The sequence below is a fragment of the Lissotriton vulgaris genome, unplaced genomic scaffold, assembly GCF_964263255.1.
Source record: "Lissotriton vulgaris unplaced genomic scaffold, aLisVul1.2 SCAFFOLD_1342, whole genome shotgun sequence".
Classification (NCBI taxonomy): domain Eukaryota; kingdom Metazoa; phylum Chordata; class Amphibia; order Caudata; family Salamandridae; genus Lissotriton; species Lissotriton vulgaris.
Genome location: NW_028248619.1, coordinates 14,380 through 591,095, shown reverse-complemented (window position 1 = coordinate 591,095; position 576,716 = coordinate 14,380). Strand labels below are relative to the sequence as shown.

At 45.9% G+C, this 576,716-nt stretch overlaps 2 protein-coding genes across 3 annotated transcripts; one reads left to right on the top strand and one right to left on the bottom strand.

Moving 5' to 3' along the window:
* The first annotated feature begins 40,061 nt into the window (after positions 1-40,061).
* On the top strand, positions 40,062-186,960 carry ENOPH1 (enolase-phosphatase 1). Its single transcript, XM_086950027.1, has 6 exons — positions 40,062-40,281; positions 59,059-59,160; positions 117,793-117,995; positions 135,375-135,507; positions 174,385-174,508; positions 186,777-186,960. Exons 1-6 carry the CDS (start codon positions 40,192-40,194, stop codon positions 186,920-186,922), a joined length of 798 nt encoding a protein of 265 aa, XP_086806153.1. The 5' UTR covers positions 40,062-40,191; the 3' UTR covers positions 186,923-186,960.
* A 100,866-nt stretch (positions 186,961-287,826) lies between these two features.
* Positions 287,827-556,491, bottom strand: TMEM150C (transmembrane protein 150C). Of its 2 annotated transcripts, none has more exons than XM_086950025.1 (9): positions 556,144-556,491; positions 444,987-445,142; positions 352,870-352,951; positions 329,650-329,703; positions 329,500-329,532; positions 329,342-329,409; positions 319,680-319,807; positions 311,434-311,611; positions 287,827-289,715 (listed from the first exon to the last, which is right to left on the bottom strand). In XM_086950025.1, exons 2-9 carry the CDS (start codon positions 445,054-445,056, stop codon positions 289,507-289,509), a joined length of 822 nt encoding a protein of 273 aa, XP_086806151.1. In that variant the 5' UTR covers positions 445,057-445,142; positions 556,144-556,491; the 3' UTR covers positions 287,827-289,506. The 2 variants fall into 2 exon arrangements, with proteins under 2 accessions (XP_086806151.1, XP_086806152.1); XM_086950026.1 differs by having other exon boundaries at positions 444,999-445,142.
* Between the last annotated feature and the right edge of the window lie 20,225 nt (positions 556,492-576,716).

Below are 576,716 nucleotides of genomic sequence, written 5' to 3'. Positions count from 1 at the left end.
CTAACACAGCAATTGCATCGCCCAACAGAACCAATTGTATTTTATATTACCAATTCAAATGTTTTTAGGGACACCGGGTCGCCCCATTATCCGTAATGCATAAGTAACAAGCATTTACAATGCAATGGTCTCGGCATTATTAAAGGTAGAGCTATTGGCATTGCTCATTACTTTTTTTTTTAAATCATAAATAAATGGCATTGTCATTTACATTGCCAATAGCTTAATCATTAAATAAATGGCATTGTCATTTACAATGCCAATAGCTTAATTGCTCGCAAATGCATGACCTATTGCATTTACACCCACACAGAGCCACACACACAAAGCCACCCACACACACATACTGAGCCACCCACACAGTCATTCACATAGAGCCACCTACACAGAGCCACCCTCACACAGACAGAGCCACCCACACATAGAGCCACCTACAAAACAAGATTCAGGCACACAAACACACGTATATGGCACAAGGGAAAGGAAAGGCGTCCCCTGCAGTGGCCTGGTAAGCAATGCCTTGGGCCCGGCACTTTTTTATTTACAAATTAAGCACTGAATTACTAATAAGTTGTGGGTGAAGTGGGATCAGAGAGGAATAAAAACAGTAACTGTAGTGCCTTTTTAAAAAAAGAAAACTTTAGAGAATTTTTCTGCATATTAAAGATCTGATGTTAGTTAAGCTTAGTAGCTATAATGGCGCTCAATGTACTGACCCCTGTAAGCATAGAAGGCTGAACTGATTTGGAGGAGATGTGAACCCGTAACTTTCTTCCTGCCTCTTCTATGACATTGTGACCCTGCCTGCCTGTGTCACAGAGTCACGTTGTTCTTGTGTGGTCAGTGTGACCACGGCTGTCTGATGTTGCCTACCTCTGACTGTTGCTGTGAGTCTGCCCTTCCATCTGCCTGTCTTTTCTCTGACTGTGTGACCCTGTCAGCCTCTCACTGAGTCAGATTGTTGTTTTGTCAGCCTGTGTGTCCCATGAATGCCTGATGTTTCCTGCCTCTGACTGTTGTAGTGTGTCTGATGTTCAAGCTTTCTGTCTCTTTTATGACTGTGCGTGCCTGTCTGGCGCTGAGGCAGATTGTTGTTTTGTGTCTGCCTTTCTGTCTCCCTCCCCTCCTCTTCTATGACACTGTGATCCTGCCTGCCTGTGCCAGAAGTGCAGCGGCAGCGTAAAGCGCTACGTAAACAACAGGTTAGTTATCTTCCCAGATTGCATCTCCATCATTCCACTACACTCCGGGGAAATGCTTTCATACTGAACGGCAGGATGGCTCAGTGAGTTGAACACGTGTCCCCGGCACGTGAAGTGGTCTGTGGATTCCGGCGAGGCTGACTGAGCCTTCTGTCCATCGGGCATTGGGAAATTTAGACATTTTGCATTTACAGCGTTTAAAAACACAGACCCGTTGGTTTAAGCGCTACACAACAAAAGTTGTTATATTAAAAAAGGAAAAATACCCTGGCAGAGCTGAAGAGGGTGATATAAATTTGACTCACTCCTTATGGTTAATTACAGTTGATGGAGTTAGAGTGACTTCCTATTGCGAGCACTGTTGACACACATCAGGCCCTTTTGGCATCTTCTCTGGAGACTGGCTGTGGGAGACCCGGGGGTGTGAAATGAGGACAAAGTGACCCATAGAGCGCCCAGAATGAGCCCGGAGGCGCCGCACTGTGGCTGCTATATTTTAAACACTCCAGCGCACGCGGCGCAAACAATGTAGGGTTAAAGAAAAGGATGAATCCTTTCATTTTCATAGAGATATTCAAAGGCCAAGGCTAGGAAAGCTCTTTTCCAGGCCAATACACACTCTACTCAGAGGAGTGTGTGTCCCCCAGAAGGAACTAAAACACAATCTGTTCAGGGCAATGTGTGTCACAGACTACCCAGTGCTCTGTGTGCCCCACACAAGATACCAGGCCAGGGGCCATCCTGTCCAGAGCAGTGTGTCTCCAGCAGGCACAAAAATACATTCTTGCTCAGAGCTATGTGTGTCCTTCAGTAGGTGCAGATACACAGTCAACTCAGAGGAGTGTGTGTCCCCCAGCAGGCACTGAAACACAGTAGGCAATGAGCTGTCTGTGTCACCAGGAGTCCCTGAGAGACATCTGTGTGTCTCCCACGCCCCAGTAGACACAAACGCCCTCTTTATTGTACTTTATAAAAGTAGACTTTACGTTTTTGGTTAAAACAAGGCCAAATAAAACCGTACATATTCATAAACAACGCACGTTTGTAGCTGTTCACTCAGGTAAAACACACCACTTGCACTTTCAACTTATAATAAGCATTTGTAGGAGAGGGTGTGTGTGAGAAGTTGGCCCGATATGCAGCGTTCGCTATTCTAGCGACCACTATGTATCATTCCAAACGACCCTTATGGTGATTGGTTGTAAGTCAACCTTAGACCAGCTATCCTAGTAGCGTGGATACAAGCAGTCTTCGGGCTAAACTCTAGAGGGCGTGTTAAGCCAGCTGTAATACCATCACATACCCCTTGAACTCCAAATGAAAGGACACCACACAAGTGTTATGAAAATAAACAGTATATTTATTAGAATCACAACAGCCCTGTACTCTTTATGAGGACAGGGTACTAAGCACAGAACCAAAGCTCTTAGAAAATACTTCAAGTGCACAATTTAAAACAAGTGCCCGAGGGCACGGAAAGTTTAGTGGTCTCGGGCGGACCCGATAAGGCAAGTCGGAAGCGAGGGACTCGGGACCCTAGAGTAAGGAGGCTATGCAGGCACCGAAATGCCGAAGTTACCTAGCCACGAGGGCTGCGGCTGCACAAGTCTTACAGGCGTCGGGGGTCTTCGCTGACGAGCCAGGAGCCGGAAGAAAAGGAGTTGCTGGCCGGCGACCAGTGATGAATAGTTCGTAGAGATCCAAGCCTGGATCAGTGATTGTTGATACCTGAAAGCAGAGGGGACCAAGTTCGTACTACTAGCCAGTAGTCAGAGGGTACCAGGAAGGCACCGGTTGGCCGTCACCTTGACTAGGTGAGTGGGCGACGCTAGACTCTGCAGTCTCACGGACCAGGAGGCGTTGTCGGCGACCAGGATGGAGGTGCGAGCTGTCCCACGAAGGTTGATGCTGTCGGCGTCGCTGGGCCCAGGATTGGGGCAACAAGCCTTGGCAGATCACAGGGCCACGTGGTGGGCCTAAGATGGCGTCTTGAGTGGACCAGGAGGGTTCTGGGGTGCTCCTCTCGAAAAAAGGGAGCCCCCCGGCCGATCTGGAGCAACCAGACCAGCAGCGTTGGTTGTCGGATGTCGTCAAAGAAGGGCAGAAGCCAGCGGCTAGTGACCAGACAACGTGCTGAGCAGCGAGCAGAAGGGCCCCACGCAGATCGTGGAGATGCTGGGGGACTGCACTTCGGTGCTGGAGCTACTCAGGGTCAGGGCTTCTCGGACCCCAGAGCACTCACCGGAGAATTGCTTCGATGGTCGTGCTGATTAAGAAAGCGTGCAGGTTTTGATGATGGCCGGTCCCTCGAGGTCTCGTCGCACCCACAGATCTCAGCTGAGCTGACGACGTGGGTAGAGGTCAGAGGTGCCATGGAAGCCGGTTCTCGTCGAGCTGGGCCGTCGGATCCTTGAGGAAGGACTTGCAGCAAACCGCAGAGTTCTTAGATGGTGCCTGCGGATGCAGGGTGACTTCTCCTTAGCCACAAGGGAGAAATCTTGAGAAGAGTCTCGAAGTCCTTTCGTAGAAAGTATTCTTGATTCAAAGATGATCTAATTTGGAAGGGTCCCCGCTCCGGCCTTTATCCTAAAGAAAGGGGTGGGTACATGACTAGGTCCTGCCCTAAGGGTGGGACCAGGAAGGGGGGTAGTTACACCCCTCTCTCACTGCCGGACTTTCCCCAGGTCAGGGGCTGCGCGCCCCTGGAACTGGTTCTAGCCGGCAGATGCGTAGTGAGCCACTCCGCAGTCACCTTCTCGCAAAGCCCTACCTCCCAGAATACACAAACCCTGTCTGGGACGGTGCGAACACCGCCCTTGACAGGAAACCCTTCGTCCAAGCTCTCCTCGCTGGAAGGACTCCCAGCAGCAGGAGGTCAGACTCGTGTCTGTGGTGGCAGCGTCCATTTTGTGGAGCTGAGGCTTCAGTTAAATTTAACCGGGGTTCACAGTTACGTACATGTCGTGTCCCTCTAGAAGGGCGGAATGCTAACCTCGTCGCCAGAATTGGTGAGGGGGCAGCATCCCGATTCGTATGACACCTTACTCGACATGCCTTGATAACGCGATACCGAAGTTACCGATATGATATGCGTTATCATGGAACAGCCATTGGGTCTTGGTTCCGCAAGCTGCTACCGGGCTCGGCTCGTGCCAGAGCCCAATTCACACGGTTCCATGCACTCTGCCTTCAGGATTGTCAAGGCCTGCTATAGGAGTGACTGAGAGGAACTCGGGTGTCCATTTTAAGGTTAGGTATAGGGATACTACACCTACAGCAACGGGCGGGTACGCCACGTGGCCCCAGCTGTCGTGCAGCCAGTTGTGTCAGATTTAGATGGCCATCCAGGGGTGGCATAATACATGCTTCAGCCCCTGGTAGGCCCTGGGTACACCGATGCCCTGAGTTACAGGGTCTGACAGGGTGGCCCAGTTCCAATTGGGTAATGCACCTAAGGTACACATCAATTTAGCGAGAACAGCTAGGCTGTGGGTCTGATTGGCAGGCCCACAGCCCGAGAAAGTTGTAAACCAGTGAAACAAAAGCAAAAAGTCCGGGTGATCATAGGATTGCAGACCCTACTCTCCTACATGACCCCCCCCCCCCCCCCAAACGTTGGGACAATAAGCTAACCTTGACCAGGTGAGTCTTCTTGTTCTAAGTGGAAATACCAGGAGAGCCCATCTGCATTGCCATGATCAGTGCCAGGTCTATGCTCCACTGTGAAGTCCATCCCCTGTAGGGAAATGGACCACCTAAGCAGTTTGGGGTTTTCACCCTTCATCTGATTTAGCCATAGGAGGAGCTTATGGTCGGTCTGAATCTTGAAATGAGTGCCAAACAAGTATGGTCTCAGTTTCTTCAGGGCCCAAACCACAGCAAAGGCCTCCCTCTCTATAGCTGACCAATTTTTCTCTCTGGGGGTCAGCCGTCTGCTTATAAAAGCAATGGGCTGGTCATTACCATCAAAATTCAGTTGAGATAGAACAGCTCCCACACCCAACTCAGAAGCATCTGTTTGGACAATGAATGGTTTGGAGTAGTCTGGACTCTTGAGGATAGGTGCCGTGCACATGGCCTGTTTTAGGTCATCGAATGCTTTTTGACAGCTCGCTGTCCACTGAACCTTTTTTGGCATTTTCTTACTCGTCAGTTCATTGAGCGGAGTCACAATCGATCCGTAATTCCTGACGAACTTCTGGTAGTAACCAGTCAGGCCCAAGAAAGCTCGAACCTGAGTCTGGGTGGTTGGAGGAGCCCAGTCCCTGATTGACTGTATCTTGCTCTCCAGTGGTTGAACTTGGCCTCCACCGACGAGGTGGCCCAAGTATACAACCTGTGTCTGCCCTATCTGGCACTTGGTAGCCTTGATAGTGAGACCTGCTACTTGCAGAGCCTCTAAGACTTTCCGCAGGTGGACCAGGTGATCCTCCCAGGTGGAGCTAAAGACAGCAATATCGTCAAGATACGCCGCACAGAAGTCATCCAGCCCAGTGAGAACGTGATTCACCAACCGTTGGAAGGTGGCAGGTGCATTTTTCAAACCAAAGGGCATCACCACGAACTGATAATGCCCACCAGGGGTAGAAAATGCGGTCTTAGGCTTGGCGTCCTCAGCTAACCTGATTTGCCAATACCCAGCTGTCAGGTCAAACGTACTTAAGTAGTTGGCCGAAGCCAATCTATCGCTAAGCTCGTCTGCCCTTGGTATGGGGTGGGCGTCAGTCTTAGTGACTGCATTGAGACCCCTGTAGTCTACGCAGAACCTCATCTCTTTCTTACCGCCCGGGGTGTGAGGTTTCGGCACTAGAACTACGGGACTAGCCCATGGGCTATCCGAGGGTTCAATGACTCCCAGCTCCAACATTTTCTGCACTTCACTCTTGATGCAGTCTCTAACGTGATCAGGCTGCCTGTAGATTTTACTCTTGACGGGCAAGCTGTCACCAGTGTCAACCTCATGGGTGCACCAATTGGTCTGACTGGGTGTTAGAGAGAACATATGTCGGAAGGATTGAAGAACCTGTTTACAATCCTCCTGTTGATGTTCGGAGAGGCTGCCACAAAGGACAACACCATCTACCGACCCATCGTCAGGGTTCTGAGTGAGCAGGTCGGGGAGAGGGTCACTCTCCTCCTCCTGTCCCTCATCTATGGCCATGAGCAAACTCATGTCCTTCCTGTCGACATATGCCTTGAGCCTGTTGACATGGAGCACCCTGTGGGGGCTCCGGGGAGTTCCCAGGTCTACCAGGTAGGTGACCTCTCCCTTCTTCTCCAGGATGGTGTAGGGCCCGGACCATTTGTCCTTGAGTGCTGCTGGGGCCACTGGCTCCAACACCCACACCTTCTGTCCGGGCTGGTAAACAGTCAAGACAGCCTTTTGGTCATGCCAAGCTTTTTGGAGTTCCTGGCTGGCCTTAAGGTTTTCGGATGCCTTCTCCATGTATTCAGCCATCCGCGAGCGGAGACCAAGCACATAGTCCACTATGTTGGTTGCAGGCTTTTTGAGAGGTCTCTCCCATCCTTCCTTCACCAAACACAGGGGTCCTCTTACAGGATGCCCGTACAAAGGTTCAAAAGGGCTGTAGCCAACCCCCTTCTGTGGGACTTCTCTGTAAGCGAATAAAAGGCAGGGGATCAGGACGTCCCATCTACGCCGAAGCTTTTCAGGTAGTCCATGAATCATCCCTTTTAGGGTCCTGTTGAATCTCTCAAAAAGCCCATTGCATTGTGGATGATAGGGTGTAGTGAACTTGTAGTTGACACCACATTCCTTCCACATAGCAGTTAAGTAGCTAGACATAAAGTTTGCACCTCTTTCGGAGACGACCTCCTTAGGGAAGCCCACTCTGGAGAATACTCCAACTAGGGCTCTTGCCAAACAGGCGCTGTAGTGGTCCTAAGGGGAATAGCTTCAGGATACCTGGTGGCATGATCCACTACCACCAGTATAAACTTGTGCCCTGATGCTGTTGGTGGTTCCATGGGACCGACGATGTCGATCCCCACCCGTTCAAAGGGCACCCCCACCACAGGCATTGGTATAAGGGGGGCCTTTGTCGTGCCACCTGACTTACCACTGGCTTGGCAAGTGACACAGGAGCGGCAAAACTCCTTGGTATCTTCGTTCATGTGAGGCCAGTGAAAGTGCGAGACAAGCCTGTCCCACGTCTTCGTCTGGCCTAAGTGTCCTGCTAAGGGAATCTCGTGGGCCAAGGTAAGGAGGAAACCACGCTGAGACAAGGGGACGACCAGCCTCCTGGTCATGCCAGGCTTGGGGTCTCTTGCCTCAGTGTACAGGAGTCCATCTTCCCAGTATACCTTGTGGGTACCTGTGGCATTCCCAGCAGCCTCAGCAGCAGCCTGCTGCCTGAGGGGTTCAAGAGAAGGGCAGCCTAACTGGTCCTTCCCCAGGTCCTCTCGTGTGGGTCCCCCTGAGCCCAGAAACTCAACTTGATCAAGTTCGAGTTCTTTAGGTTCAGTTTCCCGCAATTCCTGGAGGTCAGCCTCCTCTGAGACCTGATCCTCGACTTGGGGCAAGGGGGAAGGCGAAGCCTTAACCCGACTGCTCTTCTTCTTGGGTGGTGTCTGGTCCGTTGTTTCAGGATCCAGCACCTGTTCAGTGGGGCATCGTCTGACCTGTGACCTGGTCACAGCAAACACGTGTGCTGGCAAGCCTAACATCTCCATGTGAGTCCGTTGCTCCACTTCTGACCATTGTTATGACTCCAAATCATTGCCCAACAAACAATCCACTGGGAGGTCTGAACTAACAACAACCTTTTTCTGGCCATTTACCCCTCCCCAGGAGAAAGCAACAATCGCCATACTATGACTGGTAGTGACGTTGCTGGCATTGGTCACCAGGAAATCTGTACCTGGCATGATCTGTCCAGGGTCCACAAAGTTAGGCGTCACCATGGTGACGCTGGCACAAGTGTCCCTACAGGCCTGAGCCATTCTTCCATTTATTAAAGGCGTCTGTCGGTATTTGCCTAAAGTATTGGGACTGACATCAGGGGATATATCCACATCCCCTGTACAGACAAGGACAGCCTGAGTGAGTGTACCAACTAAGCTGTCATACCCCTCAGAACCCAAGGTTAACCCAACTAGTCCCTTGGGAGGCGCACTACTACTGCTGGCTGTACTAGGGGGCAGAGGTGCCTTAGGGGCTGCAGTAGTAGGAGTCTGCCCTCCTTTCTTGGTGCACTCACTAAACCAGTGAGTTTTACTTTTACAGTATTGGCACCATCTTTTCGATTGGCCTTCTTGATTCTTCTTTTTCTGGGAAGCCTGACCCCCCCCCCCTCTTTGGGTTGTTGGGGACCTGTCGAAGACTTCTGGTCAGTTTGTTCCCCTTTCGAATCTTTACCCTTCTGGTCTGCTTTCTTCATACCACCCTGGTTCTGGCCCTGGTTCTGCTTAACCCTTGTTCTGACCCATCTGTCTGCCTTCTTTCCCAATTCTTGGGGAGAGGTCAGATCCGAGTCGACAAGGTGCTGATGCAACAGCTGGTTCTGACAATTGTTTAAAATCTGTTCTCGCATGATCAAATTATACAATCCTGTGTAATCAGTAACCTTACTGCCCAGCAACCAGCCCTCCAAAGCCTTAGTGGCACAATCAACGAAATCAGACCAGTCCTGAGACTGAGTTTTCTGGGTATCCCTGAACAGCAACCTGTACTGCTCAGTGGTTAGGCCGAACCCATCAATCAGTGTGTTCTTCAGGATCTGGTAATTGTTAGCGTCCTCGACTCTAGTAGTGAGGAGCTTATCTCTACCTTTACCGTCAAAGGAGAGCCACAAGATAGCTGCCCACTGACTCTGGGGGATGCACTGTACAGTGCAGGCCCGCTCCAAAGCAGTAATCCATTTGTGGATGTCGTCCCCTTGCTTAAAGGGGGGCACTATCTTATTCAGGTGCTTAGTGTCTAAACTCCTGGGTTCCCGTGGGGGAATGCTGCCACCAGTGGGAATTGTCCCACTCAACTCTTGCTCTCGAGCAAAGACGAGTCTCTCTTTGGCTAGGGCAAGTTCTTCCCTTTCGATCCGCAGATTGACTTCCCTCTCCTTTGCTTCGTACATTCTCCTCTGAGGTGATGTCATCCCTCTTCGAGCAGAACCTCGAGAACCATTGGTTCGAGCGGATCTGTTAGAGCCTCTCGACAGAGACCTAACTCGTCCGTTCCCAATGTTAAGCTGGCCCGAGAGAGGGCCCAGGGGTCCCCTAGTACCAATCTCGTGCCGGCTTAAGTTGTCCTGAGTTAGCTGACTAACTATGACTGGACCTTCGTCTGCCTCGTCCCCAGATGTCTCTGGTTCCTCGTCCTCCTCTTCGCCCTCGGCGGAGAGATGGATAAGGTCAGGGTCACCTCGGGTTCCCTCGAGGGGAGGCATCTCCATTTCTGGATGAGAAAGGTCGGTGTTACCCGCCCTCCTAGCATCATAAGTCTCCAAGAGACCAATCATAAACGGAATGGTAGGGTTTGCACCCTGTTTTAACTTCCGAGATGTACAGATCTGTCGCATCTCGTGGAAGCTAAGTGCAGCATATCTGGAGGTGACCTGTGGAGGGTCGACTGACACAAGGGGAGACTCAGAGTTTCCTCCTTTGTCCGACATGCTGCTTCTAGTGTGGTGTAAGTGATGCACCTACCTACACTATGGGTTTACCTACTGATCCCTTGCTAAGAGTTGTAGCCAAGGTGTGCTAAGCCTTGAGGAGCTGCAACAGCTGGTTCAGTAGAACTCAGAGTATTCTAAGCTAAGTTATTTGTACCTGGAGTACTTATGTGATCTTTCACAAGATATTCTTAGGATACGCGTGGTAAAACAACAGCAAGCTCAAATCCCAACCGCTGCTCACCAATGTGAGAAGTTGGCCCGATATGCAGCGTTCGCTATTCTAGCGACCACTATGTATCGTTCCAAACGACCCTTATGGTGATTGGTTGTAAGTCAACCTCAGACCAGCTATCCTAGTAGCGTGGATACGAGCAGTCTTCGGGCTAAACTCTAGAGGGCGTGTTAAGCCAGCTGTAATACCATCACATACCCCTTGAACACCAAGTGAAAGGACACCACACAAGTGTTATGAAAATAAACAGTATATTTATTAGAATCACAACAGCCCTGTACTCTTTATGAGGACAGGGTACTAAGCACAGAACCAAAGCTCTTAGAAAATACTTCAAGTGCACAATTTAAAACAAGTGCCCTAGGGCACGGAAAGTTTAGTGGTCTCGGGCGGACCGATAAGGCAAGTCGGAAGCGAGGGACTCGGGACCCTAGAGTAAGGAGGCTATGCAGGCACCGAAATGCCGAAGTTACCTAGCCACGAGGGCTGCGGCTGCACAAGTCTTACAGGCGTCGGGGGTCTTCGCTGACGAGCCAGGAGCCAGAAGAAAAGGAGTTGCTGGCCGGCGACCAGTGATGAATAGTTCGTAGAGATCCAAGCCTGGATCAGTGATTGTTGATACCTGAAAGCAGAGGGGACCAAGTTCGTACTACTAGCCAGTAGTCAGAGGGTACCAGGAAGGCACCGGTTGGCCGTCACCTGGACTAGGTGAGTGGGCGACGCTAGACTCTGCAGTCTCACGGACCAGGAGGCGTTGTCGGCGACCAGGATGGAGGTGCGAGCTGTCCCACGAAGGTTGATGCTGTCGGCGTCGCTGGGCCCAGGATTGGGGCAACAAGCCTTGGCAGATCTCAGGGCCACGTGGTGGGCCTAAGATGGCGTCTTGAGTGGACCAGGAGGGTCCGGGGTGCTCCTCTCGAAAAAAGGGAGCAAGGGCCGATCTGGAGCAACCAGACCAGCAGCGTTGGTTGTCGGATGTCGTCAAAGAAGGGCACAAGCCAGCGGCTAGTGACCAGACAACGTGCTGAGCAGCGAGCAGAAGGGCCCCACGCAGATCGTGGAGATGCTGGGGGCCTGCACTTCGGTGCTGGAGCTACTCAGGGTCGGGGCTTCTCGGACCCCAGAGCACTCACCGGAGAATTGCTTCGATGGTCGTGCTGATTAAGAAAGCGTGCAGGTTTTGATGATGGCCGGTCCCTCGAGGTCTCGTCGCACCCACAGATCTCAGCTGAGCTGACAACGTGGGTAGAGGTCAGAGGTGCCAGGGAAGCCGGTTCTCGTCGAGCTGGGCCGTCGGATCGTTGAGGAAGGACTTGCAGCAAACCGCAGAGTTCTTAGATGGTGCCTGCGGATGCAGGGTGACTACTCCTTAGCCACAAGGGAGAAATCTTGAGAAGAGTCTCGAAGTCCTTTCGTAGAAAGTATTCTTGATTCAAAGATGATCTAATTTGGAAGGGTCCCCGCTCCGGCCTTTATCCTAAAGAAAGGGGTGGGTACATGACTAGGTCCTGCCCTAAGGGTGGGACCAGGAAGGGGGGTAGTTACACCCCTCTCCCCCTGCCGGACTTTCCCCAGGTCAGGGGCTGCGCGCCCCTGGAACTGGTTCTAGCCGGCAGATGCGTAGTGAGCACCGGGGTGCCACTCCGCAGTCACCTTCTCGCAAAGCCCTACCTACCCAGAATACACAAACCCTGTCTGGGACGGTGCGAACACCGCCCTTGACAGGAAACCCTTTGTCCAAGCTCTCCTCGCTGGCAGGACTCCCAGCAGCAGGAGGTCAGACTCGTGTCTGTGGTGACAGCGTCCATTTTGTGGAGCTGAGGCTTCAGTTAACTTTAACCGGGGTTCACAGTTACGTACATGTCGTGTCCCTCTAGAAGGGCGGAATGCTAACCTCGTCACCAGAATTGGTGAGGGGGCAGCATCCCGATTCGTATGACACCTTACTCGACATGCCTTGATAACGCGATACCGAAGTTACCGATATGATATGCGTTATCATGGAACAGCCATTGGGTCTTGGTTCCGCAAGCTGCAACCGGACTCGGCTTGTGCCAGAGCCCAATTCACACGGTTCCATGCACTCTGCCTTCAGGATTGTCAAGGCCTGCCATAGGAGTGACTGAGAGGAACTCGGGTGTCCATTTTAAGGTTAGGTATAGGGATACTACACCTACAGCAACGGGCGGGTACGCCACGTGGCCCCAGCTGTCGTGCAGCCAGTTGTGTCAGATTTAGATGGCCATCCAGGGGTGGCATAATACATGCTTCAGCCCCTGGTAGGCCCTGGGTACACCGATGCCCTGAGTTACAGGGTCTGACAGGGTGGCCCAGTTCCAATTGGGTAATGCACCTAAGGTACACATCAATTTAGCGAGAGAACAGCTAGGCTGTGGGTCTGATTGGCAGGCCCACAGCCCGAGAAAGTCGTAAACCAGTGAAACAAAAGCAAAAAGTCCGGGTGATCATAGGATTGCAGACCCTACTCTCCTACAGTGTGGAGAAGAAGAGCTTGTAGGGTGAGTTTGGGGTGAGACTGCTGAAATGTTTGTGGCTGAGGGGGAGCTCGCTGCAGACCCTCTCCCAGGCCCTTGGCAGTCTTTCCATCTGTGCCTCATTGATGGCGGGTGCTAGTGTTGGGGTGGGGAGGGAGTGTGAGGTGGGAAGGTGTGGGGATAAAGAGCTGGTAGGTTGAGTGACACAGAGTGTGGGGCTGGGGGGTGAGAGACAGAGAAGAACCTCATGACCGAGGGAGAGTTTGGTACAGACTGTCTCACAGGCCGAAGTCTTCCTATCTTTGCCCCATTGAGGGTTATTAGTGCTTGTCTTGGGGCAGGGAAGGGAGGGGAGGATGGAGGGTATAGGGATGAAGAACTTGTAGGGTGAGTTTGGGGGTGAGACTGAGGAGAAGCTCGTGGCTGAGGTGGAGCTCGCTGCAGACCCTCTCCAAGGCCTGAGGAAGTCTTTCCGTCTGTGCCCCATTGAAGGCTGGTGTTTGCTTTGGGGCTGGGGTCGTGACCGTGTGTCTGCAGAGGGGCTCTTCTGGAAATGTTGTTTCAGGTGACGGCGCTTGTGGGGGAAAGGGGTTTAATGAGCTCGATCATGCAGCATACATTGGCATTCATTTTCTTTATTTAAGACGCCGGAGTTGTTTTAAAAAACTGTAATGGGTAAACACATCTCGATCACTCTCATAGCCCCCACCCTGTTACAGCCCCCCTCTCAGGATCTCTTTGGCCGCTTTCATCTTGGGAATTTCCGTGTTTGTATTGAAAGTAGAATGTGCAGAAATAGCACATTTCTCTGAAGCACGAGTGCTGCCGGGCACGGGAGCAGGCACTGCGCTAACACAGGCGGCGCTGCAGCGGTAGGCGGGCACTACACAGGCAGTGCATGCAGTGCGATGTGAGAGTAGGCACGGTACTGTGCTCCTACGGTGGGTGCTGTACTTAGTGGGCCAGTGCTGCGGTCCGCAATCAGTACAGCACCCTTAGGGCAGGTGCTGTGTTACAACGATACTGCACTCAGATGTTCAACTCAGTGAGTACATACTGTTCTGGCTGAGCAGGCACTGTGCTCATTGCACAAGTATAGCCACCCCCACCCCAGTAGGCACTGTGCTCACTGAACAGTTGTTGCTATGAGCAAACACTGCACCCAAATGCGCGGGCACTGCATTTGTTGAACACACTCTGCACTGAACTCATCGAGCAAGTCTTTCACCCGCCATGGTTTTATTCACTGAGAATGTGCAAACGCACGTGCATCATACACAGAGCCACCCCATAAAAATTCAGTAACAAACAACGAAAAGCATACATTTGCAAATGTAAAGAATGCAGTGAGCTTTTTTTTCAAGATGCGTGTTTGTGAGGAGGAGCAGGATGAGCAGTCCGGAACCCTTGCATTGGAACGTTTTCCCCATTAACTTTCCCCGTCTTCTCTCATGTTTTTTCAGAGCTTACCCGGGGACCGCTGGCCCTTTAAGGCGTCAGGCTTTCCAGAGGAATTGTACAGGTCACGTGGGGCGGAGTTCTTCAAATGGGATGCCGCCGAGGGAATCAAGTGTTCAACAGGACCAAAGGACGAAGAACGCCAGGAGAGGACGCTTGCCCGAACCTACTCGGTGTTGCCGTGGGACAGCGCTGGAAACCTACACAAGGAGCAAGATGACCCGACATCAGAGGAGAAGAACCGGAGCAATGTGGAACCCGAGGATGGAACAGACGGGCAGCCAGACCCTACCTGGCAACGCGACAACTCAAGCCACGGCCCTGGAGGGACGTGGCTCCACAAGGTACGGGGGCATATTTCCTCGGTCTGGGGACGCGCACTGGAGGGATCTAAGGGCGGGGAAAAGGTGGGAGCTCCTGAGTAGGGGCCATCTTCAGCGTAAACTGCAGCACAAGCATGAATCACTGGTTCCCCACACTTCCCCCTGGCTCCTGCGTCTAAGGCTATAGACTCCGAGCCACCCACTTACAGGATTCTTTTGTTTCTTCTTTCAATTTGGGTGTCGGTGATCGACGGCCATCAAACCTGACGTTCAAGAACCCCGCATTGTTAGGAGCACAAGAGAGGTGTCGAAGCCGACTACAAGTACCAGAAGGCCTTGCACCGGAAAGAGTGCTTTATCTTTGTTCACAGACTGTTTGTTGGAAAAGACTCTAGTATCTACGAACTTTTCCCCCTAAAACTCCTGTTTGGTAATAAACCCACTGAACCAGATACTATTGACTTCTGGTCTCCTTCTCCACCACCCCACACGTGGTGTCAGAAGTGGGATTTTAGGTCGCCTCCAAGATGGAAAACCTCATTCAGCAGTTAATTCGGGGCCAGGAAAAGCTAGAATGGGCAGTGGAAAAACAGATATCCTCTTCCAATGCAGACCGGAAACTTATAAAAGATGGCCTAGCCAACCACGCCGACCAGATGTTGAAGGTGGCTGATGACCGTAGGGATCTAACCACCCAACTACAAATACGTGCGGGTACTGGTCCTAACGTTTTCCTCCAAAAATACGCCACTGGAGAGGATCCCGATGCCTTTCTTCTCAATTTTGAGAGGGCGGCACAGGCCTCTGGATGGCCCAAAGCTAAGTTGCCTTTCTTCCTTGCTCCTCTCCTAACCGGAGAAGCCCAAGCTGCTTACCAAGTGGCTAACCCCAATGGTAACACCTCCTATAAGGAAATTAAAGAACTTATCTTAGACCATATGGGTATGGACGCTGAGGCCTACAGGGTAAAATTCCGAAAAGAAAGAGGCACGTCATCTGACAATCCAAAAACCTTGTACTTCAAGTTAAAGGCAGCTGCCGATAAGTGGCTACAACCCCAGAACCATTCCAAAGACGAGATCATGGCGATGATATACCTGGAAAAATATCTCGAGGCTCTCCCGTATCCTATTCAGAGGTGGCTTAAGCAACACCATCACCTTAGCCCAGGACAAGCAGTAGAGATGGCCACAACGTTTTACAGAGCGCAACCTAGGGCGTTACCTTGGGACACAGACAAGACCCCAAAACCCATAGGTAGTGTGGGTAAACAAGGAAAGAAACTCGTGAAGCCAGTCCTAGAGCCTGTGAAGCCTAGACCGTTCAAGTTAGACCCTCCTCCATTGCGCAACCCGCAATGCTTTGAATGTGGAGAATGGGGCCATATTGCTAGGAATTGTCCCAGGAAGAAGCCGCAGGAAGAGCCCATGGACATTGGATGTGTACCACGTTCCATTTTATATTCAGCAGAACTGGGTCCTAGTTTTCACGTAAGTGTACAGGTAGAAGGGACAACAATAAAAGCTCTACTTGATTCCGGATGTAAACAGTCACTCATCCTGCAGTCCTTAGTGCCTCCTTCCCATGGGGTAATGAAGGGAAAGGTACCTATTAGATGTGTCCATGGGGATGTAAGGGCCTATCCCTTGATAGGAATTCCAGTGACACTTCCTACGGGGCAGACCTTGGATGTTAGGCTTGGGGTTGTCCCTACTCTACCAGAACAGATGATAATAGGCCAGGATAACCCGTCCTTTCTGTTTCTTTTACAGGAACGGTTACAAAAACACCTGTTATCCCCATCACCCCATTCCAACCTCCTCACTCAAGCCCCCTGGCTCCTGGATACCAGTTTTAGGTATGCCCAACTAAACGACCCAACCCTCCGCCCAGCTTGGGAACAGGCAGAGCAGCCCTCTTCATCCTACCCTTCTTTTCTAGTACAGAATGAATTGTTGTATAGGGTAGGAAAGCAGGGAGACACCCCTCAGCTGTTAGTACCTCAGGCATTTAGGGAGCAGGTCCTTTTTTTCGCGCACTCTCACCTGTTGGCTGGACACAGAGGAGCGCAAAAGACAACACAAATGTTGTTACAACATTTTTACTGGCCGGGGATATTTTCACACGTCACTAAGTTTTGTCAAGAATGTGAGGTCTGCCAGTAAAAGAACCCATATACACCCCCGGAGGTTCCCTTGCAGCCTCTTCCGGTTATAGGTAACCCATTTCAAAGGGTTGGAATGGACCTTATTGGACCCCTTCCACGCACAAAGAAAGGTCACGTGTATGCCTTGGTTGTGGTGGATTACGCTACGAGATATCCGGAAGCCTTCCCATTAAGAACCCCTACCACCCAGAACATTTCAGAAAAGCTGATGGAACTGTTTTCCCGGGTTGGATTCCCTAGGGAAATCCTCACTGATCAAGGAACCCCTTTTGTTTCAAAGTTAATGAATCAAATATGTAAAACACTAGACATCTCCCATATCAAGACCTCAGTCTACCATCCCCAAACGGATGGTTTATGTGAACGCTACAACGCCACTCTTAAACTGACTCTAAAGAAACTCTTATCTGTAGAGGGGAGAGAGTGGGACATGCTGCTTCCACTGGCTCTATACGTGGTACGGAGTCAGGTACAAACAAGCTTAGGATGTTCTCCCTTCCAACTACTGTATGGAAGAGAACCCAGAAGTCTCCTAGAAATTACTAGAGAGGTTTGGGAGCAAGAAAAGGAGGAAGAGACTAAATCTTTTTTTTTTTTGTAAGACTTTATTAGCAGTTGTCAAATGTACATTACAATCTTTTTACGCCCGGAGGCCAGTTGTCATATATATAATAGATAAAATTCATTGTTACACAGCTCTTTAGCCGACAACCTTCCGGTCCGGCAGCAATTTATTGACAATGTACGTAAGGTATTTCGGTGATTGGTAAAAAATTTGAATTGTCTTACTTTTTATTTTTTATCTGAACACAACTTTAGACTCAATAGGATTAAATAAAAATCTGTAACGATATCAATGTATATTCAATATCTCACGCTAGTGTGTTTCCCCGGACGTCTAATCTGTCCCCTCTTTTCCCAAGTTCTATAATCGGCCAAGCACATTTGTATCCCAGACCCCCTCCCATCCCCCCTCGGCGTTTCCAGTTGGATCATTCGTCTGTCTCGTCCTCGTCGCCAGAACTATCAACGTCTTCTTCAGGAAGAGGTTCGCACAGGTCCCCCCGATAACTGTTCCAGGGCTGCCATATCCTATTCCATTTGCGAGGGTTGGCTCTTATTTTGTATACCGCTCGCTCAACTACCATCGAGACGAAATCTTTTCTTGACTATACCAGAGGTCTGCGCTCCAAACTACACAAATTAAAAGAGCTCGCTGATTCCAATCTAGAAAAGGCCCAAACGAAAGAGCAACTACTGTACAATAGAGGGAAGAAGTGGAGACAGTTGTCCATGGGTGACTGGGTTTTAGTCCTTTTGCCTACTGCCATAGGTAAAACCAAGTCGGGGTGGCAAGGCCCCTATAAAGTGACAGAAAAGGTCGGTCTAACATCCTACAAGATACAAGTCACTCCCAGAAAATGCCAACTATACCATATAAATCTTCTTAAGAAGTGGTTAGGGCCCCCTCCTCAAGACGCACAACACGTTGAGGACCTCTCCTCTTCCACATCTACACTAGGACAATTGGTCATTAATTCAGAATTAACCAAGGAGCAGTAGAATACCCTTCAGAACACCCTAGCCCCTTTTGCACAAATCTTCTCTGATTTTCCGGGGAGAACCACCCTAGCAGAACATACTATCAACACTCATCCAGGAAAAATAGTGAAACAAAAGCCGTATAGAATACCGGCTGCAAGAAGGCTGGCAATAGAGAAGGAAGTAGATAATATGCTGGACTTAGGCGTTATCAAACCCTCAAAAAGCAACTGGTCTTCCCCTATAGTATTAGTGCCAAAACCGGACGGCTCTGTCCGCTTTTGCATTGATTTTCGCGCTGTGAATTCCATATCTAAGTGTGATTCCTACTCCATCCATAGGGTGGATGAGCTTATAGAGAAATTAGGAGAAGCCCAGCTTATTACTACTCTTGACCTTACCAAAGGTTATGGGCAGGTACCGCTCAAACAGGAGGACCAAGAAAAGACCGCTTTCGCCACCCCTAGCGGCCTTTACGAGTTCACAGTCCTTCCCTTTGGGTTGCATGGGGCGCCTGCCACTATCCAACGATTATGAACCAGGTATTGCAAAACCACCAGGAATACTCCTCAGCTTACCTGGATGACATAGTCATATTCAGTCCTGACTGGGACACCCATCTCCAACACTGTACCCAGGTATTTGCAGCTCTCCAAGCCGCTGGCCTGCATATTAATGCAAAAAAATCAAAAGCCGGGTTTAGGAAGGTAAAATACCTGGGCTATCTTTTGGGTAATGGAGTCATAGAGCCTCAGTCAGAGAAGGTGAAAGCTATAGTGGAGGCATCTTTTCCATGTACAAAAAAAGAAGTTAGGGCGTTCCTGGGGCTCCTTGGTATTACAGGCGCTTCATTCCCCAGTATTCTGAACTAGCAACGCCCTTGACTGATTTACTCCAAAAGAACGTCAAGAACAAGGACCTTCACGAACCCACACCTGTTGCTAGGAAGGCTTTTCAGGATTTAAAAACAGCCATAACAATTGCTCCTGTTATCCGCTCACCTGATTTCTCAAAACCCTTCTTACTACACACAGACGCGTCCGAACATGGTCTGGGTGCTGTGTTATCCCAAGCTTCACCTGAAGGCATTGAACATCCTATCCTTTTCATCAGTAGGAAACTGTTTCCTAGGGAGCAGAAGTACCCTATAATTGAGAAGGAGTGCCTTACCATTAAGTGGGCAATTGAGAAACTCCGGTATTATCTGGAGGGTGCCCACTTCCTGCTCTTTACGGACCGTGCCCCATTGCTATGGATGTGTCGCAATAAGGGGAACAATCTGCGCATCTCAGGTGGTTCCTCTCGTTACAAACGTACTCTTTTGAAGTTATCTACCGAAAGGGTACATAGAATGCGAATGCTGACTTCCTTTCCCGTTTTCCGTTGTTCCCCGATCGTGAACAACCTGGGGTAGGGGTGTGTGAGGAGGAGCAGGATGAGCAGTCCGGAACACCTGCATTGGAACGTTTTCCCCATTACCTTTCCCCTTCTTCTCTCATGTATTTTCAGAGCTTACCCGGGGACCGCTGGACCTTTAAGGCGTCAGGATTCCCAGAGGAATTGTACAGGTCACGTGGGGCGGAGTTCTTCAAATGGGATGCCGCCGAGGGAAGCAAGCGTTCAACAGGACCAACGGACGAAGAACGCCAGGAGAGGACGCTTGCCCGAACCTACTCGGTGTTGCCGTGGGACAGCGCTGGAAACCTACACAAGGAGCAAGCTGACCCGACATCAGAGGAAAAGAACCGGAGCAGTGTGGAACCCGAGGACGGAACCGACGGGCAGCCAGACCCTACCTGGCAACGCGACAACTCGAGCCACGGCCCCGGAGGGACGTGGCTCCACAAGGTACGGGGGCATATTTCCTCGGTCTTTGGTCACGCACTGGAGAGATCTAAGGGCGGGGAAAAAGTGGGAGCTCCCGAGGAGAGGCCATCTTCAGCGTAAACGGCAGCGCAAGCATGAATCACTGGTGACGGTTGAGGTGACAGTTCACCACACTTCCCCCTGGCTCCTGCGTCAAAGGCTACAGACTTCGAGCCACCCCCTTACAGGATTCTTTTGTTTCTTCTTTCCTTTTGGGTATCGGTGATCGATGGCCATCAAACCTGACGTTCAAGAACCCCGTATTGTTAGGAGCACAAGAGAGGTGTCGAAGCCGACTACAAGTACCAGAAGGCCTTGCACCGGAAAGAGTGCTTTATCTTTGTTCACAGACTGTTTGTTGGAAAATACTCTAGTATCTACGAACTTTTCCCCCTAAAACTCCTGTTAATAAACCCACTGAACCAGATACTATTGACTCCTGGTCTACTTCTTCATCACCCCACACTGTTATAATGTTCAGTTGCTATGTCAGAGACCGCATTACACACAACAAGGACTGCGGGTACCACGGAAAGAGTAGGGAGGGGTGGGGGGCAGACTCTGAGCTCCGAGAGTAACAAACAACGAAAAGCATACGTGGCTATGCCAGAGACCACATTACACACAACAAGGGCTGCGGGTACCGCGGAAAGAGGAGGGAGGGGTGGGGGGCAGACTCTGAGCTCCGAGAGAAACATGGGCCATGAGAGTGCCCTGGGCAAAACTGTGGCGAAATGAGGGAGAACACTGCCTTAAACATGATGGAGCCGGCCAGCACCGCTGGGACCCAAGTGCTGACCTGAGAGCGCGAGGCAGAAGTACACATGCTAATGCGTCCATGAGTGGCCATGTGCGCCGTTTAGTCCCAGAGTTCACCACCGGCAGCTTCTGGACTTCCTCCGGCGGCGGTCGTCCAGAAATGGCATCACAAAAGTGGCGCCATTTTTTAGATTCGGGGCGTGTTTTTAGCAGTTGAGTGACGGATGACGTCCCGGCTTAAAAACTGCAAAAAACACGCCCCCGAATCGCAAAAAGACGGGGCTTGAACAGAGTGACACCCCTCTGCGCCAATGGCTGGCCTCCGTTTAGGAAGCCAGCCAATGGAGAACAGGGGCGGGTTCAAGCCCCACTGTAGCCAAAACATAAAATCTCGGACTCGGTCCACTGCTTACGCAGTGCGACGCAGGCCGAGACCTAATAAAATCTCGGACTCTGCCCACTGCTTACGCAGTGCGACGCAGGCCGAGACCTAAAAAGGGCACAAGAAAAATTGAATACTCCAAGCCCCTAAGTCGCAGACATCCTGGACAATGTTATGGCAAAACAAGTGGAGTTTTGATTCAAATGACTGTGCCCCAGCAAACTCTCTGCCCATTATGGATGCTGTTTTGATAAACGCACATATGCCAGTTTCTAATTAGTCAGCCCAGGCCAAAATTGAGGAGGGACTGGGGACTCAGAGTGTTGTTACTTCTCTAGGGTCAAAACCCTTGGGCAGGTACTGTTAGGCCATCCGCTCTAGAGCTGTCAAACAGAAAAATAACTTCCTATTCACTGAGGAATGCATCTCGAAGTATTGTCCAGCTTGGTAGGTCTACCGGGAAAGTCCTTCTCTACGCTTTTCAAGCAGTGAATTTATCTTTTTTGTTAAGCTGGTTTGCGGAGATTGAGTCTTTGGCGCTAATGAGCAATGCGGTTCAAGTGGTCTATATGTATCCAACACCCTTAGGTCCACGCACAAGAATACAATGTTATTCAGCATTATAGCGAAGCTGGTTATCGAGAACTGTGATTTCTTTGTTTCCAGGGGCATAGATATCCCTCTGCTTCCATCTAAAATAAGCATTCATGTAATATAACTGCATCAAATTCAGGTGGAGGGCTTAACACAAGCTCAAATAATGCTTTTAAGGCAGCGATCTCCATATCAGAAGCGCAGAACGCTGTTGTGACCCCGGCTCCCTCCGTGAGATTTGGGGTCTATTTTTTCTCCAGAGAACTCACCCCCAGTTTCACAATTGGAGATAAAAGTCATTATCTCAAAGATTCGGGTCTCATCCTTAAATCTGATTTAAGTAGAATATGGGCCGGGGGGGGGGGGGGGGGAGGATAAAATGGCTAACCTAAAATTAGTACTTTTATCCATCATGAAGATGGACATTATTTGTATTAAGAAGACATGGAGCTTATCCGATATTCATTTAGAGAAAAAAAATGTCAATAAACTTTCCTGCTTTTCCCTCAAATAGGTCACACCAGTGGGGGAATTTATTGAACACAGGCCATATATGGAATTATTCCAGCTTTTTTGCACGCATCAAATCTTGTTCAAGATATATGGTTTATGGGCTATCAATGACAGTAATATGATGTATATAAAATCTTATTACAAAATATATACATTTCACCAGATGTACAGAACAATCTGTTAGCAATGCAACGTTTCCATTATATGTTGCAAATTATATCACTGGATGAGTGGGCACTGGTACTCCTATTCAGGGATTTGAATGCCATGGTTTCTAAATCCGCTATGGATGAATATGAAGAGATCAAAAAACTGGAACATACCTAACCCGCCTTTCCCAGAGTCAAATTCCTTAGATGCTAGAATGCGTAATCTTTTGCAATGTTTGTGAAAAAACAATTGCTTGATTTCTAATGGATGTATGGAGAACGATATTCCTTTTTTAGATTATGTAATAGTGTTTTCTGCACATTGTTTGGGTTACTCTGTAGCCTAAAAATAATTGATAACTCTTTGGGCGATCACAATAGAATTTCTTTTAAGGCAGACATTACTGTTGAAAAAGCCTTTATATGGAATAACCAGGGTGCAGATCTCACATTGAATACCCCCCCCCACCCCCACCCCTTGGCCTTCCCACATTGGTCGAGGGTAACGTGGTTGCTTTGAAGAGATGACTCCGTGAGGCTACAGAGGCTTTAAGGTCTACATCTAGTAGCCCCCTAGAAAAATTCCCTTTTTGGATGAAATCATTTTTTCTTTTATTTTTAAATCTTTTTTTAAACCTGCTCATACACATCTTAAATGGATCACGATACACACATAACATTAGGTTAAGTTTGGCGGCAGTAATACGGCATGGCGAAATCTTGGAAATACAGTTACATTAGAAACAACCTAGTATTTTCTTTTATTACAGTACTTTGTACTTGAAGCGGGCTGCATCAAATTAACATTTTTGCCTGGCAGGCATGTGCAGTCTTGCATCAGGAGACTCACATTCCCCTGTCCTTTCGCCATGGGGACATATCTTTTCCCACTACTTCAGGCATCTCCTACTTTTGGATATTACTTCTTCCGCTCGTTGGCACCAGTCGAAGTCAGCCTCCCAATCTGTCACTCGTGGGGGGAGGGATGCTCCCCAGCATCTTGCTATATTGTGTTTTGCTACCCCTGCCGACAGGGCCAGCCCGATCCCTATAAGTCTAGGCCAGTCCCCCTCCCCTTTAATCATCAATAGCAACCATCTGGCATCTAACGATATATCCATCCCCAATACCCATCCCCAATACCCTTGACATTACCGATGTTACTCCCCTCCAGAATAAGGCGATCACTTGGCATTCCCATAGTATATGCAAGAAGGAGCCCTCCTGTTGTCAGCCCCTTGCACATAGTGCCATCTGGGCCCTCCCCATCTGTGTAGTGATGTACGGAGGTAGTATGAGCGTTGAAGTATTTTAAATTGCACTAGTCTGAACCGTGCCCGGATCGCTATGTCTCTGGGGCTCTGCAGTGCATCCGACCAGTCCTCATTGTCAATGTTACCCGGGTCATCTATCCAGGCTCTCCTACGGGAGGTCAGTGGGTCCGGGGCATTGTTCATTACTTTCCTGTATATTATGGCTGTTGCTTTATCTGAAATAGGGTCCCCGTCTTCTAGCGGTGAATAATCAGGGATGGTTGTGCCGCGTTGTATGAAGGTTTGTAGAGCATGTACGAATCTTATATATGAAAATCTCTGGGAGGGAGTTAGGGAGAATTCTTGTTGGAGATCTTCAAAGTAGAGAGGCCCCCCATCTCTCCACACATCCACCAGATGCTCAATACCTATAGCCTGACACCCCCTGAATCCATTAAGCATGGCCACCTCGCTCAATCGATCACCCTGTCACAGGGGTGTCATGCCCGTCAGTCGATCTTGCCAACTCAAGTATCATTGCGCCTCATTCCAGCATTTGACTACAATTGCTGTGTGCATAGGACAATCTCGACCTGCTTTTCGCGCATGCAGAAGAGGCTCAAAGTTCGAGCCCGGCATCACTTCTCTATCCACCCTATAAGCCGGTGCCTCCCTATTTGCATACACCCAATCATTGATTACCATGAGCTGCGAGGTCCAGTTATTGAGTTTAATATCTGGGACCGCCGGACCCCCTTTGTAGACCCCCTTTGCAATTTATGTAGGGCTATTCGGGGCGTGCCTCCTTGCCATAACAGAGTGCGTAGTTCTTGGGCTATCTGCTTAAAAAGAGACAGCTAAATCGTGTATGGGGTATACTGCAGGATGTAACAGAGGTGTGGGAGGTTCATTATCTTATACAATGCCACTCTACACATTAAAGTCAGCAGCAGAGTGCGCCAATGTATTATGTCTGTGTGGAGTCTATTCAGTTGGGGGAAATGGTTCTGTTGCAGGAATGTTTGTTAGTTACGAGTTACATAGATGCCTAGATATTTGAAGTCTTCTATAACTATCGGCCGTGACAGCTCGCCGGGAGCCTTGGAGGGGGACCCGACAAGGGGAATACTAATGACTTGGACCAATTTATGGTGTAGCTCGAGTAGCCACCAAAGAGCTCAAATATGTGAAGGACTCTTTCTATGGAGAAGTAGGGTCTCGACAGGTATAGGATTATATCATCAGCATACAGGGAGATACATTACTCTCATCCCCCAGGCGCTGCTATGCCCCAGATCTTTGGGTCAACTTTGACCCAATGCGCCAGCTGCTTCAGTGCCGAGCAAATAGCAGCGGCGACAAGGGGCAACCCTGTCTGGTACCCCTACGCAATTCAAAACTTCTTGATAACTCTCCGTTGACCCTTACTCTGGCTAGCGGACCTTGGTAGAGCAATCCTACCCAGCTACAGAATTTGGGTTCGAAGCGCAATCGAGAAAGCACAGCAAATGAATAGGGCTACTCTATACTATCAAAGGCCATTGAGGCATCTAAAGACATCAGCACCATCTGTTGAAGCGAAAGGGCCTCTCTCAAGTGGAAGACTCTGTATAGTCTCCGCAGGTTATGGCGGGTGCATCTATGTGGGCTGAAGCCAGACTATACGCTATGTAACTCCATTGAATGACAGTTTAGCCCACTCTAGACCACTGTACGACACTCCAATGTACGTCGCTCCACTCCACAATACTCTGCTCTATAAAAGTGCACTCTTATACACTATATGCCACTGAATAACACGGTACTACACTGTATGCCCCTAGACTCTACTGTACAGTACTCCTCTTCACTCTAGTCTATTGCATGACACTCCACTGAACTCTAAGCCAGTCAACAACACTCCAGTCCACTCAATGGCACTGCAGTCAATGATACTCCACTTTACAACACTCACCTGAACTGAACTAAACAACACGCCGCTCCACTCCACTGTGTAAAACTTACATCACTATATGCAACGCCACTCTGCTCCACTCAACAACACTAGACTCTATGGGCCTGATTCACAAAGGTAAGCTTACACTTTTGTGTAAGTTTACGATTGCTTGCTATTCACAAAGGTATTTTACGAGTAGTATCTTTATGAGTGAGGAGTCTTCGCACATTAAAAGATAAGACTGTCCTATCTTTTTAGGAGTGGATACTCTGTAGTCACAATGATACAACTAGTAAAATAAATTTGTGAATAGCAAACAATAGTAAACTTACACAAACATTTAAGTTTACCTTTTTGAAACATGCTCTATGATACTAGACTGTACGACACTGTCCTTCTCTATACTCTACAACACTGTACTTAACAACACTCAGTTAAAAGACACTCAACACTTCGATTTGAAATATATATATATTTTTTTAAATAAAAAACATTTAACTTTCATGAAAAAAAACAAAGTTTAAAGCTAAGCTACAGTTAAGAAAGCTTTTTTTTATACAAACCTAACAAACTAAAAGTGAGAAATTCTAAAGTTATAGTTATAACTTACATTTCTAATTTGCACACCACTAGTTATATCTTTAATTTATAATTTACCAACCACTTTCAATTTACTACAAGTTGTGCACCTCCGTACACAGACTTGTCACCTCACACGCCACACTATATAACTATAACTCGCCTCTCTATTATACACTGTGTTTTCTGAAATTGACATTTCAGATGTCACAAGTGTTGTTATGTACGCTATAATTTCACATGCTATGTCATGGAATATGCAAGGGAATAATAAATGCATGGAGAATGGGCGACTTGTAGTTGATGAAGTCTGGCGAGTGTGGTGACAAAACTGTGTATGGATGTTTTCTGCGTTGCCTTGCGTGATGCAAGGGTGAAAAAAAGGCTTCGCAAATCTATCATTGAGGTTCTAAACATACACTTTACAGTTTGCATGCAGCTTTTTGATGCAGGTTCATAACTCATTAAGCTATAGCACAAAGACAATAGTTTGCGACCAGCTTAGTAACAAGTAATACAAGGATCTCAGCAACAAAGCAAAAAGCATTTGAACTGTTTGCATCAAATAAAAATCAGTAATACAAAAATGAAAAGTTGCATGTTACACAGTGTGCTTGCAGCATGAACATTTACCCTCTATGCTGTTTTGTAATGAGTCAGGCCTATGACTAGACTGCACACAAATTTCTCCAGCAAGTGCATTAACTGCCAGTTATCTTACCATTTTGATACACTGGAACTTGCGGTTTACACAACCAAGTAGTATTTTTAAATAAAGCATATGAGTCTTTATTTAGGTGGTATATGTTTAACATAAAGTGTGTAAACTTGCAATTTCTTTATGGCAAGGTTTAAAAAAATGCATAAGTTGACTGTCAGATTTGACAGACCCCCCAGGATATAGCGGCATGGATTCACAAATTTAGCGGCACAAATATGGAAATTTAGCGCCACAAATATGGAAATTTAGCGGCATTTTAGCGGCACTTTATTTTACTCCTAAGCATTCATTTTCAGCCTTAAATCAATGGAAACTGTTTTAGCAGAGTATTCCACTTTGATTAGGCAATCTGGAATATGGAATAGAGGAAGCAGCCCACAGGTTAAGGCTGTTATCCCTTGGAATTGCAATTCCTCATCTGCCAGTTGGGCTAAACAGAAGTGTGAGGTCTCAAATTTTGTGTCACATTTTGTGATGTCAATTCCTGTGAGGCCATGGGTCTTGATGCCACTTCCTGTGATGCGACGGGCCATGCCGCGCTCAATGATGTCACTAAATGTGATGTCACGCACTATGCTGCCTAACTAGGTTAGACCCCCCCCCCCCCCACTTCTGTTTTTTAGGACCTGTGCCCTCCTAAGAAGTGAAATAAAGACAAAACAAGACAACAGGCCTCCTCCATCCGTGTACCAAGAATCGGGGAGAACATCCCTGTCTACATCAGGGCCGCCCCAGCGTGGATGCAATGCAGGGATTGAGTGACAGGCACTCACCCACACCTGACCCCCCCTGCATGTCTGGTTTCTGCCCCCAAAGCTCTCCTGCCTCTGAAGTCATGGCTCCTGCCTGGGATCCGAGGGGCAGGCGCAGAGTACAAATGATGCGGAAATGAGTCCTGTTCCTAGGGAGGGCCGTGCCAGGGCTTAGAAGCCCCGCTGCGAGTCTAGACTGCGGACGCCCCCCCGTGCAACTTACGACACCCACAACGAGGCGCTTCACAGGTTGTAACCAGGGGGCCCGGCCTGGAAAGGATAAAAAGAATGCGGCCCCCCCTTCCAGCCATAAAAGTAAAATATGCCCCTAATGGGAGGACCCAGGTGGTTGGCTTCTCGTGCAATGACACACACCGACCCCAAAACCACCGCAAACCCCTGACACCTGCCAGTCTCAGTATTACTGGAGGGTCTGTCTAGCATACACTCACTCTTGGCACAGCAGTCCTACGAGGTCTCCAGCTTCCCCCCTGACTTTTTCAGTAGTATTATTGCTACATGCCTGTCCCGGGTCCATCCTGTGTTTCTATTTCACTGCCTACTGGTGACAGATTGACACCAAATTATCCTCCGTTTTTGCCTGCTATCCAAGTAGCTTTGCTGCCCTGCGCAGTCCCCAGCTTTCTGGAAAACTTTTACTAGTTTTGACACATCTCTTCACTTGGGAGCTTGATCAAAGCCTAACGACTTTAGTGGGGTCAAGCAGCGGATTCTTGTGAGCTGATCCTTTCTATGGGTTGGGATTCGAGTGCATGCCCTGGAATTGGTTGAATAGAGGTCTGGAGTGAAGAGGAACCATGGGCACTCCCTGCCTCCTCTCTTTTTGAAAGTCTTCTGAAAGACAGAGTTGGACTACATGGGCCCTCTTCAATAACAGATATTCAAGATGCTGGTCCTCCGTGGATAAAAGGAAGCCCCGTGCCTGAGACAAAATCTACAAACTCCTTTAGAAGGACATCTGTGAATCAGTGGGTTCTAAATGTAATCAAAATCCTATGGCTCCACCTTGAAACCAGACAAAACTGCCTTTTACACAGCCTCAGCAAAGGCTTCAGTAATTACTACCAAATGACGCCCACAATAAAGGCACTCGACTCGTTCTTCTTGCCAGCGCGCAAATTGAAGATGCGCTTCAAAGCTAAAACATAAGGCAGCAAGCCTCCCTTTATATATCCAGAATCTAAAACGACATCCATATATCCATCAGGACCCCTCCCCCAACCCTTTTGCCCATTGGAAAAGAGGTGAAGATATTACTCTTTACAGAACACTATATAATGGCCCTTTCCCTCTTTGTCACCTGCCAGAGCCGAGGATAACAGGCGGGGGCGTGAAAAACTAAGCCTCGTTAGCAACTGAAAGGTCTTTTAATGACCTGCGAAGTACTCTGGTGCGGCTGTCGTCCCGGGAAGCTGCTGACACACATCTGGTGCGGCTGTCGTCCCGGGAAGCTGCTGACACACACGAGTGGGGGGGAGGTGGGGGGCGCACAGCCAATAAAAGGCATTGTTTGTTTTGCTGTCTCCCGGTGGAGACACTTTTTTGTAAATATCGCGGCCAATATGGTTATTATCGCGGCCATCACGGTAATTTGCCGATTTCGTGATTTTTTCATGAATCGCGAAATCGCGATAAACTGGAGGGTCTGATTGACTCCTCATCAGTCTGCCCCACATTTCCCGGCTTCAGGAAAAACCACAGCACCAAAACCGTCCTCCTCGCCGCAACAGATGACATCTACTTCCTCCTCGATGGAGGGGAGACTCTGGCCCTGATCCTCCTGGATCTCTCTGCAGCCTTTACCACAGTCTCCCACTGCACCCTAGCAAGCAGACTCCACGACGCAGTGATCCGGGGCAAGGACCTCGCTGGATCTGCTCATTCCTCTCTGGCAGAACGAAGCGGATCAGATTCCCACCTTTCCTTTCGAATCCCACATCGACCACCTGTGGAGTTCCCCAAAGATCCTTCATCAGCCCCATCCTGTTCAACATCTACATGGCCCCATTTGTCCCCATCGTCAGATCCCACGGACTCAACATTGTATCCTACGCTGACGACACCCAACTCATCCTTTCCCTGTCCAACGAACCCAACGTATCAAAACATAAGTTTCAAGAAGGAATGGAAGCAGTTGCCCAGAGGATGAAGAGCAGCTGCCTACAGCTCAACACTGACAAAACCAAAGTACTCATCATGGGCCCACACCCCAATGCCTGGAACGACACCTGGTGGCCCCCCACCCCCGAGAACCCGTCCACCCCCACAGACCATGCACGCAACTTCTAAATCATCCTGGACGCTGAACTCAAGATGGACCACCAAATCAACACTGTTTCATCCTCCTATTTCCACACCCTCCGACTCCTACGATGGACCTTCAAATAGATCCCCCTCAAACACAGAAAGACTGTCACCCACGCCCTCATCCACAGCAGACTCGACTAGGTCAACGCTCTCTATGCCAGAATCAACAAGAACCTCACCCTGAAACTCCAGAATGTGCAGAACGCCTCCGCCAGACTAGTCCTCAACCTACCGCGCCACTACCACATCACCTGCGTACACTACATTGGTTCCCCATCAAGAAGAGAATCACCTTCAAGCTTCTCACCCACACCCACAAAGCCCTCCACAACACTGGACCTACATACTTGAACCACCGCCTCACATTCTTCGCACCCCAAAGATCGCTCCATTCAGCCCAGCTCTCCCTTGCTACCTTGCATCAAGAAGACCAGAACAAGTGATTGTTTCTTCTCATTCCTTGCATCCAAGGCATAGAACACCCTTCCGCTCCACCTCAGACATCCGCCAACACTCTACAAGTTCAGGAAGGACCTCAAGACCCAGCTTATCGACTGATCTCCTTAAAATTCCTGGACATGCGCCCCTCCCCAGCGCCTTGAGACCCACTCGGTGAGTAGCTATGCCTAACAAACTCATGATTGATCGATTTCTTCTCATTTTTGGATGCTACAACTTGACCATGATCAGTTTATGGCATCCTGAAGTTTATTATTTTCATTTCCAGCACTGTTTAAAAGATAAAACTATATGTTTCACAATGCAACTTTCTTGAGGCCAAAAAGCTGTGCATTACAACTAGGGCTCCCGGTTTTTCGTTTAAACAGATTTTTACATATAAATACAGACGGAAAACAAGTTTTCCTTAATCTGTATTTATATATAAAAACGGGAAAATACTATAATACATCAATAGAATTACACCCCCAACCATCTGGTGTCTCCCCCTCCTTAGAGGGTTAAGAGATGTCGGCCGGGCTGAGACAACCGGGCACACACACAGCCGCACCCGAGTACTTCACAGGTCTTTGACAGACTGTTTACTTGTTAATGAGGCTTTGTTGTGCTTTGACCCCTTAACCCCTGCCTCGTCACTCTGCTGATTGCACCAGCACCTGACTTTTCCTCGCAGACTGGGGTTTACTTCTGGAAACTAAAGATAAACATCAAACTTAAAGAAAAAAAAACCTCCTGAAATCGTGTCAACAAGAGTATAAAAAAAGTGTGTAAACATTTATATTTAGAATCCTTTGAAAACATTGCATGTTATTCGCCAACTTTTTTCCCTTGCCGACAACGTTGTTGGTGCCACACATCACGAGATGCACTCCAGGTGGGATGGGATTTCATCCAGCAGGTCTTGCACACAATCATTGCTGTCCATGAAGCACTACATAAATACCAGTATAATACAGTATCTATGTCCCTTTGAAAGAGCTTTCGGTGAAATGAAAACCAGCAGCTCTGGAGAGTGCTATATACGGATGGGTACTGTAAGGTTTGGACCCCCCCCCCCCCCTCCACTCTACTGGTCAGCCAAATCCAAACACTGGCACTCGGGGAGGCGGGTCTCAGGGGCTGCTTGTGTGCTGGAGGCGAAGCCATGAATAAACAAACGCTCAGTAGTCCAACCAGGAATGTGGGGGATTAAGAGAAGTTTTCAAGATAAGATTTTTTTTAAAAGAGAAACAAATTAAGAGCTTTATTGTGCTGAGAAAGGAGACAAGAGGCAGTCGGTTTAAGCACCACAATGAAATGGATCCAAAAAAAGAAGAAACACTTTTTGCTGCCAATGTCTTTGCAAAATGCAGCCTCAGGAGGAAAGAAAAAAAGTTTTAATATACAAACAATAAATACATAACTAAATAAAGCAAGACAGAGTAGTCACAAGGTGGGCAGATTAGTTGTATTTACACTGAAACACATTAGTGCCACCTTACAGATTTTGTGAGTGAAGCGCTACTTTTCCTTTCATGTTGTTAGCTTTACAAGCAAAAACACTCATTGATTTCTGAATAATGAGTGTAAAAGCTTTAAGTTGTATTCCCTATGAGTGTTTTCTTTTTCCGTTATGCTGTTACTTTTTTCAGGCAGCATATTGTAGTGTCCTACTACAATTATACACGGACACGTGTAGATTCATTCAACTCTTTATTTGTGCGTCTGTCTCGTTCCCCGTCCCTACTCTAACTGGCCCCTTCCTGTCCTGTCCCCACCTCTTCCCCTCTGCCCACCTAGCTCCGCCCACCCCAACTACTGGACTGCTAACTCCGTTACATCTCCCCCTTTCTTAACAAAATAGCAATGGGAATAGAAATTAGTCAATTTCTTCGATTAGTCTCTTTGGAGGCTGCACATGACGTCTAGGTCTCGCCGGTGCGGACACAATGTTCTCAGCTACTGGTTCTCGCACCAGTGAGGGTTCAGAGTTGGGTGCGCCGGACTCCGGGTTGTCTTGACCCTCAGGTGTGGGGGCTGTGGGTAGGCAGTCATGTTTTTCAGGAGGGCATTTCTTGAAGTGAGATGCATTGCGGGTGACTCGCCGACTTTCTGATTCTGCGGTCACCATGGTGCCCTTTTGTTGCACAATTGTGAGGGGCTCATCCCTGAAGCGACAGTCAGTCTTTTGGCGTTGTTCTTGCTTGACGAGGACTTTGTCGCCTTCTTTGAGGGAGTTCGGTATGTGTTGGATGATCAGACGTATCGCCTCTTGGAAAATTTCAGCGGCTGATGAGACACCAAAGCTGAGCCGTTTGTAGCGGAAGAGACCAAGGTGCGTGGCGAAGGTGGTGATGGAACGAGAGCTGTCGTCCAGCTCGAGCTGATGGTAGCCCTTGTTAAGGTCCAGTTTAGAAAACACCGTAGCCCCATTGAGTGCCGTGATCATATCGCTCAAGTGTGGGCCGGGGTGTCTCTCCCTTTCGATAGCCGTGTTCGGCAGGCGCATGTCCACACAGAGACGGACTTTGTCGGGGGTCCCTTTTTTGGGGACAATGACCACCGGGGACACCCAGGGAGTGGGCCCCTCGGTGCGTTCGATGATGTCAGCGTCCAAGAGGTCCTGCAGTTCGTTTTCAACCGCGGATTGCAGGTGAAAAGGCACTCGTCGTGGATGTTGGGCTACAGGCTTGACTCGTTCATTGATGTGCAGACGAACTTGCCGGCCTTTCAGTTTGCCCAGGCCCTGGAACAGTGATGGAAATTTCATGGCATAGTTTGAACTGTCATTCAGATTGAAAAGGATATGCACCAGGCGCAGGCGTTTAGCAGTGGGGAGGCTCAACAGACAGTCGGCATCAGGCCCTTTAATGACGTGGATGACTGCCGGGACAGGGATGTCGCCATGCGTGAGGGTGGTGTCGAACTTGCCTAGGCATGGGAGTGGTTTCCTCGACATCCAGGTGTACACACGGACGGGCGCAAAACGCAAGCGAGGTTTTGGAACCATGCGTTCGTGCTCGGCAACTGAGATGTAGTTGAGCGACGCGCCACTGTCCATCACGAATTTCGCTGCATGATTTCCCACCATGATGTTGAGCCGTGGGTAGCGTTTGAGCTGATCGTTGTCAGCGATGTTGATGTACTCTGTAGTGTATGAAGACCGCCTGGATGAGGAAGATCTGGAGTCTCTTGATGGAGAGCGACGATCCCATTTGGAGCGTCTAGACTCGTGGCTGGAGTGAGAAGACGCTGGGGACCGAGCAGGTTCATCCTGAACAGCTCTGACGTGGTACCGTTTGGTTTCAGGTCTCGAGGGCCTCTGCCGGCTGGCTCGTCTGTCATTGTCACTGCGTTTTTCTCTGTGGTAATCGCTGCACATGGCCTCAAAGTGATTGGTCCGTCCACATGTTCTGCAGCGTTGGCCCATGGCTCTGCCTCGTGCGTTCGGGTCGCCGATCTCTCCTCTCAGGATCTTTCGTTCTGTGGTCCGGGCGACGTCTGGGTGAAAATCTGGATCGGCGTGACCTGTCACGCGGGTTGCCTCGATATTCCTGCCTTCCATGTCGTCGGTCAGAGACACGGTTGGCATGTTCGCGGCTAGTGCTGGGCCTAATCTCGATGTCCGCCGCGTTTTCTTCGGCCTGGTCATACAGCTGGGAATTTTCTTCAATCTCCGCGACTTCTTGCGGTTTTCTCAGCAGTCGTCGTCTCAGCGACTCCGAGTGACACCCAGAGATTATTTGGGACTTGATGGCCGCATCGGGCGAGAAGTTTGTAAAGTCACAGTATTGGGACTGACGTCGCAGTCGATGTATGAAGGAATTCAGTGGCTCTTCTTTGTCCTGGCGCTGTTGGTGGAACTTGTGTCGCTCGTAATCAACATTCCTTTTGTGCAGAAAGCGGTTATTCAACACTTCTCTCACTTTGACATAGGTGTCGCTGTCATCAGTTGGGATCTCTCGTACTATCTTGCTGATCTTGCGCCCTCCTAGGTTGTGAAGGGCTATTATCTTGTCTTTGTCTGGCTCAATTTTGGACCCTTTAATATAGTCCTCAAAGTCCTCTAGCCATTCTTGCCATTTCAGGCCCATGCTACTTCCTGTTGCGACTGTTAAGGGCTCCGGTGCTCGCAGGTGTGTGCCTCCCTTGACTTCCTTTTGCGTGGGAGCGTTTTGCGCGGGAGGGTTGGACATCTTGGCGGTGGGCCTTCAGTGCTTGTACTTGACTCTGGTTCAGTGACTGGTGTGCGTTTCCAAGAATGTTCTGTTTTAGCTACCAATGCTTGTTTGTTTCTTACTGCCGTTAGCTACCAATGTTTGTTTGTTTCTTACTGCCGTTATTTGCTCCCATAGATTCACTGGGTTCTCTGCTACAGCCGGATAATTTCACTGCTGGCGCTTGTGTTAGTTCTTGCCTGACTCAAACATGGCCGCCGTCTATTTAGATAGGGTTTGTTTCTAAGTTGCCTGACCTTAAGATGGCCGCCCCCTCTTCAGCCCACGAGGTTTCCTCTCTCTCCAGGCACACACACGCTCAGGGCTGCCGGACTCACTGTTGCACTGTGGCACGTCTCCACTCTTCCGGCAGGGTCGGGGTGAGTTTCCGCTGCTCTGCGTGATTTGCCGGCTTCGCGCGCCGCGCATCAGGCGGCAAGGTTTCACTTTTACCGGCGGTGTCAGCGCTGGCTGCAGGCACTTCGCCACTCGCTCTTGGGGCACTTCTCTCGCTCTCGCGGCGCTGCAGAGTTGCTGGGGCAGTGTCGGAGTGGGCTTCCGACTTTCGCTCACGGTTTTGGCGGGTCTCGCGCGTCCAGCGCGACCGGCTCCTTTTCCGGCGCTTTCACTCGGCGCTCTTTTTCTTCTCGGCTCTTTTCCGCTTCCAAGCGGCCGCCGGTCACTCCTGGGGGGCCTCACTTTTGGCGCCGCAGGATCACTTGTGCAGCGGAGCTCTGGACGCTCCACGCTGCGGGACGGGGTGCACTCGAGTGGGTTCTGCTTCTCTGATCCCACCCTCGTTCGCCAGTTGTAGTGTCCTACTACAATTATACACGGACACGTGTAGATTCATTCAACTCTTTATTTGTGCGTCTGTCTCGTTCCCCGTCCCTACTCTAACTGGCCCCTTCCTGTCCTGTCCCCACCTCTTCCCCTCTGCCCACCTAGCTCCGCCCACCCCAACTACTGGACTGCTAACTCCGTTACACATATTACTGTAGTCTCATGCATAATTTGAATTGAGTTGCTTCCAGGTAGTTCTAGCGGGGCACAATTGGGTTGCAGCTGAAGGCCGTGTGAGTTTCTCTCAGTGGGGGAGAGGATGTGGCACTCTGCCGATGATAGAAATTGCAAGGCTCTGAGACAAATGGCTTGTGATACCACTTTTAAGCATATTTGGGACATTCTGCAAATTGCAACGTTTTCAGATGAATGTACAGTGTTGACCAATAACAACTGAGCGCATGTTTGCATTGTCGATTTAAATAAATGTGGAAAAATACTAGTTTTAGCGTCGTCTTTTGCTTGTGGCAAAAATAAATGTGGATATAGAAAAAATGCCCAAAAAATAAATATGGATAAATACAGACGGAAATGGCAAAAAAATAAATACTAAAAAACTCGGAGCCCTAATTACAACACAGAGGCCTCAGCTCAAGTGTTCCTATGCAAAGGAAGCATGTGCTGCTCCTGTCTATGTTGCACCCATGATGTGCTTTAAAGAAGCCATGAGAATACTTAGTTAAAGAACAGCCAAACGTTTTAGTTGTCTGCTTCCTCTTGCATACATACCAGCTGAGCAGACATGATTCAGGCAGGAGACTCTAGAGTATAGAAGCCAAAAATGACTTTATTTTAGCAGTCCCCCGCTTCTGCCACAATATAAATCAATTCGAAAAATGCATTCTCCGACTTTTTTTTCAAAATCTTCCACTGACCTATCGTAAAATGTTGGCATGCATGCTCTTGTCCTTTTTTTACCATTCTCTTATCATTCCTACACAGTTTCTTTATGGCCTTCTCTTCATTTTGCTTATTTCCATTCAGTCACTGCCACTCTCCTTGCCACCCCCTAACCTTCGTTTTCTATTTCGTCACAAAAAAAATCATTTGGTATTAAGGTTTTTTCATATTTTCCTCGTTTATTAGGGCTCGCCTTCTGATGCGCTCGTGCATAGCTGGCGAAGCTCTAGTGTGGCTTATCCAGAGTTTAACCTCTGGCGATTCCATGCTGTGCATGTGCTTTTTAGGTCATTGCGCAAGCGCAAGCCCTAAAAAGCGTGTGCACAATACCACCAGCCGCCTGCCTGCCTGCCTCGCATTACCACATCAAAGGCAGCCCTCCCAGCGCATTTCTCGCCCCCTAATTATTCACGGCCAGCCGGCCGTACTTTCAGTTTCCGGCCGTGTCTCCTTTTATGCTCTGATGCCGTGTCTCGCCTTTCTCCTCCCCCCCCCAAGAGTTAAGGAAACATTGCTAGACCAAACTTCCTATACAATAATTTGATCAACTATGCTGACTTCCGAGTGGTTGATGCCCTGTGACAAATTCAGTTTGTTAAGGAATTTCTGAAATTTTCCAAGTCCAAACAGTTTTCCTAAATATTAATATTATTAGCTTCATGTACAAACTGTTCTCTTGACAATCCATCATGAAATGATCAGAAACTGCAGGAGACCATTAAAGACCTCAATGTTGCTATACAGCCTTCAACAAACTCACCGGTAATTGGCCCAAACCCAAAGACGTATGCCATTCAGCAACCTCTTTCTTTTTATTCTCCTATTTGGGACTGAGGGTTTTTATTGCGCCGTCATACTCCTCCGGCTCCTCCTACTCGTTATCCAATAAAGAGGAGGTAAATGTTTCAGAATCTCTTTACCGCTGAGCCAGGGCAGTGTTTATGGATAGTTTCACTTTGACTGTGAAATGGTCTTCACCAGTTGCTTACAGATAGGCTTCAAGACCCTACCTCCATTTATTTCATTTCAGCAATGGTTGACCCGAACACATGAGGAAACGACACCACACCCATCTTGGATATTGTGTAACTGCAGCAACAACAAACAATACATCTTCTATGTAGAAGATGTGCGGTCACCGGCAATAGGCATGCAGATTGCAGCGCTTAGCCTTTACTTTCAGTCTTAGATATTTTCAAATGATGGTCATTTCCTTTCTGTGTTTCTCTCTTTCCATCTACACTGTAGACAGTAAATATCCAGCACGCCTCACTTGACTGGAAAGCTCATTATTTTCTTTTCAAATGCAGCGAAAATCAATTTGCGCCTCTGCACATGCGGGAGCCGCTGTCGCACGTGTGTTTCCTATCAACCGTTTCTCTCCAGGACTTCATGTCTTCTGCTTCACCCACGTCTTTAGTGAATAGCTCTCCTCCCGTCACAACAACAACATGCTTCGCCCAGCACAACTCTAAAAGAGAATCTGCTGCCTGTGCCTGGAATCCAGCTGTGAGACCCAGCAGTCACCTCCGCTACCTCAAGGCCACCTTCACCACAACAAGCACTAGGCATCAGTCTTCAAAGGCTGCAGCTCCCCCGCCCCCCTCCCCCGCCACAGCAATGGCGGGAGTTTTTTTTGGGGGGGGAGTTACGAGCAGAAAAGTCCCAGCAGTGGCTCCGTTTTTCACCGTACTTGCACCACTGCCGAATACACCATGACTTCACAGACTTGCACGCAGAAGACAGCATTATACTGGCCTGGGTTCTCATCAAGTATTTTACCAGAAAAGTCCCAGCAATGGCTCCGTTCTTCACCCTACTCATCTCCTCTGTGCACAACCCTCACTCACCCTCAAACACCCTCACTCACCCTCACCCCCGTCTCACCCTTACACCCCCCTCACCCCCCTCACCCTCACATCCCCTCTCACCCTCACACACACCCTCACCCTCACACACCCTCGCACCCCTGACCCTCTCCCACCCACTCACCCTCACTTACCCACACCCACCCTCTCACCCTCACTTACCCCCACCCACCCTCTCACCCTCACTTACCCCCTCACACCCGCTCACCCTCACACACCCTCACACTCACACACCCTCTCACCCTCACACACCCTCTCACCCTCACACACCCTCTCACCCTCACACACCCTCTCACCCCCTCACCCTCACCACCCCTCACACACCCTCACCCCCCTCAAACACCCTCACTCACCCTCACACACCCTCACCCTCAAACCCCCTCACCCTCAAACCCCCTCAACCTCACCCCCCCTCATCCTCACATACCCTCACCCTCACACCCCCACACCCTCACCCCCCCTCACACACCCTCACCCCCCCTCACACACCTTCACTCACCCTCACACACCCTCACCCTCAACCACCCTCACCCTCAAACCCCCTCAACCTCACCACCCCTCATCCTCACATACCCTCACCCTCACACCCCCTCACACACCCCCTCACCCTCCCTAACCATCCCTCACCCTTACCCCCACGCCCCCCACCCTTACACACCTTCACTCACCCTCACACACACACTCTCACCCCCTCAGCACCACCACATTATCACTCAGCACCACCACATTCTCACTCAGCACCACCACTTCACCACTCAGCACCCTCGCACACCCCCTCACCCACCCTCACACCCCTGACCCTCACCCACCCTCTCACCCTCACTTACCCCCACCCACCCTCTCACCCTGAATTACCCGCTCACCCTCACTTACCCGCTCACCCTCACTTACCCGCTCACCCTCAGACACCCGTTCACCCTCAGACACCCGCTCACCCTCAGACACCCGCTCACCCTCAGACACCCTCACTCACTCTCACACCCCCACCCGCACACACCCTCACTCACCCTCTCACACACTCTCACCCCCTCAGCACCACCACATTATCACTCAGCACCACCACATTATCACTCAGCACCACCACATCACTCAGCACCACCACAGCACCACTCAGCACCACCACAGCACCACTCAGCACCACCACAGCACCACTCAGCACCACCACAGTATCACTCAGCACCACCACTACATCACTCAGCACCACCACAGCATCGCCGCAGCACCGCCACTCAGCAGCACCACTCAGCAGCACCACTCAGCAGCACTGGTTCAAATCTGTTCTCTCAATGTTTCAAGCTTTATTACTAATCACAAAAAGATGTTAATATTTCACTTATGTCCTTGGATTTTCGTCACAATAAAAAACACTGAACATAATCTTCACAAAAGTTATTTACAAAAGTTTAAGCTATTGCCATTACAGATTAAATACATTATTTAAGTATTAATTATTTTAAAAAAATTAAAAGCCATTGTTATTTGTAATATCAATACATCTAATTCACGTAAATACAAAACATGTTGCATTACAAATGCTATAGGTGTCACATTTGCGGAAGTTATAACTTTTGGCATTGTAAATGACAAAGCTATTAATTTAGCTATTTTAAAAAATAACGCATACATAAAAAAATCATTTATAATACCAATAGCTCAAACTTTCCTAATGCGAGCCCTATTGCATTTCCAATGCTTGTTTTACATGTGATTATCTCTGTGTTTCACTCTCCCACAAGGTGGTTGTCATTGCCCGTGGTCACTGCTGACGGCATTGTAAACAAACCAGACCCCCCCCCCCGTTTAGCGCTTTCCAGAGCCGTCAGGCGTATGTTTTTCTTGTGCAGCTCTGCTCGGCACGCAGCTGCTTCTGTCTGCCCCGTGCCGCTGCAGAGCCGAGGGGCCGCTCTCCCTGAGGGGGCGTGGCTACAGAAGAGCCCTGTGAGCTGGTCAATGGGGTAGAGCTCCGCAGATTGCCGAACAGCAGATGCGCTCCCTTGTGTTGCTTTGACTGTAACGAGGCCTCTGCAACTTCTGCCGGGAGATGGCGCCGCGTCCTGTGCAGTTGCCTTCTGGGGCCTCGGTTTTACTTCTGGATATCGAAGGCACCACGACCCCCATCAGCTTCGTAAAGGTAAGGGATGGGAAGGCGATGCTAGCCTGCCAGACGAAACAAGCGTTGCCATTTACCAGAGAGGAAGCACTCGCTGGCACAGCTAGAAGCACTCCCTGCTATGGGGTGCGACTACCATAGAACACATGTTTAATGTTAGAGAAACTACAGCCGTGTACTGCTCAAGTAGACACGCTCTTCCGCCTAGTACTTGCCAACAGGCAACACCCCTCTCACCCCAGGCAGCCAGACACACCCGAAAGAGCCACACTCCAAAAGAGTGGCGGACATGTGATCTGGTGTTCCTTGTGGCTCCTGACAATCCTGTTTATTTAAATCAGCAGCACACTGATTTATGGGGTTTGTAGTTCTTCAAATTCCGCTTTGGCAACTAAAATATTCTGGATAAAATATTCTAGTAGTGTCGAGTTATGTCCAATACGTAAATGAATGTCAGATCACTCTCATTTGCTGGTTGTCTCCCTCCTCCCTGATATTCACCCTCCTGATAAACAAAATACCTAAGTAGACTTCAGTGAATCATGACACTCGCTATACAAACCTTTACCATCAGTTACGACATCACAGTCTTAAACGTCTGAGTTCACCTCGATGGAGAGTCAACGTCTTGACAGATTTATCAATATTTATTTTTTATCTTAGTAGTTTTTGATTGTGCTGCTAAACTGATTGTGTTAGAACGCTGTTCAAAATAAGGTTATTAAGACATAATGACAAATTACAGTAGCTGAAGAGAAGATTGTATAAAATAAGTAGTCGTCAGAAATGCAACCAATCAGCACAGATGCATACAGTACAATAATCACATTATATCCGGGAATCCAGAGGCTAACGGTAGACTAACCTATGCAGATCTTGAAGGGCAAAGACAGTGCCTAAACCTACTCATCATGGCACAAGTCTAAAACAAGCATTGGCATAGCCAATAGGTCTCGCTTTTGGGACCTTATAAGTGTTTAGCCATGCAACAGTTGATGTTGTTGCACCAAGGATATTGTGCTGCTTATGGCAAGCTGTGAACCTGTTAAGTGTTAGGACAGAGCGTGGGGCAGGAGGGTAAGCACGGCCAGCTTTGAACCTGATGATAAGTGTTAGGTCAAAGCGGGGGGCAGGGGGTTAAGCACGGCGAGCTTTGAACATGATGATAAGTGTTAGGACAGAGCGGGAACAGGTGGATAAGCGCAGCGAGCTTTGAACCTGATAAGTGTTACGACAGAGTGGGGGCAGGGGGATAAGCACAGCGAGCTTTGAACCTGATGATACGTGTTAGGACTGCGCGGGGGCAGGGGGGTAAGCACGGCAAGCTTTGAACCTGATGATAAGTGTTAGGACAGGGCAGGGGGGTAATCACAGCGAGCTTTGAACCTGATGATAAGTGTTATGACAGAGTGGGGGCAGGGGGGTAAGCATGGCGAACTTTGAACCTGATAAGTGTTAGGACAGAGGGGGGCGCAGGGGGGTAAGCACAGCATGCTTTGAACCTGATGATAAGTGTTAGGACGGGGCGAGGGTAAGCACGGCAAGCTTTGAACCTGATGATAAGTGTTAGGACAGTGCAGGGGGAGAGAGGGTAAGCACGGCAAGCTTTGAACCTGATAGTCAGTGTTAGGACAGAGCGGGAGGCAGGGGAGTAAGCACGGCAAGCTTTGAACCTGATGGTAAGTGTTAGGACAGAGTGGGGGGCAGGGGGTAAGCATGGCGAGCTTTGAACCAGATGATAAGTGTTAAGACCGAGCGGGGGCAGGGAGGTAAGCATGGCGAGCTTTGAACCTGATGATAAGTGTTAGGCCAGAGCGGGGGCAGGGGGGTAAGCAGGGCGAGCTTTGAACCTGATGATAAGTGTTAGGACAGAGCGGGGGCAGGGGGCGTAAGCACGGCAAGCTTTGAACCTGATGGTCAGTGTTAGGACAGAGCGGGAGGCAGGGGAGTAAGCACGGCAAGCTTTGAACCTCATGATAAGTGTTAGGACAGAGTGGGGGGCAGGGGGTAAGCATGGCGAGCTTTGAACCAGATGGTAAGTGTTAGGCCAGAGCAGGGGGCAGGGGGGTAAGCACGGCGAGCTTTGAACCTGATGATAAGTGTTAGGACAGTGCAGGGGGAGAGAGGGTAAGCACGGCAAGCTTTGAACCTGATGGTCAGTGTTAGGACAGAGCGGGAGGCAGGGGAGTAAGCACGGCAAGCTTTGAACCTGATGGTAAGTGTTAGGACAGAGCGGGAGGCAGGGGAGTAAGCACGGCAAGCTTTGAACCTGATGGTAAGTGTTAGGACAGAGTGGGGGGCAGGGGGTAAGCATGGCGAGCTTTGAACCTGATGATAAGTGTTAGGACAGAGCGGGGGCAGGGAGGTAAGCAGGGCGAGCTTTGAACCTGATGATAAGTGTTAGGACAGAGCAGGGGGCAGGGGGGTAAGCACGGCGAGCTTTGAACCTGATGATAAGTGTTAGGACAGTGCAGGGGGAGAGAGGGTAAGCACGGCAAGCTTTGAACCTGATGGTCAGTGTTAGGACAGAGCGGGAGGCAGGGGAGTAAGCCCGGCAAGCTTTGAACCTGATGGTAAGTGTTAGGACAGAGTGGGGGGCAGGGGGTAAGCATGGCGAGCTTTGAACCAGATGATAAGTGTTAAGACCGAGCGGGGGCAGGGAGGTAAGCACGGCGAGCTTTGAACCTGATGATAAGTGTTAGGCCAGAGCGGGGGCAGGGGGGTAAGCAGGGCGAGCTTTGAACCTGATGATAAGTGTTAGGACAGAGCGGGGGCAGGGGGCGTAAACACGGTGAGCTTTGAACCTGATGATAAGTGTTAGGACAGAGCAGGGGGCAGAGGGGGTAAGCACGGCGAGCTTTGAACCTGATGATAAGTGTTAGGACAGAGTGGGGGGCAGGGGGTAAGCATGGCGAGCTTTGAACCAGATGATAAGTGTTAAGACCGAGCGGGGGCAGGGAGGTAAGCATGGCGAGCTTTGAACCTGATGATAAGTGTTAGGCCAGAGCGGGGGCAGGGGGGTAAGCAGGGCGAGCTTTGAACCTGATGATAAGTGTTAGGACAGAGCGGGGGCAGGGGGCGTAAGCACGGCAAGCTTTGAACCTGATGGTCAGTGTTAGGACAGAGCGGGAGGCAGGGGAGTAAGCACGGCAAGCTTTGAACCTCATGATAAGTGTTAGGACAGAGTGGGGGGCAGGGGGTAAGCATGGCGAGCTTTGAACCAGATGGTAAGTGTTAGGCCAGAGCAGGGGGCAGGGGGGTAAGCACGGCGAGCTTTGAACCTGATGATAAGTGTTAGGACAGTGCAGGGGGAGAGAGGGTAAGCACGGCAAGCTTTGAACCTGATGGTCAGTGTTAGGACAGAGCGGGAGGCAGGGGAGTAAGCACGGCAAGCTTTGAACCTGATGGTAAGTGTTAGGACAGAGCGGGAGGCAGGGGAGTAAGCACGGCAAGCTTTGAACCTGATGGTAAGTGTTAGGACAGAGTGGGGGGCAGGGGGTAAGCATGGCGAGCTTTGAACCTGATGATAAGTGTTAGGACAGAGCGGGGGCAGGGAGGTAAGCAGGGCGAGCTTTGAACCTGATGATAAGTGTTAGGACAGAGCAGGGGGCAGGGGGGTAAGCACGGCGAGCTTTGAACCTGATGATAAGTGTTAGGACAGTGCAGGGGGAGAGAGGGTAAGCACGGCAAGCTTTGAACCTGATGGTCAGTGTTAGGACAGAGCGGGAGGCAGGGGAGTAAGCCCGGCAAGCTTTGAACCTGATGGTAAGTGTTAGGACAGAGTGGGGGGCAGGGGGTAAGCATGGCGAGCTTTGAACCAGATGATAAGTGTTAAGACCGAGCGGGGGCAGGGAGGTAAGCACGGCGAGCTTTGAACCTGATGATAAGTGTTAGGCCAGAGCGGGGGCAGGGGGGTAAGCAGGGCGAGCTTTGAACCTGATGATAAGTGTTAGGACAGAGCGGGGGCAGGGGGCGTAAACACGGTGAGCTTTGAACCTGATGATAAGTGTTAGGACAGAGCAGGGGGCAGAGGGGGTAAGCACGGCGAGCTTTGAACCTGATGATAAGTGTTAGGACAGAGCGGGGGCAAGCACAGTGAGCTTTGGACCTGATGATAAGTGTTACGACAGGGCAGGGGGCAAAGGGAGTAAGCACTACGTATTAAGGGATAAATTGGCCGCTGTTATGACATACCTAAAGCTGCTGGTTGAGAAGCTTGCAATGGACCCAGCCTCCCTTCCCCTCCCCTCTGAAAAAGGGGGGGGGGGAGAAGGAGGAGAGAAGAGTTGCAGAGCGAAGCTGCTGGCAGACTCTGACCTTGAAGCCTAGAGGTGGGGGCCAGAGGAGCGAGCGGCCCAGAGTGGAAAGGGAGAGAGGGACACTTGTTTCCAAGAAATGAAATGCACTGTTCATGCCCTATTGACAAACATCCATGGCATGAACAGTGGTGAGGCCTGCAAACAGGAGCAGTTTCCCTCCTCCCTGTCCAAAGGGAGGGGTTGAGAGGAAGGTCCGCGCTGGGTTGTTTTCACCTTTGTAGATAAGGAGAATGGAATGCAGAAGGAGGAGTGAACAGCCAGGGCCTGTGACCCATGACGACAGAGGAAAGCCATATTGCGCCTCTGTTCGTAAGCGCGTGCCCACGCACATGCACGCAAGCTCTAGGCCACAGTGGTAGAATTTTCTGAAGCCCTTACTAAAAGTTTTGCCAGAGTACAGCGCTTGCGCTGCTCTAGGCTCGACCTAAAGAAGTAGGGGGACTAACCAGGTTAGGGAGTATGCAAGTGAAATCATGACGAGTGTCATCACATCATGTCACCACGCGTGACATTGCACATGATATCATAGGAAGTGACCTCACTGGTAGGGACATCACAAGAGGTGGCAACAGATATTAGGACTTCACACACATGTTTATCAGGTATATCATGAGTACATTATGAGATTTAACAAATGAGATTTGGCATTGGGGGTTGTGCCAGTGGCGGCTGGTAGATTTGAAAAGGGGTGAGGGGGAGCAAATTTAAGATTTGAGTTGTAGCACGCGAGCTAGGGGACTGCTTATTTGAAAACTAGTCTCCCCCTCCAGATTCATAGCTGCAGAAATCCAATTTTGATTATTCTGCTGCTTATAGACAAGGGAACTTGTAAATTATTTATAATGTCTGTCAAGCTTTTGTCATGCTGTATCTTGAGCCTGCCCTAAAGTCACATATGAGCCTCTATATGTTTAAATGCCGGTCGTTGGCTGGTCCATGGATGGTACTGGAGGTTGGCATCCAGTGCCAGCCTATGCACTGTCCATGCCTCCATTGGCAGGATACAGACGACTGATCTGACTCATCCAATATGTCCTGCCTGTGTCTTGCTGCTGCAGGACTCCAATGCACTGAAACATTCAAACACCTGTCACCATCTCAGCCACAACATTGTCTGTGCTCCTGCTTAAGGTAATAAAAAAAATGAAGTATTGATCCAATCAAGTTAGCTCATGCCACTCTACACAAGCACACACTATCTATTGAGTAGCCCCATGTGCCACAATCAGATCTTGTATGACATAGAAAGATATCCCTCCTGGAACCTATTAAGGTCCCTACGCGTTTAAAGGGGAGTGGGGAAGGTTGGAAAAGAAAGAACGACTAATAATAACGAGGGGTGTTCTGAAACTCACAGAGCACCCGAAAGAGTCTACACCTGGCCACACTGGATCGTTCAGTGAAGGGCCTTAGTTGAGAAGAAGGGATGAAGACCCTTTTGTTATTATAGCCCTCACTCACTTTAATAGTGACATGGTTAATCATTGGGCTCAACCTGGCTCCTAAAGGTCAGGTTGGACTCGACCATGTTTCAGGGAGCACTTATGAAGATATTTTGGTATGAGGGCGTAACATTAAGATACATTCCTCCCTCTCTCCTAAAGTATCTTTTATTAGTGGAGTGGGAGGGAAGGGATAAAAAGACTATGGTAGGGGGCAGATGCAATGGTCCTATGACCCTAACTAAACATCAACATGTTTCAGCCTTAATGCTGGCCTATTTATGGTCCTGGGCTTTTGCCAGGGTGGGATACGAAGAGGTCACTTCCCCCAAAGACTTGAGTGCCAAATTTTCATGCAATTAACTTTTGACAATTATAATATTTTATACGTTGAAGGGACAAGTCTAATACATGCCGCTGTTTTCTTTGAGGTATTTCCTGAAAAAAGGAATACAACGTGCAGGCACATAAGTGAAAAATTTGTGACATGTGTAGGGGTGCCACAAAGTTGCCAGTTTTAATGAAGCTATATCGTTGTTGTTCCCCTGGGTGAATACCGTGAGAGGGACTGGCATGTTATATAGAACTTTGCAAAAAACACAGTTGATGGACAGAATGCAGAACAATGTCTTACATTCACCCCAGTACAAAGATCTTAGTCTAAATCCATCGTTTTTTTGCACTCCACACCACCCTAGGTCAGACCATGGCTATATGCAAATCAGCCTTGACCCTGTGCCTCATGGGAATAGTCCAGCCCGAACTACCAAGCCATGTCTTTCCTAGACCGGAATCAAGCATCCAAGGAAACCGGTCCTCATTTATCCACTTGGTTGTTGTTTTTTACAAATGTATAATTTTACTTGTGCAAATTGATTTTACATGTGATATATATGTTGAAATCTTATGTATAAACTTTTTTATTGATTCATTGTGTATATGTTATTTTTAAATAAAAATTACTCTATGTGATACTTGCTAAATAAATCAGATTTATATGAACTTGGTATACTAGTTTATCTATCCTGTACACTGTTTCACTGCACACAAAATTTGTGTTTTTATTATCAATGCGTTCTTGTACCTGATATCTTTGCAGGACCCCTAAGTTGCCTAGGTATTGTTATTTTGATTAATATTGTGCCCTGACCTAGGAACTTGTTACTAGTCGCAGGGGGTCCCTTTCTTATTTGCTTAGTATACATTTCGCGCCCACCCCCCACCGTGCGTGTTTATTCCCCATGTCCCCGCCCTCCCAGTCCAGGCTCTCAAGTGACCTTTCAAATTGGCCCCCTTGCTGTCCAGACGGACAATAAGCTTAATTCTGAGGACCTCCTCCTCTGTACAGACCCAGACGCCTCCTGTTTATCCAGCATAGGTTACTTATCCGATACACCAAGGCCAGGCGCCTTCTATCATGAATGTGAGCAGTAACTGGGGCAGAACTGGCCATAGCAGAGCACGTTACAGCGGATCGAGCCGCAGGCATGTTGTTTGTTTATTTTGGTGACCATAGACCGACAAACTTATTGCGTACTTCGCAACCTTTTGAGTCACGTGGTCTGGTGAACACGAGAGATTTTGGAGGCTTGTCCTGTTGAAATCAATGAATATTAAACATTTGTGGAGGAAGGTTTTCAGGAAATCTATGTAGACATTTAGCTTGGGATGATGGTTTAACTGGAACCTTGCACATTTGCATGTTGTCTGTTTGAACAGATAAGTAGAATTTCTATGGAAACGGCGAGTACAATTATACACAGTGCTTTAAATGCGCAGGTACTATCCGGCACTAAGTTCCTGCACTTCTTTAATGTGAAAGGGAAAGCACCTGCACTTCTCAACATTGCTTAAATACATTTAGTGACAGAGTACCGACACCTCTTAAGAACAAACAGGTCCTCTAAAGAGTAAGTACCTGTACTTCTAGATTTCCCTTTAAAGCATTAATTATAAGTAGGGACACCAAGCTTTCTATCCAGTGATAGACATTTCATCCAGGCAGTGCACGTCAAGCAGTGGCGGCTTTAAAGTGCCGGTTCCCAAGAGCTGAGTCATTGGTACTCATGTCTGTGTTAGATGAAGTGTATTGTAGATGGAAGCTGTGGTCATAATACTGCAGCTAGTTGCAAACAGCCTCGATTCTATTCAAAGGTGAAAAGAGCTACTCGAAGCTCAGTTGGTAATACTGTTCCAATATACGTTTAACTTTTGAGTCACAAGCTCTGGCAAGCTTAGAAGCCATTCGAAACAGACCTGTCAGATAAAATTCTTACCTTAACTTTGCAAATCCGTAGTGATTGAATTTTTTTTTTATTGAAAATCTATGCTATTTTTTAAATGGACTTAAGTGATACCCTCTCAATCGTGCATAGCAATCAAATTAATGTAAAGTGCCTGCTCTCTACACTTTTCTTCTCTTCCCACCAATACATGCATCTGCAATGTGAATGTAAAGAGCACCAATCTGGTCACCGTTGCATAACACAAAAGTGATTTGAATGTGGGCGGCACTTCATTCAGCATGCTTCTAACCAAGCACCCTCCCCCTACATTGTAACGTGCTATCCATCTGCTGATTCACTTCAATGTGTTATCAGGGAAGGAAAGTGTATTTTAATGCAATTACAATACAGACCAACAACAAAGAATCCCAGACAATACCACTTCCACTTTGTGCCCTGTTTGCCCTACACACTGCTGGATTGTCACCTCGGATTGCACTCTCCCCTCCTTTCCCCCCTTTCGGCCGCTTTGATGTTTTGGGCACGCCAAAGGAGCTGGCTCATTAACTACCAAAGAAGTGTCCATGGCGCTGGAAGGTCAGTCTGGCAGCTCGAAGGTACATTACAGTGCGTTTCCCTTTGTAAAGCTTGGTTGGCTATTTGTCCACTCCCTTTCATAACAAATTCAGAGGTTCCCGAGTATAAAGTGTCATTTTAAAGGTTTGACTGATTCGTTTTTAATTAAAAACAAAGGAAAGAAACGGTACCTCTAGATAGGCACTTGTTAAACTTTCTCTCTTGGGAAGTGTTCTATTATCGCATGCACTTGCAAAGCTATCAAGTGTCCCGAAAACGTACAATTAACATGTTCATTTTTAGCTGTGACCCCAACCTCTGTTACATGACTGCCTTGCTGCAGGCCTGCCTTAGCAGTTAAGAGTTTGCAGCACACTGAATGCAGGGCATCCAGTGTGCTGCAGGTATTCTATTCCTCAAGAGTGACCTCTGCGAACTTCACCTGCCAAGGAAACAAGCATTTGCAATGCAATAGGTCTCGTATTATGAAAGTTTCAGCTATTGGTATTGTAAATGACACATTTTTTATTTAGGTTTTGTTTTTGAAAATAGCGAAATTAATAGCTTTGTCATTTACCATGGCAATAGTTATAACTTTTGCAAATGTGACACCTATAGCATTTGTAATGCAATATGTGTTGTATTTACGTGACTTACATGTATTGATATTACAAATAACAATGGTTTTTAATTTTTTAAAATAATTAATACTTAAATAAAAGATATTGTAATTTATAATGGCAATAGCTTAAACTTTTGTAAATAACATTTGTGAAGATTATGTTCAGTGTATTTTATTGTGACGAAAATCCAATAACATATGTCAAATATTAACATCTTTTTGTTACATTTGTAATAAAGCTTGAAACATTGAGATAACATATTTGAACCAGTTGTTGTTGTTGAATGGTTGCACAGATTGATGCAGTGGTGGAGCTCAGTGATGTTGTGGTGCCACAGAGTGATGCTGTGGTGGTGCTGAGTGATGCTGTGGTGGTGCTGAGTGATGCTGTATTCTATGCTATGTTTTGTTTTGCTATCCTATGTTTTGTTTTGTTATGCTATGCTATGCTGTTTTGTTATGCTATGCTATGTTTTGTTATGCTATGCTATGTTTTGCTATACTATGTTATGCTATGCTATGCTATGTTTTGTTATGCTCTGTTATGTTTTGTTATGCTTTGCTATGCTTTGTTATGCTATGCTGTGTTTTATTATGCTATGCTTTGTTTTGCTATGCTATGTTTTGTTATGCTATGTTTTGTTGTGTTGGTATGCTATGCTGTGTTTTGCTATGCTATTATGTTTTGTTATGTTTTGTTCAGCCATGCTATGTTTTGTTTTGTTAAGCTATGCTGTTTTGTTGTGTTTTGTTATGCTATGTTTTGTTATGTTATGCTATGTTTTGTTATGCTATGCTGTTTTGTTTTGCTATCCGAAGCTTTGTTTTGTTATGCTATGTTTAGTTTTGCTATCCTATGCTTTGTTTTGTTGCGCTATGCTATGTTTTGTTGTGTTTTGTTATGCTATGTTTTGTTGTGTTTTGCTAGGCTATGCTTTGTTATGCTATGCTATGTTTTGTTATGCTATGCTAAGTTTTGCTCTGCTATGCTTTGTTCTGCTATGCTTTGTTCTGCTATGTTTTGTTATGCTATGCTATGCTTTGTTGTGTTTTATTATGCTATGCTTTGTTTTGCTATGCTATGTTTTGTTATGCTTGGCTATGCTATGTTTTGCTGCGTTTGGTATGCTATGCTGTGTTTTGCTATTATATGTTTTGTTATGTTTTGTTAAGCCATGCTAGTTTTTTTTGTGTTTTGTTATGCTATGCTATGTTTTGTTGTGTTTTGCTAGGCTATGCTTTGTTATGAGATGTTTTGTTATGCTATGCTTTGTTTTGGTATGCTATGCTTTGTTATGCTATGCTTTGTTATGCTATGTTTTGTTATGCTATGTTTTGTTATTCTATGCTAAGCTTTGTTATGCTATGTTTTGTTATGCTATGTTTTGTTATGCTATGCTAAGCTTTGTTTTGTTATGCTATGCTATGTAGTGTTTTGTTATGCTATGCTATGTAGTGTTTTGTTATGCTATGCTATGTTTTGTTATGTATGCTATGGTTTGTTGTGTTTTGCTATGTTTTGTTTTGCTATGTTTTGTTTTGCTATGTTTTGTTTTGCTATGTTTTGTTATGCTGTGCTTTGTTGTGTTTTGCTGTTTTGTTTTGTTATGCCATGCTTGGTTATGCTATGCTTTGTTGTGTTTTGCTATGTTTTGTTTTGCAATGCTATGCTTTGTTATACTATTCTATGTTTTGTTTTGCTATGCTTTGTTTTGTTATGCTATGGTATGTTTTGTTGTGTTTTGTTATGCTATGCTTTGTTATGCTATGCTATGTTTTCCTATGCTATGTTTTCCTGTCCTATGCTTTGTTTTGTTATGCTATGTTTTGTTATGCTATGCTGGTGAGGGTGAGTGAGGGTGGGTGGGTGAGTGAGGGTGGGTGGGTGAGTGAGTGAGGGTGAGTGTGTTAGAGCGAGGGTGAGGGTGAGAGGGTTGTGAGGTTGTGTATCCTATGCTTTTTTTGTTATGCCATGCTATGTTTTGTTATGCTATGCTGATGAGGGTGAGTGAGGGTGAGTGAGTGAGGGTGTGTGAGGGTGAGGGCGAGGGTGTGATGGTGTGTGAGGGTGAGAGGGTTGGGAGGCTGAGGGGGTGTGAGGGTGAGAGGGTTGGGAGGGTGCGGGTGAGGGTGTGTGCGGGTGAGGGTGTGTGAGGGTGAGGGTGTGTGAGGGTGTGTGCGGGTGAGGGGGTGTGAGGGTGAGGGGGGTGAGGGTGTGAGGGTAAGGGTGTGTGAGGGTGTGAGAGGGGGTGTGAGGGTGAGGGTGTGAGGGTGCGTGAGGGTAAGTTGCCAGATGCTCTTTCCTTGCAGTGAAAATAAAAACCTAGCCGAAAGTATTATGTAATGCGTACCTCTAAGTCCGTGGGTACCTTACAGAGAAACAAACTAATATTATTATAACACAATATTCGGATCCGTTCCGAAATAAAAAAGTCAAGGATACTAGGTTGAAGGTGGTACAAAGGTGTACAGAGGATCGTAAACAAAAAACAGATGACTGCCTTTAAACGTGTATTAGTACGTACAATAAAATTACTGTGGTAGAGTCGCCATCTCCTTGTAATTTATGTACGGAACAATACCACATAACATATGGACAGTCTTATTTAAATAATTATAGAAGCAACATTCATATCCAAATTTACGTGGCTTAAACAAATGTCCAAAACATAAAACAGTACAAGATCTGCACAACTGAGCACATGGAGCTGGAAGACATACTGGGTTTCGGGCAATAATGGGGGAAAAAAAAGCATGCTGCCTCGTAAAACGATATAACTGTGGGACTAGTCCTAGTTTAGAACGCTGCCTTTAAGAGGGCGGTTTTAAAGAAACACGGAAATCAGCATGCCCAGCCCTGGCTTTCGCGACTAGGTACAGTTTGAAACTCCCTGCCTGCTTCCAGGGCAAGGCCACCTTCTGTGCCTTTCATACGAGGCATCTGAAGTACAATTTTCGGGAGGCTTAAGAGATCTCCTCTTAAAAATTGCGACATTTATACAAATCTTTACACAATGTATTCCCGGTTTGGAAGCTCCCATGTGCAATCAATTACTGGTTATGCATAGTACTTAGCTTATGGAGTTTAGCAAGCATGTATACACTTCAATTACGTTTCAAAAACGTTTGACAACTTGAATTGCTTTTTTGTGTTTTATCATAATAATCTTTTGGGGATCTGGAACTATTATTTATTGCGCTTAAGCGTTCAGAGACCCGTGGAAATCGTAATGGCTGTTAAAATATTAATCATTAAAATGACAAGTCGGGTTCCATGGAGAAAAACTTTTTTTATTTTAGATAGCCTACTCGGCAGGCAGTAACTGTTCAAGAAAACACGGTTCTGACTCTACTCGGCAGGCAGGAATTGTTCAAGAAAACACGGTTCTGGCTGGAAACACACCAAGTCAGAGAGATGGATGCGAAAGAGACGGATAACGGCGACAGGAAGGGGAGCAGGAATAAGACTAGAGTGAAAGAAGGGCTCGCAAAAAGAGGGAGGACAAAATGCTTATGTATGCGTCATATGGGCTCTCATTAAATAAGTGATACTAGTATGTAGCTATTCCTTTGTAGCATAAATCTGCAATTCTGGAAGGGACAATGCCGCCAGGAGGAGTTCTCACAAATCAGAGACGCAGAAGCAATTCCAAACACCCCTCGGAAACCCGAGACGGCTGTAATGCAGAGTGCAGCTGGGGCAGGGCAGCGGAACCCTTTGAAGTCACGGCCTGCGGCCGTGAATAACCTACTCGGCAGGCAGGAAGTGTTCAAGAAAACACGGTTCTGGCTCTACTCGGCAGGCAGGAATTGTTCAAGAAAACACGGTTCTGGCTGGAAACACACCAAGTCAGAGAGATGGATGCGAAAGAGACGGATAACGGCGACAGGAAGGGGAGCAGGAATAAGACTAGAGTGAAAGAAGGGCTCGCAAAAAGAGGGAGGACAAAATGCTTATGTATGCGTCATATGGGCTCTCATTAAATAAGTGATACTAGTATGTAGCTATTCCTTTGTAGCATAAATCTGCAATTCTGGAAGAGTTCTCACAAATCAGAGGCTCAGAAGCAATTCCAAATACCCCTCGGAAACCCGAGACGGCTGTAATCCAGAGTGCAGCTGGGGCAGGGCAGCGGAACCCTTTGAAGTCACGGCCTGCGGCCGTGAATAAGTGACGGCGGGGGGCGGGGCAGCGGAAGCCTTTGATGAGGCAAATGCTGCTGGCAGGGAAGCCTGTGGGGAAATGCAAGCTCGTGCACGAAGGAGCTTGTGGTCACGTGATTTCACGTGAACTTTTGAAAATCCGGATCGTAAAAAGTGGATGGACGGCATTAGGTCTCTCTACGAGACCTAAAAAAGATGAAGCTCTCCCGTCGCCTGCAAGGCACCTTTAGAAATACTTCATCAGCCTTCAATCATTTGAAGACTGTCTCAAGGAACAGAATAACGTTTGTTTAAAACCGCTTCAAACTGCAGTTTTTTTACCATTCCTAAGTGCTGTAAACAACAGGGGTTACTGTTAACCAATTTAAGAAGACCCAGTTACCGACCTCAAAATGATGAATGGCTGAGTTAGCCTTGCCTTGATTGCACCTAATTGCCTGCATTTAACACCTGATGCCGACAGTGAGCCCTTACGTTACCAACCCCTCTTGAAAGCAAAATAGCAAACAGAAGTATCTTCTCATGTTTATGACCATTTATTTTTAAATGTTTATATTTATATATTATTTTTTTACAATCGGTTGTTCAAAATGTTTAATGTCATAAAAGGCAATGTATATCCTCAAAAATGTAGTTACAATGGGTATTAATGCCCCACACGAGTATACACACAGCATGTTGTACGGAAAGTAGCATAATGCTGGCCAATTTCTCATTTAGCCAAATCATGAAACTGCCTGGCACTCACTGTACTGCCGAATTAGGATTTCTATGTGTACTGTGGCTTATAGTTTGATCACCTGCATGCTGAAAATAAGGCCTGCAGCAGTGTTCTGGTGCCCTCTGCTGAACAGAGCCACACCACAACCACACACACAACCACAACCACACACAACCACAACCACACACACACAACCACACAACCACACAACACACACACACACACACACACACACACACACACCACCACACACACCACACATACAACACATACAACCACACACACACAACCACACACAACCACACACACACACACAACTACACACACACATACCTACACACACGCACAACTACACACACGCACAACTACACACACCCCCACACACACTACACACAACCACACCGTCAGTGCACGCTTTCACCAGGCACAGACACCACCAGCCGTCAGTGCACGCTTTCACCGGGCACAAACACCACCAGCCGTCAGTGCACGCCTCCACCAGGCACACACCACCAGACGTCAGTGCACGCTGTCACAAGGCACACACACACCACCAGCCGTCAGTGCACACTTTCACCAGGCACACACACACCACCAGCAGTCAGTGCACGCTTCCACCAGGCACACACCACCAGACGTCAGTGCACGCTTTCACCAGGCACACACACACACCACCAGCCGTCAGTGAAAGTTTTCACCAGGCACACACACACACACACACACACCACCAGCCGTCAGTGCACGCTTTCACCAGGCACACACACACACCACCATCCGTCAGTGCACGATTACACCAGGCACACACACACCACCAGCCGTCAGTGCACGCTTTCACCAGGCACACACACACCGCCAGCCGTCAGTGCACGCTTTCACCAGGCACACACACACACACCGCCAGCCGTCAGTGCGCGCTTTCACCAGGCACACACACACCACCATCCGTCAGTGCACAATTTCACCAGGCACACACACACCACCAGCCGTCAGTGCACGCTTTCACCAGGCACACACACCACCAGCCATCAGTGCACGCTTCCACCAGGCACACACACCACCAGCCGGCAGTGCACACTTCCACCAGCCACCAGTGCACACATCAATTGTTAACGCATCCACAATTAACTATTGTAGCAATCGCAGTATGGCACACTTTACTTTTAAACATATTCATCTAAAGCACAGCATGCCACCATTGCTACAAAAATAAATACACATTTTTTTGGCCTACAATTTATAGACTTTTGTTGCAATTGGTGTTGCAGTATTTCGCAATGCCAATAGCTCAAACTTAATTAATGCGAAACCAATTGCATTGCAAATGCTTGTTGATGCTTCCGCCATTTTGAACTGAGTACTGTAATCCTTCACTCACTTCATGCCTACCCAGTGTCTGCTTTGTAGCATCTGCTGATTCAGAATTCAAAAGGTCTGACAGGAAAGGTGTTATTTCCTCTGCACCTGGCACCAGCCTCCTAACAATGTCAAACTTGCTTCGAGACAGTATCTGCAACTACATTCTTGCAGCTTTCCTCACAGCGCTCAATAAAAGAAATGTTCAGCTTTAAGCACTGCAGCGTTAGTGCCCTCAGTGATTGTATGATTTACTGGTCGTTTGTGGAAAGCTTATTAAAGATCTGCACGACGAAACCAACTGTCTGACCATAAGACTATGCTCCTCTTAACTGCTTGGTCCAAATTGTCCCAGCCACTAAAATGGGAAATAACTCTAGAGAGATAAAGTGGTCCATCAGACCTATTTTCTGCCATAATTCTGGCCACTGCCCACACACTGTTTTCTGTTCAATGAGGCGACAAAGTCAGTGCTGCCTGCCATGTCTGTGCAGAGATCTATTGCGTTGCTGGAAACTCTCTTTCCTCTTCACAGGAAAAACCATTACGTTCAGCCAAAAAGAGATTACACTCTCTTAAATCTTCTTTCCTTTCACCCCATTTTGACAGACTGATAAAATGTGATATATGCCTCACTCCCCCTGTAGCCATAGCCAACATCCTCAAGGGCCTCCCCAGTGGTATAATACCAGTTACAAAGTTCAATTGGCCAATCGGTGTCAGAAGCTGCAGCAGTTTTACCTTTTTCGATTACCTACAAAAGCGTACTGACTTCCTGAAGGCTTGTACTTCTCTGCTGGAAGCCTTGACTCCTGTTAATGGTGCCCCTCTCAGTTCCTAAGAAGGACAGCTTTGTCCCTAGTCTTTCCCGCTTTTCAGAGGCAAAGGCAACTCCTTGTATCATTGCCATGTGTTAGAAACCATTAAATAAATTGGTATTACCCTGTGTCCCTCAGAACCTGGGTATACAGCTATGAGTTAATAACAGTTCTGTCGGGTATAAGAAATTTCCTCAAGGGGAATTGTAAAGAATTTTTTTCTTTAAACATTAAATACTAGAAGGGCCTATAAGTGATCCCGTAAACATGTGGAAAACTTCTCCTGACTCAAATGACACACAAATCTTTCAAGAAAATAATATCTTACAACCAATGGCACAACGCAAACCTCAAATTATGTTTTAAATACATTTTTCATATATCAAAACATGTGTATTTGTATCTTTTCATATTTCTCTTTTTAACGGCTGTCCAGACAACATAAAGTACAATACATCACATTAACATATACATAGTGAAAATCAAAAATCTCCCAGTGATCACATACACAAACATGAGACCTTGGAACCGCATATAATCAAAATGTCCCCAAAGATTTTTTGTTCAGTGTATATTTATATCTTCATTCCATATTCCAAGGATAGCTGACATAGGACATAACGTATTGTTGTTGACGTTTTGACCTTGTGTTCCAGTGTAATTGACTATAAATCATGGTGGGTCGTCCTCAGGACTAAAACACACCAAAGGGCAGCCTTAAATATATTCAAAGAAAGACACATATGATGTGTCCAAAACTTTATCTGTTGGTTATGTACCATGACATCTCTGACGCCGGCCGGGGTTCTCTCTTTGTGGGGATGTGCTTCATTTGTCTTGATTAGTTATCCTTCTTCAGTTGTAGTCCTCTTGCCCCAATCGTGGCTTCATTTCTTTTCGATTTTGAAGGTGACAAGCAGCAGCAGCACCTGTCTTGTCTACTGGGGTCTGAGCTGTCATGGTACCTAACTTACGGATGCCGTTCTGAACACATCATATGCATATATCTTTCTTTGAATACATTTAAGGTAGCCCTTTGGTCTGTTTTAGCCCTAGGGAAGACCCGCCATGATGTATAGTCAATAACACTTGAACACAGGGTGTTTGTGTGATTTGATTAATTGTTTTGAACTTTAATTTAGAGAAGGTTGTGTATAGTCTGAGCTCTCTGGGTTATTAAGGGGCCTAGTTACAGAGGCATTTTCAAGTATGTAAGTACTCCAAGACCTATAGTACTCTTATGTACTCCTACATGCTTTTGTGAACTAGCATTAAAGCATCAACACTAGGAATAAAATCGGACAGTTCAGGAAATATTCATATGCAATTAGTAATACTAAAAAAGGATTGCGTTCTGTTTGCACTTTTACTAAAAGGCAGTTGGACGCTTCAGGGCCTTTTCACAGATGCATGTAAGAGTCCGTAAAAGAGTACCTCTGTAGTACTAATTATCATACTTATAATGCTTTGGTGAATCTCCACGAATTATAGAAATTAGAGTGCATCTTAGGGTCCATGCTGATTTTAGTATTACCTCTTGCTTGTTGGGGGTTTATCACCTCCTTTCTAGCTAACAAGAGCATGCAATTGCAATGAGTTTTATCTGGCTACATTTCATCACGTTTTGAGTACTGGTTGCTTCTTCAAAAATTATATCCGAAATAATTTCTGCATTGCTTTCTGTAAAGTTTTCAATGTGGCGGCTGTCAGTCATGTCACAGTAGTTGTTTTTTCCCCATGCTATCTCTTTCATCGCAGCAGTGTGTATTAGAGTGACTTCACGGTTAATGGAGGTGCGCCAATATCCGCGGCTAATATGCCATTAGGGCTGGATTACAAACGCGCCCAAGGGTCACAACAGACTTTTGTACCTTCTTTGTATGCCCACAGAAGCCTGGGGCAGTTTAGTTCATGAATGGGCCACAGATACTTGTATGGTCCCTTCTGTAATACCAATTGTGCGGGCAACATGTTACATTAAAGAATGCAGGAGTCAGGTCCACACATTCATACTGTGCTTATGCAGTCTGTTGGTGCGCTCCCTTACTAAAGAATGCACAAGGTGTTTCCTTGAGGCCCTCTGGTAGCCCTCCTCACAAAAGTTGTCCATTGGTTGGCACACAAGCAATGCTCCCTTCTTTAGTGGCACAGAACTATTGCACCTCCTAGAAGCCTGTTTTCCCTGTGATACAGGCTGTCCGAAAAGGTATCCCCCCTCATTGCATGGGGCTAGACAGCATGCAAATAAGGGACTGCCCCTTGAGGTGGCATGGATGAAAAATATGCACCCCATGCATTGCACCACCTGCTGCCCCTTTCAAAATATTGTGTGGCACAATAAGGGGGCATTCGCAGTTGTGCCCCAAAGCACTTTCAGGATCAGGTTCCAGATGCCAGTGATGCTGCCTTCAAGTGCCTGCTTCATTACCCACTGCTTATTAGCAAGCACTGCTCATCATGGATTCAATCCCCATACTCGGCGGTTACTGTTCTAGTTAAATCATCTTTTTCATTGCAGGTACCAGAGTTAAATGATTTTATGTTTTTATATTTTGCAGGACATCTTGTTTCCGTACATAAAAGACAATGTCGAGTCCCACCTACGTGCACGCTGGGGAGAGGAGGAGTGCAAGGATGATGTTAAACTGCTAAGGAAACAGGTTAGTTTATTTTGAAACCATGCGCTTTCTACAGTTATGTAAGGTGTGGGTAGCAGAAGTGGAGCACAAGCCCATATGTACCACTTTTGTTGTGTCCACGTTAGGAAAGGGAGCAAAGGGCATCTGTCTCTGGTCATATTGCACGGATATTTTAGCAGACGAGGTCAAAAAAATGATAAATTCTGGATTTGCAATCGTTTGCTGTTTTTAACAGGAATAGGACAAATGTAGTTTTAAAATGTGAAAAACAAGTTTGTTTCTTATTATGATCATGGGTTTCGATATTCTTCTGTTAAAAAAAGGTATTCTAGATTTGAAATAAATTATAGGGAGAAGATGGTCATTGTTTGCGACTTTTTTTATCGCCATCTGTTTTTTTTTTGCTACAGAGCAAAATGTATATGTAAAATGGATTGAAACAAAAATAGGCATTACATCGAGGGGCCTAAATCACCTTGAAAAATCATTACCTAAGTTTCACTGTCTTTCCAAATATACCTGGATTCTCACCTGCCTTGTTGTTTTGCACCTACTACATGAAGTCAGAGACCTCCGGGACACCTCTGTTACTATTATCTACCAAATGTCAAACCTTCCCTAAAAAGCATCCCTAACCTGCGTACATCTGATTTCGTTGCTTAAGACATCCTACAGGATTACCTGGGACCAAATATTCCTTGGTCAGACATCCGATTAACCTTACCACACAACACTCCATCATACCTACTATTTGTGGTTTTGGTTCCATCTCTTTTAAAAATGTATTTATTCAGTTTTTCAACTTACAGTAATAAAACAAAAAGGGGAGGGGGGGGGGGGGGAGACTGCCTAAGATGGCGGATCTGCTTTAAGCTCGCTCCGCACCCTTCACCCGTTTATCCTGCAACATTGATGCGGCGGTTCTTTCATATAACTTATTTTAGGCTCACCGCATCGCCCTGCTGCTACTGCACTAGAGGAGATGGCGTCCAGTGCCCTTTACCCTGCTGTGGTCGGGAAAGAGCGATTTAATTTTTTTTACAATCGGCTTAAATCCATATTCTGCTCGATCTAAGATGGTTGAGAGAAAGTGGGGTTATTTGCATATGTGAAATAATGAAATGCCCTAGTGCCCATATTTTATTTGCTTGCTTATTGTTATATAGGGAAAAGCAGAATTGTATTAAAAGCAACCTTCATGAAAAATGGAGTGTACAACTGATGAGAAGTAATTACGTTTTTATTCTCAATGCAGTTTTTAGAAGTTGTCTGTGCTGTAGGACATTCTATAGTTGCGGTTTGTTATTAAGTGCTGATATATTGAATGTTTTATGAGAGATAATGGTATAATTGATTAAGTGATTTATTTTATGTTTAAAGTACTATGGTCCTAATAAATAAATGTTTGACTCTGAATCTGAGGAAGTCTTGTGTAAAAAGAAAAAATATTCCACTTCCTCATCTACCGAACGTTTTCTGAACTTTTGTTACTGGGAATTACAAACACACTTTGGAAGATGTTAGCAAATACAGTCACCACGCAACCATATAAGCCACCATATACGCCAGTTAGGTGGACCTTGCTCAATACTTACCTGTGGTAAATAGATATAGCAATGACTGTGGAATGTAGAATGTTGTGGAAGAGTGTACAATGGGAATATATCAGGAGCAAATCTTTAGGAGTGCGTCTTTCCGATGTCTTATATTGTTAAAGCTGGCCAGCAGTGGCTGAAGCGTAGCAAAAAATATTCAGCTTGCCCCTTTACACCCTGTATTTTAACACTGATGACGAGGATAATTAGAAGGTGAAAGAGAAGGTTGTGAGGGACAGAGCATCTCAATACAGGTTCTACCTTGCCAGGTAGGTTGGCTGTCACTTCAGACTTTTCCAAGGCTGTTCGTCAACTGGGTTCTTTGTAGGACATTTGATACTTGAATTTTATTTTCTTACTTTGCTGGAAGTAAGGAGTGGTTGAAAATGCAGTATTACCAGAGAATTTAGAAAAATAAGGAGGAAGTGGAACAGAAAAAGAAATGTAGGGTATAATACAGAAACATTTGATGGGACTGGGATGAATTGTCAGTAGGTGGAAAAGTATTTGGAGGCACTAGATTAGCTTATCTGAGAGATTATTGAGCCTAGCCCATGATGGACGTATGGGTGTCAGTGGAACCAAAGGCATTTTAAGACAAGGCTGTTGGTGACCAGGCTTGATTTACAAGTTGAAAGAAGATTAGTTAAGGAACTATGTTAAGTGCAGCTGCAGTGATAAGGTTTGCAAAACTCTGGTATAACCTTTGAAAACGCAAAATTACGGGAGAGATTATAAGAAGAGGTTGTCCATGGCATAGTAGGACCAACAGCTAGCATAAAAGGACCGTATTTAGTAATATTGTTCATAGAAAAATGGAAGGTGCACTCGTTGTAATCAAACACAGGGGCGTTGAGTCCATAGAAAAAAAGTTTTCTTTATTTCAGTGATTTTTTACCAAGATCTACACACAGCCAACGCGTTTCGTTCCATGTTGGAACTTATTCAGGGCTTCGAATAAATCAATGCCAATGTAGGCACAAGAAGCTTCGATCCAGTAGATAGGGAATTGTGTGACTACGACCGACGCAGTTACATTACACGCAGCAACTTAAAATTTAGTAAAATCCCAATATAGGCACAGGAGACTTTAATCCAATAGATCCAGAATATATGGCTGCGACAAGCTTAATCCGGTCACACGTAGCAGTACAAGGTAAACTGCTAAGCGCGGGTATGTATTCCAAAGGACCCGTTGGGGCGAAAAAGGCGGATAGCCACAAACTCCTTCAGCAGGGGTCCAAGATAATGGTGATTAGTAGAGGTATAGCCTATCTAAGATCCATCCCGGCATGATAACAGGAACAAACAGTATTTAGTAATATTGATAAGTCTATATTCCAGGTTAGAAGAGTCCGAGTACTTTCTAATTTTGAGTTAACAGATTTCAAGAAGTTTCTAGAATAAAGATTTCCCTAATGTAATTTTAGCAGACAGTGGGGTACAGCTAACATCAAAGTAAAATGGCAACGTTCTTGGAAGAATAGGCACACAAAATGTGTTTCATGTTATCTTGAAACAAATGGAGATTATGGGTGAAGCTTGAAAGGAGAGGTCAAAGCCAAAATAGGATGTATAGGCTCACACTGCATATTGTGACTGGAAAAACACTGTTTGAATTGTTTAAAAACAGAAACCCAAATACCGTGTTGAGTCTTGGTTGTACTAATTATGGCAAGACCATGGATGACACTTCACAGGTAGAGAGGAGAAATAAGGAGGAATGCAAGGTGGAGAACAAATGTTTGGGAGGATAAAAGAAAAAAAGGTATAAATGTTATCTATATGAAAGCTGGGGAAACTGTCAATATAAGGATTCCTGGCATTAGAAATAATGTCTCAATTTGTTCTGTCCTGCCGAAAACATTGAAGGTGTTCACCAATGCTGTTAAAATGGAAGACTGTTGAATCTGAATAGTGGTAAAAGTTGTGCCTCGGAGAGGAGGAAGTTAAACAGGGAGACCGAAATGATGCTGGGATAGGAAAATCGAAAGATGGAGTAGAACTAAAAGAAGACAGACGGGAGGTGAAGAATAGTATATTTTGGGCTACACTACTTAATGTTGGTATTGTAGTTATTTTACAACTTACTCAGTTTAATATGGTTGTCATCATCCATAATATGTGGTTTAATTTGAGTATAACTCCTGCTTCATTTAAGTTTATGCAAGTAATCATTAATATTGTTATTATAAATGTTTTTCCTTTACATTTTTGTTGTTGTGAGAAAGAGAAGTGTGTTGTGAACAGATATAGCAATGACAGTAGAATGTTGTAGAGTATGGAATAAAAACCTAAGAATCTTTAGCAGTGTATCTGTTAGCTATCATACTGTTGAAGCTGTAGGGCAACAGCTAAGGCGCATAAATTAATAAAGCAACCTGCCGCCTTACATCTTGATTTTTTTTTTTTAGCTTTTTAGAATTAAATTGTTTTTTATTGCAGAATACGTTATGAAATAAAACATCGCTTTCTCGCCTACAACCCAGTGGGCCGGCAGGGTTAAAGATCATCAAATGAAAACCAATAAGGTAAAGGATCAGGCATCCCTGTGGCAAATTAAATTGAAAGCAAGTAACCCACAACCTTTCCCGGGCCGGCCCCGTCACAAAAGATAAAACAGTTAGAAGGAAACCGGATCCAATGGGCGCTTCAATACTCGAGTGTGTCTACATTATCTATTGGAAAAAGGCCCCCCTAAAGAGATCTGAAGTGAATGACTCAGGTGTTGAATCAAAGAGTCTGCATTTCCATAAACTACAAACCAAAAATACAATTGAGAAAACACATAAGGGACCTAGAGAGAGGGTATTCCTCCTACCCCCCTACCCTCTCCTCCCTTCTCCAAGTGAGCTGGTATTGGTATCAGAAGCATATCATATATACCCCCAGAGGGGGTCCATGTGGCAACCCTCCCCCAAAATGGCTTAACCCGATGCCCCGGTTCCCAGACCCTCCTGTATGCCTGGTATTAGTTTCAGGATACACAAATAATTAGGACAGGTTAATTCTCGAAACTCTGAAGAGAGAATGGTTATAAAGGGAGACCAGATCTTAGCGTAATCCGGTTTATCTCCCAGAGTGGCCATCGACAGTCTCTCCATCCCTAAGAGAGACCACAATTGATGAAGCCACTGTGTGTGCTCCGGGATTCTATCAGTATCCAACAAGCAAGGAGTGTTCGATGAGCAGCGTTGACTGCGAGGGCCATCTGTCTACTCCTTCAGGAGTGTAAAGGTAAGGTAAGTGCGTTGGGCAGACCTAAAGTGATATAGGTAGGGAACCTAGGAAGGGAAGTGTTGAAAGTCCTATCCACATCATCCAATATTCTCTCCCAATACTTAGATAATTTTGGGCAATTCCACAAGAGGTGAAGAAGAGTTCCGGGGCTACCACAACCCCTCCAGCATAAGCCGTCACACCCAGAATTCCACTTTGTCATCCGGTAAGGGGTATAATACCAGCAGGTAATAATCTTAAGTGCTGTTTCAGTGTATCCCATAGAGTGAGCTGTGTGGTGAGCTCTATAATATGTCTTCCCACTCCTTGTCCGAAAGAGTCCGTTCAATTACCGCTCCCCACTGCCTCTCTCCAGTGGATCTGCTCCTACCAATGCCTTGGGAAAGGAGCGAACACAATTCTGATATGTTTGCTGTCATCATTTTTAAGGAATAGCCATTTTTCAAATGGAAGCATTGATCTGCCAACCAAAGGGCGGGAAGATGCATCCAGAACCCAATGTGTCAGTTGTGTGTGAAGAAAGTGGTCTGACTGGGAAAGCTCCTAGTCTCCTGCAAGTTGCTCAAAAGGGATATTATCCTTATGATCAAAAAGACAGCCTAACCGCTTACAGCTCCCTTTCGCCCAGTTCGCGCCTACCCCCTTGGCCATTCTAGGCGGAAAGTCAGGATTGGAGAGTATTGGGGCCATAGGCGATAGGAAAGTTGTTAGTTTCACCGACCGGGATACTCTGTCCCAGGCCTGCAATGTTGGCCTCGTGATAGGAGATGAGTACAGCCCCCATGCACGGGAGGGCCTGGGCAGCCAAACCTCCCTCCAAATATGCTGGCCCACAAGTTTCTGGTCCATAAAAACCCAGTGTTTCTCCGTCAACAGACCATTCCATTCCACCAGGTATCGCAATATAGAGGCCAGAAAATATTGGTTAAAGTTTGGCAAAGCAAGGCCGCCTTCCTTTTTAGGATGCCGCAACAATCTTCTGTAGCCTTGGGGAAACCGAACCCCATATGAAGCGCTCAATCTCTTTTTGAATGGTAGGAATCACTCCCGAAGGCAGCAGGTGGGGAAGAGTCTGAAATACGTACAAGGCCCTCGGCAAGAACATTCATTTTGACCACTCGAAGCCTACCCAACCACGACAGCGGCAGCCTCTGCCATTGAGCCAGGTCTTTCCGGATAGGTATAAGCAAATAAGTATAGTTAACATCAGACATTTTTGCTAAGTTTATTATTAAGGACCAGACCCAGGTAAGTTACTTTCTCCGACACACAGTCGAAATCAAACCAAGCCTTGAGAGCATCAACCGTAAGCTTTGTAGAGGTTAAGTTAAAAATGTGTGACTTTTGCAGATTAATTTTAAAACCAGAGACCCAACCAAAGGCATGCAAGTCTGCGACTATAGCTGGAAGAGACGTAGGGGGATGGGCGATAGAGAATATGACGGTCTAGAGGCTGATCGTGTGTTGATCGGTGCCAAATGGGATACCCCGTGTGTCGGGATTGTCTTGGAGCCGCTGAGCAAAAGGCCCCATATAAAGGGTAAAAAGAAGAGGTGAGAGTGGGCAGCCCTGCTTCATACCTCTCTGTAGCGGGTTGGGTATTAATGGGCAGGAGTCGAGTTTTGGTTCGTGTAGGTTTTATTTGCTGATACAAAAAGTCACTGCACGTCTTCCGTACAGGGGCCCTCCGCGGAGATCTGCTTCTCTCTTCTTTGGCTCTTCTTCGGGTTCCCTCCTCCTTTCTTTGGATGGGGCTCAGTCGAGTCTGTTCCTTGTCGGTCTCCGTGGTGACTTGCACTCCGCCGTGAGGGAAGACACGAGAGGTCGTATCAGTCTCTAGTCATGTGCCAACACCGGGTAATCAGGAAAGGGGGTGAGGGGACACCAACAGTGACTTCTTCTCACTAAGTGAGGGAACGAGGGAGTGTAGGGAGGGTAAATCGGGAAGCGAAGGGAAGCCGTTTACGTTACTGACCCACCCCTTCTCCCAACCCAGCCCGTGATACGTTTGCGTACCTCTGAGAGCCACACACCTCCTGGCGTGCGGCTGGGCGGCTTGTGTTGCCGTTGGCCTCCAGGCTCCCGCACCGCCGATGGGTCTCTACTCTCGTCTTCTTCTTCCTCCGTAGATGGAATACCGGGTCCTTTCCTCGCCTCTCTCGTTTGGTTCCTCTCGCTCCACGCCTCTCCTCTCTTCTCGCTCCACGCCTCTCCTCTCCACTCGCCTTCCGCTCCTCCGCTGAACAAGCACACCTGAGTGCTTTCACCTGCCGTATTTGAGGCTGGGTCGGGGTGGGGAGCCGTACAAACTGGTGGACCCCTGTCCCTAATTCCCCTCATTCCCTGCAGACTAACGCCCGAGGGCAGAGTGGGACAGCCTTTCGGATCAGGAAGGGGAAAAATACCTCAGCGCCTTTAACTGGACCTTGGACGATCAGGACGCGACTCCGCCCCCCTCTGACGTCGGAGATCACGGACTGGACAAAGGGCAGGAAATCCTGTATGGAGGGTGTGTCATCACCCCGGAGGTCGGAAGCGGAGAAGCGGAGCCGGAGAGGAAGTGTGGAGTTACCTGTGAAGACGAGAGAAACGAGAGCGGAGGAGAGCCAGGAGGCCAACGACCCTGTGTTCCGCCGTGCCACACTCCCGAGGGAGGAGTGTGGCTTTCTCAGGTACGGCGGCGTTGGGCAGCGTGGGTGGGGAAGAAGAACGCCCCTGTGTAGATTCTGTACATAACCCTGTGTGTGCCTTTCCCATGTATAACCCTATACCCGTCCTCCCTCCCTACCCGTCCAGTATTCCTCACAAGCCTACCCCCCCCTGCACGAGCACAGTCAGCTTATAGCATACACGGGTGTCCCCTCACTATCACTCGGTCCCCTGGAGAGTACGCCGTGTCGGAACCTTAAACTAACGGCTCCCTCTGTTGGTCTCCTTTTCCCTCGGTATTCCTGAGATGGAGGACTGAAGCTGACGCCGCATACGCTTGTCAGGAAAACCAACGCCCCGAAGACCCCGCCACCACGAACAACCTGGAGTTCGCAAGGGAAAGACTGACCTTTAGGACCTGGCGCACCATAAAAATAAAGCCCAGTTTGAAGAGACACACTGGTTTACAGCCTCTTTTTGTACCCGAGCCTACTACCACACCCCCTCCCACGCCCACATTGGTGTCAGAAGTGGGATCCGCCCCTTCCCTGCAGGACCCAGCGATGGAACAGGTGATCCAGCAGCTAATTGAGGGGCAACAGAAGCTGGAGTGGGCCATCAGCCAGCAGATGTCAACCGCCGATGCGGACCGGGACATGTTCAAAACGACTATCGCCGCCCAGATGGATGGCCTACAGAAGGTGGTACAGAACCCAGGAGCCCCTATGCCTATGGAGAGAAGACACTTTGGGCCAAATCCCTCTGGAGTACAGTTACAAAAATACGTACCGGGGGAGGACCCCGACGCCTTCCTAATTAACTTTGAGAGAGCGGCCAGAGCCTGTGGGTGGCCGGAGGAGAAGTGGCCTTTCTTTTTAGCCCCCCTACTATCCGGCGAAGCCCAGGCGGCTTATCAAGTAGCCAACCATGCAGGAGTGACCCCCTACCTGACGATCAAAGCAGTGATTTTAGACCACTTGAGGCTGTATACTGAAGCATATCGAATCAGGTTCAGGAAGGAAAAAGGAGTTACTGGGGAGCACCCTAAGACACTCTATCTTAGACTCAAAATGGCCGCAGACAAATGGTTGAGAACTGAGAGCCGTAGCAAAGAAGAAATAATGTCCAGTATATATCTGGAACAATTTATGGAGGCTCTACCCTATGGTACTCAACGTTGGTTGAGACAGCATTCCGGTCTAACCCCCGAACAGGCCATCGAGATGGCTTCCAATTATAACAGGGCGATGCCCCGTACGTTCCCTTGGGACACTGACAAGGGCACCAAAACCAACCCTGGACCCATGAAGCAGGACAAGAAGAGCAGCAAACCAACCTTGGAAATTGTGAAGTCCCGGCCAATGAGATATGAGATTCCCACCAACAAGGGTCCACAGTGCTTTGAGTGTGGGGAGTGGGGCCACATAGCCAGAATGTGTCCCAGAAAACGAACAACAGAAGAACCTATGGAGTTCGGCTATATACCGAGAGCCGTGATGTACACAGCAGAGATGGGGCCGTCCTTTTACGTAAGGATTTATGTGAACAGCAAATGTGTAAAAGCCCTTGTAGACTCTGGATGTAGGCAATCCGTGATTCAGTCAAGACTAGTCCTACCCTCCCAATTAGGGCCCAATGCTCTGGTATATATCCGATGTGTACATGGGGATGTGAAACCCTATCCCGTAGCCCATGTCACCCTCCAACCGATAGGTAGAGAACCCTGTGACGTAAAAGTGGGAGTAGTGGACTCCCTACCAGAGGACCTAATAGTGGGAATAGACAACCCTGACTTTCTCGCACTCTTTAGGAGAGAATTGAAGGGACAGCCCCAGGGAGCGTATCTAACATCAGAGCCATGGGAGTTGGATAAGGGGTTCAAGTTGGCACAGGCCAATGACCCAACCCTTATGAACGCCTGGGAGGCGGCCCACAGAGAACAGACGACACCAACCCAAGGGTATCCCAGGTTCAAGATAATGAATGACCTGTTATATAGGGAAGGAAAGGCAGGTGAACCACTTCAGCTAGTTGTCCCAAAAGACTTCAGGGACCAGATTGTGTTTCATGCCCATACACACTTGACAGCAGGACATAGCGGTGCCAAGAAGACACTACAAAGTATAGTACGTTTGTTCTTCTGGCCTGGTATTTATAAGACAGCAGAGACTTATTGCAGACAGTGTGAGGTCTGCCAAAAAAAGAATATGAGCAGGCCACCAGCGGTGCCTCTCCAGCCTTTACCAATCATAGGCAACCCCTTTGAGAGGGTAGGTATGGACCTTATAGGACCACTTCCCCGTACAACAAGGGGACACACGTATGCCTTGGCTGTAGTGGACTATAACACTAGATTCCCTGAAGCTTTTGCCCTTAGTGCCCCAACTACAAAAAACGTGGCAGAAAAACTGATTGAGTTATTCTCAAGGGTGGGATTCCCCAGGGAGATCCTCACGGACCAGGGGACCCCCTTTGTTTCCAAAATGATGACTGAAGTGTGTAAAATGCTAGATCTGCGACACATACGTACCTCGGCCTACCACCCACAAACAGATGGTCTGGTCGAGAGATACAATCGTACGTTGAAAACCACACTCAAGAAGCTGTTAACTGCAGAAAACAAGGACTGGGATAAGTTGTTGCCCTTGGCCCTTTATGTTCTGCGGGCACAAGTACAAAGTAGTTTAGGGTTCTCGCCTTTTGAACTTCTTTATGGGCGACAGCCCAGATCACTTTTGGAAATCACCAGGGAAGCCTGGGAAAGAGAAGAAGCGGCAGATCAAAGGTCCCTGTTGGAATATACTAAACAATTAAAATCTAGATTAGGCAAACTAAGAGATCTAGCCTATTCCCATTTGGAAAAAACCCAGGTCAAGCAGAAACAATACTACGATAAGGGGAAGAAATGGAGGATACTGAACAAAGGTGACTGGGCCTTGGTTCTTCTACCATCGTCCGCCCAAATGTTTAGAAGTGAATGGAAGGGACCTTATCAGATCACAGAGACCATAGGCAAAACAACATACCGAGTACAGGTCACTCCCCTACGTCAACAGACCTTCCATATCAATCTGTTAAAGAAGTGGATTGGTCCCCCTCCTAAATCAAACCAGCTAGTATTACCGGGACGAGACGACAGCTCGACCTTGGGACAACTACCCATTAACCCAGAGTTGACAAAGACCGAACGAGATGAGCTTGTACAAAGGTTACAACGATTCTCCTCCATGTTCTCAGACACTCCTGGTTGTACACACCTAGCAGAACACTGCATAGAGACCGAAGAAGGAAAAGTGGTCAAGCAAAGAGCATATCGAATTCCAGCAGCCAGGAGAGCCGATGTAAAAAGAGAAGTAAGGGACATGCTGCAGCTCGGCATCGTACGACCATCGAGGAGTAACTGGGCTTCGCCCATAGTGATGGTCCCGAAACCGGACGGGTCCACACGTTTTTGTATGGATTTCCGGGCTTTAAACGCTATCTCCTCCTTCGACGCCTTCCCTATACCCAGAGTGGACGAGCTGATAGAAAGGATAGGAGAAGCCAGGTACATCACAACCCTTGACTTGACCAAGGGATACTGGCAGGTGCCACTACGGGAAAGTGACTGGCATAAAACAGCCTTTGCCACAGACGATGGCTTATTCGAGTTCAACGTATTGCCATTCGGGCTCCACGGAGCCCCGGCAACGTTCCAGCGATTGATGAACACCGTTTTAGCCCCCCACACCGGGTATAGTTCTGTATATCTCGATGACATTGTCATCTTCAGTCTCACATGGGAGGAACACTTAGAGCACATAGACAGAATCCTCACAGCCTTACAAAAGGCCGGACTTCATGTCAACTCAAAAAAATCAAGAGCCGCTTTTCCCAATGTAAGATACCTGGGGTTCATGTTGGGGGAGGGGGTTATCGCGCCCCAAGAGGAGAAAGTAAGCGCCATAACCAACTCACCATTTCCCTCTACCATCAGAGAACTACGGGCCTTCTTGGGTCTTATAGGCTATTATAGGAGGTTCATTAGGGATTTCGCGAACATCGCCTCCCCCTTGACAGACCTCCTCAAAAAGAATACGAAATTCAACCGAGGAAAGCCACCACCTGAAGAAGCCCGACTGGCGTTTGAAACCCTAAAAAGTGCCATCACATCCAGTCCAGTATTAATTCCCCCAAATTATGAGAAACCATTCATTCTGGCAACAGACGCCTCGGACACAGGGGTGGGGGCGGTACTATCACAGGAGGGTGAGGACGGGTTAGAACAACCTATCCTATATATTAGTCGGAAATTCCATCCAAGGGAACGCAAATACCCGACAGTAGAAAAAGAGTGCCTTGCGATACGATGGGCAGTGGACAAGCTAAGGTACTATCTGGAGGGGAGACCCTTCACACTGCATTCAGATCATGCACCCCTGCAATGGATGCAGAAGAATATGTCCCAGAACTCCAGAGTCCTGAGATGGTTTCTGTATCTCCAGCCCTTTACCTTTAGGATAGTGCACAAAAAGGGGATAGACAATAGCTATGCAGACTATCTATCGAGGGTACCCATTCTCCCCGATCGGGAGAAACCAGGGGGGGTGGTGTGTAGCGGGGTCAGGGTGGGGAGCCGTATGAACTGGTGGACCCCTGTCCCTAATTCCCCTCATTCCCTGCAGACTAACGCCCCGAGGGCAGAGTGGGACAGCCTTTCGGATCAGGAAGGGGAAAAAGACCTCGGCGCCTTTAACTGGACCTTGGACGATCAGGACGCGACTCCGCCCCCCTCTGACGTCGGAGATCACGGACTGGACAAAGGGCAGGAAATCCTGTATGGATCACCCCGGAGGTCGGAAGCGGAGAAGCGGAGCCGGAGAGGAAGTGTGGAGTTACCTGTGAAGATAAGAGAGACAAGAGCGGAGGAGAGCCAGGAGGCCAACTACCCCGTGTTCCGCCGTGCCACACTCCCGAGGGAGGAGTGTGGCTTTCTCAGGTACGGCGGCGTTGGGCAGCGTGGGTGGGGAAGAAGAACGCCCCTGTGTAGATTCTGTACATGACCCTGTGTGTGCCTTTCCCGTGTATAACCCTATACCCGTCCTCCCTCCCTACCTGTCCAGTATTCCTCACAAGCCTACCCCCCCCCCCCCCCCCCCTGCACGAGCACAGTCAGTTTGTAGCATACACGGGTGTCCCCTCACTATCACTCGGTCCCCTGGAGAGTACGCCGTGTCGGAACCTTAAACTAACGGCTCCCTCTGTTGGTCTCCTTTTCCCTCGGTATTCCTGAGACGGAGGACTGAAGCTGACGCCGCAGACGCTTGTCAGGAAAACTAACGCCCCGAAGACCCCGCCACCACGAACAACCTGGAGTTCGCAAGGGAAAGACTGACCTTTAGGACCAGGCGCACCATGAAAATAAAGCCCAGTTTGAAGAGACACACTGGTTTACAGCCTCTTTCTGTACCCGAGCCTACTACCACACCCCCTCCCACGCCCACAGAGGCGTATCCGGGCTCCTCCTCCTCACCGGTCCCAGTCCAGTTAAAGGGGCCGCATCCTTCTTCTTCGGCGTCACAGCTGTGCAATTCGTTGGTCCCAGTCCAGACCGGCGTGTGCGATGGCTGAAATGAAAGGAGGGGGGGTCACAAGGTGAATACCCGCTCGGGTTGTCGAGTTTGTAGAGTGAACCTGAGGCATGTCGTCCTAGTTACACTCTCCCAATTGCGAACCCACCCGAACGAACACCATTCACCTTAACGGAAGTGCTAGGGGAGCTATAAATACTGGCAATCCAAGTGCGGAACTGGTTGCCACAACCAAAACGTTCCAAAGTAGCAAACCGATATGGCTAGTGTACGCTGTCGAAAACCTTTTAGGCATCGACGGCCAGTAGCAAGGCCTCCTCCTGCGACCGATGTACCTTGTCGATCAAGTGGCAGACCAGCTTCATATTGTCCCACATTGTCGACCGGGGATAAAGCCTGCCTGGTCTAGGTCTACGAGGCCAGGCATCGGAGGATTTAAACGCTGGGCAACAGGCATCAGGGGATTCAAACGCTGGGCAAGAATACTAGAGAATAACTTTGCATCGACTTTTAGTAGGGAAATCGGGCGATAGGAACTACAATACATGAGATCCTTGCCAGGCTTGGGTATAACAGTGATTGAGGCCTGCAGCATTGATGCAACCAGCAAGCCGGTATTGGCGAATGAATTGAACACATAGGTGATCAGAGGAGCTAACTCAGCGCAAAAGGTCTAATAAAAAATTGCTTCCAGGGGTTTCAAGCGGACAATGGCAGCAATCACCTCCTCGATACTGAGAGGAGCGTCTAGGTTTTCAGCGTCACCTGATGGCAGGGAGGATACCAGTGCCCCCTCCACATAATCCTGTGGGTCAGAAAGGGACAAGGACTCAGCCGAATATAGTTCCGAGTAATAAGTCCTGAAGGCATCAGCGATATCCAAGTCCTCCGAGACCTCCATCCCCTGGGTGTTGCGGACCGATTTCACTGCCTGTGCATGTTGTTTGCTATGTAAACAATGAGCAAGCATACGTCTCCCTTTATTCGTCCCCACTAAGTATTTGTGTTTCAATCTCACCACCGCATGAGCCAACCCTATCTAGATCTAAACGTCAGAGAGACAGTTGCTCCTTTTCCAGCTTGTGCCAAATCCGAGGGCCCCCGGAGCATTTGTGAATTCCCTCCAATTCCCTCACTTTCAATTCTAGGTCTTCCCTTTTTTCTTTTTGGAACTTATTTTCGTAGGCAGCTTTAGCGATTAAAGCCCCACGGGATACGAGTTTAAGTGCCTCCCAGACCTAGGACAATGCAGTAGAACCGTCATCATTAAGTGTTATATAGTCCATCAGTGTGGTTCGAATCCCAGCGACTACTGTGTGAGATGCAACAAGGAGTCATTCAAACGCCATTGGGGCCTAGAAGAGGCCATGGGAGACGTCCGTATGGTCAATGTGATGTGTGCGTGATCTGAGAGCGATTGTGCCTCAATAGTCGAGGCTGGAATACGTTCCCAAACTGAGGGAGTGACAAGAAAATAGTCCAGGCGTGCGTAGGATCTGTGGGATGCAGTGTAATGAGTATAATCCCTGGGAGCAGTCACAAGAACCCCCGGTCGCGCAAATTGCCGAGTCAAAATCAGGGCTCGGCATATCTTGGGCTACAAATCCTAAAACCCACCGCAGCGGCAAGCTAAAAGCAAATATATAAGTACACAATCAAAGGCGGAATGTGAGGACATACCATCAAATGAAATTATACAAAACCAGAACATACGCTATCCATGCGGAAGCCCTTTGCCTCTTGGAAAAACCCGGTCTATCTAACAAAGCAAATCCTTCGCCATAAACATAGTTTCTTGTCTCAAATCATAGACTGTCCAGGATCTGTGCCAATATTTTTTCAGTGACTACCAAAACCGCATCACCGAAGAATTGTCTGACGCCCTCGAATACCCTTTTTAAATAATCTCTGTGTAATACATTATTGTTTATGTTGTCTCTGGCCCTGAGGAAGGTGGCTCTCACCGAAACGTACGTCGGCCTAACATCAGTTGTCATGGATACGAACTAGTTAATTCCATCATAACTAGCAGAACTATACCATCTTGTTTCTCTAGTGTATTCTGCACAGCACACCTCAGAATTGCCAAATGTATTAGTCTATTGTCTTGTATAAATTAGTTTTTTGTATGAGCGAAGATAGATATGTCAATTTTAGAATAGATCACAGTATGACTGGTATGTAAGTATGTCTGTATGTATGTTCAGTTTAGCTGTTATTAGAGGGCATCCTTAACGTAATGTTTTCTATGTCATGAAAAGTATGTTTGTAAATTAGATCAAATTTTGGTTGAGTACACAATGACTGACTTAGTTGATAAAATGTGTCTAAAAATCTTTTTATAAAAATGTGAAGAAAACTAATAAATTTATTTTGAATAATACTTTACAGTTCTCTCTTTGGCATCCTCTAAAAATGATGAGATTGATTCAATGTAAAAAAGAAATATAGGTCCTTACTGAGGTTCAGTATTTTTTGCATAATGAGTATAATCCCGGGCATTAGGATGGAAAAATCTCCAGGCATCCCTAAGCCCACAGTGCTTCAGCCACTCCCTACTTGTCGAAGTCAAAGCCCCCCCGTCCTAGAGGCAGACCGGTCCTGTCCCGAGTCCATGACCAAATTTAAATGTCCACCCAATATAACGGCCAGGTCTGGTGTGGGGAGAACTTTGGCGATGGCTTCAATCAAGAACTCTTCCTGATGGTCATTAGGAGAATAAATGGAAGCATTTGTATTATGAAAGGAGCCCACTTGTACCCTCAGGGCCAACAGTCGTCTCTTAATCTCCGCCACAGAGCCCACAACTTACCTCTGAAATGTTTAGAGAACATAATAGTCACTCCTCCCCTCATACCCCACCCAGGGCCCAACATTGGTAAGGAAAGCCTCTAGATTGCATCATCTGTGTGTCCTTAAAGAGTAAACGCATCTCCTGGAGGAGGCAAATATCCCCCTCAGTTTGTTCAAGCAGGGAGAGTATCGCATTCCGCTTAACAGGGTTGTTGAGGCCCCGGACATTAAGACAAACTATTTTGCTCTCCATAGACCCGTAGGGGACAGTAACTCTATGTACGTACAGATAGGAAGCCATGTAAGCCTAACAGGTTCCAGGGGACCCTGAGCTTGCGAAAAGCAAGCGACAGCCGGTTCAGGAGGGAGCAGTCAGATCAGCTCACCTGGAACACTGTCCCCCATCCACCTACGGCAGACCCAAGACCTGCTGAACTTCAGAAGACTCGTCAAGACTTGGCTTTTCGGGCAGGAGCAGCACTCCCACCCACACCCCCCCTCCCCCCCCCCACCTCCCAGCGCCTTGAGACCCTCACGGGTAAGTAGTGCGCTTTATAAATGATATGATTAATTGAGAGGAAAACCCACCCACTCCATAACTCCCCAACCAAAAAAAAAAAAAGAACAAACAAATAAGAACAGTAAATATGAAATGTCCATCCTAAAAGGGGACCAGGAAACATAGGTGCAGCCAGGAGAGGTGCGGTCTACGCGCATCAGGGGTCATAAGCAGCACCCCCCTGGGTCAGAACAATAGAAACAGCAAGCCCAACCCAACATACCTCAGTTATTAGAGTCCAGAGAAGACTCTTCGGCACCAGTGAGTGATTGAAGCACCTCTGAACGTTCCTTGACCATTGCTGCAGGGTCAGGGCAGAGACGATCCCACCGTAGTCCTGAACGGTGGCCTCGCTGACGTGGTGCCATCTCCCCCGTTCCTGTGGCAGTGGACTGGGATGCCTGATTGTCCGGATCCAGGCCTAACAGCTTGCAGGCCTCGGTCAATGAGCGAAGCTGGTGAAGTTTCCCTTCGAAGCGAAAAATTATGCGGAACGGATGGCCCCATGTATAGGCTATGCCTGCAGATCTCAGATGATTGGATACAGGACGGAAGTCTCTTCTTTTTTGTAAAGTGCTAGCAGCAAGGTCTTGGAAGAGTTGTGGTGTATGATCGCGAAACTGCAGTGGGTGATTTGAGCGGGCTGCATTAAGAATCTCCTCCTTAACCTTGAAGTCGGTCACACAGACCAGAATATCTGCGGTTGGGCTGTCGGGGGAGGGGTAGGCACCCGATGACAGCGGTCTATCTCAGCTGTAGATTCCGATGAGGAGTTAAAAAATGATTGGAATAGCCCTGCGGTTAGCCCTCTAAGTCCTCACCCTCTGCGCCAGTAGGGACCTAGCCGACTTGGACATTGTGCCGTCTGGACCTGTTCGCCAAGTCTTCGGAGTACGCTTGTAAGTCTAGTTGTTGTTCTTGCAATCTTATGACCTCCTGCTGGAGCGCTGCAAGTTCTTCATCCCTGGCCGCCGTAGAGTCCTCCAGGGAAGCCACCCTCCCGCCCACCGCATCAATGTCTCTCCGTACTTCCCTGAAGGCCGCTTGCTGGTCTGTTTTGATAGCCAGTATATCTTCGCGTTGTGAGGCAAATAGAGACTCCAGGAACTCACGAGTGACTGCCCCTTCAGCACCATCCCCAGCAGGTGTCTGGCACCAAGGAGATCCCCAGATGACTTCAGCAAGAGATCCCACACTGAGCGCTCTTTTTTGCCTTTGGCCGTCGTCATGGTCAAGTCGAGGGAGGGATACTGTGCGCAGAAAGGCGCAGTGCATTATTGTAGAGTCCCCCAAGTTCTAGCACTCCCAATGTGGCCAGACGGGAGAGGGAAATATCCCGATCACAATTCCAATCAGTGCTGGGGTGGTCCTTGTCCCGAGCCACCAGAGCCACCCGACATAAGAAGCTTCGATGCTGTGGGGCAGAGGCACCCCATCTCCTCTCCGAGGGTCTGCCAGACGTGCTAGGCGGGATCGCCGCTGCTGTACCCTAGCTAAGGATAAGTAGGTGACAGCCAACTAGAAAGCGATAATCCAACATCAAAGAACCTTCTCATTTAATAGTGGTAGGGGCGAGTTCCTCCGTGTGCATAGGGCAGGGAGTCCCCCAGCTGCGGGGGTTCTCCGGTGATGGCCAAACAGGATAGCAAGCGCGATGTCTATGAATAAGGCCCGGCGTGGACTGAGCGCTGACGAAACAAGTCTGCTCACTCCGCCATCTTGGCCATGCCCCTTTTTCGCTTTTTAACACCACCTTTTGGTTGGGCTTCCCCTCACCTGTGACTTTAGGACACAAGACACCGAGATGTGATTGACGAGAGCAGAAACAGTGCTCTATCATTTCACCCAGAATGGCCCAGCCCTATATCAGTGCCAGAGATTTCTTTTATACTCATTCTATGTAACATTGGTAGCCACTCCTCCTCAGTGTCCAGCTGAAACTGATTCTGGCAATGACCAATCACTTGCCTAATGGGGGGGTAATTATTTTAGCCAGCGCTTGTCCAGTTAAGACAGAGAAGTCTTCATATAGCTCCCAGAATAAGAGAAGCCACAGCCCCTTCAGACCCCGGCAAGGTACCTGGAACTACCTGAATGGGACAGTGAATGATGCTGCAGTCACTTGATTACACAACGCATCAGTTCTTGACGAGCACAATTGGAGCTAACCCTACCACCAGAACAGACTTTTTTAAGATAGCTCCCTGGGCGTGGGCAGAGCGAAATCTGCAGGGAAAGTAGGGAACTTGCTCCTTCAGGACGCTCTAAGTTGGTAGTATAGCAGCCTGTCAAGTGCCGTCGGCTCTGTTAGGGAGCACATCTATTCAAGGGTGAGGAACAAGTAATTCAGGAAGCGATCCCCTCCCACCGCCTGTTTATGGGTTCTGGCGCGTGCCTGAGCTTTCTTGTCAGTCAAGGGGGGAAAAATGGATTGTTGAAAAGCGGGATAGATGGGGCATATAGCATGTCTAGGTGTGCCAGTTTGCGAATCCCATCCCATGCCTAACGTAAAGCCTGTACCGTGTCTATTCCTCCACGTGAGCGCCTATAGGGTTGATATAACTCTGTTGATACTGGCAATGGGCAGCGCGATCTGTTTCTATAGCTACATGTGGCTGATAAGGTGTAGGGTGGGCCAAAAAGTGTAAAAATTGTGCCTGCGCACTGTAAGCATTTAATGTGAAATCTGGGGCAGCCAGTCCTCCCTGGTCCTGTGGTAGAGTCAGAATTTCCCACGCTATCCTTGGCTGATCCCCCGCTCATACCCCAGTTCAATCATAAGTGATCTGAGCTTTCAAAGAAAGTGCTGTGGAAGCGGTAGGTTAATGAGCAAATAAAGTAATTTAGGCAGTATTATCATTTTGGCAATTGCTATCTTGCCTACTAACGAAAGGGTAAAGGATTTCCACCTCTTAACCCTGTCCTCTATCCACACTATCGCCTTCCCGTAATTAGCCGTCCATAGTTCTTGTAAATTACTAGTTATCCAGACTCCCAGCTATCGAACCGGCTCTGATGCCCATGCTGCTGGATATTCATATCAAAATGCTGTGTACCTGACGTGAGTGGCAGAGTAACCGATTTGGACCAATTTATATGCACACCAGTCCGTCCGCCAAATCAGATCACCTCTCTCGTCATAGGGCCAGATTATCTTTGGGGTGCACCATGTACAATGTGATATCGTCTGTGTACATGGAGACTGTAAGCGCTCTCGTTGTGAAGCCAATTCCTCTGGCTGCGTGATGTTGGCACAGTCGTGCGGCTAGGGGCTCCATCGCGATGGCAAATAGCGGCGACAGAGGGCACCCCTGCCGCGTACCATAAATTATGGCAAATGGTTCCGATATTTGGCCATTTATTCTGAGGCGTGCCATCAGTTGTGTGTACAGGAGTTGTATGTGTTGGTAGGGGGAAAGATATCCCCACTCCAGCGAATCAAATGCCTTTGAGGCGTCTAAGAGAGCAGTAGCCACAGGCAAAGTCAGCGCCAAGTAGTGTAATAGCCCAACTAGAGTTCTTATGTTATGTGAGTTTGCCCTGCCTGGTACAAAACCCGATTGGTCTGATAGTACTATTATCTGGAGTAGTGGTTGAAGTCTAGTCGCTATTAGTTACTGTTGACATAACATTAATGTACACAGCTCCATGCGCCTCTCAGAAAACTGGCGCCCTGGGCCCAGTTTGTCCACCCTAAAGGTCGGCCCAAACTACCACAGAAATACAGCCTCCAAAAACAAGTCTGAAAGTAAGTCACCTCTTTGCTATGCTGTCTGCCTGTTGACCGACATTGGCGAAAAAAACATCTGAGCAGGTGGCTTGAAAAATAATTGTTATTTAAGTAGAGAATTCCCAAAATATAGCCTTGTAGATATATAATCCAGAAATATAATGATGCCCAACAACTCACTACAATGAAAAACATTAAACATAAAATAAAGAAAAACAAATCGTCACACGAACAACTGCAGAAGGTAGGACATTCAAAAGAAGCCTCGTATTTCAACTAAGAAACAGTCCTTTTTGCTATGACTTAAGTATACCTGACTAGAGTGATTGACGTTTAATAATTCATTAAGAATAAAGTGGCGAGTACCTCAAAACAAAGATAAATACGTACCGTAATTCAAAGCACCTTGTTCCAATAAAAACTGTTTTAAAAAAGAAGGTGAAATACAACTAATAATTGCAAATCCAAGAAGACTCTTTACATCGATCTCTGGAAGAGTTGGATAATTCACCAAGAGCACAAGCGTAAAGTCCATTGTACATCAAGAAACATTCTTTTTTGTGTCATCTAGCTGTAGTTTGCTAAGACAACTCCAATGTAATAATGATTTTATTGAAAATAAAGTGACCAATGCTTCAGATCTGGTGAGGGACCATGTTTTAGAAATAAGTAGCGCTAATTTTTTCCTCTGCTGTACGTAAAGAAGTCAATCGAGGACAAAATAAGCGATGTCCTATTTTACGCCTAGATCAGCGTTTCCCAAACCGAGGCTCACGACCAACTAGTGGGTCATGTTTTTTGGTGGGGCGAAAATCCAAGCAATAAATAAAGATGCCTTTACATTATGCATTTATCATGTCACCTTTGGTGAGAGATGCAAAAAGAACAATTGATGGACAGAATGCAGAACAATGTCATACATTCACCCCTGTACAGAGATCTGGGCCTAAATCCATTGTTTTTTTGCTCACCTTGCCATTCCAGTTTGGACCCAGCCATATGCATATCAGTCTTGACCCTGCACCCAAATGGGAACCGTCCAGCCCGAGCTTCCAGACCAGGTCCTCCCTGGACTGGAAACAAGCATCCTAGGACCAGTTTCGGGCTTTCAGCCCTCATCAGCCAGGATAGCTTGACTCGAGTGGCATGAAGAGCATGGGACCCACGTCTGGGCATACCCATCCCACTCGGGGTGACAAATGCAAAAAGAATAATTGATGGACAGAATGCAGAACAATACATATACATTCACACCAGTACAGAGATCTGGGCCGAAATCCATAGTTTTTTTCTCACCATGCCATGCCAGTTTGGACCCAACCATATACAAATCAGTCTTGACCCTGCGCCCAATGGAAACTGATTTGCATATGGCTGGGTCTAAACTGGGTTGGCATGGTGAGCAAAAGAACGATGGATTTAACCCAGATCTCTTGACTGGGCATGAATGTGTGATTTAGTCAGCATTCTGTCCATCATTTGTTTGTGTATCACTTTTTTCCCTAAGTGTGATGGGTATGCCCAGACGCGAGTCCCTTGCTCACTTTGCCATTGGATTCAAACTAGCCTGGCTGATGAAGGGTAATACCCTAAAACCGGTCCCAGGATGCTTGTTTCCGGTCCAGGGAGGACCTGGCTTGGCGTTTCGGGCTGGACCCCATGAGGCAAAGGGTCAAGACTGATTTGCATATAGCTGGGTCCAGACTGGGGTGGCGTAGTGATCAGAAGAACAATGGATTTAACCCAGATCTTTTGACTGGGGATGGATGTGTGATTTATTCAGCATTCCGTCTATTATTTGTTTGTGTATCACCTTTGGTGAGGGAGGTCTAATGTAAGACTGTCTTATGACAAATTGCTGCAGATTTTTTTTTCAACATGAGTATTGGTGTTTACAAACTCCTCTCACTTTGCAGTTGAAGAATGAAAAGTAAATAGGATCATGTAACAATAAGTCACATAATTAACTTTTCTTGTGTGAAAAGAAAGGCTGTCTGATTTCAGTTTTTTTTGTAACACACAGCAAAACGTAAATACCTTTAAATGAACTGCAGCACATTCAGCAGTTCGGAAAGCAAAAATAATGTTCATATATTTTTTGTAGTTTGAACTGTGAGGGAAACCGACTTTAATAGGATCAAAACAATTTAAGACACTTGGTGTATATCATTGATGGGTAAGGGAGTGCCCCAGTCGGATGTGACAGAACTGTGCATGCCATTACCACACATGCCTTTACAATATGTCCTTAACACATTTATTACCACGCAAAAATGTACAATGCCTATGCCTTTACAGCGAAAATATAAGGATTTGGTAGGTAAGTTTAAAGCCTTATGTATGCATATATATTTGTAAATACTATATACATGTGTGTGTGTGTGTGTGTGTGTGTGTGTGTGTGTATATATATATATATATGTATGTATGTATGTATGTATGTATATATATATATATATATATATATATATCAGTAGTATAGGTTGTACACTACTCGTCACCATGCATTTTTTGACAGGTGGCCATGCCCCCTTGGCCCCGCCCCTTTTATAAAAAAAAGAACTTGAAAAAAAACTTGAAAAAAAACTTGAAAAAAAACTTGAAAAAAAAAAAACCTTGCGAAAAAACGGGTTAGGTAAAAAAAAAAAACAAGACATGCCCGGGCATGTTCGGACATCGTTTTATATGTAGTTCAGACATGTCCGGGCATGTTCGGACATCGTTTTATATGTAGTTCAGACATGTCCGGGCATGTCATGTTTTAGAGATTTTATGGGGCTCCATAAGCCGGATATAGGTAATGTAACGGCGAATTACGCGGATATTTCATATCATCACATTATTTAAAAAAAAAAGAACGATAACGCATTTTAGATAAAAAATAGCTTTTTATTAAATATAAAATCAAAGCACTGACAAGTTTTATTTCAGGGTAGTATTTGCAATTTAATTGAAATCATGTTTTACATAACAGAAAATCACATTTTATGTCATTACAGTTTTATTATATGGAATTACGTATACTTGACAACATTTAAGTGACAATAGAAAAATTTAAAGAAATTTCAGCTTATGATTAATGAGGTAACGGTTGTTATCAAATACATTATGTCCAGTGTTGTATAAATCACAGTATCAGAAGCAAACATAAACAAAGAGGAAGATACATAAAAAAAGGAATCACATCTTTTTTTTTTGGTACCCACTAATAATCACAATAGCTATAATACAATTATTATGTATAGAAAACACATATTCCGGCTTACGATTAATGAGGTAGCGGAAGTTATCAAATACATTATGCTCAGTGGCATATAAATCACAGTATCAGAAGCAAACATAAAACCAGAGGAAGATACATAAAAAAAGGAATCACATCTTTTTTTTTTGGTACCCACTAATAATCACAATAGCTATAATACAATTATAATGTATAGAAAACACATATTCCGGCTTACGATTAATGAGGTAGCGGAAGTTATCAAATACATTATGCTCAGTGGCATATAAATCACAGTATCAAAAGCAATCATAAAATCAGAGGAAGATACATAAAAAAAGGAATCATCTCTTTTTTGGTACTGAAAATAATCATAATAGCTATAATACAATTATAATTGATAGAAAACACATTTTACAGCTTTTGATTAATGAGGTATCGGTATTCATGAAATACATCAAGCTCTGTGTTATATAAACCGCAGTATCAGCAGCAAACATAAAATGAGGTACATAAAAATCAAGAAACCAAAAAGCATATTATCAACACTCAGTAATATGCGGTATGGCCACCAAGCATAAAATCATTCAAAACTACAAGGATTGATTAAAAAATGAGATAGCTACATAAAGCAATATTTAGTTACCACAGTAATAATCACAGATCTCTATGATAAATCCAGGGTGCTATTCAGACAACCAAGTCGGTCTCTTGAACAGTTTTCTTTTTTTGGGCGGGAGTGCTTGGACGGGTGTGGTTATGGGGTCATGAGCATTATCAGAGGTAACTCGGTAGGCATGCGAGGGTGCTCTACGACGGTCATGTGAAAACGGTGATGCGGGGGGAGAAGGAATAACAAAAGGTGCAACAGTCTTGTTCTTTAAATCTTCTAAGTAGATACAATGACCACCGTTGCCTAGCACAGATGTTGGTATGTTCAGTTCTGCTAGACTCTGCATGAAGACATCCCAACCGACAGGCACTTTATTATTAGCGAAAGAGTGTGTTTGGGTGGCGCCTCTGACCAAATCATGCAGGTTTGAACCGCGAATAACATTACCTTTATAAAGAAGTTCCCCCTTATCATTCCAGAAAGCAATGTCTTTATTTTGATTAATTTTATTAAGAAGTAATTCGGCTTTCTTTTTGTGCCGGGGGTTAACATTGTTAATAACTTCATTAACTAAATTAAAGGCTGGCGATTCAGGTTCTCTGACGGTAGAAACCGGGGGCTCATGACTTTGGGGCTCATGACTTTCAGGCATGAATAAAGTCAGGCCCTCTTTTTCCATTTTACCATGATGGACAAAGTTCAGGTACTTTTGAAGGATGGCGGTATAAAGCTTGGCCTTTTCGTGCACCGGTAAATCGCTACGCTGAAGAATTTCACGCATCTCGACGTCCAACAGATCGGTGGCTGATTTTCTAATATCAGTATCAGCGCTTGGGGGACTTCGCATTTTGTCTAGCTGATGTTTAGGCACGAGATACATTTTTTCAAAGTGAGCCATCACCGGCGGCGCAGCAGTCCTGAGAGAAGCGGAATAGCAATGCCTAGCAGCGACCCTATGAAGCCCCCAGACTGCTTGACAACACTTTTTTTAGTTTTAATAGAGATCCTTTTATTGCTCAGTTTCTTAACCAGATTTCTTTTCCTTTTAAGCACTCGGAGCTGCTGAGGACTCAAGAGGGACATTGCCCTTCAAGTCATTTAGGGCTATCTCAGAAATCGCTGCTACTAAATCGTCAGACGCCGAGCATAGAAGAGCTTTCCTTTGTTGCGGGGATGATGAGACCAACAGTCTTAAAAGAGCTAGATTGCGCGCTATTCGGCTCGACATGGTCGTGAGATTGTCGGCGCTCTAAACTGGGGCGATGCTTTCTATTTATCTTCTTTTTATAGACGGGTTGGACTTTTTTAGAGTATAAGCCACAGGGAGATCCGGTGGGAAAAGCCCGGTTCTTAATCTGTAATCCTCCGGCGTGCCAGCGTTTAAATCTACAAAAAGATACCCATAGGGGTTCTGAGTGGCATCCTCAAAGGCTTTTGGAAAGAAATTAGAGCGACCCGGGTACATCTGTCTGGCTAGAGTAGTTATTTGAAGCTTGTCTCGGGGGTTTTTGAAAAGCACCATGTACTTGGTGTTCAGAGCGATTGTTCGCGAGCTCTTACCTTGGCAGAACACGTTTTGCACAATGTATAAAATGCTAAGATTCCGATGGTGAACATACGGAGTAAAAGCTTTTTCAATTTCATCGCTGGCGCAAGCAGAGGCCATTAGATCATCTACAATTAACATATTAACACTAGAGGGTGGAAATAAAATGTCATCATTTAAGGTGTCGGGGAGCCCCTCGACAAATTTGAGGTGCGGAAGCTTTTGCGAGAGTTCTTGATAGAGCCGCTGCCAACAGGAATAGGCCCACACCACGTTGGTGGGTGGCTGTGTCATCATTTGATGCGCATTTTCCAAAAGTTATTTTACAAAATAACTTTTACCTGAATTGGAAGGACCCGCGAGGATGCATGAGAACGGATGCTGTAATCTAATATCCATACTTTAAGCCTTTTTTCTCGCTAGACCGTTTTACACAGAGGCAGGATGACTCTTAAAAGCCGTAGGGCAGGGTTTTATAGTCCTCTTTAAGAACGCGTTTATCATATACAACCCTCAACGTTTTACGAAGAGGGCGGGCCTCAATATCCCAACGTTTTTTAATTCTTACAATGCTGGGGTGTTGCACTACTAAGCTCTCAGCTTCTGGAACACATTCACCTCTTTGGGTGTGCTTAGCATATTGAGTGACCAGCTCTTTTAAGTTTTGAAAATTTACTTTTTCACGGTTCTGAGCATTGAGGGTGATCCACTTCACCTTCAAGCAGATTTTACCGCTTGATAAGCTGTAACCGTAAGTTTTGGGTCCGGCGCTAACGAACTCCGTGATGTGTTCATCGGAAGGTGTTTCGCTAGTGAGTTCCCCAAGATAGTCACCCAACGGGGGTTAACATCCCCCTCTTTGCTCACGAAAATCACAGAGTCTGTTTCGTGGTAAAGACAACGGTCTTGAAGCAACTCCAGGAGCTTATACAACTCTAATCTAGCATAAGCGGTGGTGAAACTGGCAATAAAAATGTTGGCATTGCACGAAGGCGGGTAATGTTCTTTGGTATACCGCCAACACACACATGCGGTATCATCATCTATGAACTCGCAAGATGACACTTTGCGGTAGGTAGTAAAAAAGTGCTCGTCAAATTCATCCGGCTCAGTCACTAGAGTAGTTTCTGAACGGTCTTCTCTCTGACCCTTTTTTCCCCATAGAGAATTGAGAAACAGTTTAGCAATCTGTCTTTTTGTGGGGTTCACTTGGATTTTATTAGCGCGCAAACGAATACCCTCTTTCTGAAAATATTCCCTGCGGTACTTCTGTTTCTCCTCATTATCAGTACACCACTGGGGGTAACCCGAAGCTTCTTGCTTGTCTCTAAGGTGTAAATTGATGTAGTCGGTGAACAGATCGTGAGAAACATTTTCAAAATGCCATATCTCATAAATTCGATCTATCACATAGCCTTTTTTCAGTGCTACATTCACTTCTACAGTGCACCAGGTGCCTGTCAGAGCGCGTTCAGCATCAGAGTGATCACACCGGGAGGTCTGTCTGGCTTCTGTGCAGGAGCGGCACAGGGTAAATAGTAGTTTGCCCTCAAATCTGTAAGGAAGCACCGGGAAAAAAAGTCCTCTAGGCGGTTGAATTCTACATCTGATTAGACCAAAATACCTTTGGGGTCTCCAAAATCTTTATAAAGGATCTTAGGATGTCCTATTGGGTAGACTTTTGTCTTGTTTACAAATGGGTATAGGCTGGTAAAATCATAGTAAAAAGTCTTTTCATCATCAGAGACCTTTCGGTAAAGAGTAACTGCGTTGGTTCGCCCTCCGTAGAGAGAATAACGCGGTTTCAAGGGCTCGGGTAAGTCACGATCCTTAATAAAAGTCTGCAGCTCTAGATTACATGTTAACTGATCTCGCCACGCGTGTTCCCAAATACTTCTCACGTTGAAGCCGCGTCTTTTTAAAAACTCCTGTTTAATAGTTGTGCGGTTAAGCAACTGACCGTATGTACAACCTGTCATCTTGGTAAAATCGTTTCCTGCATAGCAAATTGGGCAGCCGTGAAAAAAACATCCATTAAATTCAAAGGCTGTAGGGACCCCGTCAATATTGGCATAACCATCTAAAAAATAGGACCCAATTTTAGGCTCCCCGCCTCTCAATGCGTGACGGATGGTGATTTTTTCACTGTATTCCATATACATCAACCACTGAATAGCCGGTGTTGAGAATCTCTTTTGCTGTCTATGATAATTATCACGAGGTAGCAACGCTAATGTGTAAGGTTTTAAAAAACAAAATCTGAACATGGCCAAACAGACTGAAGCCAAAGTGATGTACTGAAAGGGGTCAATGAAGTCCTCATAGGCATACTCGTTGGGCTGACCAGGGTTCACCAAGATTTGTTTCCTAGACATATCTATGACACCTTCTCTAAAGCGGATACAGGCCTCTCTTAAAATGTTCACATCTTGTTGACAGTAATGAGCCAGCTCCTTCTGGAAATCAAATACCGGATCTTTGTTTGATTCATACCAGGTCAGGAATTCTGTTTTCTCAGATGGTGACATATAGTTTACACCATAAAATTCTTCTGAGGACATAGCACCAACGTAGTTCTGGTTCTGCAAAGTGTTAAAGTAATGTGGGAAATGACCTTTGGACTCTTGGAATCCCATAGCCTGAGGAAGTTTCATGGGCAGGAAGTTTATAGAGTCTATAAACCTGATATTGAGTACTTCTGTTGTAACGCACATGAGTTTTCCACCCTGAGTGATCAGCGACATTGCCACCTTTTCAAGCACTAAAGCTTTCACTACAAAATAACAGTCATATCCTTTAGAGAAATGTGCAAGAAAACTATAGTTTTTAAAGCGGGGCGTTATAAATGTGTTGATAAAATCATTGACGCATGTAGGACCTGAAAACTCCCAAGTTGGCTCTCCATTAATATGTCTGGCGAAAATATAATTTGGCTTGTGAATGATATTTTCCTGACGGCACTCCATATCGTAGAATATATAATCATTTGTTTTGGTTGGTGGTTTGAGTCTACGCATAAAGCAGAGATGGGAATCAAATGAAAATACCCGGGCTTTACAGACACCGCATTCAAGGCCTTCACATTCATGACTTTCGGGGCCATAGAGACCGCACGAATCACACAACTTTTTGCTGAGACAGTTCACTTTCCCCGCAGCGGCTAATGCCCGATGACGCTCTAAACACGCCGTAGAACGACAATATAGTCGACACTGCGGACACCTTTGGAGATCATTGGCTAGGTCATGGCAATCGTTCGTAACGCACGCTTTGCAGAAGTCTGCACACAAGTGATTGTATTTGTGGGTATAGGCCGAATGGCAATATTCACAGTAATACCTAGCGCCGAGATTTTTTTTTATATATTTCACACCGTAAAAATGGTTTTCATGTAAAAGAACAAACAGAATTTTAGATTTGGTGGCGGTTCCGCTGGTGAAATAACGCCAGCCACCTTCGTGGTATAATACTTTAATCGTCACACCCAAGTAATTTTCAAATGATTCTATGTCTCGCAAAGAGACATCCGTATCTGGGGAGATATTTAGGTCTTCATGCATTAACTGAGCCTGCTCCGTCAATGTTCTATCCGTAGAGCTCCCATGATCCAATAACCCGGCCAAACACCCAGCCAGGCACAAATTTCCAGATGTGTTGTTTAAATCAAGCAACCAGCGACATTTCTTTTGAATGATCTTACTAAACAATACAGAATTCAGACCCCGCCTGGCACTTCCGCCCTACTTTTTATCACAGTCACAACGAGTGTTAAACTTTGTGACAAACAGCGAATTTGTGAACACCGTAGCAATATTAGGTGTAAAAAAACAACCACAAAGCTCAGCAGACACTTTCTTTCTAGCAATCACACGACAAATGACATGAGATGGACGATCATTGAAACAGTCACCGGCACAAACAATATTACGAACAGGCTGTTTGAAAAAGAACAACGGTGGATTTACCGTCTTGGTACTAATGTTGAAGGACTGAACGATGATATTCCTTGGAACACAGTCCTAAGATACTGAACCTAACCTGTTCTAGACCAAGGCTACCCTCTGTCATATGCTTTCACTCTCGCTCTTGAGATATGAGACATGACACCCGTAGGTTGTATTAAATCTATATACGCTCACCCCCATACTTGGTGCTAATACATCTGCTCCATAGGTTATGATGTACAACCAATAAAATTGGGGCCGACACATCTGCTTCATTGGTTATGATGTATAATCAATCATTACCCGTTTATTCATCTCAAATGCTAAGATCAATATACTATTAGCGAGTCAGATATCTTGGGAACTTGTTCAACCTATTGGGTTCTGTATTAATATAGCACAGATAGGAATGATGCGGTCTACATACACTGAATATGTAGTATGTTCAGTACACCTTGCTAAGACGGTATGCCTGATATCACCAGTTATGTTGGCTCACTATCTATGCTTGGTTTCCGAAATCTGAGCACTGCACCTTATTTTCTACTGTTGCACACCACTCTTTCAAATTCATATGCACTCTTGTCCGTGCACTATTGACAATATATGCGGATTTCTCCAGTATTTGACACCCGTTAAACCCTTATGTTGATTGTGACCTGTATGTTAACAGGTATCCATAGCAACATTCATTTGCCCAACTCGGATTGGATCTTAGATCCAAGCCTCGTTTCTACCAGGGTAACGCATGCGCGATACGCGTCTTACGCACTCCAAGCCTCAATCTCAATCAGGCTATGCCCACTAGGAAGCGGGCTCAATAACACTACCAGCCGCTTCCCAACAGGTATCCATGGCAACATTTACTTGCCAATCACAGATTGGACCTGTGAGCCAAGCCTCGTTTTCACTAGGTTAGCGCATGCGCAGGACGCATCTTACGCGCTCCAAGCCTCGCTCTCAATCAGGCCGTGCCCATCAGGAAGCGGGCTCGATAACACAACCACCATTTAAAAATCATCGATCGACCGGGCTCTGGATCTTCGGGGTCCAGTCGAGAGCTTAAGCTAGGTGCTGACGAGGGTAGCGAACGCTGAGGGCGTAAGTCAGTTACATCTGCCCGTGGAACGCGCTACATTCACTTGTGGAATACGCTACTGCAAGATTTGAGCTAAGTAACAACCTAACTGATGGCTCTCTTGTTTGATTCATTTTCTGTTTACAGGATGTGCCAGGGACGTTTCTACCCCCCTCCCGAGACCCATGGTGCATTTAGCGCCAAATTTTAAAGTGAGAATAACTTCTGACAAGGCTTTATACACATGAGTAGCTCACCGACCTTTGGTCCATTGATTTCTCATAGTGTTAACCATCACCTAGCCATTTTTAACCTCCCCCATTCCTTATGTGTATTTTTACACAGTTTTAGTACTGCTGTACAGCACTGTTTGGCACCTCACTTCCTACTGATAGTGGTATAATCCTCCTCGGGGTTATATGGATGGTGTTAACTTGAGTGTTAATGAACAGACACTGCATCGCCACTTTACGGAGCACCTTAAGACAGATCATTGAATTCATACTCTTTATTGACAACATGTCCATTTTTGTATGTCTGTTTTGTCTGTCTTTTTCTTTCCCGCAGGTGCAGATATATCCTAAACCAGGATTTTGGGATGTGACATTTGTCCACCCGCTCTTTTTTGCACTTTTTCACGTTTTTCTTTTTCACTTTCACGTCCTCAGGTAGGGTGGATGATTAGAGAATCCATACCACCGGGGTTACACTAGTCCTGACGAATGCCGAGGTAAATTCAAACCAATTAAAGGCTGAAACATGTTGACTGACTATTTAAATTTGAATTAAACCAATTCATTACTCTTGGCTCTAAATTCAATCACATAAGTCCTATTTTTAATCGTGCTATAGGGATCTATCAATAAAGTTTTTTGAGATACCCATTAGACACTTTTAATTTATCTTTCACTACACGCCTAAACACACAAACCTGCTCCGCAGTCTCCTGGCGTCGTAGCACACCAAGGAGGTACTCGACCTCCGAGGTGGGGCCCTATGATGAAGCATGACACTGACTAGGTCGGTGTGTGAGGGCTTTCCTATCCTCCCAAATTGGGCTGGTTGGTACATTCTTTACGTGACTCCGTCTCTGTGGCTTCTGAGACATATGTAACCTCTCTTCTGTTGATATATAGCCTTAAAACGGGGAATAAGAGAGAGTTTCTCAATCTCCCTATCTCTCTATTTGTTTCTATGTATAGAGCAGCGCACAGCTGTGAGAGCTCTGTTTTAAATTCTTGACGTGGTGATTTCTCCCATCACCATCTCGTGTTTTAACGAATTACATCTACCACTCACTTTGGCCACCACCATGGCGAATCTGGGCCTGACATATTCTGAATCAGAAATCGAAGCGCTTATGGCTGATTCTTCATTATTTGCTGATCCACATATATCCCAAGCCATAGCGAACACTACTGATTGGGAAACCCTTTCAGAAAAGAAACGGGAACATATCCGGACCATTCTACATGGCACCATCCTTAAACAGTACCTGATTTCTAACACAGCACCTAAAGGTTTGCTTGTCACAAACGCCCCTCGGATTTTTCTAAATGATGCTACATTTAGGAAGGATTGGGCCATGATCGCGTGGCACTGCACGCGTGACTGGCTCGTCCTCATTATTAAAACAGCACTCAGATTATCTGAGGCTCTGATGATAGAAATCAGGGAAACAGAGTCACAATTTAAAGCAACTATAACAGGATACAAAAAGAGGCTAGATGAGCTAAATAAAGAGCTCAATGAATACAAAGACAACCTAATGCAATCTAAGGCTACTACACTACAGAAAGATCAAAAGAAATTTGACTTCGAAAAAGTGTACCCATACTCCGCAGCATCCTACACTGCCCCGACCAAGAATACAAGCAACACCAACTATTCGGACGATGACTCTTCCAATAGTAGTGGATCAAGTACTGACTCTTCCAACTCAAGGAAGAAGAGAGGCAACCGTGGTAACAGGACCAACAGAGGAAGGTCAGGCTACCAAACACAACACCAACAGTGGTAGGTTCCACCTCAAATGGGAATGAATCCCCATTCCTTCCCATACCAACAACCTCCATACCCTTTCATGGGTTGGAACCCTGGCTTCATGCCCCCAATGAACTTTCAAAACCAATATCGACCGCATTTTTTAGAGAGCGGCCGGAGGGGAAGAGGAAAAAGGCGGGGGAACAATCAGGTCTCCTGGGCAGAAGAAGATCCTGTATCGAATCACACACAGAGCAACAACCCACAACCCGGAATGAGCGGACTGTAAGTCTAGTTACCAACCTATCGAACAGGGTACTAACGCCTATTGAAACACAGGTTCTTGAAAAAGGCCTGGGATTTGTCCCTACATCCAGACCTGACAAATTCAGACTGCATAGCGAATTGTCAGAGTTCTTTCGCAAATTGAAGCTCAAAGCCTTCTTTGAAGGTAAAACTGATCCGAATGAGTCAGCCCGAAAAGGAGACACAGGTCTAAGACTAAATTCTAACTTTCTGCCCCCTCCACACACAGTGCCAGCAGCCATAACTGCCTTTGAAGAGGCAGTTTTCAAAGATCTTGAATCCTGTCAAAACCCTAAAACATTTGGTAATTTCACGAAGCTAGAATACCAAGCTCTACAACAACTACAGAACGACACGAGTATTACCATAAAACCAGCTGACAAGGGTGGAGGTATAGTATTACAAAATACCACTGACTATGAGAAGGTTTGTGAAGACTTGCTTCAAGATGTCAGGAACTACACACCCCTGACTACAGATCCTACGACCAATCTTACTATAAAGATTAACACCCTGGTAAGACAGGCAGAAGAAAGGGGCTACATCTCCAAAAATGAAGCAGACTTCTTGGACAGCAGCAGTGATGTAATTCCTTATTTTTACACACTGCCCAAGATGCATAAGAACAAGCTTCCACCTCCTGGCCGTCCCATTGTATCCGGAATTGGTTCACTATTGGAACCTCTTTCCAGATTCTGTGATCAGTTTTTTAAAACCGATTGTGCAATCCACACCTACTTATTTGAAAGACACGAAAAGTCTATTACAACTTCTAACTGGTGTCACCTTTGTTGAGAACTCCATCACACTGGTAACATTGGATGTTGAAAGTCTCTACACCAGTATCCCACAGGACGACACCATCAAGGTCCTAGAGGCCTCACTTGATGCACTAGATTGGAACTACCAAACTCCGAAGGCGTTCATCATCCATTGCGCAACTATAGCGCTAAAGGAGAATTTTTTCTCCTTCAAAAATCAACTATTCCTTCAATGCTCGGGGACATCTATGGGCAGAACTTTTGCCCCTAGTGTAGCCGGACTTTATGTGGCAGACTTTGAATCCAAATATATTTTACCAACCTCCACCAATTTTGCTGCTTCCATACTGTTATGGAAGCGCTACATTGATGACATTTTAGTACTGTGGATTGGTAGTGATGAAGACCTACAACTATTCCTAGTTTGGAAAAATACTCTTGATCACAATCTAAGATTTACTTACACCTCGAGCAAAACTGAAATCATTTTTCTGGATGTGGTAATCTCTGTTTCTGGCACAAGCCTTATTACAAGAAATCATTGCAAACCCACTGCAAAAAACAACTTACTTGAATTCACCAGCTTCCACCCGCGCCCGTTGAAGGAGAATCTTCCATACGGACAGTACCTCAGACTGAGACGGAATTGCAGCACCCTTGACAACTTCAAGGAACAAGCCTCAGAATTAACTGTGAAACTACAAAACCGGGGCTATTCAGACTCAATTCTCAGCAAAGGGGTCAAAAGGGCAAGAAATCAACCGAGGAGTGCTCTGTTGGAAGACAAACCAAGCGCCTCAGACGAAATACCTCTCACATGTGTCACAACCTTTAACAGCTTATCAAACATTATGAAGAAAACAATTAATAAGCACTAGAAGATCATCAAGTCTGCCAAAAGAGATTGGGAAAAGCCTCTATTTTCTTTCAAAAAAGGTCGTAGCCTTAAGGACGCGTTGGTCCATACTCGCCCTAAAGAAAAAATCCCTCCTAAAACCCCGTCAATCACAGAGGCTTGGAGCTTACCCCAAGTCACAGGACATTACCCATGCACAGATTGTGGTGTATGTCATCTGACAGACCTCGAGAACATTAAATCTGGAAGAAGGCAAAGTATGGAGGCAGGTGTCACACACTAACTGTAACTCAATGAACGTGGTGTACCTAATCACGTGTCCATGTGCCCTCAGGTATAAAGGCATGACCACTCGCAAAATCAAACAGCGAATTTGTGAACACCGTAGCAATATTAGGTGTAAAAAAACAACCACAAAGCTCAGCAGACACTTTCTTTCTAGCAATCACACGACTAATGACATGAGATGGACGATCATTGAAACAGTCACCGGCACAAACAATATTACGAACAGGCTGTTTGAAAAAGAACACCGGTGGATTTACCGTCTTGGTACTAATGTTGAAGGACTGAACGATGATATTCCTTGGAACACAGTCCTAAGATACTGAACCTAACCTGTTCTAGACCAAGGCTACCCTCTGTCATATGCTTTCACTCTCGCTCTTGAGATATGAGACATGACACCCGTAGGTTGTAATAAATCTATATACGCTCACCCCCATACTTGGTGCTAACACATCTGCTCCATAGGTTATGATGTACAACCAATAATATTGGGGCTGACACATCTGCTTCATTGGTTATGATGTATAATCAATTATTACCCGTTTATTCATCGCAAATGCTAAGATCAATATACTATTAGCGAGTCAGATATCTTGGGAACTTGTTCAACCTATTGGGTTCTGTATTAATATAGCACAGATAGGAATGATGCGGTCTACCTACACTGAATATGTAGTATGTTCAGTACACCTTGCTAAGACGGTATGCCTGATATCACCAGTTATGTTGGCTCACTATCTATGCTTGGTTTCCGAAATCTGAGCACTGCACCTTATTTTCTACTGTTGCACACCACTCTTTCAAATTCATATGCACTCTTGTCCGTGCACTATTGACAATATATGCGGATTTCTCCAGTATTTGACACCCGTTAAACCCTTATGTTGATTGTGACCTGTATGTTAACAGGTATCCATAGCAACATTCATTTGCCCAACTCGGATTGGATCTTAGATCCAAGCCTCGTTTCTACTAGGGTAACGCATGCACGATAAGCGTCTTACGCACTCCAAGCCTCAATCTCAATCAGGCTATGCCCACTAGGAAGCGGGCTCAATAACACTACCAGCCGCTTCCCAACAGGTATCCATGGCAACATTTACTTGCCAATCACGGATTGGACCTGTGATCCAAGCCTCGTTTTCACTAGGTTACCGCATGCGCAGGACGCATCTTACGCGCTCCAAGCCTCGCTCTCAATCTGGCCGCGCCCATCAGGAAGCGGGCTCGATAACACAACCACCATTTAAAAATCATAGATCGACCGGGCTCTGGATCTTCGGGGTCCGGTCGAGAGCTTAAGCTAGGTGCTGACGAGGGTAGCGAACGCTGAGGGCGTAAGTCAGTTACATCTGCCCGTGGAACGCGCTACATTCACTTGTGGAATACGCTACTGCAAGATTTGAGCTAATTAACAACCTAACTGATGGCTCTCTTGTTTGATTCATTTTCTGTTTACAGGATGTGCCAGGGACGTTTCTACCCCCCTCCCGAGACCCATGGTGCATTTAGCGCCAAATTTTAAAGTGAGAATAACTTCTGACAAGGCTTTATACACATGAGTAGGTCACCGACCTTTGGTCCATTGATTTCTCATAGTGTTAACCATCACCTAGCCATTTTTAACCTCCCCCATTCCTTATGTGTATTTTTACACAGTTTTAGTACTGCTGTACAGCACTGTTTGGCACCTCACTTCCTACTGATAGTGGTATAATCCTCCTCGGAGTTATATGGATGGTGTTAACTTGAGTGTTAATGAACAGACACTGCATCACCAATTTACAGAGCACCTTAAGACAGATCATTGAATTCATACTCTTTATTGACAACATGTCCATTTTTGTATGTCTGTTTTTGTCTGTCTTTTTCTTTCCCGCAGGTGCAGATATATCCTAAACCAGGATTTTGGGATGTGACATTTGTCCACCCGCTCTTTTTTGCACTTTTTCACGTTTTTCTTTTTTGTCACTTTCACATCCTCAGGTAGGGTGGATGATTAGAGAATCCATACCACCGGGGTTACACTAGTCCTGACGAATGCCGAGGTAAATTCAAACCAATTAAAGGCTGAAACATGTTGACTGACTATTTAAATTTGAATTAAACCAATTCATTACTCTTGGCTCTAAATTCAATCACATAAGTCCTATTTTTAATCGTGCTATAGGGATCTATCAATAAAGTTTTTTGAGATACCCATTATACACTTTTAATTTATCTTTCACTACACGCCTAAACACACAAACCTGCTCCGCAGTCTCCTGGCGTCGTAGCACACCAAGGAGGTACTCGATCTCCGAGGTGGGGCCCTATGATGAAGCATGACACTGACTAGGTCAATGTGTGAGGGCTTTCCTATCCTCCCAAATTGGGCTGGTTGGTACATTCTTTACGTGACTCCGTCTCTGTGGCTTCTGAGACAAATGTAACCTCTCTTCTGTTGATATATAGCCTTAAACCGGGGAATAAGAGAGAGTTTCTCAATTTCCCTATCTCTCTATTTGTTTCTATGATTAAAGTATTATACCACGAAGGTGGCTGGCGTTATTTCACCAGCGGAACCGCCATTAAATCTAAAATTCTGTTTGTTCTTTTACATGAAAACCATTTTTACGGTGTGAAAGATATGAAAAAAATTCTCGGCGCTAGGTATTACTGTGAATATTGCCATTCGGCCTATACCCACAAATACAATCACTTGTGCGCAGACTTCTGCAAAGCGTGCGTTACGAACGATTGCCATGACCTAGCCAATGATCTCCAAAGGTGTCCGCAGTGTCGACTATATTGTCGTTCTACGGCGTGTTTAGAGCGTCATCGGGCATTAGCCGCTGTGGGGAAAGTGAACTGTCTCAGCAAAAAGTTGTGTGATTCGTGCGGTCTCTATGGCCCCGAAAGTCATGAATGTGAAGGCCTTGAATGCGGTGTCTGTAAAGCCCGGGTGTTTTCATTTGATTCCCATCTCTGCTTTATGCGTAGACTCAAACCACCAACCAAAACAAATGATTATATATTCTACGATATGGAGTGCCGTCAGGAAAATATCATTCACGAGCCAAATTATATTTTCGCCAGACATATTAATGGAGAGCCAACTTGGGAGTTTTCAGGTCCTACATGCGTCAATGATTTTATCAACACATTTATAACGCCTCGCTTTAAAAACTATAGTTTTCTTGCACATTTCTCTAAAGGATATGACTGTTATTTTGTAGTGAAAGCTTTAGTGCTTGAAAAGGTGGCAATGTCGCTGATCACTCAGGGTGGAAAACTCATGTGCGTTACAACAAAAGTACTCAATATCAGGTTTATAGACTCTATAAACTTCCTGCCCATGAAACTCAGTAAACTTCCTCAGGCTATGGGATTCCAAGAGTCCAAAGGTCATTTCCCACATTACTTTAACACTTTGCAGAACCAGAACTACGTTGGTGCTATGCCCTCAGAAGAATGTTATGGTGTAAACTATATGTCACCATCTGAGAAAACAGAATTCCTGACCTGGTATGAATCAAACAAAAGATCAGGTATTTGATTTCCAGAAGGAGCTGTCTCATTACTGTCAACAAGATGTGAACATTTTAAGAGAGGCCTGTATCCGCTTTAGAGAAGGTGTCATAGATATGTCTAGGAAACAAATCTTGGTGAACCCTGGTCAGCCCAACGAGTATGCCTATGAGGACTTCATTGACCCCATTCAGTACATCACTTTGGCTTCAGTCTGTTTGGCCATGTTCAGGTTTTGTTTTTTAAAACCTTACACATTAGCGTTGCTACCTCGTGATAATTATCACAGACAGCAAAAGAGATTCTCAACACCGGCTATTCAGTGGTTGATGTATATGGAATACAGTGAAAAAATCACCATCCGTCACGCATTGAGAGGCGGGGAGCTTAAAATTGGGTCCTATTTTTTAGATGGTAATGCCAATATTGACGGGGTCCCTACAGCCTTTGAATTTAACGGATGTTTTTTTCACGGCTGCCCAATTTGCTATGCAGGAAACGATTTTAACAAGATGACAGGTTGTACATACGGTCAGTTGCTTAACCGCACAACTATTAAACAGGAGTTTTTAAAAAGACGCGGCTTCAACGTGAGAAGTATTTGGGAACACGCGTGGCGAGATCAGTTAACATGTAATCTAGAGCTGCAGACTTTTATTAAGGATCGTGACTTACCCGAGCCCTCAAACGCGTGATTCTCTCTACGGAGAGCGAACCAACGCAGTTACTCTTTACCGAAAGGTCTCTGATGATGAAAAGATTTTTTACTATGATTTTACCAGCTTATACCCATTTGTAAACAAGACAAAAGTCTACCCAATAGGACATCCTAAGATCCTTTATAAAGATTTTGGAGACCCCCAAAGGTTTTTTGGTCTAATCAGATGTAGAATTTAACCGCCTAGAGGACTTTTTTTCCCGGTGCTTCCTTACAGATTTGAGGGCAAACTACTTTTTACCCTGTGCCGCTCCTGCACAGAAGCCAGACAGACCTCCTGGTGTGATCACTCTGATGCTGAACGCGCTCTGACAGGCACCTTGTGCACTGTAGAAGTGAATGTAGCACTGAAAAAAGGCTATGTGATAGATCGAATTTATGAGCTATGGCATTTTGAAAATGTTTCTCACAATCTGTTCACCGACTACATCAATTTACACCTTAGAGACAAGCAAGAAGCTTCGGGTTACCCCCAGTGGTGTACTGATAATGAGGAGAAGCAGAAGTACCGCGGGGAATATTTTCAGAAAGAGGGTATTCGTTTGAGCGTTAATAAAATCCAAGTGAACCCCACAAAAAGACAGATTGCTAAACTGTTTCTCAATTCTCTATGGGGAATACTGGGTCAGAGAGAAGACCGTTCAGAAACTACTCTAGTGACTGAATTTGACGAGTACTTTTTTACTACCTACCGCGAAGTGTCATCTTGCGAGTTCATAGATGATGATACCGCATGTGTGTGTTGGCGGTATACCAAAGAACATTACCCGCCTTCGTGCAATGCCAACATTTTTATTGCCAGTTTCACCACCGCTTATGCTAGATTAGAGTTGTATAAGCTCCTCGAGTTGCTTCAAGACCGTTGTCTTTACCACGACACAGACTCTGTGATTTTCGTGAGCAAAGAGGGGGATGTTAACCCCCCGTTGGGTGACTATCTTGGGGAACTCACTAGCGAAACACCTTCCGATGAACACATCACGGAGTTCGTTAGCGCCGGACCCAAAACTTACGGTTACAGCTTATCAAGCGGTAAAATCTGCTTGAAGGTGAAGTGGATCACCCTCAATGTTCAGAACCGTGAAAAAGTAAAATTTCAAAACTTAAGAGCTGGTCACTCAATATGCTAAGCACACCGAAAGAGGTTAATGTGTTCCAGAAGCTGAGAGCTTAGTAGTGCAACACCCCAGCATTGTAAGAATTAAAAAACGTTGGGATATTGAGGCCCGCCCTCTTCGTAAAACGTTGAGGGTTGTATATGATAAACGCGTTCTTAAAGAGGACTATAAAACCCTGCCCTACGGCTTTTAAGAGTCATCCTGCCTCTGTGTAAAACGGTCTAGCGAGAAAAAAGGCTTAAAGTATGGATATTAGATTACAGCATCTGTTCTCATTCATCCTCGTGGGTCCTTCCAATTCTGGTAAAAGTTATTTTGTAAAAAAACGTTTGGAAAATGCGCATCAAATGATGACACAGCCACCCACCAACGTGGTGTGGGCCTATTCCTGTTGGCAGCGGCTCTATCAAGAACTCTCGCAAAAGCTTCCGCACCTCAAATTTGTCGAGGGGCTCCCCGACACCTTAAATGATGACATTTTATTTCCACCCTCTAGTGTTAATATGTTAATTGTAGATGATCTAATGGCCTCTGCTTGCGCCAGCGATGAAATTGAAAAAGCTTTTACTCAGTATGTTCACCATCGGAATCTCAGCATTTTATACATTGTGCAAAACGTGTTCTGCCAAGGTAAGAGCTCGCGAACAATCGCTCTGAACACCAAGTACATGGTGCTTCTCAAAAACCCCTGAAACAAGCTTCAAATAACTACTCTAGCCAGACAGATGTACCCGGGTCGCTCTAATTTCTTTCTAGAAGCCTTTGAGGATGCCACTCAGAACCCCTATGGGTATCTTTTTGTAGATTTAAACGCTGGCACGCCGGAGGATTACAGATTAAGAACCGGGCTTTTCCCACCGGATCTCCCTGTGGCTTATACTCTAAAAAAGTCCAACCCGTCTATAAAAAGAAGATAAATAGAAAGCATCGCCCCAGTTTAGAGCGCCGACAATCTCACGACCATGTCGAGCCGAATAGCGCGCAATCTAGCTCTTGTAAGACTGTTGGTCTCATCATCCCCGCAACAAAGGAAAGCTCTTCTGTGCTCAGCGTCTGACGATTTAGTAGCAGCGATTTCTGAGATAGCCCTAAATACCTTGAAGGGCAATGTCCCTCTGAGTCCTCAGCAGCTCCGAGTGCTTAAAAAGAAAAGAAATCTGGTTAAGAAACTGAGCAATAAAAGGATCTCTATTAAAACTAAAAAAAAGTCTTGTCAAGCAGTCTGGGGGCTTCATAGGGTCGCTGCTAGGCATTGCTATTCCGCTTCTCTCAGGACTGCTGCGCCGCCGGTGATGGCTCACTTTGAAAAAATGTATCTCGTGCCTAAACATCAGCTAGACCAAATGCGCAGTCCCCCAAGCGCTGATACTGATATTAGAAAATCAGCCACCGATCTGTTGGACGCCGAGATGCGTGAAATTCTTCAGCGTAGCGATTTACCGGTGCACGAAAAGGCCAAGCTTTATACCGCCATCCTTCAAAAGTACCTGAACTTTGTCCATCATGGTAAAATGGAAAAAGAGGGCCTGACTTTATTCATGCCTGAAAGTCATGAGCCCCAAAGTCATGAGCCCCCGGTTTCTACCGTCAGAGAACCTGAATCGCCAGCCTTTAATTTAGTTAATGAAGTTATTAACAATGTTAACCCCCGGCACAAAAAGAAAGCCGAATTACTTTGACATTGCTTTCTGGAATGATAAGGGGGAACTTCTTTATAAAGGTAATGTTATTCGCAGTTCAAACCTGCATGATTTGGTCAGAGGCGCCACCCAAACACACTCTTTCGCTAATAATAAAGTGCCTGTCGGTTGGGATGTCTTCATGCAGAGTCTAGCAATACTGAACATACCGACATCTGTGCTAGGCAACGGTGGTCATCGTATCTACTTAGAAGATTTAAAGAACAACGCTGTTGCACCTTTTGTTATTCCTTCTTCCCCGCATCACCGTTTTCACATGACCGTCGTAGAGCACCCTCGCATGCCTACTGAGTTACCTCTGATAATGCTCATGACCCCATAACCACACCCGTCCAAGCACTCCCGCCCAAAAAAAGAAAACTGTTCAAGAGACCGACTTGGTTGTCTGAATAGCACCCTGTATTTATCATAGTGATCTGTGATTATTACTGTGGAAACTAAATATTGCTTTATGTAGCTATCTCATTTTTTAATCAATCCTTGTAGTTCTGAATGATTTTATGCTTGGTGGCCATACCGCATATTACTGAGTGTTGATATATGCTTTTTGGTTTCTTGATTTTTATGTACCTCATTTTATGTTTGCTGCTGATACTGCGGTTTATATAACACAGAGCTTGATGTATTTCATAAATACCGATACCTCATTAATCAAAAGCTGTAAAATGTGTTTTCTATAAATTATAATTGTATTATAGCTATTATGATTGTTTTCAGTACCAAAAAAGAGATGATTCCTTTTTTTATGTATCTTCCTCTGATTTTATGATTGCTTTTGATACTGTGATTTATATGCCACTGAGCATAATGTATTTGATAACTTCCGCTACCTCATTAATCGTAAGCCGGAATATGTGTTTTCTATACATTATAATTGTATTATAGCTATTGTGATTATTAGTGGGTACCAAAAAAAAAGATGTGATTCCTTTTTTTTATGTATCTTCCTCTTTTTTTTATGTTTGCTTCTGATACTGTGATTTATACAACACTGGACATAATGTATTTGATAACAACCGTTACCTCATTAATCATAAGCTGGAATTTCTTTCAATTTTTCTATTGTCACTAAAATGTTGTCAAGTATACGTAATTCCATATAATAAAACTGTAATGACATAAAATGTGATTTTCTGTTATGTAAAACATGATTTCAATTAAATTGCAAATACTACCCTGAAATAAAACTTGTCAGTGCTTTGATTTTATATTTTATAAAAAGCAATGTTTTATCTAAAATGCGTTATCATTCTTTTTTTTTTTTTTTAATAATGTGATGATATGAAATATCCGCGTAATTCGCCGTTACATTACCTATATCCGGCTTATGGAGCCCCATAAAAACTCTAAAACATGACATGCCCGGACATGTCTGAACTACATATAAAACGATGTTGGAACATGCCCGGACATGTCTGAACTACATATAAAACGATGTCCGAACATGCCCGGGCATGTCTTGTTTTTTTTTTACCTAACTCGTTTTTTCGCAAGGTTTTTTTTTTCCAAGGTTTTTTTTCAAGTTTTTTTTAATAAAAGGGGCGGGGCCAAGGGGGCGTGGTCACCTGTCAAAAAATGCATGGTGACGAGTAGTGTACAACCTATACTACTTATATCATAACCTTATCGGCACCCCAACCCCTAAACCCTTACCCACCTTAAATACACACTTGCCACCCAAATATCTTTACATACCCTAAACCTAAACATACCCTTGGCAACAAATACCCTCCCCTTCCCTAAAAATACCCCAGCCACCCAATACCCTCACCCACCCCTAAACCCTAGAATCATTCCTGCCACCCAAATACCCCTAACAACTCTAAAGTACTCATCACCTAAGTACCCTCACCCGCCCTAAACCCTTACCATTCAAATATCTCTACCCACCCAAAACCCTAAAAATACCCTTGCCACCCATAATTTCCCCTACCCACCCTAAGCCTTAAAAATACCTTGTAGAATACTCACCGAGGGGAAATTTGTGAGCCACCTGCGACGAGATTAGACCTAGAAGCACAGTCCCCTTGACCCCAGTATTTATTGTTGCTAATTGATCCTGTGTTGTGTTGCTTCGCTTCATGCTTTGAAACTGCATGCACTCACCTGAGAGTTGATTTCTTCTTTCCTTTTTGTAATTTCCTTTTGTTTAATAAAAAGAAATAAAAAAAATACCTTGTCACCTAAATACCCTTACTACCCTAAAAATCCCCCTGCTGCCCAAATACCCTACCCACCCTAAAAATACCAATGACATCCAAAGACCCTAACTCACCCTAAACCCTAAAAATACCCTAGACACCCAAAGACTCCCATTTAAACCTTACAACCTTGCCAACTAAATACCCTTACCTACTTTAAACCCTAAATATTCCCTTCCCCACCCTAAACCCTAAAAACACTGTACACTTCCAAAAACCCTTCCCCACCCTAAACTCTAAAAAAAATACCCTTGCCACCCAAATAACATTACGTACCCTGAAACCTAAAACTGCCCTTGCCACCCAAATAGCCTTTCCCGCTCTAAACTCCCAAAAATACCCCTGCCATCCACATACCCCTACCCACCCCAAACTCTAAAAATACAATGCCACGCAAATACCCATACCCACCACAAGCTCTAAAAATACAATGCCACCCAAATACCTTTACCTACCATAAACCCTAAAAATACCCTTGCCACCCAAATCCCTGATCTACCCTAAAAATACCCTCCCTTAAACCCGAAAAACGCCCTTGTCCTTTTATATATTATAGAGGCTTTTTTCGTGGTAAAGTTATATATGTTGTAATGGATGCATGGAAACGGTATTGCATGTTAACTGCTGTGTTGTAAATGCCGTGTCCCGCCCCAGTCAATATCCCTCTGGCTTCATTTGGATACTGGTTTCAAAGTACACTTGTCTAGAACTCTTCTCCCAGAGAACTGTGAGACAGGCCCATATCCTACTTATCCATCTCAGATGAGTCTGCCTTGGGTAGTGGGTGTTTCCATTCAGCTGACCTACAATTTTTAGGAGCTTTTATCCAGAATAAATTTGATGTTAATTTAGAATGTGATTAGCAACACTTGTGTGCCTGTTAAAATCAACCATAAGGGCAGAGGCAAGGCTTCGGGGCTCTTATTAATACTGATTTATAATGGAAGCAAAACAACCATCATGGAGTGCAGTTGGGATCCATAAACAGGCGAGCTGAAATGCCCATTGCTGATTTCTGAGATGTTCTGGCCATAAATAGTGGAGGAGATGTGGCCAAAGGACCACTTTGGAACTCGGCAACCAGATTCGAGCCCCAGCTTCAGCTCAACATCCAGTGATTCTGAGCAAATAGTTTATTCTTCACATGCCTAAAGAATGTGTAACGTTACCTGATTCTTGTGTATGATGCAGTAATGTCCTGGTCCAAGTTCACCCTGTATCAAGCTGCAAAAAAAAGCACATACGTTTGGCCTAATTTCTCTCAGTAGTTATTTTCTGCTGTTTTGGGGGGGGGGGGGGGGGGGGGGGGTGAAGATGGGCATTCAGAAAATTTTACCAAAGAATATACTACTCTGGCTTTAACCGTTCTCAGTTATCTTGCACACTGGATTCTGGCACCCTAATAAGGATTCCTGCTCCATCCATATGCCTGATCCATTTAAAGTTTCTCCATGTATGTGTGTGTGCAATTTTATTGAAGAACCATAGTAGTTACTCTCCAAATATAAATGAAATGTTGAGTTCTGGGGAGTTATACACCTGTGAATCCTTCACACAAGTCACAGGTGTCACCCTAAATATTCGCTTCTTTTCTGGTGCAGTTTGCACCGTTGTTAGTCTTCGAAGGCTCTAGCCAATTTGAGGATTTTGCCTATTAAATGTAGGATAAACCATATCAGAGTTCCAGGTTTGATGTTTTTGCTTTGAATTTCCCATACTTTTGAATCTGTACTGTTAAAGCTTAATTGATCTTGTGAGGCTCTGCACATAATTTTTTTTAAATTTCTTTCGAATCTACTTTCTTCACTCTGAATATTTATTTGAACATTGCAATAATCTCTGGAAGTATTGCGTCTCTAAGGAGATGGAAATGAATATTGACCAGCAAGATCTTTAGTCACCTCATGCACCCAACCATGTTTTTATTCCAGAACACTCTGTATTGCCTTTGGCAGTACGCAGTGAGCTTAAAGTACAGGGCATGGCCTTTGACTACGCCCTTTTCCCAACCTCTGTGCTCTTGAACTTTAAGTACATAGGCTTTGGCTAGGCTCACTTGGCTATAAGAGCAGGGCTTCCAGTTTTACTATTATTAGTGCGCACCGTATAACCACTTTATAACCAATTTTTAATTCTGCCGCTTTTAAAAATCTGTAGTGTATTCCCATATCTGGAAGTCTCTGGTATTTCCATAGGATCAGCCGATCTAGTTTGGAAATGCTTTCCCTCACACTCCCAATCTCAAATTTTAGGTTGGGGCAGGATCCGTACTTTAGCCCTCCCCACTTCTTCCTTATGGTTGGAGGCTGTTATCTCAGCCCTTCCTACCGCCACCACTTGAATTTGTTTATCCTGCATGGATAGATGGATTGCTATCTTCAGATTCAGAGCGTCTCAAAATATTGGCTGTGACATCCATGGCTACCTTTGTATAGATCCACAGGTGCCATAGGGGAAAACCAGTAAGATTCACCCTATAATTTCCGTTTTCCTCCCTTATCCTCCGTTAAGTCATTGGATGTCCTCCCTGGCCCATTATAGCACCCCCTTTTAGAGATACTGGAATTTCATATCTTGTGTAATGGGGACTGCAATAACGGTATTCATTCACAGCCTGCCAATCAGTTTGCTCAAGACAATAGGCACTGAAATGGAGGGGGTGAGGAGGAATGGAAGAGCCAGATGCTTCCCTGTTCAATTTCATTTGAATCTTTTCAAGTGTTTCTACTTTTGCATTCTTCATGGGTCTCACAATCAAGATAAACATAAAATTAGCCATTGTAAGCCCAACAAGGTTTTTATACCCACAAGCAACCGGGAGGGAGTCTATTCTGAGCAACCTTAGACCTTCATGTCAGGTTTGGTTAATTCTGTTTAGCATCTGTAGCAGAAACAAAAAACGTCATGTGACACCTTGAACGAAAATGCTACTTTTACATCATAAATTTCTTGTATTGTTTAGAAAAAAATAATTATAATCTATAAATCGTAACAACTGGAAGGACCAGCACTATTCTAATATAGAATCTATAAGAAAAATGTTAGTCACTGTGACATCTGTTCAGGTATTCCAAAAAGTCAAATTTTTAATCCAGCAACTTAAAAAAGGATCTTCGAATTGTAAGGTAGTCTACCACATACACTGCTACCTGCCTTTCCTGCCTTTTAAAAGTCAGTTTGAAGCACTTAATTGCTTAATAGTGTCGTTTAAATAAATAGCCTTAAGGAACTTTTGACTAGTGAAACCTTGAGTATATCAAGAGGACATGGGTGAGCTAGTGGCAGCACCATACCCAACAGCGATACCTGGAGTCAAAATTATTTATTTGATCGGTCTTTTGTTGGAAGCGGTTAACTTGTATCCATCATCTCAATGCCATGCAGTCTTTTCTAATCTTTGGTGGTAATGCACAGAAAACATGAGGTTCAAGCTTACTTTACATTTTTTGTCTCTTTATGTATTTGTCAACAGGTTTTATGGGGTGATTGAAGCTTTTAAATATTTTGAACAACTGTTGTCTGACCATTTACATAGCGAGGTACAGGGGTAATGGACACCAACAGAAGGCCCCAATATGGCGATTCCCAATTGGCACCTTGTGGAATGTCTCATTTACAAGTGAACACTGGCAAAAATTAACAAATTACTTTAAACTGAACGAGCACCACCGGTGGATAGAATGGGATGCCATGAAGACAGTTGTAAGAGGCTTCACAATAAGGAAACTAATAGGAGTTAGGCAGATACTGTAATCAGAACTTAAGACCAAAGAAACAATGTGAGAAAAGAAAGTTAGTGATGCTTTGGGATTATGGAGCTAGGAGACCATTGGAAGGAGCCCAGGACAGAAATGATAGAGCTAATGGCTGGGCTAGAAAAATACCAACTACATCTCACAGGTCGTGGTTGCACAGTAAGCTGTATAGACCTGGTGAATTGATATTGTGTTACTAAACAAAGAACGGCATGCAACAATATTGGCATTGGAGACAAATGTGAGACTAATATATACACAAAAAGGAACTAATACAATGTTTTGCCTATTTGAATGGGCATTTAGAACGGTTATGAAGCAACAGATGGGATGTGTTATGTTAAGCAATACAACTTTAAGTAATTACTGACAACCATACGATGGTCTCCGATTAGGCTGTGAGAAAAATGAGAAATTGCTGCCCTTAGATGGTCAAAATATTGGCAAATTACCCAGGAGGTGACAGTTTACGTGCACAGATGTACATAGAATATGGAAATCTCTTGACAGATACGTTTTTGGAGGTGATAGCAGAACAACTATGGCAACTGCATAACTATATAGAAAGTGAGAATAATGATTTCCAAACTAGGTTACAGGCCTACAGCTTGTAAAGCATACAGTCCTTTATCAGTGCTAAATAAAGAAAGCAAGATGTTCAGTAAGGTGCTAGCAGATAAATTAAAATTTCATTTTGTTGACAATGGTTTCATTCCACATAGAGAACCAGGACATAATGTGTGCAGATTATTTAAGAGGGGAAAAACAAGACCAGTTTATCATCATAACTACATATTGGCATCATTGGATTCATCGTTAGAAAAAGCTTTCAACACCATAGACTTGTGATATTTATTGAAATTATTAGAAGCATAAAACTTTGGAACACAGTTTATAAAATGTCAAACTTCTTTTTCACATGCCATGGCAAGAGTATGCAGTTGTCTCCGACTAATGGGAATTGAGCAGCGGTACCATGCATGTATGCATCCACTCCCCACTCTTGTTTGTGTTAGCAATATATCCACTTCCATCAATGCTATATCTTTGTATATAAAAGAATAACATAGAACAGGGCAGGAGGAGCACCTAGACTAACAGGCTTACTGTAGGCAGATACAAGCTGTTATACTGAGTAACTCTGAGGCTGTGTTGAGTAGTTTGGAAGAGTATCAGGACTCAAACTAAACTGGGCAAAATTAAAGTTGTTCCCACCAGGATCTGAAAGTCCTGGAAATGGGTAAATCTGCCAGCATTGCTGATAAGATGTCAGAGGGACCCTTTTCTGTACCCTGGGACAACAGTTGATGAGGAAACCGACACATGCACTTAATATCAAGATAGTAATGGAATATTTAGATAAACTGATAAATATTTAGCTACCTCTTCAGATGTTGTTGGTAGAAGCGATAAACTGACCAACATGATTGTTCTCTCCCAAGTACCTCAAAATTTGACAAGGGTGGGTGATCACTTATCTAAAAAAGTTGTTACTAGATTAGGTAATATCGACTAATCTGGGGAGTAATACGAAAATGAAGAGAGCATATCTACACCAGCCTTTCCTAAACTGTGAATTGAGTTGGTTTTAGGTGGGTTGCAACGGTCCAAGCAATAAATAAAGAGGCCTTTAAATTCTATATTTGTCTTATATTTATCTTTAGAAGCTCTTCTATGGGACCTGTGTGAATATAATAAGGCACAGATGGATATTCCTTCTCCGATTGAAGGATAGGCAGGTTGGTAAGGCACAGATGGATATTCCTTCTCCGATTGAAGGATAGGCAGGTTGGACAAAATGGGAGACATGTTCATTCCACTTCTTTCATAGAATATAAACAACATGGTCGTGTTAGATAGGATGGATAATGCAAAACCTGATAACTGTCCCAAGTGTAATCCTGGCGGAGCAGAAATCATTCACATGATATGTAACTATGGTAGAGTTGCACAATAATGCGAAACTGTTTGTGATCATTTTAAAATACTGTAAGATTGAAGTTAGCTCCTAATACCTGCCTTCTGGGGTTAGGGACATTTACAATTCAAATCAAAATGAAGAAAAGAGCGTTTATGCTAACAATGGTGAATGCGAAATGCAGAGTTGCTATTAATTTGATGAAAAAGGATGCACAAGAATTGAAGAATGAATGAGACGTGTATGCAAATAGTCAGTTCCTGAAAAGAACAGACTGACTCTGGTTGCAAATATTAATAACCCTACCAGAAGATTTGGATACAAGCCATTCACTTTTTTAAATGATGAAAAACCCTCCATGAATGACAGCCAAAGACAGCACTTGGTGCAACATAATGACACACAAACGAGTAGACAACGAGCAAAATATTAGACACTTATTCTGCTCTGTAGAATTTTCTGATTTCAAACGGAAAGCCATTGGCCATAGATATTAAAAAGCAAAATAACTACTAAAAGATTTCGTAGATGACTGTTCACATGATTGATTGAGTCAAACGTCGCCATTTCTAAATAGGATGTTTAAAAGCAAAAGGCATGATGTAAAAGTTATACTTGGTAGGCTAAATCATATATGTAAAAAATACTCCGCCTAATTGGCTTTCTCCCTAATTGGTTTTACGCCTTATAGGCTTTTTTCTTAGTTGACCTCAGGCAGTTGCATTCGGATCACAGGCAGTTAATACATGCAAGAAAGCTAATATTACTGCCCATTTACCTAGCTGCTAAGGTCTTTAGAAATATACTAACTAATGTACTGTCCAGAACTTTAGTTCTTCTATTAAAAAAATCTGGACTTGGTCTTGTACTTCACAGATTTTAGGCCAAACTCTTTTAAATGTTGAAATTTGATACATAAGGCTCAGTTCTAAGCATCTTGTCTTGAGCTATCTGTAAAATCTGTAAAGGGGGTTGTCTTATGCCTAGACTTCTGCTCCATATACAAGGATTTGGGTCTATTTCAGCTTCAAATGCTTTAGGCAAGCTACTTCTACTTCTCACCAAATAACTTTGACCCACTCCATACAGCAAAACGATCTACACGTATTAGAAATGAAGAAACAACACTGGACTCTTCAAGATACTGACAAGTGTACAGAATTATCCAGTGGTGCCAAAGTTGAAAACAAATCAAAAAATCCATTTCCAATGAAACATGCAACTTAAACTTGCTGTTGAAGTGTGTGGATACAGTGAAAAAGGGAAAAGAATATGCTTACATTTGTTGGAGCACGCCTATTAATTTGTTGCCTCATAGTTGGATGTGATTAGTCATTTACATATGACTGTGGACATGTGAAGGTTGTTCTGTCTAAATTTACAACAGGCTCAGACTAGCAATCTCGGCCTGTTGGAGATTATACATCTTGGAATAGCAAAGTCAGAAGCCATCCATTATTATAAGATTAAACAGCAGAGCAGGCCTCCGAATTAACCAAGGAAAGTCTTGAATGGTGGAGGTGAGGGGAAACTCGCAGGGATGGCTTTGGTGCCCCAATATCCCCGTTTGGCGTAATTCTTTCAAATACCTTGGGATTCATGGGTCCCCTCTCCCTGACTTGGCCTGGAATCTTAACTTCTAGGTACTAACTCAGGTGCTCGGCTGAGACTTGAGTGGCTGGGCTAACCACTTGCTGAATCCTCTGGGGCGCTCTGCTCAATTTAAAATGATGTGCCTTCTGCGCTTCCTATATGTATTGGGAAAACTACCCCTACCCTATCATTTGTAAATGGTTCCGGTCCCTAACGGCCAAGCTTACCAACTTTGTATGGGCGGGAGGAAGACATAAGGTCGCTTTTCAAATACTGCGTAGATCCCCCTTTGACGGTGGGTTGGGCATATCGATATGTATCTTTATTACCTGGCCGCCCACTTAGTACTGATTAGTGACAGGTTCACGGGAGGAAGAGACCATCCCGCCTATCGCTTCGGAGACTCAGTGGGCCTGGATGGTCTGTTTGATTTTCTATAGGGATCCTGCTTACCCTCAACAATTCCCTCTTGCACGTGGATATCTAATGCATGCTGGAGGGCTGCTCTCCATCTCACCCGTTGGCACAATCGTTTCACGGCAATGATGCCTCTCTTTCTACTTTAGAGGGCTTTGTTTCCTGTGATCGGATTGGGATCGCCTACCTGGGGAACATCTATAAAGGGGGCACCTTGGTGTCGTTTCAGGACCTGAAGGATTGCTACGCCCTACTCAATTAGAATTTCTTTAGCTATCTTCAACTGTGCCACACCTTGCAGGCTCCAAATTTCCCGGATGACCCGCTTTGGAGTATAGCCCACTTGTGGTCAGGATCTTCTTGGGGCATCTGGGAAAGGTGCTACCTCCCTGATCTACTGCTCACTAGTTAACCACACTCCCGACATCATTGAGCACGCCAAGCAGAGTGGGGACTCGTGGGTGGAGAACTTGGAGGAGGATGAGTTGCAAGAGGCATGCATGACACCCCGGGAACTGACAATCTCCTTGTGACTACGTATGGTTCAATTTCACTACCCTCATGTAACATACCTCGCTCCTTGGTGTCTGCAGCAACTGTCGGCTACCAGCTAAGCTGTGTGCATGCATTGAGCTCTTCCTGCAGCAGATGTCTTTCATGTGGCATGGGCTTGCCCTGTGTCCCTTCTGGGAGGATGTGGGTCGGGTGCTTTCAGCGGTCCTAGGCCGTCCGCTCGACTTAACCCTTCGTAATGTGCTGCTGGAATGGGTGGAGGAGTTTAGGGACCTACTGGAGGAGATGGCCTTTTTGGGGGTGGCCTGTTTGGTCGCGCTTGGAACCCGAGAGATCACCTACGATTAAATGTTGGAGCAAGGGAGTGGATTGGTGCGGGCTCCAGTAGAAGCCTATTCCTATAGATCGGGGCTGACCCAAATAGTTCAAGTGAATGTGGGGTAAATGGAGCAACTATTATGGCTTGTCGATGTGAACTAAAGCTCCCATGCCAAGTTGATAACATGTCTCCTTGTATTGATATGGGCACAATGTTTTCCTATTGTGACTATATGGGTTATGCCGCAAAACTTTCAATAAAGTTGGTTATTAAAAAAGATTAAACTGTAGAGGAATGGACAAAAACAGTGCAAATCTTGCATGATCGTGGGTATTAATATTTTCTGACTAGAAACAAATTCCATTTGGCAGAGACTACTCAAAGAGTATGGAGCCAATAGAGATACTGGTAGCCTAACTGTGGAAGAAAGCTAAGACTGCAGAATGGTTCCCCTTGGCTAAAGTTGTGACTTGATAACAAAAGTGCAAAGCAGAGGGAAAACTGCTATGTTCAGTCCTCATTTGACTACCATGAGGTAGTTATGCCATATAATGCACAGAGAAGTGCATAAAAAATGTGAAGTGTAAGTCAACTAAGCTCAGCACATCAGTGCTGTCTTGAGGGGCACACCATTCCAAAAGCACCCCACGTTCAAATTATTAAACAATTTAAAAGACACGACTTACAGTAAGTTCTCCTTTTTATAGTGTTCAATTATTCTTAGACGCACAGGCAGGCGATTCAAATTTTGCAGAAAAATCTGATTCGTATGCTTCAATTTGTTTTGATAGACTGTTCACATTTCAGTTCTAACTACCATACAAGTTGTGTTGTTAGTGTGACATTCATGCTTTAATAATATGTGAATCATGAACGGTTCCATCAGTGAATTCAAGTAACCTTTCTTTGAATGTAGGGTTAAAACTTATCTGAGAATCATTGGACTGCTAAACAGGGCGTGAGGGGGGACCCAAGAGAACAAAACATAACCGCTACAGAAGAGGTTAATTGTTTGATATCATTGTTTTAAAGGGAAATGTTCTTTGAATAGATCAATGTTCAGCTTCTTCCTGAATTGCACTAGTGTTAGAGCATTTTTGATGTCGGTGGGGATATTAAAAAAAAAAAACCTTGCTGCACAGATAAAAGCACGCTTTCTCTATTTTTCAAACCTACTTTCATTAACCGTGTACCAAATTACAAATTAGCATTGAGCAGAAGTGGAATGTCAGCTACACTTTGAGGCCGATATGAATACATTTGCAATGGCTTTCATGAGTGTCACAATTAGCATAGACATTCACTTAAAGAGAAAAAAGAAAAGTCAGTTTGCAGAGAGAACTGTTGTTGGCACGCAGTTTGAGAAGCAAACAGGTAAGATCCTGAGTATTGCAAATGTGTGCAATAGCTTCAAAGCAAGAAACTGAACTATGGTTGCGAGCAGGAATGGGGGTAATGGGGAGGTGAGAGTATCCTCTGGGTGTGGAAAAATGTCTTTGTCTGGAGACGAATGGGATAAGTTTGATTGGAGGCTATCATAGCAGAGTAAGTTGGGGTTTTTAGTAAATCAATCAATCAATCAGAGTACTTGTAGAGCGTGCTACTTACCCATGAGGGTCTCAAGGCGCTGAGGGGGGGGGTGCTGCTACTGCTCGAAGAGCCAGGTCTTGAGGAGTCTTCTGAAGGCGAGTAGGTCTTGGGTCTGCTGTATGTGGGTAGGGAGGGTGTTCCAGGTCTTGACGGTGAGGTAGGAGAAGGATCTGCCGCTGGAGGTCGTTCGTTGGATGTGAGGGACAGCGGCGAGGACGAGGCAGGCAGAGCGGAGCTGGCGGGTGGGGGTGTAGAAGCTGAGTCTGCTGTTAAAGAAGGCTGGTCCAGCATTGTGGAGTGCTTTGTGTGCGTGGGCGAGGAGCTTGAAGGTGATCCTCTTGTCGACGGGGCGGAGGCTTTTTAGATGCGTTGTAGTGGTCGTAGGTGTTTGGCTGGGATTCCTGGTAGAGTGCGTTGCCGTAGTCCAGTCTGCTGCTGACGAGAGCCTCTGTCACTGTTCTTCTTCTTTCGATTGGGATCCACTTGTAGATCCTGCGGAGCATGCGGAGGGTGTTGTAGCAGGAGGAGGAGACGGCGTTGATCTGCTTAGCCATGGAGAGGGAGGAGTCTAGGATGAATCCTAGGTTGCGTGCATGGTCGGTGGGTGTTGGTGATGTTCCCAGTGTGGTCGGCCATCAGGAGTCGTCCCAGGCTGAGGGGGTGGGTCAGAGGATGAGTACCTCCGTCTTGTCCGAGTTCAGCTTCAGACGGTTGCTCCTCATCCAGTTGGCAACGGCCTTCATTCCCTCGTGGAGGTTGGTTTTGGCAGTGTGTGGGTCCTTGGTGAGGGAGAGGATGAGCTGGGTGTCGTCAGCGTAGGAGATGATGTTGAGGTCATGCTGGCGGGCCCCTTGTGCGAAGGGGGCCATGTAGATGTTGAACAGCGTCGGGCTGAGGGATGAGCCCTGGGGGACGCAGCAGATGATGTCGGTGGCTTCGAATCAGAAGGGTGGGAGGCGGACGCTCTGGGTTCTGCCGGAGAGGAAGGACAATGTGTTTGGGATCAAGGCAGAGTTGTGTAGAAGACCTGCAAGCATTGTGCATCCTTTTTGTCCAGTCTTTGTCTTGGCGATATTGTATCTATTGGAAGCCATGGCGAGCCGAGGCACCTCAGGAAATGTATAAGATCTACGGGGTTAGCGTGTTATCTTTATTTAGCTTCTTCATACTTCCCAAAAACATGTTGTCCTTGTTTCTGGCGATCAGCCGCTTACACATGCCATTGATCTTCTCTCTGCCTTGCTCCCAGCCTCAGCCCATTTTATAGTAATTTGGCGCCATGCCTTGTATGTTGGAGTAACTGTTGCTTTCCCTTTCATAGTGACAGCTCGTTTGGCTAATGACAGAGCAAGGTTGAAGAAGCAGGCTGCTACCCTATTCTTTATAGTTCTTTTACATAGCCCCTTGGCAATCGTTTCTCAATTAATTAAGACTCAGTAATAGTTGCAAGTTAACTCAGTACTTCAGATTACTAAGAGTGGGACATTTCCATAGCACATGTTGGAAATCCAGAGACACTGCAGTGCCGTGTGAACGGGAGGCATTGGGGAAAAAGTTTAATTGCAGCAGCAAATACGTAGACCGTATGTAAGCTGATGAGTAGTATGAATTAAGATTTCTCATCCGGTGAGACTCTGTGGGTATGCAGTAGCCCTTGAATTTCCTTATTGTGAACTGCTCGCCAAATCTCATATTCCTATTTGTCGTGCAGAGGCTGTAGTGGTATATATGTAAGATGTCGAAGGGCTTTGTACAGTCAGCGAATGTGTCCATGGCCATTACCCTTCACGTATAGAGATTGAACCAGCGAGCTAGGGACCCACATCTGGGGACGCCCTTGGCTACTTAGAGCGAACGAAACACATGGTGGATGGAGTGCTAAAACTTTTCATCCACTCTCCCCAGTCAAGAGGCCCCTTGCGCTGCTGTGCAACTAGATTCAAGCTAGCCTGGCTGAGGCTGATACCCCGAAATCGGTCCCAAGATGCTCGTTTCCGGTCCAGGGAGGACCTGGCCTGGCAGTTGGGGCTGGACTGTTCCCATGAGGAGCAGGGTCAAGACTGATTGGCAAATAGGGTGGCATAGTGAGCAAACAAATGATGGAATAAACCCAGGTCTCTTTACTAGGGATGATTGTTTGAAAAGTTTCAGCACTGCGTCCTTGCCCTTGTTGTGTTTGCTATGTTTGCCCTAAGTGGTCCGGATGCACCGGAGGGTTCCGGAGATTTTTAAAAGAAAACTTAAACATTTATTTAACCACTAACGAGCACTGACAACTGAAAAGTTTGCAAACTTTTGAATGTTTGTAATAGTTAAGTTCGACTACTCCCCTTGGCTTGGAGAGCAAATCTGACAGGGAGAAGGCCTGGGGGGCTAATAAGAAGAATTTCAACAATTACCTGGTCACCAAAGCATTTTCCAGTCAAGTTCCAAACTTTACAGCATGCCCACCAAAGACTTCAATGGAGTGGTCATGATGCCGCAGATGCAGGAGAAGGAAGATGCTTAAGGATCCTCTGGTTTTTTTTTTCGATCAAAGAGGATGCCTTTGCGGTTATTCCTCGGTCCACTGGTCAGATGGGGTGACCTTGCCACAGAAGTCGGGGTCCCTCAAAGTCTTCTTTGAGACAGTATAAGGCCAGCTACAGCTGGGTGACAGATCTCTGTCCACTGCGGTCCCTGCGATATCCCTTGGTGGAGCCTGGTGTCTCTCTTGGATGACCAGTGTGGACTCAGGTGACACTCCCGGGTCCAGATGACTCAGGTGCAACTTTTGGCAGTTGACGATCAGTCTCTTGACGCGTCAAGCGGCAGTCGATGGGGATTCTTCTGGAGTGGCTATACTGACTTGCAGGGTTGGGCTACTTCAGCTTTGTTGGTCCTGCTACTAGTTCTTGCGGGGGTCAGCCGACTGACCCTTAGAGTTACTTCTTTGGCCTGGGGTTAGAGAGCACCTTCTCACAAAAGCAGACGTCACAGGCACAGTCCTCTCTTCGCTAGCCCAAGGTGCGGCAGGTGCAGACCAGCAGACAGTGCAGCCTCTTTGCCAAGTCCATGTGTCAGCAGAGCAGTCCTTTTTCAGTCCGCTTTTCACTTCTGGCGTGATCTGAGGTCCAGGGTGCCATATTAATTCCCAGAAAGTGCCCTGGGTGGGATGATGCCATCACTGGCCAATGGGCTACCAGGTGCCCTCCCTCTTGGTGATAACTTTCTGGCTATGTTTGGCATCTAGCAATCCCAGAGTGCACTATTCTGCCCATTCCTAAGATGTTGCAACCCTTCCTCGGATTGTAGGAACTTGGTAGTCCACCCTAGAGTTGTGGCCACCTGGGGGCTATGTAGCCCATTGGAATCCCAGTTGTCAGCCAGTCTACCTTAACAAAGGGTGGCCCCTCAAGAGTGTGATGGCAATTTGCCCACGCAAAAGCAGTTTCGCCTTTGAAGTTCGCCTTTTGGACTAACACCCCGAGTGGCTTCGAGTGAAGTGGAGGTAACGCCTCACCCTGTAGCAAGGTGCTATTGTTCCTGAGCCTGGGAGTCGTTCACATTACTCCACAGAAAGACAGAAATCTGTCTGGTGGTCATATAAGCTACTATTACTATTTGGGGAGTGAGGCATGGTAAAATAAAGAGAGAGCATCTCAACAAGGTGCATTGTGCTTGTCTTAGACTCTAAAAATTCATAAAGATATCATCTATTTTCGTAAATTGGTGTTGGAGTTCTTTCATGTCGTGTGGCTTTCTTTTTGTTGTTGTTTGGTACTGTTAAATGCTTTTCACTAGTTCATTTGTTTAAGCCTTGTTGCTCGAAGCCATAGCTGCCCAGGGTTGAGCTTAAGATTTTACAACAAGTCTGACTGGACCAAAGACCGTTTTTGCAAGTGTATTACACAGTAAGGTCTCACAGCCATACCCTATAATACACCCAAATTCTCACAGGTGGTAAAATTGAACTTCAACATTGCAACTAAACACCCATGCATTGGATTGGTCAAGCAAGGTTTAGTCCACCGTTTATTCTTAGGATAGAAATTGACTCCAGTCTAGACCCTGCACTCACATTTGCAGGGCTCCATCTCACATGTCTTAGGATATGAAATCAATAAACACTCGCCTGAGTGGAGCTTATCCCATAGAAAAGGTTGATGACAATAACCGCAACTTGAAGTTAGTGGAAATCCACATTTTTTTTAAATTGTGAAAATGATGTTTATACAAAAGTAATATGCAGGAAAGAAAAATAAAATAAGCCTGTACCTCGCACTGAGCAATAACAGTTGGGATTTTAGTGGAGGAAATTCGGACGAGAGCTGCCGAATGAATAGGGTCTTCAGTACAGTTCTACAATATATTAATAAATAGATACATTGGATGGATCTCCAAATCTCTTACAGTCTATTTTATATTAATATTTATATTCTTAATGTCTGATTGCCCTAAAATATTTGTTGTTATAAACTGTTTACAAAATATTTGAAATGGCCCAAAAATATACTTTTTTATTGAAAAATGTCCTTTCTTTGGTAAGTTTTAATATTTAGTTGTAATATTTATCTGTTTTTAATAAAAGGCAGAAGAGGATGCTACGTGTGATGGGGCTGTGCCTATTCCCCACAGCTCTGCAGAGGGAGCAGGCGATGAGGACCAAACAATACAAGCTGTTGTGAACAATGTCCATTGGCAGATGTCTCATGACAGAAAGACCACAGCGTTAAAACAGCTGCAGGGTCACATGTGGAAAGCAGCTTACACCAATGGGCAACTCAAGGGAGAGTAAGTGAGAATGTCAAATGGCTTTTCTTGTGTAGACCACCATTCCAATTCAAGTGAGTCTGAGTTTTTCAGCCTGGTGGAGACAGGTTCTTGACCAGTGTCGCAAAGAGCAGATACAACACCACAAAAGGTAATGGGGAAAAATGTCTTCATCTTATTCACAATTCTTGTGTTTCGGGCATCAGCCATTGCTAAGTCAACTTTCAAAACAACAATTCAGAATATATTTTGTGTACATATGCATTCTTCATTTTCCCAAATTTCTTTCTGTATATTGTAATGTGTCTTGCCATTCATTTTCAGCCCCATATTCCACAAGGCTCTTTTTAGTTGTCCTTGGCCTTTTAAACTATAATGCCTACAAACATTTTTGATAAAATCTTTTGTGGCACTGTCTAATAAGTCACTTATGAGAAGAATCACTGCTATTGTAAATCTCAATCTACTATCTTCTATGCATTGTAAGCAAGTATAGATAAAGATTTAAATTCAGAACAAATACTTCCACATTCCTGTCTCACATGCCTATGCCAGTGTCTCAAGTATGTGGCGAGGGTCATGTCTACCTTTTAGTCCCTGTCTCAAACCTGGTTCCAAATACCTTCATCAATGGCTTATTCCAAGTGGCAACCTTCATCTTCTGGGACCCACAAACGCCCATAATTGGATGACTTGCTGACCAGTGTCCCTACTTGAGGATGAGCTCAGAATATTCTTCACTTGGTGGCAGGCACCTTTTACATCTTCTCTTGCCAGAAAGTGTCTGCACCATCATAAATCCAAGACATCGTTTACCATGCCATGGCTGAACAGCTGAATGGTGGTTGCCGAGGCTTCTGGTTTTCATAGTGTTTATATTTTCTCACAAGGAATGCTCCAGAAGAGGCGTTTCGTAGCATCACATCTTTGAGCATTAAGTTGTTCCGGCACATTTTGTTGCAGTTTCCCCTGAATCTAATTTACAGTTTACAGTGATGTGAGGTGCATACTCTCCTCACCTACTTAGAAGCCCACTAGCCCAGCCCCGTTCGCCAGTAATATCAGTAACGATCAACCTATGAGGTGATGGTATTAGGATCCTATGCTAGCATGAATATTCTACAGCCTGGTCCTATATTGTTTGTGCTTCAAGCCTTCCTATAATTTCTGCAGTGGAGCAGTATGCTAACATGTACAATTTGATAGTCTAGCACTGTATCAGGCCACAATCAATCCTTGTTTTTCCTTTCCGGCTGACCGTGAAGTTTTGAGAAAGGGTGATTTCCCAAGACACCCATTCATGTCAATATGTACAACACTTCTCTCCCCATCAGAAGGAACTACAGTGGCAAGCCAGAAGAGCCCATCTCAATACAGTGAAGCCATTGGTTATTGCATGCATGGGTTTATTTACAAGATCTCACAAAAGAGAAAATCTCTCTAACCATAAGCACAGCTTTATGCTGTCAAGTGACTTCTTTCAACCCATTTTTAAATAATGGCTTCCTGGAATTATAACTTCCTTTTGAGGAAAACAAACTTTCTGGTAGTGTTACTCTTCTTCCACAAGCATATGTGTACTTTCAGTCTTCCTTCTGTACGACAGAGGTGGAAACAAACCTTTTTTCTGCTCATGGTGGTTTCCGAATTAATGAATGGAACTCCCCTCCTGTCTTTGTTCTTTATTAGCTCAGGTTACATTTGATAACTTGCTTTCAAAGTGTTACTGAAAAAGAAGGTCATTGTTTTACTTTCTAGCTTATTAGAGCAATAGTATAAATTGTCTGTAGAAAATCGTGAAGTCTACTCCATTTGTGAAATTTTCCGCAAAAAAACATTTAGATACATAGACTGGTTTTAGGCCTGGCGCATTACTCCAGGATAAATGAAAAAACGGTATTTCCTTGGACCCAACTGTCAATCCATACATCGCAATCAGCCACACACTGTGAATAAATGAATACCTACAAAACCCAATCTGCAATTATAAGCCACACGTAACTTAAAAAATAGATGAATTCATTCAATATCCATAGTACAATCATCAATACATATGTTTAAAAAGGCAACCAAAGGAATCCCTAACTCATAAAAACAATGTTAGTGGGTAGATCAGAAAAAAGAGAGACAAAAAGCAAGTGACAAGTTAAAAAATCTTCAGTAAAACATTAATTCGATTGAATCTATATCGCAGTCAATTCGTATGTATTTTGTTTGACGCAATAGTTCCTCGAATTTAATATCACAAAGGCGTTGACGCGTTTCGGTGTGCACACAAATATCGCACCACCTTCATCAGGACATCTCGTAATAATTGTCTCTTTTCGAAGAGTAGCACATTAATCTGTATGGCTATATCGAAAAATAAAATACAATAAATGTATCAGATCTAATGTGCATATTATTACCCCAAATCTATTATCCATTAAAAACCCATACTTGTATTAGGGCCTAATATAACACATTTTGATATACAATCAAAATGACATCAGAGAAACTCGTGACATTACAAAATATGTTTACAAAATGTTTATAATTACAGTTGGGTTAAGCAAGAGACTATGTTTCACACCACTCATTCCATCCAATAACCTAAATGAACAAGACGTCCAAAGGTAAACCCCCAGGCACTTATTTGTTTCAAATTAAACTAGACAAGGTCAGGGTCTAGCTCATTCCATTGTAATAGAAAGTCTCCCCGACTGCCTTAATCTGTTTAATGTAGGTATTTATATTTACAAAGGCTATGATGAGTCAAAAAGGAGATATTGTTCAACAGTAATGGTTATCTGACCATTAGAGGACATGGATATATTCTAGTGTTGCAGAACTAATGCCCTAAAGCATTACTCAAGGATGCCTTTCCCCCTTTTTCCTTTAGTCGTTTTCCCTACCTAAATTTCAGTGTGCCTCAAGAGACCTTTCTCTGTGAGGGCATCAGGTTTAGTTAGACATCTAAAATATGTGCAACCAGATACTCTCGTCATGCTGAGCACCCCAGTTTGCAGACTGACACAACCTACTCCCATTCTTTCCGTCAGTTTACACTCCCTCCTGTCCCACAGAACAAAAGACAAAAGGATAACATGACACTTTTAACCTTTATGTTCTTTTTTTATACCATTTTCTTCATCTGCCAAGAACAAAGACCCAAAACTGGCACAATCCCTTTCAACTTCTGGAAAGGACTGATCAACATTGTAGTACTATATGGCCACACTCTATGGCTGACCATTCTCAATAATTTGTGTCACTCACCAGCATTAAATAGATGAATTCCTGGAGCACCGTGTCACAATGTTTAACCTGCCTGTTACACTGCGAGTCACACAAAACCGTGGTAACATGCCTGATGCCAAACTCCTTTAAAATCTTTCGCGGGTTTGGATACAATCTACACACCATTTTCTGTGTAAATCAAACCCAGAGCAGGATAAGTATTAGTGTTAAGATTTGGGATGTAGTAGTCACACCAGAGTGATGGCCAGTTGAATAGGTTTAATAATCCAATCCACCAGCAAGTTGCAGGCAGAGCAGTAACTGACTTCAGCTGCCAAGATCCTTTAGCCTACACTAGCTTTAGGATGATACAGGCATCCCAATACCAGTGACATACACAGGTTCTGACAAATACATAAAAAGGACCACAACACATACCCCTGTAGACACAGTGCCTATCCAGAACTTGCACTGCTCTCTTTTTAGTGGAAGAACTCTCTCTCAACCTGGTCAGGACTTGCCTCCACATCCGATCATTTGTCATACTATCTTTACCATATACAAGGATCTCGTCCTAGAAAAACATCACATTATTCATTTCTGGCTGTACTTCCTTCATTGGCCTTTGGAAGCCAGCAGCCACAAAAACCAAACTAAAAAGTATCCTAATAAATCTAAAAATCATCTAGAGGCGTGACAAAAAGATGGAGGCAGCCTACAGTCCTTATGGATAAGCACCAGATGAAAAGTAGCAGAGCTATTCATTGCACTTAAAACATTGACTCCCTCTAGCATGAATAGTGCCTCCGAGATATTTGACAGTCGTCAGTGAACAACGCAAATACAGAGGTTGAGAACATGGTCACACATATTTGTCTTAGCAGCAACATCCTTGGCCGATAAAACCACCAGTGCCAACCCCTCAAAAGCTTCAGTCTCTTCAACAAGTCCAATTGTCCCTCAAAGGAAGGAGTATGAGGTTTGGCACTTTTCTTACTTTGTGTACTACCGGTTTAGCTTTCTTCTTCAGAACAACCCTTTGTCTGAATTCTCATAAAAGCTCCAAGTCTTCCTTAAAAGTGTCCTCAAAATAACTCACAATATCCTCATCTTTACTGACATTGGCCACCAGTAATTGGATCATTGAAGTTAAGCATGTTCCCTAAATCCATCTGGTGCTTCCATGCTAAAAGATTTTCACCCTAGCCTGGGTACATAGTCTTTTTCCACCATCTCTCTACTCTCAAAATTGATGTTCATAATTGAGTAACCAATTAGACCTTTTTTGCTGCTGTATCCACCAGGATTAATATTTGTGTGAGACAATTCCAGCTTTTCTTCACTAGATATTGTCTCCTAGTTTTTATCACCAATTGGTGCAAAAAGAGAACCAGAATCTGCCAACACCACTACAGTTTTCCCACGCTCCTAAATCTCACATTCTGGCATAGAAACACACCCTTTGTGGAGAAGTGAGGCTCAATGGTTCGAGCGGCAGACCCTGATGCAGAGGTCTGGCCCGGACCAGGGTTCAATTCCTGCCTCGGTAGGTCTTGGGCTCAATTTCCCAGACCTGATAATTCTCGGCTCGGTGCCTATTCTAATCATGGGTCCCACTCTGCAACTCTGGGCAATAGTTTGCTTCATCTCCACAACGGCCCCAACAGCGCTAGGATACCTGGTTTCACCTTGGGGGTGCCCAGGAGTGGGCACTTCACAGGGAAAGGCCAGGAAGGGTTTCACAGCGGTATGTGCACAGCGCCTTGAGACCCCTTCGGGGGTGATTCGTGCGCTATATAAAAGCACTACATTTACATTCACATTTACCCTCCCTTCATCCACCACACTATCCGCTTGACCCACAATACCATTATAAGAGGGACTGAACCCTAGCCCTCTTCTGGAACCTCCCCAGAATCGTGTGCCTTGACTTTTTTGAGCATTTGAGCAAAATGGAGGCGCTTGCCACAATTCCTGCAAATAAAATTGTGGACATAGCAGGTTGATCAGTTAGAAAGATGCCTAGGGCTACTGCGTTTGTAACATCTCAACTTGTAATCATTAGTAGCATTAATCCTATAATTCTCCCCAGCCACCTTTTGTATAACCTCCAACCAGTCCTACCGCTACCACTCTCACAAAAACACATGTTGGCCAACCCTAATTTCCTTGACCCATCACAATGTCTATTCCATCCCCTCAAAAAGATGAACAGCTTCTTTCAGATATTGTTTTTGGCTAGCAGTTTTTCCTGCACCCTAAAGTCATAGGTGACCAGTTGTTCTCTTTTGATCGAGTGTTCTGCAGCTCACCAAATCGCGGGTTCATGTCAGACCTTTCAAACAGGTGGCATAATTTCCAACTTTTTTCTTTTTTTAGCTTGATTTCTGGTAAAAAAAAAAATGTTTGTCTTTCCATGACCACATGATTGCGTGATGTAAAATGTTTTTCCAACATAGCTACCAACATTTTGTACACGTCTCTGGGCTCACCTTCAGTAACTCGCATTACAAGTTCATCAAGACTTTTATAAATGTTCCATCCTTCGTTCCCAAGGATGTGCTTCCATGCATGGTGAAAACATCTCGCCACTTACTGGTATCAAAATCTGAGTCCTATAGCTGCCCATTTCTTTTACGGTAACAAGGTTCATCAGAAAGGGACTGTGAGGGTTGTGACATGCTCCTGCCACGTTTGCTGCACACCTCCCTTACTGAAGATGAATAGTTATACTATAACAAACTAAAATAATTAGCCAACACAACAATGTAAATTAACAAGCTAACATCATACATTTAAATAAATAGCACTAAAATAACACAGTCGCATATTCATTAGAGTAGTGGACCATCAATTACCTAATCCATTTTCTTGTTTACTTGTTGTGGCTTGATAGTGTTCAACACAACTTTGGGTTGTTGTGATAAATATAGTTGCCAGTTTTGTTGTTGATAAACATGGCTGGCAGTTCCAAGGATTCATACAAAGTGTTTCTTAATAGAATATCTTGTGTGACTGTATGAATGTACGATGAAGAATCCGCCTGCACTCCGGGGTGTGCACGGATACTCCGGTTGGTTCCAGTGCAAACATTCTGGTCAGATCTTTGTTGCTGTAGCAATGACGTGTTATGCGCTGATGTAACAACTCTCATCCATAGTGGCGTGATGTCAGTCGCTTAATACAATGAAGCCCAAAAGCTGCATCAAGGGATAGCACACCACTAGTGCTGAATTCTGATTTAATGTCCGTATTCCTTGCGCTTCATTTCTCGCGTCGTCTTAACTCGGGCTCAGTACTAAAATACTTAACAAAGGTTCAGAAACAATAGTCCATTGATCAAGTTTTCACCAGTCCAAGAGAACACAGTTCAAATAAAGAATAAGCTCAAAGCTCCAAGCTAGAAATGTGTTAAAAGCTAGGTTAATTATTCCTCTGCAGAAACTTGTGGCGTTCGACTGAAGGGGTTGTTGGTGAAAATGGCCTGCCTCTTAGACAACTTGTCACCACTGTTAAGATTTGAAATGTAAGATCCACACCATAGCGATGGACTGTTGAATGGGTTTAATCATTCACCAACTACTGCAAGCATGGTGGTAAGTGGCCATTCCAATAATAGTGACACACAAGGGTTCTGACCAATGCATAAGTGAGACTACAACAATTGGCCATGCCAGTATATTTCACCTTTCCCATTTGAGTGGAAATCCACAGCAACCATTGCATAATGCCGTGATGACAGCAAAGAAATGGACTTGCAATAGGAAAAGAAACATTTGACAACATGTGAGCTGGCCTCTTCACAGGAACCATTACTACTTTTTCGTTTTAACATTGTCACTTTATACGCATTAGTCGTGACTTCTCAAACAGCTTTCAGGTTCTGCATCCATGCTTAGTCAGTGACGATTTTAATATAGTAACGTCTTGGTAGGTTGGTGTGCTGATATGTGCACATTCAATAACTACTTCTATCCATAGGTGATAGTTTTACCATGATGCCTTTGAAATTGTATTCCTAGATAAATGCCTTTATATTTAGACCTGACATACTTAAAAATCTTCAAGGTGAAAACCTTTTCCTCCAATCTTTCACACAATTATTTAAATAATAGGAACGCTCATTGTTAGTAAACACACGTGTGTGTGTGTGTGTGTGTGTATATATATATATATATATCTCCATCCTAGTTAAAAGGCAGAAGTATTTGCCATTGTCTTCCACATCCCTAAATAGATGACACAGTCACATCTGGAAAACTTAGAGAAGTCCATAAGACATCCTACAAAATGAATGTAACCAGTAAGGATTAATAACAGTCTTCAAATGTCTTTGAAACTCCATTTGGCAGAAATCTGACCTTTGGATCAAGTGACTGCACTCTTCATCATTCTACTTACCACCTTACCAAGTTCAGCTGAAGGGTAAGAAACCTCAATTCTAGTAGAATATAAAATCAACAACTTGATGCATAAATGTAAAATGCTATTCTCCTTTTTTTTATCTAGAACAATCGGTAAAACCCAGAGTTAGGATTCTACCTACTCAGCAATACGTTCATTCACCATAATTTCCAATATCTTTTTTATTTAAACCATTTTCGGGATGTTCCAATACTAACGCAAGTATAAAACCTGGAACGTCTAAGGCATTTCGATGCAAAAAGAATCAGACACGCATGAAGAATCCGCCCTGGTCCATGTAGTTCTCATTACAATTGCAGCATAAAAAAGTAATAATTAAATCTTTCTTGAGTCAAATCCTGCATGATGGCAGTAAATTCAGCAGTCGGATAAATCAGTTGTGTTCCTTACCATGCGGATCAGTTCGGTTGATGGTATTCATTGCATCGCCAACGGTCTGGGGCATCCTCATCTGGTATAGAGCCAACATTCTTTTCAAGTCTTCCATCAGAATGTTTGATCAAACTGTCATCCTCTTCAAGGCAACTCCTAGGCACATACCCATACTGGTTTGCCAACTTGTTCTTGAAAACCTAGGAAAAGTGCTCACCAAACGTCATATCACCAGCTCTTGCTGAGCAACCTTTTATTTATACTGTACAACCGATTGGAGACCTACTGGATTCCTGCACACAGCAATGCTCACTATCTTTACAGCCCAAGCTGGCATCTGCAACACAGTTCCAGTATTCATATGACAGCAAGGCTTTGAAGCACTGGACCCAGCGGCATTAGAAAATCAAAAGCACATTACAGTCAAGCTATTGGACACCGAGAGCAGTGCAAGCTACATAAGCATGTTCAATTTTAGACTGCACCAGTGAAGAAGCACTCTGTGCTTAGTAGCAGTGTGTACCTCACAACCGAATACATAACTTCTCTATACACCTGCTGCATTTGGTTGTGCCAGGAGCCAATCCGCTCATCAGAACAGCCCTCTGCAAAGTGGCCTTTGCATGTGTTTCTGCAATTGTGCATGCAACATTATTGCAGAAAAAGTTCAAATTTACACACCTTAAGCCACATAATGCAACAGCAGCCCTGGACGCTTTTTTAGAAGGTGTGAATGACAAACCATGCTGCAGCAATGGAATGCAGAGAACGTCTATTCTAATGACCCCACATTCAGTTGAAGTTTTTAAGCCATGCTATTTGAAAGTAAACTGTAAACAACCAACACAATCTCAGATAAATTCTCTCTTGTAGGATTCAAATTAGCTTTGAGCTCTTTATTGATCATGAACTATGGTGACAGCCAGATCTAAAACCATTTTCCTAAGTTTCACAAATGTTGTCCATTTCATAGAACGTTTTGGGACAATAGCAGTACCAACAAGATGGCTACACATGAAAGAAAAACCAGTTGATGTAGTGTATTGTGGTGGGGTCCTACACATTTGATGTATTGCAGTGGAATAATGCCATTAGGATGCAGCAGTGTGTGTTTGGTTAGTGCCCCTAGGATGCAGTTTAGTGAAGCAGGTTTGCACACTTGGTACATAGTGCGGTTTGGTGGCTTAGTGTTTCTGGGGTGCAGTCCTGTATGATAGGTTAGTGTAATGGAATGTATTCGGCTATGTCACTTTCTGTAGGGTACATAGATTAGTGTCCTCCTAGGATGTAGTACAGGGCCTTATGTTTGTGTTCTTAGGGTGCCAGGCAGAGAGGCTGGTATCTTTACGATGCAGTGTGTGTTTACTTCCCTGTGGTGAGTTAGTGTCCCGGGGTGCAGTGCAATGTAATAGATTAATGTCCTTAGAATGCAGTCTGGTGTATTGGGTCACTGTCGCAAAGGTTCACAAGATGAAGTGCAAAATGGTTAATATCCCTGCTCATATTGTGGATATTTTTTCCTATGAGGCAGTACAGAGTGTTTTCAGTGCTTTTAAGATCCAATTCCATGTGCTGAGTTAGGGATTCCAGGATGTAGACATCAGTTATATGGTTATATCGTTATCACTAATACAAACAAGTCGCTGTAAAAACTGCATCACTTCACTAATTCCATTTTAGAAGGCATATTGTAATGTTGCAACATTTCATCGTACTCGCATTTGCCAGTCAAGAATGAGCACCAGTGGGGCGTGGCCAGCAACATGGCCGAGTGAGCCGCACTTTGCTGCAGCTCCGCCGAGCCGACTTTATCCAACTGCATTTACCCCATCCAGCAACCCTCCAATCCCCCAAAAGGTAGTGGGCAACACACGGACCGCGGAGGCGGCCCTGGTGACTCCTGGGGGCCGACCGGAGGAAGAAACACATCGGGGAAGCTCCAGCGCGCCGATCCGAACTCTGATCCAAAATGGTGGCGCCCACCGCAGCCTAGATCGGGGCTGTGGGCCAGATCGACCGCGAGTCCGAACGGGACAGGAGCCCATGTTATTGCACTCCCTGGACTGCTGTCAGAGGTGGGCGAGCCCCGGGGAGCCTGGCCATATACCCGGGAGAGAGCATCGGGCAGAGGGGAGCTACCGGACCGAGGCGCATGCACTTCCCGTAGCAGGCGTCGGAGGGAACGGCCCAACAAGCTACGGACGCCTCCTGGGAAAAAAGACGGACGGAGAATCTGCTCGCACTCCCCCCACAACTACTGCGGGCACAACAACTCATCCGAGGAACACACAAGCTGAGGAGGAGACGCGGTCTGGTTCCTGCCCGTCTTCCCCCGCTAAATATCAACGACCGGGAGGAGCTGACGAGACACACGGGGCACCTCACTCGAGATGGCCGAGGCTGAGCACAGAAGGACATAGGCCCAGGTGACGGCTCGGGTGCTTCCTGGGGTAAGAGGAGTTAGGTCGGAGCCGGGTGCCACTAGTCTCCCCCCTGTCTCCCCAGGCACCCGAGCGAAACTGATGGTCCTGCCCTACACAAGTCACCGGAGATAGTCCCAGAAGACCCAAAGCGCCGCAAATTTCGGGGGGGCAAGGAATAGGCCAAGCTGCACCACTGTGGTAATATAATTCCTCCCACCTCCTCCGCTCTTTACAACCACTCCCGCACGTGCGATTGCGAGACTGTTGGCAACGCAGGGCCGGGAATGGGATAAGGACATGGCCACACTGCTTGATCCAATGCACTGAAGTACCCTCATCACACGACAGCCACGCCGTTCTACGCGCCCTGGCCGTGGAGAGAAACACTGCACCGCGGAGAGTGACTCCTAGCAGGGCGAAACCCTAGACTTTCGGGACAGTGGTGAAAGGCGGACTAGAAAGGCATTTACAGCGTCAGACGAAGCCCACAGAGGCGGCGCAGTGGAGGGCCGGAGCGGAGGCCGGAACGCCGCAAGGAACACAGACCTCATCCTCCCCCTTCCCCGGCTGCGAGACCGGGCCGGTATGGGGAAGAAGGACGCGATCCCAAAGACCCCGAAGCATGGACCCATAGATAAGTTTGCAGTGGCGCCTCCCACCAACTCCATGGAGGGTGCAGCAGCGAGCTCGGACACGGCCCTTCTGATGGGAGCGATACAGGTGTCCAGGGAAGATATTCAGGCCTCTCAGCGGCCCTAGAGGTGAAAATAGGAGAGGTGGGAGTGGTGTCAACCTACTACGGCAGGATTTCCGAAACCTCACGGAGAGAGTCCCCACGGCGGAAACGAGGCTGAGCGAAGCAGAGGAGGTCATACATGCCCTACGGAAAGATGTCAAAGAACTGACAGACTCCCATAAGCAACTGCTGTGGAAGGTTGATGATGCCGAAAACAGGGCAAGACGCAACAACCTCCGCTTTGTGGGCTTTAGGGAAGGAATAGAGGGGTCCAATACGGCGGAGTTCTTGCGCCCATGGCTGATCGAAACGCTGCCCCAAGCGTCATTTTCCAACTGTTTCATCATTGAAAGGGCCCACAGAGCACTCATGGCGAAACCTTTGGCTGGGGGAAGGCCTAGACCAGGGGTCTCCAAACCGGTCCTGGAGGGCCGGATCCATGCCAGATTTTTTAAATAACTACATGTATCTCAATGGGGATATCCAAAAAATCTGGCATGGATCCGGCCCTCCAGGACCGGTTTGGAGACCCCTGGCCTAGACCTATCATAGCGAGGTTTCTCAACTTCGCTGACAGAGATACGATCTTGCGAGAAGCCAGGAAGCTGGGTGAGATATGAGTAGAAAACTCACAAATAATGATCTTCCCGGACTAAAGCCAAGAGGTACAGAAAATGAGACGCTCCTTTGACACAGTAAAAGCTAAACTTAGGGATCTGAAGATACAATACATGCTCCTTTTCCCAGCTAAACTTAAAGTAATATATAAGGAAAAGACCCACTTCTTCACTCATCTGGAAGACGCATGGCAGTGGCTAGAAGAACGCCCACCATCCCGGAGAGGTGAAGGGGGCGAGCTGAACAGGGCGTTGGAGGGCCCCACAACTGGCAACCTCTGGGAGATGGTGAAACCACAGCGACGGCGCAGACTACGGGGGACGAGGAAGACACAGACGACGCCGTACCCCTCAAAGACTAGGTCCCCTAGGAGACACCGAGACCCTGCCGCCCCACAACGGGACAGCCAAGCGGGATCCAGATTTCGTGCTCTAGCCGCTAAGGAACGTCCTGAGGATGAGGACGACACTGGTGGTGCTACGACAGGGAGCGATGAGGAGAAAGATCAGTCGCTTCATCTGCTGGTGGCTGCCATCAACGAGCTGGAGAGGGACCCGCCTACAGGCAGTGCCCCAGTGCGGGGCGAGGACAAGGACCTCAATACTTAAACATGAATCCCGCTGGATGGACGAGATATCGGCTAGACCGGCGGGCAGCACGCAAGTGGCTCACACGCCTCTCAATTGTTATTTTTCATTAAGTACTGTTTGGTTATTATTGTATTTTTCCTTTTCTGATCACGAACTACCAAATAGAACTGTTGGCACTGTAGGAAAGGATCCTTCCTAGTTCTTGTAGGGTGCCGAGTTGGGGTAGGTCAGAAGAGGGGAGAGACATCAGGGGGAGGGGACAGACCTTTTCCTGCCAATAGGTCCTATCACGGAAGGAGGTAGATGGTGGGACTGATGGGGGGGGGGGGGGGGGGGAGGTGGGGAGGGGGGAGAGGGGAAAAGTTGGGGTTGTTCAAAGTTCCTTAATGGAGGGGCCGTAGGTACCAGGGGGGGGGGGAGTAGGGGAGTTGGGGGGAGGGGGAATGGGGAGGGGGGGGTAACAATCATGTTATACTAGCCGCACATTCAAGTCTTCTTGGAGACACCTCCCCGCAGGAGGCCGACTACACTAAGCCGCACACACGCCAGATTCTCGGGTGACAATAGGAGAAACCACAGAGACCATAGGGGATTCTGCGTCCTAACATGGAACGTAAACGGGCTTGGCAGTAAGATTAAGAGGGGGCTGGTGAATTCCTACATTAAACGGCTAAGCCCTGACATAACACTATTGCAGGAAACACACCTCAAAGGGACAAATTGTGCATTCCTAGCTAGAGGACACTACAAGGTTCTAGCACATGCAGGATACACCACGGGCTCGAGAGGAGTGGCCATAATTCTGAAGAAGACTACACCGTTCCACATAGCTCAAACATGGACGGATACACAGGGGACGTACGTGGGGGTGAAGGGGACTTGGAACAGACGTGAGCACACGATACTGTAAGTATACGCCCCCCGAAACCGCAGGCCAACACGCTTAAGAAAGTAGTGGATATACTCCTTGACACAGCTGACACTATACAGATCCTTGGTGGGGATTTTAATGATGTGATGGACACAGGGTTGGACCGGACGGGACTGGCGTCCAGAGACCAGACCCGGACCCCCCTGTCCCGAATGAGTACAAACATGGGACTCACAGACGTGTGGAGGTGGTTACACTCAGACCAGAGGACCTACTCCTTCTTCTCGGGCTTGCATAAAGTGTTCTCGAGGCTGGATTACATCTTTATGTCCAGGCAACACCTGGCAATAGACAACACGGCGGAATATAAGGCAAGAGGGATCTCTGATTACTCCCCACTTCTAGCAAGAGTGGGATTGGGGAGAGATAGGAGTGGAGGGTCATGGAGATTGACGGCATGGGATTTACAAAATGTGAGCGTATTAAAGGGTCTGAGAGCAGACGTGAAGGTTTATGTGGCCGACAATGAAGGGATGGTCCACTTCAAAGTAACATTCTGGGAGGCTCTAAAAACGGTCTTGCAAGACAGGGCACAGAATAGATTAGCGGCTGAACGAAGGAAGCTCCATGCTGACACGGTGACACTGGAGATGAGCATTCTGGATCTGGAGAGGGAATACCTGGTCTTGAAAGAGACGGGGACTCTCAGGCGACTGACAGATATGCAGAGACAGTACCGAGAGTTGGTCACAGGAGAGGCCAAAACCCAAGCACTAGCCATGTTGCATCGGCTGTATGATGTGGGGGATAAATCGGGCAAACTACTGGCGTGGCTCAGTAAAAAAGAGCTCGCAGCGAGATGGGTGGAGCAAATCAGAGACACTAAGGGAGTACTGATAAGATCGGATGCTATTATTGCCGAGACATTTGCAGACCATAATGAAAGCTTCTACCGAGCAAGAGATTTAGGAACTTGTGATGAGGCGCTTCAGTACATGGAAACGGTTGAATTACTGACCCTATCCTCTGAGGCCCATCAAGGCCTAGAGGCCGACATTGCTCTTGACGACATCAACGAGGCCCTGGCTAGGCTAAGACCGGGTAAAAACCTGGGTCCCAACGGGTTCCCGACCGAGTTTTTTAAACGTACGGCGGACCTCTTGACACGCCATCTAAAGGAACTTTTCGACGGGGCGTTGGAGGAGGGGAGACATCCCCCAGATCTGAGTCTGGCAATAATAGTCCCGATACACAAGGAAGGGAAGCCACAGGACGATTGTGCGTCGTACCGCCCTATCTCCCTCTTGAATATAGAGGCAAAACTTCTGTCAACTATTCTAGCATTGCGCCTTCGCCTGGTGGTTTCGGAACTAATACATCTTGATCAAACAGGGTTCCTCCCGATTAGGGCCACTAGGTTAAATCTCCGACGTACCCACAATTGGTTGCAAGAAGTAAGAGAAAGGGAGGATCCACACTGGCTCCTCTCCCTTGACGCTGAGAGCTTTTGACGCGGTACATTGGCCATTTCTTGAGGGTGTCCTGCAAAAGTTCGGTTTCGGCCCCAAATTCCGGAAATGGGTTTAATTGCTCTATACAGAACCTAGAGCTAAGGTGAGAGTGAACGGGGCTGTATCGAGGGAATTCCCAGTCCAAAGGGGGACCAGACAGGGCTGCCCATTGTCCCCCCAACTGTTCGCACTCATGATAGAGGTGCTGGCAGCTAGAGTGTGCCAGAATGTGGCCTTTAGGGGATTCAGACGGAGTGAGTCGGACTCTGCATACGAAAAAATATCGCTCTATGCGGATGACATCCTCTTATACATTACACGACCGGAATCCACAATTCCGGAAATATTTCTGGAACTGGAACGGTATGGCAGACATGCGGGGTACCAGGTAAACTGGCACAAGTCGGTCCTCTATGATCCCAAGGGACAGGGAAGCTGGCCAGACCTTCCTGGAAGGTTGTTGACGACAGTGGAAGGGTTTAAATACCTTGGAGTGTATGTAACCCTGGATCGCATACAGTCCTACCAACAGAACGCAGAACGAATAATGTTGAATTTTATAGAGGACACGACCCAGTGGAGGCAGCTCCCTCTCACCATACAGGGCCGGGCGGCTATGTTTAAGATGATCACACTCCCCAAATTTTTATATGCTCTACAGAATGAGTACTACCCTCTCCAACCAAAATCTTTGGGAAGATTCATGCGGAACTTATGTCCTTCCTGTGGCTGGGTAAACAATCCAGAGTGGCACTGCGCACGCTCCAACGCCATCAATACAGCGGAGTGATCTCGCTCCCGAATTTGGAGGCATACTCCTGGGCGGAACATATAGCCCCGATCAACGATTGGATGCATGCACCGGCAGACCACCCCACCTATGCTCTTGAGAGACATAAACTCTCAGTCAGTCCGTTGCTGTACTATCTGTACGGGGGCGCTAGACGAGGACAGCTTCTCCCCGCTACGAGTACTACCCTACAGCTGTGGGAAAAGGCGATGAGCTGCACTGGCTGGGGAAAGAAACCCACCCACCAGACGCCGATTTGGCACTGTGTGTGGCTCGCGGAATTGAATAAGCTAAAAGGCTCCCGGAGGTGGGACGATATTGGGATCTCCACCTTGGGCGACATAGTGGCAGGGGGAGACCTGAAATCGTTCGCAGCACTGAGGTCCGAATTTGGACTGCACCGCACGCAGTTCTTCAAATATGCCCAGTTATGACACGCCTGGAGAGCGGAAAAAATACCACTAGACGAACTCCCGGAGTCCGCACCTCTAGAGGGTAGGTTGCTACAGGAACAGGTACAGGAAAAAGCGGGATCTCTCACATATAGACATTTACAAACAATATGCTAGGGGGGACCTGGAGAAACTCAGGAGAACATGGGAGAGTGAGGTATGGGATAAGGAGGACATTGATTGGGAAATGGTCCTAATGTATCCCAGGTAGGTGGCCATTAAGTCTAGACTGCGACTCATCCAGTTTAATGTGCTGCACAGAACATACTATGACAGAGTGAGGCTTCATAAAATGGGACGGACGGAAGACACTAGATGCCTTAGATGCAGGGACACGGGAGGAGACTTCTAGCACATCATATGGACATGCACTACAATCCAAGCTTATTGGGGAACTATATTCACGGAGTTAAGTGAGGTGTTGGAGACCCCTATCGCCCCAGAGCCCAAATTGGCCCTTCTGGGAATGACAAATGACGTAGATCTGGCACGTCCCCGGTTGACTTTTTTGGTTCTGGCGTTGGTAATGACCAAACGGGACATAGCTAAACATTGGGGTGCGCCAGAATCACTAGAATTGGAGGAATGGAGGAGAGGGATGGACCTTTACATGGCCGCTGAAAGGGTCACTTACAAGGCGAGGGGATGCCCGAAGAAGTTCTGTAAGGTCTGGGGTAAATGGAGAACATACCACGGGCTGGATGCTGGGCTCTGAAGGCTATATACTTAGAGGGGAATCAAGAATGTGTCTAAGCCAACTAGGAAGACATCGCAGGCCGAAATGAGAGACTACTGTACCATTGCACTTTGGACTCTGGATTACATTGCTTTGGAACTAGCTAGATATGTTTGGGGAGGGGGGTGGAGAATGGGAGAGCGGGAAATGTGCGCTGAAGATGACATGACCGAATTGTAGTTACACTAAAATGCAAATAAAAATGTTTTTTAAAAAAATGAGCACCGGTGAGAGATCCCTTATTTGAACGGTCATTACTCAGAATAATTCCACTCTGGATTAAATACAATATGCAGCACATTATAGAACTAGCAAATCTTAGATTTTGATGTCGGAAAACATTTGCCAGACTCACGCAGACTACATATTAAACCCCTGTGATTTATTTGTACTATATTCCTTGTTGCTTCAAAATAGTGAATCTTCATATATGCTCTGTCCAGCTAGTGCTTTGATTCAAAATCATTATTTAGCATTATCTGTAAATGTCATATTTCGTGCACAAAACTTCAGAAGCCAAAAATAAGAACAAGAGATCAAGCCCATATTCTATCAGATCTGTTAATAAAGACATACACGCCTATGAATGATGTCCCCTACTCCTTTGTGGTACTTTTTTGCATTTAAATGTGTGACATGGTCTGTCTCTCACTACAGAGTTTACGATGATGTGGCTCCAGCCATCAAAAAATGGAGGGAAGCTGGTTTAAAGGTTTACATATACTCTTCAGGGAGTGTTGAGGCACAGAAGCTCCTTTTCCGATATTCTATAGAAGGAAATTTACTGGAGGTAGGCATTTTTAGACTTGTTTTTTGTTGTTGTTGATTCGACTAAACTTTAATTAGTAAACTTCAACTCTGGTGCCTTTCACAATTAAAATCCTCAAATGTAAAGCATGGCACCAAAAATCCAAACAACAATGTGAAATAAACCGTAAAACAACCTAGAAGATGGTGTTTGTCTAACCTGGTGTGGCAACAACTTTGGATAGTTATTCAAATATTTTTTCACATTACAGCAATTGAAGACAAACGTCTGCTTTATCTTCACTAAAATACTCACCCATCAAGTGAGATATTATCTTGGAACTCCTGTTGAATGCATATGTAATTGCTTTGCTGCAAAGACGCATATCACGCTCTCCGAGCAATAGGAAATGGAAAATAATTTTCCCGATCAGGCATACAATGTATCTGACTTTCTCTGTGGATGTGGATTGGTTTAGGATGTGGTGTGAGCAACCCTAGGCCACTTTACAAGATCTGTATTGTAAATATATTACATGTTGGATTTTAGTTTTTTACTTTTTTGTGCACTTTATTGAAAATTTATGTTTGCAGAATTCCTCAGTGTTGTATAAGGCAAAATATGACAAATTACTCAAAATCTCACTTTGCTTTTCACATACGTTTTTTACCCTCATACGCACCTCAAGTAAAAATGAGTCTTGGGAAACATCTTTGGGAGAGTGGTTCACACAGTAAATATCTTGTTGAGAGGCATTTTCTACTTAAACCAATCTACTCCCGGTACCCGTCGAGACTTTTATGCGGATTGCATGCTTGCCTAAAAAAAGCCAACCCCAGGTGGGACTTTTACAGGGGTGGCCTATACAGCCCTGGGGGGAACGTTATTTCTAGGAGGGAAGGGTAAAACACGCCCTAATATCCATTATTTGTGTAGGTTTACCAAAGGGTAAGCTGGTGATCCTGGAGGATGGTAGCCATCACTTCTATGAGGTCAGAGGCATGGGGGTCCAGGTCACTGGTCTGTGGGTTACTTGTGCCAGCCAGACTGTGGTGATAGTAAGGTTGGTTTCCCCAGAACAGGATAGGTTTTAGGGTAACCCAGGCCAATGGAAAGGACTGTTTCTACCCTGTGGCTCTGGTATCCTTAGAAAGGGAGGGCGTTCTTGCCCAGATGAATATCATTGTCAGTCCCCCAATGCCCATTGACTGCATCTACAGATATGAGCTCCCATCGGTGGCAAACTGCTTGGCAAGAGGTTGCTCAGCATACAACCAAAACAGATTTCTAAGGGTACTGTCCCTAAGCATAGAGTTCAGAGGCCTAGACTAACAGTTAGGGGTAGGAGGTGGATGCCATCCACAGTGGAAGGACCATTGAGTATGTGGTTATCTTCTCTGACAGGACCCGGGGGTGCATCTGCGCTGTCACAGAGACAGAGGACAGGAGGCCCACGCAAGGCAGAGCCCTGAATTACACAGACAGAGTGTGTAACCCTTGAGAAGGACTCTGCGTTCCTACTTGAAGTCCTGGACTGCTGGGCACCTGTTCAGTCTCAGGGTACAGAGAAATAAAAGACTATCTACAGGGTGTCACCCTGAAATTGGAGGAGGACAGAGTGGACGGAGACCCTGAGGGTGCCCCCACTTCTCCCACTCTGAGAAACATAAGAGGCCAGAGAGGCCTCAGGAGCAAGTGGGAGGATTCTTCCCCAGCCCCACTGCTGCAAATTAGGCCTATCCAAGGCCCCAGTCAGATTGGAACCTCTACCTGGCAGTGAATGGTTCCTGACACTTGTCAGTAACATCTGTTGGTTGTTAGCCTTTTGGGCAGGCCTTGCCCAGCGTTGGGGGCAGAAGTGTGACCTAGAGGGCAGAATGGGCTACATAACTTTGTTGGCCCTGCTGGTACTGTCCACCTATTGAGATGCATCTTCGACCAACTAGGTTTAGTTGCCTCACAGGTGGGGTCTGCAAGTGGGGAGTAGGGTTTCCTATGGACCGGGTTAGTGGCTAGGGAAGATGTTGGCAGAGGGGTACAAACCAGTTCAGAAGGGCATAGCACAGACCAGTTTTACTGCAGAGGCAGTGAATTGTCTATTTTCTATCTTCTGGACAGGGAACGCCATTAAAGGATTGATTAGTCAACCATAGCTCTTGTCAAGAGGTGGCCTGTGTAGGAAATTTTCCTTTTCTGCATGGTCACCTGATATCTATTGTCTTTTGTTGCACTCTACATTTTTGTTGGCAATATAACTCTGTAACCTCTAACTCTGCTAACTAGTCGTAAAGTGCCTGTGCTCCACCTTTAAACATGGTTTAATTGGCATATTCCTAATTGGTACATTGAACTTATGTATGCGTCTTTAGTATATAGTAGCAAGATGTACCACTGGCCTGGAAGTTAAATACCACCAGTGGACTACAACACTTACTGTGTTTTACTTTTAGTATACACATGACTTCTGGCCTACCATTGTAGCCTGGCTGTAGAATTGTAAAAGCTGTGGTTCGACCTGTCAAACCCTTTTGACAGGTCAGACCCTCCCTTTTAAATATTAATAAGTCAGCCCTATGTAGACCTTGTAGTCCACAAGGGAAGATTTAAAAGTCGGACATGTAGAAATATAATGTTCACTGTGACAGGCCTAGCTGTCCTATGTAGAAAACATGAGTACAGATTAAAATCCGAATACTGTACCTTGGGAATAGAAGTAACTAAAAAAACAAGCTTTGGCAAAGCCAATAGGTTTAGCCTATGCAAAATGCATTGGCTTTTTTTTTTAAACGAGTTGTACAGCAGTTCCACAAGTAAAATTACAAGCAAGAATATGGCACAAATGTGGTGAAGAACGTGCAGGATATGGAAATGCAGTGTGAAACGTTTAAACTGAAGAGGGTAATAGGAGATAGGGGTCACAAAAAGGCACAAGCCGAGGGATCAAATATGCTGTCTATCGGTGAGAGTAAGCAATAGTGGCCAAAAAGGGAGCATGTCCCGGAGAGCAATTGTTTGGACAGGCAAGCGAATGTTGCATTGGCGAAATGGGAGGCAAATGTGAGGGAAATCATATTGCAAAAGGAAAGGAGCTGCGTGTAATGTAACCAAAACTGCTTCCTGCTGAGCTGGAGAACTAGTTTCGAGTCTCGGCATCGGCTCAGGATCCTGTGATTCTGTCTAAATCACTGAAACCCACCAGGTGAATAAAAAAAAAGTGTATTCATTAATTTGTACTATATTTGTAAATAAGCCACGCTAAATGAAACAAATCTGAGCCGTTTCTGATGGCTGGAGATTGGACATAAATCTGGCTTTTCTCCTCACACAACACCAATTTCATTACCTTCTTGCGCTCTGTCTGAACTGCATTTCACTGGAAGGCTCTGGAAAGTGGCCACCTCTGGTAGCCTTTGCTGGGTAACATGATACACTGAACTCTACGGAGATTTATATGTTACAGACACATGGCCATCATAATTCCAATTATATGTTTGCATTTTAGCATCCAAGCAGAAAGAAAGTTGAAGGGGACGATGGGAACCTTGCTATTGGTCCCTATGCACACTCCACATTGTGTACTTATGCAAAAGTGGATATTTAAGGTCCCACTGAACCACAACGCACACTGGAAGCAAGGATTTCAGCAAAAATTGCAGTTGAAAACCAAAGCTGTCACTACAGAGCAAGACTTTCAGATTGAGTATCCAGTAGAAGTATACTGTCCAGAAGCCAATGGTGACCGGAAGGTGCACTTGTTCCAAACTCCACGCGACGGCAAGGATGGCAAAAGCAGAGCAGGAAGTGAAAGCAGACGACATGCTGGCCAGTGAGACGCAAGTAAATTAGAGCAACGTTGGAATCAACGAATGGTAAGTTCAGGTAAGTATTGCGCAGGTTCTAAGCCACTTTAAAGATTTTTTATTCAATATCAGAGACTGCATGCACAGCAAAAGAGCTGTGCAGGCGAAACCCAATAATTTAATAAAAATTTTAATAGTTATAAATCCAATTTAGTGGATGAAGTCATATTTTTAATAAATATTAAAGAAAAGTAGTTTTAAGAAAGTAACTTATTGCGGCCTATAGCTATTGTAGGCTAACTTGTATTAGCTCTCAAACTTCTCCCAGCCAGGGATTAATATTTGAATATGTGTGAAATGTTTCCCTGTAGCAAACAATACGCTGACCCGATTAGGCAGAAATTACTCCTCTGAACTTCAAAGAATAAGCAGAGTGGGGGCTGTGAGCATCCTTTTTGACATTACGATGTTAAATCCTGATTGACAGGTCTGCTGAGTTTACATCTAATGCTTTGGGACGCCGTTGAAAGGCAGAGAACAGAATTGCAAGACAGTTCTTACATATCCACTGTCTGGTTGCTGATGAACCCTACTTAGTCTTGCCAGACTTCTGTCACAGAGTTTTACATGTAACACTGGGGACGCACTTGAAAGGAAGAGAAACAGGATGCAAAAACAATTCTTGTGTATCCTCTGGCTTGTTGCTGCGGAACCCTACTTTTGTTCTACTAGACTTCTGTCTCTTCTCTTTATTGAAGGTACAGTGACTGCCGCAAACTAGATTTTTGTATTAGATGTGGTAGGACACTAGGATTACCATAACTCACCTAAACCCCCAGCGCCCACGTTTGGAGTGGCCAAAGGATTTTGTTACATTGAAAATGACAAAAGTATGTATGACTGGCTCTGGGAACTTTTATCCCATTAGCTAGAGCGTGCCCAGGGATCTTTCTCACCCACTAGCTGATGGTGGGCATAAATGTGGCATCTCCAGGCACCCATTTAAGAACACTCTTGGACCTGAGGAAGAACAGAGAAGGACTGAGCCTGTTGTCTGGACATAAGAGGAGCCCTTAATGACTGAGCGTACTCCCTCTTGTACCCAGGACAAAGAAGTAGACTTCAAGGGTCATATGGCTGACCTACTGCTAAAGCAACAAGCTACAAGAGGTCTTTTCGTGCAACTGCCCAGCTGACCATTGACAACTGGACTTGGACTGGACCTTGCCGTACAGAGGAAAACAACACATATGAGTCTCTTAAGTGCCTCCTATGAGGTCCTGGGGGGATTTGCAGTGTACTTCAATGGTGGATTGGGACGTAAAGGAGTAAGTCAAAAGGTAAATCCTTTGACTAGGGTGCACATGTATGATATATCCGACCCACACTTCATCACAGTCAGATTCAAATTTTGGTCCCAGTCTACAGCGACCATTAGCTATCATTGGCACTTGGTGCTTCTTGGCTCTATTCCTACTTAAATATTTAAAAGTTCATATCTCTAGTTCCCCTTATTCTCATTTCGTTCTCATTTTGTTTATTCAGTTTTACTCTAGTTTCCTAGTTTGGTTTAGGATTTTTATTATTTTGCATTTCTACTTTATTTTGTTTTGGTACTGCATAAATACTTTATACATTGCCCTAAATTAAGCCTGTCTGCTCTGTTCCAAAGCTACCGTGGGTTTGAGCTCCGGTTTATTTAGTGACTTTAAGGGTTCACCCTGACAAAGGTTGTGATTATTCCTTGAGGTGGGTGGTCACCTCTCTCCAAATAATAATCCGATTTCTTACAATGATGTGTTGCATTATTTGAATGATTGTGTGAGAGGGGTGAAGGCTAAGCATTCTCATGCCCTTAAAACACTTAATGGTGACAGGGTGACTCAAGGAAGAGTGAGAAGCTTGCAAGGTTGGCTGAAAATGTGTTAGTTAACAGAGTTAACCAAGGGCTGGAGCAGCATGGATGTTAGCCTAAGGGAGAGAGGAAATCTGAAACTAGTCAGGTAATTCCCAAAGTTCCAAGGGAGGAACAGACATTAAGAGAATTGGGGAGGACATAAAGGGTTTACTTGTTCTAGATGTTACAAATAGGACATTACAAAAGAGACTGTCAGGCAAAAGACCCTGAAAAAGATGCTGCACTAATGCTAGTTTCATGTGTGGGTTGTGGGTGAAGGGACCCCCGAGGGTCCTGTTGCATTCAACCTAGTGGCTACGGATATTTGGGAATGAGGCCTAGATGCCTTGAAGCACATTCACACATGATAGGATTTGTGCTAGAAACTATTTTCAATGAAAGGAACGTTCCTGCTCTGAGTGATACAGTAGCTTCTAGAACTGTGGTTGAGAGAAAGTAGCTTCAACCAGAGGAGATGCTCATTGGTGATAATAGGAAAGGCTTGGTAGCCAGTAGGCATGACAATGAGTACACTATTAACTGTTCTGAGGTAGAAATTAATAACATGTTGGCTATGGTTAATGTCCTGGTGATGGAGTAGCATGGTACTATATGTCTCTTGGGCAGTGATTCAATTGTCACTGGTTTAGTACCAGGAAAAACCATGGCTGGGACCCTATTGGCTGTGTTGGACAGAGCACAGGCTGCACACCAGTCTTCAGAAATGTCTTGAACCATCCAAGAAATGTAGTGAGCGGATCGGAGAAGACTGAGAAGGCTCAGGCTGTGCTGTTCATTGTTCCTGCTTCAGAGGGAAAGGAGGAAGAGACACTTAGCTTGTGAGTGGCTGGAGGACTTGCCCCGAAGGAACTATACCAGACACAAGTTAAGTGCCCCAAACTTTAAGCGCTTTGGAAATAAGCCCTGAAACGGGTTAAGGGACTTGCTTTGAAGGCATTTCTTTGGCTGGGAAGATGGACTGCTTTACAGTGAGTTTATGAATCCGGAGCTAGGAACTAACAAGCAGCTAGTGGTCTCCCAAGTGCACAGGATGTTCCTGAAATAACTTTTCCAGCAGTTTGGGAAAAATTGGACACAGTCATCTTTTTTCACCTGCAAATAAACTAGACAAGGTGCTGAGTCTTTCACATAGTGCGTGCACCATGGGCAGGCTAGAAAACCAGGTTTGTACCACTAGAAGGATTTTGCCGTGCTGAACACTGATTAACACCATGCGTGCGGGCCGTTTTCCCGCTGTGCGCTGAAGTTTACAAAAACCCGCGGTTCATGACGAGCTCAGCTCGTCATGAGCATACGACAGGCGTAACTCATGACGAGCTGAGCTCGTCATGAGGGTCGAAGGGGCTAATCACGTCCCCACAGTAAACCTATCCAACCTCATGGAGCCCTGCCAGGCAGCAGCTTCCAGGCCTAACCAAAACCAGACTTCAGTCGGAAGTAAAACCATGGATCAGTGCAAAGTGGCAAATTTATCCCAGCTTTAAAGCAAATTTGGTTGCTACAAAATGATGCTTTGTCCCACTAGTTAAGTTTGCCTTCAAAACTAACGGCTTCATTCGAAAGTTGATGACAACATATCTGATCCCAAGGAACCCACATGGGCATCAACTTTGGACTGCCTCGCTGCAAGACTTCGAGCTTGAAAAAAAATGACTTAATTTGACGGTAAAATCTTTGACCAGGATAACCTGCTTGTTGTATCCAACCTCCTCTCCATCGTAGTCGACTTGAAATCACATCGAGCTCCTGGTCATCCGCAAACTGGTATTTTTCAATGGGGCCTTACTTTTTCTAGACCGGTTTGCCTTCAAACTTCAAAATATAATATCTCTTGATCCCCTTATCTGATTTTAATCCGTTTTGTTTCTGTTGGCTCATTAACTTTTTCTCTATTTTTCTAAATTGTTTTGCCCATTTTATAGTGTTTTCGTAGTGCGACAATTCTGCTTTTTCACTTTCGGAGAGTTCATGCAGGTTTTCTTGATAATCTGCTTTGTGGGAGAAGCTCCACTTGTCACTCCAAAATTACGGCCGCTTCTGTTTTTAACACTAGGATTATGTTCCCCACCAACAGAAAGGACTCTTCGGTTAGCTTCTTGAAATTATCAACAGTCTTCTTCAATCTGCTGTGTAATAATTGCAGATTGTGCTCAATAGCATCCAAACCACATATACGGCACTACACGTGAAGTTGGTGCCATACCTCACCTGAACAACACCTTTCCTTTGGCCAAACATATGTTAGCAATGTAGACCCTTATGACGCAGTTACCCTTTATGTATCTCACTCACTTTTTATCTCTCTTTTTATATGTATGAATATCGACATTTGTGTAACCATGACCCATTCTTTTTTTTTTATTATTGAGTCTCTACTTGCCCTTCTTTGGTGCGCCTGGAAGCCCTTTTATTTCTGTGTACACTCTGGTCATATCAGCAAATTTCTTTGTTTGCCTCGTGCTTTATTGTACTCTGGATATTTCGCCTTGATTTTTGTGGATTTAAGTGAATACTAACATGCTGACACCCAGGTTCTCTAACGAAATAGCTACAGTGCTCATCCTTTCCGGCCTTTCAGAGCAAGAAGCTGTCCTATTCATAGATTCTTTAATCCGATCACAGTGAAGAGGGCTTCCTCGCACGCGATCTGTTTATAATTTCAGTGGTATTTTAGTTTGTTCCAAGTTTTATTTTCAACTTTCATCGCTTTTTGATGTAGTTCACTTATCTGCATTCCCTGTCTCCCCTGAGACGAAGTATGAATAGGGTTTAATGCTCAACACCTGCACCCTGTTTGCATATTACTTCGCTTCCACATACTATTGTTTTTTTTTTATGTTTCAGTGGGCCCCTGTTGAACGATTCTCTAAAGTGCTGTCACAAGAGATCAACCACAAACATCCAAATGACACAACAATAAAAATATAAATCAACACTTTGTACGCTTTCAAGGCCTTTAAAGAATGAGATACAGCTCCTATAGTCCTCTGTAAGAAAATGGCGACAGCGCTTAGCATCGTTTTAGAGGCCGTCACAGAAGAAAATCTGTATTCGTTGTTGATACCAAAGCTTCGTATCTCGGCGCCCAAAACAATTCCGCAAAAAACGTCCAAATGAGTTAATTAATTTTGGGAAAAATAATCCTCCAAACCATTTTGGGAAGGGGGTTGTTTGCAGTGATATTGGAGTGGATTATAGGTAGGTGTTTGAGCCCCTTGTGGTCTGCTCTGCTGCCAGTCCTGATTGTGCCCGGTCTCTGTCCATTGCTTGTTGTGCCCATATTTAGTACTGCCTGGATTCTGTTTATCTTTATTTTTATTTGTGCCTGTATTGTTCCCTGATCCTTGTATCGCTGCCTGTTCTAGCTAGCCTTCTGCCACTGCTGCCCCCGCAGCCCCTCCCCCAGCTGATTCCCGCTCCCCAGCTGCACAGCCCTCCCCCTTCCCTATTTAATGCACCGCTGGCATGCCAAAGGCAAGCCCATCTACGCCTGTGTGCGACCCGACCAGCACCGGGAACCCTGGATCTCTGACCACCCACTGCTATGACTCAGCTGCCACCTCGCACTCAACCCCAGGAGAAACAACTTCCAGCTGTCCGCGCCGAACACCACCCACGGACAGTTCTCCTGCTGTCACTGCCGTCAGACCTTCACCACCCTGCGCACCGCTCCCACGTCAGATGCCAACACCACTGAAGCCCTGAAATGCATCCTCCTCAACGTGCTCTCCCTGCACAGACACTCCATTGAGATCTGAGACCTCCTTGACACCCTCTCACCAGACGTCGCCTTCTTTACAGAAGCCTGTACTAACACATCCTTTGACCCCGAAATCGCCACCGCCATCCTAGACGGATACAAGATCCAGAGGAAAGACCGCCCAACCGCCCAGGAGGTCGACTCGCCATCACTCACAAGAATTCCTCAGACTTTCCACCTCCACCACGAACACCTTCACTTCCAGATCCAGATCCAGCCCAGCCCTAGAACCACACTTCGCAGCACCTTGCTTACAGATCCCCCGGACCCTGTGCCTCGTTCACCACGACCATCGCCGACCTCATGGCACCCCACGCCAGCTCCTCCATGGACTACATACTCATCGGAGACCTAAACTTCCACCTCGACAACTCCAGCGACCCCCAACTCCACCACCCTCCTGGACAACCTTGCCAACATCGGCCTGACACAGGTCATCGCCACACCCACCCACAAGGCAGGACAAACCCTCGACCCCATTTTCCCTGGAGGAAACAGCATCCACTTCAGCCACACCACGCAACCCCCCTGAATGGACCACCACTGTGTACACTTCAACTTCGACAAACCCACCGCCCTCAAACCCGCACCGCGCCCTCCATGAAGGAACTGAAGCAAAATCAGAGAGGAACAGCTCAACTCCACCCTCAACAGCGATGTCCCCACCAACTCGACCAACGCCAACCTCGCAGCCCAGGAACTCCATAGATGGATCTCCAACTGCGCAGACGAGCTCGCAGCCCTACCCAACTCCGACAGACATCGCCCCAGGAAGGCCGCCTGGTTCACCACCGACCTCCAAGAATCCAGGCGCACCTGCAGACCTCTCAAGAAGAACTGGAGAATCAGCAAAATGTCAGAAGATCGCACCAACTACAAGAACGCCATGACGGAATACCACCAAAGCATCAGATCCACCAAAAAAACCTTAATCCAAAACAAGATTCTTGCCAACTCCTACAACTCCAATGAACTTTTCAGTGTCATCCAGTAATTCACCAAGCCCCCCAGCGAAACCACGGACATCACCACCTCCCAGGACCGCTGCAACAAACTCGGATCCTACTTCCATTTGAAAATCAAGGGCCTCTACGACCACTTCAACAACCAGGCACTCTACTACGAAACCACCTCCCTCTCCAACGACATCCAACCTACCATCATCTCCTGGACCCCAGCCACCACTGAAGAGACCACTTCGATCATGAAAGGCATCCACTCAGGGCCTCCCACTGACCCCTGCACATCTACCACTAAGCCGCCATGACCATGGCTCAAGAACTACAACTCACCATTAACACCACCTTCAAGACTGGCATCTTCCCCAATGACTGGAAACGCGCAGAAGACAGACCCCTGCTCAAGAACCCCTCAGCAGACTCCACGGACCTCAATAACTACCGACCCATCTCCCTCCTCCCTTTTGCGGCAAAAGTCACCGAGAACATCGTCAACTCCCAGCAAAAAAAATTAATTGAAGAAAACTTCATCCTTGACCCCTCCCAATCCGGATTCCGCAGCAACCACAGCACGGAGACCGCTCTACTTGCCGCCACTGACGACATTCGCACCCTCCCCGACCAAGGACACACACGGCCCTGATCCTACTTGACCTCTCTGCAGCGGTCGACACCGTCTCCCACCGCACACTTACTGCCAGACTCCATGACGCCGGCATACAGGGAACCGCGTTTGACTGGATCTGCTCCTTCCTCACCGGCAGAACCCAAAGAATCAGACTGCCATCTTTCCTCTCCAAACCCACGGAAATCAACTGCTGAGTACCCCAAGGATCGTCGCTCAGCCCCACACTCTTCAACATCTACATTGCCCCCCTTGCCGCAGTCATCCGACAGCACCGACTCAGCATAGTATACTATGCCGATGACACTCAGCTCATACTCTCCCTCACCGAGGACCCCGTCACCACCAGACTCCACTTCCAGGAAGGAATGAAGGATGTTGCATCCTGGATGTGCAGGATTTGCCTGATGCTGAAGTCTGAGAAGACCGAGTTCCTCGTCCTCGGCCCCTCTCCCTGGGACAACACCTGGTGGCCCACAGACCTCGGCAGCCCTCCCATCCCCGCGGACCAAGCCCGAAACCTCATCATCGTACTCTATTCCACCCTCTCCATGACCCTCCAGCTGTTTCAACACCATCTGCATCCTCCGAAAGACCTTCAAATGGATCCTCGGATCAAGGAAGGCCGTCACCCACGCACTCATTACCAGCAGACTGGACTACGTAAATGCCCTCTATACGGGGATGAAGAAGTCTGTGCTTCACAAACTCCAGACCAAACGAACACCGCAGCCAGACTCTTCCTTGGCATCCCTCGACACGAACACATCACCTAACACCTGATATGTTTCACGTAATCACGCTTTGTCCCACATTGTTAAAACTATAGTTGGGCCCTGTGAGAAGCTGCCCTGTTATATGCTGTCCACTAATTAAAGTGTGCACCTTGTACCAGTCCGAACTACGCTTCTGATGTTTGAGGTCAAAGATAACCTGTCGCTGTGGAGAGCAGTCTTCAGGCTTAATCTTGAAGGAATGTAAAGCAGCTTCTTTTATCAGAATATCACCTCTTGAATTAATTAAATGAAAGGCGAACCACATAGTAGTTATATAAAAATATGTATTTATTAATATACCGCACTCTAGTATCCTCTACCCGAGAATAAAACATAAGGCACACAATACGAAGTCAATAGAACGATTGTAAGTAGCACAATACACAGTAGGCGCCAGGGGGAGACCAAAACATATACTAAAATAGTGGGATAACAACCACGACTCGGGTTAAGACCAGGTCTGGAGCACATAGAATCATTGGGACCCCAAGGAACCACCCCAGGTGAGTAGCTAGGCACCCCAGAGAGGACGGGTGCAGTGTGTGAACACTACTGCGGGCTCCGTATTATTCTGTGGGGAAGTCGCGGTTGCAATTTTACAGTTTAAGGACCCTTCTCGGTGGACTTCGAGGAAACCCTTCGGAACTTAAGAGGTTGGAAAGCCACCCCACCCGTGGATACCAAAGTACCAGTTACCTATCCCAGAGGAGCCGGGTGTATAGGGTTGATGTGGGGTTGAAGTGGCGTCGGAAACCACTGTTGTTCTCTATGGAAGGCTTTGAAGAAGTGCTGCTGCCATGAAGGTGAAAATGGTCTGATGGAATCCAAGGATGGATTCTTGAAGAAAGGAATCTGAAAGCTGAAGGGACAGAGTGTGGGTCACTTCAGAGTGACCAGGGGCTCGGGAGACGCATGCCCATCGATGTCGGGTGCTTCAGGTGTAATGAGGGGATGCTTGACTCTGCAGCTACTAGGACCAGGAGACGTCGGTGACGACCAGGACCTGGATGTGAGCTGTCCCACGAAGGATGTCGAGTGCTGAGGGGTCGATGTCCGGCTGGAGCACCAACAAGCCTTGGCAACAGCGACCCACGCAAGAAGGTCAAGCAGGTTACAGTGAGGACCAGCAAGGTTCTGGGGACTCTCCAAGCAATGGAGAGTCCGGGCACGTCTGGAGCAACCAGGTAAGCCCAAGAGGAATCATAATGACCCCAAGAGGGCCCACAGGCCTAATGACCAGGAGTCGCGAGGGGACCTTGAGCAAGAACACGAAGTACCAGCCCATGGTGCTCTTGTTGCGAGGAGGCCAGAGTTCTTTGGTCAAATTACTGCTCAGCGTCAGGACTACACTGAGTCCAAAGCACAAACTCTGAAATCACCAACAAACATATGCACTTGCAAATAGACGCGGTGACCAGGGGTTCGGGTTATGCAGTCCCCAAAAGGGATACTGGCCTCAAAGTTGCTGAAAAGGCAGATCAACCTCAGGGACCTTCGAACCCCACCTCCTGTGTTGCTGGAGTCTTCAGAGTCCGGAGGAGCTCAGGAGCAGCAGACCAGTCAGTTGCGCTGTGGTGCCTGCGAATGCAGGGGAGTGACTCCTTAACCCCAAGGGAGATTCTTCATTTATCCTTAGTGCTCCACAGGTCCTGCATTGAGTCTATATGGGGCAAGGTCACGGATCAAGATTTGGACGGAGAGGGAGACGGAAGTTGGGCCCATGCGAAATCCAGCGAGGTCCAGACTGTCCATACGAACGAAGGTCATTGGTTTCTCATTGCAGAATCTTGTCCACGGAAAATCAAAAGTCTTACAGCCAGGTAAGCCCTTTTGTACCCACGGGAGAGGGTTGGACGGATTCAGGGGGACCCTCCTAGGAGGGGAAGGTCAAGATAGAGGGGCGGTTACTCCCATGTCCTTTGTTCAGTTTTGCGCAAGAGCCAACAGCTCCTAGAACTGGTTTAAGCTGGACTATGCACAGGGACACCAAATGTGCCACAAGTACAGACTTTCTGGCACTCTCGGAGTGTACCCACCCAGCCCCAATACACTAAATCCTGTCTGGGAGGTGGTCACACCTCCCTGTGACAGGATGCCTATTGTGCTGCCTTCCTCTGCTCGAGCTTGGCTCAGCAGCAGGAGGGCAGAAATGTGTCTCTGGTCAGCAGCATCCATTTTGTGCTCACCGGGTCGAGAAAGCTGGCACCTGATAGACCAGTGACCCCACGAAGCTAGCTTCAGAAGGGTGGAACCATACTACCCTGAGGTTCCGTGACAATTGTAAGTGGTGTTTTCGACTAGCACGAATATGGTCGAGTCTGGTATCTATGAACCGCAAATGACGAGTTTAGTAAGTGTGCGCAGTTTCGCTGTGCTAACTTAAACCGTTCGTTTGTTATGTGGGTTTTTCATCTGTACCCACGGGTTCCATCTTAGATACGGCATCCATTTTGTCTCTTGCCCTCAAGTAGCCAGCGAACGGACGCTGTCCGCTTCGCGACCCTGGGACTCCCAAGATATTTGCGGAAGACACATGTTCTTTGAAAGTGTCTTTATGACGAGGGGGTTGCTGCTGTAAGGCAGATGGCGCCGCTCGAGGCTCATCTTGCCGCACGGACTTATTGTCTCAGCCGTGCATCTCATTAGGCACGTCCCTTTGATGCCTGTATCTCGTGCTTCTCGATACCTCCCCTTTTACACCCTTTCCGATCTCCCCACTGTCTCCGTCTTCCTCTGCACCTGTCTTCGTTCCTATTTTCGATCTACTTTACTGCTGATTGGAATTTGCTAATGGTGGGAAGATGGGTTTTTACAGTTGGGAACCGCCAAATGTTTCCGCACTTATGTTCCGGACCTTGTGTGTTTCAAAGCGACCAAAGCGACCCCACTCGATGCTAATTGTGGGAACCAGGTTGTAAACTTTTGTGTAACATGTTATCCTATGGGTAAAAACTGTATAAAAGGAGCGATCCACAAATACAATTTGAAGCAGTCTCCCCGAACTACACTCGATGTACTTCCTGTGACTTCTGTGTTCCCTGCAGTAAATAAACCTTGAATCTTTGACGCCGAAGGAAGTGTCCCGTGTCTCTGTGACTTGTACGCCGGAGCAGGTTACCCACGAAGGTTTCAGGTGTTGTGCCCTGGCACCGCTGGGTCCAAAAGAACCCAGTCCTTCAGTTGGCGCCCCACGTGGGGCTGCATCAGTGGTACCGGTCCAAGCCCGACGATCGTGAGGAACTTCGTGTGAAATCTCCGAGGGAAGGTGCACCCCGCTTCATCGATCCTGTTGTCGAAATAAGTGGCCCGAAGACTTTTCCCGCGAAGATTCCCGCCTCCTAACGGCTGCGACGGACTGCTGCCCTGACTGTAGACCTGTTTTGGCGCCTGGCGTAGACCTTGGTATAGCGAGACGATTGACGGGCCTTCCTGAGGACGCCATTGATCTTTGAGTTAAGTATTTGTGGGTCGCTCCCAGAGTTCTTTGTTGTAAACACTTTAGCGAGTGTTTTTGTTGTAGACACTTTAGCGGGTGTCTTTGTTGTACACGCTGTGTGAGTGTTTTTGTCGGTGACACTTTGCTAGCGTACTTTGTTGTTGTTGTATTATTTGACGACTGCAGCCGCCAAAGACCGAGGGTTTAGTTCTTTGCTGGGACTTGGTAAATCCCGAAATCCCGTAACCCTTGAAGTTTGTGAAACTCGGCTAGTGTGCAAGATGCCTGGTCGTAGTACTTTGTTTAGTTGTTTCAGACCTTGTGGTGCGGATTCCCGACTAGAGGACTCGTGTCCGATACCTCCGGTTGGAACTCCTACTTATGATTTATATAGCAAACATGGGCTAGGCCCGATTGCTTTTAACGATTATTGGATAAAATATACAAAGAAAGACGGCGACCTTCGTTGGCCACCTCACGGTAGCTTCGAAGCGTCGATCTTAGATAATTTGGAAATAAAGTTGTTCGAACGCAAATCTAGGCCGGCCATGTTTGATGCCTTTCGGTTCTGGCGCAAAGAAGCCCGACAGAAAGAGATCAGACAAAATAAACGTAGTCAGCGAGATACTGTTGCTACTATAGTGAAGAAAGCTGAGCAGTTTCAGCGTGATAAGGAGGATAAGGATAAGGAAGTGTTTGAGAGATTACAGCGTATGTCCATAGATAAATGCTATCCTGCTTTGCCTACGGAGTCGGATAAGAAGGAAGAGGCAGTTGAGGATTCTTTAATGTCCTATCTTATGAAGTCGCCACCTCCGTACGTACAGGGTACCGCGGCTCCTGTGGTCCCTGCCGTACCTGTTCTTCCACCTATTGTTCCTCCACCAGTTCCTCAACCTGCACCCGCTCTTCCGACTGTTCCTGCTCCTTTATCTGTTTCTATTCCTACTGCTCCTCCGCTTCCACATACCCCTGTTCCCGCTACTGCTCCTGTGTTGTTAACCCCTGTTGCTGCTAATGTCTCTACTCCTTCTCTTGTTAGTCCTGTGTCTTATTCTTCTCCCTCTACTCGTAATCGTAATTCTCCCATTGCGACAAACTTCTTCCAGTCGCTCGGACCTGTTTTTGGGTCTGCTGGTTCTAATGGTCCTCAGAGACGTAGCCAGCTTCCTGGTAATAGAGAACGTGTTGCGCTATATAACATGGCGATGGGTTGGATGATAAACCCTGTTAGAAATCCACCTCGTGTTGTCCTCGAAACGTTTGATCAATTCAACATACCAACTCAGAGATATGTGTTTGATGAAATGTGCAAGTTCTTACATGATCAGATAGTGGTTAATGCGCCTGACGAGGTGCTGTCCGCCCTGTCTGAACTTCGGCTTCAGTTCGCAACTGGACTGATAGTCGACACTAATGTCCGACGTGCTGTTGAGCGGTTGCTATCTCTTCGTCCCGCTCCTATTCCTCATGCATTGTTCGTTGAGGACATTGAAAAACAAACCGAGTCTGGCCAATATCCTATGCGTGAAGTTCCGCCAGTTTGGATACCACTTGATAATACTGGTGCCCAGCCAGTTCCGGCACATTTCCAGAGAGTGTGGATACACCTCCCATGGAAACGATCGGAAGTGCTTCAGGTGAAACAAACTTTGCCCGATCCTCGCAAAAATCCTGCTGGGTATTACAAGGAATTATCGCAGCTCGTAGACGCTACGATAATGAATCTTGCCGATATCGACATGTTGTTTGGTAATATCGTACCGCAACCGGTATGGGCTAAGATTCGTCACCAAGATCACGCAAATGAATTAGGTGGTGATTGGAATGCCATTACAGCGGCAGACGCTGGACAAGTGGCTGCTACTAAACCCGATCAGTTGATTGCTGAACTTCCTCAGCGAATCATTACATTAATGAAAACGCTTATGCCAGCTATGAAGGTAAATTGGGACAAGTTGTCAGCTTGTAAGCAAAAGAAAGATGAGAGTGTCTCGGACTTCTTTACGAGGTTCGAGGAAGCATTCGTTGATCATAGTGGACAGGATATGGGTACTGAGGGTGGACAGAGGTTGTTTGTGGATAAATTTGTGTCAAACTTATTGCCCGACTTGAGCAATAAATTAAGGAATTCAGAAAGTGCGTGGGCCGTTTCTACCTCAGCTCAGATATTGGCTACGGCACAATATTACGAGAATAGAGAGAAAGAGGAAAGCGACCGTGCTGATAAAAAGACGAAAGAGCTAAAAACTAAAGTGTTGTTACAACAAGCATATCCGCCGCGTTCTAATCAGAATGCGCCTCAGCAGAATAGATCGCAGTCGCAATCGAATCGATCGCAGCCGCGTAATGATTCCTCTTTCCAAAGATCTTCATTAGGGTACAATCAATGTGCTTATTGTAGACAGGAGGGACACATTAAATTCAATTGTCCTGCTTTAAATGACCGTAGTGGTGGTAATTCGTCTAGAGGAGGCCGTGGTGGTGCACAGCACGCATCACGTGGTAGAGGTCGTGGTGCTCAGAATGATCGCTCTGACCATTCATCAAATTCTAATAACTGTTTCGATCAACGTGGATCATCGCAAGGACGATCTGCGCAGTACAATGTAGACGATTATTACGTCGATCAGGGAACTGACGATAGTAATTACTAGGACAGCCAAAGACAAGGAGAGGGAGTGGTATCAGTTCCGGTTGATCAGAGAGGGCCTTACGTCGCAGTTGCTACATCCGGCGTCGTTGAGCCTTTTCTGTTGGACACTGGTGCAGCGAAAAGTTCTATTATGCATTCGAAACTCCCTGGCGCACCTTTGTCTGGCTTAACAAATGTTTCCGTTGGATTCTCTGGCGCCCCCGTTAGCAATCCAGTTTCACGCCCTTTGCCCCTTCGAATTGGGCCACGTGAGCTCGAAGCTCCGTTGATTTTAACTACTGGTTGTGGCGAAAATCTTTTGGGTCTGGATTTGCTTAAACGTTTGTATGCAACTTTGTATTGTTCTCCTGCGGGTGTAAAGCTTACGTTAGGAGAGAGGGTAGTCTCTCCCATGTATTTGTCTCTCGATAAGCTTCCACCGGAATTGGATTCTCTTCCTGCGTCTTTGTGGGCGACGGGTCCAAATGATGTGGGCCTACTTGATATCTCCCCTTATGTTGTTCAGTTGAAATCTAATGTGCGATTGCCACGTATTCCCCAATACCGTATCTCCCTTGATGGTGAACGAGCTTTGTTAGCGATCATCTATGACTTGATCGAGAAAGATGTTATCGAGGAAACTCGGGGAAACGTGTGTAATAGCCCTGTACTGCCCATTCTTAAACGTACTGATCCTACCAAACCGCCTGTTTATCGTTTTGTTATCGATTTACGGGAGGTGAATAAAATTGTGGTTCCTCAATTCCCTGTTGTGCCTGACATCACGGCGCTGCTGACTCTGATTCCAGCTACTGCTTCATGGTTTTCGGTGATTGATTTGAAAAATGCATTTTTCAGCATCCCGATTGCCGAAGAGAGTAGGGACCTTTTCGGTTTCTCTCTTGGTGGACGTAGCTTCCGGTTCAAACGCGCTCCTCAGGGCTACTGTGAAAGTCCATCGATTTACAGTCAAGCTTTGAAGGGTCAACTGGATGCGTTTAGGTTGCCGGTTGGTGCGGCTTTAATCCAATACGTCGACGACTTATTGGTGGCTGCTGATACTCAGGACATTTGCAAAATTGCTACAGTGTCGTTGCTGCAACATCTCTGTGAGTTAAATCACAAGGTGTCACCTTCTAAACTCCAATATTGTTGTCAAGAAGTAACCTACCTAGGTCACTTATTGTCAAAGGAGGGAAGGAGATTGACCCCAGAGAGAATTGCAGCGATTGCGCGAATGGCTGTGCCACAAACCCAAAGAGATGTGCGTGCCTTTCTAGGTATCACGTCGTACTGCAGGCAGTGGATTCCTAATTTTTCATTGCTAGCGAAACCATTGGTGGCTCTTACGTGCAAGGATGTTTCGACTCCTTTACCATGGACGGAAGAATGTCAGAAAAGTTTTTCTGAATTACGTGATTCATTGTGTTCGGCTCCTGTGTTAGGTACCCCTGATTACAGCAAACCGTTCACGTTATATGTTCACGAGAGGGAAGGTTGTGCTTTAAGCGTCTTAACGCAACCTTTTGGTGGTAAGCAACGTCCATGTGCATATTTTTCCTCGACCCTAGACCCAGTAGCTAGAGCATTGCCGAGTTGTTTGAGAGCAACTGCGGCAGCTGCGGTCTCCATCCGACAATCAGCAGGATTGGTCATGGATAATATGCTTACGGTGATGGTTCCGCATGCAGTCGATACTCTTTTGAATCGTACGAAAACTCAGCACTTGACGAGTGCGAGGTTGTCTGGGTACGAATTGACGCTTTTGGCAAGCCACATTCAGATAAAACGTTGTAATGTCCTCAATCCGGCAACTTTGTTACCAATTAGTGCAGAGTCAGATGAAGTAGCAGAACATGACTGTTACTTGCGGACAGAAGAGGAAACAAAAGGTCGTGTGGACCTTAAAAACACCCCATTGGAAGATCCGGATGGCACCCTGTATGTGGATGGGTCATGTTTTAAGTTGCCGAATGGCGATGTGACTACTGCTTATGCTGTTGTAACATTGAATACTGTTGTTGAGACTGCAAGATTGAATCAGAATTCTGCCCAAGCTGCAGAGCTGATCGCTCTTACTAGAGCATGTGTGTTAGCAAAAGGTAAACGTGTGAATGTGTACACCGATAGCCAGTACGCTTTCGGTGTAGCGCATAGTTTTGGACGATTGTGGCGAGAGCGTGGTTTCTTGACGTCGCATGGCACGAAAATACAGCATGGCCAGCTTGTGAACGATCTTTTGGATGCATTGACTTTGCCTGCTCAAGTTGCAATTGTTAAGTGTAGTGCGCATCGTAAAGTGACGGATGATGTTGGTCGTGGTAATGCGTTTGCAGACGAGATTGCTAAGGAGACTGCCCGGAACCTTAGCACTCGAATGTATGTGACGAGTTCGGTTAGGTGGCCTGCAGAATCAAGTATGTGCGAAGATACCATAGAGAGCGTGAAAGCAATTCAGAATGAGGCCACCGACACTGAAAAGACGAAGTGGAAAGAAAGTACGGGAAGGTTGGATGTGAATGGTTGCTGGATTGATTTGTCGGATCAGAAAAGATGGATGTTGCCTGATGCGTATGTACTGGCCGTTGTGCAAATGGCACATGGGTTAGCACATATTAGCGCGAAAGGTATTTGCAAGTTGCTGGCTGATGTGTGGAAGAATGATGGAATTACGAAGTGTGCTGAACGTCTGGTGAAGAATTGTATGGTGTGTATAATGTACAATCCTGGCAAAGGAACCCCAACTCCCCCTGGCAGTTTTGCTCCTCCTTCGTATCCCTTTGAGGTGATCCAATTGGACTTCATCCATATGGAGCGATGCAATAACCTGAAATACGTTTTGGTTGTGGTTTGCGCATTCTCCCGATGGATCGAGGCCTATCCCCTCAAAGACAATACTGCTTTGTCTACTGCGAAAATCCTACTGAAGGAATACTTTCCTCGGTATGGACTGCCTAGAGTCGTGTGGTCAGATAACGGAAGTGAGTTTGTTGGAAGTGTGATGAAGAGTGTGTGTAAGGGCCTTGGAATTAATCAGAAATTCCATAGCGCCAATCATCCCCAGTCAGCTGGATTGGTTGAGGGGTACAATGGCACCCTTAAACTAAAACTAGCGAAGATTCAGGCTACGACTGGACTTTCGTGGCCTGATGCTTTGCCTCTAGCATTACTGTCAACTAGGGCGACTGTACACTCCCGAATAGGGCTTAGTCCCTATGAAATAGTGTTCGGCCGTCCTGCGAATGTGTGGGGGGTTCCTAGGCCAGGAATATTCTCTGATCTTGAGTTTCCGATGTTGATTGATTACTTACATGACTTGACTGCTAAACTGAGGTTAATTCACCAACAGGTTTACGACGCCTTGCCGACGCAGACGGAGGGTCCAGGCCACCAGCTCCAGCCCGGGAACTGGGTGGTTACTCGTAACTTCTCACGAAAAAACAATCTGGACCCCCGATTCACCGGACCTTACCAGGTGCTCCTGGCCACGAGGACTGCCGTTCGTCTTGAGGGGCGGAAAAATTGGGTACATGCTACCCATTGTAAGCGAGTCCCTATTCCTTTGCCGGCAGACCCGTGGGTAAGGAAAGGCATTGCGTCAACAGAAGCAGAAACATTGCCGGCGTTTGTACCTTTTAGTGACGCACAGCTTGTTGGAGAACCCTCAGCGCAGCGGAAAGCCACTGTTGAACATTTGTCAGCAAAAGACTCAAGACCAGACCAACGAACTGATCAGCAGGACGCTGTCTCTTCAACAGATCCTTTGTTCGACGAGCAGACACGTCCAGGGAAACATCGATATTCTTTGCGATCTCACACTAAGGACAAATAAAATTTGCTTGCTTTGCTGAGATTGATAACTGCAATATCCTCGTTTCCCATGATCAAAGTTTGAACAATCGTATCATTGAAAATTGTTTTTGTACATATATTGAGTTTTTTTCCTTGTATCTTTTTCCTTCCACAGCTGAGGAATATTGTGCTAAATAAATATATATTGTGTATTGAGGGCCGTAGGGCCGCGCGCGTACTTCCTTCTGGACAGTAGGTCTTGACGCTAGGTTAAAGGCCGTCGGTTCCTAGGAACTCCTGGGGATTGACTATTGCTGCACAGAACGAAGTGCGTCAAGAAACGTTGCGGACGGTCGTAGGGAAATGGCATTTTCGAAGCTGAATGATTTGGAAGGAGCTCAGGCGTATAGAGTCAAGCTGCAGAAACTTAGCCGTACGAAATGTTTTGTATCCCAATTGTTTGTTTTGTTTCTAACTGCTTCTGCATTTTTGGCGGGTGGGGTGTATTACACTATGTCTTACTTTTTCCTTGCTACTCCTACTCCTACTCCTTACCCTAACCTTACTTCTACTGCTTCTCCTCATTCCTTTCATATGTTACCAGAACACGAACAGGCTAGACGTGTAGAATTCCGCAATAATTCCTTTATCCAGCTCCTCCATCAGCATCAGTTAGTGGTTAACACTACTAATTGTTGGGTGTGTGGGTTGATGCCACATACTACGGGTAAGGGAATTCCATATCTGGTGTTACCGTATAGTTCCCAAGGGTCAGCTCGAGCATTCCAAACAATGTTTCGAAGCGCACTGGGTTTCCACCCCACGCAAGAACAACGTTCCCCCTACTCTGGTCCTACCTCGTATCAGAGGCTGTTATCGATGGCAATAGAAGATATGGAAGATGAGATCCATGATCCTTTTCTTATCCCTGAAGAAGAGGTACAAACCTATAGGGTCCTAAGTAGAGCGGAATATAGTATGTTCACTAGTGAAAAGCAGCTTAAAAGCTCGTCTCCAATATGGGTCGTACCCCACACTGGTAATCTTTGTCTTGTGGGTCGTGGCTCGCAAGCCTCACTTGGAGTAAGTGCTTGCACTGAAAGTTACGTTCTGCCAATGTCCCCGTCCCCTGTGTTTCTGGCTGCCAAGGGTACATACTTTATCTGTCATGATCGTGCATACACATGGTTGCCCGCAGACTTCATGGGCTCATGTTTCGTTGCAAATCTGTTGCCTCCGACGTTCACTGTAGATGCCGATTATCATAAGACTAGAGTTGTACGAGGCGTAATTAGCGAAGAGGATACTGCCGGTCAAGAGGCAGGAGACTTTTTCAAGGGTTTCCTCCCGTTTTGGGGACCTATGGTTAATAGTAGGAACCTGAGACAGTTGACTCGAGTGGTAGAATCGACAGCTAATATTACTGCCAGTGCCCTTGGTAATATCACCACAGAACTTCAGGCGGAGAGACTTATGACGTTACAAAACCGTATGGTTTTAGATGTCGTCTTAGCAGATCGCGGTGGGGTATGTAAGGTGATCCATTCGAGCTGTTGCATTTTTATACCAGATAATGCTCCTACTGTCTATCAAGCCATCTCGAAGTTGCATAAGATCTCCGAATCCATACACGTGGATGTAGGGGATTGGACGCTACTTGGTTGGTTTTGGGGCCTGATGTCGACTTGGGGTTGGAAGATTCTGACGATCATCGGGGTTGTGGTAGTGTTCCTGTTCACGTGTTGCCTTTGTGTGCAGTGTGGTCCTGCCTTATGTGGCCTCTGTGCTACAACGTGTATGAGACAACCATCTGTTACCAAGGGGACTCGATCGGACAGAGCTATGCTACAACGACATCTTGATGGTCTGATGAATATCGAATATGATTCCGACTAGTGCTTGCCTACATGAGGGCAAAAGGAGCGTCTGAGGTTCCGTGACAATTGTAAGTGGTGTTTTCGACTAGCACGAATATGGTCGAGTCTGGTATCTATGAACCGCAAATGACGAGTTTAGTAAGTGTGCGCAGTTTCGCTGTGCTAACTTAAACCGTTCGTTTGTTATGTGGGTTTTTCATCTGTACCCACGGGTTCCATCTTAGATACGGCATCCATTTTGTCTCTTGCCCTCAAGTAGCCAGCGAACGGACGCTGTCCGCTTCGCGACCCTGGGACTCCCAAGATATTTGCGGAAGACACATGTTCTTTGAAAGTGTCTTTATGACGAGGGGGTTGCTGCTGTAAGGCAGATGGCGCCGCTCGAGGCTCATCTTGCCGCACGGACTTATTGTCTCAGCCGTGCATCTCATTAGGCACGTCCCTTTGATGCCTGTATCTCGTGCTTCTCGATACCTCCCCTTTTACACCCTTTCCGATCTCCCCACTGTCTCCGTCTTCCTCTGCACCTGTCTTCGTTCCTATTTTCGATCTACTTTACTGCTGATTGGAATTTGCTAATGGTGGGAAGATGGGTTTTTACAGTTGGGAACCGCCAAATGTTTCCGCACTTATGTTCCGGACCTTGTGTGTTTCAAAGCGACCAAAGCGACCCCACTCGATGCTAATTGTGGGAACCAGGTTGTAAACTTTTGTGTAACATGTTATCCTATGGGTAAAAACTGTATAAAAGGAGCGATCCACAAATACAATTTGAAGCAGTCTCCCCGAACTACACTCGATGTACTTCCTGTGACTTCTGTGTTCCCTGCAGTAAATAAACCTTGAATCTTTGACGCCGAAGGAAGTGTCCCGTGTCTCTGTGACTTGTACGCCGGAGCAGGTTACCCACGAAGGTTTCAGGTGTTGTGCCCTGGCACCGCTGGGTCCAAAAGAACCCAGTCCTTCAACCCACACTGGTTACCGGTGTGAAGGTAGGATTCCAAGGTGTTTGATACCAAACACAACATGTTTCGTTTCAGCCATTTTTGAGATAGCATTTACCGCAAGGTTATAATGCATGTCTACCTATAAGTCTGGCTGAGTCACAGACAACCCGGCAGAATGGTCTCTGAAGGCTGCAGAGGGGCTCTGCTCATGTAGGGGCACCCTCTCATGTAAAAACCCAGCACCCTGCCATCAGGATTGTTAAGGCCTGCTATAGGGGTGACATAAGTTTTAAGTGTAGTGACCTATAGCTATAGTGAACCTATATCTAAAGTAAGTGGTGCAAGCACCAGCTTAAACAGGCTGCAGTAGCAGACCTGTAGTTCCATTTTGCATTGTCTCTAATGAGTGGCATAATAGGTGCTTCAGCCCATGGGAGGCCTCTGGGGTACCTATACCCTGGGCACATGGGTACCATATACTAGGGACTTATAAGGGTACCCCAGTATCCAATCCGGAGTGTACCAAAGTACATAAAACATACAATTTAGAGAGAAAGCAGATAGACTGGAATCCTGATTAGCAGGATCCCAGTCAGACTAGTCAAAAACCAGCAAAAGACCAGGCAAAAAGTGGGGGGAATTATACAGTCAGATCCTACCTTCCTACAGGCCCAAACCAAATTGGCATTTTTGGATACATTCAAAGAAGTGATCACCCTGCTCGAACCATCAAGGTACATAGACTCAATACTTGTCACTCTATTGCTGGCCTTCACGTAACACTAGCTATCCATTTACTATAAAAAAGGTAGATGATCCTTTTGATCTACAACAGCTACTGCTCCATCCCTAGGTTTTCCGTGAAACCACAGCTAAATACATGAAATCACTGAAAATACCTTGCTACGGTAGTACCTGTCGAGCCTCATGTCTGGATGTGAAACCCTCCACGCCGCTCCACTCCCCTTGACAAGGTGAATCTTGCAAACTCATCTTCTGGTCCCCCTGTGGCGTTTAATAGTCGTCCATCTCAATTTGCTGCATGGCATGAAGTCACATCTTGATACTGAGGGACTGTAGACAGCTGGTGGCAGTTATTGGCTCAGCATCTCCACTTGTCCCCACACTTCATAGGGGGTCCTAATTATTGATCCATTCACGGCTGCTGTGTAATACAGACCTGTAGGCTATAGGAGAGCTGATAAGTAACATAAACAGAACCCTCTCCCAGTGGGTTATGATACTAAACCCTTTGCATTACAGTACCACAGGAGCTCACCCAGCTTATTGATTGAAAAGGTACAGCATAGAGCTTGATGCCTGCTAGTTCTTCCCTCAAAAATCGTTGTTCCTACTCGTCTTCACATGGTATTTTGACAGAATATTTAAAACACAAATATCGTAATATTGTTACAAAAATATTGTGAAGGTAAGTAAAGTTTATATATATAACTCCACATATATGTATCTTGAAGAGCTATATATCTTCAAGGTACGTAGATGTGCAGTTAAGAATAGTAAATCTATACCTGCCTATTTGCACTTACCTTCTCTATATTTTGATTCTTGATATTTTTGAGACGATATTCTGTCCACAAGACACAAGATGTATACCGCCAAAACGTGTCTGGGCTGTAAATGCCAGGGCCTTTGTTGAGCTAATCAATACCAACTCGGTTAATCTCAACTTCACTTCAAGCATCAGTCCTGCTTCCATTTGTTTCCTGGATGTCGAAGTCTTTGTATCTAATAACACCTTAGGTACTAGATTATATAGGAAACCGAGTGCTGGCAATACAATCTTACATTCCAACAGCCAGCACCCTGCACATCTGATTCGGAGTATTCCCTTCGGGGAAATGCTCCGCATCAGGAGAATCTGTAGTACGGACGCGGAATGTGCGGCTGCACAGGAAGCTTGCAGATTACGTTTCCTCGACAGAGGTTATTCTAACACCAGCTTAGTCAGAGCTATCCAACGATCTAACTCTGTCAGCAGACAGGAGGCCCTTGTCCCTAGGGTTAGAAATACCACTGTAAATAGCCAGGCCGAAGGAAAATCCCCAAATACTTGCCCACGAGTGATTTTAACTTTTAATTTCAAATTTGTTTTATTAAGTTCAAGAGCAAGAATAACAGGCACAGTAAGGCGGTAAGCATGCAGTAGGGTTATGTAGCGAGCGAGACAGACAGGCACGTCTTCTCTGAGAGGCCATTCAGAAGCATATAAATCACACCTACACAGTATGGCGATGCCGGCATATAGTTGAAGGTGCCATGTAAGAATTACAATCAAACAAAACCAAAGGAAGAACTCAACCCCCCACCCTCCACCCAACAGCCCCTCCATCCTCCCCCCTCCCCGACCAGTATGCCAGTAGTTCGGAGTCTCCCTGAGTGCACTCTCGGGCTGACAAGTAGCAAGGTGTTTAAGGTTGTGGCGGAGCCTGTGGTGGGTCTGTGAGCCGCAGAATGCGAAGGTATTTGGGGCAAGTGATTTCGTGAAATTCCCTGGATAAGAGGGACAGGAGCGGGTGCCAGGTCTTCTGGAAGGAGTCAGTCGATTGTGTGAGTGTGGCCTGGATGCGTTCCATGCCCAGTGTGAACCACAGTTTGTGTAACCAGCCAGTGTGGGTGGGTAATGTGGTGGAACCCCAGAGTGACAGAACGTGTTGCGACGCTGCTTGCATGGCGATTCCCATCTGTTTGCCTCGCAGTGACCTTAAGGGAAATGTGAGCGCATTGGGTAGCCCTAGGATAGTGTATGCAGGAAAGCGCGGGACTTCAGTTTCAAAGGTGGAATCAATATCATCCAGTACCGCTTTCCAGTACCCTTGCAGAGCGTCGCAGTCCCACAGGAGGTGGGTCAGAGTGCCCCTTGCGCCGCAGCCTCTCCAACACAGAGCGCTTCGGAGAGGATTGCCCTGATTGAGTCTTGCCGGAGTAAGGTGCCAGTAGATGGCCAATTTTATCGCCGACTCCCTGGCGGCAGTGTTACGGGTGGTGTGTGCCGCTCTATAGAATACCAACCCCCATTCCATGGGCGAAAGTGTCCTTCCGAGCTCCGATTCCCAGCGCCTTTGCCCCGCCGTTTTAACTGGGCCGGCCACCGGTGATAACATTTTGTAAAGGTCCGATATCAGATGCCTATCTGAGTCTTTCGTGATCAGCCATTTCTCAAACGGCGTCATAGGTCGAGCAACTAGGGGAGCGTGGTCCGGGTGCGTGAGCCAGTGGCGCAGCTGGAAGTATTGGAACATGTGAGGTTTAGTCATTCCGTAGCCTTGTGTGATGTCGGCAAGGGGGAGGAAGCCCTCTAGGTCAAAGAGATGACCGGCTGAGCGGCAATCTGTGCTCCGCCACTGCAGGAAGGCACGGGGATCGGTGCCCGGCGGAAAGTCCGGGTTATCAAAGAGCGGAGTGAGCGGGGAGGGGAAGGTCGTCAGGCCCCGCCTGACCGCCACCGTGTCCCACGTCCTCATGACGGTGCGAGTAACCGGGGAGCGGAGAAGGTATCGCGGTCTATGCTGGCGGGCAAGAAACGGTACCTTCCACAGCGACATCTGAGCCATCGCTCTGTCTTGAAAGAGCCATCTCTTTTCCGACTCTGGCCTGTACCATTCCACTAAATAGCGGAGCTGTGAGGCCTGAAAATATTGCTTGAGGTTAGGGATCCCGAGTCCCCCCTCGTCAATGCGTCTGTGCGCCACCTGTTTGTGCAGTCGTGCGCGTTTCTTTTCCCAGATGAACTGGTGGAAGGCATTTTGCAAGTCAGCAATCGTACCTGGCGGTGGCGTGACCGGAAGGGTCTGGAAGATGTATAAGATCTTGGGCAAGGCTGACATTTTTACAGCCGCTATGCGGCCCAACAAGGAGAGGGATTGCTTTGACCAGCGCGCGAGGTCGGCTCGAATTTGAGAGGTAAGTGTTTTATAGTTAAGGGTCACCGTTGAGTCCGTGGAAGCAGTGAGGGTAATCCCCAGGTATGGAAGCTGCGCGGAGGATTGCAAGTCGCAGCCAAAATCAGGTGGTGGGGTAATAGGGAGGGCGTTCTTGCCCAGGGGTAAGATCAAGGATTTCCCCCGGTTGATTTTGAAGCCCGATACCGCTCCGAAGCTCTCCACTTCCTCCAGGAAAGCAGGTATAGAGCTGGACGGTCGGTCCAAAGCAGCGATGATGTCATCGGCGTACAGTCCCACCACGTGGGGTTCATGGCCAAAGGAGATACCGCTAATGCGAGGGTTGTCTCGGATTTTCTGCGCCAGGGGCTCCACGTACAGGGCGAACAGAAGGGGCGAGAGGGGGCACCCCTGACGTGTGCCTCGTTGAATTTCGAAGGGGTCCGATTTGAGGCCGCCCAGCCGGACCCGGGCCATAGGATGGTGATAGCAGCTCGCGATCCATGCTTGGAACCGGCCGCCCAGTTTGTATCGCTGCAGGACTTTTTGTAGGTAGGTCCAGTCGACACGATCGAACGCTTTTTCCGCGTCGATGGCCAGAAGCACCGAGTCCGAGACCTGAAAGTGAGATTTATCCACGAGGTGCAGTAATCGTTTAGTGTTATCACTGCATTGTCGGTTCAGGACAAAGCCCGATTGATCCGGCTCGAGGATACCCGGAAGGCAGGGGCCCAAGCGGGCCGCCAGCACCCCAGTGAATAGCTTTAAATCTAAGTTGAGTAAGGAGATTGGACGGAACGCAGAGCAGTGCGTCGGGGATTTGCCCGGTTTGGGCAGTACCACTACGTCAGCTGCCAGCATGTCCGGCGGGATGGAGCTTGGGCCTTCGAAAGAATTAAACAATCTCGTGAGTACCGGAGCTAGTGCATGGCCGAAGAGCTTGTAGAAGCCCGAGGAAAAGCCATCAGGGCCCGGTGATTTGAGCGGGCGGAGGCGTGAGATGGCGGCCAGGACCTCATCAGGGCGGATGGGAGCATCTAAGGCCTCCACTGATGCTGGGCATAGTGGCGTGATTGCCGCCGATTGCAAGTATGCGTCAATGTCGGACGGCGAGACTCTGTCTTCACTGTACAGAGAAGCGTAAAAGGAGCGGAAGGCGTTAGCTACCTGCGTGTCTTCAGTGAGCGCGGTACCGGAGTCGTCCAAGAGAGTAGTGATTTTTGAGCGGTGAGTTTTGGCTTTTAAGGCACTGGCAAGAAGGCGTCCGGTGCGATTACCTCCTACGTAGTACGTATGGCGGAGGCGAAGAGCGGCAAATTCCGCTCTGTCTGTATCGATGCCGGCTAGTTGGGCCCTGACGGCTTTCAGTTGACGCCAGATCCTCGGGGCGCAGGTGCGGCTATGAACTCTTTCAAGTTCAGCTACTTGTGCTGAGAGTTCAGCTCTCTTTTCTTTGCGGACCTTGGCGTCAGCAGCTGCGATGGCGATCAGCTCCCCCCTGACTACTGCCTTCAAGGCGCCCCAGAGAGACGACACCGAAACTGCAGGGGTGTCATTGGTGGCGAGGTAGTCCGAGATGCATTTGTGGATTTGCCGAACAACAGCCGGCCTCTGCAATAGGGGTTCGTTGAGTCGCCAAGAGCCAGGAGTGCGTGGTACCGTGGGTATACGGAGCATCAGTTCCACCGCATCGTGATCTGTAAGGGCCGCTGGGACAATGGAAACGTCGGCTACTTGAGGGAGCAGTTCCGAAGAGCCTAAGAAGTGATCTAGACGCGCGTATGTACGGTGTACATGGGAGTAGAAGGTGAAGCGCTCTGCGTTGGGGTGCGCCGCCCTCCAGAGATCAAGAATGCCCCTTTCTTGCAGCCAGGACCCACCCTCCTCCGAGAGAGCGCCAGTGTCTCCATAGCGGTGCCCGGATCTGTCCTTGTTCGTGTCCATGACTATATTGAGGTCCCCCCCAATGAGCAGTTTAGAGGGAGGTGATTGTAGTGTCTCGGAGAGTGCAGTTTTTAGAAATGATTCTTGACCCGTGTTGGGAGCATATATGGTGCCTATTGTCAGCGCGCTGTTCCCAGTGAGGAAGGAGTAGGCCAGGAGGCGTCCCTTAATCTCCCCTACCTTGGTCCCCACCCGGCCTCTGAAATGTCGGGACACTAGGATGGCCACCCCAGCTTTCTTGGACGGAAGGGAGGAGAAGTACTGCTGAGGAAAAGCCCGGGAGCGCATTCTGTGCCAATCTTTGATCAGGAGGTGGGTTTCCTGCAGTAGGCAGACATCAGCCCCCGAGTTTTCGAGATATGAGATGACAGCCCTCCGCTTGATTGGATTGTTGAGTCCCTTTACATTGAGGGATAGTACTTTGAGTGTGTCAGTCATATTGTAAGAGTTCAAAAAAACCTAAGCTGAGCATCACGTATCGCCACCGTGCACGACATGCCTTGGTCAACATCTGAATCCTGTAGGAGTCCCTTGGCATACTGGTCCCCACCCACTCTCCCCCCCTTACCCCACCCACAACTTCGTACCCCCCCATCGTCCCTCTCACCCCCCATCCCAAAAAAGCCTCCCTAACCCCAACAGGATGTGCCCCTCTAGGTACAACATAGCCACCCTCCACCCCGCTTTCCGTCCCTCCCTCCTCCCCGTAACAAACCCCAAAACTGGAACTAGTCAAAGTCTCGGGCCTAGTTGTGTATGACACAGGTCCGTAGAAAGTCAATAGAAGGGGTACCATGGCGGTGGCCGAATTAGCGGCTCCCCGACCTGTCACCCCAGGTCATTATAGCGTGAGAGAAAACCCCCAAGAGTTCTTAAGCTTACAGATCTGTCGCGGTGTTGTCCGCCACTTCTTGCACCGCTGCCTCCCGCTCCTGAGCGACCGCGGCGGGGTCCGGCTTCGGGATGTTTCTCGGGGAGCGCCGTCGTCGCACTGTCTGCCAACTGCCCCTCGGCCGCTGCGACGGGTCGTCCTGTGATCTATGTGGGGATGCATCTCTGGATTCAGACCCCTCCGGCATTTCAATGTTCAGTAGGGCACAGGTGTCGTGGAGCGACCTGAGTTGATGAAGTGAGCCGTTCCATTTAAAGATCAGGCGGAACGGATGGCCCCAGGAGTAGGGTGTTCCATTGTCTCTCAAGAAGTTTGTCGCTATCCGGAAGGATTTGCGTTTCAGCAGAGTGATGGGAGAAAGGTCCTGGAAAAGAGCCACGGGTTCGTCGCGGAATCGAATAGGCTGTGCCCTGCGGGCCTCCCGAAGAATGCGCTCCTTGAGGGGAAAGTCCGGGAGGAAAGCCAGAATATCCGGTGGGGGGGCCGACTCTCGGCGCGCCAGGCCAACTCTGTGCGCCCTATCGATTCGTATTTCAAAGTCTTGAGGCTCGCCCAGAATCTCCCGGAACAGTGCTTGCAAATAGTCTATTAGATCATTTTTTACAGCTTTCAACGGGACTCCGCGGACCCGTATGTTGTTCCGCCGAGAGCGGTTCTCAAGGTCCTCAGAATGCGATTGTAAGGCTACCTGTTGGTCCTGTAGTTTAATGATCTCTTGCTGCAGCCTCTCCACCTCCATGCTGCGCGATTGGTCTGACTCCTCCACCGATGCCACCCGTTCGCCCAGGCCGTCCAGGTCTCGGCGCAGTTCCCGCTGTTCCCCCGTCAGCTCTTGTTTCAGGGCTTGAAAGTCCTCCCTCAGGGTGTTGAAGAGGGAGGCCAGGAAGGCTTTGGTGATGGGGGCGTTGTCCTCTTCCTGTCCCCGGGGGCTCCCCTGGGGCTTCGGGGAGGCCGCTGGTTGTGACTTCTCCACTTTCGGTGCAGATTTATTCAAGAGGTCCACGATGTTCCGATTCCCCTTCCGGCTGGAGTACGCCATGATGTCCAAGTCAGGATCTCGTAGATACGGACAGAAGGGGTAAGGGGCGCTCCTTTGGCGCGAGGTGCAGGGTTCGCGAGGCCTGGCAGCTACTTCGGTGGAGTCGCGCAGATGGCTTCAGGAGCGGGAAGCAGCGCCTCGGCAGACCAGCTCCTAGAGCGTTGCAGTCGAGATGCAGGTTAGGCGTGTTTCCGTGGGAGGCGTTGACACCTCACAGGCGTGGGCAGGCCCCAAGCCGGGGAGTAGGGTAGCAGGCCGGCCATCCGCCGGGCCCAGGCGTCAGGGGCACAGCCCTCCACTTCAGGGGCCTCCGGTGTGCTCTCTTCCAGAGCGCGTGCCGCGTGGCAGCGCAGGGGCGTCTTCAGGTCGGAGCTGGGGGACCACAGTGGCAGAGCCCCCTTAATGGTCCCACGTGACTCCCATGCGGCTCCTGTTCCCCAGGGGGCCAAAGGCAACGGGCCCCGCGGTGTGCTGAGCGAGGTCGCTCTACTGCGTGACTAAGATAGGCCTCGCGCCGGGGCCTCTAGTATGGCGCTGTCCTCGCAGGCAAGCCAGTAGCGGCGGGCAGTGTTCCAGCTCCGGAGCGGGCCCCCTCCCGACACAGAGCTCCAGGCGGGGGGTCGGAGCCAGATGCCGGTTGCGGGGCAGTCAGCAGGTGAAGCGCGGCCGGCCTGGTCGGACCCGACCCCCAGGGGGTCCCTTCCGGTCGAAGCTGAGGCCCGAAGCCGGGGGCTGGATTTGCGGGTGCCCGCCGGACCTTCGTGCGGGTCCCGAGCGCGGGTCCCGAGTGCAGAGGGTGTCAGGTGCTAGGTGCGCAGCCGCCGCCGGGGTCCAAGTGCCTCTCACCGTCTCCGGCTGGGTAGCGCCGCAGATCCACCGGTTGCTCCACCTTCTCCGTCCCCGCCGGGCAGCCTCAGCTCCGCGCCGCCATTGCGCCGGTCCCCTCAGCGGCAGTGGACGCGATGAAGTGACTCCGCCGGTCCGGATTCTGGCCAGGGGGGTGCTGCGGCGGGGTGCCCCTCAGCGACACCCGTGTAAGCTGGGTTTTTTTGGGGGGATTTTCGCCGTTTACACCGTGCTCTGGGGCATTGGGCCGGGGAGCCTCACACAGCACGTCCGTTCAGGCCGCCATGCTAGCCACGCCCCCTCGTGATTTTAACTTTTAATCGTCAACACGGGGCATTGCGAAAAATCCTTTACAAAAACTGGAATCTGGTCCAAAGTGATCCAGTAATTGGACACAATCTTCTTAGCCAACCAGAAATCACTTTTCGCATCTATGGGATTGAGAACAATACCGCAAAAAAACTGGCACATCCTGAGAACTGATCCCATACTCAAAGATGATATCCCAGCCAAGCCCTTAATCACCTATCGGAAGACAAGGTCACTGAAAGACTCCTTAGTGAAAAGCCATTTCGAGAAAATAACGCAAAAGACAGGTAAAATCGCAGAGTTGGGGGGGTTTTTCCCCTGCGGAAAATGTAAGGCCTGTATAGGAAGCAAGAGGGTGCGGAAATACAACATTCCTGGCGCCTGCATTTCTAAACCCATCAACAAGTTTCTGACATGCAGCACATGCTATGCAGTCTACTGCTTGGTCTGCCCGTGCGGCCTAAAATATATCGGAAGCACGATTCACCAACTAAAAATCAGGGTCCTTGAACATCAAAGGGCAATAGAGAAAGCAGACCCAGCATATCCTGTCGCGAGACATTTTGACCAAGTACATCAAAGGGACAGGAGTAAACTGCAATATTTTGGCTTAAACTTTGTGCCCGAAAGTTCGAGAGGTGGGGGCAGGTTAAAAACATTGAGACGCTTGGAATCAAGGTACATTATAGACCTTATGATCAAAGTACCACTGGGATTGAACAGCGGAGAGGAATTGGCTGTACATCTGGGGAAATAGTCTAGTGAGACATCTACTCCCCAGTACATTAGGGATCAACCGCTCCCATTCAAGTTTGAATATCTGTGGTTCTATGAGACACTCTGAAACAACATGGATTTGTAAATATTAGTTAAGTTTGTTTATCACTATATGGTTCCCCTTTTTAAGACTGAAATCAGGATGATACATATTGAAAGAACCATGGTAGCTGTGGCACTGTAAATAAATTGCACTAGAGAAAGCTGGAATATAAGACTCGCCAATACATGGCTTGATGGACAGTTGGAAACCTCGAAATGAGGGGGCCTTACGGCTTTAAGCCCCCAATAATCTCCCCGGATGTGCAAACACGGGGAGCTACGCCGATACACGGCAATATTTATCAAGTTTTCCAATGTGTCTAATAAACGCATCAGGATGTTAATATGTATTTACATGTTCCAAGATGGCGCGACCCAGAAAGTACTGTAGTCCGTCAACCATGTTTATGATTGTTTGTAGCTATATCCCAAGCTAACTCGCACAATGTAACTGACACTGATGAAGGCGTAATGCTGAAACTCGCCTGTTAAAACTTTGTGAATAAACCTTGATGGTGTGAGCACTGCAAACACTTTGGTTCCACAGGTGCAGTTATTTGGAAAAACGAGTTCTGAAGCTGAGCAGAAAATATATATATATATATATATATATATATATATATATATATATATATATATATATATATATATATATATATATATATATAATTTTTTTTTTTTTTACATGGTCAGTGAACCCTTCACATTCCCACCTCCTTATTCCTAAATTATGTTAGTTGTTCAGGCTCTCTGAATATGCTTCAATCTAGCGAAAAGTGAGTCATTGCTTGAGTCTAGCCAGTAAGTTGTAACTTAGCTGTCACTTCTGTAAGATGGTAAAAGTTGATTAGTTTGAATCTGATTGCTGAAAAGCCGTAAACGTCGGGCTGTTCAATTAGACCGGTGGTCCAGGCCCTGGTTATCTGCACACTGTCCAGGGCAATACCCTCCTGATAAACGTCCAGAAAATGTTTGACTCCTTTGAAAGCCATACAAGATCAGCTACTTTGAGACTGCATCAGCCTGTCTTACTCACACTGCACTGGTTCGGTCGATATTGAAGAGATCTTCTCCATAAACTCTCTCAAAGTACTGTTTAAAAAAATCAAAAACGTTTTTGCCAACCCTGCAAGACCATAGTTTCAAGATGATCCACATCGTGAATTAATATTTTTTTGAATGCCTCACAAAACGATTTAACTTGCAGTCCTGTGCTAAAATGTTCTTCTTTCATATCTTCCAGAAAGAGTGGAAGACTACTGTTGGAAAAACCTTGCAGACAAACTGTCAAACATCATTGGGCACCAACATTATGGAGCTGCAGTAACTGATGAATGAAAGAATGGTCACTTGAATGCATATATGTTGTTCCAGTGTTGCCAACATTCAACTGAGAGCCAGTTTGAGTGCCTTTCACCTTGCCAGCAGATAGCTTTACCGTTCTACCTTTCTTTTCTCTGCACACTGCTAGTGTATGCTCAAATACCTTGTCAAGCAGGCTTTTACAAAGTTGCCTTGTGCACGGAAGGCTCACCTTCTAGCTCTTTCACACTTACCCCTCACTGTTGCACACTGCTTTACACTGAACAGCGTGTGAAACCTTCTGACGGCTAGGATAGGATAGGATATAGTTTTATAGAGCGCTCGATTGCCGAAGCGTCTTGGTGCTAAAAGGTGAGATTGAGAGATTGCAACAGCTATGCCTGAACTTAGAATACTGAAAACAACCATGTTTTTAGTGTCTTCCTAAACAGAAGCCTATTCGACAATAATCTCATAGAGATGGGCAGCTGGTTCCACGGTTTAGCCGCAGAATAAGATAGGCTCCTCCCTCCCCATCTGACTTTGCGAATTTTTGAGATACAGATGAGACCTGAGTCAGTGGATCTGAGTTTTCTGGCGGGGATGTACCAGGAAAAGAGTTTCCGTAAATCTACTGCTCCGCCGCCATATAGTGTCCTATGGACCAAGCATAAGGCTTTAAATACTGTCCTTTGCTGAATCGGGAGCCAAAGTAACGATCTGGTGGCAGCGGAAGTGGAGTGACCCCAAGGAATGTCCAATAATAGCCGGGTAGCAGCATTTTGTATTCACTACAGTTTTAACCTCTGCGCTATATTAATGTCTATATAAAGCGCATTGCAGTAGTCTAACCACAAGAGGACGAGGGCCACTACCACTGGCTTCCTCAGTTCTTGGGGGATGTAAGGAAAAATCTTCCTAAGAAGTTTCAATATAAAGAAGCAAGACGAAGTTACGCTATTTCCCTGGGCCGCAAAATTAAGCTGGTCATCAAAAATGACCCCCAGATTCTTAACTTTATTGGATGGCACAGGATATTACCCTGCCTCTGTCGGCCACCAGGTTGGATTCCAGAGGGATGGGCAGCTGCCAAACTCCATCACCACCGTCTTATCCATGTTGATCTCGAGATAGTAATGACTCTTCCATCTCATGATGTGGGTGAGACAGGCATGGAAGTTAACTGCCGTAACTTCGGACTGCTTGGATACAGTCATGACAATCTGTGAATCATCTGCATATGAGAGCAACGAAAAACCATGCTCTCTAATGAGTGTGGCGATTGGAGTAACGTATATATTGAACAGTGTAGGTATCAATGCAGATCCCTGCGGCACTTCACACTTTAATCGGAAAGATTCAGATTTCACATTTTCCCAATATATACTCCTCTCCCTAGAGGCCACGAATGAAGAAAGAAGGGACAGGCCACTTCCCCAATCCCCACCGCCCTTAGCCGTCGCACTAACGACAGGTGATTCATGGTGTCGAACACTGCCGAGAGGTCTAAGAGAATGAGGATGACTATGCCCCCGCCATCCACCTGTCAGCGTATTTCCTCAGTTGCCATGATCAGGGTGGTCTCTGTAGAATGGCATGACCGGAATCCATGCTGACTAGACCCCATCAAATTGTTAGCATCTAGATATTGAATAAGCTCCTGATTGACCTCCCTTTCGAGGATTTTAGCTGTAATAGGCAAACATGAGATGGGTCTATAATTCTTCACTTCTGTGGGGTCTAAGGCTGTTCTTTTTTCAAATTTGGCCTTATGCAGGCTGTGTTCCAGACCTATGAATATGTCTCCGACTCAAGTACTTGATTTAAGGGGGTGGGGGTTAGATATGAACTAATCATCCCGGAAGCCAGTTGCATAACCATTGGTGGACATGGGTCATTCGGGGATCCATACTTGGTTGCCAATAGGATTCTATTCACCTTTTCTGGAGTACAGGAACTAAAGCTAGTTAATTGGCACTGAGGTGTTCTCTCCTCTAGTGCTAAGTCCAGACCATTTTCCACAGACATCAGGTTGGTATAAAGATCATCATAAACTAGTTGTACCTTGGTTTGGAAAAAAATAGCCATTTCATTACAAAATGCTTGGAATGGCTTTAATGGGCTAACCTGTTGTGGTTTAGATAGCACTTGGACAGTTTTAAAAAACTACTTGGATGAGTTTTTGGCCGCCTCAATTTTAGTATAGTATTTAGTTTTAGTTTTAATAATAGCCTCTTTATAAAGTTGGAGTGTTAGGTTATAAGCAGCCTTCTCTTCCTTGCTGTGATCTGTCCTCCAAGTGCGCTCAGCTCTCCTGCACGCGGCTTTTAAGTTTTTTAGCTCGGGTCCATACCACGGCGAAGACACTGAAGATCTTCGTACTTAATTATTTTTTTTCGGGTGCCACCTGGTTAACCTCGGTAGCAATCCATTTATCAAACTGGATTGCAGCATCATTGTTATCCATGCCCCGCAGGGGTGGGCAGATGTTTAAAGCCTGCTCAAGTTCTGCCCCTTGGATTTTATTCCATGATTTAATTTTTAGACTAGCAGATTTATTTGCAATTGGACTTTAATTACTCCAGGGACCTCACTTTATTTTTATTGTTACCTAAACTATTTTCCTCTGTTTGATTTTTTTATATATATATATGATTATAAATATTCCTATTTAGAAGTTTAGTACTTGTTTTTTCTTTTACCGGTCCTTGGTGATGAAGTGAATATTCAGTAGTAATCCTTAATATGGGAGAAGGAGAAGAGGATTTGTTGAAACAATAATATCTTTGTGACTCTCTAAGCATTGTGACTCTCTAAGCATTACCCCTACATCTTAACACCATAGACCGGGTCCCCCTCTAGGTGCTCGTTTTCAAGGTTTAGTGCTTCCTCTGCATGTCTAGCAGCTTATTCCTTCACTGGGTCTTTTCTGAAGGCTCCATCAGCCAGCTGATAGGCCAACATTTTCTGTGCTCCCCAAACTTGTCTGATTGCCTAGACCTTCGTGGAAGGCCACCTTACATGGTACATCCTAAATGACAGGGCAATTGTACAGGTGTCTATGTTCATAGTTGCTTCTGCAGCTTATATTTGTTCAAATGCATATACTTAAAGGAGATTGATTCATAAGCAAGAAGGTTTCAAATCACATTCTTTACAACAATGCTAATTAGTTTCAAATATGCTTTTGTGCTAAACATTGTAGCCAACATATACTGTCATTGTAAATGTATAAACGCCTTTTAGAGTCGAGCTTTAGCAACTACCTGCATTTCTGTTATCTTGGGTGGGGTTCTCTACTGTTTAGTTTGCAGTCTGATCTTTTTCTGTCACTCATTTTCCAGCTGTTTGACGGGCACTTTGATACCACATCAGGTCAGAAAGTGGAAAGCAGAAGTTACAAACAAATAGCCAAAAGCATTGGATGCTTGCCGGAGAATATTCTTTTCCTGACGGACATTACTAGGGGTGAGTTGTTTTACAATGTTCATTCAAAAGATCTTTATTTCGGCAGTGTGCCATAAAAGAAGACCGTGATTAATAAAACATTATAATATTAATAACAGTATACATTTATTGTGTGAGAAGCAATTACAACAGAATCTAACGACACAAAAAGTTTATACAGATTACATGGGTATCAGCTGCAGTTATAAATCTTAAAACAATAAATAATATCATCTAACATATAAGAACATATAAAAAATACAATATGCCATGGGCTAGGAGTACAGGATTAAGTGTGTGTTAAATCAATGACCTGCGCTTAAACCACATAGCAGCCAAAAATGTTGAAACGGCAAATACAGTCGATCCTGTTGTGTCAGTTTTTAATATTCTGAGTGCCTGCATGCATCTTCGAACGCCCAGGTTTTTACATAGGGGAACCAGCCAATAGTTCCTGGCCTTAGAATAGCCAGGGCAAAAAAACAGCACATGCAACTCGTTTTCTATGGCAGATTTACAAGCTGGACAGCTGGACCAGGCGGAGGGTGACCACTTGCAGGTAAAGGCTTGGAGCGGTAAAACACAGTGCCTCCACTGCACATATAGTTTTTTTGCCAAAAGAGGGTAGATGTTATCTAAAAATTCCTCATAAAGATAAGAATCTTTAACCAAGAGAAAAGAGGCTGTTATGGAACCAGTATGTGGGGTGCAATGAGAAATGGTGAGACTATATGCACGAAGAACATTCGTGAGCTGAGTGCGTGAAAGTTTGTTACACGACTGTTCTGGATTGAACCACAGCTCTGGAAGTTTTAACCTTATAAATTCTTTCTTTATGTAAGCAAGCCAAGGGAATTTCCCCGAGGCGGGAAAAGACAAAATCTCCTTGAGTTCATCTCTATAATGTTGCAGCTCCGGGGTAACCCAGAGTCTGCGCCAAAATCTCAAGGGTTTGAGTGCTAGCTCTTCGTGTATTGGTCTTATACCCAGGTCGAGCCTTAGGGGAAAGAGTGGTGTACTCGATGGTAAAGCTAATAGCCCTTTTAGGAATTTGTTTTTGGTCGTGGTGATTTCAGACCTCAGTGAGTAGCCAAACAGTTCACCCCCAAACATAATAGCACCCCTAGCTTTTGCCTTGTAGATCTCAATGGGTGGTCTCAGAGGTTTGATTGTAGATTTATTAGATACTTTGAGGATACCGCCCGAAAGTTGGGCCAGTTTTCGCTGGGATTTTGTCTGCTGGGGGCCCCAGGTAAGGTTTTCATTTAGTGTGACCCCAAGATAATCAAAGATACTGACCCTTTCCAAGGGTATCGGCCCTAAGCTGGGGTTCGCCCTGGTCATTCGTGGAGGATTGAAGATCATAAATTTAGTTTTTAAAGAGTTGATCTCCATGCCTCGAATGGTGCAAAAATCTTGGACCCCATCCAATATTCTCTGGATCCCCGTAGGGGTTTTAGACAGCAAAAGGGTATCATCAGCAAACATAATTGCCGGTACCCTGTTGCCGGCCAACTTTGGAGCATCGTTGTGGGGGACTCCATTGAGATGCTTGATTAGTCCGTTGACATAGAGGCAAAACAGGGTCGATGCAAGGACACAACCCTGTCTTACCCCCCTGCCAACGGGAAATCTAGATGAAAGTGAGCCATTTTCCCCACACCTGATCTGCCCAAAGTTCACCTCGTGGAGCCTCATCAAGACCATCAGAAGTGTGTGGGTATACCAAGATCAAGAAGGACGGCCCAAAGTTTGTCCCTTTGGACAAGGTCGAAGGCGGACAGAGGTCTACAAATACCGTATAGAGGCTGCCACCCTCTATTGTCACTGTTTTCCGATATAGAAGTTGGAGCCGAAAAATTTGGTCCACGGTGGAGGTATTCTTTCTAAACCCCGCCTGATAGGGACTAAGAATTGCCGACTCGTCCATCCAATCCTGGATCTGGTCTAGTATGAGTCTGGCAAAAATCTTCTGGGGGACGTCAATGAGGCTGATCGGTCTGTAGTTGGATGGGAGGAGAGGTACACAGTAGACCAGTGTGCAAGAGAGCGGCTGAATTAAACTCCATAAGCATGGTAATGTACTTGTCCAGAGCTCTTCCGAAGCCATTCATTTCGGAATGGCATTGTCCTATTGAATCGCTATTTTGACAATTGACTATATAAACTCAAAAAAACGGCGTGTGGCCTCAAAAAAATCTGATATTTTTCCTTCAGAAAGACAATCAGTTAGGCCTTCCTAAAATCTTTGCAACAACAAGGTGATGGATGAATTAACCTCGGACACTGACAGTCGCTTGAGGCCGCTTTGCAGTCTGCTGTTTTTTGCCCATTTTGCCACTCAAGACATAGGCCTGCCCTATACAAATCAATGCTGGCCCTGGTCCTCGTGTAAGCAGTGCATCTCCACACAGGATGCCTGGCTTTCACCCTGGGGGTCCCCAGGAGTGGGCAATTCACAGGGAGAGGCCAGGAAGGGTTTTTCAGCGGTATGCTTACAGCGCGTTGATGCCACGTCTGGGGTGATACGTGCTCTATACAAGCAACACTACATTTACATTTACATTATGAACTGCCAGGCGAGTCCTTCCCCAGAAGGCACCACAATCAACCCGAGACCAGTTTAGCCTCCTAATTCCTTGGCAGATCACTATATTGGTAGTCTTTGTGAATGGTGTGTGTGTGCATCTTTCTTTAGTTTATTAAAACCCTGCTACAGGTTCCCATTATTCTGAATGTCCTCCTTAGCAGTGCCAAGTGGGAAAGGCGGGGTGGACAATAAACTTCCAGACATTCAATGCCAAACTTCTTGACTGCCTATTGGTCCGCCCAGCACTTTCTGATTGCGGAAACAAGGTGAGACTTGATTATCAACGAGAAACGGACATAAATTATTTCCTTTTCATATTGCCCCTGGTATCCGAGAACATGCCCACACTAGTGAAACTATCAGAATATGTGTGAGCACCGACAAACGCATACCATTTATTCCAAACAGTGGATCTTCAGGCCCTGTGTGATTGTCCCAAATGTATTCAGGACTTCTTGACAGACAATGTCATAAATATTCAGGGACATTATCTGAAGATCGTTAAAGGTGGCATCTTTAGGATCATCTCTATTCCTAAGCCAACTTTCAAGGGAGGAGCAGGGAGATCAGCATACATGAAGCACTAAAGCTAGTAAAGGCAGTTGGAGGATAACATCACAATTAGAATGGAAATGAATGAGATTTGAAAAGTACATTGAAAATTCACTTCATCTTTTCCAACACGATCATGAAATTCCATAATCGCTCTTGTCGTTGATGTAAAACTGAGTAAATCTCACTCCAGTTGAGTGAGGTTGGTTGGTTATGCATATGTGTTGAGAAAGGTTAAACACTGTCTTAAATGGGCGTAGCAGTCCAAATACTACACGTTTTGTTACCTTTATACGAAAAGTTGTAAATATAATGCAAATGTTGCTAAAGTGCATTTGTTTTCAGAGTTGCATAGCTTCTTATTTTGAAGGCATTCATATAATAACTAAGTGAATCAAAATTGCCTTAAACATAATTTCTCATACACAAGGAGGTCTGTTTGCGATTGGCTGCTGTAGATGTCTTATAAAGGCACAAAAAAAATATGAAGCATTGAACTGTAAGCTGTATATGACCATCTCACCAAAGGAAAACAATGCTGTTTACACGGTCAATGTTAGACCTGGCTTTTTCAGTGTGTTTAGCCCCAGATTTTCCTTTTTGGCCACCTGTTTCTGGCCTGTTTTTGGTGGTTTAATGACTCTATGCTGTCTAACGTTGGGCAGAGAACTCCGCTCCACCTGCAAAGTGTGCAGAGATTTGCCTACTCTGCATTCCGCGGAGTAGGCAAATTTCTGCAGCGGAGCGGAGTTGGCCCGCCGCCCGGCTACACCCCTCTATTAAGATATGTTACCAGTCATTTAAAAAAACTAAAAACCAGTTACCTTTTTACCTAGGCGGCCCCGGGCTCCCCTCCTCCTCGCCATACGGGTACTGATTGAGAAAACTGCGAATGCGTACGCGCCCGCACATTTCTTGCGAGAAATGTGCATGCGCGGGTGCGCGTGCATACAGTTTTCTCAAGCAGTACCCAAGCATTGGGAAAGCCAATGGGTCTCGCCTATGCGAGAGCTATTGAATTTGCCATTGTCTTTTAACCATGTTGTATTGCAGCGCAGCTGATGTGCAGCATGGCTAAAAGTTTTTTTTTAATTCTGTGATGCAGACAGTGTTGGCCTTGTCACAGCATGTTTTTAAGCTGATGGGGGTGGGCAACACTGCCAACGGGAATGAGGGTGGGAGGCAACGGGACAAAAAAAAACCTACATACATTGGCCAGCGCTGGCTGCATCATGCGTTTTTTTTCTTTCTTATGGCATGGGGGCAACACATACAACAAGAGGTTGTGGGTGGGAGGGGAAGAAACGGCAATGACAAAGTTAAGAGAGAAGGAACAACACAAACAAGGGGTGGAAGGGGAAGAAGTAATACTGACAGTGGGAGGTGGGAGAAGGAAGACGCAACACAGACAGTGGGTGGTTGGGGTAGAAGCAACATCGACAACGGGAGGGTGGGAGGGGTAAGAAGCAATACGAACAAATGGGGAGTGGGAGGGGAAGAAGCAACAAGGAAGACGGTGGAAGAGGAAAAAAATAGGGTACCTCAATCACAGGACGAGCAGCAGATGGACACTAATGAAGATGAAGCAATCAGTACTCGGTCCATACTCATGAAATAAGAGGAAGGGAAGCTGACCCACGCTGGCCAATTAGAAGGCAGCAATAAGAGTGAAAAAGAAGTCAATGAATAGTAAACAATAGGCAGGCTGCATGCCCCTTATATACTATATCTCTTGCAAGTCACAGCACATGCACCCTGTCTTAGTTGAGACCTAAAAAGGAATCAAATTGATCTGTAACAGACAGCAGTCCTGCCGTGTGTCACACATAGATGATTTTACTAACTCATTTCAGGGCTTGATCTTCACCACACTGCAATGCTTAAGTCACGCACAGCTTCTCTGTACTCTACTTGAGGCCCTCTAACAAACAGCTATATTTTTGCTGTCCGCCTCCAGTTCTGTGAGGAGGGGGCCAGGCAGTCAGAGACTGGGTCGAGAGGCTGCTGTGTATGTGATCATGTTGCTGGCTTGGCCTGGTTCTACATTGTCCCCTTAAGGTGTACGAATAATGATTTGAATAGAATAGCAGATTTAAAAAACACTTAAAAATAAAAAAGATTCGGTAGAGCTTTTCCAATTTTAAGATAGCTTTTATTTCTTACAGATTGTTTAGCTTTCTAGACTGTAATGCACCCGTAATCTAACAATCCATTGGGAGTACATTTAGTATTATTACTGTTAAAGCATTGTACAGAAGTATTTATCTAGCTGTATAAAGCCCTTTTAACTTATGCTGCTATTTTACCCTCGCATATTGATACCTAATTTACTTTAAACTATAACCCTTTCCCCACATTCCCGAACAATGAAAGAATATTTGTTTTGCTTCTGATTATTAGCTCCATAAGACCTGCATGTGTGAATTCAGGAGGCATTTGTTATGAAATGACAATACATTCCTCTCTTACTCCCTTCTTTCACCCCCTTGAACAGCAAAAGGACTGTAAAAAGCTACTCCTGCCCAAAAGGCCTGTAGTGTGGCTAAGAGCAGTGCGTGGTGTGGTGGAGGGGGCGAGCTGAGGCTGGGTGGGTACAAGCCGCATGTGGAAGCCCACTTTCTGAGCTGGAAGCAGAGGGGAGAGTGACTCCATAAATGGCCCATGCACATTTGTCTCTTCAATTGAAAGACCCTGCACTTTCTCTCTGCTAAGCCATTTAAACTTGCTGTTATGTACGTGCAGTGCTGGACCCTACCAAAAGTAAAGTAGCAACAGCTGAAGATCTGCCTCGACCTTAAACACTGATACTTAAGTTGTTGTCAAAATTCAGGCGAGTGTGACATTTTCAGCAGCAGCTGGAACAAAACTACAAGTCCCAGAATACAATGTTAACCAAAAAAGAAATCCAGGAAACACTAAAGGTGGTGTACATAATGCGGCAATCGATCCAGTATGAGAGCATCTCGCCTACCTTCTCAGCACCTAGTGCAGCTCTATGGCAGTGGTCAGCTGCCTCCAGTCCAAGTGAATTTTGTATGTCCAAACTTGTTGGCAACATTGTGCCAAGAATGGGCTGTCTGTTCAAATCAATTTTACATTGGTCTAAAGCAATGCAAGTAAATAGAAAAGCTGCATATATTTTATTTGTTTGGTTTAGAGTATTACTTGAAATTCTAGTGTGCAGTGTATTGTGTCTGTTGGGTTTGACAGGGCACATGTAGCAAGTCTGCTTTCCTCCCACGGCATCCCCTGGCACGACACAAAACAGATGGCTGCAGCTTTTCACTTGCACAGCACTTTGAAATTCATGGCCTTGTTAGGGTAAACTCTGCTATTCCAAGAAAAAAACAAGAGGTTCTCAAGCTTTACAGACAAAACACAATAAAGAAAATAAATAGTTCAAATAGCTTTAAAAACCCAAAACATGCTGCAAACATAAAGGAAAGTATTAGCTTTAAATAGCCATCGCACTCTCCCTTGCAGCTGCATACATAAATAAAGCTTCACAGACGACACTCGAACACAGTAAGCACTAAATATTTGCATACAGAAAGCAAATAAAGCTGACACTCTGCAAACGGAAAGGAAGAACTAGTTTTAAAAAACCTATGCACGCTGCATTGCAGTTGCATACAGCGAGCAAAATAATACACACAAAGGCTAGACTTCCAGAAACACGTGGAAAGAAAATAATAATGCAGAAAAAACAACCTACAAGCTAAAAAGGTTGTCTACAACTAATTAGGCCATGCTCCATAGGACGGAACAACACACGAAGAGGAAGGATATTTACAAGAAAATTACAACATATAAGCAAGGATTTACAAATGATACTTGGAATAACAAATGGAAAGCAGTGGGCGGACTGTAACCTCACAGTGTATACAACATGTCTTGAAGAGAAAGCTCATGCACTGTCTAGGCGAGACCTAAAAAGCTCCCGCAGGCCGAGACAAGCACAAAACATAAGGAAACCTACAAATAGGATCAAGGCAAATGAGACTGATATGAAATTCATCCTTGAGCAATGACTTGCTCTGTGGAATAGGGGATGCAGTGCAGTCTCCCCACAGACAGGTGGATCTGTCTGTAGCAAAGGATGTCAGTCATCACAAAGTAGAGAACAGCTGTTAATATTATTTATTCACCAATAAATTAAAAAACCCGTCTGATCGATGTATTTATACAGTGCACATCCCTCGACAAACATCTTAGTGCTAGGATTACTAAAAGAAAGTGTAGGCAAACCCACTAAAATTATTAGATTCTGCGGCTGTGGCTTTTTTTCATAATTATGGATTTACCTCATTTGCCACGTAATTCATCATCTGCTGCATATTCTGCAGATTTTTACAAAAGAAAGTTTCTAGCTCAAATGGATCAAACGTTTCTAGAAACATGGCGACGTGTTTGCTCGTCGCAAAGATAAACTGGTCATCTTTCAATTGCTTATTTCTGTTTTTGTTGTTGAACTGGTTCTCCTGAGGCGAAATATTTTTCCAGACAGCATTACCATTTGTAAAAATAACAAGATAATTTAGTAATACTAACAAAAAATGTGCAGCATTATGTTGCATAATTAGATTTTTCTTGCTGCATAATTTAGACCACCTTCCGCATAATTTGATGATTCACTGTCTCATAATTCCAGTGACCCTGAATAAAGGGAATAAACTAGCAGAAGAAATACGTTTTGAAATACTTTTGTAACTGTGTATAGTTTGTGATGCTGCTGAGTTCCAGAAGCAGTGCATTCCAAGACTGTGAGGAAGTGAGAGAAGAGTGAGGACAGAATGGATAATGAGATTAAAGCAGTAAGGTGAGTTAAAGAGGGGTGGAGGAAGAGTTTAGGAGGAACTTAGAGGGGAGATGTGTTAACACGAGGTGAGGTCAAGGATAATAGTGAAAAAAGGCTAAAAAGAGGGGAAAGGAAGAGAGGAGAACTGCAATGCTGGACTGGAGGGGAGACCTGGTTAAAGAGGGGAGGGGAGGTGCTTGATAGCATAGGAAAAGCTGGGGGACATGCGAGAATGAGGCGAAGGGTCGAAGATTAATAGTGATTAAAGACACAAAAGGAAGGGCAGGGAGAAAAAAAAAGCTTATGGGAGAAGGGGGTAAAAGTCAACAGAGAAAGTTTGACAGACCCTGGAAGACAGGAAGGGGAGCAGATTGTGTCAGAGGAGGATACGGAACAGGTTGAAAGGAGAAAGAACTGGATAAGGATAATATGAGAGAGAATAGATGGGGTGCAAAGAACTAAGGAATGGGATCTAGAGGCATCTGTAGAGATTCCCTGTGAGTGGGGCGTGAGCTCCAACAAGTGCACATTGAAAAATTTCCTCCTCCTTCACTTGTTAGGATTTTTCCAGAAGTATTCCAACATGGCATTCCAAAACAAAAACTACTCAATGTGCCAGTTAAAGATTGTTATGTAGATAAGCTTTGAAACTAACGTTGATGCTTGCATTTGATTTCAGACTGGTTGCTCTGTGTGTCTCTACCCACATATTGGCTGAGCACTAATTTATTAATCTTGCATCACCTACTAATATAGGTATGTCTATGAAGTTCTTTGACCGCAGACGAGCAATTGGTTTTATAACCTGATGCCTTGTAGCTGTCATACCTTCTTGCTTAATCTAATTTGAAGAGTGGACATCTGCAATCAATTCAACTTTATACATATCGAGGGTCTCAATTTGCATGGGTAATGATCTGGGAAAGGCCTGATCTTGGAGAGTTATCCTTTCAGTATACTCTAATCTACAGACTTGCTGTGTATTTATGGGCTACTATAGAGTTTGATAACAGTATTTAGGTAAAGCTTCACCATTCGTTTTGACCCCTTCTCCCTTTGATCATTGTAATGTTGATCGTGTTCTCCTTTAGCCAAGATGCAGTGTTCCAACATCCTAACTACCTTGTCATTTTCAAAATCAATAGTGCACAAACCAAAAATTGAGGTTTATGTTTTGTTAATAGTCAGGGTTATTATCTGGTCTCCGTTGCTCTGAATTTCGGGAATCCAAATATTTAAATAGGACATTGTACGTTTGTGTCAAACAAACTGAGCCAGAGAACAGTTAATAGTTGATAAGGGAATCCCTTCCATTTGATGCTTTTGAGGTGGATCCTTACCCTTTTGCCTTACAGCAATATTTGTTGTTTTCGTGTACACGTTGTTGAGTTAAGAAAAGAAAGTAAGATAGGTGTCTTCAGGATTTTTGCCCTTCCAGATATCTCTCAGGTCCTCTTCTCCCGTCTCCTGCTGCAACTATTTTGAGTGCAAATGGAGGAAGAAAGTGCTGGAAATCCAACTCTGTGGGTCTTTATCCGTGATCACTGTCAGATCTTGAAGCAAAAAAAGATGCCCTTCTAAGAACTGCAAAATCATCGGGAGAACTTTGAGCATGAGTTACTCCCGAGCCATGTGTAGAGCCTAGGTTGAACCCAGCGGTTTTCTTTTTATTTCAGACAGTATGTATACCAAATATGCTTTTTCTGCATTGTCACCTCTTTATTTTTTTCTGGAGGGTATTTGTACTCGTTTTTTAACTACGCACACCTTATCCCTGCTAAATGGCAGAAAAGTGCCTTGGTTAGCCACTTTAAACATGGTTAAATTGGCTTAGGCCTGATTGATATTTTCAACTTTTTAAATCCCTAGCATATGGTGTAAAAAATACACTTATGGCCTTGAAGTTAAATGTTACCTGTAGACTACAACACCTATGATGCTGTTCACAGGGTGTGGTTTGTAAAATGTGCCGTCTGGCCTACCATGTGTATACTGACTGCAGCAGCATAAAAACTGCAATCAAACCTGTCAACATAACCCTTTTGACAGATGGGAAAACTTACTTTTAAATATTAATAAGCCACCCCTAAGTACACTTTGTTGTCTGAAAGTTAGGGTGACTGATAATTAGAAGTGTGTCAGGATAGTGGGAATTTATATCGGGAAGTAGAGGACTTACCTGAGATCAGGCAATGGTCCACAGTGACACTGACGCCTGAAAAGGAAGGAAAAAGATTAAAAACGATTAAGACACTCAGTAAAGTGAAAGTTAACGAAGGAGTAATAGAAACAAAGGAGGGACACTGACACCTGAAAAGGAAGGAAAGAAAGATTAAAAACGATTAAGACACTCAGTAAAGTGAAAGTTAACGAAGGAGTAATAGAAACAAAGGAGGTAGGCGATTGAGTAGCTCTCTTATTAAAAGGGTCAGTCATTCATCCTCTATACCGATACTGCTCCCCTAATATGACTAAGTAGAAATAAAGGAAATAACCCTAAATTACTACAGTGGTTTTTATCTCTCCAAACTTTTCAATTTGAAATACGCCATTGTAAGGGTCAGAGTAATGGCTATTTCCTTTCAAGATATCCCCTTTTCCCCAATCAGGAAAATCTGATGAGGAGATATGTCAGGATAGCAGGTATTTATATCAGGAAGTAGAGGACACACCTGAGATCAGGCGATGGTAGCAATGACACCGACACCTAAAAAAGAAGGAAAAGAAGGGTTAAAAATGATCAACACCTTGGCGCAGGAGCGAATTCCGTCGCGGTGCTGGACATTCCAATCGCGGCCGTCGTGCGCACACGCCCACCATGACTCATGACGGCAGGGGCATGAAAGGAGTTAAGACACTCTGTAACGTGGAAGTTAACAAAGGAGTAATAAAAACAAAGGAAGAACTTTTCCTTTTGCAGGAATCTGTGAAAAACATATAAAGAGAAAAAGGACCCCAGCAACTAGAAGAGGGGGAGGAGACAGACGGCAAGCAAGTACGGAGTACTGAGAGAGAGGAGGAGACGGCAATAGTAAAAACATCTGACACAGTGGGAAGTGAGGAAGAATCCGAGGTAGAGTGGACGCAGTCAACTGGCACTGCTCAAGCGCCACATGTGGAGGTATAGACTGCGCAGACTCCGTGTAGAACCCTGCTGCTGTGATAGAAGATTCTCCCCTCCCGAAGTGGTTGCCTGATCTGAGGATAAATGCAAATGCTCATGCCCAGGTTCCAGGTACCATAATCTCCTATCCCAATCTAGAGCCTCTTGGATGACGTGGGCTAGTCATTCCTGCTTCTTTTCAGAACTCTCTGTAAGAGAGACCGTGGCAGAAAGGCATACATGAGTCCTGTGCTCCAATTACCGTATGTAACTTTCTTTCTGGAAGAGACTCTATCTAGCTGCAGATTGCTAAGTTTTTTTAATATTCCCCAGGTGTGAGACTGGATCTGGAAACTTTTCAGTAGTACCTCAGGACGCCGGTAGGTGGCACAGTGCTGTTCTACACCAATGCCTTTCCACTCTGGAACTGAAATGCAGCCTATATTGGAGCCTCTCCTGTGCACTGATGTAATTTGCTTTTAGAATTGTCCATGCCTCCAGACACAGAGTTCCAAAAGCAAATTGGCATAACCAATGTGCAGATTCCTAGAATTGGGATATATAGGGATGCTCATAACATTTTACACAGCAGCACACAATTGTTTAAACAAAAATATTTAAAAAAACAATTTCATCATCTTTGAATAGCTCCATTAGCCCATCCATGAATTGAATTTAACTTAACTTAACTTTTCTTTGCATTGGCACTAAACCCACAGAGCCAAATTCCATTCAGACATCTTGCTGATTTCACCTACTGCTTCTTACTGACCACAGAGACGTAAGGTAACAGTTCCAACTGATCAGTGCAGAAGCATTGCAACATCGACATTCTGTGTGTCCTAAGTGATATAATGTTACATCTTTAAAGACTTCATTCCTGTCTATTTAATTCACAAGGTGAAGTCGTAATTTAATATTCGTAAATTAGGAATTTGGTTCAGCATTCTATAGGCACTGTAACACTACCCCCTTATTGTAGCACCTGATTCATATTTATCTATGGGAGAGGGCTGTGAGATAGTGCAGGGAGTGGTTGTAAATCTGAACTGAAACAACTGATACCTTGAGCATGGTTGCCTTAATGGCTTCTAGACGATTATGTTAAAATTTCATAAATGTTTCCCCAACAGAGCAGGAAGTGGCCAATCCATGTATTGCATCTAGGAATACCTGAAGAGCATATTACATTAAAGACCTGTTTTAAGTATGTGTGCTCTGCTAATCATTCTCTTTATTTCAACAGAGGCCAAAGCAGCAGAAGAAGCTGGCACCCACGTATGTGTGGTAGTGAGACCAGGAAACGCTGATCTGACAGATGACGAAAAATTGCATTATAGTCTAATTACATCATTCAGTGAACTTCAGTTGCCAGCCCTGTCTAAGGCTTGAAAACATGTGCTTAATAGAAATAAAGAGATCTAAAAATATTTTGTTGCCATTACTGATAATATAATAAAGAACATCTATATTAAACAATACAATCAGAAAATCGTTTCGAGCATACTCTGAGTGCTGCCTGTTGGAGCCCCAAAATATACTTTGTTCCTTCCACATGAAAACCCCGCTTCCAAAAGTTTTAGTAGACAAAACATGCACATTACACGAATTGTGCTCCACAGATAATGCAATTTCATTTATAGATCATGCTTTGCCCACATGCTTTGCATACTCCTTCCATCTTGTGTTGGGCCTAAGCATTTACAGGTTGTTTTTCTTTGGAGAATAAGATTCAGTTTCAAGAAGACTCGTAATCCTGCTCCGAAACCCACAATAGACCAGGACAAAGACTCCGCCTTAGATTGTGTTTTTTCCACCATCAGGTTTGGATGTGTCTCATACTGCTCCAAAGTTGTACCAGTACCAAGCTGTGACTCTACAGGTTTTTGGACCTTAGACTCCCACATGCAACACCGAAGATAAATCATTGAACATCTCAGCGCACCAGCTAGGACCAAGCCAGATTGGAAGAAGCAGCCAGGGACAAGGATTTATGAGTGTGATGTGTGGCAGTAGGATCCCCAGGAAGACATTTCTCATATGAACAGACCACATGACCCCCATTTTTTATTTTTTTTTGTAAACAATTTTTATTGCAGAGTCAATTACAAATCATGTTACTGGTATCAGAATCTCTGAGTGCTAAGTTGTTCCCCTGTTGCTTCCCATATTCCCCGTACACAGCCATTCAGCCCACAACCCGGAGGTCGGGCGGCGCTTTTTAATTTCAGCGTACTCTCTTGTCTGGGTCATTTGCTGCAATGCGACATATGAGACTCTCCACCCTCTGCTTTTATATTTTCACCCCGTTCCCGCCTGCACTTGCTGAAAATCGTACATAATCCGCTTCCGGATCTCGGGACGCTTCCCCCCCCCCTCTCCTCCCACCCCGGTGCCTGTAACTATGTCTGGCGCTAGGATATGTTCTTATACTGCAGGTCTCCGGATCATTACATGTTTACTGCTCGTGTGTGCCTGGTGTCGGTGCCGAAGTCAAAGCCCCCGCTATAGGAGCCTCCTGCCCCTCCACCTCTTCTTCCCCCTCCTCGTCTAACATACTATCCCTCAGTGCCTGCGCTAGCATTTCCCATGCCATGGCTGCATCCTGTGCCTTCTCGTCAGCAGTACGGCGAGCCAGTTGGTACCTGATCGTGCTCTCTGCCGTCGCCCACTTCAAGAATTCATTCAGCCACCTCCGGTGCGTAGGTCCCACTTTCGACTTCCAGCCTTTGGTTAGCTCCCTCTTTGTGATAATGAGACCCATGTCGATGAATTTGCTAGACAGTTTATTTTTACGCGTATGCGGGAACCAGTGTAATATGGTAACTGCGCTGTCATACTGCAACTCCCTGTCCGCTACCTCATTTAAGGTGTCACCTATTCCCCCCCAATACTCCTGCAAATGGGGGCAGCCCCTCAGCATGTGCTAGATCTGCTCCCAACTGATTACACCTGGGGCATGCTGCGTCCTCTGCACCAAAGTACTCTGCTATTTTACTCGGGGTGAGGTAGGCCCTGTGAATGATATAGAGGTGTATTAATTGAAAACACACATTCCTGGTACTTTTCCTTGCCCTCCGCACCAGTTGGGACCATGTCGTATCTGGAATGTCCAGCTGTAGGTCCACTTCCCATTTATGCTTCAGGGGTGTGAGTGGTTGCAGGGTGTCTGTATGCATTCTGGAATAGAGGCACGTAACCGCCTTGGTTGTACCCGCAGCCATCATAGTGTATTGGCACGCTAGTGTTGTTGTGGGCTCCATCAGTCCCTCCCCCCAGTGTGCCTGTATAGCTCTCACTACCGCCGCGTGTAGGAGGTAGTCACCCCTCGGAAGGTCGTATCTTTCCTGCAATGCTTGGTACGGTTCCAACACCTCGTCGTCATAGAGATCCCCCACCATTTGTAACCCAGCTTCCTCCCACAGGCTCAGTCTCGACCAGTCTCCGCTATGTGGGAGAGCGGTGACCATGCCCAGCGGGATCTCAGGGGCATACGATGTCCGGGTCCTATGCGCTTTTGCGTGCGGTTCCAGCACAATCTCAGTGTCCGTTCCTCTTGGGACAGCCCTATGAGCCACAGTTTCTGCTGCATGGTAATGTATGCTAGTATGTGACGGGGAGTACCATTATCCCTCTCCTGCTCCGGGCTATGGTATGTTCTCGCTACTTCCTGAGTGAAGAACTGTAATTGGGCCGCCAAGTAATAGAGCTCGAAGTCTGGGACCGCCAGACCGCCCTCATCCTTCGGGCGGGTCAGCGTCGCTAATGCAATTCTACGTCTGCCCGTGCCCCATAGAAAGGACACCATCAACGATCGCAACTGCCTGAAGAACGCTCCAGGTAACCATACCGGGAGGGTTCGGAAAAAGTATCAAAGACGTGGTAGGGCAATCATCTTAAGGAGCGAAACCCGGCCAGCTAGTGAAAGGGGCAGGGTAGCCCAGAAGGTCATACTGCCCTTTAGTGCTCGGGTACAGCGACCTAAATTACCTTCTAGTAGGTCCGCGGGTTCATGATATACGAACACTCCCAGGTAGGGCAGACAGGCAGGCTCCCATCTGAGCTCCGGGTGGGCCAGGGGGCGCTCCTCCTCCTTCCTCTGCGGGAAGAGGCAGGTTTTGTCCAATTAACTCGCAACCCCGAGATTTCGCCGAAGTGCTCCAACAGTCTCTTCGCGCCGTCCACAGCTCCCTCAGCATCTTCTAAGAAGAGAAGAAGGTCGTCTGCGTACAGGGAGATGTAGTGGTGGGCCCCTCCAACCTCCAGCCCGTTGCTATGCAGTCCCCTCCTAGCCTTCGCTGCCAGAGGTTCCATAGCGAGCGCAAACAACAGGGGAGAAAGTGCACATCCCTGTCTCGTACCCCGGTACACCTCATATTGGTTCGACACCAGGGGTCCCACTCTCACCCTCGCTTTCGCCGAAGCGTAGAGTACCTTCGTCCATTGTATATATCCCTCTCCCAGGCCAAAACCCTGCATCACCCTATAGAGGTAGTCCCATTCCAGGGTGTCGAAGGCCTTTTCAATGTCGACCGCCAAGACCAGGGGAGTTTTCGCTCCCGGAGGCGGGTTATTTACCAGCCTCAGCAGCCTACGGATGTTGTGTGTCGTGTTTCTAGTGGGTATAAAGCCTGATTGATCCTTATGGACCAGGTTTTGCATGTGGGGTAGCAGTCTGGCAACCAGCACTGTGCTCAATATTTTGTAATCCGTTGTCAACATTGATAACGGCCTATAGGATGCTGGATCTGTGCTGTCCCTTCGCGGTTTTAGTAAAGGAATCATAATGGCTTCGCGCATTGATGGAGGAAGTCTACCCTTTTTCTTGGCCTCGTTATATATCACCTGTAGTCTCGGGGTTAGCAGGTCTAAGTATTTCCCGTAGAATTCGACAGGTAGCCCGTCCATCCCCGGTGTTTTATTGCGCGCCATCCGCTTTATTGCCCCTCTTATTTCCGCTAAGTCTAATGGGCCGCCTAGCAGATCAGCCTCTTCCCGCTCCAGGTGTGGCATCTGTAGGTCACACAGGAACATCTCTAGCGCCTCACTCTGGTCCCCCAGATCACTCCTGTATAAATTCGCGTAATATGATCGAAAGCAGCCCAATATTTCGGGCTGCGTCCGGAGTAGCTCGCCCCCACATCCCTTCAGGGCCAGAATCGGGTGAGTGCTCCTGTTGGGGTTCGCCAGCCAAGCCAATAGTGGGCCAGTTTTGTCCCCTTCAGCCAGAGTCCTCGTTAGGTATGTTTTGTAGTCAAAGCTACGAAGGCGTTCCACCTCCACGGCCACTGCCTCACGCGCCTCACTCACTGTCTCCTGCAGGTCAGGGCGGCCCGGACGTTCCTGCTCTGCCTTCCGTAGTCTATGCTCAGCCTGATCCAGGACTTCTACCAGTGTCCTACGCACTCCCGCGTATTTCCCTATGCAGTGTCCCCTTACTACTATTTTAAATGCATCCCACTCCACCGCCCTGGAAGAAGCAGGACCCTCATTCTCCGTGAAGTAATTCATGATCCGAGTCTCTAGACCTTCACGGAAAGGCGGATCATCCGGTGTGTCTGGCCGTAGCCGCCACGTCGGGATCGGCGACAACGCGGTCATCCAGTCTAGGGATAGGAGAATAGGATTGTGGTCGGAAATCGTGCGTGTTAAGTATTCAGTCCGGGCCACAGCCGGAAGTATTGCTGGGGAGCAGAGGAAGGTATCTAGACGGACATGGAGGTCATGTATGCTGGAGTAAAATGAGTAGTCTCGCCCTGTAGGATGTTGGGCACGCCAGCTATCTGTCAGTTTCCATTTCTCCTGCCACTCCGTTCTGCACTTCGCCAATCTATGCACAGGGGATGCGTGTAGTGGAGGGTGTGATCTGTCTAACGCTGCATCTGCTATGGAGTTGAAGTCCCCTCCCATCAGCATGTGGCCTGTGAAGTAGGTGGCCAGGGCCCTGGACAACTTCGCAAGGTATGCTGCCTGATCTACGTTTGGCGCGTAGATGCTGCTAAGCACTATGTGTCGACCTCTAAGTAATCCCTCGACCGCCACAAACCTCCCTTCCGGGTCTTCTGTGTGTCTAGTGACCTGGAAAGGCACTCCCGCCCTCACCCAAATTAATACTCCCCTAGCAAAGCAGAGTACGTGGTGTAAAATAGGTGGCCCCGCCATCTGCGCTGTAGCGCCACCCCTTCCTTTTTTGTTAGGTGGGTTTCTTGCAGGAATGCAATATGCACTCCCCTGCGGACTAGATAAGAGTGGATTTTATGTCTCCTCGTCATGGTTGTTAATCCCCGTACATTCCAGGACACACATTTCAACGAGCCCATATTAGCCATCGTCTCATCGCATTCGGTTTAAATCAATAACATTTTGCATCCAGACATCAGACACCCCTCCATCCCCGCTCAACCCCAACTGTTTCCCCCCCCCCCCCTCCCCGAACTGCACCTCGAGACACCCCAACTCCTCCAGGTCCCCCCACCCCCAGAACAGGACCCAACTGCAGAAGAGTCGCTCCCATCCAAACTGGTGAGCAAACGTGCCCACTAACTGCTTTAATCCGTAGTCTACCCTACGGAGGCCTTATGGGCCCTGTGGTACGTGTGCTAGCTACTGAAACTCCTCAATCGCTGTCCCCATGCCCCCGCCCCGCAATACGCATTATGACTCACGATATATAAGTCTTACAATGGTCTGCTCCAATGTTCGTGGAGGCTACGCCGTCTGGTCTCACGCTCTTCAGGCATTGTGGGCAGTCTTCAGCCTTCGATAATTTCTCCTGACGTCTGAGGCGTGACCTTCGGTCCCCTGGCACCACCCAGCTCCGATAGTTCAGTGTCCGAGCCCGTGCCCAGGGATTCCGAGCCTGATTCCCGCGCCGATTGGACCAGCGCCGATCCCGACACCTCCTTCACCGCCTGCAGCGCCGCTCTCCGTTCATCCTCCGTTTGAGAGGTCGTCGGTTTTCTGGATCCCCGTTTGCGCCCACGGAGCCTTCGTGACTGTCTGCCTGTGGTTCTCTGGCGTTCCTCCTCGGCCCTATATCGAGCTCCGTCTGTGCCCTCTTTGTAGGTGTCCCACCAGGCCCATGCCTCCGCCGACGTTGCAAAAAACAGTGCCTTTTCGTCGACTATCACTCTGAGTTTGGCCGGGAACAGCAGTGAGTATTGCAAACCTTCCGTACGTAGTTCTTTTTTGATAAGAGGAAGGAGGCACGCAGTCACTGAGTCTCAAATGTGTAGTCCGGGAATAGCGTAACCTTGCTATTGTCCACTTGAAATGGACCTGCGTCTCTAGCCCGCTGTAACAGCCAATCCCTGTCCTTGTAGTGGAGTAGTTTGATGACCACTGGGCGAGGTGGCAGGCCCGGCTGCGGGGGCCGGGAAGGCACTCGGTGCGCCCGCTCTAGGGTAAAGAAGGGAGAGAGACCCTCCGGGCAACCACCGTCTTTAGCCAGTCGTGCAAGTAGCCTACCATGTCCGTGCCCTCTTTTTTTTCCGGAAGACCCACCAGGCGCACGTTGTTCCGCCGACTGCGGTTCTCAGCATCCTCCGCCCTCCTCTCCAGGGCTTGTATTCGTTCCATCGCATCCGTGAGTCGTCCATCCATAGACTTGTGTGCCGGCACGATGTCCTTTAGGTTGTCTTCCACCTCCTTGACCCTATCTGTCAGCTTCGCGTGGTCCGCCCTCAGAAGACCCAGCCCCGTCAATACCTGCACAATGTCCTGATGTAGTGCCTCCTTTGTGGCAGCAATAGCATCCAGTATCCGGTCCTGCATCTGTTGTAGTTCCGTGGAAGATTGAGGAGAGTCTTCCGGCGTTTCCGTAGCTGGGCTCCCGTCCCCCTTGGCTCCTCTAGTTTTCGCCATCCTGCCCTTCCGATATGGTTTCGGGTACTCAAGGAAAATCAGGTGTTTCCAATGTCCCCCGCAGCGACTAGGTCGTTGGCTCCACGGTGCAATCACCCCGGTTTGGTCGCCCAGTGGTACCTCGACCCCTCGAGTTCGTTATGCGGGGTCCGGATCGGACACCCAGCGTGGGATCCCGTCTCCGAGATCACTCAAGCCCCTCCAGGCTCAGCAAGGGTTGGTCTCTACAGGTCCTCACCTTCAGGAGTAGTGGGTTGGTTGGAGACTCCTGCTGCTCCCCGGCGCGTACTAGGGCGCGCTGGGGCCACGGACTCCGGTGGCAGGGTGCCGACACACCGCTCAAGGATAGAGCGGGTCCCCCCCGGGTCCGTCCGTGGTATGGGCTCCACCTCGGGCGCGGCAGGCTAGGGGTCCGTGATGTAGGCGCCGTCCTCGCTCCTCTCCCTCAGCTCCTCTTCGGTCCACCTCTTCAGCGCAGTGAGGCAGTGGGGCCGGAGCTGCCTCCGGTGATAAAGCAGCTGGGCTTCGAGGCCGGGTCCGTCCGTGTTCTGGGCTCCTCCTCAGCCCACCGTCCTTGTACAGTGACGTGGCTGGGCTGGAGCTGCCTCCGCCGCAAGGAACAACTAGGCCTCGGGACCGGGGTACAAAGTCATTGGCATTTGGGTCTGTGGGGGGAGCACCTCCCCCTTCCGCTCCCGGCCTCTCGATCCCCCGTTACATGTATCCCATCCGGGGGTGCTGTGGTCGGGCCCAACGCCCACTCGGTTCCCTCACTGCACAATCACTCCCGCCCAGCTGGGTCACAGGCCTCAAAGCCGGGGCCTAGAGTAATTTCCTACCGGGCGGGGCGGAGCTTCGCTAGGCCTGCCTCCGTGCACGGACCCCTCGCTGAACTGCCCGAGGTCCGGCCTGCTGTGTATCGGCTGGTTAAATTTGTTCCGCCGGGCTCTGGGACAGGGCGGCGTCCGCTGGGGTCGTAGGCCTCAAAGCCGGGGCCTGGATTTATCTCCTCCTATGCGGGGCGGGACGGCGCTGGGGTCGCCCCCGTGTTCGGACCCCTCACTTGTCCCAAGGCCTGCCGGCACGCCAGACGTCCTCGGTTTCCTCTCGCCTGCCAATCCCCTCGCGGCCTCAGTACAGCTAGGTGTCGGGGGCAGAACCGCCGCTGTCCTCCGGCGATCGTTGTCAGGATGTCGCCATCTTGTGCTCTGGCGCCTCGGGCACCTCGCCAGCAGGTGCGCCCACAGCGATATTTCCGTCGGCTCGCCACCCTAACCGGAGCAGACCTGGGTGTTGCCTTCGGAATCAACCCGATTTCCACGGGGATCCCGGGTCCTTGACAGGATTTACGGCGGATAATTGGGCAAAGGGACGGGAGCCTCGCCAGGCTGCGACCGTCCTCATCGGCTGCTAGCCACGCCCCAGACCACATGACCCCCATATATTACATCCAATAATAGGGGGGCACACATTCTTACCAACTGTTGTCGACAATATGAAGCTGGGCCAAATGTCATCAGGTCTTTCTCCTTACAGAACTTCTCCCAGGAGAGGCCAACAATTTTGCAGACCTGCTCAGCAGGACGCTTCAGTGGACACATGAATGGGAGATGAACGACCAAGTACTTAAACAGGACTTCACTGCTGGGGATGCCCATGCTCTATTTTTGTGCCTCTCAAGGGAACACAAAAATGCTCAAACCTTTTCTTCAGCTACCCACAGTCCATGGGCAGAGACCGATAGATAAACTGATTGGTTATTTGATTATGCTTTGTTTCCAGTAACACTGCTACTGGATCTAGTGAGGAAAATGAGACGGGTAAAGACAAAGCTAATTCTCATAATACCTATAGGAGTGAGACAACCCTGTTACTCACTACCACTAGACTGTCTTTAAATCCAAACAATAGATTACCTTTTCAAGTAGACTTACAAAGTATTGGGGTCAACTATGTCTCCCCAACCGCAAAGTGCTGAACCCTGCGAATTAGCATATGAAGCCTAAGAATTTGGGTACCTTTAACTGCCACCAAAGTGCATCCTCATTCTTAAGAGGCTCATAAGCCTACTACAAGACCTTGCTAATCCTAGTAAAGAAGCAAAATGGAAAATGTATGTTCACTACTGTAGCAACATTGGCAAGCAGCCCTTACGCAACATCGGTTGCTACATCTAGCGCCTGCAAAAGGCAGATTTAACGTAGCCAACTGACTTATTTATGTGTCTCCCACCTTAAATCTCCTCTTCAACGAGTCAATGGCAAAAATACATTCACCTAATTGCTATTTCTTCTATCAAAATCTCCCTCTTAACACGTTCAATATGTTGACATGCATGGTGGAGGTACCTTTCATCCAGGTATATAAAGATAAGAGCATCTTTTGAACAAACCCTCATTTTCAATTAGTTACAGATTATGACTTGCACACTTTATATGTTGATAAAGCACAGACTACTACATTGATTTTTCAAATCCAATCCTCAAAACACAGCAACTGTTTGTATCTTTTGCCATGCCCCTCTAATCGACGCCAATTCGAAGTTGGGCATAGTAAAATACAGTTAAATGCATACAATGGGTGGAAATTCGTGCACAAGTTGGGTAAACTGTCCTTAAAACTTTGTTCCAAACATCATCTACTACTAATTGTAAGCCAGTGCTTTTGGGAAGAAGGCACTATTTTTCAGTATGTACATGGCATGTGATCTACACAAACGTGTTACAAACAGAAAAGTTGACCTACCTGTAATAATTGCTTTACAGCTTTTAGTGGTGTAGATTCACATGCACCCTCTCCCACTGCCCTGCATGCAAAGTTATAGTACAATGATTGGAGTAATAGTTAGCGAACCACATTTATAGAGCACTAGTACACACTTATTGTCCTCTTTTGTTACACTCCATATACCCTTTCTCTCACTTGCATGTGAAAACGCAAACTAGGGTGAATTGTTTTCCTTGTGCATTGTGAGTTTCAGGGAGGGATCACAAGTTATCTCAAAACCTCTACTTTAAAGAAAAGCAGCTTGTAACATCAGCGACCAACACTAAATGGCAGGAGTATGCAAAGCATGTGAAAATACAGCGCAAGCTGCAAACTGATTATTACTGGTACGTAATGTTTTCCTTGTTTACAATGTGGTGAAGTCCCCTGTCCACTCGCTCTAAAGACTGGTGAACCATGTGGAGTCAGAGGTTTTTGACCAACAACCTGACTAACATTTGGCCATCAGTCAAAGGGCGTCTTTGGGGTGCACATTCTGAAGTACCTTTTTGCAGTTTTTAACAGTCAGGGAAACAATTGGAAGTCCTGAACAGGAAAGCATCAGAAAATGTATTTTGTTTTTCAGAAACAAACTCCTGCTCTAGAAATTTGTTTTTGAAGGGCCACAACGTTTCCGAGTAGCTGCATTAAAAATTGCAGCAACTGAGCAAGCTTTTTGTACCTTTAATCGAGCTGCCTCTCTTCTGTAGGCATAGCGATCTTGCAGATATCTCTAAATATAGATGTGAATCTTCCATGAGGCTGCCTCTTAGGCTGCTGGGTCTCATGGCCTCCTGCATCGTAGTGTTGAAACATGCCCTGTGGCATATGTGGGCTTTGCAGTAGGACCTGAAGTGGAAGTGGATGCAGTCCAGGTATCGGAGGGTACTGCAAAACATCAGCAGTGCTGACTGACAATTTGTGATTGGGTCAGCAACTGCACAACGACTCCAGCACCCTCCACGCACTCAACACCGAACAAAACCACCCCTGCTACCGGGCCACCCTGAAGCACACCCAAGGGCCCTTCGCCTGCCGGAACTGCAGATTCACCAGCATCCAGCCCACCAAACCACCAACCAGAGAACCCAACCACCTCCGGTGCATCCTCCTCAACACTCGCTCCGCTCGCAAACACGCCATCGAACTCTGGGACCTCCTAGACTCTACCACCCCCGACGTCGCCTTCCTGGCGGAGACCTGGCTGAACGCCACCTCAGCACCAGACATCGCCATAGCCATTCCACAGGGCTACAAGATCTCCCGCAGAGACCGCACCAACGGAGTGGGAGGGGGTAATCGCCATCATCCACAAAGACACCATCAAAATCTTGACCAACACCGACGACACCCTCACCTCCGCCGAGCACATGCACTTCCAGATCCACACCGACCCCAACACCACCCTCAGAGGAACACTCATCTACAGACCTCCCGGACCACGACCACAGTTCAGTGACCCCATCGCCGACCTCGTCAGCACCCACGCCCTCGCCTCCACAGACTACATCCACCTCGAGAACAACAACGACGCCGACACCACCACCCTGATCGACAACCTCGCCAACCTCGGACTCGAACAGCTCGTGACGACACCCACCCATGCGGCTGGACACACGCTGGACCCCATCGTCTCCACCTGCCCCCAGTTCTCCTTCAACCACACCACCGAACTCCACTGGACCGACCACAGGTGCCCACTGGACCGACCACAGGTGCATCCACTTCACCTTCAGGAAACCCACCACACACCACCGCACCCAACCGCTGCCAGGTCGCTGCTGGGGCAAAGTCACCAAGGACCAACTGACCACCACCCTCGCCCTGAGACCACCCGCCGACACCACCGACTCAGACACCGCCGCGACCAACCTCAAACAGTGGCTCTACGACTGCCCCGACACCCTCGCCCCTCTCAAGACCTCCACAACCAACCACACCAACAAGAAAGCCGCCTGGTTCATCGAAGACCTCCGGATCTCCAAGCGCACCTGTCGGAAGTTGGAGAAGAAATGGCTCCACGACCGAACACCCAACAGCCACACAGCCATCAAGAGCGCCACCCGCAGACACCACCAACTCATCAGGACCGCCAAGAGGACCGCCTAGACAACAACGCACACAACACCAAAGAGCTCTTCAGCATCGTGAAAGAATTCTCCAACCCCTGCTCCAACACCAATGACATCCCACCATCACAAGACCTGTGCGTCTCCCTGGCCACCTTCTTCCACTGCAAGATCACCGACCTCTACGACAGCTTCAACTCCGACACCCACGTACCCACCACCGAGTCCACCACCCCTAAAACCACCACCCGCACCAGCCGCCTGACCGCCTGGTCCAACGTCAGCGACGAAGACACCATCAAAACCATGAACACCATCCACTCCGGATCCCCATCTGACCCCTGCCCTCACCACGTCTTCAACAAAGCCAGCACAACCATCGCGCCCCACCTCCGAAAGACAATCAACAGTTCCTTCGAGACGGCAACCTTCCCGGAAAGCTGGAAGCACGCCGAGATCAACGCCCTTCTGAAGAAGTCCAAGGCGGACCTCAAGGACCTCAAAAACTTCTGGCCCATCTCCCTGCTCCTGTTCCCGGCAAAAGTGACAGAGAAGATTGTCAACAAACAGCTAACCCGCTACCTCGAAGACAACAACATCCTGAACCCCTCCCTATCTGGTTTTCGCAGCAACCACAGCACTGAGACCGCCCTCATCGCCTCCACTGACGACATCAGGATCCTGATGGTCAAAAGAGAAACAGCCTCTCTCATCCTCCTGGACCTATCAGCAGCCTTTGACACAGTCTGCCACCGCACCCTATCAGCACACCTCCATGACGCCGGAATTCAAGAGAAGGCCCTGGCCTGGACCACATCCTTCCTCTCCGGCAGAACCCAGAGCGTCCGCCTCCCACCCTTCGGCTCGAAGTCCACCAAGATCATCTGCGGGGAGGAGGAGCTTAGCGCGCATCCAAGATGGTCGCGTGAGCACAGGGCTCCCCGGACCCTCGCCACCCTTCTCAATCTATCCTGAAGTTATCCTGATTTCTCGGACGGATTCTTTGAGATGAACCTCGGCTGACTTCATAACTCTTTTCAGAACTTAAATCGGACTTGGGTAACCGAAACTGCGTCGATCTGAACTTCTTGGGCCCACCGGGAGGCAAGCCGGGGACTGGGCGACTCATGAATCCGGGACGGATCTGTGAGAAGTTGGCCCGATATGCAGCGTTCGCTATTCTAGCGACCACTATGCATCGGTCCAAACGACCCTTATGGTGATTGGTTGTAAGTCAACCTTAGACCAGCTATCCTAGTAGCGTGGATACGAGCAGTCTTCGGGCTAAACTCTAGAGGGCGTGTTAAGCCAGCTGTTATACCATCACATACCCCTTGAACACCAAGTGAAAGGACACCACACAAGTGTTATGAAAATAAACAGTATATTTATTAGAATCACAACAGCCCTGTTCTCTTTATGAGGACAGGGTACTAAGCACAGAACAAAACTCTTAGGAAAATACTTCAACTGCACAATCAATACAAGTGCCCGAGGGCACGGAAAGTTTAGTGGTCTCGGGCGGACCCGATAAGGCAAGTCGGAAGCGAGGGACTCAGGACCCTTAAGTAAGGAGGCTATGCGGGCACCGAAATGCCGAAGTTACCTAGCCACAAGGGCTGCGGCTGCACAGGTCTTACAGGCGTCGGGGGTCTTCGCTGACGAGCCAGGAGCCGGAAGAAAGGAGTTGCTGGCCGGCGACCAGTGATGAATAGTTCGTAGAGATCCAAGCCTGGATCAGAGATCGATGATACCTGAAAGCAGAGGGGACCAAGTTCGTACTACTAGCCAGTAGTCAGAGGGTACCAGGAGGGCACCGGATGATCGTCACCTCGACCAGGTGAGTGGGCGACGCTAGGCTCTGCAGTCTCACGGACCAGGAGGCGTTGTCGGCGACCAGGATGGAGGTGCGAGCTGTCCCACGAAGGTTGATGCTGTCGGCGTCGCTGGGCCCAGGATTGGGGCATAAAGCCTTGGCAGATTTCAGGGCCACGTGGTGGGCCTAAAATGGCGTCTGGAGTGGACCAGGAGGGTCCGGGGTGCTGCTCTCGCAGAAGGGAGCAAAGGCCAGTCTGGAGCAACCAGACCAGCAGCGTTGGTTGTCGGGTGTCGTCAAGAAGGGCACAAGCCAGCGGCTAGTGACCAGACAACGTGCTGAACAGCAAAGAGCAGAAGGGCCCTACGCAGATCGTGGAGATGCTGGGAGGCTGCACTTCGGTGCTGGAGCTGCTCAGGGTCGGGGCTTCTCGGACCCCAGAGCACTCACCAGAGGATTCCTTCGGTGGTCGTGCTGGTTAAGAAAGCGTGCAGGTTTTGATGATGGCCGGTCCCTCGAGGTCTCGTCGCACCCACAGATCTCAGCTGAGCTGACGACGTGGGTAGAGGTCAGAGGTGCCAGGGAAGCCGGTTCTCGTCGAGCTGGGCAGTCGGATTCCTGAGGAAGGACTTGCAGCAAACCGCAGAGTTCTTAGATGGTGCCTGCGGATGCAGGGTGACTACTCCTTAGCCACAAGGGAGAAATCTTGAGAAGAGTCTCGAAGTCCTTTCGTAGAAAGTATTCTTGATTCAAAGATGATCTAATTTGGAAGGGTCCCCGCTCCGGCCTTTATCCTAAAGAAAGGGGTAGGTACATGACTAGGTTCTGCCCTAGGGGTGGGACCAGAAAGGGAGGTAGTTACACCCCTCTCCCCTGCCGGACTTTCCCCAGGTCAGGGGCTGCGCGCCCCTGGAACTGGTTCTAACCGGCAGATGCGTAGTGAGCACCGGGGTGCCACTCCGCAGTCACCTTCTTGTAAAGCCCTACCTACCCAGAATACACAAACCCTGTCTGGGACGGTGCGAACACCGCCCTGGACAGGAAACCCTTTGTCCAAGCTCTCCTCGCTGGAAGGACTCCCAGCAGCAGGAGGTCAGACTCATGTCTGTGGTGGCAGCATCCATTTTGTGGCGCTGAGGCTTCAGTTAACTTTAACCGGGGTTCACAGTTACGTACATGTCGTGTCCCTCTAGAAGGGCGGAATGCTAACCTCGTCGCCAGCATTGGTGAGGGGTCAGCATCCCGATTCGTATGACACCTTACTCGACATGTCTTGATAACGCGATACCGAAGTTACCGATATGGTACGCGTTATCATGGAACAGCCATTGGGTCTTGGTTCCGCAAGCTGCAACCGGGCTCGGCTCGTGCCAGAGTCCAATTCACACGATTCCACGCACTCTGCCTTCAGGATTGTCAAGGCCTGCCATAGGAGTGGCTGATAGGAATGTGGGTGTCCATTTTAGGGTTAGATATAGGGATACTATATCTATAGCAACGGGCGAGTACGCCACGTTGCCCCAGCTGTCGCGCAGCCAGTTGTGTCAGATTTAGATGGCCATCCAGGGGTGGCATAATACATGCTTCAGCCTCTGGTAGGCCCTGGGTACACCGATGCCCTGAGTTACAGGGTCTGACAAGGTGGCCCAGTTCCAATTGGGTCATGCACCTAAGGTACACACATCAATTTAGTGAGAGAACAGCTAGGCTGTGGGTCTGATTGGCAGGCCCACAGCCAGAGAAAGTCGTAAACCAGTGAAACAAAAGCAAAAAGTCCCGGTGATCATAGGATTGCAGACCCTACTCTCCTACAGAGTCGATCAACAACGGCAGTGGGGTCTCCTCAGTACCCCCATCACCACTTTCGGTTTCGTTTCTGGATCCCGACACGGTTTGATTGTGAGACCGTATCCCTCGGCTTGGTGCCATTCCAGCCTCCATCTAATGCAACCACTGCCTTAACTCCGCAGTTGTTTGGATCACTCTTGTGCTTTTGTTTTGGCACTACGAGCCGGCTTTTGTGGTCTATTGGTGCCCGGCCTGACGGCGGCCATTTTCACCAGCTCTCGCGGGCCCCTCTGGGGCGCATCTTCCAACGTGGCTGGTAAGGGTGACGCTGAGAAGCAAAAGACAAAGACATCTCTTCGTGGGGGACTGGTCCAGACAAATGTCATCGATCGCTACACTCTGCCCAAAGGATCCTCCGGACTCTCCAGTCGCACCCCAGAGGATGCCAAAGAGGGCCCATCCGCTCCTATGGATCTGTCCCTGCAGGACATCATGGGCGCCATCTCCAATATGAAGGAGACCATCGGTCAGCAATATGAGGCACTGGCTCGTAAAATCGACACGGTCGCCATCGATGTCACCTTGATCAGGGCTGACCTGGCCAAGACCAATGAGAAAGTGAAGTCATTGGATCTGAAGACTTCCAGCCTCACGACTGATGTGTCGGAACTTCAGACAGAGGTTGGTAACTTGAAATCTGCCAATGACTTGATGTCCCATCGGCTGGAGGATTTTGAGAACAGGGCGCGACGCAACAACATTCGCGTCATAGGTGTGGCAGAAAATCCCGAGCCTCACTCGGTAGATCTCCTGGTCGAGGATCTTGTCCTGAACCATCTTTCTCTCTCTGGACTCAGCAAGTTTTTTGCAGTGGAGCGTGCACATCGTGTGCCGGGTGGAAAGCCCAAGCCGGGCGCTCCTCCGCGGCCCATCATTGCGAAACTCTTCCACTTCAGAGATCGAGATGCTATCCTGCAGGCTTAGAGAGTACATGGCCCGGTAAACTTTGAGAACTCCTCTGTCAACTTCTTCCCGGACTTTACTCAGCATGTCCAGAGACAAAGGATGGCTTTCCAGGGGGTAAAACAACGTCTTCGGGACTAGGCTTCGAGTGGAGTATGAGGAGGGTACTTTCTTTTTTGATCGGCCGGATAATGTAAGTGACTGGCTGGACACCCTACCTGGCCGAGGTGATCGGACGGAGCACCCTGGCAGTGCCGAAGGTGGTGAGCCTACGCAGAAGTGACTTTTCGGCCCCTGACCTCCGAACATTAGACATTTCTCAGCTGGGTTCTATTTCTTTTCCTAATATGTTTCATTGCGGTCCACGTCTGGGTGGCGGGTGGCAACGGGCCTCTTTCCTCCTCCGGGGTCTTTTTGTAGAGTGGGGTTCTTATGGCGACAGGCACACTGCTTGTTGGGGTGGCTTTTTGGTCTACTGCAGGGGTGCAGGGAGGGGGGAGTTGTAACGGGTGTTGGTTTGGGGGTGGGATGGGGTGTTCGGGTGTGTGTTTGTTTCTCTCATGGCGACAAATTGGTCTTTTCCTTGCTTCAGGTGTCCGGCTCTTGGTGGGGTGACCTATGCATTACTTGTGGGGATGGTGGGTAGTGGGTTGAGGTTGGTATCATGGAACGTCAATGGATTGGGGGAACGTCAATGGATTGGGGAATCGTATCAAACGGGGTGTTGTGTTGCAATATTTGCGTCGTTTGTCTCCTGATGTGGTACTCTTGCAGGAAACGCATTTGGTGGGAAACGTGTGTCATGCTTTAAACAGGTGGGGTTACCGACTGGTTGCTCACTCGGGGTTTACCACTGGTTCCAGAGGGGTTGGTATTTTGATCCGGTCTTCTCTCCCCATTGATATAGATAATGTTATCCTTGATGACAGAGGGCACTACGCCGCTATCACCGGTAGGTGGGAGGGTAAAACTCTTTCTTTGGTTACTGTATACATTCCCCCGGGTCTCCAGACCTCTACTTTCTCTGATGTTGGCCGGATGATGCTGGGCCTCCCTGACAGTCTCCTCCTTATGGGTGGGGATTTTAATTCTGTGCTTTCAGGCAGTACGGATCGCCACCCTCCCAGAACACTTCCCACTTCCCAATCTTGGCTCGGGGGGTTCATAGACACTTTTGGCCTGGTGGACTGCTGGAGGTTAATGCACCCGACGCAATGTCAGTACACTTTTCACTCTGGGGCTCATGGGAGTCTATCCAGGTTCGATTATGTCCGTATGCCCGCTGTCCAGTCTTCCTACATCAGGGAGATCAGACATTTGGTGGCCCGAGGCATTTCTGATCATTCTCCTTTGTGGCTTAGTTTTGACACGGGGATACACGCCGCGGGGCGGATCGTCCCTATCAATCCATGGTATTTGCGCAACCCCAAGACCCGTAGTAGCCTGATAAAGTCTCTAGATTCTTACTTCCTGGAAAATGAGGGGTCTTTCTCATCCTCTGTGTCCCTGTGGAAGGCATTCAAAACTGTAATTCGTGGTCAAGCCCTATCTTTAATAGCTGAGACCAAGAAGACCCGAAATATGGAGGTTGAGAGTCTGGAGGCAGAAATACTTGAGTTGGAGGCCGACCTGGAATTAGGCGTCACCCGGGAGAAACTCCAAGCCCTTAGTTTGAAGCAGTTTGATTATAAATCCCATGTTACGGATGCCGCCAAGACAATGTTCAGGGAACAGCAGGGTAGATTGTACGATGTTGGTGATAAGGCGGGCAAATTGATCGCATGGCTTGATAGAAAGGAAAGAGCGAATCGTGTGGTTCCCGTGATACAGACTTCGGATGGTGCGTGCGTGACTGATCCTGGTGAGATTGTGGAATGCTTTGCCGATTATTTTCGTGTGGTTTACTCCCCGGTGTCCGACAGAGATGAAGATGACTCTCGTTTGCTGCTGAGGGACATTGCTTTGCCTTGTCTGTCTGAGGAGGACCGAGAGCGCATGGAGGCCCCGTTGTCGGTTGATGAGATTGCTACCGCAATCCGTTCCCTCCGTTCTGGTCATGGGCCCTAATGGCCTCCCTGTGGAACTGTATAAACTGCGCCTGGACAAAGTTGTGCCCTACCTTCGCGCAATGTTCAGGGAGTCACGTGAGCTCGGCGCCCTCCCTTATGATCAGCGTTTGGCTACTATAGTTGTGATTCCTAAGGAGGGCAAGCCTCGTGATCGCTGTGCGTCGTATCGGCCTATTTCCCTACTGAATGCTGAGCCTAAGATCCTTGCCAAGGTCCTTGCCAATCGTTTAATCACTGTAATTTGTGACCTGATCCACCCGGATCAATCCGGTTTCATTCCGCACCGAAACACTGCTCTTAACTTGCGGCGCCTACACGGTGTTCTCGCTAGGGCGGAGTCTCTATCGGAGCCGGCCATCTTGGCTTCCTTGGACGCCACAATGGGCTTTGATATGATTGAATGGCCATATCTTTGGGCCACTCTGGCGAAGTTTGGTTTTGGTGCAGACTTTATTAGTTGGGTTCAACTTTTGTATTTGGATCCGTTAGCTCAGGTCGTCGTCAATGGCAGAGTGTCCCGGTCCTTTGCTCTCGGGAGGGGTACGCGGCAGGGATGCCAGCTGTCCCCCTTGCTTTTTGCTCTTGCTCTCGAACCGCTCGCAGCCTGGCTCCGTTGGGAGCCGTCGATAAAGGGCATCCAGTGGTCCCCCGATTTTGAAGATCGTGTTTCGTTGTATGCCGACGATATCCTTTTATACCTTACCTCCCCTCGTAAATCCCTTAATGTCCTGTTCGATGTTCTCACTTCTATTGGCAAGAACTCCGGCCTGATTATCAATTGGTCAAAATCGTGTGTGTATGTCATCTCGGGTGGCTTTCCCCCCTTACCGAGTAGGTTTCCCATTCAAATCTCGCAAGCAGGCTTCAAGTACTTGGGAGTCTATATATCGTTGGACCCGGTTTCCCGCTATGAGCACAATCTCCTCCCTCCTCCCCGACGATTGAAGGTGGACGTGGCCCGGTGGCGTAAATTGCCGTTGTCGCCACTTGGTCAAGCGGCACTCTTTAAAATGATGTCTCTGCCTCGCTTTCTCTATGCGCTTCAAAATTCTTTTGACGCTATTCCGGCGGCATACTTTCGGGAAGTGGAAGGTTTGCAGAAGAGGCTCGTTTGGGACGGTCGTGCTCGCATCGCTCTTGCAAAGCTCACTCTCCCCTGGTATGACGGGGGCATCGCGCTCCCGGACATCAGGAGGTATTACTGGGCCTCTCAGTTGTCCGCCATCAACCATGCCACGTATGAACCCGGTCCGGCTCCTGCATTCGAGATGGACAAACATCAGTTGCCCGGTGGTAACTTCAATAGAGCACTCTACTCTCGAACCGCGGGGAGAAACCTCACGTGACCCACTAAGATTGCGGTGCATGTGTGGAAAGATGCAAATGCGGCTATGGGATGGAATGATCGATTGACGCAAGCGACCCCATTGTACGCATCGGAACAATTGGGATGCCTCTGGACAACGAAAGGTTTTGAGAACTGGAACATGATTGGTATCAGCAGAGTGGGTGATCTTTGGGTGAAAGGCGCGGTGAAGTCCTTTGCAATGCTTCAAAGTGAGTACGAGTTGGGGGATCGAGAGTTCTTCAGGTATGTGCATGTTCGCCACGCTTTGCTGTCTGTCATCACAGCTGGTGATTCGGTTCCTGAATCATCCCCACTCGAGGACCGTATACTTGATGGTCATCTGCCCGATAGTACAATCTCCCTGATCTATAAGAAACTAATCAACAATCGGGCAGATCTTCTTGTGCGTCTCAGAGAGGTCTGGAGATGGGTTGGAGTTGGACGACGAGGACTGGCCTTATCCTCCCCAAAAGAAGTCGCCATTCCGGCCCGTCTCAGTCTCGTCCAGCTCAAGATTCTCCATCGTGTACATGTTACGGGTCCTCGTTTGGTTGCGATGGGTTTTTCCTTGGATGGGTTGTGTAGGCGTGGATGTGGAATGAGTGCTACCTTTCTCCAAATCCTCTGGGAGTGCTGGGAGGTGGCGGCGTATTGGCAGCGGGTGCATGCGGTCATGGAGTGTGTTACCGGGGTTGCTCTGCTTCCTGAGGCTCGTAGATGTCTGTTGAATGTGTGGGAGCCGAATGATTACAACATTGCCCAGGTCCGGTGGGCAGCACTGGGGAACATGATTGCAAAAAGAGATATTGCGCAGTTGTGGGGTTCCCCACGGCCTCCCACCGTGTCGGCATGGAAGGAGAATATGGACTGGTACATGTTTAGAGAGAAGACAGTATATCTGGCTAGGGGCAAGCCTAGGGCGTGGATTAAAATCTGGGGTCAGTGGAACGCCTACAGAGGGAACATTTGCACACCCCCCCCTCGAAGACACTTTGGACATTCCACCTTCCCCCTGATCCGGAGGCTCCTGGAACGATTTATTCCTTTTCTCCCATTGTCTGACTTCCCCACTGCCTCCCCCCCCGATTATCTTTCATGCCCTCCTGATTCGTTATTTGGTACTGTTGGTCCCCCCATCGGAGCTTGACATTGTTTATAACGTCTTTCGCCTTGAGTCTTCTTTCTTTGTTTTCTTTCTCGTTTTTATTTTTAAAAAAAATTAAAAATCTCTATATCCTGCCTACATCCTGTGTTGCCGAAAAGGTATCCTGTGTTAAGTTGGACCATGAAAGAGCGGTCGCTGCTATGTGAATTACATAAATGCCTCACATGTTCTAGTGGCCGGCCCTTGTGGTTGTAAGCCCGTACCTGTAATGCTATTTTTGCACAATTAAGTTTTTCAAAAAAAAAAAAGATCTGCGGGGTCCCACAGGGATCCTCCCTCAACCCGACGCTGTTCAATATCTACATGGCACCGCTCACTCACGTCGCACGACAACATAACCTCAACATTATCTCCTAAGCAGACAACACCCAGTTGATCATATCCCTCACCGAAAACCCCCACACCGCCAAAGCCAACCTCCACAGAGGAATGAAGGCCGTAGCTGACTGGATGAAGGACAGCAGACTGAAGCTGAACTCAGACAAGACGGAGGTTCTCATTCTCTGACCCACCCCATCAGCCTGGGACGACACTTGGTGGACCACATCGCTAGGCACACCCCCGGAACCTACAGACCACGCATGCAACCTGGGAGTTATCCTCGACTCCACCCTCTCCATGACCAGGCAAGTCGACGCTGTCTCCGCCTCCTGCTTCAACACCCTCCGCATGCTCCGCAGGATCTTCAAATGGATCCCTCCCGACACGAGAAAAACAGTCACCCAGGTCCTCATCACCAGCAGACTCGACTACGGGAACGCCCTCTACTCAGGAACAACCACCAAGCTCCTGAGACGACTACAACGAATCCAGAACGCCTCCGCACGACTGATCCTCAACGTCCCCAGCGTAGCCACATCACAGCCCACCTGAGAGGCCTGCACTGGCTCCCCGTCAACAAGAGGATCACCTTCAAACTCCTCATCCACGCACACAAAGCCCTACACAACACCGAACCTACCTACCTCAACAACCGACTCACCTTCCACACCCCACCCGAAACCTCCGCTGAGCAAACCTTGCCCTCGCCACAGTTCCCCGCATCCGGAAAACCACCGCCGGCGGCAGATCCTTCTCATACCTCGAATCTCTCCCCACCAGCCTACGACAGACTCAGGACCTTCTGGCCTTCAGAAAACTCTTCAAGACCTGGCTCTTCGATCAGTAGCTGCTCACTCCCCAGCGCCTTGAGACCCTCACGGGTATGTAGCGCGCTTTATAAATGCAGTGATTGATTGATTGATTGAACTGATCCCTCTTCCTTCTCCACCCAGAGCTCACAGTAGTGATAGATGCATCACTTCTGGGAGAGGTGGTGATCAAAGGGCTCTGATCGCTTGCAGAGTCCCAGCTCTACATAAAAATGTTAGCACTACCTGCAGTTCACCTTACATTAAAGCCTTTCTTACTTTCATCAAAGGAAGGATGGTTTGGGTGTTCACGGACAACACCACAGTCATTTTGTATTGCAACAAGTAAGGTGGGGTAAGGATGTGGACTGTGTCAGGAGGACCTGCGTCTCTGGAATGGCTGGAATGTTGGGGCATTTTCTTGGTGGTTCATCATCTGGCGGGAACGCTGAACACCAGAGTGGACAAATTGAGCAATCGATGCCTTGAGAATCATGAAACTTTATACAGAGATGAGGCATAAGGTTAGCCCCAAACCAGTGCACAGCAATATAGCGCCAACATGGCTGTTAGGTTCAACTGATCATCCATCATTTTAGTCCATTTTTTCAAGTTACTCTATTTTTACTCGTGTCTATTCATTTGCTTAAACAATATTCCACATATGGGGTTCGTTTGACGTATTTCCCATGTTTCTCATGTAGAAACTGTGCCCATCCGAGCCTCTTGTTAATACACAACAGATGCCAAGGTTTGTTCCAAGCAGTGTTTATTTATATCCCAATGCATTTCGGGCGGGATACGCCCTTTGTCAGGGGACACCTATAAAGTAACGATAAAAATATGGAAATATTACGTGACTAAATATTATTTGCGTCCTCATTGAATAAGATATAACATTTAATAGAATACTGTGTACATGAAATACATTATTAATTTTATATTATTACATTTATTCTCACTAACAACCAACTGTATTCAATAAATTTTAATTTCTAATTCATGTATTGCACCCCCCATTATACTGTGCAACTTTCTTTGCAGACTAATAAATCGACCTTATTGCTAACCTCGCATTCTAACGCCCTTACTGAAAACCTGTGAATCACAAAACACTTTTATTACGTAACCCGCAATAGAGCTCCTTATCCCCCTTTGTGCCACGTTGTTCTAATCCATTTAACCTTCTCCACCTTTCTACCCTGGATGCCTCCTCTCCCCCGTCCTGCAGTCAAAAACCTACAGTTGTGTTTAAACGTTCATTCGGTGTGCGTCTTGCACTTACCCCTGCATAGTAAATATCTATGTGATCCGAGCAAAAACTTCATTAGAGAAACCTTTCCCATTTATATAGAAAACATCCCTTAAACTAACCATCACTCCCATACCTGCTGCTGGAGTAAAGATCGCTCTATTCTCTCGTCTCGCGTAAAAGTGTTTCACTTGTGGTTTTATTTTTTGCACTTTTATCTCATGCGACCTCCTGTTTCCTCATTGGTGCTGCGTGACTACCCCACCCACCTCGTTCCAGCTGAGCAATACTATCTACGTGCAGAAACCTCGGTAACCCACAATGCATTTTTCAGTGAACATCTAATGTAAGGAGCAATGTAAAAATGTCCATAAACTTTCAATAAACATTACTCTAAATAGTGTTTGTTCATGTTTAAAATATTTTTCCTTATTGGTATCCCTTTCTTGAAACGCTGCTTTTATGTCCCGAACCAGAATGTTTTCTCCGTGCATGTAGAACTTTCAGCTTCGTTATATTTCTTGTCTTATACTCTTCTTCTTTTGGGTGCTACCCCTCAGTGGGGCAAAATAATGTGGCTAACAATGTGAAAAGTCGGGATGCAATCCTTCTTTTTATAGTTTTTTCAAGCTTGTCCATCCTCTGTGTGAGAGTGCGTGCAACCTAGTAAAGTGCCTTGCCCCGGTGGCACTTAAATGTGAAACTTTATACAGAGATGAGGCATAAGGTTAGCCCCAAACCAGTGCACAGCAATATAGCGCCAACATGGCTGTTAGGTTCAACTCATCATCCATCATTTTAGTGCATTTTTTCAAGTTACTCTATTTTTACTCGTGTCTATTCATTTGCTTAAACAATATTCCACATACGGGGTTCGTTTGACGTATTTCCCAAGTTTCTCATGTAGAAACTGTGCCCATCCGAGCCTCTTGTTAATACACGAAAGATGCCAAGGTTTGTTCCAAGCAGTGTTTACTTATATCCCAATGCATTTTGAGAATCATGAAAGGCATCTCCATCTTGCAGTGGTGCAGGAGAACCTTGGTTAGATCTATTTGCCACCACGGAGAATGGGCAATGTTAGCACTTCTGATCACTGGAATTTCCAAGGCGGCATTCTCCCAGAGACTCATTTCATCGAGCCCAGGACTCCAGTATGCCTTTCCACCAATGCCATTCCTGCCCGGAGTTCTCAAGAAGATCAGGACTGACCTGGCTTAAGTCATCTTGGTGGACACATATTGGGTACGAAGAGCATGGTATCAAACCTCTGCTCAGGCTGTCCCTTTGGGAGAAACTTTTGTAGGAGCAACAGGTCAGGGTCCTGCACCTAAACCTGCTCACTCTTCATCTACATGCGTACAGAATGAGCAGCGACAGTTGGGCATCTTTGACCTCCCTCCAGAAGTGTGTGATGACATTCTGGCAGCCAGACATCCCTCATCCAAAATATTATATGCCTGCCAATGGGACACATTTGTGGGTTGGTGTGCTGCTAAGTCCATTGATCCTTTGTCTGCACCCTTGACTAAAGGCGTCTTTATCACTTGCTTGGCAAGACCTTTCTTTGGGCAAAGTTAAAGGGTATATTTCGTCCCTCTCGACATTCGGGCGGGTGCCCGATCAACTCTTCCTGTTCAATTCACTTCTGACCCGTTTCCTGAAAGTTTGTGACACATGTTCACCCTTCAATTTTCATTATAGCTAATGGTATTTTAATTTAGTTCTGACCTTTTTAATGAGCTCACCCTTTGAGCCCTTGCACATCTTCTCTCTGAGACCGCTTAACATCAGAACTGTTTGTTTGGCGCCCAACGTGGGGCGGTATCAAGCGGTGTCGGTCCAAGCCAGATGTTCGTGAGGAGCTTCGTGTGAAAATTCCAGAGGACGGCCAGCCACTTCAGTGACCCCTGTATGTCGACGTGGTTCCGAAGGTCTTTGCTGCAAGGTTCCCCGCGTCCCGACGGCTACGAAGGACTGCTGCCCTGACTATCGCCCTAAAAGCATCATTAAAATGGTTTAAAATACAGTAGATTATTTACAATTAAATAGAGGTAAATAAAAGGTCAATCTTTCTATTTCTGAGGCATCTTTTACACACATCAACCATGATTATAAACAGGGTATAAAGTGCTTGTGCATTGTACCAAATAAGGCTATTTCAGATGGTCGTTTTTGCTCCATTGTGTATTACATTTTAAAATTGCGATGGACCTAGAGTATCAACAAATGAACACAAAGACAGTGCCTATACAAGACATTAGTCAAGATAGTCCTCCTATTTGATTCTTCTTGCTACGAGCTATTTTAAAAATGCTTTTAGAAGATGTTAATACTCCCGAGAGTAACAACATTTACTCATCCATCATATTTGCCCCCACTTAGCAGCATAAAAATTATCTAGTGCTTTAACCTTGTGGGGCCACAATATATATGACATTTAGTGTGGACGAGGATTATTCATTGAAAAGTGTTCAATCATTTTGGCAGAAACAAGATAAAAACAATATATGCGAAATACAACATTGAGGTGATTAAATCAGGAGATAATCATACATTATTGCCATTCCTATTAACAATATTTTTTTTTAATGGCTCTACGGTTGCACCACATAGTAAATAAAAAGCGTGAAATGGAGAACACAATGGGCATATGTGTATCAATTTTTAGCATCCTGTACACTTCATTACAGTGTCTAGACCCCAGTTTCCTACAGAGTTGAAGTAGCCAACGAGACCTTGCACTCTTATAGCCCTGGCAAAAAAATATGAATGAAGTTCCGTCTTGTCTGCGTTATTGCACGCTGGACACTCCCCTTTGTTAGAGCCCTCCCATTTTTTTGTGAATGAGCGCAGCGGAAGGACTCCATGTCTGAATTGTAAATAGAGCTTCTTGGCAAGGAGTGGCTGAATGTGGTCAAACACCGATTCTAGACTATATCTATTTTTTACTTCCAGAAACTAAGCAGTCAGTCGACCCGCTATAGGCCTCCTCTCGAGCTGAGTGAGTTTGTGGTCTCTAAAACTCTCTACTAGGGCCTTTCTGGAAGTCGTTTGGGAGATGTCTTCTGCTTTGCTCCACAGACTGCCCCTGCCCAGGCCCTGTCATGTGTTCTTAATATACACCAACCATGGTAACTTCCCTGCACCTTGCAGCCCCATAACTTCAATCAGTTTGTCCCTGTATGGTGCTAATTCCGGGGTGTTCCACAGGCGATGCCAATATAATAAGGGTCTAAGAGCAACTTCGTCTGCAATGGGCCTAATCCTGAGATCCATGCGGAGAGGTGTTCGAGGTGTACTAGATGGGAGACCCATAAGATGTCTGTAGAATGAATTCTCGGTGCGTGCTAACGAGCCAGATGCACAGTGTCCCCATAATTCTGCCCCATATAGGGCAGCGCAGTGCTCCTGGCCTGACCTTTATACATTTCCACCACTGGACTAACCAATTTTTTAGTGCAGCTCCTGTATAATTTTAAGATACCCCTGTTGTCTGTGTTAGTTTCAGACTTGTTTTATTGATTTGGGCACCCCAGTCCATTCTCTGTCAGTGTAATTCCCAAATACTCGAAGATGGTTACCCTCTCCAGGCATCTTCCATCCAGGTGGGGATTAGAGGGAGTGGTGTTACCTATATTGAAGGCCATATACTTTGTTTTTTGGAGATTAATCTCCAATCCCAGGTGTTTGCAGAAGGCACTAAAGTTATCAAGGGTCCTCTGTATTCCCATAGGGGATTTTGCAAGCAGGAGCGTGTCGTCTGCAAACATCAAGGCTGGTATTTTACACTTCGCCAGCATGGGGGCATCGATGTTCTTCCCGGCATTCAGTGAGTCTATTAGGCCATTGATAAAGAGGCAGAAGCGAGTCGGTCCAGGACGCAGCCTTGACAGACACCTCTCTCTACAGACAGAGGGGATGAAAGTTCGCCATTTTTGCCATATCTAATTTGGGCAAAATTACCCTAGTGTAAGCATTTTAATTTATAACAAAGGTACTCTGAGACTCCCATGTCTAAAAGAATTGCCCAAAGTTTTTCCCTCGGTACCAGATCGAAAGCAGATTTTAGGTCTACAAATCTAAGGTAGAGGCTGCCACCCTCTGTACAACCTGTTTTCCAATGTATCAGTTGTAGCCTAAAGATTTGATCTGTTGATGTCCTGGCTCTGAACCCGGCTTGAAGGGGGGATAAGGATGTTATATTCTTCCATCCAATTCTGGAGTCGCCCAAATAAGACCCAGGCAAATATTTTCTGGCTTACATCTATGAGGCTAATAGGGCAATAATTGCCAGGCAAATGCGGGGAGCCCTTTTTGTAAATTAGTATTATTTCCGCCCCTGCCCAGGTGGTGGGAATCACCATGCCTTGTAAAAGTATTAAACAGAGTGAACAAATAAGCAGCCCAAATAGTGGGCTCAGAGCGAAAGAGGTCACCCGGAATCTTGTCCAGCCCTGTGGATTTAGTTGGTGTTATCGTGCCTAGGGCATCGGTGACCTCTCTCAGAGAAATTGGGAGGATGTCTGCAGATACTGTGCCAGGGGACAATATTCGTCCTGTCACATTCTCTTCCCTATCCTCGGCCCTTGTGTAAAGAGATTCAAAGTGGGTTTTCCATACTTCACCTATATTGGGTTTTATGGCCGATTTACCATCCTGGGAACCTGAATCCAAGTGGAGGTTGGGGGTACCCTACATCTCTACAGCTTAATTTGCAACCATGAGGTATGGAATAATTTGGTGGTAAAGAATGGGCCAGTTTTTCTTGTGATTGAGAGAATTCACCCCAGCGAACTCTCCTCCCTCCATTGGACTGAATCAGGCACAGGACCAGTGCTGGCAAATTATCAGATACATTCCTGACACATGGCGTTGTTGTTTTTAAAGTGAGAGTATTGTGGTCGCTATCATAGCGAGGACTGATTTCAAAATCTATAACTATGCCATGATTTGGTATCTACCATAATGTAGTCAATAATAGCTCAAACTTTCAGTAATGCGAGACCTATTGCATTGCAAATGCTTTTTTTCTTTAATCTACAATTTACAGATAAATAAAACCGAAAGCCACTGCCCTGAAATGATAGAAAACTTCTGCTGCACTGGTGTTCAAAGAGACACCTTAAGACACCTTCTCCTTGGTAGCTTCTGCCCTTTAGAACATATTTATGTGCAAAAATGACTGGTGAATTGTGCAAGGTTCCTTTCACAGGCAGGCTCGAAATGTGTGCGTGTGTATATCTTTATTTTTCATACAATAATTGGCTAGCTGGTTTCATTTATCTGAAGAAATTTCTTAACGTTCATGTGCTTTTTCATCTGTGTCTTGAGCCCATCAAAACAGAAAAGTGAGAGCAGCAATGAGGGAAGAAAGATGCAAGTGGTGTATGTAGGAAAGATTAGTGGGTTCAGCCGCCACTGCAGAGAAGTGGTTCCAAACTCGAAGGTCACAGGTTTCAGTGTCAACTCATATGATAATACTTCCGGGGTGGAAGAAACGAGAACTCTTGATACAACTCTCTGTGGTGCAGAGTATTTAAAGTGTTAATTCATTAAAAAAAATCCTTGACCTTTAAACTTGTTCGAGCTACAGAAGATCTGTTTGAAAATAAAAGTCGTACAAGTACATTTTTCGGAGGTAGCTCTATGATTTTGTTTCAGTGACTATTTACACAGAAAGGTCTTTTTGTTTTGCTAATAGCCCTGCATACAATAAATTTGCATAAAATTCGGCAGATGTTTGTCACGTCCACCTCTGACTGTTTCAGTTAATTGTCATATACTTGATCTAAGTTTAGGTTCTTTTTGTAGTTTTAATTAGCGCGAACATGACCCAAGGGTATCGGAGCGCTTTACATGAGCACCAGTTGCGTTGCATGCGGACACGCTCCTTTTAGGTGCAGGGAAATTACGTGATTTGCCCAGAATCACAAGACATTAAGCGTCTCTGCTGAGACTCGAACCTGGTTTCCTGTCTCTCTAGCCGATAGAAATGCAATAACAACAGTTGATGGACAGAATGCAGAACAATGTCATACATTCACCCCAGTACAGAGATCTGGGCCTAAATCCATCGTTGTTTTGGTCACCATGCCATTCAAGTTTGAACTCAGCCATATGCAAATCAGTCTTGACCCTGTGCCCCTTGGGAACAGTCCAGCCCAAACTGCCAAGCCAGGTCCACCCCGGACTGGAAACGAGCATCCAAGGACCGGTTTTGGGTTTTCAGCCCTCATCAGCCTGGATAGCTTGATTCCAGTGGCATGGAGAGCACTGGACTCACGTTTGAGCATACCCGTCCCACTCGGGGTGACAAATGCAAAGACATCAGTTGATGGACAGAATGCAGAACAATGTCATACATTCACCCTAGTACAGAGATCTGGGCCTAAATCCATCGTTTTTTTGTTCACCATGCCATTCCACTTTGAACCCAGCCATATGCAAATCAGTCTTGACCCTGTGCCCCATGGGAACAGTCCAGCCAGAACTGCCAAGCCAGGTCCTCCCTGGACTGGAAACAAGCATCCAAGGACCGGTTTCGGGTTATGAACCCAAAACCGGTCCCAGGATGCTTGTTTACACATGGCTTGGCAGTTCGGGCTGGACTGTTGCCATGAGGCACAGGATCAGACTTATTTGCATATGGCCATGTCTGAACTGGGGTGGCGGAGTGAGCTAAAGAATGGTGATGGATTAAATGTACAATAGAAGAGGGTTCCCCAAGGCAATACAGGATGTAGGCAGGAAGGGAGGGGATCAAAGCAGAAATAGAGAAGAACACCCTGCCAAAATAAATACCCAATGGTCCACCAAGGGATCCAGTTCTGTTAAAGAAGGAGCGACATTACCAGGTATCAGAGCCAAAGATGCAAATCATACTTTAAAAACAATCAATGTGATATTTCATATCAAGTCAGGAGGGAAACATCATCATACAGTTCAGGGTTCCAGGCACTCCGGGGCACTTTAGGGGGACTCAACAGACATTCACACCTTCAATGGATCATTCAGACTCATACACATTCAAACCATTCAACCAGGTGCGTTTCACAAGGCCTGCAACAGATGGATGGACTTATGGTTGCATGGACAGGGGTGCAACAGTGGGAGGGCAAATTAGATGGTATAATGTTGCCGTCCTAGGTGGTAGCGCTGACGCGCGTTTCGGTGTGAGGCACATTCGTCAGGGCAGACGGATGTGGCCGGGGGGGAACACACTAGCAGTAATCAACGGGGCTTCAAATTCTTATCAGGTTTAGAAGGGTCCGTATTTTTCACATGGGGTAGGTAAAAAGGATCTTATTCAGTAGAAGGGACGTTCTATTTTTCTTTCTTTCCAGTGACAGTAGAAGATACACAGTGATACAATTCCTTTCTCAGGGGTTCTGGTTTGTCGTAACAACGGATCAAGAGTTGCAATCAAGAACTGATAATAAAGAAAAGGAGTTTTGGTGAAATACAACTCTTGCTTAACATCACGCAGTTTAAGCCGGAAAGTCACAATTCATTCAGATTTTCTGTTTTCACTCTGTTCAAATCAGACACTACCTGGAAATCTTTTCTCGGCACCAACACCTCCCCTTGGCTGCCACAGGTATTCTGCTGTTACAGCGCCCTCTGCTGGCTATCGCAGGTGAATGTGCCAAGGGGTACCTCTTCTCGGCACCAGCCGCGTCCTGCGGTGAAACACGGCAGCGCTCGGCGCATCAGCTCTCGACGTTTGAGCCTGGCAGGGTGTTCTTCTCTATTTTTGCTGGTGATGGATTAAACCCAGATCAGTTGACTGGGGGTGAGTGTTTGATTTTCTCAAATGCTCCGTCCATCATCCCCTTTTGTATCTCTAGCCGTTAGGCCACTTGTGATCGATCCAAAGGGTTCCCATTTACAGTGCTTTCTTTGTTAAATAATAACTGCTCTTGCCCAAATCGTGGCTCACACATCCGTGGCCGGTGCTATAAAATGCCACAGTGAGAAATACCAATCTGCGTAGTCCGGAATCCACTTTAGGGCATTTTTTGGTTGCCAGACACTCCCCGGCCCGTTATCTCGCGGTGGAGAAATGTGTAAGCCGAGCCCAGTTGTGACGTCACAGTAGTAAACAGATAGGCTCCTCACAACAGTGAGCTGACACGCTCCTTGTACACTGAGTGACGTCACAGTAGTGAGCAGCCAGGGCCCTTGTACATTGCATGACGTCACAACAATGAGCAGACAGACTGCTTGTACGTTGCGTGACGTCACAGCAGTGAGGAGCCACGGCCCTTGTACATTGCGTGACGTCACAGCACAGAGCAGCTAGGGTCCTTCTATATTGCGTGACGTCACAGTAGTGAGCAGGCAGGCTCCTTTGACATTGCATGACGTCACAGCAGTGAGCAGCCAGACTCTCGGTACACTGGCACGACGTCACACCGCAAGTGACCTAACTCAATGTACAAAGGTAGGAGGCACCAGACATCGTTGTAAAGTGACATCACATCACACCAATGAGCAGACTCGTGGTGCCATAGACTAGCATGACGACACACCGGCCAGCGCGTTTCCTAGCTGAGTGTACACTGGCATGACTGAGCAGTGACGAGCCAGACTGTTGTACACTGGTGTGACGTCACAGCAGTGAGCTGCTACACTCTCGGTACACTGGCATGTTCTTAGTGTACACTGGCCTGACCGAGCAGTGACCAGCTGAACTCTTTATTTAGTGGCATGACTTCGCAGCAATGCGCACAAACGTTATTGTACATTAGCATGACGTCACAGCTGCAATAAGCCAAACTTATTATACATTTAGAACACGTCACAGGCTCACAGAAGTGTTCAAATTCATTATGCAAGGCTGCGATGTCACTAAGTGTGGAACCAAACTCCTCGTGCAGCGGTGGTGGCATGACATCACAACAGTACACAAATAAAGTCGCCTTATATGGACATGGCATTGCAGAATCAATTATTGTATGTTTGTGTATGTAGTGATATGAAGCAGTGTGCAAGCAAGCTTACTGTATGAGCATGACGTCACAACATTGCACAACTAACTGCACGATATTACAGCAGTGCATCAGAGTTCACTGTGCACCGGCATGGTGTCACCCTGAGACTTTGACAACAGTCCTCTTATCACAGCAGAGCACTCCACAGCATTCGCGCATCAGCTGTCAGACACAGGTTAGCTGAGCTCACGGTGAAATGGATCCAAATAGAAGCTCGCGAGAGGTGCGTGCGCCTCTGCGAGACGTGCTTTCAATTAGCGCGCCCGTGTCTGGGCACAGATAATTGAAACCACGTGATGGCCTATTGGTGTCTATTACACGCACCAAGCGCGTAATAGACACCAATAGGCGCTGGGCGGAGTAATGTGCCCGCCTTTGGCCAATAGCGTGCAGTCTTTCATTAAAAGACGCATGCTAAGGCCAATGGGGTAGCTAAAAAAGAAACGCACACGCACAAGCGTGTGTGATTCCAGGTCAGCTTGAAAACCCCGTTTTTCACCTACTAGAGGTCTCGCGACCTGTGCGTGCAACGGCCAGCCAGCCATGTGTTTAAACAGCCTGCAAATTCATTGTCTTGACACTAAATATGCTTATAAAGAAGTATGTATACATTTGTAATGTGACTTTTTTTGTCTTTGTTCCATTTTATTATCAGTCATGGATCATTCAGGCTGCCCTAGAACACAATTAACAGTGCTTCTATTTATATTTATTGTTCAAGATATGCACACACAAGTGCTGACAATACAGCTTTTGGTGACTGTTTATTTTTTATTTTTTTTACTGCCTGGGACATCAAAATAATGTGCTGGGAACCCTAATCATAAAACTGGAAGTTTGTTGTAAGATCAGCACATTTATTTCCTCTGCCCTGATCCCTGGTTAATGCCATAATAGCAATAGTTTAACATATCTGAAACCCTACGCTGCCGTCAATAACATGCTGAGTTACTGAAAGTGTCCGGGAATGTACCCTGCATTCAGACAACTTACTCCTCATTCTCGCCCTTCACTTTCATGCTCACCCTGCACTCACAGCAATCACAATGCCCTCACTGATCACCTTGCACTCACACAATTCACTCTATCACACTGCACTCACAGTGATCACTCTGCACTCACAATGCACTTGCGCTGTTCACCCTGTACCTCCCCCTGCAGTCACACAAGCACACTACTCACGTTAAAGTTCATTCATGTGACCCTTCACTCACCTGTCCTCCTTACTGCTCAATCTTCAATCTCACTCAAATAAGATCATCACTAACCATACATTCATTCGTCACACTCTGCACTTGCATCCACACCCAAATTCATATGGTCACCTCACTCAACCAGCCTCAACTCAACTCAACTCAACTCAACCGGTCACTCCTCTTACCCTACTCTCACACTGTCACATGGCTTACCCTGCACTCACAAGGTACTCCTGCAACCCACACAGCGCAGAGGGTCAATGTGCCTGCTACAAAGAACGTGTACCATGCAGATCAAAGAACTGAGTGTGAATAAACATTGAGTGGTGCTATAAAAAAATAAATGTTTGCCAGAAAGGTGCTATAGAGAGATGAGGTGCATTGTTGGTGAGTGGTAGTGAGGAAATTCATGGAGGAGGAAATGGGGGCGGGGGCGCCAAAACAGACCGTTCCACTGTGTACGACCAGTGCTAGGGCCATCCCTGGCTGGGAGTGTTCGCCTCCACCCGAAGTTTGGGTCTAGTTGCGCCCCTGTACACACACATGGGCATGTCGTGCCCCATCAAGGTTTTCTTCCTAAATTACAAAAGGACACATTTGCATGCACTGCAATCCAGCCTTTCAGAGGGCCACTTGATACAAGCAGCTCTGTTTTTGCCCTGATGGCCTGGAATAATTCCTAAACAGATTCTTGTAAACACCGCTTTGTTTCATTTCTTTTTAATGTGATTGATGTGAGAGTCTATTACTATTTGCAGAGAAATGTTTTTGTTTTATGGAACAACCATAAAAAACTTTATTTTGGATCAAAAGGAGTCCTCAAATATGAGAAATTGGGGGATATCACAGATATTATTTGCTGTAAAATGTGTAGGCTGCTGCTTTGTTACAACAGTGAAAACACACATCACTATCTGTGAATATTAGATGTAAGCACTTTTAGAATTTAGACCAGTGGTTCCTAAACTTTTTTGACCCGTGGCTCCCTTGTCCTAATTGGCAGTTCGCCGTGGCTCCCCACCATTTTTATACCCGCGCACCGGGGTGCCGCGGCGCACCCTTTGGGAACCACTGGTCTACATGAAGAATCAAGCCTAGACCTGATGAAGGATTCAGAGAGTAGCCATCACTGTCATTAAACTTTATTTGCAATCACAAAGATCTTATAAAGTACATCTCAATGCATACATAGAGTAGTATAAAGCACTCCCACTGAAAGTATCCAGGCTAGAGAAAGGCTCACGGAGCTCTGTGGCGTTACAAGAAGTTTACGCGGGGTGGTCTCTGATCATGGGCGTCCGCAGAAATGTTTCCGGGGTGGGGGGGAACATTTTTAACTTCATCACCAACACCCTTGCACCCTTCTCCCCTCTGCCTTGCACACTTCTCCCCTCTGCCTTGCACCCTTCTCCTCTCTGCCTTGTACCCTTCTTTCCTCTGCCTTGCACCCTTCTCCTCTCTGCCTTGCACCCTTCTCCTCTCTGGCTTGTACCCTTCTCCCCTCGGCCTTACACCCTTCTACTCTCTGCCTTGCACCCTTCTCCCCTCTGCCTTGCACAGTTCTCCCCTCTGCCTTGCACCCTTCTCCCCTCTGCCTTGCACCCTTCTCCCCTCTGCCTTGCACCCTTCTCCCCTCTGCCTTGCACCCTTCTCCTCTCTGCCTTGCACCCTTCTTCTCTCTGCCTTGCACCCTTCTTTTCTCTGCCTTGCACCCTTCTCCTCTCTGGCTTGTACCCTTCTCCTCTCGGCCTTACACCCTTCTCCTCTCTAACTTGCACCCTTCTCCCCTCTGCCTTGCACCCTTCTCCCCTCTGCCTTGCACCCTTCTCCCCTCTGCCTTTCACCATTCTCCACTCTGCCTTGCACCCTTCTGCCCTCTGCCTTGCACCCTTCTCCCCCTCCCCGTTGCTCCCTTCTCCCCCTCCCCGTTGCACCCTTCTCCCCTCCGCCTTGCACCCTTCTCTACCTTGCACCCTTCTCCTCTGTGCCTTGCACCCTTCTCCCCTCTGCCTTGTACCCTTCTCCCCCTCCCCGTTGTAACGCAACTGGTGCTAATGGAAAGCGCTCTGATGCCTTCTGGTGGAGTTTGCGGAGACTACTTCGGCATCTTGGAAGATAACCACCAGTCATTTTCAATGCTTATTCAAATGCCATCTGTTTGTTTGCCTCCAATTCTGAGCTTCTATGGGTTGGAATACACAGCGTCTTGAGGTGGTTAACAGCGTAGGTTTGCTTCTTGGAAATGTATTCACTTACAGGCCAGGTACTGCACATACATACTGATGGGCTTTGTAGAATCGGCACATGATTCTTCATTGCCTCATCGCTTCATCCCCCTGAGCTGGACAGCGATGGGCATATCAGGCCCACCACAAGCTTGTGTGTCCTCTACATCTGACCAGCCATCCGTGGTCAGTTTGTTCTTGTCTATCGCAATGATGGCACCTGAATCTGGTGTGGACGGGAACCATAGGAATTGCTGCACCACCACTTCATAGGACATTGAACTATCACTGAATGTGGTCAATTTTCTGAGTAACTGGTATCTTGCTGCACAAGCCATACCGCGTCGTACACATGCCTTTTTTGCTTCAGTCACAGCTTGAGATTCACTAAGACCAAAAACAGGTAGCTGATAAAGATTTTTGATCAAGGTTACATTGGAAGACCTTTGAACTGGACTTGTTGATTGTGTGTCATCCAGGCCGTACACGGGGGTGACATGCAGAGTGCAGCAGCATGGAATAGGAACTGCATCTGGCCTTTTCTTTTTACCACCCCTGTCTGTTGTGCTGCATTGCTGCCTTTCATGTAAAGTTTCCTCATACATACTCTATTGTGCGTGTGTATGGGGTAGAGCAGTGTCATTTCACCACGAAGGAAGCAGATTGCCCACCCGCCACTGTTTTAGTGTGTTTATTTATAGTTTTTCATCTTGTAGTAATCGACCCCCCCCCCCGTTTACACCCTCTTGTTTTCTACTAAGGGCCTTTGCCTTCTGTTCCCACCATGTGTGTACTTTACCCCACGTGTTTGCACCAGAAACGATTTTTGCACACTACCATGTTACCTTCTCCCACGGCTTGTGTGCCCTTGCCAGTTAGGATGACCACCTGACTCCAAGTCATTATTCGCACACCATCCAGTTCTGACTTTGTAAACAATCACCAAATAAGAGCGAGAAAAAAAGACCGGGAGATGCGTGCCCTGGGGCAATGTCTGGCATGTGTGAAAATTAAAGGCTTTCTCCATCAAGCACTCATTGAGATGCAGAGTGCGAGGATCGCGTGACCTGGCAGCACAAAGGAGGGGGAGGAATTGCGGCTACAATTTCCACGACCCACATCCTGCGCCGCGGCGCCCCTGGCTTCTAATCACGGCGCACCGGGGTGCCGCGGCGCACACTTTGGGAACCACGGATTTAGACCATAGCGCCTGTGCACCGTTAGTAGCCTGGCTAAAGAGGGTATGGCAGAGCTGAAAGTGAATTATTTAATCTCAGAGCTCTTTTGAACAGGGGCCCCGAAAATAGTATTGGCCCAGGGCACCCAAAATCCTCAACATGTCCCTGCCACCACAAAGTCTGTCGGACAACATTGCTCTCAAGTAAAATAGGCAACATCATTCAATTATTATCAGTTTTATTTTTTGTAAACATAAGCCTGACGTGTCCTAAACCCCCACTGCTTCAGGGAAGCAACTTATCGTACCACTAAGAAATTCTCAATTAGGTGTTCATTCAGCGCCCTCTCTGTGGACTTTTACCTTTGTCTTCAGATCCATAACTGGTTGGTGGGCAATTATCCCATTATAATGCTGCCTAAAACATTTGGTAATGGTTTCTAGAGAAGAATTGTTTCTCGCGTACCAACTCTGAGCTAGGGGGTGCTTGAAAAATCTGATAACACTGTCTCCCTTAATTTCAATGTTTTGGCTGAAAGTGTATTCAGCTTTAAGAGAAACTGCTATCACAACTCTCTTGCCTTTCAGTTCGTCCTATTTGTGGAGATTGGGTTCTCAGCACTTGCGGTACTAAAGACTAAGTGTCGTTCAAGACTTGATGTGGAGCACAACCTGAGGATGGCAGTAGCAAAAATCCATCCACAGATAGACAGTCTATGTGGCTAAAAAACGGCACACCTGTCACATTTATTTTGATGGTGTTATAATTAATCTGTCATGTGTAAAACAAAGCATCCTAGTAAAAACAATTTGCACACATTTTATCTTGGAAAATTGTGTTTTGAGCTGTGTTATAAGCCTCTGTCATTTCACCACACCCACTCACAAACCTGCAGTTTACTAAACACTCTTATAGTGTAGAGCAGAGCTTTCCAAAGTGTGTGTCGCGACACAGTACTGTGTCGCCCCCACTCTGTGGGTGTGTCGCCTGATAATGACCCCCCCCCCCCTCGTGTGTGGCAGCCTGGGCTCAGACAGCTCCCGGGCACACACACAGCCGCAAGAGCACTTCACAGGTCATTAAAAGACCGTGTGCATGTTAAAGAGGCTTTGTTGATGTTTCACCCCTTCTAAGAGCCCCTGCAGCGACACTCTACCTACTGCTTAATGTTTCAGCCCCCCCCCTGCCCCCCCCCTCAAATGTGGGTCTAGTTGCGCCTCTGCGCTCGGGGGTGTCTGCTGCTGTTAATATGCTCTGTAGCGCCTCCCTCCACCCTGGGCCCAGCAGGCACCAATCTCGCCTGCCAAGCACAAGCCTTATCCAGGGGCACCGGCTGCTGCGAACAGGATTCCTGCTCCTTGACCTTGTCGGACACCTGGCAGTGGCAGATTCCGAGCAGTTGCGGAATGAGTCTCTTCTTAGGTGTTAGCAGAGAGGTAGGGACTCTGTCCAGCCTCAGGTCCATGGGCTTTTTAGCTTATGACCTCCGCATTTATTTATAAACATTACATCATTGTATTTGTCTATTTAGCTGAATTTATTTCTCAGTAGTTGCATTAGAAGGGTAACGGCGAAAGGGTGCCACAGAGATATGGGGGGGGGGGGGAGGGCAGAGATAGAGGGAGTGATAGAGAGGGAGAGAGCAAGCGAGAGAGAGGGGAGGGACAGAGAGAGAGATACTGAAGGATGGAGAGAGGGGGCTAGAGACATACCGGGGGAGATAAACACAGAGAGAGAGGGAGAGAGACTGAAGGATGGACAGCGAGAGATAAAGAGAGATAAAGAGAGAGGAGGGATAGAGAGGGGGAGAGAGACTGAAGGATGGAGAGAGAGGGCGAGAGAGATACTGAGGGAGAGAGCCAGAGAGAGAGAGAGAGAGAGAGAAAGAGAGGGGGAGAGGAAGAGGAGGGAGAGGGAGAGGGAGAGGAGGGAGAGGGGGAGGAGGGAGAGAGAGGGAGAGGGAGAGAGGGAGAGGGAGAGGGAGAGAGGGAGAGGGAGAGGGAGAGGGAGATGGGGAGAGGGGTGAGAGGAAGAGGAGTGAGAGGGAGACGGAGGAAGGAGAGGAGGGAGAGGAGGGAGAGGAAGAGGAGGGAGAGGAAGAGGAGGGAGAGGGAGAGGAGGGAGAGGGAGAGGGAGGAGAGGGAGAGGGGGGAGAGGGAGAGGGGGGAGAGGGAGACGGAGAGGGAGGGAGAGGAAGGGAAAGGAGGCAGAGGAAGGGAAAGGAAGGGAGAGGAAGGGAGAAAGGGAGAGGAAGGGAGAAAGGGAGAGGAAGGGAGAGGAAGGGAGAAAGGGAGAGGAGGGAGAAAGGGAGAGGAGGGAGAAAGGGAGAGGAGGGAGAAAGGGAGAGGAGGAGGAGACAGAGGGAGGGAAGAGGAGTGAGAGGGAGAGGGAGAGGGAGAGGAAGAGGAGTGAGAGGGAGAGGAGGGAGAGGGAGATGAGAGAGAGGGAGAGGAGGGAGAGAGGGAGAGGAGGGAGAGGGAGAGGAAGAGGAGTGAGAGGGAGACGGAGAGGGAGAGGAGGGAGAGGGACAGGAGTGAGAGAGGGAGAGGAGGGAGAGGGGCAGGAGTGAGAGAGGGAGAGGAGGGAGAGGGACAGGAGTGAGAGAGGGAGAGGAGGGAGAGGGACAGGAGTGAGAGAGGGAGAGGAGCGAGGGAGGGAGAGGAGCGAGGGAGGGAGAGGAGCGAGGGAGGGGGAGGAGCGAGGAAGGGGGAGGAGCGAGGGAGGGAGAGGAGCGAGGGAGAGAGAGGAGCGAGGGAGGGAGAGGAGCGAGGGAGGGAGAGGGAGAGGAGCGAGGGAGAGGGAGAGGAGGGAGAGGAGACAGAGGGAGAGGAGGGAGAGGAGGGAGAGGGAGAGGAGGGAGAGGGAGAGGAGGGAGGGGAAGAGGAGGGAGAGAGGGAGAGGAGCGAGGGAGGGAGAGGAATGAGGGAGAGGAGGGAGAGGAGTGAGAGGGAGATGGAGAGGGAGAGGAGGGAGAGGAGGGAGAGGAAGAGGAGGGAGTGAGGGAGAGGAGCGAGGGAGGGAGAGGAATGAGGGAGGGAGAGGGAGCGGAGGGAGATGGAGAGGAGAGTTAGGGAGGGGAGAGGGAGACGGAGAGGAGAGAGAAGGGGAAGAGGAAGAGGAGGAGGGAGAGGAGGGAGAGGGAGAGGAGTGAGACGGAGAGAGAGGGAGAGGAGGTAGAGAAAGAGGGAGAGGGAGGAGAGGGAGAGGAGTGAGAGGAGGGAGAGTAGTCAGACAGAGAGAGGGAGAGGAGGGTGAGGAAGAGGAGGGAGAGAGGGAGAGGAGCGAGAGAGGGAGAGGAGCGAGAGAGGGAGGAGAGGGAGAGGAGGGAGTGAGTGAGAGGGAGACGGAGAGAAGAGAGAGGGAGAGGAGGGAGAGGGAGAGGAGACAGAGGGAGAGGAGGGAGAGGAGACAGAGGTAGAGGAGGGAGAGCAAGAGGAGTGAGAGGGAGACGGAGAGGAGGGGGAGGGAGAGGGAGAGGAGGGAGAGGAGAGAGGGAGGGAGAGGAGAGAGAGAGGGAGAGGGGGGAGAGAGGGAGAGGAGAGAGATGGGAGAGGGAGAGGTGGGAGAGGGAGAGGTGGGAGAGAGATAGATAGCAGGGTACGGTGAAGTAAGGATAATGTGCCTTTTGGCGCGCTGCGCTGAGAAAAGCGGTCTAACCTGAGTTTAATGTGCAGAGACCGGCTCGCATTACCGTGTCACAAGATAAAGATTGTCGAAAAGGTGTGTCACCGACATGGAAAGTTTGGAAAGCTGTGGTGTAGAGCATTATTTGCCGGAAATGGCCCATGATTTGCACGTGGCGGTCAATTATGTAGTGTACCAGATTCTAGAAATTTCTGTCAGGTGATGGGGGGAGGGGGGGGGGGGGCAACATCTAAAAAAATTTAGCTGGGGGGGGCTCAACCTACAAAAGTTTGGAGACCTCTGCTCTAGAATCATCAAGCCACTTAGTGCCGCACAAGGTGATTTTAGGTGGCTTGATAAATCACCCTTAAGGGTTGCTTCGCTTTTGTGCCTAGTTGCGTGGCGCAAAAGCAGCACCACCCTATGATAAATATACCCTCTAGTTTTCACTGTATATCTTAATTTTAGGCATAGTATATTTTCTTGTATGTATTAAAGTACTTTTCTTTTATAAAGTAAAGCGCTGACTGGATATTGATAACATTAGCTGCTATTTTGGTATAAACTGTATTATAAAAGTCTGAACCACCAGGCCTCCTTGAGAAAGCCTTGGACTGCTTTGTCGCACTACCCTGAAAGTGAGAGAAGTTCTGTAGAGGAGTACTTGGTTATCCAATTTAGGGCCCAACAGTAGCTTGGCCCCAGGACATCAGCGTGAACAACATACATTGATGCAACTGGAGCCCAGTAACCCCAGACTGACCTCGTACCCCAGGAAACTGGTCATCACAGGATACAGCGGGACAAATGTTGGAATTGGCTTCGCTGCGGCATGAGAGCGAGACCTGGAGGCACAGTGACACCCTTGCACCTTCACAAGAGTAGCAAGAATGGGGAGTTAACCGCTTGGACATCTTATGTTTTTACTTGGACTAAACTGAAAAGTACAACTCAAAGAAGATCTGAATTGTGAAAAACTTTGGGAGAGGGATCATTACCGCACTCCCAACTTCATCCCAAAACTGGACCGGCTTGGAGCCTTGTGGTGTTCGCCTTATAGAGCTTCGCTCGCATTCACAGGTGGCTTTCGGATTCATCTGCGTGCAGTCATCACAGGCCTTAGAATTGTGCACCAAACACCAGAGGCACACCTCCTGGGGATATGTCATAGACATTCCTTTATGACAGTCCTTACAAGGTTTAAACCCTGTAATCCTAGGGGTGACATGTTCCCTTGTACACTGCAACAGTTCAGAGTGAAAACAACCTCTTCACAGAGGGGAAAAGAGGCTCAGATCTCCGGATCCACATCCGAAGGTGTGGAAAGAAATAAACTATTATCAGTTTACATGGATGAAGTTATCATGGCGAATTCGATCATCACTTTCGAGGCAGAATTAAGTCAACACAGTCTCCTCCTACCGGCACACAGAACCACCAAGGGGCATATTTACGCCGCTTTTGCAGCCATTTTTGGTCGAAAAGCGGCAATAATTTAATCACCTTATCAGCAAAGACACACTAGTGCGTGTTTTGCTGATTTAGCGCCCCTTTCAACAACGCCCCGCTTTGCATCTCTAATGAGATGCAAAGTGGGCCTTCCGTGCCGAAATAACTGAAGAAATGTCGCTAACCAACATTTCTCCAATTATCAAGCTGCACACTAACAAGTAGAGCATTAAGAAAAGTAGCGGTAACCACAGTTAACGCTACTTTCCTAACATCTGCTTTTGACCCGATTTAGCCATGTAATCCAATGGGAGGTGGATTACATGGCTAAGATCACCCTGCCCTATCAGCAAGGTTTCGCTGGTAACAGTGTGATTATCGCTGGATTTCCAGCGATATTCACACTGTTTTCCAGCTAACGCATGGATTCCTATCGCTTGGGAGATAAGCGTTTCTGATAGCACGCTATATCCGCGATGGAATCCAGCGTTAGCCTGCGATAATTATCCTCGCGCTAAAAGCGCTGAGCGATAATTATCGCAGGAGATTGCTACTATGTCCCTGATTTCGGAGTTTTTTGGATCCAGTCTGGCACGAGATGAGTAATCTGTGGTTATAAGAATCTATCAGAAATATATTTTTTCTTGAGCTGATTATCTGCTCTTTATTTTGGGCATCTTCTTATGTTCTCAGGACCACAAGACCTTCGGGTATAAGACCACTTAAATAAATCTAAACATAATATAACACCTCTCCCAACACTGTCTGCAATGCATGAAGGAACATGGACACCAAGGCACAGATTAATTAAAGCTTTACGCTGATGTTAGAGCGAGCTAAAACTGCACTAGTTTCTCTGAAAAAGTGCCTTTTTCAAAGCACAAAATCCACTTAGTGCAGCTTTGTTTACAGGGGTGCAACAGGGGCCGGATCAATGCAAACACCTTTTGGTTTTGAAGCAAAGCATAATCTACTAACAAAACAAGACCGGGCTTTGCCCACTAACACCTACTGCAAGCAGGCACAAACAAGGGGGAATGTGTTTATTTCTCTCAGAATCCAATGCACTGTGTGTGTGCTTCAGTGCACAGCACACATCCAATTAGTTTAAATCTTCGTGTTTTTCGTCCACCCGTAGCAATTCATACTAGAAGGGTATGCTTCCAGTACAAACTTTATCCTAGAAAGCATACATTTGCCTTAATTTAACCATGGTGCAGAGTCTGTCTTGTGCAAAGCTGGCTGTTTGTGCTCCAACAGAAGGGATAAACCAGCAGCAGGACAATCTTTGTAGATAGGTCTCAGCACTGTATTTTTGCCTTCGCACTTAAGATTTGGATGCTGTATTTTCTCAAATATTGGTAAATTTGAGTCCAAGGCTCAATCATATTGATTGCTCTTCCCAACAAGTTTCATCAGAGAAGCCTGTAGGTAGGCTAGAACTAAAAGTCCACCCACTGTAAACCCACAGGGCGAGATTTAACAGATATTGAGGCAACACAATGCTGTGCAACGTTCTAGACATTTGTTCAGGCGTAAATAAGGAACACCACCACAAGTTCTCAATTGTCACCGGAGCTCTTATATCTTCTAGGCAATGCACATTGTTCCTCCTTTGAACCTTCGTTTGCCTGGACCTCCCTGTGCCATAATGTTTTGGATGTATGATGTTACAACGCGTACTTTTAGCACGCATACCATTACCACGGATTTTTTACAATGCAGGTCATTTTACAACGGATACCTTTACAACGCAAAACACTACAACGCAGATACTATTACAACGCATACCATTACATCGTAAGTATAATTATAGGTAAGTATATAATACTAATTTATATTGTAAATAATTATATTAGAATTATTATATTTAATAATGTATTATTTAATTAATAAAAAAATAAAAAAATTATTGTAATTTTTAAATTTGTAAATATATATTTAAAATACCCCTGTACCCCAAAACCCAAACCCAGCCCTAAGTATATAATATTAATTTATAATGTAAATAATTATTTTAGAATTATTATATTTAATTATTTATTAGTTAATTAATAAAAAATAATAATAATTGTAATTTTTTAATTTGTAAATATATATTAAAAATACCCCTGTACCCCAAAACCCAAACCCAGCCCTAAAACCTAAAAACACCCCTGTACCCCAAAACCCAAACCCAGCCCTAAAAATACCCCTGTACCCCAAAACCCAAACCCAGCCCTAAAACCCTAAAAATACCCCTGTACCCCAAAACCCAAACCCAGCCCTAAAACCTAAAAATACCCCTGTACCCCAAAACCCAAACACAGCCCTAAAACCTAAAAATACCCCTGTACCCCAAAACCCAAACCCAGCCCTAAAACCTAAAAATACCCCTGTACCCCAAAACCCAAACCCAGCCCTAAAACCTAAAAATACCCCTGTACTCTAAAACCCAAACCCAGCCCTAAAACTTAAAAATACCCCTGTACCCCAAAACCCAAACCCAACCCTGAACCCTAAAAATACCCCTGTACACCCAAACCCAATACCCCTAATAAATGTTATTTAAAAAAGATAAACTTACCTATAAACTTACCTAAACTTACGATGTAATGGTATGCGTTGTAATAGTACCTGCGTTGTAGAGTAATGCGTTGTGAAGGTATCCGTGGTAATGGATCCGTGGTAACGGTACTGCGTGCTAAAAATTGCGTGGTAACAGTTACATACCTAATGTTTTGTAACGCCCATCTATGGCAACTTCCTGACCTTTCTCTTTGGCCCATCACCATTGTTGTCATCACTCTCTGCTGTGTCATTATGTTTTGACCATGCTTTTGCAGTTTCCTCAATTCCTGTACCTTGATCCTGAACATGCATAACCCTGAAAAGACAGACTACCTGACCTTCTGCCTCCCTTTCACAGCCCAAACCAATCAATTTGACAGTTAAAATTGCAACACTTTTTGCTGCCTCCAAAACCTTACCCGGTTTCAAGATGGACACCCAAACGTATGCATGCCTATCTGGTTCCAGTTGACACTCCTGGGGTGATGTATTCATTCGTTGTTCCAGTTTCCTGGATATTTACCCCTGTTAAACACCAACTCCACTTCCCTCATTACTAGTTATACATTCATGAAATCACTAGGGGCAGATTTACAAGCCCCTTGCGCCACTTTTGAGTCACTTTTCCCATGTTAAAAGTGACGCAAAAGTAGCACAAGGGCCTTGTAAATCTGCCCCTAGGTGCTTTCCTCCACTCCATTTCTTTACCGCGGTCATCAGCCTTTGTCTCCTTCCTCCAACTCCTCCTCATCAATGTGAAGCAATGTGTTCTCCGGCAGACACCCCTCCTCACTCTGCACACCAGCACATGTGCCTGGCAACCCTCCATCCCTTTTCCTAACTCAGCCTACACATACATCATAAGTTTAGGGTTCCGTAGTGACTGAAAGGACGCAGTACCCAGCATTCCCTTTGCTTTTTGATGGTGGTTCGACGGCGTCCCAGGGTTGGCTGCACAGATATGAGCTCTGTCTGCGGTGCAGGGCACTTTAGCAACAGCAGATTCTCCCAGCTGATCTGCGTCTGTCTATAACTCTCACTGTGACATCACTCTCTTTGCCAGGTCCTGTTCCCCCTTATCACCTCACCAGCCTTGCCCTTCCTCACTAACTCACAGTCAATGGCTGTTCCTTCCTGTAACTGTTCCTGGGCTTGCCTGCTGTGTAAATTCTTCCCCTACGTGAGCTGACCTGTTAGGTGCCCTCATTTCTGTCTCATTACTGGCCCCATGGAACGCTGTCAACGAACCTTTATTCCCAAAGGGGGCCCTCCTTACTGTTAAATTACAAGACAGAAACGATAACTGGAAAGTCTTCTTTATTCACGGCCTCCACTGCCACCAGCATAACAGGAACTGCTTCACGTTCTCTATTCACGCTCAGTCTGCCCTGACCCCAACATTCTAAGGTAGCCTTCAGGGACAGAGGAACGTTCCAAAGGGGAAGATGAGGGGTAGGAGGAAGGTACCAAGTGGAATAACATAATTACAAAGGAGCAAATACCCTAACACAAATAGAGCTACCTCCGTGTACGAAAACATACACAGAATACTAATTGGATTATAACACATCTTCCCTCCTAACAAACTAAAGGAACTCTGAGTCTACCGGTTTACTAACAAAGTCAATACATACTGTAGTCCTTGTGCCAGTTAGGAGCACTGGTAGCCCTCTTGATGTGCACTCTTTGGTCGGTAGTTCCCAGAGAGTTCCTCTGTGCAGGGGCCCCGGTATGATGGTATCTAGCCAACCGGTCCATGCTCCAGTTTTGTCCATCTCTTAAGTCACAGTGTTATTCTTTACCTCTACAATTCTTTTGGGCTTTAATATTCGGACTCATAGTTGCCAGTGAGATTAGGCATCTTCACCACCACCAACTCTCCTACTGCCCAGTTTTGTGACTTGCATTCATGTTTGTTTGAAATAGAGGGGAGAAGGTAGATCGCTAGATCAAAAGGGCACCAATTACCACTCAAGGGAGTGGAAGGTCCAGTCTCAGTGTGTGCCCGTGGCAATGGTTGCAACAAGGGGGGTACTGGACTGTTCCTGAGCGTGACTAGAGGGAAGATTAGTTGGCGTGACCAAAGGTGTGGATGTGACACCCAAGGGCATCCATTTTGTTGGATGGATTGGCCTCACACACCCCGAAGGATGTCATGCTTCATCATCGGCGGTTGCTCCTCGTCGGGGAGGCGGTGCAATCCCCGACGGGCTCACCTCAAAGAGGGGCTCTTTGGCGGAGATCTTTTTCCAACTGCCTTATGGTGAGGTGCGGGTGTGTGGGCAGGGTGGTGTGTGGTAGTGAAAAAGGGGATATTAAAATGTAGCTAAGGGTACCTGGAACGAACTTTATTCAGGGGGTCCCTCGCTGCAGTTAAAAACAGGGGGCTAGCTCACTAGGAGTCAACGAGTAAATTCAGGTGAACCTAGATGGGGCTAGTAGTGTACAACGGTCGACATGTTTCTCGCGGTGGGCTGTAGTAACCCGCGATTCATCAGGACCTAAAAAAGGTGATTAAACCACATGCTAGTGTCATGTGTGGGTTTGTGTTTGTATTACCTCTGTGTTGGTTGTCCTATGCCTAAGTATAGAAGGGAGATAAAACAACAATAGTTAAAACAATATGCGTAATTTATACAATATGGTCACGCCAATGGGAAAGAAAAGTGAGCAAGCGTGGCATGCTATAGGTGTACTTGTGTTCAAAGTCACAGTCGACACATGCCTGAGTGGTTAAGTATGCCACCTATCTATAGTATGGCGTTCTCAACAACCACAAAGTGAGTGAAGTGGGTATTTCTGTGAAGTATGAGGAAGTGGATTTAAAACCAGGGATTTGTAATATACAAATGAGTCACATGCAGTAGCTAACCAGGCTCTATAGTGTAGCTGGGTTCATACCCATGATGATTATAACCTAAGCAAGTGCACTGCCCCTCCAACTTTAAGGGATTCAAAGTTCAACAAACATTCCCTTTATCTACTCACCTAATAGTTAAGAACTAACTGCCACATGAGGGGTCGGCGGGGTGAGGCATCAGGGATGAGTCAAATAGTCAAAACTGGGTTTTGGATTAAAACAAAACAGAACAACACAGCCAGGAGAGCATTAGTTAACTAGCTAGCAGTGTACACTACTGCGAGTGGTTCCCATTATCAGTGAAGCCTTTCGTCACCTATAGCCTGCTCATAGGTGACGAAAGGCTTCACTGATAATGGGAACCACTCGCAGTAGTGTACACTGCTAGCTAGTTAACTAATGCTCTCCTGGCTGTGTTGTTCTGTTTTGTTTTAATCCAAAACCCAGTTTTGACTATTTGACTCATCCCTGATGCCTCACCCCGCTGACCCCTCATGTGGCAGTTAGTTCTTAACTATTAGGTGAGTAGATAAAGGGAATGTTTGTTGAACTTTGAATCCCTTAAAGTTGGAGGGGCAGTGCACTTGCTTAGGTTATAATCATCATGGGTATGAACCCAGCTACACTATAGAGCCTGGTTAGCTACTGCATGTGACTCATTTGTATATTACAAATCCCTTGTTTTAAATCCACTTCCTCATACTTCACAGAAATACCCACTTCACTCACTTTGTGGTTGTTGAGAACGCCATACTATAGATAGGTGGCATACTTAACCACTCAGGCATGTGTCGACTGTGACTTTGAACACAAGTACACCTATAGCATGCCACGCTTGCTCACTTTTCTTTCCCATTGGCGTGACCATATTGTATAAATTACGCATATTGTTTTAACTATTGTTGTTTTATCTCCCTTCTATACTTAGGCATAGGACAACCAACACAGAGGTAATACAAACACAAACCCACACATGACACTAGCATGTGGTTTAATCACCTTTTTTAGGTCCTGATGAATCGCGGGTTACTACAGCCCACCGCGAGAAACATGTCGACCGTTGTACACTACTAGCCCCATCTAGGTTCACCTGAATTTACTCGTTGACTCCTAGTGAGCTAGCCCCCTGTTTTTAACTGCAGCGAGGGACCCCCTGAATAAAGTTCGTTCCAGGTACCCTTAGCTACATTTTAATATCCCCTTTTTCACTACCACACACCACCCTGCCCACACACCCGCACCTCACCATAAGGCAGTTGGAAAAAGATCTCCGCCAAAGAGCCCCTCTTTGAGGTGAGCCCGTCGGGGATTGCACCGCCTCCCCGACGAGGAGCAACCGCCGATGATGAAGCATGACATCCTTCGGGGTGTGTGAGGCCAATCCATCCAACAAAATGGATGCCCTTGGGTGTCACATCCACACCTTTGGTCACGCCAACTAATCTTCCCTCTAGTCACGCTCAGGAACAGTCCAGTACCCCCCTTGTTGCAACCATTGCATCCATGTTTCACATCATACCGTTCTTCATATCTGGCCTGATGGGATTCTACTTTGTCTTTAAACTCTTCAAACGAATGAGCAGAAAAGTCTCCCCCTCCCATCCAAGAAGGGAAGAATTTGGTACTCGGTTTCCTTCTTCTGAGAGAACAGAAAGGAGATATGCCAGTTACTGTGTTGGGAGTAGTGTGAAATGCCCATAACAACTCCTTAATCGACCTTTCTACAGGGACATTATTGGCACACGCTAACTGGATGTTTTCCTTAATCATTCTATTCACTCTCTCAATCATTCCATTTGCCCGTGGGCAGTACAATGCTGTTTTGAGATGTGTAATATTGAGCTTCTCCAAGAATTCAGACAAAGCTGATGACGTGAGCTGTACTCCATTGTCCGTAACTAATGCGGAGGGAATACCTTCATTAGAGAATGTGTTGCTCAACAATTCGATTAAGGAATCGGTAGTGATTACATTAACCAGTTTCGTCACTACCCAGTGTGAATGGAAGTCTGTTAAAGTGAATGTAAACCGTTTGTTCATGCCTGACCTGTTGATTGGGCCTATGATATCCAAAGCCAGTTTATCCCATGGTTTACTTGGAATTGACACTGGGGATAATGGAGCCTTCTGAATATGTTTGGACTTGTCACTATTTGCGCAAGCATGGCAGTTCTTCACTTTGCTCTCAACCCAGGAATCCATGCCTGGAAACCAGTAGTGCTCCCTGAGTCTATTCTTTGTAAGACTTCTTCCCAAGTGTCCTTCATGGACTAGATAAATCAGTTTATCTATTAAATTCTGTGGGGGGGGGGGTATTATTTTGTCCTTTTTCCAGAGCAAATCCCCATGAATGCTAATCTCTTGCTTCACTTCCCAGAATTTACTCAACTCTTCATCAACATCCTTGCGATTCTCAGGCCACCCATTTATAGTTCGTTCCTTCAACCTGCTGATGGTTTGATCATTGTTCATACCTTCAGCCCACTCCTCCTTGCGAATGGTAGTTGAATGTACTTGCAAAATTGGAAATTCTGGAACTTCAAATTGCTCCACTTTGTCTAATGGTGCTCTTGAAAGGAAATCTGCTGCCTTATTGTGTTCCCCTGCAACAAACTCAACTTTGAAAATTAAACTTTTCGATCCTAACACCCATTTGGCAATCCTGGGTGTACAACTGTTAGCCCCCTTTGAACTGAAAACGTACATCAAGGTTTGTGATCCTTGCGAATGGTGAACTTAATGCCCCATAGGTAAAATTTAAAGTGTCTCACGGCCCAGAAACAGGCTGCTTCCTTTTCAATTACTGAATAGTTCTTTTCTGCACTGCTCAAGGTACGAGAGGCGAAAGCAAATATTCTTTCTCTGCCTGCGATGACTTGGGACAGAGTAGCGCCTAATCCTTTATTACTGGCGTCCGTGGTCAGAATAGTTTTCCTTGAAGGATCAAAGTTACACAAATATGGGGCATTAAGGATAGCTGACTTAATGGCCTCAAAAGCACTCTGGTGTATTTCTAACCAATTGAACTGGGAGTGATTCTTGGTGAGATCTCTGAGATCTCCAGCAATGTCCGCAAAGTTTTTTGCATACTTTGCCATGTACTCAGCCAGCCCAAGGAAATACAGTAATTCTTGCTTATTGGTGGGAGCCTGAGCTTTCTTGATGGCCTCCGAAAGGCTAAGCTTAGGTCGGAAACCTTCTTTGGATATTTAGTGCCCCAAGTAATCTACAGACTCCACTCCAATTCTGCACTTCTTCTCGTTGAGAGTGAACCCTGCTTCTTTGAATTTTCGTAGAACTGACCTGAGATGTGTATCATGTTCCTCACTAGTGGCACCATATATTAAAACATCATCTTGGAAGCATATCGTATGAGGAATCCCTTCCAAGATATGTTTCATAATCTTTTGAAATACCGCAGCCGTGGATGCCAGCCCAAACGGCATACGGAGGAACATGAAGAAACTAAAGGAGTGGTAAAAGTCGTAAGTTCTCTTGGCTCTGGATGGAGCTCCACCTGGTGGTAGGCGCTCGAAAAGTCCAGAACACTAAAGCAACACGCCTCACCCATGGTGCTTAATGCTTCGTGAATACCAGGAAGGGGAAACCTTTCCACTATAATGTTGTCATTGAGGTCTCTGAGGTCAATGCATAATCTTATCCCGTTATTATCGGCCTTCTTAGCTATAACCACCGGAGAAACCCAAGCAGTGCAGTCTACAGACCAGATGACTCCTAGCTTTTGCAGTCTGTCCAGCTTTTTCCTCAGGGGTTCACTCATTAAATGTGGTATGGGCCTAGTCTTGTGGGTGATAGGTTTCGCATTAGCCTTGAGTTTTATCTTGTGCTGGAAATTTTTAAGGAGACCCAACTCCGAAGAAAATACCTCAGGAAAATGTTTAACCCAATTGTCTCTGGAACTAGGTGAGTCCATGGAAAGGACTTGCTCAAGGCCGTTAGGATGAAGTGTTATGCCCAGTTCCTTTTGGTGCTGCCACCCCAGTAGGTTTTAGCCTTCCTTCACAATATATACCTTGCTTAGGATGGAATGGTCTTTAAAAGTGATGTGAAAGTTCATCATACCTATGGCCGGAATGGGTTCTTTGGTATAGCTACGGGGATTGATATCTACCCCCAACAAATCCTTTTCATCACACACATTAATATTCTTAAAATCCAAGATATTCATCAAAGTAAATGTCGAACAAGAATCCGCGTACATTTTAACCATCTTGCCCTCAATACTGACCTCACATTGGGGATAGTCTATGTGAGTGACTACTTCTGACTCTCTTATTTGGAATACAATTTTATTAATGGATTGTAACTTATTCTCTTGAGAACTAGAAATGGAAGAATACCCTGAACTAGGACTATGGTAGACCCTAGCCAAATGACCTTTTTTATTACATTTCTTACATTTCTGAAAAGGCAGGACACGTTGGATTATTAGCTAGATGGTTGTTGCTGCCACAACGGTAGCACTTGAGTTTGTTGGTTATAGTAGCTTTGGATTTGTAAGCCTTGGAGAATTTCTCCCCTTTAATTTTTAATACTTCTCCCTCATCTGAGGTTTCCTCAATTTCTGACACTAAGTTGCTTTCTGCATTGGTTTTCTCACCATGGATGGATTTAGGTCTTATCTCTTTCATGCACTTTGCTGTGTGTTCAATTAACTTGGCTATTTCGATAGATTCATGTAAATCAGGTTGCTTTTGGAGCAACTTCTCTTGTATTCTGCTATTACTAGTGCATCTTACGATTTGATCTCTTATTGGCAGAGAGTACTTAGACCTCTCAACACCACCACATAGCTAGCAATACTTTCATCCTTTCCCTGGACTCTACAAAAAAACTTGTGGCGTTCTAGCACAATGTTAACCTTATCACCAAAATAGATTCCCAGTTTAATCAATGACACTTCGTATACATTCAACGCCTCCTCCAAATCTGGTTCTGATAAAGTGTCAAAAACCTTCCTAACCTGGTTGCCTAGGTTGTGGAGGAGGACATGTTGCCTTCTGAACTCACTGAATTTCTCTCCCCCAATAGCGATAAGTTACGATTCAAACACTCTCACCCATTCTTTCTACGGAAGGTTGGGTTCCCCACAATCATTTAAAAAAGGTGTAGGTTGTGACATATTCGATGCAGCCATATTGGTGGTGTAACAAAATGCACAGAGCCTCCCACAATAATTTCCACAGAAGAATTAACACTTTTAAGGCTGAAAATTTACCTCTGGAAGCCTATATCACTCAAAATGTATAATTGACTTACAAGCACCGGAGTGCGTGGTACCACATGAGTGCAGAAAAGAGCTAAACACAGGCACTTTCAAGGAAACATTTCATAACTATGTGAAACCCGGCAAACTGTACCCAGAAACATGGGGTACTACAAAGCGTGTATACTCAATAATGTGCCCTTAAATTACACTCTACATTCACATGGCAATCTGAAAAGGAAGAATTAGCGTGGATGGAGCTCTTAAACACAGTGCAATGTCAATCCCAGGTGCTGGTTGTAATGTAGAAAGCTGTGCCTATCAGCGCAATGGAAGCAGGCATCTGATGCGACCTTAAAACTGTGCCTATCAGCGTAATGGAGGCAGGCACCAAAAAACCTCCTGAGATTAATTACCCAAACGACTTCCCTCGCCAAGGCGCAAGGCAGAATTGACACGACAGGCTGTGCCTGTCAGCGCGATGTGAAGTAATTTAAAACTCTTCAGGCATGTACATTCACCAGGACACGTGTTGAAATAGTCGAGACAGGCTGAAATCAAAAACCAGCTGTGCCTGTCAGCGCGAATAGAGCAGACTGCAGGAACCCAGGAAACACTGCCATCTAGCGTGTGTAATACAATAGCGCAACCCTCTCCTCAGCTGACAGAAAGATGTCGGAGAGCAGTTGCGTAGGCATGGATACGTCAGCATGAGTCTTTTCAGCTGTCGTGCACAGCTGCAAAGACGCCAGAGGATGCCCACACGTTCTTCTCTTGAATTCCAAGCACTGACATAAAGCGTCGCAACCACAAACGAAACGTCCTCAATGTCCTGACAGAATCGAACTAAAGGGCATGACCACTGGCAGATAGAAGAAAAGAGACACGAAGCTGACGTGATAGAGAAGAAGAAACTGCGACCTTAGTCGCACTCCTCAGATGCTCCTCAGATTTAACCACGTAGATCAAATGCGCTGCAGCCAATTACAGTCTTGCCAGAATGAAGTTGAATAAGTCATGAAAATACACCAAAGGCTCTTTGAAATCAGAATAACAGTACCTTGACCTTGCGGACCCCAAGGTTTAGTTAAATTGGTGGATGACACAAGAGGGAAGGATTGCCGTGCTGCTCTCTCACGCAGATCAGTCGTCGCCAATGTTAAAATACAAGACAGAAACGATAACTGGAAAGTCTTCTTTATTCACGGCCTCCACTGCCACCAGCATAACAGGAACTGCTTCACATTCTCTATTCACGCTCAGTCTGCCCTGACCCCAACATTCTAAGGTAGCCTTCAGGGACAGAGGAACGTTCCAAAGGGGAAGATGAGGGAGGGGTAGGAGGAAGGTACCAAGTGGAATAACATAATTACAAAGGAGCAAATACCCTAACACAAATAGCGCTACCTCCATGTACGAAAACATACACAGAATACTCCTTGGATTATAACACTTACACCTAACATTTTTTCCTGTCTCCTTGAGCCTTCCCATCTGAGAGTCATACCGACAACACCCGCTCTCTCCTAACTGCTGTTGCCCTGGCTGTTACTCACCTTTCCCTCTTCAGCCTCCAATAGGTTACACATTAAACCAGAGCAGTGCCCCATACCTGATGTATTCAGAAAAGGGGGTGGTGATGGACAGAGTATCTGAATTAAGCAGAGCACTCCTACCCAGTCAACAGATCAGGGCTTGATCCATCACCGTTTTTTAGCTCACTGCACCATCCCAGCTCAGAACCTGGCTACATGCAAATTAGTCTGTCCCTGGCCCAGTGCATCATCGGAACAGGGCAGACCAAACTACCAAGCCAATTATTTTACTGGAAAGAAAACAAGCTTCCGGGGACCGGTTTCTGGCATTACAGCCGTCTTCGGCCCAGCTTGCTTGAATCCTGATGGTGCAGTGAGCAAGGGACTCACATCTGAGCATACCCTTCCACGCTTATGGTGGACAAAACGATTCAGAAAAGGGGGTGGTGATGGACAGAGTATCTGAATTAAGCAGAGCACTCCTACCCAGTCAACAGATCAGGGCTTGATCCATCACCGTTTTTTAGCTCACTGCACCATCCCAGCTCATAACCTGGCTACATGCAAATTCGTCTGTCCCTGGCCCAGTGCATCATGGGAACAGGGCAGACCAAACTACCAAGCCAATTCTTTTACTGGTTAGGAAACAAGCTTCCGGGGACCGGTTTCTGGCATTACAGCCGTCTTCGGCCGGGCTTGCTTGAATCCTGATGGTGCAGTGAGCAAGGGACTCACATCTGAGCATACCCTTCCACGCTTATGGTGGACAAAACGATTCAGAAAAGGGGGTGGTGATGGACAGAGTATCTGAATTAAGCAGAGCACTCCTACCCAGTCAACAGATCAGGGCTTGATCCATCACAGTTTTTTAGCTCACTGCACCATCCCAGCTCAGAACCTGGCTACATGCAAATTAGTCTGTCCCTGGCCCAGTGCATCATGGGAACAGGGCAGACCAAACTACCAAGCCAATTCTTTTACTGGAAAGGAAACAAGCTTCCGGGGACCGGTTTCTGGCATTACAGCCGTCTTCGGTCCGGCTTGCGTGAATCCTGATGGTGCAGTGAGCAAGGGACTCACATCTGAGCATACCCTTCCACGCTTATGGTGGACAAAACGATTCAGAAAAGGGGGTGGTGATGGACAGAGTATCTGAATTAAGCAGAGCACTCCTACCCAGTCAACAGATCAGGGCTTGATCCATCATCGTTTTTTAGCTCACTGCACCATCCCAGCTCAGAACCTGGCTACATGCAAATTAGTCTGTCCCTGGCCCAGTGCATCATGGGAACAGGGCAGACCAAACTACCAAGCCAATTCTTTTACTGGAAAGGAAACAAGCTTCCGGGGACCGGTTTCTGGCATTACAGCCGTCTTCGGTCCGGCTTGCTTGAATCCTGATGGTGCAGTGAGCAAGGGACTCACATCTGAGCATACCCTTCCACGCTTATGGTGGACAAAACGATTCAGAAAAGGGGGTGGTGATGGACAGAGTATCTGAATTAAGCAGAGCCCTCCTACCCAGTCAACAGATCAGGGCTTGATCCATCACCGTTTTTTAGCTCACTGCACCATCCCAGCTCAGCACCTGGCTACATGCAAATTAGTTTGTCCCTGGCCCAGTGCATCATGGGAACAGGGAAGACCAAACTACCAAGCCAATTTACTGGGCCAGGGACAGACTAATTTGCATGTAGCCAGGTTCTGAGCTGGGATGGTGCAGTGAGCTAAAAAACGGTGATGGATCAAGCCCTGATCTGTTGACTGGGTACGAGTGTTCTGCTTAATTCAGATACTCTGTCCATCACCACCCCCTTTTCTGAATCGTTTTGTCCACCATAAGCGTGGAAGGGTATGCTCAGACATGAGTCCCTTGCTCACTGCACCATCAGGATTCAAGCAAGCCGGGCCGAAGACGGCTGTAATGCCAGAAACCGGTCCCCGGAAGCTTGTTTCCTTTCCAGTAAAAGAATTGGCTTGGTAGTTTGGTCTGCCCTGTTCCCATGATGCACTGGGCCAGGGACAGACTAATGTGCATGTAGCCAGGTTCTGAGCTGGGATGGTGCAGTGAGCTAAAAAACGGTGATGGATCAAGCCCTGATCTGTTGACTAGGTACGAGTGTTCTGCTTAATTCAGATACTCTGTACATCACCACCCCCTTTTCTTAATCGTTTTGTCCACCATGAGCGTGGAAGGGTATGCTCAGACATGAGTCCCTTGCTCACTGCACCATCAGGATTCAAGCAAGCCGGGCCGAAGACGGCTGTAATGCCAGAAACCGGTCCCCGGAAGCTTGTTTCCTTTCCAGTAAAGGAATTGGCTTGGTAGTTTGGTCTGCCCTGTTCCCATGATGCACTGGGCCAGGGACAGACTAATTTGCATGTAGCCAGGTTCTGAGCTGGGATGGTGCAGTGAGCTAAAAAACGGTGATGGATCAAGCCCTGATCTGTTGACTGGGTAGGAGTGCTCTGCTTAATCCAGATACTCTGTCCATCACCACCCCCTTTTCTGAATCGTTTTGTTCACCATAAGCGTGGAAGGGTATGCTCAGACATGAGTCCCTTGCTCACTGCACCATCAGGATTCAAGCAAGCCAGGCCGAAGACGGCTGTAATGCCAGAAACCGGTCCCCAGAAGCTTGTTTCCTTTCCAGTAGAAGAATTGGCTTGGTAGTTTGGTCTGCCCTGTTCCCATGATGCACTGGGCCAGGGACAGACTAATGTGCATGTAGCCAGGTTCTGAGCTGGGATGGTGCAGTGAACTAAAAAACGGTGATGGATCAAGCCCTGATCTGTTGACTAGGTACGAGTGTTCTGCTTAATTCAGATACTCTGTACATCACCACCCCCTTTTCTGAATCGTTTTGTCCACCATAAGCGTGGAAGGGTATGCTCAGACATGAGTCCCTTGCTCACTGCACCATCAAGATTCAAGCAAGCCAGGCCGAAGACGGCTGTAATGCCAGAAACCGGTCCCCAGAAGCTTGTTTCCTTTCCAGTAGAAGAATTGGCTTGGTAGTTTGGTCTGCCCTGTTCCCATGATGCACTGGGCCAGGGACAGACTAATGTGCATGTAGCCAGGTTCTGAGCTGGGATGGTGCAGTGAGCTAAAAAACGGTGATGGATCAAGCCCTGATCTGTTGACTGGGTACGAGTGTTCTGCTTAATTCAGATACTCTGTCCATCACCACCCCCTTTTCTGAATCGTTTTGTCCACCATAAGCGTGGAAGGGTATGCTCAGACATGAGTCCCTTGCTCACTGCACCATCAGGATTCAAGCAAGCCGGGCCGAAGACGGCTGTAATGCCAGAAACCGGTCCCCGGAAGCTTGTTTCCTTTCCATTAAAAGAATTGGCTTGGTAGTTTGGTCTGCCCTGTTCCCATGATGCACTGGGCCAGGGACAGACTAATTTGCATGTAGCCAGGTTCTGAGCTGGGATGGTGCAGTGAGCTAAAAAACGGTGATGGATCAAGCCCTGATCTGTTGACTGGGTAGGGGTGCTCTGCTTAATTCAGATACTCTGTCCATCACCACCCCCTTTTCTGAATCGTTTTGTCCACCATAAGCGTGGAAGGGTATGCTCAGATGTGAGTCCCTTGCTCACTGCACCATCAGGATTCAAGCAAGCCGGGCCGAAGACGGCTGTAATGCCAGAAACCGGTCCCCGGAAACTTGTTTCCTTTCCAGTAAAAGAATTGGCTTGGTAGTTTGGTCTGCCCTGTTCCCATGATGCACTGGGCCAGGGACAGACTAATGTGCATGTAGCCAGGTTCTGAGCTGGGATGGTGCAGTGAGCTAAAAAACGGTGATGGATCAAGCCCTGATCTGTTGACTGGGTACGAGTGTTCTGCTTAATTCAGATACTCTGTCCATCACCACCCCCTTTTCTGAATCATACCTGATCTGGCTGGATGCACCAGTCCTCCTTTTGTGCTTACTGAGTGGACCTGCCCACCTGACACTGTCAAGTCAAAGGACAGGCCCGCCTCCGGCATGCTCCCTTGCTGCAGCTCCACCGGCCCAGACTACACATGGTGGTCCCAAACCACGTCTTCAGGTACTACCATGCCTTTTTTCTTGTCTTTCCCACCAATGCCGCACGGTGGAGCTCGTCAACTCTGGAGGGCCACCCGCCAGAACTTTCTCGCTCTGACACCCTGCCTTCACCACTGCTATTTAACTTTCGGTTTTGGGGGCAAGCATGCTGAGTGCCTTTTGGGGCTCTAATGCCAGGGTACCCATACTTGATCAAGTGAGCTTGGCGTGATCAAATCTACCCTCCCTGCCTCCTCTGATACCAGGAGAGTGCCAATGACTGCTTTACTCTGTTCACCATACTACCAAAAAAGTACTCTACCTGCACTACTAGCTGCCAGCAATAAATTCCAAAACCCAAAGTGGTACCTGAACTGCCAAAAGCTCTGTCACAAGACCAACGAGCCACCGACCTAGGTCAAAAGAAGTGGCCAAATCCATTTGTCAGATCCTTGGAAGCCCAAACTCTGCTCATCCCGACATGGTGGCCAATCGTCTCCCTCTATGGTCACCGGACCACAGCATCCATCCGAAGCGCCCAGGTAGTGGTATAAAGTCACACTCCCCGTCCAAGCCCCCATTTAAAATGAATCCCCTCTGCCTGCACACACTGAGGTGCTATCTTTGAACCATGTAAGAAATGCATTTTAAAAGCAAATGCCGCCATGCACATTGTATTAGAATTGCACCTTAGAATGTGTTTAAACCTTTGCATAGGAAAATAACATGTAGGGAAAATTACCAGCTTTAAACATGTATCGAATCAATTTAGAATGCATTTTAACTCTGCTAAAAGACATGCATAAGTAAATAACACCTAGGGAAAATGTGCTTGCTTTAAACATGGGAAAATAATGAGAAAAGGAACATGCATTTGCAATGCAATTGGTCTTGCATTTGTGAAAGTTATAGCTATTGGCGCTGTAAATGGTAAGTTATTTACTTACCTTATTTTGTTTGCAGTGGAGTTATTTTTTTTAGAAAATTTGAGATTTTGAGGCTGTAAAGCAAGCAACCGGTGCTCCGGAGACAGTGGCAAGGGCAGTGGTTCAAGATGGTAGAGGGGTGAGGAGATGAAAAGCTGGGACAGGAGATCAAGTGAGATTAAAAGTAAACAGGGGGAGTGGGTTGATTGGGGTCCGGGATATCAACCAGCTGTTGGCTCAGCACCTTCGTAAATTAATAAATGAGTTTGCCAGTGTGAAAAAGAAATGCAAACACGCATAGTGAAATTGACTCCGTTCTTAAACAAAGACACGCTTAAAGTCGAAATGGTGCCATTCATAAATAAATAAAGACGCAAGGCCATGCTATGTGTTAAAGCGCGGCGCTCACATTCTGCCACGTCTTACATTTCATTTGAATGCAGCGCTGTGGAGAAGAAAAAAGAGAAAGACGCACTGCTATTCCAGCGCTATGAAGAAAAGTGTGCGCCATGCTGTGTGGGCTAAAGAACGGTGATGGATTAAACCCAGATCTTTTGACTGGGTGTGAGTGTTTGATTGATTCAGATGCTCCGTCCATCACCACCCCCTTTTGTACCGCATGCTGTGTAAAGCAGCAGCAAGCCAGCAAACTAGGCGAGACCTAATAAGAAAGGGTTCTCAAAGAGCACCATATATAACGGTGGGCAGATACAAAAATGTAAAAGGAGGGACTACTAAGCCTATTGATGAATGAAAAGGCAACCTTTACAAAGGACAATTACAAGAGCCGATTGAAAAGACGGGCGGAGCTTAAAGTCCATACCTGAATACAGCATGTCTCGAAGAGACAGCTCAAGAGCTGCTTAGGCGAGACCTAAAAATGTAGTAGGCTATCATTCGCCATGTGCTTCTTGAACTAGGCCCAAGCTATATTTTCTTTAGCCTCTTTGCTCACAGTTAAATAGGCATTTCTTTCAAATTTTGCCTAGCACCAGCATCCTGCTAAAGAATGTGCTGACTTCAAGATTATGTTCTTTTACTACATCACACTATATTAGATCATGTTGCCTGCACAATTAACTTTGCTGTAAATTCATAATTGATAAACTGTTAGAATGAACAATAATTTAGATATCTTTTATGTATGTGTAACCAGGATATTGTCAATAGCATTGTTTCATTCCATTTTACTGGCCCTTTGTATTCACAATGGGACAGTGAACACAGTTATAAACTTAGGTAAGGAGGTTCTCATAAGAAATTTCCTCCATGCTTAAAAAACTCACAACACTTGTACCAGCGTGAATGTTTACTGTGGGAATCAGGAGAAGAAGCAACGAATATGGATGACCCCATCGGATGAGTGGTTTTCATTGGATGAGAGCATTGTACACCTACTAATTTGTTATATTATTTTGCGATTTATATTGTGAGTGTTCCAAGTTAGAGAGTTAGGAGTGGCTTTACTTATTGTGAGTTGCTGTTGGAGTTCTGTCCTGAATCATCTCTTTACTCCTTGTTGCTGGATACTACTACTGACCGTTACTTTACTTTCTGCCATCCTGATTCTTCTCAATCAAAGAAACTGCAACGATCATTCCACTACTCCATATTTTTTAACGGCTGCTATTGCAGCTGTGGGGACTCGGCGGAGTTTCCAGAATGACCTTTTATGGGACGTTCAAGACTTATCTATGTTCCAAAAATCTTGCTCTTCTCCAGAAAGAACTCTTTATGGGTTCTCTAAATTAGGGTAGGTTAGGCCTCTTAGCTAGTTTAATGTCAATCTCCTTTATGAAACACTCTGATTTATGCTATCACTAATCAATCTTTTCTCGATATTTCTGTAATTTGGACTAACTGAAATGACGATGATAAGAACCATACTAGTTCTTTAACAATAAAAAAGGTGTTGGAGACTTCTATAATTTCAACTAATTGACTAAAAATACTAAACTGGACAGTTTATGGCTGATGCTTTCGTCCTTGCTCCATTCCCAACATGGTAGCAAAGGTCTGTTTGACCTGTCAAGCGCCATCTGGATTACGAGGATCCAAACAGTTCAGTTGGGGTGTTAGGTTTTAATACCCTATTTTTGCCAATCCCTTGGCACTAACCACCAATAATTGATGTCAGACAATGTGTGCATTCACAATCTGTCATCTTTGAATTGTTTTTGGTATACTTCAGCAGGAACATTGTGAGAAAGCAAGCCTTGGCAAAGGGAGTAGCACAGCTGTAATACCAGACTTCTAACCTCTGCTGGTTTAGCATTGTTTTATGCACTATACTTGCACACCATTATGTTGTTGAAAGGGGAGTTAGATTAAAAACATCTGATTGAAAGGGTCATCCTATAATGAGCACAGACATGTTATTGGGAACTGCTCCTGTATTGCCAAAGCACACCTACTTATTTTATTAAATATTGATTTAGTGATTACAGCACTGTTCTCCGAACGTTTGATCTATGTACAAGTACAGCTTGTTGATTGGTTTACTGAATGAAATCCTGCTGATGTCAATCACTACTGTTGTCACAGTGGCCTTTTAACTTTGCCGGTCCATGCACCTCTGATGCTTTTCAGTGGTTTGGGACTCGAGAGGGTGTATTCTCAGTTAAGCATGCTGATGCTTTCCATGTCCACCATCTACTTCCAGCAAATCATGTACAATGTTTACATGGCAAGAAGTTCAGTGGATGCTACTGTACAGCCTATGAAGTCCAATGGAAAAAAGAATCTGTATACCAGAGTTGTGTATGAGTGGTGCACGCACTCTTCAATGCACCACTTTTTGTAGCAGAGTGTCCCCTGAACATGAGACCTTCCTTTTATTCTCCCTAGACTCTGAGCAACCAAACCTGTGCATGGCAGCGGGTGTTGATGTGCATGTCCATTCCGTCTGGTCCAGCAGCTAGAACTAAGTTCAGTAAAGGAAAATAAAGTGCGGCCTAGCCAACGGCGTATTATCAATAGTGTAACTCATAACCAGCATCGCTCGCAGTCACAAGTCCTGCGGTCCCCTGGTTCAGGCCCGACCTTAGTTTTGATAGAGCGTGATGCTACAATGTTTTTTTGCCCCCCCCATATGACCTCCTCCCTGGATTTCCTCACTACCACCCAGGCAAAAGTGCCCCTCATCTTTACATAGCCCCTCTCTCAAATACATTTAATTTGTTTTAAAGCGCTGGTAAAGGCTGGTTTTACTAATCCACTCAGCTATCCACATAAAACACAGATCTGTTCTTTGCAGCAGTCTTTATGGCGAGTCGAAACTGCTGGTAGACAAGACTCGATCACCCGCTCTCTTGCAGGAGCATTAGTCATGAGAGTTATCATGACATTTTTTTCGCTGCCTGAAAGGTGGACGCACAAGAAACTATGCATTGGGGGGCATATTATCAAGAAAGGCGATAAAATTATCGCCACTTTAGCGGCAGGAAACTGCCACTAAAGCAGCAATAATGGGCTTGATAATATGCCCTTGTGAATTCCCATAGCAGCCCAGGTTAACACCAGAACCTGGGCTGCTATGGGAATCCACAAGGGCATATTATCAAACCCATTATTGCTGCTTTAATGGCAGTTTCCTGCCGCTAAAGCGGCGATAATTTTATCGCCGTTTTTGATAATATGCCCCTAGGTACTTTTAAATCGTACAATATTGCTAAACACAGCTCCCTACCTAAGGTCAGCGCCCTCCCTTACAGGTCTGCTCCAGTGCTGCCGCACTGCCCATAAGCCGGCCCTGCCCTAGTTTTTCTCCCCACTTGATCATGCTCAGTGGCAACCCCAGCTCACCCCACCCGGACACAGTGCACTCACTGTAGCGCTGTGCTCTAAGCCAATTCACCAAAACGTGCGAGTGCCTCTCTATCTAAGAAAGGCTGAGGCAGAATACTACTCTAGCCAACAGATCAACCCCAGCAACGTGTTCTTATGCCTGCAGCCCCCTCCCACATAGCTATTAACCCCACCATCCATCTGCATAAACTCAGATGCATCCGCTCCCGTATTCACACCGGATTCATATTTAATTTAATCCTCAACAGAGAAAATGGAGTGAATGCATGGAATGATCTGCTTGAGAGCACAAGACTAATCCCAATAACCAACAATAATCATCGGATTAACTTCTAACCTTGGGTTCCAGAGAAGTGTACTTTCCGGCGTACAGCACTTCGACGCCTCATCCGAGGTATTAAGTACTTCTGCTGGGCGTGGCCTTTATTATTGATGGACAACACACTGCCAACGCTTGAGCAGAGAGGCCGTGAGGCTGCGGGGATAATTCTAAGTAAAGAGACAAACTTCCGCTCATTTAATATTCAGTATCCCGCTAGCCCCTGTTCTTGCCTCTGCTCACCTCATTTTGTCGGAGGAGAGACCATGGGCTTCAGAGGTATTGTAGCCTGATGAAAAGTAGAAGCTAACATTCTGCACAGTTTTACAAAGGTAGTATAGTATGCATCAGTGCTTAATTTGAGCCGGTGGTTTCCAGGGATCGGCACCAGCACTTCATTGTCAACACCGGCCCTCGTGACAGTCTGCCACCAGGGAGCTCTGTCTGGCTAATTTAGAGATGACCACAACAGTTAATCATTAAATTAATGTACATTAAAAATGACTATTATCTGTAGCCCAAGCCATTATTATAGCTTTGGCAGCCTGGAATAGTCCGAATTGTCACACTTCAGGATTGTGATGGTTAGTAGTTGTGTTGTTACTATCATTGGCAGTATGGCAGGGGCAATGTGTGGTGCAAGCTGCAGTGGCCTCCTGACGAGAGCCCTGGCACTTATATTTTTGCAAACTAAGCACTGGTATGCATGATATAATAGGTAAGGGCATAGGCAGGCCACCGTCTGAGCAGCAGAGGACTCTAGGCAGTAGACAGCTGGGGCATTGAGGAGCGTCCTGCAGGAGGAGGAGAGCAGTAGAGATGCACAAGTGTGCAGGAACAAGGAGAGGAAATTACAAGAAGGCCTGCAGGGAAACAAATTTAGGGGCATATTACCAACAACTAGCGAAAATTATCGCTATGTTGGCTTAGCGGCGATATTTTTATCGCCAAGCTGCGGCGATTTTTATCGCTTAGGAACCTTGCTATTATCAAGGTATATCTCCTAAGCGATAAAAATCGGGGAAATGCATGAATATCGCTGAAAAGTCAGCGATATTCATGCATTACCGAGCTAATGCTCTTAGCCATGTTATCCACTAACCATTGGATAACATGGCTAAGAACTGCTCAGGGCAGGTGTTAGCTTTTGGAGATATTCGCGCTTAGCGCGAATATCTCCAAAAGTTGGTAATTGGAGATAGCGATGTTGGCGACTGTTTTCAGTCGCTAACATCTTGGCACGCCCACTGTGCATGTCATTAATGATAAATATCACTGACATGCAAAGCGGGGGCCAAGATGGTCGCTATCTCCTACTAGCTGTCGCTAACTGGTGTTAGCGACAGCTAGGTAATAGGGAGATAATGTTATCTCCGCTTTCTTGGCTTTTAAAGCCAAAAAAGCGGAGATAAACCCCCTTGATAATATGCCCCTTAGTTTCAAGCAGTAAATGCAAAAATTTGAACATCTGCAAAATGCCCCTGGCAGATTTTAAGCATAATGAAGAGGTGATACAGCCAGTGTCTGAAGGTGTCTCACCCAAACGAGCTAATGGCTAGTGAGGGCTGACCAAGAGCCCCTTTCTATATCATCTGTGGTGACATGAGGTATTTCCAAAGAGCTAAAGTTTCCAGTAGCCCTGATCAAACAGGAGCTGCAGCAAACTGTAAATTAAAATGATCTTAATTATTTCACATTTTAAACCTAGTGACATCCCATGTTAAAAACAAAGGTCAACAGTTGTTCCCTGAAGCGTAGGGCTCTTAGATAAACTTGTGACCATATCCAGTCTTTGCAGAAATTTGGGAAAGACTTGTGCGCTCCCGGTATCGCCTGATCATTAACTGGCAGCACACCTGCCCCACACCTTCAAATATCTGGGTGTTATGGTCTGTCACTTGGGAGGATAATCTGGACAGTGTATTGCGGTCACTTAAGGGGAACGTGGCTTAATGGCCAATAATGGGTAGAGAATCATTCTCTAAAATCGTGATACACCCCTGAGTGCTGTTGCGAATCTCCCTCAATGGTACTTCAGAGCTGGTTTCAATCACATGATTCCCTGCTTTGGGATCTAGTTTGGGATGTTGGGCGTCAATGGGTCTTTCTGCATACCTTGTGTTACCCACCAGATGTGGTGGTCTAGAATGCTTCCGACTTAGCATGGCAGGGAGGAGACGATTGGCAGATGGTTCCAGGGGAAGGAGTGGAAGCAGGCAGGGTCTCCAGGAATACCAGTTATATATATATAAAGTATGATTATTTACAGAAGTGCCTCAGAGACTGACGTGATGTTATACACTGACAGTATGAGTTGTCCTTGATGTGGTCTTGTGGATGCAGGTTGCATTCACGTGGTGTGGAATTGGCTGGTACTGGCTTGCTTCTGGCTCAGGCCAAGAAAGATCTGGAAGGAACCCTAGTTACATATTTTTATATTTGGTCTTTACCTCCTCCATTCATCTCTTAAGTCACAGAACACTTCTTGTGAGATATCAAAAATATTCACTTAATGTTCCATGGGGAGGGGGGGGGTACATTCTTTACAGAAATCCTATGCTGGTGTTGAACGTTCTTATGTTTTTGCAGAACACATTGATGTAAGACTCATGTTAGAGAGCAGAGATAAAAAGTAAACGTCCTGTATGTTGATTAACCTGAACATCTGCACTCCCCCCCAAATTGTATGCATTTTGTTTGGCTAAATGTACACAATATTCAATACATTGTCCTCACTCGAATTGTTAAATTGTTCTGGTTTTCTCCTCAACACATCTTTCAATCTGCCTTGTACTGGTTTTGACTACGTTTTTTTCTAATCCCTGCGGCCGCCATTATGTGAAAAACCTTCAAATTCTGAACCAAAAATGACACCAAAGAGGACAGAAAAAGTATTTAGTAGCACCATTACAGAAGCAAAAGCACAAAGTGAAAGACTGTCTTTCTTCTTAGGTTTCATCAGCAATTTAACACAATTAACACCGCTTTTCTTTGCTAATCATGTACACACTTATATATAATAGGGGAAGGGCGGAATCACCAGGTTTATTTTATATATTCATATTTAATCATATGATGAACTTATTTATAGAAAATGTATAAACCTGTTGATCTGACTATGATGATATTATTGTATTATAATGACTGGCAAGAACTGAATGCATGCTTTCGTATCGGAGTTCTAAATCGTTCTACAGCGTACACTCCAGGTCATTTTTTTAATTTTGCAATTTCCACTTTCTGCTATTTTTTTAAAAAGTATTTTTATTAACCAAATAAAGAAACATAACAATTGCTTCAGTAATCATTACATCATACATAGTGGTATACAAGCATACACAGATACATTAACAGCAGAGCGAGTCAGACCCCCCTAGTGTCCCCCCCTCCCGCCAGGAGAGCAGGGCCTGGGCCAGAAAACGTATAGCATTGGTTATCAACAATATTCACATTAAGGTGTGAGTTGTTCAGTTCTGTAGGCCACCCATGCTTTCCGTATCTTCTCCCATTTGTGCGGGCACCCCTACTCTGATATACTGTCTGCTCAACCCGCTGGCACCAATCCAAGTTGCTCTCCCAGTCTCGCACTGTTGTGGATGTCTGGGCGCCCCACGCTCTGGCAATATTACGTTTCGCCACCGTTCCCGCAAGAGCTAGCCACGTTGTGGCTCATTTAGGCCAGACCACCTCTCCTGTAACCCCCAGGACATGCCACCTTGCATCTACGGGGACTTACTCACCCACTACCGTTGCCATTACCTGGGCTACCTGTCTCCAGAATGTTTGGATCTTGGGGCATTCCCACAATATATGAAAAAACATTCCTGTTTCCCATCACGCATTGTTCTGACGTGTAAAGGCATAGGCATGTAGAATACGGAGCTGAATCAGTCTAAACCTTGGCCGTATGGCTATCTCTCTGGGGTTTTACATGGCCTCACTCCAGTCATCTTCTTCCATGAGGCCCACGTCCAACTCCCACACACCCTCAGAGGACCCAGACATTCAGGGGTATTATTTATACGTTTTTTAGGTTTTGCCTGCAAATGCTCACGTAGTGAGCATGCGCTAAAAAACCTATTGAGTTCTATATATGATCGATGACCCGCCTCTGCCTCTCATTGGCTAGCTCCATAAATGGAGGCTAGCCATTGGGAGACAGAGGCTGTCAATCGCGCTTTCTCTTGAAAACGCGATTCGGGGGCGTTTCTGGTGCTTTTTTTAAGCCCCGCCCCTTTGTCCCGGGCCGCGCTGCGATTGGCTGCCGGCCCGGGACACCCCCGTAACGTCATTCCCGGGCCGCGCTGTGATTGGCTGGCCGGCCCGGGACCTGACTTGTTTTTATCGCATTTAAATCCTATTTCAGGCTGCGAATAAGATGCTGGCCATATAAAAGGCTAACTAACTTCTGCTTGTTAGTAACCCGCTGGTCAAATAAGAAGCTAACATTGCAGCCGCTTGCTCTGCTGAAACGTCATATTTGTTTTGGCTGAGCTAGAACCGCCCCGTGAGACCATCCTCATTGGTCGACGCTAGTGCCACTCTAATGATGTGCCTGCGCCTGAACCAGGAGATTACACAAGCCACTCGTGAGTCGTGACTTACAACGAGGGAAGGGAGTCACCGGGGGTGGCGGAAGTCTGCTTTTCCGCTGGCTGGAAAGAGAGCATGAAGCCTCGGGCACTCGCCGCTCATACTGAAAGGACGTCGCTCCACTTCCCTCGCTAGTGTTAAGGAAAGGACACCCTCACGTGACCCAGGGAGACGAAGAGCCGGTAGGTGCTGCAGGAGCTGCCAGGCCGCTGCAGAGCACGCATACTCACCACAGCTGCGATCAGGGCTTCTGTCACACGCACGACACACAGCAGTGTTTTCAGGCTGCCCGACATTGCGTACAGCATGCCTACAGATTTCGGCAACATCGACAATAAAAATCATTACATGCAACATTTCTGTTTACAGATTGCCACTTGCTAATGCTATGCAGAGAGCACTGACGGGCAAAACTTAGTTTGTATAAATCACTTACGTAAGCAAAATACTCCTGATGTATTTGGAAACCACGTTGCTAACGGTATTGCCTGCTTTTTTTCATATTGACAATGAGATTTGGTGCTCAATGTATATTTACCTAAAACATGTATGTCGTCATAGCTGCCAGGTTTTTAGTTTGCCTATGTGTGACATTTCTAACTTTTCAGCATGATTGTGTGACATTTAGAGGCTTTTTGCGCCACACTTTGGGTACTAATGGAGCACAAGTAAAGCAAAGAAGCTATGTTCATGTTATGACAAATGTCCGCATTTGTAGCCTTTGGTGCAATCCAATATTTAGAAGCAACCTTTACACTCTCTGAAGTGTTTGCGCTAGGCCACTGCCCTACTAACCTGAATCCACAGTGCTCATACCTAAAATGCCAGGTCAGGCAAAAGGCGTCCATTACATAAGACAGATCCATTTAGAATGTATGTGATGGATTTACAACTTTCCGAATCTCTCCTTCCACCACCTGCACCATACACATATTTATTGGTGGAGCTGGTATTTGCATTGGGGTATGCACATTGGGTTAAGGTTTCCCATCCTCAGAGAGAACAAATGAAAATTTTTCTAAACGACCATAGTCAAAGTCTAAAGTCTCCAAACAAACACAGAAGTAGCACCCAGTGGGTAATGTACTGGGGCATAGCAGGACATGAGGTAGGCTCACTGGCACAGCTAAAAGTGTATGTCCGTGATGTTAATTAGTAGGACTATTACAGTCAAGATGAAACCTTGACCATGATGGTTATAGTACAGCTGCCTGGAAATATTGTATTGTATTGCAACGTTTATAGAAAGCTTACTATCCTTACGTGGGACACTAAAGTACTTCCATTCATGGGTAGCACACTACACCGTCTAGGGTGTGTGGTCTTTGTTTTGATTTGGTGTGGGGAGTATTTCCATGTCCTGTGTGATCACCACTGAGGTGCAGTTATTGTGTTATGGATTTTATATGGGGCAGCTCTTTGTAGTGTGATGGATGAAGATGTATGAGAGAGGGAGACGCTCAGTTTATGGTTTTCAATAAGCTCACAGCTTTGAGCAGCTCTGTAGGTCCCTTTATGGTATTTGTTATGATCATAGTCCACTAAGCTGGTTACTTCACTGTATCGTCTATTTGAGACATTTTGTTTAACGTATATGGTCCTCAGCAGACACATGTTGGGGGGTGAAATGGTGGAGAGATTTTCACGATTCTCAAGGGAAGTACTCGCTGATGAGTACACACATCACAAAAATATGTAATTGTTTAATAATAACATATTAAACGATTTTTGCATGAATCGCATAGTGTGCTATCGATGTAAATATGTAAATAGGCCACATTTAACAAAAAACGAGGTTATGCCTTATTATTGCTAGAGCTCAGAATTAAACTATCATTGGCAGAGCCAATAGGTCTCACCTTTGGGCCATTATAAGTGTTGAGCCATACAGTACAGTATACTGGGTAGTTGTATTAAAGCTTAATTCCTGAATATATTCACTTCCAAAATCCAAGTCACTTTTGTTTTTTTGCTAAGGCGAACACCTAAGGCCACTGGCGACAATCTGATTTGCTTAGTAAAAATGTAACACATGAAACTGCATTTGTTGCCCAAACAAATAAATAAAAAAATAAAAACCTACAATAATAATCGGACTCCTGTGCAGCCCCTCTGTTTTAGATGTACTAGTGGCTGAGGCAGCAGTTCAATGGGATGACCCGCCCCATCATTTATTTAGACACAAATGGGTTAGCTGACACTTGACAGAGCTTATACTTGAAAGCGAAAGCGCTGTCCAGCCTTTTAGAAGATGTTTGGTATATAAGAAATGATGCAGCGATAAAGTGTGATTTTTAAAGTGTAATAAAAGCGAATTTACTATGTGTAAAAAAACTAGTGGACCGCCTTAAGATTATCCTCAGGTCTAATCCACTTCTCATGCTAGTGCCCACATATTCACACAGACAACATCGATGTTGTCTGTGTAATTCCTTATGCCGCAGTTTGTGTAGTTTATTTACTTTTTTAGTTTTGCACTCTTCATCCTAGTCCAGCCTTCACAATGAGCTCCCATTCCCCCCCCAAGAACTCCACACACCGCGACCCTTAGACGTATTCACATCCAAGACACACCATTTTTAGGTTTCGACCTGGCGAGGGGCAAAGCCCCTCCCAGATCGAAAACTATTGTCTACAGTAGGGATGTTTGGACCGCCTCTGTCTATCATTGGCTAGCTCCATAAATGGAGGCTAGCCATTGGGAGACAGAGGCTGTCAATCGCGCTTTCTCCAGAAAACGCGATTCAGGGGCGTTTCTGGTGCTTTTTTTAAGCCCCGCCCCTTTGTCCCAGGCCGCGCTGCGATTGGCTGCCGGCCCGGGACACCCCCGTGACGTCATTCCCGGGCCGCGCTGTGAATGGCTGCCGACCCGGGACACCCCCACACCCCCGTGATGTCATTCCCCGGGCCGCGCTGTGATTGGCTGGCCGGCCCGGGACCTGACTTGTTTTGCTTTTTCTACTCTTAGGTGAGCTGCATTGCCTTTTGGTGGAAGAGGGGCTCTGTAGAAGTTATCGATGTTTCCGAATAATTTCGAATACTTGCGGTCCCAGAATATTTGCTGCGGCTTTTCCTTAAAGTATAAAATGCCCCCTCCCCCCAGTGGGCGCAGAGGTCGTTAATTTTATCGCCGATGTGCCTGTAGGTAAAGTCCGAGCGACAAGGGTCTGCTCCCTTTGATTCTTTTGGGTTTTCTCATAAACGGCAGGCGGTGGGGGTAGGGGACTTGACTGACCACGACGAGAAAAAATGTAATATTTATTTAATTTGTTGTCGTCGGTCGAGTCCTCCCCCTCACCACGGCCCACCTTTCTTACCTGCAGGGGCAGCACCAGAGACAATATTCCAATGCTTAAAAATGATAAAATAATGAAATAATACTATCCAAAAATGTGCAACAAAATGCCACATAATTCGACTTTTCTTTGTCACAGAATTATTTCTTGTTGCATAATTTGCTCTACCTCTGCTGCATACTTTCAGTGGTCCTGCTTACTGAATAGGTCGTGAACAGCAAGACTTGACTACCCATAATTATAACAACAAACATTTAGTTGAGTGAGAATTTTGGCGAGTCAAGGTTCCAGAATAAAGAGTAAACTATGAGGTAAATTGGGTCATAAATGAGTTCAGAGCCTTCCTGAAACCCCACTTTAGCAGCTACAGCGAAAGTGGGGTTCTTTATGGTCCTGTTATGTCTGCAACTCAGCAGACAGACATTCATAACTAACGAAATATAGGAATACAGCATCAACAATATAGTAAGCAGAAACAAGAAAGAATGATGGGTAAATGAAAAGGGCAGGAAGGAATATTGAATGAAAGGATGGATGGTTGGATGAGTGATTGGGTGAGTGGAGGGACGAGTTGGGGAAAGGATGAGGGAATGGAGAGGTGGATGGACATGATGGCAGAGTAAAAAGATTGATAGATGGATGGTTGAGGACAGTGGCGGCCGAAATGTAAAAGTGGGAGGGTGGGTGGAGGGGGCACGAGGGAAAGTAATACAAACTAAACATGTACCTCATGATAATGGCTGGCTCGCCTCTTGCTGCTTCGTTGCTCCCAGCAGCACCTGGGGAAGCATCATGGACTCTCCATCCAATCCCCGCCCTGCTCTCAAGCATGAGAACAGCACAGGGATTGGCCTGAGTGGGCTGAAAAGATGCTCACTCAGGCACAAGGAGTACATGCTGTCTCCACAAAGCCTGGTTTAGGTTTCGACCTGGCTCCCAGCTTCAATTACATGCAAAGTTGTCTCTTTTTCCACGTTGCTTCAGTCCTCTGAGGTCTTTTAATAACCAATGTTTTCGAGCGCTTTAGTTTCACTTGGTCAACTGAAGTGCACCAGGACTACAACTCCCAGAATTCACTCTGTTCTTAAACTAAAACCCAGGAGCGGAGCGTTGTGTCCTCATTGACCGAATAATCTTGTAATCTTTTAATCAGGGTGATGTATAGCCTGGGGCTGCACACATCTATATAAAGTGCCCCGGGGAAGGCCTGGACAGGTGTGAAAACAAATTAGCGAGGAGGACAAGGCGGGCCTCTCTCTGCTGCATACCGCACGTGCATCCTTCCATTTCTTTTTACAGCAACGCCGATGGTTCAGCCGGAGCCATTAAATCCAAATGTAATTTTTTTTGTTAGGTCTCGCATTTGCGAAAGATTAAGCTATTGACATTGTAAATGACAATGCCATTTATTTATCTGTTTTCAAAACCAACACATAAACAATTTGTCATTTGCAATGCCAATAGCTCTAACTTTGTCAAAGGCGAAACCGTTGCATTGTAAATGCTTGTTTTATATGTAAGGGATTTTGCATTATCAATCATTGGGTCTAGGAGGAGTCTGTCCTCCAGTGGCGTATATTCTGCCAGCGGGGTCCCCTCTTTTAAGTGGCAATGTAGCGCATGTCGTAATTGCAGGTAGCGAAAGTGTTCAGTGGATTGCATCAGAAATTCAGCACTCAGACTATCTAACACCAGGTATATTTTAATTCAACCCTGCTTTTCCCTGGCAGCATATCATGCAATGCTCGTCATTTATGACAGTTTATGCACCTGAAATCGCAAAAGAAAGATTGTCTACAACAGTCACAGGTAAAGAGACAAGCGGGTCTTTGTTAAACCTTGCTTTTTATTATTTGTGAACACATTTTATATTTGACAACAGGCATGTAAAACATTGTACACATCCTACTGTCCATGAAGATGTATACTTGGTGGCACTAATTTCTAAATACAAATCCCCAACCCCCCACCCCCCGTTTTATGGTTTTACTGTAACTGCACTGCATTATTTACTTCATTTATAGTGCAATGTACCACAAGCAGCAGAAAAGTGGGCAAAGTGGTCAGCGTCATTCAAAACAGTAAACGTCAATATCAAAACACTTCAGAACGTGTCCGGAGATGTATAGTGCCCAAGTTAATAAGCCTTTACTTGAGAACGTTACAATGATTAAAAGACATTTGTTTATAAAGATGTAACAGGATTCAAATTTCCACAAAACAAGATGCATTTATAGCAGTCCTCTATTAATTAATGTATCTAAATATTGCATCCATCTAACTTCTGATCAGGCATTAAAATGCTCTCAAGCAACAAGTCCATAAACCTAGAGTAAAACAAAATGTATGACTGCACCTAAGATTGGGTCTTTCATCCTTCACTTTTGTACCCACCTGGACTTTCTTGATCAGTAGGAAACAGCTATTGAAAGTGCATTGTAAAGTGATGAGCCAAAGATCTGAAGACACTGAACACTGCGAATGTCTTCTCACATTGGATTTCCGCACATGGAAATTGCACTCTGTAGAGTCTGCACGACTGCGATGATCTTGTTCCAGCACTTCCTTGGGACCCGTAAGTCTTGGAAAGCTTTAGGGCCCAGAGACCACAAAATAAAGACTTAAAATGCAGACTAAAAATTAAAGGACCATATAAACGATCTATTACAGAAGTGTTGACAAGCCCCCACTGCATCATCAAGGACTTAACCTCAAATTTGCCAGGGCTGGAGTTAGAATACAAATGTATAACTGAGTGCTATAATAGGTGATTAGAACATTGGAATGTTGGGAGCTCCATTGAAAACAATGGAGTGCTCTGGGCTTATAATGGCTGGTATAAGCCTGGAGCTCCAACATTCCAATGTTTCTTTGTTCACAGCTCTGGCTGTGAGCAAAGGTTTCAGGGAACCTGAGGGGATTCCAATCCCCTCACGCTTCCAAAAGGCTTTGTTTTTTTTGTTAGAACATTCTGTCCTCTAGTGACAGAATGTTCTAATAGCCTTCTAGCCCTTCGTATATGGGCTATACCGCTATTAAGGTCCCTCTCCCTTGTTAAAGGCCTTCGGCTCGGGGCCTTTAACGCTGGAGAGGGCCTTTAATAGCTGGTATAGCCCTCTACGGCGGGCTATAAGGCTATAATATTGAGTCTGTATTTGGACTGTTTAATAAAGTCTGTAGTTTTGTAGTTCACATTTTCAACTCTTTACTTTTTCGCGTGGACTGGTAAGGTTCTCTCTACAGTGATTTGCATTCGTCTTTCATGATCTTCAGACCCCAACTAAATTTTAAAGGCGTCACACTTGGTTATGCCCGCTATGTATCTACCGGGAAAAAGCTGCAATAACAGAATTGCAGCTTCTCGTTTAATCACTTATTCCTATTGTAGACAGACCTTTCACTCGCCTTTTTCACAGTCTGTTTGGAGCTGATGGACTCCAGCTTTTTACTGGTATCCACCTCCTCGATCGACTCTTGAGGGACCCTAATGAAACCCCTACACACAAGTAACAAGCAGTTGCCCCTTTTTGGTGGGTGAAATACCAAAGAAAGGATTTGGATGGTTCTCAGAAGACCTGAGCAAGCTAAAACAACAGTATCTAAGAAGGACCCCTTCCTTGTAATTTCATACCATTTTACTACAGAGAATCCAGTGGAATTCACAGTTTAATGCCTAAAAATACACATTGCATGTATTGCTTTGTACCTCAGCTGAAAAGCCCCACAAACAACATCTCTCATTCAACCTCCAATCTCCATACTGCTCTAGTTTAAATAAAAGACACATCTGTTTGTAAATGGGTCACAACCAAGAACAGGCCAAAACAGCGCACAAGGTAAATATGGTTGGAGCAAACAACTGACAGGTTCTAAGAGTGGGAAAAACAGAATGCAAGATTGTGCCTGAACCAAACCAGAACTAAATGTGTTTCACTGGCCACAGGAAGGCAACCACGAAATGTAAGGTCATCTGAACTGCCCACAAGGAATAATGGCGAAAAGACCCGAAATATGTACAATCTTTGGCTCCCTATATTTCACACCCAGAAACCTTAATTTATAAGTGCACACCTCATCAGCCGCTGATACTTAAAGCTGCTCAAACACAGATGTTTAGGAGTCAAGGTTTACAATCATTTCACCCAATAACATATTTCCCATCTAACGTCCATGAGTTGAGATAAACATAACCAATAACCATTATTCTGATTAGGCCCCTTTCATCTCCCAAAATATCCAAGAGCTTCTCATCCGAGGAGTGACAGCATTGCTGATGAATTTGTAGAAAAAGTTGTTAGTCTGTCAAATAATAATGGTCTTCAGAGCAGATCTAAGGTGACCTTGCCTGCCTCTAAAACTGACCCCATATGTTTCTGATGCTCCCAGTCTTGTCAATAAAGACCACTTCAAAATCTAGCTGTTTCAAGACTGTACTTCCTGCATAGCTCAACTGTTTTCAAACTGATCCATCTCCCCGTCAACCCCAGCTGTAGAAAAGTATTATTAGGGTTACATTTGGATTCAAACGGAAGCAAACCCACCTGTAAGCTTCTCATCCTGGACACAGACAATCCGACTGTGTGTCAGGATGTGATGCTTAGATTCCTAATGAATGGCATGTGTCAATTGTTGACTTTCTGGTCACTAAAGAGACTTCCGAGAAGAGTAAAGCGACTTTTAAACGGCCACATCCCAAGATTTCAAAAGACAAGTTCCTAAGATTGTTAAGTTGACTGAGAATGAGTCTTTGTAGTATCCTCAGGTTTTACATATGTTCCTTTACTCCTCCGCATCTAGCTGCTCAGCCAGTGTGAGTGTTCCGGTTAGAATGTTAGGGTGAGTGGAATGCTTGGGTGCATGAGTGTTGTCAGTTCAAGATGGGCTGAGCAGCTAGGAGGCTGCTCCTGGTGGGGCTTATTGTATCTACATCTTAATAAACTACTTCTACCTGGCCACGTCTACAGCGTCTACTTATGACTCCTGAACATGTGGGATCAGCCCACTACATTTATGGCGACGATCTGGAGCAAAGAACCTAATACTTTTACAGATGAAGAGCAACAAGACTCAAGTAACTAAGGAAAAGAAGCGCAGCTAGGAGGCTGCTCCTGGTGGGGCATCCCTGCCCGTAATCTCCGGTCCATTCACAAATCCCTTCTGACCGTTCCCTCCTATAAGAGGAAGCGTCTCGGAGGCAGCTGTTTTGACCATCTTGCAGCTGGCTTCTGGAACTCTCTCCCCCTTCATCTGAAACTGAATGACAACATCCTCAGTTTCAGACATTCCCTGAAAACCTGGCTTTTCTCTCAGGCGCATTGCTGAGCTGCATACTCTCTATTATGACCTATGCGCTATGTTCCTCCCTATAGCGCCATGAAGCCCCCGGGCGTACGAGCGCTTAACAAATACATACTAACATTAACATTAACATTGTATCTACATCTTAATAAAGTACTTCTACTTGTACCTGGCCACGTCTACAGCATCTACTTATGACTCCTGAACATGTGGGACCAGCCCACTACAGTCTTGCTGAAAGGTCTGGCTTTTGTTGGTATTGGCAACAGCTGGTTCTTGGAAGTATTCGGTGTTAAGACACACTTTGCTCAGAACAGGGACATACTACAATTCTATAACTTTACTCGATAAATGATGAGATCTTGTGCCACCTGGTTTTCTTTCGTATAGCACAGTAGTTGTCGATTTTGATTGTTTTGTTTCATAGACTAAGTTGCATGTATGCACAATCATTTCATCCTTAGAGACTATAAGAATCAGGGCAGGAATATGGCCTGATGTTCCACATATTTCCAGGGCTTCAAGATACCAAGGATAACTTTCTGGAAATGCACACATATGAGGACTCTCATGTTTTCACTAACTGCAGAAAGCTGTGGGTGAAACACCTCTATTTGTAATCCCAACCTGCTAGTAATTTTGGTTACTAGACCCATCAGGGTTACTGGGAGCACTCGTAATGCATCCCCAAAAATGTACAAATTTGCCTGATGATGAACCTGCATAGGTGACTTGTATCTTCAAACAATAATAGCCTCATCACCTCTAACGATCAGTGTGAGGTGTTGGCCACCTATTTCATCACTAAAGTGGAGGGCATTTATGAAAGCTTCCACGAGAAGTGAGTAGCCACAGCTACATTGAGGGATGAGTCTACAGGAAATGGTGCCACTTTTCCTTCTATTACTCTAGACGGCCTCAAGGCTTTTGTTACGAAGATTAAATCAGGGTCCTCTGATGACCCTCTCAAATCTGAACTTTTTGTTAAACATCAGGATTGCCTCCTTCCTAGCTGTTTGGATCTTATTAATCTTTATCTCTCCAATTCTGAAGTGCCGAAAACGTGGAAACATGTGAAGGCTATCATCCTCCTTAGAAACCCTCACTTGATGCCTCTAGGCTGGAGAACTATCGCCCGATTTCCCTTCTGCCATTTTAGCCCAAGTAACAGAATCCTATGTGAATGGCATTTTGATGCAGTATTTGGAGTCTCACTCCCTACTGAACCCGTCTCAAAATGGCTTCGTCCTAAGCACAGCACAGTGTCAGCCTTACTAACTGCTACGGAGCAACTAGGAGCCTCTGTGGATGAGGGCAACTTGACTGTGCTCATCCTGCTTGACCCCAGAGCATCCTTTGACACGGTCTCACATAGCATTTTGATCCATCAGCTGCGTGAGATCGGGGGTCAAGGGAAGGGCCCTTGATTGGTTTGCTTCTTTTCTGCGTGACAGGTCTTTCCAGGTCACCTGTCCTCCCTTCCACTCACAGACTCACCCGCTGTACTGTGGTGTCCCTCACGGGTCAGGGCTGAGTCTGACCCTGTTCAAGATATATGTTCATCTGCTGGCATCGGCCAAAACTCGTAATATTCGTTTGGTATCATATGCGGATGATATGCATCTATTCTTTTCCTGCACCATAAGATTCCAGCCAGGATGTGGATAAATTCCAAGAGGATCTGGCAGCCATAGCAGGCTGGATGGAGGCGAACTGTCTTCAGCTAAATTCATCTAAAACTGAGATCCTCCTACTAGGCAGAGACTCCCATCTCTGGGGCAACAATTGGTTGCCGCCGGAGATGGGTACTCCCCCTGTTCCCAAAGCCTCTGTAAAGAACCTCAGTATTTGTTTGGACAGCGCCTTCTCTTTTGAGGAGCATGCAAAGTCTGTGGCAGGAACTTGCATTGGCATTCTACGTGGCCTCAAACCTATTCTGGCTCTGTTTGACCCCCACACGCGCCAGCTGGTTGTGCAAGCCACGATCGTGGTGAAGTTGGGTTACTGCAACAGTCTCCTGCTCAGTGCTAATAAATCTGTGACCAACAGGCTCCAACGCACTATGAACGGGGCAGCTAGCATTTTATTTGCACTGCCTAAGTATCGTTCGGTTTCAGGTGTGCTGCGTCAATTTCATTGGTTGCCCGTGGAGCAAAAAACCAGTTCAAAGCACTCTGTGCTACTCACAAAATACTGGCGGGATCCGGCCCGCTGATTCTCAGTGACCTAGGTCATCACTATATTCCTTTGTGCGCTCTGCGGATCTACACCTAATGCGGGCGCCTTGTTTCAATAGAGTCAGAGCCGGAGGCTGGTCATTCAGAGTCTTGGCTCCTACTCTTTGGAACTCGATGCCTCTATTAGAGACATCCCCAATCTCCTGGTGTTCAGAAAGGCAGTAAAGACATGGCTGTTTCAGTAGCAGAATCATTTCTTCCACCCTCTCTCCGACTTTTAGCGCTGGGACGTCCCTTTACTGGGACAGCCATGCGCTCCAAAAATCACCTAACATAACATAATACATTTGGTGGCAGTGGCATTTTATTCTTCCACAAAGACATTGATAAAGGACCCCGTGGGGAGATCCCTTGGTGTTGAGGTAGGAAGCAGGCAATACATCGACAATGGTGCTACTTAGTTCTATTACGCCCCAAAACAATGTTTTTTTTCCAACTGAACGCTGTTGAGTTGATAAAAATAGACAAACTATTAATAAATTAACTTAAATAGACATTTTAGGGACAGAACGGCATAAAGACATCATCTCTCCAATGAGTCTTTAGACTGTGACGAGGTTTTTAAACTTTAGAGTGAGAGTACATTTGGAAAACATCTAATAACTATATTATCCAGTCTCCAAATATTTCTCTCCATTTAAGGCACCTGTTTGGAATTGTCCCTTGACGTCTGGGGGTGCATTTCAGGAAACTCTAAAATGATTTTAAAAACGTCCCCCTCGTAATGTGGGAGGGCTTCACATTGTCACTGACTGAATCTAGGTGTTTCCTTCTTAAATAACTAGAGCTATGAGAAAACTGATAAACATTTTAACTTCACTGTGATATTACATATTTTGCCCAGAACTCATCGACAGGCCAGTCCATTAGGATGGTGGGGGCGAAGCCATTAAAATGATTAGATTTGCAAAATTTGTCACTCTAATTTGCATTGAGAAGGGGGTGCAAGAGCAGTTGACCCTCAAAATGTAATTTTTATCTTTCCTACATAGAAATTCACTTCTTGTTATAGAGACAGAATAAAGAGGCTTCCATGGTTGCACAAGGGGAAAGCTCAGTATCATCTCTAGAAGAAAACCTTGATTAATACATAATTCCATTTCTATGATGAAAAACGTGCAGAGAGAAAACTTTCAAACAACACAAGGTTATCTCTAGTGGTTACTCCATCAAACCACTTGCCAAAAGACTGAAGTGGTCTTTATGCAGATGTCTGTGCAAAACTCAAAGGAGAAGTATGTTCATATTGGATAAGACTGATATTTTACACAGGACATTAATATTGTTTAACCCTCTTGCATGCTGCCGCGATTCTGCGCCTGTGCGGCAAAATCGCGAGTGGGCGGGTTTATGACTGCCCCCAGCCATCATCAGCACACGAGCGCCGTAGTGCATGACGGATGGGGCCGTCATCAGCATGCAAGGGGTTAAAAAGCACACAAAGCAAGCCGCAATTCAAGTGCAGATTCCAAATGCTTTCATGTTACTAGCAGGAATCATAAGGCACACTGATAAATAACTTGGCCTACAGGAATAAAGAACTCAACATAGAATATATCTGTGAATTAAAGGCCTTTCTAATTCTAAATGCATCTCACCATTTGTTCCCAAAATGCAGCATTCTATAACCTAGTCTTTCAAGAGCCAGGCCAAGTAATTGAGACATTAGATTGGACACAAAAGACTACCTCAAAATGGATCCATAAGCATATAGTACACTTTCAACCCAAACGACTTCCAGAAAACCTTCTGGACTGTACGGGTACCTAATGTGAAGGGTTGGGGTTTGTAGCAACTCGCTAACTTGATGACTATTTTTTAATATCAGCGTGACGGGAGGAATGATATGAAGGAGGAAATCTCTTTCACTCAATGATTCTCCCTGTTCAGGAAGAAGTATGAGGAACACTTGGCACCCAACCCAACCCAGTACAAGGGAGTAACCCACTTGTAAAACCAGAGACTGACAGTTTCTCTAACATACTATGCTTGCACTACTATATAAAGGAGGTTTCACCCTGCTTAAGAAACACGTCTTATTCCACATTGCTATTGTTTTGTCTAGGGCAGTGATACTCAAAGTAAGAGCCTCCAGACATTTACATGCAGCCACCTGGTCAACAGCCACAAAGGGTTGCTTGTCACTCGACCCAGCACTAGCTTTAAAAAGATGTTAAATAAACAGGCTAGTTTTAATTAAAGGTTAATTGAAGTTAAAGAAAAGATGGAACTACCTGTATCTGCACCTTTCATTTTTAAAGACCTCTTGCAGCAAAAGTGTAAAAGCAAAACTGAAAAAGTGTATTTCATTAACATGCAGAACCATTTCACCTTAGTACATCAGGTTATATCTGTGTATTGAGAAGTATTTTTTTTATAAAGTGTTAGTTTTCACACATGAATTTAGAAACATTAATTCTTCCCTCCCCACTGATAACAATGCCAGTAGTGAATTTAGAGGCACGTCAGTTGTTATGTGCCCTCTCAGGGAGGCCTTGGCTCCTATTATACGTGATCAACATTATTGTTTATTAAATCAAACACCGGAGAAGGTTTTGTCCAGTGCACATACTGAAGACTTGTATTTTGAGGTCCTCTTATATGTGATAATGAAGAAAAAGAAGTGAACGTGTAAAAGAACAAACAATTGCCTAGGATCACACGATTTGGTAAAGTCGGGAGCCAGGATTAATCCCAGGTTTTCTGGTTTCACATTGTGCAATTCAGACACTAGATGTATTGCTTCCCCTAGACCCACCATACTGCCAACACACCCCTAAACCCTCCCCCACCCTGCTGCCATCATTGCAGCCGTCAGTCACATTACAGACCAAACCTTTTAGCCCACGAAAAAATGTTTGTGAGCATCCTTTGTCTAGGGTCTCATCAAAAATGTATGCAGAATAATGCAACAGCAGCAACTGTATCAACAGAAGTTGCAAGTCATTGCATGCCACTACTCTTTGATAAAATGGGAGGTAGGGAATCCTGAGAGAATTATATTGGGTGGGGAGGCAGGACACCCAGGCCTAGAATCTCAGACAAGTAAACATGGTAAATCAATGGAAAGATGGAGTGGTCCTGGACAAGAAGAGGGCGAGTGTGAGAAGCTTGATTGGGGGAGTGAGGGGGGTACTGGGGACTGAGAGGTGAAATCAGTGAACTTACATTACACAGCACATGCATCCAATATAATGGTCTAAGATTCGAATGCACTCAGTCATTTCTTTCTCCTATAGCTGGAAGGGTCTGTGATCAAGAATGAATGGCTGGGCCCTCCTTCCTAGCCCACTTAACAATATTATAAAACCCACCACTTGATGCTGTATGGACATAGAAGAAGGTTCCTTTATGCAGAGGCGTGGCTTCAATGGGGTTTTTGAGGTGTGATACCACAAAATAAATGCCTTCTGGCCCTGGTATTTGGACCAGAGTTGGGTCTGCTATGTCTGTGTTGCTTTCTTTGGTTAATTTTTTGTGTTAGGAAGTTAAAGATATATATAGTGACTGATTTACAGATCCAGGTTTACTACTTTTTCAGATTCACAAATGTGGCAAGTAATAGACTGGGAAAGCTGTGCCAGTCTCATGTTTCCACGTATATTACTGGTAATGTCATGTGACATTTTGGTTGCATAACATTTTTGGATTTCGCTATTTCCAGATGGCAGATTACGCAAACAATGCATTTTCTCGTTGGGAAAGTTGTACATTTTCCCAACCCCCAGAAAATGTTAAGAGTATTCAGTTCCCTTCCAACTCTGGAAGAGGATTTACTCCAGCTCTTTGTGGAGTAAATCTCTGGAGAATTTCCAAGGTGGAGAAGTGTCAGACAGGAGTTTAAGAATTCTCACAAGTTGATGGGCATTCACAGGGCTTTCCACTGCATAGCTGTATGCAGTTGGGATGTACAATTACAAAGTAGTGAACACTAAATATTCTGCAATGGACTTGGTCATACATTTGGCTTTGTGAATTGCCCCCACAATGTCAGTATATTATGGGATGGAGGAGCTAAACATATATATAAATGTCTCTCTTTTCTTTTTGGAGGTGGTGTGTGAAATGGGACAGCAGTTCTAAAAACTCTCATGCTACTTTTATGTTTAATATGCATCCCTGGTAATTTTTTTAATCACCTTCCCCTATTGCACTGAGCACCCTTGCAAGATACTCTGGCCCTCTCCAGGAGGATTTGGGTTATCACACCAACAAAATCCGAAACACACTTGGGGCTTAACAATGTATTGGACAGCACAATATCCTAAAATATTTTTGGGATAGAATATTTTGTCCAATAAAAGAAAAAAGAAAAGTACAGTCTTTCGGACCCACATGTTTCCAACCTCTTGTGAGTGATGTACTCCTTGGTCACCTCACCCCTCCACCCTCTATCCCACCATTTGTTAGTTGGGAAATTTGATATTCACACTCCTTGAAACTCCCTGACTAAGCTTCACACCTGACTTTTTGAAAAAAAAGTAAAGCGAAGAAAAACCAACTGCGTTACTTAATTTAGTGTATACTAAATCTAGAGAAGAAATGGGACACCCCACAATGAACAGAGTACAAAGAGTGACGAGGACTATACCAAGTGAACACATCAGGAATGATAACAGATGGATATGTTTACACATTGTGAGGTACCCTCTTGCCTAGATGGACAATGGCCATATTCAAGGGACTGGAATTTCTTCATAAGTGAGGTAGTGTGTAATCCCCTGTAGGATTGAGGATTAACCGATATGTAACTTTCCGTAGATATGCTGTTATGCTTCTTTCCACAAACAAATGAACATATTAGTCTTTAGGTCTCAGCTAAACAGCACTTGCGCTGTCTCTTTGAGACATTTTATTTATACACAGTGGGCTACAGCCCTCCCATAGCCTCCCATTGGTTAGTTTCAGTGTCACTCATTTGCTTTGTTCCAGTTAGCAAAGGCATGCACACATCATGTCCTCTTCTTGTGTTTGGAACTCCCCTGGAGCATGGACCAAGTACTTGTGTCCTTTCACTGCTCCCGTATTTGGAACTTTGTGGTCAAGCAATCCATGAGTGGTTATGCTTTCAGGCTGTTTCCCATATTCCCTTCCATGTTGCTCCTTTTCCCACTCCCCTACCCCTGTTGCCACTTTTCCCTCCCACCCCCTCCCCCTGTGTGTTTCTTCTCGCCCCCACCCACCCTTGTTCTTATTAGGCTTTTCCCCTGTCCATCTGCCCCTTCTCTCCCGTGGTCTTGTTGGCTTCTTCCTTCCCACCCGTTTTCTGTGTGTTGCACTTCACTATCAATGTCTCAACTACCAGAACAAAACAAAGAGCTATGACGCAGACACTGCATGCCCAGTCTAGCATTTTTTCTTTATTTTACCTTCTCCCGCTCCCTGTGTTATGTTGCTTTTCCCACTCCCGGTGTTCGGTTGCTTATGCCACACCCTCCTGCTAGACAAAAAAAGGGCTATGACGCAGCCAGGACTGGCTGCGTCATACCACTTTTTGCCATGACTTTCAGCCATGCTTAACAGCAGCCATGCTGCATTACAACATGGCTAAAAGACATTGACCAAGCCAATAGGTCTTGCATTGCCAAGACATGTTGACTTTGCCAATGCTTGTTCTTTTGGACACTGATTGAGCATGATGCAACTCTCTGCTACTCTATTTAGCTCAAGCTAGAATGGGTTAACTAGCAGCCCTGAAAAAGAGAGATTCCTAACAGGCCATCTCAGAGAAGAGAACATTAGTCAGAAGAACGTTAGCATCTGGAGCAAACCGTTCGTCCATCGTTCCACCCCTCTGCAATCTCCACCACTGAAAGTAATGAATATTTGGGAGCGTGTGGAGATCTAGAGTGAAGATCCTCCTCAGAAATCCAGCCAGCTGGCTCAAAGTTGAAAAGCAGGCCTGATCCCAGGCTCCTCGTGGCCTTGGCTTTCCCGCCCGAGTTGCCTAAATGATGAGAAAGCATTGGTTTTACAAGCTGCACACTGTGATGTCATTACCTGAGGCTGTGTGGGTTGTATGGTGAGCCCCAAATAAATCCCTTCCCACTGTCTTTTCAAGACTCCAGGCCTTATACCCTTACTGGAACCTATCACGTTCAAAAAATGTACGGATGTATGCACATAAAGAGGAGACATTTTTCATCCACATATATGGTTTTGGAGCGCGCCACAATTAAGTGATTGCCTGTTTCCTCACACAGAATCTATTTGTTGAAAGTGCTCACAAGTGAATTCACTGCCATTGAACTGAAAACCACCTGTCTGCATCCAAGGGTTTTGCCATTGAAGCTCTCTCGCAGATTTGCAAATTCATATATTGTCAATGGTATGTAGTGACTACCTAGGTTTTACAGTTTAAGCGTTATTGCCTTTAACCCCTTCACTGCGGCGGCTATTCCGCCGCAGTGCTAAGGGGGTGGGGGGGCCGCGCGGCGGTCCCGTGCTCGTGACGGAACCGCTCCGTCACGGCACGCGGGTGAGCTGTGCTTGTGACGGAACGGTTCCGTCACGGCCCCGCCAGAGCTAGAGAACGTTAGCGCAGGCGCAGAATTCGCGCCGCGCAGGCGCGGCGAGAGGGCCGTGACGGAACCGTTCCGTCACCAGCACAGCCCACCCGAGGCTCGTGACGGAACGGTTCCGTCACGAGCATGGGAGGGGTTAATAGAGGTTGGGTTTCAGTGTTACCTGCACTGCCCATAGGTTGCCATTCATGTGCCCACACCATTAGAGTTGATATTCTGGCATTGTGCCTTTGTTGACCTTCTCATAACACTTAGAGCAGGGTGGGAGTTCTTCAAAAGAAATCAAAGCTGAGAGTGATGACCACAACTAAGGGGCATATTTACTAACATTTCATCCAGCGCAGCAAGGGAAGTTGCTGTGATGCATGAAAGGGATTTAGCAGAACTATAACATATTTACAAAGATATGGCACATTTCTGCTCTCTCCTAGCGCTGGCATACTTGTGGCTGCCTAACACCAAAGCAGGCAGCCTGGCGCCATGTTGCAAGGGTTCCTGCTTCTTGTCCAGTATATTTTTTGTGCAGGAAGGGATACCTTCCTGCATAAAGACTATTCGTTGAGGTTCTTTCCTCTTTAAAGACAATTCTTTGAGGCTATTTCCTCTTCACGTGTGTGCTTTCTGTAGCACACATTGAAAGAGGAAAAAGCTAGGATAAATAAAGATATTTCTCCCAATTACTCCAGTCTCAGGTAGGAAGCCTATTCTGGCGCACATCCATTTTCACAAGTCTTTAAATATGGATTTGCATAAAAACACATGAATGGATGCACAGGAACGCCCATGATACAATCATGTAATGTCTACCTGACACAAGTTTTTTTTTTTAACAAAGCCATGCAAATAGGGCTTTGTAAACACAAAAATAGATTTGTTGCAATCTTAATGAATCTAGGCTTAAGTTTCCAAAAGTATAAACCACTTTTTTGCGGGATTTAGTAGGATGTCAGGTGGAGGGGTGTGAGAGGGGGCACACACTTGGGGGCACCTCCTTTTGAAAGGGAGGAAGGAGGATCGCATCGCCTTATAAATATACCCTTGAATATCAACTAGAATTTGTCTTAAGGTCCATATGGAAGCCACAGAAACTGGTTACACCTGGGAGCTAGCAGTAAAGCAAAACAAGTTGGTATACCTTCAATGTTGTACAAGATGAAGCGGCGACAAGACTGCTGCATAATTGCTCTTCCCAGCACCCATTACTGTGCTCCCCTCGTTCTTGTAAATGGAAGGAGGAGTGATGTTTCTGTTGTCTGATAAAAAAGAAGAAGCTAAAGAGGGCCAGTGTGTCCAACATGGCAGCCCTGTAGCAGTGACCCTGCGGAGCTCCACTGCCGATTCAGAACGCAGGCAGTTCCAGCTGGTCCCCCAATGACTGAACCACTCTCGCAGATTGGGGTCGTCCCCTGGCCACATCTGAGGGCAAAGCTTGTCCTCCGGAGTTGAGAATAGAGACCGCAAAGGTAACCAGCGCACCAAGAGGGCAGCTACTGCAGAGCTTGGGGACTAAATCCCCGGGGAAGCCGCCCCCAAGGTGGCCGCATCGTGCAGTGGAAGCAGCACACAGGGTCCTGTAAATGACGGACACTGAGACCATACTAAACAAAGGGAGCCCCACCAAAGTCTACGCTGTAAACCCTAAAGCCTTCCTCCAAGCAGCGGGGGATCGTGCAAGCGGCAAACCTGGCTACAGAGTTTCCAGCCAGCGGCAAGTGCGCTTGTCCAATGAGAGAAAGGAACTGTTGCATGACCGTGGGGGCTGGTACCAGGCTTTGCAGCCCCACCTCAGTCCACAGTTCTGAGGCAACAGAAAGTGCCCAAACAGGGCCAAACCAGACAGAGGGCCTGATACACTCTTGGATATCACAGTGAGGGCCGAAAGAAACGAACTGTGGCTTTCTGGCAGGGGGGTCTGCATGCCACCTGTAGAGCTGGGGCTGAGGAAGGTCAGTCAGATATGCGAATCCTGAGGAGTTGAGGAGTCTGCCCCCCCTCTCTTCAGTGAGCACGCGAAGCATCTCCACAACAACGAAGATTCTCCCCACCGCGGTCGAATTATGGCAGGTGGTCACTGATACTGGTGGGCCACACCCCCCTCTGACCCATTAACATTACCATCAACAGCGCACCACCACACAGGGATGGCCCAGCACCATCATGGCTACCCATTGCGCAAAAGAAGACACCACCCTAAAAGACATGCTTAGCAAGCCCTCAATCCAAAAAAGCCAGATAAACAGCGAGACACCTCACCCACCCCCACACAGAAGAAGAACTTGACGATCACTGGCACAAACTGCTGGAGCTAAGTGACAAAAATGCAGAATTGCAGCTACACCTGGAAGATCTCAAAAAACAGTTCACGCCGATCAAACATCAGAATCAAAGGAATCCCTCTCCAGGCTGATTCAGGGAACACAGAGGAGAACGTGATCCGACTATTCTGACATATCCTACCGGAAACAGAGAAAAACCTTGTCTTAGACTGCTTACACAGGGCAGGCCGCCCATCCAGATCTCCATGGGTGCCTCAAGACATCCTGATTTGTGTGCACCTCTATCGCCAAAAGGAAGCCATAATGTCAGCAATGCGGGTTCGGAGCTCAATGAAGTTCAAAGGAACAAAGGTGTTGCTATTCCAGGACCTATCCATCATCATGCACCAACGTCATCGGAGTCTTAAGCTGTCCACCACGATTCTGCGAGAGAAAGGAGTCAGATACAAATTGGGGTACCCCTTCCAGTGAATCTTTGCTTGGAACAATGATGCACAGGATTCGCACCATGGAAGAGGCCCGGTCGGTCCGGTCCTGGAAACCCTGCAGGAGATCGGCACCTACTCATCGGTTACACGCAGCCCAACGACCTCATCGGGTACGACAGAGCACACTCGTCAACCATCATGGAGGAAAACTGTCAAGCCCACAGCTGCAAAGAGCCACAGCGAGAGAACAGCCTTGCTTCATCAGCTCCAACACAAGGGACCCTCTTCAGACCAGGAAACCACCTAAGGGGCAGCAACAGGACTATGCACTATGAGCAGAAGGGCTGATTGTGACACCCGCACTTTCAGGAGGCAGTCAGGCCCCCAGATAAGCGACCGGGGCCTGACTACCCTAGCCATTCATGTTAATTATTATCCAGCAAAGAAGGTGAAGCTCGACCACTCCCTGAATCAAGTACTAAGGCATTCGCTTGCCAGTGATGTAAGCCCTAAACATCGATTGTTTCATGTTCCAGAGAGGGGAGTGATTGAGTTTCTCAGTATGGATTACTATCCCCCATCCCATCCTCGATCACCCACCCACCGCACTACCCCTCTACAGAGTGCTAGCCTGTCCCAAATGTCAAGGGGGAGCCGTTGGTAGTCAACCTTTGCCCATTCCCACTAACAACACCCTCCCATAGTGATAAGTGGTTGCAATTCTAAGTCTGAATGTCCGTAGACCCCAATAAAGTGGCTAGCCCTCCTTTCTATGCTTAGAGTCTCCCACTGTGACATCTACCTTATACAGAAAACACACATTATCAAGGGAAACTGGAAACGCATGAGGTCCTACTGGTTTGACCGCCAATACTTTTCCTTTAGACAAAAAAAAAGGCGGGAGTGGTGATCTTACTCACAGGCCACTTCTAGGGTCAGGTCCATCAGACACAAGCGGAACTGCCGGGAAGGTTCCTCTCATTGAGGTTTTCAGTGAAAGCACACACTTTAACAATTGCCAGCATTTATGCCCCAAATGATCAACAGGAGGAATTCATCCTGGATGTTATAGGACAGATACCAACTACCCCTCATGCAGTCACACTCCGGAACCATTCACCACACAGGATGGGACAAACAGAGGCATACACATCGGCAGGCCTCCACTGGCTGGGAGAAATAGGGCTGGTGGATGTATGGCCTGGTTAGCAACCCCTCAGCGAAAGACTTCACCTATTTTTTAGAGGCCCACCAACCTTATGCTAGTATAGACTAATTCCTGACATCTACCTGCTTTATAACAGCCACCGCACGCATGGACATAGGCACAGCTGCTCTATCTGATCACTCTCCTATCTTGATTACCCTGAATATCTCAGGCCTATACTCGCCTCCCCGCCCATGGTCCCTTAACCTCAAATTGCTGACCTATGAGTCGACATTAAAAGAAATCAGGGAAGGCTAGCGGCCGATGATGGCGGCAGCATAGAAGGAGAGCTCCGCGGTTGAAGCGGCCTCCTCGAAGATCCGACTACTAATCCGTCTCACAATAATCTCCTGCGGGAAGGTACCGACGTCCAGGACCGGGCGGCACAAGCGGTGACAAGCGGAACAAAAATCCAACGACGGGAAGTGCAGTTCAGAGTGAACCCCGCATGGGCCGCTGAGAAGGACCGAAGCCGGGGAGCTGCTTGAAGGGGCGAGCGGACAGGAAGTGCTATGAGCTGGGCGAGATAGCACCGGAAGCGCCCGCCCGCGAACAAGCTCGAAGAGACGGAGAAATCGGCGGATCAGCACTAACGCCGGACTTCAGGTGCCCGGGAGCGGAAGGCCAGACGTCCCTACCGGCCCTTCAGCGCTTGTCGGGAGCGCCCCCAGAGAGCATACGGAGGCGAACAACCCTGCAACCCCCGGGGCCGGAGCCGCCATCTTAGACGCAATGCATGGAAGAGCCCGGGGGATGTGACAGAGAGAGACCCGCACCAGCCTGCACAGACCCCGATAATACCGGCGGAAAACAGAAGCAGTCCTCACACGGACCGTTCCTTACCCGGTGAGAGAGGGTACAGATCCCGGATCCCCCATCGGGCAGTGGCGCAATTGAAGGCGGTGGAGCACCGGCACATACCCGGGCTCAGTCGTTATGATATAGGTGCTGCCTCCCGGACACAGACCCATCCTAAGGAAGTGCCACGGACTCCAGTACCAGGGCGGGGGTGCACGCATATTGCCGCCTTTCCTCTGCGGCGGGAGGGGGAGCACCCCAGTCGACGGGGCCCCGCGCACGGCATTTGTGAGGCGCTGCGTACACACTTCCAGAGACGGGCCCATTGGTGCCTCCCGGCTGGGACCAGTTTAACACCGGCACAGACACTACAATAGCCACAGGCGACGCCCGCCATTGATGATTAGGAAGGGGCGCGGCGAGGCCGACATCAGGGGACTGCCTCGCGCAAGTTACCGTAGCCATAAATAGCGCACACCGGGAAAGAGTGGTCAAGGAGACACAGCGGACCATCAGGCGACACAACTGCACACTGTGGACTGTGAACCAGCGGCTAACAGGGAGAGGCAAGAGGCAAGGGTTTCTCCCAACAGTGGCTTGATAACGAGGAAAGGGGCAAATCCTGTTGGCCAGTGGACATTGTGATCTGTCGACATTACCCTCAGCGAAAGTGACCGCCGTAATGACCGGTAAGGGGCTGAAAGGCGGAGCCGCACAATCCCGTCTTGAACGATATTCATATGACAAATCCACCTCCTCCTCACCGGACGCAAAAATGCAGGCGGGCAAAACCGCGGACACGGGGGGAGGCAAGAAAGTGACCTTAGATGATGTTATGCGGGCCCTCACCCAAGTACAGGCAACAGTGGGATCGATCTCAGCAGAAATAACACTAATATGTGCCGACTTCCATAAGATGATGGAGAAAGTGAACACAATAGAAATCGTGACCAAATCATTAGTGGAAGATGTGTCAGAACTGCAGATAAGTATGGGACGGATCTCAAAGGAAAACAAGGAACTGCGTGACAAGCTGGACGACAAGGAAGGGCGCTCGAGACGGAACAACATCCGCATAATAGGGGTGCCGGAATCGGAAGACACAAGAGCGATGGACCTATATGTGGAAGACCTGATCAAACAAAGCCTCCAGCCTAAGGGTCTCTCCGATTTTTTCACAGTGGAAAGGGCGCATCGAGTCCCCGGGGGACGCCCGAAAATAGGCGCTAACCCTAGGCCGATCATAGCTCGACTCTTCAATTTCAGGGACAGGGACGCGATCCTACAAGCTGCAAGGAACTCACCCCCCATTAGAATCCAGAACTCCACACTGGCATTTTTTCCGGACTACACGGCGGAAGTCGCGCGGAGAAGGAGAACCTTTTTTGAAGTGAAAAAAGAACTTAGGGCCAGAGAGATTCGATACTCAATGCTCTTTCCAGCCAAGCTGATAATAGTGGCAGACAATAAAACATGGTTTTTCGACACTCCGGAGGCGGCACAGGATTGGCTGGAGGATTGGAGACCAGCGGGCTTACCTCCCCGCTCTAACAGGCCGAACAAACACCGCACTATTGGATCCCGTCCGGGCTCACAAACGTCCGGAGGCGAAGCAGAACTACACTCACCTCTGAAGGACATACCGGAAACGGAAGATAACGAAGAACAGTGATTTCCTGATATCGTCTTATTAATCCAAATGTACCGCTGACCGACCATGCCGCCATGGACACTGGGCTGAGGTCCTCCGCGGCCAAGGAGGGGGGCCGCCGACTCCGGAGAGTCCTTCACCCCAGCGAGCAAGTGCTGTGTTTTGGGTTGGGTTCAGGCACTCTGCTGAGTTGGGGGGGGGCGGGCAGTTCTAAGTCCGTTTAGCAGGGGGTCAGGGAGGGGGGGGGTGTTGGGGGCTGGGGGTTTTGCATTTTATAGACTGTTTCACTGGTCAAGAATGGAACTACATGGCACACGCGCGTAGTATAGCGGCAACCTGGCAGCTCAATCGAACTCACTTCATACGACACACTAGTACTCGTAACCACAGACGCTATGACACACTCCACACGAGCAGACGCAGGGAGGGGGGAATCTAGAATAGGGCAAGTGACTCCATTAAGCCTCATGTCATGGAATGTGAGGGCCTGGGGGACAAGGTCAAACGAGGATTAGTATTACAGAGTATAAGGAGACTGAGTCCAGCCCTGGTCCTACTACAAGAAACGCACTTAACAGGCACAGCAACACAGGCCCTGGACAGGAAAGACTACCGTATGATCGTCCACTCAGAATTCACTAGGGGGTCTCGTGGTACAGGGATTCTAATGCACCACTCGTCAAGATTCATAATCCAGTCCACTAAAGTAGACACACAGGGACGCTTTGCAGCGACACATGGACAGTGGGAAGGGATGCCGCTAAATGTGGTCTCGGTATATATCCCGCCAGCACTACACGCAGTCGCTCTCCCAGAGTTGGGAAAATTTCTGTTAGATCTACCGGAGGGGGATATCATTTTGGGAGGTGACTTTAATGCGGTGGCACACAACGCACATGACAGATTCCCGATGCGAACTCAGTCTCCCGGGCCCTCCCGGCTGCATGACTTCTTGGAAGCACAGGAATTAGTAGACCTCTGGAGGCAGTTCCACCCGGACGGCCAGCAATACACATATTTCTCGGCGGTTCATGACAGCCTATCACGGATCGACTATTTCCTAACACTGGGGCGAGGACTCCTCACTATCGATGACGTACAAATAAAACCACGAGGTATTTCGGATCACTCCCCATTGACACTGACTATTTCCAACCCTGAACAGACCCGAAACCGCATTTACCCGATCTACCCGGGATACCTTAAAGTACCGCTAGTAGCCAAAGCACTGAAAAAAGGTACGAGGTCAAACCTCGCCGAAAACGGAGGGTCAGTAGAGTCTCCCACGATTTTATGGGAAGCTTACAAGACGGTTCTTCGCGGGCAGGCCATCTCCACTATCACAAAATATAAGCGCACACAAAAACAGGAACTGCTAGACCTAGAAGAAAAACTTGCCAGGGCCACCAAGGACCACGAGCTTGACCCGACGAGGGCCACGCAGCACGTGCTCCGGCTGTGTCAGCAGCGCCATGCCGACCATGTACGCCGCAGGGTGGTAGACAACATAGCGACGACGGCACACAGGATATACGATGTAGGTGACAAAGCTGGTAGACTCCTTGCCTGGTTAGAGAAAAAACGGGGGGGACAGAGGGTCATACTGCAATTGAAAGATCCTGCAGGGGTGCTACAGACCCGACCATCACTGATAGTGGAACTCCTGGCAGACCATTTTCAAACAGTATACTCCCCTGAATTCGATGTCACACGGGAGATGGAAGAAGCATCTCTCACTGGAGTACCCATTCGCACCTTGTCACAAGACAAAAAAGACGAGCTGGAAACGGACCTGACCGCTGAGGAAATACAATTAGCTATCGCAGCATTACACCCAGGGAAAGCGCTAGGCCCCAATGGGATACCGATTGAATGGTACAAAACCGTGTCGGAGACGCTTTCTACGCCCCTACTCAACATGTATAAGGACTGCCTGGAGCAGGGACAATTACCGCCCGACCAACGTGCAGCGACTATAGTAGCGATACCAAAACCCAGCAAGCCACCTGAAGAATGCAGGTCATACCGCCCAATATCCCTCCTTAACGCTGAGAGTAAAATTTTGGCAAAACTACTGGCCAACAGACTGTTGCCACATCTGGCGCAACTAATACATCCTGATCAGTCGGGTTTTATGCCGCACAGGAGTACGGCGATGAATCTCAGACGGTTACATGGGGTGATGGCACGAGCCCCGTTATTGTCAGAACCAGCAGCAATTCTTTCGCTCGATGCCAAGATGGCGTTTGACCTGGTGGAATGGCGCTATCTTTTTGCGGTTCTGGAACATATGGGTTTCGGCCCGAAATTCATATCATGGATCAGGCTTTTGTACAAAAACCCCGTAGCTCGAGTGACGGCAAATGGCCACATCCCGAGAGAACTACCATTAGCGAGGGGTACGAGACAAGGGTGCCCACTCTCACCGCTACTGTTCGCCTTAGTGCTGGAACCATTAGCCACTGTCATTAGGACCACCCAGTTATTGAAAGGCATACAGTGGGGAGACGACTGGGAGGACAGAGTGTCCCTGTATGCCGACATGTTAATTTACCTAACAAACTTAACAACAAGTATTCCGGTCCTATTGGCATTGTGTGAGAGGCATGGAACAACCTCAGGGTACAAACTCAACTGGACGAAATCGGTGCTCTACATGATACACGGCACACCGCCGACCTTAAGTGCTGACTGCCCATTAATATTGGAGACCGTCTCCTTCAGATACCTAGGGATCCAAATCACACGGGAGCACGCAACCTTTCAGGACCTGAACCTTAGGCCGCTGCTCGAAAGGTTGAAAACGGACGTGCGTCACTGGAAAACCCTCCCATTAACACTACTAGGCAGAGCGGCACTTTTCAAGATGATGGCACTGCCTCGTTTCCTATATGTCTTGGAAAACACACCAGCGATGGTCCCATCGTCGTTCTTCCGGCAAATATCGACTCAACTGTCTGGCCCACTATGGGGAAATAGACCGGCTAGGGTCGCACATTTGAAATTGATTAGAGACTGGTACAGTGGGGGGATAGGACTCCCAAATCTCGAATTATACTATTGGGCAGCTCACCTTAAGGTGATCAACCAATGGATCCATGGACCACAAGACGACCCGGCGTACTTAGCTGACAGGCGTCAGCTGGGCACAAACACCCTTCTGGCCCCACTCTACAATAAGGGACTGACAGCAAAACTGAGAGGCCCAACCAAACACATTGTAACACTATGGCATAAAGCCCAAAAACGGCTAACCTGGGAGGGAGTGATTACTAGACTCACACCCTTGTGGGACGCCAAGATCCTGGGTAATCTGAGGCACAGCAAAGGTTTTGATCAGTGGGACAACATCGGGATCTCCACGGTGGGTGATATATGGACAAAGGATGGGGTGGGTTCATTCGAGACTCTGAGGGAACATTACGAATTGGGCATTAATGAAACGTACCGATACATACAGATTCGACATGCGCTAATGTCAGCGATAGAGCCGGGTACAAATGTCCCGGAGTCGGCTCCGTTGGAGGACCGACTACTTACAGACTACATGGAAGCTAGTGCTACCTCCCTCACTTACCGTAAATTGATAAACAACTTACCCGACCCGTTGCAGAAACTGAAAGAGACATGGGAGGACGAGATAGGGGAGTTAGATGAGACAAACTGGAATGCAGCACTGGCATCACCCAAAGAAGCCGGTATATCGGCAAGATTTAGACTAGTTCAATTTAAAATATTACACCGAGTTTACTACACCCGCACGACACTACATAGAATCCATAGAGCAGACCACCCATACTGCCTGAGAAACTGTGGGGAAGAGGGTACATTGTTCCATACCCTGTGGACTTGCCCCAGCATAGTGGATTACTGGAGGCGAGTAACACGCACGGTCGCCCAAACTTTACAAATCCCAATTACACCTGACCCCAGGGTCTGTTTGTTGAATGTGTGGGGCCCAAACAACTTGACACCACATGGAAGACAATGGGTGGTCATCGGAACGATGTTGGCAAAGCGAGATATAGCGCAAAAATGGGGGGCGTCCAAAACACCGACCCCAGCTCAGTGGTGCAGGAACATGGACATGCTTATGATGGTGGAGAGGGCGGTTTATCAACAGAGGGCCAACCCACGTAAATGGAACAAAATATGGTCACCTTGGAACACATATAGGGGGGACCTGTGCGAGCCACTGCCAGAAGAGGAAGACGTCAACAGCTCAGGGGAGGACGACGATATGGAGTAGGGGTGGAGTGGGAGGTGGGAGAGAGCGGTGGCAGGGGAGGCCCCAAGGATTCCCGTGCCCTCATGACTGAGATAATAGATGTGAGTACTGTGGAGTAGAAGACTTTAACCGCTATGCTGTAACTAATCATCACAACAATGTTCTGTTTGACCTGTGCCAAATTTCCACTCAATGACCTTTACAGTTAAGAGTTATATAATTAAAATTGAAAAGTTGCAATAATGGTTGGCTGTAGCTGAATGTTGACGCTGCACCAACAAACGTCTATTTCTGTGATTATGACTATCAATGCAACAATAAAAACAAATTTAAAAAAAAAGAAGAAATCAGGGAAGCCCTTCACACCTTCCTCCGCACAAATGACACACCAGACACCTCCATCTCCCTACTCTGGGATACCTAAAGGTGGTCCGGAGAGACACCTTCATAGCCATTTCTGCTCGACTCAACAAAGACAGGCAGGATAATGCTAGAGGAAGCTCACAAACAATCAGGCTCCCATAGAGGAGACAGCTAACACTGGCTAAAAAGTAACTCAAAGCCCTCAACATGGACAGGGCAGAATATGCCCTCCTTTGAACTACGCAGAAATATTACACAGGGAGCAAAAGGGCAGTGCGACTTCTCCCCCATTGGTTGAGAGCCCAGACACTCAAGCTCAGTATTGGTGAGATTCAGGGCCAACGTGTGAATCAGGAAGTTAATATAGTGGAGGAGTTTGGGCATTTCTATGCCACATTCTATTTGGTGGAAGGCCTAACTCATGAGGACACTACAGCCTATTTAGCTCATGCGCATACCGAGGGCCTTCAGCTGAAAAAGGACATCTGAGAAGACTAAGTCCTTGCTGCTATAGCAAAGCTTCAACTGGGCAAGGTACCTGGGCAAGACGGTTTCACTTCCAACTTCTACAAAACATTTGCTGCGCAACTGGCTCTCATCCTTACCCGCATCTATAATTCCTTTAGTGACACAGGTACACTTATGGACACAATAAGAGAGGCTACCATTACATTGATTTCTAAGCTCAGTAAAGACCTCACTCTCTGTTACTCATAACAGCCTATTTCCTTACTTAACATAGATGCCAAGATCATTACAAGCATTTTTACCGTCCAACTGGCTTTCTACATGCAGGGGTTGGTTGATTCAGACCAAGCTGGGTTCATACCAGAGAGAGCAGAGAGAGGCTGTAGAGATAACACTAAGCACCTCATGCATCTCATCGATAAAACAAACTGCTCCCGGATACCAGCACTCTTGATAACAATCGATGCAGAGAAGACATTTGACCGAGTGCACTGGCCATTTCTCCAGCTCGTACTGGCTAAGGCGGGACTCAGCGTCAGTTTTCGGAGCTTGGGGTGGTGCAATTATACATAGCCCACAGCCACAGTGAGGGTTAACGGACTGACATCGCAACCTTTCAATGTAGCATGGGGTACGTGTGCGGGATACACCCTGTCCCCTCTCCTATTCGCTCTCTATATGAAGCCCCTAGCTGAGCAGATCCGTACAAACACCCCTATTACAGGTATTACCACGGGCCACCAGGAGCACAAGATCAAATTATATGTAGATGATGTAATGATTGCACTCACAACCCCGCACCTCCGTACCGCCACTCTTGCAATTGCTTGAAGCCTTTTTCCAGAGACCTCTGGTTCAAAGTCAACATGCAGAAATCTCAAGCCCTCAGCCTTACTATCCCCTAGAATGACAGAACTTAGCTTGAGCACCTCTTCTGCTTTGCAAGGGCAGCCCAAGGGGTACTGTACTTGTGCCTGCAAATACATTCCATGGTGGAGAAGACAGCAGAGCACAACTATGCTTCCTTGTTGACAGCCGCCCGCTACGACCTACAATCTTGAAGATGACCCTCCTTCCAAAGATACTTTATATAAAGCGAAACCTCCCCTGCAATACCGCACACATACCACTTGGGAAACTGCAGCATCTGATTGAGAACTACATATGGGATGGTAAAAGGCACAAATGGCCAGGAAGCAAGCCTACCTATCTGTAGTGGAGGGACGTCTGGGCATTTCCCATTTGACTTGTTATTATCAGGCGGCCTAACTGAGATATCTAGTGGAATGAAATAGAACCTACACAAAAAAACACTGGTGCTTCATTGTCCAGGCGATTGCTGGGATCCATATATGGAAAATTCCCTGGCAGCCTAAAAAACATTGCCCGCTTGAGGTTTACATCTCATCAGTAGTAAGGGCAACAATAGGGTCATGGGATAAAGTTAAACTGGTGAAAAAACTCTCCACCCACATCTCACCACAAACACCCATTATGGGGAACCCTGACTTCTCACCTGCCATGTAGGGCACAACGTTTCTCCCATGGCAGGGAGCCAACTGTAAAAGGAAAGGGGATTTCTTTGACCAACACAGCCTCATGGATTTACCACAAATAAGGTCTAGCTATGGAGTGCCGCCCAGTGAATATTAGCATTACATTGCTATTTGGCACTAGGGGGACACGTCCCCAAGTGTGCCCGTATGCCAGTAGACCCCTCACACTCTTTGAGAAATGATTCTTCACATGTCACAATGTGAAGCTCCTCTCCCCACTGAGAATACAAATTTCTCACTGACCACCTTTCCCCCTATTAATAGCAGAGAGCTTCAAATATTAATGACCCACGTAAAATCTGGGTCTCCGGAGGACCTTATTCCTGCCAAAACCTTAGTCCCCCTGAGTACTTTGTTGGGCCCTCACATTCAAGACGTAATCAACCAGTCCTTAAAGAAGGGACACGTGCCAACTGAGTGGAAGAGAGCGGTGGTGAACCCCATCCGTAAGAATGCTGCTCTCCCCTGGACGGAGCTTTCCAACCTCCGGCCCATCTCCCTCCTACCCTATCTTAGTAAGCTTGCCGAGAAACACGTCAACGCGCACCTGTCCAATTACATCGAGGCAGCGGGCGGCCTAGACCACTCTCAATCTGGTTTTAGGCCAAACCATAGCACAGAATCAGCTCTCCTGTCAGTGACTGATAACATCAGGATGTCACTTGACGGGGGGAGCTCAGTGATTCTGGTGCTATTGGATTTGTCCGCTGCCTTCGACACGGTGTCGCATAAAATTCTTCTCGGCCGCTTGAGGGAGGTGGGAATAAGAGGGACCGCCATGGCTTGGCTAGAAAGCTTTCTTGCGGACCGTCAACAAGGTGTCAAATTAGGCTCCCACAAATCCATCTGTAGGGAGCTCACCAAGGGAGTGCCACAGGGCTCATGTTTAAGCCCCACGTTATTTAACGTGTACGTGGCCCCCTTGGCGGACATTATAAGATATCACGGGTTCTCCCCAATCTCCTACGCTGATGACACCCAGTTGCTGTATCCCTTCCAAACCCTCACACCGACAGTTATACAATCTTTTCAAAATGGTATGAGAGCCGTGGCAGATTGGATGGCCCAGAACTTCCTCCAATGCAACGTGACCAAAACTGAAGTCATGTTGTTTGGAGGGGCCACCCTGCTATGGTCCCCCGACTGGTGGCCACTTGAGCTGGGACCTGTCCCGGTACCAAAACAGATTGTCAAAAACCTGGGAGTGCGCCTAGACCAAGCATTGATATTAAAAGATCATGTCAATCAAGTTACTGGAACTTGTTTCCGAGTAATTGGGCTATTACGACGCATTTTCCCCTTCCTGCCCGACATCCACAGGAAGACGTTGGTACAAGCATTGGTCATCGGTCGGATAGACTACTGCAATGGACTCCTCATTTCTGCCAATCAAGAACAACTGGGCAGACTGCAGGTAGTACAAAACACCGCAGCTAGACTCATCTTGAATGCTTTTCCCCGAACTCCTTCACGCCCACTCCTCTCTCACCTTCACTGGCTCCCGGTGAGACAACGTGTCAACTTTAAAGTATGCTGTATAATGCATAAGTGTATTTATGGGTCTGGCCCTAAATACCTAAGAGACATATTCGTCCCTTACTCACCGGGACGTGTCCTGCGTTCCAGCAGCACTATATTGCTGCAGGTGCCCAGAGTGACGAGAGCAAGACAGGGAGGACGGGCCCTCTCACTTAAAGGCCCCATGTTATGGAACTCTCTGCCTCCACAGCTGAGACACACCCCTAATCTCCTCTCCTTTAGAAAGAAATTAAAAACATACCTCTTCACACAAGATCAATAATTTCTCCTGTTATCTGCGCAGTCTCATATCTCAGGCTGTTTCCTAATACCTTACCAGACGCTACGCGCGGAGATACCCCTTCGGGGCTGATTCAGGCGCGATACAAATACATAAATAAATAAAGGCCTACTCATGGACATTTATGCCTTCCTGAACTCCCCCACAGCCATCATTAAAATAGAATGTGAGTGGCCTTCATTGCCAAAGAATGGTGAGACATTTTCACCAAGCCCACCCTATAGGGCTTCCGGGAAGGAGATTACTGGTAATGCACCCCAGCCAGAATAGCTAATTGGAAACAAGACAGGAATGACAGTTGTTGGCGGAAATGTGGCAATTTAGGTATGCTTATCCATAGTCTTTGGAATTGCCCTAAACTACAGTGCTATTGGGCGGACGTCTCGGCAGACATTAATCAAATGTACAAGTCTGATATACCCAAATTTCCTAGTTTCATATTACTAGGGCTTCCCAACGCTCTGACTTACTTATTGCGCTCGGTGATAGGGAGAGCCATTACCCAAGCACTCTGTGTGGCCAAACAAGTCATTCTGTCCGAATGGGGCACAGAGAAGATACTGATGCATACGGACTGGCTACACAAGCTTTGGGAACTTCTCAGCATGGAAACATTTAAGCCGCTGCAAAAAATAAGCTCCCACAATTTAATCAGATATGGGGCCCATGAATACAATTTCTGGCATGAGACTTCAGGCAGCGGTGTTGACAGACGTATCCGCGAATACTTCGACTCACACACACAGAGAATGATGTGGGATGAGCTAGAGAGGAAGAACGTTAGACATAAAAGCTCACCCCCAAAGGCTACAGCATCCTGCAGGGCCAGACAGGGTCATACAGTACCTTCTTTTCCTCACGGACTTTATTGCCCCCCCCCATTCTCCCCACCCACAGATAATTGTATTGGACTCACTGCACCCTTCCTAGTTCCCTTGCCCCTTCCCATAGTTTATCTTCCTCCCTACCATCATAATGCACGTAGCCAGCCACTGGATGTAGGTGAGGTTAATATTCTATATTGTTTACTTCTCTGCAATTCAATAGAATAGATTTAAACCTAAAAAATTAAAGAGAACTTTCTCTATGAACTATATCCAGATTTACTAAGGCTTCGTGCCAGTGCAAAGCAATGCACCATCATGCATGGCATTTACTATCCGATGCCACAACGCTGCTTTTGTTGGGGCGCCAGTGAAAGGCTAGTGATGTGTTATGTGTGATGCTGTTAGCAAGGCTAGCAACAAATCAGCGGAGTCAAATGTAGACCCAAGGAGGCAGAAACCTTGCCACATTTTCTGGATATCCAAGTGAGATAAATGTACACGGTTAATCTAAATGAAACACAAACTGCATGATCATTGAAAATCTGACCTGAATAATAAAATTAAATAAGTTTTGTTTAAAAACTCAATGTATTAACTGTAGCAAAATAAAACATGAAGAAACAATTTTAGAAGACATGTTCATTGTGAACACAGAAGGTAAATGCAAGAAAAAAATATATCAAAATAAAACATGTAGAAACAATTTTAGAACACATGTTCGTTGTGAACACAGTATTTAAATGCAAGAAAAAATATCTAAGCTTGAACCAAAGGTTTTCCCAAACTTGCAGTTTTGTATATCTGGGCTGCAGTCAGAGAAGGTGCCGCCACTTACGACATTCTCACGAAGCACAATTCAATTTAAATGAGAACAAATTCAACACCATGACAAAAAAGCCAGCTCATTAATTATTTTTTAGTGTCCTGAGAGCAAGCAACAAAAACTCCTGTGCCCCAAACGCAAAAAAAGCATTAGTATATTTCAATATTTCAACAGTGATTTATATTGTCCAACACAGGACACACACACACGTGGTGATTGTGGCCAGCAACTTGCCTTGTTCATATACAGGACTCACATGTTCCTGTTGTGTTGGGTCTGTGGTTTAGAGATAAAATGTACACTGTTCCTAATACAGGCTGCAGAAATCAATGCAAACACTTCTTATGAAGGTGTTTGCCTACTTTCCCAGGAGTGATACTACTACTGCAACAACAACCATGGCCTAATCAGACCTGGATTGTAAAAGATAGTGTGTTCTTTAGGGTAGGGTGTCCACTGTGGATCCAATAGAGCGAATCCATGCAAACCTTTCAGGACATCCACTTGAAATATATACATACAATTGACCAAAAAGAAATCATTTATCCAGTCAGCAAGTAGCCTCAAAATCTGGCATTGAACCCCATCTCTGACTAGCAAGGGACACCTCTGATTGAAGGTCCATGGGGGAAAAGTTTGAGTGGATGATTCTTTTCTCTTATCTTATCCCTGAAACTTGAGACTTCTTTGTATGATTGGGTGGAGGTTAATAACCAGTGACCCCAATCTACTTCACTTTACCCTTCGAAACTAGATTACCGTGTTCTCATTACCTTGTTCCTTCAGGTTCTTATGTTTCAGTTCACATTTGAATTTACGGCTTACCAACGTTCACATTTTAAAGCAGGGCTTGTCAAGCATTTGCGTACATTCTTAGCTGCCATCCAGTTGTTGGCCTTGCATCTCTAATATATAAATCAGTTGCCATTTTAAATCCATTCTTTTCTAGAATAGGTGTCTAACGCTATGTGGAAGCGACCTTCGAAACCAATCACTCTGTTGGTGACGTACATGTTTAGGTTACATTCATTCTGTAAATGGATCTGTGGGGAAAAAAACCACTAGCAAACCAGCACATCTCCTGGCCCTCACTGCTTGATTCTCTTTGAGCCTGTTCTCCGCTCCATATCTCCTCCTGTAAGCGCACAAATTAACGAGTGAAATGGAATGCATAAACTTTTCAAAACTCTACAACCCCATTTGCACATGCGTAAAAAGGATCATCTTTAAAGAAAGAGATCTCGCCTCCGATTTGATCAAAAAGCTGCGTAAAAAAGCTGCATCTGCTATTCAGGCTCTTGGCAATAGATCTCAAGCGTCTGTGTATTTCCATATGTAATTTGTGCTTGAAGATAAATCAGTCATCCGCATCCGTCCACTACTAAAACAAGTAAAATAACAACGAGGAAGGAAGGAGAAGAGGTGCTTAAACTTGATCAGTTTGGTACTCCGATGCTTCGGACAAATTTTCAGAGAAGGTGAGAAAATTCTCGTGAAATTCGGTGCAAATAATCTCAAATCTGTAGTGCCGGAACTCCACGGCAAAGGTGCCGAAGTAGAGCAGAAAGCCCATCACCAGGGTCCACTGGATTCTCGCAGCATGCATATGTAGCTGCTCTGCCATCAGGATGAAATCTGGGGAATAAGTCAAGGGACAATCGCCACAGAAGGAGTGAGGTAAGTCTGATCTGTAGTTCTCTCAAATTCTCAGAAAATAATTTATACATAGAGCAGGAAACAAGTTGGGTTATTTTCTTATCTTCAGCCTAGAACTATGGTAGATACTAGCCCGAATGCAAAAAAATCTAGATTAATATTCCATAGTACCCAATCTTTTCTTTGTCTTTAAACATCTTTTCTGGGTATTTTGCAATTGGTTGCTGGCGGGGATGTACAGGCAGCTGTCTCATAGCTGCAACAATGTGTCACACTCAATCAAATCGACACAATATAAATTGTAGCAAATGGTCGAGAGAGCGCATTGAAAAACACATTGACACATCTGTTTTGAACCTGCAGTGTGGTGGCCCATTGTAGCACCCTGTTCATTGTTGTTCAGAGGAAAACCACAAGCTAAAAATAACTTTTGCTACACTTTATATAATTTCCCTTTACTCAACGCCTATTATCTGCTTTACAAATTTATATTATACCTCTCAATGGAGGAATTCTGGGTGTCAGTCACATTGGGACACTTGAAGTACGCCCAATGATTATGATCCGCTGGCTATATGCGGTTTGCGCAAGACCTGCGACATATGTTCTATTATGATTTATGAATCTATTTCATTGGTACCAACCAAGGCACTAGGATCATGGAAAGGGCACTGGTAATCCCCACTTGATTTCCATACATCTGCATGTGTGAAATAGACCCTCTTGGAAGCAAAAGATGGGAAACAGCAGCCGTTCACAGTGGTATCATTTTAGAAAGTGTAAAGTGCCAGAGAAAACGCTCTGGCTGGGGTGGATTCCAAGACCTGGCTGCCACTGCAGCCTCGGGTGATTTTACAGGCCAGAATTTCTGGTCAGTACAAACAGATTCACTGTTTCCTCAACCAAGAAAACCAGGTGCGGAAAAACTGTGGTAGTCGTGGTTGAGAAAAGCGGAATTCCGTCAGAAAGGAATTCCACATGGGACTTCCGCTCTGCCCGACTCATAATCAGGTCCTATGTGGTAAATGTTTTAATGTCATACGTGAGTGACCAGAGAGGTGTACTTATGTCGCCTTGTAATGTTGCAGATGGTGGTGTGTTGGATGAACGGCATAAGAGATAGACACCAAATTTATGTTTTATAGTGTGTTGGTACTGTGAGTAACTCTGCACCTCCCATTATTATGTTTATGATTAGTTTATTTTCCGGACTGTGAGGAAGCCATCCAATCCAAGCCTTAAGGGTCAGGGGTATGCTGTGTTGAAGCACTGGGTGGCAGAGACAGAGATCTACCAGTATGTCTTAGTTTACCCTTATCCTTTATAAGGCTGTTGAAATATGTTCTCAGCTATAGGATGCTAGCTGATATAGAACAAGTCAGTTCCTACACGTGTGGCCCTTGTTAAAGTCCTCCAGTGAGCCTGATAGTAGCCCCCCTTCCCCGTAAAAGCCAAGCATAGTAAGAGTAATTGCTCCAGGGCCCGCCCCTCCTACTAAAACTGTTTCACCCCCCCCCCCCACTCCCCCCACCACCATTCCTTATCTTCTCCTGGTTCCCCCTCATTTATTTCTCTTTTCTTAAGTGTGTCCATGTTTAATCATCATACGTAGCACATTTATCAGAGGCTGCCGAAGCCACTCTGACCTCTATGTGGCCATGATGGGCTTCCTACATTGTGGCCTTCTACTTGTACAAGGCCCTACAATGCAGAATGTATATGCATCACCTTAACTGCAATCAAGTTCTCTATAGGGTATCTTTCTATTCCATATATAATTAAGGACTTCTTATACTGGTGGACTTACTCAGTTGTATTCAATATTCAAGGCTCTATATGCTTTCATACTCATCTCAACGAACTAGACTGTTTTGAGGGAATATATTCTTCAACAAATGTAATCTGTATTTCTCTTGATGAGACACTCTAGAGCTCAATTGTGTACTATTTGCTGTTTTGGTACCTAAATGTTGCATGCACTGCATATATTGCTTGATGCCCTAAGTACTCACGCTGCCTTTCTACTTTATGCTGAATATGACGATCCTTGTACGATTTCTACCAATTCTTTTTTGTCAATAAACAGAGTTGAAACAAAGTCCTCCAGTGGCCGGCAGCCCAGCTCTTTAGTCTAGCTTGCCTATCAAGTGACTATTTCAAGTGGACTGGCTGATTACATCCCATTCACATAGACAACATCAAGATTGCATAGTTAGAAGTTATGGTTTGCTGTAGCCACCAGTTAGCTGGTGGGTGGGGGAGGAGGACATGGATCCAGATATCTCATGGTAACCAGAGGCACTATCTTACTATGGGGAATTAGGTCAACAATACCACCTAAGAACTTGTGGCAGTACTTCAGTCCAAATGTTGTTGTGTGTAGTGCTGAGCCTTCTCATATTTATGCACTCACACGCCTAAAACGTGTTTTATAAAATATTTTGAGACATATTTTTAATCCATTTTCCACCACATTATTAAAATGGACCCAGAACAGCAACTGCCCACCACACACCATGTTAAGAGAGAAAGTTGTCCTTGATGTTAATGATGGAAACGACTCTCTGTAGCTTTCTCATTTACTTATTAATTCTTAATATTCTTCAGATTTGTTTACACAGATTGCAGCCGATAAGTGTTTTGGCCTTCAGTCTTTCTTTTACAAGAATTACAGACCGCACTGCCACTTCTTAGACACTCACTTATACACCCCTGCCTGAGGAGCTTGTCCAAGCGCCAGCCTTCCTGGAGAGCAGGCAGTACCTAAAGTAAACACCCTAGATGAGGCAGGCTGCTCAGGGATGTTCTAGCTGGCACCATACGATGATCAATTGGGTAAACTAGGCCTGTTTAGAGGTGGAATACTTGGCCAGACTTGGCTGTTTCAAGCAAAAGGTTTTCACCCTGCATGGGACCATCCAAACATGTGTGTGTACCTTTCAGGGACGCCCATAACTGAAATGGCCCTTTCCACCTAGCAGAGTGAAGGCCAAGCTGCCCCAGTAGCTTGCCCCTTGGTCAGAATGGATGGGGGTTGGGTGGTGCTAGACCTGAATGCGGCCTGGTGCCCCTCTAACTCAATGTACCACACAATTACCCTATCTCCACCCAATTCATTTTTGCAGTAGGTTGCAGCAATTGTTCGTGAGATGTCCCTGCTGGGTCAGGCTGGTGATGAGGTCAGAACTCCAGTGGTCTCAATAACGCTGCACCATGGCCCTGCCTCTCCATTCTATCATCGCAGAGCAGGAAGTGGTGCTGGTGCTTATGGGATTCCCATGGTTACTAAGCTCCTGCAGGCAGCAGGGCCTTCCCACCTATACAGGCTCCTGAAAGGTGTGAAGGTCGGTCTGGGATGGGCATGAGTATAGTTCTGGACCAGTTGTTATGGAATTCTGATTCAGATTCAGATTCAGATTCATACATCTTTATTTCGATTTTTACATCATAAAAGACAGTTTACAAAAAGATAAAAAAACAGCTCATTTGTATAAAAATTTAACAGCAACATATTACATACTAGGTTCATTAAGACAAGAATTAAACAGTAATAAGACTTAGTATGAAATTTAAAAGTTAAAATCATTGAACATGAAGGTGTCTGGTTCTGGTTATCCAAGCCCACCCTAAGAACTTTGCTACTCCTATAACCACTATCTCAGAGGTATTTGTTCTTAAAACCCACAGCGCCTCTACACTCCCTCCACAATTCAACTGGCAGCAAATAGGCCTAATCCATTTATTCCTAGCAGCTAAATAGGCTGGGCAGGCAAAGAAAAGATGACCCACACTCTCCTTTTGGTCATTACACCAGGGTCAGTGCTCAGCTGTATGACCATCCCATTTCTTGGTAAAAGACCTGACAGGTAAGGACCCCACTCTAAACTGGTGGTATAATTTTTTGTCCAGACGCTTGGTAATAACATCCCAATAGTTTTCAAGTAGGGGATTCAGTTTGTGAGCCAGGAAGCAACCCGTTAGAGTGGGGGTATCTGACAGTGCAACAGATTGGGTTCTGACCGAAGCCCAGTAAAGCATTTTAAATTCTCTTTTGAATGGAAAAACAGAAGACCCCGGGTTAGCCCACAATTGGCTAAGTCCCATACTTTCCAAAATAAGTTTCACTTCCCAAAGCCATGGGATATTACCTGAGCCCATTATTGATCTCACATCCGCTAGTTCGTTAGCAAAGAGACTTAGATCCGGCGACGTCCAGATCCGTCTCCACAATACAACGAGCCAATACCGTGCCATTTCGTTTATCAGTTTACAACTCATATCTTGCAAAAGGGGTTTAATTGGTGTGGATTGGGGTAAGCCTACCAGTTTACGCAAAAATTTATTTTGAGCTCTAACTAAGGGTGTTAGGTCCTTATAACCCCAAAGATCGGCCCCGTACAAAATTGCTGAATTAATTTTTGCTTCATAAATCTTTAATGCTGGTAGGACCCTTTTAGTCAAAGATAATCTTTGTTCTTGGATTAGACAACCCATTAGGCGAACAGATCTTAAGTGGAGAGCATCTACCTGTGGGTTCCAGCGTAACCGGTAATCTAAAGTCACTCCAAGATAGGTCATGACATCCACTTGTTCAAGGGGGACTCCATTCATGCTTACATGACTCTTAATAGGGCGATTTTTGGTTAAAACCCTGAATTTGGTCTTGCTCACATTAATTTGTAGTTCATTTAGTTTGCAGAAATCCTCAAATCTATTAATAGTCTTTTGTAGACCACTCCGAGTCTTAGAGAGGATTAATGTATCATCTGCAAAGATGAGCAAAGGAAATTTGGTCCCACCCAATATAGGTGCATCAGTTGGGGTATTTTCAAAAAATGTCACCACCTGATTAATGAATAATAGGAAGAGGGTAGGTGCCAAAACGCACCCTTGGCGCACACCCCTCGTAACAGGGAAACTGTCCGTTACCTGCCCCTGTCTCCCCACCTCACCTTGGCAAAATTGCCCTCGTGGAATCTTATCAGGATTTCAAGTAGTTCAGACGGCAATCTGATCTTATCTAGGGCAGCCCACAATTTTGTCCTGGGCACAAGATCGAAGGCGGACTTAAGGTCCACAAAAGCGGCAAAAATAGTCCCTCCGTCCAATAACACCACCTTCCAATAAATCAGGACAAATCGGAAGACCTGATCGATGGTACTGGTGCCTACTCTGAATCCTGCCTGTAATGGTGAGAGAATTCTCTCCATCGCCATCCACCCTTGAACCCTGGCAAGAACCATCCTTGCGATGATTTTCTGCATGGAATCTATTAAACTTATGGGGCGATAATTACTAGGGATCAATCGATCACCCTTTTTAAATACGGGAAGAATTCCTGCCCCTTTCCAAGAATCTGGGATCCTTGCCCCCTTTGCGATTGCATTGGCAACCTGGGTGATGTAAGGGACCCAGAGTTGGAGATCTGTTTTGAATAAGTCTGCCGGGATGCAGTCCATCCCGGGAGCTTTCCCTGTTTGAACTAATCGAAGAGCGAACTCGGTGTCATCATTAGAGAACACCAAAGGATGGCAGTGAGAAGGATGCAATGGGGCCCGATTCACCGGGGTAACACTAACAACATGTTCATGTTCTGGCTCTTTAAACTGGGACCCATGCTTCCGCCAAAAATGGTTGTCAGGAATCTGTGAGTCAGAGTTTCTGCCCCATTTTACAACTTCCCAGAACTTGGTCTGGTTGGAGGAGAGACTAGCTTCATATAGGTCAGACCAATAACAGTCGCCCCACTCTCTCCTTGCCTCCCACTGGACCTTTTTGTACCTTTGACGCGCTAATTTGATCTCAGTAGTTACCCTTGATTTAATAGCTTTTTTGAGACCCCTAAATGCCTCCCTGCATGCTTGATTATACCATTTCTTTCTGGAGATAGGGATCTTCTTTACCCCAAACTTCAGAGGAAGGGTAAGAAGAGCTTTCAATTTAATAAATCACTGATCATGTAGATCACTAATCTGGTGGACTGCTTCCATATCGGAAGATAGATTATGTACGGCATTCAAAGTAGATGAAGCTACCTGTGATATACCATCTAACATTGCGGGATCAGCCAGGACCCTACACCGGTAGACAGTCAAAATATCGAGTTGTTAATGTCGATGTACCATAATATCGAGTCCAAAATATCGATGGTACGAAATGTCGAAAACAAAAATATCGTCGTAGAAAATATCGATTTATGTGTGTGTTAAAAATATCGAAGACATGAATGTCGAAATCAATAATATCGATGGTGAAAATATCGATTGTCAAAAATATCGATATGTTAAAGTGATGTTTTAAAGTATGTTACGTAATGATTTATTTATATGTTGTTTATATATAAGATCATTTTTATATATAATTTTATTATTTTTAGTAAGAAGTCTAGGAGCGGGATGTAGAGTTTATAGGGGATAAGGGTGGGTAGTGTATTAAAAAAGTATAGTGTAAATATGGAATAATAAATTTCGCATTTGAAGTAAATTTATAAATTTGCGAAATTTTAATCAAAATATTTATAAATGCGAAATTTTATATAAAATTATTGAGTATTGTTAAATTATTTGTTCTTTGATTTTGGATATATATTAATAAATTGTGTAAATATATCTAAATATTTATTTTTTTACTAAATAATTGTATATTAATGTTAGGAGCGGGATGTAGAGTTTATAGGGGATAAGGGTGGGTAGTGTTTTAAAAAAGTATAGTGAAATTGTAAAATTTTAAATTTCGCATTTACTTTAGATTTCAAAATTTCGATATTTATAAAAATTGTTTGGGAGTAGTCGAAATTTGAACGAAATTTAGGGAGTACATTAAACATTATGAATAATTTTTGTGTATGTACAAAAAAGATTATTAAATAATAAAATATTACATTACATATTTATATTATTTTTACTATAAATTTAGGAGCGGGATGTAGAGTTTATAGGGGATAAGGGTGGGTAGTGTTTTAAAAATATATAGGGTAATTATATAAATTTAAATTTCGCAATTTCATATAAATTTGCGAAATTTAAAAAATTAAAATTAATATTTCGATATTTGCGAAATGATATAGATTTTATTCGAATATAGTATTTATTTTTTAAGTTTGCTGTTGTTTATGTACTAAAATATATTTGTAATTATACTATTTTCATATATTTTCTGAAAATATTTGACTAATTATGTTATGAGTGGGATGTATATTTTCAAGGGGATAAGGGTGGGTAGTGTATAAACAAAGTATACTCTAATTATAGAATTAAAAATTTCGCCTTGTATTTCATTTTAGTTTCGAATCGAAATTTTATATAAATATTATTAAAATACGAAATTATGAACACTATTATGTTGTTGTTCTAATTTGAGGTATTTTGTGTATGTAGTAAAAAGAATCAAAAATATATAATGTTGTAGATATTAAATAAATAAATGTATCATATTTTTAGGAGTGGGATGTAGAGTTTATAGTAGGTCAGGGTGGCTAGTTTTATCAAAGGTACATTTTGTGCGTTTAGGGTCTTGTTTTTGTGTATGTGCGAAGGGGTATTTTAACTGTTCAGGGTCAGTTTTTGGTTTGTGTGTAAAGGGGTAGTTTTAGGTTTCAGGCTCAGTTTTTAGTTTGTGGGTAAAGGTGTTTTGTCAGGTTTCAGGGTCAGTTTTTAGTTTGTGGGTAAAGGTGTTTTGTGAGGTTTCAGAGTCAGTTTTCAGTTTGTGGGTAAAGGGGTATTTTTAGGTTTCTGGGTCAGTTTTTAGTTTGTTGGTGAAGGGGTTATGTTAGGTTTCAGGGTCAGTTTTTAGTTTGTGGGTAAAGGGGTATTTATAGGTTTCAGGGTCAGTTTTTAGTTTGTTGGTTAAGGTGTTTTGTCAGGTTTCAGGGTCAGTTTTTAGTTTGTGGGTAAAGGGGTATTTATAGGTTTCAGGGTCAGTTTTTAGTTTGTGGGTAAAGGTGTTTTGTAAGGTTTCAGGGTCAGTTTTTAGTTTGTGGGTAAAGGGGTATTTTTAGGTTTCAGGGTCAGTTTTTAGTTTGTGGGTAAAGGTGTTTTGTAACGTTTCAGGGTCAGTTTTTAGTTTGTTGGTAAAGGAGTTTTGTGAGGTTTCAGAGTCAGTTTTCAGTTTGTGGGTAAAGGGGTATTTTTAGGTTTCTGGGTCAGTTTTTGGTTTGTGGGTAAAGGAGTTTTGTGAGGTTTCAGAGTCAGTTTTCAGTTTGTGGGTAAAGGGGTATTTTTAGGTTTCAGGGTCAGTTTTTAGTTTGTGGGTAAAGGAGTTTTGTGAGGCTTCAGAGTCAGTTTTCAGTTTGTGGTTAAAGGGGTATTTTTTGGTTTCTGGGTCAGTTTTTAGTTTGTTGGTGAAGGGGTTTTGTCTGGTTTCAGGGTCAGTTTTTAGTTTGTGGGTAAAGGGGTATTTTTAGGTTTCAGGGTCAGTTTTTAGTTTGTGGGTAAAGGGGTATTTTTAGGTTTCAGGGTCAGTTTTTAGTTTGTTGGTGAAGGGGTTTTGTCAGGTTTCAGGGTCAGTTTTTAGTTTGTGGGTAAAGGGGTATTTTTAGGTTTCAGGGTCAGTTTTTAGTTTGTGGGTAAAGGTGTTTTGTAAGGTTTCAGCGTCAGTTTTTAGTTTGTGGGTAAAGGGGTTTTGTGAGTTTTCAGAGTCAGTTTTCAGTTTGTGGGTAAAGGGGTATTTTTAGGTTTCTGGGTCAGTTTTTAGTTTGTTGGTGAAGGGGTTATGTTAGGTTTCAGGGTCAGTTTTTAGTTTGTGGGTAAAGGGGTATTTATAGGTTTTAGGGTCAGTTTTTAGTTTGTTGGTTAAGGTGTTTTGTCAGGTTTCAGGGTCAGTTTTTAGTTTGTGGGTAAAGGGGTATTTTTAGGTTTCAGGGTCAGTTTTTAGTTTGTGGGTAAAGGTGTTTTGTAAGGTTTCAGGGTCAGTTTTTAGTTTGTGGGTAAAGGGGTATTTTTAGGTTTCAGGGTCAGTTTTTAGTTTGTGGGTAAAGGTGTTTTGTAACGTTTCAGGGTCAGTTTTTAGTTTGTTGGTAAAGGAGTTTTGTGAGGTTTCAGAGTCAGTTTTCAGTTTGTGGGTAAAGGGGTATTTTTAGGTTTCAGGGTCAGTTTATTATTATAGGGGTACAGGGAAAACATAAATTAAGATTATTTTTAAATTAAAATTATTATATTAAATTAATTTTAATGCGATTACATTATTAATTTTGAAACATTTTATTTTTTATAGTAATTAATTAATATTTAATGTCCTGCAGTTACTTTAATTAATTGTTAATTGGTGTTGGAAGAGTAAATTTAATATGTTCTGTGTTCTGCACTTACTCTAATTAAATGGTGATTGCATTTCTAATTGTAAATTAATTACTGTTTTTGAGAAGAAATTACCGAAAGTAAATGGTTATTGGAGTCGGAATATTTAAACATTTAATTATGTGTATTTCAAAAATTGATATTATATGTATATGGGTGTATGAATAATAATTTTTATAACTTCAGTGTATAGTATGTTATTTATTTACATGTGGTATATAGAAATAGATATAACATTACACTTATAATACATTTGCAAAAATTCATAAAAATGATGTTGTCATAGGTAATACAAAATAATGACACCAGTTTTCTTTCCAGTAAATTTTTTTATTCAACACTTGAAATATACGAACATATATACATTTTATTAAGCTATGTTTGGTATACATATAAAAAAAAATGGAGGACAATGTCTTTTTATTAATCACATTTTATAGTAATTTTCTTGACAAGTACTTTTAATTTGTAGAGAAAAAATGGTTAGTTCACATAATGTAATGTATGATATTATACATACATAATACTATTATTGTTTCTTAATAAAACATCAACATGTGTAATGAAAAACATAAGTCACTAATTTTTAATACATATAGTGATATACTGATGATGATATTAACATATGAACACTTTTAAAATTATAATATAATATAAATATCCTAATTAGGACATGGACATCATCATCAATGATTCTTTTAACATTACAATATTCTTATGTATGATTATTATTATTAATAAATACGTTTTAATAATAACAATTTTCACATATTAGTCATATTGTAAACATTTAAATCTGATAAACAAAAACAATATTACACATTTAGTTATATAATAATTTTAATAAATATTACATTAAATATTTTTATTTTTTTGTACTTAATGTAATAAATATTAAAAGTATGTAATATATAATTAATATACAGGCAAATACATTTTATATTCACAATATACTATACGATTTTTTAAACATTACACATAATTTCGAGCCATATTTATAACAATAATCGACATTTATTGTAGTTCTTTTCACAGTTACATATAATTTGGATTGTTTCTTTTGTAACCACTCTTTGTCTTTTTGCGTTATTTTGGTAAATGGAAAGTCGCGGTTGGAAACAGATTCACTTTTGAGTAGGTACGAATCTACTTTTATATTGTTAAAGTATTGTAAATTATAATTAAAGGTTATATTTTGGTATTTTGGGGTTGAGAATTAAAGTATGACTATTTACATATAATGGAGTGGAATCAATACGTATTTTCGGTCACGCATTTTTGAGCTATTTAAAATAGTTGGAGTAAATGAGTATGTGGTATAATTTAATGAAATTATAAATTAATAGGAATATTATCTTTAAATATTCTGGGATATTCGTTAGTGTTATGTCGGTGGGATTGTTTAGCTGTTTTTTTTTCTCGTATTTTGAAACAGCTATTTCCGTTTCCGATAATTTTTTTTTAAGGGAAAGGAAGTGTGTTTCAGTTGTTAGAACGGAGATGATTTACATTCTGCCTTTATATTTTGAGTTCGGTGATATATTTATCACACTTTAAGATAACAGTCGTTATTGTAAATGGCATTTAAATAGTCGTTTAATTTGGATGATGGATAGTTTTTGCAGAGTTAAAGAAAACATAATTAATGAATCGTTGGATTAAGTGTTTGATATTTACACATTGTATTGTCGGATAAAGGATTATCTTTATGATGTTCTATTTAAAGGTAAGTTATAAATTTATGTTCTTTTATTTGGATGGAAGCAGTTTTTAAAAACAAATATTGTGATATAATAATATATTTATTTAGTCTTTTTAGAATAGTGTTAAAAAATAAATTAGACTAAATAAATATTTTTTATTATATTAAAATATGTGTTTTTTTAAATTAAGGATATTGTTTGATCTCTATCAATTAATTTAGTTATAGCAATTAGTTCAATGTTTTGGCTATCATTTTTAAATATTCCAGTCCTCTTGTTGTAGGATATAGTTGGACTTGCTGTTGTAGATATAGATACATTTGAGCAGTTTGTCTAGAGAGTTTTGGTTTCAGTTGTATGACTGATTGCTGCATACGTAGTTCCTGAAAGCTTTGCTCTTTTTGTATAGCTGAGACTAGCTTGTGTAATGTGGGTGTTGTACGTCCAGTAGAAGAGAGGAAGGCATTGTGCCAACCTTCAACAGCATTGTTCGTTTTTGCTTCTTGGTTGAGTGTTGGTAGATAGACATTCCACCAGGGAATTGCAAATTTTGGCTGGCGTCTGTGGCCTGACCTATGTAGTCTTCCTACCCAGTTGTCCTCAAAGTAATCTAAAAGTGGGGCAAGTCTTTGCTCATTTTGGGTGTAGAAAGGACTTTCAATTAACAAATTGTAATGTTCGGCCACATCAGTTACTGGTACATATGCCAGAGCAATGAGATGTTTGATCTGGTATGCAAAATTTATATTTGTTGCATACTCAACACTAAGGGCAGATTTTTAAAAAATGTCTCCAGAGACATTGATTGAAATGAAAATAACATCCTTGAATGGATGTGTGTGGGTACGTTTTCAAAATAGAATTAATCATAGCTTGCTCGAAGTCTATGATGATTTTCATTGGGAAGTAGTCAGAACTTTGTTCCTTTATTTTTTGTAAGATTTCAGAGTAAGTAGTGGCTTGTTTGTTTGGTAATAAACAATATATGAAGGGGATACAGGTATTATGATATTGCCCATGAATTGTGTATAACTGGTAGAAAGGTTTTGGGCATATAGAAAAAGTACCATCCATCATCCAAGTAGTACTTTCAGTTAATTTTTTTATATTGTTATTAGTTGCAAACATGATTATTCTTTTGTCCTTGCTATGATTGTCATAAAATATAAATGGCTCCTCATTATGAGTAATTACAAGCTCTGGCGGAATTATGACTTCTTCAAAAGTTTTTGGAGTTGGTATATTGGGTCTACTTGCTTTTTTGGTTCTTGCTATTGTTCTTTTAATGGTAGCAATAGATGGTAGCTGACCTCTTGCTTCTTTGGGAACTTTAGGTAGTAATTCTTTCAGAATTACGTTGGTAGGTAATTCTGATCTGGTACTTAATTCCTTGATATTTTCAAGAGTGGATCTCACTTCTATTTCGGAGATGTTTGGTGGGTGATTATGTTCAGTGGTATTTATAACACTAGTTTCCCTTGTTGTAGCACGGCCATAGCATTTATTGGAGTAATATTTTGTACACTTCCAATTCACTTTAAGGTCTTTTTGTTTCTCTTGAGTATAAATGTAGCCCATATAGCATAACAAAAATTTCCCTTTCTGAGAAGTAATAAATCTTGCATCATCAGTCATTCTTTACTTCTGGTATCTAGAAAAGTTAATATACAAATATTAATACAATATGAAATGTATAAAAGATTTTAAATAAAGCTAGTATTCTTCTAGTAATTTACTTACCAACAGTAATGTTCTATTTATCGAAAGTAGATGCTTGTTCAGTTAGATGTTGTTCTTGTATTGCCACGGTCTGTTGAGAAATAATTAAGTATGTTATAGGAAAAGTTACCACTTTTCTGCTTGGTAACTTATTTTTTACGTTATAATGTCTCTAAAAATAGTTTTGTTTATTGAATGTAAAAAGAGAAATTTCCAAGATTATACTAACAGATGCATAAAAAGAGTCATTTTTATTTCTAGTACATTCTATAGAGTTTATAAAGACTAGTTATGTTTTATTTATGAACTTACCAAGAGAATTATAGTAGTAGCAGAATGTTTGTTCTTTGATGTGAATTATCTGTTTTCTGTACCTTTGAGTTCTGTTTAGAGAGAAAGATGATGAAAATTACTAATGCGTTTATATGTAATATAAATAATACACATTTGTTATAAAGCATTGTTACTTAATTGCTAAAATGAATCGGGGATGATACATGTATTATGAGTAAAAGCACAAAAAACATATTTAAGAACAGGAAGATTATACTAACAGATGCATAACAAGAGGCATTTTATTTCTAGTACATTTCATAGAGTTTATAAAGACTAGTTATGTTTTATTTATGATCTTACCAAGAGAATTATAGTAGTAGCAGAATGTTTGTTCTTTGATGTGAATTATCTGTTTTCTGTACCTATGTGTTCTGTTTAGAGAGAAAGTTGATGAAAATTACTAATGCGTTTATATGTTATATAAATAATACACATTTGTTATAAAGCATTGTTACTCAATTGCTAAAAAGAACCGAGGATGACACATGTATTATGAGTAAAAGCACATTAAAACATATTTAAGAACAGGAAGAAAATATTTTTTACACAGCATTGTAAATTTTTTTCTTCAAAAAATTCTGCCAGCACAATATGTATTAAGATTTACAGGCTAAGAAACAAAGTATAGAGTTTTAAATTAGGCCAATAGTTGGCTAAGAACGCTAAGTAAATGTTAAACATATGTAGATACCTTTTTTAAATGTAAAGTGTCCTGTATCTTGAAGTTGAAGTATAACTTGATTTGTTTGTAGAGTCTGTTTAAAGGTAAAGTACATAAAGAAATAACAAATTAGGTTACAAATCTTGGTCTATAATTAATAGACAAAAAATTTAGAATTTATTAACAGAGTTATATGATTACTTACTTGTAGTTTTAGGACGAATTTTCTTGAAGAGAAGAATATAGATGGTGCTCCCAAAATTGGCAGTATGTGGTCACGAAGAATATTTCCTGCAACTTGTATGGCTGTTTGTGATTGGTTTATATAGTCTATGTGTAATTATGTTTGCCATCTGATTGGTCAGATATGTAAAGACGAGTTACTATTGGTTAGTTTGAATTTTTTTAAGTAAAACATTTAAGATATATCTTCTTATATAGTTTATGTTAAGGAATTAAAATGATATATTTATGTAAAATAAAAGTCTTGTTATAAATAAAGTTTATGTAAAATGAGTACTAAGTATTAAATAAGTATGTTTACAAAGAGTTTATATACAAATTGCGTTTGTTAGCGAAAACATAATATTGTACACTAAATGTTACTTAATAATTTGAAAATACATTAGTGAAGTCATTAGAAATGTGTGTATTACTTAGAGAATAGATTTATTGGTGTTATATATAAAAAAAGGAGTATAATTTAGCTATCGATATTTTGATATTGACGAAAATAGTGCTATCGAAATTTTTGTATTCGATATTATTGTAGTGTGGTATATGTAGTATTGAGTGTCGATATTATGGTAATCGAAAATAATGCTAACGATATTTCTGTAGACGATATTTTTGTGCATCGATATAGTTTGCTCGATATTTTTGTAGTTTACATGTTAAGTATAGGGTGTCGATATTAGTGCTATCGATATTAGAGACTCGATGTTATAGTAGGTCGATTTTTTGGAAATCGATAATCTGTCAGTGATTCCCCTACACCATCTAACCCGCCTTCTATCATTTGTTGAAACAGCTTCTGCGGTAACACACAAAGCTGCGGGAGATCTACCTAAGCCGCCAGTGAGCTTCAAACTTAGAGACAGCGGGTTATGGTCACTCTCTGGATGATCCACAACTATCATATCTTCCACTAGGGACCAATACTCCATTTTTACCAGAATATAATCAATTCTACCTTTACTTATCCCATTATCAAATGTAGGGTGACCAGCTTTATCAGACACCGTACGACCATTGGTCGCCCTCAAGCCCCACTCTAAGCATAGCCCTAGCCAGTGCAACGCAGCTTCTGAACACCTGTTGGTATAATTCAATGTCAGGTTCGGAATGTTCCACAAGGCATCTTCTTCACAACACAAATCCTCATCCTCATACCGCTGGGGTTCGAAGGTACAGTTTAGATCCCCTGCTAAGAGTATTAGATTATCTCTCCCAATCAATTCAAGGTAGGAGTCCAAATCGTCTATAATTGCCGGGCATCTCCCACCAGGGAGGCCTCGCGCATAAATGTTGATAAGAATAATGTTCTGGTGGTTTTCCCTATATAACTTAATCCCCAGAATATCGGGGTTGTTCACTGGGATTTCCACCAGTCTACAATTGATGGACTGTTTAACCCAAATTACTAAGCCCCCAGATGCCCTACCCTTAATACCCTTGATAGCCGGTTTATAAAAATTTAGAAACCCTGCTTGAAAATTGGTTCTGGATCCCAGCTCTCTTGGAATAATAAAACATCAAAAGAGTAGACAAAAGCTACCCAATCTTCCGAGGTTATTCGCCCTTTAAGCCCAGCGATATTCCATGAAGCTATTTTCAGTACAGAGTCCTGAGAGGAGGGGGCAACATGGTCTAAAACCATCGACTCTCTATTTGGATCCCCCCCATCAATGGAATTCTGATTAACAACCAAAACATTTCACTATAAATAGAATTCTCTCAATTGAAGTTATAGGAGTTGCCAACTATAGGAGTACATCATTGGCATATAATGAAATTACATGCTCCCAATCATGGTTCTACCCTGCAACTTTAACCTGCACAACTTTCCGAATACAGTATGCTAGGGGTTTGATATCAAGGGCAACAAAATGCAAGGACAGGGGACAACCCTGCATTGTACCACTGTTCAGTTGGAAGGGTTCCGGAATTGTTCCATTGGCCTTTACCATTGTCACTGTTTAGGGCAGTAACACCCAGGATATAATGTCTGACAAAATCCAATCCATTTCACAACAGCCTTTAATAAAGGCCATTGTACAGAATCAACATCCAATGATAGAACCACCAAAGGTAGCATTAGAGCATCAGCATCAACTGGGCAACCACCGAAGCATCTTAAGTTGTGTCTGGTCGACCTACCTGGCATAAACACGAATTCATAATCAGGTGGATTAGAAAATGTATAAACAATTAGCATGGACTTTCATGAACAGTTAACTCTACATTAAGCAGAGATATGGGCTTTTAGGAGGATGATGTCCCACTGCTCTGTCCTGTACCAGCATACGAAGGATTTTAATTGAGAGATTGTGTTATAGATGCTTAAACACCTCAGCAGACAATCAATTTGGGAAGTTGTGTCTCTTGAACATAACTTCCACAGATGGGTTGGGAACATTACCTTCTTCTGGGCCCAGAAACCCCTCTTCAATAGTTAGCACGTCTCTTATTCTGAACTTCTTTTCCCCTCAAATTTTGGATATGGCTGCTTCCCTCCGGACTGAGTTGTAGGCCCTTCATTCGGACACGGCTGATTGAACAAAGTCTATGTTTTCAGTGTTACCACCTTGTTACGCATTTACCACATATTCACTATGGAGCGGTTTGGTCACAAAGGTTCCCATGAGTAGGAAACGATCGGAGAGGGTGCTGGGAACATGCCTTCAGTTTGAAGTTGCTGCTGAGAGTGAAGCTTCTCCATTCTGAGTCCCATGTTATCACCACAAGCTGACGCTTGAGGAAAGAAAGATCTTACCAGCAATGAGAAACTTTTTGTTTATAATTTAAATACTTGTACTAACTCTAGCGATACAGGATCATAGGGCTCTCATGGTAAGGCCAAGTCTGTGCCCAACTGTTCCTGTTTTTTGGCGTTGGGCAGCTGTCGCATTCGCCAGGAATCAGGAAGCTGCATTGAGGCTTCTCCTCTGGGAGAGACGCAGCAGTATCAGCACCACACAGCTTACCAGAGAGAATCTGTGTGTATCTGATGATTTTGCAAGGAGGCAACAGTAGAGAGCTGAGCGTTTTGGGGAATGGAGCAGAGCCCAAAAGATTTTTGCTGATAGAACAGCACCAGAAGACCTAAGAAAATTGAACCCCGCCTCGGCTTCGCGTCTGGCCCTGTGGTGGTATGAGGATAGCAGTAAGGTATTTAGATGATTGGGACTTACTGGCCACCCTATCTTAAAAGCTAAAATAGCAGGGAAAGTAGTTTCTACCAGCCTTCACAAACTAAAACCCTACAATTATTACCAATTAAGGTCTGCCGTTGAGGGGCTGAAGGTTTTGGGGAACACCCAATAGCTTTATCTGGCTTAAGTAAAACCTAACCAAAATCTTTTAGCACATAAAAACATGCTAAGACTGACCCAGGTAGCCAGACTATAACCACTAGTGAATCTTAGGCTTTGCACAGAGATAAACACCAGAAGCTCAAGCATAGGCCTTCTAAGCCAACACCCTTATTCAGATCTGACCATCCTCTGCAATCCAAAAATCAGAAGACAATAGGGTGTGCGATAAAGCTTCTTTATGCCCTACATGGAGCCCTTGTGTCACCAAGACACCCGTTCAGAACTGGACAGGGCTAGAAACACAGAGTCAGGTGTAATAGCTTTAAAGACTAACATAGCTATGGAAAGAATTGAACCACAGCTTTTATCTCTCAGGATAAACGTAGGGAGTCTGGAGCCCTATACAGAACAGTCTCCAATACACTCATAGACCCGTTTCCTTTTACTGTACGTAAAAAAATCCCAATGCACCATATCTACCAAGCCCTGACCCAACTAAGAATAGAGGTGGAACCAACCACAATTGGATGAAGAGCACTCCTGCCTTTGGCTCCTATTAATACAGGAGGGGAGAGCAGGATGGAGGCAGTATAAGTACAGTCAGTGGTACAAGCATTGATAGAGTAAAAAACATGCTGAGAATATAGTGGGGAAGCTCAAAAATATATTTGCTATCTCTGGGGCTAACCAGTCTGATATCCCTGATACGTGTCAAGAACTGGAAGGGAAACTGGATAAGTTGGCAAGTTGCACTTCCGCACTCCAAGATGCATTGACAAAATGTGCGCGGTATGTAGAAAGGAACTCAATAACTGGCCTCTTTCAAAGTTCTGAATAAAGCCATACAGGAGGCACTTAAGAGGCTAGAAAACCCGGACAGAAGGAATAATATTAAAAAAACGAACACCCTGAAGGGAGCAGAAGGCACAGATCAATTATAATTGGGGCGATTCAAGATGGTCTTTTTAATGGAAATACGGCTGGTTAGCAAGAAGACTTGGCTATGGAGATTAGGCAGGTACACATAGATCCTTTTAGACTCAACACAAACAGAAGCACCCTAGGAAAATGTTGGTGTACTTTCTGAATTTTTTTTGTGCAAGGTCTGATGTGATCAACATCTTGCTTTAAAGTCCAATGCCATAGTATATCACAACCTCACTTGCACCATTGGATCCAATCTGTGCTATGTTACAGACGAAAGACAATGGTTGCTTAGAAAGGAAATGGCTGAACTGCAGAGTTTGGGGGCTAAAGTGCAACTGAAATTCCAAATGTCACTAAAGGCAATGCTTATCAACAACTTGCACCTTTTGAAAAGTGAGGAAGATACTGAATAATAATTCTATAAAGCTGGAAAAACAGGACAAAAAGTGTGAGGCCTGGCTCTGGGTCTTCAGATCAGATTCTATGAAAGACAGACCCCTGTATCAGTATGAAATGGTAATATTGAATATACTTTCTCCCAGTCTGCGGCATGGTCGTTAGTTGCCTATCAGCCGTTCTATGCGCAAGTTCTATTCAACTGATCAGAGATTATCATCTACATTTACTGGTGGTAACACTCTGAATGACTTTGGCTGTGTGAGACATCGGTATAGATTCAAGAAGATTCTTCTCCCAACCGATGGCATGATCGTTAATTGCCTCGTAGCAGCTGTTATATGTGAAAGTTTTATTCATCATCATCAGTTCTGTCTACGTTAAACTAGTGCACTTTGGGGCAACTTGTGACCATCGGATCTGTGCTGTAACAGACTCGCAAGTGGAGTGGTGTGGCTCACTGGTTAGAGGCGGCAGACCCGGAAGCAGAGAACGGTCCGGGACCAGGGTTCGATTCCCGACGTGGCAGGGTCGTGGACCAGGGTCAACGGACTCGATAATTCTCGCCTCGGTGCCTACTCTAACCAGGGATCACACTCGGCAACTCTGAGCATTAAGCTTGCCTCATCTCTACTACGGCCCACCACAGACGCCGGGGATGCCTGGTTTCAGCTTGGAGATACCCAGAAGGGACCATCTCACAGGGAACGCCAGGACGGGTTCCCCAGCGGTCTTCAGCGCCAGGACACCCCGAGATGGGGGTAACAGTGCGCTTTACAAGTATCATCATTACATTGCAACGGTTGTTGTTTGAATTTGAATAAATACTTCTTCTTACGTGTTCAGAGTCCTCTTTTTGAATATGCACTAGCACACAGGTAGCCATAGAACATTTCACAATACATGCACTAGAAGACATACAAGTCAGAGAATACAACAATGTTTTTTTTATCTCGGGTGGGGCGCTCAAATGGCTTGGGAGAGGATGCTAGATTATGGAGGGTTAGCTGAGGGTGAGAACACAGGGTGGGAGCACATTGGGCGAAAGAAAATAGTCCTCAGATGCTTTTATTCATAAAATGTCTAGTCATGCCTATAACAAAGGGTTTTCGGATATGTCAGTATGGATAAAAGCTTGATCAGGTTACTCTCCTGGAACTTAAATGGACAGAGTCAAGAAAAGAGAGATGTACAGTAGAATATCTGAGGGGAAGCAGTGCACAAATATACTTATCACAAGGATGAGCTTGAACTCTAATCTTTGTTCATTAAGCTGTGTTGAGGTCCATTAGGTGATATGTACCTCTTGGTTCAGCAGTAATAAAGGCACAGCATTACTGGTGAGGAAAAATGCAAATACACACTCTGTAGACAAGAACGTCGGATGGTTACCATCCCTGTTGCAAATAGAACAACGTCAGTTTACCTGTGTAGAATATTATGGTCTGAATTTGGACTATCTCTTCCCTCTAAGGCAGGTTTTTGCTTCACTCATATATTATAAGGCTTCAATTTTGTGGGGAGGCAATGCCATTACTTCATGACTAACACCCTTTATTGGTCCACTTCCCACCCACACTGGAATTTACCAAAAAAAGCAGGATGCCTGACAAATATTCCTGAGGACTTGGGTTTTGCAGATATACAAGGAGAGAGAGAGAACAGGGCATCAGAGAGCATTCTTTTTTCACAGTAAAAAATATGGCCATACTTCGTGGATTGATTATTGGTTGGTGAATTGAAAGTGTTTAGAACGAGCAACTAAAGACACGGACATCTCATCCTTTCTTTGGGACCATAACTCTGCAGACTTGGAGCTAGAAATTGACAGGCAACACAAGTCCCAACAGTATTTTTTTTACATAAACCTAGACGGGTGTCTGTTAAATGTTATTTGGGATGTGTATAAATGATATGTGAGAGGTATTACTGCAAAGTGCGTCTATAAGCAGGGAAAATTAGAGAGGGCAGAGGAGAAGGATCTCCTGATACGTATCAATAGACTCCAAACTCAACTGTCAAACCCACAACAAAAGTCAAAATATGAAAAGATTATGAGCAATATAGAAAATTGTACATTGCAATGGGGAGCTCTAATTGAACAAAAACACAAGCTAAATGGAAAGCCAGAACCTTAATATTTTTGAATATGGTGATAAAAAAAAGTGAGGAAATTGTTGTATGGAAAGGCAGGAGGCAGGAAGCATACTATAATAGTATGAGCATTTAGGGTTCCCTGGGTGAACCACCAAAATCCTCAAGTGAAAAGATTGGGACAGATTTTCATAATTTTTACCAAGGCATGTTACAATGAAAGATCAACCATGAAAAGTTAAGTAGTAAATGCCTGGCTTGATTTTCTCCAACTTCCTACACTTGAGCCATATGATAAAGAAAGCTAAACTAAAGAAATAACAGAGGAAGAAATCAGATTGGCATTTTTTGAAAGAATAAAGAAGGGGAAAGGTGCAGGCCCAGATGGCATCCCGGGAAGTAAATAAGATTATAGATTACCAAGTAATATCTGTATAGAAGTTGCTGTTCAACAACATACCGACCAAGAGACAAACTCAACCTTCATTGTGGGGAGAAGCCTCTATAGTTGTTAAATTAAAACCTAGGAAGAACTCTACTAACTGTGAAACCTGTCGTTGTTAAATTGTGATTATAAGATCTTCTCAGGGATAGTGGCCGTCAGACTTTCAGTGTTAGCTGTGAAATTGGATAATGAGGATAAAAAGGCATATTCATTGGGAGGTAACTGTGACCAGGTCCATCAGCTGACTGGAGCCATAGATCTTGCCTCTCAGTTCAATTCCCCCTTAGCAATAGTAGCTTAGAAGTGGCCAAGGCTGGGATTACCCTTAGCATTGTTTAAATCATTTTGCGATCCTGCATTTTCTAAATCCAATTACAGCCTTATATCTAAGATCCTCAACCAGGGTTCTGGTAAACAATGTTCTGACTAACAAGGTTTACTATTAAAAGAAGCACGCAGCAGGGGTGTTCACTCTCACCTATACTGTTCGCTCTCTTTACTGAGCCCTTTACTAAGCAAATAAGCGCAGATGGGGAAATAACCCCCTTTTGAGGTCAAGGTGTTTAGGAAAAACGTGGAAAGGATACATAGAATAACACAGAGGGTTATAGTTGCTGATAAAAAAACCCTGGGGATTCCAGCCTTTCTTCCTTCATTTTTGAGGTTTATTCGCAATGTCAGAGCAGACTGGATCCAGCAGGCCAGTGTGCCAAACCCAAATGTCATGGCCGTTCCCACATTATGTATGTCTTCATCGTTTGAAATCTGAAATAAAATATAAGATCTTATTTATTTTCTATATCTGCAATTAATTTTAATAGAGAAAAATCATAAAATAGGCTGCATGACATCAGATATTCATGAAAGATAGTACAGGATACAAAAAGTCGCAAAGTTCCAAAATTCCTACACACATTAGCATGGCTCTCTGTTTGAAGCAAAAACAGAGGTAGCATCAGGCGCGCAACACCCATTGGACTCACCGGCCTTCAGCCCCCCCGTCGTGTGTGGCAGCCCGGGATGAGACAGATCCCGGGCACGCACACAGCCGCACCCGATCGTTTAACAGGTCTTTAAAAGACCATTTGAATGCTAATTAGGCCTTGCTGTTGTTTCACCCCTTGTTGGAGGCCCTGCAGCTCCACTCTGCCTACTGATTAAAGGTTCAGCCCCCCCGAAATTTTTCCTTAGCCCCCCCCCCCCGAAATTCAGCTCTAGTTGCGCCTCTGGGTAGCATTACACCCCTGCTACCGTCAACACTCCTCTCATGAACCACCTCACATCCCCATCATCTGAACTCCCCCATCACATTCTACACACATCCCAAATGTTAATAAATGAACTGTCATTATAAGGGGCAATGAGAACATTCACAGATCCAATCACTTTTTAGGACTGGGTTTAAGCACATCTGTCAGCTAAACCAATTGTTAACAGTATACATAGAGAGGACATTGGGTCCATCACTTTCAGAAATTGGCTTGAGATTTAGTCAGTCTCGTTTTGGCTCATCTCAGTGGAGTATTCTTCACTCACTCGATATTATTGTATGTTCGGGTGCATCCTTCCACCTAGAGAAGAGCTTGCATTAAACTGTATTAGGGTCGACATTAGAACTATAGTCCTCTGTGTCATCTTCTTTGACTCCATCTAATGCGCTAATTCCGACTGCGTTAGCAGATTAAACCCGGACCTATTGGCTTTGCCAATGTTTGTTGCTTAATAGGGGACCTACTTGCCATTATAAAAAAGGTTGCTTATTTACTCACTTTTCCTGTTTCAGAAAGCCCATTCCACCAGAACGAGGAGGACTGCTGTTTCACTGCTCTCCCCATTGTCAATTCCAACAACACAGTAAGCGTGTAGATGTATGGTTTGGTGCCAGTAAGAGGTTGGACTAGATTAACCGATTTCACGAATGTGTATAGCTGTTAATGTACGTGTATCAAGAGGGAGAGAGAGGACCAGAAAGCTAGTCCAAATCCCCGGTTTATATGTCAATCAATCAAAAAGAGACTAGCTAAGGATGGGGTTGGCATGATATTTATATTATAAGGATCATGGTGACTCAGTTTTGTTTTGTCAATTGGTGGTGGCACCTGCTGGGTGTCTTTTGAAAGCCCTCACCCACCAACCTAGTTGGCATGCTTCATCATCGGGCCCACCCAGTGACACCTAGCAAGTCCCGGGTGTGCTACGACGCCTGATTACAGCGGAGCAGGTATGTCACTGTGTGTGCGGTGAAGGGTGATAAATTAGTGAGTTTAAAACGGCTTGGCGGGGGTCCCAGTACCCTAAGGGTAAAGACACTTTATTAGCTGGGCCTCTGTCAGCGGTTAAAAATAAGGCTGTGGGACGTTGGAGGCGAGTTACGACCTCCCACGTCCTTTAGAGTGTCAACATGTTTCAGCCAGTGCCTTATCAATATGCTGGCTTTCTTCAGGACTGATAAAAAGGTGTGTGTAATTAGCTGTTAATGGCATCTCTTTACACCCTTGTGACTTTTACGTGGAGAGCTCAGACTGCTGCAGAATTTCTTATGCCAGACACCCTTGCAACAGGGACAGTTAGGAGTATCTCATCAATTAATGTTATAACACGTATTTTATGGATTTTCATAAAAAAACAAGCAGGATTACATCTGTATTGACACAATACCAGATGAAAATACATTACAGGCATGGGAGGAGACTTACATTCCAGCCATATTGTATAGAATACTAAAATTGTCCCTAAAAGCTCTTATATGTATTTGGGAGATACCGGACTTTGAAAAGGCTCTTCTAATTTTGCACAGATGTCTATCCCACAGGTCTTGTTTGAAACAGGTCATGAAGTCATGGCCGTTCCATCCCTGGCTATGTTTTTGTCACCTTTCATTGTGCCGATGACAACCAAGGTACGCTCACCTCGGCCAACTTCATGATCATCCAGAAAGCTCAATATTGCAATCCAAAGGAATAGCTCCATTGGTCACCTCAGTGTTCTTGACAGGAGGAATAGAATTAATGTCAAATATTCAGTAATCCTCAATTGGCATTCCCAGACAATATGTAAAAAAAGACTCCACTGGGTTCCTCACATCTAAAGTACCAGGGAGAAGGGATCCTGCAAGTCTGATAGAGTGCTCAGGGGGGGACTTATGTGGTGTTCAAGTATTTTAGTTGTTAACAGTCTGGTAAGGATAACAATTACACGGGGTCTCTCCATCATCTTGCCTGTCACTATCATCCAGAGATCCATCCAGGCTTCCCATTTATGCCTTAGTGTACAGGGCTGGTGTATTTACGATGAGTGCCCGATAGATCTTTAACTTTGGCCTGCAGGAGAGTATACTCGCAGGATTCATTAATTTTACTTGGTGGGTGGATAGGGTTTGTCTTAAATGCCGGTACTTAAAGAATTGTGTTTCATACAAGTCAAACTCCGCGTGGAGCATGATAAAGGACTTTATATGTGTTCCCTGCCACACATCTTCCAGTCTGGAGATCCCGGTTAGATTCCGTTTTCTAAATCCAGACAGCTGGGCAATATGTTTTAGATAGACTTATCATCAACTAGCAGCCCGTCCCGACGTTGTCCGGGTATGAAAAAGAATGTCAGGCTCTGCATTCAATAATGACGGCGCCAACGTTTAGCGTGTGTGGCCTCACAGTGTCCCAAAGCGGCACTGCGATGCTGTGCTGTGCTGATGCAGATGCTGTGCGTGTCTGTAACCCCCCCCAATGACACAATACGGAAACGCGCCTTACCCGTTTTGGCCTGGACATTTTTGCCGGGTGCCTCTGTACGCGATGCTGTGTCCCCCCCGAATTTACCCCAATGACACAGTGTGCACACGCGCCTCATCCATCTTGGCCTGCACAATATGCCCAGGTGCACTGAGACGCCATTACCATGTACGTGATTCGACGCTATCCGCATACACCATGGGACGCTCTGCCCACGTCATAGGACGCTATTACACTCCTGCACAGACGCTATTCCCTGCACAGACGCTATTCCCACGCTGCAGGCGGCGTGTGCTCCTCAGAGCCGGTGCTACTTCCAGCGGACTACTTTGTCCCGAAACGTGCTTTGTCCCTTGCAAAGTATATGTTGCGCTGGTGTATAGCCTATGTCTATCTGCTTTGCCTCACCTTTCCAATGCTGCATGCGATGTCCCAGTTGACGCTGTGGTTCCTGAGCTTACCCGCCTCAAAGGTTTGGGCTCTCTCTTTATAATAGTAGTATACATATAGAAGTATAGATGTAATATAGATACACAGGCAAGTCTAATGAACTCTGCAGTTAGAACTGTCTCTAGGTTCCCAAATTGTCCTGGATATTGGAACTGATGCTTAGGGTCATAATGTGATTTGACTAGGGTCTAATATTTAGACGAAGTGTCAATCTGCCGAAGAAGCAATAATAGAGAGGCAGTTCTCTCTGAGTACAAGCCCACATGTGCTGGAGCATTGCCCAAGAGCAAAGTCAAACTACCTGTTTTTCTTTAAAAAAATTGGCTGTTGAAGCAAACACTTCATCATTGAATTCTTTTTTCAAGAATCTGCACCAAATAACATGCTATTATACACCTCATACTCTGATTGGAATCTAACATCCCTTATTCATTATTCGCTCCACATTATCAACAGGGATATGGGCTGAGAACCACTAAATCACTGGGCCATGCAGAGGCAGCTTTGGAGGAGCCTCCTATCCCAAGCGTCTTCTCACTTAAGGACCAATGCTAGTATAAACTCTGCCTAGGCCACATATATATATATATATATGAGAGTTTAAAGTAAACTCTACCTGTACACAGACTGACAATACTGTGAAAACGTGTCACAGAATGAGACGCATGTTAGCATGCACTGTCCTCAGTAAAGCTGACAATGCTTTATGTCTTGTCTAACGGGGGCGGCTCCTCTGCTAAGGCGGAGGAGCGTCGTCCCACTGAGAAGGTAAAAAATATTAACTCATTGTTATTATCATTTTATTTTTCTGTTGTTGCTCAGCTGGGTAGGGGCGGGTGGACTGGGCTCTGACAGAGGAACTTGAGGAGGGTGGTTTGCACTCTCTTACATGCACATGAAAGTGTGGCTGGCCATCTCAGGCATTACAGCCATTGTGGAGTACATGCCCATGCTCCCTGTTCCTGTCTGAGCGCTGAAGCACGGTGCTCAGACCAATCACAACGCTGAACTGCAGTGTTGCGATTGGCTCAGGGGAGCCTGGAACCCTGGGTGCTTCCTGTTCAAGCCCTGAAAGAGGGCAAAGAGGACCAAGAGGTGGCGGTGGCACACAGATAAATGTTTAAAAAAAAGTTTCATTCCCCCCTCCCCAACCCCTACAACCCCCACCCCCACGGTGTTAAATAGCAGCCGCCACTGTTGTCTCATCTATGTTCTCCCCATTGTTGCAAATAAGTGGTGTAAATAGTAAAATAGAAAGGTAAAGAGTGCCTTCAAGGGAATTTGTTTTGGCAAATGATTTAGTAGTAATTTAGGAAAAGTTGTGAGGACAATTCAATGGTCCTATAGTTGAATCTCTGAATCAGTTGAATCAATCTCAAATATAAATTAATAACAACTACAAATAGAATACACACTTTTACATAACATAAAACAAATACACTTCTTGATTTGATAAACAAAAAGGAAAAGGTGTAGGTTGACCTACACCTTTTCCTTTTTGTTCATCAAATCAAGAATTAGGAAAGGTGTCACTTGGACCTACAGTTGTTTATGATTAATATACATGTAGGCTTGTGCATATATATTTGTATTTCTAATTGATTACCTTTTTATTCATACAATGAATTCAATATTTTTCTATACACCTGTCTAAGTGTTTTTTCTGTGTATTTGTTTTATGTTAGGTAAAAGTGTGTATTCTATATGTAGTTGTTATTAATTTATATTTGAGATTGATTCAACTATAGGACCATTGAATTGTCCTCACAACTGTTCCTAAATTACTACTAATCATTTGCCAAAACAAATTCCCTTGAAGGCACTCTTTACCTTTCTATATATTTACCCAAGCCCTCAAGGGTATTTTGGGTTGCTCACTGATACAAATCGAAATGGTAAAATAACATTTAGAATTATGTTACAGTAGCAGTTTATTCCCGATAAATAAGAAGACTGAGATCCTACCATATCCTTTACTTCATTCACATTCAGCTTTTCCTAATGATGGTGCTCTGCCTGTGTAACCTTTGTGCCCTTCCTTATCTACTCTACTTTTCTCAAACCTCAGTTTGTTGGAGAATACACAATTTTGAAGAAGAATTGGGTATTGACCCAGGTGAGGAACATGAGCCAAACAGAGAAAAAATTGTTCTCTGCGCACCTACACATCCTTCACTAGCAGGAATCGGACACTGCAACTACCTGTTTGTTTAGGTTCCTCTATAAGGTAAAACTTCACCAAAGCTGACTCATAGTCAGTTCTGTTGTAATATGTGATAAAGGCTTCTACATTTCCCATCGCTCTGTTCACTAAACCCTGGTCAACTTTCAAATTACAGTGCAAAATAATCCTTGAATTTTAAAGAGGCTTAGAGTTTTTTTCTAAACCAGCTGCGCGTGAAACTGACTTTTCAAGTTTATCAAGTTTCTTCACCACTTTTTGACATAATAGTAAGTTTAAACCTCCATCTTGTCTACTGAGGTAAACTGAATAATTTACTGCTGCCTTAACTGTAACATTTCTATACTACACTGTGCACACTCATCCAGCGTTTGCATATGGCATAAGTCCTCTATTGCACATTGAGGTGATTTTTTGCTCTGGAAAGAGTATAGCTAATGTACAACTTCGCTTCAGAACAAATTACTTCTCCATGTTGTTGTACTGTATGGTGAAACTGGCAATGTTATTTTAAACGTGGAGCATTCAACAATAATTAAGAAATTGTATTGTCTAGCTGATGTAGTTGATCATCTCTGAAATAAAAAAACAACCGATAATCTAAAAACAAATTTTCTTTTTCTTATTTTATTTATTTACACATTGAACAGATCCTAGCAACTGGTGTGAGAAAACAAAATTGAAGACACAAAAATGCTAGGAGGTAGTTAAAAATTAGGACAAATAGGAGTTAAAATAGTTCCATTAAATTAATTTTGGACGATTGCAGGATCTGCTTGAAAACTAAGAGGCATATTTACTCGCCTCTGTTGACACCACAGCGTCACTTTTAGTAACGTTGTGAAGGCGATCGGGACTTCGCCATATTTACAAGGCAGCGTTAAGCCACTTAATGTGGCTTAACGCTGTCTTGTAAATAGGCACCCTTTCACGCTGTACTTCGTGTGAAAGGGGAGGGCACAGGGTGTTACAGTGGGCGTTCCATTGCAACACCCATTGATTTTGATGCTGCCCCATATTTACAAGGGTGGTGTAAAGAAGAGGCGGCGCCAAAATTAAGACCAGGGAAAACCTGGTCTCAAACAGGCGAAACTAGGAGAAATGTTTTATTTGCTGCACAAAGCAGCGCACATTGAAACAGCAAAACGCCAATGATTGTTTATGTGCAGGAAGGTCAACCTTCCTACACATGAACAATCATTAAAAAAATGACATTTTGTAACTTCTATGTGTGCTACATTAAGCAGCACATATAAAAGTTACAAAACGTAATTTAAAGATTGTTCATGTGCAGGAAGGTCTCCCCTCAATGGAGACACCCTTGCAGTATGGCGCAAGGGTGCCTGCGTTGGCGCTAGGCTGCTAAATTTAGCGCCAACCCGGAGGGAAACGCAGGGCTGCACCATATTCTTGTAAATATGGTGTAGCCCCGAGTTTCAAAAGTGACAGTGCATGTCGTTAGCCTTTTTGCCTTAACGACACGCTTTGCTGCTTTGTTGTACATGTGCCCCTCAGACGAATGCAAAACTTACAACTGAATCTAGAAGACGATCTAAAAATGTGGCAAGCCAGCCATTCTCAGAGACAGCGCCAGCTTGGATACCTTCCCTGTCGAACTTAGATGCCAGGAAACTCTAGAGTTTAGAAAGAAAGAAGGCAATGTTGCTTAATGGCCAGAGCTGCCGACTCTGAAATCAGGCAACCAGATTATTGTCCCGGCGTCAGCTCAACATCCTGTGATTCTTGGCAATCATTTAATCTCCCTCTGCCAAAATAAATAAATGAAATCAGACCCTGTGTAATGTAATCTGGTGCTCATGTAAAGTGCTCTAGTACTGTTGGGCCAATCTTGCCCTATATAAAATTGCACACAAAAAACCCCCAAAGGAAGCCATACCCATTTAAACTACATGTAGCTGAACAGTTTAGCTCCTCTACAAATCCTCACCTTCTGTGTTTCTAATAAAGCTAAATAATAATGCTAAAAAAACAATATTGGACAAAGTCTGCCTTCAGAAGGGCTGGGGATAATTAAACTACATCGGTATCCAACATTTGCCAACCACCACCCGCAAATGTGGGTCTTTTTTCTCTTTCTTGTAATCCAGGACATTTTTCCCAGTCAGGCCTCAAATGGGGGTCAACACATTGATTCCTTCCTGCACATTGTACAAACAGAAACTAAAGGATACCCTGTAGGACACAGAATACCATACCTCGACTACCCACCATGTGTCACTGGATTTATTTGAAAGGCTCATTAGCTATTGCAGTCCCTTCAATGGATGGGGAAGACCCAAACCTGAAAGTAAATTCCCATTTACAGATGCCACCAATATTCCTGCACATTATGCTAATGGTCCCAATATTGGGGAAACCAACACTGATAAATGCCCAGATAAAGGAACTAGTTTAAAAGAGTCAAGCACACCCATCAATATATGACTTGATACAGCAAGGAGTACAGTACCTGAAAATTTCCAAGCAAGGTGATTCCGAAAGATGACAAGCACAGGGCCACCAGCCCGCCGACGTTCAACCACGGACTCAAAACCTTTGGCTTCAGCTGTATAAATCGAAGAACTGCAACGACAAGCACTAAAAGACAGGATACGATTGAACTGAATTTGGTACAACCAACCGGCAGTCAAGTAGTCGTGCACAGACAATTACTCGAAATTGGAAACAAAAAAAGAAGTCAATAAATCGTGCAAAGACAATCACTGGGAATGGGAAACAAAACGAGTCATTCCAAAATGATATCTTTTGAATTTTTCATTTTGAGATACAAGAACTACTCACCTGTTGTCGTTCTGTCACTCTGAGTGAACGTTCCTTTGAGTAGAACATGTTTCATCATGGGAAACAGGCAGCCAGGCGAGAATGTATTTATAAGCCATATGTGGCATGACATGTCAAGAGTGACTAGGCCACACTCACGTACCTTTTAAAGTTCAAGAGTGAAACATGGTTATTAGGTATCCCTACGGATGTCGATCTGCCGCGACACAAGCTCGTGCTGGCAACTCAGGGCTAGTGGTATCTAAGAGAGAGCCAAATTTTGGGGGGCTACTTGACTCCCTACGCTGACAGAGTGGAGGTCAAGTATGGATCTTTATATGATGGCAGACAAGGTGACCTACAAGGCAAGAGGGTGGCCCCGGAAATTCCGAAAAATGTGGGCACCATGGATAGAGTATTATGGCCTAGACTAGAGATGGAGAAGGAAGGAAGGAATGGACCTATCCCAGGGCGTATCGGGGACCGGACCTTGATGATATTGATGTTTGACCTACTGTTGACAGATGTACCTATATTAGAAGTGAAGCTCCATATATGCATGTACATAATGCTTGCCTCTAACCATGTGTTCTCTTTCAGAGGAAATGTTGCTACACCTTCTGTCATGTATTACATACTAGTGCCCACTACTTAGCTCACATTGTGTATTAATGATCTCTTTGATTGTAAGTTTCAAGTATTAAAAATCAATAAAAAAATTTTTTTAAAAACATGGTGGGAGAGAAGAGTGTTTGTTTCGAATGGTCACAAGGGACCTTCTCCCAAGATCCTACTGAAGGACACCAGACCGACAGCCTGGAAAGCACGAAAGGCGGTTGGACAGTATGAAAAGGAAGGAAAATCAAATTACCAACTGGTGCCATGCTCTTCTCTTTTACCTGTACAAGAGGGATGACTATTACAAAGCAGATGTGAATTTGGTTCAATGATGAGAATGGGATAAGGCAGGATGGTGTAATCAAACCGCAAACAGCTTGGTGGGTGGGTATTAAAAACATTTTCTGGATATGGCACATCCTGGGTACGGAGAAACTAATACTTTCCATAGAATGAAAAGCGGATACTTTTCAAGAGATTTGGTCTTTGTTCATCGAATTTCTTTCAACAGAACCTACTGACTTTCCCTAAGTACCACTAGCTGCTACATATGGGGTCCCATCATACACAGGAGAGAGAGGCTTGAGGCTATGGTGAGCAACAATGCTGGACATTACCATGACTGTTAGACCTTGATTTTTTTGTTTAAATCCCTTTTATTGATTTTTATGATGTTGTTGGATTCACACACATACATGTTACATTTCCCTGTATATTCGATCGAGGTATGGTACATATAACATTGGCAGAACGTCAATAGTGTAAAGGTTACAGCATACCCAATGGTGCAGTTTAAAACTATATTGCATACAACTGGTATATCTTGACTTCGGTTTCGAGCCCTAGAGCGGCGACGTTATTACGTTAACATTTGTCATTACATACTAAGCACTGCAGGCTGTTGGTTTCTGCTTACATATACGACAGGGTAGGTATACGTCAGTGCGAGTGTCCGATCGACTGTTAGACCTTGATCACCTTTGCGTTTGATCTCAAGAGAAACAGTGACAGAAACATGTACTGCTCATAGGAGTCATGAGTAAATGAAGTGGAAAGAGGTAGGGAGGGTTCACTTTTTCCTTCCATATGTTCTTTCCCTCCTCTTTCAATTTGCTCTGTTTTTCTCATCCAGGTTAAGCCAGCCTTCGGTTTGTAGCTGGTAAATCTGTACAAGTTTACACAGTTTCTAAAAACCGAATTGATACATAATAAACTCTTTCTCCTTGTGGAAGAATGAGTAAGGCTTGAAACAAAACAGATAAATGGTTTCACATGCCCACTCAGAAGTGAACTTGTTGAGGAATGTGAACTGTGTACATACTTGCTTTTTTTGCTCATTACTGGCACAGCCAGTCAAAGCCTCACAGGTGCGCTATTCCTACTAGGTATCTTATTCACTAGCAACATGGGGCAGAATGGAATATGCGTAGATCAGGCAGGCTCCCAATTAGAGAGAGGTGGGTCTGTGGTCTGGGTGGGTCTGTGTGGGTGGAATGGAAGGGGCAGGTGTTTAAATGAGTGACACAAGTATGCCTGGGCCAGAATGGAGGAGTTTAGTGAGACTGGTGCTCAGGATCTTGAGGCATACTCAAGTGGGACACCCATTAATCTGGAACATGTACTCCAAGGAAGTAGGACCTGAGAAGGATTCCAAGAGTCCTACAAATGAACAGCTGGCCGATCGTATGCTATTTAAGGTGATTCTTTGCAAGAATATGATGTTCCGGTCCCTTATGGGTGACACAGTGCCAATGGACAGGCGGAGAACAGTTAGTGGGCCTCTATGCATGTTGCCACTATGGATACCAACCCTTTGGGTGATCTGGACACTGCAAGAATCTTCTCCCTATCTATTTACCCCGAGAGGGCTTTAAACGACAAGTCCTAGCAGTCTCCAGACACAACTCAAATGTCCCTGGCGGGAAGTCATGGATAGTACAACTAATAATAAAGATTCCTTATGTGAAGGGAAGGTAGTATTATTGCCCCAGCGTGACTCACATGTCTACACTACCTCTCTTACAGGACTGTTTCTATGTCTCTTTACAGACTCTCCCTGATGCTAGTTTTATGTGCCGTACAACACTGGAATCCGGCCCTGTGACCAGTAATGTACCATCTGGATCTGGTTCTGAGGTTCTTATAGTGGACCTTGGGAATAAAGTGGACAGTGATGAGGACCAGGAAATTCTTGCATTCCCCACAGATGAAGACACCTCAATCACTGAACTACCTTCCCGCTCGGATTCCGGGAAAAATAAAAACCCGCCTAGGCGGGGTGGACTAAGATCTGGGACTAGGAGGAAGAGGGTAAATACCCCAAAAGCTCCTCCTAAGGAAACTAGAGGGGGACGTGCTAAGCCTACTAATAGTTTTGATGAGGATTTATTTGATAGACTCACTGAGTTAATTGATACGAAAATTAAATCCATTGTCAAGCCTCTGCTCTCTAAAATTGACAAACTTCAATCCGAGATTAAAAAGTTGGGAGGGCAGATGAACAAATTAACTGAGGGCGTTGACTGTGTTATGACAACTGTGGCAAATATGGGTAATAACAGTAGGCAGGATGACGACCAAGAGAGGGTGAATTCAGTTGCAGCCCCAAGTAATCCACCACCCCAGCTTCTTGACCAAACTATTAGCGGTTCTGGTACTAGCAGAGGGGAGGGCTCTTTAATGGTTGAGATACCCCCTGTTCAAGCTCAGCCAACCGATCCACTTCAATTTATAGTTGAAGCCTCTCCTGTCGTTTTAGTTCTGGCTAACGTTCCACCATTAGAAGCTGGTATTGAGGAATCCTCTTCCTCCCTGTCTAACAAAGCCCTACAGTGGCTTACAACAAATATGAGATTAGCTCCAGGGGGTGGCCGGCAGCTGGCCCAGGAAATCAAAACAGCTAAAAGGGTCTCATGGCTGGGCAATCGCCCTAAAAAATTCAAGGGGGATTGTGTAGCAGTAAGTTTTACACACACAGGGGTGTTACCTAACATCCTAATTAACTTACTCCCACCACAACGTAGGCAGGGTTCTGTTGTACCACTGACACTGAAATTCTTCTATGGTGAACAACAGAATGTTACATACCCTAAAACACCAGCCTTTGGTTGGGATTCTAACTCTGATACACACCACAGATGGGGTTTTGAACACACTCGCAACACTGTGAATCATTCAGTACCCCAAGGGTTTCAGAATCCTTTTGCTCAACCCCTCTTATTGTCCAACCGTTTTGCACCCCTATCCTTTTTGGACCATAATGATTGACATCAGCCAGAACACCCTGTAAAGTCTAGGACTAATGTGCCTGTTTTTAGCATTCTTACCTGGAATATTGCTGGCATTAAGTCAAAGGCAGATAATGCAACCTGGCTAAATTTTATATCCAAGTATGACATTATCGCCTTTCAGGAAACCTGGGACACTAACAACAGTTTTTCTCTTGATGGCTTTAGCTACTTTAGTATCCCTGCCGTGGCTAGCTCAGCAGGAAGGGCTAAGGGGGGCCTGATTAGCCTGTTTAAACTTGATATTAAGGGTTGCCTCAAGTTACTAGCCTCAGGTTCCGAACATTGCCTTATCGTTGAATTGTCTCGTGCTGAGTCTCCTAATATTTTGTTTATTAATTTTTATAACTCCAATGCTGCCGATTGCACGTCATACAGTCTCGGTAGATTGGATGATTTTCTGTCAGTCTATAGTGAGGATGTTAATGCATTCGAAATCATCTTTTTAGGGGATTTTAACATACATCCTTGTTTACTATCGTGTGTTTGTGATGACGTAGATTCCCCCCCGAATAGTGCAATGGTCCATCTGGTGCATAACAAGCAGGGGGATTGTCTAGAAAATTTTCTTGCTAGATGGAACCTATATGAATCTAGTTGTGGGGAGGGGGAGGTTAGGGCCCCTACTTTTAAGGGCTCAGACAATGGCTCTATCATTGATTACATTTTTATTTCTGCATGTTTTTTATCTAAAGTTTTAAAGTATAGAACTGTGGTATCTGCTTTTAGTGACCATAACCCAGTTTCTCTGGACCTAGGAGAGGGTGAATTATTAGGACGCATCCATGGCTCAATTTTTATGGATGGACCACTCAAAGTTAAGGACCAAAGACGCAGACTTAAATGGGATAGTATAACCCCAGAACCGTTCATTCAAGAAGTTTTGTTAGAGGCTGAGGAAGAGGTTGGGGTGTGCCTATCGAACGATGCTAATGACGGGGATGTAATTCTCGCATTTACTAACATATGCTGTAAGATAAACGGTAGGCTCTCTGTGATCAGCAAGTCCAAAACAAAACCTCTTAAAAGATGGTTTGATCATAGTTGTTCCCTAGCACATTCTGTGCTGCTTAACGCTCTTAAATCTGATCCAAAGGATCGTGACCTTATTAGGACTAGCAGGGCCTTATATAAAAAAGCCATTGCAGCCAGAAAGAAAGAGCTTAAAGACGAAGCTTGGACGCAACTTACAGACCCAGCCATAATAAAAAATAGCGGTGAGTTCTGGAGGATTGTTAACCAACCCCTTCTTACAGGCGAGGACAACTCTCCCCTAGAAACTAATATCCCAGATCAGGATTGGATCAAACACTTTAGAGACATATACTCAGGCCAGTCTTTAGCCGAGAATAGTGCTCATGAAGAGTCTACTACTATATTGGGAAACCACTTGCACTTTGAAGCTGAGGAAGTTTTAGTCGCTATTAATCGCACTCTGACAAAAAAGGCACCGGGACCGGATGGTGTTCCGGCTGATGCCTTTAAATGCTTCCCTAACTTCTGGTCAAGACTGCTTTGCAGGGTTTTTAACGCCTTAAAACGTGACAATATTCCTGAGTCTTGGAAAACCTCAACTATTATCCCGGTTTTCAAAAAAGGCAATAGGCAGGACCCTGCATGCTATAGGCCCATCTCATTGATAGACTCCTCAGTCAAGATTTTAGGGAGAGTCTTATTAGCGAAATTGAATGAATGGGCCTCTGAGAATAATATCTTGAGCAACGTGCAATACGGGTTTAGACCCAAGAGAAGCACCTTGGACCAGTGTCTCAATCTTCACCTATTGATTGAGAAATACACCAGAGCCAAGGATGGGTCCATGTACCTAGGGTTCATGGACCTCTCCTCTGCATTTGATATGGTCAATAGATCCAAGCTCTGGGGTAAACTGGTCGACATGGGCCTGGACAGATCCATAGTCAACTTACTGTCCGACCTCCACTCTGGCCTGTCTGCTAAAGTTAGAGTCTCCACTGATGGAAGGTGTACTGAAGTGTTTGCATCTGAAAGGGGAGTCCGCCAGGGATGCATTTTGGCACCACTACTGTTCACGTTGTATGTGAATGCTTTAGAGCCCGCCCTAAGTGGGGTTACAAGCGACATTCCACGTGCAGGGGAACAGGGTATACCAGTTCTTCTGTACGCGGATGACGCGGTGCTACTGGCCCGAACAGGTGTGGGGCTTCAACGGCTCTTGCATGCTTTCGAATCCTTCATGGGTTCTTTAGACCTGAAAATAAATGCAAAAAAAATCTCAGGTCATGCTCATGGGCCGGGCTTCAAGGAAATCCCTCCATAAAACTTTTTTCTGCGGCAGGGAAAAACTTGTTCGGGTCACTTCTTTCCCTTACCTGGGGATCACCTTTGATGAGAAAGGTAGCTGGGGTCCTCATGTAAAAAGTAGAGCAGCTACACTGGCCAGAACTTCCGCTGCCCTTCATGGCTTTTCAAAAAGACTGGGGGGTAGGCCTTTTGAAGCTATTAGCAAAATATATAAAGCTAAATGTATCTCTGTAGCCTCATATGGTGGCTCCCTCTGGGGGTATAAAAGAGTTGATCCCATTCAGACCGCGGAAAACAAATTTTTTAGATCTGTTTTGGGCGTTCCGCAGTCAACCCCATCCTATACTGTCCACCAGGAGTTAGGAGAAGGCTTCATTAGCGATTTGGTCAGAACAGCACCATTAATCGCATGGCTTAAGATGTGGCTCAATCCTGAAATCCCCTTAAACCATACTATAATAAGGGACTGTCTGACCCTAGACAATGTACATAGGATTGGATGGTTAAAGTACATCAAGGACAGTTTTTGTAGGTTGGGGAGGCCTGAATTATACACAGTCACTGACTCCATAACACCCAATGACGTCGTCCTTATCAAGGTTGCTATGAAGGAGCTCCTCTCCTTGGAGAGGGAAGAAACAGAGCTAAAGAAACCCTGTGTTAGGGCCAGCCTTTTGCTGGCTATACCTAGTGGTCCTGACAACTATCTCAATGTGGTGACTAATCCCTATCATAGGTTCATTTTAACCCGTTTTAGACTTAACCTGATTCATTTTAACTTGGGTTTTTACTCTGAGTGGAGTACCCCTGAAAAGGCCCCGCCCTGTCCTTGTGATCTTTTTTCAGAACAGAGCACAATGCACTTTACAATGTTCTGCAGCTATTATAATGATGCCCGGAGGTTGTTTCTCGTTCCTATACTTAAGGAAGCGGGATTTATTTTGGTCCGACCTGCTCTTATTTACCTACAAATGTTGCAAACCCCCAGGATCATGTTTTTTGTGGCAAATTTCCTGGTGAGAGCAATAAGAAGCAGGAATATCAGACTTAAAAGTGCAGACTCGCTTATTAACTAGTCTGGCTGTTGGCAACTTTTGGTTAAGAACTCTAGATCACAGTGTATCAGGGCTTGTAGTTACCTTATTACAATATTTATGCGGGGACCCACCCTTGGAATATTGCACTTTATTATGCACTTTAGTACTATTGCACTTTAATACTATGTAATTACAAAGTATTAATGAATTGTAATATGGTACATTGATTTTTATCTAAAATGTTTTCTTTTAAATGCTTTTAACCGTTTTTATTCATGCTATTTGTTGTTTGTGATTTTATGCCATTGTCTTTGTATGATATTAAGTTATCGCAATAAAGAATTTTGATTGACTGACTGACTGTTTCTATGTCCTGAGTTAGTGGGTGAACCTGTGATGTAGGAGGTAGGCCACCATAGAGAAATGTAGGGAGTCAGACGATTGGCTGTTCACACCATCACAAATGAGGCTTCTAAAGCATGTTGAATGTTTATCTCTTATCTTGGAGACTATAGATAACCGAAGACCATTATCCCAGGAAGTCTGGGTGGGTGTAATCTCCCCAATAAAGATGCCGTTACCAATGGTCGCTATTGATCTGCAGCATGCACCCATAGGTGTAACTTTATTTCACCCCCAATAAAGGTGTGTTGGCACTCATTTGTTGGGTCCATGGTCAGTAAGGAAAAGTAAACTATATCTGGTGTCTTGACTGATTAAGTACCAAATGGATTCACATTGCTTAGAGTTGAGAAGGTACGGCCCGTAATGGCGAGTACGCATGGCACTGCACATGCATTAACTCAGGGCTGATTTAGCCACTTGTGACAGGACAACATGGGGCACCACTCCAGCTCCAACTCATCTGGGATACGTAAACTCTACTCTTCCCTTTGGTTGTCCCTCCATGTGGACCAGGTGGTGCCACATAGAGGGCTGGCAAGTATTGTGATACCCAACATCTAAATCCCTTCTTACACTGCCTGTCCAAAAAGATGCTCTTTTCTAAAATGTGTAATTGCTACCCTGCATTCTAAAACCTATTCATCTCGTAAGAGATGTATATGGAGCTGCGTGTCACCTCTCCGTGGCTTCAATCCATCAATCAAAACACTTTACTCCGCTCTACTGAGCTATCAAAGTCACAGCAGAAAAACAAATACAGTATGAACATAAACAAGGAGGAATAATATTTTTTAAATCAAGTATAAAAATATCAATATATGAAGAAAGCATTCGGTAATTGGATTGTGTCTTTTAAGTACTTAAAATATAACTTGAAAAAGCATAGATAAATGTAGCTTACAATAGCATAGATAACAGTTTAATTTCTCAAACAGTGCAAATAAGTTTTTAGTGCTCGTAATACTGGACGAAGGAACTGCCTTCTTCGTGCAATATAAAATGTGCAAAAAAGTAAAAAGTGCATAGTGCTTAGTTCTGCTGGGGCTTCACAATCACGGGGGAGAGAGGAAAAACAAAACAAAAATGTATGGTTTTGAGACAAAACCTAGTCAGGAGAAACTTCTGTCTCTCATTTGCAATTACCTGTAAGTAAAGTGCCAGACAAACAGGAAAATACCGGGAAATGTTTTCAATCCCATCACCTCTGGTCTTTAACCGTGCCCTTTGTATATATTGATTAATAATAAAAAAAGCGGTTTATTTTGGTTTAAGAGGATCGTCAATAAGCTATCCGGATTAAAATAAAATGTTGGGGGCACCAAACTTTACTTTACTCTCCGTAACTTCAGAACCCTAGGAGAACTTTCTAGAATATGTGCATTCTAAACTGTGTAAGACACATTTCAAAGAATCCTGCTTCAATCGAATCAGAGACCTTTCAAAGTACAAAAGTTTCACCACTCTCTCATGCACAAGGATTTAATGAATAATGAAATACAAGGATGTTAGGTTTTTGTGGGTGCTTTTTTTAAGAAACAAAAATGACAAATCAAATGCAAATGTAATCATGTTCGAATGGCTTGGCGGTGGAAAACAGTTTCACAGCAGCAAAAGTAAATAGCAGTGCATGCCAGGTAGTTTTTAATCAGGCCTTTGTCGGTGTGCAGCTTAAAAAGATTGAACAGAGATTATAAAACAAAGCATCTTCATGCCATGCCTACCTAGGAAGGCTGCCATGTTCATGACTTGACTAAACACGCAGCTTGCAGGCGGCGCGTCACCTGCAATACTTTAAAAATATACACGGTGTCATGTATCTACCACCAACCTCCTGTCAGACTAAAAAAAAAAAAAGCAAGGTTCTTTTCTCAACACTTACCTTATGTAAGGAGGCAGCCTTGAACCTGGTTTCCTGAGGGAGAAAAACACACAGAGATGAAGGAAGTGGAGTGTAAATTATTGCACTTAACCTGTTAAGTCGTGCATTCTTAAAGTCTAGAATTTCAGAGGGATAAAAAAGATTACTTACAGGTCTGACAAATGAAGCGGAAATATTTTGTCGTCTTCCACTGCTATGAAGTATCTGCAAAACAGAGTATTATTACATCAACACTAACGTCCAATGCACATCGAAGGAAGTTAAAATATGGTATACTGTAAAGTGTTTTAGTGTGCTGTATCGGATTGGCTGTTTAGGGCAGTGCAAACCTTTGTGGCTTCTCCAGGTCTACAACGGCTCCTCTAAGAGCCATCCTAATTCTGCTGCTAGGCTCATCACAGGATCTAAAAGAACCTGCCGCATCCTCTTTTTTATGGGCTTTTTTTCTCCCTTGCACAACATCAAAGACTTTGCACCGTTTTTGTATTACTAGTTACCTGATTGTCTATTGGTATTATATTTTTATATGGTTGGACCAAAGACTTTGCACCGTTTTTGTATTATTGGTTACCTGATTATCTATTGGTATTATATTTTTATATGATTGCTATCCTACTTTGCTACTCACTTACTACCGACTACTATATTGTATTCAATACTTGGTTTATCACCCTCTTGTTGCCCCTACCCCTTGTTTCTGTAAAGCGCTCTGATATCTGCAAAGATCTTGTTCTCGCTATATAAAACTTTGAATAAATAAATAAATAAATCTACAAGTCTTTATTGAGCAATATTGTCAACATGCAGCTATGTAAAAATATTCTATTGGATTTAATTGATTTACAATTTGTGTGATTTGGCTGCATTATTATGTCTGCTCAGCTAAAGGCATTATTGACAAAAGTGTGATAAATGCACTTGCACTTTTAGTTAGAGCCTATCAATCAATATCCCTGGACACAACCTAACAGCACTGCACAAATTCCCCTGTTTCTCTACTTTCAAACGCTAGCCAGGAACACAGTGATAGCGCGTGGTTTTAACCTTCAAATCAAGAGGCCAGAGTTAAAATCAGCGATGGGCCTCTTCATAAAAATGGAAAGTACTGACAAATGTACAGGCCCACCTCGGCGTTACGACTACGAAGAATGTATCGATGGCTAAGGACTCTGGGGCAAGGGGAAGATGCAGTCTTCCTCTGACTTCCCGCTCCCGTACACGTAAGTAAAGTTTCAGGGACTGGGTTCCAAGCACTCTGCTGAGTTGGGGTGGCGGGCAGTTTTGGGTCCGCATGGCAGGGAGGCAGGGAGGGGGGTAGGGGAGACGGGACCGTTTACAAGTTTTCGTTATAATGTTTATTTCACTGTTATGTACGTAGGTAGATATGCAGCAGTAGTACACACAGCGAAGTACTCAAATTCACTTATGAAAAAAGTCACTAATTCTAGCAGGACCATCGGGCAGGGAAATGGGTGACGCAGCTCAGGTTGAATCAGCTGAAGGCCTAATCTCCACGGTACCAACTCTTTCCATGCTCACGTGGAATGTTCGTGGCCTGGGAGATAAAATAAAACGTGGCCTGGTTCTGCAATGTATCAAAAGGGGTGGCCCAGCAGTGGTGTTATTGCAAGAGACACATCGTATGAGCATGGCTAGCAAAGCAATGGATAGATGGGGATACAAAATGGTGGTACACTGGAGTTTACATCTGAATCCAGGGGGGTGGGTATACTGGTGAAGAAGCAATTCCCGTTGATAATAAAAGAAGTTAAATCTGATGGGGCAGGGCGCTTCGCAGCAATGGTAACACAGTGGGAGGGGCGGCCCCTGAACGTGGAGAAGTGTGGCTCAATGGTTAGAGCGGCAGACCCTGATGCAGAGGTCTGGCCCGGGACCAGGGTTCAATTCCCCGCCTCGGCGAGTCTTGGGCTCAAAAATTCCACGGACCTGATAATTCTCGCCTCGGTGCCTATTCCAATCATGGAGTCCCACTCTGCAACTCTGGGCAATAGCTTGTTTAATCTCCACAACGGCCCCCACAACGCTAAGGATGCCTGGCCTCCACCTTGGGGGTGCCCAGGAGTGGACGCCTCACAGGGAACGCCAGGATGGGTTCTACAGCGGTATTCGTACAAGTGCCTTGAGACCCTTGTGGGCGAGTAGTGCACTATACAAGTATCAATTTACATTTACAATTTACAACATAGTGTCTGTGTACATTTCACCAGCGCTGCACGCGGTGGCCTTCCATGATCTCCGTGCGTTTTTACTTGGGTTGCCGGAGGGGGAGATAATTATTGGAGGGGACTTCAACGCTATTTCAAATGACTCCTTAGATAGGTTTCCTCTGCGGGAGGGGGCGTCCCGGGTGTCACGTCTGGGGAGCTTCATGGACGCAATGGGTCTCACAGATGTGTGGAGAAGATACCACCTGACAGAACGCCAATTCACATACCACTCAAGTGTCTATAATAGCCTAACAAGAATAGACTACTTCCTGGGTTCACTGGGTAGCTTTATAGACAATAGAGATCAGACCTCGGGGCATCTCGGACCATTCCCCACTTCTGCTCCGGTATACTTACTACCGCCAAAGGCGGTGCCGCACAGACCCGATACGCCCAGGTTATCTACAGGTTCCCAGGATCAGGAAGGTGCTCAAAAACGTAACAAATCATTACTTTCAGGACAATGTGGGGTCCGTTGCTTCCTCAACCACCCTCTGGGAGGCGTTTAAAACAGTCATCAGGGGACAGGCCATAGCATCCATCACAGCTCATAAGCGGGAGGGGCAGTTGGAGCTGAGAAATCTAGAGTCCGAGTTACACACTGCGGGGAACCAACACACTACTGACCCAACCCATGACATGTCCCACAACTTACGCCTGATGCAGCAACAACACAGGGCACACCTAACACAAATAACTAGACAGCAACTGGTGGCCACGAGATACAAAGTGTATGACATAGGTGACAAGGCAGGGAAGTTATTGGCGTGGCTAGATAGAAGGGAGAAAAGCGATAGGTGGATCGCGCAGCTTTGCACGGAGGAAGGATAGGCAACGACTGACCCGAATGAAATAGTAAACGTGTTGGCGCGACACTTTCAAGCAATTTACTCATCAGACTCGGAGATGTCCATAGTGGAGGCATCGTGAGGCTTCGTCTGAGGTTTGCTCTTCCCCCTCTTAAGGGGCTACCGCTGTCCGTCCCAACCGCTCGCCGCACCCGCTCCGCAGGTGCAGCTTCGCGCGGTCAGCGAGGGGCAAGCCGGCAGTAAAGAAACAGCGAGGAAGCTACGGGAGGCAGAGCAGTCAGGTTCAGGTTTTAATGTCTTTATTTCGATAAATGAAATCATAAAAGACAACTTTAACAAAAAAAATTTTTTTACAACAATGTCATTATCACTTCATAATAAAAAATAGAGTTTTATATAAAACGTAGTTGTGCCTATATAAAGTCAACGATATACATCAAACATGAATCCAAGATTAAAAAGTTATTAAACCATTATACGCAAAAGATCAAGACATTAAGTTTTCCAAATCTTAAATATTAGTACTTTAGAACTCTAAAATATGTTTTAGCAGATATTGGCGGTGGGCATTATACAGCTTACACACTTTATTTAATCAGGTAGCGGTTGGATTCCTTTTTGCTCTAATTACCCATGCCCAACCTAAGTATTTAGCCAAACATATCACAATAAAGTCAGTTGTGTTTGTTTTTAAAACCCATATTGCATCTGAGGATTTATTACAGTTCATGCGTTTAAAAATGGGTTTTAACCATTTTAAACGGGGTTTACTATATCGGGGGCATGCAAACAAAAAATGACCCTCTGTTTCCTTACACCCAGGGCAGCAGCTACATAAATTACTAGTGTTGTTGTTCCAAGCTGCTGTGAAGGAATTGAGGGGTAATGAGCCCACCCGAAATTGGTGATACAATTTTTTGTCTAGTGGCTTTGAAATAAGATCCCAATATGGCTCACGAACTGGATCCAACTTAAATCTTAAAAAACGCCCTGACAAGTCTTCCGAACTAGATTTGTGTGCCAAGGAATGGCGGGTAGAAGCCCAGAATAAGCTCTTGAATTCCCTTTTTGAGGGGAAGTTACTAATACCTGGCGAGGACCACAGGTGGCTAAGACCCATATCAGACAGGGTCTTTTTCACCATCTGCAGCCATGGGATTCGCTCTGAGCCCCCAATAGCCTTCACCTCGGATACCTCTTTTACAAAGAGTGACAACTCCTCCGTAGTCCATAGACGCCTCCAGGTAGACACTACTCTGTATCGTGCCATATCCGTTATCGGGCGGCAACCCATGTCGTGACAAAGAGGGATCAGTGGAGTTGATTGGGGGAGTCCCACCAAATTTCGGAGAAACCTGCACTGGATTTTGTACAATCCTGAAAGATCCATAAAACCCCATAGCTCTGCCCCGTACAATGTCGCAGCATTAATTCTAACATCATAAATTTGTAGAGCAGGGGCAACCCTTTTGGTAATCGATTTCTTTTGCTCCCGCAAGAGGCAGCCAGTGAGTTGGGACAGTTTTAAATGCTGGGTCTCTATTTGTGGCTTCCAGGACAATCGACAATCCAGAGTGACCCCCAAATACGTCATCGTGTCAACTTGTTCTAGGTTAACCCCATTTAGTTTTACACTACTACGTATTGGTTTTTTCCTGGAGAAAACCATAAATTTAGTTTTCCCCACATTTATCTGTAGGTCATTTTGGTTGCAGTATTCCTCAAAATGATTTAACGCCCTCTGCAGACCCCCTCTCGTCTTGGATAAGAGGAGGGTGTCGTCCGCAAAGATCAACATTGGGAATTTGGTCCCCGCCAGGGATGGAGCATCGGTGTTAATGGACCCAAAGAATTTCACTACCTGGTCTATAAAGAGTAGGAATAGGGTGGGTGCGAGAACGCACCCCTGGCGGACTCCTCGGGAGACTGGGAAAGAGTCCGTAAATTGGCCTTGTGCCCCCCATCTAACCCTAGCGAAATTATCTTCATGTAGTCTAATAATTATTTCCACTAGTTCCCCCGGCATTCCTAAGTCTCTTAAAACCTGCCATAATTTTCCCCTCGGCACCAAATCAAAAGCTGATTTTAAGTCTATAAATGCAGCAAAGATGGTACCGCCGCCAAGTATAACAAATTTCCAAAAAATCATACAAAACCTCAGGACCTGGTCTATAGTGCTTGTACCGGGTCTAAAACCTGCCTGTAACGGGGACAGTATTCCTTCAAGCTCCATCCACCCGTGGACCCTCACCAGAATCATGCGAGCAAAAACTTTCTGAAAGCAGTCGATTAGGCTAATCGGGCGATAGTTCCCTGGGTTTGTTCTGTCGCCCTTTTTGTGTATGGGGAGAATTTCCGCCCCTTTCCATGTCTTGGGGATGTGGGCACCTCTCGCAATGGTGTTAGCTATGTATGTTATGTAGGGTACCCAGAGACCTATATTAGCTTTAAAAAGGTCTGCCGGAATTTGATCTAACCCAGGTGCCTTCCCCCTCTTTGTTAGCCCCAATGCGTATTCTGTTTCTGCTTCAGTAAAAGACAGGGTCAAATTGCCAGAAATAGTTACTGGTAACATAGTCGGTGACGAGGAGGCAACGGCTACTGGGCAGAATTGGGTAGAGTAGTGTTTGATCCATTCTTCTGGGCAAACATGGTTGGACGGAGTACGAAACTCACCATCCTTTCCACATTTGACAATGTCCCAGAATTTAATCTGGTCGTTCAGTTTACTGGCTTCCAGAAGATCTGCCCAAAATTCGTCCTCCCAATCCTTTTTTGCCACCCATTGTACTTTTTTGTACCTTTTCCTGGCCTCTTTAACAGCACAATTGTCTCCGGATTTAACTTTTTCTATAAGATAGCTATGTGCCTCTCTACATTCTCTATTATACCATTTGGCTCTTGGGGGATTCGAATGCCCAGTAGAAGAGTTACATGGCTTTGATAGAATAAGTTTGAGTTCAGAAAAACATTTATCATGTAAACCCATCATCTTATGTAATTCGTTCTGACCCCGCTCAGCAGCAACAGACTTCATTTTAATTAAAGCACATGTCACCACATTTTCAATATTGGACTGAGTCGTTGCATCATTTGAAATTAGTGACCACTTCACTCTCCTTCGATCATTTGATATTGTTATCGCCCCTTGCCCCCTAGGGTCAGGTTGCCCTAATCTTGTCTGGTCACACGTTAAAAATTTCAAGGACATGGGGTTATGGTCACTCTCAGGTCGTATTATAATTTCCATGTCATCAATTACACTCCAATATTCCATTTTTATAAAGATGTAATCGATACGACTCTTCCTCATACCATTGTCAAAGGTGGGGTTTGCTCCAATATCTGATTTGGTGCGACCGTTCACAGCCCTTAAGCCCCATGTGAGACAAAAGGCTGTCCAGTTCAGAGCGGCCTCCGTTGCTTTGACTAAAATTTTGTTGGAAAGTTCAGGGATTTTCCACGTAACGTCTTCATCGAGCCCCCAATTGTCCTCTGGCAGATACAGGGGCTCAATCGTGCAGTTGATGTCACCTGCTATCATAATGAGGGAGGCTTTATCCCGGCCCGTTAAAAGTGTATCTAAAACACCTATCAGTTTGGGGCATCTGCCACCAGGGAGACCTCTGGAATATATGTTAATAATAAGCATGTCCTGCCCCCCTGCTTTGCTTAACCTTACAGCCAGTATGTCAGGGTTATCCACGTACAGTTCAGAAGCTGAAAAACCCCAGTCTTGTTTAACCCACATGGTTAAGCCCCCAGATGCCCACCCCTTTATACCTTTTATTGCCGGTTTAAAAAAGTTGATATATCCAGCCATGTAAAACGGAGATGTAGCCCAAGTTTCCTGCAGTAGCACGACCTCATAGTTGCCTATGAATGCCAACCAATCCTCAGATACCAGACGTGACTTGGCTCCAGCTACATTCCAGGACACCAAGTGTGAAAATGGCAGGTCTGACTCTGCATGAGTGCCAGTAGCAGACAGAGGGGTTTGAGGACTCGGTGAATGGATGTTTGTTGGTCCTGATTGTTCTATATTAGGGACGATACCTTTAACCCTCAAGGATCCCCTTAGTGACCTGATGTTATAGGGCGTGAACTGTTGCACTTCTACTGGTTCTGTGGTGGGGGTGAGTGAGGTATGGGGTCCTTCTGCTTCCACTATTGCTAGGTTGGGTGACTGGATTGGTGCACTTAGTCAGTCAACCCATTCTAGGTCTGACAAAGCATCAAAATGGTTGTAGAGGGGGGGGTAATATGGGGGATGATGTATTACAGGCTCACGGGGTCTTCCCCCTTTAACTTTCCATGGATTGTATCCCGTATCGCTAGTTTGATATGTATGGGGATAAAAGTAGCCAAGATGTAAAGTCTGGACATCACCCAGACGGGCGAATCTAGGTTTCCTTTGGATTCTATCCACTACCCATGGGTCCCTAAATGAAATTAGAATGCAATCCCCTTCCAGGTCTTTTTCGCCCTTTCCTACCCAATCTACTCTCCTTACATAAAGGATTTCAGTGGGAGACGATGAAGGGAGTGGGCGGTGTTTGTTCAACCAGAATGTAACCTTGTTCCGCAGGTCCACTTGGGATTCTCTAGTACCCTCTTTAAGTGGGGCCACTCCTGTAAGCACAATTGTATATTGTGCCGCTTCTGGTGGTAGGTTAACCCTCAGGGGCTTTCTTAAATTTCTATTATATAACCTCGTGTTCCTGTCTGTATTTAGGTTTTTATTATCCCTACTCAATGCAGGGGTGTGTACTCTGGGGTATTTTTTGGTTGCTTTAGTGCACCATTAGCTTGATGTTTAACCCCATGAACATTATTAGCTACCGGTGCATGTTTAGCCTTCGGTGTGTCTTTAATGGGGGCTCTACTTGCAGATATTATTTTTTCCCCTGTTAGTGGTTTCTTGTTGGTATTAGAGGATGATGTCATTGCGGGAATAGTTGTGGTTGTCCCTGAACTTTGGGTAGTACCCCCTTTTGGGTTTGGGCCCCTTGGCTTAGTGCCAGTTAGATTTTGCAAGAGGTCCATATTAATGTTAATTGCTGCTTCTAAGACATCTATTTTAGCAGACATTATCCTTATATTTTCTAGAACCGGAAGCAATGAATTTTTAACCATTGTTTCCATTTTTGCCAACAAGACGTCATCACTACTGAGACAGGTTGGACAAGGATTAGAGGACCCTGGGTGGGCCAATGATGGACAATACATTATCGGGGGTATTTGGGTGGACTGGGAGTGGGAGGGACTATTCTCGAAATCTATTTTAGGTTGTTTCTGTGTCTTTCCTCCCTGAGGGCTTGAGGCATGTTTTCTTTTCCGTGGTACCTGTTTTGTAGTTTCTAATAGCGTGACAGGGGTACCAGGTAGGGTAAGGGCATTTAATTGAGAACCTCCTAACACGGTAGACTTATCATCGTTCTCAGTAATTTGGCTATTCCCTTCTATACTGTTCACATCACTATCAGAGACCAGATCCATGTTTTCATGAAGTCTAGGTGTAGTGGCTTCGACCCCATCTTCGTGGATAATTACGTCAGTAGCAGATAGTGAAATACAGTTAAATGCAGCGTTAGTTAATGGGCTTTTAGCATGAGCCAAGGGACCTATTGAGGAAAGTTTCCCGGTAACTAAGTCCAGGGACAGTCTATGCTCAACCAGTTCAATTTCTTTTTCTAGTATTCCGGTTGCTCTGGTAATGAAGGCATCTAGGGGGCCCGAAACAACACCCTTAGAAGTTTGAATATGCACTAGACGCTGTTTACCAGATCTAAGGGCCATTTTTAGGGGCAGATGTTTAAGCCTCTAAGAGCGTATTTATAAGAATATTAGAACAAGGTTTCTGGGCCCAACCCAACCTCGTCCGACCCCGGACGGCCACAGACGGTCCCGCCCTTGTCCCGGGCTTCTCCCGGCGCCCTCCCGCGCGCTCCCGCGCAGCGGGGGAGTTACTTTGCTTTTATGTCTATCAAACTGCCGGATAAGGGGGTGGAGCCGGCAGGGAGAGCAGCCCAGGTGGTAATGGGCGCGCGGGGGCTCCTGGTCCTCGGAGTCCCCCGCGAGGAGCTCGCAGCTCGCAGCCCTGCCGGTCAGCAGAAACGCCCAAACCTTTGCTGAAGTTTCAAGGTGACAAAGCTGCTAGCCGCGCAGCGGGACCCGCGAAGCGGGTCCGGCCAGGCGTCGCGGCAACAGCGGCAACAGGGAGCTGTATTCACCAGAAGTCCGAGGTGAGGCTGGAGACTGTGCGATTTGCTGGAAAGGAATCCACTGGTCAGAAGTTGAGCCGCCGGTTATGAAGGATGGGGGTGGAGCCGGCAGGGAGAGCAGCCCAGGTGGTAATGGGCGCGCGGGGGCTCCTGGTCCTCGGAGTCCCCCGCGAGGAGCTCGCAGCCCTGCCGGTCAGCAGAAACGCCCAAACCTTTGCTGAAGTTTCAAGGTGAGAAAGCTGCTAGCCGCGCAGCGGGACCCGCGAAGCGGGTCCGGCCAGGCGTCGTGGCAACAGCGGCAACAGGGAGCTGTATTCACCAGAAGTCCGAGGTGAGGCTGGAGACTGTGCGATTTGCTGGAAAGGAATCCACTGGTCAGAAGTTGAGCCGCCGGTTATGAAGGATGGGGGTGGAGCCGGCAGGGAGAGCAGCCCAGGTGGTAATGGGCGCGCGGGGGCTCCTGGTCCTCGGAGTCCCCCGCGAGGAGCTCGCAGCCCTGCCGGTCAGCAGAAACGCCCAAACCTTTGCTGAAGTTTCAAGGTGACAAAGCTGCTAGCCGCGCAGCGGGACCCGCGAAGCGGGTCCGGCCAGGCGTCGCGGCAACAGCGGCAACAGGGAGCTGTATTCACCAGAAGTCCGAGGTGAGGCTGGAGACTGTGCGATTTGCTGGAAAGGAATCCACTGGTCAGAAGTTGAGCCGCCGGTTATGAAGGATGGGGGTGGAGCCGGCAGGGAGAGCAGCCCAGGTGGTAATGGGCGCGCGGGGGCTCCTGGTCCTCGGAGTCCCCCGCGAGGAGCTCGCAGCCCTGCCGGTCAGCAGAAACGCCCAAACCTTTGCTGAAGTTTCAAGGTGACAAAGCTGCTAGCCGCGCAGCGGGACCCGCGAAGCGGGTCCGGCCAGGCGTCGCGGCAACAGCGGCAACAAGGAGCTGTATTCACCAGAAGTCCGAGGTGAGGCTGGAGACTGTGCGATTTGCTGGAAAGGAATCCACTGGTCAGAAGTTGAGCCGCCGGTTATGAAGGATGGGGGTGGAGCCGGCAGGGAGAGCAGCCCAGGTGGTAATGGGCGCGCGGGGGCTCCTGGTCCTCGGAGTCCCCCGCGAGGAGCTCGCAGCCCTGCCGGTCAGCAGAAACGCCCAAACCTTTGCTGAAGTTTCAAGGTGACATAGCTGCTAGCCGCGCAGCGGGACCCGCGAAGCGGGTCCGGCCAGGCGTCGCGGCAACAGCGGCAACAGGGACCTGTATTCACCAGAAGTCCGAGGTGAGGCTGGAGACTGTGCGATTTGCTGGAAAGGAATCCACTGGTCAGAAGTTGAGCCGCCGGTTATGAAGGATGGGGGTGGAGCCGGCAGGGAGAGCAGCCCAGGTGGTAATGGGCGCGCGGGGGCTCCTGGTCCTCGGAGTCCCCCGCGAGGAGCTCGCAGCCCTGCCGGTCAGCAGAAACGCCCAAACCTTTGCTGAAGTTTCAAGGTGACAAAGCTGCTAGCCGCGCAGCGGGACCCGCGAAGCGGGTCCGGCCAGGCGTCGCGGCAACAGCGGCAACAGGGAGCTGTATTCACCAGAAGTCCGAGGTGAGGCTGGAGACTGTGCGATTTGCTGGAAAGGAATCCACTGGTCAGAAGTTGAGCCGCCGGTTATGAAGGATGGGGGTGGAGCCGGCAGGGAGAGCAGCCCAGGTGGTAATGGGCGCGCGGGGGCTCCTGGTCCTCGGAGTCCCCCGCGAGGAGCTCGCAGCCCTGCCGGTCAGCAGAAACGCCCAAACCTTTGCTGAAGTTTCAAGGTGACAAAGCTGCTAGCTGCGCAGCGGGACCCGCGAAGCGGGTCCGGCCAGGCGTCGCGGCAACAGCGGCAACAGGGAGCTGTATTCACCAGAAGTCCGAGGTGAGGCTGGAGACTGTGCGATTTGCTGGAAAGGAATCCACTGGTCAGAAGTTGAGCCGCCGGTTATGAAGGATGGGGGTGGAGCCGGCAGGGAGAGCAGCCCAGGTGGTAATGGGCGCGCGGGGGCTCCTGGTCCTCGGAGTCCCCCGCGAGGAGCTCGCAGCCCTGCCGGTCAGCAGAAACGCCCAAACCTTTGCTGAAGTTTCAAGGTGACAAAGCTGCTAGCCGCGCAGCGGGACCCGCGAAGCAGGTCCGGCCAGGCGTCGCGGCAACAGCGGCAACAGGGAGCTGTATTCACCAGAAGTCCGAGGTGAGGCTGGAGACTGTGCGATTTGCTGGAAAGGAATCCAGAGCAGTCAGTGTTTGGAACTACACTGACCAGAAGGCTCAGCGCAGCCCCAGGAGTTACCACCACGCCCACTGGACAACACGCCGCCCACCCGCAACGCCCACTTTTAAGGCGTGACAGCCGCGTAGCGGGACGCGAGCGGGACGCCGAGCGAAGCCCGAGCAAAGGGCGGGCAGTCTGTGGCAGTCAGAGGCTGACAGAGGCTGGGCTAGGCCAGGTCCTTAACTTCTCCTACACTGGTCCTGAAAGGTACTGTGACATTGCAAGAGGGTAAAACCCCAACCATGTCTACTCGCTCTGGGAAACTGCTCAGAACTGGGGGGGAAGGGGTTGGGGGGAATCCAACGATAGGAACCATGGATAGGTTTATAACTAGAGTAGCGGCAGTCATAGAAAAGGAGATCGCAATGACGGAACGTCGCCTCTCCGGGGATCTCCTGCCAGTTAGACGATCCTCCCTTGGCTCTGCGACTAAAGCCTTGTCACCTCTCCCAATTATGGCTCCACCCCCACTCATTATAGAAGCGCCTGAGCATCCCCGGTTGTTAGAAATAGGCGATAGTATAGACAGGTTAGAGAACCTAGTAGCACAGTTAACACCAGGTGTTGCCAGTGACGAGACTGTGGGAGGGGGTGTTGTACCTTTACCTTCCCCTGTTACCGGTCAAAACTCCCCGCTGCCAAACCCTGCTCCTCCTGTGGGTCTCACAATGCCCTGTGTGTTTCAGGGTGTTCCAAAACAAGTTAAGAGGAAAAGGGTTGTGAGTACACGTAAAGGTAGTCATCCCACACTTTTTAAGCGCTCCAGGAAGCAAGGATTAAGGCCCATGGGTGCAAAACTAGGTAATGGTCAGAGCCCTGAGCATTTGGATGGGTTGGGAGAGCCTCCGTCCCAGCCCCCACCCCCTATCCAAGTCCCAGTTTGTCTGGACCAAATTACCGATGTGCTTAATCGCTTTCTGACACCGCTTATAGATCAAATTAAGAGGGTGGAGGCCAGAGTAAATAGTCTTGAGCAGTCGACTCTTGACAACTTCTTTTCACTCAGAACTCTGATTAAATATCAGACTAGGAATAGTGAGGACCTCACATGTGGCAACTTGGGTAAAGGAGCAACAGTTGTTGCTGCTCCGGTGCAGGATTTAGTTCCACCAAAGGCAGCTTCCCCAACACCACCTAGTCTGGCCCCAACTCTTATTACCACCGCCCTACCTATGCCCAAAGCAGGTCCCGCTGCACATTCTATTCCAACTCAAGGGAACCTCACAAAGGTCTCTAAAGAGCATAAGAAACCAACGCAACCAAAGGCCCCAGTGGGTGGGTGTAATTCTAAACCTAAGCAACCACCCCCAGATAGTACTAAGACCAAGGGAGATGGGGCAGCTAAGTCAGCTAACCCTGTCAAAAGTCACTCAGCAGTACATCTCTTAGCTGCACCCGCCCTGAAGAAAGTGTCTCGCATTCCCTATGCTGATCTCCCCCCGGACTGCCATCCTTATGTCGTTGTGCTGGTTAAGGTTCCAAATTGCTAGATAACCAACTAGAGACCCACCAGGCCTTAAAAAATAAAAGCCTTCATTGGCTAAAAACAAATAAACCACTCCCTGCGGGCATAGACGGACTAATCCTTTGTGTCCGAAGGGTGGGTTGGGTTGGAAAGAGTAAGAAGCAGCTGGAGGGAGACTGCGTTATTATCAACTTCCAGGATAACAGAGTAGCCAGATCGATCTGTACCCAAGACCAAGTGGTGGGTGGCCCTGAAATTAGCGCAGTGGACCTGACCTATTTTTACCCGAGGGCTGGTAACCACGCTATTTTTAGGCCTATAATGGGGGAAACGAGTAAGGGTGCTAGTGGTGGAATACGTAGTACATTTGAGCCCCTTTTCTTTCCCCAGACCGGGTGGTCAGGTCAAAATTGTGGCCTTAGGAGCTACTGACTTGAGGTAATGGGAGGACTGGATAGGGGGGAACTGGGCGAGTCCCCACATGGCACTGCATTGCCATCTATTTCTCCCTCCCCTAATAAAACCCAAACTACACCACCGGTTACCTCCGACCCTCCGGGGGACCTGGTTTCTATTGGCTGTAGGGGACCACTGCCATGCTCGGACAGGGTAGCTCCATGCCAAGAGATAGTTTCCCCATACGCTCCAGCTGAGACGGACCAAGTCTTGAAGGTCTTCAGCTGGAACGTTGCTGGAATAGCCAGAAAACTGGCATTGCCCGACTGGAATGCATTAGTGGAAGAGCATTCCATATGCATTTTCCAGGAGACATGGAGTAGGGAGCCAGTACACAGGGTGGGGTACTCTGCTCATGCCATCCCAGCTGTGTGCCCAGATATGGGCAGGGGACGACCTTCGGGGGGTCTCCTAATCTGGGTAGCCTCATCCCTAAACTGTAGGGTGGTGGAAACCAAGACTAACAGCCCAGACTTGCTTAACATCACACTGAAGGACGCCAGGGGTTGTGTTGTTCTGAATATATTCAATGTCTATGCTCGAGGCACTAAGGGGGGGAGGCAGTCTCCCACAATCGCACGGTTGGAGGACTTATTAGGGGCAACTCCATACAAAGCCTGCACCTTGGTTGCAGGTGATGTCAACTGTACGTTCGAGCCCCTGGGCTCGGATGTTACCCAAGACCAGGATGAGGAGGATGGTAGGAGGGGGATACCAGTCCTAGAGCTACCCCCGATTAAAAAGTGGACAGAGGTGGCACTACAGCTAAATGCCCTTAGCATAGAATATGGCCTTAGGGTTCTTAATGGAAGGACTAACTCGGATAAGGGAGGTGCCCATACATATAATAGGCCCAACCACACATCAAGAATTGATTACATCTTGCTTGATGTGTGTCTATGAAGCTCAGTGAGGGATATGGTAATAATACCGTCAGTTGAAAGTGACCACAACTTGCTGTCCCTCACTCTAGCCCCCTGGTGGTCTGTTAGCAGTGGGGGCTCTGTACCTAGCCCCACGGTTGACCTAGGTGAGTCGGAGGTATCTCTTTGCGGTAGGCGCCTGAAGTGGTCAAAACTTCTCTTGTCTGCCGGAAAACTTGAGGCTGTGTCCCAACTTCTGGCCCTAGCCCATCATAACTTAGGCACAGTCGATGGAGGTTTGGGGGAGGTATGTGAAGTATTTTGTGAACTAACTGGGGGCCTGACAAATCTGTTCACTGTGCGCCAGTTGCACACTGGGGTGAAAGAAAGGGCTAATAAAAGAGAGGGCTGGTATACCCATAATTGTAGGAAGGCGAAAAAAACCTAGTTGAGGCAGTAAAAGCAACATCTCAAGTCAGGACAAGGGAGGCTAGGAAGGCCTACTCCAAGTCTATCCAGATAGCAAAGAAAGAATGGGAGGAGAAATTCTGGGATGATTTGCTGGCTGCTAGCAAAGGTAAAGACACCAGGGGGTTTTGGAAATTGATAGGTTCCCGTAGTAGACCCGATGATACCCTGAGGACCTGTACTATTCCATCTCAGAGCTGGTTTCACCATTTCGAGGCCTTATATTCAGCGATAGAAGGGCCCCTAAATGAGCCAGCTGCATTTCCCTTTTCGATGGAGGCTAGCACCCTTGGTCTGTTTACACCGCGGGAGGTTGAGAACGCCATTAAGACCGTGGTCCCATTGAAAGCTGCTGGCCCGGATGGGCTCCCAGGGGATTTACTGCGGGCCTACCCATCTGACTGGGGTCTTATGATCTCGGCCCTCTTGAATGCCATCTTGGAGGGTGGCCCGATCCCAGAGTCATGGAGAGGGGCACTGGTAGTTCCCATTTACAATAAGCCTGATTAACTCCACACAAAAAGTAGCCGGAAAAGTTATCCTGGGGAGAATCCTCCAATGGGTGGATGAGAACCAAGTTCTATCGGACTTCCAAGCAGGCTTTCGCTCAGGAACAGGCACAATCGAGCAGGTCTTTAGGTTAACACTCCTCTACTGGAAGGTGGTGGAACTTGGCAAGGGCAGTCTCTATTTGGCTTTCATCGACTTGAAGACTGCCTTTAACCTAGTTCCCAGGGAGGAACTCTGGAGCGTTCTCCACGGTCTGGGCCTGCCCCCGTATATCCTGTTTCTCCTCACCAAACTTCACATGAACAACTTTGCCCAGGTTCGTTGGGGGAGAAATGGCGAAACAACAGATAGGATCCCGGTTTGTAGGGGTGTTAGACAGGGCTGCGTGTTAGCTCCCACACTCTTTTCCCTATATGTAAATGGTGTGGTGGAGCATCTGCTACAGGAACCTGCGGACGCACCCTGTCTGGGGGGAGTGCGGACCCCAACATTGTTGTTCGCGGATGACACTCTCCTAATTTCGAAGACCCCCCAGGGGCTCCAGAAGTTGTTGACCTGTTTTCAGGACTTTTGTGTAACCAGAGGGCTGGTGATAAACGTAGAAAAAACGAAATATTTGATACTACGCCCACCAAGGAAACTAGGTCGTCCTCCCACCCTGAACTCGGTCCCACTGGAGAAAGTGTCTGAATTTGATTATTTGGGTCTACAGTTGAACGACAAAATGAGTTTGTCTTCCCACATCGACAAGATGGTTCTCTGCCACAAAAGGGTAGGGGGTGCCTTACTAAAGGAATATCATGCATCCTCCAGATCTTCAGTGGCGCCTGTAATCGAGATCTACAAGGCTAGGGGGGTCACTTCTGCCCTCTATGGCGCGGAGCTATGGGGTCACTCTAATTTGGATTCCTTATCCAAGGCCGAAAACAAGCTCCTGAAGGACCTCCTAGCTCTCCCCTCGAGCACCCCTACAGTTCCGGTGCTATTGGACTTGGGTTGTAGAAGTATCAAAGACCAGGCCCGACTTCGCCCATTGCTCCTATGGTCCCGTATATGGAGGGTCCCGGAACTAAAATCCTACGCTGAGGGTTTATCAGGAGTAATGAACATGGGGGGTTGGAATAAGATCAAGTGGTTGAGGGACACAAAAAACCTTTTGGGGGAACTGGGCCTAGGAGATTGTTGGACCGCAAGATCTGCCCCTCCCAAGGCAGTCCTCAAAAAACTATGTTGGGACTGGGTCTCTTGCCAACTAATTGGAAATCCACATCACTGTAATTCGACTGCAGTGTTCCTCAGAATAAAGGATGTGGTATCATACGAACCCTACATGGACTTAATTACTATGCCAGTGGATAGGGCCCTCTACTTCAAGTTTAGAGTTGGCACTCTCCCGCTTGGAGCAATTGTTTCTAAGTGGAAGTCCCATGCTCATTTATCCCCCTTTTGTGCACGCTGCCCAGCCATGCCCGAGACGGTGGCACATGTACTTTTTGAGTGTCCAGACTATATCCACCCAAGGAGATACTGGCTGAAACCCCTCTTCAAACGCTTGGGAACACGCATGCATTCGGTGGCTCTCCGAATTCTATTGACTGATACCTCCCCTTTTATAGTGTGTGGTGTCTCCAAATTTTTAAAACGTTGCTGGTTGATACGTTGCAATAGATTGTCTATATCGGTTTAATCTCTTTTTAGCTAATTTATTCTAGGGGGTCCCCTAAAATTTTATCCTCTTAAAATGTATGACATACTTGCACTTTTTGTAATGTTGTTTTTATAATGTATGTTATGCTTGTAAGATGTCTTTGCATATCGAATAAAGCTTTCAACCAACCAACCATAGTGGAGGCGCTGACCTATGTACAGGATCTCGCCATGCCCAAACTTACCTCGGAGGAGGCACAGACACTGGAGGCTGATCTCACGGTGGAAGAGCTGCAGGCGGCCATTGGGGCGCTGCAATTGGGCAAAGCTGTAGGACCAAAAGGCATACCTATCGAACTCTATAAGAGGATGACAGCTTCCATTACGCCTCACATGTTGAATATGTTCATTGATAGTTTGCAGAAGGGCGAACTTCCGCCAGACCAGCGAACGGCCACCATAGTAGCTATTCTGAAACCAGGGAAACCTGTAAATAAATGTACCTAATACCGGCCTATCTCTTTAACAAATGCAGAGGCCAAAATTCTCGCAAAGCTATTGGCAAATCAGCTCACACCGCACCTATCGAAGCTCGTACACCCAGATCAATCTGGCTTCATGCCAGGCAGAAGCACGGCTCTCAACCTGAGGAGACTACATGGGGTGCTGGCACGTGCAATATATGTGCAGGAACCGGCGGTGTTGCTCTCCCTAGACGTGCACATGGCATTCGACATGGTCAAATGGCCTTTTCTCCTCGCTGTGTTACAGCATCTGGGGTTCGGTCCAAAATTCTGTTCATGGGTTCGACTCTTATACACCAAGCCTATGGCCCACGTCACAGCCAATGGTCACATTTCTGATGATTTTCCCCTGGTGAGGGGCACCCGCCAGGGCTGCCCACTGTCGCCGCTGCTTTTTGCTCTGGTGTTAGAGCCACTGGCAGCATGGATACGGTGGGAGCCAATGATACGAGACCTTAAATGGACAGATAACTGGGAAGACCGAGTGTCCCTGTACGCCAACAATATCCTGTTATATCCGACCTCGCTGAGGCGCTCCATACTGACCCTCCTAAACGTGTGTACGGTTTAAGGTAGGGCATCTGGATACACCATAAACTGCTCTATATACTGCACGGCCCACCTCCGAGACTTCCTGAAAGTTGCCCGCTTCAGATTGCGGGAAGTACGTTTAAGTATTTGGGTATCTACGTTACTGTCAACTCGGGGGAATTTTTAATAAAAATTTGCAACCACCGCTAGAGAGTATCAAAAGAAACGTGCACCACTGGGAGACGCTGCCCCTAACATTATTAGAAAAGGCGGCGCTCTTCAAAATGATGGCCCTACCCCGATTTCTATATGTATTGGAAAACACGCCATATCCAGTGCAGCCAACTTACTTTAAGACTATCTCAGTGCAGGTTTCTAACCTTTAGTGGGGTAATAAGCCAGCACGTATTGCACAGGTTAAGTTAGTGTGCGGTTGGTACGATGGAGGGATAGCACTCCCCAACATACAACTTTATTACTGGGCAGCGCAACTGTAAGTGATTAATCAATGGATACATGTCCCACAGACCGATCCGGCATTTAAGGCAGACAGAGCGCAACTTGACATGAGATGTATGCTTGCTCCCCTATACGATAAGAAAATGTCTTCTGCACTATTCGGACCGCTACTTCATACACTTACGTTGTGGTATGCGGCCCAGGCCAAATTAGGATGGTGAGGGGTGCGGACCCGACTTACACCACTGTGGGACATGAAACGGCTAGGCAGACTCAGGAATAGTAAGGGATTTGATCGCTGGGATGATATTGGGATATCCACGGTAGGAGATATGTCTGTTCAGGTACACACAGATAAGGCATGCCCTGATGACGGTGCTACCGCTTGGCTTCGAGGTTCCTGAGGCGTCCCCTATGGAGGACAGGCTGTTGACTGATTACATATTAAGGAGGGCCACCTCTCTTACGTACCAAAACTAGTAAATAACCTGACCGACCTGACGGAGCCTCTGACAAACAAAAGGTCACAAGACGTTGGTGAGATGGACGACTCAGAGTGGCAGGAAGCATTGGCATTCCCAAGAGAGGTGGGCAAACCCTCACGCCTCAGACTAGTGCAACTCCGTGTCTTACACCAGTCATACTACACTAGGCACACCGTAGACAAGATGGGGAGGGCAGAATACCCCTTCTGCATGCGTGGTCGCGGGACGAGGGAACCTTTTTTCACACCATATGGGACTGCCCTAGAATAACAGAATACTGGACACAAGTAATGAGGACAATATCACAATCGGAGGGAGTGTCGCTTCTACCGGAGCCAATATATGGGAGCCTAATGACCTCACGCGTTATGGGCAGAGTTGGGTAACACTAGGAATTATGGTTGCTAAAAGGAACGTAGCACAAAAATGGGAAGGGGCAGAGGTGCCGTCTCTAGTAGCATGGGGAAGGGACATGGATGCGGCCATGATAGCCGAAAGGGCGGTATTCGGTAGTAGGGGATGCCTTAAAAAGAGGAGTCAAATCTGGGGGGCCTGGAATAAATATAGGGGTGACATCTGTGATCCACCACCGGACCGAGATGATGATGACTCGGACTCTGATGCCGTATGAAGACCCAAGCATGAATGGAAGGGGTCTGGTTTCTGATGCTGAGAACTTGCAAAATTGTGACTTTATAATAATTGAAGATAATTATGGTGAAGTGATGTGCTACACTGCTTTATTATGTACAAAATTGTCTTACTGTATGTTGGAATGGAAATTAATAAAAAATTTAAGTCCAATGCACACATCCAAACACATGTTCAACCTGGTCTTTAACCACAAGCCGAACAACCCCAACTTGTCAATTCTAGAACACGTGGTCTTACCACTTTATCTATCCCCACCTCTCAAAGCACAAATACATCCCTATCCCCTGCACAAATCACCCAACCTAACCTCCCAATCTGTCAATACAAAAGTGCCACTATAGAATAATCAGTGGAAATCCACACTGCCTTGAGAAATGAAGCGTTTATCATGAACAAACATAAGGCCGTCCTTGTCCGCCAAAATTAACTGTAAGACCCCACCGTTAAAAAAGGCCGACAGTAGAACGGAAGATCCTTGATAATTATCAACTAGTCTTTATGCCACTCTACTGTACCAAGGTTATTTAAGGGAACTTCACAAGAAAATGTCATTAACACATAAAAGAGAACAGACTCTTCTCTATCCAGCAGTTATGACTGAGACACGTAAAGGGACAGAATCCTCCTTAAGCCATATAAGAGAAGCTCCACTACTGTCTGTGGGTAAAGACAAGAAATCTGCCTTGATGCACACTATGACACAGTGGACCACAGAAACCTTCTGCAAAAGTTGGAGCAGTGAGCTCGCAAGTCTGGATCCGCCTTGGCCAGGATCAAACCATATCTTTCAAGTGGACCTCAGAAAAGAATTGGTTCTGTGGAAACATCTTCTCGATTTGTGTTATATAGCGCAGGCCAGGAATCAATCACCTCTCTCCTGCTTGCTCTTCAACATAAATGTATGACCACTGGCTCAGCTATTCGAACAACACTAGGTGAGTTTCCAAATGTACACCAAAGACCCTAAAATACGGTTCAAGCTGGAGGACAACCATAGGAAACAGGCGAAAGTTAGGGCTGGGCAAAATATTCAAGTGAATTTCAAAACAGGCACAATTCACCTTTTTCTGCCTGTGGGACAGAATCAGGGTTGCTCATCAGGCAAGAAAAAAGTAACGACAGCACCGTTGCTCTTAGGAGCATGATGAGGGGCTTTTTAATGTAATTACCCTAATAATAGTTGCATTAGGGTAAATATTTTGCCTGAACCCCTGGCAGTGTACTTAAAAGCAACTTCACCAACAGAAGCCTGTGGGCAGTGCCTGCAAACGAAGTCCTCCTAGTGCTCTATGTTGTAAACACCTTGGTAAGGTCCCCTGCTGGGGAACTTACTTCTAAGCACTTTCAAGGACCAGAGCGTAATTCATTTAATTCAGTTACCATTAAGGTAACGCATTGTCCGGCCCTGCTGAACGGCACAATCATTCCTCCTGCTTCAAATCCTGGTGATGAGAGGAACAGACTGTGAATCTTTGCCCTTTGATTGGCTTTTAAGCCTTGAAACTCCTCCCAAAACATCATCAATAGTAAAGGGATTTGGGAATTCTTTTGGACACAACAGTCTCTTTTTCCCCCTTAAGTCAAGAGTTTTTTGGAGGACCAATACACAACTTCCCTCCATCCCAAAATTCGCAAAGACGCATTGCAGCACAACCACATCAAACCAGCATCAAAAGCACTTTGTTGGCTCCAGTTAGAAGCAAGAATTATATTTAAGTTCCTCTTCATAGTCCATAAGCATACCAATGAGAGGGCATTAAATAAAAAAACGATAGATCTGCACTACTCAATAACCCAGAACGCTTGCTCCACGACTGCACACCTCTTCGCTGAACGATTCTTCTAGCAGCTTTAAAAGGGAGGCTGACTCTAAGGGGGTTCTGGGTAAAATGCCATGGAACTTTAAGGGCTTAAGAAGCATGCTTTTTGTTTGTTTCAACTTAAAATTGAGGCCGCATAATGTAAAAATTGTTGATGGGAAGGCATCAGTGACAAATGATGTCAAGGAGCACAGGCAAATCTCTCAAAGGTTACCTTTTCAGATGAGGTTGGGTTCTTTAACCCGAAACCAGCACATCCTCCAAAAGCCACCAGGGAACATGCAACCTACAGATGTAACCGCTGCGGGCATGCCAACAGGAAATCACAACTAAGTTAAACACGTTTGGACAAAATAACAAATGTGTGCACGTAAATCTACAATCTTTTTTTTTTAACATAAGATTTTATTGATGAGAGTCAGAAATTCAGTCACCAACAATATAATATATGTAGAATAATACATAAACCAAGCAGATTGTAAATCAGCGCAAAATACGGCCTATGGGTCCGTCACGGAACATATAAAGCTCGGAGGTAGGCGAGTCACAGAGTTCAACTCGGTACCTATTCCAGGGTCCCCACTTCAAGTCCCACTTCTTAGGGAAACCCCTGATTTTATACACAGTCTTCTCAGCAATCATGCAACGATCCATCGCAGCCACCAAGCCCACCACCAACGGCCTGTCTTGGGTAAATCTACAATCTTGAATTAAAGAGACTATTTGGAATGTGAAAATTGAATTATTGCATTAGCAAATCGACGGTTATTGGCAAGGGTGGGGACATTTCCGGTTGGGCCTACTTGCAAATATAAGTGAACACACTTGTGAGTTTTCAAAGTTTGAAGTTTAATTTACTCCAGTCAAAGGCATGAGTAAATAAGTGTGCTTCCACAGGAGGAATGGTGAGGCAACATCCATGAATGTAAAAGAGATTTATGGGAAGGGGGTTCCCCATGGGAAAATATTTTCGCTGTGGATAAACAAAATAAAGTTGAATGTGGAAACGCACATTATCATAATTGCACATCTTGGTCCTAGAGTTCCTTGAGTACACCTGATGTACTCCCAGGAAAGCAAATTGCCGTTAGAACTGGGGTTCGGGTCAGAGTTTGTGTTGGTTAATGTAAGAGAAAGGGGCATGTAAAAGGAGGTTAAGGTAAGGATTATAGGGATACAATTAGGGTTGAGGGATGAAAGGCTACGGTAAGGATTTAAGACATTTTAGGATTGTGGCGTTCTTTATTATAGATTTTACATTTTAGCAAACCATCTTAAAAATTGAAAAGTCCGGAGATGTTTTTTTTCATTAAGGCGAGTTATTATTATTGTGTTCTTTAAGATATTATTACTGGTGTCAGTATGCAGCACAAAGCTGTATCAGGCCCCAATAATCTTTCAAATCATCCCAATATCAGAATTCAATCTTTCAGTGGCTCCGTGTGTCAGCTTTCCTATACTGTGTGTTAATGACTACAGAAAGAGGTTGGTGTTACCAGAAGACAATGCTGTATTTGAAAAACTATTTTTGTTATCGGTAAATATGTTTTAACCCCTTCCATGCTCATGACAAGGCCAGCTCGTCATGAGGCACGGTTGAGCTGTGCTTATGACGAGTTGACCTTGTCATGAACAATGATAAATACCACTTTCCAGCACAGGAGGGGAAAACACCCTAGCAGCCAAGTTGTTTTCAAATCCTTCATTTGTAACACTGATCATGTTTCAAGAGGTGAAAACACGGGCTAGATTTAAAGGAAGGGGATCAGCTACTACATAAGGCTGTCCAAAGTAGACTTTGAGGTTATCCACACATTATATATTTACATAAAATTATTACTACAAAACTAATTCACATAGTCAGTGGTTTTACTGAAAATTTGATATCTCTCTGGCCCTCCTGCAGCTACATTGGATGGTCCCGAGTAGCGTAATATTGTACGATGGCCACTTACACTATCCATAGTCCGGAGGCCGTAAAAAGGGAGAACACCAGCGGTAAAAACATCCACACACTGCATCTTTTTCCATTCACACCTGGGATGGGAGAAAGCAGAAACAAAGAGACATCAGGTACCCCCAGAGACACTATCACATTTGCATGAGAATTTGTAGAATATGTCTTGTTGGTAGAAGAAAATGTTATTTTCAATTTCAAGGACATAATTATGAATATTAAAAAGGAGAAGCCTAGGTTAGTGCTGCTAGCAGGGCAAAGTTCTTCGATGCATATTCATGGAGACAAATTATAAAACATTATTCAATGGTAATTTTCTAAATAAACGCAGCAGTCATGCTAAGTGCATTATCAAGCTCTCATTAAAATATATTTTTTTATGACTCCAGAATTTGATGTTCTCCAGGAAAGCTTATTACTCAACTGTACACAAAAAACAGCTCTGCATTTCAACACAAATGAGTTTCGCAATCGTAAATTCCTAAGAATTTGCAGGGGCTTAGTGGCACATGCATGAAAGTTTCCTTTTACGATCACCAAATAGCGATTTTTAAGAAATCGCTATTTGGTAAGCATAAAATGTAATGCAACAAAACAGGCAGCAGACAGCAATTCTCTAATTATGATTCCTTAAGAATCGCAAGCGTAATTAGGGAATCACTATTTGCACTACACACCTCGGAGGTCTCTCCGCTCAGGATCTAAATCCCTTCTTGTGGTACCTGGAATTAAAAGGACCAGACAGGGTGGGAAGTCCCTCTCCTATCTGGGACCGTGTTACTGGAATAAGCTCCCTTTACAACTAAGACAGTGTACAGGCTATGTAAATGTAAATGTACAGGAATTTATATAGCACAAATCACCAAGCGGTTTCTAAGCGCTTGCTTAGGGAACCCGTCCTGGTATTCCCCTGTGAGATAACCCCAGCAGGGTATCCGCAAGGTGAAAGCCAGGCATCCCACCACGAGGGACCGTTGTGGAGATTAAGCAAGCTATTGCCCAGAGTTGCAGAGTGTGAACCCGTGAATCGAGTAGGCACCGGAGCGAGAATTGTCGAGTCCATGGACATTTTAGGACTCAAGACCCTGCCGAGCCGGGAATTGAACCCTGGTCCTGGGCTGACTTCTGCTTCCAGGTCTGCCTCCTCTAACCAGTGAGCCACACTTCTCCACTATCTTTACTTCAAGAAACAGCTCAAGACCGCCCTCTTCTGTTTCTGATTTTTAGTAGACAGTTCTCTACACGCTGCTCGTCCGAGCGCAGAGATACCCCATCGGGGGTCGATTCTGGCGCTTTACAAATAAATAAATAAATAAATTGCGACTCCATTCTTTCCTATGAGCCTCAAGGCCCATAAATGAGAATGGTCTAGGCGTTACTTAAATTGCGATTACCTAATTGGTAATCACAAATTAGGTAATGCAAAGCCAAGGGTGCCCTGGGGCCTAAGACCCACCAGATTCACCCCTAAAAAAATATGCACATGTAAGGCACACACGTACACTAGGGCCATATGTGTGGCACAAGGCAATTTGAAAAATGCAGTTTTGTGCATGTTTCAAAGTATGCACATGGTTAACATCAACTTGAAGTTGATGTTAATTAGCATTTCCTAAATGCACAGTTCGCATTTAGGAAAGGTGTCCTGCAAGTGCATTAAGTAATCGCAAATTGCGATTCCCTATTTGCTTTCGCAATTTAGGGAATCGTGAAAACCTAAATTGCGAAAGCAAAAAACTTCCATGCATTAGAAAAGGCCATTTTGCAATTGCAAATGGCAGATTTTTCGAATTGCACGGTTTGCCGTCGCAAAATAGCTTGATGTATGAGCCCCTTAGTCCTTTGTCCTCTAAATCAACCAACCACAACTTTAGTTAAATGACTGCAAAACATTATACTAGGGGATCTGCTGCTTCGAGCACCATCAGGTCGGCAAGCATGTCTCTTTTAAAAAAAGAAAAAACTCAATTTCTAAAGCCAGGTGGATCTTACACAGTCAACTGGGTAAAACCAAACGCCATTAAATGTAAGTTCAAATGACATGATCATCATGACACCGCGCCTAGCACAGCTGGTATTCACTGCATCCAATATAAAAATGGCATGAATTTAACAACAAATATAAAAGTATTTTATACTGTTACATAAACAAGAAATATGTTTACCCTTTTGTACCTTATTATCTGTGCTCGTAAAAAGCAAAAGGAGGTGGAAAGGAAAGGGTGGGAAAGGAAGGAATCTGTAATACTTCATCTGATGCTTGTCGTGAGGTTGTTTATTTGAAGATCAAAGCAGTCCTAAATGTATGCCATACACAGTAGCAAAAATTGTAAGTTAAACACAAAAAGTTCTCAAATCCATGCAAATGTTACTCATGTTTGTCCACCAATTATCTACTGCAAACAAAGATTTCTCTATGGTAGCCAAATTACATCTTGTTTCCAGTCCTCGAGGTGTTCTTACTGACTTCAATAGCCTCTATACCTGTTTGGCCACTAAGAGAGCACAAAGTAGAAATTCTTTAGGCTGCCAGTCAAGCTACCTTGTGAAGTTGTTGTCATGAAGACCTAGGATAGACATACTGTGTGGGTGCATACCCCAAATTAGGCCAATTTCTCTGGAAGACGTTGGCCCAATATCATTCCATATACACACAAGCCCAAAATTTGTATCAGAAAGAAGCTCTTTCTTTTTAGATGCCCGGCAGAGGTCATTGTCAGGTCCTCTGCAATGTAAGGCAAATGGTGTACAGTACTTCTGGAATGGCAAGTACCGCAAGATCATCTCAATCCGTGGTCCAATGAGTAGTAGTTGCAGGTTTTCATATTAGTAAACACACAAAAGGTGATGGGAGGATGCTTGCAAATAGTCTAATCACTGGGAATGACTCTGGGCTGCATTTCAACTCATCGGCCCACAATGCCTCTCTGAATAGACCAAGCCATATGCAAATTAACCTTGGTCCTTCTCAAATAAGAACGGTCCAACCCCAAAATGCCAAGCTAGGTCATCTATGAACCGAAACACAAGCAATTCAAGACCTGTTTTGGCCTATTTGGACTTCTCCATCGGGTGCAAATTGGTTCCAGTGGCACAGTGAATACAGGACCTACACATGGGCATACCCCTGGCCACTTAGGGTGTTACGCCTAACACACACCCACTGGCAATCACTCAGAGTAGCATTCCAACCCATCAAATTTCTTTTTCACCATGCCATCTCACAAAAGACCCAGCCCTATGCAAATCAGCCTTGGTCCTGCTCCAATAGGAAGAGTCCAGCCCAAACGGGTACCTCTGTGTGTTTCCGATTACTAAACTGATGCTCATCCTTTATTGCCACGCCCTGTTACAAGCGCCCATGCAATTCCTATCTTATTAAAGCAATGCTAATTGAAGGCAACATTTTTTTAATGGCTAATTTAGAAGACTTTTTTCATTGACTCTGAGTATGGATGCAGTAGATTGGACTAATTCCACTGCTGGTTTGGTTGCTCAGTAATTCATTTGGGGTATTACAATTATTGACTAGATGTTAAGGAAGGTAAGGAATATCCGGCAGCAAAAACACTTCAGGTGCACAGGAATACTGCAAAGCCAGCCCACAAATATTGAAACATGCCAATTCAATGTTGGCTACAAATGCAGTAAATTCAGGATCCAGAAATTCAACAAATGTAGCACAAAACGGTGAAGGATGGCTAAGAATGTCTTACATCTTAACACAAACGCAGCGTGACTGGCCGGTAATCTCCTTACATTTTGCTAAGCTGGGTTCCAAACCATACCTGCTGTGATGTGGTGTATGAACAGTGAGTGGAGTTGGGGTGCTGAACACATGATTTGAAACCACAAAATATAATCTTAAATTATAAATAAGATCCACGTGAGGTTGAGAGTGTTACAGCCACCGAACATCCATAGGTTTACCTTCTATGACCTCTTCTCTTTAATTAACACGGTTTCCTCCTAAACTACATTAGAGGCATAGATTTTCCTGCACCTCCTTTACTACACTAACGACTTACAATCTGAAGTGCCGATCCTTAAACCAATCACTGGGTCATTCGGTACCTTTCAGCGTATTTTTTAAATATTCAGCATGTCTCTCTTACACTCATCTTCCTTAATGTTAACTCACAAAACACGGAGAGCTTTCGCCTTCTTCCACCCCTTTTGTTTTGAGTTGTGCACATTTAAGCCTCCATATTTTTTTAACAAAAGATACACAGAATGTACATTCTTTAACATCATAGGATGGCAGGCTTAATGGTAGCAGAATTTGCAGTTTTAGCTCGATCTGTTTCTAGATAATTATAAAAGATGAATATATGAATAAAATGTATAAAAACAAAATAAAATGGGGCCATGCCTCGAGGAGTTATGCTCAGTATGGTGGAGGAAGGGTGGGGGTCTGGATTCTGGTTCATCCACTTCCGGGGGGGCTCTGATGTCTTCCCCATGAAAGATGGTAACCTCACAATGGGAACAAAGTAGTAAAAAAAAAGAGGAAACATATGGGGGAGCCCCAAATATTTGCCATGATCCATGGACCACGCTCACTTATGGCTACGGGGCAGATGCGGAAATGCCCCTTTCAAAATCATGGGTGCTCAGTTCTTTTGAGGCAGATGTGGTCAGTGTTGCAAGCAAACTGTGGATCCTGGTTGATGTGAGGCACACACTATTCGAACCACACTCGGTGCGAAAAACATGGCTGGGGTTAGGACAGACTACAAGTCCCAGGGCGCCACAAGACTTGCAATGGTGGTGGCCATCTTGAATTCATGGAGTAGAGGTTCCTCGTGTTTCAGAGCATTCTCTGCTCTTTAGCTACTGTAGCCAGATTACTGTTACCAGAGTTGGTGTGCCTGGATATGGTGATGACTTTCCAACATTCAGAGAAGTATTCTGGGATAACATTTGTAATCAAGGATTTAGGCTCTTAATATCTGTGTGCTATTTGCAGAGGTATCCCTCCAAGGAATGTGAACTCTAACTTGCAATATTTACTCAATGTGAAGAATTTTCACTCGTACAGACTTTGATTACTTTTTCTTAAGAGTCTCAGTATGGTAATACACTGGGGGACTTGTTATATTATGAATTATTCAAATCGCAGATTTAACTCACAAATCACGGAAGGTCGTTATTTACATGAAAACAAGTATTAAAGCTCATGCATATCTTTGCATATATCATTGGTGGTTTGTGCTTCAGCTCTAGAAAGGTCCAGAGTTCCAACCATCCATCGAAAGGCAGAGATGCTGATATTATTGAAAGGTAGGTCATATGTCACATTAAGGGTAGTGTACTGAACATAAAAGATGAAAAACTAACAGAGTTTATTGTTGGTTCAGATATCAATGACTCGGCAGAGCAAGCGGGCTCAGCTGCAAGAACAGTCAGAGTGAAGATGTCTGGTGTCTCGTTGCTCTCTCTTATGCCACACCCGTCCAGTGGCGTAGCTAGAGCTTTTGCCACCTGAGTTGGCCAGCCAGTGACAGCTGGTGCAGGTAAGAACGGGTGGCTGGGGGCGAGTTAACCGACGATGACTATAATTTAAAAAAAGAAGAAAACGTACCGTGCGCTCGCTGCTGCCCCCCAAAAAAGTGCCACCCGGGTTGGGGCACACACGGCACGTATACTTATCAAAGGACTGCCCTTTGTACCATCCTCTCAAAAATACATTTTTGAAGTGAAATTGGATTTTATGAGGGTCTATCGTACTATATGTCTGAAATATTTCTTCTGGGGCAAAAATGACGCAAGCCTGACTAAGCTTACTGGGCTTGCCTTGTAATCAACTCTACCCCTGCTCAACTGAAATGCGCAAGGAGATTATTAGTTCAGATAGAGTAGGACTTGGCAAGCGGTTTCTAAATACGAAATATGGAGATTTTAATTGCACAAAGAATGAATGATTGGCAATTGAAGTATTTGGTACAATATCTGTAGTTAATTAAACCAGCGACAAGGATGGACATGTTCTGACCAAAGGAACTGTGGATTACAAGTCAAAAATCAATTCACAGATAATCAACCATGAGCATTACCACTGTCTTACAAGTGATCCAACCGAAAACGTGTAATAAGATCACTCTCCTAATGGAAGAATAGCAGAGCAGTGGTTAAATGAGATTACCCATTTCCTCATGTACCCTGATATTACAATTTCTGTTATCCATAATGTTACTTGGGGTCCATAACAATTTGTCCAATCCCGCACAGGAGACCGATTGCTGCAGGTTGCCAATGAATTTCACAACCATTTCCACCCAACGACACGGATGCTTTATCAGACCCTTTTGTTCTACACAGAATAAAATTAATTTGTGACAGCATGGAGCATGTTAATTTGGCTGTAAACTATCCTTTTGATTCTGAATGTAAACTACTTGTCACCATAGGCATCAAGGCCTTGTACAGAACATCCAGAAGGATCTGGCGCACAGGCTTATTCATGAATGCCTTGATTACTCACATGCCCCTCATTAGGTATTCACTATCTTCATTACAGACAAAATTCCGTTATTCCCAAAGATTGTTTTTCAGATAAAAGGTAATACAGCATTTTACTAGAATGCAATATCAAGACGTGTTAATGGGACTGCTACCGGGGGTTTGAGCATTAAAACGAAGGTTCTGTGCGATAGCTCTTCTCGTGGCCAAACGTAGGGTTTCAATCACATGGGGCAGTAAAAATATACCTCAGTTCAAACACTGGATACAAAACCTGGTCTATTGCAAGGACACCCTGAAGACGTATGAAGAAGAACTACCACTAAGATCACGCCCCAAGGACTACTGGATTTACCTCATTTCATATCTCAATGACCCCGAAGTACAACTGTGAACTGCCCGAACTGTACCATAGAAGGAACAAGAATGTATTTATCATTATTTGTCTTATACTACTGTACAGAAGCATGCTCCATTGGAGGAGGAGTGTTGTAATGTAGTGGGTTTGTAAAATGTTATGTTCTATATGATTGACACAGAATGTCATTGTAATATTTTTTTGAAATGCCAATTAAAAAAAAAGGTAATACAGCATGTTCAGCTTTGTGCTGAATTTGACAAATTTGTTTAAGTGTGACTTTCAAAACCTGATCTCTTTTCTGGTTTGAACCCCCTTATCGCCCAAATGAAGCTGTGGAAGGAATATATCAATGTTATCTTTTATATATAAAAAGGCAATAAAGCCAGGCCGGTTTAATTAACAAAGCCTTGACTTACCACTTACCAGTGAGTATAGTATGAGGGAATGTTTCAAATTCCTGGATCTGAGTTTGCAGCATACAGAGCGGTTACTATACATTAGTATGTACAGAACGCCTGGTAAACATTACTTTAGGATGGTAACCAGCATCCATGCAACTGTAAGGATAATTTGCCATATATAGATAGTTTTTACATTTATGTAGATACTACAAAAAGAAAGGTGACCATTACAGAAAAGCAAATGTTGCCCGTGCTACGCCAGCTTATAGAGGTTGCCCATGTAGAGTTCTAAGGCAGTCTATAAGATACTCTGCTAGGCATGAGTAAGACCCAACACTTGCAGCACAAAAATAAAATCCATATTAAGTAACCCTGCTTCTAACTTGAGAAACTCAAACAACCAGGTACAGCGTGCCATGATTTCTATAAGCATTTAGATAAGAAATGAGATTTTCATACAAAATGACAAGTTTGTCCCCAAAACTATGTGTTGAACAGAAGGCTAACTGTTCAATCAGTGTAGTGATGTGCACTCTCAAGTAATATATCCGTGTGCGCAGCTTGCTGCAAATACTCAAACAACAAATAGACATTCACTACTCTCTACATCACCCTACTGTAACTCTGCTAATTCTACAGTCTTTAAAACATGCTTTAAGCATAATGCATGTTTAGATGAACTGCACGGGGTAAAGTATGTAAGAAAGGGCAGAACAAAAATTAATTGAGGATTTGTTATGGGTCAGAAATACCCAATCATTACACACTGAGAAACAGGGAGAATAAAAAGCACAGCTGCCAAGCGTGAAGGAGAGAATGCCAACAACCACAACAGCAACAGAATCCAAACATCCAATTATTACTGACAACAGCTCCAAAAGAGAGCAGGCCAGTAGTTACTGCTGATGCACACTCAGTAGTGATCACAGCCAATAACCACAACTAGTCACAGCTGAAGGTCAATAACGACATAAGCTACATAAAGAAGAGATAAATGAAAACTAATTATTATTACACCCGCAGAGGAGTTGGCAAAAAGACGCAGCAACACCAATACTCATGATCTAAGAGCTGTGAATGCCATGAGAGATCTCCATTAAAAATAGAACATTTTTGTAAAAGAAAAACATTCTTCTACAGAAATACATTTCTGTTTCTTTAGCATGGATGCAAATAGGGTTTGTACCGTTCATGAAGCATTAGGGAGCTCCAGGTAAGGGAAAATTCAAGGTAACATTTTGAGGCACGTAGGCTCCTAAAATAAAAATAAAAAACTACATTTTGCGCAGCTAAAATAATGAGATTTGCAAAGAAAAAGAAGGTCAGTGATCACTTAAATGTCACAAAAACTGAAGAAACAAGCTTAACTAAAAAGAGAATCCGCATCTCTCTAGGCAAAGATTCTCAGTGGATAATGTTGTGGATCAGGAATAAAGACTAATATAGCCAGCTAATTTTTAGGCCAGGTGTTTTCCAAGTTCTATTGATTTCACTATAATTATATACAATACACCTACTTACAGGGGATTTCAGCCAACCACTTTTATCTACTGTCATGTTGTTGAGTCAGACACATTATCTTCTGCCCAGTGTAGCATGGGGGGTGGTTCAGCCCACTTCACCCATTGGTTATCTTCATTGTGAGTGGTAGGATTCAAAAGGAGCACGTTCACACACAAAGTAGTTCCCTTCAGTGCAATGGATAACTAAGGCAATGTGGGCTTTTTGAGACCAAAATATATTTTTACTTTTAGCCACCTCGTTTTATATTGTTGCGGGCCCCGCAGCTCACCCAAAAAAATAAGCTTTACAAAACGAATGTCATAGCGAGCATTGGCAAAACCAAACATATCTCAGCCAACCCCAGACCAACTGGCTTTGCTAGTCTTTCTTTTACGTTTGTGTTGCACTATTCTGCAGTTGTATGGACATTTGACTGGTACAGAATCTTTATATTCTTTCAATCTTTGCAAAATAAGTTCTTGTAGCATTCATTGTAGTAGTGTCACAAATTGCCCTGAAACAGTGCCACAAGTGCTCTGGCACTTGTGAAGGCTACCTGATGTGGAACCAAGAAGGTCACGGGCATTATGAGTCTTTATTTTGGACCGTACGCTTATACAAGGGACACTCAATGTGTGCTTTTAAGATTTACAAGTTGCGCGTGCATTACGTTGAACTGAGGTAAAGACCTTAGTCATGGGTGTTCTTTTGTTTCTCTAAGGTTGGTTTTCACTTGGAAAGGTTCCCAGCCTCTTGCCTAGTCAGTGAGTGACTAATACTGCAAAGTTTGCTGTTGTTTTAACATAATGGCCATGGCTTTACCAGGTTTGGACTTCCTTACTGCTTACTGCTGCAACTCTGGGCAATAGCTTGCTTAATCTCCACAACGGCCCCTACAACACTGGGATGCCTGGCTTCACCTTGGGGGTGCCCAGGAGGGGCACATCACAGGGAGAGCCAGGAAGGGTTCCGGGACGCCCAGTTGGGGCAGCTGTGCGCTTTACAAAACACACTACATTTACTCTTTCTGTGCAGAAAAACCTTGTAGGTGCTCTTTTAAGGAAATGCTACTTGTGTGGGAATGTAATGTGGCTTTTGTCTTTATGTTGCTTGAGAGAAAACAGACTCTTGATTCGTGGGGTGTGTAAAATGAGGCACAATGCATGCACTTGGAAGAATTGATAAACATTATTTAAAATCAATACAATGAGAACTGAGGAAATGGCTAGAAGAAGTGCTTGAGTTGTAAAAGGATAAGTGCCGGGTCCAAAGTTTGCTCAGAAGCCAGCTGCAAGCACTGTTGAATGCTGGCTTGCGGAATACCAAACTATGTAGTCTTAATTCCACTTCATGCCTCTTTAATACACTACCAGGCACTCCCACCCTTTGTCCCTCACTCTTGCAGGATTTGCTTTCTCCCTGTGTCACAATTTTTTGGTCTTTCTCTTCCCCCTTTTGTATTTTTCTCTCTCTTGCTTAGGATCAAAGTCTGATGAGGAAAAATAAGCCGTGACTCAAAAAAGGGACCTGGGGAGGTGTGCCACATACAAGCAACAAATTAAATAATGCACTAACTAGGAGCCACATAATTACAGATCTCACCCTTTATCATCAAGAGTCAATTTCAAAAGTATTTCCACATGTTTTCTGGCTCTCAAGTGCGAGATACACATCACACAGAGGAATTAGTTTAGATCAATACATTTTACTTGCTTTACAAAGTCGCAGGTGAGGCCACCGGCTTTCATTTTTGGGACTCAGACTTTTTTTACCCATTTTCAGTGTTTTACTAAAAGCAAGTGAGAGAAAGGGGATAAAGAAAAAAGAACAGAGAGAAGCACTGTGACAAAGCAAGGCAGCAAGGATCAAAAGGGATCTTTACAAATGAGGTAAATATACATCAAGTGTAGTTTGGTGTCAGAAAGAGAATAAGGTGAAATCAAGACAAGGCGGCATTAGTACTCGATAACTCCAGCACTCAGCAGCTCCCATTGTCCAGCTTTTAAGAAAAAGTTTGGTCGCCTGCACTTACTTCATTTTACTGGTTGCGCACTGCTTAGTAATAACAATGCTTAAAATATGAAAGTGGTGACAAACACCAAATCAAGTTGATGTCTTTAATTCGGGGTATCCAACAGTAAACTTATTTAACTATACTCTTGCCTGAGAAATTTTACTCCCCAGTACCCTTGTTTTGTGATGTAGGAACTACCTGCCAAATGTTACTGCTTGTTTCCTAGCAGTAATGTGGAAATTGTTCTTTTGGCCACTCCAAGGGTGGTGACATCTATTAGGGACACTTGTGTGAGCAGGCCCTTGCTCTGGTGCACGTTTTTGTAGTTTACTAACATACAGTGTATTCAACTGCACCCCCCCCCCCCCACCCTCCGTGAGACTGCGCACCCAGTGCTGCATGATATTCTGCTGCCCTTGAGCCCATATCATTGGCTAAAGACCTCGATCAGCCACTTGCAGTGGAGAAGATCAGGGAGGCCCTCTCAGATATGTTACAACGGAAAACTCCACGTCCAGACAGGTTTCTGGTTAAATACTATCGGAGATTCTGGAGTCTCCTGCTTCACCACCTACTAGTGAAGTAAAATGAGGCGGCAGATCGGGGGACAATCCCCTCAGGTTTGGTTATTGCTACGATTGTAGTGATCCCTAGACCGGGCTAGCCGCTGGATAGATGTTTCTCATATCAGCCTATCTCTCTTATTAATTTAGACATTAAGGTGTTCGTCAAAATCTTGGCTAACCGGCTGTGCCACAATTTAGCATATCTGATCCATCCAGAACAGTGTGGCTTCATGCCATGCTGCGGTACTCGCACTGTATCCGGAGAATTCAGGTGGCCCTCTTCCAAGCCCACTGCCTTCAGTGCCCCTCAGCTCTGCTCTTTTTGGAACTTGAGAAGCCCTTTGATATCATTGATTGGTCCTTTCTAATTGCAGTGCTGGAGAGAGCCGGATGGAGGATCTGCTTATGCACCCTTGTTCTTCTTCTTTTTGCCAGTCAGCCTGTCCATCCAGGTCAGGGTCAACAGTATCCTGTCTCCTCCACTTCTTATTTGTGGAGGCACCCAGCAGGATTGGCCCCTTTCTCTACTCTTATTGGCCTTGGCAATCAAGCCCTGGCATGCCTCATTCGCTGCGACTGGGTGGTCTAGGGACGAGGGCCACTATGAGCGCATTGCACTATATATGGATGACATTTGGTGTTCTTAGCAAACCCGCAGACCTCAGGTCCTTGCAGTTTGGAAGTCTAGTAGATAAATGGGGGGGAAACGGGCCCTGGGTGAACAAATCCAAATCCCTCTTGGTCCCCATTGTCGATGACACGAGTAGCTGTTCCTGGCGATCCGCAATCGTTCTATCCCATTTGTCCTTTAAATACCTGGTTGTTTATAGCTCACTTCTACCAGACTTGTCCTGGAGCCTCAATCTGACCCCCTAGTCAATAGAATGAGATGGGACCTGCAGAAGTGGGTCTGTCTACCATTGCTTGTCCTGGGGAGATTGGCCCTTTTTAAAATGATGGTCCTGCCCCGATTTTTGTATGATTTTTCTAACTTTTTCCACCCAATTTCTAAGCGATGGTTCCAGACCCTTGCTTTGATGGGACTCGCTTTCCTTTAGGCATGGGGTCGCTCCTAGGTGGCCTTTGTCTATTGCCGGCAATCCCCCTATGACAGAGGGATGGGTATGGCAAATCTACATAGTTATTATTTAGCTTTGCAGCTGGTCGCGCTCAATGGCTGAATTAATGGGGGTCAGGATGAACCGGCCTACCAGCTGGACGCCCTTGTTTGGCCTGGATAGGCTAATGGGCTGGCTCTATGGGGCCCGGACTCCCCAGTCCCTTCCTGAGCGTTCCTTGGTGGTGCTACTGTGCTTGAGGGGAAAAGGAGGAGGAAGAGAAAGATTGAAAACCATGACAAATGGAAATAATCATTTGCAATTCAAGTTTAAGCTATTGGTATTGTAAATGACAATAGCTTAAATTCTCGCAAATGCGAGACCTATTGCATTGCATATATTTTTTGGTTACAAGCACCCAATGCCGTGCTTTCACATCAAGAGAGGCCATGCCCCTTTCTTTAGACGAGCCATTTCTAAAGAAAGGTCCGCGGCTGCTATTAGAGTGAAAGTGTGGTACGGGGCTCTTTTACCAAAAAAAGTATTTGTTTGTCAAGTTGACAAAGCGCCCCATGTCGCATATTCACTTTAATAGCGGCCACGGACCTTTCTTTAGGCACAGCTTGTCTAAAGAAAGGGGTGTGGCCTCTATTAATGTGGAAGCATCGCATGGGGAGCTTGAAAACAACCAAAAAAGTGAAATTGTAAAAAAACAACAACAAAAAACATGCTGGTGTCTGTGCATCAGGGGTAGAGGGAAAGGAACTGTTTTGGCAAATTAACAGGACCTGCTTCGCATGGAGTCTGTGCAGGGGGTTGAAGGGCATATTTATAGCCGACCCCCATTAAGTGAAAGCAGGCATAGCGCGCTGTATATACCCCCAATAAAACATGGCCACTATTGCTAAAGCTGAATTGCCTTCTGTGCTCTTTACATTTATTACTATTTAGGAAAATAGTGCTCACTGACTAGATAAAGCTGACCGTGTAAGACCACAAGTAAAAAGTCCAGTTGTTATGGGAGGTTACAAATGCAGACATGGCGGTCCCAAGAAGGGACTAGTAAGCCTATTTACGAATGAAAAGCAACGATTTTGAGAGAACTGTAACAGAAGCCAATTGAAAAGATGGGCAGAGCTTTTATTCCATTTCTTAATACAGCATGCCTCACAGAACAGCGCATGTGCTGCCCAGGCTCGACTTAAAAACAGGAACCTGCAAGAATGAGACCGAGGGACAAGAAGTGTCCGGTGTGGATTTAAGAGGCGTGGGGAGCAGCCTTGGTATTCGGCATGCCAATATTCAATAGAGCCAGCGGCAGGTTTCTGAGCAAAACTCTGGGCCAAACATTTATCCTTTTACAAATTAAGCACCAAGCATATGGTATGCCTTGGTGGGCTGTATTGCTGTGAGCACGTTGACCCCTAACTAAATGGCATCTCTTTAATGTGTTGTGCGTGCAAAGTTCTGTCAACGGGTTCTGTGGGAGGAGGCGTCAAAGTGAGTGCTGGTGCTGTTGGGAGCCCATTAGAGCATTTAGAGGCATAGCTAAGATGTCTGTGCTATGTTATGCTCTCATTGTACTGTTGAACTAACTCGATACTGATAGTCCTCACAATCAAAGAAAAAACTGAGTAGTCATCGCTTTAATTTTTAGCATTGAATGTTAGACAAGCTAAGTTCTAAGCAATCAAACTACATCCTAAAGAAAAGAGGCCCAAAAAAGGAAAATCATATCTGCCTTTTGCTCGTTGTCTTCCGCAAAGAAGATGCAGACTGGAAGTTTGGGGCAGCCCCCTTCTTTTCGAGATAGATTTAGGACTATTTAAAAATGGTTAGGCTGATCCACTCCTATGAATTTTTTTCCAAGTAACTTTATTGGCTTTAAACATTTTTTTATTCTTTGCAAGGAAAGGTACAAAAGTATACCAAAGCTGGGTGATACAAAAGTTATTTGACAGGAGCCAAGCAAACAATACCATTAGGCCAGTCAAAAGTAATACTCTAACAGTGAAATTTTTAAAGTTACTTGATTGGTATTACGTCTCTTATTGATACCTTGCTTCGATAATGTATTATTCAAGTTTTCCCACTATGGAGTACTCTAGTTTTGGTGACTAAATTGAAACAGAGGGTGAGGACAGGAAAAAGGGAAGGGAATCTGAGAGGGGGGAGTGAGTTGGGGCCTGGTCTGTGGCGTTCCACATAGGGCTACCAAGGGTAGCGAAGCACAATGACCTGATGTATAGGGAACTAAGCAGCCCGGGGAAGTGTTGGTTTAATATGCACAGTCCTACAATTGTCCGCAAAGAGGTAGAGAGGTTGCACGAAATTGATTGGCAATACAAAGAAGATTATACACTAGGAGAAGACTATTGGGACGGAGTGGTTTCAGTTGGCTTTCCTTTACGGATTCTAAAAGTATGTCCCATAATCCAGCTATAGGTAGCCTGGCAGAGGCTTTCCCCCGGTGCAACACCCAGCTTACGGCCTCAGCCCAACGAGGTAGATCACGCGTTCATGCCATGAAGGAAGGGAGGTGTTTTGGCGTTAGCAGTGCATGGAGACTGTCCATTTTGCAAGGACGAGGGCAAAGTTAATTAGAAGTGGGGATCACTTTATCTTTTAAGAATCGCTTGTAGATGCCGAGAGCTATATTTTTCCAGTCATGTAGGAGAGGTTTGCCCGTGATTGTAGAACTGGTATCAATGTTGTGAGACCAGAATTGGCCCAGCATTAGATAGGCCCAGAACAGATGCAGAAGGTTTGCTGGATCAAGGGGGCAGGCTGTGTTTCCATGTTCAAAGTGTTTATTAATGGCAGCAGGTGAGAGGTAGGTCTTGTGAAGAGTTAAGAACTGAATCTGTTTGAATTTAGCATTCAGAGATATGGAATGGGGAAAAGCAAAGGTCACAGACCATTCCCTCCCATGTAACACTCTACCCGCCTTTGTCTGATTTGTTGTAGGGGGTGAAAGGGATAGCGCTATGTGGGGAAGAATAGCCTTATCGAACGAGGTAATATGTCCGCGACTATGGCCCATCGTCTCGAGGGCCTGGACGAAAGGGTGTGATTCTGGTCAGTGATTGACCAGTATATGCTGCTTGTTACAGTATACAAGAAACTGGCCTTTATGGAGATTGTACCAGGAGGTCAGTTAGCTAACCTTCCCTATGATGGAACAGAAATACTAAAAATAAAATGGTATTTTTTGCTTCACTTCCTTCACAAATAATTCAAAGCAACACCACCAGGATTGAAGACATTTTGCATAAAGCATTTCTATATCATTATTGGTTTTCTCAACCTCCAAATCATCCTGATAAACGGTTAAGAAATTGAAAATTACAAACTGAATCTGAAATTAGTTATATTGTCTTGCAGAAAATATGTAAAATCCAGTAGAATGCTAAGCTGTATTAATTAAGTGGACATGAACTGGCCCCGGTTTCCAGGATGAAAGAAAAAAAGGGAGTGCCATAAACATCCGTGTACGGGATAATAGTGAGAAACGCCAGCGCGGGAAACAAGAAAAAAACAGTTGCCAGACCTGAATAAAACGTATTTAGTAACACTGAAGGCCATGCGCCAAAAATAACGATCCTTCCAGCTACATCCGTTTATCTCACATTACACTGGAGGAGGCCAAAAGACAGCAGTCATTTTTAATATAATTTTCATATTTCCAGTGGTCTTCTGTTACTCGCTTGAATCAGCTGTGCACACACTTTGCCATCTTACTTTAAAGGTCAAATGAGAAACTTGGGTTCAGATGTACAAAAGGCCCGATTTGCAGAATAGGGCTACATGGAACTGGAAAAATGCTTTTCTTGGTGTACAAATAGAAAATACAATTTGGTAATATGTTACCAAGTCGCAATTTGCATTTGCGATTTGGTATGTGGAATGGGCTTTTTTAGGCGTCCCTCCCAACTACCAAATTCGTATGTATGTATTACTGTTTTGCAACCGAATTCCGGATGCCAAATAGTAATACTTTGCCACCATTTAAAAAGTAGTGGTAACCCATTCGCTAATGGAAATTCCCCTTTGAGAATGTTTAAAAAATATTTTTTAAGAGCAGGCAATGGTAACCACAAACCACTGCCTACTTACACGTTTTCATTTTTTCTTTTTAAACGCATCCTATTTTTCTGTAAGAAAAACAGGCTGCATTTAAAAAAACAAATTGCTTTATTTAAAAGTGATCTCAGACATGGTGGTCTGCTGACCCCAGTTGGCTACCATTCTTGTGATGGCAGTGAATCCTAGTAGGATGCAAATTGCGACCTACTTCATTAATATGCATAACGTAGGTCTATTTACAACCCATTATGAATGGCTGATGAAATTCAAAAGCGTTTCATACATTAGGAATAGGGATTTGCTAATTGAGATTTGCAGGAAATCACTATTACTAATCTTCGTACATCTGACCCTTTGTAAGATGTGTCAAAGGGACACCATTTGTAACTTGAAGAGAGGATGTGGTGGGGATTCTTCCATGGAGAGGTCTTGCTGTGGGAATTTACTGTGTGACCCTCCTTCTTCCCCAAATAGGCATAGTGCGTATTCACCTAAGTAACTGTGAAAACAAGCATTTACAATGCAATGGGTCTTGCATTAATTAAATTTGAGCTATTGGCATTGCTAAATATTGCAACACCAATTGCAACAAAAGTGTATAAATTGTAGGTCCAAAAAAGTGTATTTAATTTTTGTAGCAATGGTGGCATGCTGCGCTTTAGATGACTACGTTTAAAAGAAAAGTGCGCCATACTGCGATTGCTACAATAGTTAATTGTGGATGCGTTAACAATTGATTTGTGCACTGATGTCTGGTGGTGTGTGTGCCTGTAGAAATTGTGCACTGATGGCTGGTGGTGTGTGTGCCTGGTGGAGGTGTGCATTGCCGGCTGGTGGTGTGTTTCCCTAATGGAAGCGTGCACTGACGGCTGGTGGTGTGTGCCTGGTGAAAGCGTGCACCGACGGCTAGTGGTGTGTGTGTGTGTGTGCCTGGTGAAAACGTGCACTGACGGCTGGTGGGGTGTGTGTGCCTGGTGAACACGTGCACTGACGGCTGGTGGTGTGTGTGTGCCCGGTGAAAGCGTGCACTGACATCTGGTGGTGTGTGCCTGGTGGAAGCGTGAACTGACGGCTGGTGGTGTTTGTGTCCGGTGAAAGCGTGCACTTATGACTGATGGTGTCTGTGCCTGGTGAAAGTGTGCACTGATGGTGTGGTTGTGTGTGTGGTTGTATATGTGGTTGCGGTTTTGTGTGTAGTTGTGTGTGTGGTTGTGGTTGTGTGTGTGGTTGTGTGTGCTGTTGTGTGTGCGGCTGTGTGTGTTTGTGTGTGTGTGGTTGTGTGTGTGTTTGGTGTTGTGTGTGTGCTTGTGGTGTTGTGTGTGTGGTTTTGGTGTTGTGTGTGTGGTTGTGTGACTTCTTTGGCATTTCCAGCTGTGAGACTTCAGAGAATACATCAGTTAAGACGTTTCGCTTGTCAGTCGCGGCCGTAGAACACAGCTGGCAGGGGCACTCCTGCACTCAGCCGGCTACGAGCCCCCCCGCCCCTCCACCCCCCAATCATACAGCACAGCTGTCAGACTCCTCGCACACACGCAGCTGCTGTGAGACCCCGCGCATATAGCACAGCTGGCTGTCAGACTCCTATGCACACGCAGCCGGCTACGAGACCCCAATCATACAGAGCAACTAGATGTCAGACTCCTGGAACGCACCCAATTGTGAGGTCCTGGCCATTCAGTGAAGCTACTGGCTGTCAGACTCCTGGGCACGGATTCGGCTGACAGCACAACTGGCTGTCAGACTCCTGGGCAAGGACCAGGCTGTGAAGATCCAGCTGGCCGTCATACCTGGGCTTGCAGCTTTACCCTGAGACCTCGGGCATACAGCACAGCTGGATGTCAGACTCCTGGGCACGCACCCGTCTGACCGCCCCAGGCATACTGGCTGTCAGGGTAGTGCACTTGTTACTTAATGCAAGGTCAATGCCCCACTCACCAGGCAGCAAGGCAAACAGAGAGCAGGCCCGACGGGGTCATCAGGTGCCCCGCTGGTATCGCGCTGCTTGCAGGACGGGGTGGTGCAGTGCTTAACATTGGCCGGTACGTTTTCTACAGGTCCCGTGTCACAGTGCGCAACGCTCGAAGGATAACGGTCAGTTGAATCAGAGTCTTCCACCTTGGATGGCTCGCAGCCTTGCTTCCTTGACTCACCCCATAAATGATGTCGCGCCTTATCAAGGTTCTTACCGCAAAACATCCTTGGGCGTATTTATAAGGAGGCAGAGCTGCAGGGACAGCAACACACGCAGCAACTCACAGCTCCCCTGAACACTAAAGTGCAAAGTATCCTGTAACCAGAGGTACCTGTCACTCTGAGAGGAGAAGAGACTGAACCACTCACAGGCACTCAGAAAGACTGGCGCCATCCGCTGCCCTTGACAGAGAAGAGACTACAGGACTAGCACGTCTTCACTCCTTGTTACCTGGAGAGCACCAGCGTTTGGACCCTCTTTCCTAGCCACATAGGATACCCCGCAAGTCTCTGCCAGCTGCGGAATGTTACCTGCCACCATCAAGGTGTGCGCAGGGATCTCCTACCGTCACCTGCGCAGCATGACAGGTAAGGATTCAGAAAGAGATGTACGAGGAGTGTAAAATATTTAATGCTTTTCATCTCTTGCGTGAGCGCCCAGTGTTTAGGAGTATCCGTAATGCGGACGCAGGGAAGGCACCAGAGGCAGAGATTGAACGCAGCTCGTCCAGGGTCACGACTTTTGATGAAGGTGGGAAACTGGGATTAGTATCTCTGTTTCCGTAGTCCACCCTTTACTAAATAGACCAATTTCATTCTGGGCCTTTCCTCCCAAAATACTTTCTTGCCAAATTCTGCTATCGTTAGAAGCATTCTCAATCACAAACTCTTTATAAAATATTCTGATGCGTCTTTCTTTCCCTTACTGCTTGGGACAAGCGTTTAGAGGCGTTTGTTTTAGCACTGGGCTCTATACAAACATCTCACTGTAATACTAGCAATTATTGTATGCTCTCGGCACGGGTGTGGCATCAGTTATTACAGGTGCATTTAAGAAGAGTTCATTTTATACAACTATTGCTCGTCGCCGCCACTTTGTCTCCTAGGCAAGCACTCACTAAAGTAATACATAAATAAACATCGATGCAGTGCGCAGTGTATTCCTATATGGCGCTTATGGCCCCTTCACATATATTCACTGGATGGATGGAAAGACTGATGGATGGAGCGATGGATAATGGATGGAGCGATTGATGTACGTATGGATGGATGTATGGAGAGACTGATGGATGGAGAGATGGATAATTAATGGATGGATGGATATATTGATGTATGGGTGGATGAATGGAGAGATGGATGGATGGATGTATGGGTGGAAAGATGGATGGTTTGGTGGATGGAGAGATTGATGAATGAATAGACCACCAGCTCTGCTGGGATTTCGACTGACAACGTCTGCACAAAGATGTGACTAGTCAGCACTCACTGACCCCTCCAGCGCGCACCTCGTAAGTGGGAGAAGGGAATATCCACATGACTTAGGCGTGTGTGATGTACCCCTATCCAAAGCCCTGCAATGTAATTCTGACTGACACACCTGAAGGCTTCAGTAATTGCCCGGTCTGAGCGGCATAGCTTGTAGTGCCATATAGGATTGTCATGGCAGTCACCTCCTGGTAGCTCAGTTTGATAGAAGGGGCTGTAGAATGAGTGCCACCCAAGGCTTTAGTAAAGTATCTAGACTAAGCGGTCCCATGACAGCCATGGTTGCAGGGGCTGTCTCTTTTCGGTGTTTACCTCTCTCTGACGGGAGGGGGCTGCTCATTAAATGACGCACTTCCCGTAGACAGTCAAGCAGTGCAGTGGTTGTCTTCTCCTGGTGGTTTGGGGTCGTTGATAGTAAAGGCAGCAGATTGAGTGCACCCCAAGGCGCCAGTAACGTGTTTCATGGAAGTAGTTTTGCTTCCTGTGGCAGACGGTGATTGCAGTGGTTGCCTCCTCTGGGTGACTTGTTTTCTTCTGACAGCCAGGGCTGCAGGTGAAGTGACAGCTTCCCTCGGGCAGTCAAGAAGTTCAGTGGTTGTTAGCTCTCAGTGACATTGTGAAGGCTCCAGTACTTGTTTCGTCCGAGTGATCGTCTCTGATAGTTTCCACAGAAAGCCGGGCGCTGCAGAGGGTGTCCCCAGCCGTCCCCTGGCAGATAAGGGTTCAAGTGGTTGTCTTTAGAGAGATGTAGTATCTTTATTTCCCACACTGAGTACTCAAGATCTAGATGTCACGGTATGAGGCTGGAAGGAGAAGCCTGGAATAAATAATGCTATAAAATATATTTGATTGCAGTGCAGTAATATGGATCAGCTTCACAGCATGAAAATGAAGCAATACACAGGGCGCCTGTAACACGTGCACACTGCAACGGAACTAAGGAGACAGGATAGAGCAGGAGAACCCGTTGGGTCTTTCTTTCAAGAGTAAAGAACTGGAGAAGTCCCAAAACACTCAACTGTTAAGAGGCCCTTTACTGTATTTCCCTCATAACTCACAATGCCAGCTTGGCCCAGAAATATACAGTATTATACATTTTAAGACATATAATGAACAAATCAAGATTCCTAAAGAACGTGTGTATTGTGTTAAAAACAACAGTTTATTACAAATCAATAAAATCAATGTTATATAACATAATTATATTGCCAAACATCCTAATATTAAGTACAGTCTTTGTTAAAAAATGTTATCGGTACAAATACAAAGATAAAAAAATATCATAAAAATCACAGTTGTTAAGGTTGTCTGTCTTTCAAGAACAGCAGGGAAAGCGTGGACGGACATGTCCCCTCTTGCGGCCGTCAGAAACCCATCCCTGGCTGCTAGGATGTCAGCAACATTATTTTCTTGCAGATAACAAAAGGTGACATTCAGACAGCACTGAAAGCGATCGCTATTGTAAAAAAAAAAAAGAAAAAGAAACGCCTGCGCACCCCTGCAAAGCATATGTTTTCAATTATCGCGCCAGTGTCTGGGCACGATAATTGAAAACATATGGGCTTTGGTGCGCGTAACAGACACCAATAATCCATGGGTGGAGCTACGCGACAGCCTTTGGCCTATTGCGTGTTCTGTTAAAAAACAACACGCATGCAAAGCCCTATCAAAACGGACCATAGGAAACAAGCACGAGTGTGTGGAATTTCTAGGTCCATTTTGAAAACACGGACAAAAGGCCTCTCGCCTGCGCGAACACTGCTGCGCAGTGTATGGCGCTAGGCGCGAGACCTAAAAAGCCATCATGTGTAATATTTGAGGCATGCAGCTTCCATCCCGCAACAGTGTGCCCCATCTTCTATATTTTATAAGCCTATCTATGTCTATTAGTTCATCAACGATATATGTCTCTGAAGCTAATGGACCCACATTTGTCACGGGACGTTGAGGATCTGACCTAAGCAGAGATATTCTCCCATGTCATACAAACACTGGCAAAGTTAAAAGGTTTGATGTTTGTGTTGTTTGTTTTACCAAAATGTGTGTGTGTACTAGGGAGCTAGTGCAGACAAAGGTGTCTGAAAAATGGATGCTACAGAAAAAAGTGTTGTTTTCTTTTTCTGCCGCATCCATCTTTCATGTTTTTTAGCACATGATAAGAAAAACGGTGAGACTGTAATACTCATGTGGACTGAGAAAAGATCCTGATGACAATGGCTCCAGCCAATGACTGGAATTAAAAAAAGCCAGTGGCTCAAGTAGACTGACCCGAAGCCCCTTAAAGTAAGTAAAGAATACAATGTGTTTGCCATGAATGATGCAGCCACCATTACACATCAAACCTAGAAAGGAGTGGCAAATGCCTTGAAAGACATGAGCTAGAGAACTGTAACTTCCCAACCAGTAAACTGCTCTTGACCTCATACATGATGACATCATATCACTGACCTCGCACATAAGGCCTAGGACATCAAACTGCGATCCATGTCACTACTGTACTGGAGTGTTCAAAATCTAATGACGGTTCTACATTGCAAAATACAACATGCACCATCTCACAGCCTCAAGAGGTAGTGACACTATCGCTAGGCGAGAAAGAAAAGGGCAGCGGGAGAGGGGGAAGTTCAAGGAGAGTGTATAAGTAAATGGGTGAGAGCTGCAACGGATGAATGTGTGGATGATCGTGAGTAAATGGGTGCACCTGAATGAATACGCGCAAAAGTGATTGGCAAGTGAGTGAATATTTGAAAGAGATACTTGAAGGGTGAATGGAAAAAATAGGTCACTTATGTGTGAGGGAATGTGTCATGGTGAGCGACTGAGTTGGTCTGTGATAAAGCAGATAGGTGAGTGAGTAAAGGAGTACGAGACTGGTAGAGAGTAAGGAGGGGGTATGGGACCTGACGATGCGAGGATGACACCTTGACCTAATGTCACTGATCATAGTGATATTAGCTGTGATGTCATGTACAAGGTCATGACCAATTCACTATGTGTGGAGGTAAGGTTGCATAGAATAGCCAGGTTAGGGTCTTTTCAGATTTTTCATTGGGAAACTTTACATCCCTTAAAGTAGGCTTCTTTTTTTTTTTTTAGAAAATATGTAAGGCTTTTTTTTAGGAGACCAAAGCCATCCCTTCAAGGTTTCACTGAATTTATTGCTGCATTAGAAGCACCCAGGAGCATATACACTTCCAAAAACAGTTAAAAACGTGGCGATTTCCAAAATAAATACACCACCTGCAGACAGGCAACAGAACCCTGAAAACAGTTATACCCTCAAGCGCAATCAAGCAAAAAAAAAGGGTTCAAAGGTCAGCCGGAACAGCTTGCGGGTGAGGGGGGGATCGGCGGGGTGCTTTGTAAAAAAAGAAAATGTACCTTGCCGCTTCAGGCTCCTGCGTCCTCTCTCCTGCTCGCCTGTGTCAGACTCCAAGTTGGAACAGGAAGCAGGCAGCCAGGCTCCTACCCCTAAGCCAATCACAACGTTGCAATGCAGCATTGTGATTGATTTGAGAATCTGGACACGGCGCTCAGCCAGGGGCTGGAGGGGTGGGCATGTTCTCCATGCAGACTGTAATGCAGGCTGCATGGAGAACAGGAAAGTGCGCATGACTGTTTTGGGCGGCCCGAGAGGGCTGACCAAACAGTCATTGCGCACAGGAGTGTTCTACCACTCTTCACCTGCAGCTCCGCCCGCCCCCTCACGCACTGCCACAGCAGGAGGATTTTTTTAAAATAAAATTTCGTTATTATCATTTTATTTTTTATTTTCTTTGCTGCTCTGGCAGGGGGCGAAGCTCCTCCACCTTAGTGGAGGAGCTGCCACTGGACCTATGGTTTGCCGTGGCATTATATAGTTACAAACCAGTGCAGTAACCAGCTAAGCAGACAATATCATATGAAGTACCATAAAGGGACCTGCAGAGCTGTTCAAAGCTAAAAGCTTAATGAAAAATATCAAACTGTGCATCTATATCTTACTCTTCCTCATCCAACACAGTGCTACGTGCTGCGTCCCATAACACAATAACTGCAGCTCTGTGGCCACAACGCACAACATGGAAAGACTTCCCATTTAGGACCAAAACAAAAACAACATCCTTCCAACCACACACCCTACAAGGTGTAGCATGTAGGGTGTGTGGTTGGAAGTGCATTATTCAAAGTTTTCGATTACACATAAACATGCCCTTGGGGCATGTGTGTGCGCAACATGGGTGCACATCACAATTTCAGGGGTGCAACAGGGTATCATTTTGACACCTTTCCACCCTTGAAATTGCACATGCATTCTCCCATTCATTCCTATGGGCCTGTAGGCCCATAGGAATGAATGGGAAACCATTCCTTAATTGCAACTCGCAATTTGCGAGTCCCAATTAAGGAATGTTTAGAAATCGCTATTTTAATAGTGGTTTCTACATGCATAGGCTTTTGAGAGTCCCTAATTGCGATTCCTTAAAATTCGCAATTAAGGACTCGCAAAAGCATTTCTTGATGCATGTGCCTCAAAATGCAGTAACCGTATTACTTGACATTTTTATTGCTCCTCACCATTTCCACTTAGTTCTAAATGAGGGAGTACATTGACTATTTTTTTCTCCATTTATGAAGTCTCTTGGAGGGTGGATTTTCGAGGTAACTCCTTTCTGAACAGAGCTGAGCACAACCATTGCCCCTTTGCCATCTCTATTTGCGAGAAATGCTAATCTCTTTGCTTGTGAATTTATTGGCCATGAAGACCACCGTCTTTTATTTTGGTGGTAGTGTGAAAAGGAGAGGAATGTTTGCTGCAATATAAAGGTCGGTTTCAGTGTGCATTTAAGTTTACTGTTGCCACTGCATTATTTATCAGCTGCAAGCACGCACATTCCAATCCCCTGTGAACTGACAACTTGTGATTTCTATACAAAGAAGTTAAGTGTATGCTCCCATGTCAGCCTTTTAATATTTTTTTTACTGTTGCAGGGTTTGGTAGCCTTTGAGTATCAAACTATCTTACATTAAAAAAAGAACAGCTGTAACATGTAGGTGACTTGCGAACGGCAAGCATGATGTGTAAAATAGAGATTTTTGATGTTAGTAGCCATCGGTGTCATTGTGCCCATGCAGACACTCCATAGTGAGTGGCTAAAGATGCTTGACAGAGTATTACAGTGCATCAACTATACCATGATATGGGTGTTCGCTCTTCTAGATTTTTTCAAATATCTTTTTATTCATATTATAGACATTAACAAACATCAAGTCAACACTAGAGTTCCCAGTACAAATCAAGAACCAGTCGACGGCCGTGCCCGCCCAATCCTGATCAAAATCTGTTGCATCAAGTGCAAACTCTCATCCCACACCGAGGCAGCTCATGCAGATGGCTATCCTAAAGGGACACCTTACTCGAAGATGTCATCAGTGGCGGGTCAAGTTCCTTCTCTAAAGATGTATCTTCCATCACACGCCGAACTTGTATGTCCTTGGAGGCCCTGCAATCAATGTGTACCATTGTAAGCCATATTTCTTCAGCCAGCCATTCCCAAGTATCCTTGAAGCACATCTTTATGGAGGATCCCAAGGCTGAGCCCAATGTATTATTATTTTGAACTTCACTAGGTTTGCCGTTCTAATTTATCAACGCATCTGGATATAAGGGGGTTCATTCACCGGGTTTGAGCGCAGACTCCTATGAATATCGAAACATGTCAAAAAGTCCATTATTGTATGACAGACCACCAAAAAGAGAACTGGAATACCAACCCACAAAAAGCAAATAGTTCTAAAGTGCCACAGTGCCAAATTCAAAGTCAAATGTCCAGTTAACGTAGTCACCTGAGCTTGTTAGGGTTAGGGACAATGGATGCAGTGCAGTCTTTGGACCAGTTACAACAACAACTAGTCTCCCAAGGTAGCAGTTTCATGTGAAATGCTGACACACACACAAACACACTTGTATATAAACAGATATTTATAAAACTGCACCATTTCAAAAAAGGTTTTCTTTGAGTTAGATTACAACTACATGTGATGCCTTTTGGGGCAAGAATAGCAGAATTTTCTGCAGAATTGATTGTATGCATTCTGCAGTATGACACATAACTGAATGATGTGATCTTTGCATAGTGTACTGTATTTCCAGGTGCTGTGAAGAAGCAGCAAGCAAGCAGAAGACATACTATTTTTTCCAAAAGAGGCCAGCCAGCCAGCTCAACCCAAAGTACAGGATTGGGGCAGCAATGTACAATAAATAAAAAACAAGTTGCCTATGCTGCTCTGTCCTACCTGGACAATTAATGAATAGATCTAGCTGCCCACTTAAATTCTCTAGATGTTAATTTTCAACCTATTTCTTTAATCCTCAGAAGAATATCTCTTCTACAATGCACAAATAGGACCACACATCTAGTAGATAGATTTTGGGGACACATACAGCTGATCTTACTTTGAATAGGACCTTTTTTGATGTTCTGTACAATGAAAGAGAGAAAAGTGCTTGAAGATGGCCTTTTAGTGATAGGGAGCCAAAGAAGGGCAGGCAGATGGAGGGGGAGTGGTTATCAGTGAGCAGTGGTGCTGTTCATTAATATGACAGACTGCAGCATTTTGAACAATATGAAGCCTGGCCGAGAGATAGATGAGGACAATGGATATAACTCGGGTGAAAAACAAATGATTGCTTAGACAACTGATACGCCGCAATTGTCAAGAAGAAGAATGTGTTCAACATGTTTCAGTCCTTTTCTCCAGTGGGATGACCTTAATCAGTTTTGTTAAGGGGATAACTTAAGAGACTTTTTAGGGGTGTAGTCTTCTTTAGATGCCCTTGGTAAGGGGCTTCTCAGATGTGTACTGAGATTCTACTTTTTAGTTGCCCCTTCATTTAGTTGCTCCACCTTAAATGTGTGTTTGTTTCATACAGCTAAGCAGTTTTCTTGTGGGAATAGCTCTTAATTTTACATTTGTCACACAATCTGGGCTGTTTAGTTTTAACATCCTAATCAATAGCTTGCCAATGTATATGAGAAACTTCTAGCAAAGATGCAGAGCAGGGATCTAAGGGTGATGAAGAGCATGGTATTTAGTTGTTTTGTGAAAGTAGGCTCTTTGAATACCATGCCAGCAGTCCACTAATGACAAAGCTCAAACCTGCACATAAGTCACTGCGCAGCTGTCTCAAAATTCTTGGAGCAAAGCGGGCAGGTTCAGATTCAGTCCTCGGTGTTTTAAAAGCACATTGACTTCAGTGGTCCAGCCAGCCAAACGACCCAGAGTGGGGGCCTAGAACTTTGAAAGCCCAAGCCATGCACTATGGTGCTAAGCGAGTGCTGTTTTCATGACTTTAGTGGCCATGTGGAGCGGCTCCACAAACCCTAATGCACATGTAATTCCTGATGTCCAAGCTTCTGTGGCAATACCTGCACCCACCATCTTCCCCCACAAACTTCCTATTCTCCTCTTGGCCCTCAGGTACACCTTTGTTTTCGGGAAAGGCTTGCATGAGACGTCTGACTGGGACAATTGGCTTGGTAAGGGGCTCTTCAGAACACTGCGGTGGGGGTGGGAGAGAATAACTCCTAAACCCTCAAGGAATTGCCTCTTGGAATATCTGAAATAGGCATTAGAATGTTAACTGTTCATTCCACTCACAACAGCCTCCCTTCACTTATAGTTGCTAGTTAGTGATTGTAAATATCTTTACTAAATATTAGTTTGCACTTCCTACACATGTTTAAGAGTTTCTAGTCTGTGATTGTTAAACATGAAGAAAAGCCATATAGCTGGCAAGGGGATTAGCCACAATTGTGCAACCCACTCAGATTGCCATCATTGGCAGAGACAACAGAACACGCTATGCAGGCCTTTGTGTAGCCTCAAATGCACAATGTAGCAACATAGCCAAATAGTTTTCAAAGGTTTACTGCCAATCAATAGAACATGCGTATTAGATACCAAAATTCACAGATTGTATTGTATTGTAAAAGCATTTATATAGTGCTTACAATATGAAGCGTCAAAGCGCTTTTCGGCGAGTTTGGGCATAATCTAGCTTGAATCCAGTGGTGTAGTGAGCACGGGAACCTAGTTTCGCAAGGAGCACGCTACTCCGGAACCCATAACAGATTAGTGTTGAATTAGTATAGTGAAATATGAAAGTAATTAGCATAGTGAAATATGAAGGTAATTTGAGTGGTGGATATTAGTCAGTTATTTGGATTGAGAATACAGATAAAATATTAGGCAGTTCACTCAAACTCTCACAAATTAACTTAATACGGGACCAGAAGCATAAAGCAGACGATTGGTTAGTGCCAAGCAACAGACTAGTAACAAACAACATTCACCCTTGTGGAATGAGAAATTGCAAAGTCTACAGTTCTGTGTCAGATAAAAAACATCCAAAGCGCAACCTCAGTGAAGGCTCAGACAACATCAAGCCGCACAGATGGATTCTATTAAGCTGTTAGGGACCATCGCCAAGTACTACACTGAACTGTCCAACTGGTACATAGATTAAGAAAAAGATACACGACTGCCATGACTCCATCCATGAACAAGCGCTGGCTAGCGAGCCCTACCTGCGTACTCTGTAACGCCCGGTTTAGACTGATACAGCTTTATATTATACAGAGGGCATACCTCACACCGGAAAAAATCAACCGTTATTTCCATAGAACAGATGCATCCTGCCCCCCGTTGTGATCAGCTAGATGCTCATCTTCAACACATGTTGTGTTAAGCCCCTCACTGCATCCTTACTGGTGTCAGGTGACGTGCCATTTGTTCACATGCACAGGTAAGAAACTCACATGTACATGGGAGGTTTGCCTGGTAGGCCTTTACCCTAGGGACAAGAAGCATAAAGCCACCACATGTTTTCTAGATTTAAGCTTACTAGTGGCCAAGTGCCTAATTACCAGGCGCTGGAAGTCCCCCGAGCCGCCATCGATGGAGGCTTGGTCACGTTCTGTCATCATTTGGGCCAGGGCAGAGGGTGTATCTCTCTGAAGGGAAGATAACGAATAGTTTTTTACCTGTGGGTGTACTTTTGCAGCTTCAGGATCTATCTGGATTCACTTTGCTGTGCAATATTCCGCGGTCTTTTTTTTTTTTTTCGTAGCCCAGTTGGGCGTTGACGTCCCACCTTTCGGTGTACTTCTTGTGACGTCGGCACGCTTCCTGCGGAAGCTCCCACCTTTGGGCGCATTCTTCGGATTCTTTTTTTTTTGTTCTGTTTGCGAATCCTTTGGCAATGTTCAAGTAAGTGATTTATCCGCTATGTCCTTCAAGGTGTCTGTTTCTGTATTGTACTTGTATTACCACCTGCTTCTCCAGCCTCATCTTTCTGGCAGAGGTGGGTGGGTTTGCTAGTGAATCCAGAAAGATTTTCAAGCTGCAAAACTACACCGACAGGTAAAAACCATTTGTTTTGCAGCGTGAATTTTTCTGGATTCACTATGCTGTGCATAGACTTTGTAGAGGTTTGTTATGTTTGTGGAGGCTGGGTGGAAGATGAGCGTTGGTTGTTGAATATATGTTGAAGCGCCTTCTGTCCTACTTGTGCTTCCTTGCTCATTTGTATATCCACACATTAGTGCTTAGTGAACGTGTGCACGGGAGCCCATGTTGCCGCCAGGCATATGTCTTGAATGGGTGTGTTAGCCAGGAAGGCTATTGTTGCTCCTTTCTTCCTAGTAGAGTGGGCCTGCGCCCCTTCTGCTAGTTCTTGGTTTGCTTGCTTGTGGCAGAATTGTATCGTTCGTGCGATCCATCGTGCAATGGTTCCCTTTGTTACTGGTTTACCCAGGGAACTCGTTGCGAAGGACACAAAACTGTTTTGTTTTTCTGTGCTCCTTGGTTCTTTCAATGTAGTGCATTACTGCCCTTCTAGCGTCCAGAGTGTGCAGTGCCCTCTCTGCGCTTGTGGTAGGTTTCTGAAAGAAACTTGGTATTTGCACCGTCTGATTGATGTGGAACCTAGACACCACCTTTGGCATAAAGTGTGGGTCAGTTCTCATCACCACCCTATCATTGTGTATTTGGATGTAGGGTTCTTGCAGCGTCAGCGCCTGTAGTTCGCTAACCCTGCGCAGCGAGGTGATTGCCACCAAGAAGGCTGTTTTCATTGTCAGCATTTGTAGGGAGGCTTTATGAATGGGCTCAAAAGGAGCTTTCATGAGCTCTGTTAGGACTAAGTTAAGGTTCCAAGCCGGTGGCAGCATCCTCTTTGGTGGTGCGATCCTCTTTGCCCCTTCCAGGAATCTCTTTACTACCTGTGATGTAAAGAAACTCTTCCCTGTTTCTCCTCTCGTGTAGGCTACAATCGCTGCTAGGTGTACTCCCAGCGAGGATGAAATTAGTTTTGCCTTCAGCAGGTGTGTGAGATACCTTAGCACCGTTGATTCTCTTGTCATCTTTTGTGTAGCTTCTTCCTGCTGCACCATAGAGTAAACCTCTTCCATTTTGCCACATAGCACCTTCGTGTGCTAGGTCTCCTTGCCTCTCGTAGTACCCGTAGGGTGCTCTTAGGTAATTTCAGGTGCGCAAACTCTATGTCTTTAGGAGCCACGTTGCTAGGCTGAGGTTCTCTGGTTCTGGGTGTAGTACTTCTCCGTTTTGCATGGAGAGTAAGTCTTTCCATTTCCTGAACTTGTGGGGAGCGCCTTGTGCAATTTCCACTATCTGTGAGTACCAGGTCTGCCTGGCCCACTGTGGTGCCACCAGGATCAGAGTCATGTTGCTGGTTCTGCACTTGTTGAGTACTCTGTGTATCAGGGGTATTAGGGGAAAAGCGTAGGCAAATGTCTTTGACCAGCTTATCCATAGGGCATTCCCCTGGGATCCTTCCCCTGGCTGCCTGGATGCGAAGTTTCGACATTTTGCATTGTGGCGTATTGCAAACAGGTCTATTGTCGGTGTTCCCCACCTTCTGAATAGCTTCTGCGTTTCCTGTCCATTGAGCTACTACTCGTGGGATGCCGATGCCTGTCTGCTGAGCCAGTCTGCTTCCACATTGTCCTTCCCTGGTAGGTGTATGGCTAGCAGGTCTATTTTTAATGGGATGGTCCATCTCCATATCTCTGTGCTAGGTTCTATAGTGTGGCTGACTGTGTTCCTCCCTGCTTGTTGATGTAGAACATCGTTGTTGTGTTGTCTGTTTGGATCAAAACCCTCTGGTTGTACAGTTTTGTCTGGAAGGCTTTCAGGGCGAGGAACTCTCCAGGCACTGTCTTTAGTTCCAAGTAGTTGATGTGCTTGACCGCATCCGCTGGAGTCTACAGACCCCTCACCCTGAGCTTGCTCATGTGTGCTCCCCATCCCTTCTGGGATGCGTCTGTGGTGATGGTCACCGTTGGGGTTGGTGATGTTAAAGGTTTCCCCTCTGTTATGTTTTCCTTGTTCCACCACAACATCTCCTTCTGCACTGCGTGTGTTACAACCACTAGATCTTCCCAACTTCCTGTAGCTTGTGACCATTGTTCTTGCAGACATTCCTGGAATGGTCTCATGTGTAGCCGTACATTTGGGACCAGATGTATGCAGGAGGCCATCATGCCATGACCTTGCTCGCTGTCCTCACTGTCAGAGCTCGCCCTTTCTGGTAGAGGCGCGTCTCCTTCAGCAGGGCCAGTATCCTCTTCTCGCTGGGGAACACCTTGCTCTGTATGGTGATGATCTGTGCTCCTAGGAAGATTTTTACCTGTTCTGGTTCCATAGAGGATTTCCCCCAGTGAATGGAGAATCCCAGGTCCACCAGCGTATCTGTCACACATTGTGCATGCTACTTGCATGTCCTGGCGCAACTTGCCCTTATTAGCCAGTCGTCTAGGTAAGGGTATGCATGGATCCCTTACCTCCTTAGGTGCGCAGCCACTGCTGCCAGGCACTTTGTGAAGACCCTTGGTGCGGATTTTAGTCCGAATGCTAGGGCTGTGAACTGGTAGTGATCTTTGTTGATGGTAAATCTTAGTAAATGTTTGTGCCGCCTGTTCATTGGGATGTGCAGGTAGGCATCTTTGAGGTCTATGGTTGCCATGAATTCTCCGTCTCTTATCTGAGGAATAACCTCTTGTAGAGACGTCATCTTGAACTTTTTTGTTTTTATGAACTTGTTGAGGAACCTTAGGCCCAGGAAGGGCCTCAGTGTTTCGTCCACCTTTGGTACCAGGAAGTAGGTTGAGTACACTCCCTTGTTCCTTTCTCGGTATGGTTCGATAGCCTCCTTTTTCGAGGAGTTCCTTTGCTTCCTTTTGAAGTAGCTCTAGCTCTATTCCTGACTTAGTCTTCCTTTTTGGTTTCCTGTTTGGCGGCATCTTTTCCAGTTCTATGCAGTATCCAAACTGTATAATGTTGAGTATCCAATTGTCTGTGGTTATCTTCTTCCACTCCCTGAAGAAATGACTTAGCCTGCCTCCTACTGGCGTTACATGTTGTTCTGACTGTGTAACCCTGTTTTGGTCTTGTTGTGTCCCACATCGGGAGGCTTTCTGTGGGTGGGCACGTATTGCGTGACGGAGTCACTTAGAGGTGGGCTGTTGGCCCCCTCTTTTATTTTGTCCACGTCCGTTGCTTCTCCCGCGAAAGGACCGGCCCCTTTGCTAGTGGTGCCAAGTTTGTTTTTGGTGTCTCTGCTGTATTTGGCTGTCGCCATGGTGTGACTGTTGGAATGTCTGGTGCAACATTCCTGGCTGGTTTCCCCCTCTTCCGTTCGGTCTCCGTGACGGGGTACCCCTCTTAGCTCCCCTGAATTGTAAGGCCCCCATGGAACATGCAGTTTCGTTCTCTTTTTTGAGCTGGGTGAGTTTTTCATCCACCGGTGCCCCAAACAGTGTCTCCCCATTGAAAGGGGTGCTTAGGATGTTGTGTTGTACCTCCGGTTTGAAACCTGAGATCCTGAGCCAGGCTTGTCTTCTCTCAGTGATGCCCAACATCATCAGTCTGCTGGACCTGTCAGCTCCATCCAAGTCTGTTTTGAGGCACGAATCTGCCACATTTTTCTCCTCTTCCACCAGGTGTGCAGCTCTTTGCTGGTACTCGTCAGGGAGGTGCTTGAGCAGCTGCCTGATCTCGTCCAGAATTTGGTATTGTGCCTGTTCAGCAGCACGTTTGAATTCGCCATGTGCCAGTGCATTGCGGCATTCCTTTCAATCTTTCTTCCAGTTAGGTCCATCCTCCTGCTTTCCCTGTCAGGCGGTGGCCCTGATGTGGTTGGCACATTGGCCCTTTTTCTGCCGGTCGCCGCAATAATGGAGTCCGCCGTGACCGACCCCTGGATGTAGGGAGGGTCCTTGGACGAGTGTTTGTACTTCTTCTCCGTCCTGGGTGTGATGGATCTGCATGTTGCTGGTTCCTTGAACGCCTCTTTCCCCTGGGCTATGACACTCTCTAACATGGGTAGGTACTGGATCCTAGTTTGCGTGGGGAGCAGTGTTTCTAAGAGGAAGTCTGCTTTTGGTTTGTCCTCATCGAGCTTGACCTCAAAGGCTGTTGCCTCGTTCTTGATGACCATATTGTACACTCCAATGTCATCTGGCGGCGAGAGCCTCGAAGGGTACGTGTCCACGGCCTCTTCTGGGCTCTCGGTGTCGAGGTCCTGCCACTCCAGGTCCTGTGTCCCCGAGGATGTGGAGCAGAGGATTGTCCTCTGATCGTTGTCGCCCTCCTCCTCGAAGTAGAAGGCTTCTTCCTCCGGATTTTCCAGGAAATCGGGGCTTTTCGACGGTCCTTCGCCGTCGAAGTCCTCCTCCTCATCTATTTCGACAACCAGCGTCTTTGGTTTCGACGAAATTGAGAATTTCTTCATTTTTTCGTCGAACTCCTTTTTCCTTTGCAGGATTTTATCCATCTCGGCCTTCAGCCGTCTTTTCTTTCTTTCCATTTCGGCGGCCTGCTCGGGGTCGAACGGTTCAGCAGTTCTCTTCGACGCATACGTCAACGTCGAGAGAGGCTTCGAGTCCTTTGTCGATGTCGAAGCGACCTTGGGGTCCTTCTCTCTCGAAGCCAAACCTTCCTTTTCGGGGACGTGCTTAGACGACCTTGGCTTTTTTTACCAGTCTTCGCCGCCTGGGAGTCCTTTTCGAAGGATCCGCTGGCTGTTTGTCCTTGGATGCAGCTGTGTCGTCAAGATTTTCGTCGAGGACTTAGACTCTTTTTAGAAGTCTTCTTATCGGTCTCCACGACCGTGTAGTCGTCGTCTTCTCCAGCGACGTTGTCTTCTTCGTCGGTCAAGAGACCCAGGTCTCGAAGGGACGGTGGTTGGCCCTTCCCCTGCATGTTATAGTTGGCCCTTCTCTGTTGCTCTCTAACCCGGAAAGTCTTCAGCGTGAAGGCTGAGCAGGCGTTGCAGACCTTGTTCTCGTGGTCGACCGGTAGGCAGAGGTTACAAACCGGGTGCTGGTCCTTCTGCGCGTTTTTGTGGTGGCAGTTACTGCAGAATTTAAAAGGAGTGTTGTCCATTTCTTGCTTTCAGGGGTCCCCTGTGTGCGCGTTCTCCGTTGGACGTCGAAGTTCTTTTTCTTCTTCGTCGTCCCGCTCGATGGTGTAGTTTCTTGTCGTCTTCTCAATCCTTTTTATGCAAAAATCGACTTTTTGGCATCTTCTTTTCTCCAAAAGTCTGGAGCCCTTTTGAGAACGATCCAGACCCAACAGCGGAAAAAAGAATCCGAAGATGGCGCCCAAAGGTGGGAGCTTCCGCAGGAAGCATGCCGACGTCACAGGAAGTACACCGGAAGGTGGGACGTTGATGCCCACCTGGGCTACGAAAAAAAAAACAAAGAAAAGACTACGATTCCGGACCTAACCACTAGACCGCTAAATAATGCACAGCATAGTGAACCCAGAAAGATTCACGCTGCAAAACCTAAGCCTTCGCAAATACCACATTTCCGCTAACTGAAGTGTCTTCTTGACTGACCTTCAGGCCTCCCTGCGGGCTGATGCAATCACATGAGCCAGTTGATCCACTGCTTGCACCTGCGTAGGCGCACCTGCACAACACCTGAAGCTGCGACCTGCACTGTAATTCTATATATTACAAAATGCAAACTGAGTTGCTTGCCATTTTTTGTAATGATGGAGGAAAAGCAGGGACGAACTGGGACCGTTTGGTGTTGCGGCACATTCCTTTTCCTTCATTGCTATTCCTTTCTCTTTTTTATTATTCTGTGGACGATGGTTACTGAAGGTTGACATGTTATGAATAAGTTTGTTCTCATTACCATGCAGCATCACGGGCAGGATCGCAATGTACCAAGCAAACAAATTGGATGTATCATTGCAATTTAAATGCAGAACCTCTGTCTGAAACTGCCTTCAACTGGCACAGTTAGATCTCTGAGAGACGCATACTAATGACTATGTCACATTGTATTTTTGCATTGCCCAATTCCATTCTCCAACTGGATTGTGACTACACTGTGATTTACTGTGTCCTAATAGTGCAATGGTAATGCATAAAATCCTCAAAAACAAATCCAATAAACAAAGAAAAGAACAAACATTGGCACCTACGAGAGCCATTGGCTTTGGCAATGATTTGTGGCTGTGCGGTACAGCTGAACGGCTGCTTTGCATCATGACTAAAAATTATTCTTTTTAAAGTGGTATTATGCGGCGCTGGCCATCTTTTAGCACTTTTAAAAATAATTTTTAGTACTGAGCTCTCCCCATCTCTTGTCCTCACTCCCCACCCACGTCCTTTTCTGCAACTGATAGGTAGTGGAAGAGACTGGAGAAAGCACACTGACATCAGAGTGAGTCTTCACATGGGTCAACGACTTGTTGATAACAGGTTATTAAGGCAGCTACTGATTTTAAGGGCTGGTCCTAATTGAGTTTCCATTGAAACACACTGGATTAAATGTATAATTTAGAAGATGGCTACAGAAAACGATTGAATATTTTACTCATCCATATGAATATGTATACAGTCTATGTGTTATGGATTTATTGATGAATACATATAGGTTCTGCATGTATGTGGATATAGCGCCCACTCAGCAACAAACCTGTGCAGCAAAGTATTCATAGATAAGTCAAATAATCTTGTCTATGTACCAGCTTGTCATATTGCCACAAAACAGTTAATGTTTGAGCAATGCATAAGTCTACAATTAAATGCATTTACAAACATTTATTTATAAAATATTAAAAATGCAATGATGATAAACAAACTAAGGAAGAGAGTGCATTAAGACAGAGTATTACAGTTGTTGTTTAATTTTTTAACTCTAAGGTTACAATAAGAACATGTGTAACAAATTGGCATACGATTTGTGATTGTGTTCTGTTTTATTACTGCGTTCTTACTGCTCGAACACTAAGTGATAGCAAAAAATACACTAAATATTATTACACATAGAAATGTGGGGAATTAGTGCATTTTTCACCTGTTATGAATTTGTACACCTATTTCACATGTAAGGGAATCTTGAGCTTAGAAATGACGGGAAGTGAAAACATTTTTAAATACAGGAATATTCACCTTAGCACATTTAAAAAGGCTCTTTCTTTTTTTCACATTTTACTGTACTTTCAAAAACTAGAAGCAAATACAATCAATTGTCCAACATCATGACTATACATAGAACGTAATCCGTTGTACATAAGCAATGTACAATGCTGCGGCCACTACACAGAAAAAGGATAGTGACAGTGTGTTAGACCCGTCTGCTTCTGAGAGTCCCCTCACCACTATGATTTCTTTTGTTCCCCTGAACCTCCTAAAATTTGTCGCTTTTCTTTGTCTGCCAGGACTTTTTATGTGCTGTTTCATGGGGCTAGATGTTCCTTGATGCCCAGTTGCTCACAAGGTTTTTGGCACCTATTTACAAGGCGTCTGGCGAAACCTGTGGCATTATAGACTGGGATTGGCAACCTGTATGAATGGCCCTAAAATGGTGGTCATCCTTTTCCCTCATGTGAATAACTCCCCTTGGAGCTTCCATGAACTTTGGCCTTTCGAGGTTTTGGCGCCCTTTTGGCTGGCGCACATTCCTGACAGGAATTCCTTTATTTCCCTCAGGTACACAAAATGGCTGCTCTAGAACCACAGTATGGTGGCTGCTAGGGTCCTAAATACACCTCAAAAGTGCCATGTCATTGGCATAACCAGAGAAGGTTCTAGAACCTTCTGGCTCGTGCCAGAGCCTCAGGGCACTGGCTATATAAGGTCCAGTCCCTGGCGGCCATTTTAGAAGAGTAGAAAAGTGAGAGAGTGAGAGAGAAGAGAAGAGGAGAGAGAGAAAGGAGAAGAAGAAGGAGATTCCAGACTTGACACCAGATTGACACCTGCCCTGTTGACCCCTGAGGTGGCTGGTAGCACCGGCAGTAGAGTAGCAAAGGTCATTGGCGTGGATTCTGACTGGCGTGCCAGTCAACTGCGTGAGCAGTGACCTTGTGCCTACAGCGCCTGCCCAGCGAGTGCCTCATAACCCCCAAGAGACTGTGGCCAATTTCGTGTGCCTCCCCGCCCCCCCGTGGTGAATCGTGACAGACTCCGCTTGTCGCGAGGCGAGAGCAAGTTCGCCGCGACCGCGATCGTCTTCTGTGCCCCCTTCGCGACAGGCGCCTCCAGCGAGGAGCTCGGACGTCTCCGAGCCCCACCGGCGTAGAGTGCTTCCTGCGCGGACTGAAGGTGAGGTGGTGCACCGGGGCGGGGAAAGGCCGGCCTTCGTTGGGCAGGACTAGCGTCTCTGCCCCTCCTCAGTGAATTGGGAGCTGTAGTTGTGGGCGGGAACCACCCCCATATGAGGAAGTCGGAGGGAGGTCCGTGAAGCCCCTGAGAACCCCGTCGCTGGCGTGAGAAGTGCTGTGCCCTGACTGAATCGCTTCCCGATTGCAGCCGATGTGAGGTGGGCCCGTTTCTTCAGGTGGGGAGCAGCGTTGTGAAGGAACTGTGAACCGGCATTTACTTGACTGAGCGCGAAGATTGTGTGACCTCTCCGGCAGCCCGTTCGTCAGTCTAAAGACTTTGAACTGGTGCCGCCTGAGTGCTAGCGGTGACAAAGCCCGTAGGCGCGCTTAGACCCCACCGGCAAACAGAGATCTCATCCCGGTGGCAGCCGAGTGTAAATGAAGTATTCACTGTGTTTCCTTGCCTTTTAGATACACGCGCATACTCCCCAAGTGAACCTTAAAGAGTCCCAAAACTCATTCTGTGCCCAGAGAAGCCCGTATGCATTATCATTGAAATCAACACAAACTGTAAGAGTTATCTTTCCAAACTGAAACGTATTGCAAGTGTAATGTTTCTGAAGTATTTAATTGGTGGCAGCGATACCAGAATGAACATGTGTTTGTTTAGTTAAATGAACCAGTATTTATTCTGCTATGCAAAAGTGATATTTATCCCTGATATTTATTCTATTTATTGATGATATTTATTCCTGATATTTATTCTATTTATTGGTGATATTTATTCCTGATATTATTTATGGTATTTATTTCAAAACTGAAACCCAGAAATTTGTGACTAAAAGAAATGTGTATGTGCTTTCCCAATTGAACCCTATTCAAAACAGAAAGTTTTTATATAAAGGAATCGTATTTTTCTACAGCAGTGGTGTGGTGTCCTTCTTTTGGTGACTGTACAGGGAGTTATTATTGGGTCAGAGCCGGCTTAGCACTAAAGCCTTCACTTGCCTTATCACTTGAGCCAAGCTACCCCCTTTGTGCTGGGCTTGCCCATCGCAGGTCCAACATAAAATTGGTGCTCAGCGGGTGGGATTACGGGCCGTGCTTGTTTTGGACCCCATAATAATTCAGTGTGCGCCACAGGTACACACCCAGAGTTTTCTCCCAGCGGCCCTTCAATTCAATATTTTGCTTTTTCCTAATTCTCTTCTGGAGGTGGGTGGAGGTGACCCTCAGAATTTCCTATCCTTGTAACCTACTTCGGGGTGGTTGTCCACACTTTTCACTGACAAGATGGAATTCGACATGTCAGAGCTGGAGACCTATACTGTGGCACAGCTCAAGGAGTTCTGTCAGGAAAGGGGAGTGTTCGTTAGTCGAGGGGCCAAAAGAGATGAGCTCCGTATTAGTCTGCTAGCCTGGGTGGAAGCGCATCCGGAGGGAACGGTAGAGGAGGAGGAGTCAGACAGAGGTACTGTCATTGAGAGGACTGCGGAATGTCCCATGGGGGGTGGGTGAAATGCTAATCAGCCCCAAGGTAGCCTCACGGGAGGGCAGCAGTGCGTCAACAGGAGGGTTGTCAGAGACCGAGTTAGCCGACAGAAGAGAGGAAAGACAATTAAGGTTGGAGTTAGCCAAGCTGGATATGGAAGGGAGGAGGATGGAACACGAGCTCAAACTACGAGAGCTCGACCTCAGTGCCCATAACATCACTCCGGAGGGTGTCGAGTCTAAGGAATTTGCCAGGGAGCCCAGGCCTCACTTATCCAAGGACGTGGTCGCCAGTTATACCGCTGGAGATGACATAGCTAAGTGGCTGGCAGCCTATGAGGTCTCCTTAAGAGCCCATGGGATCCATGAGAAGCATTGGGGTGGTGGATTATACCGTTACATGCCTCCGACAGGTAGGGATGCCCTATTGGCCCTAGACCGGGAGGAGCAGGTAGATTACCCCGCCATGAAGGTGGCGCTCATCAGGAAGTTTGGGTTGACCCCAGAGAAATACCGGCAGAGGTTTAGGGGCAGCCACAAACAGAGCTCACAGAATTGGGTTGACTTCCTGGATTATGCCAAGAAAGCCCTGGATGGGTGGGTCCAAGGTAGTGAGGTGGAAGACTATCGAGGGTTGTACAACCTAGTACTCAAGGAACATCTACTCGAGAAATGTCTTCCCGAGCTGAGGCAGCACCTGGTAGACAGCAAACTTACTTGCCCCCGTAAGCTTGCTGAAGGCGGACATTTGGGTAAGTATCCAAGTGTCCACGAAGGGGACGGGAGGAGATTCTCAGAAATCCGGACGGGCGCTCCCCAGAAGAAAGAGGGGGGAGATAATAAGAAACAGGAGTTCTCCAAAGGCCCCCAAAATAACTTTAAGGGGAAAAGTTTCTTTTCCAACTCTAAGGCTAACCCGCAGAAGAACCCTAATCCTGGCCAGAGTCAGCAGCCAAGGGTTGTCCATTGCTTTGAGTGCGGTGGTGTTTGACATTATAAGGGAGACGAGACCACCCCCTCCCACTGGAGGAAAGGCCCCGGGCGTCGCTAGTGTAGCGCTCAGGAGGAGATGCCCTTAGTTAAGGGGAGGGAGTGGGCGGGTGTCACCTTAGTGTCCCTGGGTGATCGGAGATGGTTCCAAAGATCCAGGTGCCCTCAAATACTACCAAGTATGGGCAATGGGTCACCATCAATGGCCATAGAGGGGAAGCTCTGAGAGATACAGGAGCCAGTATGACTATAGTCAGGAGTCATCTGGTGTCCTCAGAGCAGGTGATCCCAGGCGTACTTCATCCAGCCGCGATGGCTGACGGCAGAATTAGCCACTATCCCATGGCAGAGGTTCCCTTTGAGTGGGGAGGGGTTGCAGGTTCACTTCGAGTTGCCGTAAGCCCCGCCGTGCCAGTCGATTGTCTGCTGGGCAATGATATGGAGCACAATGCTTGGAAGGAGGTGGAATACCGGACTCATTCTGAGATGCTGGGAACACCTGATTGGGCCTGTGTGAGTACCAGGTCTGCGGCTGCTCGAGAGGAGAAGTCGCGTGGGTTGGAGCCTGGAACAATGGCCCACCCAGCTGCTGATGAGGGAGCATCTCGAGGACAGGAGGAGCATGCCTTGATGTCCGTGACCCGTGAGACGGATAGGCCACCGGAGGAGGTGGACCCGGAGTCCGCGGAGAAGGACATAGTTCCGTTGGAGGATCTGCCTATCCCCGCTGAGTGGCGAGTGGAGGGAGGACCATCCAGGGAGGAACTGAGCAAGGGACAGAGGGAATGTCCCACCCTCGAGGGTCTGAGGCAACAGGCTGAAGCCCAGGCAGCAGGTAACGAGTCTGGGAACTATCGTGTTTACTGGGAGGATGGTCTCCTCTACAGTGAACCCAGGGCGCCAGTGCACGGATTGTCACGGGCCCTGGTAGTCCCACAGTGTTACCGAGCCTTCCTATTAGAGTTGGCTCACGAGATTCCCTTGGCAGGACACTTGGGTCAGGACAAGACCTTTGCCCGGCTTGTCCCCCACTTTTATTGGCCTCGAATGAGGGTGGCGTCCGACACATACTGTCGGTCGTGTGTGTCATGCCAAGCCAGTGGGAAAACAGGGATGAAGCTGAAGGCTCCCCTGGAACAACTTCCCGTCGTTGGCACCCCCTTTGAAAGGGTGGGCATCGACATTGCTGGGCCCCTAGATCCACCGACATCATCCGGTCACCGGTTTATCCTGGTACTGGTGGATCACGCCACAAGGTATCCAGAGGCAATACCTCTAAAAACCATTACTGCACCGGTAGTGGCGAATGCCCTGATGGGGATCTTTACCCGAGTGGGATTCCCCAAAGAAGTTGTGTCTGACAGGGGGACCAACTTCATGTCAGCATATATGCGGGCAATGTGGAAGGAGTGTGGAGTGACCTACCGGTTTACCACTTCTTATCACCCACAGGCCAATGGCCTAGTGGAAAGGTTCAACCAAACCTTGAAGGGTATGATCAGAAGTCTACCCGAAAGCCTGCGGAGGAAATGGGACGTCCTCCTACCCTGTTTGCTCTTTTCCTACAGGGAAGTGCCACAAAAGGGAGTGGGCTTTAGCCCCTTTGAGCTTTTGTACGGGCACCCTGTACGTGGACCTCTCAGCCTGGTGAGGGACTCCTGGGAAAAGTCTCCCCGGAAAGTTCCCCAGGACGTGGTGAGCTACATGCTGGCCTTCCGGAGCCAAATGGCTAAGTTTTGGAAGCAAGCTTCTGACAACTTGGAAGCCAGTCAGGCAGTCATGAAAGCGTGGTAAGACCACAATGCTCACCCAGTGGAGTTGGAGCCTGGCCAGAAGGTGTGGGTGATGGAGCCTTGAGAGCTGAGTGCCCTCCAGGACCGTTGGACAGGCCCCTATGAGGTGTTGGAGAAGTTGGGCAAGGCTACCTAACTGGTGGACGTAAAGACCCCTCGGCATCCACATCGGGTGTTACATGCCTACCGCCTCAAGCCCCACTACGAGAGGCCCGAAGTCATGCTGGTTATGGTGACTGACGGATCGGAGGAAGAGGACACTGAGCCTCTCCCTGACCTCTTTGCGTCTCAAGAAAAGGATGGGTTGTGGAGGGAGTGAAACTCTCGCCATCCCGGACTCCTGAGCAGCAGGAGGAATGTCACCAGGTCTTGGGGTCATTCGCTCCTCTGTTCTCCCTTGTCCCGGGAAAGACCCACATGTGTACCCATGACGTGGACACAGGAGACAGCCCACCTGTGAAGTCAAAGTCTTACTGGCTGTCTGACAAGGTGAAGGCCAGCGTTCGGAGTGAAGTAGCTAAGATGCTGGAGCTAGGAGTCATCGAACCTTCAAGTAGCCCTTGGTCTAGCCCGGTGGTTTTGGTGCCCAAAGCTGCTCCACCTGGCGCCACACCAGAATTGCGATTCTGTGTGGACTACCGAGGACTAAATTCGGTAACCAAAACGGATGCTCATCCGATCCCTCGGCGGATGAACTGATTGACCGGTTGGGAGCTGCCCAATATCTTAGTACCATTGACCTCACTGCAGGGTACTGGCAGATTCCCATGACTGATGGAGCCAAGGAAAGGTCAGCCTTCTCAATGCCTGATGGACACTACCAGTTCTGCGTCATGCCCTTCGGGCTCAAGAACGATCCTGCCACTTTTCAGCGGTTAGTGAACACGATCCTCACCGGGATGGGGTCATTCTCTGCTGCCTACTTGGATGACATAGCTGTCTTCAGTAGCAGTTGGGAGGATCACTTGCAGCACTTGTAAGCCATTCTCCAGGCCCTGGAATGGGCTGGCTTGACGATCAAGGCCAGCAAATGTCAGATTGGACAGGGGTCGGTAGTGTACTTAGGTCACTTGGTGGGCAGGGGAAAGGTGCGGCCCCTTCAGGCGAAGATTGAGGCAATCATTGCCTGGAAACCCCCCAAGACCCAGACTGAGGTCCGAGCCTTCCTGGGCCTCACAGGTTACTACAGACGGTTCGTGAAGGGGTATGGCACTATCGTGGCACCCCTTACCGAACTCACGGCCAAGAAGCAACCCAGGAGAGTCATCTGGACGGAGGCTTGTCAGCGAGCCTTCGACACTCTGAAACAAGCATTGTGTAACGCTCCCGTCCTGAAGGCTCCAAGTGTCACGAAGGAATTCATTGTCCAGACAGATGCATCCGACATTGGCATTGGGGCGGTGCTATTGCAACTCGATGAAGAGGGTCTGGATCAACCTGTGGTCTTTCTGTCACGGAGACTGCTTCCCCGGGAACAGAGGTGGAGTACCATTGAGCGGGAAGCCTTTGCGGTGGTCTGGGCACTAAAGAAGCTGCGACCATACTTGTTTGGTTCACACTTCCTTGTTCAGACAGACCACCGACCCCTTTGCTGGCTCATGCAGATGAAGGGGGAAAACCCCAAACTGTTGAGGTGGTCTATCTCCCTACAGGGAATGGACTTTCGGGTGGAACACCGACCCGGAGTTAACCACGCCAATGCAGACGGTCTCTCCAGGTATTTCCGCCTTAGTGTTGAGAACTCCCAAGCGGTTGGGTAGCTCTCCCCACTTTCAGCTGGGGGGGACGCGTGTTAGACCCGTCTGCTTCTGAGAGTCCCCTCACCACTATGATTTCTTTTGTTCCCCTGAACCTCCCAAAATTTGTCGCTTTTCTTTGTCTGCCAGGACTTTTTATGTGCTGTTTCATGGGGCTAGATGTTCCTTGATGCCCAGTTGCTCACAATGTTTTTGGCACCTATTTACAAGGCGTCTGGCAAAACCTGTGGCATTATAGACTGGGATTGGCAACCTGTATGAATGGCCCTAAAATGGTGGTCATCCTTTTCCCTCATGTGAATGACTCCCCTTGGAGCTTCCATGAACTTTGGCCTTTTGAGGTTTTGGCGCCCTTTTGGCTGGCACACATTCCTGACAGGAATTCCTTTATTTCCCTCAGGTACACAAAATGGCTGCTCTAGAACCACAGTATGGTGGCTGCTAGGGTCCTAAATACACCTCAAAAGTGCCATGTCATTGGCATAACCAGAGAAGGTTCTAGAACCTTCTGGCTCGTGCCAGAGCCTCAGGGCACTGGCTATATAAGGTCCAGTCCCTGGCGGCCATTTTAGAAGAGTAGAAGAGACGAGGAGAAAGAGAAAGGAGAAGAAGAAGAAGGAGATTCCAGACTTGACACCAGATTGACACCTGCCCTGTTGACCCCTGAGGTGGCTGGTAGCATAGGCAGTAGAGTAGCAAAGGTCATTGGCATGGATTCTGACTGGCGTGCCAGTCAACTGCGTGAGCAGTGACCTTGTGCCTACAGCGCCTGCCCAGCGAGTGCCTCATAACCCCCAAGAGACTGTGGCCAATTTCGTGTGCCTCCAACCCCCCCCCCCCCGTGGTGAATCGTGACAGACTCCGCGTGTCGCGAGGCGAGAGCAAGTTCGCCGCGACCGCGATCGTCTTCTGTGCCCCCTTTGCGACAGGTGCCTCCAGCGAGGAGCTCGGACGTCTCCGAGCCCCACCGGCGTAGAGTGCTTCCTGCGCGGACTGAAGGTGAGGTGGTGCACCGGGGCGGGGAAAGGCCGGCCTTCGTTGGGCGGGACTAGAGTCTCTGCCCCTCCCCAGTGAATCGGGAGCTGTAGCTGTGGGCGGGAACCACCCCCATATGAGGAAGTCGGAGGGTGGTCCGTGGAGCCCCTGAGAACCCCGTCGCTGGCGTGAGAAGTGCTGTGCCCTGACTGAATCGCTTCCCGATTGCAGCCGATGTGAGGTGGGCCCGTTTCTTCAGGTGGGGAGCAGCGTTGTGAAGGAACTGTGAACCGGCATTTACTTGACTGAGCGCGAAGATTGTGTGACCTCTCCGGCAGCCCGTTCGTCAGTCTAAAGACTTTGAACTGGTGCCGCCTGAGTGCTAGCGGTGACAAAGCCCGTAGGCGCGCTTAGACCCCACCGGCAAACAGAGATCTCATCCCGGTGGCAGCCGAGTGTAAATGAAGTATTCACTGTGTTTCCTTGCCTTTTAGATACACGCGCATACTCCCCAAGTGAACCTTAAAGAGTCCCAAAACTCATTCTGTGCCCAGAGAAGCCCGTATGCATTATCATTGAAATCAACACAAACTGTAAGAGTTATCTTTCCAAACTGAAACGTATTGCAAGTGTAATGTTTCTGAAGTATTTAATTGGTGGCAGCGATACCAGAATGAACATGTGTTTGTTTAGTTAAATGAACCAGTATTTATTCTGCTATGCAAAAGTGATATTTATCCCTGATATTTATTCTATTTATTGATGATATTTATTCCTGATATTTATTCTATTTATTGGTGATATTTATTCCTGATATTATTTATGGTATTTATTTCAAAACTGAAACCCAGAAATTTGTGACTAAAAGTAATGTGTATGTGCTTTCCCAATTGAACCCTATTCACAACAGAAAGTTTTTATATAAAGGAATCGTATTTTTCTACAGCAGTGGTGTGGTGTCCTTCTTTTTGGTGACTGTACAGGGAGTTATTATTGGGTCAGAGCCGGCTTAGCACTAAAGCCTTCACTTGCCTTGTCACTTGAGCCAAGCTACCCCCTTTGTGCTGGGCTTGCCTATCGAAGGTCCAACACAGTGTTTATAGTATATGTGGGGGAGGGCAGGTACAGGCCTCGGTCTCTCCAACCGTCAGTAGATTTGCCCATATAGAGGCTCTCTACAGACTGAGGGCCCGATTCACAGAACTAACTTAAGATAAAATCCTAAACTTCTTACCATTTTGGTATTCACAGAAGGCACTTACTCACTGATGATAAGTGCCTTCTGTGAATACCAAAATGAGTAAATGGTAATAAGTTTAGGATTTTGTCTTAAGTTAGATCTGTGAATCGGGGCCAGCTGGTTTGTGACTGTTGTGTTCCTTTATAGTTGCCTTGTAAAATGATTAAGCCTGCACCGCATGTTTGTGAAGGGAGCGCATGTGGTGTTCGGAGTTATTTTGTGTCCATTGTTAGGGAGTTTTCCAATCACACACTTCATACTTTCTCATGCTTATGAGGAAACTCTCTGACATTGTATAAGGCCTTCTCTAGCTAGGAGCATTGGTTCATACAACTTCTCTAATCTCGCAGAAGAGGAAGCATCTCTGTGGCTCCATCTTGGAGCTATGTCCTTTTTTAGGTCGAGCTTAGCAGTGCACATGTACTGCTTTGCAAGACATGTAGTATCTACAATAGGGCTTGAAGCACCACCCATGTTTTCTAGAGGCTCCTGCTAGTGCCCTTCATAAAGGGCTTCTGTTGTTTGGTGGATATGTTTAGTTAGTCCCACTTTATAGTGATTCCGAACCTCCAGGGTGACTACCCCTGTTACTGTGATGTTCCTCTTTTTTTATTCATGGTCCTTCATGCACTCTTTTTTTGTTTGCCTCAGCTCTGTAGAAGCACAGTGCCTGCTTCAGGCACGCCTACTGACTTCACTCCTCTCTCGTTCCCTTCACCAGGGCTGCCTACTAATCTCCTCCACCCCAGCAGCCTCAAATACTACAGAGCCAGGCTTCTCCTCACCACTGACTCTCTCTCTGCTCCTACTCGAGTCTGGCGGCGGCTTCTCCCCAGCCCTGACAGTCTCCTCCTGCCTTTAGCAGCCCTCCCTTCTACGTCCCTAAGAGCCTCTTCCTCCCCACCCAGGATACTTCCCCTCTCCAGGGTTGAGCAGACTTGATACAAGGTTTGCTGTGTTCAACAGGTCTGTCAATTCTCCCCCTACCCCAAATACAGCTTTGTGCCTCTCCTATCAGCCCGTTCAAACAGTCGCCCAAAACTCCAGCTGGTTATACGTGGGGCTCCACCGTCTTTTTTGCTAAGTCCCTGCCTGAGTTCATCAGGCTGCTCGCCCCCCCCCCCCCCCCCCCATGAATGTGAGTTTAATTTGTCTGCATGATTTATCTCACTAGCAGTATTTGTTACCACACACACTCTTAGAAGCAACACTCATGGGTCAGCAAAGGCACTGTTTCTACCTCAGACATGTGTCTGCATGAGTGCATTCGGTCATGGCACTTTATTACTATTTTATTGTGATTCTTAGTCACGTTAACTCATATAACACAATGGTGCTTGCTACTTCCCTTACTCCTTGAGGTGGGCACCACTCGACTCTCCGGGATGGGAGGAGAGATTCCAGGTTCAAACCAGGTAGATGAAGGGCACAGGGCGGCTCTAGACAACACATGACCGGTCTTTGTGGGGACCTAGCTAACTGTAATGTGTGTACCAGAGAGCTGAGCACAGGAAAGGCGTTGACATAAGTGAAGTACCAAAACCGGAAATAGCTTGCCCATAAATGTTTGAGTGTATTGATCATGAGCGATGCCTTTGCTCGGTTACACTTTCGAAGTACACGGGCTGTAACATTTTTTAGGTGAATTGTGTGAGTTTATAAATATCAAGCGCATGGAGTCAACAAGAGGCACGTTTAATCAGTCTAGTGGAACAAGGTTGGGCGATTAGACCAACATCATGGTATAGGTTTCATGGTTAGCAGGCACGGAGTCCCTTTACTTCTTTGTTTTGAAAGGCAGAGTATGAGTACCTGCACTTCTCAGCAGAGGTTCAGTACTTTCATTGGAAGAGTACAGACACTTACTTCTGTGCACTTCTAAATTTCCAATGAAAGCACTGGTTTAACAATACTAAAATGTACATAATGTAGACCAGAATTCTCAGATGTACTGGAATTCAAGCTGTGGCATGCAAATACAGGGTCAAAGGCCTTTTCGGATTGGATGAAGGAAGCTGTCCAATAGAATGAGTACACCCAACTGACTAAACGTTTTGTTCACCTTTTTCATTTTAAGTCATGTCCTACATTTTTACGTAAACATACAGCTACCAACCTACATTAGTGATTACGCTCTATTTGTGACAAAGATTTGCACCCGATTTACATCCGGGTGCAAGAAGTAGTGATTAAAGTGTGCAGTTATTGTTTCTGTTTACATTATTACATTTTCTGCACATGCTTTTATCCCCAATTCAGAGGTAGTGGTAACAAGTGTAAAGCTGCAGAAAACCAGCATCATTCAGCACCATCTGAGCACCTGTGCAGCACCACCCCACAACATCACTCAGCGCCACCTCAGGATCACTCAGCACCACCTCGGCATCACTTAGCACCAGCTCAGCATCACTTAGCACCAGCTCAGCATCACCCGAGCACCTCCGCACCAGACCCCACCACCTCAGTATCATCTTAGCATCACTCGGCACCACCTGGGTATCATTAAGCATCACTTGAGCATCACATCTGCACAACAACCCACTACCTCAGCATCACTAATCACTATCTCCGAATCTGGCATCTGTTAACTCTCCCCTAGTTTCCACGCGCTGCTCGTGTTGTAATTCAGGTACTATTTTCCAACCTTCAACCTCCCGTTGTTTATGCCCTAGCCCATAACAAAAAACAAACGAGCATTAGAACAGGCAGGAAGATGTTGTCAGCTTTGCAAGGAAAAAAAACTAGTAGATATTTTTGAATCTTCATTTTTTTGAATAGTGTGGTTCATTACATAATGTCTTCTTGGTTAAATATAAGGTAACAAAAACGCTTAACACTTTATTATAACTTTTCAACATGCTGCACTGCAGCCACAATGCTCTACAGCATAGTTTAAAGACAAAGGCGAAGCCAATAGTACTGTATAAACACTTATAAGGTACCAAAGGCAAGATCTATTGGCTATCCCAATGCCTGTTGGGTTCATGCATCGCATCCCAATTAAACTGTGGCTGCTTCTTGTGCATTCAGAATCATCCATTATACCAAGAAGGGCTTGGCCCGGGAGTTAGGGCTATGGCCCTACCCAACACCACCGCTAGGAAACATTGAAAGCCCAGGCCGTACACCACTGGGCTAAGCAAGTGCTGTTTTCATGACTTCAGCGTCCATGTGGAGCGGCTCCACAAACCCTAATGCACCTTTAGTTCATGCTATCCAAGATTTTAGGGCAATACCTGGCCCCACCATTGGCTCCAGAATTGGTGTATGATGGGGCATTCCGAAATGATGTGTATGAAGGTACCAACCGTGTCATGACAGCGTGTGCCAGTAGGGGGTGTCTTAGTGCTGAGCTCTTTCTGTAAGCATTCTTTTCCAACTCAGTTCATAGTTTGGTGTATTTCACAAATAAGAGAGAGAGGGGAGTGATGGTCAAATCAAGCCATATGCATCTTATTAGAAGCATTTATGCGTGCTTATTACCCCATTTAACATAGCAAGTGGGGGGGGGGGGGGTTGACAAAGGACTAGAGTTTTAAAGCCTAGTTTATTGGGCGTCACTAGTATGATGTGGTTCATATGACAAGAGTCGGCTCAGTCGCGCCCTTTTTCCTAGAATCTTCGGGAGGCGTAGCCTGCACCTGTCTGCTCTCAGTCCCCCTTTTGAAAAGTGAGCCAGGTTGCCACCTGCTCAGTGAAAGGCAAACCAGCGGTTTCAAACACACGATCCTCCTTCCACTAATGCACTGCCTCCAGGTAAAGGACAAGTTCACGAATGCACACGGGACAGCAGATTCATTGGGTTTGAGTGCCATCACCCAGGCACCCAGAGCAGGGCAGGCTGCCCATTCTGTAATATGGGGCCTGGGTTTTTGTTAAACTCAAGCAAACGTATTCATGCTCCAACTACTTAAAGTAAATCTTTCGTTTCTTCTCTTCAATAAAGGTTAATCAGTATTTGCGTAGGTCTAGACCTTAGTAAGGAATATAGTTTGTTTGTTTTAAATGTCCATGGGCCAGGCTCTGGTTTTCTTACGTATGCCTAGATAGCCAATGCCAGGCAGGGCTCTTAAAATAAACTTGTGTTCTTTCTAAATTGGGCTCCTTCCCACCTTCTGTTATATGGGCTGTCTGCTTTTACTTGTTTCCCTTCCTTTGGGGTTAGCTAGGTCAGCTATGTCAGTACATTTCAAATCGCTTGACAATGAACAGGAAGAGAACATTTCCATGTCTACTTGGATGCATTGTTAGGGGAGATGTATTTTCATTTCCACGCTCTAAAAATAGATTTTCAATGAAGATTTGCAACAAGCAATTACGTTTTTCATGAGCAAATCTGTCCCCGGCTGTTCTACATTTGAAAAAGCAACAGGATCAGTGTAAAAAGAATTTCAGAGCACAAAAAATATATAGAAACAACACTCCTATCTCTGTCTATTGCTGTACGATTTATAAGTTGGTGACTACCTACAATCACCTGTATGTAGCACGATATATAATGTGGTATGACACTAAGTAGCAGGATGAAGAAAAGATACATCACCATCAAATGGATAAACCGAGGGAAACATTTGGATACTGATTCTAAACACTGTTTACTCGAATGGCCTGAATGAAACAGTAGACTTTGCACGCCGCTGGTAAAATGAGCTGGGCAGATCAAGCAGAATTTTAGCGGGAGGCCCAGTGGTGAGGAGGACTGGGCTCAGGGGTTCTTAAAGGAAGCTATTGAGACCTGGGTTGTCTTTGTGCCACTACTGGAAGATGCAAACAATGGGATGAAGTCCTCTACAGCGTTAGCAGGAAGGGGGTATGTGAGGTGATTAGAAGGTTTCAATGTGCCGAGCAGTTTGCCAATTGTTTCTTCTGAGTACATGTCAAAGGACAACCATGCAGCATTGTTTTTTGGTTCAGTGGGTGTTATGCTGTGGGGGCTGGAGTAAAGGCTTACGTCATTGAGGAGATCACTCCTTATGTTATCAGTCTTTAGATTAAAGAAAGCAGAGAAGTCTTCACAGGATGGTATATTGCCCATTGTGCTGTGTGATTGATGGGGTTGTTCCTTGGATTGGGTTTTGATTAGTTCAAACAGTTTTCTTGGCCGGTTTTTTGCTTGGTCGAGCTGGAGGCTGAAGAAATCTGATTTTGAGCGCTTGATTTTCCTAAAGTAGGCGTTTCTCTTTTTCTTAAGAGCTTTAAGGTGCAATGCAGAAGGAGCTGATCTCCAGGTGTGCTCTGCCATTCGCATGGCACGTCTATCTTCGTTGAGTCTACCATCGTACCATGGGTTAGAGTTCTTAGTGGAGACTCTTTTCAGTTGCAAGGGGGCGGTCTCATTGAATATTGAGGTCATAGAGTTTAGGTAGTGGTCGGTCAGAGCTTGAACGTCTGAGGCGCCGGTAGGGGGAAGGAGGAGATTGCAGCTGTGGGAAGGTAAAGAGTTGGGATTGAGTTTCTTCAGGTCCCTTTTCCAGACCTTGGATTTGGTGGATTGAACCGGGTTAAATTTAACTTTTTCGTTGATGAAGAATGTGATAATGTGGTAGTGTGACCAGTCACAGGGTTGGATTGACCCAAGTTGGGTAGAGTCCTCTTTGGACATGATAAGGTCGAGGATAGAGCCTTTGTCATGGGTGGGGCTGTTGCAGATTTGGATGAGGTCAAGAGCGATGATGAGGAAGTTTTTGAGACTATTTACCACTGCGTCATTGTGATCGTTCCAATGGAGATTGAAATCACCAAGGAAAATTTGAGTGTTTTGCCGTCCGGAACTGGTTGTGATCGTGTCCATGAGTTGTTGGGTGAAGATGAGGTTGTCCCCAGGTGGGTGGTAGATGATGTGTAGAGAGCATACAGGTTTGCCCTCGCTGATGACATTGAGGCAGATGTTTTCACAGGAGGTAAGAGAGGGGGAAGTGACTCTAGTAACTGAGAGGTTGCTCCTATAAATGCATGCGATTCCACCGCCTGTCTTGCCCGTCCTGTCTAGTCTAATGATGTGGTAGTTGGGGGGAAATAGAATGTCCATGATTGGTGTAGAAGATTCAGTTAACCAGGTTTCAGTGAGAATGGTTAGGTCAAGGTCTAGTGTTTTGATGAGACCAGCGATGTCGGAGGAGTGTCTAGGGGCCGATCTGCAGTTGAGTAGTGTGCATTGAGCCGAAGGGTGAAAAGGGTGGTAGAGGGTTCTAGAGTGAGGGTGACTTCTTTAAGGTTATTAGGGACGGAGCATCTGTTGTTTTGTGTGGAGGACCTAAAGGGGTTTGAGTGAATCGTGGGGATGGAAAGGTGTGTGGTGGCTATGTGTTTTTGGGGAACTGGGTCATATGAGCGGAGGAGGGTGCGTATGTCGTGGTCCAAAAGTGGATTGATGGTACGTCGGGAGCGGTTGGTGGGATTGCGAGCGGGGATTGAGGTCCAGTGAGGTGAGTTTTGTGTGAGAGGGTGAGTAGGATGGGTGGGGGACTTTTTAGGGGGGGAAGTAGTGGTGGGTAGGGGGTGTCTGGGGTGTATGAAGAGTAACTCTTTGAAGGTGTGAAGATCCTCTTTGATTTGGAGGAGGGTGGACATAATCTTGTCCAGCGTGGGATTAGGAAAGGTGTTGGGCCCTGAGGGTGAGTAAGTGTCCAGGGTAATGGAGTGGGGGGGAGGGGTGTGGTGGCGTTAGTGCAGGGGTTGGTGGTAATAGTGAGTGGGTTGGTATTCGGAGGGGGGGGGAAGTTGGGGGGGAAGGGTGTGGTTGGATTAGGGGGGAGGTTGGTGGTATAAGTGAGGGGGTTGGTGGTAGGAGGGGTGGGAAAGTTGGGGGGAGGGGTGTGATTGAATTAGTGAGAGGTTGGTGTTATTGGGGCGGGGGTCAGTGGTAGGAGGGGGAGGGAAGTTGATGGATGAGTGTAGGCTAGGGGTGGCTGGGGTGCAGGTGAGGTAGTGGGGTCTGAGGATGGGGGGGGGGTGAGATGGGATGGGAGATGGTCCAGTTGTGGGGAGGGGGAGTGGAATTAAAGGAGGTGGGGTGTTTTGAGAGTCCAGTTGGTAGTGGGAGGGGAGGGTTATGGTGGAGGGCAGGGGGAGTGAGGGTGGGGAGGATGTAAGAAGAGGGGTGAACTACGCCTGGGATTGAGGGGTGTGAGGTAACTGTAGCGGGTGGGTGATTGACTAGAATACTGGGGGGAAGGAGGAGGGGTGTGTCGTTCTGAAGCTGTGCTAGGTTAGAAGGGGGGTGGGTGGGGGAGGATAGGCGATTAGTGGTAGGAGGCGCTGTGGAGTCAAGAGTGCTAGGATTGGAGGTCAGATGGGTTGGAATCGGAGGGTTGGAGATATATTCTTTGAAAGTGGGGAACAAATTGTCGAATAGGTCAAGGTTCCTGTCTGTGGATTGAGTTAAGATAATACCGTTGTTGTAGATAGTGATGGTTGCTCTAGCTGGGAAGAGTTGGGATGGTGCGGTGGAAAGTGTTAGGCCATGAGCGGATTTCCTGGTGGCGGAGATAGTGAGTAAGGTGAGGAACGCTTTTCTCCATCGTGCTCTACGTATAGTGTAGAAGATAATATCGGTGCTCTTGGCTCCCTTGATAAGTGAGAAGTGTCCACAAAGGGGGTTTCAGGGTGGGACTTCAAGAAGTTGTGTTTAAAACGTTTGGCGTTTTTTTGGGGGAGCTCGGGGGGGGTAATTAATTTTAAATGTGTGCTTGCCCATGGGTTCCATGTTGGGAGTAGAGGTGCAGGTAGGCGATGGAGGTTGTGTGGGTAGGTGTAGATACAGAGCTATAGTAAGTACGAGTAAGGTGTGAGTGGTTAAGCTAAAAAGTGGGCATGAGGGAATAGAGATTATGACCAGTCTAAAATGGCAGACTCCTTAGACATGGTTAAGTAATGAGAAATGACTAGTCTAAGATGGCCGAAAAGTTGGAGAGAGAGAGAAAAGTATTGTAGTCCAATGTTTGTTATTATGTTTTGAGACCAGGGGAGTAGACCAGTTTCGCTTTCTAATCCGGGGCAGATCGAGGTAGTCCAGTTTCTAGCTTACTGAGTGGGGAGGACAAGTCCTATATCTATTTTGGTAATCCCAGTGCCAGGCAGAGTTGTTGTTCAGCTTTGTGAGCGTCGGGTAATAATGGAGGCGATTTATTGCTGCAGTTTATGACCCCGGCCATTGTGGGCCATAACTTTCAGAGGGGAAAATGGTCAAAAATCTAAATCAAAAACGGAGCAGAGACAATTCCTTGTTGCATTCTTGTGTAACAAGTACGCTGGTGTCATCGGCAAATTGTTGCAGTCATCGGGGTCATCATCGTTGTATGCATCATCTGTCATAGTCTGCGGGTCTGCTCCCGAAGGTCCCGGGAACAGCAGGGGGGCCTCGGGAAGTCAGAGCCGCGAGGTGAGGATCAGGATCGGTAATGCGGGCAGCGGGCAGATCCGCAAAGCAGGACCAGGATTGATAATGCGGGCAGCCGGGGGGCCAGGACGAAGGTGATAGTGTTGTCGTCGTCGGGAGCAGGAGCCTTTGTCAAGGCAGTGCGATGGGCAAAGATGGCTGCAGGATGCAGTGAAACACCCAGGGGTTCGACCGCTCCGTGAGGCACTGTCCAGTCCGGCCCCAGCGCTCCACTCCGGACACTTCACCTGGGCATCGACTCCAGCACTCCAGGTGCAGACCCAGTGCTGACCCAGTCTTCAGCAGTCCGGTGTAGGTGGGGATGACTGCAGACGAATCGGACTCCTCCGATGGTCAGCACAGCTTTCCAGTAGACCGCAGGACTTACAGCAGGCTCCAACCATCCGTCTCAGGCTCACCGATGGCCAGCAGCAGTCAGGTGAAGGTGGGGATGACTCCAGACGACAGCTTCCCAGCAGGCTCCAGCCATCCGTCTCGGGCTCCACCGATGGCCAGCAGTAGTCCGGTGAAGGTGGGGGTGACTCCAGACGACTCGGACTCCTCCGATGGCCAGCACAGCTTCCCAGGTGATCGTAGGACTTTCAGCAGGTTCCAGCCATCCGCCAGTCAGGTAAGAAGAGCCAGTAAAGATTGCTGGTTACAATCCAGTTACTTATGAGTGTTGAGTTCCTCGAAATAGTGGGTGCTAACAGGGATATATCCAAAAGTGGGATCCCAAGCACTAGGAGCTACAAGATTACTACTCAACCTCCCTAAGAGGGCAAATGCTAGGCTGCATCTCCATGATTTGCATTGATAGTGGGTGGTAGAGAGGGTGAAGTTTAAATCCCTGGTAATGGCGCACGCCACCCTCTTTGGCCATGGCCTGGCCTACTTCAGATCAAGATTTAATTTCTACTCACTGGCTAGGCAGCCTAGTTCCTCTAACAAGCTAATGGCATGCGTTCCTAGGGTCCTCAAACAGAGGGCCGGTGGCAGCTCCCTGACACAACTCGGGACTGTGGCCTGGAACCAACTTCCGCTGGAGGTTCGTGCTGTCCGTGATACAAGTACATTTAGGGAGAAATTGAAAACACTTCTTTTTAAATAGATCTTCTTGAGCCGTTTTAAGTACCTTGCAAGGCACGTGACGGGACACTTTTTTGGATAGCTGTGCGCGTTATAAATGCTATTAACATAACATAACATGATTTTACATCCACAATGTCATGTTTTTATGATCATTTACCCTTTCCTGTTATAGGAAGCTTTGAATTAACACTCCAGATAAAGATATCAAAGCTTGTAGATCTTGTAGCGATTTGCGTGTGCTTACATCAGATTTTCTACTGTATGGTGTGATTACATTGTAACTGTAATTGTATTTATATAGCGTTTACTAACCCTGACGAGGCGTGGCAGTTCTTTATGCCGGACAGCATGCTGCTCAGGGGACATACGGTTAGTGGTTAGTCCAGTGTTTATTAGTGGTTATTTGGATTCATCTTGCGCTGTGATGGGAAACATCTCAGGTATTTACTTAAGTTTCTTCGTGGTGTACTAAATTAACAGGGGTTAGGTGTGATCATCAGCTGGGGGTATGTGAATGCATTCAAATGGTAGGTTGGATAAATAGTTGAGCTATAGGGTATACAGGGGGATTACAAAGGAGTTTGCAGTCATCTTTCAAACATTATGTGGGCAAATTGGAGAAATGGAATAATAGAGATTAAGGCAATGGCATAAGTGTGGGAGTGTTGTTTGAAAGAAAGAAGGAGAGGCAATAATCTGAAGTTATAAATCAAGGTCCGGGTTTCATGCAGGACTTTAGGATTATAGAGAGGAGGTTTTTAAGAGAGCATGCAATATAAAGATTCAACACTGTAGAAAAACACAGCATTATTGACACAGTGCTCTAGGGTTTTTTTGATATGCAAGTGATTCAGACGAACATCCGGTCCTCTGCTCCGCTACCACCACACCACCACTTCAGCAAGGAGAACTATCAGTTCAGAGGTTGAAAGTGTAAATGGCTGGATGCATCTATCGGGGAAATCTATTGGGAAGGAAGTAATAACCTTGCGATCATAGCACAGTGGGAGAACATAGGGGCACATTATGTAAACAGCAGATACTGCAAATGCTAGAGAAGAAGTCTTCATACATCGGAGGGAATTTCGGTTCTGCTGCTATAACTGCACCTTTTGCTTTTAATGTTTTAATATACTCTGCGCATTTGCATTTTTAACTTGACTTTCGTTTGTTGAATCTTAGCACTGCGTTGCCCGATTAGGACGTGCAGAGCCTGTCTACCATTTGCTAAGGGGGAACCTATCGGTAATCAGTGGTCAGAGTCTGTAAGAGCTCCACAGCACTTACAACTGGCCGCAGCAAAGGTGCGCCTAAGGCAAGGCCGTCTGCCAGAGTCCAACCGGGGCCGGTCATAATGCCTGAATCTTGGTTTACTCCTCTAAAGACCTTCGTCATCTTTCTGCAATTAAGTACAAGCTTGATTCCTCCCTCTTGCAAAATCTTGCAATCTTAGGATTCCAAATTTGACTCCTCTAGGAACTTTACAATCGGAACGGCCACTACCCCCCATGACTGTCACAGACTCCCAAGCCCACATGTCCGGCTATGAGCCTCTCAGTTGCCTACCCGAACACACATTCCTTGGTTAAGTATTAACTGGAGATATTTTCTCTGCTTGACTTAGAATCCCCTGACATACTATAGCCTTATAGCCCGCCGTAGAGGGCTATACCGGCTATTAAAGGCCCTCTCTAGCGTTAAAGGCCCCGAGCCGAAGGCGAGGGCGTTTAACAAGGGAGAGGGACTTTAATAGCGGTATAGCCTATCTACGAAGGGCTATAAGGCTATTAGAACATTCTGTCAAGAGGGGACAGAATGTTCGAACAAAAAAAAAAACAAAGCCTTTTGGGAGTGAGAGGGGATTGGAATCCCCTCAGGTTCCCTGAAGCCTTTGTTCACAGTCAGAGCTGTGAACAAAGAAACATTGGAATGTTGGAGCTCCAGGCTTATACCAGCCATTATAAGCCCAGAGCACTCCATTGTTTTCAATGGAGCTCCCTATATTCCAATGTTCTAATATTTATTACTGAAGCTTGGTTAACAGAGGAATCTATGCCTGACATCTAAGCTGCTCTCCCTGGAAACTACTATTGACTTAACACCAACAGACCAGTGGGGGAAACAGCTGGCAGGGTGGCTGCAATTGTTAAAAAAACACTGCTTACCTTTACTAAGATTTTTTCCACACCAATTCTCACAGCTGGTAACATTGTAATTAAATTAGACTCACCCACCACCCCCCTAATATGCATTCTTGTGTATCGTCCCACAGGCTAAATGACCCATTTCCCCCAAAGTCTAGTCTTATCAGTTTAAATTTTGATCAACAAGTGCGCAAACCCACTCATTTTTAAAGGCCATATGCTAGATCAGGTCTGGTCTTCTAACTTAAGCATAGTAAATCTTATGGTCTCTATACTTGTACAAGTTCGGATCATCTATTGATTAAATTCACTATAAATGATCTTACATACATGAAATCTCCTATTTGCCCTGGCACTCTTTATAGGAATTACAACCATGTCAATCTTTATGCCGTTTATGATTCACTTTCATCTACTTTACCTACCCATACCGAGAGCTTAGATGCCTCGGTAGAAGCAGTATTGGACTAGCCTGTGAGACCCAAGCCCCTCCCGCAAATTTAAACAAACTCGATGCTATGAGACTTCGAAGCCCCTCTCCGCAAATTTAAACAAATTTGACACCATGACACTTCGAAATGGCATACAGATGAACTAAAGAAAGCCAAACTTGAATTACTCCAGGCTGATCGCACCTGACGGAAGGCATACTTGCCTGAGAAAAAGGATCTTTTTCTTTTGAAGGTAAAGGCATATAAGAAATCTATCTGGGAGACCAAATCTATATATTTTTCAAGTAAGATCCTAAATTCTGAGGATAAATCTAAAGATATTTTTGGAATTGTAACAGAACTGTCTAAACCGAATAGAGTAAAAGTTCCTGTTGTTCACTGCTTTTCCGCTTGTCACCAAAGCTTGTCTTTTAGATTGCTGTCCAATGTCAAATATTGATCTCCTGAAGATATTTGTCTGCCTCTGATTTTTAAAACCATATTTTCCCTTTTTCCTGAACCTGTGATTTTCTTAATTAACCTCTCACTCAGCCAGGGCACTGTGCTCCTTCCATTCAAGTGGATGTTAGTAATTCCTCTTTTTTTTTTAATTCGAAGAGGATCCAACTAATCTGAAAAACTACAGCCCTATATCCCTACTCCCCTACCTGGTGAAGCTAATAGAGGCTCATGTTTCACAACACCTCTGTTACTTTTTAGAGCAGACTGCCTTTCTTTTTAAAAAAAAATATTTTTATTGCAGATTCGTATAGTGCATAATCTTTCATTTCAACATTCCTGCTTCCGACAGTTTCAATGCATAGGTCATGGAATACAACATTACACAGCCAGTGAACCCATATCCCAGAGGATGGGCGGCGTTATCCGTAAAAGCGATAGAAGCATAGTAGCAAAAGACAATTGCAACTGTTCAGTAGGAAAGTCTAGCATCTGCGTTTTCTTTTTCCCCCTTCCACCCAGTCCCCAACGTATAAACTGTTATAACCCCCAGAGGCAATAGCAAATTGTCAGTACAGTCTTTATAAAACATTTGTACTGCTTTTCCCACAAGGCAGTATCTAGAACATGCATGACATCATCAGGTAGTAAGCCTGCGTTCCTAACCCCACATCCCACCCACTTCCGTCAAAGTATAAATCCTTATTATCACAGTCCAAATGATCATCTATTACAGTTCTCTCTGTGTTTCCCACCCATCATCTTATTTCCCTCTACTTCTCTCCCGTCTACTGGCTATCTCGTAATTGTTTTGGTCCCTTCAGAGACCCCGTCCAGGCCATGGTAGCGTCTCCATTTACCCCACACTTTGCGGAATTTCCTCGGACAGCCTCTTGCTTTATATGTGACTCTTTCTGCCACCATGTAGATGTCTAGTCCCGTCCTCCATTCCCCTATCTGAGGCGTGTCAGCCGCTCCCCACTTCCTAGCTACGTCCCTCTTGGCCACCACCAGGGCCAACACTAGGAATATTAGCTGTGGGCGGGGCAGATCTATATCATTGGTCATTCCCAGCAGGATCAGCTTCGGTTCCAGTGGAATGTCTATTACCAGTACGTTACTCAATTCAGTGGTGATCGCGCTCCAATAGGCCTGTATATGTGTGCATGACCATAGTATGTATAGGAAAGTCCGGTCTAGTGCCTGCATCTTAGGCAGCTAGGATCTGATATCCTCCCCATTTTACATTGCCGCACTCTGTCATAATATACCCTGTGCAGGTTCTTAAACTAGATTAGGCGTAAGCGTGATTTGATTGCTACTTCTCTGGGATGCATCAGTACCCTGCCCCCAATCTACCTCATCCATCTCACCCACTTCCTGTTCCCATGTGTCTCGGAGGCCCGCCAGTGTGTTCGGTTTATTATTCATAATTGTTTTGTAGGTCAGTGAAACCGTCTTCCCTGGGATCTTTTCTTGCAGCAAACGGCCCTCTAGTGGCGCGTATTCGGGGAGTGGGTCTCGCAGTGTCCCTTCCGCCAAGTAAGCATGTTGTAATTGTATGTATTTAAAGAGTTGAGAGCGCTGTAGCCCAAATTCGGTCTGTAGGGATGCAAAGGGTTTCAGCACTCCATTTTTGATGACGTCCCCTAATGTAGAGATGCCGATGTCGTCCCATCCCTGGAACCCTTTCAATTTGCGTAACTCTTTGAGCCAGGAGCATTCCCACAAAGGCGTTTGCTTCGTAGCCCTGTGTGCCCATCCGGTGACATTCGTGGCTCTATTCCATGCCCCCAGTTTAATACTTGTGGCCGTCAGTAGTCCAGCCTGTCCCTTTCCCCCATATATGTAGTGTACACTTGAGTGTGTGCCCATTTGGTACCGTTCTAGAGCATATGTGGGGTGAGTGACGGGTGCGTGAAGCCAGTCATTAATGGGGGCTAGATGTTCTGCCCAATGATAGGTCTCTAGGTCAGGTAGAGAAATCCCCCCATCATATTGATGTCTCTGTAACGCCGTCAGGGCGACCCTGGGGTGTTTCCCCAACCATAGGAATGACCGGAGGTCCGCATGTATGTCTCGGAACGTCGTGGACGGTATCTGGTAATATTCATTTTGAAAGGCATAGAGGAATTTAGGGAGAGATATAATTTTGAACATTGCTGCTCTACCAAGTATTGTCAGGGGGAGAGACCGCCACCTATCTGCGTCAGCTTTAAAATCACGCACGATACGAGCGATATTACGATCGTAGGAGGTGCCTCTATCAGCAGTGATGAATATCCCCAGGTACTGGAAGCCTTCTCCGGTCGTCTGTAGATTCTGTGGCAGTTGAGGCCATTCCTCACGCCCTTGGGGATCGTAAAGTGTCGACTTGTGCCAGTTAATCCGGTATCCTGACCTTGCGCCATATTTTGCCAGTTCATCAAATAGTGCCGGTATTGTACTTTCTGGCCGTGTGACGTAGAGGAGGACGTCATCGGCGTAGAGGGATAGTTTTTCCTCCCGTGTGTCTGTTTGGCTGATATAGAACCCCGCGATCCTCTCGTTTTGTCTGACCGCGGAGGCCATTACCTCGATTGTCAGGGTGAATAACAGGGGTGAGAGGGGGCACCCCTGCCGGGTTCCCGTTGTAGGGAAAAAGTCCTTGACATCACCCCATTTACCCTTACCCGTTCCCAGGGCCCGCATACAGTAGACCAATTTTCCTCCTGTATTTGGGTCCAAAACTCAACCGTTCTAGCACTCCCTCTAGGAAGGGCCAATGAACAGCGTTGAACGCCTTTTCGGCGTCGAGGGACATGAACCAATGTGGGTCAGCTCTATCTTTTACCACATGTAGCCAGTTATGTGTCCTCCTCAAGTTATATCTGGTGGCCCTCTCCGGAATGAACCCTGTCTGATCCATGTGTATCAAGCCTGGGATGGCCCTTCTCATGCGCGAAGCCAGTACGGTTACATATTTCTTGGCCTCCACGTTTAGTAGGGAAATGGGACGGTATGAGGCACAGTCCTCCGGGGGCTTCCCCGGTTTGTGGATCGGGACAATCGTAGCCTGTCTAAGATCTAGGGGGAACAGTCCCTCTTCCTCCGCATCCTGAAACATGTCCAGCAAATGTCGCGGCAGGAGGTCAGCCATGCTCTTAAAGAGCTCCGCAGGAAAGCCGTTAGGACCTGCGGCCTTTTTTGTGCGGAATTTGGCCAGCGCTGCTCGAACCTCTTCCTCCGTGACGCCGAACTCTAGATCTTCACAGTCAGTTTCCTCAAGTGCTGGGAGGGTGATGGGCGCCATATATTGCAACACCTCTGCTTTGGAACCCAGATCTCGGGCCTCGTATAGAGTTTCATAACATTCGGCAAATGCTTCAGCTATCTTATCGTCGGTGCAAGCCCAAGAGTTCGGGCCCACCCGTATTTTCTCAATCCAGCGTTCGTCTCTCTCCTTCCTACTAAGCCAGGCCAATAGTCTCCCGGACTTATCACCTACATCATATATGCGGTGCAAGGTTGCCAGTACTTGCGTCCTGGCCTCTCCCGTCACTAGCTGCCTATACTGCGCCTGAGTATCAGCAAGGCATCTGTGCGTCCCTATGTCTCTCGTGAGTAAATGTTCCTGCTCTAGCTGTAGTATTTGCGCTTCTAGGGTCTGTGACTCAGTCTGGTTCTTTCTTCTAGCCTCCGCCAGTCTACAGTGGGCCCTATCACGAAGCACAACCTTGAGCGCCTCCCATAGGACTACTCGGGAGTCTACAGATCCCTCGTTCTCTCTCAAGAACACCTTCACGTCAGCTCTGAGTCCCTTCCTAATGTCCGGGTTGTGTAAATCCCAGGCCGAGAGTCGCAGGGTTCCGGGACCCCTCTTCTTTCGTCCACCTGTCTGAATCACTAAGGGGGAATGGTCAGACACCCCGCGAGCATAGTATTCCGCCGAGTCCGATACTTGCAATGCCTGTCATGCCATGAAGATATAGTCCAGGCGAGAATAAACTTGGTGGGCCCCAGAGAAGAAAGAGAACGCCCGGGTGTCTGGGTGTAGCTAGCGCCACACATCCAGGAGGCCCAGTATCTCCATAGATTTGGCTAGAGGGGTCTTGTTTTGAGCTCTATCTCGCTCACCTTTCCGGTCTACGAAGGAGCTCATCACATCATTAAAGTCCCCCCCAAGGATTTGGATCATGTCTAATGCATTGAGAATTATGTCTGATATCCCCTTCATAGTGTCTGTCTGTAATTTGGGCGGGGCACAGGCTGATATGAGTGTGTATTCCCGTCTTCTCCACGACCCCCGTACACCTACATAAGTGCCCTGGCTATCAGTCCAGACTTGCGTTACTCTCGTTGGCGGGTTCTTTCTAATGAGTGTTGCAGTTCCTCTCGACCCCGAGGAGAACCCTGCGTGAGCCAAAACTTTGTATTGTCCCCTTGCCAAGAAGGCGCATCTATTAACTTGTAGGTGTGTTTCCTGGAGGAGTACAACATTGGCCCCAGACCTCTTGATGTAATTGTTCACCAGGCCTCGTTTAATCTTGCAGCCTAGGTCGTTAACATTCCAGGTCATCACCTTAATGCCCTCCCCGTAGGCAGCTCCCCTTTCATAATCCCCCATAGTCATGCTGGTGGTGAGTGAATAGCGGGCCCTGTAGGACCTGTGACAGTGCCTGGCGTGGGACAGAAACCCATAGTCTACATGGTGTGTCAGTTAGTGGTAGGTAGCCTCTGACGGTTCGTGTCGGGATGTGTTGTCTTTCGTGTGTGTCTGCCCAAGATACATTTGTGGTATTCAGATGGAGTGCCTCACTCCCCCTTCCCTCCCAACTCCCCCCAACTCCCTCACCCTCCCCCATTACTCTATCCCCAACTTTCTGTTTCAACATAACTGAATTCCCCCACCTTCCCCCCACCCCACCTCCCTCTCCTTTCAGTCCCATCCCTCTGCAAGGCAGAACTGTCAGTAGGAGAAGGTCTATCGCCCTCCCAAATGTCCCCTATTCTCTCAACCTACTCTTACAGACTCAGTGCAAAACATATAGCACATTTCCCAGTAAATAGTCTTAGGAGTCAAAGGCACGAAATGCGTACAAAAGAGTCTGTAACCAATAGAACCAATAGGTATAAAGGGGGGGGGGGGGGTTAACAACTTGCTTGTCTTCTTAGCCACGAGCTGCAATCTCGGTTGCCCAGTCTGCCCTCGTTCAAGAGTGTGAGTCCTGCGTGTCTGGACGCGGATCCGTTGGTTGCCCTGAAGCATCCTGTTCTAGCTCGGGGATCGCCCTTTCCAGTGGATGGACGGAGTGCGCCTCTCCCTCTTCCTCTCCCGACGAGACTTCGGAATCTTCTCTCTCTTCTCCTTCCGAGCGGGAGGTTCTGCTTAGGCGATTGAGTCCCGGTCCTGTTGCGCCTCTCCCTCCGGGTGATGCCGATTGTCCTTTCCGTCTGTTCACCTGGGTGCGTCCCGGGTAGGGCTTAGTCTGTGTCGGTCTCCTATTCCTCTGTGCCTTTGGTCGCTGTGTCTTCGGCCGTTCCCACTGCAGCCTGCGCGGAGTCGGCCCATCTGGTCTGCCCCCTCTATTGTTTTCTTGCCTGTGGAATATGGGACGTTCCTCCAGCCACTGCCAGGCATCCTCCAGATGGTTAAAGAAGTGTGCCTTGTCTTTGTAGATTACCTTCAACTTCGCTGGAAATAGTAGCATATAGGTAATGTTCATGTCTCTTAGCTTTGCTTTGACTGCGTCGAAGGATCTGCGTTGCTTTTGCACTTCCTGGCTATAGTCAGGGAAGATCATAATAGTTGCGTTCATCATGCGGATTTCCCCCAGCTTTCTGGATTCTCTCAGTATCAGATCCCGGTCTGCGAAGTTGAGGAAACGCGCGATAACTTGTCTGGGTCGTGCTCCCTCTGGTGGTCTAACCAATAGGGCTCTATGCGCCCTTTCGATGATGAAACAGGTCGAGAACTGCACCGCCGGGAAGGTTGTCGTTAGCCAAGAGTGGAGAAAGGCCACCATGTCCGTCCCTTCAATTCCTTCTCTAAATCCAACAAAGCGCAGGTTGTTGCGTCGTGCCCTATTTTCTGCATCGTCGACCTTCCACAACAGCTGACGATGCGAGGCCTGGAGTTCCGCCATGTCCTTTCTCAACGTGAAGATCGAGTCTTCCGCCTCCCCTATTCGTGTCTCCGCCGTGGTCACCCGGTCTGACAGCTTCTGGAAGTCTTGTCGCAGTAGCGTCACCTCCGACCCCACCTCGCCAATTTTTACCTCTAATGCTGCCCTGGATTCCTGATTGTCGGCCCTGGACGCCTGTATAGCGGCCATCAAGAGATCTGTGTCGGATCGCTGGCCGTTGGTCGTGGGCGCGGCCTCTGCGGTCGGTCGTGGTGCGCGAAATTATCCATGGGGCCCTGTTTGGCCGTTCTGGGGATCGTATCTTTCTTTCCCATGGCTGTTGATGTCTGGTAGCGCCTTGCGCGTGGGGCCGATGTCCTTCCCCAGTCGCCGGCCTGCGACTCGTGTACCGTAGCTCGTGTCTTCAGTCCCGATCTGAGCCCCAGCCTCCGTCCGTAGCCCATGGTCTCCTTGCCGCCCTCCACAGAGGTCGTATGGCACACACTCCCCCGAATGAGGCGCCGTGTTGTAATGGCAGGGTTTTTGGCTTTATTTAGCAGTGATAATAGATCATTATTCTTGCTCGCATCTAGTATAGGCATTCTTAGCCTGTGTTGGCCCTTTTGAGCCCTTTTTCCAGACCTAGAAGAGGATAGCTGCTTAATATGCCTTTATTCTTGACTTTAACCTGTCTATTGCCTATTGGCTTTGACATATTAGACATATTGGTATGGTTTATGTAGGTATTCTGACAGAGCTAAGGAGCATTTCACCCCTTTCAGGCCTAAAGCTAGAGAGACTCCATCTTGATGGAAGCAGAGAGGCTTTTTAGGGCAAAAGTAATGTTTATAGTTATAACTGTTGTTCGCCCTAAGCGGACCGGAGAGAACCGGCCAGAGCTGAATCTAATCGGGAATTGTTCCCGGGCTCAGTCTCTAGACGAAACAAGCAGACTGGTCACTGTGGGAGCGTCTAGCGCAAGGAGCCTGGTGCATGGGATTGGTGGGAAGAAGCTGCTGGCTGGAACTTTCCATGAGGAAACAGCATTCTATATTTGTGAAGTGCAGAGGCGGAGTCAGTCAGTCAGAGGGCAGTCGAGGAGAGAGTCAAGCAGGAAGGAGTCGAGGAGAGAGTCCAGCAGAGAGGAGAGCAGTGGAGTGGAGTTGGCAGAGAGAGAGAGAGGGTTCAATCTGGAGAAGAGCTGAGTTGAATAGTGAGCTGGAACTGAAGGAAGCAGTCAGAAGCAGTTGCTTATTAGGAGGAGGTGTGAATAGCTGGAGTCTGAAGTAATGCCTTTTAGAAGAGATAGAGGAGAGCTCGTGGATTAACCTATGGGAGCAGATGGAATTGGACATTGGCGCAGAGAAAGAGCGAATAAGATAGTGGACTGAACGGTGATCAGAGCGGCAGGAACCATTAAGAGTGAAGACGCAAGGTGGAGAGACAGTTCGTGTGGGGGAGAGGAGTCCAGAGACAGAGCGATCAGCGCAGAGGTGTACCCAAGAGTGCAGGAGAGAGAGAGAGAGCATGAGATGAGCCAAGGCACAGACGAGAGAGGAGCCCAGATGACAGCTAGAACAAGACTTCACACTAATCAGGTGATATTGTTTTCATCACATTAGCTACACTTAATCTTTTCCCTTTCAGCGGAGTGTTCCTGTTATGTGTAATCTTTTCTCTTTCAAGCGGTGTGTTCTACCTATAGCCTTTGTTAGATTTGTATTAATGTTTATATTACTGTAATAAAAGACCCCCAGTTTATAACAAACTGGTGTGTAGCCCCTATTCTTGTTCACTGAAGGTAAATGAAGCTCCTAGGTGAGCATTAGATGCATGAATGGATGAGTAATCCCAATCAGGTAAGTGGTGATCACATAAATAGGGAGTGAGTGGACCTTTGATGCCAAGAGCAGGTAATACACAATAATCTGGACCCACAATCAAAGTTATTATTGTAGTTTCATCCCGAGTAGACAGCTGAGATAATATCCCAATATATATATATATATATATGTATAGGTGTTCATAGGAATGTGGTCGTCGTTGATATGCGGCGTTAATGAGAGCGACGGGAAGGACACCGTCGTGTAAATCCACCAGATTGTGGCTTAACTAAATGAGAGCACTAGGTAGTGGAACTAGTGTGTAAGTTTCGCAGGATCGCGAACGGTTTGGAAAAGGGAGCATTGGGTTCTGCAGGCCCGTGTGTAGACGCACCAGATTGTGTGTCAGATCTGCCCTAGGGTAGAACGGTCTGGGTCAGGGTGGCCGCGAGACCAACTGATGTGAATAAGTGTGGTGTAGGGTATGGATATCCCTAGTAATCAGTGAGTATTCTTAGTATCCCTATAGATTTAGTGGTGTTCTTAATAATATGAGCTTGTATATTGCGAGTTCCCTATCCTCAGGTAGGTACCAGGTGCCTGGATATAGAGGAGTCCTGAGGACGGAAGGTGAGTACGTTTTGGCTGGGTCACAGGGGCCCCTGGGGGCTGATCCCATCTAAACAGAAAATCCAGCCATTACATTTTGGCGTAGTCGGACAGTTTACGAATCCTGTGTGACCTCCATGTGCTTAGATTGTTTCCCATGTGTTGTGAGTGAGTGCCATGAACGCCATTACATTTTGGCGTAGTCGGACAGTTTACGAAGCCTGTGTGCCTGGCCATGTGTTTAGAGAGTTGCCCATGTGTTCTGAGGGAGTGCCCTGAACGCTAGTTCCATCTGGCGTAATGTTGCAGTTTATGTAGCCTGTTAGACCTATTGGCTTGAACAGTTGCAGCGTGAGGAGATTGTATTACATCATGGCATTTGGTTTATTCAGGGTGGAAGGAATGGTTTTCATCTTGGTGTTTAAACTGTCAGAGTTGAAGGATGGCATTACATGAGGAAGCCAGTTATATCTATGTGATGGTCCAATTGTATAAATGTGTGTAAAAAATGCTTTTAAATTGCCCATTCAATTGCTTGCTGCATCTGCTTATGCTGTGCAATGTGAAATGTGTTCATTGTTCTATGATCTGTGGAGTTCTGTGAATATAGCTCCTTGTAAATATGGCTTGTGAATAGCGCCATGTGGTCATGGCTTGGACAGGGCATGTTATCATTACGTTTGGCAGGAGAGAGCTGGATCTTTCTCGGGTGCTTGGGGATAACGTTTTTGAAAATATGTGTACGTGTCATTTGTAAACGTGAACAAACGTGCTAATGATTTTCCCATGTATAAATGGACGTTGGGAAATGTTTCTATTTGAGCTGCCAAAGGGTTAATATCTTGAGTTGAGATGGCAGCCTTTATTTTTTACATGCTGTCAACATGCATGGTTATCTGACCTGACTATAAAAGTCAGTGAATTATTTTAAGGATTTTTGATGGTTTGATTTTGACTTTTTTTTTCTTTTTGGTTCCTTGGTCAGCCTACGTGCTTTGTCAGTTTCTTGACGGAAAGGTAACATCTTGTGTTTTGAGAAGGGTTCTGTTCATTTCACATTCCTTTTGAAATGCGTCTACGTATTTGTGTGGGTTCACCTTGGAACTGAAGTGGTTATAAATCAACCAGTCTGTTTACGGAGAAAGCTGTGTTCTTTTAAAATGAGAGAAATGTTACAAAGATAGCCCGTTAGAGTGCACGCTACGAGCTGTTTTCATTAATTATTTCTGTGAGGGGTTTCCATCTAGACAGGAATGTGTTAGTTTAATAATAATAAATCTTGCCCGACTGTGCATGGTAACATGTGCTTTTAATTAGTGACTGGCAACTATTTGCCTTTGAAATGAAAATGTTAAAATGAAAATGTATGTTTTTATAAATGTGAACTTAAATACAATGTTGAAATGTATCTGCATTTTATGTTGTTTTACAAATCATTTCTCTTTGACAAATGGACCCTAAATAAGTGCTCATATTTTTAAATGTCTTGCCTTTAGTTGAGTTAGTTGGACAAACGTCTTTTTAAAAAAAAACTGGAGCTTTTTTAATTGGCAATGCACTGTAACAGAATTGTTTTTGTTAAATTCGAGCTTCTGTTAGTTACAAAATAAGGCAGGAGAAATTTGTTTTTTGACCTTGGCAGACCAGCTGGTCTGCGCAGACGAGTTTTTTTTTTTCATTCTGCAAGTTTCGATCACGTCCCAGTGTGTTATGATGGGCTACAATCCAATTTTCTTCCGCGCACGGCTTGTTTATTTAAGGGCGGGGTGGCCTTGCTCTTCCCTTGGAGTTAGTTAGTTGGATGGGCCTGGGCGGACTCTGACCAGGGAAAATGGGAGGCTTGCAGTGCCCTGCTGATGCTGTCATCATTTGGCAGTAGTACAATTTTTTTTTCACATTGTAAGCATGGCTCTTGCCCTGAAGGGTGGGACTGGCTTAGTTAGGATTAGGGTATGTTAGGCCTCACTCAATGTTACTAAAAGTTAAATTTTGAATGTTTTTAATTAATTAGGATATTTTCTTTTCGATAATGAAAGGCACCCGGGGTGCTTTTTAAATGGAAAATTTTATTTTACAAGAATAATGATACTTCTTCTCTTGTTTCTAGGATGGCTGCAGTTGGGGTGCGTGCGTGCGTCTGCCCACTCCCTTTATTTGTTTTAGCTTTTTATTTTCATGTTATTATTTTAGTTTATTGTTTTGGATGATGGAACCAGACCAGACCAGACCAGACCAGACCGGATGATGGATGGCCACTTTGGAGGAAGTACCGAGGATGCAGGGTGGTGGCCTACACTGAAGAATTTGGACATTAAATAATCCCTTGGACAATCAGGCCCCACTTTTAAAGCAAAAAGAAACGTGTCACCTATTATGACTAAGTTATTTAATTCCCTGGCCTGCAATTTTGACATCACTACAAGCAGGCCCCACTTTTAAAAAAAAATATATGTCACCTATTATAGTTTTTCCAAATGAAGGACTTTTTTCAATGATGGTGCGCACATGTGTTCCACCGTGTGATTTAAAATGTTTTTTGTTACTGTTCTTATATTTTCACCTTGATTGATCAATGGGTGGTTACCTTAAAATTTGGATTGTTCTGGGTAGAGTGTCTTTTAGTATGATTATGTATTAATGTTTGCCCAGACCTTGCAACTGTATTTCTCAGATTTCACTTTAAATTGACAAATGTCAGCAGGTAGGCCTCATTTAGGCCTATTGTTATTTTCATCTCACATATTAGCACCTACACCATTAGTTTCATGTGTCATCATTAGCTTAAGTTGCCTATAGTACGTAAGGCTCATTTAGGCCCTTTCTTGTTCTCTCATTAGAAGTTGAAACACATTTAGTTTTTAAGTTCACAACTGTAGGTAGGCCTTATTTAGCCTTAAGTTGTCCGAAGTAGGCCCATTTAGGCCCCTTGTTGTTTTCATTCAACACATAAGTCCCTACATCACTAGATTTCACCAGTTATCATTAGAAGTTGAGGCACATTTAGTTTGAGGATGCTTTGGTTAGTTTCTGTTGTTATCAGATCCAATCTCAGATATTTTCAGCATTCAAGTCAAGGGTGCTTTAATTTGTTTTTAGGTTTCTATTCCCTACAATTGAGTTTCAGGTGGAATTTTCTTGAGTTGTCATTCTTTTTAGGGAGTTTTTTGGGTTTTGATTTGTTGTCAGATTGTGTTGATGTTTGTTTATTTAGATGTTATTGTTTGTCAGATGTTCGCAAGATAAGGATCTAAGGGTGGATGGCAGAGATATTTAGCAGTGATATAGATCTTAATCTTGCTCACATCTAGGATAGGTATTTTTAGCCTATGTTGGATAGATTATGTTGATGTTTGTTTAGATGGTTGTTGTTGTTTATAAGATGCTCGCAAGATAAGGATCTAGGGTGCAGTGTAATGGCAGGGTTTTTGGCTTTATTTAGCAGTGATAATAGATCATTATTCTTGCTCGCATCTAGTATAGGCATTCTTAGCCTGTGTTGGCCCTTTTGAGCCCTTTTTCCAGACCTAGAAGAGGATAGCTGCTTAATATGCCTTTATTCTTGACTTTAACCTGTCTATTGCCTATTGGCTTTGACATATTAGACATATTGGTATGGTTTATGTAGGTATTCTGACAGAGCTAAGGAGCATTTCACCCCTTTCAGGCCTAAAGCTAGAGAGACTCCATCTTGATGGAAGCAGAGAGGCTTTTTAGGGCAAAAGTAATGTTTATAGTTATAACTGTTGTTCGCCCTAAGCGGACCGGAGAGAACCGGCCAGAGCTGAATCTAATCAGGAATTGTTCCCGGGCTCAGTCTCTAGACGAAACAAGCAGACTGGTCACTGTGGGAGCGTCTAGCGCAAGGAGCCTGGTGCATGGGATTGGTGGGAAGAAGCTGCTGGCTGGAACTTTCCATGAGGAAACAGCATTCTATATTTGTGAAGTGCAGAGGCGGAGTCAGTCAGTCAGAGGGCAGTCGAGGAGAGAGTCAAGCAGGAAGGAGTCGAGGAGAGAGTCCAGCAGAGAGGAGAGCAGTGGAGTGGAGTTGGCAGAGAGAGAGAGAGGGTTCAATCTGGAGAAGAGCTGAGTTGAATAGTGAGCTGGAACTGAAGGAAGCAGTCAGAAGCAGTTGCTTATTAGGAGGAGGTGTGAATAGCTGGAGTCTGAAGTAATGCCTTTTAGAAGAGATAGAGGAGAGCTCGTGGATTAACCTATGGGAGCAGATGGAATTGGACATTGGCGCAGAGAAAGAGCGAATAAGATAGTGGACTGAACGGTGATCAGAGCGGCAGGAACCATTAAGAGTGAAGACGCAAGGTGGAGAGACAGTTCGTGTGGGGGAGAGGAGTCCAGAGACAGAGCGATCAGCGCAGAGGTGTACCCAAGAGTGCAGGAGAGAGAGAGAGCATGAGATGAGCCAAGGCACAGACGAGAGAGGAACCCAGATGACAGCTAGAACAAGACTTCACACTAATCAGGTGATATTGTTTTCATCACATTAGCTACACTTAATCTTTTCCCTTTCAGCGGAGTGTTCCTTGTATGTGTAATCTTTTCTCTTTCAAGCGGTGTGTTCTACCTATAGCCTTTGTTAGATTTGTATTAATGTTTATATTACTGTAATAAAAGACCCCCAGTTTATAACAAACTGGTGTGTAGCCCCTATTCTTGTTCACTGAAGGTAAATGAAGCTCCTAGGTGAGCATTAGATGCATGAATGGATGAGTAATCCCAATCAGGTAAGTGGTGATCACATAAATAGGGAGTGAGTGGACCTTTGATGCCAAGAGCAGGTAATACACAATAATCTGGACCCACAATCAAAGTTATTATTGTAGTTTCATCCCGAGTAGACAGCTGAGATAATATCCCAATATATATATATATATATATGTATAGGTGTTCATAGGAATGTGGTCGTCGTTGATATGCGGCGTTAATGAGAGCGACGGGAAGGACACCGTCGTGTAAATCCACCAGATTGTGGCTTAACTAAATGAGAGCACTAGGTAGTGGAACTAGTGTGTAAGTTTCGCAGGATCGCGAACGGTTTGGAAAAGGGAGCATTGGGTTCTGCAGGCCCGTGTGTAGACGCACCAGATTGTGTGTCAGATCTGCCCTAGGGTAGAACGGTCTGGGTCAGGGTGGCCGCGAGACCAACTGATGTGAATAAGTGTGGTGTAGGGTATGGATATCCCTAGTAATCAGTGAGTATTCTTAGTATCCCTATAGATTTAGTGGTGTTCTTAATAATATGAGCTTGTATATTGCGAGTTCCCTATCCTCAGGTAGGTACCAGGTGCCTGGATATAGAGGAGTCCTGAGGACGGAAGGTGAGTACGTTTTGGCTGGGTCACAGGGGCCCCTGGGGGCTGATCCCATCTAAACAGAAAATCCAGCCATTACACGTGTGTATGCGCAGTGTCTCGGTGTATCATGCCTTACCCCCGCCTCGTCCCAGACCTTCTTGTCAATCGCGCAGTGCCCAGCAGCAGAGGCACCCCAGTAGTAGAGGGCCACTCAGTCGCTGCCGCCCCCAGGGTCCCACAAGCCTGGCCTCCCCTCCGTCCCGGGTAGGTCGGCTCACCTCCAAAATCCTGGCCGTGGTTGCAGTGAGGCCCAGGTCGTGTAGCCTTCACCGGGCTGCCAATAGATCCCAGTTCCAGTGGCCAGGTGGGGTAGGGGGGCGGGAGGGGAGAGGAATACCCTGTCCCGCGTCACAGGAGGCCGTGTGCGAGGCCCGTTCAAAGTACTAGTCTTTATCTGGCCCATAGGAGCTCCCAGCAGGGTTACACTTGCCGAGCGTATGTCTGCAGGCCAGGCACCCGCGTTGCTATATCGGCCCAGGGAGTCTCCTTACCTCCCGGCAGCCGGCGGCACTGTGGGGGCCTGCGAGCGCCGTACCGCCCGTCGCAGTCAGCCCCATGTAGCGGGCGTCGCCGTCATTCCTCCCGTGTCAGTGTCGCGGGCGGGTGCAGTCCGGTGTCGGATCCTCCGTGGCTCCGCAGGAGGGGGAGGGGAGGGGGGGGGAGTTCAGGCGCCCCGCCGGAGTCTGTTAAATGCCGTTCCCTCCAGGGGTTCCTCTGTTATAGTCGTCTGTCACTGCCCCCCTCCCGCAAGGGTCGCGCAGGCGGTCGGAAGCGCCCAGCTGTTGTTCCGGCGCCTTTGTAGTGGTCCGGTCAGCCCTCCTTCTCTGGGGAGAATCCACGTAGTTAGCGCGCCGCCATCTTGGCTCCCACGGCCGTGCTTGTTTCCATCCCTGCTTTCGACGTTTTCGGCCAGTTTTGTCACGTAGCTGCCGGATTGCAGGTCCCAGGGAGGCACAGGGGTTTAATGCCTTTTCAGGAGTCTGTTTAGGGCTATGAGGTATCAGTATTTTGTCGGATTATTAGCAGCTCGTCCGGAGCTACGCGAAGACATGTCTTAGCTGGCCATGCTACTGGCCACGCCCCCCCAGACTGCCTTTCTTGATCCTCATCACGTGGGATTTCGTCCTGCTCATTCAACTGAGACTGTCATCCTCTCTGCAGTTGAGGATATGATGGAAGAAGCAGACAAAGGGCGAGCTCAGGCACTGGTCCTCCTGGATTTGTCTGCGGCCTTTGACATGGTCGACCATGCTATTTTGATCAACTGTGTCAAGGCCGCAGTTCTGCAGGGCACAGCACTGGACTGGGTGGGATCCTTTCTTTCGGATCATTCTCAGTCCGTCCGTCTATTCCCTTTCTGCTTTACAAAGGTTCAAACAGACTGCAGAGTCCCTCAGGGCCCTTCTCTATCCACTCATTTATTCAATCTCTACACCCTCATCTGGTACATGATCTACAGAAGCAGAGGGTGAACATTTACAAATACACTGATGTCCTGCAGCTATTTCATATTGACAATGCCTTGGAATCCATGAAGCTATTCCAAAACACTGTTATACATCTGGAAGTGGATGAACAGTCACCAACTAAAGCGGAATTTGGAGAAAACAGAAATTGTAATTACTAACAATAAACTTCACAACAGGAACCCCTGCTTCTGGACTCCAGAGATTGGTACATCTCCCTCTCCCACAAAAGGTGTTAACAGAGCAGTGATCTCCTTGATCCCTTTTTAACTCTGCAAAATTAAGACTACCAGGAAATATTTCACCATTGAAGCCATGTGCAGATTATAATGGTTCTTGTGATGTCCTGGCTCAACTATGCTAACTCTATATCTAGGGCTACTAAAAGGACAGAATCAGAAGTTACAGATAGTCCAAAATCAGGCAGCCAGGCTGGTCTGGCGTCTGTCAAGATATTGCCACATTAAGTAAGCCTCTGATGGGAAAGTTACACTGGTTCCCAGTAGCCCAGCAGAACATTTTTAAAACGGGTTCTATTATCTTTAAATCACTGTATGGGAAATGTCCAAATGTTGTGTCTTCCAGACTCCTGAGTTATACTCTAAAATGCAATCTCACATCGGCCCACCACATTTTGTTAGTTGTTCCCAAGTTTGAAAAGTAGAGATTGGATGGTGCAAGATTTTCTGTGCTTGCTCCGCACCTTTGGAATTCTCTGCCTTTGACACAAAAACCATAACTGCCTATCCGAGATTCAGGTCATTTTAAAAACCTAATTTTTCAAACAGGCTTATGATTAGGCTTAACTCTGCTGTTCCTTTTGGCTTTCCCTGTTTAACCATGGAACAATATGGGAGAAGAGGAGATCCTCTGCAGGCAATGGAAATGTATCGCCTTTTTACGGTGGGTGGAAAGTGGCGATCCCGACACTGAAGTGATGGAGTGGAGACAGTACAACCTTTAGTAATTCCACGAACCTGGTTAGCAAGATTCTGCTGATGACTTCTTCCTGAGCTCGGCAAGGGCGAGGTTGGGCTGTAGTTTCTGGTGTTGAAGGTGAATACATTTCTTGGCCAGAGTTGCCCTTTGGTCTGTCCCTAATTTCTGAGTTTGAAGGTTGAGGTGAGGAGATTTCAGACCTCAATGTGATCCTTGTAGGTGCTTCTGTTTGGAGCCAGCCTCAGTGCTTCCTGCTGTGAGAATCATCAGTTTACACAAAAGCTGTGTCTGAGGGGATGCCTAAGAAGGACACTAAACGAGAACAACCCCAAACCGGCTCTGCAACAGGAGAGAGCGTACGCAGGTGCATGCACAAATGGCTACTTAAACCAAAAGGCATAGAATTGATCAGCATGCACTTTGCAATTGACAAAACAGTAAAGTATGTGAGGCAAAGAGAGCGTGCATAGCATGACCTGCTAATACTTGTCACCTCCTCTCTGAGATGTTAATGGGTGACTCGAGCAAAGTTTCCTCCTTGTTCAGTTCCCCGAAGCGTTTTGTGAAACTTGCTACCAAAACAATATTTTTGGTATTGAACTTCAGATACATGATTTCTGTTTTTAACAGAATCCTTTCTTTGAAAAAAGACAGGGTGGAGAAATTAAAAGGCTAGGCTTGCACTATCTTTTTATGTGAGGGATTCTCCATTTGACTGTGGAGTCTCTACAGTCATAAACTTACTAGTAGATCAATTGTTAGGAAATAGCAAAACAGAAAAAACTTACACAAAAGTGTAAATTTACCTTGTGAATTAGGACCTGAATGTTTACATTGCTTTTAACATCTGCACTTTAAAGGCTAATATCTGTTGTGTATTGCTCTTGTAGAAACCCACTAATGTGAATGACTGGATTCTAAATCCCGTAATTCACTGCTATGACGTTGCACCAGTGGGTAACAGAATTTAATTACATTTTTGAGATATCATAAAGTAATTCCAGGCTGCTCTGGCTGGGCTCTCCAGGAGCCTGTGGGACCAGTACTAGTAAGCAGGGTGCACAGCTTCTGGAGGAGAGGGAATGGGAGGCACAGAGAGTGGTGGGGGTGATTGGTGAGATCGCTATCAAGCAGGGTGGGGGGGGGCTGTAGAGGGTAATTCCACAATTAATAATTCTGCACATTAACAGTCACTATAGAGTCACACATGCTGAGTTCGTATAGTATTATATAACAAACAAAGTTAAGATTGGCATGAGTGCGGCTTTAGCCTACTAATGCTTTCAGTTAGGACATTTTTAATGCATGCGGTTTCTATCACTTGACAAAACTGACACCAAATCATATACCCCTCTTTGTTCGCTCACCGCTGAGCTTTAACTTTGACCGTCACTGTTTACTGACTAATGTTGGACTGTTTGTTCATGGGTTCAGCTTGTACTATAACAATTATAAGATGAAATCCTTTGTGTTCCTGATGTTTCTGGGCACTGCAGATTTCATAATTGTATACAAATTGAAGGTCATTTCCTTACATACTCAGCCTAATGGAGATGCGGTTTATATTTTTCAATGTGGTATTGTTTTCTGTGTAAGACATAAAACATATTCGTTAGATGTAGAGCAAATGTTACATTTACCAAGTAACATGCTTTCTCTTTACTTATTGATTGTGATATGTAACTTTCTCTGTCAGACCACATTGACTGCACAATTTATCTGTCTAAAAAGATATTAAATCCCATAACTTTGGGCACAAGCCAGAATTCTTTCCTCATTCTCACTGAGGCAGACCGCATGTCAAAGCCTTATTTAATTTGCACTTCGATTCAGTTTCAGGTTCTCCCCTGCTTTCTGAACAGTCCATATAACTAATGCTGGTTGAGCCTGATTTGCCTTGTGCTGGACCGTGTTTGGGGCTGGGTATTAAACAGATTTGTGCTTAGTTTCCACTTTCCGCTCTCAATTACACTTAGCATTTATTTGCTTTTTTATAATATAGATATTATTTGATTAAATAATGCATTTTGCCTTCTGTATTTATCTTAATCATTAATAAACCTTAATGGCTTTTACCTTGAATCCTATCGCATGTGGTTTTTTAAAAAGTAGATTTTCTTTATCCTCTGGGTAAACGTTTAGTTAATTGTAGGGCTCTCGTCTGGAATGACCTAACACAGAGCACCAATTCATCTATTGGCTCTTTAAATGTTGTAAAGCACTGATAGTGGTAGGAGGCCAAGCATTTTTCATTTAATTTGGGACAGGGTGAGGAGGCCATGGTATGTTTAGCTCCTCCATTACTCCTCTGCCCCTGCAATGCAGTTGGAATTAAGGGCATATGATTTTGGGGGCCACACAAAACATAAAATTGTAGAGGGGTAAAAAGTGAATTACAGGGATGTTTTTTGTCTATGGGTTCTGAGTGTCACCAAAGACAACTTGAGCTTTTCCTCTTGTTGTCTAAAACAGAACAATGTTGGAAATGAACACCTTACAATAATTGGACTATATTACAAGTTACCACTACACAACAAATTAGATTTGTGGTATTCAGCTTATTTGTCTTGCATCATACACAAGTATTCCCCTTTCAAGACAATCGTGGGTCTCTCAGAAGGCAATCTATTCTTGCAGGCAACAGACGCATGAGACACCGGGAGAGTTTGAGAGCTTCCACTAAGCGCTTCTCTTGACCCTAGACATAGCTCTCAAAATGTGCCTGTATCCTGACATGCACCGTACACAGATATTAGAGTGTTCAGTCATTCACAGGGCTACTACTTCTCAGTGGTATGATGCACAACTATGACAACACTGAGACATACAGGAAGCTCTTATCCCCCTGATTTGCAGACTGCACTGGTATTCCAATACTGACATCCACTGAGCTCTCAAAAAGCAACTCCTATAGCAAAAAGCAGAGCGTGATGAGACAAGGGTAGAAAGGACTATGTAATCGGGACATGTGAGGCTACACACTGTAAAGCGTGGGGTCAATCCACAAAGGCATTAATGAGTACAGGAAGGAGTACTCCTGTAGTACTCCTTCTACATGGTCTTATATACCTTTGAGAATCGGGCCACAAAAGTACAACTACTTACCAGTAAACGTGGGAAGAGTCCACAGTCCTTTCGAATTGTATAGGAGTAGGACCCAAACACTCCCATTTTAGACGTTTTTGGGGCAGATTCATGAAGGCAATTACAAGTATGTAAATGAGCCCTAGAGGAGTACTATTTTATGCACTCTAACATGCCTATGTGAATCATTCCATTAGTGTTTAAATTGCATACTTTTGAAATTTACTTGGAAAATGTAAAGTAAAATACCAGGGCTGGTGGCAAAGATCATTAAGTAGACAGCCCCTCCAAAAATGTACATGAACAAACAAATCAAGGTATTGGAACCTGGCGTGGAATCAAGAAAGATATGAGGAGTAATCTCGTCCCTTGCTCACCAGTGCCCATAAGGACCAGAATCCCTGTTATCCATCAGTGCCAGCTTCCACAATATCCATTAGGGCTCGTTTCCGAGTGTCAATCAGAGCTGATTTCTTAAACATCCATTAGTGATAGGCTCTCTTGAGGCCATTCGTTTCAGGGTCATCAGGGTTGGCAACAGTAGCAACAACCCCAGATTCCTGTAATGCCAAGGCAGTCTGGGTATACCAGTGCCAAGATTCCAAGTCGATAATCGTGAAAGGGTCTCTCTGGCTAAAGAGTGTATCCAGTGATATTTCACTTAGGATTCCAAGTCCCTGGAATACATAAGTCCAAGAGTGTCCTCAGCAAAGGCCATCACTGTCCACCAGTGTCCGTGATCTGAGTTCACATCTGTGCAAGGTTACACAATACCCAACAGTTCCAGGACCCCCACTCTTCAAGAGTGCTATGATTCATACTCCAAAAACCACAGTTGATGGACAGAATGCAGAACAATGTCATACATTCACCCCAGTACAGAGATCTGGGCCTAAATCCATCGTTTTTTTGCACTCCACACCACCCCAGTTCAGACATGGCCATATGTAAATCAGTCTGACCCTGTGCCTCATGGGAACAGTCCAGCCCGAATTGCCAAGCCATGCCTGCCCTGGACCGGAAACAAGCTTCCGAGGACCAGTTTCTGGCATTCCAGCCGTCTTCAGCCGGGCTTGCTTGAATCCAGTGGCGTGGTCCAGGGAAGGCATGGCTTGGCAGTTCGGGCTGGACTGTTCCCATGGGGCACAGGGTCAGACTGATTTGCATATGGCCATGTCTGAACTGGGGTGGTGTCGAGTGCAAAAAAACGATGGATTTAGGCCCAGATCTCTGTACTGGGGTGAATTTATGACATTGTTCTGCAGTTTGTCCATCACCTGTGGTTTTTGCATGATTCATACTCCACGCATATCCGCCCCATGTTTGGCTCTTTAGCTTCTATTACCACAAGTGCTTATAAAGGTCAATGAACCTAGTTCTCACCAGTGCCAAAGCCTGTAGTCTTGTCCACAAACACCCATGCTAAATATTGCTTGTTCCCCCATGTGGAAAAGTGGCATGATCTCTAAAGATGTTGCGCAAGCAAATAATAGACGGAATGCTGAATACATCAAACTTTCACCCCTAGTCAAGCGATCTGAGTTAAATCCATTGTGTTTTGCTCACTATGCCACCCCAGCTTGGACCCAGCCATATGCAAATCAGTCTTGACCCTGTCCCTCATGGGAACATGCCAGCTGGGTCCAAACTGGGGTGGTGTAGTGAGCAATAGAACGATGGGTTTAACCCAGATCTCTTGACTGGAGGTGAATGTTTGATTTCTTCAGCAGTCCGTCCATCATTTAATGGTGCAGCATGATGTCCAAAGAGTTAATTGAAAACAAGAGCCCAACTGTTAAATAGTGCTGTGAAGCTAAAGTAGAATAGTGTCAGGGTGCCCAGCTACACATCACCAGTGCCGAGTAGATCAGTGGCATAGTCCGTCGTGCCAGGATATACCAAGCTTGGCTGGGGTTGACGCTTAAATATGCATCAATGCTTGGTCACGAGTGTAAAGGTCTCAGATCCAGAGTCCTTCCTTGCCGGAGGTCTTCTCCCTAATCTTGAGTCTCCATTAATCCTGAACTCGGTGCCCCTTACTGGAATGGCCCAACTCAACCTTCATGTAAATGTTCCACGTGTCAAGGAGTGCTTAAGCCCACCTACTATGCAACTGTCCAGTCCTCAGCACCCCGCACTCCAGAGAGTCAGTGTCAACGTTGCTAGAGAATGAATATGATGAGAACACTTCTACAGTGCGCCTGTGCGTACCCTTCTCTAGGCGAATCACGAACCAATCAGAGCCTACGTATGTAGCCTTCTTCAGTAACAGCATCCTGAGTAAGCCCTAAGAGAGATGCGAACAATGGAACTGGCACGCCTGATTATGGGCGGGAGGGAGCAGGTGTCCATGTGAAAAGGGGTGTGGTAGAGAGCAACAAAACACGCAAAGTGAGTAAGAGGAAACACATTTGTTGTGGGTGGTCTTTCGGCTAGGTTTGTGCTACTTAAATACCTCATACATACACACATACAACAGACCACAAGAGGGTTTACTGTAACTACAACTGCAGAGAGTTGGACAGTTTCCTTGGGGGAGGGGAGTGAGAAATGTAGATAAAGCATAAAAATGGGGGTTCACAGGCAGTAACCACAGTCTAATCAGAAGGGCATGAAGAGAAAGGGGACGGAAACAGACTGCTTTAATTGCACCTCTCCTAAATGTCTGCAAGAGGTTATTTCCTACAGAGAAAAATATGCGCCTTGTCCAAGCACACTGCCATTGGCTGACAGCCTCACTACCTGGCAGCGGTACAAGGGTTGGATTAACAGCTGAGCCATAAAATGATCTTTTCTACCAACCCTGATAATGTAATCTGAGCAGGGCTGGACTGGGAACCCAAAGCAGCCCTGGCAATGTTGTCGGATCAACCCACACCCCCAGGGTGTGTGGGGGGCAATTGTCAAGCACTGCTGCTTAACAAAAGCGACCTCCAGCACTGTTTCACCTCAAAACCGGCCCCCAGTAACAAAACCGTCCCTCACTGCTCAAACCGCCCACCACCCTTCCAGCTTCCCGGACAAACGCCCATTGCCCGCTATGGCCAGTCCGGCCCTGAATCCGAGACCACCCTCTCTCTTTCGAAGAGGCTTTCTCCCCTTCTCTCTGACCCTCTCTGTATTAACAAACAACGCTAATTTAAGGTCCAATAGGCGTGCATATAGATTTACTTGGTTTTTAGCCCACACCGATTTCTCAGCAAACTCCTGCCCATCAATGTATATACACCCTCAAAAAATATGGAAAGGTGTGAAGCAGCAGTAAGACAAACAAGCATTTACAATGCCAACATGTTTTGCCTTTGGGACCTATTTGCTTTGCCAATGGTGTTTTACCTTTAGGAATTATACAGGGTTTGCTGAAGATAATATTGCTTTTAGCTTGCTTTTAGTCAGCGAATCAATTAGACATTGAAAACATTGTATGTCTACACCTGTAGATGTACACCTATGTTTAGAGTAGTTTTATATATTTTTGAAACTGCTGCAGTTTTATATATTTTTGAAACTGTTGACAATGTTAGGAGTTCTTAAAGGGGGAAACAGTAGCAGCGTTCCAAGAGCACGGGAATAAATAGCCAAGGGGTACATTTACTGACTTGGTGAATGCTAAGCAAAAGTGCACTTGCTAACTCATGTTTTTTCCCCTCTGAGAAAATATTTCTCTCAGTGAAAAACCTGTTACCACCCCTAGAAAAAGCTCACTTTTCAACCCTGGGAGCATGTTTACGCCCATGAAATATTACACATTCCTTGAGTCACAGTATACGTGAGTATATACATTTATTAAGTTAATTCACATTTTGTGAATTGTAAACGTGCACTCAAACAGTTAAAGAAAGCCGAACTTCGGTGTGCAAAAGGCTTTATGAATCAGGTCCAAGACCTCGATGATGCAAGAAAACTCGGCCACACAGCACAACGTCAATTAAAACAGATGACCACTATAAACTGTTTTTGGCCCTTCTTACGAGTTGGGCGGTGCAATGGACGGCCCAACCAGTGGTGGCAGACCGCCAGATTGACGGTCTGACGCATTAGGACTGTGGCGGTTAGACCACCATGGGACTGCAGCTGCTGCCAGAGATACACGATCTCTGGCGGTCTTGCATCGGTCTGAGGCCCCTTATATGCTGGCGGTGCCACTGTGGCAGCACCAGCATATTAGGAGTTTCCTCACCACCACACTTTCATGGTGGTGTGACCGCCATGAAAAGCGTGCCATAAGGAAACAAAGGATTGCCTCTGCTTAATGGGGTGCATGCAAGGGTACATGTTGAGCCCCCTTGTGTACATTCACCCCAGTTCCTGCAAGGCATGGACTTGATAGTCGTTGACCTGCAGGAACTGCCTTTGACGCTCCCAATGTGGTGCCTTTTTTAAAGGCACCGCTGCGGGACTGCCAAAGAACCACCCCCCAGAGTAAAAATAAGTTGTACTCTGGCAGGCGGTCTCAAAGACTTTGGCAGTATTGGAGCGGGGTGGCAGCGTGGCGGCCCCGCTCTGAGACCGCCAAAGTCATAATAAGGCCCTTATTCTTTCAAAGAGCAAAAGAGCCGACTTTTTTTCTTCACAAACTCATTTCCTCACACTTTGGCATGTCCTGTACTATATACTATTCATTGTGGAATGGTTATTTGCAATGCAGGAGTTCTTTAATAAGTCAGGTTCACGGCTCTTGGACTGCAGAACTTGTTGTGCTCAAAATTGCAGCTCAGATCTTCAATTTGTGGATCCTTCTTTAGATCAAAATGTAATCTTTTTGTACATCTACAATCCTGCCTTAAGTATGTGTCACTTCTTTCCGAAGAGCCTATGTTCATGGTGATGGTGAAGGGGTTAATATTTCCTTTGTTCCCGATTGGTAGGAGCACTCTGCAGGTACGCTCCCGTCATCCTTTCTGTTTGCGATAGCAATAGAGCCACTGACTCAACGGGAATGAATAGTGCGGTGTTCCGGGTGGGCCCTGCTTGTTGTGCACCGGAGATCCCTGTATGGCAATGATGTGCTCCAATATCTAAGTTATCCTGAAGGTCCAGCTCACTGCTAACTAGATGCCAGATTCATCAAAGACCCGTTTTGCGAGTCTTTAATAGCGATTCATAAGGAATTGCTATTACAGACTCGCAAAACGGGATTCCTGTAGGAATCGCAAAATAAAATGAGATTCCTATACATTCCTTATTTGCGATTAGCAAATTGCTAATCGCAAATAAGGAATAACTCCCCATTCATTCCTATGGGCCTAAAGGCCCATAGGAATGAATGGGGAGTTATTCTTTATTTGCGATTAGCAATTTGCTAATCGTAAATAAGGATGCGATTTCAAGGGTGCTAGGGGTGTCCAAAGGACACCCTGTAGCACCCCTGAAATGTAATCTACATTGGTGTTGCGCACACACATGTCCAAAGGACATGTGTGTGTGCAACATGCAACTTAGAGAAATGCATTTAAATGCATTTTTCTAAGTTTTCGCTATTTACTACTGTAGGAAGGTACATCCTGACTATGGTTGCCCCCAACTTTTTGCCCTGTGTTTTAGCTGGTTTTTGACATAGTCGACCTGGGATCCTGCCAATCAGGACCCCAGGCCTACTGCTCTCTCTTTAAAATGGATTCCATGTACCCTAGGTACATTTCCAATTGGTACTGGGCCACCTTATCAGACCCTGTAACTCAGGGCATAGGTGTACCCAGGGCTGCCAAGGGCTGCAGCATGTATTATGCCACCCCTGGCTGGCCTCCTAAATTTGACACAACTGGCTGCATGACAGCTGGGGCAAAGTCGTGTAATCACCCTTTGCTGTAGGTGTAGTATACCTATACCTAACCCTAAAATGGACACACAGATTCCTATCAGTCACTCCTATGGCAGGCCTTGACAATCCTGAAGGCAGAGTGCTTGGAATCGTGTGAGATGGTGCTCTGGCATGAGCTGAGCCTGTCTGCAGCTTGCGGAACCAAGTCCTAATAGCTGTTCCATGATATCGCATACCATATACTCTTAAGTGCATTATAATCCTCGCGGTTAAATGCTATCTTTGGTATTGCTTTATCAAAACATGTCGAGTAAGGTGTCATACGAATTGGAATACTAACCCCTCGCCAATCCTGGCGACGGGGTTAGCATTCCACCCTTCTAGAGGGACACGACATGTATGTAACTGTGAACCCCGGTTAAAGTTAACTAAAGTCTCAGCTCCACAAAATGGATGCTGCCACCACAGACACGAGTCTGACCCCCTGCAGCTGGGAGTCCTCCCAGCAAGGGGAGCCTGGACAAAGGGTTTCCTGTCAGGGGCGGTGCTAGCACCGTCCCAGACATGGTTTTGTGTATCCTGGGTAGGCAGGGCTTTACAGGAAGGTGACGGCTGAGTGGCACCCCGGTGCTCACTACGCATAGGCCAGTCAGAACCAGTTCCAGGGGCACACCAGCCCCTGGCCTGGGGAAGTCCGGCAGGGGAGAGGGGTGTAACCACCCCCCTCCTGGTCCCACCCATAGGCAGGACCCAGTCACCGGGTCAGCCCCTTTTTTTAGTATAAAGATAGGAGCGGGCCCCCTGTTAAAATTAGATCATCTTTGGAATCAAGACACGACTTTCTGCGAAAGGACTTCAAGATTTCTTCCTCAAGATTCTCCCTTGTGGCTAAGGAGTAGTCACCCTGCATCCGCAGGCACCATCCTAAAGAACACTGCGGTCTGCTGCAAGTCCTTCATCACGAATCCGACGACCCAGCTCGACGAGACCCGGCTTCCCTGGCACCTCTGACCTCTACTCACCTCTACAGCAAAGCTGAGAACCGTGAGTGCGACGAGACCTCGAGGGACCAACGATCGCCAAGACTGCACGACATCTTTACAACAAGCCCACCGTGTCCTCCACGGGTGAGTGCTTTGGGGTCCGAGAAGCCCCGACCCTGCGCAGCTCCAGCACCCAAGGTCAGCCTCCCTGCATCTCCACGATCTGCGTGGGGCCCTTCTGCTGTTTGCTGTGCACCGCGTTGTTTGGCTACTAGCCGGCTGGCTTGTGGCCTTCTGAACGACGCCCGACGACATCACTGCTGCTGGTCTGGTTGCTCCAGACTGGTCCTTGCTTCCTTCTTGAAGAGAGGCACCCCGGACCCTCCTGGTCCACTCCAGACGCCATTTTAGGTCCACCGCGTGGGCTTGAATTTGCCAAGGCTTTGTTGCCCAATCCTGGGTCCAGCGACGCTGACAGCTTCTATCTTCGTGGGACAGCTCGATCCTCCTTCCTGGTCGCCGACAACGCCTCCTGGTCCGTGAGATCTCCGAGCCCAGCGTCACCCACACGCCTTGTCGAAGTGGCTACCATCCGGTGCCCTCCTGGTGCCCACTGACTACTGGCTAGTAGTCTCGAACTTGGTCCCCTCTGCTTTCAGGTGTCATCTTCCATCGATCCAGGCTTGGATCCACCGAACTTTCTTCACTGGTCGCCTGCCAGCAACTTCTTTCTTCCAGGCTCCTGGTCCGTCAACGAGGATTCCCGACGTCTTTTGAGTCCTATGCAGCTGCAGCCCCTGGGCTAGGTAACTTCGGCATTTCGGTGCCCCAGCATAGCCTCACTATCCAAGGGTCAGAATCTACTTTTGTTTTCTCCCTACCAGGTCGGGTTCGCCCGAGAACACTAACTTTGCAAATTCTAGCTACCATAGACTTTGTCCCGCTTCTCGCGTGAGAGTGCACACACTGCACCCGAGTCCCCTGGGTCTCCTAGAAGTAATCTAACGATTCTATAGCCAAGTCCTAGCGATTCCAAAGCCTATTAGTACTGTACTTACCTGCTAGTAATTTCGCATTCCACTTTTCAAGTATATGGTTTTCCATGCCCCTCGGGCATTTGTATATACTGTGCTAACTTAAGTATTTTTGTAAGAGTTTTGGTTTGTGCTTAGTACCCTGTCCTCATAAAGAGTACAGGGCTGTTGTGATTCTTAATAAATAACTGTTTATTTTCATAACACTTGTGTGGTGTCCTTTCACTTGGTGTTCAAGGGGTATATGTGGTATAACAGCTGGCTTAACACGCCCTCTCGAGTCTTTAGCCTTAGACTGCTCGTATCCACGCTACTAGGATAGCTGGTCTATAAGGTTGACTTACAACCAATCATCAATAAGGGTTGCTGGACTGATACATAGTGTTCACTAGAATAGTGAGCACTGCATATCAGGCCACCTTCTCACAACTACAGGTTTTGACCTCGCGGTAAATAGCGGCCCGAAATTGCGAATTCGCAATTTATAAATGGTAAATGAATTGCATTTAAGAAATCTCAAATAGAGATTCCTTAAATGTAATTCCTTGCAATTTAGCGAAATCGCATTTACCGATTTTTGCATTTGGGATGATGAATCCCAAATGCAAAAATTGCGCTCGCAAAGGGCCAGATTCTCAGAATCTGGCCCTTTGCGAGCGCAATTAAGCTTAATGAATCTGGCTGTTTGATGTGTTCAACGATTTCCCAGATCTCTGTGTCAATTGGACAAAACAACTACTATTTCCAGTCATGGGAGTAAGCTGGAAAGCAACTGGCAATCGTGCCAAAAAGTAGGACCTATTAGCTTCAGAAACGTGGATGTGTTCATAATGAAAGTTAAGAAAGTATACAAGTCTCAGGCACTTTGACGCATATTATTACAAATTACCTTAACAAGTGGCAGACGCCCCTGTATCCAAAGTTATTGCATCACAGGAAACCTCTTCCAAATGCTCAGGTCCCAGGGTCACCCTGTATTGTGAGCAGGTGGGGTATGGAGGGTACTGACGGGCAATAGCAGTGACTCAACCATTGACGAGGGATTGGGGTGGGTGACTGGGTGCCACCTTTACCAATTTAACGGTTTTGTCCCCAGACAGATCAAGCCACTGTTTTGGAATAATGGGCCTTGGCAGATAAAGACATATCATGCATCCCATATAGAGGATGCACTGAAGAGAACATTCCCTCAAGCAACACAGACAGTGTCCAGAGCCCACTGTGAAACATGGAAGTGGATTGGCTGAATCCGTAGCTTAATGAAAGAAATGCCATTATTGGTCGTCAGCCAGCTACACTGGGTTGTGCTAGTTTATTAGGGCTTTACAGTGTGGGACCATGAAGGCATCTCCAAATGGAGATGTGGTACAATAACGTTATATCAAGTCATTTGAAGTAGTGTGGCTCACTGGTTAGAGGTGGCAGACCCGAGAGCAGAGGACGGCCCGGGACCAGGGTTCGATTCCCGGCGCGGCAGGTTTCTGGACCAGGGTCAGCGGACTCGATAATTCTCTCGCCTCGGTGCCCACTCTGATCAGCGATCACACTCGGCAACTCTGGGCATTAGCTTGCCTCATCTTCACTAACGGCCCCCCAGACCGCCGGGGATGCCTGGTCTCACCCTGGAGATACCCATTAAGGGACCATCTCTCAGGGAAGCCAGGAAGGGTTTCGCGGCGGTCGAAGCGCCAGGACGCCTACGGGTAGCAGTGCGCTATATAAATGCCTACACACACATTTGTGGATCTGAAAACATAATTTCAAATGTATCCTTATCAGTTTTATTAGTATCCATAATTACATCTTGCGATGGCGCCATAACTGAAAGAGATACTGAAAATTCCCCACTTAAGTCACTCAGAAGTCAAACTCATAACTGACTAACGTGGATTTAAGAAAATCTCATATGTTGACCAGACACTGTTTTTGAATTCACCTCACACTTTTGGGACCCTGACGTAGGCGATGGAACAGCCCTCATGTCATCCAGAGATCGTGATCTCTCTGTGCAATCTTACCAAAACTCTTTGGGAAGAGTATATTTTATTGAGGCCATTTGTGGCAAATATGGCATGATATTTGGCCTATTTCCTCGTTACACTGAAATGGGTGACTTCATGGACACAGTTTGGGGATGGAGCGTACTACATCTTTTCCGACGAACACCCAGTAAACCTTGTAATCTAATCGCTGCAAGGAACACTGTGCAAAAATGGTGCAACAAAGATGCATGTGATGCTGAAACTTGGAGCCATGTGATAAGTGTACGACAGAGAGGCTGTTTATTTCAGGCCTGTAGTTGCACCTAAAACCATAACAAGATTTGGGGCTTCTTGATATCTCATGATCACATTAAATCGCTATTTTGGTACATTATGGGACTCGAATTTAGGCACAGTAACTGTTAGATGTGGAGTAGGATTTGGAACAAACTAAAAGGGTATTGAAACATTCTAGAATCACACTTCAATTTAATCATCAACAACCTTATTTGGCCCCAAAACCTACAGATAAGATATATTAGGGATTTAGAAGTTCGCCAGCTGGATGTAACTCAATTGAAAAGGACTTCTATGGTCTGGGATTGGCTGCTGGGAAAGCGTACTTTCAGCAGTGACCAATTTCAATTGTAAGAATTACTTGCTGACCAAAGCTATGTCTGATGGACCAACTATCCAGGTCCAAAAATTAAAAAAAATATTTGCAAATTTTCTGATCTACCAAACATCAAAAAAGGACTGCCTGGAGGGCTACAACAGTACCACACCTATCAGTCTGCCTGAAAGATCCTTTTAAGTAGGCTGAAGCAGAGGACGAGAATCATTCGGCTGAACTGTAGAAATGGTGGACAAGGGACATGCGACACATGGGATGTAATCGTCATGGCGTTAATGAACAAGTCCGTTGGTAAACCACCGTGATTAAGGATTACGGATGGTCGCCCACTGTCCCAATGGGCAGTCAGGAGTGAAATGGGACACACTTTATGCAAAAGCATAGGAATACATTCATGCCTTTTGTACTGGACTCTTTCGCAAGCCACGCAAAGGAAATTGAATTCATTACAGCCAAAGACTACTCAATGTTCACCATATAACCATCACACTACAGATGGCATGTAAACAGCAGTGTAGCAATAACCCATAATACCCAGGGGTCAGGTTCATAGGTCATTACCAGGAGCTCATGCTGAATACTGATCTATGCTGAAGTTGATCTTCGGGACCTGGCTACTAATTGATCACAATAATTAATATTATTCTTAGCCATTCTGATCTGCACTGTGAAACTGGGTTACTAATAGAAGATATAGTGTACAATCATTTAAGCAACATGGCTGTACTGATATTCTATTTTAATACTATAACTAAAATAAAGATCAATTAAAAAAAGAAAAGACCATTTTCATTATTGTTCTCAAGACTATGAGCACCGTTCACACTTTGTTGTCACATACTGTACGTCAATGAATGTAAAATGTTCTTATGAGACTGCAGAACTGATTCTTACATGTGTCATTGATACATGCGGCAATAACTATGTTGCTCAATTGCCAATAATGAGTTTAATAAAAAAAATAATGCTGGCATTCATAGGTCCTCATTCTTGGTGCTTTGGCAGTATCTTGCTGACCATGCAGTTATCCAGCACAATTTGTCCTTTGCAATTTGATGCAATAGTCCAAGCGTTGTACTTTACAATAGGGAAAGACATGCAGTATTGCCATGTTATCTCCTATTCGGACCTGTGGAACTCATACCTGGGGAAACCCAAGACCAGAAGTATTGGTCATTCGCCATGTGGAACTAAAGCATCTTTTTACAGTGGCCTTCACATTGAGCCACTGAGTATTGTTCCATCACCTTTAGTATCTAGGTTGTGCGGGTCTTATAAAGGTGGTTCCAAAAGACGTACAAAGAATCAGGAGTATGGCCTTGCTTCTTACAAAAGAATGGTGGTGACAGCCTTGGTAAGTATTCGTCAAGTTAGGCTCAAGGGTCTTGCATCCCACAAAGACATGAACGAGACACTGCGTGTTTATTACACACTAGAATAATCAACACATGGTGTCTCTTCCATGTAAATGCCTTCTAAACAATGCAATGTTGATATGATATTTGGTCAAGCACAGAGTCTACGGCTATATCAAAATCCACAGTACATTCTCCAGTATCCATTATTTAGATGCTTGGTGGGACTTTTCTGCACCAGTTATTCAGGAATGGGCCCACTGTTGTGCATTCGCTATGTGCTGTAAGCAGGTGTACTTTCAGGCTCTTGTTATTGTTGTATTACACCACCACAAATACATTCTAAATCAAATTTTAAGTGCTGTCCTTCTACTGCAAGTCTTAGACACTTCCTGTGCTCATGATGCATCAGGGTGTGGAAATGAGTATTTCTGAGGTTTACAGTTGCCAGGTAGTCATCTGCATGAAGGTACCAGATGATTTCCAGCAATGTCAACATTCTTGTGACCCATGATTAACCATGGGAATCAAGTGACCTCGCAAAAACAATGCTATTTTCATCTGTGACTACATCTAAAACTGCAAGTGTATTTTGAAGCATCAGGTCTTGCCACACAGGCCAGAGCCATATCTGGTTCAATAATGAACTATCCTGGACCTAAAAAGGAATGGGCATTTTACCAAATTTACCAAATGGGAACTTACAAAGAATTCAGAAGTTTGCAGTGATAAACGTAGAGCATTCCTCAAAAAAGATCTCATATAAATTACAATATGATCAGTGATTATTTGTAAAAGAAAATAAGAATAATATTGTTGTCTTAGTAGCTTACAGCTGCTAACTGCCAGAGTGGAAGGCTACTAAGGCTGCCTAATTTTGATTCAATTTTGTATCGCTTTCTTCCACCAACCTACACTTCATGTCTTTTTCGCACTCAGCGGGCTTATTTTCATCGCTGCTTTGTCGCTCAGTCACTGATGTGTACTATTTCTCTTCCTCCTTTAGCACCTCTCTCTCGCCCGCTCTCCTGGTTAAAAGTCTAAGAATGAAAAGTAAGTCTAGGCTCCAGAAACGAGTGCTGAAATCCGCTACTTGCATCCATCGACCAAATTTAACGTCAGAAACTGCAGGCTAAGTTGGAAACCAGTTGTGGATTCGTTTGCTCACAAGGATCTCCACACTCAAATTTTGACCCATATGGAATTTCTCTTCCACTGGACTAAACACGTATAATTCAAAGTTTTGTGACTAAATAAATTTGTTCTGCGACTAAAGTAAATTTCCCTGTGAAGGACAAAGCAAGCATATGGAACAATTTACCACTGCAGCCCAGGCTGGACTCATACCTAAGCTTTTGAAAAAATAGAATAGCTTCCTCTTTAATCTCGGACACAGCCCTGGCGATTACTTCTTTATATGTCACCATATTTGTTGATTGTTACCAAGATTAGTAAGCACTGTAAGATCCTAATTAAGGTTTTAGTGCAACGAATATAAAAAAACAAACAGCACTGCACTCGATGTCTTAAGGCACATCAACATTCAACGTGGAAGCAACAGGACTGAAAAAAGCGATCTAGAGAAACAGAGGGTTGGGAACACTTATTAACTAGTGCAAACTGTTTGCCAAGCAAATAATAACTCAGGAATTATTTTTTTGTTATCAGACATAGAATGCAGCACGTAGAACATCACCTGACCTACCAAGAGCCACAAAGCACTAAATAAAGTTTTTTGAAAGTAGGAAGACAAGGCAATAAAGTGATTTTCCAAAGATAAATTCAAGCTTTGTCAAGCCGGGGTCTTGGATTGCTTTCAAATTAAGCCTGGAGACTATTTACTTGGACTGTAACTATTGTGGGAGGAAAGCACCACATTTTCCTGAAGAATGTCCCCCATTCAAATGTAATCAGTTCCAGATTATAGAATTTTCTGAAACATCTCCCTCATAGGCACTCATTGTGAGGTAGCTGGAAATTGCTTGGGGAGATACAAGGGCCACAATTGAAGGCTCCGAAAGCGACAATTACGTGGACTCAGCATTACTGGGTCGAAAAGCAGGTTTTTAGGATTGTGTTTCTGCACCTGGAAAAGACAGGGCCTGCGTCCCAGCACCTGGTATTTCTGGGTGCGGGAACGTCACACATTTCAGAATCACGCCGATCAGTGCCTTCAAGGTGAAACCACAAAACTTGATGAGGGCCATAGTGTTTTATGAATATGGTTAAGGTGTAAATATCTTGTGGCATAGGTAGGTCAGGATTGGAGTGGAGCGGGCTTATATCCCTCGAGGATATTGTTTATTTGCTCCACTAAAATTAGGGGTGAAAGATGCACTTAGCTGGGGGACAGGGGCTGGCAAAACGCGTTCCTGTGCAGTGAAAGGCCTTTCCAAAAGGTTGACTGGTCATCTTTCAATTGCTTATTATTATAATTGGGTATTAAACAGGCACTAATAAAGTGACATCTCTACTCAGACAACGTTGCAACGCGCAAAATGGCAAAATAATGAAGTAATAGTATAGTGGTGCTAGATGTCGCATATTTTGCCTTTTCTTGCTCCATAATTTAGTCAACACTGCCACATAAATTGGCCATTCCATGCTGCATAATTTCAGTGTCCCTGAAAATAGCTTTTTTTTACAGAGCAAACTCAGGACATAAACAACGAGGACAAAAATAATACAAACCAAAATCCATACACTTGTTGTGTCCGACCGGAGAGCCCAGGTATCTGCTGACTATCTCGTCCTCAGGCATCCTACCCCACCGGTGTCACTCGCTGGAAAGATCAATTCTTCTCCTCGAGCCGCAAATTACTCCTACTGGACGGCAGGAACCCTCACCTTGAAGAGTGAAAAAAGAATTTACGTCATACAGAGCAGGGATATATACAGCTTCGCATACACTGCTACAATGCCTGTGGATAGACGCAAGCTTCTAATTGCGCCAGCTGGACAACGGATTAATAGTCTGATAACTGCACTCACCGCAAACATTGATTCTCAATTATTTCCTTTCAATATGGCTCTAAGCGCTGCATGAAATTACTTAAGAGCCTCTGGAACTAAATTCATGAATTCTGTCCAGGTTAATGCAGAGTGCTGACAGGGTTCTTTTTACAGCAATCTCTCTACTACCTAGGAAGAGCTTTGCTGAAATGAAACATAATGCAATAAAAAGCTGTCATGCTATGGTTCAAAATTTACACGGAATTGGTTCCTTGCTGCCAAAAAAAGCAGAGTGGTACTGGTTTAAATCTGGTGTCACAGTAAAGTGATGAAGTGATAGTCAAATATCCTGGACAAATCATGGGGATCACCGCTGCTTGGAAGCACATCAGGCCAAACCACAACATAAAAACAAAATTATGCCAGCAATGTTCTTCTAAGTCCAACTTGAGACCCAGTCCCTCACACCGCACTTCTCTACGGGTGTGTTCCCTTATTGGAAATGAAAACGGCAAGTTACAATATATCACATCTTTCAGAATGTCCTTAATTCTTAAATTCTTGAGGGTTTTCCTCATTTGGACTAGCCACAACCTAACTAGTTAAAAAAGTCACTGCAAAAGGGAAGCCAAAGTACAGCACACAATTACAAAGTCCACCATTAGGAAAGTCCTCAAACAACATTCTTCCTCTGTATTAACTTACGCCAGGCTCACCAAAGCTAAATCCAAAAAGTCCCAGGTGACCTCTGAATAGGTGGTGACCACCATTCTCAACAGCAATTAAGGTCGATCCACAAAGGTACTCCTGCAGAAAAAGATCCACCTAGTTCACTGACAACTTCAGTCCGATAAAAAATATCCAAGTCAATATCAGGAGTGAGAAAAACCTGCCTCTACAGAGAATATCACACACCACTGTACCAGAATTCCCCAAGAGTGATTTCTATTTTCTATCACACAGACAAACCGTTGAACAGTACTTTAAAAAAATGGTTCTAAAATCCTAGATGCGATTTGTGTACCCGTGACGGCCTGGAATTGGATGACAAGGACTGGCAATCTGCGCTCTCCTCTCCCAACGAGGTCGCGATTCCAGCTGGGCTCCGACTGGTACAACTTAAGATCCTCCACAGAATCTATGTCACGGGCCCCCGTTTGGTCCATATGGGCTTTTCCGAGGAGGGATTATGTAAGCGAGGATGTGGGTAGGTTGCTACCTTTCTTCATATTATTTGGGAATGCGCGAGATTGCTGCTTTTTGGAGTGGGGTCCATGAGGTCATGAAGGAAGTGACTGGTGTCGCTCTCCTGCCGGAGGCCAGACGCTGCTTGTTGAACGTCTGGGAACTTACGGATTATAATGTAGCTCAGACTCAGTGGGCATCCCTGGGGGCCATGATCGCCAAGCGAGATATTGCTCAGTTGTGGGGGTCTCAGAGGCCTCCTACAGTGGACTTATGGAAGGAAAACATGGACTGGTGCATGTTCAGGGAAAAGACTGTGTACCTAGCCAGGGGCCGTCCCCGGAAGTGGTGCAGAGTGTGGGGACCTTGGAATAGTTATCGTGGAAATATATGTATAACGCCTGCAGTTGATAACACTGATGCTCCACCTTCCCCCTGACCCATACATTTTGACCATTCTCCTGTATTGTTATTATATTTGACCCTTGTCCCCCCCCATCCCCTTTCTTGCTATTGATTGCTGTTCAAATGTATTTTTCCTCCCTTAATCGAACTGGCACTTTGTATAACATGTTTCATGCCTTGCTTGTTTGCATTTTTCAATAAAAAGAAACAAAAAAAAAATCCTAGATGCAATGAACTTCGTACAATAAATCTACTTTTTGATCCTTTTCCTAACCGGCTTAAAGTCTGTTTCCCACCAAACCAAGTGACTACTATTAATTGTTTGACAAATTTACAAAGAGGACAAACATGTTAAATGAACCCTCTTCCTCAATAATGTCGGAGAGCTACCCTAACGGAAAAAGACCACCAACAATTCCCCCACTCAACAACCAGGATTCTGTAAGACAGTATCACACTCTGCATCTTCATTATAAAAAATCTCCTTAGGGAATGCTCAAAATAATTAAATGCTCCTCCAATCACCCACTGATGCATAGAAAACCTCCACAACCACAAAAATCACTGAAACGACTGTTAACCCAAAGCAAACCTTGATACATTTTATCTGCTCCATCCAGTTTAATCTGTTTTCCAACCTAAAAGGTAGTAATGGACATTAGGGACGATACACCCAAAACAGCCAATAAAATACGCCTACTTGGTATGAATGCAATTAAATCCCAACCAGTCCTAGTACATGGTAGCAGCAGGCACTGACTACAGCCTTCCATGTTTTAACTGCTGCTTGTCTCAAGGTCATAAAAGTTATAAAAACTGCAGATCTTCCTTCCAGGCTCTTTCCGGATCTCTTGTTGAATCATGTGGCTCTAGCCTTCCCGCTTAAAAAAAAGCCTATTAGTTCTTGATTTGTAAAATAGTAACTGGTGGGGTCCAAAGCTTTTATCTGAAACCCACTGCCGGTGCAGCCGAATGTCTGTGCTGCCGAATGCCGAGGCTATCTCATTCTGATTCCACATTATGCCTTTTTCCTCCTCCACCCAACTCTATCTTCCCCTTTATCTCACATTTGCATGTTCTTTTCCACCTTTACTTTTTAACTTTGTCAGTATTTTCCTTTCTTTCTCTTCCTCGTTCTGTACCCTTTGCTGCTTTCCTCTCTATAATTCTGGGTCAAAGTCTGATGAAGAAAAATAAATTGCAGTATCCAAAAATCAGAGCCGACGGGCCCCACCTCCAACCACCGGCTCAAATTAAACACTGGTTTTCTTTGGGTCAATGAAATGGTGGCCAAGTTTAGCATTCCAAAGTCAACAGCACTTTATGGCTGTGCATTGCTGGGAATTATACCTGTTCAGATCCACTCAATTAAGCCCTGCTTCCTATTCAATGTACTGACGTCAACAGTCAGCCCACTAAGTTCCTGAACTTTCAAAGCTTCAGACCCAACATCACACTCATAATCGACCACATTTAACAATCAAACCTGCGTAAAAGCCAGGAACAATCAAGCTGTTCAAAGTGAAGATTCTGGGAGCAAGTTTTTACTCCTTAATGACGGTCAATGCCAAATAAAAGGTGCAAGGTTGAAACTAACCCTATGCCACCGTGCACCTGCTTTCATCATTCCTAACAGATCTATGTTTTCATGCTCGGTAGACAAAACACTAAAGATCAGTGTACTATCTATAGCCCTAAAGCCTACCGTAGAGAGCTACACTGGACTTTAAAGGCCCGCTCCAGAGTAATAGGTCAAGTCGAAGGCCTACTACAAGAGTGCAGGACTTTATTGGCCATTACAGTGGGCTATAAGGCTACTAGAACATTCCAGCTCATAGAGGCTGAATGTTCTAATGAAAACAAAGGCCCTGCCTGCAGCGCCGAAGCCTCTCCGGCTTTGTTTCACACTGAGAATGCTTAACAATTACTGTCCAAGCAGCAAAAGACGCACAGCGTGAGCCCCTAGTTCGCCTTGGGCTGTGTTTTTCCACGGCCGAGCCGAGGGAGACGCAGGAGCTGAGGAGAATTCCCTAAGTCCCTCCTTCCGGGGCTCCGAAGCTGCAGGAGGCAGGAGGAGGAGAACAACCATTGTTTTCTCTCTTTCGCTGTCTCTTCCTTTCTCCCCCCTACGGAATCCAAATATCCTGGAAAGGCAGGCGAGAGGGAGTCAGAGGGGAGGGGATCAGAGCCCTGAAATGTTGGCTGCGGCAGGTCTATACCAGTGTTTATTTCCTAGTGTTGCAGGGAGAGGAGTTGGCCTAACGGCTATGGCGGTCGACCTCTAATCTGGGGAACCGGGTTCGAGTCTCGGCAATGGCGTTGAATATCCTGTGATTCTGAGCAAATCACTTAATCTCCCGGTGCCTAACAAAAATGAATGTGTCCTCACGTAACACAACTGGTGCTTTGTAAAGCACTTTGATACCGATACCGGGTCAAGTTTGCGCTATATAAAACTCTGTAAAAAAAAAAAGGCCTCATAAGTTCTAACATAGAAAAAAAAACTTAAAAACAGTTCCCAGTTCTTTTCTCTTATCAGGCATCAGGTGATAGCTTTATTTAACACATTCCACTGGGTTGTGCATTCTATAAAGTTAGGAATGGATGAAGCTTAGCCGTCTGAAGCTGAACTCGGACAAGACGGAAGTCCTCTTCCTCAGACCATCCCCCTCCGCCTGGGACGACTTCTGGTGGCCCCCTGCACTGGGCACCGCCCCCATTCCCATGGAACACGCACACAACCTGGGTTTCATCCTGGACTCCTCCCTCACGATGACCAAGCAAGTCAACGCCGTCTCGTCATCATGTTTAAACACCCTGCGCATGCTCCGAAAGATCTTCCGGTGGATCCCCACCGAAACCAGAAAGACGGTCACCCAGGCCCTCGTCACCAGCCGACTGGAGTACGGGAACGCTCTCTACGCTGGAACCACAGCCAAACTACAGAAAAGACTCCAACGCATACAGAACGCTTCTCATGACTCATCCTGGACATCCCCCGTTACAGCCACATCTCTGCCCACCTGAGAGACCTGCACTGGCTCCCGTCAGCAAGAGGATAACGTTCAGGCTCCTCACCCACGCACACAAGGCTCTCCACGACATGGGCCCCAAATACCTCAACAACCGCATCACGTTCTACACACCCACCCGCCTGCTCCAATCCGCCAGCCTCGCCCTCTCCACCGACCCACGGATTCGCAGAACCACCACCGGAGGAAGATCTTTCTCCTACCTGGCGACCAAGACATGGAACTCCCTCCCCACCCACCTACGGCTGACCCAGGACCATCTCTCCTTCAGGAAGCAACTCAAGACCTGGCTCTTCGAGCAGTAACAGCACCCACCCCCCCTCCCCCAGGCGCCTTGAGACCCTAGCGGGTAAGTGGAGCGATCTATAAATGTGTTTGATTGATTGATTGATTGATCAGCTTTAAAAAGGACTCTCGATTTTCACCAACAGAATGTGGCAGGCTTCACTGTGTCCACTTCTCACTGCGGTTGAATCCTCAAAGGTGGGTCGCCATGAGCGCTTGAATGGTTGGAGGAGTGTGAGCGCCAAACCTAAAGTTGGAATAACAGCCTATGGACATGTCCCTGTCACAGCCCTGCCTTATGTGCTATGGTGTAAAGCAGACCACGCAAGAAACTTACCACTGCAGCAACATCTTGTTGTTGTCTTTCAAATTTATTCTATCCGATGGAGTAAATTCTGGCCTGTCTGATTCATAGGAAGGAAGAATGTAGGGTCAAGGGATCCTATGCAGTAGCCCTCTGCCCCAGAACTGATTTCACAATTTTTGACCCACTTGGTGTCTTCTCCTGAGCAGGAGACTTTCCGAATGAATCTCCTAGCATGGGCTCTTTGTGGAAGTGGGTTCTCTTTTAACCTGTGTTGCATCATTCTCCACGACCAAGCCATGACCATGCTGTTGTTTGCTAGCAGATTATTGCCAATCATGGTGTACAGGTTTCTATAGTTAGACAGAGGCTGGGAGGGCACCAACTGGCACTCACAGGCAAATCTGTACTCATTCGTGAGCTGCACCTTCAAAGTCTCTCCTATCGTGAGCGAGGAAGGTGGGTCTGTGTGTGGGTCAATGAGGGGTTGAGTATGCAGAGTTGTGGGTCCTCATATATGAATCTATCCCAGTGTTTGTGGGTTGCTATTGAGACAGTCATAAACCTTTCTGCTAGATGTCTCTCTCCTTTGATCCCATGCATGACACTGCATTCCTCCTTGCACAGGGCACAGCAACCTGGGGTGCGGAGTGTCTGGGTCTGCTCATTGAGTCACTCAAGGGAGCAGCGACTGAGACAATTCGCCCTGATTCGCCAGTGATCGACATGGTTGGCCAGTGATCGACATGGTACAAGTGACACAAAAGCAGTGGCTGAAGGCACACTCCTTTTCCATGGCATTGCACTGCGCCATCCTTTTGGGAAGCTGTTAGAAATGGGATTCCTGGTTGTCAGAGTATGCACCCTGTACAACCAGAATCAACCACTCCAGTCAGGGTTAGCTAAATACATACTAAAAGATAACCTGTGCTTACCCTCTGGTAGCTTGGCACAGAGCAGTCTGTCTTATCTGAAGAGGCAGTGTGTAAAGTATTTGTGCAACACACACACACACAGTAACACAAAGAAAACACCACTAAAATACTCCACACAGGGGTAGAAATGTAGTGTAGTTCCTAGTTTCCCACTAGGCCCTGCGCATTGGAATAACATAAACAGTAGTATCGACGTGGAACTGGCTATATTCCAGGCCTCCACTGACTATGCTAAACTTAATTGGGTTGTGTTACCAACTAGCTCAGAGGTCACTGGAAACTTTCTTCTCTGCATAGGAAGTGATCAGCTTCCTTGGCACAGACAAGAAGGGATTCAGCTTTCCAACAACCGTGCAACATGACAACTTTGCTCCTCAGATCAAGAGTCGATCTCTAGGGTCGTGTGAAACAATAGACATAGATTTCACTCAGTCAGTCTAGTGCAGTTTACTTTCACAGTATGTAGAGAATAGAGAGACGGGCGTGTATCAATAAAGGTTAACATTTATTGAACAGTCTTTCTTCTCGTACAAGAGAAATGTATTGCCACAATTGCAATAACTGTTATTATGAAAAGTACGTACAGTAAGATAAGAATAGCGAAATAGAACTGTAAAAGCATTGATATGGTTTCTTAGCCATACAATGGTTTAAAAGTAATAAAACATTTATACAGTCATATATACATTAGGCTAACATACTCAACTGGTGCTTCTAACTAAGCCTACCCCAATGTGCCTGACCTAGGCCTAACACGTGAGAAGGGGGAGTAAGTAAGTAGCTTAAGTTAAGTTGGTTTTGCCAAGGTTTGTTTCAAGAATTCTCTTCTAAGGGTTTAGTCAACACCATACCTCTGAATAGAATGATGGAGGATTGGTATCTCCTTCAGGGGTCTCTCTCGATATCCCAGTCACCTGCGAGGGTAAACTGGAAGCGCCGTGGCTGGATTTCTCTGCACGAGAAAGGCAGCGGCTTCTCTCAGCGCGTCTGGAGGAAGGAGGGGTGACAGCGTCCGCGGGCAGCTGGGCTGGATGTCTTCGCAGAGGACGGCTGCACGGCTCCTCAAGCGTACTGCACCATAGGTCGCGCTGTAGCGGCGATAATGGTAATCAGCAGCTTCACCACCACAGGATAGCAGGCTGCAGCGACAGAGTGCTAGTTTTTACCAACACGGGGTCATGCAGGCAGCTGGCATCAGCAACATGTTCGCTCCTTGCTTAAGGCAACGTTGGTAATATTTATACCTGACAGGTGCCGGGTTTGACGCAAGTTTGCTGGACATAAGACGTCAATTAAAGATGTCACTAGGAAGTGGCAGCTATCAGTTGCTCATTAGAGTTCTATTACTAATCAAAACATAGCAAGCGGGGATTTCCAGGTTTGCTAAGTTTTTATCTTGTTGAAGAACTCGGAGTGTTATCTAGGAATATCAGATAGTGACTGCTGCTCTGTCATTGCACTAATTGGTCGCAAAGGAAGTAGCAGAGAGTCATGCTGGAATGTGGCTCTGTGGCTCTGCTCGTGTGAGGCCAGAGATGACTTTACAGAAAATCGCACTTGAACGGTTATGCCAATATAGGGAATAAAGGGCTTTATAGCCGAATAGGGGCATAAGGTCACAGTATCGATCAGGAACCTAGATAAGCACATGACACCCACTCCACGAATTCATGTCCATCAAAATTACTAAAACTAAGCAATTAGATGCATGTGTAACATTGTGTAACATAGCCCACCCCAAAATACATAAATGCATTCGAAATAGGCGTACTTGTAATACATGGAATTTAGGTACTGTACGTTTTTTTAAAAGCATAGTAATCATTCAAAAAATTATTGCATATGAAATCAATGAACGATTATGCATAAGGAATTACACATGAAGTATCTCTGACAGAAGAAATGCGAGATAAATCATCACATAAAAATGCATTGTAATAATATGTGTGCTAGAGGCTGGTGTTATGTTGTTATGTCTCTAGATGTGTTGTTTAGAAATAGAAGTGTGAAGCTTCTGTTCTCTAAGAATAGTTTTTACGTTAAGCAAAGAATTGTTCGTGCCAAAAAGGAAAGGGGCAATATTTGAAAAATTGTCCAATTCAAAGAAAAATCAGTTTACCAAAGCTCCTGGCAGTTTTTGTTGATCAAAACTGAAGGCCGAATTCAGAGTTCATGGGAACGCCGTGTGTCGGAAAGCTTCTCAAAAGTTATTGTTTCTCTGTGGGTGAGAACATCGTATCAGACAGGCTCGCAAAGAATTGGTCTACAAAATCAGGTGATAGTTCAACCAAATTAGATAGCGCTGTAACTTGGCAGGTGTGAGAATGATTGCTGTCATCGAAGGCAGGATCAGCAATGCTCACAGAACGTTGTACCTGGATGATGTTGCTTTTGTCACTCGCTCCACTGTTACCACTTGGCTGTAGTACAGGAGTCTCCACGAATGCCGTCATCAGGATTGGTAGCCGCTGGGGACAACACAATGCGTGAGCCGTTATTGGACTTAGCAAAGTATCGACGTCCATTGGTACTGCTGATGGAAGTGAAAGACAGATGTCCAACACGCATTCATCGCCGCAAAGCATACACCGTAGCACAGGTAAAATGCAATTTTGCCATATCGGTCTGAATGAAAGGAACCAGGTCATGTTTAGATCTCTCAGCCTGGCCAATCCGAGGACGTTAGTTATCCTGTCCCTGTAGCGCATTGCTAGGATTGTCTCTTCCATTCCCATGGGAGCTATGTCTGAGCCGAGGTTTGCCATAACGTAGCAGGAGGGTCAAAAATAGAATCCCTGCGATGAGTCCAAAAAATAGTGGAATACCACCAAAGATGGAGTGCACAAAATTAGGAAAGATTCCCAAAATTGCCTGGAAGGGTGTTAGCAGTCCCGTAAAGACTGTCTTAAATATGCCTGGGATGCTCGTAGCACTAGACATGTTAAGGAGTTGGTCGAGCATTTGTACGAAATGCACGGGGCAATTTGTTGATAAAAGGTCATGGACCTCCGTAGCCGTCCTTGCGACTAGAAGATCATACGTCTCTTTAGATGACGTTATAGGCACTGTTGTCTGTAAAAGCACAGATTTCATTTTGCTTAATGTATCAATTCGTATAGAATAGAGATTCAGACGAGGCCAGAGGGGAGTCACTGTGTCTGGAGGCCCGCTCGGGAACAATGCTTGCATACAACATTTGACCATGGACGTTACTTCTACTAGATAACTTAGTCCGGGCGCGAGGCCACAGCACCTGTGATCCGTTCTAAGAATGTAACTCCCGTTTGCGAGTTGCATAAAGAAGGGCTCTATCTGAGTTGCAGGTGTGACTAGCTGGTGGCATGAAAGGTTGTTTGAATTTCCATCACATGCTCCGTGTAAATTAATACCCTGACACAAAAGTATACCGCTTAGTGAATGTTTACAGTTGTCACCACTAAGAAATACATTTTTGTCGCTGTCACTATAGCAAGAATGAGTGTATGGTAATTTCCATTCGGATTTAACATATCCCTTACCCAATTGTTCATATTGGCCAGCAGGTATGTATTCAAGGCATTTATGAAATCGGAAAGTTGTTATCGGAATTGTGATAATTCCGTGTATTATCCATTCAATGACAGGACTCTCTGACATTGTCAATGGTAATCTCTCGAGTTTCTCGATGCTCAAAATTGTATAGTCTGCTCCTTTCTGTGCCAAACTGATCTGTTTATCAGTAAGGTTAAAAATGGAAAATAATGACGTTGTGTTTATTAAACGCCAAGGCACATAGCCTGAACGAAGATTTTGCAGCGTCCAGCCTAATTCTATAATAGAGCGTAATTGAGATTGGCCATGTTGTAACATTAGCAAATCTCTGTCTATCACATCAAAGGCAGAGGATACAATATTGTCCAAAGAATATATTCTGGAAGACAGAGTCATTAACCCATTGTCTACTACAGAAAGTGATTTTTCCAAATTAATACGATCAATTTCTCGTATCTTTTCAGCAGTTTCAATTTGCTTTACTTTCCAAGCCTCGTTGTAAGCAGCATAGATGCTGGTCGCTATGAAACGCTTTTGACGCTGTTTGCGTGGTCCAAGAATGAAATCGCGCAAATCAGCACCATCTTTTAATAAAGACAAGTGTTGCTTAATTTCAGCCAGTGTGGATGTAGTTAGCCATTCTAGGCAGAGTTTGCCTACACTGTATGTGGTTATAATTCCTGGATGTTGTCTCTGGGAGTATCTACGGTCTAATCTGGTCATTTTTAAACCCTGTGTTTTGTTCAGGAACCTATCTTGACAGCTATTTGTGTCTGTAGGCCAGATTAACCACTTTTTCCAATCAGGATGTGTTCTGTTGAAATTTAAAATGTGTGACACGTCTAACTCATTATCTGCAGTTGCATTCTCAGCTATTGGCTTTGGTATAGACGGTGTTTTCATTTCTTTGTTTTTGGCTAGGCCAAGACAAGATGTTTAGTGTACAGTGTCATTTAAAAATAACATTTGTTCTGGTATCATGCAGGTTCTAAACAGTGCTTCTATGCCTTGCACCTGCCAATCTTTTGTACCCCAAATTGATTTCGTTTCAATATTACTTTTCCAATAATCAAAACCAAATGTCATCATTTTGTCATAAAATGCTTCTGAATATATCAATTTAGAATTTGTCAGCATTGTTTTCATTCCTGTTTTATCTAACAGTTTATAATAAAACGTTTCTGCATCACTGGTGTTAAACCCTGAAAAATATTTGAATTTCTCAAAAAATGCTTTAGAACTGCTTTTAGGTGGTGTAGAACAATGTTCCCATTGATTATACATAAAAACATTTCTAGGCTGTGCAGATTTATGCAAGTAATGATCCCCATAGTGGGTATAACAGAATAACTGCTCATAACTAGATGAACCTTGTAAATAATCATGATCTGTGAATCTAGCTGACATTACTAAATCAGACATCATGTCATTAATACTGTTAAAGTCCCAATCATCAGAGAATGTACTTGGTGTCACAAAGTCACTTAAGGAAACCTTTAGTTGATGAGGATACTTCAGGATTTCAACCGGACCATAGATCTCATAGTCTGTTTTCTCCCATACTACCCCACCAGGTATTGGAATGGCTGTGACATTTACTGTTGACAGTTCTCTTTTCTTCACGTGGGATGATCTGTGTGGTTTGAGGACTAGGTTGATGTTCTGACTTGCTGTGTCCATTGTAATATATTTTCCCTCAATGAATTTTCCCAAACACAGTACCATGATGAGCCAAAGCAGGAGGAAAAATACACCTAGACCGAACCAGAACTCTAGCCAAGGGGAAATAAGGTAGATTTCCTTCAGTTGATGAAAGAGTTCCGTTGCTTTTTCTTTAAAAGACTTTTTTGTTTCTGGCATCACTTCCGGGTCATTTAAATCTTCAGAGAAGTTGTCGAAGTTGATGAAATAACCAGAGGCAGTTCTGTCAATTGATGGGATTGTTCTTTCAATCTGTCTCTCGGTAGCACTTTCTGATGCCACATTAGTGTAGACTGGTGTTGTTTCTTGACGAACTGTTTCAATCTGTGTTTCAAGAGGCACGAGTTCCATGACATTATTGCATAGTCCTTCATTGTGCACTGCAGGCTGATCGAATGTGATGAGTCTTTCAGTTTGAACCTCTTGGATTGTTGCAAGTTTGGGTATTCTGTTGTTTCTTGGGAGTCCACTGGGCCTACTGTTGATTATAGGCCACATGCTTGTGGTTTTACCAGATCGATGGACACGACTCTGTTCTCCTTTTTACCAGCAAGGGGCGGTAGCACAACTGATCTTGTTCCGGTGACTGCTAAGACAGGTACTGCTTTTCTGTAAGAAGGCCCAAATTCCTTGTTAACCGCGATCTTTTCTCTGACTAGATCCCCAATCTTTGGAATCCAGACAGGCCTTGCTGGGGCTGTTGCGGGTGGTGCCTCGTCAGTGGTACTTGGCTGTTGCTTTAACTTTATGTTGCTTAATGATTTTCTTGTTTCATTCAGTTCCTGTAAAACAGCCAAACGGTCTTTTACTTCAAACTGCTTTGTTTCTTTTTGTACCACTGACATCTGACTATCGAGGTCCTGAACGCGCATTCTTATTCCGAACAATAGTTCGTATGGGCTGAAACCTTTTAGAGAATTTCTTGGCATGTTGTTAAGACTAGTCTGGACACTTATTAAATGTTTGACCCACCCAGCGCCTGTACCTAATACCTTCGCTGTTATAGATTGCTTTATGTCCCGGTTTTTTCTTTCTACCACACTATTCCCTTCGGGATGCGACGGACAAGAATACCGCAACCCAATTCCCATGCTGGCCATGCCCTCCTTATAGGCTCGAGAGCTGAAAGCAGGACCCTGGTCAGAATGGAACGTGGTAATTGCGTATGTGCCGATAAAGACTCGCAAATCTTTTATAACCGTTCTAGCGTCAGCCGAGCGCTGGTGGCCTCATTTTTTAAGTGCATTTCGTCTTGAACGTTAATAGGACGCAGGATGGGGTGTAGGCAGCGTTACGCTCTTTCTGATTGGTAGCCGGTAGCAAGGTTCCTTACTGCGATCCCTATTACAGTTCTCACAGTTGTTTGCGTATATTTGGTGTTCTACACTCATTCCCGGCCACCAGAATACTGATTGTAATTCAGTCAGTGATTCCTTGATCTCTCTGTGCCTTAGACCCAAACCCATGTGTGCGTCTGCTATTAAAAATATTCTCCTGTTCGTGTTTGGAATTACTCTATCCCCCACTCCAGGGATTTGAGCAAAAGGAACGGAGTTTGCATCGATTATGTATGCATAATTGAGTGGATAGTTTACGGGTAGTGCTGCACAGTCGCCTTTTACGGTCGTTTTTACTGCTAGCATAGTTTCCCCGTCTATATACTTATCTGTACGCTTTTTTGTGGCTACGGAAGCCGGTTTAGTTGCTTCCGTGGTGGCTGTATTAGCCAATGAATTCCCTGCAACCTGAACGCCATCACGTTGAAGACTCTGTGCGTGAATCACGTGAGTCTTTTGTAGTTCTTTGTGTAAAAGAGCTACCTCGTTCCAGAGCAATTTATGCTTTATTGTGGCACCTGTGTCATCTTTGTAGTCGTTTTTGATCCAACTCTGCAGTTTGTTGTTGTAAGAATTGACGCAAAAATGAGAATCGCACACTATAAGTGTGGGGAATTCGCGTTCTGCATTTTCGAGCGCCATCTTTAAAGATCTGATTTCAGTTCTCTGAACCGAACAGTTTCTTACTGATTCAGTTTTTGTTACTTTCGGTCTGAATTTACCGCACAGCCAACGACCTTTAATAATCGCACATGCTGCATTGTAGGATTTTCTCTCTACATTAAAATGCTGTACAAAGCTATCTGTATAGATTATACATGCGTATTGTGGGAGAGGCAGGATTTCGATTGGCAGAGGATATTCTTCTTCATATTCTAAATCATTCAGTTCTTCGTATTGCGGGGCGAAATAGTATTTCACATCTTCCGCTCCTAGAGAATCTATGCACTGTATCCATTTTGGATCCAGTGACACTGTAGGCAGGTTTACTGGGCTGAATAGCGCCTCGAAGGCGGATTCCGCTGTAAGGATATTAATCCGTTTGCCGTGTGCTAGTTCTCTTTCATTTGCTAATGCGATTTGCACTGCGTTCACAGTTCTTTCTGTGCGACTGAATGTTTTTTCTGCTTGTGTGTACAAGTGAGATTTAATTGAAATTGGTACCTTTTCTCCCTCATTAGAGGTTAGGTACGTGAATCCGCATCTTCCTGGGATGACTCGGATTACAAGATCGATCGTGTTGTCACGTGTATCTAATTTTGTTTTTGCTAACATGTCTGTTTGCAGTGATCTCAAAATTTCTGTGTGTTTTTGAGTCCAATTGATTTGTTTTAAATCAGGTTTTATTAGTTCGTAGAGAGGTTTAACCCTCTCTGCGTAATTTAGGATGTAAGTTCTTCCGAAATTCAGAAAACCTAGTATTGATTGTAAATTCTTCAGCGTTTTTGGAGCTTGGAGTACAGCGCACTTCTCTAAGAAGTTGTCCGCTAGGCTTTTCCCTTCACTTGATAATTCGTACCCTAAAAACAGTACTGTCAGATGGGCAATTCGAGACTTTTTAAAGTTGAATTTGTAACCCTCTGCTGCGAACCCAAGTATAATGGTGTTCACTCTTTTCAAGTGAGTATCCAAGTCGTCGTCTGTGAGATAAATGTCATCTACGTAAGATAATGCTTCATCATCATAGATTTGTAGTAACTCTGTTACCCTAGCTGAGAATAGTCCTGGGCTGTTCTTGAACCCTTGTGGGAGACGACAGAATTTTTTCTGTGACCCAAATGCGGAGAAAGCGGTCAAGTATCTGCTTTCTGGTGCAATGTTTTGACAAAAGAAACCATTAGAAATGTCTAATGTCGTTTTGTATTTTTTCCTAACTATATTATTCATTAGGGCTGCACTATGCGAGTTTTGTACTGCAAAAGTTTTGCAACATGTATTAAGGTGTCTGTAGTCCAAAACTAGACGATATGAATTGTCTGGCTTGGAGACAGGAAACAAAGGATTGTTCATTTGAGAGGTGCATGTTTCAATCACCCCCTGGTACTCAAGTTGATCTAAGATCTCCCTGACCTGTTTTTTAGCTTCTTGCTTTATGGGATACTGCCGTTGGGCAGTTGGTTCACTTTTTAGTTGGATTTTGTGAGGCGGAGAATCCTCATCCCATCCTACATGATTTTTATACAATGCAGGTGCCTGGGCTACAGCCCATTTCCTTGCATATGTGTATTTTTTGTGAATCGGTATGTGATTCGAGAAGGCAGGCATAATCACTTCTTCGCCACGAGGGCACTCCCTGACAAACTCCGGGGGCCAATCTTTTTCAGCTAACAGAATATCATAGCCTTTTGAGAGCTTATCCCAAAATAGACCCTTAATTTTCCTAGTCTTATCACCCTCTATACGCAATGTTATTTCGTATATTTTATGGGGCTCGCTAAGCCTGGCGTCGGCAGTTTCAACCTGAATGTATTCATTCGTGTCCACTGTCTCCAGATGACTCATCAAGTTCTTGCGCGCTATACTGATTTCTGCTGCACTGTCCAACATTGTCAATGCCCACTCCCCGTTTTTCAACTGTGTCCTCAGTATTCTCGGCATGGTTGATTACTCTAATACTGGCTACCTTCTTTTTAGGAAATTGAGATTTCTTATTTTGAGCAGGTTCCTTGTCTTTGGACTTGGTGTGCTCTCCTGGGTCTGACCGTCCTCTTCTTTCCGAATTCTGTGGAAAAGATTGAGAGGGACGTGTATCAATACTTTGATATCTATCAGGTCTTTTTATATTATCCCTATTTCTAAGGTTATATCTTTTCTCAGAGGGCTCCCGTTGGGGAGACTGGCGTTCTCGAGTCGGAGTTCTTTCCCTCCGTCGAGGAGACCTTCCTCTGGACTGGAAAACTTTTTCCTTGGGAGTGGACTGTTTATTTCCATCCCAGCTCTTTTTAGGAGTGTTTGAATTATTTTTAATAAATAATTTTTCAGGATTTTCGAGCAGTTGGGGCTTAACTGGTTTCCCACCCAAGCTGTCTCTACCTAATTCTTCATAGCATTTTTCTATGATTTTTGCAAGCTCAACAGGATCTTTTATATCTGTTTCCCTCAACTTCTGGCGAATCGCCACAGATGCTGCTTCTCCCTTTACGTTGGCTAATAATATAGCCGTGACCTGCTTGAAGTCTTTCAGTAATTTCATACCTAGATTTAAAGCTGGTTCTGGACCGAATTCATTTTGAATCTGTTTTAGCACGTCTGGTATTACCGCCATAGACGGAACACCGTGTGTTTTTGTGTAAATGGAAGCAAAGACTGTACCCCAAGTGTCACAGTCCTCCACGTGTGGTGCGATTCCCATAGGAAGGCAGATGGTCAAGATTCTGTGTTTCTCAATAGGGGTAGTATCAGGAAATACTGCCTCTATTTGAGTGATTTTCTGGGCTAACCAGAAAGGAATTTGTTCCCGTTTTACGGGTGTTTTACCAAGACATGACTGTATGTTCTGTGGTGTAATTTTATTTGTGTTCCCCTGATGAGGGGTCAGCTGTGGTGTATTAACAGCTGGCTGGACTGTTGCAGTCCGTATTACATATTGGACTAATTGCCTATGTATTTTTATTAATGTGTTTAGCTGTGCTAACAGCTCTTCTCTAGACATTTTTACAATGTCAGGATGTGGTGTGTAGCTGGCTAGAACCGGCCACGTGGCTCCTGGTCTACCTAGTGGACCGAGCCTAGTTATGTGATCATTGTGTTTTAGGGCGCCATTAAACCAGAGCAGGTGCTCTTGAAATTTAAGTGGAATTTCAACCTCCTCGAAAGGGGCGTACTCATCCGGAGGTTCCTCTATTTTGTAATAGTGAAACTCTTGTGTTATAGCGTTTACCGCTGGAAAGTTTATCCATGAATAGAATACCTCTGTCTGCCGATACTCGTGAGCCTCTATCACGAAAATTACTGTACCACCTTGAGGTGGCAGTCCGTTTTCTATAAGTTTTAAAGTTATAGATCTTCTTAAGTGGACCGGGATGATAATAGCATCCGGGTCTGTGTATTCGGGACCTTGCTGAGTCGCATCTACTGCGGCCCCAGTGGTGCCGTTGTTTTCTACTGACATTGTATAAATGCAGTTTTTGCAGAGTAGGTCTCCAAGGAAACAAAGATTAGATGCACAATATTTTGGAACACTGTATCCTTCAACGTTGAATAAACCAGAGCTTTACATAGGAATCTCTTCCTACTAAGGTCGGGCGGATTTTAACCTTTCACCCACTCCAGACGTCTATTGGAGTATTTACGGGAGAAAGGGGTGTGAAATATGCACGACTGAGTTACTCTACAAGTCTTACGTTAGTTTATCGCCTTACCAAACGTTAGGGCGCCATGTAGTGTAGTTCCTAGTTTCCCACTAGGCCCTGCGCATTGGAATAACATAAACAGTAGTATCGACGTGGAACTGGCTATATTCCAGGCCTCCACTGACTATGCTAAACTTAATTGGGTTGTGTTACCAACTAGCTCAGAGGTCACTGGAAACTTTCTTCTCTGCATAGGAAGTGATCAGCTTCCTTGGCACAGACAAGAAGGGATTCAGCTTTCCAACAACCGTGCAACATGACAACTTTGCTCCTCAGATCAAGAGTCGATCTCTAGGGTCGTGTGAAACAATAGACATAGATTTCACTCAGTCAGTCTAGTGCAGTTTACTTTCACAGTATGTAGAGAATAGAGAGACGGGCGTGTATCAATAAAGGTTAACATTTATTGAACAGTCTTTCTTCTCGTACAAGAGAAATGTATTGCCACAATTGCAATAACTGTTATTATGAAAAGTACGTACAGTAAGATAAGAATAGCGAAATAGAACTGTAAAAGCATTGATATGGTTTCTTAGCCATACAATGGTTTAAAAGTAATAAAACATTTATACAGTCATATATACATTAGGCTAACATACTCAACTGGTGCTTCTAACTAAGCCTACCCCAATGTGCCTGACCTAGGCCTAACACGTGAGAAGGGGGAGTAAGTAAGTAGCTTAAGTTAAGTTGGTTTTGCCAAGGTTTGTTTCAAGAATTCTCTTCTAAGGGTTTAGTCAACACCATACCTCTGAATAGAATGATGGAGGATTGGTATCTCCTTCAGGGGTCTCTCTCGATATCCCAGTCACCTGCGAGGGTAAACTGGAAGCGCCGTGGCTGGATTTCTCTGCACGAGAAAGGCAGCGGCTTCTCTCAGCGCGTCTGGAGGAAGGAGGGGTGACAGCGTCCGCGGGCAGCTGGGCTGGATGTCTTCGCAGAGGACGGCTGCACGGCTCCTCAAGCGTACTGCACCATAGGTCGCGCTGTAGCGGCGATAATGGTAATCAGCAGCTTCACCACCACAGGATAGCAGGCTGCAGCGACAGAGTGCTAGTTTTTACCAACACGGGGTCATGCAGGCAGCTGGCATCAGCAACATGTTCGCTCCTTGCTTAAGGCAACGTTGGTAATATTTATACCTGACAGGTGCCGGGTTTGACGCAAGTTTGCTGGACATAAGACGTCAATTAAAGATGTCACTAGGAAGTGGCAGCTATCAGTTGCTCATTAGAGTTCTATTACTAATCAAAACATAGCAAGCGGGGATTTCCAGGTTTGCTAAGTTTTTATCTTGTTGAAGAACTCGGAGTGTTATCTAGGAATATCAGATAGTGACTGCTGCTCTGTCATTGCACTAATTGGTCGCAAAGGAAGTAGCAGAGAGTCATGCTGGAATGTGGCTCTGTGGCTCTGCTCGTGTGAGGCCAGAGATGACTTTACAGAAAATCGCACTTGAACGGTTATGCCAATATAGGGAATAAAGGGCTTTATAGCCGAATAGGGGCATAAGGTCACAGTATCGATCAGGAACCTAGATAAGCACATGACAGAAAAATAGATATCTTAATGAATAAGTAGAAATGGAGTTATGAATGAATCAAAAAGTGGTGCTTAGAAGTCGATGGCACTAAGGGGTTACTTGAGGTCATGCTGGACTAGGGCAAATCCAAAGTTCAGGCCGACCGCAATAGAGGTCAGGCCAGCTACAGGATTCACGCAGGTCCCGCTGAGAAAGTACCTTGGATGGAGCAAAGCGGTGAAGTTGAAGTCTCGATGCGTCAGTGTCGATCCGCGCAGGCGATAAGAACTCCTTTAAGATGCAGGGACTGCGTCATCATCAAGCCAAGCTGTCATCGTCGAGCCACGCTGTCATCGCCGACAGCTCCTGTGTCGAAGGGCAATGTGTCAGTTCTGATTGGTGCAAAGTTGTCATTGTGTCGATTTTGATGGTTCTGGACAGCAGAAAGCACCTTTCAAGGGCCCAGGACTGGAACTGCACCATTGGCAGGGCAGGACTCGCAGAGGGCAGTGTCCAGGTGCTGTTGGTGGGTAGAAGGAAGTCTTTGATGGCCCTGAGACTTCAGACCGGACGGGTAAGCCAGCAAGCCCTTGGAGTCACTCTTGGTTGAAGTGAGATGGGTATAGTTCTTGTCATCAGCAGGGAAGAGGTCAAGCAACAAAGCAGCTCAACAAGCAGAAAGCAGTTCCTTCAGAGCAGCAGCCATGCAAAGTGGCAATCCTTGTGACACAGCAGTCTTTACTCCTGGCAGAGTTCTTCACAGGTCCAGTAGTGCACTGTCTTGGTAGGGGCAAAGCCCCAGTACCCAGTTGTGCCTTTGAAGTGGGGCAAGAACTGGTTCCCCTTTCATCCCAGCTCTGGCTCCAGACTACCAGTAGGGGGTAGTCAGCCCTTTGTGAGGAACACAGGACACTGCCTATTCAGGTGTGTCATCTCCCCTTCCCACCAGCTCAAATGACTTGCTTTGGCTGTATCTTGGATATTGGACTCTTACTTCTAACAATTCAGATGCCAACCTCTTCAAAAACAAAAAGAGAGACTTTGTAAATGAAATGGACTTTCTACAGCAAAAGGAGGACTATGGTAACGCCAGACACTTTTTGGCGCCATGAGGGAATTTTATTTATAGGTTGCTTCAAAAATCCTGTTCTTGGTTACATCTCACTTGTAACTCTATGACAAGGAGTGCTAGAAATACGAGTAATAAGAATGAAATTATCTGGAAGTGGAAGTGGAATTCATGGGCTACTGTGGCAAAGACATTACCTTTGCAGATATTGGTGGAGAGAAATACGCTTTACTGAAGTTTTTCCACATCCGTAGTCATATCTCCCACAAAACGACTATCCCTGCCACGAGAAGAGCCATTTTGTGGAAGAAACTCATGGCGGTAATTCTACCATGTCTATGAAGAATGGGGTGTATAATTCCCAAAGATGGGAATTTGTACTGAAACTGGGGTAAATTTTGAGTACAAATATAATATGCCCCTAACATGCTGTGTATAAGGATAAAGATGAAATACCCTTTAATGGAAAGTCCTCACCAAGGCATGGTGAAGTTGGCGTTTGACAGTGGGGAGCACTTTACCCCAAATAAAAAGGCCATATTCAGCCCTGGGTTGTATGACAGACTATACCACGCAACCCTAACAACGAATGCGTCCAAACATCGCATTTCTTTCCCATGCATGCCTTTACCATACAATTTCATAGTAAAGGCATGTTTGGCAAAGGGATGTGTGGTAAAGTTCACACCCCAGCCCCTCTGCCCTGAGTCCTAAAATCCTGACCCCTGCCCTATAACCCAACCTCCACCTGAGCCTTAAAAACGACCCCACCCTAAAACATTAAACTATCTAGACACTCACCTGGCCTGAGCCCTAAAAACTCCCCCTACCCTGAAAACTGCCCTTCCTCCTTACCCTAAAACTCTGCCCCGACCTTAAAACCTACTCCAATCCCCACAGCCATGAGCCCTAAAACCTTCCAGCACTGAAAATTGCCCCTTTCCCCCTTGAGCGCTAAAACTATGCCACTACCTTAAAACCTACCCTAACCCCAGCCCCCCGCCGAGCCCTAAAACCAGCTTCCTCCCTTAAACCAAAAACCAGCCTCCTCCCTTAAAACCAAAAACTTGCCTCCTCACTAAAAACTTACCCCTCTTAGACCCCCACCCTGAGCCCTAAAACCATCCCTCTCCTATAAAACCTAATCCCAGCCCAACTTACCTCACAGCATCCCCGTCCTTCATGCAGGTCCTCCCTTCCGGTTCCTCTTCCTGCCCACTTAGTGGTGCTAGAACGTGGACAGCCTTGACCACGTGCACACGCGTAGTTCAGACATATGCATGGTTAAGGCAAGCCTTGTTTAGCTTGCGGTAAAATGGAACGCATGCTTGAAGCCGTGTTGTAAAGGCTGTTTCCCTCTGCCCTGTTATTGTAATTTGTGGTAAGCTGCTGGGTGCACCATAAGGTGCTTCTTACATTGGAGAAAAGAGACTTACACGAAACAGACAAAGAAATCAGAGAAAATCTAACCACCTCTCCAAAGAAAACTATTAAGTAATGATGAACAAATATTTATAGTGGGTATGATGGGCTCTTAAAGCCTTTCATGTTTCTCTCACCACTGTAAAACTATAAAAATCAGTCTATACCCATAGGGTCACATGATAGATTTTGGCATATAGAATGTGAGATTATGCAATGGCACATGCATTGCATGTGTACTTCATATATAAAATTTGTCTAGTTTCAGATTTCATGCGATAAAGTGGGGGAAAAAAGAGTTTTTACCAATTAGTAAGGATACTGTATGCATTCCTACATGATTTTTGAATGTCTAATTGTCAGGAATATCTTATTTACAACAGTCTTCCTACCTTTGGCCCAAAACAAACATGTTTGCCATATACAGCAGGGATGTGCAAGCGGTGTCAGCCACAAGCGTAAATTCACAATCAATATTATTAGATCATTTTAAATGGAAGTAGATCGGGAGCGAACTGTAATCGCTCCAGGTAGGGAGGCCTCAAAAGTTGGTTTCTCTGTCTGAAACCAGTTGCTGATCTGATCCTGTCAAGGGCCAGTGTCTGTTTTCACATTAGTAACTGGGAGAGTTTACTCTACTATTGGGAGAAGGCACAGGGCAAGAGATAGGCCAATTGGTTAAATTAGTTTGCCAGTAAAAACACACAAACAAATTAAGTTATTCCGGGCACATGCATCATATGTATGCACACAAAAATGTAGGCTTGTTACAATTTCTTATGCATTCAAGTACTCCTGGGATGCTATAACGTCGCTGCTTCCCACGGCTATTCCTGGAATTCTTTATGAATTACCAAATAGTTATACATGTACATGTGCAGAACTGTGCAAGTGCATGACAGAACTATATTTAGTCTGAGCATTAGAGCTGGTACACATGCAGGTCAAGTGACCGATTTAAATGAAATGTAAGAGCCTGGATAACCAGCATACACTTTGCCAAACTTCTCCAAAGCACATTTTCGTAATTCATTTCAAATAGAGATGAGGTTTATTGATATTCAAACACAGCATGTGTGTGTGCATTTATATGATATTCAAACACAACATCTATTTATTTCTATATATATATTCATACCTGTGAACAAGGTCTCCGTGAGACCGAAACGCGTTGGGACATATTTGGATTTGGTTCCTTAACAAAATCCGATAAGGTATTAAAGAAGTCAGAAATCAGTCACAGGTATAACAAATTCCTCCTTCCAAAACACGTAAGGACTACACACCCTATCACTCTGCAGAGTAACCATGAATGTCAATGGGTCGTAAGCATTCCATCGGAAATTTGAATACAAAGACAGATGGCGTGAGAGTATGGTGAAATGTGTGGAGGGGATGGTTGTGTTTGTGGGAGTTAGGGTGGGAAGGGATAGGAAGTATGTAGAGAAGACATCCGCTCCTACCACATGATGCAAGGAGGATACAGAAACTAACATTCCCTATCTCAGCTTCTTCCAAGAAAGTCCCCATGTTTTAGAAAATACAGATTCCTGGTCCTGCGATCTGTATAGAATATGTTCAGGTGAAACCACCAGTCTGATAAGTTCAGTACACCGCTCAGCATGAGAAAGCTCTCCGAATCCAAAGGATACATATGATTGCCACTATAGTGCTGTGCACATCCCCCTTCGCTAGTGCAAGAGTGGACCATCTAAAGCCATTGTATTTTGAAGTATCAATCAATCAATCAGTAGATTTGTAGAGCGCTTCTTGTAACTCATGAAGGTATCCAGGCGCTGTTGATTAACCGAATAGCCAGGTCTTCAGGGACTTTCGAAACTCTGAAAGAGATAGGGAGGTGCGTAGATAAAAGGGTAGCTCGTTCCATATCTCTGCTGATAGGTAGGAGAAGAAGCGACCTCCGCATTTGCTAAGTCGGATATGGGGTGTGAGGGTTACAGAACGGGTCATGGAGCGGAGGTGTATGGTGGGCTGATGGAAATTCAGGTGGTTGTGCAAGTAGGACGGTCTGCAGTTATGTAAGGTCTTGTATGCATGGGTCAGGAGCTTAAACTGACATCTCTTCTGTACAGGGAGCAAGTGGAGTTCCATGTAGTAGGGGGTGATGTGGGTTCATCTAGGGAGATCCGGACAAGTCTGGCTGCGGCGTTCTGTATGGTCTGTAGTCAGAGGAGGAGGTGAGCTGTGAACCCTGCGTACAGAGCGTTGCTGTAGTCCAGCTGGCTAGAGATGAGGACCTGAGCGATGGTGTGTCTTGAGCTGTGGGATAGACATTACAATATCTTACAAAGCATGCAGAGGATGAAGCAACAGAAGGTGGAGATGGAGTTGAAATATGTCATCATGGTTAGCTTGTTGTCCAGAATGATGCCGCCTAGGTCCGTAGCATGGTCAGTGGAGGTAGGAGTAGGTCCGAGTTCTGAGATCAACCAGGATGCGTCCATTGGGGAGCTTTTCTTTCCAGAAATCAGTACCTCTGTCTTGTCCCATTTGAGCTTCAGGCAGTTGTACTTCATCCAGCTGACAGTTGTGGAAGTTGGTCTTGGTTGTATCTTCGAAGAGGGCAAGGATGAGTTGTAGGATATGATGTTGACAGTGTGGGTTTTGGCAGTGCTTGCCAGAAGTGTCAAATAAGCGTTGAAGAGGATGGGGATCTGCGAGGATCCTTCGGTACTCCACAGATGATTTCCTTGGGTTCAGAGGTGAAGGCAGACTTTTTGCATTCTCCCGAAATGGAAGTTTGGCTGTAGAACAAATATCTACGAAGAACTGGAAACAGGTGTCCCCAAAACCTCCTTCCAGTAATACATCTAATTAAGACAGGACAATAGTATGTGTGTCAAGGCATAGTTTGGGGTTTTGTAAGAGTAGCCTTCCCTTCCTAACTTTGCCTGTGGAATTTAACTGGGGTCCAATACCAACAGTGTTATGACTTCAAATAAGCAAATTGAGTCTGGCCTCTCTTAGTTCCCAGTCATGTTCTTCTAACATGAAGTCCATTCTTCTTCGGTGAGGGCATTTGCGAGTCTTGCATGCCAGTAGACTTTAGTCCGCCTTTGAAGAGATTTGAAAAAAGTTTGTGTATTCAAGTTGTAGTACTCTCCAGTGGGTGGATATATAGGTCAGTCGTGACGGTTGAAGTGCCGGGTGATATAGGTCCATGTTCGGAAGCCAGGGACCACCCTCAATTTTTCCGATTTAAGACTGGGTTTCCTGACTGCCTAAAAAAAGTCCCTGATTCTTCCTATAAATAGTTTCCAAGGTTTTCCTATGTATTGGGCTCGACAACATGTCCATAAGAAAATTGGATTTTGGGGACGAAACGATTTTGATGACTTAAACTCTGCCCCTCAGGGTCAGTTGCAGGGTACACCACCTGGAGAAATTATTTGCTCTTTGCATAATAAAGGGTTGTAGATTATAGGCGATCATCCCCACTAAACCTCTTTTGGTCAGGACTCCAAAACATTTTTGAATGCATTGAATTTAAATAGAATTCACATCTTCATCCATATCTCTATTAGTAGTCTTCAACAAAGTCAATCCTGTAGATTGAAAAGGTGAAGAAAGTGTTGATCAGGTTTACTAAGGCGGGGCTCGATGTTCTAGGACTCCTAAGGGTTAGCAAGATGTCATCAACATATCATACATTTTTAGAGCCGCCTGCTATTGTTTCAATCCCTCATTTGTGACTGTCTGATGTATCACTGCCACCACAGCTTCTAGGGTGAGTAGGTACACTGTTTAAAAATCTGTTGCTGTATATCTGGAGTCTGCAGGATCGTACTGTGAGGAGTCTAGATATGCATGTTCTCTCTCTTTTTCTATTGTTCTGTCTCTCATTTTCTCCAGTTCTCCCTCACATTCTCCAGGGGCATAGCTTTCATTCATGCAGCAGATGCAATCGCACAAAGGCCCTGGTGCATGAGGCAACCATTGCATCTCAAATAAAGGGTCTTAGCACCAGCCAAGAGCCAAGAGCCCACCGTCCATGCTTGCATTGTGGCCAAAGGCACCCTGGCCAACTCACTGCTGCTCGCCATCTCCCCCTCAGTGCCCGCTGTTCGCTCTCACTTGACATCTCGCGACCCCCCCCCCCCCAACCAACCAATCCCGCCTCCTCCTGTGGCTGATTTTCTATGTTTTTCTCAATTCAGTGTTTCACCAGGTAAACCAGACCCACTGCTCCACACTATAATCAAAAGATTAAACATCCACGTTGGTATGTCTAAGCAGCGCAAACCGGTTTCTTTATGATTAACAACAAAAGCCCTCCAATCGATCAGAGGGGGTTGGTAGGCTTGGAAATGATAAGACGCACCTGTCTATGGATTAAGTTGAATAAAAAAAAGCTGCTCACGGTGAGAAAACTTCATATTCGTCTAGAACACCCTATTTCTGTTGATTGTAAACAGCAGGAGAAAAGTCGTGTGCAAAAACATTAAATCCAAGGAAATCATTCACCTTAGTTTGGCTTTATTACCAGGGTGTTTGTTTCTCAAAAAACACATTTAAGTAATCTTAAATTCTGCTACTGAGACAGAAATCTGCCTCTCAATGGCATATTTGGGTGTGCTGTCACAAACAAAGTTAAATGTTTGTGCGTGGAACATCCCAACACTAGAATCCAAAACCCCGTTCTTTGTACAAGTTGTAAAATAATGGCACTCCCTCTCAGCAAAGACAAGAAACATCAAAGATCACCTAAAACTCAAAAAAGAAATAAATACTAGTCTCTTGTTTACCTAATAATGTGAAATCACACTGACCAGCTAACACATTCCATCACTCACAAGGAAAATATGAAAATCAGAGGAGTTACTGAAAATCCCACCAAATAACCTGAAGCTGATGGGCTATCTGCATCTATATATCACTCTGCTTCACTACATTCTAAGCATGAGCATCTGCAGGCAATCCTAGCGACACAAGACATGCATTCAACTATTCATAGCATGTAACACCAAAACACTACCTACAGAGGCCCCACCCACAAGGGAGACTCATTCAACCAAGATACCCAGATAAAATAATATATCCTTAGAGCCCGAGGTAGCAGGCTCTACCGGCCGATAAAGGCTCGCTCCAGCATTAAAGGCATGAGCCGAATGCAAGACCTTTTAACAATGGAGCAGGACTTTAATGGCCGGTAGAGACCGCTATGGAGGGCTCTAAGGCTTTTAGAAAATTCCGTCCTGAGAAGACAGAAAGTACTAATTTGTCAAAACAAAGGCCTCGGAGTCCAAGGGGGTTGAAATCCACAGCAACAGCTGTGAAATGAAAAAAACATTGGAATGTTGCTCTCCGGCCTTCTACCAGCCAGTAGAAGCCTGGGGCACTCCGTTGTTTTCAATGGAGCACTCAACATTCTAAAGTTCTAATTTAGTATAAAGCTTTGTGTTCTATCCCTCATGCTCGTCACCTCATCACTGCCTTAACCGCACCAAACGAGCACTCCCTATTGTGTTGCATGCTACCATCCACTACAGTGCTTCGGCAGCTCAGCTGAGTTATGAAGCTCTGTACAAACACAGATACAATAGAATACAATTCAGGAGCATAACATGCAAACAGGCCCAATGTTTTTAAACACAGAGCGACTTCGCAGGGGAATCAGTCCTGTCAATCCATACATTTTTCTTAACCGCATCGCTGCGGCGGCTTTTCCCGCTGTGTGCGACAATTTTTAAAAAGCTGCGTTACATGACGAGCTCAGCTCGTCATCTGCACATGACCACCGTGGCTGATGACGAGCTGAGCTCGTCATCAGCAGCGAAGGGGTTAAGGACTGTTCTTCATTCTTCACAAGAGGTGAGGTCAGTCATTTTCTAAATTCAAGGAAAATTCAGTTTGTTCTGCTGGGAAGGCCTCACATGCGAGTCCACAGCTACCTCTTAAGTCCACTTTCCTTGAAAGGTGAGAGTCGTAGAGGTACCATGAAGCCAATGACCATCCAAGTAATTGCATCTTTCATTGGATCAAATTCTAGAGCTTAGGAGTACATTCGCAGGCCATCCTGCATCCCTGAGCTCAGATTGGCATAGCTGGGGGCCTTGTGGTGCTAATCACGCAGAGTGGGAGATAAACAGACTAGCATGATTATGCACATGGTTGAGGAAGCTGTGCCTAGCAGTGTCTGCCAGTTTACCCTTCCACATGGAGGACTCTGGGAGAAACCCCAAAACACATCTATTCAAGAAGCTGTTGACATGTGGTAGTCCTAGTCATAAAGTGTAATGTAACCGGTCAGTGGGGTTGATGGTTATGAACAACAAGCTATTTCTCAGCATCCACAGTTTTCGTGCTGCTACGCTCTCTCATACCGGGCTGCGGCCGGAAGTGTAAATGTAAAGTCCACTAAATCGCTATCATTAACAAAGACGAGGATCTTCCGGTTTTCAGCACCAAGAAATTCACTAAGTGCAAAAAAAAAAAATCTGCAAACATTTTTATTATTCAAAGTAATGCCTTAATCACGGGAATTCTGAGAGGAAGTTCTTACCACGATATTCTATTAAAACTAGGTATGTTCACAACAATGATTTATGACATTAGAGCTGGGTTTCAAAGTAGCTTTCTTACTGCAAAAAGCTCCAAACCCCAGGGGCATTCTAGCTTTTACACTCATTTCTGACCCTCAACTATTAATTATGTCTTCCCCTTGTAGCTATGCTCCTTTAGCCAGTAAAAGCGGTTGTGCATAATGTGCAGTAATGCAGCCTTGAGTTACGTTAAATCCTGCTTAATCCTCCCCACCTTCAATTCCCCAAAATAGGGGTGGACTCAAGAGCATCTCTGAAGGAGTAAATACCTATTGATAAGTAAAACAACGCTAAAATACACAATGAATGCATTAAAATATTAAAAAATAACTAACCTATCAGTCGTAGAGTACATCAGTTCTGAGTGTGCCTCGTTAAATGTTACTAGTCTCATGAGTCCATCTAATCATAACTGCTTTCATCACCTTTACAAATATATTTAATCAGGGTCCAGCTAAACAGTAACAACAATAACTAAATGTATCCATATAATTATGAAGCAGGGGTTAAAAATAAATTTTGCGGTAATTGACTAATGCTAGACAACACCAAATGACTGGTTGTAAACCTTTGCACTTATAACTACAGAAGCAACAGCTGTTGCTCAAGCTCCTATACCTACAGGTTTACCGTAACCACACCTAGGCACGATAAGCTAAACACCATACACAAACAGCTCAATTTCAAATGCCGAGATAAAGTAAGTTGCTGATGCCTCTCTGGATGATTGCTACTGTAACCACATAGAACCAGACGGCTGGGTCTCCATTTCTTGAATATAGCCATATCAACCGTGTGAGAAACAGTGTGGACTTGATGTTTTAATTTAAATTTAAAAAAAAAAAAAAAAAACACACAAAGTCGATCCCTGCTTCCAGACAACCCTCATCTTCAACTCAGACAGAACTGTGTCAACAGTTAAATTCAAGGTGTATAATTTGTTTAAATCGAGGATCTAAATTCTCAGCATGGCTACTCTTTAAATGAGCCTTAGCAGCTTTTATTTAAAATCAGTACAGGAGTATGAAAGCACCCAACCCCTAGGTCCTGTCCTGAAACTTAACTTCTAGGAGTATTTGTTCCTGGGTGGTTGCGCGGAGTAGACAAAAAAGCATTCTAAAAGATTACAGTGGGATTTATTTTGCCAGTCTTTACATTTCCTGGGAATGCTTCTATTTTATCATCAAAGTTGACAAAAACCTTTTTTTGTTACTTCATTTATCATTTTCAAAAATAAGCAATATATCAACTAGCAACACTGAAGCGGCCTTAATCGCAATGGTAAGCATTCTGACAGGGGCAGGAGAAGCAAGAGTAGGATAATACACCATTACACATCTCAATGTTTGTCAGTCATTCATAATAGCATTTCATTTGCATGGACGTCAGTCAATACTTCATACGCGTGGGGTACACCATGCATCGACCAGACTCAGGGTCATTGGCAGAATGCCTATGGAGTGCAGCAATTAAAAGGGCCAGCGCGTAGCAATCAATCAATAGGCACAGGACAGTACCACATTGGTAACTGATCATGACAGCTATAATGACATTATAGCCAAAGTTAGCAAATAGGCTTTCAGTGGGCCCCAAATGTCTCTGGAAAGGGGGTGGCATTAATTTGACGTACAGCTCCAGTTCAATGCAATAGATTAGAGAAACTAGCGATTTTTTGGACTGTAGGCCACCTGTCTCTAGGCAAGTAAAAGTACCAGGGCAATACATTTCTTATGTGGTGTATCCAGCTCTTCAACCCAGCCCAACAACACATTTTAGGGACCATGGGTATCTCACAACTGGTCATGCTGGAAAGACTGGTCAGCATTTCATGCCAGTATCCCTCTACCCTGGCACATTTCCAGACCAAGTATAGAAAACTAGCCTGAGCTTCTCCTGGAGCAGTTGGTGTCCTCTCGAAGACCAAATATATGAAGTGTCAAGGGGAAAGTTGGCAAAAACGTGGCAGCGAATAAATCCAGGAGTGGTTTCGTAGACACCCTCCAGGATAATAAGGCAGGCAAACATTAGTGGGGCAACAATTTTAAGTGTTACTAGGTGAATGGTGAGAGAGTCCCTTGTGTGAAATGAAACCCCTACATACCTGTAGATCGGAACACAGTGCCAGGACAGATCACACAACTTCCAGAATGGGTTAACTTTGGAGTGCTGTATTACAATTACGACTTTAAAAAAAAAAGAATCTGTTCACTGGCATGTTGGCATGATTAATTAACCTACTAGATATTGGCGAAAAAATCTTTTCTAAAATAATATTAGGTAGGTTAAAAGATTGGGCCGAACAGGGATGCATTGTGCCAGTTGAACAGGGAGGTTTTAAAGAAGGACACTCCACAATAGACCACTGTTTTGCCCTGTGGGCATTGGCCCGAAAGTCGATAGAGCTAAATGGTAAATTCTTCTGTTGCTTTGTCGACTTTCGGGCAGCCTTTGACTCTGTGGACCGTAACTGCCTCATGGAAGATTTGGAAAAATACGGCATTCCGGATGGCATATTGATCATTTTAAAAGAGTTACATAGTGGGAACTGGGCCCAGGTCATTAGAGATACACAGGGGTCACTAACTCATAAAATACCTGTAGGGAATGGCCTTAGACAGGGGTGCGTTTTGGCACCCCTGCTATTTTTAATTTTCTTAGCAGACCTCTCCACAGTGTTAGAAGTAGAAAGAAGTGCAAGTCCCAGAATGAGTAGAAACAAAGTGTCTTGCCTTTTATATGCAGATGACCTTGATCATCTGAAATGGGTCTTCAGAGGAAATTAAATGTTTAAAAAAATTATTGTGATAAAAAGTTTTTAACTGTAAATATGGAAAAACAAAGGTTTTACGCTTTGGAAAGAGAGGCAAAAGTTTGAATTGTTTTTAGGACAAGACAAACTGGAAACAGTCAAAGAATATAGGTACTTAAGCCTCTGGTTTGATAGCGCGTTAAAATGGAGCACTCACTTGGAGGCCCAAGCAGCGAAAGCTTTCTCATCGGTCTGTGGGCTGACAAAATTCAATAAAGAATATGGTGATATGTCGCATAGACCTATGATAAAGGCATTTGAGGAAATTATCCCCCGCAAGTATTGTATAGGGCTGAAGTTCTTTACCTGAGTGGCAAACATGGGTGGGATCGCAAGGAAGGAAAGATTTTAAAAATGCTATTTCTCTACCAAGCTGTACAATGATCCAAGCGATTAGAACGGAGCTAGGGTTAATAGCATGGAGAGTACAGACCCAAATGGCCTTAGTATGATTTTGGAAACGCTAGGACCCAGGTGGTGCGCAGAAAGTCTCACTCTGGTGCAGAGAAGAGATTCAAACAAGTAGCCTTGGGTGGGCAAAAGATGTAAGAAGAACCCTCCAGAATATAGCAGCGCACCTCAAGGTGAGACTTTCGCAGCCATCCCTGGAAGTAGACTTTACTAAAAGAATGCTTAGATACCATTGGCTCTTTCATTCAAGATCGCAAGACCTCGGTTATATGAGCGAGAAAAAAATCGGTCAAGTGGTTAAACAGCTCATGGGAAAATGAAGCTTGGTTCCCATATCTGGATATTCTGCCCAATAAAGGGTTAAGACACAAAATTCTAAAGGTTCGTGTTGGTATTAACCCTTGGTAGATGGCAGAAAAAAAAATACAGGCTGCAGTGATTCAATTAGATGGTATTTGTATATGCGGGCTAGGAATAAGAAATTATATTTTGCACATATTGCTTGATTGCACATTGATTTTAGCCATACGGAAATTGTTTTTAAGTCCAATATTTTTAAAATACAAGGTTAATTCACGTGCCCAAGCAATTTGTCTACTTACGGATATGCCATTGTTAGACATTACAATTGCATTAGGAAAATTCCTGAAAGCAACAAAAGATTATGTAAGGGAGTCACTAAAGGAGGGGCATTGATTTTAAACGTTTTTCCACTAATGAGAATGTTATGGATGTAGACCCTTGCAAACTGTGCTAAATAAATTATGAATGTCTTTGGGGGTTACAATTTGTTCTATGTATACTAAATTGCTTATTTATTACTTATAGAATTATTGTAGTCATTATCATGTGGATCTTAATCATGTTTTATTTATTGTTTAAAGACTATGGTCTAAATAAACAACGTTTCTCACTCTCTCTCTCTCCCTCTCTCTCTCACATGTTCAACGTTCTAGAAACAGAACACCTATAAAGGAAAACACAAGATCAGCAAGCCGGCCAGTTATGCACCAATAGGAAACACTGCCCCAACTCGCCCCGACCGACCAAGTCCCCCTCCCAACATCGAAAACGACCACTTTTGATTTTGAGTTGCTAGCTCCTAGTTCTATTAGTGTACAATATTCGCCTACAGTGTTGACATATGCTGCAGTCCAGCCTCAGTTTTGTCCAGAAAGACTGCATCTTCAGCATAGTGCATGATGCACATCAGCAAACAGCTCATTTAAGGAGGACAGGCTCGCTGGGTTTTTTAAGCAAGGCTTAGGTCTGAAATGTATAGGTACAACAGAAGTGCCACCAGTACACACTCTTCTGTCAGAACTTCCTTGATGTCAATTTTATCCATTAAAGAGGTGTTATAAGCTAATTTTACACGGACTTAATCATTTAAATATAAAACTTGTACTGACTGCAACAATATGGGAGAGGTAGCCTATGTAATACATTTTTACATAACACATCTCTGTAAATACAGAAAAGGCTGTTTTAAAATCTATAAAACATACTCGAAGGGAAAACCTCAGCCTCTGGAACAGTGTTGGTTGAACTGTGCTATGAATGCTTCCTACTTCAGACGTTTAGCAAAGAGATGCTTTATTCCAATAACAAGGGGGTCCACACCAGCTGCTGTCCCACCGAAAGCATCCAACCGAAGAATGCTTGAGTTGGATGGAGCTCTCAGAGAGGCCGCCCACTTGAACATGGAACCCATGCAAATAACAATAAGGGAAGTAACAGAAATCCCAGGGAAATACATTATGTACAGTTCAACACACAACACAGTATACAGTTCACCCCAAACCTGGAACCTACAATAGGCAGAGGGACGAATGCACACACGTCACCTTCAAGGGCAGATGGCGTTCATAAAGTGGAAGGAAAGTGCTACTTTTACCAGACAGCAGCAAAACAATGCAAGATAAGAGATCAGAGCTCCAAATGAAAGAAAAAGCTGTTGGTGTGCAGTGTCTCATTGTGGTAACCAGCGAGTAGACTGTGGGTACAGCATGAGGGGTAAAGTTACGCTTTCGAGTACCCCCAGCAATGAGATTCTCTGGACATTAGAGTTGAACACTAGATCTGAGGAGCAGATGGCAAACATGGAGAAGACCTGAAGAAAAGCTATGGACAGCTACTGGAGGAGGTTTCCTCCAGAAGCCACGAGGAAGCAGAGGGATATAACTATTCTCCAGCCATTAAACCTCACGCCGTCTATGGGGCCTTTTCCTCTCCCCCTCTCATTCCTCTCTCAGAGTTCCATGAGTTTTCTTCAAAGAGCGGTTGTTTTTTTGAATGGCATACAATGCTGTTTCCTCATAAGGGTGTGGCATTAAAAGGCAATATTTAAAATATGTTGGTACTCTCTGAGAAACGCAGCATTGCTATTGCTTTTCTTTTGACTATAAACTCAATAAAAAAAAAGATTTAAACCTAAAATCTATAAAACTGAAAAAGGGCCCCCTTGCTAATGCTGCGATAATTCATAAGTGATAAAGCTGTGATTCTGTACACGCGCCTCAATCCGGCATTAAGGCCGTCTGGAGCCAAGGTAAGATATTCAATTGGGTCACCGAGGCTGACAGCTCTTGTACGAGCAGCGATGCATACAATTTTGACTCATGAAGAAGAACAATTCAGCAGTAGTTTGTTGGACTTGACTTTGAGTCTTTCTTGTGTAAAGGCTGCAGATTTGACTCTTAGCAAGGTTCTGGGACAATACAATTGAAAAATCTATTATTCAATAACACATTTAGATTTTGAGCTCACGAATGTGGATCACTTCTAAACCAAGCTGTTGGTAGGCCTTTTGGCCCTGGTCAGCCAACTGTTCTAGCCTTCAATTAAGGAGACAGCCCTATAGGGGGTTACACATAATGGCTCTTATTACCTCTTGACTAGGAATGTGTATGTTGTCAAAGTTGCAGTAACAACCTTTTCTGCTGAATATGGTGAAGGCCTCAGATGGACATCAGGGGCTGTCCTAGATTCTGGATCTCCTTCCACTGCTAGTTCATTTCAATTCTTCTTAAGAGGACACTAAAGATGCCCAGGCAGCGCTAAAGGGTCTCTTGATTACCACTCATTTCATTTGCAGTGCACCGCATCCCTCGTGGCCACCTCCTTTAAACCAGGCAAACGCTAATGGAATGCTGTAGTTCACAGTCCACATTCTAAGATGGCCAAAGTTCTGGTTGTAAAGGTGAAGGCCATGTTAGAACTTTAAAACTATAGACTATGTACAGTACCACAGCAAGACAGATACCAGTTGCTAGACTTAGTTTTGTTATTGAAAACATATTATCACTGTGTTTAGAAGGCAACATGCTTTCTTTCTTCCACTTCTATTCTTTTAATTTATCTTGCCTATGTTGTGTTTGTGCGTGTGTTATTATGGGTGTGTCAGAGTGTGAATGCAAGAATGAGTCAGTGGGTGGGTGAAGGAAGCATGAGTGCAAAGATAATGACAAAGAGCATCTATGATGACAAGAGTGCCTAAAGCCATCAAGGACACAAAAGGCCAGTGGCGGCCGCCACAGTGAAGAGGTGGTGAGGCGGGTGGAGGAAGAGCACAGGAGAGGGAGAGTGCGTTAGGAGGGTTAAATATTTTTAAAAAATAAACACTTACCTGGAGCTGCTGCCCGCCTCCCGCATTGTCCCTCTTCCTTCCTGGTCCCAGAAAGCACTGGGGCAATGTCACAGACTCCCTGTGCAATCCTCGTGCTGCTCTCATACTATGAGAGCAGCACGGGGATAGGCCTGAGCGGGCTGGAAAGATGCTCCGCTCAGACCAGGAAGTCTGTGGAGGTTTCTCCGGCCCGGCTGTTCAATGCAGTAAGGCTGGAGAAACCTAAGTGCGCACGTGTGTCTTGGTCGTCTAAGACAGCCGGCCAAACACATATGCACACTAAGGGAATGCACATAGCACTACTCCTCCCCATGCCCCTGGCTCAGAGCCAGCAAATGAAAAATAAAACAATGCTATAACATAGTTTTCATTTTCATTTGCTGGCTCTAAGACAGGCAGTGGGGTGACGCTCCTCTGACACTGAGGAGGAGCCGCCGCTGCAAAAGGCACTTTATTCATAAGCCAAACCTATTGACATTGTCAGTGCTAGTTTTGTTGATTAGTAGCATCAATAAAATACATGGGCTGCATATTAAAAGTGGATTACGGGTTAGTTGGACCCGTGTTTATTCTAGCTTTGCATGACTTAAAAATTGGATATATTTATGAACAGTGCTCTTCTGTTAGAACTTTCGATTGTCTCTCAGAGAACCTGTGCATATACATCATTTGTTGTGATCGGAGTTTTGATTTGCACATTCTCAATTAAAGATTTCTATGACTGTAAAATGCGTTTTGATGCATCTGGGTGCCAACTGTACGCATTTCTCTATCATGTTTAATGGGCCATAGGGCTTAGTCGCCAGATCTGTTGGAGTTAGTGTTATATGTTGTAACACAGATGGGTTACAACATATAACACTAACTCCAACAAAATCACAAAAATCGTCAACAAACATTGGAGAATGCTAAATTGCGGCAAACTAGATTTTCCAAAACCAATGTTCTCGCACAGGAGAGGCAAAAATCTGAAAGATATTTTGGTCCACACAAGACCCAGAACCACGGAGGGTAACGCCACTGCCAGACTCTCAGAGATAGGAGGCCACCACCCATGCGGTTCATGTACATCTTGTCAGTACACACAAAAGAGCCGCACCATCAGGTTCTCCAACCAAACCGTTTGGGAACAACGCGCCTTCACAAACTGTAATAGTCGCAACGTGGTGTATCTAATCACGTGTCCCTGTGGCAAGGAATACGTAGGGATGACGAGCAGACCGGTAAAAGTTCGTATGAACGAACACCGCAGTAATGTACGGTGCAAAAAAACTACGACGAAAATGGCGACACACTTTGTCACTGAGGGTCATAACATCCACGACCTGAAATGGACAGTCATTGAAATGTTCAAAAATGACAGGAATTTACTAGAGAAGGAACAACGCTGGGTACATCGTCTAGGTACACATCGTACCGGACTGAATGATGATATACCCTGGTCCAGTCTGAATCCCTGATTATGGCATCACTAACAGCTGTCTCTGTCTGTGTTTATCCTTAAGAGCTGCTACTGAACATTGTTTTCTTTCAACCTGATGACCCAACCTGCTGCCTTCTAGGTGTCTCTCAACAAGTTTTGCAACCTGATGAACCATATTATCTCAGTGTCACCTTTATTTCTCTACTGCGTATATCAACCAACCCAACCTAAATGATCGTTTTTTAATTGTATCCCCCAAAAAAATCACTTCCTAATGAGTATCTTGACTATGAATAATAGTGCCAGCGCTGAATCTGCGTGATTTGCAATATTTCATTGTCACTGGGGGACCGGGTGCACTACACTGCAGGCCTCACTGGGTATGCGCGGAGTCGGAACACGTTTCTCCGCGCATGCTCATTGTGCACCGCGCCGGTCCGCGCATGCGCGGCTAGCGCCATGCATTTCGGCGCATGCGCGAAGGAAGGACACCGCATCGTCCTCCACGGCTGCCGCTTTTCCAAACTATTCCTTTTAGAATTAATGCATCACAATATTAAGCTTACGGGGGATCGTTATACCCATAACTTTACTCTATATCAACCCTCTGAGGCGAACACCTTAAAAGATGGCGACCACATTAACTATATCCCGGCACTTCATCAGTTCTACCACAGGTGTCAGATATCGGCAATCAAACCCACCCCACTTAACTAATTACAACAGCTACTTAAACTCCCGCCCCGACCTCCATCCTCATTACCACGGAGGCCACGGACGGAGGAGGAAGCACATAGAGGCTGGGAGTTGAGTAAGTACGGCATAGCCGAATTAAAGGACTAGAAAATAGAGGCATATGAGGTGCCGTTGTTAAACCTTTTAGGAACCTTCTACATATGCATCTCTGTGTTATTTTTATCGCACCTACAGCTGGACCCCCCCAATACCCCTCCATCTACTGTTGGCCCATGAGGCACTGTTCCTCATCATAATAAGTATGTACAGCCAACCTCTCTCTACTACTAATGTATAGAATGTGTGATTTCTGTGTGTGTGTATGACTACCATTGAAAAAGTACAGAACCCTCCCAGGTCTTCTTTCTAAGAATGGAGAACAACTATATGTTTGTTTGTCCCTTTCTTTACAGGTACCTAGTTAATAGCGCTTTGGGATCCGCGCAATAATAACTCTGTGCTCTTGTCTTTTTAGGCATACTACATGAGTATCTTGTTAGTAAGGGTTGTGTGTTAGAATATTAACTGTATATCCACACACATAGTTCCCTTTACCTTCACTTTTTTGTAAATACACCCATTGTGGCGACTTTCTAGTGAGTGACAGGGGGATCATTAACCCCGGTCCTGACGAAGGGGCATGGAGCCCCGAAACATGTCGACCCACATAGGAAAGTAAGCACATAACCCCGCTTATCCTTTCCGACTTCACTTTTTTTTAATAATACCAGCCAGTGTTTATTAAATAGTTTTTGTATCACTAGGCCAGGTATTTTTTAACATCACCTTCCTATCACTCCTGACCTCACTGACACTCACTCCATTTCACTCACATAGCACCCACATTAAAAAGGTGCTCCAGCGTAGTCGCTTGTCGCAGCACTGCCCCGTCCGGCAGCCGGGCGGGAAGACCCCGATGATGAAGCATGACACCAAGGGCCCTTTTGGTGTGTGAGGGGTATTTTAAACAAATGTGTGTATTCCAGAAACACCAGGATACATACAAACAGACCCCCTTTTGAGGTGGACCTCAAAACAAAATCAATACACTTGGTGAGGATATTTCCACACATTATTGTGTGAGAGCTGTATACTATTATAAGTAAAACTTTATGTCTGTGCAAATGTACGGGTCTTTTGCATTGAAAATGTGCTGTCTGTAAAGGCAGTGCACTACTACACCAAGCATACTCCACTTTACCCCACTACACTTTACCCCACTACACTTGCCATTCCTCGCCACTGTGCTTTACTCTGCACCACCACATTCCACAAGGCATCACTGCACTCTACTCTGCTCTTTATGCCACTGCACTCTACACCACTGTAATCTACACCAATACTCTCTATGTCACTGCACTGTATGCCAATCTACTCTGTACCACTGCACTGTATGCCACTACACTATACAACACTACTCTTTGCCACTTCCCTCTATGCCACTCTACTCTGCACCATTCTATTCTATTCCAATGCACTATACCCCACTCCACTCTGCTATGTACCACTGCACTATACACAACTCCAGTCTAGACCACTCCACTCTACACCACTCCACTCTACTCTGCGACACTACACTCTACTCTGAACCACTCCACCCTATGCTAATGCACTCTATGCCAATACACTCTACTCCACTCTAATGTACACTGCACTCAATGCCAGTCTATGCCACTGCACTCTATCCTGCACCACTCCACTGTAAACCACTTTACTCTACTCTGAAACAATATACTCTATGCCGTTGCACTCTGCGCCACTCCACTCTGCACCACTCCACTCTACTCTGCGCTACTCTAACCACTACTCTGCAACACTGCATCCTATGCCACTGCACTCTACTCTGTACCACTCTACACCAATGCACTCTACACCAATGCACTCCACTGTGCACAACGGCACTCTATGACACTGCACTCTGAGACACTTCACTCCACGCCTCTCTACTCCTCACCACTCTACGTCAATGTAATCTACCCAATTCCACTCTACTATGCACCACTGAACTCTACACCACTCCAGTCTAGACCAATCCACTCTATTTCACTCTACTCTGCAATACTGCACTCTATGCCACACCACTCTACACCAATGCACTTTACTCTGTACTATTCCACTCTATGCCAATGCACTCTATGCCACTACTCTATGCCACTATACTCTATGCCACTGCACTCTATGCCACTGCACTCTACTCTTCACCACTCCACTCTGCACCACTCCACACCACTTAACTCTACTCTGAAACAATGTACTGTACTACACTACACCCTAAGTCACTGCACTGTATGTTGCACCACTTTACACCACTTTACTCTACTGTGCTCTACTCTAACCCACTGGACTGTACGCAAATGCACTCTACATCACTTTACTGAAAACCAATGCATTCTACGCCACTGCCCTTTATGCCAACTACTCTGCACCACTGTACTATACTCTGCGTTCCTCTGCAACACTCTGCACCACTGCACTCTATGCCACTCTACATCATTGTGCTCTACATCACTGCACTCTATCCTACTCTGCACCACTGTACTGTACGCCACTGCTACCTACACCACTCTACTCTATGCCAATGCACTCTACACCACTGGACTCTCCATCACTGCACTCTACTCTGCACCACTCTACTCTACTTCATTCTACGTCACTGCACACTACACTGCACCACTGCACTCCACACTACTGCAGTCTACCCCATTCTACTCTACGCCCATGCACTCTAACCTGCCCCATTCCACTATACCCTACACCCCTCCACTCTATGCCACTTCACTCTACTTAAACAATCTACTCTACACCACTGCACTCTATACCACTCTACTTCACCCTGTGCCTCTGCACTCTATGCTGCACCACTCCACTCTGTGCTATTCTACTCTATACCAATACACTCTATGCGACTCTACTCCACTATGTACCACTCCACCTGTGCCACTGTACTCTATGCTGTGCCACTCCACTCTGCACTATTCTACTCTATGCAACTGCACTCTACTCCACTTTGCCCAAAACCAATGCACTATGCCAATCTACTCTGCACCACTGTACTTTATGCCACTTCACTCTAGGCCACTGTACGGCACTTCACTCTATGACACTCCATGATACTCCACTCTATGATGCTCTGCTCCCCAACATTACTCTCTATAATGCTACTCCACTCTGCGCAACTCCCTCGATGCCACTGCATGACACTTTATTCAATGACACTCTACTCCACTCTTCCAGTCCACTCTACTACTGTACTCCACTCGCTGCCACTCCATTCAACGAGAATCTACTCCACTCTAGAACACTGTTCTCCACTCTATTCCACTCTATACAACACGCTCTATGCCACTCTACTCTGCTCTACGCCACTCCACAACACTTAATGCCACTTGACTCTACAACACTCTGCTCCCTCCACAACATTCTACGCCACTCCACTCTATACCACGTCATGGCACTCCACTTCATTCAACTCAACTCAACTTTACGACACTCTCCTTTATGCTACTAACTTTTAGTCATGCTGAACACCAGCCACGCTGGTGTACAATATTGCTAAAACATATTGGCAAAGCCAATAGCTCTTGCATGGGAAAAACCTATCGGCTTCACCAATGCTTGTTCCATCACATGGTTTACAGACCCTACCATTTGTAAATGTGTGGAAAACAGACAGGCTCTCCATCACTTCCACCACAGCCCTGGCTGACCTGAGCAGTTGTTGATACGCGAGTCCTGCCTTGGGGGTCACACTGCTCAGAGTCCAAAGAGATGAAAGGGTGGGGCCGCTCAGAACACCAAAGGAGTGAAAATGTAATTGTGTGTTACTTTTTTTAATTCAAAATGGTTAATCCCATTTAGCAATATTGAGTGCATGAACAAAAAAGCACACAGTGGTTAAAACAAGTCTAAAGTTGCAAAACAGTGGAAGAGGAACAGTGCATGTTAATTGGAGTTAACCAGTTACTTTAAATTTACAAGTACCCAAGGTTTTTGGACAACATATTGGCTTTAAGCATGCCCACTTATTTTGGTTTGCATATTTTTAATTTCATGCGGAGTACTCTGTGTAGGCAAACTTAAGAATCTTGGCACGCAAAACATCACTGTTTGGCGGACGGGAAGAAGAAGCTCATTCTAACAAACATTTGCAATGCAATCTGTCTCGCCTTTGGAACCTTATAAGTATTTAGCGATGCAGCACATTATCACACAAAACTTTAGCAGTATGGTTTAAAAAGACCACATCCCTGCACACAGAGCTGCATTACACATTTTATAAATTAAAATAAGGAAAACACCTGATACACTATTTCAATTTCAATTTTATTTAAATATGATTTGGAACTACTTAGAGATCCACATATAGCAAAGCAACAGACAAATGATATAACAATAAAACCACTTGTAAACTGGCTTATACAGATTATCATGCAACACATCTAATACAATTCTAAAAAGCATTTGAAAAAAATTAAAAATCCTAGTACAGAAAATTTCATTTGGGGGACAGAAGATAGCATCAATAAGAGATTTTGCCGATAAAATACCAAATTGTAAACATACAGGTTTCACCCACCGGCGACGGTGAACCATTAATGCTGGACAAACTAGCAGAACATGTATAGAGTCTTGGACTGAGTTGTTACAGAAATTACATATATTGGATGTCCCATACCATTTGGCCAACAACTTATTCAATGGAAGAAGATCCTGCCTGAGAAGCAGCCAGAAGCGGCGCAAACCGTGTGGCATATTCCAAGCGGCGTAAGGTTGTATTTGTCTAAACAGAAGAGAATTAACAACCTGAGTAACTCCCTTCTTCTGTACAATAAAGTTGCGATCCCTTTCGTAGCTTAACTTCCAAGTAGCTTGTTTTAATGTAGATTTTAGTTGTTGCATAGAGAGGTCTAAAAGGGTGGATTCCTCCAGATCCAAAAGAGTAATGGCCTTCTTATAGTTCTTTATGAGCAACGAGTGCTCTTTCAGGGGGCCCATCAACTCTTTTGTAATAAGGGATCTTAATGTGGCTGGCTTTCCTTTGATCAGACAGATAACCAAACGAATAACTCCTGCCAAACCCTGTGCCCAGCTACTTCTCAAGCCGAATTCTAATCGGAGGGCTGCTGCACTGCAACTATTATTAACAGAAGTTAGATTTCTCAGGAGGGAACCCTCAATAGTATCCAAAAAAACCCATTCACTTAAATCAATAAGTTCTATACCGTAAAGCAAGGTCGAAGGGATTTTTGCCCGGAAAGCCTCCAGCAAATACCCAAAGTGTCTTTTGCCGGTTGACTTATATAAGGCTCTCAACCCATTTCCCTGCGACTTTACCTTACGGGAACTATTGTCTATGTGGGATTTGTTGCTCAAATTACTATTGACAACCTTACCCAAGAATACATATGATTTTACTCTTTCTAGTTTCTGACCTCCCAGCTCCCAACTAATGTGTTCCAACCTCAGTTTTCGCCCCTCCATGCACATTACCTTGCTTTTAGAGATATTTATTTTCAGGAAGTGAACTTTGGAGAATACATATAATGAATGCAGACGGTTAGCAAGTCCTTTCGGAGTGAGGTCTAGAATTAATATGTCGTCCACATACATTAAGCAAGAAATGTATGTATCTCCTAAACGTGGGGCAATTCCTTCACATGTGGATATAATGTGGGGGAGATCACTAACATAGAGGGAAAATAAAAGGGGAGCTAATAGACATCCCTGTTTGAGGCCATTCTCAGATGGAATAAGCTGAGATAAGCCCCTTTCTCCCCCCAATAGCACTCTACACCAGGTGTTGTCATGCAGGTCTTGAACCAAAAGTAAAAGTCTATGAGGCATTCCAAGAGCTAATAGCTTTTTCCACAGTAGTTGTCGGTCGACCTTATCAAAGGCCGTGGAAAAATCTATGAATGCCACGTAGACTCTCCCCTTTCTGGCTCCAATGTATTTATCGGTTATTACCTGGAGGGCTGTTAGATTGTCCATGGTGCCATGGTTTTTTCTAAAACCAGTCTGCTCGAGTGGAAGTATGTTTGAATAGTCCACCCAGTCATTTATTCGTTTCAGCAAACATTTTGTAAAAACTTTGCCGATTGCATCCAACAATGCAATCTGGCGATAGTTCTGAGGGGATAAACGGTCTCCCTTTTTAAACAGTGGCACCAGGATGCTTCCCTTCCAAGAAGGTAAAACCTTACCTGTCAGTAGACAAATATTAAATACTGGACAAAGTAATTTGCTCCATTTAGCCCTGTTTTGTTTTAGTACGGTGATGGGCAGTTCGTCCGGGCCCATTGCCCCGGAATTCCTCATTTCACCAATCGCTAAATCTATATCTTTTTCTGAGAATGGCTCTAGAGGCAAACTCATCTCTTTAGACCATACTTGTGGGGCCACAGGGTTATTGCTTGCATAAAGGGTAGAAACAAAGTCCCTCCATATTTGTTCCTCAATAGGGATGGGTAAAGGTCTTGTTCTCAATCCACACCCCTCATAAGGATCACATCAAACATTCCCATTCTATGCATCAACCAGGTATTGTAGTACCTCCAGGAATGGTGCACTTCCCCACCTGTGGAAATAAATGTTGTTCAAAGAATTACGAGAAAATGAAAGTAGCACTTCACTGGCAAAGTCAATAAAAAGGTGTTAATGTGTGTGATTGTGAATAAATCTAATTTGGCCCCTTTACAACTACTTTGCCTTGCTTTATTTAGGGGTTTTTTTCTTTGTATTTTGGTCCCTTCATCCTTGTTCCGAGGCAGCACTTTTGAATGTATAAATGACACTATTGAGCACAATCCTTCATTAAACAATGCATTTATTACTTCATTTTGACAAGGACAACACTGCATGACAAGTGCTTTGGGAGATTTCCTGGTGGCTGCGGAATTATGCCTGTAATGCAATTTTTTACACAAACCCAACAAGGGAACAAAACTTACTTTCCTTCAACTGCACCCAAACCCCGCAAAGAGTAGAGCAAAATACAGAGCAGTGCAGTGATTTCCAATGGAATATTTTAGCGCAAATACATGGCTGGGGTTCCTCTTGAGGGAGAGGAGAGGTTCCAAAACAAAATGCATACATTATTTACACCAGCAGTAAAGACTTGTTGATGTCCAGATGACACAGTGCATCTGAGACAAAAGACACACAATTGATGGACCGAATGCAGAACTAATCAAAACATTCACCCCCAGTAAAGAGATCTGGGTTAAATCCATCAATTTTTTTGCTCACCGTGCCACCCCAATTTATACCTGGCCATATGCAAATCAGTCTTGACCCTGTGCCTCATGGGAACAATCCAGCCTGAGCTGCCAAACCAGGTCCTCCCTGGACCGGAAACAAGCATCCTAGGACTGGTTTCGAGGTTTCACGCCTCTTCGGCCAGGATAGCTTGATTCCAGTTGCACAGTGAGCCCAGGACCCACGTCTGGGCATACCTGGCGCACATAGGGCGGGAAAGCAAAAGACACACAATTTATGGATGGAATGCAGAACAAATCAAAACATTCACCCCTAGTCAAGAGATCTGGCTTAAATCCATCATTCTTTTGCTCACCATGCCACCCCAATTTAGACCTGGTCATATGTAAATCAGTCTTTAACCTGTGCCTCATGGGAACAGTCCAGCCCGTACTGCCAAGCCAGGTCCTCTCTGGACCGGAAACAAGCATTCTAGAACCGGTTTCGGAGTTTCACCACTCCTCAGCCAGGATAGCTTGATTCCAGTGGCACAGTGAGCCCAGGAACCACGTCTGGGCATACCTGGCGAACTTAGGGAGAGAAAACAAAAGAAACACAATTGATGGACAGAATGCAGAATAAATCAAAACATTCACATCCAGTCAAGAGATCTGGGTTAAATCCATCATTCTTTTGCTCACCATGCCACCCCAGTTTAGACCTGGCCAGATTCGAATCAGTCTTGACCCTGTGCCTCATGGGAACAGTCCAGCACGAACTGCCAAGCCAGGTCGTCCCTGGACCAGAAACAAGCATCCTAGGACCGGTTTCGGGGGTTCACCCCGCTTCAGCAAGGGTAGCTTGATTCCAGTGGCGCAGTGAGCCAAGGACCCACGTCTGGGCATACCTGGCGCTCCGTCCATCATTTGTTTGCTGTAACACAGTGCATCTGAGGAGCACGAGGATATGTATGGACGGGCAGGGACAGGATATACTATAAATAAAGCTTACCTGCTCCTGCGGTGTTGCGGACCCGACGCGATAGCAAAGACCACAGCCAGAAGACAGGAGTTCAGAGATAACAGCGAGACAGGGAGGAGGGGGAGATTGGCAAGAAAAGACGAGGCAGGGAGATAGAAACGATCAGAAAGAGAGAAGAAAGTAAAGGAGGAAGGAAAGAGTTAGTAATGGAGGGGCTGGGGAATCGGTGGAGGGTAAAAGAGAAGAGAAAAAGAATGGAGGGAGTAGATATTAAAGAAAAAAACACGTAGAGGGAATATTAAGGACACAGATCAGTGAAAGGTAGCTGGTGAAGGAGAGTGGTCAAGGAAGGCTGAAGGGGAGGGGAACCCAAGTGTTAATGGAGTGGGAGGGAAAAGAAATTGAGGAGAAAAGAGGACAGAAAAAAGGGGGTAAAAATTACAGGGATGTATAGGTGAGGCTGAGCCTGAAGATAACCATATACAATTTGGGAATGTGACGTTATGTGTGTGGGGGGGGGATTAAGGGTGGGAGGGGTCAGTTTTTTAAGATGTATTAGTGGAGAGGAGTTGTTATCATTGTAATGGTTCGAGACAACTTACTTACTACATACTTGTCCCAATAAAGCATCCCTCGCCAGTGACATTTATTGTGTATCATCTCACGCCAAGGGGGAATGAGGAGCAGAAAGGGACAACGGGGAGAGAGCAGGGAGGGAGTGCATGGATGGAAGAGAGAGAGCAGGGAGGGAGTGCATGGATGGAAGGGATGCATGGATGGGAGATGGAGGGAGTGCATGGGAGGATGGGAGAGAGCAGGGAGGGAGTGCATGGAAGGATGGGAAAGAGCAGGGAGGGAGTGCATGGATGGAAGGGAGACAGCAGGGAAGAGAGTGCACAGATGGAAGGGAGAGAGAAGGAAGGGAGTGCATGGATGGGAGGGAAAAAACAGGGAGGGAGTGAATGGATGGAAGCGAGAGAGCAGGGAGGGAGTGCATGGATGGAAGGGAGAGCGAAAGGAGGGAGTGCATGGATGGAAGGGAGAGAGCAGGGAGGGAGTGCATGGAAGGATGGGAGAGAGCAGGGAGGGGCTGCATGGAAGTATGGGAAAGAGCAGGGAGGGAGTGCATGGATGGAAGGGAGACAGCTGGGAAGAGAGTGCACAGATGGAAGGGAGAGAGAAGGAAGAGAGTGCATGGATGGGAGGGAAAGAGCAAGGAGGGAGTGCATGGATGGAAGAGAGAGCAGGGAGGGAGTGCATGGATGGGAGGGAAAGAGCAGGGAGGGAGTGCATGGATGGAAGGGAGAGAGCAGGGAGGGAGTGCATGGATGGGAGGGAAAGAGCAGGGAGGGAGTGCATGGATGGAAGGGAGAGAGCAGGGAGGGAGTGCATGGATGGGAGGGAAAGAGCAAGGAGGGAGTGCATGGTTGGACGCGAGAGAGAATGGAGGGAGTGCATGGATGGAAGGGAGAGAGCAGGGAGGAAGTGCATGGATGGAAGGGATGCATGGATGGGAGAGGGAGGGAGTGCATGGAAGGATGGGAGAGAGCAGGGAGGGCGTGCATGGATGGAAGGAAGACAGCAGGAAAGAGAGTGCACAGATGGAAGGGAGAGAGAAGGAAGGGAGTGCATGGACGCAAGGGAGAGAGAAGGAAGGGAGTGCATGGATAAGAGGGAAAGAGCAGGGAGAGAGTGCATGGATGGAAGCGAGAGAGCAGGGAGGGAGTGCATGGATGGAAGGGAGAGAGCAGGGAGGGAGTGCATGGATGGAAGTGAGAGAGCAGGGAGGGAGTGCATGGATGGAAGCGAGAGAGCAGGGTGCATGGATGGAAGGGAGAGAGCAGGGAGGGAGTGCATGGATGGAAGCGAGAGAGCAGGGAGGGAGTGCATGTATGGAAGCGAGAGAGCAGGGAGGGAGTGCATGGATGGAAGGGATGCATGGATGGGAGAGGGAGGGAGTGCATGGAAGGATGGGAGAGAGCAGGGAGGGCGTGCATGGATGGAAGGAAGACAGCAGGAAAGGGAGTGCACAGATGGAAGGGAGAGAGAAGGAAGGGAGTGCATGGATGGGAGGGAAAGAGCAAGGAGGGAGTGCATGGATGGAAGTGAGAGAGCAGGGAGGGAGTGCATGGATGGAAGCGAGAGAGCAGGGTGCATGGATGGAAGGGAGAGAGCAGGGAGGGAGTGCATGGATGGAAGCGAGAGAGCAGGGAGGGAGTGCATGTATGGAAGCGAGAGAGCAGGGAGGGAGTGCATGGATGGAAGGGAGAGAGCAGGGAGGGAGTGCATGGATGGAAGCGAGAGAGCAGGGAGGGAGTGCATGGATGGAAGGGAGAGAGCAGGGAGGGAGTGCATGGATGGAAGGGATGCATGGATGGGAGAGGGAGGGAGTGCATGGATGGAAGGGATGCATGGATGGGCAGAAAACACGTGGAAAATTAGAAATATGAGGAAGAAGAGGTTGGGCGGCAAAGGTGAGGCTTATTCTCCAGAAATTGGAAGATGATTTGTGCTATAAAAGCTTACTGTGGTTGACGTGGGGAGGGTCGAAAGTAACATGAGAGCATTCATTATAAAAAATAAAAAAAATTAACATAGGGCCTGAGGCAGCCCTCACACTTAGCACCAGTACCGAGTCACTCGGGGCAAAGCTGGAGACAATGCAGGGTGATGGGTGACAAGAGGTGGGACCTCACTGCCAGCCTACTCTGCCCCTACCTCTTCGACCCCCCAGCTGCCCCCTTTTCATATTTGGGACAGGACACATACACTCGAAGTAGGTCTGGGTTGCACACCACAATAGAAACTCGCACAGCAGGTGAAAGAGTCATCGCCTCCTCCCAATTTTGAGAAAGGGGGAGGGAGGGTGTCCAGTTACCCCACCACAGCCTTCCTCGAGGGTAGGTGCAGTGTTTTGAAAGGATAATGCGTAATTACACGTGCAATCACGAGAACGGGTTTCACTTCTCATTTTAACAGGATTGGCAATGGTATTTCATCGTGCCACGAACAGGCTTCCTGCCCCAAAGAAAACTTCTAACGTTTGTTCTTGCACCAAATCTTTCTTTGTGAAGCTAATGGGATGTGCGTAGCCCTTTTGCACGACCAAGGGGTACCAATGGGGCTGGGTCTTCGTAGTGAACAACTCAGTGACTGAGTATTTCCGTGTCAAGTGGGGAGGCCCACAAATAAAACAGAAAAGTGGAGGGCGAAAAAACGTGTGATCCCTGAATATAACTCGGAGTGCATATGGGCTCAACTGCATGCGGCATAAAGCGGACATACAACTCACGCGCAGGGCACAAGTCCTAAAACCAGCATAGGCATAGCCAATAGGATTCGCCTTTGGGACCTTATAAGTATTTAGTTATGCAGCACAATAATATCCTTGGTGCAACAACATCAACTGTTGCATGGCGAAGCACTTATAAGATCCCAAAGGCGAGAACTATTGGCTATGCCAATGCTTGTTCTCACACTTGTTCAGTTTCATTAAATAGAGCGAGTGCAGCACATAAGCAACAAAAGTTGCCATGTGCTCCACTTTGACAGCATTTCACAAAAGGAAATCTTAATAAATATTACCTCCTCGTAAGTCTTCCTCGCCACATGATTTACATAGTGAGCTTTAGCTCCACAACAGAACCCTCCAAAGCAAAAAGAAACCACCTCCCACCCCCTCCCAACATGGCCGACCAGTCCCACCTGACCTCTATAAGAGGCGGACCGGCCCAACCAACAGCCTGATCTACCAAGCAAACAATGAAGCCGATAGCCAGACAGGGAGGGGGGGAGGGAACTCATGTGGCGAGGAAGACTATACTCGGAGTAATGAAGATTACCGGTAAGTAACCGGGGCATTACCTCCTCGTAAGTCTTCCTCGCCACATGATTTACATAGTGAGCAAATACCCAAGCCAACAAGGCTTCATTGACCACCAGAAGAACCACACCACACGGTGATGCAGGTAAACCAACATAAGGTTTTAATCAGCATAAAGTAAAGCAAACAGGAATTGCAGCAAACCTGAATCTAGACATAACAGAAACACACCTCAAGGAGCCACCGCTCCCGCACTGAGAACGGCCCCCGCGAAGTCCCCATGGACAGAACCACCCAAGACAACGCAATAGTGTTCCATGAACATGTGGGGGGACGACCACGTCGCCGCCCGACAAATCTCCTCCGTGGAGACACCCTTGAAGGAGGCCCAGGACACAGCGACACTCCTCGTGGACCGCCCCTGGACCCCCAACGGAACCCCCGAACCCAGCGAAGCATAGGAAAGGATGATAGCCTGTTTAAGCCAGCGACTCAAGGTGGAGAGAGAGGGCTTGTGGCCTGATCGGACTGGACCGAAAGTTACGAACAGGCTATCACACCGGGCCAGGGGAGATGTGCGTTCAAGGTACACAAACACTGCCCGCCGGACATCCAGCAAAGCTAAGAAACCACCTCCCACCCCCTCCCAACATGGCCGACCAGTCCCACCTGACCTCTATAAGAGGCGGACCGGCCCAACCAACAGCCTGTTTTTTTTGTTCTGCGCATTCTACTCCAGAGCGCCGTAAGGTAAGACATGGGACCTGCCCTAGCTGGTCCTGGGCTCTTGGGTTGGAGGTCCTGCCCTAGCGGACCCTAGGACCTGGGACCCTGCCCCCTCCCCCTCCTCCGTCCCCCGTCCTGCTGGGCGGGTGAGGTGCTGCTCTAGCGTACCTGGGCTCTTGGGGGGAAGGGAGGGGGGGGGGGCGGACGGAGGGGGGGTTAAGGTGCTCCTTTTTCCCCTGTGCCGACCGTTTGGGGTGTCCCTCGCCCGTTTATCGGGCTCGGGGGACCCATCACTGCCTCTAGAATCTGGCGAAATAGCTCAGTCGGGGTGGGGAGACGCGGCGCCGGTCGCTGATTGTATGCGTCCGCCATGTGCATGTCTCCCCGTGGGGCCGTTCGGCGGTGGCTGGCTGCCGCGTCTGGCCTGAGCCTGGGGTCTCGCTCGTGGGACTCCGCGCTCCCCGCTCGTGGCTGGTGTAGGCTGCCTCGCGGTTCAGTCTCGGTGAGCTGACTGCCTACGTAGCAAAGGTTCGCCTCCTGAGGTGCAACACAGCTTACCGGTGGCCGCCGGGCCGAACGGTCTTCCCGCGGCGGTAAGGGGTCCTCCTGGTCGACTCCACGGGGGCTTCCGAACACCGGCGGAGGAGGCGGATTTCAGCGCTGGACGCTGCCGCCGGACAGGATGGTTTTCAGCGGCGGCGCGCGAGTCAGTGCCGTGCCCTGATTGGCCGAGGTCGCGTCCCGCCTTCAGGGGGCGGGGCTTCGCGCCAGGTGCAGCGCATGAGTTTAAGGACCTGCAGCTGTGTCCTCGGGCGGTTTATTAGGTCCCCTGATCCGGGGGGTCATTGAGTTTCTCCGCTTACTTGGTTTGTGGTGTTTTTCTCTGGCGATATGGAGCAGGAGGATGTCACGGCGGGTCAGGGACCTGGCCCCTGTTCTGCTTTGCCCATTTCGGCTCAGGCCTTACAGCTGATGATCCAGTCAGCGGTCGCCGATGCCCTGGCGATACGTGATGCGCAGGGTCCTTCCTCGCCGAAACGGCCACGCAGGGACCCCTCCCCGGTCTCGGATGCGGAGGGGGAGGAGGAGGATCTTCATGGTCGCTACATTCAGGGCCAGGAACTGCGTGAGGTCCTGGCGCACATTAAGGATAACTTGGCCTTCCCGCCACCTGCAACGGAGCAGGCGTCCGAGGATTTCTTTGTCCAATATCAGCGCAAGGCGCCGGACTCCCTGCCACTGCATGCCTCCGTCAAGAAGGTCTTCGAGGGGGAGTGGCTGGACATTGATAAGCAGACTTTTCCGCGTTTTCTGACGAAACGTTACGCGGTGGAGGAGTTCACCAAGGACTTCCCCCCGGCTGTGAAGGTGGACTCACTGGTTGTGGGTCTGTCGTCCCAGGGTTCCATTTCGACGGGCTGGATCCCCTGGTGGCTCGCTTGCTCCGGAGTTGTTTTCTCCGTCGCCCGCGGTCACTCTGCCTGTCCCCTCCGTGGGATCTGCCTCTCGTGCTGCGGGCGCTTCAGGGTCCTCCTTTTGAACCCCTGGCCTCGGTGGCTTTGCGGTTTCTCACCTTCAAGTTGATTTTCCTGGTTGCCGTGGTGTCTGCTGGGCGGATGGGCGAGCTGGGGTCGTTCCTCCGCTCCCCACCCTTCTTGCGGGTGTTGCCGGACCGGTTGCTGCTCCGGCATGACCCACGGTTCCTACCCAAGGTTCCTTCCCTGGTGAACCGGGCTCGGGAGGTGTTGTTGCCTTCTTTCCCCCCCGACGTGGATCCTGCCTTAGCTTTGCTGGATGTCCGGCGGGCAGTGTTTGTGTACCTTGAACGCACATCTCCCCTGGCCCGGTGTGATAGCCTGTTCGTAACTTTCGGTCCAGTCCGATCAGGCCACAAGCCCTCTCTCTCCACCTTGAGTCGCTGGCTTAAACAGGCTATCATCCTTTCCTATGCTTCGCTGGGTTCGGGGGTTCCGGTGGGGGTCCAGGGGCGGTCCACGAGGAGTGTCGCTGTGTCCTGGGCCTCCTTCAAGGGTGTCTCCACGGAGGAGATTTGTCGGGCGGCGACGTGGTCGTCCCCCCACATGTTCATGGAACACTATTGCGTTGTCTTGGGTGGTTCTGTCCATGGGGACTTCGCGGGGGCCGTTCTCAGTGCGGGAGCGGTGGCTCCTTGAGGTGTGTTTCTGTTATGTCTAGATTCAGGTTTGCTGCAATTCCTGTTTGCTTTACTTTATGCTGATTAAAACCTTATGTTGGTTTACCTGCATCACCGTGTGGTGTGGTTCTTCTGGTGGTCAATGAAGCCTTGTTGGCTTGGGTATTTGCTCACTATGTAAATCATGTGGCGAGGAAGACTTACGAGGAGGTAATGCCCCGGTTACTTACCGGTAATCTTCATTACTCCGAGTATAGTCTTCCTCGCCACATGAGTTCCCTCCCCCCCTCCCTGTCTGGCTATCGGCTTCATTGTTTGCTTGGTAGATCAGGCTGTTGGTTGGGCCGGTCCGCCTCTTATAGAGGTCAGGTGGGACTGGTCGGCCATGTTGGGAGGGGGTGGGAGGTGGTTTCTTTTTGCTTTGGAGGGTTCTGTTGTGGAGCTAAAGCTCACTATGTAAATCATGTGGCGAGGAAGACTATACTCGGAGTAATGAAGATTACCGGTAAGTAACCGGGGCATTAATGCTTATTAAAAAGTATTCTGATGCGAGTAAATAAACTGACAGCGTGTCTTAGGTTTTCTGTCCAATAACATAAATGGATTCCCCACTTAAATTTAGTCACAAACAGAACTGCATTTCCTTTGCTAGGGTTACGGTGTCCAAGCAGCGCTAATAAATCCTCTTTATCCCGAACATAACTGAATTTTTATACCGGAACCACCATTGACGCATATAAATAGATCGTGCGAAACAACGACTGATCCACCTCAATTAATGCAGCAACCACTGCCTTTTAACCACCCTCCCCACCCTGCGCAAATATTGTATAAGGGAACAATGTTTGGGAGTCTCCTGAGGCGGAAGCCGGGAGTGAATATCTTCTTTTAAAAACTTTGTTGTGTGATACTCTGCTTTTTAACTTCACTTCCCTGGGCACTTAAACAGCGCTCCTAGCGCTGCAACGAACGCTACCTGTCGCCATCACTGAGGGCGAGGCGCCACGGTGGACACGCCCACCTCAGCTGGCCACGCCCCCCCCTGACACTATAAAGTGCGCGCAGCTGGAAAGCGCGACACTTTAATTTGGGAGTCTCCTGAGGCGGAAGCCGGGAGTGAATATCTTCTTTTAAAAACTTTGTTGTGTGATACTCTGCTTTTTAACTTCACTTCCCTGTGCACTTAAACAGCGCTCCTAGCGCTGCAACGAACGCTACCTGTCGCCATCACTGAGGGCGAGGCGCCACGGCGGACACGCCCACCTCAGCTGGCCACGCCCCCCCTGACACTATAAAGTGCGCGCAGCTGGAAAGCGCGACACTTTAATGTGGGAGTCTCCTGAGGCGGAAGCCGGGAGTGAATATCTTCTTTTAAAAACTTTGTTGTGTGATACTCTGCTTTTTAACTTCACTTCCCTGTGCACTTAAACAGCGCTCCTAGCGCTGCAACGAACGCTACCTGTCGCCATCACTGAGGGCGAGGCGCCACGGCGGACACGCCCACCTCAGCTGGCCACGCCCCCCCCTGACACTATAAAGTGCGCGCAGCTGGAAAGCGCGACACTTTAATTTGGGAGTCTCCTGAGGCGGAAGCCGGGAGTGAATATCTTCTTTTAAAAACTTTGTTGTGTGATACTCTGCTTTTTAACTTCACTTCCCTGTGCACTTAAACAGCGCTCCTAGCGCTGCAACGAACGCTACCTGTCACCATCACTGAGGGCGAGGCGCCACGGCGGACACGCCCACCTCAGCTGGCCACACCCCCATGTTCCCTCTCACACGGACATAAAAGATGTGTCTCGCCAGGAAGCGCAGCGGACGGGCGCAGCGGGCGCGCCGTCAGCGCGCCGAAGGCGCGCCAAAGGCAAGCCCGTCTGGGCCCGTCCGGGCCTGGACCGGGCCCAGGGCCAGTCCCCCTGCCTCTTCCACTAGCCCTGCCCGCATCTGCTGGACTACTGCCCAACTACATTCACTTAATACGCGTCTATGCCCGACTAGCCCCCGCTGCACTCCCAATCACCTGGAAACCGCTCATTACCTCTGCTCACAATGCAACTTTTCACTCCCGCCCTGCCAACCTCGTTTCTCCCCTTGCCCACCACCACAGCCATTCTCCTCTAATCAGTACACCTTGCGAGCAGGTCTGATTAATTGCCGGTCTCTTCCCCGTCACGCCAATGACATCTGGATGTCCATCTCATCTGATGAATGGGATATTCTCTTTTTAACCGAGTCATGGATCACAGACTCTTCCTCGCCGGATATCTATCTGGCTATCCCCCCAGGTTATGACATCAAATGCCTGAATCGGGCTGGAGGTAAGTCTGGAGGCGGTCTAGCCGTCATATTTAAATCCTTTCTCCAGCTGACTTTCACTAAACTAGCTGATATAGGCACAATCGAAGCCATGTACTTCTCTATCTCTGACTCCGCGTCAGCTATCTTAGCTGGCACACTAGTCTACAATCCCCCCCCTGTCACCGCCCCCTCCCTCACTGCCCTTGTCCACTTATTGGCTGACCTATCTATTAAACACCAAAACTTCATTGTCCTGGGCGATTTTAACCTCCACATAGACAACCCGCTCTGTGCTAAGGCTACCAACCTGGTGGATACCATGGAGAGCCTCAATCATAAACAATTGGTTGTAGGTCCCACCCATGTGGCAGGCCACACCTTGGACCTTATATTCGCCAATTTTCCGCTCATCACTGTCCTTCAGCCTCTCCCTCTGACCTGGACTGATCACTACCTCATCCCATTCTCTATCACTCTGGGACGCAAATCTGCCCCAATGGCCCCTAGGAAGGAACTGGGAAGAAAGTGGCACAAGGTCACTTGCGCTACCCTGGACCCACTATTCCACTATCAGTCGGAGCACCTCTCCCCGGACATTGATGAAAATGTTTCTAGGTTGAACTCTACTCTCCTTAAAGCAATTGATTCTATTGCCCCCCAGATAACCATCTCCTCCACCAGGTCGCGACCCTCTGCTCCCTGGTTCTCCACCCCCCTTCGGGAGGAGAAAAGCAGATGTAAGGCTCTCGAACGCAAGTGGAGACTTAACTACGATCCTGAAGCCAAACATCTTTACAGAACGGCCCTAAAACAATTCCTTAAACTTAAAAAATGCGCGATGAAAGTCCACTTCGCCGCTCAAATTAATAAAGCCAAAAATTCATCAAAAACGCTCTTTAGCATCGTTAAAGACTTTATTAACCCTCCGGCTAGGGCCCCCCAGAACACCGCTTGTCAGGTTCTTTGCGAGGGACTCTCAGATTTCTTTCTGGACAAGATTAACAAACTCTGTGTCTCCTTCCCCACAGAGTCTGTCACTCCATCTTCTTTTACTAGTCCCCCAGAGTCTCCATCCTTCCGTTCATTCAACAAACTCAACCTGGACGAGGCTATCAGACTACTCATTTGCTGTAAATCTGGTGCCCCCTCTGATCCGGTCCCCGCAAAAATCATGGGAGAACTGGCGCCTTCACTGGCCCGCCCTTTCCTTTCCGTCTGGAATGCCTCCCTTCACCATGGCTTCTTCCCTACCACCTGGAAGGAGGCTTTGGTGATCCCTATTTTGAAAAAGGCAGACGCAGACCCCGCTGTCTTTTCTAACTACCGTCCCATCTCCCTTCTTCCTAAACCCGCCAAGGTCCTGGAAAAAGCCGTACAGCTCCAACTTACGGACTATTTAGAAGATCACTCTCTGCTTCATGGATCCCAATCCGGTTTCAGAGCAGGATTCAGTACCGAGACGGCCCTGCTGGAAGTATCTGAAACCATCCGAGAATGCGTGGACAGGGGCGAGGAGGCCATGTTGGTTCTCCTCGACCTGTCCGCAGCATTCGACACGGTCTCTCACCCCATCCTTCTGGATCGTCTTAAGCAGATAGGCATCGGTGGCACTGCCCTCAGCTGGATCGAGTCCTTCCTCTCATCCAGAAGTCAAAGGGTACTGTTACGTCCTTTCAAGTCAGAGAAAAAACCTCTGTCATGTGGGGTGCCGCAGGGCTCCGCCCTAAGCCCCTTGTTCTTCAATGTCTATCTGGCCCCCTTGGCTGACGTTGTGGAATCTTACGGAGTCAGGGTGGTCTCTTACGCTGACGACACACAGCTGGTGTTTTCCTTTCGGGACCACTCGGACTCCGCGTTCCTCAACTTTCGCCAATGCCTTAATAACATCAGTGGCTGGATGACTACGAACCACCTTAGATTGAACGCAGATAAAACAGAGGTTCTGTTTTTCAATCAGAAAACCCCTATCCCCTCTTCTTGGTGGTGGCCTACGGCGCTTGATCCTGCCCCATCCCCTGTTCATTCGGCACGGAATCTTGGTTTCCAATTTGATGACTCCCTGTCATGCAAATCCCAGATCAATAAAGTTACTTCCGCCTGCTTTATGAAACTACGCATGATAAGAAAGATCCTTCCCTATCTCCCCCTGGATTCCCGCCGCACAGTCACCCAGGCCCTCATCACCTCCCACTTGGATTATGCTAATAGTCTCTATGCAGGGGCTCCCCAGTACCTGATTGGCCGGCTGCAGATTGTCCAGAATGCTGCAGCCAGACTGATCGGTAATATCCCGTACCGTCAATCTGTTTCTGCATACCGGAGGAAACTCCATTGGCTCCCTGTGGCTAGCCGCATCCAGTTTAAGGTCCTCACTCTTACCTATCGAGCCGTCAACAACTTCGGTCCCACTTATTTGAAAAATCGGGTCTCGATATCCCGCTCCACCAGATCCCTCAGATCCAATGACCTCCGCCTCCTGATCTCGCCCCGTTTCAGACTGTCCAGAACCGGTGGCAGAGGTTTCAGTGTCATTGCTGCCAGACTTTGGAACTCCCTTCCACTTGAGCTGAGGTTCTGTCCCTCTGAAACCATCTTCCGAGCCAAACTTAAAACCTGGCTCTTCTCCGGACTCTAGTCTCCCCACTATTTCCTTCTTTTTCACTTCCCCTTCATTTGGGAACCCCTGGATTTTAGCGCCGGGACACCCCTTCGGGGGTAGCTGCGCGCTCTACAAACTCCATAAAATAAAATAAAATAAATGTTTGTGTTGTTTTATCTGAAAGCGCGGGTCGCTGAGTTTGTTTTATGGCGCTGCTCTGTAAAATGTGCCATGCCAGAGAGCCTCGTATACTGCGCTTATCAATGTGTACGTCTTCCGAACTACCAGTTCTCAGCCTAAATATCAATTTCAAGCACGCTTCTGATGATTGCTTCAGTGTCAGCATGGTGGAAGTGATGCTACAGAGGGGCCAGAAAGTGCCTAGCACAGGATTCTTATTAGTTAGCTCTTGTATTTGTTCTTTCCATACTTAATGCAGTTTGAAAAGAAGTGTCCCCAAAGGCAATGTCTCACCATCACGGCTTGTCTGGCTATAGGAGGGCAGATTTTTTTTTTTTTAAAGTTTTATATAGCGCTAGCTTGACCCGTGGGAATTAGAGCGCTTTACATGTTCAGAGGAATTGGAGCCCGGGGGACCCTCTTGGTGCCGCTGAGACAAACTAACGAGAGAGGGAGTGTCAGAGATGTTTCTAGAATCCATGAGACCCTCTCTAGGTGCAGCAGAGACACCCTTACCGTGGGAGAGTGTCAGAGAATCGCTGGACTCCATGAGTGTGCAAAAAAAGCCCCCTTCAGAAGGAGAGAGTGTCAGACCAGTTTTTCTCCCGGTCTCGCCCTCCCCCACATCATATTTCTGTAACTATTCTTTTTCCTTGTCTCCTATCTATATATCTGTTCCCATTTAGCACTCTTTCTCTCATTGTCTACTTCCTTTGCTCCTATCCCCTCTCACCTGAATCTTTCCCCTTGCCCGTTACACCGCCTAGCCCCCCTGTCCTTTTGGACCCTTAAACTAAGCACTCCTTCTCCCCTTGTTGGGGAAAGATCCAATATTTATACTCTGGAGTCTCAACAAACCCACTGAGAGAGTCCACTGCGCCAAGGGAGCCACTCACAGCTGAGGTATGGTATGGCACCCCTGGCCAAAGCACTCCCTCTCCCCTTTTTGGGGAAGGATCCAGTATGTAGACCTTGGAGTCTCAGAGACCCCTCTGAGAGAGTCCACTGCGTTTAGGGAGCCTCTTGCAACAGAGATGGGGAAATGATACCACTTCCCCTGGGATCACAGTTTACTGGACTTTGAACGCAGCTCTGACTCGTCTACCGGTTCGTGTCCCCGTCACCCTCCCCACCCCTCTGTGTTTTATCAGCCTCCCTCCTCTTCCCCCTTCTCCATTCTCTCTACTTCCCCTGCTCTTACCCCCTCCTCTCCTGAATATCTCCCCTTGCCTGCTTTTTCCCTTACGTATATGTCCATTTGTTTGTCTCGACCTTACTTGTCACTATGTTGCCAGGCTCTAATAACTGTGTAACCTTTTGTAACGATGTAACTTGCAATTTATGGTCTGATACTCATGTAAAGCGCTATATAAAACTTTTAAAATAAATAAATAAATAAATAAAGTTATTGCTAAGGTCTAAGAGGCTGCCCCCGCCCCGCCCCCCCCCAGGGTGCAATGGAGACACTCCTCGCCGTCGGAGAGTCTCAGGGGTACTGTTGGAACGCATGAGACCCTTTCCAGGTGCAGCAGAGACACCCTTCACCATGGGAGAGTGTTAAAGGTACTGCTCGGTTCAATGAGGCTGCCCCCCTCCCCCCCTCAGTGTGCAATAGAAACACCCCTCACCGTTGGAGAGTGTCGGAGGTAGTGTTGGAGTCTACGAGCCCCCTCCCGCCCCCTTCCAGGGTGCAACAGAGACACCCCTCACCGTCAGAGAGTCTCAGGGATACTGTTGGATCTCATGAGACCCTTTCTAGGTGCAGAAGAGACACCCTTCACCATGGGAGAGTCAGGGGTTCTGCCGGAACGCATAAGACCCTCTCCAGGTGCTGCCAAGATGCACATCCCCCATGCGATACTCTTACCCCGAGACAAGAGACCGCCCTACATGCTAAGGGGTATTTCAGACACGTCCTGCCCAGTCCTCTCTGCGGCCCCCATTTGCCTGGCGGACCCCCGGGCGCGCGTCGGCTCAGTTCAGGCTCTAGTCATGTTTACGCAGCTCGGCTAGGGTTACCAATTGGCATTGTGCAAATTCAGGAAGGTCAGTGTAAAAATTCAGGACACAGGGTCAAAATTCAGGACAAGAATTCAGGACAGAAGGTCAAAATTCAGGACAAAAATTTGGGACAAAACATAAGTTTTACAGACATATCGGAGGAGGTGGCACAATAATATATAAGTAAGTAAATAGACAACCAAAATAAATCCAAGTCAAAATAAGCTTATATAAGGTTGAGCCAATCGTGCACTTCACATTTTTCAGTATGCGCGCAACTTTGCAAAGTGACATCGGGCCCTTTCTGCAATCAAGATTTGTGCTAGTAACAATACAGATTAATAAATAGTATTTTTTATTTGTATGTTTAAATCTGTCTTTTAAATGTACAGTGAAAACGCTGTTAGTTATTTTATTTTTATTTTCTCCAGCATGGTGCCAAGACAAAAGCAGAATGCTTTGCCACAGACAGTCCCATGCAGGAGAAGGCACACCACATGCTGTCACTACAATTGGGCCCATTGTCATTCTATAAGTGCTAATCAGCTGGTCTCAGAATGACAATGGGCCGCTCCACAGTCTCCGCGCGGTCCGGGAGGGGCGGCTGCAGGGAGCCTCTTCAGTTTAAAAGATAACTGCGAGAGGCCCAGAGTGAAAACTTTTAAACTCACGGGGCCTCTCCCATGGGAAACTGCATTCCTTACTCAGATTTCCTATTTCGATTTTAGTATGATGTCTGCAAAGCGTCCGTAATTTGAGATCCCCAAATTACGGACGCCTTGTGGACATCATACTAAAATGACGGACGGTCCGTGAAATTTACGGACGGTTGGTCACCCTAAGCTCGGCCATAAATTCCTGCTCCATTTTGGTTCGTTGATGGAGATGTGTGAGAAGACACTCCAGGGGTCCCGGGGGATTCAATTCAGGAGTGAGCGAGAAAGAAACGGGGGAAATTAAGGAAAGGGAACTGGGGGAGGAGGAGGCAAATTAAAGAGAACAAGAAACAAACATGGAAGAACAGAACTAGGGAGGAATAAAAGCATGATAGATGTATGGAAGCAAGGTAGGGCTAGGTGAGGGGGGCCTTGAGCAAACATTTGGCAGGAGAGGTTTCTTGCACCTCTGTGTAAATTCTCGAGTCTGCAGTGTACAAGGGATAAGGTTCCCTGCTGCTGTGTGCGACTTTAGGGGACACCGGAAGGCTTTGCCTTTTTATATCTCCCCGATCACTGAGGTTCCTGTATAGTGCACCCTTCCGACTGAATGGCATCTAGGCGCTAAAGTAACAATAGGGGTCCGGTGAATACTGCAGGGTTGAAAGCACCAAAGACTTATTCTTTCAGAAGTGCGGGGCTCTGCCAGCACAACTTTAAAACCTTTGCAGAAATGTAGATTGTTTACCATGTTGCTGAGGTGTGTCGGGCGCAGTGCTCCCCGGGCGGCGGTTTGTGATAGGGGCGGGACTGGTGAAGGGCTGCTGGGACTCTGTGCGCCGCTCTCGATCCTATGACGAGGAGTCCTGCTGCAGTAGAGGGGGGCGGGGGAGTGAGCGCGGGAGCGTATTGAACACGCTATTTAGAAAAACAGAAGGTCGTAATTTCGTAGCATATAAATAAAATCATAACTTTTCCGAGTGCAGTTTGTAGCAGAGTTGGTAATTGATTCCTTTGTTCCTTCGGTATTAGATTTGAAATTTAGAGAAGGAAGGGGAAAACAAGCACAAGAGTTGTGCGCGCGCGCCACAGTGAGACATCTGTTTTGAATTATCGTGCTCGCGTCTTGGCACGATAATTCTAAACAGATGGTGCCTGTGCGGGTAACTGCAAGCAATAGACCGTGGGCAGAGCAAAGGCGAGACACGCACCCGGCTTTGCATAATTGCATACTGTCTGTCTTAGAAAGTTGCTTGCAAAGGCCAATAGCCTCTGACCAAAAACAAACCATACGCACAAGCGTGTGGTCAGATTTTAAGGCCCCCTTACAAAAAGTCTCGCAGAGCAACACATGCGCGCTGGCTCAGTCGAGACCAAAAAAGAAGTGGGGGGACTGACCTAGTTTGGCAGTATGCAAGTGACATCACAGCGCGTGACATCATGGCACATGGCATCACAGTAATTGACATAATAGAAAGTGGCATCACAAGTCACGACTTTACAGGAAGTGGCATCACAAGAAGTGACATCAGATCTAAAGCCCTCACATATATGTTTAGCAGGTCTATCATGTGTACGTTTGAGATCATTATGAAGACAATAGCACAGTGAGCTATGTAAGATGATATGTGACCAACACCTTGAAATCCCCCAGTTTTATGTAACATCCTGCACATTCATTTACAAACCTATATAATTTATAGTACATGTAATATGCACCAGTTGATGTAAAGCGCTCTGACACCCTGCATTGGAATAAGTAGGGCTATACAAGAAAAAATAGTGGTACTTAAATTATTTCAACACCTCCTCAGGGCAAGTAAGCGCTATATAAATGCAATTTCCTTTGTGTAAATACTGGGATTGACAAACACATCTGATTTTCTTACAGTTCATGCATATCTCCTAGACAGGGACTGAACAAAGTGAAAAGCTGCCTCTCCTAAGTATGTGTGAAGTGGTAACAAGGTGTGAGCCTTTGTTTCCCCTCCACTTTATATGCATCAGGTGTGAGGCTCCTGACTGCTCCCAGCCAAGAGACTGGAATAAAAGGAATCCTGATAACCCCTCAAATTCGGCCTTTGTTATGGGCCCAGCAGGAGTCTTAAATAAGAAAGCACGTCCCTGCCTGCACATTGTTGCTTGTTGCACATGGAAAGCAGATAACGTGCAGGCGCTGCTGAAAGTGTTCCAGTGTTTGGAAATAACACTGGGACGAGTTCAGCACATTATTCAGTGGGGCCCAAATTCTTGACAGGGTGGACGGCGTTCACCCTGTAAGAAAAGTGGGTGGACGCTGTCCACCAGCGTCTACCCCCGACTCGTGCCCTGCTTACGTAGCTTTTTCCACTTACCCATGTCTTATTTGAGCGCAGTGCTTCAGCAAACGCCATTTGTGAGACAAACCCGGATAGCAGGCTGTGAGTCAGGATGCCAGGTGAAAGTGGATTCTGGTACTTGTGGGCTTGCACATAGCTTTTAATGAAGCTTCGACAGTCATACCAAAGAGAGGCAGGTTTAAAAAACCAGGCTACAACCCCCCCCAAAAAGCCAGAGCCCATCATTTTTACAGCATATTGCGAACAAAAATGAAGTGCCTTGCAGGACAAATGCATTTAAGGATTTCTTACTAAAATGCAACATGTGGGCGTTCGGCCTCCCGAAGCGTCCGCCATGGTTAAAGATGAAGCATGCGCCGTGCTCATGAAGAGGAACGTGTTTAGAGCTCTAAACAGCTTCTAAGAATTAAAATATTAGCAATGCCATAGGTCTCGCATTAAAATGCAAGACCTATGACATTCCAAAGAAGCGGCTGCCATTGTCCCGGCTGCTTGAAAACACAAGCATTGGAAATGCAATAGGTCTCGCATTAGAAAAGTTGGAGTTATTGGTCTTGTAAATGACATATTTTATTTATTTGTTGGTTTTTAAAATTGCTAAATTGATGGCTTTGTCATTTACAATGCCAATAGTTATAACTTTCGCGAATGTGACACCTATAGCATTTGGAATGCAACATGTTTTGTATTTACGTGACTTAGATGGCAGCTCTGGTCGTTAGGCCACATCTCTAGAGAGCAGGAGAGTGCAGCAGGGGAGAGAAGCACAGCAATGCAATAGGTCTCGCATTTGGAAAGTTTGAGCTATTGGTATTGTAAAGGACACATTTTTTATTTATGTGCTTGTTTTGAAAATAGCGAATTAATAGCTTTGTTATTTACAATGCCAATAGTTTTATATTTCGCAAATGTGACACCTATTGTAACACAATATGTGTTGTGAGGGTGAGGGGTTGAGGGTGAGGGGTTGAGGGTGAGTGAGGGTGAGGGGTTGAGGGTGAGTGAGGGTGAGTGAGGGTGAGTGAGGGCGAGTGAGGGCGAGTGAGGGCGAGTGAGGGTGAGTGAGGGCGAGTGAGGGTGAGTGAGGGTGAGGGTGAGTGAGGGTGAGGGGTTGAGGGGGAGTGAGGGTGAGTGAGGGTGAGTGAGGGTGAGTGAGGGTGAGGGGTTGAGGGTGAGTGAGGGTGAGTGAGGGCGAGTGAGGGCGAGTGAGGGCGAGTGAGGGCGAGTGAGGGTGAGTGAGGGTGAGTGAGGGTGAGGGTGAGTGAGGGTGAGGGGTTGAGGGGGAGTGAGGGTGAGGGTGAGTGAGGGTGAGGGGTTGAGGGTGAGTGAGGGTGAGTGAGGGTGAGGGTGAGTGAGGGGTTGAGGGTGAGGGGTTGAGGGTGAGGGGTTGAGGGTGAGTGAGGGTGAGGGGTTGAGGGTGAGTGAGGGTGAGTGAGGGTGACGGGTTGAGGTGGAGGGTGAGGGGTTGAGGGTGAGTGGGGGTGAGGGGTTGAGGGTGAGTGAGGGTGAGGGGTTGAGGGTGAGTGAGGGTGAGGGTGAGGGTGAGGGGTTGAGGGTGAGTGAGGGTGAGGGGTTGAGGGTGAGTGAGGGTGAGGGTGAGGGTGAGTGAGGGTGAGGCTGAGGGGTTGAGGGTGAGTGAGGGTGAGTGAGAGTGAGGGTGAGTGAGGGGTTGAGGGTGAGGGGTTGAGGGTGAGTGAGGGTGAGGGTGAGGGGTTGAGGGTGAGTGAGGGTGAGGGGTTGAGGGTGAGTGAGGGTGAGGGTGAGTGAGGGCGAGTGAGGGCGAGTGAGGGCGAGTGAGGGTGAGTGAGGGTGAGGGTGAGTGAGGGTGAGGGGTTGAGGGTGAGTGAGGGTGAGGGTGGGTGAGGGTGAGGGTGAGTGAGGGTGAGGGGTTGAGGGTGAGTGAGGGTGAGGGGTTGAGGGTGAGTGAGGGTGAGTGAGGGTGAGTGAGGGTGAGGGTGAGGGTGAGTGAGGGTGAGGGGTTGAGGGTGAGTGAGGGTGAGTGAGGATGAGGGGTTGAGGGTGGGTGAGGGTGAGTGAGGGTGAGGGTGAGTGAGGGTGAGGGTGAGTGAGGGTGAGGGTAAGTGAGGGTGAGGGTGAGTGAGGGTGAGGGTGAGTGAGGGTGTTGCAACTTTTTTTTGTTACTTTTGATCAACACTTTTTGTCTGAAATCGCAGCATTAGATAGCAGATGACCGATTATGTGGTAAATACGGCAAGCCCAAAGTAACGCGGGAACTGCCACGGCTTCAAAATCGCATAATTCCAGTGGTCCTGGGTATAGATGGGGCACGTGATGGTTTATTAATGCCTAGGCCGGCTTTACACACACAGGTTCATATAAAGTGAAAGCAAACCCTCTTTCCCTCACCAACAAGCCATCTGCAGTCTCAGTGCAAAATAACATTGTCCATTACAGGAAGTGAGTTTTATTCTCAGGGGATACTCAGTACGTGTACTAACAGCATGGCTCTCAGTGCTGAAGACAGACGCTGCTGTCGACATGGCGCGGTTTTATTTGCCCCAAAAAAACATGCACTAATGTATATTTATTTACAAGTCGTTTTATTGATTTTCATGAGCAATTTGCTGAAGCGATAACGTGCAAGTTCACCTAGATATTGCTAAGAGTGTTGGAAAAATCTAATGGATTTATTAAATAATGGGCAACAGCCTCTGGCAAAGCAATTGCCGTAAAAAAAAAAGTTGTTTGCTCTGTAAATTGAAACTAGTTCGGTCCGGGATTCTCCACCCTCTTAGTGATCGTCTGGCCTGACCCGTCTGTAGGCTGTCAATGCTTGGAGAGAGCAGATCGGCTGGGGGAGGGGAGGGGGATCAGATTGCCACATGTATGCAGGAACAAGGGGGGATTCTAGCATTCACTAGTGCACAAATAAGAGAGGCTTTTAGTGCGGGTGTTTTTTTTATTTTTTATTTCATTTTGGGAACACGTCATACGATTTGTTTTAAACCTTTAACCAGCAACAGAAAAGAGAAAAAATATGTTTACTTTTTTTACCACATTGAAAGAATGGCCGTTTGCAATCATGCAAGCTGCGTGGCGAAATGAATCCGTGTTATGGTATCAAACTGGTAACAAGACGGAGGGAAGGAAGATAAGGGGAGGGGGGAGGAGAAATGCGACACGGCGGGCAGGGGAGGGGGCGAGGGGGGAGGAGAAATGCCACACAAACAAGACGGAGGGAAGGCAGATAAGGGGAGGGGGGAGGAGAAATGCGACACGGCGGGCAGGGGAGGGGGCGAGGGGGGAGGAGAAATGCGACGTGCGGATGAGGGAACTGATGTGCACGCGCTTTTAAGCTCAATGCGCATGCGCATTGAGCTTAAAAGTCACGGGCACTGCAAGGAATCGCCACGATTCCTTGCAAGTTAGTTAAAGAGTGGTTAAGCCCCCATAGTCTCGCAAGCTCGATGCGCATGCGCATCGACAGGCGAGACCTAAAAAACCACATGGCACACTGAATGTAAGCAGAGCACGTCAAGAAAATAGTGCAGTGCTTACAAGACTAAATAACACTACAGTGGAAAAACCGAAGTAAAGGGGCCTGTAGCTATGGGTGGTTACAAAGGAAGACAAGGCGGGACTAATAAGCCTCTTTACGAATCATATGCCAGGAAGTACAGTGACACAAGCCAATGACAAACATGGACGGAGAGTGGGCGGAGTTTCTACTCCGTACTCCACTACAGCAGTCTCGCTGAACAGCGCATGCACGCTGACACAGGCTCGACCTAAAAATGTACAGTGTATGTTGCGCATGCTTTTATTTGCCAATTACCAATAGGCATAAGGAGAAAGGAGAGTTGCAGCAGAATGTAACACTCACGCATCTGACTTACAATTTCCTTGCGCGACCTCCTGTGTCCGTTTGTTTAACCCCTCCCCTGCTGATGACGAAACCGCTCCGTCATCAGCTACAGTTGGGCTGTGCTGATGACGGAGCGGTTCCGTCATGGCCCGGCCGCCGCGCCTGCGCGGTGCTGATTTCGCGCCTGCGCGGCAGTTTTAATGAGCGGAGCGGGTCATGACGGAACCGCTCCATCACCAGCATAGCTCAACCTCAGCTGGTGACGGAGCGGTTCTGTCACCAGCATGCGGCGGCCGCGCGGCCGCCGCGCCCCTTTAGCGCTGCGGCGGAATAGCCGCCACAGCGAAAGGGTTAATCAATAACACCTGGTTACCACCTTGCTCCCTCCACAGTGAGGGGGCAGAGACTCCCCCTTCTGTGTGGAATGATGCAGAATCTACATGATGAGAAGTAAGAGACTACTACACAAAACAACCCTCTCCCCACTAAAACTCTCAAATTGGCCTGGAGGATTAGTGATTAGTTATCCACGCCATGTTTCTTTCAGTTCTTCAGGTATTTTTTGTCAAATTTAAATATAGTACTTAACTTGTAACGGAATGAGTGTCGGTGCCCAAATTTCTGCTGAGAAGATGGCAAACGGCGCTATTTAATGTCTGCGTAGTCTTGAATCCACCTCAGGAATCTTTACTCAACTGCTAGACACTGCTGCCCTTTTATCTCACTCTTACAGGCCCCTGCTTTGACCCTTTGGGACGGTTTTTCCGCCTTTCTTTTCCTCAGTCTTTCCACTTGTTGTTTTTCCCTCTCTTGGTTAGGGAAGCGCCTAGTGTGGAAAAATACGTGCGGGTCCCCATTAATGATTGACGGAGGCAAACACCGGCTCAAATTAAGTGCGGACGAGGTGCAACCTGGGCGCGCCTCATGAAGCAGACTTTCAGTTAGTCCTTCTTTTCTGTTGACACCACTCAGCGTGCAGAAACTCGTAGCCGATATTATTATGGAAAAGGGAAAATACAATTCCTAGCATGCTGTTGCTGAAGAAACCGGAGTCGCTCCAGTGATGTGAAAACAATGCAACTACAGGACTACAATTTTCAATGTACACAGAAAAAACTGAAGTAGTAGAGCGACTCCTGTGCGACTTGGGTCGGCTCTCACATGAGTGGAGTATGGCCGATGCTGAAGAGCTTATTGTATTGGATTGTAATTGCCTTTACCTGAGGAGGCGTTGAAGCCCTGCGCCCTTCCTCTGTACAGTTGTTGAATTTACAAATCCTTTCTTTCTAATAGGCATCCAGATTTCTCCCCAGCCACAATTTCTCTTGCTTTTCAGCACGCGTGTTACATAGTTAAATAATTTGCACTTTATGGGTCAAGGCTTCATTTTCCTTAACTAACTGTAAATCAGTGTCAACTTGTTCTTTCCAGACATGGAAATACAATGTTGCAATGGAAATACAATGTTGCGTTCTGGTTCAGGGAGGACCTGGCCTGGAACTTCAGGCTGGACTGTTTCCACTGAAGCTGGGTCAAGACTGATTTGCATATAGCTGGGTACAAACTGAAGTTGCATGGTGTGCAGAATAACCATGAACTGGAATGTGGCCTGAGTAATTAATTACCAATGGCTGTGATTCATGCAAGCATTTCATCCATCACTTTTTCGTATACTTTAGTGTATTGTTGTAAATGGGACCGGTATTACCAGACGTGGGTCCCGTACACAGTGTGTCACTGGAACCAAGCTATACGTGGCTGATGAGCCCTAACTAGGGCGAAACCAGTCTTGGGTTGCTGGTATTCCAGTTAAGGGAGGATCAGGCCTAGCAGTTAGGGCTGGACTCTTCCCACTGGAGCAGGGTCCAGGCCTATTTGCATACAGTACTGAGCGACCAATGCCTGAACCTTTACATGCTTGCAGCCAAATACACGAAGGCAAGTAACAAATCAATTTATATGGGGTTCATGGACCTGGCAGCTGCTTTTGACCACGTAAATAGGGACAAGCTCTGGGACATGATGACCAGAGTGGGGATAGAGATCGGCCTCATTAACATTTTAAGAGAATTGCATAGCAGCACCTCAGCGCAGGTTAGGTATAACATTGAGGGGGGATGCACTGATTCCTTTCCTTGTAAAAGTGGGGTACGCCAAGGTTGTATCGTGGCGCCGTTTCTGTTCTCCCTTTATATTAATAATTTGGAACAGCATCTCCTACAGCTGAGAACTGATTGTCCACGAGTAGGGACCCGTCATGTTCCTGTTTTACTATACGCAGATGACGCGGTCCTTCTCGGACGTACACCAAGGAGTCTACAGATTTTAATTGATGGTTTAGTATTTTTTATGGCCTCATTAGACCTGTCTGTTAACTTGAGTAAATCCTATGTTTTAGCCGTCGGTAACAAACCCTGTAACAAATGTACATTTACAACAGGGAGCCACAAGATAGAGAAAGATAATTCATTCTCGTACCAGGGCCTACTATTTGACGGTGCACTAAAATGTAATCGCTTGGTGGAGGAACGCTGTCGCAAGATGAATGTCACAAACGGGGCAATTGCAGAATATGGACGAACTTTGGGGAGATGGTGCCCTGAACAGGTTTTGAACCTGTATAATTCTATGTGTTGCTCTAAGGTCATCTATGGGGCAGAGGTGTGGGGCTTTGTGAACATTTGTCAATTGCAGCGGGAAGAGAATAAACATCTACGCTCCGTCCTGAAAGCCCCACAGAGCCTAGCTGCCTCAATTACACACAGGGAGTTAGGGATTCCTTATCTTGAAGACCTGGTGAAGGTTAGGCCTATCTTAGCTTGGTTAAAAATCTGGGTAAACCCAGATGCGACTTTAAGTAGGGAAATTATGAATGATTGCCTGGGAAGAGATAAATGGATGCGAATTCCGTGGCTCAGTTATGTTAAGACTGCATTGGAAATCTTGGGCCTTGGAAATATATTCTCTGATCCAGTAGAAATTACACCACAGCATAAAAGGACTGTAAAAAAGTGTTTCTGGCACACAGGGCCACACAGAGAACAGAGCAAGACAGGGCCAAAACCACAGTGTGTGCCTATAACCTAGTAAAGATTAAAGAAGGATTGGAACCTTACTTATATTTGATATATAATGCTCAGGACAGGTTTTTAATGAACCGTTTTAGGCTCAATCTTTTACCGTATTTATTGGCATCACCACTAGGGTACTCTTCTACAATTGAGCAGAAGGGAACCTGCGGCTGCGACAATAGGTCTCCGCAGGATTCCCTTCATTTTGTATTGTTATGTTCTTTTTATTCTGAGCCCAGGCGTAGATTCCTGGTTGATATTTTAAAACAAGCTAATATAAAAAGTGCTCAAAAAGCTTTGATTTTTCTACAACAAGCAACTGATCCCCTTACATTGTGCTGCATTATTAATTTATCAAAGTAGCGGTACGACTGAGAGCTACCAGAGGGGGGGGGGGGGGGGACTGTGAGGTTTTATTGATTGGTGTCAAAGGCTAGTTATGTCTCTTTTAAAATCGTGATTCGTCTGTATTAACATTGGGATTCATGCAAATTTAATTTTTTTTTTTCTTTTTAATTGGGGAAAAGTTGGGGGGAATGCACTTTGTATGTTTGTACTTTTATGGTGCTTTTTAATCATCGAATAAAGAATCCTGATGGAATTCTCCATCAGCTAATTGATGTGGTGAATCCCATCATAAATAAAATTGTAAACTCCTCCCTCAATACAGGTACAGTCCCACGTGAATGGAAACAGGGAATTGTAAAACCCTTGATGAAAAAGCCTAATAAATCAGCCTCAGACCTCACCAATCTACGCCCAATCTCACTCCTCCCAGTCTTGGGAAAAATCACTGAACAGATGGTCTATAAAGAACTAGCAAGCCATATAGAAACATACAACGTCCTCCATCTCCAACAGTCAGGTTTCCGTCCTCATCATTCTACGGAAACAGCGTTGATTGAATTGACAGACTCCATAAAGCTGCTACAGGATCAAAGAAAGAACGCCGTGCTGATTCTATTGGACCTCACAGCGGCGTTCGATACCATCTCGCACTCTATACTGCTAGGCAGATTAAAAGATATTGGTATCTCAGACGTGGTTCTAGCGTGGATAACATCCTTTCTAACAGACAGATCCCAAACCATTGCCTTGGGCCCTTTCCTCAGGGTTCCATTTTGAGCCCTCTACTTTTTAATGTTTATTTGATCCCACTTATCTCCCTAATTGAATCATTTGGCATACTTGTAACATCGTATGCCGATGACACTCAACTTATTGTGCCATTAGATGAAAATTCCACTAATGCTGAACAAAATCTTAAAAATTGCTTGAAGGACGTCTTCCACTGGATGGAAAAAAAACACCTTAAATGTAACGCCAGCAAGACAGAAATCCTCCCTATGGGAAAAAATGTCAATTTCTGTCCCAGCCTATGGTGGCCAGAGGACTCCACCGCTCCCCCCCAGACCGTAGAGACAGCAAGAAATCTCGGCGTCTTGTTCGACACCGAGTTATCCTTTGACCAACATGTCAGGAATGTGGAAGGATGCTGCTTTGGTATCATAAAATCTCTTAAAAAGTTCTTTGACTTCTTGCCCACTGACTCAAGAAAGGCGGTAGCAGTGGCTCTAATCCTCGCCCGCCTAGACTATTGCAATGGTCTGATGGCAGGAGTGAAAAAATCTACACTGAAAAAACTTCGAAGTGTACAACACTCAGCAGCCAGATTAGTACTAAAACTACCCAGAAAATCCTCAGTATCAGCTGCCTTGAAAACTCTTCATTGGCTGCCTCTGCATAAAAGAATACTTTTTAAGATTCTAATCATCGCATTTCGGGCATTCAATTGCACAGGCCCTAAGTATCTTACCAGGCGTTACCCCCACTATAACCCTTCCAGGACGCTACGATCCTCTAATGACAATTTGATAAAACTAGCTAATTTCAACCTCAAAACCAAAGGTGGTAAAACCCTGACTTATCTGTCCTCTAGAGCCTGGAACTCCATGCCCAAAAATCTCAGGTCCCAGACTCAAGAAACCCAGTTTAGGAAGCAACTAAAAACCTGGATTTTCAATCTCCCAGACGAATATGTCATGGCCACCATCTAATTCTGCTTATATAACTGATTGCATACTACCTAACCAGCGCCAGGATGCTCCTTCCGGAGCGATAGTTGCGCTTTACAAATACAAAATACAAATACAAATACAAATACTGACTGACAGTACTGCCAGCTGCTACACAAAAAATGGTGTCTGACTCAAGGCACTTCTAGCATAGGCCTAATGTATGCAGCCTGCTACATCAAGGACGTGTGTCTAACCTGAGGGATCACTAGAAACAAGGTACGGTGCTACAGTCTGCATTATTAAAGTTCAATGGAAGCTTTTCAGAGTTCTACGGTGATGCAAACGCAACATTTGGCTGGAGATTTTTTGTGTGTTTTCTGCCTATTTAAATTTCATGTCTTTGGTATGTACAGAGTACACAAACAGGAATTGTTGACACTAAATGTGCAGTAAGAACAAGCACTGCCAAAACAAAGAGGGCTGCTTGCATTTTGAGTTATAAGTCAGAACTATTCACTTTGGCAGTGCCTGTTTAAAAAAAAAAGTGAGACGTATTGGCTTTCCCAGTGCTAATTTGCTAATTCCGTTTGGGTTTCTGAAGAAAAAGTTTATTTTGATACTGGGAAGTGCATAACATTGAAGGCTGCTGTCATCCCATTTGCCTTGGGCACTCTGCTTTGTTAAAAGGAGAGAAGTCTAAGTTCCAAATAGGGTTAAGATGGGGTGCAGATATGAATAATGCCATAAATTAAAGCTACGTCCTTTGCCAGCACCCTCCTGCCAGCTCAGCGAACCCCAGCCAGGCCGCCGACAACCTCACGAAGTGGATCAGCAACTGCGCGGACGAGCTCGCCCCGCTGAGGACCCCGCCCAGCAGACCCGGCAGCAAGAAAGCCCCGTGGTTCACCGACGTACTCAAGAGCTCCAAGAAGAACTGCTGAGCCCTCGAGAAAGTCTGGAGAAGGGAACCTACACCGGACAACAGGACCACCCTCAAGCAGGCCACTCGGAAGCACCACCAGCTGATCCGCGCCGCCAAGAAAACTGCATTCAAGGACCGGCTGGACAACAACGCACACAACAGCAAGGAACTCTTCAACATCGTGAAAGAGCTATCCAACCCCAGCGCAGGAAACAACAACATCACCCCATCGCAAGACCTCTGCAACTCCCTCGCTTCATACTTCCACAACAAGATCGCAGACATACACAACAGCTTCAACAACCAACCAACGCACACCATGACCGAACAACCACCCCCCACCACCACCCTCCACGCCTGGACCCCGATCAGCACCGAAGACACCATCCGCACGATGAACTCCATCCACTCCGGATCACCAACCGACCCCTGCCCTCACCACGTCTTCAACAAGGCCGACGCTGTCATCGCACCCCACCTGCGAGACATCATCAACACATCCTTCAACACCGCCACCTTCCCTGAGAGCTGGAAGCACGCCGAACTCAGCGCTCTACTCAAAAAACCAACAGCGGACCCCACCGAACTCAAGAACTACCGCCCCATCTCGCTCCTCCCGTTTCCTGCCAAAGTCATCGAGAAGACCGTCAACAAGCAGATGGCCGCCTTCCTCGAGACGAATGGATCCCTCGACCCTTCACAGTCCGGCTTCAGAGCCAATCACAGCACCGAGACCGCCCTCATCGCCGCCACCGATGACATCCGAGCCCTGATGGACAACGGAGAAACAGCGGCCCTCATCCTCCTAGACCTCTCCGCGGCATTCGACACTGTCTGCCACCGCACCCTAGTACAGCGCCTCAGCAACGTCGGAATCCAGGACAAGGCGCTGGAATGGATCATCTCCTTCCTCGACGGAAGAACTCAGAGAGTCCGCCTACCACCGTACAAGTCAGAGGCCTCCGAAGTCATCTGCGGCGTCCCTCAAGGATACTCTCTGAGCCCCACCCTCTTCAACGTCTACATGAGCCCCCTCGCGGCCATCGCACGCCAACACAACCTCAGCATAATCTCCTACGCCGACGACACCCAGCTGATCCTCTCCCTGACCAACGATCCGCCACCGCCAGAGCCAACCTACACGAAGGGATGAAAGAGGTAGCCGAGTGGATGACGACCAGCCGCCTGAAACTGAACTCTGACAAGACGGAGGTCCTCATCCTGGGCTCTTCACCCTCCGCCTGGGACGACTCCTGGTGGCCTCCCGCCCTGGGCACCGCACCCAAACCGACAGACCATGCACGCAACCTGGGCTTCATCCTGGACTCCTCCCTCTCCATGACCAGGCAAGTCAACAACGTCTCCTCGACGTGCTTCAACATCCTACGCATGCTACGGAAGATCTTCTGGTGGATCCCCACCGAGACCAGGAAGACCGTCACCCAGGCCCTCGTCACCAGCCGACTGGACTACGGCAACGCCCTCTACGCCGGTACCACCGCCAAGCTCCAGAAGAGACTCCAGCGGATCCAGAACGCCTCAGCCAGACTCATCCTCGACATCCCACGAACCAGCCACATCTCCGGACATCTGAGAGACCTTCACTGGCTCCCCGTCAACAAAAGAATCACCTTCCGCCTCCTCACCCACGCACACAAAGCCCTACACGACCAAGGCCCGAGCTACCTCAACAGCCGCATCAACTTCTACGCTCCCAAACGCCACCTCCGATCAGCCAACCACGCCCTCGCCGCCGTCCCCCGCATCCGAAGAGCGACTACAGGAGGAAGGTCCTTCTCCTACCTGGCCGCCAAGACCTGGAACTCCCTCCCGGCCGACCTGCGCCTGACCCAAGACCACCTCTCCTTCAGGAAGAAGCTGAAGACCTGGCTGTTCGAGCAGTAGCGGCACCCCCCCTCCCCCAGTGCCTTGAGACCCTACGGGTATGTAGCGCGCTCTATAAGTGTCACTGATGGATTGATTGATTGATCTAAACCTTTTTATTAAAAGAGCTCTAACATCCATACAGTTGCTGACTAGTAGTAAGAGTGGGGCTGTTGGTAAAAAGGAGGGGATTTTTCTTTTTATAGTAGCTTCATCAATTTCCCCTGGCAGTGAATTCTTGCCATGAGGGGGGAGTGTCTGAGTTTTATCTGAGATACTTATACGCCTTACGAGTGAAAAGTCAGTAATTAAGAAATGGCTGCAAATTTCGAAGGCTTCCAGAATTTGTACAGAAGCCACAGAGAACTTTGTGCATATGCTGTTTGTGGGGATGTATGACGTTACAAAGCATGCTTTTACAACGCATACCTTTACAACGTGGTTTTTACAACGCATGCCTTTACAACGCATAGTGCTTTGGGGCGCCGGATAGTGAATACTTTAATTTACTATTCCAACTCCAGTCCCCGTGGATAGTAGGGAAGGTGTTGGACAGTACATTAAACCTATTCCCTATCCTAGAGCGCCCCCCATCGCAATGCGTTGTAATGGTTTGCGTTGTAAAAGTTGAGTCGTAATGGTAGTGCGTTGTAAAAGTTTCGTTGTAAAGGTTTTTTACCGTTTGTGGCCTTGTCTTGTGATGCCTACCTGGCATGACCCGTTCTCTGTCATCTGGCCACATAGTGACACACTTTGTACACTTTGCGGGCAACGAGGATACGCAATCCAATCATCAGCTGCCTCTCTGGGGAATGGCTGCTCTGAAAATTGATTTTGGCCAATCACTGGCCACCTTCTCTTGGAGCGCCTCTCTGCTCTCACTCCTTTACCGCCTCACTCCTCCCTGGAAAAGGGCTTAAAACGGGGGCACTGACAATCACAGAATGAAATTAAATGAACATACTACCGGGGTTGTCTAGGCGCTAACTCTAAAGAAGGAGAACTAACAAACGGGGCATAAGAAAAGGCAAACAAATTTGATCTTAATAATTAAATAGCTAGGATTTTTAGAATTTTTCTAAACTCAAACAAGTCAGATTTCTCCTTAAGCTCCTGAGGCAGGGAATTCCATAAATGGGCAGCACATGTTCCAAAACGCTTGCCACCCCATTTAGAGCTTTTAAATTTGAGAACCACCAGGTTTCCACTAGAGGATGACCGGAGAGGTGTGGCAGGGATATAGAGTTGGAAGCATTGTACCAAGTAGGCAGGAGCCAGATTATGCATGGATTTAAAAGAGATACAGAGGGCTTTGAAATGAATAGGCTTACCTTTAGGAGTAGGACGCTAGAGAAAGTGATTGAAGGCTTGCGAGACAGACCTATGTTTGGGTATACGAGGGAACAGGTGGACCGCCGCATTTTGAATGGTCTGTAACTTATTCAGGAAACTTTTTTGGCTGTTAATAAACAGCGTGTTGCAGTAGCAATTTCTTGCTCAATACAACCCATGCCACGAACCAGAGGCAATAAGTGTTATGTTACATAATTAATTGTCCCAAAGCAAACTGCCTTCAAACAATCAAACCAGTGCAGGAAATCAGGGGAGCCAACCGGATCCTGGAAACAGCAGCTATTATTGAGCAGGATTCAGGGCCGGACTGAGATGAGCAACCAGCCCTGGAAGGTTGCTTCTCCACCGGCCCTGGTAACGGGAGGGGAGGGGGTTGTTACCCGCTAGGCACTGCTCCCGCTTTTCTTACAGAGGGCCGATTTTGCAGCGCTGCTACAAAACCGGCACCTTGTAAGAAAAGCGGCCCCCTGGGGCCACAAAACCGGCCCCCACCCCTCCAGCCCACCGGGGAAATGCCCGGTGCCCGGTGCCCGCAACGGCCAGTCTGGCAGATCCGTGCTGAAATATACTTAATTTGTCCCGATGTAATTTGCAGACACTAGGACACGTTCAACAGTGCCAGCACATTATTTGCTTTCTGTTGGGTGCAGCAACCTGCAGGAGGTGCAGGGTCCAGCTGGGTCCAAAACAAAAGTGTGATTTAAAGGGCCATCGGCCCTCCCTTTGCTGAGCATCATCCTGGCTGGGAGCTGTCAGGAGCCTAACACTTAGTTACCAGTGCCATGGAGGGAAACAAAGGCACCCAGCTTTTTATAATTTCACATGTTCTTATAAAAAAAAGTATGATTCTGAGGGAGGTTTTTGACTTTGTTCAACCCCTCTATAGCAGAGATATGCAGGCACTGTAAGAATATCAGATATATCTGTATGAGTAATTACACAAATAATGGTTTAAGTAGTACTAATTAATTTATTTTGTTAATTCTTTTATAGCGCTACTTAACCCAATGTAGGGCAGATCATTTTACATCACACACACACATTATGCAGAGACAATAAATCATATAGGAGTGCAAATCAATATACAAGAAATGTTACATAAGACAATGAGAGTTACAAGGTGTAGAAGGCTCACAGCGTCCATACCGGTAGGTACTATTACCCACATGCATCAAGCGATTTTGGAGTCGCAAACGGTGCGAATCGCAAAATTCGGCCGTTTGCGATTCCAAAATCACTTTTTGGGATGCATTTAACAATTGTGTAGAAATCGCAATTTTTTGCGATTTCTAAAAATGCGATTGCATTTAGGGAATCGCATTTTCGCGATTCCTTAAATGCATTGCATGAATGTTTTAAAAAATGCGAATTCGCAAATAGGGGAAGCAAATTAACACGAGGGTGAACCTCGTGTTAATTTGCGAAATCTTTCAAAAATGCACAAAAATGCATTTTTGAAAGTGTCATGTTACACATACACATGTCCTTTGGAGATGTGTGTGTGAAACTTGCACTTACAAAAACATTTCAAGGGTGCACGGGGGGGTCCTTTGGACCCCCCTCAGCACCCTTGAAATGCATTAACAAATTGCTAATCGCAAAATGAAAATCGCTAAATGTTAATGCCTTCCCATTGATTCCTACGGGCCTTTTGGCCCATAGGAATCAATGGGAAGGTTTTCCTTATTTGCGATTCGCAAAATGTGAATCGCAATTAAGGAAAATTAAGAAATCGCAAAAATATTTGCGAATTATTCATGCATTGCCGTTTGCGATTCCCTAATTTTCGCAATTTAGGAATCGCAAACGGGTGCAATGATGCATGTGGGTGTATATGTTAAGAGTGCATAGTCAGGAGAAACAGAAAGACAAGACTTAAAATGTAATGCAGTAGTTACTGTTGTCTGTACTAATAATGCTACAACGAAATGGAACACTTTTGAGAGAGCGCAATTTGAATAAAACGTAGATCCGAGCCATATTTAGAAGTATATAGCATAAACGTAGGAATGAAATGTATATCGTAACGTGAAGTTGACACTCATAGCATAAAGTTAACTGGTATAATCAAAGTAATGTAGGAAATGTAACTGTATTCACTTTAGAACATGTATTAGATTTAGAAGGCCCGTATACGTAGTGGGCTGATGTAGAAATGTGTAGAAATGCTTACGAAATGTAGAATCTGCAAAGTAGAATTCATGTACGTGTGTAACTTTAAATGGAGAAACGGCGTGAAAAGTAACATGGAGAAATGTGCAGAGAGCATACACGGCGATGTAACAAATGAGAATATAAAAGTTATACTCTACGTAGTTTATATTCTATGTAAAATGTATTCAAGTATAATCAAGGTTTTGTTAAATGCGATTATATATATAAATGTGTGTTAAAGGTTATACTGTGTAGAAGGCTTCTTGTAAGAATGTTAGAAGGGTTTAGGTCATTTGTGATTTTAACCTGGCTGACCAAGGGTTCGCAGGAGTGTAGTCCGCTGTTTGTAATTTAGTGGGCTCACAGGAGTCGTGAATAGCCTTGCTGTGAACGTGAGAGCCAAGGAGTCTAGTTCTCGTTAGATTTAAGGTGACAATGCCGGACAAAGTTTATGGCCTAAACGTGAGAGGAGACGCTTGGAATTTGAGTCTTGTTTTGAAATGACCATTCACAGGACCAAGAAAGGTTATATACATAGCCATAAAGATTAAAGTTCTACTAAGGTTATAAACTTTTGATCTGAAATGTCAAATGAAGTCACCAATGAGAAGATGAAGATGGCGTCTAAAGAAGAAGGTCAACTTAACGGACGACGCGAAAGAGACGAAGCAAGGAAAAAGCTAGAAGATGACCTCACGGGGAAAGTCCGTGGTGGGCGTCGAAGGGGCGTTCCACCCACACTGTGATTGTGTATTTTAGGGACAGCACCCCGGGGAGAAGATAGCGATTAGCGAAGGGGAACATCGAAGGCGAAGCGAATTGCTCAGAGCGAGAACAGAGGGAAGGGCGAAGAGTAGATGACTTGAGCAGATGCGCTGAGAGAGATCAGGGCGCAAGAGAGCACTAGGCCGAGGACCCTTAGAGAGCGGATGGGTAGGCAGAGAGGGTACTGCTTCTTAAACGTAAGTTACCTTTAGAGGCTAAGAGAGTTTGAACTTCTTTGGGAGTCAAACTGCTGACACCTTTTTTAGGTTAGGAACTTGCGAAGTAGGGATGTCACTTAGTATAGAGTAGGGACAGATTTAACTTGATTATTTTTCTCTTTCTGTAGATGACGCAAAGGAACCACTTCACATCGAAGCTTTTAATTTGCTGATTCTTGAATTGATATTAATTGTATTCTTTTGTACATTGATTAAGATTTGATCCCGAGAGGATTGTATATGCATTTTAACTTTGATTTTATATAAAACTTTTAAACTTTATCAGTTGTAAGTGGTTCTTCAGAGTGGCGTCAGTTTATGGGGTTTATCTAACCTATGCGGGGTTTGTCTTTTACTCAATGACAGATAATAAGCGATCCAAAATTGTCGAATGAGATAAGTTATTAAATTGATCATAAATTGATATTAAAATCTCATTCCCCGCACTTTTTATCAACCTTAGAATAACAACAGAGAGAGAGAAAAAAGAAGGTTCTAAACCCACGCCTTGCAGTTTGAATGCAGCTCTTTGATGCTGGTTCATAGCTCACTGTGATATATTAAGATTGTGACTTATGAGCGGCAAGAAACAAAAGGATCTTTGTCGAAAGCAGTAATCCGCTTACCTATATACATAAAATACAAAATCTGAATGCTACACTATTTGCACTGCAGCAAGCACTTTAACCCTCTCGGCTACTTTGCGGCAAAACTGTGATTGGACAAAATGCAGAACTCTCCCAGAACTGCATTAAGCACCGGAGGTAATTTACCTCTATTATAATCCCCTCAAACTTGCTGGGCACAGAAAGATCTCTGCAGTAGGTGCTTTTAACTCCAAATAAAGCCTCTTTCTGACAATCAAGTGAGCCAGAACAGATTTACTGTCGTGTTTGTTCTTTTTGGCAATTCCTATGCAGCAGTTTAAAAAAAAACATCAATGCATAGGTTGACTGCCAGACTTCGCATTTGATGACTCCGTCCCACGTGACTACACCCCCGTTCTACTTCCACACCTTGATCCCCAATTTATGGTTCCCGGAGTATACTTTTTCAATTTTCAGCACTGCATCAAACACTCTAACAAATTAACCATAAAATTAAAAGCGTGCAAAATGTGGGCAATAAAGCACTTGACCCAAAAACCAGAGAATGCTTATGCAAGACTCCAACAGACAACAAGCATTTACAATGCAATGGTTTCGCCTTTGGAAAAGTTAGAGTTATTGGCATTGTATATGCCAAAATTTGTATTTATGTTTTTGTTTCGAAAACAGATAAGTAAATGGCATTGTCATTTACATTGCCATTACCTTTTTTTTGCAGTCACTTGGCACTCTCTAGCACTCCCTAGTACTCTTTTTGCACTCTGCATTTCATATGCACTCCCTGTGCACTCTGCACTCCCTATGCAGCACTCTGTATGCACTCTGTACTCTATATGCACCCTACACGCTCCACTTCCTATGCACTCCCTATGCACTCTGCACTTTTTATGCAGCACTCTGTATGCACTGTGCACTTTGTATGCACTCCACACTTCCTATGCACTCTGCACTCTGCACTTCCTATGCACTCTGCACTTATCATGCACTCCCTATGCACTCCCCTGTGATTTTGTGTTTTGTGAATCAACCTATTTGTATCTAGGTTTGTATGCAAAATCAAATTGTATTTGTAAAATTGGGTGAGCTAATTGTGATCACTTTTTTATGTAATCTTGGTACATCAAGCCCTAATTTATCAATGTTGTGTAGTGTCAAATAACCAGTGGTTGACACTCAAGCTGGTCATTTCTTGACCGCAGGCACCAAATCACCATAACAATGGGAGAAGGAAAAATCTGCATATGCAATGCGCATCAATGTCACTTCATCATAAGAAGCACTTTCACAGCCTTCTTCTGCCCTCTATTACAGTCACAGGTGAAATAAAAATGTAGTAATGTGTATTTAATATGCAGGTAAATACAAAATTCTCACTGCATATGTTCCTATATAAACAACATGCTGGGGTCTAAGAAGCTTGTGATCATATTTTGTTTTCACTGGTGTCCTGAAAAGGCCTCCTGATTAACAGAGCACTATAAAAAATAAATATTATTTCAAATGGAAGTGTGAAAGAACATTCAAGTTATTTTACTAAGGTAATTCACATGAATATTTTCCATGTATTTAGGAACTGACCATATGAATTAGTCAAAAAGACATTTTAAAACAAGGGTTGCACTTGTTTGGTGTATTTAAAAGGGTGAGTTTTTCAACAAGTAAATGAATTGCCATGAATGTTATAATGCGTGAGAGCTACAGGTATAAAAAGTGAGAGATGGCTTCGAATTGCAGTCTTATATGCCTCTGACACCCCACCATGGTGCCTTCGAAATGTCGAATACTTTTTAACTTCTTGTCTTACTGTAAAAATGTACCTGCCCATACATGAGCCTTGCGCATGGTCAGCCAGTAAACAATATAAAATGTCATCCCTCAATTCTTGGCCACTTATCATAAATCATAGGTGGGGTAGAAACGTCACAAGCAATTTTAACCTTGTGCCTAAGGTTGCATGCAGTAGAAAAACTGATTATTGCTTTGTCACAGAAAAAAACATGGCAGCAGAGGTACACAGGGAGTGGTATTAGACTCGTCCAATCCCCGTAAGCAAATTTTTGTAAACATGAATGGGAAACTGTGACAATACAAAATGACGTGTACACAATGGAGGGAAATACCAGATTACTCTCGATTTAGCTAGCTATTTTGAGCATTAGCCTTGCCATTCCTCAGTGATGGCTCCCATACTAAACAAGCATTGGGAAAGCCAATTGGTGTGGTGCTGCTGCCAGCCTTTTGGTGTAGTCAGTGATTATTTTGTTTTGCCATCGTTTTTACAAACCTTTATATTGAGGAAGCTGGTGGCCCTCCTCCGTCTAACAAACAAATGGCTAATAACAAAAATACTTTCTGGGTAACAGAAATCAAACATTGCCATGGTAGCCCAGGGCACTAAAGAGAACTACTTTGTGTGTGGATAGGCTTCTTCTGAGAGGGCAGAATGGCGCAACTCTCAGTGAAGTTAGCCAAGGGGTGAAGCTTGCCTGACCCTTTGCCACAAGAAGTGCTCTATAGTGGGCAGAAGAAAAATGTGAATGACACAATATCAAACCAATGGATGATGAGGAGAAGCTGAAAGCCCCTTGAGTAACTGTACTGTACATATCATTTTAGGAAAATCAAAAGAGCAAAGCTAACTCCAGACCTAAAAACGTATCTTGTCTACTTTAAAACTATTCAGTCAAATTCAAACCAAGAATTAATCAAAGATAAACTTGAACGTCCAACCCTGATAACTAGTAAGTCCCTGCTTGCCATTCACTAGGCTCTACCACAACCTGAACCACTGCGCTCCACCAGCAGGCACGCCACCCACATTCAGACAGGAAGACCCATATGAGGCCCTCCCTTGGTGTCGCTACGCTGACATGCTGCTGCTCTGTTCATTTCCAACTCACAGCTATCTGCAATGCTAAACACATCCTACTGCACTCTCAGACGTCACTCCCTTTTCCGGCCACCAAAGAACACACGACCTGCTAAATTCTCGAAAATACCAATGCCGGCCTCTGAAATTTGTGTTTGTCAACAGAAATATGGACATTCTATAATCAGCCGAATACTGCTACGCGTGGTTGAATATTCAGATATAAAAACTGCAGTATTATATGTTAATATGCAACACTGAATATTTCCTGTCGGATAAGAGACGGCATCTCAGTTTGCTGGACAAATGCCCCGTCACTCAAATCGGTCCTGATAATATTGATGTCTCTGCAACCAAAGGGGCACTTTGCAAGCGGTAAGGAAGTGTACTAATGGCGTCATTAATTTGATTTTAGCACAGGGTCCATAGCTCTTGATTCTATGATTCTGTCACAGGAAGAGCTGGATGTCACAAACCACATTCCAATGAGCCTTCATTCGCCATATTCGATTCCCAAACTGCATGATGTGTTTGCGCATAGTATAGTATTTTATGATGTATAGAAGTGCGTCTCATGCTGAATGTTAGGCGGTATGTGTTTTTTAAGCAAAGCACAAATACACTGAGTGAAACATATAGGTTTATGGCTTGTCATTACGTGGCATGTCGGTCGTATTACGTGAATGCAGCGCACGGACTTCCTATCCCCCTGCGCTAGTTATGTTACTTTATAGGGCCAATGATGATTTGCGTCAGAAGTGAACTCAGCACAGAAGCAAAAAACATTATCACTGCAAGTGCAGCGAGATTGGAAATAGTAGGCACAGTGGCGCACAACTCTGACACCAACACTTTCCACGCGTTCCCTCAGAGTCCGCCCCTTCTGCCCCCACAACCCGCCCGTCGAGCTCACCTCGCGTGCCCATAATGCTGCCCAGTTTCTCATCAGCATACCTGTGCGCCACATGCAGACTCCCAGACAGCGACCGTCACGTGTTCCCAAAGACTCACCCTCGCAGGCACGGCCCCCGTCGCAGCTCCCACTGGCCTCCGCTGACGTCGAGGGTTCCCCCGGAGTCAGCCACTCACAGCGCGGCTCCCGGGGCAGATCCTGATGACGCGGCGAGGCTCCAACCAACGGCGGCGCAGCTCACGGGGACAGGCCCACTGCAGCGGCCAATCAGAGCGCGCCTCTGCCGACGAGCCTCCGAAAAGCCACCAATGCGGTCGCAGCCCCTTTGTGTCTCGGCCAAGGTGCCGAGCAGCTGCCGGTTGACCCCCGGGCGGATAAAAAAAATGGCGGCAGCACCTACGAGGACACGGGGGGGGGGGCGGGAGAGGAACGGACGGCGGGAGGGGGCGGGAGAGGACACAGGGGGCGTGAGGGGGGCGGGAGAGAACACGAACGGCGGGAGGGAGGCGGGAAACGTGCCGGGGGAAAAACACTCACGATGCCCAGGACAGCAGCAAGCACGGCCCGGCCGGAGGAGACTCGGGGGCGTTCCCGGCGTCGCGTGACGTCGGCAAAAGCCAAAGAATCTCGGGAACGCCCCCGTGTCTGGTCCGGCATTGATGGACAGGCCCCTCGTCCAATGGCTAGGCTCCATTTATGGAGCTAGCCAATGGGACGGGGGGGCGTGTTCCATAGTGCTTACTATACTCAATAGATTTCTCTGGAGGAGGAGCCTAACGGCTCCGCCCCCCAGCGAAACCTAAAAACCATCCACACCAACGGATGCGTAATTAAACCCCGAGTTCAGGGATACCAAACTCGACATTGCACCATGCTCCCCGAGCCAGCTAGGATTATAGCGTTAATAACCCCGGCGGCCCATTCTATCCAACGGAGAGCAGGCTACCTCGCAATAGTGAAGCCCTAAGATGGCGGCACTTCACTATCAGGACATGCCAACTTGGTCAGGCTTGTCCTACCTTACACTTACAATGCACCCTGCCCACGGGCCTACCATAGGGGTGACTAACATGAAGCTAAGGGAAGGTTGAAGGGACTGGCAGGTAGGTATACCTGCGCAGCCGACGTGACAGTGTAAGACTGCACGTGGGTCTCGCAATGACCGACCCGTAGACATTCGTTTACCAGGCCGCTCCTGTGGGTGGCACAACACGTGCTGCAAGCCCACGAGCGGCATTTGCATTTACAAGCCCCGGCACTCCTGGTGCACTAGACTAGGGACTGACAGTAAACCAAATAAGCCAAACATGGATACCATAGATACATCATTTTAACATAGGGAGCACTTGCGCTATGGCACTGATCAGCAGTGACACGGCGCCCAAAGCATATACCAGCAAAACATCGTAACACAGTAGAGGCAAACGGAAAACATGGAGGAGAGACTCAAGCCAATGATGTCAGGTCTAACATCATCCATCAGCTGATGTTCGAGCGATGAATAAGTGTGGAAGTTCATGTGCTATTCTCACTAGAAAAGTGGTATTGTAACCTCGGGATTGGCTCATGGATGGTTAATAGATGTAGAAGTGATGTCACTGAGGAAGGCACAAATGGGCTCTTGCATGCGTCACCAAGGAGCCAGGAACCTCATGTAATATGGTATGGAAGGATAAAGGAGAACGGTGGCATGGAAGTAAAGCTCAGATGCCACTGTCAGCGGAGAGCTGTCAGCACAGCAGAAGGAGACCCACAACGCGCTGAGGGAGTGAGTGACCCCATAAGTCACCAGAAGAGGCCATTGCCCGGTTTGTACCAGGGGCATTGCCAACGGACCCTACCAGACCAAGCAGAGGCTGCAACATGCCCTAACGCAGGCCTGATCGAAGGACGGGGAAATGTTTACTTGTAGTACTTGGGGTGTTTGGGTTTTGGTTATGGTTATAGGTAAAAGAGGGGAAGACCTCTTTTGAGCATTCCCCATCCTAGGACAGGCACACGGGGATGACAGCCTCCCGCTCTGCACTCGCTCTGCACTCGGTCTTTCATAGTACCAGACTAGCGCCTAGAAGCAGAAGAGTGCGCGGGTCTATGAAGGTGACCGTGAGTAGATGTCACCTGCTGTCAGTCCTTACAGTATAGGTGTGCTATGTGGGATGCACTTCTGTGTGCCTGGGGAGTGGGTGTACATCTGTGTGTGTGTGGGCTAGCGTGTGTGTGTGTGCGTGTGTCTTTGTGTGCGTGTGTGCATGGGTGTCTGTGTGCATGTGTGTCCGTCGCCACCTCAGAAGCAGTGGTGAGCATGTCACCCCCTATGAAACTGAAAGAGCAGGTGGCCCAGGAGGGGACATTGACGTCCAGCAAAGCAGCCGCCAGATGATCGATCAAAGGCAGGCCGCAGATCAACTTGGCAACGAGGCCTTCTAGATAGGACCAGCAGTGGGTGTGTGCTGTGCTAATGTGCAGAGGGTACCGTTCTGTGCTTGTTAGAATGGTTGGTGCATGTGATCAAATATGCCTGTCACAGGGTGTGCATTGTATGCTCTTTGTGTGCATTCCAGGAGGCTGTGTTCATGTCACGATGATGTGCGCATGCACGTGTGCAAACTGTTGTAGTGTGTGCCTGTTGCAGTGTGTGTGCGTGTGCTCATTGTTGTGCTGGGTGTGTGTACAGGTTGAGGTGTTCAGCGCATGCTCTGCTGCTGTCTTCATGGGATGGTGGTCTTTGTGTGTATTGTGGCGTGTGCATGCCGCGGTGCTTTGTTCACGGGTTGTTGATTTGTGCGGTTACACTCGTATGAACCTAGAATGGCGTGTGCATGTTTTGCTACCGTGTGCACGTTGCAGTGGTGTGCACACGTGATGGTAATGTGCCCGTGTTATGACGTTGCTCGTATTATATGCCAGGTCCTCATTTCACAATGTGTTTATATTATGGTGTGTGCCTAATAGGGTAATCCGCGTGTTTTTGGGGTGCTTTGTGCATGCTCGAACGCTGGGTGTGCATGCTACTGTAGGGTGTGCATGTTACGGTGTCTCACGTCGTGTACACTCAGTGCTGGGAGATTGCTCCGTATATGGGATGTCCAGGTCTGAGTCCAGAGACGCATTAACGCATGCCCCCCTGACCCCAAACACACACAGGCGCTGCCGGGCAGTTATTTCTGGTAAACACCACTTTAGCACCATGAATTGGATTAAATTGATCCGGAGCAGGAGGTGTGTTATTGAGACATCACTGTCTCAGTGATGGATGGGCGCAGCGCCGTCCCATGAGCCGTCTCTTACCTTGCATTATCCCTTCTCTTCTTTTCTCTCCCTCTCTGAACTATCACTTTTCTCGACGAACGCTTGTCTCTGATTGCTGACCTCTCCCATCTCCCTCGACCTTTATTATGTCTCTCCTTTACCTCCAAATACTTGATTTTTTTCTTTATAAATCGGTTCCCATTTCCGCGTTGGTGAGACCCGTGTGCGTCAGTCAGTGAATGAATGAATGTGTTAGGTTAGTCTGGAAGGTGTGGGGGCGGGGGGGGGGTGTACTATGTTGTGATTTGAATTGACCTCCTAGAGACATAAGGGCCGAGTTAAAGGTGGGCGGCTCTGCCAAAAAGTGGCACGTGACCTCGGTGCTCCCGGCCCCCCAGGAGTGCAAGCCCCCTATCTAGTGCCTCATTAGGTGTGAGGCGCAAACTCCAGTTCCGTGGTAGCTTGGCATCCCGAGGGTAATTGCCAGCTGCAGTCAGTATCGCACGCCTGCCACTTTCATCCGGGTCAGCTACGGTCAGTGACGTCAGGTCAAAGCTGCCAACATGTCCCAGGGGAACCTTCAGGGTAATTCCTGAGAGGTGTGTAACTTGGTACGGTTGCCACTGATTACTGCATGCTTTGCTGCATTTTAAGTAAAAACACAGAATAGAAGGTATTTACTGCACCCAATACCTCGCCCGCAGTGTCGGTCCCTGCCATATCTGTTAAATACCTCATTCCCACCTGGGGCATTAATGTGACAGGGGTAACATGTGCCACCTGGGGAGACCCCTCTGTTTGACTTCGCTCCACGAAAAGCTCACGTGGCAGGGGGCACCTGTCCGTAGGCAAGCACAGGGCAGCGCTCTTCAGAGGGTTGATTTCTGGTGCCCCCGTTTGGAGGTCTGTATTCTGCGAGCAGTGACGGGCACGGGTGGGCTTTCTGCCAAAGTCTTGTCCCAGAAGTGGCTCTCGTTCCGTGGATGCAGCCCCGGTGGAGCAGGAAGCTGCCTATTGCAGCACTGGGGGTGGGTCAGATTTGCCCCTGCAGCCTGTGCAGAGATGGCAATCCGCCCATGCTGAGGGGGGCAAAGTCTGCCAGCCAGCCTCTAAACCAAGCCCACTGTATGTTAGCACAGTTCAAATGCATGTTTAAATGCGTGTTTAGTCATCTATAGCACCAAGAAGCTGGTGTAGCTGCAAAAACGAAATCATAAAATGCCACAAACACCTCTCACCGTCTTGCCTGCCTTTCTCGGCCCAGCCTTTGCCTCCCCCACTTTGTCTCACACCCTTTAATTTCTCTGCTTCTCGCTCTTTTTCAGTCACTCTGTCACTGGCTAAAGTAAATTGCCGTGGGGTGGGGGCAAATGTGTTAATGGCAATTAAAATCCTCCCTGCTGCTATATTTGGAGGCTTTGGACGGGAGGGCCCTTCTTAAAGGCCCCCAAACAGACACACAAACAAAGAGGGGCTGCAGGCACCGACGTGTCTGTCTTGCCCCTTCTCCCGCTCTCTCTTTACCTCTGACTGCCCCTTCCTTCCTTGTCTCACTGCCCTGCACACGTCACCCCCCGCCCGCCCGCCCTTCGCTCCTAGAAACACGTTGTTAATCGCTGACCGGAGCCGCGCACTCAGAGGGCGCGGACCCAGATAAACAGGGCAGGGTGGCCCCGCCCCCGGAGCACAGACTGCACGGGGATTAACACGACGGATTTTAAGGACAATACTACAAATGTTACTTTGTTTCGGGTTAAGGAGGTCGACATCCGGGTATCGAAGGCCAGCACCAGGAAACAGATGCGGCTGACTTAGAGCTCGTGGACACAGGACAGTGTTCAGGCCCAGTCTTCAGACTAGTATCCCAGACCATTCTCCAGTCTAAGGAACTGAGTCAGCCACTCACAGCGCGGCTCCCGGGGCAGATCCTGATGACGCGGCGAGGCTCCAACCAACGGCGGCGCAGCTCACGGGGACAGGCCCACTGCAGCGGCCAATCAGAGCGCGCCTCTGCCGACGAGCCTCCGAAAAGCCACCAATGCGGTCGCAGCCCCTTCGTGCCTCGGCCAAGGTGCCGAGCAGCTGCCGGTTGACCCCCGGGATACCACTATTTGTGAGGACACGGGGGGGGGGGGGCGGGAGAGGACGAGGGGAGCGGGCGGGAGAGGACGAGGGGGGCGGGAAAGGACACGGACGTCGGGAGGGAGGCGGGAAACGTGGGGACGGCGAGAGGAGGGACACAAGGCAGGACAGCAGCAAGCACGGCCCGGCCGGACCAGACTCGGGGGCGTTCCCGGCGTCGCGTGACGTCGCCAAAGCCAAAGAATCTCGGGAACGCCCCCGTGTCTGGTCCGGCATTGATGGACAGGCCCCTCGTCCAATGGCTAGGCTCCATTTATGGAGCGAGCCAATGGGACGGGGGGCGTGTTCCATAGTGCCTTACTATACTCAATAGATTTCTCTGGAGGAGGAGCCTACGGCTCCGCCCCCCAGCGAAACCTAAAAACTTCAAAACGTATTAAATCTGTGATGAAAGACATTTCCCCCTAAACACCCCTCTCCCCCTTCCAAGCCTGCCTCGCGATAAAATATACATAAGAATGGATTTAAAAAAACATTCTTTTCATTTCCTTAATTTTAAAAGGAATACAATTCAGTTTTCTGTAAAAATGCTCTTGAATGAATACCCTTAACAGAACTTCTCAATACAATCTCAAAAACAGCCTCCTCTATCTGGCAGTTTCCACAAGACTTCTAATAAGTTTCAAAAGCTGGGTTTAATAACATGCATCGGCCACCTTCATATTCGCCAGGTTGGGCAACCCCAACAGTAGCGGGAAAGTACAGGTGGTTCGGTTAAACTTTTCCATTAAGGATTTCATTCAAGATTTCTTTTGGCTATGTGGCACTCAAGATGTGCTAAACTAAAAGTTGGAAATTTGCAAACCACCTACACTGATGTGGTGTAATAGCTTTAATGAACACGGTTCGTCTTTAAAATCAGGGCTGGGGAGTGTTACCGGATTTTTAAAGTATTTACAGCCAGATTCATCAATATCCCGACTGGCGAGTCCTTAATAGCGATTATTAAGGAATCGCTATTAATGACTCGCAAAACGGGATTCATGTAGAAATCGCAATATTATTTGCGATTTCTACAGCTTCCTTATTTGCGATTAGCAAATTGCTAATCGCAAATAAGGAATGACCTCCTCCGCATCCTTATTTGTGATTAGCAATTTGCTAATCGCAAATAAGGATACGATTTCAAGGTTGCCAGGGGTGTCCAAAGGACACCCTGTAGCACCCCTGAAATGTAAATGTAGACTGATGTTGTGCACACACATGTCCAAAGGACATGTGTGTGTGTAACATACAACTTAGAAAAATGCACTAAAGTGCATTTTTCGAAGTTCTCTATTTACCACGAAGTCAGACTTTGCGGTAAATAGCGGCCAAAAATAGCGATTTCTCAATTCAAAAATGGTTCATGAATTGCAATTAAGGAATCTCAAATAGAGATTCCTTAAATGCAATTCCTCGCAATTTAGCGATTTCACAATTTGCGATTTTTGCATTTGGGGTGATGAATCCCAAATGCAAAAATTGCACTCGCAAATGGCCAGAGTCTCAGAATCTAGCCCTTTGCGAGCCGATTTTACAATGATGAATCTGGCTGTATATGTTCACTATGACACATTTTTTAACCATTTTATTAATCCATTGTGTTTCAGAATTTTAATGTATTACCCTTTAACTTTTTATTCATGCTTTTTTTCGGTAAAATTGTAATTATGCCTTTTTATGGTTTTTTTTACCGATAATAAAAGCTTTGACTGACATTAAGGATTATAGAGGTGACAATTAGATGCCACGGGGGCACAGAGCAAAGAAAGGTGAACCTTCAATTAATAAATTCGCAAGGACACCACACACACACAGCGTTTGGTCACAGATGAGGGGAAAGCTCCCAGCTGTGGGCAATCATCCACATATATGTAACCTTCACGGAAGTAATGGGACTGTCACGGAAATAAGGAACAGCATTAAACATTGCCATGCAAGGAAAAGGCAAGGCAGAAAAAATAATTCCGGATCCGAACGCTGAAAATAATTAACACAAGGGCTTAGTAATGAAGCAGCAGCTCTGGTTCTCTGCAAACCCTTGGCAAGTGTTTGTCAAACCTTGTGAGGCCGAGACCGTCCTTGGAATTATCTATTTAATAATGCCGTCAACGCATTATTGCTAAGTTAGACAGGTTATCTATCAAAACACGTCCAGAGGGTTTGACCACTGTCTTCAGGCGTTTCTTTAAACAAAGCCCAACGATACTTTGCAAAGTAAATGCCCAAAACGTTTGATAAAATAAATTATGTGCGTTTCGGAAAGTACGAATCGATTAAGGGTTCAGTTTTTTTGATATTTTTCAGAAACTGCAGCCTATTTTTCTTCACTTCTTTTTACACCTAATAGGTTTATTTTCAATGCTCACTTTTTCAGCAACGAAAAATGGTCATAAATAGGTTTCGACACTCATTTTTAGGAACAAGTATACCCGGCAACAGGCAAGTCCAGCTTTCACAATGATTAGTGTCTACCCCCTAAAACCTGTGGAGAAAGAAAAAGACCACTGCAAGCAGCAGGGAGAAAGAGCCTGGTAGAAATGGGACATGAACAGGTGAAAAGAAAGCACGGACAGGCTTCCGTTCTATGGCGTTTTATTTCCTATCTAGCCTTCCACTCATGTATCTCCATTTTTCTGATCCTAATGCAAATAGATGGATACAATAATATGCTTGAGTGGCGCTGGCCTTGCGAATCTTTGAAGCATCAGCAGCCTACATATTGTTCAGTCAAGTGTTCCGGCATAGGCTCTTGTCTGGGTGAGTGATGCTTTGTCCCTTTCTGCCCTTGGAGGAGAGGATGTTTGCTTTCGTTTATTTTACGATCAGACTGCATTGAGGGTCGTTCAATTTCAATATCAATATAGATTTGATAAGCAAAGTCGGTCAGAACTGGGACATAGGATTAAGGGCCACATGCATGAACACATTTTCCCATAGACACAGAATGGGCAAAAGCCTATGATGCATCCGGTCCTAAGCCTTTTTTAGGCTGCTTTTTGGGGGTGGGAGGTTAATAACAGTGTTAGTACGTCTCAAGTCAAATTGACTCACCCAGGATTTGAATCGACAAGTCAAACATTTGTGCAGCAGACACATGTGCATCTACAAGTGACGATGAAGCTTGGTGCTGCGCATCTCTAACCCACGAAACAAGGAAAACTTGCATCAGGTTAGGGCCTATCCTGACTCCTTTCTCGGCACGGTCACGGATGCCACTGCAAGATTCTTTGTGACCATAAAAATCCAGCTTGGGCCTTGGTACCTGAGCAGTTGAATACACATAGGTTATCCTCTCTTCACCCCTTTCTTTCCTGCTTCTTTCTTTCTATCACCCTTTGCCTAATTTTCCAGCAACTCAATGTAGAGGGGATTCGCTAAACATATATTTCAAAGTACCTGTAATCACAATCAACGTCTGGCTAACCTCGTAACACAAATGCTAATGTATCTGTTTATAAAAAATTAATAAAATACTTTGAAACCAAAATAAATTTCTGATCTCTACAGACAGCAAGGAATGACTCTCCTGCACTCTTGGCAGTGTCAATACTTCAACAAATCAACAACTTATTACTAGTGCCTATTCAAGAGCTCTGTCCAATGTAATCAGCTGGGCATATAACCTCCTACATGCGGAAGAAGGCTCTTGAAGGGCCTTAAATCATGAAACCTTCAAGGGGGGAACAAACCAATATACTTTTAACAAAAATCTTAAAATAGCCCTGGAGTACTTCCAGTGCACCGAAATTATCCAACAATCCTAGTCTCTGGCTCACCTGAAGCTATTTTTAGAACATATGACTCTACGATTAATCTTAGATCTCGATATGACACCCTGTTTACAACTATCTCACTAGAAGTCGTTTGTTTCCACTATTGGGTTTAAGACGCATCAAAAATGTCTGAGTTTTAACCTTGAACATAGTGTCAAACGATGTATAACTATGCTGCACCTAGGGAGATCACCCTTAAATGCTTATACAAAGAATTGTTGCGACGCAGGTGATAGGGCAGAAATATGTGATAAATGTTATAGATGACTCCAGGTTTCAACCCATGTCCTTTACTACTGTTCCAACAAGGTTCTGGCAGAGGCTAGGAATCGTTTTTTAAAACCCACATGCTTTAGGTATAACCTCTCCACTGTAACAATCCGATTGCCTTAATGAAATCTCCACCGAATGCACTTGTTTGTTATAATATGTATACATTTAAAAGAAAACTATTATCTATATTTTAAAAGGAATATATTAATTGCCCTGTTTTATTGGCGTATAATTTATGCAAATAACAATGACTATGTAGTTCTTCATGTTATATTGTCGATCTCCGTCGAGGTCTAAATCAATAAAAATTAATCAAATCAAAATACTTAACCTGCTGGAATGGTTTCAAGTTATAAGGGATCAGAAGAAGAGCACCAAAAGTCAGTTATCATGTCTAGCATGTTCATCTGAGTAACTATAGCAACTGGAAAAGTGATCCATGGTATGCCGCAAGAATCTTCCTCACCTCTGCTCTTCTCAAATAAGGCTCCTTTAGCAGAATTTCTGGCAGGTTATCACAAGCGTGCAACTGACAGACCGAGACTCTTTAGGATCCCAAGGAATTGGGTAATTACAAACAGTTTCATGACTGCCTCTCACACATACAGCAAAGGATGAACCAATAATGACTTTGCCTCAATGAAGCAAAAAACAGAGGACATGGTTTTAGGATTCAGGCACTTTTATGTTCTACTGTTTGACTAACCTCATATTTTCCTGAGTCCCTCTTGGTGAGAAACATCTAAATACCAGATCGATCTTTGACAATGACTTGTCCCTCTTCCAACAAGTACATATAAAATGACTAACATTCGCTCCACATCAAACTGACTAAAAATCACTCTCATACTCTGAGGGATACTCTATCTTATAGACTGTTCGAAAGGCCTCAACTTGGACCTCCCACCTAAGTGGTCAACATATTTTAAAGAGCACAAAACTCAGCTGCTGCTCAGCTTATATCAGATTTTTAAAAAGACTGGCCACATCCTGCCATTTCTTGAGGCTCTCCACTGGCTGCCAGTTAAGGGTTACCTTCATAACAATAGGTGTTGTTGAGAACACTTTTGAGTAGCGCTGCACCTAAGCATCACGCCAGAATGATGTATTCTTACCACTTAAGGTTGGTTTCTCACAGCGCCTACTGCTGCTTACTTCTGAAAAGAAAATGGACGCCCCCTGATCTGCCTTTAAGGAAACTGAATACAGAAAATATTGTGAGTGCTTAAAAAAACAAAAAACAGTCCATTCCTTGTTGCGTTCTTGTCTAGCGTACCTTGCCATTTCCACTTGAGCACTGTTAAGCTACTTTCTGGTTGCACTGAAACAATAGATCTAACGCAAAGAGCCCCCATTAAGGGTGCCAGTCGGGCATTGCAGTGCTGGCCCAACGAGGAGCAAACCACCAATGATGAAGCATGACACCTATCCAGGTGCGTGAGGGCATTTGATTCTTTCAGGGTCACACACCTTACTACGTTTATTTAACTGTAATTTCCAAATAGCAAGAGGTAACAAGTTCATGTTTGGTGTCTTTGGAATTGTAATGAAAAATCCTCTCATGGTGAAGTCGGATTTGAAATTAAAATTTTGAAAATGCCACTTTTAGAACGTTGGCATTTCCTTGCCTAAGCCATTTAGTGCATGTAGCCTGTCTCTGGGTCACCTGACTAGGTGTAGCTGACAGTTGGGCTGTGTGTATTCCTCATTGACAGCCACACTCTATGGGGAGCTTAGGTGTGCCTGGGTGGGCCATTACTGGCAGGATAGGAGGGCTGAGCTGGGCACAGCCCAACTTACACTTGAAAAGGCTGTGCCCTGCCTCCACAGAAAGGGCTGCATACCACCTGTAGTTAGTCTGGAGCCAGGACAGGGTGAGCAGGATGCCTGGGGGCTTCTCTCCCACCTTCCAGAAGAAGGGCACCAGGTATAAATAGTGGACCTCAGACACTACCTCTTCAGTAGACATCTGGACCTGAGGAGACTCTGCTAGGAAGAAGGACTGTTGTGCGGCGGGATGCCTGACTTTCACCTTGCGGATACCCTGCCGGGGTTATCTCACAGGGGAATACCAGGACGGGTTCCCTAAGCAAGCAGTTAGAAACCGCTCGGTGATTTGCGCTATATAAATTCCTGTACATTTACATTTACATTTGTGCTTCGGAAATGATTGCCATTCTGCTGGACTGGTGCTCTGAAGGAACTATTGCCCTGCTGTGCTGACCTGCTGCCCTCTTGCCTGGGTGAGAAGGACTATACCTGCATCTGTTGAACCCAGGACCCTAAAGTGACTCCAAGGGCTAGCTAGCTGGCCTCCTGACTTGAGCCTCAGGGATAGAAGGGTCCAACAACCTTGACCCCATCACCTGGCCTCTACCGTCTGTGAGTCTACCCTGCCAAGCGGTGCTGCCCCAGTCCTGGACTCTTGGAAGTGGACCTAAGGTGCTCTGCCAGCCTCTGTGGACCCAGCAGACCTGACATCTCTTCCATATCTCCAGCAGAACCGGTGCATCACCCTTGGAGAAGCCGCATCGCCTCTGCTGCAAGGATTCTCCTGAAGCAAAGGACTGCACATCGACCCCACAGCCCCATCGGAAATGCCATCTGTGTGCACCATTTTCTAATGCAGGCGCCCACATCTCCTGTTAATGGCAGCCTCAAAAACGACAGTTGTCGGAGTCTCAACAATGGCAGTCTGGCAGTGCAGCCTCACAGCTCCACAGAACCGATTCATTGGCTCACATCCTCGAATCCCAACTTCGCATCGCAAGCCCTCTTCAACGGGATCCTCAATGATGACGCAGGACCTCGCATTGCAGCTTCGCATCACCTCGGAACCGATGCATCATCTCACATGCAGAACGCATCCTCAGCGCTGAACCTCACAACACTTGACAACCCAGGATTTAAGGTTCTTTGTTCAGCAGGCCAAGCTGGGTCCTGGTAGCTGACCTGCACTCCATTGCGGTCGGCCAGAACTTGTGACTTTGTCCCGGTCCAGTGCGACCAGATATCCACAGTTGGGGCTTTGTGCTTTTAGGAGATATTTTCACTGACATTTTCAAACCTGCATATCTCTGGTTCTACTAATTGAATTTTTATGAAACATTACTCTAGTTTCTAAGTTGGTGTGGGATTCTTTTGTGGTGTGTTTTCACTGTGTTACTGTTTGAAGTGTTGCATAAATACTCTACACATCACCTCAGAGTTAGGACTGACAGGTCTGTGCCTCGCTACCCAGGGTTGAGCACATGTTAATTTAGGGTTTGCTTGTGACTTCACCCTGACAAAGATTATGGTTTCTACTGAGTGGGGCTTCACCCCTTTCAACCAGTAGCAACATTTCTTACAGAGGGTCTGGCTGCAATACCATACTAAAATGTATTGAGGCAATTCACCTTTAAAAGTGGTGTAATTATGCCAGTTCTCAGACACCAGTATACACCGGAAGACAGAACAGAGCTGCTTTGTGAGGGCTTACTGAAGTGGAAGTACTTGGATAATATTACGGATGGCACGTAGGTGTGGATGTGAATTGTGAGAGCTCTATGCAGGTCTCAGTGATGGCATGTCGGTACAGGTTAGGACGGTCGTGCAGTGGATGATGCAAGCCATCACAGAGTTGTGTTGCAAGTCTTTTGCAGGTTCCTCAGTACGGGAACACTAGAGCACAATAAAAAGTAGTATAGAGGCCAATTGCAGGTGCTCTAGAGAAATCTCAGCATTGAAAATCCTATATAAGAAACAAAAACATACTGAGGATCAGGACAGAGTTGCTTTGACATAAACGTTTAAATGCCTTAGAACTTGAAGTGCTATGGATGATCAAAATCAGAACTGGGGTTCATTGCAAGGGGTCTAGTGGTTTCTCAACACTTGTGTCAAGTTAGAGAGGCATTATGGGAACTCTGTGAATGGATTAGGAATTATGGGAGCTCTGTGAATGGATTAGGAATTATGGGAGCTCTGTGAATGGATGAGACATTATGGGAGCTCTGTGAATGGAGTAGGCTTCATGGGAGCTCTGTGAATGGATTAGGCTTCATGGGAGCTCTGTGAATGGATTAGGCTTCATGGGAGCTCTGTGAATGGATTAGGCATTATGGGAGCTCTGTGAATGGATTAGGCATTATGGGAGCTCTGTGAAAGGATTAGGCATTATGGGAGCTCTGTGAATGGATTAGGCTTCATGGGAGCTCTGTGAATGGATTAGGCTTCATGGGAGCTCTGTGAATGGATTAGGCTTCATGGGAGCTCTGTGAAAGGATTAGGCATTATGGGAGCTCTGTGAATGGATTAGGCATTATGGGAGCTCTGTGAATGGATTAGGCTTCATGGGAGCTCTGTGAATGGATTAGGCTTCATGGGAGCTCTGTGAATGGATTAGGCTTCAAGGGAGCTCTGTGAAAGGATTAGGCATTATGGGAGCTCTGTGAATGGACTAGGCATTATGTGAGCTCTGTGAATGGATTAAGCATTATGGGAGCTCTGTGAATGGATTAGAAACCAGGGGAGCTCTGTGGATGGATTAGGAATTATGGGAGCTCTGTGAATGGATTAGGCATTATGTGAGCTCTGTGAATGGATTAAGCATTATGGGAGCTCTGTGAATGGATTAGAAACCAGGGGAGCTCTGTGAATGGATTAGGAATTATGGGAGCTCTGTGAATGGATTAGGCATTATGTGAGCTCTGTGAATGGATTACGCATTATGGGAGCTCTGTGAATGGATTAGGCATTATGGGAGCTCTGTGAAAGGATTAGGCATTATGGGAGCTCTGTGAATGGATTAGGCTTCATGGGAGCTCTGTGAATGGATTAGGCTTCATGGGAGCTCTGTGAATGGATTAGGCTTCATGGGAGCTCTGTGAAAGGATTAGGCATTATGGGAGCTCTGTGAATGGATTAGGCATTATGGGAGCTCTGTGAATGGATTAGGCTTCATGGGAGCTCTGTGAATGGATTAGGCTTCATGGGAGCTCTGTGAATGGATTAGGCTTCAAGGGAGCTCTGTGAAAGGATTAGGCATTATGGGAGCTCTGTGAATGGACTAGGCATTATGTGAGCTCTGTGAATGGATTAAGCATTATGGGAGCTCTGTGAATGGATTAGAAACCAGGGGAGCTCTGTGGATGGATTAGGCTTTATGGGAGCTCTGTGAATGGATTAGGCTTCATGGGAGCTCTGTGACTGGATTGGGCTTTATGGGAGCTCTGTGAAAGGATTAGGCATTATGGGAGCTCTGTGAATGGATGAGGCATTATGGGAGCTCTGTGATTGGATTAGGCATTATGGGAGCTCTGTGAATGGATTAGGCATTATTGGAGCTCTGTGAATGGATTATGCATTATGGGAGCTCTGTGAATGGATTAGGCATTATGGGAGCTCTGTGAATGGATTAGGCATTGTGGGAGCTCTGTGAAAGGATTAAGCATTATGTGAGCTCTGTGAATTGATTAAGCATTATGGGAGCTCTGTGAATGTATTAGGAACTAGGGGAGCTCTGTGAATGGATTAGGCTTTGTGGGAGCTCTCTGAATGGATTACACTTCATGGGAGGTCTGTGAATGGATTATGCTTCATGGGAGCACTGTGAATGGGTTAGGCTTCGTGGGAGCTCTGTGAATGGATTAGGCTTTATGGGAGCACTGTGAAAGGATTAGGCTTTATGGGAGCTTTATGGATGGATTAGGCTTTATGGGAGCTCTGTGAATGGATTAGGCTTCATGGGAGCTCTGTGAATGGATTAGGCTTTATGGGAGCTCTGTGAAAGGATTGGGCTTTATGGGAGCTCTGTGAATGGATTAGGCATTATGGGAGCTCTGTGAATGGATTATGCATTATGGTAGCTCTGTGAATGGATTAGGCATTATGGGAGCTCTGTGAAAGGAGTAGGCATTATGTGAGCTCTGTGAATGGATTAAGCATTATGGGAGATCTGTGAATGGATAAGGAACTAGGGGAGCTCTGTGAATGGATTAGGCTTCATGGGAGCTCTCTTAACGGATTAGGCTTTATGGGAGATCTGTGAAAGGATTAGGCTTTATGGGAGCTCTGTGAATGGATTAGGCTTCATGGGAGCTCTGTGAATGGATTAGGCATTATGGGAGCTCTGTGAATGGATTAGGCATTATGGGAACTCTGTGAATGGATTAGAGATTATGGGAGCTCTGTGAATGGATTAGGCTTCATGGGAGCTCTGTGAATGGATTAGGCTTCATGGGAGCTCTGTGGAAGGATTAGGCATTATGGGAGCTCTGTGAATGGATTAGGCATTATGGGAGCTCTGTGAATGGATTAGGCTTCATGGGAGATCTGTGAATGGATTAGGCTTCATGGGAGCTCTGTGAATGGATTAGGCTTCATGGGAGCTCTGTGAATGGATTAGGCATTATGGGAGCTCTGTGAAAGGATTAGGCATTATGGGAGCTCTGTGAATGGATGAGGCATTATGGGAGCTCTGTGATTGGATTAGGCATTATGGGAGCTCTGTGAAAGGATTAGGCATTATGGGAGCTCTGTGAATGGATGAGGCTTTATCGGAGCTCTGTGAATGGATGAGGCTTCATGGGAGCTCTGTGAAAGGATTACCAGGGCATGATTCAATGCAAACTAGAAGAGTATTGTGAGTGGTACAGCGTTGTGTACTTACTGTGTCCTGGACACAGGTGCATTATGACAGCTTGGATTTTTCATTACTACATGTCTGATGCTTGCAGAATAACTTGATACAAATGTTTGTGAGAGCTCTTAGGGAAATTGGGATAGAAGTACATTGGCAGAGCCCTTAGAAAGTCTCAGTACTGGGACAGCGGTGTACAAAGTACCAGGATAGAGGGCCATTTGAGAGAGAGCTCTCGCAGCAGGAAAACAAGTTCAGTCCCTCTGCAGAACAGATGTAAACAAACAGGTCCCTGGCACAGCAACAATGCATGGTACTAGGCACTGCGCTGTGAAACGGTAACTGCCTTCTACCTACACTGGCTACACTCCTCCCACGATTTCCAAAAAGAGAGAAAAATACACCTCAGAAGTTGATTTGAAGAAAAATGTAAAGACTGTTATCACATGAATAAAACACCTAGAACTTAAAGAGCTACACCGAAGCAAAGTGTGAGCAAATGTGTAACCACATTTATAACTACAATGCCCAAAATGCATTGGGACTAGAATAGCTGAGCAGTTCAACCAAGGACTGAAGCAATTGAGATGTAGTGGAATAACTGCAAAAAATTAGGACAAGGTATAGTATGCTATGGGATGAAGACAAAAACAAGAAGAAGGGCTCTTACAGCCAAGACATATAAATGAAATCTATTGAGGCTAGTTTGATGAAGTATGTATGTGTGTTCTTATACGTATGTGTGTTCTTATATAGCGCTCAACTTACCCTAGGGCCTCTCTGCGCTTGCATTAGGAACCCGTCCTGGCTTTTCCCTGTGAGATAACCCGTACTGGGCATCCCCAAGGTGAAAGCCAGGCATCCCGCCGCAGGGGGGCCATTGTGGAGATTAAGCAAGCTTAATGCCCAGAGTTGCAGAGTATGAACCCGTGATTAGAGTGGGCACCGAAGCGAGAATTATCGAGTCCGTGGACAATTGGGCTCAAGACCCTGCCGCGTCGGGAATTGGACCCTGGTCCCGGGTCTGACCTCTGCTTCAGGGTATGCCTCCTCTAACCAATGAGCCACACTTCTCCACACACATTAGCTGTTTTACATTTTATAATATCATATCAGTATCCTTCGCCCCCTCATACTCGTACAATGTTATTTCAATGAGACCTAATGCACACAATGACGTTCTAAGTAAAGCACATCAACTTTGAAATGCTCCCGCTGACAAAGAATATTGTCTGCAGCGTACCTTGCTGCTTAATGGAGTTGGGTTCATGCTGTTTCAAATATGTAACCTAAAACACAAATAACCTCGAGCGCTGGAGCACGCACACACACTTATGCGGCAGTTACATTATTCCTGGAACTCTGGGAAACTGGAGCCTACCCTTGACAAAAACGTCATATCCTATCCAGAGTGAGGAGCAGACCTAGTGAAGTAGCCTGTCACTGTGGCAGGTAAAAGTTCAGTGCCTTAACGGAAAGAATCCCATTTTATCACCGCGTCTCTGTTGAGACCAGTATCAATGTCCCTCAACAATCAGGACTATCACACCCTGTGAATGAGTGCATTGCACATACAGCTCTGCAGGTATACACATGATGACACATATGTATACTTCAAAGTAAAGCTCTCAAGGAAGAGATTTGCGCTACTTAAAACTTATAAATTAAATAAATAAATGCATTTGGTAACTAAGTAAAGCGGGCACCCTACGACTATGCTGTTATAAAACTGTTATCATACACTTAGATATTTCCGCCCCTGCTGTTGGTCAGTGCTCCGCCCAACATATGATCTGTGGTTACTCCCCGGACCCTCAGCCAAAAATCAACATTGTCGGAACCCTGTTTGTTGGGGACACACAGGGCAAGCATGTGTTATTGGGCCCAACCGAGGGGGTTGAGGCAGTTTACTCCTAATGTCCCAGGGCTCGACCCACTGTGGATTCTGAGCAACTGGGCGAACTCGGCACTCGACTCTCAGTAATAGTGTGGCTTGAGCAGTCCAAGGCTCCCTCGTGGGACAGGGGTGGGCGAGGTAACACGGGGTGAGCACAGGTTCACAACTCAAAATACACGCAGTAGCAGCAATAAATTATTGTCTAGCCAAATACTCACCCTGACCTACCTGGTGACTCCACGCCATTTCCGCAACTGACAGGAGGGAAACGCGCTCCACGCCGAGTTACCGCCGCTCCAGGAGACATCAGTGGGAGCAGAGCGGACTCGGTGCCCCAGGGGGACCTGCTTCAGCGCACGCTGTGCGCGTCACCATCCAGCGCCAGGAGGCGCCTTAAAAGTCGGGTCCACCCGTCTATTCCGTGTTCCTGCCTCACCCTGACCTACCTGGTGACTCCACGCCATTTCCGCAACTGACAGGAGGGAAACGCGCTCCACGCCGAGTTACCGCCGCTCCAGGAGACATCAGTGGGAGCAGAGCGGACTCGGTGCCCCAGGGGGACCTGCTTCAGCGCACGCTGTGCGCGTCACCATCCAGCGCCAGGAGGCGCCTTAAAAGTCGGGTCCACCCGTCTATTCCGTGTTCCTGCCTCACCCTGACCTACCTGGTGACTCCACGCCATTTCCGCAACTGACAGGAGGGAAACGCGCTCCACGCCGAGTTACCGCCGCTCCAGGAGACATCAGTGGGAGCAGAGCGGACTCGGTGCCCCAGGGGGACCTGCTTCAGCGCACGCTGTGCGCGTCACCATCCAGCGCCAGGAGGCGCCTTAAAAGTCGGGTCCACCCGTCTATTCCGTGTTCCTGCCTCACCCTGACCTACCTGGTGACTCCACGCCATTTCCGCAACTGACAGGAGGGAAACGCGCTCCACGCCGAGTTACCGCCGCTCCAGGAGACATCAGTGGGAGCAGAGCGGACTCGGTGCCCCAGGGGGACCTGCTTCAGCGCACGCTGTGCGCGTCACCATCCAGCGCCAGGAGGCGCCTTAAAAGTCGGGTCCACCCGCAACGCGGGACGCCGGGCGAAGCCCGGGCCAAGGGCGGGCCCGTTTTAGCCCGTTCTAGACAGTGAGAGACTGGACTGGGCCACCCCTCTTGCTTCCATCCTCTAAATTGAATAGTGGCAAGGTAATACACTTCTACATCTATTGTGTATCAGGTCTATAGTTTGTTATTTACTGCAAGGTCCTTGTTGTTAACCACTGTTTGTTCATTATGTCCAAACAAAAAACGCCTGTCACTCCGGCTAATACCATGCATAATTACTTAGTTCAGGTAGTGACAAAAATTAATAATAATCGGAGGTCCTCCCTAGGTATGGGGGATTCGCCACCTTGTGCCCAAATTAATCAATCAGGGGTGTCTCAGCCTGTGACTGATGATCTTATTGTCACTGACCCTAGTGAAGACCCAATTGAGCACTTAGAAATTAATGGTTCAATGACCTCTACGGACCACCAACTTGACCCCTTTACAGATCTGATCAACTTAGAAGACCAAGATAAATCTGTAACAATTGAGGAGCCAGCTATAGAAATCAATACCCCCCCAACACCGGTCCCCGCTCCAAGAGCAAAAAAAGGGATCACTAAGGCGCCACCTAGAAGAGGTGGCTTACGCTCTTCTAAAAACAAACCCGTAACCCCCCCAAGACGAGCAAAGAGAAAGAAAGAGGATGGGATAAGGGAGGAAGAGTATGAAAATGAAGAAGGGGAGGACACCCTTTTAATTAAGCTCATGGGTACACTAGAGTCTAAACTACTAGGTTTAATGAAACCCCTCATATCAAAGGTTGACCAATTAGTTACCAAGGTCAACAAGCTAGAGTCCCTGTTAAGGAAAACCAACGAGGGGGTGGGTGAAATACCAAATCTAGTTGCCTCAAAAATTGACCAAATGGAGACTGTGGGAAAATCACTAGGGGTGACCATGAATACTGGCCTACAAGCCTCCTCAGATCAGGTCCAACAAGCTAGCCTTAGGAATGATAACACCTCTGATATAACCCTAGTTTCTGAGACAGCCCAATTAGCGGGCAACAGCATTCCTGAGACCTTAAACCCAGAAGCTGCCCCAGTTGAATTAATTGTTGAAGCCTCGCCCCTTATCTTAGTACTAGCAAACACACCCTTGCTGAAAACTGGTCAGATCGAGTCTCCTGATTCCCTAAGAAATAAGGCTCTCCAGTGGTTGAGTAGTAACATGCATATATCCCCCTGGGGAAAGGAAAAACTATCAGACGATCTGCTTACAGCAAGAAGAGTTAGGTGGATAGGTACTAAGCCAAAGAAATTCCAAGGGGATTGTGTGGTCCTGAACTTTAAGGGCCCCGATGTTCTGCCCGATGTCCTACGGAACATTCTCCCTCCACAACGTAGGACAGCTGAAATAGTTCCACTGACACTGGATTTCTTCTATAGTAGAAGAGGTCTAGTAGCAAAGCCGAGTATATTAAGAACTAAATGGACAGTAGTGGGAAATAGAAGGGCTAGAACTAACCCAGCATGTGAGTGGGGGCTAAACTTGGATAATCAATATTCTGTGTTAACGGATTTAAATGAGTGTGATTGACTCGCATGTGTCTCTCCTGTTACCCTGAATAAGTGGTTGGGCCAAGGTCATGTTAAGATTTCTATGTTAGACGAATCTATACCTCCCCTAGATGAATTTTGTACTCCCTGCTTGGAAGAACGAAACAGAGCCCAGGTGGTACAGGAAAAATCATTGGAGGAAGTTGAGTTGTCATCGAGATTGAATAAAAATACAATACTAGGAGTAGATCCTGCAGAAACATTAATTATTCCTGATATTGTACAGACGTACTCCCAGCAGGCTAAACCGAAATTATCAATCATTTCATGGAACATAGCTGGTATTGCTAATAAGTTAAATATTCCCGATTGGGTTGATTTTATTAACCAGTATGATATCATTATGTTCCAAGAAACTTGGTCGCCTATACCAATTTTCAGGCAAGGGTATCTAAATTTCTTTGTCCCGGCAATAAGCAATAGAGTGGGACGTCCCTCGGGGGGCCTGTTAATTTGGGTACGCCAAACCTTGAATTGTTCGGTTAAGCAAAGGTCTATACCCTCTAACGATATTTTGGCACTTGATATTACCTGGCAAAATGGTCATCAACTAGCCCTGTTTAACTTGTATTCAAGGGGAGTAGCCAGGGGTAAATCATCAGAGACCCTTTCGTGCCTCGAGAACAATATTGAACAGCTACCAGACCCCACTTACATAATAATAGGCGGGGATTTTAATTCTACCTTCGAACCCTTGGGTGAGGAGGATAAAGTCCTGTCTGAAGATGAGGATACCAAGTGGGGTATACCCCAACTAGATATCCCTGTAATTAAGAATTGGAGCACGGTAGCTATACAACTGAAAAGCTTTTGTCTTTCAAGAGGACTTAGAGCAGCGAATGGTCGGACAGTGTCAGATTCTATGGGGAAAAATACCTTTGATAATGGTAGATCGGCCAGCAGGATAGATTATATACTCCTGGATGTAAGGCTCTGGGATAAATTGGAAGATATGGAAGTGAAGGTCAAGATTGAGAGTGACCACAATCCATTGTGCCTGACACTACATACCTACCATGACTTATTTGTTTATCCTAGAGAGGAGCGTATGGTCACACAGGATCTAGTAAGTTCTAATAACTCCCGTTACTTGAAGTGGAGTATGCTCCTAGAAGATCTCGCTACAATAGAGACTCTAAAGAAAGTAGTGGTGGGTGAAGTCGCTAAGATTAAGTCCCATTTTGGACAGACTAATTTTACCGACTATATGATGGTTGCCCATGAGATACTTTTTACGACAATCCAAAGTTTTTTCCGTAAAAAAATCTCCACAAGTAAAACGAAGAAAGCACAAGAAACCAGGGGGTGGTATGATAAGAACTGCAGGGCAGCTCGAGATAACCTTGGGAAGGAATTAAGACTAGGAAGGCCTGAAGCAGTAAGGCTGGCGAGAAACCAGTATAGGCAGGTTCAAAAATTGGCTAAGAAGCGTTGGGACGAGGATTGTTGGCAAGAACTTAAGGAGATTTGTGCCTCCAAGGACTCAAAGCGCTTCTGGGCTTCAGTAAAATGGGCAAAGGGTGGCATAGCACCCCAGCCTGTTAATAATGTCGCAAAGAACAGTTGGATAGAATACTTTCAACCACAGTATGCCCGTAATCCTATGTTTAATAATGTTAGTCTTCCTCCGCAAGTCTACTATAAAGCACCACTATTTGTTGAGAGGGATGTGAGTGTTGTATTAGACTGTGTAGCGGGGGGGGGAAAGCACCAGGTATGGATGGTATTCCGGCTGATATTTTTCTATCTGACCGGAAGTCATGGTGCACCTACTTTACAATGTTGGCCAATGCAGTGGCTATGGGAGGGAAAGTGCCTGCCTCATGGAAGGGAGCAGAAATAATTCCCATATATAAAAAAGGTGACCGTTCCCTGGCTAAAAACTACAGACCCATTAGTTTGATCGACACAGCCCAAAAGATAATGGGTCGACTAGTCCAAAATAAACTGCAGCAATGGATCGACGCAAATAACATCTTGTCACCGTACCAAGCTGGGTTTAGGCCCCTAACTAGCAGCGTCGACCAAGTCCTCCATTTTCTAACAATTTATTGGAGAAATGTCTCCTTGAAGAAGGGGACATTGTATGCAGTTTTTGTAGATTTAAAAGCTGCTTTCGACTTAGTCCCCAGGGAAAAACTTTGGCAGACCTTGGCGGATGCAGGCATAACACAGGAATTGCTCACACTCCTTGTTCGCCTACATGAAAACAATTTCGCAAAGATACGATGGGGAAAACAAGGAGAGGTAACTGATTCCTTTCCAGTTGAACGTGGGGTGAGGCAAGGGTGTGTCCTAGCGCCAACTCTCTTTTCCATTTATATAAATGGTATTGTTGCACATCTAGAGAAGATTGCTAGTGACGCCCCTGTAATAGCCGGTTCTCGTGTACCAGTTCTCATGTTTGCGGACGATACATTATTACTTTCCCGCACCCCTAGTGGGTTACAAAAAGTAGTTGATGCCTTTGGTGTATACTGTGATGAAAAGGGCCTAGAACTAAATACTACCAAAACGAAATTTATGTGCCTTAATCAGCAGTCCTCTTTTAAGGGTGTAATAAAATACAAAGGAACACCACTAGAAAGAGTTGACTCATTTTCATACCTAGGCATCACCCTGCAAGAAAACATGAGCTGGAAACATCACACAACTACAACCCTTCTAAAATTTAGACAGTTAGCAGGTGCCATCTCGCTAAAACACCGTACCTCTCTGACTAAGCCTCTGAACTGTGTCATGGAAATTTATTCTATGAAAGTCCTGGGGGCTTGTTTATATGGTTCTGAATTGTGGGGTTTCTCAAACTTGAGCGATCTGGGCCGAGCGGAAAATAGGTTTCTAAGAGGGGTCGCAATGGTCCCCCAAAGTACCCCAATAATTCCGCTAAAACTTGACCTGGGCAGAAAATCAGTTGTGGATATAGCGAGGCTTCGGCCCCTCCTGTACTGGAGGCGAATTATGGTGACCCCAGAGTTAGGCCACTACGCAGCAGCATTGATGGATGTCATCAAATTCGATCATTTCCATTCCATCCCATGGTTAAGGGAGCTGCGGGGTTTACTTACAGAATTGAAATTGGACCACCTATGGGACAACAATGATCCAACTTGCTTCCCCTCTAAGGATAAGCTAAAAGATCTTTACTGGGAGATGATATACCTTGCAATGTTTAGTGACAGTACAAGTGCAAAGCTAACATCTCGTTTTTTAAACTTAAAAATGTATCCATCATACGAACGTTTTTGGGACCTAATTGAAAAACCGTATGATAGAAAACTTTATTTTCAATTTCGTATTGGTACATTACCTTTAAATGCATTTAAGAAGCATTGGTCCCAGACATGGAATGAACATTGTCACCATTGTAAAGAGGAAATTGAACACATCTCCCATTTTCTGTTTTGTTGTCCTCTGTATTTGGCCCCCAGACGCAAGTGGTTAAAACCGGTGTGCTTAAAGTTGGGAACCCGAAGCCAATCCGAAGCCCTCAGGATACTTGAATCAGACTGTACAACATTTTATGTGGTTGGTGTAGCAAAATATCTGGCATGGTCGTGGTTAATTCGTACCCGATCATTATTGGCTACTGTATTATAATGAAATTATGCATATCCATAAATTGTCTTTTCTTGCGACTAGCAGTATGTTTTTTAATCTATGAAATGTGTTTTTTAAATAGTAATAATGTGTTGTAATTTTATGACCTTTTATTATGTATTATTCGACATCTAATGTTTAATATGTATTTTTAGAGGAATTTTTATCAGTAGTATTTATTGTATAGGGCTAGGTGAATGCTTTTATGACAAAATGTCGAATAAAGCTTATAAATTGAATTGAAAAAAATAAGTATTTTATTTAACCGCTATCAACACAAAGGGGAATACGACATTCAGAAACAACTTTCACAGTCCCCCTGAGGTCAAGCTCTACAGATTCTTAGGCAGTTACCCATGCTCAACTCCCTCCCCGTTCTAGTGATAGTGTTTATTCCCCGTCCGCTACAGCAACATCCAGTGTAAGCCCCACTAGTAGTCTGAGTCTCAAGCATTCCAGTCCGACTATGTCTTAGAATGAAAATTGTTCCAGCGCCGAAGAGCTATCTAGCAAGCAAGTTCTTCCTGGGCCGACTGACCCGAAGTCAACCTTACCCGCACTTGCAGGATCGAAGTGAATGGAATTCCTGAGTGCACCCCTTTCACAGGCGCTGGAGCATCAGGGGCTGTTTCAGATGAGTTCCCTGCACCCTGTGCTAGTGGGTCCTCAAGTTCCTCACACGGTCATGCAACAGCAACAACCGGAGGCTCTTTGTGGCACCTACAGGGTCGGTAAGTTCATTGTCCTGTCCCACAGTGCATGGGGAGAAGTAGTATGAAAATCCTGACGCTGATCCACTGTCACAGTGCAGATCTGCAAGGGTCCACACAGGTGCCTTTCTCCTCCGGTGACAATCCTGACCAGGTCACACTACTTGCTTGGTCCTGGTGACCCCCTTAGCATTCAGGGTTACTGTCTCTCCACAGTAAATGGGCTCTGATCCAATCGACCCACACCATTCCTTCACGGCAGCCCCTCCTGGCACACGGGGTAGTCGGCTCACCACCGCACAAGGCATTCTCAGCACATCAATCTCTTCACTGTGGCTCCTCATGGTGTACAGGGTTGTTGGTGCCTCACTGCACAGGCGATAACCCGTTCAGAACAGTGACTATCACAATTCACTTCATGGTGGTGCTCCTCTGGCATACGAGGGTCGCCGTCTTTTCTCTGCACATGGTCAACAACCCGATCAGTGCCGCAGCCGTCTCCTCACACCTTGCTAAAGGAGTCTTCTCAACAGGATTCCCCACTGGACCTTGCTCCCTCCAACACAACACTCTCCTCTTCCTCACAGGGCACACTGGGTTTGCAAGGTAGGCAGGCACTGGTGCTCCACATTCCAGTTCAGGTGGTCTTGGATAAGCTGGTGGGAGACTACCAGGCCTTGGCCCCAAGTCCTGGTCACAGGCAGAGGTCTCGCAGAGCTTTTCTTCCTCGCACAGCACGAAGGGCTGCTTGGCAGTTCATAATTTCTGGGGTCTCAAGCGCCCCTTCTCATAGTCCACTTCCAGACCCCAAAGGTTGTTTAGAGTCTTTGAAGATTATGTTGGGAGTCTAATGCAGTTTGAAGTGCCCACTCCTCTGCCCTTTTTTCCTACAAAAAGCAGTCTGTCACAGCAGAAGCAACTCCTAAGCTAACAGCCCCACAGAACATTCCAAGGGAGTGACTAGAGTTCACATCAGGATGTCAGTCACATCAATATGTGTATCAAAGGGTTAGCAAAGGAACTCATGCCCGCTTCTTTATGGCTCTTTTATCAGATCCATCTCCTTCCTCAGATGGCCCTTTTATCAGATCCCTCTCCTTCCTGAGATGTGGCTAGGCCCCATCCTTGTGACCGCTCTCTGAATCAAATATCAGCCATTTAAGTGTATTGGGGAGCCTGGCTCTCCCTTCTGCAGCATCCCACCTAGCTTACAGGAATGCAGCAATACAACAATCAGTCTTGGGGGATCCCTCTACCTCTTCATGTCTCACCATGCAGCCCTAGGTCTCCCAAAATGTAATCCAGAGTCAGCTATGTAATGTACCAATCACAGACACACATTAAGCCAGAACATGTACACAGCACAGATACACTGCAATACATCCTTTTTGTTTTGTACCGATACCAGGCACACATACACCCAGCACATGTATACCACACATGCACTTTGCAGCACTATACATCAAACCGAAGTAGGCTAAGCATGAATGAAGCACATGGCAGTAGAACTTTAAGTGAGTGAGCCAGTAGGTCTCACTTCAGTGACACAGGTAAAAGAGACCTGTTCACTCTTAATGATCACTACACGGTACATGCCACCACCGTACTCGTGCTTCTTAATTCCTTGTAAAGGCAGTAGTCTGTCATCACTATGAGAGTAGCGCTTTGGGTGCCCCTCCTGGTCCAACTAGACCGCATTCTTTGAGACAGGCCTATGTCATGGTGCACATACATGATTAGTGTTGCCTATGACAACAAAAATCAGCAATATGGATGTGGATGTAAGTAAAGTTGGTGTACTCAGGGGAGAGGTGCAAGTCAATTACCATGTGCCAACATTTTTCTTCCCAACAAACAGACAGTAAATTCAAACACAAACTCGCACAATATGTGTGTTATGTGTATTTGTAAAGCGCACTATCACCCACAAAGGTATTCTAGCACTGAGCCGGTGTGTATGTGCATAGCCCTGCCTATGGTAGGTTGGTTAACTAAAAAGCCAGTCTTCAGCTTCTTGAGGAATTCAAGAAGAGAATATACAGCTCTTCCGTGGAGTGGGAGGTCGTTCCATGCTTTAGGAGCAATGTAAGAGAATACCCATCGTCCTGATCGGAGTTTGTGTATTCATAGGATGTGAGAGAGTAGGTGTCCTGAGAGTGGACGTGTCTGTGTGGTTGGTGGAAGGAGATGCGACTATACAGGTAGGTGGGGCTTAAAGTTGTGTGGTGCCTTGACATTGTTTGAGAGGAATTTGAAATCAGCGCATTGGGTGCCAGGGGAGCTCCCTGAGGTGTGGTGTGATGGGAGTTCTGTTTCAGAGGTTTAGGATGAGTCCGGCTGTCGAGTTCTGGATGATTTCTAGTCTTCTGGTGAGTTCCTTGGTGGCCCCGGCAGAGAGGGAATTTCCACAGTCCAACTTGCAAGCGACTGAGGCATGAGTGACGGTTTTTCCGGTGTTGCCTAAGAACCATTTGAAGATCTCCCTCAGGGTGTGGAAACAGGATGCAGTGATAGCATTGAATTGAGTGATCTTGTCCAGTTTGCTGTTGAGGACTATTAAGAGGTTCCTGGCATGGGTGAGGAGTGTGGGTCCGAGGCAGCCCAGTCACCAGTTGGAGTCCCATAGTGAGGTGGTCTTGCCGAAGAGCACTACTTCTGTCTTGTGGGTGTTGAGCTTGAAACAATTGGCTTTCATCCAGTTAGCAACTTCGGTCATGTAGTTGGTTAAATAGTTTCTTGTATTGAGGGTCTTGTCAGAGAGGGAGACTATGAGTTGCGTGTCGTCGAGTTAGGAGAGGCTGTTGATGTCGTCGGACAGAAGGATTATGTATGTGTTGAAGTGGGTAGGGTTAAGTGATAAACCTTGAGGCACTCCGAAGAAGAGTTTGTGGGCTTCCGAGTAGTACGCTGTCAGGCTGACAATACCCTCTAATTAACTCGCAGCAGCCACACAATGTTGCACACACCATAATTAACAAACTTCTAGTTGAGCAGGAACAGACGCGAACTAGGACAAAGCCCTGCAGGGGATATTGTTGCGAACCCTTTCCACATAAATAACAAGAATCACTAATCCACTATCAAGAGGAAGAAAAATAACATCAAAGGGTCACAAAAATGTTACTAAACAGTGTAGCAAATCTTGTATAATGCAAATACACAGATAACAATACAGAAAAACGGACACATTAATTTGGGCTTTATTGACTCACACACCATTTGCAACTATCAAACCAGCACACAGGTTAGACATTTCTCCACAGTGGAGCCGCTCACGACGTTACCTTTCTCACTTTAATTATAAAAGGTAATTTCAAACACACAAAAGAGCATAAAAAGGACATTTCAAGTAACAGAGGGACGTCTTTATGAGGTGACAGAATTTCTAGGTGACGTCAAATACCCTTATTATATATGGCAGGGATCACTTTATTCAGTAGTACACAGGAGCGACATCACATCACTTGCTTTGGTACGGTGCTCATATTCTTGCTCGGACTCAATAGAAGACTTATCTCAGTTGCGGATGAAAGAATTGGAGATGTCAACATAACTAGATCGGCAGCTTGTAATGTGTTGCAAAAACATAATCAGGTTGTGCTTTAAACTTGAGACATTCTCGTGCTTTTATGAGGACCTCTAGCCATTAATTGAACAAACACACTCAATATGTATATCTATGTGCATTCAATCAAAGATAGGAAACCGTCCTTATTTGTATAGAATACAAATAAACTACACAAACATTAGAAATTCTAAAGTTATAGGTATAATTTAAAGTTCCTTACCTCTCACCCACTCTTGAACGATGGTGTGGTATATGGTGTAGAGCAGATGTCACGTACTTACAATTTTGGCAAATTGTTGCGATGTGACATGGATGTGGGAGGTGGCGCTACCAAGAGCGACGAGGCAGTTGCGAACCACAGGAACTGCCAACTTCCTGCTTGCCGCGTACTGCTTATCATTTACCGCTGCCAAAATCTAACACAGCGGCTTGTTGATGGTGGGCGCTGGCGGCTTGGAGACTGGCGGCGGCAGTTGGCGGGAAGCTAGGGCACAACACTGAGTCACGCGTCTTCAATTGAGCCCGAAACACAGAGAACTCCAAACGTCTTACCTCAACTCTCCCTGCGAGAAAAAGGAGACAAAGAAGTCAAAAGGGACAATGAACTAACAGACTGAAAGCGCTTGCAGGTAACATCTGGGGCCATATTATGGAAGTGCTCGGGGGTTGCAATGGGCATTTACGCACACTGTGCGAGTCCCTGGGGCACTTTCGTATTACAGAAGGGGCCGCAGACGTTTGTGCGACCCCTTCTGTAATACCAATGGCGCTGGCACACAAAGTGCCAGCGCGATCATCAGAGGGCGTTCTCTTATTTGCATGGGGACGTGGCCCCATGCAAATGAGGTAATCCCTTTGCCTCTGCGCCGGTGCCGTAATATAGATCCGGGCGCAGAGGCAAAAAAGCTTTCTGGAGGCGCACCAACAGTGCGTCAACTAAAAGAAGGCGCACTGTCAGTGCCCCCATGATTGCACCCTCTGGCTGAGGGGGAGAAAGGGGGTCCAATGGAGCCACCAGACATCCCCTTGCAGGCAGGTACAGTCACTCGCTGCACCCGCTTGCAAGGGAATATCTAATTCCCCCTTAAAAGTGCAGGCTGGATGCCCCCTGCACAGTGAAACACGGAGAGGTTTCAAAGCAGTCGCTCTATTTTTCACCTGAATGCGTTGCCCCATGGCAGCATATTTCATGTAATAGGGCACACTTTGCATTTTTTGCACCTGGTGCACCTGTTTTAAAGTGCCCCGGGTGCAAACAGGGGAAGTGCGCCCTATGCATATTAGGGGCCCAGGAAGCGTGGGGACGTGGCAGAGGTAGGCATTGCAGGGGTGGTGCTGTGGGACAAGGCCCCTCTGCCCTTGGTAGAGCCCTGGGTTCGCGGATGAGGCCAGACTAGGTGCAAGTGGGCTTGCGGCCTGGGTGAGCCCTTCCACCACTGTGCAGTCCCTGCCCAGTGCAAGGTGAAATTGTGTCCACACATGCCATTCCACACTTCAGCATGCACCCATGTTAGACTGTTACTGGTGTTCCCTCCAAAGCACCGTGGGATACAGGGGCTACCTGGGGGAATCATCAGGAGAGAGTGTTCCACACGAACAATGGTGCACAACAGCGTGTAACTATCAGCACGCTTGTGGACCCCCGTAATTCACTGGATACCACTACACAAGGGGTGAGGCGGCGCTAAGGAAGGGACACAAAGCCACTTGAAATAGCGATCTGAGCAAGTGTGAAGGTACTACAAAATTGCCCCCGGGCAATTAAACATCTGAGGGTAGGAAATCATAGCACCCAAAGGCACCCCGAGGTCAATGAGAAAAAGCGGACATGCCCAATTCACATAAGCCACAGAAATTAAGGACCTAAAGCAAAAATTCCCAAAATTCTTGTCTCGAAAAAAAATCAATGTCCTCTTAAACGTCCCACTCACATCTACTACTGCTCCCCAGCAGGTGGCCCTCTCTGTTTCTCCTCTGAATATGTTGGGCACCCAGAGACGGAAGGAGAACCGCCAAAGAGGTAATTCCAGAGACAAAACACCAGCTCTAATTGCGTCTCAAGGGTCGATTAGAGAATTCTTTTATAAAATCCTTCTCCAGGCACCACACTGTCCTGCTTTACTGGGTCTATGGTCTTCAGATAACCTTTGTACGAACTCATATAGCGAAGACCAAAAGGGACTACCTGTATCTGGGCTAAAGTCCTGTAGATCGTACTCTTGCCCTGGGCTAAGTTGGGAGGATCAGTGCATTGAGCCTCACCTCAACCTTATTCCCATTTCGGTTAGAAGGAGATGACTACACAGGGAACTGCCCCTGAGAAACCAGCATTGCCGTGTGATTATCCTTTCATCAGTGCCGCTTTCAAAGGCACCTTGGAAGGCGAAGGCCCGCACAGCAAACCACCATGTATTCGGACGGTGGTCGCGCAGGTGCATGCAAGGGTTACCATCTCTATGACTGAGCTATAACCACAGGAACAGGAGTCCGCAAAAAGTGCACTAGTGTGACAACCTACTCAAATTCCCCTCCCTCCGCCAAAGAAGAACAAGAGGGAAAGTATAATGGACCAGGAACTGGGTAACCTATCAATTTCTCTCTACAATTGAAGCCCAAATTGAAGAATCACTGGCTCAAACCTATATGTATGAGAGAACACCCATGCAGGGTCCCTAGTCCCATACAGACTCACGTGTCTCCACATGTTGGCCCCTCAAGCTATATTGGCTACCATCGGCATCACGCAGGACACGATTGCCAAGGCGCCTTTATGGCGATCTCAAAAGATGGATTTGCAGGTAGTCTTAATTCAATCCATAGCGCCGAGTTTAGTTGACTTGGTGCTTAGAATAAGCTCCCTGGAAAACAATCATATGCTTGGTGGCGAAAGAATCTTGTCAATGCTCCCCCATGGTCGATAAACTAAGCCCTTGTGCCAAGAACAATGCTCGCTGTCCTGGGACAAATACAAATGACTCAATTTTGAACAGCCCCAGTCAAAACATCTGACAAGTGTATTTGTACTTCATCAGCCAAGATAATACCGGCCCTCCATGATATAGTAAGGTAGGTCATTCTCTCACTACACCGCCCACCCATTCCCTTCACATCTCTGACGATAAGTCTCTCTTGAGCCTGATCAATGAAGACGAAGCTGCTCAAGTACCAGCAAATTCAGCACTACCGTCCTCCTCCTTAATAAATACCACTCTTTCACGAAGGATGAAAAAGAAACTGAAAAAGCAGTTTAAGAAACAGCGTAGCTTAAAAAGGAGATCTCTGACCTAAAGAGAAGCCAATATCTCTGGGGCCCAGCCTTGAACCCATGAAGTTCTTTCCCATATTTGAGCCACTTCTTAAGTCAGATACAATAGCGCCAGAGTAACCAAAATCATTTGTAATACATTTATTTATAAGCTCAAAATACACATTTTTATGCAATGGTCATATGTTGCCTGAAAGGAGCAAAAGCGGAGAGTAAGGAAAAAATGGTGTGGGGTTTAGAAGGTGAAGATCATAGGTTATAGGGGAAAAAACAATTTAAATAATCACTGGTAAGAAGACCAGTATCAGAAGACCTGTCCTCCAAGAGAACATCTATTTACAAAATTATTCTGTTGATTCACACATGCAACAAATACACTATCAGAATGTTGTGCGGGGGAATAGGTATAGGTCTCATTTGAGCTTATAAATAAATGTATTACAAATGATTTTGGTTACTCTGGCGCTTTTGTATTTTTGCGTTTTGAATTAACACATGCATTCATAATATGTATGCCATTGTAAGGTGTTAGTGATTTCTCTTTGGTATTATATACCAGTGTTATAGTTGTTTGCATAACACAAGATTGATTAGAATAGTTTTCACCTTATTAACTGCTAGCAGCTGTAAAAATTATCTTCTGTCCTACAACCTGAACAACCAAGAACAAAAAGGAGTGTTTTGAAGGGTGAGTGGGGCGCATCTCACGCCTGGCTACCAAGTGCGTCACAAACTGCAAACTCCTTCAAAGAATTATAGGCTCAAAAATAAAAATAAAAGGGTAAGTTGTACCAGAAGAAGTAACAAACAAGAAGACTGGGGTTTGCCGGCCTACCACCGGACTCTCTTTGTGCCAACATCAATCTCAAACGACAAAGACAGCGTTTAACTTCACAGTAACATCCTGGAACGTGGCAGGCCTCAAGACAACCAGGGCAAGTAAGCCAGTGTTGGCTTTCCTGGATAAAAGTGACATACATCCTTTTCCTTCAAGAGACTTGGGAAATAACCCCTTCAGTCACACATGGATCCTATGAAATGTTCAAGCCTGCAACGCACTCCAATCTCTTTGGGGGACTCTATTTACATCAAAAATACTTGTAAAATTGAGGTTGTTCCACTCAAGCCTAACTCACCAGCCTTGCAAGCAGCAATAACCACAAGAACAACAATTCTTCATAAAAAACACACCTTTGTTGCTGATAAATTGCTATCATAATGTGCCAAAAACACTGAAATCGCCTGCATTTGAAGACCTTTGCGACTCCTAATCGAGTATACTACACACAAAATCTTCTTGGTGGGGGCTTTTAAAATTAGGGGCCGGGGGAGCTCAAGCAACTGTACCCTATTATCCAACGAATGGGAAAAAATTAAAGACCTCCTGACAATATACAAATTGACCTCGACCCAACAGTTATGCGAGGCTCAAGTCCCCCAGTTTCCTCCAACCTTTAAAGGAGTCTCAACTATTGATGACATCTTCCTGTCAGAGTCTTTAGCGAATCACCTCATTAATGTTGAGATTTCCAATAGGCTGGAAAATGACCACAACCCTTTGACTCTCACCCTAGAATTAGCAGCTCCTGCTGCGGCCAAATCCATTACTGTGGTTTCCTCTACAGGAGAAGAAACAGCAAAACTTGTAAGGAGAATCAAATGGAGGCAGACAGACATCTCAACAGGGAACACGTATCTAGGAAAGCTGGCCTTTGGGGCTACCATGCATCCCCAATAGGTCATACCCCATAATTGGAATAGACTTATAAGTGAGCTAAGGGATTCCCTGCTAGCCGCTGGAGACTGGGAGCAGCATCCAAGAGCAATGGGAAGGAGGGTTTCCAAACGTAACACAACAAGGTCATCGTGTAAACGCGAAGAGTGCTAAAGAGGTCCCTGTGCACCCACAAATTCAATTATAGAGCCAAAACTGCTGCGGCCTTCATTAATTTGCATAAACAGCACACAAAATTAGCATGGGAAGTAAAGAAGGCCTTAGAACAAAAAGAATGGCTAAACATTTACCAAATGCAGCATGAAACTAACCAGGCATGCTTCTGGTACTATATTAATAAATTAAAATCCTCCAATAATACAAGGGAAAATTGAATCTCTGAAGGATCGTGGATGAGACATGTAGAAGAGTTATACACTGATCTCGATAATGCCGACAAGTGGGAGAATGCAGAACTACTATAGATAACTCAGGAACTGACCTCTCTTGCCTGGACTGTAAACTCATCATGGCAATGAAAAGTGATGGAGCTTCTGTTCTGGTCCCAACGATATTCCGACAAATATATTTAAATGTGCTTGAAGGAAAGGTCAAAGGTGTTAACCCCCCTTTTCAACCACGCCTTCCTCACTGCTCAAGTTCCAGATGCATGGAGAGGGTCCATTCTGTTCCCAATACTTAAGAAAGGAGACCGACAAATCCATCAAATTACCTCCTGTTAGCACTCTTAGACCTAGAGACCAAAGCTTTTGCTAGAACACTACTCAAACAGCTAGACGCCCTAGTTGTGGAAAATGATTCTTTGCCTTTTTTCCAGACTGGGTTCCGAGCCGCTACGTCGACGTCACAGCACTTGCAGCCCTGAGCCATCTAGCAGTTCAGAAAGACCAGGCACCACTCTTCTGCTGCTTTACTGACTATACAGTTACATTTGATTGGGTAGATCGTCCCACACTATGGAGAAAACTAAATGCGTGTGGTGCCCCGTCGAAATTTCTTGGGCAATTATTGCCCTGTACACCACACAGGTTCTCATTCTGCCACCTCTAAAATCACCACACTCGCAGCCTGAAGCAGAGCTGTGTCCTTACCCCGCCCCCTCTTTAACCTTTATACAGCAGATTTGGGCAAAGCTTTGGAGGTTGTTGCTTGGTTCCTCCAAAATTAGGGCTATCCAAACTACATATCCTGAAATACGCAGACGATATAGTGGTAATGGATCATACCATAGTTGATATACAACAAGCCTTGAGCAGCCTCCATATATACAATGATAAAAACCATCTCACGATAAAACAGGACAAGACTAAGGGCCTGATCTCTGGTCGCTATAGAAACAAGAACACCTCATTTGGCATATAGGCAGCAAAATCATTAAATCAACCAGGAAGTATAAATACTTGGGTGTCTGGTTCACAGAGACTTCCAAACCTACCGTCCTCATAGCCTCCCTGAAAAAGAAAAGTGCAGCTATTATATACAGTGTCAATCGCCTGAACACTAGATTAAAAAGTCGTGTTCTGCTCCTCGGTGGCCACTGGGTGTAAGCGATGGCTGTTGTATTTTTCCTTTTTCAAAATAATAGAAAACGGTACAATCCTAAAAAGTGCCTCTGCAGACCCTATACTTAAGGTTATGAAGGCAAACCTCCACCCTGCACTGCAGTACAGTCATCAAGCCTATCCTGGGGCCCGAGCTTCTAGCCTAGAACAAGCACAGTGTACAGGCTACAAGAAAGGAAAATGCTACTTACCAGTGTGTATCTGTTCTTGGCATGTAGACCTGCAGATCCACACACTGTGCGTAGATCGCCATCTGGTGTTGGGCCCGGATGTTTGCGCTTTATTGTTGTCTTGGAAAAGTCTTTGGAAGTCACGAAATAGGTGACTCCTCCTTTGGCCATAGTGCGCATGGGCATCAGCTCCATCTTCAGATTGTTTTTTCGCCAGCAGGGAAATGAAGGAGTTTTGTGAGAAACAGAAAAGATGCCCATGTAGGATGTATCTAATAAGATAATACTGGAACAGATACAGGTAGCCGGGGAGGTGGGTGGGCGTGTGGATTAGCAGCTCTACATGCCAAAAACAGATGCATAAAAGTAAGTAGCATTTTCCGTTCGGGGCATATGAGCTGCAGATCACACACTGTGCATAGATTGCATAGCAGTACCCCTCCTTAGCGGCGACCACCAGTATCTTTTGCAGTTGTTTGAAATAGTGCTTTGAGTACAGCCTGGCCCACACTAGCTTGTTGTTTTGCTTGCACATCTACACAATAGTGCTTTTTGAATGTGTGCGGTGTAGACCATGTAGCTGCTTTGCAGATGTCATCTAAGGGAATGTTCCCTAAAAATGCCATTGAAGCCCCTATCTTTCGGGTAGAGTGGGCTTTAGGGGGAATAGATAATGTACGTTTTGCTTTGTGATAGCAAATTTGTATGCATTTTACAATCCACCTTGCAATCCCAGACTTTGATATGGGGTTGCCTTTATGTGGTGGTGAGAAGGACACGAAAAGTTGTTTTGTCTTGCGAGAAGGTTTTGTTCTGTCAATGTAATAAAGGAGTGCTCTTTTTATGTCTAGAGTATGAAGAGCTTTCTGCAACTGTTTATTGGTTGTGAGAAAAATATTGCCAACTCCACAGACTGATTGAGATGAAAGGGAGAAATACCTTAGGGAGGAAGTTTGGATTTGTTCTGAGAACCACTTTGTTATGATGGAGTTGTAAAAATGGTTCTTGAATAGTCAGTGCCTGTAGCTCACGGACTCCTCTAAGGGAAGTAATGGCCACCTGGAAAGCGACTTTCCATGTAAGAAATTGTAACTCGCATTTGTTTAGAGGTTCGAATGGAGGGCCAATTAGTCTTGGGAGAACTATGTTTAAATTCCACACAGGTGAGGGTGGTACCCTGAGAGGAAATATTCTTTTGAGGCCTTCCATAAACGCTTTGATGGCAGGTACTCTGAATAGTGACAAATGTCTATTTTGTAAGTAGGCTGCTAAGGGCAGGGAGGTGTAACCTAATAGATGTGTATGCTAGATTACACCTTTGGAGATGTAGTTGATAACCTATGATGTGTTGAAAAGACACATCTAAAGGATTGATGGTGTTGTTGTTACAGTATATCACAAATCTTTTCCACTTGGCGGCATAGCAAGCTCTAGTGGTGGGGCATCTAGCTTCTCTGATAACGTTCATACAGTCAGGGGGAAGGTTTAGGTAACCAAACTCTATGACCTCAGGAGCCAGATCGCTAGGTTGAGCTGTGCTGGGTCCGGGTGTCTGATCTCCCCACGGTTCTGGGTTAAGAGTTGTGGGGAGAGGAGTAGTCTTTGGTGCAGGACTACAGATAGTTCCAGTAATGTGGTGTACCAAGGTTGTCTAGCCCATGTTGGAGCAACTAGGATGAGAGTCAGTAAGTGTTGCTGCAGTTTGCGCACCACCCGTCAAATGAGTGAGAGAGGTGGAAAAGCGTACGGAAATTTGCCTGACCAACTCATCCATATCAAATTGCCTTTGGACAATGGGTGTGGATATCTGGCGGCGATGCTTGGGTATTTGGCGTTTTCGTGTGTGGCGAAGAGATCTATCTCTGGTTGCCCCCACAACTGGAAAAAGGGTTGAAGAACTTGGGGATGAAGTTCCCACTTGTGAATCCGTTGCGTCTGACGACTTAACAGATTTGCTATTTTGTTCTGGACTCCCGGAACTTGTTGGGCAAGGAGAAAAATGTTCTGAGGAATAGCCCATGTCCATATGCTTTGTGCTAGTTGAGAGAGCAGTAGGGAGTGCGTTTCGCCTTGTTTTTGTATGTAGTACATTGCTGTCTTATTGTCGGTGCGGACTAGGACAGCTTTGCCTGATATTTGTTTCTGGAATGACTTTAACGCCAGGAATATGGCTAGTAACTCCAGGTGATTGATGAGGAGTAACTTTTTTTGAGGTGTCCACCTGCCCTACATGATGTGATGTAATAGATGAGCTCCCCAGACGGAGAGTGATGCGTCCTCTGTTAGCACAACCTGTGGAACCGGCTCGATGAATGGTCGTCCCTTGTAGAGGTATTGGGATTTCCACCACTTCAGAGAGCGATGTGTGCGGCCGTCCACCAACACCAGATCTGTCAGCTGACCTTCAGACCGGTTCCATTGACGTGCTAAACATTCCTGTAGGGGACGCATTTGGAGTCTTGCGTGAGGTACTATGAATATGCAAGAGGCCATCATCCCTATCAACTGCATGAACACGCGAGCTGGAAGATAGTGTTACGGCTGAAATTTGGTTGTGAGGCTTTGTATGCTTGCTATCCTGGGTGGACTGGGATATGCAAGTGCTTTTGAGGTGTTTATTGTGGCACCTAGGTACTGTTGTATGTGGGACAGTTGTAGGTGAGACTTTGGGTGGTTTATGGTAAACCCTAAGTTGTGGAGTAGTTGTATTGTGGCGTAAGTGTTATATACACGCTGGTTGTATGACTTGGCTTTTATGAGCCAGTCGTCGTAGTATGGGAAGACGTGAATTTGCTGTCTTCTTAGGTGAGCCGCAACTACGCCAGACATTTGGTGAAGACTCTGGGTGCTGTGGTGACTCCGAATGGGAGTACCTTAAATTGGTAATGCTGACCGTCCACTACAAACCTCAAATATTTCCTGTGAGAGATGTGAATGGGAATATGGAAGCAGGCGTCCTTGAGGTCTAGGGTGGCAAGGAAATCGCCTTGTGTGAGAAGAGGAAGGACCTGTTGAAGTGTGACCATGTGAAAATGGTCTGATTGTATGTAAAGGTTTAGGGATCTGAGGTCCAAGATGGGTCTCAGTGATCCATCCTTTTTCGGATTGAGGAAGTACAGGGAGTAAACCCCTGTGTTTTGCTGATGCAGGGGAACTGATCTATTGCATGTTTTTGTAGGAGGGAAAGTACCTCTTGCTTTAACAACGATAAATGTTCTGGTGACATTGGGCGCTGTATGGATGGTATGTTTGGGGGGGGTAGAGGTGAGTTCTAGACAATAATCAGATTGAACGATTTGTCTCACCCACCTGTCGGTAGTGATGTTGTTCCAGACAGGTAGGAATTGTAGCAATCTTCCCCCGACCGGCGTGGAATGGCCCTGGAGGAGTGGAGGAAAGTCATTGGGTAGGGGTGGAGGCCCAGCGAGTACTGTTGGTTTTGTCTCTATCTTTGTTGTTATTGCCTGTGTAGCCTCCTCTGTGATAACCTCTGGTAAATGAGGTCTGGGTGGGAGTTTTGTAGGACGTGGAGGGGTTGTCAGAGGAATAGTCTCTAGAGGTGCCCTTGTAAGAGGACTGATGAAAAGAACGTCTGGGTGCTTGCGATTGCAAGACTCCCATTGATTTAGCCGTGTTAGTTTTTTTTTCATCTTTTCTAGAGATGAGTCCACGGCACGGCAAAATAGGTGTTTCTGATCAAACGGCTGGTTAAGTATGGTAGTTTGGACTTCTGGTTCAAAACCTGAAATGCGTAGCCATGCATGTCTACGTAGAAGACAAAAAACAGGGGGGTCTACCAGCTTAGTTATGTGGCTGCACTGTCAATCCGAGTTAACAGAATCTCGGGGTGGATAAGTCACATCAAGACAGCTTATTTCAAAACAAGGTGAACACTTTATGTATAGGAAAGACCCACACGGTGCAGATCATTCATACATGGTTGACAAATCCAAAACAATTAGCAAAGGGTTACCATCAAATTGACTCAATGATCAGTCCTATCATATGGCCAAACCCCGGTGCAAATCAGGCTAGTCCCCTGATCATTGGGACTTCAAGCGCCGCACCATTAGTTGCTGGTCAAGGATTTGGTCCACCCATACAAACAGACCAACAATGATGGCTGATCTTTGATGGTAAAGTGAGAAACCGTGCAACAGAAAAAATAGTGACTTTAAAATAGGATGGAGTGTCCTCCTATTTCTATCTTTATTCTACGGACGAACCACACCTCCTAATTAAAAACATAGAACAGTCCAAAAAAAGGACAGTCAACAAATATCTGTCTAATAACGGGCCAACATGTTTCTGCCAAGCTAGTATTTTATCCCATGGCATTCGTCAGGGCCTCTGTTCTTACAATAGTTGCACCTCGGAGTTATCGGCTTTGGAGGAGATGACGAGGCCTTCTTCGATCCGCTCCTGCTCTGGTACATCGACGCTCTCCTGGAAGAAGTCGTCAGGAATGGATGTCGACTAGCGATCCATGCTTCTTCGAGCTCGACGATCCCGAATAGTTTTCTTGGAGCGGAAAGAGGCACAAGCTGGACAGTCTCTGGCCTCGTGCTCCGGCGAAAGGCAGAGGTTACACACCTCTTGTGGATCTGTGTGTGGAAACTTGGATACTTGGATCCACATTGAGGACACATTTTAAAGGGAGTCCTTTCCATGAGCCAGATGTAATGGCGTAGAAGGCCTTTGTTGACGACCGGAATTGAAGACTTCGAGCTTGAAGAGATGCGCGTCGACTACGGATTGTGATCGAAACAATACCGGAGAAAAGGGTGAAGAATTGCACGTTGAAAGTTGGATCGTAACGGCAGCAAACTGGAGCGCGATAAACACATTCGAGCTCGATGGCGGAAAAAATCTAATTGAAGATGGAGCTGATGCCCATGTTCACTATGGTCCAAAGGAGGAGTCACCTATCTTGTGACTTTTCCAAGACAACAACAATGTGCAAACATCCGGGCTAAACATCAGATGGTGATCTATGCATAGTTTGTGATCTGCAGCTCATATGCCTCGAACATATTTCAACTAGTTTATTTCAACCACAGGACAAGAATGCAAGTGGAATCTGGGCTGCTAAGACAAACTTTAGCCTGTGAGTCAGATATATTAAAACATTACATTTGTGTCCTGAAAGCACCAGCCTGCTCACATGAAGCGTGCCTGAAAGGTATATCCGAGACCCTGGGCTATTGTTTGGCACCTGCAAATACAAAGAGCCATCACCTCCTCCCAAACTGAAGAGTCAACGTTAAAATCAGACTATGTCTCCTACATGGCCTAGAAAAGGGTAATCAATAGGCAAGTGAAACTCATTTCGAACCGTCAGGATACATCCTGTCTAAAGATCTTTGCTAACCTGCTTCCCTTGAACAACTCAAACCAGGTAGTGAAGCCACAACCATACTTATTAGAAGCCATCAATAGACAGACGCGCAGAGAAATCCTGTATGCGCCTACTAGGCTTACCAGTGATCAATCTGGCATGGGCCCAACAGGGTGAGAGAGGGGCGTGCAGGCTATGCAACTTTAGGCATGAATCATGGCTGCATCTTATGTGGTGCTTTCCCAAGCTGAATGCCTCTAGGAGGTCTCTGTTAAAACCAATCTATCTGACTCAGATGGTTCATACCTGTCTGGAGGCATCATCATTATGTTTCACTTAATCGGGTGCAAGAGCCAAATCATGGTGTGGGACATTTGTCAAGGAACTTAGAGCTCAGCTTCGCAGTACATAATTTGTAAAATAATAAGTGCCAGGGCCCTGACCAGGAGGCCACTGTAGACTGCACCACCCGTTGCCCCAGTCATAGCTGCCAAAACAACTATTAACCATCTCTCTCACCTGCAAGTGTGACTGTTCAGATTATTCCAGGTTCCCAAAGCTAAAGGAACGGCTGGGAAAGCAGGTATTAGTCATTTTAAAAGTATATTGTATTCATAAACAACCGTTGCCGACCATAGCCCTACGACTGCTGGGTTGCAACCCAAAGACCATAGAGCGTCCTGGCTCGTTCGTTATTTTTTCTGTGTAGAAAACCAATAAAAGAAATGTAAACAAAAAAAAATGTGTTAAAAAAATATAAAAATCCATAAAAATAATTTTTCCTACCTTTACAGTTTGGTAAACTGCCTCATGGTTCGTAAAGGTAAAATGATTTAATAAAATTGTCTATGTAGGTTTGTAAGGATTTTGTAGACCATTTTGATACGGTTGCTGGTCACATGACAACCCGGAAGAATACTACGCTATGCCCTGTTGTGTTGAAGGACCTCAGCAGAGTGAGCCTGAAGAAGGGACCTCCCGTCTGCAGAGGCAAATGTCTTGTCCCAGACAGAAACTAGGAATGTGTGCTTCAAGTACTGGGCAACAGTTAGAGTGACAATCGTTAAGGATGCCAATTCGCTCAGTGAAGTGCAGGTACTGGGAGAGGACCACACATTCAGGAACATTGAAATCAGTCAAGGGAGCTCCATTTGTGCGGACACAGCTACCCACAACGCCCTTTCAGGTGGAACATGAAATATTTTTTTGCGTTTTTACAGAGAACCGGTAAACACTTAAATTAGTAAAACTGGAGGGGAGACGAGTACCCTTAAGGATTTGGGAGGGTTACAGAATCTGGAAGACAGACTATTGGGTATGTCCTTTTTGGGTTGGTTTGAAACATTAGGTATTTGGGGGGCCTTACAAGATATTGGATCGTCTTGTACTAGGATGGATGAGCTGGGATGCTTGTTTACTTGGACAACCATGAAACCCTCAAAGCTTTGTTCCTCCTTCATAAAGACATGGTTTACATTTGTGAGTTGTTCTTGTTAATGTTGGGTTGGAACTGAACACAAGATAGACTCAGACCACTCTAGATAGTTGAAATAATATGTAGAACTTATAAAAACGTCCATGTTTTTTACTCACAGACTAGCTATTCCTTCTTGGACATTAAAAAGAAAAGTTAATTGCTCGTTAAACTAAATTCCACTTATCTCACCCTCTCACTCGAGCTACCAGTACAATCCTGGCTTGACTTGTGCTGTACTGCAAACCTCCTATTGTACTTCGCACCAAATCTCATGGATTCATCCTGGATGACAAACTAAAATCAATTTGTGAACTCCAATCAATACGATGGCCAAATGCGCAAACATTTGTGTAAGACTTCTATGGATTAATTGCTGAACAGGATGTAACAAACCTTGTTCGACCTCTGGTACGGTCACAGATAAACATTGGGAACTCTCCTTTAACAGGTTTCGTTAAATTTTACCTTGCCCCTCAAAAGATAATCCTACATGAAGCTGCTTGCTTTGTTGACGACAAATGCGACTATGTCTCTAGTACTTTCGCCGTTTCTAGGGTTTGCTGTGGAAGACATAGCTTTAAACAAGACTGCCTGCATTACACGCGAGATGTTTCACACACCCACATCCGAAATCAGAAACATCAGTTGGGGACAGATCAGTGCATAATTCCATAACACTGCTCCTAGAACCCTTTTGTTTTCAAGAACGAATCTATAATGGAACAAGCTTTTTCTGGCAGTGACCAATATCTGGAACCCTCTCCCTCACAGCCTTTTCACAACTGCCTTTCTAGAGACCTTCAATAAGCGGATGAAAGCACTGACCTTCCAAATGCACCTGAGGATTTGCACCTGACCTATAAACTTCTCATTTCAGTCTCTCGTTCGCTTTGGTCTCTTCCAATATTCCTTTAGCTAAGCACAATAGCCTTTTAGCCTGGACCACAATCACAACAAGGTCCCCATCTCTTCCGATTGCTTCACCTACCTGCTTCCCCTTCCCCCACCCCCACCTAAAAATCATGTTATAGAATTTTATTTTCCACTGACGTTTTCCTGTGTATAGATGAACATATCTTATTTATTTTTTTAATGCATTTTATTCATTTTAACAAGAGGAGCATCTACCATATAGATGAACATATCTTATTATCAGTGTTGTACATATGTATACTACGGTATACTACCTGTCAGCTTCCGTCTCCCATAATATTTTTTCTGGCGTCACCTACCAATCACTTCCCAACCGTGATGATGGGTTCTCCCAGAATGTATATATTTAGTTACTATTCATGAGTAACAGAACTACCAAAAAGTATTTCTGTACGTCTGGAAGATTTAGACCTCCATTCCCAGTTGACCTGCAGAGCATTGGAAGGCCTATACTTTGTATCACATCTTATATTTTCTAGAAATCGGAGTCTAAGAGGACACAAGTCATGTTTTGAAGGATATAAAGATATCGGTCGTGTTCTATCATTTTAAACAGAGCTGCTCTTTCAGCTAGGGCCAACGGCAATGGTTTTTAAGGCTGACAATTGTCATGACCTACTTAACATTTGTTCCACTTTACTAGCTATGAACGTTTTTGCTCATTGCAATTTGAACACATAGATTTTAAAGGAACTGCACCTCACTTGCACGGTACATTTCAGCACTAACATCTCACCAGCCATCCCCACCATTGTGAAACACTGCTTTTGGCAACTCCCTTTTAATACCCATTGTTCTGGGACCTGGGAAGACATTCACCCCACAACTAAATCGGTAAATCTACAATGTGGTCCTCTTCTCCCCCAACCAAGCTCACTGAAATCCCCATAAAACTTGATCTTGCCTCACCTATTTTGATAATGGTTCATGTAGTGGTTCTGATAGCACTGGAGACAAGTTCAACCCTGCCTACTTCGCCATTTCCGAAAGAAAGCATTCTGATAGGTGGGCCATAATCCTCACGTTTAAGTTGTCAATGTTTGAATAAAACATTGAAATACTGGTCAGTTTCTGCTTAAAACCGTAGGTTGCCCATAGGAAAGCCTCTCTTAAAATGTTGCACAGGGGATTATTCCTCCCAAACTCTGATCAAGCATCCGTGCTACATGCTGCATAGGATATACTGGACACAGGTTAACCTCCTAAAGGTCTTTAGGAATTGTTACACCCTGTTCCAAATGCACTTCTGAAGATGATTTATGCTCCTATAAGTCTGAGTCCTAAGCAAATCTCGAAGTTTCCTAGAGCACTGTTTAGGAGCTAACCCAAAGCTTTTGAGAGAACACCATACTGGTAAAACCCAGAATAATAAGTTTTGAGGGTGAAGAGGAGCCTGGCGTATGATCCGGCGCACTCTGTAATTTGCTGCCTGCTAAGAACGTCATTAAGGCTAATTAATTTAGATTGCTTCACCATGGTGCATTGTTAAGGTTTGTAAAAATAGGGGTCCTAACTGAAAGGAATAGAGTTGAGAATGTTGGGAGATATGAACGTGTACTTTCCCCCTTCTGTTTATTATTCACGCATGTCTTTTGGATAGGGCACTGGGGAGGGGCAGGTTGCTTTCAGTTAAAATGGGAGAAGTAATATTCCTGTACTACGTATACTACTCTAACATCTTAGGGGTAGCTATCTGAAAAGGGTGAACTTACACAAGTAAACCTACACTTGCAAAATATACTCTTACCCTTTTGAGTGAAGGTACTACGTTGGGCTAGTCCCCATTTCAAAGTGTAAAGTTACTCAAAAGCGTATGTAGACGTGCATGCCTCCACACCCCGAAATAGGGGTTGGAGACCAATTATGAGTTTAAAGTTACTACAGCCAAAAAGGAGCAGATGTAAGTTAAGCATCACACATGGTCAACCACTGCAACACCGTCCCATCGGAAATAACTGAGGCAGGGACTTAAAATAGAATTCAATTAGACATAATGTTAAATTAAAATAATATATATATATATATATATATATATATATATATATATATATATATATATATATATATATATATATATATATATATATATATATATATATATATATATATATATATATATATATATATATATATATATATATATATACAGCCAAAAAGGAGCAGTTGTAAGTTAAGCATCACACTTGGTCAACCACTGCAACACCGTCCCATCGGAAATAACTGAAGCAGGGACTTAAAATAGAATTCAATTAGACATAATGTTAAATTAAAATAATATATATATATATATATATATATATATATATATATATATATATATATATATATATCCTCCACAAAGAACCTGAAACACTCCTGAGGCGGAAGCCGGGAGCACGCTGAAAAACTTGATTTTAAAAACAATCACCTTTGTATTTTCTGTGTCACGTTAAAATTGTACCTTTTAAAAAGCGCACTCACCCGGCAAACAGGCTTAGCGGGCTAGAGACACGCTGAAACAGCGACTCCTTCGCTGCAACGAGCAAACCCCTGACAAACAATTTCCCGCCGCCATTTACGGCGAGGAAGCAAGGCCACGCCCACCTGAGGCCACGCCCACCCCCCTCAGTATATATACGCGTTCTGAAGCGTGTAACTGACAGAACCTGAAACACTCCTGAGGCGGAAGCCGGGAGCACGCTGAAAAACTTGATTTTAAAAACAATCACCTTTGTATTTTCTGTGTCACGTTAAAATTGTACCTTTTAAAAAGCGCACTCACCCGGCAAACAGGCTTAGCGGGCTAGAGACACGCTGAAACAGCGACTCCTTCGCTGCAACGAGCAAACCCCTGACAAACAATTTCCCGCCGCCATTTACGGCGAGGAAGCAAGGCCACGCCCACCTGAGGCCACGCCCACCCCCCTCAGTATATATACGCGTTCTGAAGCGTGTAACTGACAGAACCTGAAACACTCCTGAGGCGGAAGCCGGGAGCACGCTGAAAAACTTGATTTTAAAAACAATCACCTTTGTATTTTCTGTGTCACGTTAAAATTGTACCTTTTAAAAAGCGCACTCACCCGGCAAACAGGCTTAGCGGGCTAGAGACACGCTGAAACAGCAACTCCTTCGCTGCAACGAGCAAACCCCTGACAAACAATTTCCCGCCGCCATTTACGGCGAGGAAGCAAGGCCACGCCCACCTGAGGCCACGCCCACCCCCCTCAGTATATATACGCGTTCTGAAGCGTGTAACTGACAGAACCTGAAACACTCCTGAGGCGGAAGCCGGGAGCACGCTGAAAAACTTGATTTTAAAAACAATCACCTTTGTATTTTCTGTGTCACGTTAAAATTGTACCTTTTAAAAAGCGCACTCACCCGGCAAACAGGCTTAGCGGGCTAGAGACACGCTGAAACAGCGACTCCTTCGCTGCAACGAGCAAACCCCTGACAAACAATTTCCCGCCGCCATTTACGGCGAGGAAGCAAGGCCACGCCCACCTGAGGCCACGCCCACCCCCTCCTTAACCCTTTAAAACAATGTGCAATCACCGGACGCGCAGCGGACGGGCGCAGCGGGCGCGCCGTCAGCGCGCCGAAGGCGCGCCAAAGGCAAGCCCGTCTGGGCCCGTCCGGACCCGGACGGCCCTTGGCCCCGTTACTCTGCCAGGCATCCTTCAGGAGCGAGTGGTGTATACAGCTGACACATTACGAGCCCTGCGTCCTAAAACCACCCTGCCCTGCCACCACACGGTTACAGAAGGTAAAATCTTTCTGACCTGTCCATACTGCAATCCGGTCCCTCCCCCCAAAAGCATTACACCGGCCCTGAAAGCCGGGCTCCTCAACTGCCGTTCCCTCCCGAAACACGCCACCGAAATAAACCTCCTAATCCAGGACCACGACTACGACCTAATGTTCCTCACAGAGACATGGCTCTCGGATTGCACTGATCCGGATGTTGTCGCAGCTCTCCCCACAGGCTATCTCTGCCAAACGTTAAATAGACCTAAAGGGAGGGGAGGCGGGATAGCCATAATCCACAGGCAACGATACGTTTGCAGGATGACGAACGCTGACATTGAAGATTGTGAGTGCGGCCAGTTTTCCATTCAAATCACTCCAGCCCTCACTGTAGCGGGACTTTTGACCTATCGCCCCCCGGGGGCCCCAGGCAATTTCCCCAACTCCTTAGTTGAAGCCATCTCTCAACTAGCCTCCTCCACCTCCAACTTCCTGTTATTAGGTGATCTCAATTTCCACTTCCTTGACCCAACGGATCGTGTGGCCGCGGACATTAGACATGACCTCACAGCCTTAGAGGTAGGTCTGATGAACAACGAGCCCACCCACGAGAAGGGCCATTTATTGGATCCTATCTTCTCCAATATTCCAACGATGACCACCGAGCCTCCGGTGACCCTTCCATGGACTGACCATTTCCTCGTCCCCTTTTTCTGGGAAACCCCCAGGTCTAATTACTCTATGCCTAAAACCCAGGTTACTGATCGCCAATGGCATAAATTGCCACTGGATATTTGGGCCCGTTCTCTGACCGAGTCCACTCCTAAGCTTTCCTCGGACCCAAATTTGGCAGATAAACAATTCAGTGACTGGATTACGTCGTCTCTGGACACTCTGCTTCCAAAAATCACCACTTTCAAGCAACCAAAAAAGATATCCCCTGCTCCGTGGTACACTCCGGAACTTAAAATCTTACGGCAAGAATGTAAAAAGACCGAACGTTCATGGAGACGTGAGAAAACAGGAGCGAATAAAAAAATCTACTCCATTTCTCTTCTCAATTATAAAACCGCTATCCGGATTACCAAAAGCGTGTTCTTCCAGGAGAGAATAGAGAGAGCAGGTGGCTCCGGGAAGGAATCATTCGCTATCCTGAAAGAACTTTCAAAACCACCAGTACAAGATCATGGACCCCCCTCTGACCCTATAGCCGATCAAGAGAGATGCCAACAACTGGCTAACTTTTTTCAGGACAAAATACAATTAATCCTGGATTCAATTCCCCCCTTGCACCCGAGGGAAGAAACCGTTTCTCCTCATTCGACTTCTCTCACCGGCCTATCCACATGGGGCCAGGTCACCTCAGATGAAGTGCAAACAACGCTTAACTCTATGAAAAGTGGCTCCCCTAGAGACCCTGCTCCTCTTCGGATGCTTAAAGAGGTAGCCCCTTCCATCATCCCCGCCCTCACCCAGTTGATTAATACGTCACTTCAACAGGGAGTTGTGCCCCAGAGTTGGAAGAAGGCAGTGGTAAAGGCCTTATTAAAGAAACCCACTCTGGACCCTGATAACCTGGCAAATTATCGGCCCATTTCCTTACTCCCAGGAGTAAGCAAAATTGCGGAAAAACTCATCAATAAGAAACTCTCAGAGTATTTAGAAGCCAACAACAAGCTAAAAAACTCTCAGACGGGCTTTCGACCAGGACAGGGCACGGACATCGCCCTCCTGGCGGCGGTAGAGGAAGCCAGAACGCTGCTAGATGGTGGAGGATCAGTGGCAGTGATCCTCCTCGACCTTAGTGCAGCGTTCGACACCGTGGACCACCAGCTCCTCATCGAAAGGCTGGCAAAAGTTGGTCTAGAAGGCACAGCCATATCCTGGCTCTCATCCTTCTTGACACAACGATCCTATCAGATCTGGGAGAAAGACGCCCGCTCCTCCGAAATGCCCCTCCAATGTGGTGTGCCTCAGGGCTCCTCCCTGAGCCCTACATTATTTAACATATATATGTCCACATTGGAGGAAGTCATTACCCCTTTCGGAGTGAGTGTCATCAACTACGCTGATGACACCCAATTAGTGGTGTCGTTGTCCCACCCTCAACAACAGAAAGCCGATCTCCTTAGCTGCCTCACGCAGGTCCATCACTGGATGAATACATCAGCGCTAAAATTAAACGGGGCAAAAACCGAGGTCCTTGTACTCGGCCCAAAAGGAACCTCATTTCCGTTGGACATGTGGCCAACATGTCTAGGTCCCCCCCCAGACCCAAAGACAGAGGTAAAAAGCTTGGGTGTCTGGATCGACTCGGAGCTCTCCTTCGCCCCACAAGCAAAAAAGGTCGTAGGGACCTGTTTCGGTCTGCTTAAATCCTTGAGGAAAGTCCTGCCCCTTCTTCCTCCGAAATCGCAAAAACTTTTAGTCCAGGGTCTTATTATATCTAGACTGGACTATAGTAATGCGATCTATTTGGGTGCACCGGAAGCAACATTGACTAAATTGCAGAGGATCCAGAACACCGCTGCTCGGATCATTACCAACACCCCGGCCAGATCTTCGGCCAAGCCTGCCCTCAAAC

Coding starts and splice junctions, on each gene's coding strand:
- ENOPH1 (XM_086950027.1), top strand. CDS start 40,192: ATGGCGCCGCGTCCTGTGCAGTTGCCTTCTGGGGCCTCGGTTTTACTT. Junction 40,282..59,058: donor CCCCCATCAGCTTCGTAAAG/GTAAGGGATGGG, acceptor TATATTTTGCAG/GACATCTTGTTTCCGTACAT. Junction 59,161..117,792: donor TTAAACTGCTAAGGAAACAG/GTTAGTTTATTT, acceptor TTTTAATAAAAG/GCAGAAGAGGATGCTACGTG.
- TMEM150C (XM_086950025.1), bottom strand. CDS start 445,056: ATGCCTGAGGACGAGATAGTCAGCAGATACCTGGGCTCTCCGGTCGGA. Junction 329,704..352,869: donor GCCTCCGGACTATGGATAGT/GTAAGTGGCCAT, acceptor TCTGTTTTGCAG/ATACTTCATAGCAGTGGAAG. Junction 329,410..329,499: donor AGGCTGCCTCCTTACATAAG/GTAAGTGTTGAG, acceptor ATATTTTTAAAG/TATTGCAGGTGACGCGCCGC.